Here is a 554,017-nt window from a genome sequence, read left to right on the forward strand (position 1 = left end):
TCTCAGCTCAGGGGCATCAGCAGAGCAAAATAACCTTTTCTTTCTTATTTCTGAGCTCAGTCAAAGTACAGGCAGCTTGCCGAGACTGGGATATGGTCTCCATCCCACGACGTCCCTCCTGCAAGGTGTGGGTCACCAAGACATCACCCATACCCCAGCACGAGCTTCAGCTGGGAACTGCAGGTTCAGAGCTGCTGCAGCCAAAAGGAGAAGGGATTTAACGGGCTTTTGCTGCCTCTGAACAGCTGGCAAGGCTCACCACCTCCCGGGGGCCCGACCTCCCCTGCGCAGCCTCCCTACCACAGCGGCCTCCCACCGCAGCTGCCTGTGGGATGCAGCCATCCCCGGGATGGCCCCGCAGCCACTGAGACCATCCTTGGGGCCGTGGGTCTGGGTCTTGCAAAAGTGGGAGGGAAGGACAAGGCAGGACCCTGGGACTGAGAGCAATTAGTGAAGAGAAGGTGTCTTTTGTAGTTTGCTGGACACAAAACCCTACTCTGTAAAAATGACGGTGAGGATGCTGATGGGGGATGTGACCGTCTCTCTGAAGTTGAGGTGAAAGTCTTCACCGTGCATCAGAGCACAGCTAACTTGCTCCCCCGCAGCAGATCTGATGTTCCCAGCCAAGAGCGTCTGGATGTGCCGAGTGGCTTCAGGATCCCCCTCTCCTTCCCTGCTGGTCCCGGTCCCAAGGCCGAGGCGTTCATCATGGCTCAGGGATGCCTCTCGGTACACGTGGGCGTCCCTCCCCACCCAGCCAGGTCCCCACTCCCTCCTTCCCTGCAGGTCTCTGTCCCCTATGGCTCAGGGAAGCCCCGTCCCCTCGGAGGCTGCTGCAAGACTTTGCATGTGGCCACAGAGCAGGGAACTTGCCTGTCCCCTCTGACAAAGCCACATGTTCCCAAACCCCGTGAAGCTCAGCAGGACCCACAACGACTCCTTCCATCAGCCTGCAGGAACGTCCTGGCTGCTTGAGGAGCATCAAGCTCTGACTGAATTATTTAAGACCAGGGAGTGACCATGAATCGCTCCCTGATGCCTCTTTTGGGGACGGTCACCTGGACGTACAGGTACAAAACCCCCGAGCTCCCGGAGCTGGGTCCTCACCCCAAACCTGGCCACGACCAGCTGTGCAGAGAAACAGTTTAACATCTCCCGGTGTTAATTTTCCTGCTGATTGAATCTCTGCAATGTTAAGCAATTTCCACCAGGCTGTCTGCAAGTATTGCGTTGCCTAAGATCAGAAGTAAAAAGCAGAGGATAAATGAAAGTCATGATTATTTAATTGGATCAATATCTATTTTGCATTTTTAATGACAATTCAGTCGCATCCATTTGTCAGCCAGACTCTGCCCCACCACTCTCCATTTCAGCAAAACCACAGCCCGCAGGGATACCAGCGCTGCGTTGGTCTGGGCTTGCCCAGAGCCACTTCGGCAGCCTTTGAGACACAGGCATCAAGCGCAGATTAAAACTCACCATGTTGAGGTGGCAGAGGAAACCGTCACAAAGTGACTTAAAGAGCCTTCAGATGGTCTCTGTTTCAAGGTTAAATCTCAGATGGCATGAATCTGAAATTCTCTTTGTCAGGCTAGAGAAAAAAAAAAAAAAAAAGCATTAAAAGAACCAAACCTGACCAAATCTGAATCTATCCCCAGTGCAATTAGATACAACCTTTAATCTGTCAGTATTGTGAGATCATACAGGTTGCATGAATATTAATAAGCATTTGATATTTGTACAAGTTTTCTTAATATGAATAATTAAATTGACTTTATCCATTAAACCTTCCCTATTAAGCTTTAAATACACGACTGTGTTTTAATGGCTGCGGCCATCTCGTCTTCTGCACAGGGGGCTTAATTAGAAATTTCAGTGCAGGCTGCCAGAGCCGCAGCAGCAGCAGCATGGTCAGAGGGGCTGAATTCTCCATGTCTTTTCTTTTTTTTTAAGCAGCTCAACATGTTTATCTGCTGCAATCCTGCCAGGGCCCTGGAATAACTCGAGCTCACGCCAGGCGGGTGCTCAATCCTCTTCCAGAAGAGTGTTAACGTAGGCACCCCTGCTGCTCCCACAACAGGCTGTAGCCCCTTTGGTGGGGCCAGCCCCAGCGCCAGCTCTCTGCGGAGGCTGGGACGGTGCAGAGGGGTTGCTCCAGGCTGACGGATGTGCAGCAGCAGTGCTCTGCCTGGCACAGGGCTGGCGGCCACACGGGCAGGGGGGGTACCCGAGCTGCACCCCAACCTGCTAAATTACCCAGCGTAACAAGGGGGAGCAGAACACTGAATGTCGAAACATCTGCTTTGGCTGTTTGCCTGGCTTTTCTGCTCTGGGGGAGGTATTGGTAAGACATGCTTGGGCTGAGGATGGAGCGAGTCTCCTCGGGTTCACACCTGGCCGGGGTTACAAAGCACCGCCATGTCCCCATCCAGACCAAGCTGCCCCCACACTGTGCCCGGGCCGACCGGGACCCTCCTGGTGCAGCCGTGACCCCTCGGGCCTCGTGTCCCAGCTGGTTCATGGTGTTTAAACACGTAACACAAAAGTTCGCCCAATTACCTTTCCACCAAAATAAATCTCCAGGTAAATACATTCAGCGAGTATTACAGCAAGAATATCCTCCTCTGGTATGTCGTTTGATGTTATGAGAATATCCGCCTTCCATGCTGTTTGATTTGAGCAGCAGGTGGGAAGAGCTCGGAGAACAGAAGTAAAAAGCTGTTAAGACAAAGGGCAGGGAAGCTCAGTGCAGCCTCCTCGCAGAGATAAAACGCAGGCAGGGATGAGTCAGGCTGGCAACATTGTGCAAACAGTCTAAAAATAAAAAGAGTTTATTGCAGATTAATAACACCATAAAATGTATTTCACTGGCCATTTAGCAGGTGTTGATCGTAAATATTTGGGATTAAAAATAAACTTTTCTGCTGTGCCACTGTATTGTCATTTCTGTCTCACCCACCTTCCCTGAGCGCCTGTTGGAAGCAATGAATCAGCCCCGGGGTTGGTTTAATCATACTTGAAAATGTAATGGTGACAAAGTACCTGCTGCCCGGGTATCTCCTCGCAGCACAGGACTTTTACACGCTCTGTCACCCAGGCAGCAGCGAGCAGCAGTGCCCAGACCTCCTGCTCACATCAGGGGCTCTACTACTGCTACCGCAATTATGCCGAAGGAGCCCAGAGACGGGGTAACGGGCAACAGGCACAGTATGAGATACACACCACCAGCTGTATCACCCAGCATCACGGGGCCGGTGCCTGACAGCTTCTCCCAGGAAGAAGAGGAGAGCCTCCACCCGCTCCCCGACTCCCCGGGGCTAGCTCAGCCCTCACCCACGCAAGTGCGGAGTCAATCCCTATGGAAACAGATGGCGATGGCACACAAATGTCTCCGAGAGCATCACCGCGCTCCAGTGAGCCCATCGCCCTGGGAGCCCATCACCCCGGGAGCCCATCGCCTGTTGGGCTCTGGGAGTCAGGTCAAGATACGTCAGCTTGATTCAGCAGCTCATAGTGTCAGAGCTCCAAGCAATTTGGATTTTTCCAACCCCTGGCTCGTTCTGGGAATGAAGAAAACATCATTCCCTTGACTGCTTAGCATGCCTTACGCACGGAGGTCAGCGCTAAAGGGATGCCGGTGTGCTTGCTAGACCCGGAGCCATTCTGGAGCCGGGAGCTGACGTGGGCACAGCATCTGCAAGAGATGACATGTCACTGAGCAGCAGGCGAGTGCCCTTCCTCCTCGCAACAACGGCTGCGGCCCCAAAGGCCCCAGGGAGGCTTCCCGTCAGTCCCTTCAAATATCGCAGGATCAGGGTAGGTCCAAGAGAAGGGGTGAATGTTTTATGTGGCCAAGAGAAACACCAGCATCATTAAATAACACCCATGGAGTTGTCACGATCCATGAGTTTTCATGCTGCTTGGAAATTGAACTCTCTGATGGATCATTAATTAAGTTTTTCCAGCAGGGTAAAAATGCTTCCTTGCTTGGGATTTCATGCTACTCACCAAGACTAAAAATGCAGCTAATTAGAACAAGACTGGCATGCAAGCACGGAAAGAAAAAAAGGTCTCATTATGACTGGGAGGGGACACAGTCCTTCCACAAGCAGGTACAGATGAGTCATAGCTGCTGAATAACCCTGCTGCCTTCTCTCTGTCATGGAGAAGGTCTCCCAGTGCTGATATTAACTCCTCCAGCAGCTGTGTATCACTTGCCAGGCAAGAAAAAAAAAAAAAAACCCATAAATTGGCTCTTAGCTAGCTCTGAAGTAGCTGGTAGCCAAGTAAAGTGTTAATTAATCAGCCTTGCTAGCTGCACCAGACAGCTGGTTGAGAACTGTTTTATTTCCCCCCATGATAATTTTCAGTTCAAATGAATTATTTTCTCTGAAGCATTTCTGAGGGGCAGGGGAGAAAGGATAAAATTTCAGCCATTCCCTCCCACCCCTCCTGCTTTTCTCCCATTCTTCTCTTGGCTAAATTTGTTTGCTGAATGTTAAAAAAAGCCCAACAAACTCAAATAAAACCTGAAAAATCATGTTGAAATATGTATTGACAGAGAATACATCTATTGGAACATGGAAGGTATTTTTCAGCATAACATTGTAATGGTAGTTTACTTTCAGTCCAATATAAACCACACCACACCTTTCAACAGAAGAGGTGATTTCATGACATTGTAATGGTAGTTTACTTTCAGTTCAATATAAACCACACCACACCTTTCAACAGAAGAGGTGATATCATGGGATGTTCCTTTGCCTTAAGGAAAGACACTGGCAATGAATAGTCCACAGTATGGCACTGCAGAGAGCCAAAGCAGCAAAGCCATCTCCACCACGTTTGCCAGAAGGGAGATAAAATGGAGTTAGTGCATGAGCACAAGGACTGAGGTGTTGTCCCAACCGTGCTAGTCTGCATCTCTGATCAGCCCATGTGTGAAAGGACTCCTTCTCGTTGCAACCACAGCACGGGAAACCCAAACAAGTGCCAAGTCAGGGCTTTCTTCATTCTTTCCATCCTTCTCCAGAGGGTCTGGCAGCAATCAAATGCCCTCTGCATTGCTCTCAATGAGGGGAGCATCATCTAGGATGCAGAAAGGAGGTGAAGGGATGAACCGCAGCAGATGCCAGCCGAGCCTCCATGGGGCCCGCGTGCACGTAGGTGGCGAAGCTTCCTGGCCTGAGCAGTGGCACGACCGTGACCCATCCGGGCCAGCACCGTCACGTCACGGCCTCTGCAGGGAAACAGTAAGACCAGGTCAGCAGATTTCAGCGGTTTCAGCTCTGCAGAGCCTCAGCACATTTGTCTGCCTTGTTTGCACACAAAATTCACCCCCTCCTTTTAATTAGAGCGGGCTAATTAAACCAGCACACTCCCATTTCCTCCCCTTCCCACAGTATGTGCAGCCACATCCAGACAAGGGCCGTTATGGAGGCACAGCTTGCTCCAGTAACGCCGGGGAATGACCACCTTGCTGCGGGACACCGATGACCCTGCCAGCCTCTCCCTCTCCTCACACCAGCGTGGCTCATGAGGCTGACCCTCCAGACACCACAAAAGGCCCCATTTCCCACCGATCCCAAACGCCTTTCCTCCCTGGAACACACCTCGTAGCTCCGGCCCTCACCCAACAGCGGCGGAGCTGCTTCGGCCCAGCCGGCAGCAACATCTAGTGGCCGTGGCCTCGGCGCCTGCTGCCGGGAGGAGGCCCCAGTCCCCTGGCTGCACTTTAAAAAGAGCTTACTGGGGTCGATATGCGCTAATATTAAAAAAAAAAAATAAATACAGAAATTTCGAAATATGAGGTGGTATGAAGAACGCACGGGGAAAGCGGCCGGCGGGCCTCAGTCCCGGCCCCTCAGGCCTGCTGGGGCGGCCATGAGGGTGAGGGGGCTGCCGGGCCAGGCCGTGGTGAGGGGAGCAGCGCTGCCGGCGGCACGGCCCGCACCAGGAGGAGGGATACGGCTGGCCCCGGGGGTGCTGCTCGCGTTTTGAGGCGATTCTCCCGCGTTTCGGAGGCGGGAAGCCCCTTCTGAGCGGGCGCTCCGCGAAGCGCCGTCCGCCGAGGAAGTCTGTCCCAGCCGCCGCGCCGTCCGTATCCATGGCAACGGCCGGAGCGCGGCCCCTCGCAACGGGGCAGGCCGCGCCCGGTGCCATGGCGGCTGCCGGCAGCCCCAGCGTCTTCCTGCTGGCGGTCAACGGGCAGATCGAGAGCGGGCAGGTGAGCGCGCCGCGACGGGCGGTGGGGGGGGCCCTGCCGGCCCCCAGAGGGGCGGGGAGCCCGGTCCCCCGCGACACAGCCCAGCCCGGGCCTCATCAGCGCCGCCCCGGTATCGCGGCCCCGTCTCAGCCGTAATGCCAGTGGCGCGGGTTGGCCCTCAGAGCCCCTAACCCAGCCCGGCCTCAGCCCCGACACAAGCAACGGGGGCTGTCCCTCAGCCCCAGTAATTCCCCACCAACACAGTCTCTCTCTCCCACAGTTCCCCGGATTTGACGACCTCTACTGCAAGTTCTGCTTTGTCTACGGCCAAGACTGGGTTCCCACAGCGGTAGGGCCCCACTGAAACCCAGCCTGCCTGCCAGGCCCACCGCCAGCACACGTGTAAGGGCTCAGTGCAGGGCCCTGGCTCATGCCACTTTTTCCCCCCAGGGCCTGGAGGAAGGCATCTCCCAGATCACCTCCAAGAGCGAGGTGGCACCCACCACACTTGTCTGGAACTTCCCCATTGACATTACCTTCAAGAGCACCAACCCATCCGGCTGTGAGTGCTGGGGGGTGGCGGGATACAGCTCGCAGACCAGGCACCCCTCTCACACCCACTTCTTTTGCAGGGCCGCAGATCGTCATCAGCGTCTATGGACCTGACTTTTTTGGAAATGATGTGGTCAGAGGTTATGGAGCTGTTCATGTTCCCTTCACACCTGGAAGGTGAGGTGACAACCTGTTGTCTTTCAGGACTGAAATGAAGATTTATTTCCAAGTTATTATGTTGTTTTAGAAACAAAAATGTTCCCATATCTCCTTAATATGTCTTGTTCATTTGGTACAAAGAGCATGGATTTTCTAGCAGCAGGCCCTGGTTAGTAACTAATTTTTTGTAATCCTGTAGACAACTGTAAAGCCAAAACTGGCATTTAGGAAGCCCCAGTATGAAGTGCAGTACATTACCTCCCCCCCCCGTGACTCTCAGCACATGCTAAACTTTCATTCTTGCCCCTGGAAATGGAAGAAATACACTTTCCTTTGCAAACAAACCCTTTCTTTGCAGAAAGTATTATACTTTGAGATGTTTAGTGGTCTGATGTGTCTGAAATTCTGGTACATTTATGAATATAAGAAGCCTTGCCAGTGCTCCAGTACTATTTGGTTAATTTTTTAAGTTCTGTGCATCTCATGTTTGTTTTAGGCATACAAGAACCATTGCAATGTTTGTTCCAGAGTCCACATCTAGACTGCAGAAGTTTACAAGGTAATAATTAAAGACTTTTTTTTTTTTAATGTCCTTCTTTCTTTTAGTCACAAAGGTATATCTGGCTGCTCACTGGTGCATACATGCGAATACTTTATCATAACCAGATAGTTTTGAGTTTTGTAGGTAAAAATCACATTTTTAGATGTCTAGATCTTCTGAAGAGCTTTCTTAAAACACACTAACTACCTGCTTGCAGTAATGCTAACTCATCTTTTTTTCATTCTCACATTTCAACACTGTTGGTTTGAAAGAGAACTAATTTCAGCAGAGCAGACTGTGTCTGAGCTCCATGTTCCACAGGTTGATTCCTACCAGTGGTGTGACTTGCAGAGGCACTGCTTACACTAATTTTACTGAGCATTTTAGTTGTCACTGGACTGTAGGGAGGTGTGCTGCAGTCCATCCCTCAATCTTACTGTAGCTAGGGACTTCTCCTGAAGGATAGCCACGTTAAGAGCAACTTGGAAAGCAAAAGCAGAACATGGAAAAACAATTCCCAGTTCTACCTTTTCTTCCATCTAGAATGCATTTGCTGCAAGCTTTGTCTTCCTCACACACACACATATTCCTTCCAAAGGAGCAGTCTATACACAGCAGCTGAGGGCATTAAGGCTTTTTCCTTCCATTGTATTGTTTAAGTACAGTCTGAATGATCTTGTTCAGTTTTGGATTGCCTGTACCCATGGAGCCTACCCTTGTGCAGAGCCAGCCTTCTGGTACTTGAGCACTTTGGGTCAGAGCCAGCGTTGGAATCCCTGTGCCCGACCATCAGGATTCAACTGATTTACTTTTCTTCTCTTTATGATAACCTTTTTGTAGAATCTACACTGTAATTTGTATACTTTTATATTATGTGCACCTCTGATGTATTCAAAATATTCAAGCCTTTCTGTTACTCTGGGTAATCAAGAGTTTAATCAGTTTCAAAAACATCTTTGCCATAGAAGGGTTCTGTCTAGCCCACAAGTAACTTGGATGTAACATAATGTGTATGAAATTGGTTTCATTTTTTCCCTTAGGGAGACAAAACTTATCTTTGATCAAAGTAGATCAGCAATAAAGTGAATCAATCTTCAAAACTCTCTACTGCAAACAAAAGCTGGGAGTCTCATTACACCTCCCCTCTGTCTTTTTCATGTGCATATAAGTAACTATGCAAATCTAAACACTAGTGGATGTATCCAATTGAGTATTTTCTGTTTTCTTCTCTGAGTTGGTTCACAGGAAGACGGCCAGAATTTACTGACCCCAGAGTGGTAGCACAGGGAGAAGGAAGAGAAGGTAAGTCCCTGCGAGCTCCTGGCTGTGACCCTTGCACAACAGCAGGCCACAGCTAGGCCACCCGTCTCCTGTTGATAAAAAAAAAAAATAGTTGTTTCTGCCAAGATCAGTCCTACCTGGATATGTGAGGACTTCAACAACTATTCAAAAACCTCTCTTAACCAGTTTTATTCACGTCTTCTTTCTTCTAGTAACACGGGTGCGATCTCAAGGCTTTGTGACCATTTCCTTCAACGTAGTGACCAAAGATATGAAGAAGTTGGGCTATGACGTCAGCCCGAGTGACATGCAGAACCCCTCTCTGGTGCCTGTTACAGAAGGGATTCATAAGTATTGAACTCAGGTGTGGGATGTCCAAAAGCTCACAGAGAAGTTAAGCACCTTGGGGCTTTTTGTGGCAGATGGAAACGAGTATCTGACTAACCTGAGAAAATTTCACTTGAGACCATTACTCCAAAAAAAAAAAAAAAACCAAACCAAAAACCCAACCCATGAGGCTTTGGACTAATTACCTAAGTATAATCCTTTCAGTGAGCCTACAGGTTGAAGTATTATGTAAATTAGTGTCATCACATAACATTTAACATTTTTATGAGTCATATCAGACTCTCTCAAAATACCTGTAACAAATTATTTTTTATAACAGCCTTTTGTACACTCTTTATATATTTAAAGAATAGGAAAGTTTATAGTTGTAGCAGTTTTCCTGTGTTTAAACCATCATCACAAACCTGGTTCTTTTTACTGATCTTTTTTTCTGGTAGCAATGGGAAATTGAAATTATTGCACCTTCCAAAAAGGAGGGGATATGGAAACATTCCAGTGAAATGCACACGCACGTCTCTGTGCCATGTGCTTTCCTCTGCAAAAGGAACAGCAGTTTTCTTTATAATCCCACATAGTCCTGTAGAGTTTGTGCAAGTAATTAAAATAGCTCATGCACTGCAGAAACAAACCTTTCCACATTTTTTCAATGAAGCAACCTGGGCTTTTACGTTTGGAACAAGATGATGACTCTTCCGTTTCCAGATTCTATTTCTGCATCAAGCTTCAGGAAGGAAAAATAAAAAAGGACATCGGTTTATTTTAGAGGAGACCATGGTGTTAAACATAGCCTTGCTGCATAGCTTTAACTTCTGGTAGAACAAATTGCATTTTAAGTGCAGATATTGACTTAAAAATAAACTTTAGGCTCTGCAAAGAAGGTAGAGTCTCAGCAAGCCAGCTACACGTTTAGCTCCAGATCAGGTACCAGAGCCTTGTGCTGCTTCACACTCCCTTCAGTGGGTCCCTCCAGCCAGTACATTACAAAGATAACATACCGTGGCTTTAGAAAGGCAGTAAAAAGGCAACATAGTGATGTCCAAGTCTGCCACACTCGGGTTTTCTGTCCCATTGCACAACCTCAGAGGACCGAAACGCTGTTGGTTGTTAGCGGGTGACAGGAGCTCCAGCGCTGTTCTCGGGTGTCTGCAGCATGAGGGCACAGAGCTGGCCATGGCCTGAAGGGCTTCTCCTCTGATGTCTTGCCACCCGCTTTCACCAAATCCCGTTCTAAGCTAATGTTAGTGCTGCTCTTTTAGGCTGAATAAGCCCAATTTTCTAAAAATATTTGTTTATCTTTCTACTGCTAGGGTTTGTAGCTGTCTGTGCCAGAATGGATGTTTCTAAGTCCTAAACCACCCAGGATCTGCTATTCTTACAGGTACAAAGAAGTGTATGCTACAGTGAAATGCCTAATTGCTTAGTCATTTTCATGTTTAAATTTGGGCACGTAATCTCGTGTTTGACTGCAAATACCACCCTGTAAGTGAACTACCAAGACCTTGAAACCGTAGAAATAAAAGTAGTACCAGAGTGTTGAACTGCAGAGCCTCCAGGACATGTATCAAATAAAGCATCCAGTTAGAGATGGTTATTATATCATGCTGAGCAGTGTGACTGAATAAATATAATTTCTGAAAAGATAACACGATCATTGTAATTTTGCTGTGATCATTAACTTCTTTTGTAGTATTTATAAATAGTTTTCCAAACATGGTTACAGATGATTTTTCATCTCTTACTTTTTTTTCCTGTCTTGTTTTTGTTAGTTTTACACTTCCAGTAAGTTGCTCCACCAGTTGTTTTGGCAACTGTTGTAATCTCTGAACTGAGTCATGTTGGAATCCAAATTAATAAGTATTTCCTGTTGGCTCAGAGGAGATTCTAGGAATTTTGTTTCCTTTTCAAAAGTATTTGGGAAGCAGTTAGCTACAGTAGCAGGATAAATATCTGTGTTTGAAATACTTGAAAGGCAAACATTAAACCTACTACCGCTTAAATATCTTTTTCCCTTGAGCACAGTTACCTGCCCCCATTCCAATTAGAGCAAAACTGCAGAACAGAGATTCTAGTCACGAGAAACCTGTTAAACCCAGATAAAGCCCAAACTTCATGCCCACGGGGGCGCGGTGAATTTATTCACACACAGCTTTGCAGCATGGTACTGCGACCCATTGCCTGAATCGCTCCTGTTTCAAATAGGTGGATTCTTACCACACTGAGACCGATCAAAACCAGCGTGTTTGCACAGCTCCACCGTTCACAGCCAAGCTGCAGGGACCCTCAGAAGAAAGGTTAAAAAACCAGAAACAGTGAAAAGCAAGAATTTTAAAAAAACACACCCCCCCAAACTCCATAAAACAGTATTTAAGATACATGACTCTCTAAGCAGATCCCACACCGCATTATTAAGGCTTTTTGCCTATTGTCTCTGGGTTTGGGTGGGTTTTCATTGGGGCTTTTTTGACTCCTCAGTGTCTCGAGCATGTTTGCTAAGAACCTGACATACCTTCTTCAAGGCCTTAACATGTTTAGCTTGTGAGCGCTTCTCGTTCTGACACAGTTTGCTCCTTACCCAAAGGCACATGCGGGGGTGATGTTTTCAGCATGTGTTTCCCGAGTTCAATGCCATTCCTTTGTTCCGAGAGGCAACTGTTGATATCTCTCAAACATGCTCTTCTCCCAGAGACAGGCTTGCTGCTGCCTTTGTAATTTTCTGGAAAACCCTCTCTGGTTTAAGTCTTTGGTCCTCAGGCATGGCAGAGCATTTGCAGCTGTTTCACCCTGGAGAGAGTCTCTGCTCTCTTGACAGAGGAGTAAAGACAGACACAACGCTGTGCTGCTGAGAGCGGGTGACATTAATAAGGAAGGGATTTATGACCCATAAGTGTTCCTTGCAGTTAGTGTTAAAGGTTAAAAGAACCCATGCTTTAAGAACAACCAAATCCCTGAAAAACCCAGCCTGGCTGTAGTGGAGGCTCAAAGTAATTTCCTTTTGCCCATTCTCCAGGCAGCTGTAACCACCCTGCTCGTTTATAGTTAATCATTCTCCCTTTTATTCAGAACTGGACTGAAATTCCCAACCCCTTGCAACACAGATGGCAGTGCAAGGCTGTCAGCTGCTGCTGCAGCTCCTGTTCTGCTACGCTTAAGTCTCTCCCAGACAGTGAAATTGGCTGATATGGGCACGAAAAAACCCTTTGTTCAGACCACGCATCCTGACACAGGATGAGGCTTCGAGCCCATCAGGACCCTGTGAGACCTGTTGGAGGTGAATGAAGCCTGTGAGAGAGTTGACTTTGCAGAAGCCCTCCTCTGCTCTCCTGCTCTGGAGGGGCTTTGGAGAGCGCTGCCAGCCGGACTGTGCTCACTTCACGGGAGAGTTTTATTGCCATCACCATGGAAGCCACCCTGGGAGGGAGACAGCCAAGGACACGGACTGAACAGCAGCTTAGGAATCAAACCCTCCAGAAAACAGAAAATCATTTGTATAGTCTTTAGGAACCGATATTTGCAGCCCTTTCTACCAAAGCTAGAAACAGCAGCATCAGCTCCTGCCCTCTCGTGGCAGTTTTCAACCTTTAGGAAGATGTTAGAGGTTGCCAATAACAATTAGCTAACAAGATTGCATGAAGGGCGCTCAAGATTTTCCCCTTCCTGCATGGAAAATTGCTCAACGCGATGGTGCCAGCTGCCCTGCCACTGCCCCTTGCCCTGAGAGCACGGGGCAAACACCTCCCAGCACCACGAGCCACCTGAGCTGCCTTGCAGGGAGCGGAACTGAGCCAGAAATCTGTGCATCACTAAGCGCTCGAGAAACCGTCTTTGTCCTGAGGCTAGCAAGGCTATTTTGCAACAGCAGTATTGCAGCAGCTAGAAGTTATCTCCATCTGAAAGCTGAAAATGAGAGCCTCGCAGATGGATTAAAGCTGACAGCAACTGCTCCCCAGCAGCAGTGGCGGTTTAAGAGCAGGAGCCTCCTGTGAAATAATCCAAATGAAAAAACAAAAAAAAAAACCCGAACCAAAATAAAACACAAAACCACAGAAGCACAGAAGAGCCAGATTTGAAGAAAACTGAAGTTTCAGCTCCAACTCTACCTGGGCTTGTCACCAGCAGCGTTCCAGATGACCCGTTTGGTGCCAAGGTCACCAGAACTTCATGCCAGGACCCGCTGCCTGACGAGACAGGGGGCTAAATGGCCTGAATCTGCGGTCCCGGACATGGGTCCATGGGGTGACAGGAAGACAGGACAGCTGGGGGCTATGCAAAATGAACAGCACCAGCGGTGACAGAGCCAGGCTTGCACCCACAGCTGCAGCATGGAGCCCGTTTGCAACTGGCCAGGCACCGCCAGCACGAACCACCTTCCTCTGGGCCTTTTCCCTTTAGTCTGGCAGTGCCAGCAGACAGCACCAAGCAGCAGCTGGACGAGTGGGTGGCTGCAGCAGAGCCCACAGAGGACATCTCCAAGGTGCCCCTCGAGCAGCTCAAGGAACTGAGCCCCCCATGAGAGCACGATGAACCACCCCTCCTGCACCCACCACCTTGGAGATCCAAGGTCCAGGCACACAAGCCTGTGCCAGCAGCACGCCTGGAGCAGTCACCAGCAGCAATTTTGAACATCTTCCAGGCCATGCAACCCCCAATCAGAAACATGGGAGAGCGCTCAGAAAAGGCTCAAACCCCAAGAGCTGAGGCACTCATGGGTGTTTGCAAACCTCCACATTTGAAGCACAAGAGGGTAAAAAAAAAAACCACAAAACTGCAGCTCCCAGCAGAGAGCAGCCAGCACCCTCCACTGTAGCGTAACAGGCTGCGGAGCACAAGGACAGTGGGTTAAGAGGGCTGGGCTTGAGGCAACAAATTTCCAGCGCCTGGCCATCTTCAGGGCACAAATCCCGTTAGAAGCCATCCTTTGGCCACCGAAACCAGGCCTGAGCCCCCAGGAAGCCCAGGAGGCTGCAGAGAAGTGAGGGTGCAACACAACCCACTTTCGCGGCACGGTGCAAGTGATTCAGTCTCTTGTCCTTCAGAGGGAAGATCAGCAGAAGCCTCTAACTGCTGTAGGTTTCTATTTTTATACCTCTATTCAGGCCAAGATATTTAAGTACCTAAATTCACCTCAGAGAACATCACTACATTTAGTGCCAGACTTGCTGATGAAGACATTAAAAAAAGCAAAGAAAAACCCCACTGCCACCACCCAACACAACCCCAGCCAGCCCACAGTCTCCATGCCATATGTGCTGTTACACCAAGGCAGAACTGGCTCCCTACAGCTAGGTTAAACCACCGAATTTCATTTCCTGGCCAAAAAGCCTCTCAAGAACATGGACCCTGTGGCCTGATTTTCACAGGTACCATGTTCCCACCTTGGTGGGGCACAAGGAAAGTGTCTGATGATTTTCTGTCTCAGAAATTACTAGAAGTGGTTCAGCCACAGCGCCACGGAGAATCCCACGTGGGTTAGCAATAGCATGACTGGTGGGACAAGTCCACGCTGAGTCAGCATCCTGCGGAGGCTGTTCAGCCTTTGTCTCCATCTGCTCCAGCAGCCGGGCATGAAGTTCTCCTCCAGCCCCTGCCTAGTTCAGCCGTGCAGTGTGATCCCACGGGCCGTCACCGAGGCCGGGAGAGCAAGTGGCTTCACAAAGGGGTTATTAGGCAGCCGTATCAGTGACTACTAAAGGCAACATCTTTGCTCCAGGAAGGTCTCTGCCGCCAGCAACAGGGCCCTGGGGTGGATCAAACTCCGATCTGATCTAGAGCAGCTCCAGCGTACAGTGATTAAGCAGGGCTGAAAACCACAATGCCGTACCTGCTTGTGAGGATGCCCCAGAGCATATTTGAGCAATCAAACTGCAAAGCTGGCAGCACTGATGTCCTGGAGAGATTTCATGTCAGGCAGCAGCAGGCAGGGAGCTAAGACAAACTCCACCTTTACTACTGCTTTATTCCAACTATTTGAAACATCATCAATTTTCTTTCACCTGAGAATGGGAACGCAGTCACTCAACTAGTGACACAATTTTTGAGAACTGATCAGGTAGCACATCCAGGCTGTTCTTATAACTGCTTGCTGAACAGCCACGGATGATTTTTAATACCTGCTCCGTCCACCCCAGCATTTCATCCCGTCTAGCAGCACACGCCGCCTGCACCCCTCTCTGTGCTCTGCACACAGCAACTGTCTGGTGGCCGGGATGTTCAGGTGGTTTAGAAACATTTTGCACTTCAACAGCGTTTCTGATCAGTTCCAATGCAGGTCACCACTAACAATTCTGCTGGTCACCAGTTTACTTACCCATAAAGTTTGCAGCACTTCCCTGCCCCACCCATTAAACAGGCACTGGAGAAAGGATAGATTTTCCCCTAATCTCCTCAATGAGGTATTTACCGAGGGTCTCACTACTTGCTCTACGTTTGGTCCAGCTACGGGCTCCCCCAGCAAAGCCAGAGGACACGCTATGTCCCCCCAAGGCATCTCCCTGCTCCCCCGTTCATAATTTACTATTTCAGCCTCTGCAAACCACTGGGTAGTGTTGCACTGGTAGGATGCCAATCCCCTATCAAACACCGGACTGCTGCCAATTAACCGCCCTAATGGGCAATCTGCAAAGATGTCTGAAGCCCCGAAGGGAGTAGGGACAGGGTATTTCCACTCATTGAAACCCCAAGACTTCAACAATTATGGGGTACAATCAATTGACAGCAAAACACGAAGAGACAGGATCGCTACCACCATATGCAACACCAGCTCTTTGCTATTTATAATCCTGAGCTCCCAAACTTCTGTCTTTACAAAATCAATGTTCACTTGTGTCCCAACTCACAAGACAGGGAGGAGATTACCTAGGAGAAAAAAAAAAAAGGCAGAAGTTTTTAATGTCAGGGGCTGTATAAATCATGTTGGTTCTCCAAAATGTAGATTGCAGGCAGTTGCAGAAGTGTTGCCAAAGCCATAGCATGAGCTGGCCCAAACCATTTTCTCACGGTTCGATGAAAACGAGCGGAAGAGCAGAGTTGCACCACTCAGCCCAGCACAAACAAGAGGTAACGGCAATGTACATATTCAGCAAAAACACTTTGGCAACACCGGTGCAGATGAGGGCAAGCCTCTAGATAATACTTTATCCAGATAGCCCTTTTCCTCCACAAAAGCAGGCAAATACCATCTCACTTCACAGAAGAGGAAGAGGAAGCCCGGGACAGGGGGAGAGCAGCTTGCCCAAGGTCAGAGGAAGGCTCAGCCACAGCCAGATCTCTCTCACAGCAGGTTTTATCAGCCCAGGCTCCCTCCGGCACCCCCTTGGCCTGCAACAGCCTGCAGTATCCAGCTCCTTTTGACAAGCATTACAGAGTCATCACAAAAGTTTCCACTTTGAGCCCTTCCCAAATCTCTCCTGTAGCAAACACCCTTATTTTAAAGTGTGCAATTTCAAGAGGCCAGAGTAAAACAGTGAAGATCACCACAGAGAAAAAGAAACCGGCCAGAGGAGCAGTAATCACACGTGCAGGGAAGAGCCCTCCCACACAGGAGCGGAAAGCGTCCTTCCGAAAAATGAGAGGTACAAAAAGCAACAGGTATCTGGCAAAGGAGGTTTTTCCATTGTCCTTACCAGCCCAAAGAGAGAAGCAAAATAAATCAAAAGACCCGACCAGAGGCGGCCTCACTCTCCAGGGAACCGGAGCATTACTGGGGCAGTGGGTTTGCACGACACCCGCAGCCAGATCTGTGGTACAGAGCTGAAACCAAACCAGATGCTTTTTCCCCCCACGGCTGCCTTTCCAATAGTCAAGTCTCCAGCATCGCTGCAGTTTCAGCATTAAGAAATTAAGTATTTGATTAGTGATCAGTCTGATTGGCAGCAAACCATAGCTACAGGAAACCTGGATGGGCTCTGGAGAGGTAGCTCTTGAAATAGCCTGCTAATGAAGTACCCTTCAATTTAAACCATCCCAAATTAGAAGCTGAAATCACTTCCCAGCTGGAGGCGGGCTCGCTGCTACCCCATCTGCAAGGCCATCGATCAACGGAACAGAGCCAAGGCTGCGGGAAGGGCAAGACTGAACTACTGCAAAAACAGGAAGCAAGGACTCCCAAAGTCACTGTTGCCACAGTTCCCCAACCCTTATTCCACAAGCAATGGCTTTAGTCACGCCTTCCCCCGACTTCGGTCTTGGCAAACACGGAAGCCTCCACCGAGGCAGCAATTGATCGTCCCTCCAAAGTGCCGTTTAAAGGGTAACGTGGTTTAAAGAAGCAATCCAGCCGCCTGCAACACAACAAGTCTTCATTTTTATTGAGTTAGTAAGGTCTCAACTGATTCCGATTTAAGTGATCTATAAGAAACTCTCCTTTCTCATAGTGAGAGCAGGCCTGCCCCAGGAAAGCGATGAATGCATCGAAGAAATCACATCAACAATGTACAAGAAGCATTACTCTCAATATCAGATTTCTCCTAGCACCTAGGACTCATAGCACAAACCTTAATCATCTCAACCAATCCATCAGTTTTCTCGAAAACTAAATCAAGCATGGCAGCAACAGCTTTCTTCAATGGGATATAAACACTACGCAGAGTCTTGAAAAAGCAACACGGCTGGAATATAAGCAATACAATTTTAATTCTGACCAGTCACCTACAAACCCCTTGTCTTTCCACTGTTCTGATGGCATTATTAAATATCACATTTGTGACATCGCTCGGGAAAAATGACACAAAGATACAGACATTATGATACAATAGTACAAATGATAAATTATTTATACAGTAAATAATGTCAATAGTCAGCACAAATTCATAAAAAGCAGCCGGCTCCCAGTATTATGAAAACAGTTTGGTAAATATTTAAATTGTAACACTTGTAAAGGAAGCAAGTCTTGTGAGATTCTGCTGTGAAAAATAAACCATATATTTCTCCACAATTTGTGCAATATTAATACATACAGTACACATTAGAAACTGTAACAGCAAAAGGGAAGATGGATAACAATAGTTGTCTTAGCTACGGGACTTCAAAAAGACTGTAAACACCACAACCCACCATGGTTTTCCTTCCCTGTCCCCTCAGTGTAGTTTAGTATCTATATAGTATAAAACTGAATAAATAACTGAGCTTATTTTGGGTTTAAAATTATGCCAAGATTTTTTTTTAATTTTTTTTTTTACAAAATATTTAACACTTTATCTTTGGTCAATTTGACCAGTAAGGCTATGTTGGGATACTAACATTTTAAAAATCAAAAGCACTTTTAATATTTGCAAGTGAGAAGAGAAGGGGAAGAAGGAAATGCATTTGGAGAAATACGCCAGAGCAGATGCAATCGGATATGCACATGTCCTCCATGCAAAAAGAAGCGGGAGGGCGAGGAGGGAGGAAGAATTATTCTGGAGAGCAGTTAAATTATCGCGAAAGAAGAGATTTACCATTCTGGACACAACTGAAGCTTCACCTGGCTAGGACAGCAACCGCCGGTCAGCATTACTGCTACAGCAGCCCAGGCCTGCAGGGCGCCCGAGACACAGGCATGTCTCCAGCGCAGGAACCAGGCAGATTTACCAAACCAGCTGCTTATCCCCTGGAACTGGCTCCTGCCACAACCCCCGGGTCAGGACGGCAATCTCGGCACGGTTAGTCTTTAGCTTCGTGCTGTACAGCACCACAGTCTGGGCTGAGCGCTCTTCAGAGTGCTTTGTCATGGTTTATTGTGCGATATATGTCTATATATATATAATGTAAAAGTAATACAGCTCTTACAGAAGTGGCTTGGTAAAAGCGACATTTTGCCATTCAGCAGTTTCATTAAGCTAGGGCTCCCTACCAGACCAACAGCATGTTTTTATCAATTCATGGTGACAGATCATGACTCTGAACTGTAGATGACTTCTTCATTGTAAATACTTACTATCAACCCCATCCAAAACCAGTCACCTAGTGTTTAATGAGAGGATGCGGTTAGAATTTTTTGGCCGAATAGACAATGCCCCATCTAACTGTTGCAAATGCATTCAGGTGACAGACTAAGGGAAAAACCATCAAGTGACCTCAATTCAACTGTTCATAAAATTAAACTGGAAAAAATAATGAAGGATAAATCTTGCCACAGATCAATTGGAAAGCACTTCCCCCCCTCCCCCACCCCCATATCTGCAAGAATCACACCCTTCCTGGCCTACGCTTTTCAGTAACTTCAACAACAACAAAAAAGTATTTTTCCTTACTCTGAAAGGCAACATGAATGGTTTTTTGTTTTGTTTTTTTAAAGACATACTGGGTGTGGACAGTAATTCTCTTTCCTCCTACATAAAAACAAGAGCAGATGAATATTCTGAATCCCACTTGCAAATTCAATAGCATTCAAGAGGACAGAACAATCTGCATAGAAACATCCACACATTTAGCATTCCATATACTAATAGAGCTACACTGACCTACACAGCTAAAATCTGTGATTGTACCCTAGATTTGATAGTCTTTCAGCCTCCCCTACCCACCAAAAGATATAACCCAGTCTCTTCCAGCTTAGCCAGCCCCTCCTTCCTGCGGTACACCACCCTAGCCTGGCACAGTCCCACACAGCATCATTACACCAGAACACACAACTCTGGCAATTTCTTACAGCTTCCTTGGGTTTTTGTTCCCCCACCCACCCCCCACCCCTTCTAATTAGGGAAAGGCCACCAAGACGCATCAGTTCATTCACAGAGATGCCCTCAAGGCAGCAGCAAGCACTGGGACATCCCGTTCCACATGCTCTGCGGACGTTTGCGTGGCTTGGGAAAGCAGAGCTCAGAAATGTTGCTGTCTTCGAGAAGGCCAGGTTTCCACCAGAAACACTGGCTGAAACCTGAGCATGGTTTAGTGCCGATGAGTCCAGACATGCAAGTTAAAGTGTATAGTTCAGCTTACAATTAATAGTTGTAAATGGAACCGGTTATTAATATGGAGTGCACCTTTCATTAAGAAAAATTAGTCAATAAGATTAATGAGTCATGTTTGTACACTAGAATTTAACTTCTCAAATGTATTGCAAGAAAAAACAGCCTCTCTTCTGATCTTCATAAAGGCTAAACGTCTGTCCATTTTGGTAATTGGAAAACAGGAACAAATCAAGGGAAAGGCGACTTTAGTGTTTTTTCTTTTTAATGTAGTCTTAAATCAGGTTATGCTCAAATTCATCTAAAAATAATTAGTCATGAGAATTTGTTCTGATTTGCATTATGAATACTTCATTTAAAAGTAAATATTTTAGTGTTAATCTTCCCTTTTAAACTCTCTTTACAGAAACAAAGAGCTAAAACCATAAATAAGAGGGCATTAAAACCATAAAAATGACATTTGCCAATATCTTAATTTTTCAGCCAGACTTGATAAATCTATCAAAACCAGACAGTTAAATAAGAACCACATTATAAAAATTAGCAAAAAAAGGACTATTAGGTAACTCTGCAAACTCAAATATGAAACTGTACTAAACAAAATATGTGCAAAAGTATACAAGAGTAACTGCATATAGCAAGGTTAAGCCTGAATTAGTTTTAAAGCTTGCCCCGGTGAAATTGAATTCAAAGTTGTCCCACTGTATTTCTTTTTTTCTTTCAACTCACATTGTAAGTCAAATAAAAACAAAATACACATGATAACTTCCAAACGAAGCTGGTACTGGACAAGCACAGAGCAGGACACTCACTCAGCACGAGTGCAGCATGCCACTCACAGAGAGTTCCTCAGGAGTCCTTAGAGAGTAGTGTACAAATTCAACACTGCATACAACAGCACACGTTATACTCGACAACTTGAGAATGTTCTTGGGGGTCTTTTGTCTGTTTTTTTGTGGGTTTTTTTCCTTCTTTTGAGACAAGCTTGCTTTCTCGGTCAAACCTCTGATACGAAAGCAGTGCGATTTTTGCGTTGCAATGTTTAATGCATAAAAACCAGCCACCTGGGCCCTCCGAATCGTTCTCTTCTAAGAGTAAGGACTATGGGTGAACCAACAGTCTAGAACTGCGTATAGTTATGTGCAAAACATTCACTAGCACTCTGAATCTCAGGTCTATCATATGGGCATAGGAAGTGACAGATGCAAGTAAATAGTAATTTCAGGATCCAGCACATCATCTGACATCTACAAAATAGCCAACGGAGTTTAAAATGGCAGGTTCTCCCTAGAAAGTGTATTGAAATGATTAACAAAGTAACAAAATGGGCAGAATCTAACTTTGGTGAAAAGTCTGAACATTTCACATAATGCTCAACAAGCCAAAGTAAGGTACCATCTGTAGCAAAGACTAGATTTAGATTAACTGGTAAGTAGAGACAACTCTTCAAAGATCATAACTGTAAACTGCAAATCTACTTCCGAGTCTCTTACACACCGTTCAGTCCACACAGGCCACGTTCATTTCGCTGTAAAGACTTCAGCCTGGAAACACTATGAAAAGAAAGTTCCTTTAATTGGGTCTTTATAGGAGGAAAGGGTTAGTTGTATTTGTAGACTGGGATGCTGACGGCGGGATTCCCGTACTGTGAAGAGGTTGGGTCATTGATCCTGCAATGCTCACGTTCAGCCCCTGGCCCATTCTTGTTATAGATGCCACAGTGCCCATAGCTGGTATCGGTGCCATTCCCACAGGCACTGGGGCCATGGAAGACAGAGGTATTGGCTCCATGCTTATCGGTGGCACAGCACTGAAAGAAGGGCTGGTTCCCATCACAGGACTCGCTCTCATCTGATTTAGAGTGAGTGGCTGAGGCTGATTCACCTGGAAGGGGTTGATTGGAGTTGGTGCTGTGGCAGCGCCTAGTTTTGAGAGAAGAAGGGGGAAAAGGGAAAGAGATCACAACCCCCATAAACACAATGGTTTGGAGATCCTCTTTTCTGGCAAAGAATGCACCTTCTGTACATCCTCACATGCTCCCAACCCCAAAACACCCTGTGGAGAAACCTGCATGGATGCCATTCAGCAAACTAGGGCTAGAGTGGTGTGCAAGTACAGTCTGTCTCCTTGAACCTATCAGTGCCACAAAACATCCCTTTGTTGACCAACAGTTCCCACTTCTGATAGTATTCACTGGAGAGATGGGTTCTAAATTTGGTTAGCTGGAACATACCTAACCATGACATCCAGATCACCAATTTATTTTTTTTGAAACGCTACTTAAAATGTGCATTAGAGAACTGCAGGCTCTCTGTACTCCTTTACTGCAATCTGGTTGCTGCAGATTTGTGCATTTGCTTCAAGATCTCATCCAGTCAACTCCATTTAAAAGCTGTACATGTTTCTGGCACTAAATTTTGACAAGAATTCATAAAGTAAACAAGTTGTTTCCGAATTACAGCAGTGCTAGAAAAAGCAGAGAATAACTTTCCCAGCGTTTGAGGTTCTTTGGACTGCTGCCAACACTACAAATTCCTTTTACCGTATATGTATAGCGTTACTTGGATGGCCCAGTGACCCCTTATAAACTTTTTGTAGTAACCGGTAACGGCAGATACACAAACTTCCTCTTGCTAAACACTGCCAAGGCTGTTCAGAATGACTTTTTATTAAACTCCTTGGGTAGGAAAAACTCATTTTTTCCCCATTGGAAGAGGGAAGAAAATAAATACTGAAATAGCATTTTAAATTATTTCACCATACTAACGTCACATAGGCATTGCAGTGCATATGAACAGCTTTTAAAAAATACATACATCTTCCACGTGTTTAGCGTCACCATCTAAGCCTGCTATAAGGCCCACCTCTAACGGGGCCAATTTACAGGACATCTGCAACAGCCTTTTTTTTTTTTTTTTTTAGCACTGAGAGGGTGTTTTGATCAAAACTGGTTTATCACACTAGCCTAAAGACAGCCTAACAAGGAACCCCCTAAATTATACTGCAGAGTTAGCTATATGAAACATCAGGTCACAGTCAGAGATGCTACTATGCCTGCTGTGGCACAAGCAAAAGGGTAATTCCTACCCGCTTCCATGAGAACCTACTACCTATTACCCTCCCAAAGGATTATCTGGTGGCAAACGTTCACATCTTACCTGTTCTGACAATCAATCAGCTTTAGCTCAGCCATTTTTAATAACCCAAAGCCACCTTCTAACACAGATCATTTTAAGAGAGCAAGTGGAAAAGTGGAAGAAAAACTGATTGAACAAAGCTCAGTCAGCAGATCAGCAGCAGACACAAGAGTAGAAACTCTGCATTTTCAGGGTCCAGCAGCATGCCCTGAAACCATGCCGCCTCACCCTCCTGCTCTCAGTCATGACCTGTTGGCTGAAGCAATCAAGAAAAACCAGCCCAAACCAGCTTACATTAAATCAAATAGGACTGAGTATGCAGGGTTTTCCTATAGGAAGGGAAAGTTAAAATAGAAAACTGAAGGAACATGCAGAAACAGACCTGGCGCCAAGAATGGATTCAGTGAAGTAACAGGTTGGGGCGGCTTAGACACCAGTGAATCCAGGTTCACCAAAGCAGCATTGGGGCCCAAAAAAGACTCAGGGGTTTTCCGAGCTGCACTTTGTTTGCTTGATGTCATGCTTGAGTGCTGGGAATCAAAGAGATCAGGACTTGTGGTACCGCTATGCTGAGATGGCAAAGTGGAACCTGATTCAGCTGGAACAACACAAAGAGAAAAACAAAACTTATCTCATTAATCTACATAGTCAAGCAAAGAAAACCTTGAAGTCTCTGACAGCAGAAATGTTTTAAAATGTAATGTTTGTATTAGTGAGGTTTAAATGTTTCAGTACATGTTACACCCTTATAGCATGCAAGCAGATTAATGTTCTTTAGAAGAGTATGAAGAAGCTACAGTTAGAATTGCAGTGCTCTACTGAAGGTGCTACCTAATTTGCTCTGGTGAATATTCTCACAGCTATGCTGCAACAGATGGGACTAAGAATTTCCAAGGAAAAGATATTTAAAAGCCTTGGTTTCCTCCCTTGCACTATTCCACAGCTGCACCCTTCCTAGCTAGATTCCACCCAGGTTTTCTCTTTTGTGTTAAAGAAGCCTAGCCCAGCTTTGAATTACTCACTGTTCTTTCAAGCAGAACCATCCTGAAAGTACATAGTATCAAAGCACTTACATGTTAAGGTCTGGCAGTTTTTATTTTAGTGAGTAACGACCAAATGAAAAATAAATTAAAACATTCATAGAAGTGTATTTTCTCATCTACCTACTATTGTTACACACTAGAATTTACACACTTGAGAAATTCAGTCAACATCGTTCTGTTTGAGCATGAGCCATACTCCAAACACACTGGATACTGTAAATTTAGAAGTCAAACAAATTTCTGGGTCAATGCAGCAAAAGGTAACAGAGTGAAATTCTATGGCTTACAATGCAAAAGGCCCATTCCCTATTAGTTCATGCACAGGCCAAAATGTTAACGACAAGCTTTTACTGCTGCATTATCACCAGCTTTAATCTTTTCCTTTGTGAAAGTGAATTTTATTTATTTTTTGAAATAAAATTTAAGGGTAGAGACATTTGTTGCTGAGACTATCACCCAAACGTCCATGTGCTAAGAATTTGATGCATACCTGGCTTTTTGGAAGTTCGAAGTGTGTCAAATTCAGAAAAATCATCTTTAACTGTACCATTCAAATTACTGAAGAGGTCAAAAGATGTACTTCCTGTTCAAAACAACAAGACAACCCTGTCATTAACAGATCTTCAGTTGCATCACACACCTGATTCTACTGAAAGCAATTTCTAACCCATTCATGTTACAAAGAAGCCACTCTGTCAGGTCCTAGGGCAGCAGTTCAGATCAGCTTGAGCACTCCTACTCTTACCCAGGACCAGGGAGAAGGATAATGTCAGTCCTTCCTTACAGTATCAACCGACTAATTCAGAGCAATGTGCTTTTACACCGCAATGTAAGGCACACCTTAGCACACTGGGTTTTTATTGAGCGTCTGCACTAGAGAGACATATAGGTAGGCATATATCGTTGCAGAAGAAGACAACAGCAATGAATTTACAGCCTAAACTATAAAGTGTGTTAATCAGCCCTCAAGTAAAACACACTTCTGAATACAGGTCCAAGGACAAATGTAGCATTTCTACAACTTAAGTGATGATTTGATTTATGCTTCCAAAGTTAAAAGGAGGAGGAATGCAATAGAAAAGGTTATCTACGCCATGTAGAGATGGTAAGGCCCTGTTAGCTAAAGCACCAGGACTTGCCCATAGTTTGCAACCAATGAAAACATAACATTTTCAAAATGTGGACGCACTCTTACCTCAAAATGGAGGAAGAAAAAAAATCACACCTAAATGAACAGCACACTCCTGAAAAAGCTTTAAAGTTTAGGTTGCGGGGTGGGGGGGGAGGGTGTTAGTTGAAATGTCTAATTTAGTTTTAACCTTCAGTGTATTTCAAGCAAATGAAGGTATGGACTTTGCTCCATAAAGAGCACAAAAAGACAAAAACCCAAGAGAATGAGCGAAGATTGTGTAAAACAACAACACTTCTATCAAGAACAAAGACCCACCATAGTTAAAGAACCACTCATAATGATCCATTTATTGCCCTTTGCCCAGTGAAAAACTGATTAGACAACTTTTGCAGTACTCAGATTCCTTTGTTTATTACTACCAAGATGAATGACTACCAGAAAATGCATTTAGGATGCATGTAGCCACAGTGCTAACATGAAAATACCAGGTATTAAGATTCATCAAGGTTGCATTAGTTACAAAGCACAAACAGACAATTACATCAGCACCTTCTGCATCTTGCTACACAAGGGCTTAGGGATAGCTTTCACACCCTCAGTCTGAAGAAACAAACCTTCATTTGCACCTCTAAAAGTCTCCTCAGAGTGTGGAGCTGCTCAACCTGTCAATCTACATCTGCAGAGGCATCCATCTGCACAGCTATTTATCATGATGAAAGGTAAAATTATAGTATCATTCATTTCCAGAAATTAAGTCCTTGTCTAATTAAAGATAAAACCCATTTAAAAACGCAACAGCAGCAGCAGCAAGTGCTCAGCATGCATCCACACATACCAATAAAAGAATGTAGAAGGAACAGAGCATGAAGAAGCAACACAAATTCAGAGCCCTAAGTCAAAATAACTACATTTGAAGTTCTTTTCGCTGCTAGCTATTACAACTCCCATTTATTTTACAGACCAGTTCTGCAAATTGTTCAGCACATGGCTTCTTTCAACCAAGCAATGCAAGAAAATAATTCGGATTTCACCTTCATTACTTAAATAATATGGATAAGGGATGAGACCATTTCTCACCAGAAGTAGGGAGAGGTTTGTTTGCAGGTGCTGGTCCCCAAGGATCCACAGAAGGTTTTGCTGCAGTAGAAGACGGCTGAGCAGGAGCCCAAGGGTCAACATTTTTGGACAGAGACTGAGCTGTGGATCCTGCTGGCGCTGCCCAAGGGTCAACGGAAGCAGCTGGTTTGGCACCTGCAAAGAGAACCAGCAGGAACACAACTCAGTACAGGTTCACTTTGGGAAGCTTTCCTTGGAGATTAATCTCTCTTATGAGCCATTACTGCCAATTAATACTAAACATAAATAGGTGAAGCAGTTCAACATTAGGAATACTGATGAGTCTCAGCATCTGTGTCATACATACTGAACAAGCAGCACAAGTAAATTCTGTGCAAGACAGCTGAATAAAATCTCGCATTTGAAACTGAATGAAAAAATCAGCAGTTCCAACAAGAAAATAAACTTGCTTTTGTTACAGACATTGCCACAACAGACAAAATCTGACTGAAGGTAACCTAAATCACAGGGTGTATTTATGAACTCATGGGAAAGAAGGTTTCCTAAAAAGCTTACATGTAAAAGGTATGAAATATAGAACATTAAGACTTGAACAAAGAAATCTGTAAGATTCAAAAGGAACAGTTTTCAAACTTTTTTATATACTGTTGTTTTATAAAAATATAATCAGGTTCCCTGAGCTAGTTGTGCTTTTTTAATTCCCATTTGTAACCATTCCTCCTCTCACAGATCTAAGCTGTCCACTGATACCCCTTCCTATTTTTTTTTTAAACCCAATGCTTGTATGTTCAGAATTCCCATTTCTAGCGGAATTCAGATTACCAAACTGCTTCAGCAGTGCACAAGGTTAGGGCTTCCTAGTGTAAAGTGACAAATTAAGGCAGTAAAGGGAGAAGGAAAGAGAAAGAAGCTTGCCTCACTACAGTTTCCTGCCGTTTTTTTCTTCTTCCTCCCCAGCCTACTAAATTTATTGCTTTTCAGCTTAGGTGATCTCTTCTTCCTTCTACCATTGAATGAAACTACTTTGGCTTACCAAACCCCAGGATGACTGAAGCAAATCACATTTCAGATTTGCAGTGGGCCAGGTCTGTGTTGGAAGGTATCACTCTTGCTTTGTTCCTATGTGGTCCATCCCTGCTGCCCCTCCCCGGCAATCAGAGTGTAGGAATGGGAACCCAGTACTTTAAATACACATCCTGTGCAATTCTACCGTGATCAGTTAATTACCTTCAAGTCAGATAGTGCATGCAAACACATTTCCTCTTCCCAATGAAACTTCTCAACCAATCATGGTTTTATTACTAAATGAGAACCACTGTATAATCCAAGAGTAGGACCCATGCGGTACACAGCGATTATATTTAACCACCATGTGGGTTTTATTTTATTATTTTTTAAAACTACATACAAACTCCCTTGGCATCACAGTATTCTTGAAAACCAATTCAACAATACACACAGTTGCACAAATTCTAATTTGCAATGTCGGCCTTTGTTTCATCAACAGGCGGCACAGTCTTGCTACGCTAAAATTCTCCAACTATTCCCACACTGGTACTTACACTTCCTTTATCTACCCTCAGTGTTGAGTTATGAGCAATACCACACAATAAATGCTAATGACAGCATTTCCCATAAACGGAAGCTTTCAAAAATGTCTTTTCTTTCATAAAGAGAGCACACAGAATAAGAGCACTTGGGAAGATACCTTCCCGTAGCTTCCATTATCTCTACTGAAATGCCAAAGCACATGCAGGATTTGAGAAATACAGTTTAATGAGTCACTCTTATTAGCAGTCAAATTCATAAATCTGACATCTTCAAGACTATCCTTGGGAGCCAAGCAACCAGCAAGCTGTAAGGAGGTGTTCTATGGCATTTAAATGAAGTTGGGAACCACTGAGAGGAAAAGCTACAGCTGCAACTGATGCAAGGAAAATCTTGTCAGAGGATGACATATCCAGCATGAGCTTTGAAGAAGGTGCACTTTATTTGGTTTTTTGACCACAGGAAAATACATTGAACAGCCTTAGGGCCCAAAACTTAGACTTTTTCTGATTTCATGCTTTCAGTTTATCACCAAAAGAGAAACAGATTACACTTAGAACAATGAACTGTAGTTGACCCAGCAGCTATGTAGGTGCCTTTAATGCCACCATGAGAAGGAAGGGGGGGGGGAAATAAAAGAAAAAGAAATGCATTTCATTATTAAACTTCAAAATTTTGATCAGGAATGTGGATGGTGGTGTGCTGAATGCTAATGCAAATGACTTTGAAGCTCTTTATAGCAGATGTCATAGAAGCTTTTTCATGAAGACTAATAGCGTAGTTCTGTCAGTTTTGCTTCAGGCTGGTGATTCTATTTGCACAAAAGCCCCCTGCCTCCTCAAAAAAGCAAAAAAATCCAAAGCCAACAAACAAGAGATCCAGCTCCAATTCTACAGATGTAGAAAGTTTAACAGGTACTGTGAGGAACCATCAACTTCCTTATGCAAAGGAGTAACTCCTTGGACAGACTTTGGCTAACCTAGAAAACAGCACACTACAAGCAGCAACACACACACAAAAGCAAACAGGCAAAAAGGTGGACTTGCTCTTTAAGATGTGAAGCACTGGATCTTTCACTTCAGAAACAGATTCCATGAATTTAGCATCAAAAGCTTATGAAACATGATGATTATTTAAAATGGTAACATCAATTTTTTTTGTTTAGTATAAAAATCTCCATTTAAACAATTTAATCCATTTGGTTCTGACAGTATACACATGACATTTCACTAGGAGCAATTAAAGACATGGTGATTCAAATCTATGGCCTTCCTAACTATAGCACCCTGCCTAAGTACTGTATTAAATACTGGCAAGAGTCTAAACCCATGACACTGGACACAACTAGTCAAAGCATGAGCATCCCCCCCGTCTGAGACGGGTTGTTTTTGCTGTACAAAGACAACAGAAGCTTCACTCTTCTCTTAAGATCCAAAATGCACACACAAAAACCCAGCTGATTAAAAAGCAGGAACAGAGTGTAACTTCCATTTGTTTTGGCTTGAAAATGAGTTCGGGGAACTTTAGTTCTAGACTACGGGAAACAACAAGAATGGATTTATATGCTGTCGTTATCAAGCATAACATTATACGCTGTCATTGAGAAACTCTGAACAGCTCAACGTTAAAAAGCAGAAACTTTTAAATAAGCATGCCTTCTGGCAGTTTATTCTTACCAAATGATTGCCATGGGTCAGAGGCAGTAGCTGCAACTGTGGATCCTCCCCAGGGATCAGTTTGGTTTGCAGCAGCAGGAGGTCCCCAAGGCTCCGTTTTCTGTGGGGCCGGTGCCGACGAGGGCAGGGCATCCATTAGGTCCAACAAAGTGGTATGCTGAGGGCAGGAATAATCTGAGCTTTAATCAAGAGCATTACCAATCTGAAGTACAAACCCATGAGAGTGAAGAAACAATTTTATTTTTTTCCTTTTACACACCTGCATTGACTAGTAGTTTGAAATTTAACCCACATGGAAGAAGCTTTAAGCTATACAACAAAGCAATCCCAAAAGCATAAAAGAGCTGAGTATTAAGCTATTGTGTTACTGTATTTCAGCTTTTGGCAGCATAACCGGGAATTTCTTAGTCGAAGGCACTACCTCCTTCTTTTTGGGAATTTTAATTGTGTCTCTGCGACTCTCCTCCAGAGCCATCTGTAATCTCAGATCATCTCCGCGTCTGAGGCGCTCCTCCTGCAAAGGAAATCAACACTGTTGATATAGACCATTAGCCTAGACTGTGCTGCTTGCTCCCTCCAGGTGCCTAGCCCCCCGGGGAAGGACACTGCCAGGGAAGGCCTGGGCAGTACTCTCTGCCACCCTAGGAGTGCTGCGCACCACAGGCAGGCGCAGTGGGATTGCCAGGATTATTTGCTGTAACTCGTACATAATGCCAAGTGAGGGAAAAAAAGGTTTTTATTGCGATTCTTGCCTCAAACAGGGGTCAGGAGCATCCCGGCCCTGTAACACCAGTGTAACAGTGTGATCATAACAACTTCTATTCACTGACTGAAATTTACCCTCGTGTTGTTTTACTCCTAAGGGGAAGTTATAAAATAAAACAGTCTTTCCAAAAGTTCAGTTACAATGCTAGAAACAGCACAGAACTGAAAGATAAAGTAAATATCCCACCTTTAAATTACTGTACTGTTTTTGAACATTCAAATCACCACTGAAGGACACAGTGATTTAAACTTTACTTTTCCTGGCTTTTGTCAGCTCCCCTCCACAACTGATGCAACTGTTCTAAATAATGCTAAGTGAATCAATCTAGCCAAATCCATGCATATTTTGTAGGTTCTTAACATCTGTAAACTACCATGTTTGTGGTACATTCAACTACTTTAAATATCGTTGCTTGCATCACGTCTTTCAGAAGTTGACTAATTCCCCAGCTGCTATTTCCCTTGTGTTTTTTTAAGCTATTTCAACTGAGGGATTCTGATTTTTATTTTCTTTATTGCTCAATAATCACAACGTTTACTGGGTGATAGTTTCCCTTTCCAAGCACAGAGATACTAATGCCTAACATACAGCAATAGGCTAAAATTGTCACAGGAAGCCTCTAAAATATTACAGACCCTCAGCAGGCTGACTTCAATTTTCACTCATAGTGAGATTCAACAACTTTGTTATATATTAATATGCAGTATACTTTAGCCACAATTACAGCCTTTACTCCAAATTCGGAATCAACCTCCTAAGAATTACCACAGTAACATAACCTGTGTGCTACATTAGGAGCCAAGTAATTTTAAACCAGGTTCTTTATAAATTCTAGTAGTCAGGTCACCCTTCTGTTCCAGACAATCTCACTGAATGAGCAGATCATTCAAAATTTCATTGTAATCAGAATTCACTGACATTTCTTATGCTGGCCCAAATAATGAAGGTTTTCAGGACTAATCATGTTTTCAGTTCTTCCTAACTGAAAACATCTTCAGTAATGTGATGATTAACATCCTCCCACACAAAGTCTTCTTGCAAAGTGACTGTCATCTTCCACTAGTCTCAACAGCTCTGAGGCTGCAGCTACTTTAAAAAGAGATTTTTAAAAAAATAATTACAAAATAAGAGAGCAACATCTTCCAAAACGGCCTTTCTCTCCCCCTATTCCACCTGGAGGAAAGCCAAGCTGCCATTGAAAAAAACAGGATTGTAGTCTCAACTATCAAAGCATAGACATTTAGGAAACCTACACGGGAACTGACCTGCTCCGCCACTTCCCGGCTCATTGCCAGCGCAAGCTGCAGTTGGAGCTCCTCTTCTCCGCTTGTCTGAGGCCGGGCCTGCTCGAGCTCCGAGGAAACTCGAGGAGATGTAGCTGTTGGAGACAAAAAACCAGCAAATTTAACACCAAACAACAAAAAGATATAACAGGTTTGATTATTCCTCTGACCAGACCACTCCACTTTCACACAGCCATTCTCAAAGGTTCCCAGAGAAGCAACAGACACCCCCACACACACCACCACCACCACCACCCCCCGCGGCGACTCGCGGACCACCATCAGCTCCCTGAACTGTCAGGGATAAAGCTGGTACCAAGGCTGATGTTAACAAGCCAGATCAATTAAGCAGGGAGAACACTGCAAGGCAGTTCAATTGCTTTAAAGGAAAACGTTCCTGGAAAACAAAGGCTTTTTGTGTCGTGGGGTTGTAATATCAAGGCCTATCACCAAGGAATGCTGGCTACCCTGTCTCAGCATATCAGAGCCTCCGGGGGCAGGACACTGACTTAAAAAAACTATAGAATTAATCATTCAAGAAAACATTTGTTGATATTTCTTACATCTTACAATGTCAGTAAGAATTTGCTGGGAGTTGGCCAATACCAGGGTAAAACTGGATGCCACCCACTTTTCCGTAAAATAATACAGTCTTAATAGGACAGATAAAGAACTATTCTTAACTGCTAGGCAGGCTCGGAGACCAACAAAAGCCAGCTATTCATACTCAAATTTTACAAAAATACCGTATCATTCTCTGTTTTAAAAAAAAAAAAAATGGTATACATGTTGGGGGTGGTTTGTTTTTGTTGTTGGTCTTTCTTTGGATGAAGACCTCTACTAGCTAAGTAGCAGCTGGCAATCTCCCTCACTCCTCCCCAAATAACAGTCAAGCTTGACAGCTAAAATACACAATTTCTCAATGCACAAATATTCTTTTACTGATGTTTTCCCTACAGCTGCACGCAGAAATTCCCATGTGAATGGGAAAACACCAATAGGTTTATCGCTATACAGTAATTAAACAATTTTTGTCCTCTCTCAGATAATTCTCTAGTATCCCAATCATTTATACAGAAGATTTAATTTACTTTGGCAAGTAAGTTTGTATTTAATGGTTGGAATGATAATTAGTTTGGCAAATATATATATTAACATTTCATAAATAGGAACCATATTTTTAAACTATGATGTCAAGCTCAAAGAAATCACTTTTTTTCTTAATATGTCAGCTAGGCATGTACAAATTAGATTGCCAAAAACTGTAATTTAAAAAAAAAAACCCCAAAACACTACACCTGTTCAATCACTACTTCGATCCTACTTTTAGGCCAAAATGACGTTATAAAATAAAAAGTGCAACCTTCTCTCTCAACCAGCAGGCCAGAAACAAGGAATGACCTTTCCTTTCCACTGTACGCCCAACGTGCCATCCCATGCCACTCCATTTCTATAGGGACAAATTAATTTATCACCCAGAACGACTCCTTCCGTGTTGTGCTGATCCTGAGCTTTCAGGCCAAACAAGCTCCTTTACCTCACACTTATAAAAATGTTACTCATACCTCAATTCTATTGCTTTTTCAAACTCTTTCTCATATTAAGTATCTAAATTTAGCCTGCTTCACAAATACTTTTTGCTCCAACAGTCACAGACAGGCTCTCCAATATATTATATGGACTATTACAGACTTAAAGTAGGAATAAATGGGGCATCAGATAACAGGATATCTAACAGCACGAAAAATACAACCTCAAAATGTTTGTGAAGTTTGAATATTCTTAAATATGAAAATAAAGATAATTGAAAAGAAACAGGATAAAACTCAACATGAGGCTACCGAAAGGTGAATTTCAGAAAAACTGAAATCCTTCTCTGATTTGTCAGTCAAAAGGAAAAGCAGTAAAGTTAATATATGTGGATTCAGCAAAGCATTTTATGATGCTAAATAGGATGTTACTATTAAACAGCAGGTACTGTGAGAACTGGAATACGTAAAGAACCAGCTGAAGAAGAGATTACTTTATACTGCATACCACCAAGGAAGTTTACTAACAGGTGCTCAAGAACTGGCTTTAAGACTGATCCTGAGAAAAATTACGTAATAAACAAATGCAGGAGGTTATGGGAAAATGCAAAGATAATGCAAGAAAAATTGTCAAACTAGAGGGAGAAAGAGAAATATTTAAAAAAGAGATTACTGAGCAGGGAACAATAGAAATGGGATGATACGGAGAAAGAAAAATCATTTGATGGCCGTCTTCTACTAATTGGGGGCATCAACTGGAAGTGACAGATGCAGAGAACTTTCTTTAGCACTAAAGCACATGGTAACTCCAGCCACTAAACTAATACAGCTATTATTAACATTAGCACTACTGCATCAGAATTCATCTAACAAAAAAAATTATGAAATTCTAGTCATTCAAATCCAGGACAGATTATTTCAAAACAGAATGGATGCGGAAACACTTTCCTTCTGAGCATAAAGAATATTATATAAATTTATCTTTGCAAAAAGAAGATTGAGCACATTATGGTTGCTAAATATATCAGGTTTGTAAATACTATGGAATGAGAAAAGTTTTTTTAAGATAAAGGGGCAAGAACTAATAGTATAAATTGACCATGAATAAATTTGAGATACAAATAGAAAAATTTGAGATACAAATAGAAAGAAGCAGCTTTCCAGCAGGAATTATAGAGGGAAGTAGTTATAACTGGTTTCAAACCAGAGCTGGATAAGCACACAAATGGGACACCAATATAGTCACCTGAGAACAGATAGCACCTGGACTACAATTGGGCAGGTGCCTTCTGGTCGTCTTTTCCTTTAACTGCAATTGTGGAGAAGAACATGATTTCCTGAACTTTATGCATAGGAGTTTTTCCATCTTTGTTGATCTAACTACATTCCATAACAACTAAAAAGCTGGCGGTAGAATGACTTTAAAATTACGTGAAATGGGCTAAGTTAACTCTGTTGGTTTTCCTCCCATTTCCACATGAAGGACTACTTACTGAAAGTGCCCAGCAGTTTCAGCGTTTAACAGCACACAGCATTTTTGCACAAAAAAGCTGCACAAAGCAGGGATTGCATCCTACTCCAAGTGTCTCACTCTCCCTCCCATGGTGGGTCCTCGCCTCCCAGCCACGCAGGGGAACGGCAGGCTTGCTTTGGCAGAGCGCTACATTACCTCACAACTCCCAACAGAGACCAGCATTCAGTGGCTCCAGGATCTGAACACAGATAACAAGGGGTCTCAAAGATATAGCTTATTTCTTTTCACTTTTAGGCTTTTCAGCAATTCATTCTACTTGGTTTTATTAACTCAAACGGCACTTTTAGAGCTCCTTTTACGAAAAAAGAAAAAAAAAAAGAAAAAATTGTCAATTTTAAATTCTTCCTCAGGCCTCACATTAAAAAACATTCAGAAAAATGTTGCTATTTTACATTTAAACCTCTGCAGTGGTTATAAAACCATCTACATTAAATAGTTGCCAGCATATTTTTTGAAAAAGGATTAAGGGAAATTCAAAACACTGTTCTTGGTAGTAATCTGACATGTTTTTATCCAGCAACTTCACTCCTAAATTCCTGCAGTATTATAACTGCCCTTCTATCTTGGCCTCATCCTGCATTAACGTTTTAGTTGCAAGGATCTAGCATAAAGGTTATTGCCTTAGTAACAGTATCGCTGCCACACAAAGAATCTCTTATCCCACGGCACATGACAGTTAACTCAGATGTTTATGTAAGATGGGACTCAATAGATCGATTCTGACCTGCTAAGCCTCGCTTTGTTGCTGCTTTGACAATTTGGAGATCCCGGCTCCCCTGGGCTGCCCAGAAGCAACTGCATGGGCATCTGCTTCTGCAGGGAGCCATGCCGCTGGGCTGTTTTCTCAAGACTCTAGCTGCAGTGCAAGGAAGTAATTTCCAACCTCAGTTAATCACTAAAGCAGGATTCTGCTCCACCATCTGTCTGGAGTACAGGCTATGACGTCTTTCATACGTATTTATTGATAATTTACTATATTTTGGCTATATTAAAAGCCCTCTGTAGATGTCTATAGGTGTGATTAAGTTAGTGAGTTAAAGTGTATATATAGTACACAGTGAGAAAGCAGAGTCATTGCCTACATTAATGTTAAAAATCAGGCTCAGTATTTTCATTGAGAAGCGTGTGCTTGATTTTGGGGGTTTTTTTTTAATGTCACTCTATACAAAAGTGATGGCACAGAGGGCCATGGAAAGTAAGTCCCAGCTTTATAATTTGCAGGTGGCATTTGTAAGAACAGAATGCAGTTCTTAGTCACATTTGTTCAGAAAGAAAAGCTGCTTCCTCACTCACTACTCCTACAAAAGTAGACAAAACCCAAGGCTGACTTGAAAAATTAGAACAATATCAAAGAACTTAGAAACTGATAGCAATTCACTAGGGAACCAAGCACAGATCCCATTTGTTAGTCTTCAAATGAAAGACTATTCAAATAAAGGTGGGATACTTTCAAAAAGCCAAACTAACCTCTCAAATTATTAAAGGGCACATGCAAACTGCTTAATCTAGACAGAATTGTGTAATCCACCTTTCCATTGGGAATTAAAGAGATCTTTCAAATACAAGAAGAAAATTAATAGCATTTATGAATGCAACAAGGTGGAGCTGATCAGCCTTACTGCATGATTTCCAATTGCTCTGAAGCAGACAGAGCACTTTTGAAATTCATTTAATACCAAACAAATCCTTAAGGCTTATTCTGGTTAAAGAGCATTTCTTCTCTCATGTGATCCCTACACTCATCTTAATAGACATAGTTAGATAATTTATTGCAACTACAGAAGCCTAATTATACCAACAACATCTCCCACCTTTACTTAGAGTACCAGAAAAACAAAAGTTTGCTGAGAGGATTAAATCAAGTTGTCAAGTAACACTTGCCAGATAACACAGGAGCCTACCAAACTCTTGCAACACCTCAAACTACAGAAATTATCCACACAGCTCATCCAGATTCATTGTTGGATGATATGCCATATATGCCCTGACTAAAATGCAAGGCCAGAGATGTATTCCAACCTGTAAAGATGCAGAACAGATTACAGGAAATTCAGAATGCTTTAAAGTTTTCTTATAATGTGAATCCAAACTAGTAATTCCTCTGAATTATTTTCTACTCCAAGCAAAAGAGGAGAAAAAGCTGAAATAGATGAGTGAACACAAACTTGCTAACACTTCACAAAACTGCTTTTAAATAATGACTCAACTTCATGTGAATAATCACCGGAAATATTAAAACTCATCATTTCAGCTAAAGAAACTTGTTCCCAAAAATCTTTACAGGTAAGATTAACAGACTTGGCATTTCACAAGATCCATAAAAGCTCTTTTCAGTCCATCTTTCAACAATCTTTTATCAAATAGACTGTATGTATAATGCATCTGATTTCTCAGCCAAGCAGCCTACCTCCGGGCAAAGTGCTCCTCTAAAAATCAGGTCACGCTGTGCACATTGCGCTGTTCCCTGCTCTGCCGCGTTTGTGTAAATGAAATCAGGACATTAAAACACACACCAGTCTTGCTCTGCCAACATTTTTAAGTGCAACCCAAGCCCATGGCAGCAGATGGACAAAGGAAAGGACATGTGTACAACCCAAAATAACACAGGTAGGTCCTGGTTTAGGCATAATAGGATTGGACCTCTTTAAAAAGTGGGGCTTCTGTAAACTTGGTTTTAAAACATGAAGGCAGCAGAGGGAGAGGACCAGCATTTTCCAGGGATCCTTCGAAGCTGGAACTAATTCAAACACACTGTCTTCTGGGGGCAGTGGTGCCAAAGAATTGGCTTTGTCAGTCACTTCTCTCCGGGTACAGCGTTTTTCCATCATTTTTTCCAACTCCTATAACCACCCCAGCCACAAGGAGCTGCAGCAACTACACTGCTTCCTGAGCAGCCACAGCTGAACTGTGACAATCCAGATGGGTCTGCTAAAGACAGCACAACTAACCTGCTCCCAAGACAGCTGAGGAAGAACAAGGTAATTCAGGACATGGGGCAGGAGTGCAGGAACTTAAGAGCTTCTGCAGGCCAGAGGTGCTTGAGCACAGTGTTTTGCAGGTACCCTGAACTGTCTGCTACACAGCAGTGACTGTGGGTTACATTTCTGCCATGCTGATGACTCTGGTGTAGCAACACGGTAATATTCCTGCGTAAGCCTCTGCTGAAAGAATACTTTAGAGAGTTACTAGATGAAGGACTTGATCAAGACCAGTAACTAACAAATGCACTCCCAAGCTTGAAACAGCATCACAGTTCAGACTTGGAGGTCTATACTAAGAACACCCTACTCTTCCCCATGCAGCCATAAATCCAGAATCCTATTTAAGTGGTCATTGGCAGATGTAGATGAAATAAGGCTAGGAACAAGAGGCTGAAGTTTTCAAAACAGAGTGACTAATGTCTAGCATAAAGACAACATTTAGACACTAAACCAGATTAGGAGTGGGGAACTATTGCTCCAAAAGATTTCAAATACTGGCCTTATATTCCTTCTGTGAAATAAAATCTAATATCAGATTTCATGCAACTCCATACAATTTACCCATTTTCCAAAATAAATAGAAAACTTCTCCATATTTCATCATGGAATATTTAATAGCTCCTAACTTGAACATTAATTGCACCAGCTTAAACCTGGAAGATAGCCAATTGTCCCCAGCATGTCAGAAATTGCTGACAAGATGGAGGTTGGGAGCAGCTTTATTTTTGCTTTTAGCTGTACAGTATCTCTCTTGGCTTCCATTTACAGATTATGAGCCTAGAGAGCAAAAACATACTAATACTTTTACAAGTGTTTGCATCAACAGTCAGTAATATTCACATGCCATAATGTACTCCCTAGAATTATACAAGCTTTACAGCACAGAGATCTTCAGGGCCAACAGAGTCATTAAGGCAAAGCTTTGGGGGAAAGGATTTTATTAAAAACTATCATGCTTCACCATTTCACTTTCCACAAATTCTAAAGGATTGTTAGAGATGAGATGAAAACATCTGCAAGGAAACAGGGAAAAAGTCCTTATTCACCAGTACATCTTGCCCGCAGCAGTGAGGGATGATGGTACATCACTCGAGATCCTTTTCCATCTTGAATTCTCTCACAATACATAGGCTATCAATACTACTTTTATTTTTTCATAAAGGTTAAATTTGGGACAAAGAGATCAACAACTCTACAAGAAAAACCTTTTTGACTCAACATCAAATACAAAAAACAATTCTTATATGCACTGACAGATACGAGCCTACACCTGTGCTTAAGCAGCTACAGCATTGCAGTGTTTGCAGTCAATGCTGTACAATGCAGCTAATTCAACATTATGAAGAAACTGAACAAAAAAGGGTCCACTGACTTATCCAATATTGCATTTTTAGTAACTAACAGAAGGGGGAAGAGATCCCTCATGCACAATCCGGACACATTGTCCACTGGAAGTTACTTGTTCCCCTAGTGATCTGTCCTGGAGAAACTATTAAGCTCTTTCAGCCAGCTCAGGCTTCCTTTCTTCTGCAAGAAAGTATTAAAAATGAGGAGATTTTATAGCCAATCTTTTCAAGTAAGGGGAATGCATTCAGCTAAGAATCCTCAAAATCTGCAATCCCCACCCATTGTGTCTAGCAAGGAACAAAAGTAAAATGTTCTAATGGCAAAACACCGAGAGATTAAACATTTCATTTAGCTACATTGGTAAAAAGACTGTTACACTCTCCCAAACTTTATTTATATCTGAATGTTAATAAGACATGCTAAATATTTAGCAAAGATGCACATTTTTAATAGGCAAATCTCATGCTATAGACTGCAAATCTAAATGTCTCTGATCTCCTCTTCAAAGGCTCAGAGGAATGAAAGACAGTTCTACCAGAATACACAGTACAGCATCTGCATCTTAAAACTGTTACAAGGAGAGCATTTCCCAGGAGCTAAGCATAACTTAATTCATTTTACATATTTTACTGAATCCATATTTTCAGAACAAAAGGATATCGTTATAGAATAAAAGAAAACATCATGGATACAATCTCTTTCACTTTAAGTAATGAAAAGCATCTTTTCCATTAAATTTAGAAGGCACAAGAATAACCCTACATTTATGTAACAGATTAAATGTCTGGATTTTGATGAAACTCCTTCCTCGTTTCCTAGGATAAAGGACAAAGCTCTACACAAAGTTTTCCATTATCAGAAGCACTTAGCACAGCTGTTTTGTAAGGTGCTGGTTTGCTTTGCTATACTCAATTAAACCATACAACAAACATATTAAAACTTCAAAAGATACAGATCATAAAAACTAAAAACCATCTGTATTTTTGCTGATAGATAATTAAGTCCAGGAGAGTTTACAATAGAGGAAGACTCTAAAGAAAAAAAAAAAGCCTGAGATTTCTAAAGCTTCTTAGGTACATGCTTATGGGGGAGGAGAAATAAAGATTAAGAAATCATTACCTCAAAAGCAATCCTGCAAATAAAGACATACAGCAAAGTCGAGTATCCAGTAAATAAACACTGTGTACTGAAAGAATAACCAAACTTGCTTCTTGACATTTACTCCCCCATCAAAATTCTTAAAGTGTCCAAGGAAACAACAATTCAGAAACACACCCTGCATTGCTCAATCTTTGCTGTGAGGAATAGTTTGAAGCCTCTGGTAGCATTTAACATGACAAACAATAGTTACTTGCACTAATTAAAGTTAAGAGCTGGTGAAGAAATAATCCTGTGGAACAAACCAAAGGTGTGCTCAGCATACCATAGTGATTATTATTTCAGTCCAACAGCATAAATTAAAACCAACAATATTTCAAGCTATCTCCTTAATTAAGAATTGTTGTTGTAGTCAGAGGTCTACAGACCTCAAAAGAAGAAATGTTATTGTAGTGATAATATACACATTCTTTAAAAATTCATATTGAATCAATGCTCAAGAATGGTTATTACAGAAAAACTAAGGTGTTTGTTATTCCACTAATAATTAAGAGACAAGATAAAAATTCTCATACCTGGAAACCTTCATGCACTGTTTTTGAACCCTACATCCTGGAGTCAGTTCCTTGTGGGGGGCAGGGGGGGGAAGAAAAAAATTTTCTGCTCTTCTCCGTAGCTTTAAATGGACAGAGATTCTCTTCATCCTAGCTTGATTTGTCCTGCTACCTTCTACCGCCTTCCACAGAAAATGTCTATACATGTCAGGGGTACTGACACCATTCATGTATTTATGATTTGAGAAGCGCTTTGGGACACAGGACATGACAAACTTAAGATTCTTAAAACTGGTGCTCAATCGATTCACCACACTGGCTCAGTTACAGACCTCTACACACTATAAGCATTCATTTAAAGAAGAGATTTTCCTTCAGAATTAGACCACAACCACTGACATTCCAGCCAAAGCAGCTTTCATCAGATCATTACTTATATTAAGAAGGATTTAGTGCCAAATCAGGCCTCTTCCTGACATGACAGGGAGTTCCCCCAAGCAGTGGTATAAAGAATCCATTCTTCCCACATCACTATATTTTCTTAAAGAATGAGATACAGTATTTAGTACTGATACTTACATACCAAATGCTGATAGTATAAATATTTAAACAATGACACAGTCAAAGAGTTACTCCTCTAAGAGCTGCTGAGCAAGCAATAAAGGAAATTAAATACCAATATTCTTCCTAAAATAAAATAGCTGCAACAAAGCAAATATCTAGCAAAATGATCCAGGAAATACTCTGTATTTCTAATTTTTTCTTGAATTATACTTAACAAAAAAACCCCTCAACACAACAAATTTGCAAGCACTCCTTTTAAAGCTAGAAAAAAAATAAAATCCATTAACAATCCCCCTACTGAGATTGGGAGCCTATCACATCAAAGGTTGGAACACGTTCACAAAAGCAGCTTGACAATGCTACCTTTGGGAATTGACAGTAAACAACTTTTTAAATTGATTTATGTCAAAACACACACATCCTCTCCAAAACAAATGTTTAACCAGTCATTTGAAGAGACTTTAGTGCCTCGGAGCAGACCTGCAAAAAGCCCCTTGCAGTCAGCATATTAACCCTCCTCACAGGCACCATTTACTCTCACTCTAACACCAAATAAGAACACAAAATCTCTCAAAAGAAGAGAAACTTCTTTTACATGCGTTTGCTTGTACTTACAGCCATGGTAAGATGCTGGGGATCCTCCAGACTTTCCATATTCTTGCTCCGAGTAGCTGGTGGATAGGTTTGGCTGACTGGAGCCTCGGCCAAAGGTGATCTGATTGCTGCCCACTCCAGTGGCCACCTGAGCCATGCGTTCTTTGGTCTTCAGGGCTTGGGCCCTCTCTGTCTTGAGCCGCTCGTCATCCTTCAGAAGAGACACTAGCTGCTTGGATTTCTCCCTCACATTGATGCCCTGGTCTTTACCATCTCGATCAATATACTGAAAATCTTTCAATGTCTGGATAGCAAAAATATTCTCTTTACACTGCTGCGCCACTCTCTCAGAACCAGTTTTAATCAGGTAATCTAACAGAGTAAGGGCCTTGTATACATGTCGCCAGTTCTTGCCATGGTCATTCAGTCGTTTCCAGATCATGCTCATAATTTCAGAAAAGGCCACAACATTGTAAGTCAGATCTGCTATTTCAGTCATTAATGAACTGGAGGGACCCCAGGGGTCATTAGAGGTCGCTTCCCGAACTTTTATTTCGGCCTCTGAATAATTGTTCACAATGTTCTTCATCTGCCGTCTGATAGACGAAGTCGTCATTTTTATTTCCCTTTTTAACAAGACAGATTCCAGAACACAAACAAGAGAGCGCTATATTTGCTCTTCTATGAACGTTTCTGAACTGCGAAGGCTCCGTATCAGTGGCTTATTTGTAACACGTTCCACTACAATCATTTCCTCTCTTCAAGAGAATGACACGAGAAAATGAAAATCATGACCTGAGTAAGGAAAGAAAACAAAGCACATTAGTTGTGTCTTTAATTATTCCTACATGGAAAGCAATCTACATATACTTTCGAGACATTTTGCTAGAGTTAATTGATGATTTTTCTCCCTGAATTTCTTCAGGACATCTGATTTTGAAAACAACTTGCTCTTCTCACAAGTAATATTAAAATGTTTAATCTTCAATGTGGAGATTAAAAACGTGAATTGCTGAACAAGACAAAAGCAAGAAGATATCCATGTTGATGCAAATGCAAAATTTTCAAACCAAAACAGAAACAAAGTCCAAGACAGAACTTATGGATTTAGTTTCCAACAAGGTAAAACTTACCTAGAAGATTTAATTACAGAAATTACAATGCTAGCTTGCAGAGCTGAGATGAAACTACATTAGAAATTCCACACTTATCAGCCAGTAGCTTCCCTCTAACAGTTTATAACTGCAGTCTGCTAATATTGCTGTAGGAATCTGCGTACTGAGACAATAAGCAATCTTCCTAAAAAATAACCAAGTTTTTTTCTGAAACCTCAGGTAAGTTTAAAGCACACTCAATTTTAAAGGACACTCAGTTTCAGGGCAGAGATCTTGAACAGTGCTCTGCATTCACTTGAGGCCTAAGGAAGGTAAATGAGCACCAGAACGCCGCACTTCAACTCAAGGTGACCTTTAATGCTAAGCAGATTAGAGGGGAATTTTTTTTCTTTCCAAATGCATTTACTTTGTACATTTGACAACACTCATCAGATCTACAGTTTCTGCTCCATGTGTCTTTCACACAGCACAGAAAAATTTTTAATTATATGAAAATGGAATTGTAAAACCAAAATGACTGGCAAGAAAACCCAAGGACAAGCTCTGGAGCTGGAGAGCTGTTTCAGTTATTTATTTAAGGTCACTGTTTCAAGTAAACAGAGGCCTATTAAGCTTTAGAATACATTACTTGAGTAAACTGGCAGATTTTGCTATTACATTAACATAGTTAGAATAGTCTTTGTTATTCACCAGTTGCATGAACAGTAAGCACTGATTCTGTAACGGAACCTGCACATTATTAAAACCTGCACATAGCATATTCAAGATGTCCTCTTATAATGTTTCTCCAAACACTCTGAAGAAGCAGCAGTATCACTTACAAAAGACACTGGAGAGAAGTAAAGCACACATTTCAAGCCTAACATTGTTATCATTCCTCAAATTACTATGATGCCATTTAGAATGAAAGCAGAATTGTCAAATTGGACAACATGCAGCTCTATAATGACTTTCTTAGCTTAAAGGCATATACCCTTCCTAGAAAACCATTCTGGGCAAGTTAAACTACCACAGAACAAGTCCAATGAGTTACTGTATTTTATCTTGTTCCACTCAAAAGAATTTGACAGAATAATAAACTATTAGGACACCATGGAAAACAAACTCTAAATGAGACCAACACTAAACTTCAGATAAACTGCATCATCCTGGTGTTCTCCTCAATATTTAAAACCAGCTGCAGAAGAATGTCAATCTGTTGTCAGATGGCTAGTAGCAACAGGAATAAAAAAGGGCATCTTCTCCTCATGCATTTACAGATTTGTGCATTATAAACCCAGAATATGAAACGGCTGATCCTATATAAACATTCCCAGATGCTCTTGACTGCTGCTTCACTCCAGAATTTAACATTGTCCAAATCAGTTGGCTCACCTGCCCTTCTGATCACTCTCTAATGCATTACTCTCAAAAGGCGAGGCACCAATAAAAAAAAATAAAAATTAAAAAACCCACAACACAGACACACACATATCTTATTTAATCTAAACCATTTCTTTTCATCAATAATGGATTAAGGCAAATTCACAGACAAAGCTGAAACAAGTTATCCAAGGAGGTGGCAGCATCTGGTAGAAAGATGGTCACAAAGTAAGAGTAGGCTGTAGGCAGTAACTTCTTTAACTGGTAAAACTGGAGCCAACAGAGGACACAAGTGCCAGCCTAATCATGAACACAACTACACTGATGACATGGATCCCAGATCAGAAGAATGCAAACACCCTGTAAGGACTGAACTTGTCACCTAACCAGAAAAGCTGTAAATAACATGAAAAATCAAAAACATGAGAACTATGAAAACTCCTAAACCAGTCAGGTAAAAAGTCCACCAAGTCCAACATCCTCAGACACATATCCTCACATAAAAGAGTATGAGAAAAGAACATATATATTCCCCTGCCTTCTATTATCAGCGGCTTAGGCATCCTAGACACAACCTGTGGTGAAGGCTGTACCAGCCAGCAACGGGCATGCTGTGTCTCTACCAATCCCTTTTTTGAAGCCACTTGTATTTCCTGTTTTACCCTCTGCAAGTATGCAACAGTGGTGCAGTGACCACACTACACAAACAAGTTCTACAGCTTATTTTAAACTTGGACATTTATTCTCCAAACTGTAGATGGGGGCATGCTTTTTAACACAGAAAAAGTCACCTTTGGCTTCTTTGTGTCACTCACAATTTTACAGAAGGCAGCCATCTCCTGAACTAAGGATCTCCTCCTGAAATTCAATCCCTCTATTTAGAGGCTACTCCATATCTCAGATCATCCCTGATGTCTTTCCATGTATCTATTACACTTCCATTTCTTGAGATATACGCAATTCCAAGCACTCTACATTTCAGATTTGGCAGTAACAAGTTTATATCACAACAGTCATTTACTGCTTAGGATTTCCCATCCTTTTAGAAAATACTTTCTAAAAGTCTATTTGCCTTTTGGTAGTTGTGCCTCTACTTGCGCACATGAAGCCAGGGTCATTTCCTCTCCCTGTGCAAATGCACTGAGGCTATTTCATCTGCCATTTTATCACTCAGCAGGTCTCAAACTTTCATCCTTCCTTTCAATTCAAGATTCATTTCAAATTTGACTAACTTGGTTCAGTTTGGCCACCTTATTATTTAGAAAGGATCTGGAAAAGGGAGTATTTGCAAGAGCACTGATCTTTGACAGGACACTTCACTGGGAAAATCAACCATTTAGTCCTAACCCCGTCTCCTCTCCTTTAACCCATTGTAAATCTATGAGAAACATTCTTGTCTTACAAGAGTTTTGTTTCTTTAAAGGCCGGGGATGACAGACCGTATCAAAATATTTTTAAAAGTCAAGTACACTATACAATCAAATCTCACCTATGTGTACCTCCTCAACCAAAGGAGGAAGAAAAAAAGAAAAAAGATAAATTTGTTTTATTACTTGTTACAACTTCACAAGCTTTTGAAAAAATAATTTTAATACCACACATGATATTTGGAAAGGTAAATTTTACAGTACATGGGAACACCTACTAGTCCTAAACACCACCAACTTCAGCCAATGAAATAAATACCTGAAGAATTAATCATAATCACAACATAAGCAGGCACATGGACAATCAGGGTGCAGTTTCACATGCCCTGCCAAGCTGATTTTAAAGCCAGCACCAAAGTCAGTGGCCTCCCAACCCTCCAACTGCTTCCCCTTTCTCTCACAACAAATCTAGCAATTACAGCTAGTAAAACTAACAGCACAGTAAAACTAATCAACTTAAGGTCTTGCAGAAAATTAGCTTTTTAGCACTGGTTTGTTTTCTGTCAAATCAGTGAGGTGACCAGGCTGCACGGTGACATGATCACAAGCACTGTTGCAAGGCAGAGTGTGAGAAAACGATCCAACCTTGGCCTCACTTTTGAAGGAGCTGATTAAACATAACAAAGCTGTCAAGCTCCAGAAAAAAAACAGCACTAGAAAGTGAAGAGCCTTCATTTCTGCCCAACTACACCACACACACTAGGAACCTGTGCACCTGGTTTCAGAGAAGAAACCAAATCAACAAAGGCAGGACCCAAGGCCCTGCTGTGCTCTTCATACAGGCTGTAACTAAATGAAGGAAAAATATTTGTGGTTTTGCTGTAAAGCACAGACAAGAGACAGAATAAGAGTTATACTCTCACTGAGTGCCGAAATAGTTTGGAGAACCCCATATTTGTGAAATGCTTAGTTTTATGCTGAGGATTTATTAGTTAAATTACCAAAGGTACATCCTGAAAGCAAGTGAGCTTGGAGTACAAATGTGCGCAGGAGGCCAAATTTATGGCAGCCCCATTCCCCAAGCTGAAAGCTTGCTAGGGTGAAGCTTCTGAAGGCAGCTACTAGCAGAGAGTAAGTCTGGAGTAGTACCTGGGAAAAAAAACATACAGCAAATATTTCAAGACAACACTACAGTGGATTAAGTGAAATGAGCATTTTTTCACTCTTCCAGAAAATTAAAGATTTTGCTGGCATGATTCTTTACCTTCATATCTTTGATGCATGAAAACAAACGCATTTAGTGAGAATCACATCAAGGTCTATTTTTTTCCTTTTCTTGATGGATAAACATGTTTTCTAATCTTGTTGTTTTAACCCACTAAAGACAATTTACTCTAAACTTCATTTTATTCTATTAAAAACACAAAGGATGACTGGGATGTAAAGATGATGGATTTTTCATTTCCCCCCTCAATCTAGCTGTACCAACATTTGAAGTAATTATTTTGGCAGTAGTAGTAATCCTCACCAAGAACTCTGTATGCCTTTCAGTATCTGCTTTACAAACTCTCTGCTTCTACACCACACAAAGGATGCATTTTACATTATTATTACAGGTTGAAAAACACCATAACAGCCTATATTAAGGTTAAAGAAATCAAGAAGCCAAATATCCCTACTGCATCAAAGTGAGAAACCGTTTCTAAAACATGATCAACTACTTACATAGAAAATTCAGATTTTCTTTCCAGAAACCTCAGTGAATTAACTCTCACAACAAACCACAACGAAGAGCAATGCACTTGCAACTTCAGCAAAAATCTGAGTTTGCATTTTTAACAGTACAGTTGCAAAGAAAGCAGAAACTAACACTAGTTAATTAAAGGTGCTATTCCTTGCTAACAACAGGAAAAAGGCTATCAGCTAGAACAGATCTCTTTAAAAGGTTAAGCAGAGAGGGGAAGAGGGAGTTGTTAGTCTTGTTCAGTTTAGGTGAGCCTTCCTCATTTTCTCTCCCCTGGTCCCTACAAGCTCTTTTCTCTGTTTTATAAGCAGCTTGTCAACTTTAAATAGGTCGAAAACCAAACAATTCTGTAGAAAAAAAGGTGAAGCTTACCTGTGCTATCAAGGTAATACCCCACTTCCTTTTTCCTATTCCAATAGTTTCTTTACACAAATAACCCCGATGAATTCTCATGGTGCTTTTTCAGATACAATGTGCAGACAGAAAGGAATTCTCAACTGAACTTCTCAACAGCTCTCTCATAAGAGATTAAATTCAGTAAATGACATCTACATGAGGAAACCCATCTTTAATTTGCTAAGACTAACACAGAAATGAGGCCAAGCCACAAAATCCTTAATAAACTTAGTTCAAAGAAACAGCCACACAAATCCACCTATATACAGGCTTTCAGCAGAATCCATTCAGATCTCTGGAATGTAAAACTCAAACCAAGGTTTGTCTGCACCGATAAAATGCCCTTCATATCAAGCCTGAAGGTAAATATATACATAGTCCAGCGAAGTATGGACCAGAAATATATGAAAGACATTTAATATCAAGTGGGCAATAAAGTGTGAAAATTAGCATTACATGTAAGTTCACCAAAAATTTGCATACAATTTTAATTAACAGTATTACAGACAATATTTATATAAGTTAGATTAGACATTTACTGTAACATGCATAAAAAGTAAATAAATTTTTGAAAACAGTTATTAATTCAGTCATTCTGTGATTTCGAGGCAGTCCCTACAGACATCTTAATCTACATAAAAATGTCCCACTTTCATGAAATACATGGAAAGCTAACTACAAGGTTTTATCCAAAGACTCATACTGCAATTACACAAGACCTTTTTCTGGTCATCACCAGAAAATACACTCGGACGGCTCAAGCAGGTTCCCTTGTTCAGTTCACAGGACAGTCCTCAACAGCTATGCTGGCAACCAAGGACCAAACACAGCGATCCTGGGGGCAGAGGTGGGCTATCTCAAGCCGGCCGTGCTACTGAGCAGCTCCGAGCAGCTCCGTTATTATGAATACCTTGATACTGAGGATGTGCTTTCAAAGAGCACCATTCAGGCTATTTGTACCCCACTGTAATTTCAAAGGAACATAAGTGAAATATAAAGCCTTAAAGAGCCACCAAGAGCCTTCGCCTACCCGAGATATGCTGAAGCAGCTGCTATGGGAAGTTCTAACATGACAAAGCCAAAGCATGTGCTTTACCTCTAAGATGTCAATACACACAAATAGCTAGAGAACTGCTCTCCTCACTATCAGGATGGAATGAGAGGCAGATGATCCTCGGGGACCTGTATTCCAGGATAAATTGGAGAACCCAGGGCCTGGAGACTGCTCCTTGCTTGTCTGCAAAGAACCAGGCTAAGAGGAAAGTGTTGCCAGATGCTAAGGAGGAAGCTCCCCCAGACACTGACACTAGACCTGCACAGAGCAAAAAGCACACGCTCAAACACAACCCCAATCATAACTGTAAATCAGCTTCTATTTATGGCAAAGAAAAAGGATTCCCATTGCCTGACACTGTAAATTCACATCCTAGTTCTCTTTTATTACGTGTACAAATCCAAACCCACTGTGCTTTTTTTGTTTTCCACAAACAGGAATCAGAAATCTTTGACAAAAAAATGGAACATAAGCCTTTATTTAAAATTCAGGAATATAATAATCCAGAAAAAATGTCAGCAAAGACATTTTTCTTATACTGGAGCCCACAATGCTAGAGAAATTTTCAAACTCAGTTAATTCTCTTTCACATTTTTTTCCCTATTCATAAATAGTTCTTACAGAACAACTGGATGACCAGAGGATATCATTATACTGTCTACAGTATAATATCCTACTGTAATACAAACATTGTTCCCAAAACCAAACAGGAAGAGGGGCAACTGTACATTGTGGTCATTTGGAGAAGAGTACCAAGAGAAGCAAAGAAGCTTGGCAGTATACATAAAAGCCAACAAGCAGCACACTTATTAGCTCTCTCTTGCTATTGTATGGCAGAGAAAACAGCAATTCATGTGAATAAAACAGTAAAATGAAGACACTGAAACTACCATCAATGCCCTTCCTCAACCTTCAAAATTATTTAGGAAATGAGTTGCAAATACAGATTGGCAAATGGTTTGAAGAACAGGGTTAACTCCAGAAGAAAGGTTTGATTTCCATTTTTCACCACTTAAATGCTTGTCTCCTTCAGTGTAATTTCTGAGAAGAGGAAATGGTTCAAAATTAAAAGTTTTGGAAGCTTTCCACTCTCTTTTACAAATGAGAGAACAAGGTCAGCTTTCACAGACAGCAGGTGGCCAAATTATTTCTTTATTTAAAGAGTTAATACTGAAAGATAATTCTCCTTCAAATTTATGCATATTCATGAATCCCAAGGTTACATTCTACACTGATTTTACAGTCATGCCTCAGACTCACAGAGAAAAACTAACTCCAGCTCATACAACCACTTAGCTATAAAACAGATTTACACACACAAATTTGCTTAAGTTTCCTGTGTAACACCTTTTCCTACTATGTGTCTACTTAAATTACCAGGGCAGTATTTGAGCTCAACAGAGAGCTTACCTCATTACTCAGAGTCTACAGAAAGGGGGGGCAAGGAGCAGAAATCTATCTTTCATCTTGCAGCTGAGATCACGGCAGCACTACTGGGCCACTTTACTTTGGGACCTGCCAAGCCAGAGTTGCCAGTGCTTTGACATTCGCAGTTACATTTGACTTTGCAGCCCATAACGCAGCTGGAATTATTGACAGTGTGGAAGTAGCAGCAAATAGGCTCTGAAGCACTGCAAAAGGGAACAGTCTCTGCAAGAGCCATGCAGATCACTGCAAACAATCCAAATCCGACCTACACTAGAGGTCTAATTTTAGGATTACAAGCTTCAACAACATCTCTTTAAAAATAACACATTCCTCCTTCTATGGCTGGGTCAAGTGTCATTGACAGTACTACCTGTATTTTACGCACCACATCTCAGTTTATTTTTCACTAGTAATACAGCATGTACCGGGTGTGGAATGAATAACAGAATATTGCAGAATTACAAAACAGCATAAGGTCAAGCGATTACACACTGAACCAGAAATTCTAAATGCAAATTAATCCAACACAGCAGTGAAATAACCTCCCCAAACTCTCAAAAGGAATTTGTTCTCTGGGGATTACCTACTTGAATGAAAACACTTCATCTTCTATTCTCACAAATAGAGTAGGGAAAAAAAATAGTCACGCAATGTGTGCCTTAAAAAAGGTAACAATCGGAAATAAGTTCAGTTTACCAGGTATATTTGAGGGACATTTTCAACTGAATTAAGGACAGTGGGAGACACTTCTCTCCTTCCATATTTTGATTTTGGAAAGGAAGAAGATATCTGATATTCCTGCCAGAGGATGTGTCTTAGAATCTATCACTAATTAGAAAAGTCCAACCTTGCCACTCAGGCTGCTTACTGGGTGACAGGCACCTGCCAAAGGGAAGCCATCCTATCTTCTCTCCCAACAGCTCAGAGCCCTGATAGATCAGCTCGAACACAGGAAGAACTGCAAATAATACAACCTAAAAGCTTGCAAGACCACACAATGTTAGCTACATTCTTTAAGCCACAGTGTTTTCTTATACAATTGGAATTTTTTAAATTCAAAGCTGACAAGAACTACTATATTCATATGTATCTATGCTTATGTATCAGAGTTGATATTTTGGGAAGTTACCTGCTACTTACAGTTACCCAATGATTTAATTAACTAAATTCTGTTTGTACTTTGTTATTATGAAGCAGACGTCACCATGAGCAGTTTCTCCTTTCCACCTACATACCACAGACATGCAACCACATTAATACATTCAGTAGGCCAAAGGCAAATGCTCATCATGACAAAGATTAGGAAAAAAAAACAGTTTAACTCTCCATGTTACTACTGCTAGAATCTGAGAGATTAATTAATACTTCTACTTTACAACACGAGTTTCTAATGAAAAGTATTGTTCAAGCAACAATGCAAGATCTGCAAAGCCATAACTGTCCATAGATCTAAAATACTGCTATTTTCTTCAGTTTAAATTGTTAAGTATACTGGCGCTTAACACAAACTACAAGCCTGTAAAGAAACAGGAGACTGATTTAATATCCTACCTATATTCATCGATGCCCATTCACAGCATAAAACTCCCAAGCACCATCCCTCACAGCCACCATTCTTGCACACTCATCTTGAGAAGTCAACACATAGCCCTAATTCAACTATATTAAATTAACATAAGGTTACTTTAACCCTCAGAAATTAAGCTACATGCAGTTGTATGCTCATGACTAATTAAGCTGCCATAAAATTCTAAAGGAGGAAAACATATATCCTAAAATCCTCTATGCACCCTGCTGGAGGTACATTTTGGCCAAAACGCAGGGTTTTACACTAGGCTTTACTGTCAGCAACCAGGCTCAGAGGGGAACTGAGGATGTGGCTTCACATTACACTTTATTCTCAGCTGGCTGAGAGCTGCTACTGAAAGCAGCGTCCTGCTCGTACCTGCTCTGCTGTCACACACCAGATCTCGAGATAAGCTCACTGAACTGATTCTATCTGACAAACCAGGGGAGGCGAGGGAGAGGTGGATAGCTGGGTTTTCTGACAGATCAGGTCACCAAACCAATTAATCCCAAGGTCACTCTAATTACTTTAAAGTACACCACACATAAGGGAAGTAACATTCATTTCAACAGCAATCTACAGTTACATTTCACAAGGCAAAACATAGAGCTGCACCTTGAAAGCTCAAATTGATAGTAAAGTTAAAGATGATGGTTTAGACCTGGGGCTTGCCTTCAGCAGGTAACAGTGCAAGAACTACTGCAAGTAGTGGGTTTTCTGGGAAATCTCCTTTTACTACCTAGCTGCTAGTAACAGGAACATACCCATTTTGTTTCATGTTGAAGACAGCCACAGAAAATAAGGAAATTTGGTCCTCTACTCTTTCAAAATTGGCTAACATCTTAAATTCTTGGCCTCACTTTTTTTTTTTTTTTACACACTGATTTTAGCTATCTGTCCTGTAACACTCACTGTTCAGCTTTCCCTCTAATTTCTCCGTATCTTTATCTTTTCATACAGTGCACATACCACACAGTTTCCAAAATCTTTTCCAAGCAACCCTACCTTTTCTTCCTCTTCCTAACAAAGCTGTCTAATGTACCTAGCATCACCACCTCAGCAGGAAAAACAATTCCATTCAAAGGAGCGCTGCCAGGCAGAAAGTACGTGCAGCCAGGGGAGAGGACACAACAACCCTGCCATCAGCAGCCTGGTTTTAGACTGGGTTGTGCTTACCATTAAACAGCACTGAAAAATACTGCTAGTCACTTTGGTCTACTCCTGTGCTGCCCCAGTTTGTGATTTTGAGCTATATTCTTAAGTTCATCTTTGATGGAAGTGGTTTTTTTTTTATCTTTTGGTGATTTCAAACACCAATCAGCACATTTGATATAAGGATTTTTCCTTATTATGCTACTTAAAACTTTCCAGCTCCTTCATTCAGGTACTAATAATCATCCCTATTCACAAATGCAAAGATTTGTTATTATTTTGCTTTATTATTATTTTGTTGAATTTTGTGGAATTAGGAAAAAAAAATCTGGCTTGAAGATGCCAGTGAATCCCACATTCTCTCATGCAGGTATACAGAAATTTTCATCTGTCATTACAACAATTCCTCAAGTTTTCTGAATCTATCCTTCAGCAGTTAATATTCTACCTACTCCTATCTATTCTGGATATTTAGACGGAAAATTATTTGAGTGGGAGTTATCTTGCTCTTCTCAGAGGATGACAAAGACTTGTTACTCAAAAGCATCTGTGTCTGTTCCATTACTAAAGGTCATTTTCTTCCAGTCAGCTCTTGCAGAGAACATGTTATATCCTCTCAGCTTTGATACGCTGCAACCAGCAACTCCATGTGTCCTCGGGACTCCAAATACCCTGTGAGGAGTCCACATGTATAAGACAATACCTACCATGTGTAACTCAAGCCTCCGATATTTCTGAAGCAGCTGATTATAGCTTGGGACACGTTAAAAAAAAGCAGCAAGTAAATCCCTTGTATAGTACTACTACTATCTGTACCTCCCATAGCTGCCTGGTATCCCTGCACTGTTGATTATTAATTTAACCACTGTTTTAATGCAAGTCATTAAAAACATTCTCTCTCATTAGATTTATAAACGGAACAAGAAAGTGGCTTAAAAACTCACCCACGCCATTTTCTAATCTTTTTTCAAGAGCATTCCATCCACTCCAAATGCACAGCAGAAATTCTAGCCCATTAACATCCATCAGCTAACGGAAGGGTAATGAATTCATCAATATTGCTAAAATGCGTGGGTACAGTATCATGCTGAATCATTTAGTAACTACATTTGCAGCAAGAAGAGCTCAAAAGACCTGCCTTACACTGTCAGCAACCATCTTCCTGAAGAAGGAAAAATGAACGTACAAAGATCACCTTCAATTTTGTTATCCCTCTTGATAAGTGTCTCTACACACCAGTACTCCCATGCCAATTAAATCCTGCCTGATGTTGCTCTCCTCTGGACCTCATCTTCCTTTGCCAAGCCACCTGCACACTTCCAAGAAGCTCTGATATCTCATTTTTCTGCAAACAACGTAAGGACTTGGCTTTCCCTGCTTGTTAACGTCCAGGTCAAATATGTTAAATCTTAAATTGAGTTTTCAATTTGCAAAGAGGAGAAAAAACCAACAACCATACATTGTTCCCTCAATACCAGGCTAATGCAATTGTTACAGTGCCACAGACTTGACTTTCATTTTTCTTTGTTACCTATTTACAAAGCTACAGAGGGACCACCCTCTTCCTCCAGCAAGCTGGAGTGGTAACTTCTAAACATCAGAAAAGCTAAAAGCTACCAAAATCAGTCAGTCTTAAGAGGAAAAAACCATTATGAACTAACATGAAAGTGTAGCTACCAAAAAAAGCCCACGCCTGTGGCTGGGACTACAGGCAGAGTATCATGGGATAAAAGAGGAGGGAAGAAACCTTATGATGGAGTACAGCAGTATGAAGTTTGAAAGCTGGAGAGGGACTTTTTACGAGGGCATGTAGTGACAGGACAAGGGGTAATGGTTTTAAACTAAAAGAGGGTAGATCTAGATTAGATATAAGGCAGAAATTCTTCCCTCTGAGGGTGGTGAGACACTGGAACAGGTTGCCCAGAGAAGTTGTGGATGGCCCATCCCTGGAATTGTTCAAGGCCAGGTTGGATGGGGCTTTGGGCAGCCTGGGCTAGTGGAGGGTGTCCCTGCCATGGACACCCAGCAGGGGGGTTGGAACTAGATGGGCTTTAATGTCCCTTCCCACCCAAACCATCCTATGATTCTAAGTTACTGTTCTTATAACAGCAAAAGGAAAAGGTATTTATTCTTTAAAAAATAAAATAAAATCAGACTTAGTAATATAAAGAAACAAAATTATCCTTAAAGTGTAGATTAGAAACTACTTTGCTGGTTTTGCCTTGTTCAGGTATGCCAAGTCTAGTCTTCTCTGCTTTGCTGCAGTTTTTAAAATGACAGTAAGTACACTGCACTTTTGTTTACACTTTCAGTTATAATGATATCTACTCTCATTAAGTCCAAGAATAAAAAGGTTTTTGTTAAGGTAGCCTTTATAAACCAAGCACAATTAATTCAACTCTCAATACCTTGGCTGCCTTAATATAATGTCTTAGAATACATACACTCACACATGTGTCTACATATCCTTAACTCCCACGGCTTAATTCAATTAATACTATTAAATCTTTAATGCTTAGCTTCAAAGGCTTTTTTTAATTTTTAATAGCTCTCATAGGTTAGCACAAATGTTTTAGGTCTTTCTACTATATTTTAAATAAACTCTTCTTTTTTTTCCACTTTGATGTTCGCCTTTCTGACAACCCTATACTCTGTGAAGCTGCTGGAACTTCTTTTTCTGTGAAATGATGAAATTACAAACTCAAAAAGATATGTTAATCACTGAGCTGTAATCAGGGAATTTTTTCCTCTCACCTGCCCTCTGGGCTGGGAGTTGGCAATAGAACCGCTTTAATCAAAACAATGTAGAAACCCATGAGGAGAGAGGATGCAACTGGGAGGGAGGGGGCTCTTATTTGCATCTGTTTAGCATGCAAACAGCAGGCGGGACTTAATTCTCTTTTACTCTGGATTCCCATGAAAGGAGAAAATGCAAAAGTCACCATATTTTATTAAAAAAGTTAATATAAGAGTTTTAACAAAAGACTAGCCAAGCTTCATGGAAGCACAAGACTCGTGGCATTTAAAGATGCATCCGTTTCACATGTTTGATAGACACTCAATGCATTTTTAATTGTAAAGCTTTGGCTGTACCAACAGCATTACCATTATAGACCTGATCAGCTAAAGCTCCTGTTTATATATATGTGCATCTACACAGACACATACACATTTGTAATTCACCAGTTCTACCTGGTAAAAGTTCCACTGTGAGCACCTAGTGCTAAATTATACCAAGGCAATTCACATCAGCATGTTTCTCCCCTTCCCTTATTCTCACTACCTCAAGACCCCCACCCACCTTCCACTGCTCAATTTCTAAACGTTGAATTTGTGAGACAAAAGAGACAAAGTAAGTTTTGATGGCATACTTCAGGCCTTTCTATAAAGCATAAACTAAGAAAGAAGAAAAAACAAGCACAGACTTTCCTCCTCCTTTGAAGTTTATTTTTCTTCTGAGTAAGAAAAAGAAATACCTTCTTAAAATAAAACTAAAAATCAGCATTTCCACCAACAGGAAAAGGGACTATAGTATTATATACACTATTCAAGCTGACCAAAAAAAAAAAAGAAAAAAGATTTAAAATCTGGCTCTGTCCCAAGGCATCCAGACACAATTTTGTGCTGGCATGAACAAAAATATTTCTGCATTCAGGATGTTCAAGCATGTTTCTTGCATTTACACCTGGAAAGCAAACTACTAAAAAACGATGTGCTATGTTCAGCATTGACTGTAAGTAAAGGACCGGTCACAGATCAACAGACCCCTCACATGTTCAAAGCGAAACACGCGCTTACAGACTTTGCTTGATCTACACCATAAACTGCAGAACAGAAAAGCCCTCATAAAGCATATTAAAAACAGCATAATGAAGACAACCTACAAAACTAACCTCCAACGGAAGCAGAGAGTTCCTACCATGCAGAGCACTCCCCAGTATTGCACATCTTCAGTTATATAACATGTTCTGCCTTTTAAAGCCAATGTAAATACTCTCTTGGAGGCATCATATGTTCGTATTATTGTGAAATTAAATATATGCAGACACTATTAGTTGGCAGATAGACACCAAAATGTCAATTACACTATTCAGTGTGCTTAAACCAGCAGGCTAGGCAAAAGGAGATTATTCACTAGGTAGTCGAACATAAAAAAAAAGCCAGACATTTCAGTCTGTCTCAGTGTTTCACAAAAGGGTCAGCGATTTGTAAATTTTAAATGCAACACTTAAGCAGTTTTGCAGACTAAAAAAGCCCTCACATCCTTTGATGCTATACCTCAGTGCTCCTCTGCAATAAACCAGTTTAAAAGTGATTCCGCTGTCACACAAGCTTTTATACCTCAGCTTCTCTAAAATTTAAGAATTCTGAAAGCCAAGTAAAATCAATTATAAACTTTCCTGTATTTTACTTCCTTATTAATTCTTCCCAAGAGAACCAGTAAATATATTAACACAATATCTTTCAGAGGAGTCACCCAGGTACCAATCTTTTAAAATCTTCAGAAAGCAGTTGCTTCGCTGAACAAGTCTAAAACACATGGGCTGCATAATTATAGCGCAGTGCAATGACAGCGTTCCTGTTCTTCTGAGTAGCATGTAGAAATTTCTGCTTTAAAAATATACATAATTTGTAGAGATTCTCAAAAACTACAATTACAATATTAAATACTGATTTCTGACCTGCATTTGCATACTTCTAAGTACTTGGTGTCACCTATGCTATTTATCTAAAAACATTCCTACAGAGGCATTATCTTTACTTTCTGAGAAACACTCTCCTACATTGGTAGACAAAGTTTAACTTAATGAACTCTGCTCAACACCAGCAGCAAAAAAATAGTAACACTTCTCATCAGCAATAAGCATTCCAAGCCCTTAAAAAAAAAAAATCAAAAAAATCACTGCAAGAAGCATAGCATTACAAGAAGCAATCAAACCCATGCAATAAGCCAGTACAGGCTCAGAAGGCAAATATTTCATTAGATAACAGAACAGATGTGAGTCTTATGCTTTCAAATGGTCATTATAGAAAGAGGTTTTTATCAAATTATGAAATACCTGGGCGGGGGCATTTTAAAGATTCACCAGATCTTCCCTGGATCTCAATACTGCTGGTAATGTACGATTCAGATCTTTCCCTAAACAGACATTACTAGTCACATGCCATTAATGTCACAAAATGATAGGGTGTTTCACTGACTAATTAGCTAACTGAATAATTCAAAACATTAAATTTCTGTTTTTCAAATAATAATTCAAGTGCTTTCCTTTAGATATAGCACATGACAGAGTACATTCTGTTTGACCATCCATCAGAAAACAAGCAGGCATATTAAAATAGTTCTATTTAGAACTGAAGGATGAGGATTAACTAATGATCTTAAATTTCAGCTGATTTTATAGCATTAGAGAACAGGCTGGATCAAACATATAAGCCTTACTGCTTTGTCACAAGCCTCATCCCAGAGCTGCAAGTTAGTAGAAAGGCAGCTGCTGCAGCAATTGGGCCAATAGATTTGGCTGAAGAAATCCTCACTACTATAAGAAAAAAAAAAAAAGAAAAAAAAAGAAAAAAAAAAGGAGAATGACAGAACTAAAATGCTGCTTGGGGCCTGTTCACCCAGTTAGCAACGCACAACCAGCCACTTGAGAACAGATTTCCTACCTACAAGAAAAGATGTTTGAGGGAGTCTTTCGTGACTGCATCTCAGAGGAGGAAGTTGTCTTTAAAAATACTTTGTTTTACCTTTCCCTAAGGAGTATTAGAACTGTATACATCAGTTATTTTAGTGGGTTTTGTCCATGAGATCCTACAAACAAAAGTCTTACTTGTGAACTGTACAACCCTTACACCAGTGAGCAATTACTCACGCTATTAGTCCCAATGAAGTCAGAAGAACTGTTTGAGAAAGAAATTGCTTGCCAACCTAAGGGTTGCACAATCAGAAAAAAAAAGTTATAACAAAAACACGGAGGGGGATAAATTGCATCTGACAAAAACTACAATCAAGAAATAGCTGGTGACAGATTGTTATTTAAGTACAAGGAAGTGATTTAAACAGTCAGGAGCAGTTGTAATAAGATTATACGATTCTCTATTAAGATTCTTAAAATGTCTTTGTTCTAGCAAAGCTATGAAAAGACCAAAGCCCTTGTAAAGGTTTAGAAACTACTAAATTGATGTTAAGTCTAGAAATTGATATTATTTCAAAGCAAGTAAAGAAAAAAACTATAAAAGAACATCCCTGACATCATTAGCACCTTTGTCGCTCATGCTGACATTTTTAACTAGTGTATGTTGTAGCGTTTCTTGGTGGCAAAACTCAAAGAGAACAGACCCAACAAACAGAAATACAGAGCTCGCTCTGCTTGGGTTTCTGCTTTTTAAATAATGAAAACTACCAGTGTGACTTTAGAAGACATTACATTATGTAAGTGACATCTTCAGAACTGCAGGAAAGTCTCTATAAGGTTCTACTGCAGGGGATGAAATCAACGTCTGGCTGTTGAATTGCTCTACAGGAACAGATGTGGCATTTTAGCCATGACCCTCAGGACTCCACCCTCTATCTTTAAGTAGTCACTTCTAGAACAACAGGCCCAAAAATTGGCCGTGAGTATAACTACTGCTACACTGAAAAACAAACAAGGCAAGTGAGCCTTCTGATTTCTAACTTGAAGGACAGAGATAAAACATCACTAGGTAAGGTGTTTTTAAACCAATAAGCAGCTTTGAACTTAAAAAAAAAATACTTAATTTGTAAAAGTATCATTCATTGAGTGCTGTACTATAAGCGCAAAAAAACAAGTGATTCTGTTCTTATCCCAGTAAAATATTAATCTGTGAAATTTCTACTGAAAAAGAACATCCACCAAAACACTGGGTCTAAAGGCGATCAAATCTGAGCCACAGGAAACACGTATGTGACCCGATCAGGGAGAGGAACAGGACTGCTATTCAAACAAGCACTAAAAGATGTATGTGTGTGCAAAGTACAAGGTAATTATGAGGGCAAGAAAGTAGGAGGAGATAGAGACAAGTCTACAAGACAGGTTTGTACCATGTCTACAGAAGCAGACTGCATGCAAGCGTTCTCCTGCCTGGGTCACCCTCCACAATTATTCCATTTCTCATGCCTTGTACATTTAGTATTTATTACACAGTTACATGACAGAAGATGCAGCAACTGCAGACCACATTAACAAAACAGCACTTGGAGGAAAGACAGAAGCAGTCAACAATGTGGAAGAAAAGTTTTGAAAAAGAAAAGAAAAGAAAAAACTTTTGCAGAGGTCTCATGCAAAAATTTCAACTAATTACTTAGGCAGCTCAGGGAGCTATACTCCTAACTGCGGAGGGAGAATTATTACTAGAAAATAAATTACATGCACCAGGACAATGAAACATAATGAATTTGAGATTCTTTAGAACTTTACCCAGCCACCTCCACCATAAAACTTAGATGAGGGGAGCCTCCAACGCAGAGGTGTACCCAGTTCTGGGCTGGGACTGGTTTTACGCAGTCATATTGCTAGAGCCAGCTGCGCTCACACTGCCAGTGGGGACCTGTCCGTGCCTGAGCTCTCCTCACCACTCATGTTTCCCCACCTGGAAAGAGCTGGCTTTTTCAAGTCAGTGTGCAAGCCAAGGCATGGGCAGTGTGAACAGACCAAGCCTGACCTTGAACACAAGCTCAAGGCACTAGTTAGAGGCATTTATGTTAACAGCCCTGGGTGACATGAAAACAGATATACACACTATTAACAATTAATGCAGTACAGGGCATTGGTTGTGAAATCAATTTTTAAGTTCAATTTTTGTAACAAGATCCAAAAAAATTGAGCTACAAACTATCTATACAGAAGAAAAAGTATTTCACTAAGCATAGTGATTCAAAGTAATATTTCCATATAAAAATGCAAAATAGTGAATTACAAACCAAATTCTGGTAAACATCCCCAGTTGCTAGCAACATTGCAACTAGAAAACACAAAATTGATTATACCAATTAGAAAATTAGTATAAAAGTTTCATACAAATTCCACTGTTAGATATTTACACACATTTAACTTCTTGTGGTAACTCTGAACACATATACTACAGTTAGAACGAACTCAGTCTCAGTAATTTAAGCTACTCTTTCCTTAAAAACTGCCTACAAGCTCTAGTTACCTACAAGCACACCTTACAACTGTTTGATCCGACTACTTTGCCTTTAATCTGTAGTTTGGAGCCCTGACATAAAATCAACCAAATCCCAATTTTGAAAACCAAAGACAAAACTGTTATTTGCAAAATGATAAATAAGCAATACCAGTTTTTCTGAGGCTTTCTACCTCCTGCACCACTCACTGAGAGGCTCAACTGCAACAACCACTTAGTTCTTGATTCATCCTGAACCTTACAGTCTTTGAATTCATTTATTCTGACATGCAAGCATTCTAAAATTCCCCCTCCCCCCCAGAACAGGAAAGCAATCCTGTAACAGCCACCTAAACTAATTAATTCTGTGACTTTTTATGGTCTACTATTCAGCACATACCAGTACGTAACCAAACTGAAGTATACCAATACTAGCAGATCTACAATTAGACCTAGCAGGTTTTAGTCTAGAGGACAGCATACGTGTTGTTCTCCTCCACGGTGTCTCATGCCTTCTTAATGAGCAACCAGGCTACTGAAATACACAAAAAAAACCCGCTGTTCTTTGAAGCACTTAAGACAGCAGGATACTAGTACGTTTCGATACTTTCCCTGCACAGATCAGAGCAAGACAAAGTGGAAAAAGAACAGTACAGAGGTTCATACAAACCAGGCACCTTTCATTTTCTATTAGCAAGATCCCAAGAGACAATTTAGTGCTCTGCAAATACGACACTGGAAGACTGGAAAGTTGCTTCCTAAGTACCAGTCATTAAATAAAGATTCTAGAGTAACTTACATTGCTCTAGACCAGGCAAAACCAATAGCCATTTGCCCATCAGATGTTGAAGACCTAAGAAAATCACGATTGTGAATATCATAATTACACTGTAATATATTTCTCCTAAACCAGATTATAATTCAACAATTTCTCTCTCAAAAAAAAAGAAAAACAAAACAAAACATGAATTTCTGTATCAAGAAAGACTATCAGCATTTTTATGAAGTAACAAATTAGGCCTTTGGCATTTCACAGCAGTGCTCCAAAACTGGAGGCTTCTTAAAAGCCCCAAGTTTTAAAGCAATCAAATGGCTGACAGCTGGAACAAAATTAGCATGATTAACCAGTTATGTAAATAATGATGCGGTCAGTACAAGCTGAATTCATTTATGCTCATTGCATTACACACCAACGCTTGCACTGGACATCGGATGTTTGTCAACTGTTCATTAAAAATGACTATAGGAATAATGGATGTGAAAAACAACATGAACACTACCATCCAGGCTACCCGACAGCCAGGTCTCATCTCTTCTCCTTTTAGGACAGGACCACCAGGTAACTCGCAGATAGGACTTTTCTTTCCCAAACATTATCCAACACTACTTAGCTCCTACCTAGGGCACAGGTCAATTATTTTTTCTAAAGACAGATGTCCATCCTGTTGAGTATCTCATTAAATTACATTTCTTAAAGGCAGATACTATTTTTCATTTGTCAGCACACATAAAAGTCAAGCTAACATGTAGGAGACCCATCATCACAGCGGGATGATGTCACACAGTTACTTCATGGTATCAAGGAAGTTACAATCAGCACCTTAAGTCAAACTTCCTGAAGTATAACTTGCAGTCAATTCGGCCTTATCAGAATTCATCTTCAGGAATGCATACTCATGGTAACTTTGTACTTGATAATTTTTTATAACATAGTTAAATATTTAAAATATGGAAGATTATCTTTGCAACTCTAGCTAGCTAGTTTACTATTACCTTGGGTTAATAAAAGAGAATTTATCAAAAGCTTTGATTCTTCACAATAAAACACTATATATGAGTTTGTTCAAAAATAATGTACCTGGAAATCAGCCAAGACAAACATATTTAGAAATACTTCCTAAATGGGCTGTATCTTGCTAAAGATATCATCATTATAATATTTTTATATTTCAAATCAAAAATCATTCTAACATCCCATATTTTACATCCTAACAATCCAGTATTCTATGACCTTGCCTTGCACAAAACATGGCAACACGCTGGAATTATGCAAGAGTTCCATATTGCCATAAAACATGTATTTCAGTGCAGAGAATAATAAAACTTAATCTTGTGGCCTGATTTGCATTTTGAACTCCTAAAGTCAGCCTCTACGGTCCATAATATCCGCAACACACTTTAACAATCTGAACAAGTATTTTAGGCCTCTTGTTGAAAATGTCTCTCTCTGTGTGTGTGTATATATATATATATATAAAAAAAAAATTCAGGGTATTTTCTTAGTAGATTAAGAAAAAGAAACATGTCCAATTCATGTACATTTTAAATATAACTTAGCTTTTCAGATCAGTGATGATGCCATACTTAAGAAGGGGAGAGGGAAGAAGCATTACATGCCCCCTGGCCAAATAAAACTGAGACCAAATGTTATCAATATGCCTTATGGCTTTAAAATAGAAAACTTCCATTGTGGGTAGGCTGTGATAATTCTTGTTTCAATACACTTCATAATAATGTTTAATATAATGCAGCACACTGACTACCCAAGACCAATCTGTAGCATCAAAGGGACTGCAGGTAAAGACAAAAATATATATTTAAAAATAAACCCCAAATGAAATAAAAAAATAATTAAGAGCACTACTTCACATCTTCCAAACCGACTATATTACTGAAAAAAACCAAAATAAAGCCCACACCACCACATTTAAGGTTAATAACCAGAGGGAAGGTGACGGACACCGCGAACCAAACGCCGCCACGGCCCGTTGCCGGCCCCGCCAGGAGCGCCCCCCACCACCACCACCGCTCCGCCGGAGCAGGCCGCCGCCATCCCCGCAGCCCCAGCCCAGGGGGCTTCCAGGGACGCGGCCCCATCGGCCGGCACGGGAAGGCAGGCCTCAACTTTCGGCCGGAGGCGAAAACCCTTCCGGCGGCTGCCGGCCCTGAGCGGGACGGGGCCCGCACCCCGAGAGGCGAAGGGCGATCGTCCTCCCCCCACCCCCGGCAGCACCGACCCGGCGGGTCCCGGAGGCGCGCTCCCTGCTCTCGCAGCCCCGCCGCCGGGCTGCCATGATGGGCAGTAACTGTTGCTGCCCACCCCGCGGAGACAACAAAGGCCACCCCGGCCCCCCGCCGGGGCTGCACCGCCGTCCGTCCGTCCGTCCCCCGGCGCCTCCCGCCCCGCCCCACCTGCCCCGGCCCCGCGGCCCTCAGCCACCGCCCCAGCCCCGCGGCCGGCCGGCGGTCCCGCTCCCTCCCCACGGGGAGGCCCGGAGCCCCGGGGGGCCCTTCCCGCGCCCACCCCGCACCCCGCTGCTGAGGGGAAAGGCGGGGGGAGGCTCTTCCGCCGCCGCCCGTCCGTCCCCCCACCCGCCCCAAGCGCCCCGTGGCTCCCGGACTGACCTGGCGCTGTGTGCGGAGGGTGCGGGAGGAGCGGGGAAGGGGCCGCGGGAGACGCGGAGGGGGTGTCCCGGTGCCCGGCCGCCGCCGCCTCTGGCTGGGTTTGACACCCACACGCACCATCCAACATGGCGGCTGCCGGCGGGGAGGTGGCGGCGGAGGAGGAGGCGGGGCCGGTGGCTGCGCGCGTCCCCGAGGCGCGTCCCCGGCTCAGGCGCGGCGAGAGCTGGGGGGAACGGTGGCCTCCGCCCGAGTAACGCTGCCCGTCCCCGCCGCCACTGACCGCTGAGGGGGCAGTACGCCCTCCCCTCCCTCTTCACCCGCAGCCGCCAGCATGGCCTCCGGCAGCCATGGCGGGCCGCTGCCGGGTCTCCTCACAGCCAGGTCCGCCGCTCCCGCGGCCGAGGAGGGTTAGGGGCAGGGGCCACTGAGGATTAAGACAGGATCAGCCGCCGGGCAGCACCCCGGCAGAGGGCCCGGGCCCATTGCCACATCTGATGGAAGGAAGACACTTGGGAAGGCCTTGGGAAGCCAGTTTCGTGGTGGGGAAGCTTCCCTGGGGAGAGGGCATCACCCCAAAACCCAGGGCCGCGGGTGGGTTGCCAGGCCTCAAAGCAGCTCCCATTGCTTCACAAGGTGCGGTTACCACACCTTTCCCCCTCCCGCCAAAGACACCAATACGAAATAACAGCATTTACGGATGGGGGCACACTCCGGGATGGCGGGAGGGGGCTGTCTGGTCACCACACTCGGCGATCAGAAGGGGAGCGCGGTGGAGACGCGCGGGCAGGAGGAGCAGGGCAGTCTGGGTGGGTCAGAGCACACGTCCTTCCCCTCTGGGGATAATGACTAAACCTGTGTCCGTGATCAGGCTGGAGGAGGTTAGTGGTCTCATTGTAGTTCTCCCTGAATATATTTGTTCCCATCGTAAAACTGTGAGACAATTAAAGGAAACGGGACATCGCTGTTAGGAGGCGGTCAGGGTTGGCACAGGTCAGGGGAGAAGCTGGCTCAGAGGACTCTGCTCGTATTACAACTGGCTCCGGGTAGTGCTACTGGTCATTTAAAACCCACATTCTTGAGGAATCTTGCCTTACTAAAGCATAACAAAACAAAGTAAACTCAGAGCAAAATCCAGTTTATAAGGTATTGCTTTTCAAGTGAAAGGGAGGTCAGGCCAAGCACTGCAAGCTTATGGCCCAGCCCTTTCTCCTGGGGAGCCAGTAGCAAAATTCCCACTGACCTCAACAGGAGACAGATTGAGATTTAAATACAGAAGAAGAGGGACTGCAGTGAAACACCAAGTAAGCTGCATTAAAAGCAACTTGTTTAGAAATTGCTGCGAGTTCAAATGCTTTGAATACCATCTGGTAGCTGAGAAGCCAAGTCTTCCGCAGCTATCTGTGATGCTGGCTTAGCTCTTAACCTTGAGCTAGGCAGAATTAAATTCTGGGTGAAAAAAAATATAAAGGATCTGCACTCATCTGACACTATCAGCAAGAGCTGAAGGAATACTTCCCTCTTCTTCTTTAGAGGAAAACGGCAATGATGGAAATTTCATGTTTCTGCGCACATTCATTACTCCTAACCATTAGGTGCTGACAGCTCTAAAGAACAAGAGGAAAGCTCTTGTTTAAAATAAAATGGGAAGAACAAGATTGTTCCTGCTGCCTTCTCTCCTGCCTGCCTTCCTTCCAGGTCTGGGCAGACAACTGTCAGAAGCAGGAGGCAGCTTCCTCTCCGTTCCCAGCTCCAGCCCAGGTGTCTGTCTACAGTGTAAGCATATGAATCAACAAACCCAGCAAAGAGCTCCTGCAGCTGGTACGCCTGTATCAACAAAACTGTATTTTCTAGAACCCTGATCAAGCCACTTAGTGCAAGCAAAACAAGGAAACCAAGTAAAATTACATATTTTATTACACCCAAGTTAACGCCTTAAATTGTGGTGTACCTGCAACACTGACCAGGTACCCGACCAATACAGTTGCCCCAGCAGAGATATGCCCAGGCTGCAGAGGGACAGTCCCTTCTAGCGGTTCCCTGAGGACATCCCCAGCAAGAGAGTAATTGTTGCTAATACAAAATAGGAGGTCACTGCTATTTATCTTGGGATTTTAAACCCAGGAGCTAGCATGGAAAGCTTTCCACCCCAGTGCTGCCCCATTCCTCTTTCCAGCAGGCTGTACCACGCCTTGAATGTTGACCCGAGCCACTCTATCAAATCCTTCCCAGCCCACAACATTTCAGCTGTGTTGGCAGAGCCAGAGTTCAAGGCCACTATTTGCAATGAGTTGGGCATCAGAAGCAGATAGCCGTGGCACCTCCCCGGTAGCTGTGCCAGCAGCAGAACAGTCCACGTGGAGAAAGCAGATGGCAGCAGCGAATCCGGCGAGTGGGAGTAGAGGGGCCATTGCATGGCAAGGAGCAGGAGAATAAGAAGCAGCGCTGCGGTGCGATGGCTGGTATGCAAGAGATTCTCCCAGCAAAGACAAGGCAGACGCAGCCTCCCCCAGCTCTGCCCGGCCACGGCTGCCCTCCCAACCAACCTAGCGAAGAGCGGCTGCCAGGAAGCCCCAGGAGGGCCTGTTCCACAGCCATAATGTGAATATCGCCCACACAGCGACTACTGCCACGTGGGGCTGAGCATACCGCTAATTAGCTAATGAGTTTGTTCCAAATGTCTGGCCACAGTGTGAGTGACAACAGGAACAGCACTTGAAAAGCACCGAACAATGACAAGTACATTCGTCTCTTCTCGCTGACCCCAGCCCCGTATTAACAAATAGGTCACAAACAATGGTGCTTTACAGTGATCTAATCCTCCAGCCATATGTCGGCTGACCGAAAAAATACAGGGAAAAAAAAAGCACTGCACAGAGAGTGCCAAAAAGCTCTGCAAAAATTCGAAGGAAAACTTGATAAATATATCCCTGCAGTTTGAAATTTGATTTCCTCATTCTATTGTTTCTCATTTCCTGAGAGCTGGCTTGGTGGATCACATTTTCTGCTTCTGTCTCCAGTGCTTGTAACCAAACAAGACTGAATCTCATTATCCTGATGCATGGCTCTAGCTGTATGCAATCCGATCTCTAAATCACAGTCATTTTTGCTCCATTACTGATTTTCCTTCCCACTCCTGACCTATAGGTCTTCAGAGGAATCAATTAAAAAATAGACATTAGCATCATCTAATGAAGGTGTGTTTAATGTTCAGCACTTAAACCTGTATTAAGCAGCCAAGTAAGAACCTGCCTCACATCTCAGGAGGTTGGGCACCCTCCCCTCACACTGAATCCAGTGGGAGCTGGCATTTCTCAGTCTCCCTGGGAAGCCACTTGCTTCCACATGGGGTAAATAAGGATTTAAGTCCTTTCGTGCCCAGTTTTGGAAGTCTGCTAATTAAATGAGAATCTGGGCAAATGCAATCATTATTGTCCTTAGAGCCAAAGACAACATTTCTCAACAAGCACAGGCCCTCTTCTGAATTTTCTGAGCTGTCTGCATGTTGCTGACGGTGAGACAGAATACATTCAGATTCATACAAAGTGATGTTCACCCCAGGTTATTCCCTCCTGGATTCATGAATATTTTATTGAAATATGCAAAGTCTGAGTTACCCTCTTGTCTGCTTTCATTAAACACATGGATCCACAGGGTCTGCAGCCCTACCACACATGCAGGGTTCATCTACAAATTGATGAGAACCAAAATAAAAGTTTAGTTCCTTTCATTTTTAGTCTGGTTTCTTCAAACACCTGTAAATAAGTGTAGTTACAAGGAACAAAATCAGAAAGTTAGTGAATGGGGGAAGAGTACAGCCTAGTAAGGCTGTGCCTGAGTTCAGCTGGAATCAACCCATTTAATCAGAATAGAGCCAGCATGAGGGTTTTAGTTTCATTTGCGATGCAAACTTGTGGAACTGTTTCCAATGCAAATGTTCATTTTGACAAGTTCAAAATTAATACACCTCTAATATGAGCTTTCAAAACAGACCTTTTCTGAATGCGTTAGCAGATTCATGAAAAGAGAAGAGAATGCAACCCCAGCACATTCTGTTTTTCTCAAAATGAATACACACTGACAGCATAAGAGGCAGTGACGTTTGAGATGTGCTTAGTTCTAGTAATTACCAAGTGGTGTGTTTCTTTAGAAGTTAGAGCCATTCTTGTCTGTGGGCACCTTCCCTCATTCCTTTCTCCTTACTGCTCTGTAGGTGCAGTTTTTCCCCATGCCGCACCGAGAAGCCAAAGCTACTGCATCGCTTACATTAAATCCCACTAAAGCCTCAGGGTGAAATTCCACAACAGTTTTAATTGACCTAAGTCAGGGTGTTGCGGTTCCTGCCCTTCCTCCTCCACCACCCATTCCTTCTCTCCCACCAACACCAGCTTATACCATCTGTGGTGAAGACTCATCACTTTTTTGGGGGGATGAGGGTGGGGGGGCATGTTACTTCTTAGCCAGTTTAGAACCAGCTCACCAGATGAGCACCCACGTCAGTAGAGAGGAGGGCACAGGACCACTGCAAGCCCCCCCCCCCCCCAACCAGTGAGGAGGTATTTTTCTTGTTTAATAAGATACAATCAGCACATTTGACCTAAAGAGCCTGGGTTTGCTGCGTATTCCCAGGCTGGGAACACTCGCCCATTGGAACTGGCCGCACAGTTTTGAGTGGCAGACTCAGGCCCAGGGTATTTGTAGTGAAGATAGGCTCATTTAGCATTACCATGTGGTTCCCCAAAGCAAGTCATCAAGTCAGAGCCTGTAAGCCCATGCTGGAGGACAAGGATTGCCTTGCACTAGGTACAGTTTGTGCTATCCCTCTTGACTTCCTCCATGCTGTGATGAGAGGACTTCCTGCCATGAAGGAGCTGATGGACAATGTCACCCATCAGAGTTCCTCTTCATCATTCCTGCAGCCACCCAAAGAATGTCACCCAAAGAGTCAGGCCCTCCCTTTCGCCCCAGGCCCATCCTCAGACCGATCAAGGCTTCATAACAACAGCCAAACCACAGGGTGACTTGTGTTGTTGCACAAGGATCTCACGTGGCCAGGGATTATCCTCACTCCTCCCAGCTGTTTCTCACCTTGAGGAAAACCACCCTGTGGGGCTCACAACGAGGAAAGTATCAGGAGAGCAAAAGGAGCTGTGCTTCTGGCTCCATAGCATCAGCTGGAAATTGGGTCTCCTCTCCTCCTGGTGGGCTGGGACAGTGATTTAGGCTGGTCCTACCTGGCTGGATAGGAAAGCAAAAGACTTAGTACACTAAGAGAAGAGGGAGGGGAAGTGAAGCATACCTACAACTAAGCAGCCAACCAGCAGTCACTGCTGTCAGAGGACATAGTACACTCAAGTACAGAGAGTTTCACATTTAAGCACAAAAATTCAGGGCCCATGAGAAAAGCACCACCTTGCCCACAGAGGCAAGTGCAGTGATTCATCTACCACTTACCTGGGGCAAATCAGGGGTACGAAGACTGAAAGCAGCATTATGCCAACAGTGTGGTGCTCATGAACATGGAGACTTGGGGCATCATCTGGTCAACAGAAGCTTCCTTCATGTGTGCTCTGCTCCCAGAGCACCCAACAGTAAGCCATGCCTGGCAGCACAGGCTGTCTGGAATGCCACATCTTTTTAACCCTGGGAACTAAGCTGTGTAGCTACAACATACGGCTACAGCCTTTTTTTTTTCTCTCAAAAATTTCATAGCATTGCTCTCAGTCACAGTAGCAAGATGGGACCCCTGAAGCAGACCAAATATAGGAAGCCACAGGCATTTTGAGCTCTGTCTCTTAAACCAAGGGATCAGTAACACAGTGCTGCCATGCCCCCAGATTACAGCTGGGTGCCCATCACTGACTAACAGCTGAAGAGCTGGTAGTTTTTCCCCTTGACAGATGAAAACCAAGGGCTATCTATTTGGTTCGTGTTTGCACAGCACCCAGCCAGTTGCTTAATTACTTGGCCCAGTTTCTAGGTTTCTGATTCCCACTTCTGCAAGTGACTTCCTCCATTCCCAGGCTCACAAATCCAGTTGCAACTTTCATATCTGCATTCATGGTCACAACTGCAAGCTTGTTGCTGCTGCCCCATCACAAAGAGCATCTCATCCTCAACAGGGCTTTCCATGTGTTTTCATAATGCAAAAAACTAAACAGTGCAGAGCTGTAAATACACCATCCCTGTGTAATCAACAAGCAGATTAAAAAATTCACCAGCTGGCCTGGAAAAGATTCATGACAAGCCATCAGGACTCCACAAAGCAAACAAACTGCACAGCACTGCAGGCAAGAATCTCTCAGGAACATGTTCAATTCTAACACTAGCTGCTCCATGCATCAGTCCTGCTGAACTGCTCTGTGAGCTCCTCAAAACCAGAAGGCTTCCTTGGTTGAAAAAAAAAAAAAGTCCATCTTCAACAACAGCAGGTTTCAGTAGCCATCTGAGCATCATGGCTAGTCAAGCAGGTTATAATTGGCTGTAATTAGTACTCCTACAAGCTTCCACATTCTTATGGACTGAATGAGATTGAGAAATACAGGATTGCTCCCTGACCTTGCAAACATTAGAGGAAGTCAAAGGAACCCTTCTGATCTTTAGAAATCAAACATCTCTGATCAGAGAAGGTAAAAGGCAAACACCAGCACTGCTGGGAACTGGCTGTGCACAGCCTTGTTTCTTCTGGGGCACCAACCACAGCGGCCTCAACCTCAATCAAAAATAACTGCAAAGCAAGTTGCTACAGACAGTAGGTTTCCTCTATCCCCCAAGAAGCTTCGTTTTATGCTTGCATGTCACTCAGAGCATGTTGGGGGGAAGGGGGGGGGGGGGTGTGCAAACCATGGTGCAGCCACAATAGATTTTAGCAATACTGCAAGTGGCCTTCGGTGAGATGCATAAACTGAATAACCCAATCAGTGAGGGTGAAAGCCAAATAAGCCTAAACTGCCTGATGCATTGAAAATCCCACATCTGTCACCAGTGGGCCGGAAAAACGGTTTGTGACACCTGCACGGTTAGGCTTAAAAGTGCTTTACACTCAGCAGGATCTTAACCACTTGGAGAGGAAGGGCTGTGCAGATGATTTCCTCCACCGAAACCACCAATCTGACCCTCAAAAGAAAATTGACAGATGCTTCCACCCAAACGCCCTGTGTCTCTTGCTCTCTCTTATTCTGCTTGCAATCCTTCATCACAGGCATGATGCGAGGAGTGGGTCTGCATCAGCTTTTCCAGCTTGCACTTGGTTATCCCGAGTAAGAAATGTGAGACTTCCCCTCCGGGCATGGCAAGACCTCTGCTTTGCTCTGAGATCAGAGCCTGGGGGGAGTCAGGAAACTGGAGATGCTGCCGTTCACAGGCGCCTCTCTCAAGATACATCTTACAGACATAGCTCTGGTTCAGGAGGTGTCCAAGCCCTGCGCTGCTGGGTCCTAGGAAAACATAACAAGGAAATCTGTCAGCTCACCCACATCCAATACTGGTCCTTCAGCATTCACTATAAACCACTACTGGTGCTGGGATTCTGGACAGGACAATTATGGGTTTAAGCAGGATGGATGCTCTTATCTTCCCACACGCTGGCTCCCAGTTCTGTGCTTCAAACCTGCATGTACATCACCTGTGAAAGCAGAGGCCAAGTACAGCACTCACATCCTGATTCTCAGCTCTCCTGAACAGGCTGTCAGAGGTTTCTCCCAAAAGCTCCATCCCTGTATGCCTTTCCCCAGACCCTCCATTAACTGGCATGTTTTACACCCTTGAGGCTAAAGCCTCTGCTAAGCCTTGTAGGCAGGTGGCATGCTTTAAGCCTTCAGCACCCAGGGGTGCTCAGAGCCTGTCCTACACAGGTAGATTTACACATATGCTAAAATGATTTCCTGAACCAGCAAAGGCCTCTGCCCTGGGGAGCCAAGAACAGCGCAGCTGCAAACCACTGGAGGCTGCACTGCTGATCCCAGGTGAGGAAGCAGCAAGCAGATACCAGCTTGGACTGCAAACCTAAAGTTAATCCCCTGGTCTCCAGAGGGAGAAGACACAGGTGTGCAGGCTGGAAAGGGGCTGAAGCCCTTCCACAAGTTGTTTTTGAAGGTCTCTCAGAAGTCACTCCAGCCCTCTGCACCCAGTGCACTCAAATCTGGCTCTCCCTGCTGCTCCACAGGTTCCCCAAGCTCCTCCAACCAGCTCATGGTGCCTCCCCTTCCTCTGCAGCATTGCTGGCAAGGGGCAGCAGCCAGCCCCACTCTCCTGCATGCTGCCCTCTGCTCTGCCTGGAGCTTGCCCAAGATCAAACTCACACCCTAAATGCTCACCTGAGCCCTTGCAAGGAATGAGGTGCCCCATGGTGCCTCCAAGCCCCTGCTCCCAGGCAAGTCTGGAGAGGCTGAAATCTTGGTCCCTGCAGCTGGGAGGACCAGCAGGGCCATCGGGCATGATGCAGTCAGGAGCCCCCTCCCAAACACTTCTCCAGCACAGCAGGGCACCATCATGTAACATTAATATGACAAGGCAACATGTGGACATGACACACCATTACATCCTGCTGTCACCTAATTATTAGCTCCACGAGCTGGCACAGTGCTTGGACACGCAAAGCCTGTCATGACTGAGGCTGTCAGCCAGCCACAGCTCTCCAGCAAAACCCAAACCCAGTTCCTCTTTCAACCCAAGAGAGGAAGAGAAGGAAGACAACAAATCTGCATTTCAGATGCTTGCTGCCTGATGAGTTATATATCAGACATAACGGACTATTTTGCTATATACTTTGCGAGAAATTGCAAGTGCCTCTATATGCCATACATACACCTACACAGGAGAGGCTTTTATTACCTGTGCTAATGTTAGTGCCTTACATCACTCAGCCCCTGAGCCCAGCCACGCTGTTCCTTTGCCATCAGCTTCACAGGGAGGTAGCCCAGGTCCTCAGTTTCCTGGGGATCTCGTGAACTCTTCCATCAAAATAAACACTGTCGTTTCTTTAGAAACATTCCTGCAGTGCTGGAAAGCAGTGCCTCAACTTTCCATTTAAAATGAAGAATTGCCTTGCAGGAGTGCTGCATGTAGCATTTGCTAAGAGAGGCAGAAAGCAAGAACATGCATCTTGGAGCTATCCCCTGGGCAGTTTTTCTTTAAAACAGGTCAGATCCTGGTCTCATTTACACAGGCAGATATCTGGAGAGGCTTCAGTGAAATTACCCTGGATTTCCACAGCTGATGCATCAGAAATCACAATCCAACACAGCCCCAGGAAGAACCCATCAGGTTTATTGTGCCCTCCCCAAAAATCTTTGCTCAATCTTTCCTCTTGCCTTGCACAGGCAAAAGCACCACTCAGGAAAGCGGCATGACAGAGTGCTGTGCCACCAGAACGGCAGCAGTTTTATTTAGCATGGTTTTTCTAAAGAAGGGAAGCAGATGCAATGGCACTACGTGGGTAGGGACAGGCAAGGCCACGCATGTGGATTCCCCCTTGTAACCTTTGAGGCAGTTTGTTCATTTCAGACCAAGCTGATGACAGACTGGGCAGAGCTTTCACAGCTACTTCATTTCTAAACATTTCCTGAAGATGAGCAGCTAGGGAGGGGAGAGAGATTATACTAATGAGGAACAGCTCAACCCTATATCAGACTTCAGGGAATCCACACAGACCTGCCACCTCAAGGCTCAGCTCTATAGGAAAAAAAGACTGCACCGGACACTGGCAGCAGGAATAAATCAAAGCGAAAGCTCTGAGAGCCCAGGGGGACTCCTGAGTGCATCTCCTCCTTCCCTGCAGGAAAGGGCGGCGCGGAGCCGCCGGAGCATCCGGGGAATCCACAGCTGCACCTGCATCCGTCGCCGGCCAGACACAGAGGGCTTCAGTGCCCCATCTTCCCTCCGCTTCCTCCCTCTTGTCATCCCCATCTCTCCCCTGAATAGGCGGTTTCAGGAGGAGCACAGTGCCCAGATTCTCTCGGGTTTTACAGTGTATCCGGTGCTCCATGCATCACCCCGGCGGGCCCTGCTCCAGCAGCCTGCCTGCCTCCTCCCCACCGCCCGGCACATCGCCAGCCTGGCCGGGGATGCAGCAACACGCACATCCTCAGCCCAAGGAAGCGGCAGGCGAGTGAGCCTCCTCCCTCTGGCCACTGGCCCTCCGCCCCGGGCTGTCCCCACGGCTGACTCACACCATCTGCCCTGGCACTGACCAAAATCCTGCCACACCGGGCTCTTCTCCTGCACACCCGCTCCCCTCGGTGCCACGAGCTCAGCCAGACACGCTGCGGCACAGTCCCAGGCCACCTCTGTGCTGGTGGGCCCCCACATCCCTGCCTGGGAAGTGTCCCCCAGGCATGTCCCCCCCAGAGCAGCCCAGCGGTGACTAGGCACCTGCCCAAATCAGCCCCCCACACTCTTTCAGCCAAAGGAGCAGGGTGGGTACGGTGCCGAAGGAGGAACTGCGGACACTCTTGCCACACTTCCAGAGGAAAGCGTGACGTTAGCTGTGGCTTAATTGGTTATTAATAACTTCTTTGTTAACAAGCTAGCCCTAAGGAGGAACCGAAATTCGACTGCTTCTCTGATGGAGAGCTCAGCAACCCCTTCGCAAGCAATCATTCACAATTTCTCCCTACATCATTTTTGTTCTCGGAAATCACAGACCTCCCCAGTGAGTCACGGCAGTGACAGCATGGTCCCCTCACCTACGCACACATCGCAAGGCTTCTTGGTTGGTTTTTTCCTTTTTAAATCCTAGAAAAATAACAGATGCCGTTGTTGAGGGGGAGGTTCTCAGAATCTGTTCGAGCACCAGGCTGTGTCTGGATATGACCAAACTCACAGTTCCCCTAAAACGAGCCCTTTGGGAGCCACAGAGCTCCCCTGCCCATGGGTGGTTACTTCTGCCGCCCCATGCTGCCTGCCCAGGGCGAGGAGCCTTCCTCCATGGCAAACACTGACAGCAAATAGCTCCACACCCAAACCCCACGCCTCCCTGCCCGATTTCTTTGGAGCTTCCAGTTAAAGAGACCCTTCTGATTTCCCTCCCATGCAAATCAAAGCAGCGATGTGACTCTCTCCACTTTCCTGCTGTGCTTACAGCGTGCAGCACGGTGGGTTTCCAGCCCCAACTGCCTGGGGCTGTCTCAGGACCCACAAGAGATGGCAGAGAAATCCCAGGTCCCATACACACTGCAGCACCAATTAAAGTTAGTATGGGGACTCACCTTCCCCATAACCCACAGGAGCAGCCCAGCACCAAGGAGGAAGAGTGGGCGCCAGATGCCACAGCAGTTTCTCACCCCAGAAGCCTTGTCAGGCATTTCCAGAGCAGCACTCAGCAGAAAACATTGCTTATGCAGCTTAAAGAAGAACCTGAGTTAACTGGGTTGAGAGCACCCAGCAGGTCTCAGGGTTACCCCCAGACATGTCAGTGGCCACAGTAAGGTCCCAGGGCAGAGCCCAAGGACCGGCATACCACAGCATGCACAGCAAGATCTGCTTCCAGCCAGGCACAATCCAAGCAGAGCTGCACAGCTCAGCCCTCTCCAGGTCACGCACAGGGGAGCCACAGCCAGCCAGAGGGAGAACACCTTACAGATAAAAGGACAGCCCACCTTCTGATCTTGGAGTAGCTCAGGCTGCTGAGGAGAATCATACCAGGGAACAGCATGAGTTAGAAAGTCCCTTCTCATCAGCCCAAACCCAACTAGTGGCCTCCATCTCCTTTCATAGGTCCCAGGGAGACAAACAGCCTTCAGCTGTTGCTGGCCCTTATGACTAACTCGTTAACAGTTAACATCTCTGCAAATGATCCTCACCTGAGTCTCCATCCAAAAAGGATGCTGTCCCCAGAGCCAGGCACTGGCACTGCTCGCATCCATCAGCCTAAAACTGAGTCCTGGGAGCCCCGTGGGAAGCATTTGGTGTCAGTGCCCCTAAGGCTGCTGCTCCTTGTGTCTGGACTCTTCCTCCTCCACCAAAACAGTGTTTGGCCCGTTCCCAAGAGGCTGGCCCTGGCCACCATCCAAGGCTGCACATCCCCTCAGGGAGGCTGTTTGGGATGACCTGCCTCCTCAGTGACCCTTTCCTGCAGATTTGGCTTGAATTTCACATCCAGACTTCCAGATTTCCAGCCCTTTTCCAAATCCATCATCAGGAACATCAGGCTCAAGTGTCAGAAGTGAGGTCCCACCACCAGCCCCTCATCCTTGGGCTTCCCCCACGGGGGCTGGGGAGCATGGTCACACTTCCCATCTCACCTACACCACAGACAAGCAGGACCCACTCTGATTTACGAGCCCAGAAACCCTAACACGAGCCCCAACCACCTGTGTTGACCCCAGGGAGACACAGCTCCATGTCTGGAGGCTACTCATGCCTCAAGGGGCATCTCGTGACCATGTTGGACCAAGCGTGGCAAACTGGCTCTGGGTCTGCTGGCTGCCTCTCCTGTAAATGCTTTCCCACAGGTCCTGCAGGATGATGAGGGGTTTGGAAGGGTCTGATCCTTCCAGCGCTGGTCATGCTCTGTACTCAGTTGCACCAGGGTGCAAATGGTGACGCAAGCTCCTCAGCGTGGGCTGGGCTTTGTAGAGAAGTAGGCTTACAACAAGGACAAGTCTGATGCTCAGGAGTTATCGACATGGCCTCTGCTCCAGGGGGAAAGCGCTGACTCTGAAATCCCGTTTATGGGCACTGACGTGGCATTCTCTAGCCCGGGATGTTGCTTCCTCTCCGTGCGGGGCTTCAGCAGGGCACCCACTTCCTCCAGAGACAGAGGCTCCCCGTTGCATCCCATGCCCCAGGCGTGGGTCGGTACTGGTCCCCAAGCACACAGGCAGCTATGGGTGACATGTCACCTCTGCACGGTGCATGCATCAGCGGTGCCGGCTGCTGACCCCTGTGCCTGGCTTTGTCCATGTGCAGCATCCCAGGCATGAGCTTACAGCCAGGTGTGTCCCCGCAGCCACCCCAGGCCAGCCCCACTGCCGGGATGCATCACCCCGTCACCTCGCTCTCCGTGCCCCAGCGCTGCTGGCACCCCAGGGGAGGAGCCAGTTCCCAACAAGCAGCCCAGGGCCAGCGTTCCCACCCTGACCCCCCTCGCTGTGCCAGTGCAGGGCATTTATTCTGGTGTCCAGGGGCTTGCTGGGGGACAGCTGGTGGCCAGTGTGATGGATCACCTGTTCTCCTCCCTTCCTCACCTGATCTTCCCTCCCTCTTCCTCATATTTTTGGCTCCATCCCCAGCCAAACGCAGACCCAGCAGCACTGAGCTGGCAGCACCGGGGCTGCCTTCCCGATGAGGCAAGAGGAGTTTGCCCCACGCCTGGTGCAGAGGCTGCGTGCGTGGGCGTGAGGAGAGCGTGGCAGCCGCCGCGGCCAGCCCACAGCACACTTTGCACAGCCACTCAGCTCGGCAGGCAGCTCTCCGCTGCTGGCAACAGACAGAGCTGGACGCGAACGGACTGCGGGGTTTCTTCACCGGAAAACTCCCCGTAGTGTCACACCAGCCCCCTTTGCGGCTCGCTCAGGGCGGTGTCGTGCCGTGGGTTTCCTTTTGCGGCCATGCGAGGGGAAGCACGGTGTGTGTTGGGGCTGTGCTGCATTGCCGACCTCCGGGCACACCGTTGCATGAAGGAGCAGGACCCATCCCCCTGCCCGCTCACTGCCAGGAGCAAAGCCCCCTGCGCACTGGGCTCTGCCGTGTGAGCCAGCTCCCATAGTCCAGTCCTGCTGCCATCCAGGCCCGGCTTACAGCCCCAGCATGGGAGGCAAAGCCAGGCTTGAGACAGCTCTCCTCTCCCTTCCTCCCCAAGCAGCATCATGGCCACGGCACAGCAAGGTGCTGCAGAGGGCACCAGCCGGAGAGGAACCGGGGAGCCCGGGATCACCTCCTTAACAAAGCTCCCCAGGCCCACAGCAGAAGGGGAAGAGGCTCCCCTCCCTCCTCTTCCTCCCACGTGGGGATTTTGCAGCCAGGTAGACACAGGATGTTGACGAAACAACAAATTTCTGCTGATGAGCTCAGCAGATTGGGCAACCCTGGAGGCAGCAGGAGCTCCAGACAGCCCAGGGGCGGCCGTACAGAGGGGAAAGGGTGATGCCAGAGCCAGCTGCACCCTCCTCTGCTTGTCCCCAGGGTCACCAAACTCCCTTGTGTGGAGGGAGAGGCAGCATGGGCAGGTGGTCAAACCCAGGACAGGGTGGGCTCCATGGTTGGGCTCCCGCCCACTGCTGTGCACCCTTGGGTGGGCTATTGCACCTCCATGGCCCTTGGGATCTCCTTGCAAGCTGGGCTGATGCTCACAGCGTGCAGCACCAAGCACCTCGCTCTGGGAAATGGCAACCATGTGGCACCTTCTGGGTCCCTCTGAACACTGGGGACATGCAGGGTGCAGGGATGGGGGTACAGACCCCCCAGGATCCCACCCTGCCAGGCATCGGCTCAGCACCCACTGCTCACGGCTGGCACTGCAGAGACAGGCTCTTCCCTGCTCCAGTACGGTGTGTGCTGTACAAAATATGGCTGCTTGACAAGGCACAAGAGGGAAGATGGGGGGAAAAACCAGACTTGCTTTGATGTTTCTTGGATGTCTCAGGCCTGCGGTCAGCCAGCCGTTGGGTCCCAGACTGAGCCTTGCAGGGCTCTGTGGCACAGCCTCACGGCTGGCAGCTGGGCACCACGAGGGTCCCTGGCTCCTTCTGGGGGTTCTGGTGAGCATGGGATGGGTCAGATTTGGGGCTGCTCATGAACAAGCCAAAGGGTTTTCCCAGGGAATGAGGCAGCTGGAGGACTGGTGATGGGCACCTCCAGTTTTGCAGTACCAGATGCTTGTGGCCCTTTCAAGGGGTTCCCTGGAGGCAGCATGATGCTGCTTGGGTACCAACCACCACACTGGGCTCTGCTCCCCTCCTGGGGTCGGGGCATCCCATTCCACTCCGTGGCAGTGAGTCAGGATGGGGTACCAGAAACCGGCTGAACGCAGGAACATTTGGCTCCCAGTTCAGAAGTGGGGCTGCAGACTGCTCTGGCGTCCAGCCCAGCTTGGGTGTGGGTGCTGCTGTCACCCCCGCAGTGACTGCGTGTGCGCAGCTAGGGACAGCGAGCCATGAGCGAGCCGCGAGTGAGCCACAGGCGCGCAGAAGGGACCCGGCCCCTGGGCAGAGACCGTGACCGGGGCAGCAGAAAGGAGCCAGGCAAGGGAAGAGGAGATGAGGAGTGGGATGTGGTGTGGGAGGTGAACAGACAGGGATGCCAAAGGGGCTACTGGCTTGTTAGAGCATGCGAGGAGGGGCATGTGGCACTGTCCCCAGTGTCCCCAGTGTCCCCACTGTCCCCAGTGTCCCCTGGGTACTGCTGCCATCTGCTGGCAGGTCCCAATCCTGCTCCAGTCCTGAGTCCAGCCACTGTGCCAAGGCCTGGGGACCCCTCTGTGACCCCAGGGTCCTGTGCCCCGCTCCCGGGCACACATGGCAGCGTGGCACCATGCACCCCTCCAGGCCAGGCACCCCGAGGTGCCCTCCAAGCCTCCCTGCTGCGATCCCAAGGAAGCTGGGCCCTAGAACTGCTCACGGTATCCATGCGAGGCACGGCAAGTGCTTAACCCGCGCTGACCTGCTCCCTGGGCTGCGGATTTCTCCCACACCAACCCCCTTCCGCTGCTCAGACACCTCCACGCCCAGCTCACCCCCCCGCCGCTGCCTTACTGTATGCCCTTTGCAAGCACCCCCCCCCCCCCCCGAGTATCATCCAATTTGTGCTGGCGGACGCAGGGAAAGGATCAGGCCCTTGGCCAGCAGCAGGGTTAAAGCAGCGGCTTTGCTGGGGCTGGTTTCTCCACGGAGCATCCAGCTCCGCTTCTTGCCACGGCTGCCAAGCGGCAGAGGAAGCTTCCCCTGAGACAGCCGTCTTCCCGCTGCAGTCCCGTCCCCTGGGTCTCGCCAGGCCACAGAGATTCTCGGAGTCCTGTCCTCCTTGTGACAGGCGTGCACATACCGAGCCTCTTCCCACGGCACCCCCGCCCTCCCCGGCCTTTCCAGCATCTCCGCTTCCCCTGGGACCAGCAGGGGATAACCACTGGGGACCAGGACCTCGCCGGGTGTGGGGACACTCAGGGCCGCCCTACACATCCCTCTCCGCTTCCCATGGGCACCGAGACCCTGAAAAGGGCTTTAGTGGGGTGTTACATGGCGCTTGCTTTTCAGATGCACTTGGGAAGCAGGGTTAAGGTTCGGAGGAGATGAATCGCCGAGCTGGTGCCCCCGCAGAGGCCCGGCAAGCACCACGGCTCATCCATCCCTGGGCAGATGGCAGCGGCATCCTGCTCCTTGCTGGAAAGTGCCCAAGCCCATGGGCAGGGATTGAGCTGCAGCTGTCCCAGGTTTAATTCCTTGCAGCAAAGCAAAGCCAGCGTCCAGCAGATTTTCTGTGTGGTTCATGCCCTGGCCCACGCACAGGACAGGAAGACCTTCCCATTGGGAACGATGCCCTGCATGCGAGCCCTGCAGACTCAGTGCTCAATGCCCATGAAATGAGAGCTGCAGGAAGTTGTTTTAATCTAAAAGGGATTTTATTTCCCTAGTTCTGCAAAAGAAAGCTGGAAAAAATCAACCCCCAAAGGACCACAACCTAAAAAAACCCACCCCAATAACAGTTGTGCTGAAACCTCACTCTTCAGAGCTCGGACCTTGCGTGTAGTTTTCAGTCTGATTTCCAAAGAAACCAGGTGTGTGCATCCACCCCATCTCCCTGTACCTCTGCCCATCCCACCCTCGTGATTTGTTTTTGCCAAAACAACCATTCCCACCAAGCCACCTTTCAGAGGCGGTGCCAGCAGCTCAGCCCTTACAAGACATCAGAGACTCCCCCATCAGCACTACCAGCCCTCTGGCCATGCTCTCCAGGCATGCTTCGCCCGCATCCTCAACCTGTGTGTCCAGCCCGTTGCCATCCTGTTTCCTTCCAAAACCCCGCAGCTGCCCGACACCGCTGCCCATGACCCACCGCAGAGGTGATACCGAATCATGCCGCCAGCAGACATGCCCGGGTCTTTTTGCAGATGGGTCCCCTGGCATCCAGGTGGGCCAGCATGGTTCTCCCCCCTCCCAGCACATCTGGGCAGCTGTGCCCACCGGCAGCGTCTCGCGTGGTGCTCACCGTTTCGCCCCAGCAGCGCTCTGACATCAGCACGGCTTCCTGCCTGCCTGCACCGCCGCGCCGTGTGCTTGCCCTGTACCCCCACAGTCCCAGGCTGCAGGGTGGCGAGCCCCAGGCAGCCCCGTGCCCCCGGCACGGCGAGCCCCCGAGGCCCCTCAAAACCGCCCTGTGATAGCCAGCGCCATGGAGTCGGTGGCTCTGTACAGCTTCCAGGCGACCGAGAAGGACGAGCTGCCCTTTCACAAAGGAGACATCCTGAAGGTACGGGGGGCAGGGGGGTCACCAGCCATGGAGGGAGGGGGGGTCACCAGCCATGGGGGGTTCGGATGCTGCTGCTTTGGGGGACAGAGTGGGCACATGGCATGGGGCGACACCAGCGCTTTCATTGCACCTGGCTTTGTTGCCTCTTTGGAGCTTTCTGTGGGGTATAAGGGGCCATCCTTGAGGTTTTCGGGGTGCGGAGCAGCATCCCCAGTAGCGGTGGGTACCACTTGCCTGTGCCATCAGCCACATCTCCAGAGAGGACCCAGCTGGGATGAGGCACATGGCCTCCCTGGCCATCGGTGCCACCAGCCAGCCAGGCTCTGCGCCAGCCCCCCGGGGCTGAAACGCGTTTTCCCTGCCCCAAGGAGGCACTGGGGGCTGCAGGGATCCAGCAGCAGGGAGCATGTGCCCAAATCCCGCCCCCTTCCAGGCACTGGCATCGGAACAGGCTCTCAAATGCCACCCCAGCACCCCAAAAAGCTTCAGGGGGGCTCCAAATATCCCCAGGGGACTGTGGCCCTGCAATGGGGGCGAGGGCACCCGCACCCTGCCACGCTGCCTGGCCACTCACCCTTCTGTGCGGGGCTGATGCTGAGATGCCAGCCGCTCCTCCTGGACCCCCAACACCCAGCACCCCCCCACGGGTGCAGCCAGCCCCGGGGAGGGTGAGGGCATGGCCCGGCTGTAACCCAGGACCCCAAACCCACCGTGCCCATCCCTGCCTCCCCGGCGTGTTTTCCCCATGGCCTCGGCGCCGTGGCCCGGGGTTTCGGATCCTGTTTGCACAGCTGTGCCGGCCCCTGGGCCCCTGCGTGGGAGGCTGGAAAATGGTATCGCACGGAAGCGGGTGTCAGCACCCCTGCTTGCACCAGGGAGCTTCCTCCCACGGAGCACCCAGCTGCCTCCGCCCTGGGGGACACGGGGCCCCAGCTGCCACCCCAGCTTCTCCAGGGACAGATTTTACCCTCTTGCCTGGCCGGGGGTTTGGGGCAACACCAGGCACCCCCCAGCTGCCGGCACCCGTGGTGAGCCAGACCGACCGTGAGCTGGGGAGGGCTGGGTGGAGCAGCCAGCTCTGTACAGGTGCCCCCAAACACCCCCAAAGCATGTCGCCTTTGCCAGAGCCCCCTTTTCCCCAGGTTTCAGTGGGAGACGTGGGGTGTGGGGCAGCAGTGGGGGTCCCACTCGGCCCCTCTCCCAGGAGGACAGCAGCCAGGCTGACACCTCCCTGCTCCCGTCCTACCCTAGATCCTCAACATGGAAGATGACCAGAACTGGTACAAGGCCGAGCTGTACGGCTGCGAGGGCTTCGTCCCCAAAAACTACATCAAGGTCAAGCCGCACCCGTAAGTACCATCCCACCACGCAGGGAAGGGGGGCTCAAAGCCCCGCTCTGGTAGCACCCACTGGCACAAGGGCATCCTCTCCCACCATCCAGGCAGTGATCCCAATGGTGCGTCCCAATGCCCAAAGGTCTGCCACGAGCCAGGGTAGCCCTGCACACAGGGAAACTGAGTCACAGAGCGATGTGGCGACGATGGGGTCGGTCTGCCATTGCCACCACAGCCAGAGGGAACGGGAGGCAGCAGCGTGCCCACGTACCCCCGACACACAGAAATTCAACCCTCGCACCGGGCTGCCCGCTAAATAAATGATAATTGGGGAACAACAAAGTGTTACGGGATTACGACTGCATTAGACACAATCCTATTACTATGTTATTAAAGCCCAGCATAATCCATCCCTGTTTTAACCTGTGTTTTATGTATCATTATCCCCTGGCAAATCACATTTAAATGCCGTAGCAAAACCTGCTTGGGGCTGTGGCTGGGGAGCAGGAACGCGTGGGCTCGGAGCAGCCCGGGGCAGATCCCGTTGCCTCTCCAGATTCGGTTAACAAGCTGGGACGGGCGAGACGCAACCTCTTCCATGCAGCACCTGGAGCGCTGGCACCGGGAGATGCTCTGCGCTAAAGGCTGCGGCTGATGATTCACGGGGCAATTTTAAGAGGTAGCAGAGGGGCTCGGTGGCCTGGGGCTCCCAAATACACGGACACAGCCTTGGTAGGGACAGGAGACGAGGACTCTGCTCCTCTACCTTGTTTCAGCTGCTGCTGGCATTGCAGGCAGGAAGGGTTTCATCCTGGCAGGGAGGGTTTTCCACTCTGCAAACCCCCCCATAGTGCCTGGCAGGGCTGTTCCTGCGTGGGGCCGTGGGACACGGCGGGGAGTGGGGAGGCAAGCAGCACAGTGGGGGATGAGGCATGCGATGAGGCGAGCCGGGTGACAGGATGCGGTCTCGATGGTCAGCAATGCTGCATGAACCCTGCATGGATGAGGCTGTGCATGGGGACATGTCTGCACCTGCAGCCCCCCGTGGTCCTCTCCTCCACGCAAAAACGCTGTGATAAATTGAGAGGGGGGAGGGAAGGGAGAAACTGCCGGGGGGGCATCCCAGCCCTGCGGGGAGCCCAACAGGGACCCTACTCCCGCCGGCACTGGGGCTCTCAGTGCTTCCATCCTGTGGGGTGGGAATGCGGCAGTGGGGTGTCCCCGGGTGTCGAGGGGTGCCCATGCGGCTGAGCCCGGTGCCCCTCGCAGGTGGTACGCAGGCAGGATCTCCCGGCACCTGGCAGAAGAGCGACTCCTCAAGCGCAAGTACCTGGGAGCCTTCCTGATCCGCGACAGCGAGAGCACCCCGGGGGAGTTCTCCATCTCCGTCAAGTAGGTGGCCGTGGGATGTGCACGGACACGTGGCAGGATGTGCAGGGGTCCCCTGCAGCCCCCGCTTTGGGGACTGAGGGCATCAGGCCACCCTCATGCGTGCTCCCCGCCGCAGTGCTGGGGAAGGGGCGAGCACCCTGCCCTGCCCAGGACACCTCGAAGGGGCTGGGGGCTGCAGAGCTGTAGCCCCGCTGGATCCAGCACAGCTTTGCACAGGGCCTTCCTCTCCTTCCTCCCCTCTGCAGCCTCGCGCCCCGCCTCCATCCTTGCTGCTTCCTGCTCCCTGCCTGCACCCTGCCTGCACCCTGCCTGCACTGCTGGGCTGCATCACTGCCTCGACCAGGGTCCCTCGCTGGGGTGCTCCTAAGTACGGCTGTGCGGGTAATGACAGGGCTGGGGCCAAGCTGCAAGCGCAGCCCAGGGGACGTGGCCTGGAGGAACAAGTTGCCCAGAGCATCCCCAGGGACGAAGGGCTGCAGCATCCCAATGCCGCGGGGCGGGTGATTTCGGCACCATCAGCCAGGGCTGTATGAAGGCAGCGTGCCAACGGGCAGAGCCTGCCTCTGGGCCTCTCACCCCATCGCTGCCCCTTCCTTGCCGGGGGCCAGGGTAGCAGGAGACAGCCCCAGGCCAACCAGGCACTTTCTCACGCTGCTGATCTCTAATTAAGCGTTTAAGGAGGTTCTTGCCCATAATGAAAGGGAGCCGTGTTCTGCTGTGCGTCACCAGCACGGCCAGCTCCCTGCCCCTGCCCGGGGCCCTGGCAGAAGCAGGTCCCCCCCGTGGCCCCTTGCCAGCCCCGCAGTGTGGGCACCCCAAACTGCCACCCCCAGGTACACACTGAGGGGGTGCCCGCATGCAGGGATGGCAAGGGACATCCCAGCCTGCCCCGTCCTCCTGCGGCTTGTGGGTCCCCAGGTGCGCAGGGGATTTGGGAGCCCAAGCCCAGCCTTTGCAGGCTCCTCCCAGTGTGTGCTGAGCTGAGACCTGCAGCTCTCGCCACACTTTCCCCAGATGTGGTCCCTAGCTGCTCCCTGGACAAAGCCACCTGCCCTGCATGTGGCCAGTGCTCTGCCAGCCCCGAGCCCACGGACATCCTGCTGTGCTGGGGCTAGGCACCAAGCTTCAGCTGTGTGTGGGATGAGCTGTGGCAGGTCTCAGCTGCAGGTCCAGGTAGCTAGTGTGCCGGGAACCCTCGTCCACTGCCTCACTGGTGGGGTCAGGAGTGACCCCAGTGCCACGTCATCCCTGGCTGTGGCAGGATGGGACCCATGGGCACAGCCGCATCCCGCACAGCTTCTCCAGAGACCCAGCCCAGCCAGCAGCCCCTAGGCTTTGCCCAGAATGCCAGAAGGGAGTCTGGGTGCTGCCAGCATCCCGGGGCCAGAGTAACGTCCATCATTCTTCTGCAGCTACGGCCAGCACGTCCAGCACTTCAAGGTGCTCAGGGAGAGAAACGGCAAATATTTCCTCTGGGAGGAAAAGTTCAACTCCCTCAATGAGCTGGTGGATTTCTACAGGACGACCACCATCGCCAAAAAGCAGCAGATCTTCCTCCGGGATGAGGACCAGACCCAGGAGGTACCGTCAGGGGTTGGGGCCATGGGGAGGAGCAGGGCTGGGACGCAGAGTGATGGCATGTTTGGCAGCGGGGCCAGGCTGGGAGCCCATTGCTCCCCCAGTAGCAGGGCTGCCACCGCCCTGGTACGGTTCATGGGGAAACCAAGGCACAGGACAGGTCGGTGGGTCAGCAACACCATCCTGGTTTTGCTTCGCCCCAGACCGTGCTCACGGGGAGGTGTCACGGGGCCGCAGCTCCCAGGGGATGAGGATTTCCTCCTGCCCAAGCTTTTCCTGCTCCTCCCTGCCGGCCTTGGGACACTGGCGATGGCCAAGAAACAGCAGAGAGGGACAAAACCAAGGAAAGCAAATGGCCGGGCACAGAGCAGAGACAGAGTCCAGACCCCGCTGGGTACAGGCTCCTCTGCTGCCCTTGAGCGAAGCATCCCAGGGATCCAGTCCCCAACCCCTGTGTGAGCCCCCCTCAAGTCTCCGCTCCCCCGGCCGTGGTGTCCCTGCAGGAGGGGACATCCTGGGATCCCTGCAGTTCCCGGCTGGCACTTGGCCCCACGCTCAGGCTCGGCTCAAGGCGGTGTTGAGCAGGAGAGGCTGGAACAGCCCGAGACAGGCAGCGCTGCGGGGAGGCTGGCAGGGTGGAGAAAAGCCACCGTCGCAGCTCGGCAGGGCAGGGCAGAGCAGCTCGCCTCGGGCCCCCACCGCTGTCCCTCGGGCCTGGACGGGGTGCAGCTGGCTTCGGGCAAGCTCCAGCAAAGCCGAGCCCTGTGGCAGCGGCTGTGGAGGCGGCGAAACTGGGCCCTGGGAGCTGGGCTAGGGGCAGCTCCGGCACCTGGAGGGACCCAGGAAGGACCTGGGAAGGAAGGGGTGCCAGCAGCCTCTGAGGGGCAGGGGTCCCCTGGGCACCCATCTCAGCTCTCCCAAGCAGCAGGAACAGGGAGCCCCATGCCCTGGGGTGCTTCCCTGCACCCAAGGCTCTGCCCTGCATCCCAGGGTGTTCCCCTGCACCCCAGGACTTTCTCCTGCACCCCAGGATCTCCTCTGCACCCCAGGCTCTGCTCTGCACCCGAGGCTGTACCCAGCACTCTAGCTTTTCCCATGGCAGGATTTCCCTAGCTCCCATCTCTTGTCCTTGAAGCAGGCACCCCGGGTACCCCAGCAACCTCTATGCTTTGCCCCCCCCCGCCCCCCAGGCTGGTCCTCACCGTGCTGTGGCACAGCATCCCTGGCACGCCGGGGGCTCAGGCAGCGCAGCCTGGTGCAGCCCTAGGGGCTGGCGGACAGGGGCACCTCTGCCCCCCACCAGCCTCTGCCCTCAACTTTCCTCCAGGTGAGGAGACCCAAATTCGTGCAAGCCCAGTTTGACTTCTCAGCCCACGACGGCTCCCAGCTGCCCTTCCTCCGCGGGGACATCATTGAGGTCCTGGACTGCGCCGATCCCAACTGGTGGCAGGGGAAGATCTACGGGCGTGTCGGCTTCTTCCCCCGCAACTACGTCCACCCCATCCGCAAGTGAGCTGCCGCCGGCGCTGCGGGCGAGCAGGGAGGACCGTGGTCCCTACTGCCCCCCACTCACCGGAGCTGCTTTGTGCCTGCACACGGACTGTGCGTCTCTTCGTCCCCACGGACAGTGCCTGTCCCCACACCGGGCTGCGAGGTCCCGGTGCCACACGGGCTGTGCTGGAGGTAGAGGCCAGGCTGGCAGCGATCCCCATCCAGGGGCTGCCCGGCTCTGGCACCCTGAAACATCAGCCACAGCTCTCCCTGCCCCCCGACCCAGGACACCTCCACCCCCCCAGCCCAGGCATCGTTTCTCGCTGCGGGCTGGCAGCGGTGCTCCCCGGGGAGGGAGCACAGAGCATTGAACCAGGGCCATAAAAACTCTTCCAGAGCCACAACCCGGCAGGGTGGCAGCCGCGGAGGGGAAAAGTACATGGCCCCCAAACCTTTGCTCCTCTCCAGACCCTGTAAGTGAAGCCCTGGCTCCAAGGAGGGCTGCAGGCAGCCAGGATGAGACCGGGCTCGGTAACTACATGGAGGAGTGCCAGGGCTTGGGGTGCTAGGGAAGGCTGATCTGGGGGGATTCGGTCCTGTGGGTGCTGTTCATAGCTGCAAATTGTGGTGCTTTTTTGTATTATTTTTTTATTTAGAGCTAGTAAAATGTGTTTGGGTGACACCCTTGAGCGTGGCCGCTCCTTTCCCACCTCTGCCACAGCAGTCCCGTGGCCGCGTTCACATGCCTGCTGCTTCGCTGTGGTTTTGCTTCCCCTGCAGCCCACATTTGCCCACCCTGATACTTTGCCCCAGGCCCCTCCCAGGGACTTGCTGCCCCCACAAATGCTCCCACACCTCACAGCCCCCCGGATACACTTGGGGTCCACGGTGCTGAGAATGCCCAGCTCATTGCACCAGTAGATTTAAACATCCCATTTCCCAAATGTGACAAGGAAAAACTATCACCCAAATCCCCATTTCTGCCCCCCCAATGGCTTCCTCCCCCCCGGGGGCTGGCAGGCCGCTAGGCAAAATAGGCATAGCAGAAAATATTGACACACATCAGAACAATGGCGTTGATGCCACAGACGCGGGCCCAGAAGGGGGGCTCTGCGGCGTCCCTGAGGGATGTGGTCGAAGGTCCCTTGGCCTTTGATGGCTGCTGGGTGCCTGGGGCAGCTGAGCAGGAACCTGGCACAGAAAGACAGTGTGGGGGACAGGGGGCCACAGGTACCCCCACGGCCCTGGGGAAACTGAGGCACGGGGCACGCATGCTGTCCTGCAGCCTGTTACAGGCAGGGAGCGGGGGATGCCTCCCCTGCCAGACACCTCTGAGGACACACTCACCATCAGGGGGTCCCTGGGATGTGCCGTTCATGGAGGGCTGGGGGGCGTCCCGTGAGAGGCTCCACCAGGTGAGATCCTTCAGCTGGAAACCGAGGTGAGATTTGATGAGAAAACACTCCCCAGCCAGACCCCCCCCGGAAACCCCCCTGGCCGAGCTCGGGGTGCACCTGGGTGACACCGACATCTCCAGCCAAGGAGGTCCAGTGGGTGGACGCAGTCACGGGGGCCAGGGTGAGGGGTCCTGGGTGTCCTGCTCACCTGGGCCGGGGGCAGTGGGGGGGTCAGCAGGCTGCCCCCCACCACGACGGTGCCCGTGGCAGCACACAACAGCACGGCGAAGTGCAGGTAGTGGATGTCGGCGAGCAGCCAGGGCCGCCGGTCAGGGACCCCACAGTGGGGAGCGGGGTGCGCCAGCTCCAGCCCCATCCTGGCCAGCCCCAGCACCAGCCCGGCCATCAGGCCCCAGAAAGCTCCCTGCAAAGCAAAGGTCCGCGAGGGGTGGCTGGAAGGGGGACAGCCAGCCCATGGGGGGAAACCCTCCCCTCCAGCCAGACCTGGGAGAGAGTTGAGTGGCCCCTGCATGTTGGGACAGCATCCTGCACCCCATCCAGCCAAGCCCTGGCCCAAACCTGCACCCCCTTGGCAGGGGATGTTCCCTGCCAGCCACGTTGGCTGTGCCACGCTTGGTGGCCATGCATGGCAGCACCTTCCTCCTCCTCCTCACACCAGCCACCCAGCAGCTCCCTGGGGAAACGCTGGCCAGGTTTGGTTCCTCTCCCCAGCCCCTCCAGCATCACCTCCCCCTTTCCTCCTCCTGACCCCCTGAGTCCCACTGGGTCCCAGGAGCAGGGTGGGCAGGGACATGTTGGCAGCAACCCGTGTCCCAAATCCGTCCCCAGGGCCACCCCAAGTGTGTACCTGCTCATTAGCTCGAGGCCAGAAGACAGCCAGGACGAAGACAGTGGTAACAGGAGGAGCCAGGTAGCTGGTGACGGCCTGGATGTAGACGTAAAGCTGGCCGCCGCTGGAGCTCTGCAGGATGGGGATCCAGACCACGCTGAGGGCCACCAGCACCACCGTGACCACCCTGCGAGCGGCAGCAATGCGGTGCGGGGTGATGCTCCTGTCCCACCCGCACCTCCTTGCACCCACGGCATCACCACGGCAGTGATGTGGGGGGGGTCCCTGGCATCAGGGGCTGGGTTCCAGTGCCGGAGCAGAAGAGCTGGCCGGCGGATGCCAGGGGATGCTGGACGGTCAGTGTGAGGATGCTCATCACTGGGTGACACTCCCAGGACCACAGAGGATGCTAATTATGCCAGTGCTGGCTCCATCCCGGGCAGATGAGTGCTCCCCAGGCCCCCTGCCCAGCCCCAGGGGCTGCTAAGTTGGCCCCCTCCATGGGGACATGCAGGGCAACGGGCACTTTTGCTATGAAAAGCCCCCAGCCACCAGAGGCCAGATTTGGGTAATGTTCTCAGCACCCTCGCATCTGTCCAAAGCACCCAGCTGAGAGCCGGGGACGTGGGCTGAGCTGCCCCGTGCTCAGCTTCCCCTGGCCAGGCTGCAACAGAAGGGTGCATCTGTCCCCCAACACCACTCCGTCCCCATCCTCGCCCAGCTGCACCCTGCAGCATCGCCCTCCTCCAAAGCAAGAGGCATTGGCCTGACCCCAGTTTTTGGGGTCCAATCTGAGCAGGCAGGCTGGGCAGGACACGTCCCAAAAGCTGCTATATTTATAGCTCAGCCCAGTTTGTTTACAGCTTTGCAGAATTACCTACATCTCCATCTGCTCGTCTCGGAAAGCAGAAGTAGGAAAAAATAAAATAAAAAAAGCAATGAAAGCACCTCTAGACCGAGTCCCCCCTGCCTGCCTGGCGTACTGGAAAGAGGAAGCAGCCCGAGCACGAAACACACACCCTGACCCAAGGGGTAGGAGAAACCCCCCGCATTTGGTACGTCTTTGAGCCACAGATGATGCTAAAAGGTCATGGGAAGAATAGAGGAGTGTCTGAGCGTGCTGGTGAGCTGGGGGGGTGCTGGGCAGCCAGCGATCCCCTCCACAGGTCAGGATCCAGGCAGGGATGGGCTGCAGAGCCCTGGCACAGCCTGCTGTGGCGAGCTCTGGGGATTTTTGGGGAGGATCGGGTGGTCTCACCACCGTGCCATTGCCTCGGCACAGAGCATGCATCAAACACCAGCGGGGATTTCCAGCCAGGCAGCATGGCCACAGCGGGACCTCAAACCCCCAGGTCCAAGAACTGGGAGCTCTCTCCAGTCCCATGAGCAAATTCCTTCCCTCCTCGTGCTGAGCCGGACAGGGCATCCGGGGGGCGGCAGAAGCAACTCTGAGCCACGTGTCCCCATGCTGGCAGGTAGGAAAACCTCAAACTTGCAGCTTAAACAGCTTTTTATTCCTCTCCAAAATATTTATCATTTGCTATAATCCTTTACGGCGGCAGCAGTTTGCAGCACCCTGCTCCCACAAATTGCCCGATGCGCTAACGAATCACCCAGAATTGACTGCAGCAGCGACTCCTGCCCCAGGCAGGCAAAGCCCTTTGTAAACGCTCCTTAATTGTCCTCGGGAAAGCTCTCCGGCGTTATTACACCCCTTGTCACCAACACCGAAGCCAGTGGGAAAGGCGAGGCAGGCCCCAAGACAAGCCCCCCGGTTCCTATGGGGGAGCAGTGCGGGACCATGGTTCCCTGGGATCAACGCCCATCCCCTTCCCACCCTCCAGGGATGGAGGATGCCAAGAAACGGCTGCTCCCAGAGCCGCGGGACCAGCCAACCATCCCCGCAGCCCCAGCGCAGCCCAGCCAAAGCCCTGACCCAGATTCTCTCCTTGTTATTGTCCGCCCTGCACCGAGGACACTCCCCATGCACCCCGGCACCGCGCCGGGGCATTCCCCAGTGCTGACTCTGCCGCCTCGAGCACAGCACCGCGGGCGGGTGTCCGGGCTCCTCGCCATCCCCCGGGAGCAGCCGGGGCATGTGCGGGCAGCGCTGCCTTTTGCCGCCCGGCGAAGGTCCCCCGTGCGCTTTGCTTGTGACCTTGGCGGGGAGCAGCCATCGGCTTCCCCCGGGGAACGGGCTGGAGGCGGCGAGGGAAAGGCTTTGTGCCGGGCACAGCCCTGCCCCTCCAAACGCCCCGTCTGCCTTTCCAGCGCTTTCATACACAGAGCGATCCAAGGGCTTGTTTGCCTTTCATAAGTTGGGCTGAGCACAGGCACTTTGCAGGCTCCCAGGCACCAAAGGCAGATCACAGAGGACCGGACCGGCCCCACCAGTCTCCCCGAAACCCTTGCTCCCTACCTGCCTACCAAGAGCAGCTCTCGCTCGCCAGCCCCCGGCCTCAGCTTCCTCCAGATGTCCATGGTGAAGAGGGTGCTGCTGCTGTTGAATATGGAGGTCAGGGACGACATGAGTGCGGCCATCATCACTGCGATCATGAGACCCCGCAGCCCTGGGGAAGAGAGGGGCCGTCAGGGAGCGGCCAAGCTGGAGGCAAAGGGACGGGGCAGCCCTGATGCTTTGCCCAAGGGTAACGCTTCGCCCTGCCCAGACACACACCGGGATCTCCCCCGGGGCAGGGACAGGGTTTGGTGACGCCCAGCTGCACCCCGGGGTGCTGGACCCTGCGCTGTCCTGGGGTCACCCACATCCCCTGACCTCGCTGCTGGGGTCACCTGGGGAGGGGCTGCACGGGCCATCCCGTGTGTGAACCCACCTGGACCATCTATAAGGACCCCTCAAGGGCTGAGAGGCGATCAGCTGCACAGGTAGCACCAGGGTGCGGCGAAGCCCCACGGGAGATGGAGGAGCCCCCTCCCACCCACCCACCTACCACTGGGCATCAGCTCCACCACCAGCTTGGGGTAGGCGATGTTGGAGCAGCCCACGGCGGTCCCACACACACGGGTGCACTCCTCGGGGTCCACGCAGGCCACAGCATCTGGGGGACAGAGGCAGGTGATGTGCTGAGACCCCTCACGGGGCGGGGGCTCCTGCTCCCCCGGCACCCCCTCCCGTCAGGCTGGATATTGGCCCCTCACTATCACCACAGTGCCCAGACCTTGGCAGGGGACCAGGAGGAGAAGTATGGAGCACATCCCGCATGGAGATCCACCTCTGCATCCCCCCCAGCCTCATTCCCCCCCATCAGCCTCAAGGCAGGCAGGACCCAGCCCGGCAGCATCACCCTCACCTCCCGCTGCCTCGCACCCAGCCCAGCTCCGGTCAGATCTACCCCCACCGAGCCCTCCCCACGTTAAAGCCAGTGACAGCTGCCCTGGATGGGCCCCACCGGGACCCGGGGCTATGGCCGGAGGTGGCAGAGCCCCGCAGGCAGGTGCTGCCCGTCCCCACGCACGGGGCCAGGCGGGTTCATGCACCGTTGGGGCAATTACCTCCACATGGGCAGCACCCGGCAGCTCCCTGGGACGCGTGTGGCAGCTCGCCAGGACCGTCGATGCCCAATTACTTCTACGTCTCAACGAGCAATGAACCCTTTTTTTTATTGTTATGCTCATAAAATATTGAAATAGATGGAAATTAATGTCAGGCATAAATATGGCTGGGCTGCTTGCCTCTCCTGTCTCCATCCTCCTGCCGAGGAGCACAGGGAGTAGCACGGGTGATCCCCACACGTGACTGGGAGCATCGTCCCGCTCCTCCTGTGTGGTGACACCCATCAAAGTGGGGTGCAGCCCTCGGCTCCCCCAGCAGCAGCGGCTGGGGAAGGCAAACAAAAATGGTAACTCCTCGGGGCATTCAGTAAAGGAGTGTGGGGAGCGATGGGGTGCAACGTGGGCTGCAATGGGGATGCAAGCAGAGTGCAACACAGGGTGCAGGCAACAAACCACAAGCAACATCCCAAAGATGCTAAAAAAGTCCAGGCTGGGCCGCCTTTCCCCAGGGTTAGAGTCAGTGCCAGGGCTCTGGTGGCTCTGTCCTCCAGCAGCTGTGAGTAAAGCTGCCGTCACTGCTCTGTGCCTCAGTTTCCCCTTCTCTAAAACACCACGTTGTGCACGGCTCCATGCAAATGGGTGGCAGCTGGCAGGTGGAAGATGCTCCAGAGGGCAAAGCAGCGTCTGGGTGTCAGAACTCAGCTGAAACGCCCGCCCCAGGGCTCAGCTCTGCCACCAAACCCCTCGGTGGGACCCGGGAGCACGCGGGCAGCGGGAGCTGAGCCCAGCAGGGCGGCCGGAGCCCCCAAGCCGGGAGCAGAGCCCAGCACTGTACCCCACTGCCTTGCTTTGTCATTAGGCCCTCTGCTAGAGATGGGAAATTAATTAGGAGCTTGTAATTAATGCTTCCATCTGCAGCCGGGAGGAGCCGGCCCTGGTGCCGGCTGCAGGAGCGGGGCCGTGTCTGCACCGGGTGCTGCCTGTCCGGCTGGGTCAGCCCAGGGCAGCCGAGCAGGGACACCTGCGACGGCAGGGACCGACCTGCTCAGCCATGGTGACCTGTCCCTGCAAGCAGGCGGGGCGTTACAAAGGAGCTGCCGGCTCTTGATTCGGGTGCTCTTGATTCGGGTGCTGAATTCGCCACGTGGGGCAAAGACACCCAGGTCCCCCGTCCCCAGGGGGGGAATCCAGGTGTCTTTACCCCACACGAGGGGTCAGGTGATGCTCCAAGTGTGGGGGTCTGCGGTCCCCATCTCCCCCTCCAACACAGCCGCGGGAGCCAGCACATCACATGAGCGATGGGATGCCGTGTTTTTGCCGCCATGTAATAAATCATAAGCGCACACACCCCGCTAAAGAGACCATAAATCTCCTTGCACAATAAAAACAGAGTCAGGGCAGCCGGCGGTGGCTGAGGTGGGTACAACCGCAGCACGCTCCAGCCACGCCATGCACACCCACGTTCAGTGCACCAGCCCTGATCCGGGGCATCTCCCAACCTACCAGGGCTGGGCCACCCAAGGGGGGACAACAGCCGGGGACAAGGTCTCGGAGCTCCCCTGTGGGTGCTGGCCAGGTGCTCAGCTTTGAGCTCACGTTTTCTGTCCCGGGTGCAACTCCATCAGCAAAAAGGCCACCTCTGCCTGCTCAGCAGGGCTGGGATTTCACCCAAAGTACCCAGTTTTGCCTCCAGCACCCTCAGTCTCCACTGCACTCCTTGCCGCCCAGGTCACAGCACAGATGTGATGTCCTGCCACTGGGAAATCCCCACAGGGTCAGCGCAGCCTTTCCATAAAGTCGTCAGCTCCATCCAAAACACCTCCTGAGCCGATATTTGGCAGGAGCTGAACGCTTCCTTCCTCCTCACGCTCTGATCCCAACGCATGGCTGTTGCATCCCTACATCCCCGTGTCCCCTGTCCCTCCCACCTGCACACGACAGAACAGAGCTGGGCACAACCCCGTGCACAATTTCACACCAGAGGATGGGCAGGGGGGTTGATTTTGCCAGCCTTTCCCAAACACTTGCGTAAATCCTTATACTCCAATGCAGGAGGAGAAAAGCCCCCATTTCCCCTCAGTAGCCCATTACCGTAACTTAAAGCTGAGCAGGTATCAGCTCAGCCTGCCACAGCCCAGCTTTGAGAAAACCCCGCTGGAGTTTCACCCCTTTCTGCACATTTTTGACTCATTTTTCCTCCAAAAACCTCTCCGGGCCCAGCGCTTTGCTATGCCGCGAGCCCCAGCCGGGGACAGGGCAGCCAGGGTGCCGCACGGCCACCGTGTCTGCGGCGAGGAGCATTTGATGGCCGAGTGCCCGGGCAGACGGGCGGCTTCGCCTTGGGAGCCTGACTCAAGCGGGGCTCTCATTTACACGGCTGCGAATCCAGATGAGCTGCTCTAACGTGAGGGAGCGAGACGCAGCCCCTGGCACTTTCCTTTTTTGCATCGGTACAAGAATCTGACCCCAATTCTTGAAATTCATCTTCATCTGAGTTTCCAAGTAGAAAGCTCCGTGTTTCTGGCTTCTGGCGATGGGCACCAACTGATGAATCCAGGGTGGCGGTTTTTGCCCATGTCCCAGTTATTAATGCAATCTGCCATAACAACATCAAGCGCCGTGACCGTGTATCTGCTGCAAACCTCATGACAGAATAGAATAGAATGATGTTCAGTTGGAAGGGACCTCCACCGATCATCTAGTCCAACTGCCTGACCACTTCAGGGCTGACCAAGTTAAAGCATGTTGTTAAGGGCATTGTCCAAATGTCTCGCAAACACTGACAGGCCTGGGGCATCGCCCACCTCTCTAGAGCCTGTTCCAGTGTTTGACCACCCTCTCGGTAAAGAAATGCTTCCTAATGCCCAGTCTAACCCCCAGTGCAGCTTTGAACCATTATGGCAGCTCTGACCTGGTGCTACCACCTGGGACTCACCTGAGGTCCGAGCTCCCGCGCTAGCACGGGGGTCCTTGCACTTGGCACAGGAGGGGTTAACCATGAGCCAGAGCTGCTCTCCTGGAAAACATTGACTTAGCAGCCAGCACACCAGGAGAGGGGGGGATTTCAGGAGAGAGACACTTTTTTTTCCCCCAAGACAAACACCCACACCCCTTCCCAGCCGCCCACCGACCTCCCGCACCCGCGCGGTCCCGGGGGACTCTGGGGAGGTGCGAGGACGGCATCAGCCGAAAGAGTTAACGTGCCGGGAATATGTGAAGGCAGCATGTGACCGCAGGTGGGGCAGGGCGGAGCGATGAATCACTCTTTTGCTTTTCCTCTTTTCACTTCTTGCTATTACCTGTCCAGCCCGGCACTGCGCTGGCAGGAGCCCGAAATAATCGACCTGCCAGCCAGGGCAATGCACGAGAGGCTGACGGAGATGTTCGCTGCCACAAAACCCACCGGCTGACCCAGTTCTCCAGGAACGATAACCACGGACAGCTTTTAGGCTGAGAAATGCTGCTTTTCTCTGCCCTTTATTAAGCCGGGGTTTTGTGTGTTTCTTTTCCGCTTTTCCGGTATTATCGCTGTCTTGAAAGAGCAGAGGATGAGAAGACCGCGGACCCAGAGGTAGAGGACCTTGCTGGTGGTGCACGTGTGCCTGGGGCCGTCTCTGCCCCTTCGCCCAGCTCCAACCGTGGGAAGCGCCAGGTTTTTCTCGCCGGGAGCCCTCTCTCCACGCAGAGCCGGGAGCAAGCAAGAAACCGAATCCTCTTCCCCAGTGAAGAGCTCCAGCGTGGCAGGAGCCGGCAGAGAAGGGAGCGGCACATTTCCTCAGCTGCACATTGAGCCGGGGAGGGCAAAGCAAAGCAAATCGTGTATTTAAAGACCAGGGAATAATTAATTTTTTATTTATTGTTGACATCCGGTGCTTGCTGGGGGAACAGAGGTCCCTTTGGAGAGCGCACCGGCGTGTGCTGTCACCATGGCTTTCTCCCAGGTGCAGTGCCTGGACGACAGCCACGTCAACTGGAGGTCCAGTGAGTCCAAGCCCGAGTTCTTCTACAGCGAGGAGCAACGCCTGGCCCTGGAGGCACTGGCCTCCCGCGGCCCCGACGCCTTCTACGAGGTCCTGAAGAAGGAGAACATCAGGGACTTCCTCTCTGAGCTGGAACTAAAGAAGATCCTGGACACGTTGGAGACGTACGACCCCGGCTCCGAGTACATCCCACGCCATGGCAGCAGTGTGGGGGAGAGCGAAGGCGATCGCAACAGCCAAGGGGATGAGCAGGACGTGGCCCCCTCCCTGGAGTACTGGCCACAGAGGTCCGACCGCTCCATCCCCCAGCTGGACCTCGGCTGGCCCGAGACCATCGCCTACCGCGGGGTCACCCGTGCCACCGTCTACATGCAGCCGCCCATCGAGGGGCAAGCGCACATCAAGGAGGTGGTGCGGAAGATGATCTGCCAGGCTCAGAAGGTGAGTTGCACCGTAGTGACGGGGCAGGATTTGCCCCGGGCTGTCCTGCCCAGGACAGATCCTAAAGTCCTGCTCCACCAGGCAATCCCCGTCCTGCAGGAAGCTCTGCCTAAGCAAAGGCATCGGGGGGTCAAGTGTTCGGGTTTTTCCACGTTCATTCAGTGTAATCAATATTTGGGGATTGGATTTTGCTGAAGATGCCGTTAGCCTGGTCCAGCGCTCCCTGGGAGCAACACGGCCCTTCCCCTGATCCGTATGGCAGCATCGTTAATCCCAGGGTCCCTACAGGGCTGTGGGGAAAACCACCAGGGAGAAAAATGAAAAAATTAGTTGAGCTGCTTTCCAGCTGCGAGCCCACAGTCCCAGGCACCCGTGATCATTATTCCCAGAGCCCCGGTTGACTGCATGTGGCAACACGCAGGAACCAGAGGAGCCAAACTCAGCCCTGGGGCAAAACAGCCAAAGCCACTGGTCTGGCGCTGACGTGTGCGAGGGTCGAGCTTGGCCTGAGATTGCTGCAGTGCTCCAAATCGGCCTCATCCTGGCTTTAGGAGGAAAACTATGGGCTGATGTGCAGGACAAGGTGGGAGAGATGCTGAGGGGATTTGGGCTGAGACTCATCATCCTCCCTGTGGCATCAAACCAAGGAGCAGGGAGTTGGGGCGGATGAGCGACGGGGTCAAGCTCGTGTCGTGGGCAGGAGGGAGATGATGGCATGCGTTTGAAGGCCAGCAGTGGTGGGCAGAGGTTGCTGGTATTTCCCAGTGACCCAGTCCCAGCTGGGAAGCGCAGGAGGCGTCAGTACCTGCTGGATTGGTGGTGCTGGTGCGTGAAGCCCTTTGAGCTCTGTGCATCTGCTCCTTTCAGAAATCTAGCTCCGAGAAAGGAGCATCCAAACCCCGGGGATGCTCCGGCAGGAAAACAGGGAGACCCTGCCAGGGGGAGACAGGCTGGGATGCATCTGGGCCAGCTGGCTCTGGAGACCCCGTGCCAGGGCCAGGGACAGTGCTGGGTTCACAGATCCTGGCAGGAGAGAGGGAAGCCTGGTGGCAAGGAGCCATCTGAGCTTCTCCAGGACCAGAGGGCTGGGGGTCTGAGCATGAGGAGCCCCGGCTCAGGCAGGAAAACTGATCTCCCAACGTGCCTGAGCCAGCAGGCTCACGGGGACAGCTGATGCGGGGGACCGGGGCTGCCCTGCTGTGGACAGGAGCCGTCTCTGGCCACTGTGACCTTGCAAAAGTTGAGGTGACCTGTCCTTCCCCGCAATATTTTCCCTGACGAAGGACTTTGCAGTGAGGACAGAAGGAAGGGAGGGCTGAAGTACCATAGGATGGAGGATGAGAGAACTCCCCAACTACAAATAATGTCTCATCTTCGGGTCTTTCCAGCTGCCTCTCACCCAGGCTTGCAGCTCCTGCCTGGCTTTGCCTACTCACAGCTTCCTGCCTGCTCCCCCCCCTCCCCAAACATCATCCCCTGAGTCATCCTACCACCCTCTCCCTGCTCAGGAGAGCCAGGCAGTTGAGTCAGGCAGCTGCCGGGCCCTGCTGCCTGCACCATCCCCACCTCTCCTTGGAGCCTCTCCAAGCCACAGGGATGTGGCTGTGGTTGATGCAGCCTTGCTTGTCACCGGTCCCTTGATGTCCCATGAGCAGGGCTGGGCTCTGCCTCCTGGTCCAGGTGGTCCCTGCCACTGGGGTGAGACATGGTGACACTGCTGCTGACATGCAGGAGCCTGCTTGAAGTTTATGGCACCCCAGGAGACATAGAGATGGGCACGTGCTTCAAACCCGCAGTCTGGGGATGGCAGGAATTACAGGGTCTGACAAGCGGGGTTCTTCCAGAGGTCTCCCACCCCGTATACAAGGACCACAGTTACTGCAGCTGAACCTGCTATCATACAGCTGAGCCCAGGTGACTGCTGGTGTGGGTGCTCCTATGCGTGGGGACGCTCGGCTAGATGACCCTCCTCTGCACCCAGAGATTCCAGCTGAAGCTTAAAGGTCTTCACGGCAGCTTAGAGGTGAAAGAGTTTGGCTGAGAAAGCAGAGAGTGGACAGAGGGATGGTCCGGCTGCCACTCCATCAGATGTCACACAGGCTGGCTAGATGCCCCGTCCTTCCTGCAGTGTCCCTTGGCCACCCTGCGGAGATCCCTGCCAGATTGTCCCATCCCACTGGGCAATGGCAGCGCTTTTCATCCAGAGCATGGGCTTGGAAGAGCTTCTTCAGTAGTGCATCCCAGAGGATGACCCTTGCTCTGCTGCTGTCAAAGATACTTGGTCTGACATGCTCTCAGATGCCACACACCAAACACCACCACGCAGGTTGCTGTCTCGTGGCCAGAAGAGCAAAGTTCACCCGACAGTCTGGCCAAAGAAAGTTCAGAGCCCATGTGAGTGTTGCTGATGCTGGGTAGGTTCACGGCAGCTCAGAGCTGGGGTGAGGAAGCCAAGAGCTGAGATGTGAGGCACCTTTGATGGTGCAGATGAACCTACTTGCTTGCAGGAACAAAGCCAAATGCTGCTGAGTTCAGAGCTTCTGCCTTGCTCTGCAGAGAGGCAAACCTAGGTGAGCTGGAGCAGGGGATGCAAATGATCTCCTCCTCTTTCTGGGAATAAATGGGAGAGAAGAGAGGCAGGATCCTGCAGCCACGTCCCTGCTCTCCCAGAATATCCCCATCTTCGTGGCCAACAAATGGAGGTGGTCAGAGACATGGTGCAGCACTGGGCTTCACCCTGGAGACCTTCACCAAGTCTGGTCGTGGCACAGATGTCTCTCCCTTGATGGCAGATCCCCTTGGGCTGCAAAGCTCACAGGATGGGTGGAGAGGAAGTTGTCCCTCCTCTCTTCTTCTCTAGATTTTGGGTCTATCTGACCAGAAGCCAGAGCAGGCTGAAAACACTGACTTTGGCCAAAAGCCACCAGAGACAGCAGTGAGTTTGACCTCCTCTCTGCACTTGAGGTTCCACATTGAGATTGCGGTGATATAATTACCCTGAGCAACTTCCAGCAAAGGTTGGGAGGCCCTATTAATTACTGTTTACAAAACCTTCTGCCATTCCTGGATGAAAGGGTCGACAGGGGAGAGCAATTATTAATGTTACTTGTCCCACCTCACCCTCATCCCAACATGCTTCCTCTAATTGTGCCTTGGTGCCTGCCTAATTTATTAAATGCCCACGTGGTGTGCGCCCCAAAAGTCATTATCTGATGATTCAGAGTGAGCTTATAAGGAGCTCTAATTTCCTCTATAAAACCTGATCCTGCAGTTTATGCACTCGTCAAAGCCATTCAGAAGGATCCTAACACCATTTGCCCAGCGTCCGAGGGGATGCGATGCTCACCGCTCCAAGTGGTGTCGGGATCCGGCACCTGCACATCCACTGCATCCAATGGATCTTGGCAGCTCCTGGGACCCCAGGAAGAAAAGCATCACCCACTCGGGCACTGGGAGCATCTGGCTGTAGATTTGGGGCTGGCCTTCTCCGCTACCTCTGGATGAACAGCAAAGAGGTGGTGAAGCTTCCTGGGACGTCGCAGCGGCAAAAGGGCTTTGGGAAGAGGTGCCTCTGTCCTGCTGCTGGGGACCTCCCCGGTACCGAGCACGCAGGAGCCAAGCGCTGCCCTGGAAGAGGCGGCGAGGACAAGGGTGCCAAGCTCGCTCCCCGGAGCAGGATGGCACAGTTTGCTGCAGACACTCCCATTCCCTGGGGTGGGAAGTAAATAGCACACAGGATTTCACTTCTCTGGAGCAGACAGACCTCCATTCTTTGCAGATTAAACCCTGCACCTGAGTTTGGCATGGACCAACCGGTCCCAGCTGAAGTTTGAGCACAAGCAACGCAGCAGCAGATTTCACCCCTGCGGTCCCTGGACAGTCACCGCGTCAGGAGCACTGCCAGCACCGTCCTTGCTCTCCCGGCCCATTTCATGCCAGGGTAGCGCGTTGGCACGCTGGCATGAGATCCCAGTGACAAACTGAGGCCAAGCCTGTCCTGCAGGCAAGACGCAGCAGGGAGGGAAACAGAAGCGCTGAGTGGCAACAGGATGCACCAGCTGAGCAGGAGGAATTGGGTTGAAAATGTGGGCAAGCGGGTGAAAGCCGGGCTGCCTCCTTGCTGCCTGAGCTAGCTGCCCTGGGCAACTGCCTGCAGCACGCTGCCTGCTCACCATCCCTGCGTGAGCAGTGCTTGGGAGGGGGCATGCCACTGTGCCCTGCCAAGCACCTTCTCACCTTCAGAGCCATAGCAGCAAGCCACGACTTTGGGAATGCCAGGACCGCAGTGAGAAACTGCCCTTTCCCTCCCAAAATGAAAGCCAATACTATTATCATCCCCGTTTTACGAGCCCTCAACCACCCCCAGAGAAAACGCAGTGAACAGGCAAAGAGACATGACCACAGCCACATGGAGCATCAGTGTCAGAGATGGGAGCAAAGCGTCTACAACCAAACCCACCTCCTCGAGCCAGGGAGACACCGTCCCAGCTCAGGTGTCCCTCACCTGGGACTCGTGGCAGACAACACAGCTCCTCCTCAATTACTTGCTGTAAATGGAAAAGCCAAGCCCTGAGATTTAAGAGTGGCTTTGAACCTGTCCCACTTCACATCGTTGGTGAGATGAGCGCAGCCCTCACTGGGCAGCCCATGCAAAGCAGGCACCCGGTTTTCTGCCTCAGTTTCCCCACCATGACAACAATGACATGCAAAACACACAAGCACGTGCAGGAGGATTTATCCTTTCAATGGCAAAACCTGTTTAGAAGCTCTCAGGTGAGGATAAATGGGAATTCAGTTAAAATCAAGTGGCAGAGCCATAACATCCCCCCTTGCTTGGCTCGCTGGCACCTCCCAAAATGCTCATGTGTGGCTGAGGTTGGGGAGGTCGGGGCAGCATTGGAGATGGCATGGGCTGGGGCTCCCCGTGCAGCCTCACTCCTCACCCCATCGCCTGCAGAAAAGGAAGAGCCAGCAGTGTCATAATGCATGATCCTCCTCTTAATTAGAGCTCTCCACCTCCTGTGGCACAAAACTAATTAAAAGGCAGCTTGGTGCTTTGAGAGCCCTGGACTGGACGTGCCTGAGTGTGCAAGCGCCCAGCACCATCCCAATCCCTTCCCTCCTGAGGGAGGAACATCCCGGGGTCTCCCTCTGTCACCCCACGGTGTGCACACACCCATGCTGGCATCCTCCATGGCTCAGCCACATGCTGTGGCCAGCAGAGCCCTCCTGGAAGGGCAAAGGGCTGAGAGCACCCATCTCCCCTTGACCCAGGGCACCTTCCAGGAACAGCCAGAGATGGGGACACCAACTGGTTTCCAAGCATGGGATGATGACATGCCAATGCCCCAGTGACAAGTCGCTTTCCTGCATGGCTGTTGCCACTCAGTGTGGGATGAGGGGAGGCAGACGTGGCTGCAGGGCTGCGCTGCCCTATCGCTACCCCGGGGATTGCGCCGAGATGCTCAGCTGGGCTGCAGGCAGCTTTGCCTGCACATCTCATGCTGCACCGCTGCGGCTCAGTGTTGTGTCATGGGCGATGCCATCTCCAGGAAGACAAAATCCATGGGTGCGGAGTGAACTTTGGTGCTTAGGCAGCCATCCCAGCAAAATCCCAGCGTGGCTGGACGCGGTACAGATGCACCTTCCTATCGCATGCGGGACTCACCCTGGCCCCACCACAGCAGCAAATGCCCTGGGTACAAAGGCAGCTCCAGCTTGCAAGTAACGGTGATGCTGCCATGTGCCGAGCCCTGCTGTCACTGCACGGGGTGCTGGCACCGTCGTCCCAGCTCTGCTCCGCTTTCATACAGCCTGGAAGGAAGGAGGGATGCTGCGCAGCAGGAGCAGCGCCCTGAGCACCCGGCAGGCTGCTGGCCAGGCAAGGGCTGGGCAGCGAGACCAAGAGAGACATCGGCAGCCCCCATGACAGAAACACCACCTGCCCCGGTGCTCTGCTGTGGCCTCACAGTGCAGAACCGACCTTGAACCCAACCCCATTGCTGCTAGCAGCAGCCTGGACTTAGGACATCAGCCGATCACAGGCACTGGGAGCTGCAAACTGCCGACTTTTCAAGCAACGCTGTCAGCTTGCACAACGGGCCCGATTTTAAAAGATATTAAAAGTCATTTCAGCTCCTGAATGCACCTCAGAGGTGCCCTGATACTTTCTACCAAGCTTAGAGTCACTTTTAGCTCATTTTTATACTGGTTCACCCAACACAAGCATGCATGGCAACCCCAGAGACAGCAACCACCTCATGCGATGTGCCCTCGGACAGACAGACACATCATTGCATCGCAGGTTTCCCCTTCTGGTGCTCCCCGTGATGGGGCCACAGACAGTGCCGAGAGCAAAACTTCTCAGACAGAAACCTTGCTTGTTCAAGGCAGGAAAGTTAGATTAACCCTCAGAAACCAATTTTTCCACAAGTATGTTATGCTACAGGCCACCCCCAGAGACCGAACCTCCCGTAGTGAACAGCAGAGGAATGGGACCGGGGGCTCCTGCTTTCCACCCTCAGGCTGGCCAGAGCTGGGGGGAGCCTGAGCTCCCCCACACCTAATCCCAACCTCCTAGAGAAAGAGAGAGAGCATGTTGCTTCAGCTCTCGCCCAAGCACAGCCTACATCTCGGGGCTGTCACCCAGCCATGCTACCCAGACTCACCTCTCTTCTCCCCTCTCCAGGTCATTGCAGTGGTCATGGACATGTTCACCGATGTAGACATCTTCAAGGACCTCCTGGATGCGGGCTTCAAGAGGAAAGTGGGAGTCTACATCATTTTGGATGAGACCAACGTGAAGCACTTCCTTCAGATGTGCGAGCGAGCCCAGATGCACGCTGGACACTTGAAGGTAAGGATGACCTGAAGGGTCCGGGGCCAGGCAACCTCCTCCCACGTAGGGAGATAATCAGAGCTATCAGCCCTGCTCCCTCCTGTCTTGGGGAGATCACAGCCCCCAAACTTCAGGCAGGGCTGGATGAGCATAGTCCATTTTTTCTGTAGTCAAAGCTGAAGATGATGCCCAAACCCAGGAGCAGCAGGATGGAGAGGAACAGATAAGAGATGGGCACATGGATTTCCACCCAGTAAACCTGGATACAGAAAGCCCGGTGGGCTGCTGGTACCCCCCAGAGCTGGCTTTGGGGCAGAGGGGTGTTCAGGGAGCTGCTGCCCCACAAAGGTGGGCGCAACTCAAGCAGGGCACTACAAAGCCCAGGGCAAACCTACGTGCTCAGCTCCTCCTGGTGAATAAGCCAGCGAGAGGGAAGGCACGAGAGGCAGGATGCTCTGCCAGTGCCAGATCCGTGCTCTCATCAGCCCCGTGGTTGCTCCTGCCCCAGGGGCAGGACCGGCAGGAGCAACCGCCGGCCGGTTCTCTCACTTTCGGGCATTCCCGCAAGTCAGAGGCTGGAATTAAAAAACTTGATTTTCCCCTTTTCCGGGGGCCTCCGCCCCAGCACGGGGCCGGGAGCGGAGCAGGAAGGCGCACACACTGCCTGCGATCCCGGCAGCTGCCAAGGATGCCCTCACCACCCTCGCTCGTGCAAAGGCAAAGGAAGACAAAGAGACAGAGGAGAGGGCAGGGGGTTATAGGAGCAGCAGCGGGGACCCTCGCTCCAGCCACAGGACAAAGTCCCGGGCTCCCCGCTGGGTGCAATGCTCCTGGCGTCGGATGCAAACATGCTGGAGCAGCCCAGCAGTTTCAGGGCTTGCAGACGCCCCCCTCCCGGCTGTACTTTACCCACCAGCTGCGAGTCACCGGGCCTTGCCTGTTGCTTGGCAGAAAGGTGGTGTGTCTCCGCGCCTGACGTCACGCAGCCGCGCACGCTGGCTGCCAAATGGCTGGCGGGGAGGCCCATGCCCGGGCAAGCTCACCAAATTTGCTTACAGTGAGGGCGAACCCCCGGCTGAGCAGGAACACGTAGGAGCCACGACACCCTCATGCTGGGCTGGAGCGGGGCCAGGACACACGGGGGGGGCTTGAGGACCCCCACCCCAGTGAGCCAAAACCACTGGCCTGCCAGGCTCACGCCTTCCCCAGCCGCCGAGCCCGCCGGCCCTGCTTAATTGCTGCTCACAACAATTAAAGCAGACGCAACTGAGCTTTTACCCGCGTCCAAACTCCCCGGAGAGTCTGGTACCCTGCAGACTGCTTCTGCTCCGGGACCAGAAAAGCCAGAGCTGACGCACGCCGGTGTTTTAATGCATTAGCAATCCGGTGGCAGGACTGGAAAAGCAGGAGAACACCTGCAGAGCTCGGCAAATGTCTAGAAGTTGGGATTTGCCACATATTGCAGCCAATTTGCTAGCAAGGGATGCAGCAGGGCAGGAGGCTGTGAGGAAACTAGGGCAGTGTCTGGGAGCTGCTTCGTAAGCCAGGAGATGCTAACGAAACGTATGTCGTTATCTCAGCGCCTTCCACGCTTCGCAATTAGCAAGGCAGCTTGGGCAAGGCGGTTGCTTCATTGAGCAATGGTGAGTGCTTGGGGAGTGATTCACCTGTCCCGGGCTCGGCAGCCGGCCATCACGCTGGGCACTCGCTTGCTGAGCGCTCGTCTTGGGAGAGATTAAATAAACAGATCTTACTTAACAGCAGCGGTACGCCGGGAGCGAGGAGGAAGGGAAAGGTAACCGGCACCTTGCTTCTGGGGAGCTTTGTTCCCCTGGGTGTTACCTGAGAAAAACCCACGGCTGCTTTGTGCCTTTGTGCAAAGGTTCGTCTCCGAGCGGGAGAGATCGACGCCCTGGGAGAGCCGCAAGCCGGGGACGCCCAGGCTGGCGATGGGCAGAGGGCTCAGCCTTGGGTGCAGGCATTACCCAGCAGCCGTCCGACCCACACCCCAGGCACTATCGCTCTCTCGGCAGCCCCGCGTAGGGACAACGTGGGGCAGGGATGGGAATTGCCACCCCAACCTGCTTGCCAGCCAGCCCCAGCACCCCCAGTACTGCCCAACGCTGGGCACTGGGGTGCTGAGCACCGCTCCCCCCCAGCCACACCAGGCGAAAAGATGAATGCTAGGAAAAACCAAAAATCAAACACACCATAAAACCCTCAAACTTCTCCCCTCAGCATGTAAAACTTCCCTGGAAAACTGGTCAGGAAAGACTTTGCTTTTGCATCACACCAAAACCAGCTTCAAATCACCGTCCCTCCTGCCAGGCACGTGGAAGTGGGGACCAGGCGTGCCCCAGCTCGGCTCACACCCAGGTTAGGGCTGTGCCAGGTCCTGGTCTACAGGGACAAAAGAGACCCCAGGGAAGCAGATGAGGAAGGCTGGAGGTGAGGAGGACAAATACCACAGAGGACATGACCTGGTGATGACATGGTGCCTTTAGCAATGGCATTACCAACATCCCGGCAGGAACAGGAGGAATGCGGGTGCTTTCATAAGAAAATATTTTCTCCCCACCCAAGGGAGACCATTTGCAGTGAACGATGCTATCTGCTCAGCTGCAAAAATGTGCTGGTGTCCGCCAGAGAAAAGCACAGAGGCATGAAGCAGACTGAAGATAAACATTTTTTCAGAGTCAGGGCTGCCCGTCCATGTCTGGGCTCCCTGTGGGGAGGACGCCCCACTCCTTGGCCACCTTTGCAGGGACCCAATGCAGGACATGCCCTTTTGGCCCACATGCCCAGGTTTTGTTTCCTGAGGGTGAAAAGATGTTTTCCCCTGGTTTTTCTCCCACTCACCCTTAAAAACAGGGCTAGATGCTCAGATTTAGGAGCACAGCAAGGGGGAAACTCGGTGGAGAACAAGCCCACTGCCATCAGGTCCACTTGCGCTGCCCTGGGGCTACCATCTTCCCCTAAAACCCCTTGTACATCTCCCGCTGAGGAGGAGGTGAAGAATCACCTCTCCCATGATGGGATTTGCATAAATCACAGGAGATGGAAAGCGTTTGGCAGCATTATCACACACTGCTCTCCCACGGATGCAGGCAGCGCCAAGTTCACAAGGTAGAAAACACTGTCCGACACATGGGCAAAGCAGGAAATTCTTGAAGCCAAATCCTTGGTTCGCTGCATGGCCCTGGGCAAGTTATTTTATCTTCCCATCACTGTGGCCTCCTCTGAGCCAGCCATGAAGACCATTTCCCCATCCTCGGAGGGGCTGTGGAGCATCCACAGGGGTGAGCGATGCTCTGAAGGCCAGTCCTTTGCTCCTGCTCACACCTCTGCCTTTGCTTTGTAGAACCTGCGAGTCCGGAGTACAGGGGGGACAGAGTTTTTCACACGCTCGGCCACCAAGTTCAAAGGGGCTTTGGCCCAGAAGTTCATGTTTGTGGATGGGGACCGGGCCATGTGCGGATCCTACAGGTAATCAGTGGTGTCTCCTCTTGCCCACCCCATAGAAGCCTTAGTCAAAGGACCGACATGGACCACGTCCTGGTCCCTGCCCAGCCTGGCCCCAGGACCCTGTACCAGAATTGCTCCCCTCCTCCTAAACTTGGGAGATGATTTTGCAAGGCCAAGATCTGGAGTGGGACCCAAGGGGTTCCCACCACCCCACAGCCAGGTCTAGGACACCCCTCCTTCTCAGAGGTGGTGGGACACACCAAGTGTTTCTGTCAGTGCATGTCATGAGCACAAGGATGGACAAAAGTACCAAACCGCAGCCAGTCCTAGACCTCAGGTTTTCCAGTTAAACATTTCCTACCCAAAGCCTATTCCAATTTGTCCAAATGAAAACTTGTTTTGGTAGAAATAGATCCATCTCAGTAAGCTTTTCAATTTCAGACAAGTTTCGTAAACATGGAACTGAAACATTCCCTACTTTCTGGCCACAACAAACACCACATCCATTTACAAGTTGCTTTTCTTAACTAACCCAAACTGAGAAAGGAAAAGCACCAACACTAAAGTGAAAAACTAGCTCACATCAAATACCTTTTATTTTTACTTCAAGTTCCAGTGTGCTCAAGACTTCAATCCTTCATTCTAATTTGGGATGAGAGCTATTTCTTCAGTCTCATTATTATTAATGTTTACAGCGAGATCATGTCCCTGCTAGCACCATCAATCCCCCGGGGAAAGCCAGGGCTGGGGAGAGGTGTGTTATTTACCAGCAAGCACTCAGAGACTTTCCAACACATTTCTGTTCCAGCTTCACCTGGTCTGCGGCAAGGACGGACCGAAATGTCATCACAGTCCTCTCAGGCCAAGTGGTAGAGGCATTCGACAAGCAGTTCCAGGAGCTCTACCTCATGTCCAAGGGGGTGAGCCTCAAGTCCATCTCCATGGGTGAAGAGCCCGAACCTGAGCCTGTAACACTGCCCTCCGTCGTGCCGGTGACCCCCGCCAACGCTGTGGTGAAGAAGCTGATAAACCCTAAATATGCCCTGGTGAAGGCGAAGAGCGCCGACCAGATCAGCAAGACTTCATCAGAGAACCAGGACAAAAACCAGAAAACTGACAACAAAGGCAAAGCCCTGCCTGAGGGCCAGGTGGGCGACAGGCATGGAGACATGGCAGATCTCTCCCTACTCATCCACCCTGGCCTCCTGAATCTGGAGAAAGCCAACATGTTTGACTATCTGCCCACCTGGGTCGAGCCCGACCCCGAGCCCGGGAGCGAAGTCTTGGGCTACATCAACATTATCGACCCCAAGATAAAGAACGTAAAGCTCTCGCAGATGAACCGCATCAAAGTCTGTGATGTCTCCCAGGCCAGCGCCCAGCACCGGCAGATGCTGAAGAACAGGGAGATGGAGATCAAGAAAAACTCAAACCAAGAGCCACCTCTGGTGTCCCCCTACCAAAGACAGACCCCACACACTCCCATGGAAGCTCCTGCAGGCCCTGCTACCAGCCCCATCGAAGGCATCAGCTGGACAATGAAGCAAGCAGGAATGTTTACCACTTCACCATTGGGCCACTGCTTAAAGCCACCAGAGGAGATACTGGAGGACATCAAGCCCCCAGTTCCAAAGCCAAGGACCATCCCTGCTGGTGTCCTTGTGACCAAAGTCATTACGCCCTGTGAGAGTGTCACTGCCCCAGAGGATGACATACAACCACTGCCAGCCAACCATGAGGGTTCAAAGCAGGAACCAGAGGAGAAGCCCAATGGAGCTTCAATGGAATCCTGCCATCTCCAGCCAGACCGGCCAGTGACAGGGACACAGGAGGACAAAGGGCCTCCCTGCACCCATAATGGGCTGGGAGATGGGGAGGAGGAGGAGGAAGAGGAGTACATCACTCTCAGTGACCAGGAGAGCTACTCCAGCAGCTCTGCTGACCACAGCTACCGCCGCTCCAACGCCTCCTCCATCTCAGACGAGTACTTCGAGGTGAGGGATCGCTATGGGCCACTCCGGCGAACCAACTCGGATGTCACCCACAACGGGGAGATCCTTCCCATGCAGAGGAAGCTCAGCGACCCTCACATCAGCCGGGGCACCTTCCTCAGCCCCCTGGGGAGCCTTCCATCCCTGAAGCATGTCCATGTGGAGGACATGACGAAGAGGAGGAGCAACGCCGTGGAGATTAGGTGCGTGCTGCCCCGCACCATCCTGGATGGCAACAGCTCCTACCCCAGCAGTGCTGCACAGGTAGGACTTTTTGCTATAACCTTCCCTATGTTTCTCCACCCTACAAAGGTTGCAAACCTGGAGGTGACCCAGCCAGCTCAGCCAAGGCGTGGTGTCATCCCTAGCTTTGGTGTCGCGTCCTAGATGCTGAGATGAGACTACCCATATGGGAGAATAACTCTCTACATGCAGCGATGGTAGGAGTCACCCAAGAGGTGCTCTTGGTCAGGAAGGCTGGTGGCCATGCCACAGCTCTTGGTGTCTGGGAGTGCAATGGGAACAGCTGGTAAACGGGAGGTTTTCAGGAATTAAAGATTATCCCATGGCATTGGGCTGTGGGATGGAGCCCAGTGGCTCTGTACGGCTGTGCCTGGAGCCGCTGGGTTCCATCCCACAGCCCATCAGCAGTGGCATCATGCCCAGCCAGGGACAGACTGTGCGTGCAGGCGTGTCCTTCTCAGGCTTGTTTTCTAGCTCCTTGCAATGGTGATTAGCATCAAAATAAAAGCACTCGGACACATAATTAGGCAGAACAAGACAGCGGAGAAACAGGGACGGCAACCTCTGTAGGCGAGCACTGTAGTCAGCAGCTTCATAGCTGATCCATGAGTGACGCCAGACCTTGTCACCCCACGGGGTGCACGCCAGCACCCCATGCAAGACCACAGGGTGCACACCAGCATCCCCACGACAGCAGGAGCATCACCCCATCCAGGCAGGTGGATCACAGGGTCAATCCCCTATTTCCACCCAAGTGCTGCAGCCTCTTGCACGACAACCAAGTATTTTGCTGTCTCAAGGATCCCCACCCGCTGTTTTCGGGGCATTTAAACCCCCAGGGCTAAATCAGCAGCTGAAATCGCTGAAGCCACCTGAGGTTACCCTAGCTGAGCATCTAATCTGTATTTACAGGGAATTAAATTTACTAGCCCAGAATCCACTTGCTTCTCCCTTCCCAGCCAGTGACGCGGAGCTCAGAGCAGGGTTTTAATCCTCGCACATCAAATATCCCCCTCGCACCCTGCGGAGCCATGCAGGGCGAGGAGCAACGAGCCCTTTGATGCTCTGTGACCCAGGTGCCGCCTTGCTCAGAGTGGCCAGGTACGTTGGTGTTCCTGCAATATCTCGTTCTGGACCTTTGATAAAAGTTGGAAAATTGACATGCCATCAGGGTTAGGAAAGCCAGCACTCAGCTGATGGAAATGCGCAGAGAATAGTTTGTCCCATGTGTAACAATAATAAACCAAAGCAATCCTTGATTAACTCTCTAGAAACCTCGAATCCAACAGAAATCACCACCAACCCCCACCAAACATTTCTGTTCTGGCTCCACGTTTCCTATGTGCTGGCCCTCAGCCCAGTGTAGCCCAAAACGCAGGCGGAGGCACGCTCAGGGCAAACATAGTATTTTCCATCACACTGAGAGCACAGCACCCAAGTCATCCCTGGAGCATTGCCTTGCCCAGACACATGCAACCCTGTTGACACCCAGCTGCACGGTTAGTAGAGTGCAGTAGCATTGGCCAATGCACAGCAGGCACAAGGAGAGAGCTGGGGACACTCAGGTCCTCTCCTGTCCCTCTCCCCCCCCACTCCCATTCATCGCTTAGTGACAGGCAAAATACCCACCCAGCTCCACATCCACGTGGCAGGGCCCTTACCTGGGTACAGGACCCTGCTGATCATCCCCGGCATGATGATAACGAACAAGGGCAGCATCTTCAGGTAGCTGGCCAAGATGGAGCCGGCCTTGGCGTGACTCAGGCTCTTAGCAGAGAGCGACCGCTGGACGATGACCTGTGGGAGAGCCGGGCAGGAGAGCTGAGCAGCCGCCAACATCTCCTATTCCACATCAGCCTCTTCCTTGCCAAACTGCATCCCAAGCATCTCCAAACACTGGAGCCACTGGGAATCGGGCCCAAACGCAGCTCACAAATGCAGCGTAGATGTGCACCCAACCCACGGGCTGGGTTCCTCTCCAGACCAGCAATGGGTTGGTGTCATGCCACAGCACCACAAAAGCCCAGTGCAACCACAGCAGTGTGTCCTCCTGACAGTATCAACCATTCCCCACCACCATCCTCTCTCCTCTTGCCCCTTCTATTCAATCTCTTCCCCAGAGTGCCCACAACAAAATGGACACTGAGTCCAGCATCCTCCTACCACAACTCCACCACCCACACTGCTCAAACCATCGCACCTCAAAGCTCTGGCCAAGCCATGCCCATCCATGATACAGCTAGCCCTTGGGCTTCGAGGCAATCTCTCTTAAATAGGCAACATCCAACGCTGCCTTTAAAAGAGCTCAGACTGTCCCCAGAGGCTCGCAGAGAAGTGCTCAGCACCCAGCAGGATTCAGCCACTCCTGAGCAAGCACTGGTGGGCAGGAAGGATGGGATGCCAGTTCCTGGAGTGGGATACTTGGGGAAGCTGTGGTTTAACTTCTGCCCAAGAGCCAGAGCATGTCAGGAGCCACAGGACCCACCACCCAGCTCAGGCACCATGTGCACCACATCAGGCATGTAATGACCTCGAAGGGAGAGGAGCTAGATCACCCTTAGTCCTTCTCACCTGAAGACATCTCAGACCTTACCACTGACTTTAAGCAATCTATTTAAATCAATCTAGCATTACTTAAGTGAAACTGCTTTAACACAGCCTTTCTGGTCAAAGCAGGAGGTGTCTGCTCAAGGACCAGAGGGGATATTGGGACTAAATAACTGAACACCAAGACGATGCCAATAGCACGGTGGAGATGCAGCACCGGTGGCATGGCGGGGGTCGTGGCAGAGCAGATCAGTGCAGCCAGCTCTGCAGCCTCCCAGCCCCAGCTCATCCTGCCGTCAGCACCTGCACTCGCTAGATCCAATCTTGCCCGGTATGTCTGCATGGGGTGCAATCACACCTCTGGATTGCAGCGCAGACACACCCAAAGAGGAAGATAAATATCTGGTGACCACAGCCATGCATTAAGGCCTTACCCAGTCCAGAATTAAGATTAACGATGCTCAGACCCGATCCAAACATGTCTCTCAACCCAGCTAATCAGAGCCACCCCCGCAGTGGTGTTGCAGCTCATTGTTTTCTCCTGATCCCACCTCCTCTCCCAACCCTCCATCCTTTCATCTAATCTTGGTAGCCACCTAATCCCACAGGTTGGGTCTGGATGACTGAATGCTCTTTGGGCCTGAAACGAGTGCTCTAGATGATTAAGACGGCTGTTCAGGCTGCTGCTGGAGAGAAGGCATTTAGAAGCTGCTGGCGTCCTTGGTCCTGGATCTCTGGGCAGCCATGACTTGGCTTGGGATAGTCTCTGGGTTGCCAGGGCTGCTCAGGAAGTGGCTGCTCAGATGCTGCTATGTGCAGGACAGTGCTTGGCCAGAGCAAGAAATCAGAGGAGCAGCAATGGTTAAAACTTGAGGCAGTTTTGAGCTGACACTGGTCTCAGAAGAGTTTGGGCAAAGGAGTACACCAAGTGGCAGAGGGATTTGTGCATGAGGACCAAGTCCACAGCACAGACATGTTATGGGGTGTCCTTGCAGGGGAACAACATCCTTACAACAGCAGTAGCTCATCTCTTTCTCTGCTCTTTAACAGGGGATGCACATCTACCGCTACCGACCCAGGAACCCCGCAGGCAGAGAGCAAGGCAAGGAGGTCTCCTGCTCCCCAACACACGAGAAACCCCTTGGGGCCACCAAATACAGAGGGGATGGAGCCGAACCCAAAAAGACCATCGCAGGCAGCCAGCCCTACTGGCAGAGCAAAGCCTTCAGCCCCAGCAAGCCCACGCAGCCCAGCCACCTCTCACCAAGCCACCCCAAAGCATCAAGCAAACGCTTAACCTCCCTACCAGAAAGCCAGAAGACAACCGAGGAGGTGAGGACACCCCTTGGCATCCCGCTCTCCAAACTGTCCCAGTCCAAGCACCTCAAGAACAGGGCTGCGGGAGCCCCAGGTGCTTCTATTGACTCCAAAAAGAAGCCCCCCGAGACCACCGGCCAGAAGGACCACTAAGCGCTGATGCAGGTGGACTTCCAGGGCGAGAGTGGTAGTAGAGCGTGCCTGGACCCCAGGCAACGCCGTGTTACATGGGGCAGGGGAATCTTGTTTACATTTACCTGGTCAGTGCACCAGTACCACGTGGCCATGATAGACAGCCCGAAAGTCATCCCAGTCCAGGGCAGATCTCCAGAGACTGGGTCTCGGAAGAGGTGCATTGCATCCGCTCTGGGCAGGTGGCAGGTAGTGTTGGGAACAATCTTGGATGGCACAGCTTTTAAATAGGCCTCTTCCAGGTTGGGGTAACCTCCGATCTCATTAAAGGCTGGAAAGCATCATTGGGAGAAGCTGGTTAGAGTTGAGAAAAAACCAACAGCCTGTGAGATCAGCTGGCAGAATGCTTGCCAATTTGTTAACTCAGAAGTGCTGCCCAGAGAGGGAGGGCTCGTTCATGATCGTGTTTTCTTCTAGTTATTTAAGAGACTCTTCTATTAACAATTTGCACAGCAGGTCCCATTACAGTCCGCCCTCCCTTCGGAGGGTGACCCGTGTCCTGGGACAGAGGCTCCTCAAGGGACCCACCTCTTTTGACTTCGTACTGTAAAAGCAACCTGTTTATTAAAGCTCCCCAGTCCCAGAGCAAGGGAAACTCACCTAAGACTATTAAAATGCAAGATTAGGTAGCCTTTGACTTGATATACTCAAGGTGCCTTAGCACAGATGTCCAGCCAAACATTTTCTACCCCTCTGAGCATTTTCCCAGCACCCCCCACATGGCTCCATCCCCAAGCCTCCAGCAACCAGTGGGAGGAGGAGAGAGAGAGAGAGAAAAAAAAAAAAATACCCTCTTCACTACATTTTTCCTAGAAAATGGGATCCAAGGTATGGGTCTCTGAGCCCTGCTGAGGAGTACGTGCCATGAACAAGCCCTAGCAAGCGAGCCTCCGAGCCCTTGGCAGCTGCCTTGGTGCTCCTCCCGCCTGTGCCGCAGCCGCCAGCCCCCGGCAGCCGCTGCCAACCAGCCCCGGGCTGTGCCCTGGCCCCCCACCGCCTCCCCCACTCCTGGGGAGCACGGGCTGAACGCTCCTCACGGCTCCCCCAGTACCTCCAGCAGGAGAATTTTGGAGCCACAGGCATCACTTTTTGGAGGAGGGAAGGATGGGAGGCACCCGCCCCGCTCCCCCCACGTGCCATGGCCACCCATGTAGCAGCCGTGGAGGAGATAAGCAGGGAGCTGTGTTGGCACCCCCATACCCAGGGCAGCTGCTGACGCCCAGAAGAGAGGAAGCTCCAAGGCCTCCATGGTTCTCATGGGGGGAGACTCAAAGCATAGACTCACGAGCATCCCTCCGTGGATTTTCCCCCATCTGGTCCAGCTGACACATCCTGCATCCCTTTCGCTCCCTTCCCCTGTGGGCTGCTGTCCAGACCCTCAGCTCAGCCCAGTCCAACGCAGCAGCACAGGGTGGGAACGTGCTCCTGAGAAGTCGCCCTCCTGCAGGACAGCGCCCACGAGCGCTGCTGTGTTTAGATGGAGAGCAAATCCCTCAGGCGTCGGGTGCTGGATACTGGGATCACCATCAAATGCCAGCTTGAGCAAATCCCAATTTCCAAGTCACCCATCCTGCTTCATTGTCCCCTCCCGCCCAAGGACAGCCCTCTCCCTGCAGCCCTGCCATTTACATTACTGACCTGCACCCCGGTCCCCATCCCAGGGCATCCCCTTGACCTGAGGCTGTTGGGGAGTTTGCAAAGGGGCATCATCCACCGTGTTCCCCCTTGCAAACTGGACCCCTGTATTTCACGAGGAGTCAGCATTCATAAACTCCTCCTGCTCTTGTGCAAGCAGCTCTGGCCCCCCTCCAGCATTTGGTTTATCCAGGCAGTGGCTACTCCCAAGCTTTGCATGGGCGTTGAGCACCAACAAAGGCTCTCCAGAGGCAGAGGGTGAGCACTGAAAGCAGAGATTCGTGCCCAGGGGTGCGGGCCTGCTCCCTTCCCAAAAGTGTTTGCAGGCAAGTCATGACACCTACGCTTGCTGGGACGGAAGAGCAGGCAAAAACCTCAGGGCAGCGGGAGCTCAGGCTGCAGATGCCAGGCTGCAGCCCGCAGGCTCCACCACGATTAACACACCCGTGGTGAATGCCGAGCGGGGCGCAGGGTGGCACCGTCTCTCTCACCAGCGATGCCGGAGCTGAGCAGAGCCACCGCTGGCATTGCCACCTGCTGAAACAGCCACCGAGCTCTCTGTTAAGCAAAGCATACCAGCCTCCGGGTCCTGAGGTCTCCCAAGACCCAAGGAAAAAAAAAAACTTTGTGACCAGCAGCTTGTCTTTCAGCTCCCCTGGATCAGTCCCTCTCCCAAGCACCCCCACCTCCCTGCACACACCACGCCACGCTCGCAGGTTCGCAAAGCCAAAAAAAGCTGGGCTCTGCAGTCGCCAGAGGGGATTTTCCAGGCCTTGCCTACCTGCCCTCCTACTCTGGCGCTGCGCTGCTGCACCCAGCCAAGCTTACCAGACACAAGCCCCCACGGCCAACCACAGCTTCAGACAGCGATCAGCAAGGTCCAGGCACCTCATCTGACACAAAGGCTGCGGCCACCACTTAGATCTGCTTGGACAGGCAATGTGCTCCCCTGCCCAGCACAGCTCCTGGTTTCTACTGGGGTAGTTAGTATTATTCTCACTCCTCCGGGAAGTATCTGTCCTTTCATTTGGGTTTTTTTTTTTTGTAAATATATCTTGCTGCGTACAGGGCTCGCCCAGGAGCAAGCTCTGCTTTTGCACAGGGGAGCAGCCGTAGGACCGGGCCAGCTGCAGGTCTGGAGCGGCTCCCACCTCCACAGCAGAGCTCGTGTGCAGCATTGAGTCAAAGCCTTTCCTACCAGCAGACTTCTCCAGGATGGTGGAAACCATCTCAGGAGTGCCTTTGGAAATCGTCCTCTGTAGTTAAACTCTTGCCTTTGAAGTTGGGACCTGACTTTTTGCCTCCTACTCCTCGGGGCCAACAGCCCCGATGGCAGAACAAGGCTGATGAAAGCTCCCAGCCTCACAAGGGTGCTCTGCGGCCAAACGTACGGATACACAATAGTGCTGAGTGTTCAGAAAGGGCTGGTGATGAACCATGCTCACTCCAGCCAGGAGGAAGGCACAGCACCGTGCTCCGCAACCCCAGGAAATCCCCTGCAGCGGTGTCTCGTACCAGCACCACCTTCTGCCATGCACGTTCTCATGCGGTGGGATCCTGTCTGAAGAGCCCACCGCAATGCCACTGCAAGTTTCACAGAGCAAAACTGGAAATGCTGCTTTGCTGTCAAACACTTGATCAGAGTCTCGGAGTGCATGGACTAGAGCTGAACATACAGAGCAGCGATGACCACGGGAAGGTGACCAGTGCTGGGGGCAACCCCACGTGGAGGACCAGGGGGATGCTTCATGGCATCTTCAGCCAGAGGAATGGCACCTAGGGGAAGCACAGCGGCAGAGAGGACACAGCGGGACCACAGACTTTCTTTAGGTGATTGCTACGGGCCAAAGTCCTGCTGGGAATCCTGGCCACCGAATTGCTCAGACTGAGGTTTTCTTATTTATTTCTGAAACCACTCAAGTAGGGAGAGAAGGCCGCCCTGGATGGAGGATCTGTGCTGTCCCAGCTCTTACCTTTCACCGCCAGCACGATGGCTCCAAGGACCATGATGAGTGTCTGCAGCGCGTCAGTGTAGATGACGGCTGCCAGCCCCCCTGCACGAGAGGAAAGCACAATGTCAGGAGCACCACCGGCTTCGGGCTCGGCTCGGTCGGGAAGTCCCAATAAAGCTGCCCGCGCTCGCGGGGACATGCCTGTCACCGGCCTCGTCCTGCCGACACTGCGGCGATGGGGGGCTGCAGTGGGAGCATGAAGGGAGAACAGCTCCCCGGCGGGTCTGGTGTCGAGGGGCGACAGCATCCCTGCAGATGGGGTGGGGGGAGCAGCCGACAGCTGCGGGGGCTGCAGTCTCACCCAGGACAAGGAAGGGGAGCCAAGGGATGGCAGGAGGGGGGGAATGCAGCCCCATGTACCCACACAGTCAGGAGGACACCAGCCAGCCCCATCCCCAGCTCTTTGGACGCTCCAGCAAGCAGACCACATTCAGGACTTTGATCTCATCATTCATCCCACCTCTCCCTAACACCAGGTTGTCCCTTCATACACCCCCCAGCTCTCCTCCCAACCCTACAGTTTTATTTTTCCAGCTCCTGATGCTCAGTGGGGTCCCCCCTGGCCATCCAGCCAGCAGCATTTCTCCCTTTCCATCCCAAGGTCTCCCTCCGGACCTGTTGCAACCCCAGGACCTGCTTACCTAGCCAGAAAGCAATTACTCAGCACACGAACAAAAGCATTAATAAGTAACGGAGCTAGAGAAAATGGGTCAAAAATTGAACCAGTTTCAACCCCAGTCACCGACTCACATGCTGGGAATTCAGGGCTGCACCCTCCCCAGCCATGCCTGGGATTTGGAAGGATGTTCTCAGGTTCGGGGTGATGCAACGATCACACCCTTTTGCCTGAGCTCACGTCAAAGCGCCTTACTTCACAACAAGCCTTGTGGGCAGGAAAAAACCCAAGATGGGATTTGCTTAAAACCAAAGTCTTGCAAAATCCACCATGTTTTGGATATACTTAAACCGTTTCCCATTTTAACGGCTGGGATGAGATAGCAAGGGAGAATTTACTGCCGGGTGTCTCCACTGGCACTACCAGGGGAGGGAGTGTCCCATTCAAAATAATAACCAAAAGCACTGGCAGGGATACACGGTCCCGTGGTCCGAGAGTGGGACTGCAAGTCAGGAACCCACGATTTCCAACTCCAGCTCCAAACCCTCATCACCTCTGGATCACAAAAGAACCATATGGATTGACCCTGCAGAAAAATAGCTGGTCCCACGATGGGGAGTCATGGGCAAGGAATATTCCCAAAAGCTTTGCAGAGGGAGGGCAGCAAGTTGCATTGCAGGCAGGGCAAGTGGGAGGGAAATGAGTTGAGTAAAGGGGTAATCAGATTGTGGATTCCATAGTAATAGTCCTGTAATAGGAGAAGCCCTGATTATTGCTGTTACAAATAGGTAAACATACAAAAAAGCATTTAATTACGTGATGGAGGTGGAGTTATTACAAATGAAAAGCTGTAATGACAAAGGAGAGGTCATGCATTGAGTCATTGCCTGAGCTGACGCTCAAGAAGGATGTTCAGATACTGGCTGGATAGGGCAGGGAATATGAACCCCATTAGTATAAATCCCCAAAGACCTTCCAGGAGAAAAAAATAAATAAACAAAAGCAGGAGTGTGAGCGGTGCGGTTCAACCAGAGAAGAAAGATTGAGGCCGGCAGACAGTGAGCAACCTACCCGCAATGGTGTAGAGTCCCGTGACCACCAGCATCAGGATGGTGGAGAGGTAAAGGTCCCAGCCCAGGCAGACTTGCACAAAGAGGGCCCCCGAGTACAGGTCCGTCTGTGCGTGGAAGAAGAAACACAAAGGCTGGGACAGGTGACATCCACTTGGCTAGACAGCACCCAAGGGCTGTGGCAAGAGCGGCACGGCAGGGAAACGGTCAACTCTGTGGGTACAGCGAGGACGTTGTACTGCACGAGTCAGGAGGACACCTCCCAAAGCTAGCGCTGAAGTCCAGGGTCTCATGTGGGTAGCCGTGTCACTGCTGCAGATGGGCGTCACAGGCCACCTTCCCCCAGCCCCCAAAGAGCAGAGCAAGCAGCTCCAGCAGTCGTTTGCAGCTGGGGTCAGTTGGATGCAGACAGTGGGACGTAAGGGTCAGAGATGGGATGCCCCGGGGCATCAGTGCTGCCGCAGCCTCTGAGAGCAAAGCAGGGAGTGAGAGATACTCAGCCCTTTACAGGATCAGACCCTGACCTGAGCTGCCTCCTTGCTGCCCCGAGTACCTCCAGTTCCCTCCTCTGATGGCAGTGCCCTGCTCTCCAGGTAGCATCTCACCATGGTTTCTGCAGAGCCCTGGAGATGGGGAACCTGGCACCAACCAAGGGGCTGTGCTCCCCCAGTACACCAGCACCCTTGGGTGCTCTCTGGAGGCAGCCCAAGACACCTCCCCAGCCCAGCACACCCGTGCTGTTTCTGCACCCCAGCAGCCCCCACTGGGCCAATGCACAGGGACATCTGTAGCTGGTTTTTCACATTCTGCTTGGCAGGATTTGCCCTCCTGGCACCCACGCTGCTGGCAAAGAGGCTGCCAAGGACCAGCTCCCCCCTCCCCAGCTGCAGCTCAACAGTCTGGGCTGTCAGACTGGTCAGGAGAGCAGCAGTGAGCCTAAATAGCTGCTGGGGGCAGGAGGGGATCTCCTGCCAGGTGTAGGGACTTTTCAAGGTGCTTGCTGGTACCTGTGATGCCTTCAGCGACAGATGGGGCAGCTCTGCACCACGTCACTTGAGCCATTTAGCTGTGCTCGGGTGGGTGCTGGTGGGGCAGAGCAAGGTGCTGCCCTGCTCCCTGGGGGCTGCAGCAGCGTTTCAACCTCTGCAGCCACTCCATGGTGAGGAGCACGCATGGGCAGCCCAGGACTGCTGTTCCTGAGCCTTGCCCCAACAACAAGGCACCTCTTTGCAGAGCATCTCTGGGAAAATATCTCCTCCTGGTTCTGCGCAGATGGGGAAACCAAGGCGTGGGCAAGTGGAAGAAGTTGCTTTTGTCCCTGAAGGAGCAGCAGCAGCCCAGGGGTTCTGCACCTCAGCGCAGACCAGCACGAATGCATTCTCCAACATGTCCCCTGACCTTTGCAGCTCCCCTTGCAAAGCCTCTGGAAGAAGCTTGAGGTTTCTGCTTGGCCACAGAAGGACAGACCGACTCCATGTCCAACACGTTGTCTCCACCAGCCCCAGCATCTCCTGCACCCATGTCATGTCCCACAGGGGCACCGGGAGCGTGCCTCTGCCCGGAGGAGTGTGCACAGACCTGCAGCTCACTCAGCTGCCAAACTCCCTTGAGATGATTGACATCCCAAAAGCGACCACCATTTCCCACCCGTGGGAGGGCTGGACCCACACAGGGAGGTCTGGTCACAGTCTCATGGGAATGAGATGTAAAGCAGAGACTCAGAGGGAGCTGGGGCACCTCCTCCAACAAAAGCAGCGATGCCACGGGAGGAAAGGACCAGGCGCAGCAGGCAGTGTCCATGCCACCACCATGTCCCCACCCACAGCTGAGATCCAGCCATCCCCAGCACTTGGCTGAGGCATCTTCACAAAAACCTTGTCTGGAGAAGGAAACAAGGCCAGAAGGGGCAGGAAGAGGCAAGACAAGCCGCCTCCACACCCTCGCCTGGAGTCGTGACAGCTTCCCACAGCCAACACGTCAGCTCTGATTTGACGTCCTTCACACACCTCCCAGAAACCATCCCCCAAACAGCAGGGCTTTCTTGCCCGGTCATGCAGGAGCAGTTGCTTGGGATTAGTAATGTGGAAGACCAGTGCTATTTCCCATATCGCACCTCCTTCCCCCACCCCAACCCTGCCCAGTGCTACTCCAGCAAGCTCGCCACGCTGGAGCTGAGGACCATCATCAGGTGATGGAGAAGGGCCATGCAGGATCACACAATGGAAGAACCAAGGTGTGTGCCACCTAGCAGGGCTCCATCAGCCATGAAACCGAGTAGGTGAGCACACTTGCAGCTTCAGCACAACACAAAAGCCCATTCCCTAGCAGATCAGCCCACACCGTTAGGTATAATGTTGATTAAATCAAAAATCAAACCAACCAGAAGAGCACTTACACCATGATCTTGAGGATCCTAATTCAGGGACTATTCCACAACATCTGGACCAGGCTTTACACCACAGTCACGCTTGGCATTCCCGAGGGAGGAACTATGTGTCCTCAGCTGCACTTGGGCTTGGCCATGTCTCTGGGAGAGCCCTTGCCAGCACCAAGAGGCAATTCAGCCCTGGAATGTCCTGCTGAAGAGGAACCAACTCATAGGCAACCTCTACCAGTGGCTCTTCTGATGCCTTTCCACCACAAACACAATCCTACCACAGAGACTACCAAGCAGCCCTACAAGAGGACAACTAAGCCATTCATGCATTGCAAGCTTCAGCTACAAGGCAGAAAAGCCCCAACCAAGGGCCCTCAGCCGTCTCCTCCCAACGCAACCTGAAGTGGGAACCCAAAATATTTTGAGCTTCCCTAGCACAGTGCCAGCCAAGCATCCTTGGTGTCTTCTGGAACTCCTTAGAGGGATCCATCATTTGTCATCTCAGCACCAGCCAGAAAGTCATGCCCCCCCTGTGACTGCCTGCTTCTTCAGCAACTCTTCCCCGGAACCCAGCTGTGAAGACTAAGCCCAGGACAAGATATTTCATAACTGCTTCTCCTGGCTTTCTCAATGCTTAATCATTTTTGCAGTCATCTGCAAATGAGTCTAAGCCTTTACTATGAGGAAGTAGAGGTATCTCCACCTCCCTTCCTGGTAATTCTGCTACGGTGGGAAAAAATAAAAGCGCATGTGACTGAGTCGTTAATAAGACATCCCAAATACAAAAACAAGCTAATTAAAACCAGGCATGACCTATTCATAAAACAAGTCCTTTCAACTGTAAAAGGAGAGCAGAAGCCTTTGAAGTCAGGCCTCATAATCCAGCAAGATCCCTGCCTCCACTGGTGACCTCACTTGGAAACTCGTTCTTACCCAACATTGTTAATGCCTTCCCAACAAAAGCTGACTTTAGAGACAGCTTAGATTTAACAACTGGTGAAGCCAAAGCCTCAGTAGAACAAGTTACCCAGGGTACAGAGGCGTCTTCAGGGTCTCTTCACCAAGCCTAGGACACCTGTGCAACTCCTCACATGTTCCTAGCCAGGGGGCACACCATCTCTCTGCAGGACTTTGGGCTGTCCTGCTGCACCCTGCCATGAAGTGTGGAGGGTTGGGGTTCACCAAAGGGTAAATTCCAGGAGAGGAGGGACTGTCATTCCTAAAGTGTCCCAAAAGAAGAGTCAAGAGAAGCAGCAGTGATGCTGTGTCTCAGCTCAGGAGAATGTGGAGCAGAGATCCATCCATAAACCCAGTGTCTGCAGGGAGAGGAGGCAGGAAAAGCCCAGCGAGTCCCAGGCTTTGAGGCAGCCCCCAGTGAGGACCAAAGGAAACCAGCACTGCCTAATTGCTCCAAGTTCTGCACTCTCCTCCCATGCTCCCTGCTGTGGTCACCACTGGGGATGGGACATTGGGCCAGTCTGACAACGCCCTGCGTATCCACAGACATTCATCCCAACCCATTGCTGGAAACAGCCATTGTTTGTGAGATTCACCATGAATGGAGCCAGATGCCAAGATAATCCCCTTATTAGGCTGATTCCTCTTCTGTTGCATCCTGCATGACTCAGACCTGAGAAAACTCAGCAGACCAAAGAAACTATAGCGGTGGCGGAGAAAAGGCGCAGGAAGAGGCTTTTGGGGGTGTCCACAAGGCTCCAAACACACAGCTGTTCTGAGAAGGGCCAGGAGAACCACAGAGGTTCCCATTGGTGCAGGCACTGCACAGAGGTCATCTACAGGTTCATCTGGTGTTAGGCAAGGGGTGACACCACAACAGTCTCCCAAGCTAAGAATGAACTTGCAGGACATCCATCCCTTCTGGGCAAAGCCATGGAGAGACTAGAAACCAAAGTGGTAGGGCACCATTTTGTAAGAGAAGAGGCGATGTCTGTGATCGTCTGGAAAGGGACCCAAAGACAACCAGCCCTCAAACTACCAGTGATTTCTTCCTTCAAATTCAGACCAGCAAGAACAAACTACCTCACCAGAAATCCTCTCTCAGCTTCCAACCTTTCCTTTTAAATGCCAGCAGGGATTCACACAGATCCCGGGGACCAACACCACAGAGACAGATGCTCCAGCATCTCCCTCGAGCTCCTCTCAGCTCTTCGTCAGGAGCAGGGAAGAGATGTCTATTAAGCAGGACGCAGTAGGGGAATAAGTGACAAGAGTTTACTGGACATTGGGACAATCAGGGAATAATCCAAGTGTCACCGCCCAAACTTGCAAACTGAACTGGTGCTCCGAGACCCACCTGGCTGATTTCAGGAGAAATGCCACAGGATTTTCAATGCCATAAATGATAAGAATATCAATTTCATGAGAAGAATGCCCCCCAGGACATGGTTTTGCGGGGGGAAATACAGGTGGCAGCTGCACCGACCAGGTCACCGGCATCACCGCTGCCACGCTGAAAGCCCTGAGTCAGCAGGAACACGGGAAGGGCTGCTATCTCCTCCTGCCTTGCCCAAGGTCCAAGAGCAGCTCACGGGAAGGAGATGGGGGTCTCCTGGAGCCGGGGACATCCCATCACACAGCGCTGGGGTCTGTCTGAGGCAGGGGCAGCCTCTCCCTTTGCATTAAGCGCGGCGAGCCCTGTGTGCAGGCTGCTCCGTCCTCCACACCCCGCGGAGGGAGACCCAGAGGATCCCCCACAGCTCGGCCTGGGGCCCGGGGCTGCGAAGCTGCCAGGGAGGAGGCAGAAACGCCGCGGAGGAGCGATGCTGCATCCGGACACGCTGGTGTCTGCGGAGCCCGTGAGCACGGGCAGGCGGCTCAGCGCCTCGCCGTGGAGAAACACGCTCCGGCACCAGCCCTCGGCCCTGCAGACAGCCTCTTCTTACAGCCAGCAACGTGCAGAAGCACATTTCTTGTAGCCAGTCACCTGCAAAAGCGTATTTCTTTTAGCTGGCGAAACGCAGAAGCCTGAGCAGACCCCAGGTCTATCCGAGGGGTGGTGCAGGATGGCTCCCTCCGGCAGGTTTTCTGCTCCAGATCGTTTGAGCTGTCTGCTCTTGATCTCTGTCTCCAGCCCCCCAGGGCTGTCTGTGCCCCGCTCTCTCCTGCTTGCCCCAGGCCAGGTGTCACAGGCTCTTTAGTTGTTTTACCTTGGATAAACTCTTCCCACGGTTACCAAGCGGGCGGAAAGAGCAGAGGCCGCACACAGGGAACTGTGAACGAGGCCAAAATGGGGGGGGAAACATCCCTGCGGAAAAGTCCCTGAAAATCTGTACAGGCTAGGGCATCTTACAGGTGCAGCAAGGCTTCCTTTCTTCAGAAAACTCGTGTGCCCTAAAGCAATGAATTAATTCCCTCTGTCGGGTCCCTCAGGGATCTGGAAAGCATCGCTGCTGGAGCATGGAGGAAAAACCCAGATGATGCAATCCAGCCTCTGAGCACGTTTCATCCGCAACCTCTACTACCAGGTGAGTGCACCGTCAGTTTGGGAATCCTGAAGCCCAGGCACTCACCCATCAGGACCACCCGGACACGAGCAGCACTGCTGGATCTACCTACAGATGGGGTGTTGCAGATTGTATCTGTCCACAGATTCCCACCTCCTGTCCTGCTCCCTCCTGAAGCATCCTGCAGTAGCTGACTTGGCTACACAAGGTTTGAGCCCCAAAATAACCTTTTGCTTGCTGGAAATCCGTTGTGGATTTATCACGGAGTTGAGATTGAGCTACTCACAGAGATTTTGGTAAAGATGGAGAGCAGGAGTGACAGGCTGGAGAGGTACATCCGGATCCTTTCCCCTCCAAACCTCCGCTGGAGATACTCGGGCATCGTGACAATCTGCCAGGGGAAAGAGAGCAATCGCTGCTCTGTCCAGGCTCCCTCCTCTGTGAACGGTCTCAGGGAAGGCAAGGGCACAGCTGTATTCCCAGAGCAGGGCTTAGAAGCCTCAAAGGACAGTGGTGACCACCCTCCGGGGAGCAGGGGACCTGGCTGGGGGCCACTCACCCCACAGCAGGCTCAGGGCAGCTCTACGTACCCCAGATGAGATATAGACCGGCACGAACACCCAGGCCAGCGCCAGAAGAGCGTAAGTCGCCTGTTGAGAAGGAAGAACATGGCACAGCCAGAAAAAACACCAATCCTGCTGCAGCTTGACATTAATTGCAATGCTAGACCCTGTCCAACACTCCTGACCTGGCCCTGGCTCACCCTCAAGTGCACATTTACATCCCCAAATGGTTTCAGAGGGCAGGCATGGGGGCACAAAGCCATGGTGGAGACCCTCCCAGTACCCCTGCCAACAGGAGCCCACTCCCCTCAGCCCTTCAGCTCCAGACCAGACATTTCCCACTAACTCCTTGATCACCAAGCAAGCCAATTGCCATACTTTTGCTGCAGAACCCAAGGACTTTGGAAGCAACAGGTGGGGAAGCGGGGAATGGGTGACCTATTCAGCCATCTCCCTTTCAGGGTCGTGCAGGGGCTGGACTAGGAAGCTCTGCTCTGAAATGTCCTTTTCCCTGAGCACGTGGGCTTGAGTTGACTACAAACTCACTGTACGTGCACTAGACGTGAGCCAGAGAAGCTGAGTTAGCAGGGTTGTGTTAATTACCCTCTGCATGACTCCTCCCAAGCCTTTCGAGACATTGCATGAAGCTGCTGTGAAATGGGCCATCTGCTGCTACAGAGCTCCGGAAACTCATTTTCTTAATAACGTGACACATTTCTTACGTTCCATTCGAAGCCGGTGACAGCGATTCCCCCAGCAGCACCAGTCCCGGCCAGCCCGATGAAGAGCCCTGAGCCTTCACTGCTGGCGAAGAGAGAGGCGCCAATCTGTGGAGGAGCAGAGGAGGTGCTGCGGCTGCTCGCAGGTGGGGTGCCCGGCCGCCAGCACCCCACAGCTTGGCATGGCAGTCGTGCCAGCTGGACCAGCTCTGGTGCTTCCCCAGCAGCACAGCCCCAAGGGGATAACTCAGTAAGAGGAGGCAGCAAAAATAATATCTGACCTCCCAGACACTTCTAAAAGCAAAGCGTGGCCAAAGATAGACCATGTGTGATGAGGGATGTGTACGTATTTTGCAAGAAAAATCCTTTACAGACTCCCATCCAGGTAGACGTGAGTCTGAGCAACCAGCACTCTCATGCATTCAGCTCATCTGGGCATCCCCAGGGGGTTTTGGATGGACTTTCTTGTCTTCAGGAGGATGAGGAGGCAGCACATGTTGCTGCATTTGCCACAGTAGCCATGCAGAGTACCCAGAGATGGCCCTGTGCAAGTAGCTAGTGCCAGACAGGGGAAAGACCTACAACTGCTTTGTCAAGATCATACCAAAATAAGAGGAGGGAAAAAAGACACTTGGGACACCCATGTCTTGTTGGAGCCCCCAGGAGCACACAGGGCCGGTGGAGATAGAGGTTTGACTCCAAGAACCCTTCCCCAAGTTCAGAGCAGCCTACGAGGAGACCCGAGGTGGGTCCCAGCATCCTTTGTGCAACGAGAAGGGAAACGCAGCTCAGAGGACACGAATCCTGGCAGGAGGAGGTGTGCAGGGTGGCGGAAAGCGTGGGCAGGCGGTGGAGAAAGCAGGGGTGCAAAAGAGGTAATTCAGTGAGAGGGGGAATGGTGCTGGATGTTCCTGCTGCCCAGGGTGTCACAACAGGACGGAGGTGTCTACTTACTGGCCACCATGCCATGTCTCTGCCAGCAAGGAAGTAGCCACTGACGGTGTTCCTGTTCACCCTGCATGAAGACTGGGAGGAGAAAAGATCAGCATGGAGCACCCTTTCCCTGCAAACCCAGACAAGCCACCAAGAACCAAGTCTCCCAGACGAGAAACCGAGAGACAGGAGACTGGATAATTAATGGGAGCTCTGCAGCTCGAGCTTAATTACACGAAACGGTGGCTGCACCCCGAGTACCTGGAGCCATGAATAGCAAAGGAGGCACCCCGAGAGCGGGAAGCACGGAGGATGCACCCGTCCTACCTCCATGCCGCGCAGACAGGTTGGCTAATAGGGCTCGGTTTTGGCTATGATTTTTCTCCAAGGCAGAATAAATGGTTTTGAGAGCCTTTGTCTGAAACCATGGGTAGCTGAGGGCTTTTTGTGTTAAGCAGGTCTTTTGTCTCAGCACCCTTTAATAGACAGGCAGGAGATCTGCTTACACCCAAGCAGACCAGAGACCAGGGGAGAGGTTTGTGCCGTGGTTAATTCCACCTCATTTTCAGTCTTTCCATGGAGGGGGGCGGGGGGGAAAGGGGCAGAGTGTTTGTACAACAGAACAGAGCAAATGCAGCACGACACACAAAATACGTAACAAGTGCGAACTACGACAGGAAAATAATAGAGGCTTTCAAATTATTCCATGCAGAAAAGCCAGCTTTGAAAAAAAAAACCAAACCACCAAAACAACAAAACAAAAACCAAAACCAGAAAAGACTATTCAAAAAGAAAAGCAGAAAGCAAACAAGAGAAAACACTCTTACCCATATTCCCACTGCAACGTTTAAGGAAAAATAAACCACTACGACAACAAGGTCAGCAACGCTGAACTGCTGTGCAGGGGTAAAGGATCCAGCAGTGGAATTGCCCTCCATCATTCCTCTGCTGCCTCCTTCATCCTCAGCAAAGTCCTCGCACAGTCAGTCACTGAATCAGTAACTTGTCCGCGGCTTGGCGGCATTTATCATTAAACAAGCCGGCAGTAGGAGCTTCCAAAGGCGCTTGGGTGGGCAGCCTGGCTGGCCACTGCCTGCCTCTCCTTTCAGCTTCCCCACCGCACCGAGGGAAGCACAGGCCAGGACAGCGCCTCTCGATTTCAGTGTCTCACAGACAAACAGCTGTTTAATCCCCCCCATTTCCTCGGGGTTTTCTGCTTCTTCTGCATCGGTCTTGCAGAAGCTGCAGCTGCAGCCCCAGCTGCCCCTACAATTCATGCGTTTCTCAGGGCGCGGGATCCCTGAGGCCTCTTGCAAAGGTGCCTTAAATTCAGATATTGCTAGACGAGAACCTGCCAAGGCTTTTCTCTTCTGTAAGCTGCAAAACCAAACACCAGTATTTTTCTTGCAGATACTACGGAGTCTGGAAAGAATTTGCGTGATCTTCTGCCTAATTACTGTAGAAATTGCTGAATAAAGCAGGGGTTTAAAGTGATCTTTACATGTGAAGGATCCCAGAGAAATACCTCTAAGAATAGCTGGCATTTCTGGCGATTCCTGCTTCTGGGAAAAGCACGTGGAGATTAGGTAGCTCTGCAGTAATATGCTGTGATGAAAAACATCCAAGTGAAGTCACACATGCTTTGCTCCCTTTCATTCACTCCAGTACTACAAAGAGCCAAAGGACCCACAATCCAGTCTCATGACTGCAACTGTTCCCAAATTATTGCGTCTGAATGAGTACAATAATTGCCCTGCACAAAACTAGGCAAAGTTGGGAGGTTTCTACATGCTAAAGCAACGATCAGACACAGGAGTTCGGTGAAGGCCTGAGGTGGAGCCTCAGCACACCAGCAAGGCTGACCAGCAGAAACGCTCACGGAAGAGACAAAGCTATTCCTCCAAGGCCAACACCAAACAAGCAACAGGAAACCACCTCGCAATTTAATGTGTTTGGGTATTTAGCAACCATACTGTTTGTCGCACTGGCTTATTTTCACATGGCAGCACACTTTCCAACCATAGTGAAGATCACAAGGTCTCACTAATAAAATAAATACACCGCAACTAGTATGCCCATCACTGAGGTCAGCGTATTTCTCCTCTCTTTGAAAGGAGCAGGTCTGCGCACTTGGGAGAGGAACTGGAGTTCTCCTGCACGACTCAGCTGGAATTTAACCTGCATTAACACATTCAAAGTACGTACGAGTGTTAATACATCAGCTTGGTGTATCTATTAACATCACTGAAGTGTTTAATAACCTACTGTCGTTAAAGTACAACTGGGTACAGCCTTGCGTTTTGTCATTTCATAGAGAGAACGTACCTCTCTGGACAGGACTGCAAAAATCAAACAGAATAATCTTGGGACAAATAACCTCACAGAATGAAGAACAGTGTTATCTGAAATGTGCAGCTGCTTAAATAAAATCACCACCTCACTTGATGAACGTACCAACAAGATCAAGTACTATAAATCTTTTAGGGATATCGAGGTCTTCTAGCCACAGTCCAGGCCTCATCATTCCCAGTGCTGTGCCAAGACAGACAAGGGAAGGAAAAAACCCCTAATTTTACCCTTAAAAGCAAACCAATCTTCCAAAGCCCTTGGAAGTTTGTCTGGAGCAGAGAGAAATGGTGTCAACAAAGGTTAATTTCACTTCTGGCTTTTGACATGCCAAAGGTTTTATGCTTGTTTACAGGACATTCTGATTGAGATTAGACCAAACCACCCCTAAACGCTCATTAATTCCACCACTGTTTTCTCTGCAAAGGGCCAGGAACTTCAAGTCTCAGAGACTGGAAGCTCGGTGTGGCAGCCTGCAGGCCGTTCCATGCACACCGTACCTGAGGATCATTGGGAAAACCAACCTGAACAAGTTCAGCTCTACACCACGGCCATATTTTTTTAGCTCATCCATGTGTTCAGGTACAAACCTTTGAAAAAACATTTACCTGTGATGAGGTGATTCGGATTTTACCGGCTGGAACCTCTGGAACCACAATATTCCCGAGTCCCTGCTCTTTGACATCCAGCCATAGATTCAGCTCCCTCCCACATTCCCTGAAGCGAAGCAGCGCACAGGAAGTGCACTCTAACTGCCAAATTACAGCTAATCTAAAAACCTTTGTGACAGCACCAGCAACTGGATGTGAAAAGTTGTATTTTGCATTTTACAAGACTGCTCAGCAAAAGACAGGTTGAAAAATGACAATGAGCAGCAGTATTGGGGAAAAGCAGCCTCTCCTCCTGGTCTACAGGTGTTTCACTGTAACAAGCAAAATGCACATTACTCTCCTCACTGCCAAGAAGCCTGAAGCCTGTTCATATTCCAAAGTAACATGAGCATAAAATAATCAATTCACCTCTTGATTTCTTTCAGTAACGCATTACCTGCAAATCATTTTTTAAGGGGACACACTTTAGAAGACAAGTGACTAGAACATTAGCATTTTTAGAAAGCTCACACAAAACAAATCTTTATTCTTTGTCGCAGAAAATAAATACAGGTGTATATTTCATATGCTTTTCTATAAAAGCACTCCTACAAAATCACTTAACTGCATACAACAGTACAACCTTTTCGGCTTTTAAAATGCAAATATTATACAGTCACTTCATTTTATTATCTTTTAAAGCACTTGTAGCAAGCAGCTTTGGAAAAGGAATGCTTAATTTAGAAGCCAAATTCTTGCCTCAAGTGTTTTGTGGGGTTTTTTTCCATCATGTATATAGTGCAACTAACCTAAAAGCAACTAGAACAGGTTTTTGTAGAATGTTTATTCCCCACCCACCCCTCCAAAAAAAAACCCAAAACCCTGCAAAGAAAGAAAAAAAAAAAGCTTTTAAAAATTGTTCTACCTTGATACTTAAACCAAGAGAAAACAAGAAATGGCTCAATAGAAATATTAAGGTAAGCATGATGCTTCACAGCTCATTATCTGTTCGCTTCCAGTTTGGCCCGGGGTGTTTCTTCGGAATAAAAAGCATTAATCATCCAGTCCTATATTTCTGAAAAGGTACGACATGGACTCCCCGTTATGGATCCTGCGAATGGCTTCTGAGAGGATCATGCTGATATCCACAGTCTTGATTTTAGGGCACTGGAGTTTTTGTATTTCATGGGGAATTGTGTTTGTAACAACCACCTACAGAAAGAAAAAATGATCAGAAAGACATAGCTCTGTTATGTTTTCCACCTCCCATATCAGAACTGCAAAAGGGAATGTCCACGCGTCCAGGGATACTAATGGCACCGTCCTTCCTCCCTTTCATTCTGCCACGTGGGTCCAAAGGAAGATACAAAAATATCCCTCACACTGAGGGGAAAAGTCTGCTAATAGTGGCAGTCCGTCATCTCACTACTTTCCTAATTTCCCACTGCTGTAGTTTAAGGAAGCGTAGATGCTAATATTCTAGCATACAATTCCACAGTAAGAAAGCCTGAACCCAGGAACCTCCCAGCTAAATTCTTCATGCCAGTATATTTTAATAATCAAGCCAGGAGAAAATTGCTTGCTTAAAAAAACCCCAAACCCATTTGGTCAGAAATTCAGAATCCATGCTTACTTCATCGATTGCAGATTCCTCTATCAGCCTGGGAGCATCTGAAGATAACAGGCCATGTGTGGCCATTACAAAGATCTTGTAAGCCCCCCTTTCCTTGAGGGTCTCAGCTGCAGCAAGAAAGCTGTCAACGTCATCTATAATGTCATCCTGTCAAGAGAAGATCAAGTCAGTGAAGATTCAGCATGTCCTCAGACAGATGAACACAGCACACCCAGATTGATGTTACATCTTTTTCAAGTGTAACAGTTTACAGCTGATGCAAAACAGACATTTTTATTGATACTGTTCTTCAGACACCTGAGCTAGATGTAAATGTGAAAGAGCAGAAAAGTAGAGTGTCCAAAACTACTGCGACATCAAGGGGGAGAGGGATTGCTCCATGAGGGGACGAGGGAAAAGCCAAGTCAACTGACATTCATTGAAAAACCAAACTTAATAGAAAATCACCCTTTTCCATGACAAGCCTGGGAATTACACTCTGCTTTAGAGAAACCATAAGATTGCATCATATCTACTTCACCAACATTTCTAAATTCACAGAATAGAAACATGATGACCCTCCCCTCATCTGCTCTATCAGCACCACCTGAAAACTCCTCACCTTCAGGCAAGCAACTGATCAGAAATTTGTCTGGCCTATTCACAGAAACAAGGTCCAAATGCTGCTTTTCAGCACGGATCACTTCATAGTTCAGTCAGCTTCAGTAAGCGTGCAGAATACTGCCATGTAGCATAAAAAGCACAGTATTGAAGGGTCATCATCAACCAAAGTTCAGTTGCTGATATAGCAGAAAATCTACTTGATTTCTGCAACTTTAACATACTTCATATAATTTATCAAAAGCTATGGCATCTTACTTACCACAATGATAGCTATTCTTCCTCCTACATCTCCAACAACTGTGATGGGTGGTTTTTCCTTGGGAATCAGCACTGATCAATGGCAAATTTTTTAGAGGGGTAGAAAGGAGAAAGAAAAAGTTTACACAATTTACTTCAAGTGTGGAAATGTCTGCTTTGCTGGATCACCACTGCTATAGAGAGAAGTGAAGCAACAACTATTTTAACCATCATAGCATTACCGGGAAAAAACCAGCAGGATTTTGATACATTTACACCCAAATTCTTGAACAATTCAATTAATTCTTAATTTTGGTACAGAGCGGCTTGCAGAGAAAACCAGTTTCATCATCTACTGAGATCCAAGCTAGGTTTATGTAATGAAGCTTTGCTGGTGCAGCTAGAGATCACATCCACATTCAGCAAGGTTACTCTGTCAGGGCCCATGACAGAGCGCTACACTCAAACCCAGTGTCAGCTCAGCTTATTAGCTCTGTCCCCCAGAAAAAAATCCAACAGAAAAAGTAAATGGCAAAAAGCAGGGCCTCTCTGCCAGGGGCTCTTCTGACTGCCTGCAATGACGCAACCACTCCTACACAGGGGACAAACCTCTCGTACAGCCTGGCACTAAAACCATGGACAAAGAGCATCAAAATCACGTGTGATGTGGTCGGCATGCTGGAGGGAAGGGATGCTGTCCAGAGGGACCTTGACAGGCTGGAGAGGTGGGCCTACAAGAACCGCATGAAGTTCAGTAAGGCGAAGTGCAAGGTCCTGCACGTGGGTCGGGGCAATCCCAAACACAACTACAGGCTGGGCAGAGAATGGATTGAGAGCAGTCCTGAGGGGAAGGACTTGGGGTGTTGGTGGATGAGAAGCTAGCATGAGGCAGCGATGTGCACTTGCAGACCAGAAAGACAACCGTGTCCTGGGCTGCATCAAAAGCAGCATGACCAGCAGGTCAAGGGAGGAGATTCTCCTCCTCTACTCTGCTCTTGTGAGATCCCACTTGGAGTACTGTTTCCAGCTCTGGGGTCCCCAGTGCAAGAAAGACATGGACCTCTTGGAGCGAGTCCAGAGGAGGCCATGAAGATGATCAGAGGGCTGGGGCACCTCTGCTATGAAGACAGGCTAAGACACTTGGGGTTGTTCAGCCTGCAGAAGAGAAGGCTCTGGGGAGAACTTACAGCATCTTCCAGTACCTAAAGGGGCCTACAGGAAAGCTGGAGAGGGACTGTTTACAAGGGCATGGAGTGATAGGACAAGGCATAATGGCCTTAAGCTGAAGGAGGGGAGATTTAGATTAGATATAAGGAAGAAATTCTTCACTGTGAGCGTGGTGAGGCACTGGAACAGGTTGCCCAGAGAAGCTGTGAATGCCCCATCCCTGGAAGTGTTCAAGGCCAGGTTGGATGGGGCTTTGGGCAACCTGGTCTAGTGGAGGGTGTCCCTGCCCATGGCAGGGGGGTTGGAACTAGATGGGCTTTAAGATCCCTTCCAACCCAAACCATTCTGTGACACTATGAAAAAGGAATCTTCTCCCCCCCCTACTGTTTTTATAAGAATCACTCCTTTTTGATGGTACATCACTGCCAGTCCCATTCCCCAAACCAAAAAATGATAGTGAACACTTTCACACACAAACTTACTTACTGGGTATCTCCAAACTGGGATGAATAGCAGCTACATTTTTGGCTGTAGGTGGTGAGTGTCGACCATCCACCATGTCAGACTCGGCATCTTGAGCTTCCCCATGAATCACAGCAATTCCCAACCGTAAGCGCTCAGCAAATGACTGTGCCCTGTAGGGAAAAGGTGAAAGCAAACAGAAATACATTAAATTTATAATAATTCACATACATACAATCCTAAACTACTTCCATTTTATTTCTAACATTTCAGAGGAAAGATGGAATGATCCTAAAATTTCAGGAAAACATAAAGAAACCACTTGCCCCTTAGTATCTTGTTTTCACCAGGCTTGTGAGGAGTCAGAATAACCTTGAAAGTACCCATACTGGCCTTGAAGCAATAGGATAAACACTGCAAGTCACATAATTCTGATTACTCCCTTCTGTTTTGCCCAACAGCAAAAACAAAACAAAAAACAAAAACAAAAAAAAACAAACACCAAAACATTTCCTAGCCTTCAGCACTCCTGAGATCCCATGCTTTAGCATCTAACAGTAACCAAGAATGGCCTAGATGTCTGGACTGTCTACATTTAAAAGGAAAAAAATATTCCCATGAAAACAGAAAACAAGTCCACCTATTTATTTTTAGCAAGATGTGCACTAAATAAAGACAATATCCCTGACCTTCTGACACATAACCTTAGATATCCCTCAGAAAAGAGAATCCAGACAATCATTTTGCCTAACAAACCACACTTCAAATTTAAACAGCCTGCATTTTTACAAGCTTACAAAAAGTTCCTTCACCACACAGTATTTCTTCGACTAAAATCAGAAATTTGTGTAATGAAGTGTAAGGTTAGCTGGGGGAGTGGGGAAAGCAGAGAGTCAGGAAAATAGGAATTTCACAGACAGTGCTTGTATCCCAGATACTGGAAGCAGCAAGTAAACATTAGCAGATTCATCCTACCTTACCTTGCACACTCAGGAGTTCCTTATCTAGCCTAAGTCAGTCATCTAGTCTCCTTCTGGTCAACATGAGCCTGGCACGTCCAGAGTGAGTCATTTTGTTCTAACATTAGCATCTAAGATCTGTGGCCTGAATCACCTCCTTTACACTTAAGCCTCGTTTCACTATCCAAACAACTCAAAGTCCAGAGAATAACATGCCTGTTGTGGTGCTCAGTTAATTAAAAATGAAGAATCTTCTGCTCTGTGGTTATCATAGTTAGGATATTTTTTCCAGTAGTTAATTACAGATAAATTATGATTCCAAACATTAGGAGTTATGACTTAGAAGGCATAATCCTATCAACAAAACCATAATAATTACTTTAAAATGCAATATTAAACTAAATAAAGTTCAAAGTAACAGTAAAATGATTTATTCATTTTCCAGTGAGCTCAGAAACCACAGAAACATTCTGAACTTCATCAAGCAAAGGTTCTCTTTCACAAGTAGGCACTCATCTGAAAAGTGTTTTCCTTGATTAGGCTGAAACATTCAATCACCCTTTCCCAAATACAATGTACCTCCTCAAATACTGCTTTTAAATGCTCACATGTACTCATGAAGAAGCTAAACAATACAGTTCTGGGATCCTCTCCTACAAAAATCAATTACGTGTGCTACTTATCTGTCTGATCAGTTCAAGGTATGTGTAGACTATTTGCTGGCATGCAGAGTTACTTGACAAGCATGAAAATGCTTCAGCAAAATCCTGCCTACACCCAAAAGGCAATACTGACACAAAGTAAAAGAAACGGTCAAAGACAAGCAAATGTAAAATAACTGGCCGAAACAAAAGAAATCACATAGAAAGTACTGCTGGAAAACAAAGATGACAAAAGTAGTTCCCCTCACTATACTTCTACAAATTAAAGCATTTCTGATTTGCTATATAAAATAACAAAAACCTTCCTTACAAAGAGCATCATGATTCCTTGGCATGAAAGTCTAGCTAACTTTTCAACAAACTATTAGTTTGTCACCACAGCAAATACAGTATCTCTTAAAACCATCATCCAACTCTTATAAGAAGTCATTCAGCCAACAAGGACTTCACAACCAAAATCATCTCAAACATCAAATCCTGTCTCACCATGCTAGAATGTAAGCCATGTGTATTTAGGATCTGATCAACCACGTTCTAAGTTGTGACCATGTTAAGCAATTACTTTGGATTAATGGCGCTGTACTTCCAGCCATTTTTCTTCATTTACAGCAGGAAATTTATAATGTAAATGCACACAAATATAATATGATTAAATATCTTCTTTATCCTAACCACTGTATTGATTTAACTCATCCTTTTGTTTGGTTTTTTTTTTAAACTCTTAGATTTATTATGATTTTAGTGATAATGTAAAAACTACATATCTGACAAAGTAGAATTGGGAGGGGTTTGAAGGCCGCTTCTTCTAATTATTGAATTATTCCTTCACTTGATCCTAAGAACAAAATCACAAGAGAGATTTCCTGCTCTAACACAAGAGAGCAGATCTTACCCACCTCTTTGCAGACGCAGGTGATTTGGCCACAATTACAGCATTCCTGTAGTCTGGTATCTGTAGTAAATAACAGATAGCAATGTCTACTTCATATCTTTAGACAAATTTAAACTCAGTAAGAATCAGAGAACTTTATTTTGCCAGAAGAATTTTAAGCATTGAACATTTTACCTATCTAAGAAAGCAACCTCAAGAATCCATGGTACATGATCAGAGTTCACAGTTCAGTAAAAACAAGTATTTCGAAAATTCAGATTTTAACTTGAAATTGTACCTTTCATAAACATCATGTTATATTACAGATTACAAAAAAGTAACTGCTTTAGAAGATCATCAGGGCTACGAGGACAAATGTTAAAAGAAACAGGAAACCATCAAAATTTAAGTTTCCTGTTCAACTTAAATTGTCTTGTGTGTGCACATGGCAGTCTTTGAAAACATAGCATTTCATCTATTTCACAGCTTTAGGGCTGTTCTTCAGAGTACACCAAAAAAAGGTAACACCTCTCCATCACATCATACTGATTCTTTATATGGAGCATCAAAAGGGATAAAAATTCCGCATTCACTGCACTGATCCTGCAATCACAGTCTAATATCGCTGCAAACTGCGTTCTGTGCAGATCAGCACTAGAGGATGCTGCTGCAAACGCTGACAGCAGCAAAGTGGTAGGACCGAAAAGTCTGAGTTTCATTTCAAGGTCTGATGGGTACTTCAGCTGGTCTTCATATGCACAGTCTACTCCAAAGTTTGCTGCCCCTGCTCATACTGGCTTTTCATCCCAGACTCCCTCTCTCCATTTACCCAGCATTTTAGTCCCCATCTCTCAAAGTTTCTTATCCTAGTCCCTGTTTTCCCTGCAAACACTGGCTCCGCATCAGACCTGTCTTTCCTTGTCCATAAATTTTTCTCAAGCATTCCGCCATTTGCACTTCCAGTCCTCCTTTCCAACAGCAATCTATGCTCCCTCTAAGACCTCATCTTGCCCCCTTCCTTGCAAACTCAGCAATTTCCTTCACTGTGCTGCCCTGGGACGATCTGTCTGCCATGGAGAGCAGCATACAGAAAACCCGCCTGTCCTTCTATCAGCTGCCATAACGACAGCTCACAGCCACTCTCAGCTGCAACAGCAAGCAAAGCCCTACAGAGCAGATCCAATTCTTGGAATCCCAGTACTAAGGCACAGAAGAGACTACTAAATACCTACAAATTGATCTGTTACAGTTGTAATTTCACAAATTTGGTGGGATAATACCGACATGCAGTTCATTGCCTTGCTGTCAGATGTCAAATACCAGTTCCAGAGCACAGAAATACTTGGGTTTTTTTCCAAACACAAGCAAAGTAAGTTCTTCCGCAATCTTATCCTCAAACACACAAACCAAACTGGCTGAATATTTCCAAAAGCACTCTACCTGAAATAGGCATGGGAAAGAAAAAAATAAGTTCTGAATTTGGGCATGGGCCTAACCACTGAAAACAAGAGCTTTTCTGAGGACGTGTCAGGCAACATTAATAACCTGCAATGCTACCAACTCCACCTATAATACTGGGAATTCGGCATGTTCTGTCCTTTACAAACACTCAGTTATACAACAGGCTATAAAGATTAACATGATGGAAGGTATGGACAAGGCAGGGCCTGTCACTTGACATAATAAAGGCTTTGATCTTGTTCAGACTTCACCGTCTCATTTTTCCCCTGCCAAATTATCAAATTTGTTCTCAGCTCTTTAAGAATGAAGTCAGAAAGCCAGAAATGTCATCCAAAAGATACTAAGACATCAAGAACTCCTTGTAACAAAGGGCTACGTCACTCTAAGGTTAACATGTATGCATAGGAAAGAGAGAACACACAAAGTATTGAACATTTGCTAAGCATACAAAGGAAGATCATCAAATTATTTTTATACCACACTATTTTCACTGATAGAACTGTCTTCATCCCAGAACACCAAGTAACTCTCTTCACGCCTATGCATAAATTCCCAAGAGGGAACAACTACAAGCCCTGATCCTCTTAACTTTCAGTTAAATGCTTTTTAAGTGACCTCCATGCTTACCAAGCTGGACTCTATTTCATGCTATTCAATATACCCCAACACAACATCCATTTGAAACATTTTTCATACTTTGGCATTCACAATGCAGGATATACAATGAGCTGCTGCCACCATGAACTTCAGATGAATAATAAATTCCTCCTGAGTAGCACTGGATGAAACTTTTAAGAAAAGATACTATAAGTGACCTGGGTGGTGAAGGTACTTGCCAATATAGATCCCATGTGATCAGACACATTCAGTCAACTTTCGTTTTAGCAAGTCATCTCATGGGCAAGCAGAGGAATGAAGAAATGAAAAACTGAAAGTATCTTCTAAGACCTCTCTACACATACTTCAGCAGATCTCTACAAATATTCATTTGTTAGACCGCACAGCAGCACCAGACTCAAAGCTGCAACAATTCTTTGTAAACCATTAAGAGCTCACATATCAAAACATGCTTCAAGACGAAACCACGAACATGATCTCGTTATTAACTATAATCCATACATTCAAGCAACATATAAAGGCATGACTTGTCTTGTGTCTGCATATTTGTTTTGCCATTTTTTTTCAACTTATTAAGTGCTTACAATGTGCCATACTTCTATATATACAAGATGAATGTCTGTGGCAAAGCCAGAGCCCGGAGTTTTGTTCCATCATCCTCTAGTACCAAATTAAAAGATAACGACAGATTCAAATGGTAACTGATTCCCCAAACATATTTTTAACACTGTCATAACAAAACCACGATTTTTTTTTTTTGGTTGGGGTTTTTTGTTTGGTTTTTTTTGGTTGGGTGGTTTTTTTTTTTTTGTTGGGGCATTTATATCTCCATGAAAGGAAATAGCTTGGATTCAAAAGTAAGAGTGAGCTACACCTTTTCTCTCACCAGGAAGAAAGCATTTGCTTTATTCCAAATTATCATTAGTCAGAGACATAATATGCATCTTATACCTACAATTATCATTTGCACAATTTGTATATACGAATCCACCATTAGCACTTCTCAAAGCACTTAGAAAAATAAGATGGAGAAATGGACGCAGAGTATCAGAAGTTAAGCTCCTCAAGTTAAGACATGCTGAACAAACAGCAAGTGAAGATTTCCACACAAGAAGTCATCTGTTCTTACTTTCTGAGTATGATCGATAGGCTCTGTTTACAATTTAACTTCCAATGTGTTTTCATAATGTGATATAAATTACACCTACACAAGCAGTCCATCCTATAAATGTCAAGGAAATTGGAAATAGAAAAGGAAGAGGACATCAAGAGCAATAAAATCCTCTTTTTTTAATACTAGTTAGGACAATATATCGAAGAACAACAGAATCACTGCATGGATAAGAAAATGCCAGCTCTTCATGAAATGAAAACTTAAGCCTGTGGGGAAGAAAAGAATCAGCTGTCCCAAAAACACTTCTTGCCCCAACATGACCCTTCCCCCTTTAAAATTCTGTTTGAAGAGCTAGTCTTTTCACATGAATTTGTTTCGGAAGCCTTGAGACATGACAAAAAATAGTTAAAAAACCCAACTGTAATAGCAGGCCTTCCTCACCTCTTCTTGGATGTACTGTAGTAAAAAAGGAGATGCTCTCAAGTTATCAACTGGAATATTGAAGAAGCCCTGTATTTCCTTCTGATGTAAATCCATAGTAATAAGATGAGTTAGTCCTTTAAAAAAAAAAGGATACATATGGATAAGCACATCAAAAAAAGTAAGAGAAGAACAGACACACTCTTTAGTTGGCTAGTTAGTTTAATTGAAGTTTGTCCAGAACAAAATCTCTAAGCTGCATTAGAACAACAATACTATACTTAGTGAAAGCATGTAGCATATTAACTATGTCCCTGTTAAGTACAGCGGCATTATCACGTTCCAAGGTTTCTACAGTGTCTCTTTTAAAAGAATCTCAGAACACTCTACATAATTGACTCAGTAGTGCCACACTGAGGCAGGTAAGATCTTTCTCCATCTGACATGTGACAAAATGGAAGCAGTAATAAGATAAATTGTCCTATGCCACATAGCAAGACCGTGGCACAGCTAACGTTAGAGTCCTGAACTCCTGAAAAAAAGGACCCAAACTCTCATCATTGAAACACTTCTCTTAAAATAAGAAACCAGATCACACTGTGTTCATTGTAACTGCCCATTTTTCCCAGGAACAGGAGCAAAAGGAAAGAAGCAGAAAAGAAAATGTGTTGAAGGCTGTGAAAATGAATAACCTCATTCTCCCACATCATCTCAAATGCAAAGGACATACAAAGTGCATTCATCCAACAAGTAAAAAACAGGCTAGAAAAATGACAAGGCACAACTGTTTGAGAGTGTTAGAAAGGCAAAGAATGGCATTACAAGGTATGGATACCATGGCCCAACGCAGCAGAGTCCAGCAGACTCATTTTGCCAGCTCAGTAGGACACAATGTAAAATGGCCATTACAAGTTTGGGGGTTTTATTAACTCACCATTTGGAAACATTTCTAATTACATTCTCCTTTCTATCTCGGTTTTAAACTCACAAAAAAATTGGCAGTTATTTTTACAGTCCCAACTTGTGCACAGACCTCTCTAAACCTCAAAGCTGACAGCAGGAGCCCCCATTGCCCTGATTATTTCATAACATCCTGCATTCTTACCAGCTTTGCACATCATTGAAGCCAGTAATTTGGAGACAATGGAGCCCCTTTTCCTCATCTTGCACTGTTTGCTGTACGGGAAGTAAGGAATCACTCCAATAATGCTTTTGGCACAGGAGGTTTTACAAGCGTACACCATGATCAGGAGTTCCATGATTGTAGTATTCACATCCCTAGAACGAGAAGCATCTAGTTCTGTATCTCACACATAAAAATCCTGTATTCAACACAATATCTAAACCCACTCCAGGAATTTCACTCCAGGGCAGTAGAGAGTATAGTGACTGAGTGATCTTTGCTAAGAATCCAGCTGTGCACCTCGGGACAGCAAGTGCCCTGGACCCAGCATTTTAATTCTTCATTGGAATTACACTTCATTTTTTTTTCCACTTATTTTTGGCAATTCAACAGTTTTTGTTATACCATTTTCACGCTTTTAGTAATACAGCACGTTGCTGTAACAAAGTAGTCCACAATTTATCTCCAACATCTATTTCTATTAGGCACAAAACAAAATAGATACATTTTTTGATATAGATAAGTTTTTAAAAAAGAAGTTTCAGACTTTGCAACATATTTCTCCACTGTTCAAGCCAACAGCAGGCAAAATATTTAACAGTTACCATCTATTTTCTGCCATAAATTAAAAGATTGAGAAGTTGGTTTTTTTAGATGAGAACTGGTCATGAACCTTCTATTTCTGTTGCCATTAGAAAAAAAAGTCTTAGCATTTGTAAAGTTCTTTCCACATCAAAAAAAAATTTGTTTTCTAAATCACGGGACACATTGCCTAGGAAATGCTCCTCCTACGTTTAGAACTTCATAATGGTGCTGCAGATGGGGTAGCTGAAAAGGGAAGAATTTAAAGAGAATGACATATGCAAAAGAATGCACTTTGCGAATGAATACAAAGACCCAGGGGAAAGTTTCATTGACATATTCACTGAAAATTCAGCTAATAAGAGGTTAACTTACACTGAAGTCTTCTTTGTGCACATATCAAAAAAAACCCCTAAACCATAACAACAAGCAACCCCTAAAGAGAAGCCTCTACCTAGTTAATCTAAGCTTATTATACTGTACCAACATACATAAAATGTGAAGAAAAAACACAATCACTCCTATGAACCGTTCATGTCAAAATGCTAGCACAGTGTCTTTAAACAGTTACTCACTTTGAAACTGTTTGGATGATAAATACATCCTTTCCTCTCACAGACTCCTGAATCTGCACTCTTGTTTCTGCCAAGAAGAGAAATATGTACTATTTGCAATAGCAAAACTCAACAGAGTCTAAGAAAAGGGTAGCAAATACATGCACATCATAATTAGGTAAGTTTCCAGTTTTGCCAATTAACTGCTCACCTCTGTTTGGCTCTTGATAAACCTGAACCTTCCCCATCTCAACTCCTAAACGCCTGCAGGAGCAGAAAAAAGAAAAAATAGAAGTCAATATGGGAAAATTAAGGACAAAACAAATGCAAAGCCCATACAATGCAACAGTTACTGAAAAGGCTATATTTCACAGAAGAAAACCAAGAAAAGAAAACCCCCAAATCATAAAACCAGTAATTATAGTGGAAACTTCTTAAGAAAGCATCTACAATTTCCAGAAGCTGCACTGCAGGCTAAGCTGAACTCATTTTCAAGTCAAGCTCAGAAGGAGCAACAGAAAAAAAAATAATCCTTGATTACTAAATTATGTAATAATGTCTAATTTTTAATATATATTTCTATATATGTTATATACATTGCCATATATATGTATATACACGGCAACATCCACATGCACAATGCTTAAAAGACCACTTTTAAATCGTTCTCTCTAGAAAAAATGTCAAGGTAGAGTGAATAGGAAATACTAGCAAGCTCTGTTTGATGACTAATGGCAGACTGATGTCTGCTATGTTTATTTCACTTCAGTATTAGCACAGACACCCATCACTTACTTAAAAAAAAAAGGCAGATAACCAAGCATACTATGCACTTATGCCCAAGTCCTTACAATGCGCAACTTCAGTTCCTTTGCACTCTCCTTTCCCCTCCTATCTATACCTAACTTTGGGTACATAAGCCTCACGAAGAAACCCATCATGTGCAGTACTCCTGGTAACGTTACGCATCCTAACACTACTCTAGTAGCACAGTAAAAATTTCCTTAGGTCATAAAAGTTCTGCTGCAGCTGTTCATGCATTCAAAGCTAAACAAATCTAAAATATACACTGAACAGTTTCGCCTTCTAAGAAAACTCCACTACAAGCAGAACGAGAAAATTATAAAAACTTCTGCCATGATTATTTAACACTATCCAAACATTACTCTTCCTGCATGTTCTCTACAACATACTGCAGTCAATCACAACCTGCCACCGACCAATTTAAACACCAGTTATTTTCTTTGTTATTGATCTGTTGAAATACGGCATGCAATACAGTACACTAGACATTCCTGCAAACCGTGGCAGTTTTCCTAGGTAACTCTCCTTAAACAGAGAAATCAGTCTTTAGGAAAGTAAGTCCCATCATAACAACACCAAGATCCTAAGCTGCCCTGCAGGAGATTTTACTTACTCAGCAATCCTCTTCGATAGTTCCATGCATGACGAATTTGAATTAGCTGAAAACAGCACCAGTCCACCCTTGGTTATATTCATGATGGCCCCAGTTTCAGTTGATGGCACACAAAACATCAAACCTAAGTTGTTTTTCCGCTTCTAAAAGACTGCAAGAGATCAAAGGTCTGTTAAAGCCATAACATGAAAAACAGAAAAGAAAAATTTTCTCTGTTTAGAAAGAGTCTCCCATAAGCCTGTATTTTCCAGCATCCTTGATATTCGTTATCACCACTTCAGCAGTACCAGGAATATATCCTCACAGGACCTTGTGACCCACAAGCCATATTTTCATCGACCTAGCTCAGCATACCTAATGGGATGGCACAACGAAGGGGACTTCAGCCTGCCTTGCCTTCCTTCTCCTGCCCCCAAGCTTTACAAAGCCTCCAGCAGAACGCTTCTGTAGAGGCCTCCAAAGATCCCCCTAGACAACCTCCTAACTTCAACAGTTTTTTTTCTTGGGTTTTTTGTTTATTTTAATGTCTTCCTCAGCTTATCCATCTAGTAACCCACATTCTCTTTTCCATCGGCTTCTCCAGTTTATTTTCCAGAACTGAGCAACATTTATTGACTTTTTCAAGACCACAAAGCCAGTCAGAGGTAGAATTGAGCTAAACAGAGTTCCCGGGAACTGGCTCCCTGCTAAATTGGCTAGAAGAGTCTCTTTCCATAGCTGTGTATCTTTCCATCACTTTGCAATAAATTATAAACTTACAAATAAGGATGAAATGTAAGGAAGAGTTCAATAAAGCTGGTAGCTGTAAATAATGACCTCTTGCACAATGCATCCACTTGGTGAAGCAGCTGTCATTCTTTGATACTAATATTTCTCCTGTGAAAACAGGAGAAAAATATCAAGAGGAAATCTATACAATTTTGTTTTCCAAATAAAGGCACAAACCACTAATCCTGCCAAAGATTTGATGGGACTCTTGACACTTTTTATTCTTCTATGTAACATCACATTTTCATGACTTCTTCTAAGACTTTGTTCAAATATAAGGGGAGGGGGGAAAAAAAAAATCACATTGACCAGCAATCACTGATAAACCAAAGTAGCATTCAACTCAAAAAGTCCTAGGCTACAGCACCTCACTTCTGCTGTATAAAAAGTTCAATCCATCATCCATTTTAGCATTACATAAGGGACTGAAAATATCAGATACAAGAGGCATAATTCAAAACAAAATAAATAGAAATTAGGATAAATCAATAACTTCTTTCCTGGATAAATCAATAACTTCTCCCTCCTGAGAAATGTAATTATCTAATAGTCACACGTATCTGTTACAAAAAAATTGTGGTATATCAACTGTTAAGTACTCCAAAATAGCATCTAAAAGAAAAACAACAGTTTTCCTACTTACAGCTGGCTAGCTCTATAAAGAAACTCATCCAGCCTACCTTTGCAACTAGACATACTCTTGCTCAGTTTGACCTCATCACAGAAACTGTACCTGATTCACTCTCTTAATTGAGCCAAAGTCAAGTCAGGAACTTCCTAACAACAAATCTCTTCATGAAGAGGCTGTGCTACGCTCAATTACTGTGAATGAAAACCTATACCATCAAAGCAAGACCCTACCTCTTTCAGCCTTTGCTTTCAGACAATAAGATTAAAAAAAACCCTAAATCCTAGAAGGCAGTATGGTTACAGCTCAACTATATCCCTGTATCACTCCCAAACTAAGTACCCAAAAATTTAAGAATTAAAAAGCTATTTCTTAGCTAGTGTTTCTTCCTTTGTTCTGCTGCGCACTTACTCTCTGTAACTCCCAGCTGTTAACTAATGGCCATCATCTGTCAAATATGCATAACGGTGCTAAAGATACATCTTAAACCCAGCAAAGTGAGCATTTACTAGAAACGCTTTTAGGTCTCAGAAGAACACCCAAAAGCACCCTGCTTGTGTGACAACTTTTGATGTTACTAAAAATGTCCACATGGTGTTTTGAAAACACAGGGTGTTTTTCCAATTGTGTTACCTTCTTTCCTCCATAGATTAGGGAAATGAGGAGAGTTAAGAGATCTGCTTAAAGACAAGAGTTGTTGGTTCCTGATTATTGTTTGGGGTGCATTTTACACATGGTGACATATTCACAAGCAACACTGAACATAGCTCTTCACACAACCATAGGTCAATGACTTTCTTGCAGATGTACTTCAGCAGCAGCAAGTGGGCTACAGTGTGTGGGGTGGGGAAGGAATTTGCATTGGTGGAGTTATACTGATGTATCAACCTTGAAACAGGTGTTGGGATGACAGCACAAAACTTTATTAGACATGTAAAGACCTGACTCTACGAGGGTAGATGGGACCATAACCCTCTGGCCTGAGGTGGACAAACCTTACAAACGTGCATCAAATTTGGCAGAGTACACACACCACAGAGCAGGCTGCAGCCCACAAACTCCTCCTCTTTCTTTTGGGCTGCATACAACTACACAGACACATCACGATGAACACAACAATTACTGGACTGGGTACACAAGGCCCTACTCCCACTGTTGTTACACCACAAATTGAGCATGTTCACACATAAAGCAACAGAGGCAGGAGTAACTGTCTGGGATAACCACGACAGTGAAGAATTGATCCCCACGGGCTGGAAAACTGAACCCTCTCACCCATCTCCCCATGGTGTGCGTAGGGGGTGTTTCCCCAGCCCCCGAAGAGCCCTCCCCTTCAACCCATCCCCCTGGGCTAAACGGCAGAGGGTCGACCCTTCCACCCCACCCCTCCCTACAAGTCCTTCAGCTCCTCCAGGTGAGTGACACACGCCCTGGGAGGGGAAGCCCGCCCAGGCATCCCAGGGTACCTGAGGATCCCTTTCCTCCTCTCAGGGGAGAGGCCTGGGCACGCCGCAGCCCCCAGCGTAGAAGAGAGTACGCCGCTTCCCTTCACCTGTAGGGCTGGCGGACGGCGAGGAGCTCCTGGTCACTGAGGAGAGGGGCGGCCCAGGAGAGGGCCCCCCTCCCACAGCGCCCCAGAAGGGAGGGCGACGAAGCCCCTTCCTCAGGCGGCGCAACCCTGTGTGGGGAAGGGGAGAGAGCGCTGGGGGAAGGGGATGTCCTGCCCTCACACAGCCGGCTGAAGTGAGCTGAGTGGGCGGGCGTGCCCCTTTCTGAAGGCCTTACCTGCCGGCTCCGGCCCCCGGCCCCGGGAGAAGGCAGCCCGGCCGGAGGGGAAGGGGAGAGGCAGAGGCAGCAGCGGAGCTCAGCCCCTCTGGTTGTCCGCTTGCAAGATGGCGGCGCCGCGCGAGGGAGGGAGGGGAAGGGAGGGAGGGCACGCGAGGGGCGGGCGCGAGGCGACGCCCTCCCCCCCCACCCCTTCCCGCCACGGCCTCGCGGGGCAACCGAGGGGAATCGCCGCCGGCGCCATCTTCCTCCCTCGGCCCCGCGATGCTGGGGGCGACAGCGTGGAGACCCCAGCACCAGCGCCGCATTTCAGCTTCTCCCCTAAAAAAAAAAAAAAAAAAATAGAATAGCACGATGGGTGGGTAACGGCCCCTGCCAGGGTTGAGAGCCCATACAGCATAAACCAGCGGATGTCTGTGAGGCAGTGGGTTTCAGAGCTTCCGCACCTGCATCCCTGTCAGAGGAACAGCTGACCACCGTGCTGCTCTGGGCACCACCCACCACAGCAGTGCATCCTCACCATCCCCGCCAGGCACCAAGGTACAGGCTGGCCTTTGCCATCGGACTCAGCAGTGCTCATAGAGAAGGAGGCTTTTCTGGAAAGTAAATTAAGAAAAGAAGTGATCAGTCATCTGTCAGTTCCCTTACACCATCAAGAGCATATGCTATTTGTCCAGAGTCCCCTATCAGCACCTACCTTGCAACATACATAGGTTAAACTGGATGAAGATGCATTCGACATCTGCAGCAAGACACTGATGTTAGTCACCCCAGCTTTCACAGGACAGCATCCAGGACAAAAGTTACATCCTTTAACTGCTTTGAATAAGTTACAGTTATCCTGCACAGGTTCAGGAGAATAAAGGTCTTGCTAGGACCCCCCTTCTAGGAAAACAAACAAGCACCATGTTTTCCCACTAACTGGGTAGCTAGGAGCTGTTTTAAATTACACTTTATGCCCAGGATCAACAGCATTTTATGGATCAAAATGTTATCATTTGTCATAAAATTATGAATCAGGTACTTTCTGCTGCAGCTTTTCTCACAAAAAGCAATTAAACTTAATTATTCCTGGACTGGAGGGTGCATTGGAGCAAGGCCTGGAGCACCCCAGCAGACACTTCTGTCTGTGCTGGCCTTACCATGAAAGAGGAAGAAAAGCCACAGCTGCCCACACTGCTCAAACATGCCTGCAAAAGGACAACATTTAGATTCATATTTTCAAATTGCAGTTTCTGCCATTACGAGCTGTATTTTCCATTTTAAGTATTCACGGACCAGCGTTTCCGTGTATCTCAACATTTGCTTATTGCTTCTTGCATTCCAACACTTCATCAATTGTCTCATTTCCCTTCTTTCGACAGACTCGGAGCTGGGGAAGGAGAGACATTTAACCTGGATCTGCCGAGCAGCTGCCAGATGTAGAGCACTCCACTTGTAGCACTCACACAAAGCAAAGACATCTGTTTGAAATATGTGAGCAGAGAGGCCATAAGCTTGTATCCTCACAGAGATGCAGCAGTGATACTCTTCTGAATTACATTTAAGTGTAAGAGACTAAACATCTCCTAACTCCTCACCACCCCCACCATTCTCAGGCTGTATTTTTCTGCTTACAGGCTAGTGTTTCTACAGTTAATTCAGAGTCACTGACCGTAGTAGGTTCTTCTTTTGTTTTGTTTTTTGGGCATTTAGGACAAAGGGGAAGGGGGTTTTCAGCTTTCTGTTAGCCTCTTCGCAGAGCGGCAGAGATTTCTCTTGGCATCAGTGTTCATCGCAGGATTTCACTACAGGCTGGTATGGCAGAGCAGTTCAAGGCAGAACAGCTAGAAACAACACATGGTGAAGCACTGACCCATAATGCAATTAGCAGCCTTCCCCAGAAGCATTTTTTCAATACCCTAGGGCACCCAGAATTTGCTGACTATTTGATTCGTGCTGCCCCAAATTCCTGACATTGCTTAGGCAAACCACAGGACCAGGAACTAAAAGATTCTGTCTTCTCATCCCTTTTCTAAGGCTACTGCCTTTGTTTTCTTAGAGCAAATCACTGTCTTTCCTGCCTCTGTTTTCCTGGTTGGAGGAATATGAATTTAAATCTCAGCTACCAAGGGAAAGGGATTTGTTAATTTTACAATATACTACCCAAATGCTAAGAGTTTAACAAATAGTTGCTCCAAAATGAGCACCCAGGTTTTATTTTCTTTACAATGATTGAATTAGCAGTCATTAAGGAATTTTGAAAAACTGCTGGGTGTGAATATACTGGCTCAGAGATTTATTGTTCTTAATCCAGATACAACCCTGGCAAGCAGAGATGTGCTAAAAACTCCACACCTAGTCCAGCCAAGGTGAAGGGCACTGCTCATCCAGTGCTTGGCTGGACGACAGCCTGCATCCATCACCTGAGAAAAGACAAATGCTGCTGTCACCCAATCTCCTGAGCTCCATCCATCACTGCTCAGCCAGGTTGGCTTTTTTTTTTTTTAAAGGTAGATGCTAAAACTCACCTACCAAAACACCTGACAGCAAGAATTATGTCATGGTACACTAAAGAAACCTTTTTATTTGATCCTTACAGAACCCTGTGAATAGTTTTGTTCTTTCCCAACAGTTGGTCCTACGAGGCATCCCAAAAGCATCCTCTGCCCTACACAGCCCTGCTGGGAGGTTCTGCAGCATGCAGGCACCTGTACAGTGAGCGCAGCCTCAAGGCCACCACCTCCCTCCTCCCCTGCCTTGGGAGAGACTCTGCCTAATTTCCAGAAGATGCTGGCTTGGATAATACCCAGCTAGGGAGGCAGAACTCAAAGTGGCTATAAATGCATTTCTGAATCAAGGGAAAGGGGAGTGATTTTATCATTTCTTGGGAGTAATCTGGAAAATAGCATTGCCCACATCTGGGAAGCAAAGTGCCTTAAAAAAGGCCCTGGAGCAGAGAATACACCTTATCTATGTGAAGGGCTACATAAGTAGATAGTACTCCTTTATTGTTTTATTAAATATTACTGCCTGACCACGGCTTGGCCATCTGCAGGAAATGGGCACCAACTCATTTTGTTAGTCCTGTTCCTCCTGAGTCACGAAGCTTTGACTGAAAGACTCACCGGGTTCAGTTTGTTTTCCTGTCTCTAACCGCGCGCTCAGTTCTGGTTCAGTCTGCAATGACTAACAGATCTGCTGAATCAGCTTGGGCACAGGGTTATCTCCAACCAGCCTTCAAACCAAGAGATGACAAGCTTGTTGGAATACCCACCATTTAACACCGGTCTCTGCACAGACAAACATCTCAAGCTGGATGAGAGGGTGAGGGTTTGAACAAACACTGTCCTGAAACAAGAACCAGCAGTAGCGCCTTCTGCTTTGTTTGCAGATTGCCTTTGCTTTGCTGTGTCCGTGTGCAGTTCTGTCCTGCAAAGTCTGTGTAACAGCCAGTTAACAGCCATCTCCTTCTGTTTACAGATGTGGTTTGCCCTTCAATTCGCCTTTAGACAGAAGTGGTTACACTGGACAGTGAAGTCATGTCATTTTAAGGAATTTGACCAGCTACACAGTTAGTGCCACACAGCCCATTCCTCCCTGTCCTACCTATGTGACTTGCCATTTATTGCACTAAGCTACAGCTCCTCCACAAACAGATAGTGTGCGTGCATCGTGCCCTGTACAGGCATTTAGTGAACATACAGGAAGGGCTTGAGTTAGTCACGGGTCACTACAGAGCAGGCTTGCAGATTGAAGCAGAACTCAGTACAGGAGAAGAGATCCCATGCTTTGCACACACAGAGCTAGACTGCGGGAAAGATTTGGTCCCAGCTCTGCCCAGGACACCTAAGCAGAAGCTAGGAGAGGTACAGGGAGGGACCAAAGTGCAACCAGCAAAGAGCACCCTGTTCCCTTCCCAGTTTGGTGCCGATCAGGACTGACCCTGCACCAGCAATAGCAGGTTAACTGCCATGCTAGGCGGGACCCTCACCCAGCTGCTACACCAAGAAAGGCTGAGGAGACCTGGGAGAGGCTTGGCCTACACCACTTACTAGTACTATCACCAATATCTCTCCTTCAGAGAGAAACTTTTTACCAATACCAGTCCTCTAACTCACCATATTGTTTCCTGCCTGATTTCAGCAAGCTCTGAAAGAGGTTCTGCTGTCAGACCTCTGTGCACTGTCTTTTGCTTGGCCTTATCCCACAAGTCCGTTCCCCAAGCTCAAGAGTGGGTCACTTAAAAATTTTACTCACCAGGAAAGTTTCACCAGAGGAAAGGCAGGGGAACTGCTAGGTTTCACAGAGGCTTTTATTAAGTTCTCCTTAATGAGAGAGAGCTTCCTCACCTGCCACAGTCTCCCTCCCACTCATTTGCACCCATCATCATGCTGCTGGTACTTTGAAGGCTGTCTGAGCTCCCACTCCTTCCTCGTAACTAGTCTGAGCCCAGTTTCTATTTCCATGCTCTCATCCAGGTCCCAAGCAGAAAATACTTTCTCTAGAGCTACTGCTTGCCACATCCTCCTTGGCTGGTTTCTTCCCTGATACCTCTGCAGCTTCTCCCAGCTGCAGAGTCACCTGCTGTATTCCCTCCTCCAAAGCAAAGCAGCAACAGCTCTTCTTCAAATCCCTGACTTATGCACTTGCTAAATCCCCTGTTGAGGACCTACTGCCTGCTGCAATTCACCCCAGGCTTTAACTCCTTGAGATTCTTGATATATCTTCAGCTAAGATCCTGTCTGTGTTACAGAAGTAGCTGTGTGACGAGACCCAATTACACCATGGTTGTCCCTCAGCATGATTAAAACACCACCGTTATTTTCTCTTGCGCTGAAGATTGTAAGAACATCTTACCATCCTGCTAGACTCTAGTCTGACCAAAACTGATCAGACAGCTGATCCAGTGCTGCTTAGGCCTGTGATGGAATCAGGACAGGACACACCTAGGCTGTAATTGGATTCTGCCAATTCTCTTTTTAAGCATACTGAGGTCTGTCATCCCTCACCTGAACTGGCCCCATGATGTAATTTTTCCCATCTACACTGGCTAGTGAAGTATCACCATCCCTTGCTACCTTCCTTGGAGGGCAGCTCTGGACCACAGCTCCAGCCAGTGCAGTTTCTGCACTCCAAAGGCACAGCCTGTGACAAAACCTCTAGCCAAAAATCACCTGCCAAGTCTTTCTGAGCTCTTCACCAAGATGTTTTGTTGATTCCATATTTACCTTGCCCAACGCCAAAGTATTAATGACCTCATCAGACTACACCCTGGTCTGCTAATTCATACCAAACACTGACTATCAAAACTTGCCTATTCTCTCAGCTAAGGCTCCCCAGCACACAGCCTGAACCCCGCACGTCCCAATGGCTCTGCCTGTCCCAGCCTGCTGTTTGTATGAGCGGGGCTGTCGGATCGGCCCCTCCGCAGGACCAATGGGGGCCTGACGCCAGCGGGGCAGCAGGTTCAGGGCCTTTCTCAATGACTGCAAATACTGGGGGGTTCAGGCTGTTCCACCCATCTGATCACATCTGAAAGAGCCTTGAGAGCAAAGCTGCGTCAGAGGGGGGCACAGCTGCCAAAAGAGTCATTCAACCTCTTTGGATTGTTTGCATGCCTTTTTTTCATTCAAGCTTTTCTAGATAAGTGCATGACAAACCAAGTATCAGAGAGAATGAACAGCCTGCCTCCTAGCTGGGAATGAGGGACTATCACAGTTATCACTGTGATAATGAGATAGTCTGAACATGAGGGAACTCGATACAATGGAAGATTTATCTTGGAACCAGTCCCTTGGCAGCCTGACCCCGTATTGATGTCAGCACAGTTTCTTATTGCACAAAGGCTAGGGATCAGACCTGGGATGACAGACCCATTTCTCTCTCGAGCGCATCCTGTTACTCAGCAATGGCCGTTACCATCGATAAAACATTCGCTTCTCCCTTTTTAATCCCAACAGTATCTTGGCAAGTGTTCACAGGAATGAAAGTCTCCCTATCATGCAGGGAGATGTTCAGCTTTGTAAAGACACGCTATTTTGCTTAGGTGTAATAACGTGTCGCTTAGAGTGGAGATAACTTCTGGGAGGGATATTGCAAGAGAGAACAACTTGGTCTCGGGTCTGGAGTCGAACAGGGTTAGCTGATGAAACAGAGCTGCTGCATGGGATGCCAGGGAGAAGATGGTGCTCTGTAGGGTAGTTACCTACTGGTATTCCGGTGGTAATTCCTTAGATCACCCAGACACTCCGCTTCATTTAAATCATCTTGTCCCACAGGAACCCTGTACCCAACTTGGATGTCCGAATGACCCAGAAAATTGCTTTCTTTCCTACCACAAACCAGGTCAATACTTCAAGTCCTGACCTTCAGGGGTGCCGGGGTGAGGAGAGAGGCACGACAGGAGTCCAAGGCCTTGATCCGACATTCTCAGAGACTCTTGTCACAAGGAATTATGTGGGCTCTGCAAACAGATGAGGAAAACCAGAAAGAGCAAACGCTGGTCTGCACAACCTTGACACTGCAATCAATGCTGTAGTTTACCACCAGGAGCAAGTAAATAGCCCCGGAGTTGCATGCTGCATAGCAAACATTGCAGTTTTATCTGGATGACAGGCAGCAATTTGTGGCAAAGGGTAAATCTCTCTTCACTCATGCTTGACATATGGATGGTCTTGTTACATTCCCTGTTCTCAGCAGGTTTATGCATGAATTTAAGGTTAAGCACATGCGTGCCTGTAGGATCACGACCTTCATTTAATATTGCACGGCCCAGCAGACCCATAATTAATCCCTAAGATGTTCAAGTGACAGCTCTTGCTTGCTAATGTCATCCACGCAGAATGGCGAGGTATGTGTAAATTCATAAATTCAGGCTGGTAGTCAGAGATTTTCCAGCCATCAGAGCAGTGAGGCTCCAAGTCAGGTTTCCGGTAGGATGAACAGGACAGATGTTGGCTTGGGCCATTTTAAAGGCAGATTGGGCAGGCCAGGAGAGGGAGGTGCGATGTAGTCACCTGCTCGTTTGGCTGCCCAGGATGGGCTGCGCATGACAGCACCTCAACGCTGCCGTTCCCTTTTACATGCCCAACAGCCCCAGCTGTGGGCTGGCAATCAGCTCCACATGGACAGAGTGCCCCAGGCAAGTCCTCACACCCAGGTCGAGTACCGTCTACCTCAGACATAAGAGTTGCTGCTAATGCCAGCCCTTTCCAAATTCTGGGTATTTAATCTTTTTATCTAGTTGTTCTGTTACTGAAGATGAGCATGCTCGGTCAGGTTGGATCACACAGGCAACACAACAGGCTGGGTACACTTTACATAAGTTTAATGGGGTTTAATATTCATTCACCAACAGTACAAAGTGTCAGATCTCTGCTATTTAAGGGCCAGAAACATGTCAAACACCCACACAGACAAGCATTGCTCAGAAATAGTTACGCTGTACATCAAACCTGAGTAACTTGAGCACAACCAATAATTTGTCCTGCTACACATCTGGGGAGAGAAAAGATGAGTGTCTTACTAGCTATTCCAGACCCTACAAAAATACATACAGCCATTTCATTTAACCCTCTTTCCTTAAAAGATGCATTTGTGAGATGGATCCCACTGCATGTTCAATTATTTTCTCCTTAAGCTTTAGCAGCCTATGCACCAGACCGGAATGATACATGGGAAAGGATCTTTGTATTTTCTTTACTGATTGAATTACAGGGAACTTGTGGAATAGCTGTCCTCTCCCTCCTTTCTTCCTCTGAACAACTGAAATGCCAGCACAGCTGTACACCTCTGGCACAGCCATACACCTCCAGCGCAGCGTTACACCTCAGCACAGCCATACTCTGCCGGTGCAGCTGCATCCGATTTTGCCCCCTGGTGGAACCCCAGCAAAGATGAGCTGCCAGGAAAGTCTGGTAAGGGCAGAGAAGACAATCTCCCCTCTGCTCGCCATGTGCAAATGCACTGCAGGCAGGTGAACCCAATGGAGATGCAAACAGGATTTGTCCCCAAATGCCTCCCCCGGGCGTGTACAAGGTGACCCTGGGCTGGGCAGCAGGATGGAGAGCACCTGAGAGCTCCCTCCTTGGGAGCCAGGAGGAGAGGAAAGTAAAAGGAGCTCTGCCAGTGGGGAATTTTATAAAAGGTCCCTTGTTAAAAACTGGAAGCTGTAACAATCAGCACTGCTGAAGCAACTAAGTCTGATGAGTGGCAGCCACCACCCAGCTGTGGTTGCCCTCAGCACAGCCAGCCAGGGAGACATTTTGCCAGGTATGATGGACCATAGGGGATAGAAAAGGCACAGGGAAACAAGGCAGCCAAGGAAGTGGCACAAGGAGCAAAATGTATTTTGACTTTCCCACCCTGCTGCAGCTCCAGATGGTTGTTTATTTTCCCTAGTATATTAAATTATAGTAGGTTTGAGATACCTCCAAAACGTCAAATCACATTTCATTAGCATGCACAGCCCTTTGCAGCCCCCAGTCCTGCGATTATAGCTCTGAAATGAGGGGAAATTGCAGAGAAAAGAACTGCCCCCTCCACACCAGCACCCGCTCAGACCTTCGGGACCTCCGCTTCCGAAGCAGACCTGGACTTTCGCCTGCTGGTCAGGCTGCCCAGGACCGACTCCTCACTGAAGGCCCCTTCAAATGTCGACAGGATGGATTGGCGAAACTTCTCCTTGAAATCCGGCCCCACAAATACGTACAGGATGGGGTTGATGCAGCTGTTGAAGAAAGCAAGGCTGGAAACCAAGGGGATCCCTATGTAAAGGGCCACTTTCATCTCATGACTGGAAGAGTTTTTGGATATTTCCAGCAAGGAGAAGACGTGATAGGGGAAATAACAGAGGAAAAATGAGACTGTGACAGCAATGATAATTCTGTATGGCTTCGCAGAGCTGGCTAGCTGCCTTCTTTTCAGCTTGACAGCAACAATGCTGTAGCAGATGAGGATCACTGTAAAAGGGATGAGGAACCCGCATAAGAATCGCGTTATGATCATTGCTTTATGCCGCATCCTCCACAGCCTCCGCGTTGCCTCGGACGTGTAGTCATCAGACAGTGCAAAATTATTATAGCAGCTGGTGATGTTCCTGGAACTGACCGCAGTGTCCCGAAAGACGAGGTACGGGGAGCTGAGGAGGAGAGCCAGGACCCATGTCCCCAGTGCAATCCTGGCCGCCAGCTCTGGACTCCGGTGGTTGTGAGACCAGATGGGAAAGGCCACAGAAACGCAGCGGTCCATGCTGATGACCGTCAGGAGGAAGACACTGGCAAACATGTTGAGGAACGCGATGGCACTGTTCAGCTTGCACAGGAGCTTCCCAAACGGCCAGTGGAAGTCCAGGGCAGTGTAGGCAATGCTGAGGGGCAGGAAAAAGGTGAAGATGAAGTCAGCAATGGCCAGGTTGAGGAACCAGACAGAGTTCACAGTCTTCTTCATCTTGAAGCCTGCAATCCAGATGACAAGGCCATTCCCTGTCACTCCCAGCAAACAGGCGATGCTGTACACCACCATGGAGAGGATGTGCATGCTCTTCTGGAGGCCGGAGTAGTAGTCATGGGCAGTGGCGTTCTCAGACTGCACAGTGGGGGAACTGGCGGAGAAGGGAGAAGGGGAAGAAGAGACGCACTCCATTGCCAGCAAGCTGGAGACCTGAAACCATAACAGCACACACCACTATTATCTGCAGCTCCTACGGCTCAAGCGGTGAAAATCTTTGCTAGCAACTGTACACAAAATGTGTATGCAAAGCCAGATTATATAACTTAATACATAATTAATATAAAGTCCTTCTCTATAGCATCTGTATGTCACAGAAACCACTGCAACCAGAGAAACCAACCCAGGTTTTGCAGTTGGTGTTGGCGCTTTCAAAACACCACCTGCACAAACGGCCTACAACAGCAATACGACATGGGCCAGCAGCAGAACCATGGAAACCCAAATCCCTCAGCTGCGATGAGGCCTCTCCAGGTGACCAACGACAAATGAAGACAGCAAAAAACATCCAAAGATTACGTCAAAAGACTCTTCCTTCGACAAGTCCCTTCCCTAGGGAGGCGGACTCCGGTAGCAGAACCGTACCCAAGGAGTATTCTGGTGTAACCAGGGTCACCACACACCACCCTCCTGGTGAGCCCAAGGTTTCCCTCGCCCCTCCCGCTCACCCCAGCACCCTGCCTCGCCAGGTCCCAGCAGGACTCACCGCCACGCTCCTGCGCTGCTCTGCCCGCAGCGGGTGGTCTCGCCTCCTGGCTGACTCCCCTTTGAGACGCTGCTCCTCTCCGGAGAGTGACTCATGCTGCCTCGTTCCGTTTTCCCATGGCTTGGGATCACGAGGAATTTAGTAGGATCCCTTATTCCCTAATCTTGTTCCTCAATTTGTGGTGCATTGATTTAACCCCCAAAGCCCCGGCGGTCGCAGGCTCCCTCGGGCCCGTTGGCCAAGCCCATCCGCTAACTGGGACTCAAAGCACAAGGAAAACACGGCCCCCCTCCTGCCTGCAACACTCATCCCTCCGAGGCAGCTTCCTTCCTCCCGAGCATCTGGACACCTCGCCAGGCACCAGGGCTGCCCTGCCCCGGGGAGTATGGGGCAGGTTCTGCTCCCCCTGGCAGTGCTGCCAGGCCATGCCACGCACTGTGCACCCGCTCGCCTTGAGACATGGCTCCGGCCAGCAGCCCTGCCGGGGCCGTGGGGTGGCTGGAAGCCTTCCCTGCCCGGTGCAGGGTGGCGGGGGGCTCCGGTCCGAGGCAAGGGGGCACCCCCGGAGCGCAGGGCGCTGGGAACACCCCAGGGCTGGGAGAGAGGCCGCCTGGGGCGCACGACAGGAGGGGCCGGAGTTGCGGGGGGACGACAGCGGGGTGACGACAGAGAAGGGGTGACGACAGAGGACCCCCGCCCGCCCCCGCCAAGGTCACCCGCTCCCGGACCACCACGTGCTGGCAGCACCGCTGGCCCCGCCTCGGTGCGGGCCAATAGGAACCGCGGGGAGGGGGTAGAGCGCAATGCTGATTGGCCCAGGCACTTCCAGAGCATATGCCCTGCCGCCGGCCTACCGGGCGGAGCGACGCGCTGATTGGTCGAGGCGCGGGGGGTGTGTCTGAGTAGTCTATGCTAGGCGCGCGGGTTCCCGCGCGGCGGTGGCACGGGACCCGGAGCAGTACAAGCGGGCGGGTAGGGGCCGTGCGGGGACCGGGAAGGGCAGGGGCGGGGCACGGCACAGCGAGAGCCGGGCACGCAGCGCTGTTCCCACCACTGATGTCAGGGCAGGGGGAGCGCGTCAGCGGGAGCCTCTCAGGGATGCGGGGGATGATGGAGTCGGGGTACAGGGGGTGCAGACCCAGGTGGGGATGGAGCATCAGGGCTGGGGTTCATCCCTGCAGCAGCTGAACTGCCAGGGCCAGACCGGTGTCCTGTCACAAAGGTGGAAGTGGGGGTGTGATCCTGGGTGGGGAATGGGGATCCCGCTCTGTTGCCCCGAGCCTTCTGCAGGTCTGCCCTCCCCTTTCCCCAGCCCAGTGGGGATTCCCTCCCTGCCAACGAGGCCCTGAGCTTGCAGAGGAGAGCAGCTGAGCGTCCCTGCCCAGCAAGGGCAACATGGAACAGGCCCACTCTGAGTGGACTTCAACAGCTTGGCACAAAGAAACTAAGTGTGATTGCTTAATAACCCGCTCACGACCCTTTGCTGGCCTTGCAGGGTTAACGGGTAAAAAGATGCATTGTTTTCAACCAAGACAGAAGCGGGGCTGTCACGCCTGCCGGGAGCTTGTGCTCTGCATTGTAATGACAGAGCCTGGGCATCACACGTGCTGTGGAGTCCAGCTGAGCCAGAGCTGCCCCACAAGCCGTGCTTGCTTCAGTTAGGGTTTGAGGCAGGACTCCGACCTGCTGGGGTTTGCTCTCATGGCTATGCACGAGGAAATGTAGCTGAGAGATTTATGCGTGCTGAGGAATGCAACACGCATTAAAATCAAGGTCTGTGGATATGAGCACTTCACTGCCCTTGAAATTAAACAGGAGTTTTAATAAGACACCCTTCTGTCTGTGAGGGCATTTGGTAGCATTTCCTAGAAGCCCTGAGACCTACAGATAGGTGGCAGCGAGACAGAAAGGTATTGCTCATGATGCTGATGCAATTTGGTCTGCGTGCAGGTTTACCATGTCCCCAAGCGTCTGGCCAGGTGCTGCAGAGCTGGGCAGGGGGAGCCCAGGGAGGTTGGTGATGGGAGAGTGTCGGAAATTATCAAAGCACTATAACTAATCAACTGTTCTTAAATCAGCGGGGGAAGCCTGACAGTTGTCTTTCTTCTTGCCCAACGGGTCCCAGCCCCTGGCTGGTCCCTCTGTGTTTCCAGGGAAGGTGTGGGATGGGAGCAGGCAGCACGTAGGGCCGCAGCGTGGAGGCACCCAGCCCTGCTGCCATCCCAGCCCACCCCACAAACTCCCCTCTCTGCTGACAGGTGACCTTGGACCCAGCTGGAGAATGGCAAACTCAATGCAGGGCGACAGGGGCCTCCCCAGCGCAGAGCTCTGGGCCTCCCATAACAGGATGGTAATGGAGCCACTCGACAGCAACGACCCAGAGGTGAGAGCCCCTTCCTGGCCCCTGCCCAGCAGCCGCTTCATTCATCTCCTGGACAGCCGTGGGGATGCTGACCTCCTCGAGCCAGGGATGTGGCAGGGAGACAGTCCAAGTCTGAGCTGGTGGGACCCATCCGTCCTCTGTGCCCTCCCTACCTGCAGTGAGAGGGAGAAAGGGAGGACATCCTCCGACCTTTTGTAGATAACATGGTCATAACTTCACATCTATTGCTCATACTCCTCTGCTTGAAGCTCTAATGCCCACACCAGAGCAGCCAGCCCACCAGGCCACGTGGCAGTTGCCCTCAACTCTTGAGCCCAAATGATAGCTGAATTATCTGGCAGCTTCCTTGGCAGGTAGAAACACAAAACACAGCCTGTGACCAGACATATGAACTGTTTGGGGAGGGATATCATCTCCCGACTCCAGCACCTTTCCAGGCCCCTCTCCATGCCCTGTCCTCTCTGAGGGTGCATCCCCTATGGTGGAATATCCATGTCTCTGTGCAGAGCTGGCATGGGTGAAGCTGTTTCTCTCCCCTCCTGAAGGTGCACAGCATCATCAAGAAGGAGAAACAGCGGCAGAGACTGGGGCTGGAGTTAATTGCGTCAGAGAACTTTGCAAGCCGAGCAGTCCTGGAGGCCCTGGGATCCTGCATGAACAACAAATACTCCGAGGGTTACCCAGGACAGAGGTACAGGGCTGGGACTAAGTCCCACCCAACCCAAACCCTTGCAGGGAGGGAGAGCAACCACCCATGCTGCTAGACCTCACCTCTGGAGAGGAAGCAATGTCCCTGCACTGGCAGCCAAGCTCCTCCAGGGCAGGATCTGACCCTCTCAGCTTCTGTCCTTGGCCACGCATAGGACAATCTCAGCAGGGTCACGTCAGCTGCCGTCCTGGTGGCTGCCGCAAATGCGGCATCACCCTGGTTCTCCCCCAGCTTGGCCACAGGGTTTCCTTTTAACCCCTGCCCTGTCCTTTCCTGGCAGGTACTATGGTGGGACGGAGTTTGTAGACGAGCTGGAAAGGCTGTGCCAGAAGCGAGCCCTGCAGGCGTACCAGCTCGACCCCCAGAAGTGGGGCGTCAACGTCCAGCCCTACTCAGGTAACAGGGTGCTCAGGAGAGCCAGGCTGGCTGCACTGGCCTCTGCGCATCCTGGCACCCATAACTGGCCTGGTGTGCTCTCACTGCAGGGTCACCTGCAAACTTTGCGGTGTACACGGCCCTGGTGGAGCCCCACGGCAGGATTATGGGGCTGGACCTGCCCGACGGGGGCCACCTCACCCACGGGTTCATGACAGACAAGAAGAAGATCTCTGCCACCTCAGTCTTCTTTGAGTCCATGCCCTACAAGGTAGAGAGAGCTGCTCCAGCCGGAGCCAGGATGTGGTCATCATCAGTGTTGGTGCCTCTTAAGAGTTCCGGCGTCAGGCTCCCAGTACCTCCTCCTGCGGGATGACACCACAGCTGATCTTCACCCATACTGAGGTGGCTGAATCCTCCTCTTCCTCTCCCAGGTCAACCCCAAGACTGGTTACATTGACTACGACCGGCTGGAGGAGAATGCCCGCCTCTTCCACCCCAAGCTGATCATAGCAGGTAAGGATCAAACTGTTACCGACCTCCATGGTCACACACCCTGGGTGGGGGTGGCTCCCTGAAGCCAGTAGCACCTTGCTAAGCCCACAGATGCTGCAGGAGACCTCAAGCACATCCACACTGGCAGAAGCTTGTGTGCCGTCCCCATCATAGGGCTGGATCTGGGTCTGTCCCAAGGTCCTCGAGCATCTGCTCCTGTCCCCTCCACGTGCCATCTCCCTGCAGGTGTCAGCTGCTACTCACGCAACCTGGACTATGCCCGCATGCGGAAGATCGCTGACGCCAACGGTGCCTATCTCATGGCTGACATGGCACACATCAGCGGGCTGGTGGCTGCTGGCGTAGTGCCTTCCCCCTTTGACCACTGCGACGTCGTCTCCACCACCACCCACAAGACCTTGCGGGGCTGCAGAGCTGGCATGATCTTCTACCGCAAAGGTGCCTGACCCAGCCGGGGAGCCAGGAGAAACACTGCACCCAGACCAGTGGGGCTGCAAGTTAAAGCTCCTTCCTGCTCTAGCTGGGAAAGAGGGAGAGCAGGAGGGTCCAGGGCCTCCTGGGAGTATCTGGGGAGCTTCCCAGGGCCAACCGTGACCCAGATTTGAAGAGAACAACCACCATCCCTGCTCTGAGAGGACAGGGGGTAAAAATAGCTCATGGGAGAAGGGCAGCCGTGCTGCCTCGTGAGTGACCCTGCCCTCCCCTCCTGCAGGCACACGCAGTGTGGACCCCAAGACGGGCAAGGAAACACTCTACAACCTGGAGAACCTCATCAACCAGGCGGTCTTCCCCGGGCTGCAGGGAGGCCCACACAACCACGCCATTGCAGGTACGCATCCAGGCTGGCTGCCAGCTCTGGGATGGCAAAAGGAGCCAGCAAAGATGTCCTGGGTGGGTTCCAAGCCCCAGCAGCAGCTCAGGGGGCTCCAGCCGCGAGGGGCTCACAGCCTGGAGATACTGTGGCAAGGAGCAGCCAGCTTGATCCAGCATTGCCTGAGGAGCGACCAGGCTTTTCCCATCCTGCCTTTTGGCTCATGGCGATGGTTAGGGGAAGGGACTGTCCATTGGTTTGCTCAGCTTCCAGGATGACTTCTGCAGGCGGTGCCCTGCATCCCCGCAGCTGTCCCGATGGGAGCCCCCAAAAACTCCCCCTGGTCTGCCTTCTCCTCCAGGGATTGCTGTGGCACTGCAGCAGGCCATGACGCCAGAGTTCAAGGCTTACCAGCAGCAGGTGGTTGCAAACTGCAAGGCACTGTCAGCAGCACTGATGGAGCTGGGCTACGACATCGTCACAGGTGAGGACAGGTCTTGGCTGGGGGACAGGGCTGACCCCTGTGCGTGGCCCAGGGTCCGAGCCAGGCCACGAGGGCAGCACGTGCACAGATGTGACAGGCAGGGCTCTGCCATCACAGTGCCTCAGGACACCCAAAAAACTTTTGAAGCAGCCCCCCTTCCCAAGGGCAGACCCCCTTCTGGCCCCAAAACCAGGGGCAGCCCCTGGTGCAATCCCAAGCCTTTTTCACTAGAGTTCCATCTGGGAGCAGCGTTTACCCCAATCCCATGTCCTCAACCAAACCCCTGTCTTTGCAGGGGGCTCTGACAACCACCTGATTCTCCTGGACCTGCGCAGCAGAGGCACGGATGGCGGCCGCGCCGAGCGGGTGCTGGAGATCTGCTCCATCGCCTGCAACAAGAACACATGTCCCGGTGAGGAATCCCACAAGCTCTGCCGCATCCCGCCCTGCATGCTGGGGATCTCCTGTGACCTGTGCAGAGCCTCCTGCGGGGCTCCCAGCTCCTGCTCCACCCCAGGCACTGGGAACCACACTGAGCCGCCATGCACGGCAGTTTTGGTACCTGGTTTGGTCATGTGTGACTTGTTCTGCTGCAGGTGATGTCAGTGCCCTGCGCCCCAGTGGCCTGCGGTTCGGGACGCCGGCTCTCACCTCCCGTGGCTTCCGGCAGGACGACTTCCGCATGGTGGCTCAGTACATCCACAGAGGTGAGGCCAGGGCTGCGTGCGGAGCCAGGTCTCAGCTCTGGCAGCAGCTCGGGGCTAGGGCAGCTCCTCCAGGCAAGGAGGCAAAGCTGGGTGGCTTCCCCAGCAGCTGGCAAGGGAGCGTGCACACAAGTGAGGAGTAACTGTCCCACCTGCACATCTGGATGTGGGAGAGGACATCTGGCCACAGCCAAACCCTCCCTACCGTGCAGGCTGAAAGCTTGCACCTTTCCCAGTCTAGTTCCAGTTTTCCTCAGGGGTCCCACACTGGTTTCTTGGGGAGCAGCCCCAGTGTTGCTGTGGGGTGGTGCAGGTCTAAGCCCGCAGCCCAGCCTCACAGGCTCCCTGCAGCAGGGCTGGGAGAGCCGCGGGATGCAGCAGCTGCCTGCTGCAGGTGCGGGCAGGGGTGTTGCAGCCACGAGGGCTGACCAACACATCTCCCATCCTGGCAGGGATTGAGCTGACGCTACGCGTGCAGAAAGACATGAGCCCCAAGGCCACGCTGAAGGAGTTCAAGGAGAAATTGGAGGAGGAGAAATACCGGGTGGAGCTGAAGGCACTGAAGGAAGAGGTGGAGGCCTTCGCAGCGACCTTCCCGCTGCCGGGGCTGCCTGTCCTGTAAGGGGAGGCACCCCTGCCCACTCCCAGAGCCACGGAAGCACCCAGGATTGGGGCACACTCGCACCCCCAGCCTGAGACCAACACCCCAGTGCCTTCTCCCAGCACCTCCTTCCAGCACCTCCCTGCTGGCACTGGCTACGGTGCAGCAGCAGCTCCTTGTTTGGCTCTTCCTCACCTCTCTTCTACCATTTGGGGCACAGGACGTCCCCGAGCACAGCACACACACCCCCCCCAGGGAAACCAGCCCTTTCACCACTCAGTCACAATTGGGACCGAGCACCAGGTAACCCTCAGCCTCACAGCCAGGTTCGATCCAGCTCTCGCTGGCTGTGGGAGCAGCAGAGGAGGATTAGGCAGGCTTGCCCACCTTCACCCAGACACCCCTGCCCACAGCGGCCAGGGAGGACATGGGGGTCCATCTCTGCAGAAGCCCCCTCCCCGCGGCCAGGCGCTGTGCTCGGTACACAAAAGACTTCACAGCTGTCAAACCTCCCTGGTTTCAGCCTTGAGGTCTCCCTTTCAAGCTTACAAGCCTGCTTGCCTGGTGTGCCTTCCAGCCTCTGACAAGGCCAAGCCTTGTCCCAAGCCCACTGAGAACAGCCCTCCCAGGATCACTATGCCGTTCTAGCCAGCATCTCCGGTATCTTCTCAGACCTCTGAGCGCAAAGCTTACGTAGAACCATTTTTTAATAAGCACGGTAAAATTAAGAATTTAACCACAATGTATGACAAGAATTATAAGCTTTAAAAAATACAACCAATTTTTTTTTTTTGTATTTCAAAAATATCTGAACCCAAATAAATAATTTTTTTTAAAAGTACATTTCTCAGACTAGTCATTTGGTGTTAACATCTGTTAAACTCTTGTGCAGTAACACTTACAGCACGACACTAAGACATGCTTCTTGGATTTCTCCCGGTCACACTCGCTCTAACTACTGACGCAAGCATTCGGCACGCACAGGCACACACACGTAACTCAACATGCAGTAATAGGATACAGTGCTTTAAAATAGGATGAGAATTCATCACAGCCTCCTCGCAGCCCTCGGCCCAGCCCCATCCCCGTGCTGGCAGCGAGGCGGCCAGCGGGACCGGGTACCCTGTTTCTGCCTTCCAGTTAAAACGCGTCTCGGGGACTGGCATGCGGTGGGGTTGTGACCCCTCCGCTATCGGGGTACGGTCTGTTGCTCTGACATTGTGCTACTGGGGCACAGCGCAGAGCAGGCACTCTCCTTCAGCCTGGGCAGCTCGCTGAATTTCCCATTGCCCCATATTATTACCAGAGCCTTTTCAAAGCGCTGCTAAAGCCCCAGGTCCTGCCCAGCTCTGAGATGCTGACTCCACAGTGTGGGCTGTCACCCACCACCAGACCAGGGGGCTCAGGGCCCCCCACACTCAGTGAAAACCAAAGAACTGGCCTGGGGGGATGGAGCCATTGGCTCTCACCCCTCAAGCGCCTCTCCCACCCTTTACAAAGTGGTGAATATTGCTAGAGTATAGGCAGTACTTCCCTAGTCAAGGCAAGACAGCTTGGGAGCTGCTTAGAAGTGATTGCTACTGGATGAAAGTAAATCCGAGCACTACTCTCTGAGAAATGAAACCTGTGTAGGGTTAATATCACCTACTCCTATGGCTGACCCTCCTTGGGGTGGGAGCTGAAAGCAGCGGGCTAGTGTAGTGTAGAGCAGGAGCTGGCAGTCTGTCTCCTGGCGCAGGAGTAAGAAACAGGAGCCCTGCCCTCCCGGCCAGGCAGCGGATGGCCAGGGGAGACCTTTGCTCTGATGAATTCTCCATCAGGCTTAAAACCTCCCCTCCCCGACAGCCAGCAGAGAGAGAGGAGTGACCAGAGCCGGCAGCGTGGGAGGCAGGGGCATGCTGGCTGCACTCACAGGAAGCAGGCGATGGCCATGCACAGCACCACTGGCTCTGGCGGCTGGACGGTGGGTGCGGGAGGGCTGTTGAGTATTGCACTGTGGCTGCGAGGAACCCGCCCTGCTCGTGGTGGAAGGATGGCTGGACGGCAGCGTGCGGCGCTCAGGCAGTGCAAGCCGACGAACACGCGTGCCAAGATTCATCGCAGGAGCTGTTAGTGTGAAGATCGTAACTTGTTATAAGTCTGCTAATATCCGAAATTAGTGAGGTAACACAGTGAAGATGAGTAAAAAGTCTTAAAGTGCCAATATAGGGATCATTACTGTACAGGAGCAGAAGGCCAGGCAGAGAAGTTACTGAGCAAAGAGGAATTCAGCTCCCGAGCCACCAGCTGCACTCAGACTGCCCCGATTTCTGCCACCCTTACGGGCACCGCAAGCAGCGAGGGCAGGCTGGGCTCCGGCTGCACCAAGGTGCCACAGCCCGATGTAACTCCCCCCTTTCCAGGAGTCCGAGCTCAGAGGTTACCCTGCTGTGAGTCAGCTTTAGGAGGACAAGTACTCCAAGGCGTGTTTCCCCACAGCTCCTGCTTAAGAGCAGAGTTGCAGATAGTGCAGAGCTCCAGTTTTGAAACGGCTGATATCCCAGCAAAGCCCCCAGGGCATCCTCCCAAATCAGAGCTGCTTTATGGCAGAGAGATGAAGCAGGTCAGACAGGTGGTAGTGCAAGTATTGCTCAACACAGCCTTGCATATCAGATACTACAGGTTTGATAGAGGGAGCAACGAGAAGTGAGTTATTTATCAATTTATGAGTGCAGCTGAACACCACAGGTAGAGACCACTGTGATTAAGAGATCAGCCAACACTAATCATCGATCCCGCTCCTCGTTGTCAGCCTGGAGTAAGATGTGAGTCAGTCAGCAGGAAAAAAGTCCATCCCTCCCTCCTCAAACCCAAACAGCAGGAAACAAGCTCCCGCGCTGAGCTCTTCTCCAGGGCTGTGGGTCAGGCAGGATGCAGGGAGCTTTGGTCTGCCCGGTGTCACCTGCATTACTCATTCACCAAGATGCCTCTTCCCCCGAGGGATCTTGCCTCAGCTTCAGTGCAGAAGCAGTTCAGGTGCACACGAATCAACAGGGAGACACCTCAAGTTACTTCAGAAAGCAGGTGTTTTCGATGGACATGGAAGTCTTTCACCAGCAGACTCCGTTCACATGTGACAGGGGGGCACAGACAGGAAAGGAAAAGGCCTTTAAATGTGCTTTAAAGATGCGCAGCCTCACGCACAGACACACCGCTCACCTTCAGCGAAGGCGACGCCACACTGCTTCCCAACTGTGATCTAAAAACACCATCACAAGCAACCCTGACCTTGGAAATCCCTCTGGAGAGTACCACGGGCTCACCTTGTCTGGCTGAGCTGGCCTCACTGTAAGCCACCAGAAACAACACTAACATTTAAAAGAGCCTTTCTGCCCTGTTGGTTTATACCTCCCGCACTACCCCAGACTGCCCTTTCCAGGTGAGAGAAAGGGGTGGCAGCAGTACTGAAGTGCAGATGCTGGTGCCAGACAACAGCGTCCCCCAGGAGCCTCCTTGCCTTCAGGACACAGCTTTCGGAGCAGTGCGGTTCTCACAGCAAGTTTCAGTGGGGTCTAAGCCACGCTTACGAACCCCAGTCTGTACACAGAAGCTTCCCCAGTATGGAGGAACATCACGTTCACCTCCAGCATGGCCTCACACCATCACAATAAACAGAGGTTCAGAAAAAACCTCCAAACAACGCTTCAGCTAATCTTGTAAGATCTCAGCTGTTCTCACCCCATAATCAGAAAAGTGATAAAAAGAAATAAAACCAAGGCCATCTTTCCTAGCAAGAAGTACCACAGGGGCTGCTGCCACCACATGGCACTGGACAGAGCAAACTGGAGCCTGGACCAGTGGCCGAGGAGCAGCATCTCCTACGAGACCAGAAGGAAGTGCTGTGCCCCGCCACAAAGCTTTCAGCACTGAAAGCAACAATCTGTGAGTGTCACCACACCTTTATGGCACAGGCAGTGGCGCAGAAGCTTCGAAAGGAAAGCCCTCAGCATCCAGGCTCAGAGAGCAGCAGTTCTGCCCCGTCCAGAATAACCCAGGAGCGCCCTGGGAGAGGTAGTCGAGACACGACAAAGGCTCAGCCAGAAGCAGCATGCAGCAACGCTGACCCTGCTGTACTGCAAAGCACACAAGTTAACTATTTGACAAAAATAACAAACCAAAAACTACTACGGATATGATGTGGAATCCAGTACATTCATTCCCGATCTGTCCTGAGCACTAGTCACCCACCAGCCAGGCAACCTGATCTACCAGCTTGCTGTCTCACAGCATGGCTTCAGCTGAATTGCACTGTTTGTTTCCCCATCACAAAAAGCACCTAAAAATGGGGGTTCCCCCCACTCTGTTCAGTTCCCCTCTCTACCTAAAAGGCCACCCTCGACCTCACATGCTTTAAGGATTCCCGGTCTCCCTCCCACCCTTCTCGGAGGTTGCCCAGCAAACAGGATGTGACAAATTATCAAGGCACAGCGCTCTACATTCACAGCAGCGGGCACCTCAGTGCTCACCAGCGTTAAGGAGTCCTTCCACATTCCAGATTTTAACACGGCTGAGACAAACTGACAAACACCTTCTGGAGAGAAGCATATGTGCCTCCACCGCTCTCCCACCCGCTCAGGGACAACCTGTCCTGGGAAACACCAGGAAACTCAGAAAAACGCATGAAGGGAAACCATCCGCTACTGCTGCACACAGACAGGTAACTACAAGCTGCCACCCTGTCAGGGAGCTTCCAAGCTACTCTCACACGAGATACTGGTGGATTAAAAAACTTCACGTGGCCTTTACATCTCCTCTCTGGTCTCTGCCCTGGCACCACAGAAGGGACCAACAGCATTTAGGGCTCTGGCAGAAGCATGCGGAGCACTGCATTATTTTGGGGGCTGCACACTAGTAAGTATTGATCCCCAATACAGCCCACCTCTCTCTCCACGCCATTATCCCCCGGGATGCTGCCATGATATGCTTTAAAAGTTAATAGTGCCCCTTGTAACATTTAAAAACAGAGTGCCTGGTGTTTTATGTGATGGAACATGTTCTTGGCTAGAGGGAACCACAGAGAAATCCGGTCCCTCAGACACCGATTTCTGTGGAGCAGAGACGCTTGCAAACACATCAGCTTCGTCACCCCTTCCTGACATATGAGAGCTACTGCAGACAGCGTCAATGTCAAGCACGGATGATCTTTGTCAGACTCTGAGTACGCAGGCAGATAGCCCACACACGAGGCTAGATTTTGTACAAAAAGCTGGGAACATAGTCAAATCTGAGCAGAGGGTTCACCCCCTGGCCGGGTTCCTGAATGTACTGCAGCTTCAGCAGCTCAGCTAAATACTGTACAATTTTGATATCTTCATTGGCAAGGCCTAGTTGAAGCTTCAGAAAGTTCATCCTGCGATTCACAACGGATTCCTCCGGTTCCCTTTCACTGATGGGAAGGTGCAAATGATGGCAGAAGGTGAAGAGGAAGGCTTTTGAACACAGCTGGGTGAGGATACTTTGGACGTGCATATAGTAGGTGCTTCCTCGTTTGATCTGCGTGCGGTGGTCTGCCAGCCGGGACACCAAGGTGCCTTTGTAGAGCGGGCAGCGGAGAGTCTTACTGTCAGCATCCAGAATGCTAACATACCGGCTGTATCGGCTCAGAGCGTGCAGCACGTTCACCCCGGCAGGTGATACCATCCTGAAACAGCAAGAAGAGAGGTCACGGCTGGAGAAGGCCAGACAGTTAAGCAGCAGACCATGTCTGTGCCCCTGTATCACACATATTTTCCCTCTAGCTCATGAGCTGAATGGCCAAATAGTCTCTCCAGCCTGCCAGATCCCAAAGAAACCTCAGTCCCCTGGATCCCCACGTGCACTGATCCACGCTGTGTGCCTGCTACTTCATAAACCACTGCACTTCAGGGCCTTGGCGACATGGAGAGGGAGTGATAGAACATCTCTGGTGAACAGAAGCAAATCTTGCAGCAGCTGGTAGCTTCTAGATGTGACAACAGGGACCCAGAAACCCAAACCAGACTCCCCTTGTCAAGAGCTCCACTTTCCCCCCACGCAGCTGTTTTGGAAGGGAGCTGCTCTGAGGTGGTCGAAGCCCTGAGTGGAGCGAAACCTTCTGCCCTTCCTTTAAAAAGAGAGCCACCCTTAAACCAGAATATTCCCTGGCTGAGCCTGGGCATTTTTTACTCAGGTGCAAACCCACAGCACGTTCACAACATACAATTATCCAACAAGCCTAAATTAATGTTATTTAAATGCAAATTACAAGCCTACGCGAACTCTACCTTCTGCTCCTCAATTTTGCATGGTTAAAGTTGCACAGTTGAGATCCAGCTCCCAGCCTCAAACCAGGAACCCCAGCTGCTGTGTAAGGGCTGCCCTGTGCCCAGGCAGCGTCTGGCCTTAGGAGATGTAGCACCCTTACCAGGATAATTAATTTAGCCTCTAAGTTCCTTCCCAAAGCCTTTGTACAAAAGGTTTGCTGAGAGCACCCATGTTAAACTCAACACTTAATTAACATTCCACAGAGGAGAGTATAAATGACTGACACATGTTACAAGCAGTTCTTAAAAAAAAAAAAATAATTTTTGTTTATAAAAAATTGCATCTAACCACCAACACTGAGCAACAAGTAGACACTCAGGGCTTTTGAAAACCTCACGAACAGAGAAGTTTGGGAGCAGCTGTTGGCAGAGTTGTCATCCTGCCTCATGAGCACAGAAATGAGGGTAAACTCGCATCTTAGGATAATTTTGTCATCCACAAGCCCCAGCAACGCGATACTCGGCAGTCCAGAGAGCAGATTTCTGTATATGGATTTTCCTGCTGCTCAGAACCATTCTTTCAGCAGCTATTCCATGCCAGCTCGGAGCAATGGGCTGCCACTCTGACTCACATTTTCCATGTTGGTGACAGCAATGGCCATTCCCTGTCATACCTGCACCCAAAGAGCCAAACACATCCTGGTAACACACAAAGAAAATCCTTTACACAACAGCAAAAGGCAGGGCCAAAATCTTGAGAGCTGAGCAATTGCTGTTTGCTAATATAAACTATGAAGCCACATTTCAGGACCGGGGGTTGGGGAAGGGGTGCTTGCTTTCATGATGGTCCTCACCCTGAGCAGAAGTTTCCTTTGCATCTGAACTGCCATCCCGACACCACAGCCTGCTGAGCTCCATGGACTTTTCTTCCTGCACTAATGCTTGCTATAAATCTCTGTCCATCTGCACTCCCTCAAAAAGAGCCCAGCAGCTCTGCAGGCTCCACGCCTCCACCTTTCCCCACAATATCTGGGTGGGTACACCTTCGCCAACACAGCCCACAGTGCTGGCACTCCAATTTCTGACCTACTGGTCTCATTGACAAGTGCATCATCTCTTCATTAGGGTCCACAAGGAAAAACCCTCCCCATATCAAAGCATCCATTTAAAAAACAAAACTCTAGCTAGAGATGTCAGAACAGTTTTGGGAGGAGACAGGGGAAAGAACACAAGGAAATCCAGGAGCACTCTTATCAGATCATCCAGGAAACCAGCGGAACTAATGTGTTTGTTCTCTGCTTTGCCAGGTTAAGACCTAAACCAGAAGGAAACCTTCTGGCCAAATAACTAGCACAAGCCAGGCAGCAAGCACCCAGCAGATGTTTTAAATATTAACTCTCAAATGAGGCTGGATATAAAGAGACAGACAAATCTATCCCCCTTCAAAATATATCCCATAAGCAGAAATTCATGGCAGCTGCGTAGGTAATTAGACAGAGACCTCCCCTGCGCACCCATTCCCCTCCGAAATTCTCGCTTACAAGAAGTTGTTTTTATCACACACCTAGACACCGATAGAGCAACCAGACCCTCAATTTACCTCTGCAGTCCGATCAGCTTCCACTTCTGGAAATCCACAACGTGCAGAGGGGAAGTGACCCAGTGCTTCACGGGCTTGGCGTAAATGCCACAGTTTGGCACGAAGATGGAGAGCGCCGTCACAAGCTTCTTCACTATCGCTTCCTCTTCCCCCAGCACGATCAGGGTTCTCCCGCTGAGCAGGGAGTAGATGGCGGGGTGAGCGAAGGGGTACTGCCTGATGAAGCGCAGCGCGTTCTGGCCAGCCTTTTTTTTGTGCTTTTCACTCGCCGGACAGGCGAGATGAGCAGGAGAAGGGGTCCTGTCAGAGCACGTGGAGGCGGCGCTGCTGATATAGCTTGTGGAGTCTGAGCACTCGTCCAGGCTGCTCTTACTGACCTCCCTGCTGCCTGTCAGGTAGCGCGAGTCAAGCTCATAGGGAAGGAGCCCCCCTGAGATGCTGTCATGGGAGGGGACACCCCCAAAGCTTCCGTGCAGCCCCTGCTCGGCCTGCCGGTACGGCTGCGGGGGGATCCTGACCACCCCATCCTCATCGCAGGGCTTCTGTCCCAGGTCAGGCAGAGGCTCGAGGAAGTTGGGACTCTCCTTCCCAATACAACAGGCAGAGTCAACCTGTACTAAGTTTTCCTGGTTTGAAACATCATCCTGCTCATCGGCGTTGTCTGGGTTTAGTTTGGGGGTGAAACGAAGGCCTCCCTCTTCATCATCCGCATAAGGCTCCTCGTTAATGGCACTTGGGTAGCTCGCTTTGAAATCTTCCGGGATGAGCGACTCGGAGGGACATGTGCTGAGAACCTCGATGCTGTCCTCGCTGACGGTCCGTCGGCTGCTCACCTTGCTCCTGCCCACCTGGGGACTGGGGCTGATGGGTAGGCTGGCCTGGCTCTCCGATTTTGTCAAGCCAGATGCAGACTTCTCCGTTCCAAGAACCTCGATGCTCTCACCACTACTGATGCTGCCTTTGATATCTGTGTCAAGATAGTCCAGGTTCTCCTGGTGTTCGAACGTGACAGACTCGGTCATTTTGGGTTCTTGGGAGTCTTCGATTTCCTGCTCCATCTTGATGGGCACACACTCCACGCTGGACTTGTAGGATCCCAGGCTGATGACCACTTTAGGAGCAGGGGACTCTTCCAAACACTTTCCATCAATGGCATCTTGACTGAGCCCCTGGCAGCCTCTGTACTGTTTTTCAGGTGGTTTTTCATCCAGAAAAGATACATCCTCAAAGAGGAAGTTAGTTACACTTTGCTGCTTTAAGAGCGCCCTGCTGATCTGGTCTGTCAGGAGGTAGCACACGTCACCTCTGAAAGTCCTCTCAATCTGATGCAACTGGTCAAGGGTTTGAGTGAAAAAATAAATATCGCAGAGTTCTTCCAGTGTCTTCAGCTTCTTGTCAAAGCACTTAGCAGACTTTGCTTTGATAAGCTTGGGGGTATAGGATGGCACGTGGGCATAAACGTGCGTTTCGCCAGGCTCGGAGGTAGTCAGGTCCTGATCGCAGCCCACGTTGGCCTGATCCAGCGCACACTCTGGCTCATAGGGGTGGAAGTCGGACTCCTTCAACTTCCTGTAGGGATATGACCTGATTTGTTTCAGCAGATCTTGGTGCTCAATGATAGACTTCTCCACGCTGGCCAGCTCGTTGGCCTTCTCAATGGCTTGAGTTGTGTAATACCCTTTGTCGTTGGCTTTCTTCTGTATCTCGGTTTCGTTGTGCAGGACAGTCCTAGTGTAGTCGAGATCTTTCAGTTTCTTTTCCAGCTCATTAGCAAAAGCTTTCCTGTTCCCCGTCTTTAGGCATTCAGAGGCTTTGGAGAACTCAGCGGAGAGTTCCTGAAACTGCTGCATGATTTTGTGCTCGTCAGCAGAAATATAGGCCATGCAGAAGGGCCTCACAAAACCCCTGGCTTCGAGGTCATACAAAGTCAAGTGGTGGACGTACGCGAAGGCACCTTCCTTCGAGTCCCCCAGCACCACTTTGGAATCCTCCACGAAGTTCAGCTTTGGGTAGGCAGAGCCGGGAGGGTGCCCCACGAAGGAAGCCTGGTAATCCACAGACATGATCCGAAGGGAAAAATAATTAAGATCGAAAGTGCCTGACACCTTGGCGTCATCGGGGATGGTCAGGAGGGGCTGGGGCCCCACTTGCTCCGAGAACTCGGAGATGAGGATGAAGTCCCGGGTGAACTTGGAGCTGGCAACCTTGGCCCAGGGGTTGGCGCCGTGGCTGGCGAAGGGGAAGAGCGGTACCGAGTACTCCTCGGGCAGGGGCGGCTCGCTGCACAGCTCATCCTCCAGCTCCTCCTCTCTGGTGAAGGCCACCACGTCAGGGGCGCTGATCATATTTCCCACAGGAGGGGACCGACATGGAGCAGCGAGGCCCCCCTGGTCTCCCCCGCCACCGCCGGGTCCTGCGGGAGGCCCCGCCGCAGCCCCGGCCCCGACCCCGACCCGCCCGCAGCCGGGCCCCCGCCGCAGCCCGTTCTCCCGCCGCCGCTGCCTCACACCTCCGCCATGGCCGAGAGCCGCCGGCCCCGCTGCCCCCCCGGGCCCCGCTCAGCCGCCTCCCCTCACGGACGCCGCAGACCCGCAGCCATCTTGGGGTCACATGACGCCGCAACCTCTCACCCCACCACCCGGAAGCGAAGCCGCCCCCGCCCCCCCTCGCCCTTTAGCGTTGTTGTTTTTTTCTTTAACCTCCGTCCTTGGCGTTACTTGACCCGGGACGGGCTCGGCGGCGGGAAGAAATAACAAACCGAGGCGGGACGGCGGGGGGATACCAACGAGGGGTGCCGCGGGGCGTCTTGGGAGCTGTAGTTCTCTCCCGCCATGGTGGCGCTTTACGGCAGGACGTAACGGTGAGGGAACCGCTTTGCGACAGAGCGAGCGCGGGAGTGAGGGCGGCGGGGTGAGGAGAGTCCGGCCGGGGAAACCGGGGGGGTCGGGGACGGGAGGGGGCTGCCCCCGGTGGGGGAGAGCCCTACGGGGGCGGGGTGGCTGGCCCCGGGGAGGGAGAGCCCGGCTAGGGCGGGGGTTGTGAGGGGCCTGCCTTGCCCTGGCTGAGGGAAGGCCCAGCCTGGGCCCGGGGACGGGCAGGACCCGCCGCGTAGCTGTTTCTGGTGGCGGGGAGAAGCTTTCCCCAGCTCCATGGAGCTCTGAGGGGGCCGCGCCACGGCTGGCAGTCGTGCAGAGGATGCCCTGGGCCTTCCCGGGGTGGCCGGTTAAAGGCTGACCAGGGCCGTGCAGGGGACGTTCAGTGATTGCTCTGCGTCCCCAGCAGGATCCGGCCCAGGGCAAGGACACAGCAGCATGCCTTGGCCCCGTCAGAGCTGTCACCATCCCTTGTGATGAACCTTCAAGCGAGGCTCTTTGCTAGCTGCGGGATCAGGATGCTGCCGCAGCCCTGGCGTCTCTTCTCCCGGGCTGCAGAGGATGTGGCACTGCAGAGGATCCGGAAGGTCCTGTGCGTGGCTGAGAAGAACGATGCTGCCCGAGGGATTGCGGATCTGCTCTCCAACAGCAGAATGCGACGGGTAGGAACACACCACAGCTCCTTACCACTTCCTGATATGCGTACAAGTCTGGCTTAGCTGTCTGGAGAGGATCAGCTCACCAGGGCCACTGTGCAGCACAGTCCTGGTCTCGGGTGTTGTCTGTGTCTTGTGTGGTAGCACCAGCTCGCTCTGCAGAGCTGGGCATAGGCAGTTCACATCAGCATGTGCAACATTTTGCCCTGTTTTGTCTCTGGCTGCTTCTGACCACGCGAGGATACAAGAACGGCTTTCTTCTGTGGACAGACACCACTTGCCTAAGTGCATTTGGGAGTCTCAGACTCCTTTTCCGTGTGACTTAAGTCCTTTTGGAATTCAGCTCCCCAGCTGTGCTCCCTCTGCCTGGTCTGCCTTCTCCAAGCACTGAGCTCCGTGGCGAGGGCTCCCTGTGTCATTCCTAGCTTTGCAGTGTAGGTGAAAGGCTTCGGGAACTGAAACCATCTGTTTGCACGGATTTCCCAGTCAAAAAGCACCACTTCTGCAGCGTCAGCAAGCGCTGGGGGTGGGGGCATGGAGGGTTGGGTCTGTGTGTCACTGAAGTTTGCATAATAGAGCAAAGATGGTCTGTGGTTTGGAGGAGATCAGAGATCTCTCTGCTGCTTTGTTTTGTGACCTTTAACGGTTTGCATAATTACTTGTATTTCCAAGCTAAGGAACTAGAAAGTGCTTCTAGACCAAAATTAATTTGAATGAAAGGTGTTATTGAGAACCTGAGTGCTGACAGTCCCAATCAAGGAAGATATCATTCTGCTTCAGTAGAAAAAACAGCAAATACCCAATCTAGAAACTTCCACAAGTCTCAGTTAGGCGGAGGATAGTCCTGGGGACTCAGAGCTGGCACACTAGTTGTCATTTGGAGCCGGACAGTTGTTTGTCAGGAATATAGTGGCCAGCCCCATTAAACAAATCTGTTCTTCACTGTTTGTTGTCACTACCCACGGGGAGATAACCCTGGTATCCCCTTCAGGCATGGTTTAAAATATTTTTACGTTGGAAAGCACCATTTCAATGTCTCCATAAATGATACAGGCAATTTCCATTCACCCCACCTTGCCTTTGTCTTTTGGCTACAGTACCTGGATTTTCACTTGCCCCATGCTTCTCTGTGCTCTGCCATAACAGCGTGTACAAAGTGAGGCAGAATGCGTTTGGTTTCTGTTAGAAGTCAGAAACTCAGCAACTTTCCTTTTCCTTCTAGCGAGAAGGGTTCTCCAAGTTCAACAAGATCTACGAATATGACTACCAGATGTTTGGCCAGGTAGAGTTTTCTTTCATTCTACTGCTGGATTAGAGAAGTGCAAAATACTAATTATTAAAAGCCATTTGTCAGAAGTTACGAAACACACATCCAGCGACGGGGACATTTTGTCCAAAGATGAGGAAAAGTCAGATGTTCTTTTCTTGGCTCAACCACTGACGTGTTTTGTTGCTTTAAGTCTTTCAACTTTCTGGGTTTATATTAGTCAAAAACATGTTGCTATTTGAAATTGGGAGCTTCCTACAAAAATTGAAGATAAGACCATACATTTAGCTGTCAGTAGAGAGAAGAGCTTTTTATGATATATTAGCAGGAGGGAGGTGTCACTGTGTAGACTGAGAACTGCATAAAGATCTTGGGGCTGTGGGTAGTTTTTAGAAAATGATGGGCACTAATTACCTTGCTTTGTCTCTTGCAGAACATTACTATGGTGATGACATCTGTGTCAGGACACTTACTGGCTCATGATTTTAAGCTGCCGTTTCGCAAATGGTTAGTACTTGGTACCCCCTGGCAGAAAGTTGGGGCCGCTGTCTTCTGCTTTAACCCTGGGCTGAGCGAGGCACTGCGAGTTGGAAGACTAGGGAGCAGGGAGGAACTCTGACACCGCATGCAGAGCAGGGTGACAAGTACTAAATTTTATATAGAATGGCCAAAATACTGTTTCAAAGTACTACCTTCAGAGCATTTAAAAAACCCCAAAGTCATAATACTCCTTGAAATACATTAAGGCAGACCCAGGGAATTAAACTGATTCCAAAAATCAATTGATGTTTTTGTGTTCTCTGTTCAACTAGGAGTTGTCCTGGGAAGTAAGGTGCTTTTCTAACTTCCCTCCCATTTGTTCTTTGTGCTTGAAATAAGAGAAGCTGCTTGTTTAAGGCTGTTTTGCTGTTTTCTCTGCTTGCTTTTTGGTTCTATTGCTTTTAAGTGTAACTCAGCATTAGCGAACTCTAAGTTGTCTAAGACGAGGCCCATAATATAGTATAATATAGTATTAATTCCAGTACTTGAACAGCACTTCCTCACAATCCAGCACCAGTTAGCATCTCACAACATATATTTTAGTTTTTGTTAAGCACACTGCTTATCTTCTGTTTACCAGGCATAGCTGCAACCCTCTAGCTCTTTTTGATGCTGAAATTGAGAAGTATTGCCCTGAAAATTACCTGGATATCAAGGTACATTGTTTTTAAGCGTTTCCCTGAAACTCTGAGTATACAGGTTAGTTCTACAAATACTGTCTCAGGCAGAAGGAGGATTGTAGCTTTGTCTTAATGGCTAAGTTTCCAGAGTTTAGCAAATTCCTCCTGCATTTCCTAGGACTATATATGCTGTTCATTTGTGACATTGAAAGTCTGCTCGTGTACAATTAGTGCAGTAAAGGAACTGAAGTGCTAAGAGTAGAAATGTTTTTTCCAACAAGGTGGAATTGGTAATTGTGTTGCAATTTTACAAAAAAATGACATTTTCAGAAAAACAGATTGTGGTACAATCTGATCCAAGCCATGCTTTTTAAAGTTAGATGTAAATAAATGACTCAGTTCTTTTGAAAGCTGCCTAATCTCATGAGAGACACAATTACAAAATGTTATTGCAACAATCTATCTCTATGGATACACGTTGCATTTCATGTTCAGTTAGTGAGTCATTCTAAAATTAAATGACAAAGCAAGTGGCCTGGCATGTCTCACTCTGTGATTTCTCATCTCAGAGAACCCTTGAACGAGAAGTTCAGCAGTGCCAAGCTCTGGTGATCTGGACTGACTGCGATCGAGAAGGAGAGAACATTGGCTTCGAGATAATTCACGTTTGCAAAGCTGGTGCGTAGAGCATCTCCTGTGTCAATCTGAGTTCCAAGAAAGGTATCACTGCTCGGAGATGTTGTAACAGAGGCATATTCTCAATTTTACTGCGTCCAGGTTAAATATGTGGCTCTGATAGAACATAAATATATTCAGCTATTGCAAAGCTATAGAATAGGTTGACAGTATACTCTTTTGAAGACAGCTGTTTATTAGTTGCTCCTTTCCATTGGTGTTTGAGTCATTCTTTGATTTTTTCTTTTTTTTTTTTCCATGCGTGTCTGACAGTGAAGCCAAACCTCCGAGTTTTCCGAGCCCGTTTTTCAGAAATTACGCTTCATGCTGTCAGAACAGCCTGTGAGAACCTCACTCAACCAGATCAAAAAACAAGCGATGCTGTTGACGTCAGGCAGGAGCTGGACCTCAGGATAGGTAGGTAAACACACGCTGGAGATGACAGCAGCCTGCCGTCAGGCTCGTCCTCACTTTTTGTCTAACCACATTGAATGCACCATGTTAAAGCCCAGCAAAGGGTGTTAAGAAATCATCTGTTACTGTATCCTCAACGCAAGACAGAAATGCCCTCTATAGTGTCGTAAATCTGATTTTTAGATGAGATACAACTAAATCACATCTCATGTTTTACTGGAAACATGCTCTTTGAAGCAAATGTTAGGCTTATAGCTCATGCAGCACTGACAGGTGTCTGTAACTGAGTATTAAAATTAGAGTAAAATTAATAGAGTATTAAAAAGAACCATCTAAGGCATTGTGATTATCCTTCAATGTTGTTGTATTCAGTTCTGGTGTTCATTTTGTTTTCTCAGGTGCTGCCTTCACCAGATTCCAGACACTAAGGCTCCAGAAGATCTTCCCTGATATTTTAGCAGACCAGCTGATCAGCTATGGTAGCTGCCAGTTCCCAACACTGGGGTTTGTAGTTGAACGCTTTAAAGCCATCCAGGCCTTTGTTCCTGAAGCCTTCTATAAAATCAAAGGTATGCTCGGGGAAAGCAAGTCCTGGGCTCCATCTTAAAGGGCTTGACATGTTTAGAAAGGAGAAACAGGAGAGCAACAAACAAACAGTGCTGAAGAGGTGGTTTCCTCTTCCTTTGCCATGACCACTAAGCAGAACTGAATGGTTTCCCAATAGCGTGGCCCCACTGCTTCTGCTGTATTTCCATTGTATTACTACTCTGTCACTCAGCTCTGTTGTCCTACACAGTGACACATGATCATGAAGATGGCAGTGTGGTCTTCAACTGGAAGAGGAACCGGCTGTTTAATCACACAGCGTGCCTGGTCCTTTACCAGATGTGTATGGAGGTAGGAAAGCTTATAAATAGTTGTATAATCCAGTTTCAGCCCAACATTTCCTGCATCTGTCTCACTCAAGATGTTTAAAGAACAGTTTGTATAAACTCTTAAAGGAGATTTTGCATTTTGCTTACTCCGTGTTTAGGATCCGGTAGCAACTGTTGTTGAGGTTGGGAGCAGGCCAAAGAGCAAATGGAGGCCCCTGCCCCTGGACACTGTGGTACGTTTAAACTCTGCTGAAAGGATTTATCTGAAAGAAGCTTTGAACAGACATTTTACTCACCACTCTGAATTATGCACAAATACCTTTTTTCCTGGCTCTTCCCAACATAGGAACTTGAGAAGTTGGCTTCCCGCAAACTGAAAATAAATGCAAAGGAAACCATGAGAATAGCAGAAAAACTCTATACTCAAGGGTAAGAAAGCAAGATGTGGCTTGGTAAAATTAATTCTTTTGAAAAATAAATGGCCTTTAGGCCAAAATGGGAAGCATCTTGGAGCACCTCTTAAAGTGCTCTTCTGTCTGTCTTCTTAAGGTTCATCAGCTACCCCCGAACAGAGACCAACATTTTCCCCAAGGAGCTGAACCTCTCTGCCTTAGTACAACAGCAAACACAGGACCCAAACTGGGGAGCATTTGCACAGAGGATTTTGGATCAGGGTGGGCCAACCCCTCGGAGTGGAACCAAATCAGATCAGGCTCACCCTCCCATTCACCCCACAAAATACACTGCTAACCTGCAGGTGAGTTTAACAAAGGCAGAGGTAACCGGATGGTTTGTATTGCTTGATAAGTAAAGATAGAAGTCTTAATAATACAGTCCTTAGCACAGTATCCTCACCTGGGATCTCACTAATGTTTCTTGACATCTCATTAACACAGGAGGAGATTCTGACCCTCTTTTACTGTTTGATGTTAGGGCAATGAACAGAGACTATATGAGTTCATTGTGCGCCATTTTTTGGCTTGCTGCTCTCAAGATGCCAAGGGACAGGAAACAACTGTGGAGATCGACATTGCTAATGAGCGATTCATTGCTCAAGGACTAATGATCCTGGCCCGAAATTATCTGGAAGTCTATCCTTACGAGAAGTGGAGCGATAAGGTAATACCCTTGAATAACATAGACAGGAGAGGCTAAAGTACCTGGAGTTTAAAATCACACTTCACTGCCAACTTCAGACCCCTCTACAGAACACCCTTTGACAATTCCTGGCCCACGGGCTTTTTCACTCAGACATCTCTGCTGAAAACATGTACAGCTTTATTGTGCCTATTTTGGATAGATTCTTCCCCTTCTGATGGCACAGCAGAGACCCTGCAGGGCTGTGGGGTTGACTTGCCTCACCAAGAGAAGCTGCAGTTGCTATTCCGTGGTCTGTCTGGCCGCTCATTACTGGCTAATCCTGAAGACCCTGAGACTGGATCTCCTCCAGAACGGGGTGCTGCTCTATTACTGCACTGGCCTGCTGTTAGCGTGACAGTTTGTCTTCAGTGAATGGTCCAGGAGGCAGTTTCAAAGAGATTCTCTTTCCCTTCAGGTTATTCCACTGTATCAGAAAGGGTCTCGCTTTCAGCCCACTACAGTGGAGATGGTGGATGGGGAAACCAGCCCTCCATTGCTCCTCACAGAAGCGGATCTCATTGCACTCATGGAGAAACATGGCATTGGTCAGTATTGGCACCGTGGCCTTTCACTCTTGGGAGAGCTTTATTCATAAGCTGCTTCTCAACTTCCCTAACACCACTTCTGTCCCATCCTCAGAGTAGGGAATTCTCTAAGTGTCACTTCAGATAAATCACTTGAATGTACAGAACAAAGGGATAGTAGAGATCTGCAGGCAAAGTCCAAAGATCCTAAGCTGTCTGCAGAGTGCCTCCAGTACCTAGGGAGATATGCCATTTAGGGGCCAGGGTGTGCCTGCCAGCACAGGGTGGCCTCAGTGCCAGTGGCACGTGAGAGCTGTGCTGCTCCTGACTATAAGTCATCTCCTTGTTCCTTTAGCACCTTGCACCCTGCACTAGACACAGGGGAAATCACTTATTGGCATCTGACACAACCTGCCTGCTTTCAGGGACTGATGCCACTCACGCCGAGCACATTGAGACGATTAAGATGCGGATGTACGTGGGCCTTACAGCGGATCAGCGGTTCCTCCCAGGCCACCTAGGCATGGGACTGGTTGAAGGTAAGGGCAGTGCCCGTTAGGAAGATGGCAGGTTCCTTACTTCTGCCTTCTTTTTGCTTACCGTGCAGTATGTTCCTCAGGCTATGATTCCATGGGCTATGAGATGTCCAAGCCTAACCTTCGAGCTGAGCTGGAGGCTGATCTCAAACTCATCTGTGAGGGGAAGAAAGACAAATCTGTAGTGTTGCAGCAGCAGGTCCAAAAGTACAAGCAAGTCTTCATCGAAGCTGTGGCTAGAGCCAACAAGTGAGTCTTGTCTTTGCCCTCTCCTGTTTGCTTTGTTGTTCTAGGAGGTGCTGGCTCCTCATTTGGGGCTCAGCCTGGAGCGGGATCCTGTCCCCGTTTCCCTGGAGCTCTGCCCAGTGTGTGTAGGCATTTGCATGGGAAGGGATGACTCGCAGCCTGGCACGCTGTCATGAGTTGGTGCCAACTAACTGCTCATCTTGGTTTAAACCCTTAAGATTAAATTCAGAGCTGGCTGAAAGAGATGGCAACGTGCACTGACCTCTTTCATGTTGTACCCGCACCTAGCCTGTCCCAGAGGCAGGGTGCTGAATCAACATACTCATAGAGAAGCTCAGAGGGGCTGTGTAGAGGGCAGCAGGCCCTGATTCACTTTGCATTTGCTCTTTGCAAAGGAGACACACAGGATGCTCTCCTTGTTTCTTTATAGGTTGGACCAGGCCCTGGCTCAGTATTTTGGAGAAGCCACAGAAATTGCAGAGCAAGAGGAGGTCTATCCAACAATGCCTCTTTCTGTCCGGAAGTGTCCACAGTGCAACAATGACATGGTCCTGAAGACTAAGAAGAATGGCGGGTTGGTGATCTTCCCTGTTGTAGAAAGTAGCCTTGTGTTGGTTTGTGTCTTTCTAGGCCTCTTTTGTTCCTCTCTGCAGCAAGCATGAAAATTTGAGCTGCAGCTAGCTAAGTCCACCAGCTACATAAACTGAACCTCTTTCTCAAGTACGTATTTGCCCTTAAAAATTGTTTTGACAATTTTTGACGATTAAGAAGAGAGGAGAACAGGTCACTGACTGTCTTAACTTTGCCTCTTCCTCATCCAGTGCCTTTGTCCCATGGCAGGTTCTATCTCAGCTGCACGGGCTATCCAGCTTGTAAAACTGCAGTCTGGTTTCCTGATTTCGTGCTGGATGTGGCCAGGGATGAGAGCATCTGTGCCGTGTGTAAACCTCATCCAGTTCATAGGTAGGTCGTACCAGTTATTCCTTGGGGAAATGCAGCCCCTCAGACATTAGGTGTTAGCCATCAGGGCCAGAGACTTCTGTGGGCTAGGCTGGGCAACCATTTTCCATTCTGGTCTTGGAAAGCTGGAGCAGCACTCTCATGGCTTGGGGATAGAAAGAAGAAGGGTTGGGAAAGTATAGCAGAATGAAAAAAAAAAATTAAAAAGGAAGTCCAAATCAAGGTCTGTTGATGAAAAGTTATATGAACTGGAAGGCTTTTATTTTTCCTTTCCTTTTTAGACTGAAGTTTAAATTCAAGAGAGGCAGCGTTCCACCCATGATGCCCCTGGAGTTTGTTGGCTGCATCGGAGGCTGTGATGAGATGCTAAAAGAACTCTTGGACCTGAAGTATTTACACAGATCATCCCAACCTGCATCATCCGCCAGCCAGCAAGCGAATCACTTACAGGTCAACAACTCCTTTAACAGAGCTAGTGGTGAAAACCGGCACGTGAGGGGGACCAGAAACCTGGCACCAGGACATCTGCTCTCCTTGAGCTCAGCAAGAACACCCAGGCCTGCTCCTTCAGCTGCTCCAGACGACGGGAGCAACGCAGTGGTGTGCAACTGCGGGAATGAAGCCCTGCTGTTAACTGTGCGCAAAGAAGGGCCCAATCAAGGCAGGCAGTTTTACAAATGCAGCACCAGTACCTGCAACTTTTTTCTCTGGGCTGATCAGCAGTCAGAGGACAGAAGCAACGTGGCTCCACAGGGCCCTGCACTGCCCCAACCCTTTGCAGGAAGAGGCCCAGCAGGATTTCAGCGCCCAGGAGGAGGGAGAGGCCCAGAGCTCTTTGGAAACAACAGCTCTGATTCAGGAGGTGGCACGGTCTGCAAGTGCAACCAGCCAGCCATCACACGTACCGTCCAAAAGGATGGCCCCAACAAAGGGCGGCAGTTCCACACCTGCTCTAAACCCCGAGACCAGCAGTGCGGCTTCTTCCAGTGGGCAGATGAAAATGTGGCACCAGGTAAGGCTGGGCTCAGGGTGAGATGCAGGAGTTGGAGGCTGTTCTCAAAGCTCAACTGAACACATTCACACATGTGTAATGCCACCACAGCGTGACAGCTCTTGTAGCAACTCACACATTTATCAGACTTCAGGTTTCTCTTTAGAACATCTGTCAGCAGCATTATATAGCACTTCAAATGTTGCTTGTAACAACTGAGTCTGGCTTACCTTTCCAAGTACTGGCAGGATATGTCCTCATAGCACACATCTGCTGAGCTCCGAGCAGGATGCTTCGCTTTTACATGCAGTAACTTGAGCATCTGTCTGCCTGTGACTTGTTGGATAAAGCCCAGCACACTTTCCAACAGTCTGTTTGGGAATTTGTCCTCCCAAATAACGGTGCTGAGTTTTGTGAGAGCTGTTACTGACTTGGTACAGAGTTGAAGCAGCAGCACCGCTTTTGGAGATCTTAAACCCCATTCTGTCGTGCCAGGGAAACCGTGCTACTCCTTCTGCCCTAGGTCAGGAATGCAGTGAAAGGCCAAGTCTTTCTGAAGCTTTGATCAGAGCTGAGAAACTGAGTGTGGCTGCTGTGCAAAGATGCTGAAAACAAATACCCATACAAAAAATAAATTACAAGGATACGAAAGAAAGAGCACTGACACAAAGGGACAGTAAGCAAAGTAGAGGTGGAGATGTGGTCTGAGAGAGATCTTCAGCACTGGCCTCCTCCTCCTTAGACACCGAGGCCTAAAGTGGTAGAATTGAGTTTTTAAAACTACTCAGAAATCTCCTCTGGTATTTTTTGTTGTTTCCGCTTCAGCTGTAGACCAGAGCATGCAGCCAGGGAGATCAGTTACCCACGTTCTGTTCCCACATTTCTCTAATGCTGCAAGACAAATGGGTAACATTTAACTGTTCAGACAAATCTGAAGGAAGTGTAGTTTTGGGAAACAATCTGAGTGGCTAGGATGGTAAAATCCTTGATCTGCCCTTTTGAACTTATCTTCTGTTTCTCACCTACGTATATTTTCAAAGGTACTTAAATGCAAGTTGTTTCTCTCTAGGGCCTTCTGGAGATGTCTCTTTGAACCACTTTGGGAACAGTGGATACTCAAGAGGGTTGGGAAGTAAAGCCAAGCGACCAAGCAGTCTCTCCTCAGAAGCCACTGCCAAGAAACCACGGACCTGTAGCATTTGCCACCAGCCTGGCCACACTAGGAAAACCTGCCCTCAAAACCACTGAGCCTGGATTGACATCTCCTGAGAGCCTGAAAGGTCTGAGGTTGTGGGCTGCTAAAGGAGTAACTACTGCTGAAAGGAACTGGAGTCTAGAAATGAGTCCGAGTGCTTTCTAGAAGAGCTGGTCGTAGGCTGCTCCTGCCCCATTACACGCCTGGGCAGCAAGGGTTCAACCAGCTTGGAAAGGTGGCTCTGCTACGGGTGTCAGCCTTTGTTTTTAGCTGCTCTTCTGCTGAGCAGATTGGGATAGTCTAAACATTTCAAGGAAGCATTTGAAAACTGAATCTGCAGAGAAAACTGCACTGGATCTAGTCCACCTGCAGCTCCCGCCATGGTGGCAGTTGTACGCAGCCTTTCTACACAAGGAAAGAGCAGTAGAACAGACACCAGGGTTGCTTAGCGCTTCTCAGTCCCTGGCTTTCCACAGTGTGGAATTTTATTTTAATTTCCCTTCTAAGTTGATGTTACCTGAGCAACATTCCCTTCTTTTTCATCACAGCACCATACCCCTTACTGTGGTTGTCCCTGCTAGTGAAGGAGGTCCAGGTGCAGAGAAGCTGGATCTGGTGCCTGCCCTGAAAGGGAAGCTCAGCTGCAGTGTTCAGGAAAAGCCTTTTTTTTTTTTTTAAGACAGTTTTTGAATTTGAAACAGTTCTTCCCAAAACCTTGAGACATGCCTCTGTGATGCTGCTAGCTAATGGAAGTTCTTTTTGTCAAACTAGTAAGTTTCTTATTAAAAGATTATTTAATTTTAAAATTTGATACAGTGACATCTTGATGTTGCCTTATTATTTCTTCCTACTTAAAATAGTTAAGCTATTACCGTAAAAGCATCCACCCAAATCTTGCTCTTTCCACTCACTCACTCATCGGAATGACACAGGAGCTGTCTTGATAGAAACTCCCCACAGTTATTTAGAAGTGAGCTGCACAGGGGTAGGGAAGGTGGTTTTACCTCACCAGCCGCATCTGCTGTAGCATTGCTGCCCAGGGACAGACAGAGAGCTGGCTGATCCTGAAGGGAGGTTCTGTTTTCCTGTGCTTAGTTTACACTGAACTCCCTGGAAAGCCAGGCTACCTCTTCCCTCTCTGTTGGGGCTTCCTCTGTACATCAAAACAAATAGATCCAAAAGATTCCCATGTCCTCCTCTGCCAGAGGACAGCATCCAGATTTTCTGCACGCAGAGCAGCCAGGAGGCTGAAGCACTTTCCACAGCATAGCTCAAAGCAGAGGAAGTCAGAGCAGCACAGGTTCGCTGTAAGGTCTGCACGAGAGAGGAGAGAGCCTTAACTGCTGCAGTCCATTGCTATCAGGTCTAAATCTACAGAGTAAGGTCAGGAGAACTCCGGTTGCATTGCCCTGCACCCCTCACTCCCACGATTAACAGCTGCAGCCTAAAAATACACACCTGCCAGCTAAAATAACGGGATTACGAGGCTTTGTAATGCAATAACTGAGCTGGCAGAAGCCCGGGCCGCAGCCTCTGAATGGCAACAGCAGCAGAAAGCATTAGTGCAGCACACAGGCAGCGGGTTCAGTGTTGCTGATGGCATCAGCCGTCACCAGCTGTACTGGCCTAACCCTGGGTAGTGTTCCGGCAGCCGAGCAGATAGAGCTGCTGGGTAAATGGCAACAGCTCAGTGTCTGGACGGCTCACGTACCACAGCCAGGCACCCTGCAGGCATAGGGGTTTGGAAGAGGAGGGAGGGGTTTGGAAGAGGAGGGAGGGGTTTGCAGGATGGGGTCTGACCACAGCCAAGCTCTCCACACAGGGTGGGGGGGGACGCCCTTGGCAGTTCTCAGGCATGGCACCGCAGCTGGAGGATCGCTTCAGCCCTTATCGCGGGAAGGGAGACAAAACAGAGTGACACAAGAGAACCAGTATATACAGGGAAGGTTTATTCTCATCGCTAAACACCTGGGAAGCGGTTTGGAGGAACAAACTAAGTAATCTTCAGACTGGGAGGAAAAGCACAGGCTTTTTTCCTCCCATAAACAAGATGATAGCTGTAAAGAAAACTAAACCACAACAGGTGCTCATATTGAAGTCCACAGGATTTCTCCACCAGTGTGCAAAACCAGCTCTTCCCGTTAAATACAAGAATATATTCCTTCGCCCTGGGACTATGGCCAAAACCAAAGCCTACTAGCAGCCACCCAAAGGAAAAAAACCAAACAAAATACCAATCAAAACATACCTTCTTCATAAAAAGCATAAACCACTTAAATTCTTGCAAGCACTCTGCTCAGAGCATCATTCATGTCCTACTTTCCTGCCCCGTACCACGGGGCTCTGGGAGAACAGGACCTCAGGACAGCAGCAATACACGTGTGAAAAAGTCATTGGACAGACTGGGAGGGGACGCTGCGGTTCGCGGCAGAGCAGCAAGTACCCACAGACAGTCACTGGCAACAACCGACCCGCTGGAGAGGGGACGCACAGCCCTGCTGCAGCCTCCACCAAGGGACCGATACCAGGAGCATCCTGGGAGCGAGCAGCTCTCTTCCTGCCACCACCTTTTTTGGGACACGTTGCAGCAAAACACCGCTGTGGGACACAGGCCACAAAGCCCCGGCGCTGTGCTGGAAGCACATCCCTTCCTCCAGGCAGCACCAATACTGGCAGAACAAACAGGCAGAGCTGAGCTCGCCCCTTTTAGCAGCTGAAAGGGTTTCCAAAAATAAACCCACAGCCCCATTTGCTATGGCTGTACCTTGAAGTGCCCAGACAGCCACCCAGATCATCACTCAGGCAATATCCTGCAGATGGATGAGGCTCCCACCCTGTCCCAAAAGCTGGCAGAGGGCATGGCGCAGTAAGACCAAGAGCCCAAGGGGATGCTGCACCCCGTGGTGTCTGCAGGACGCTGCGGCAGCAAGGAACTGCTCCCCTCCAGCTGGTCTCAGAGCACAAGGGGAGCCCAAGAGCTGGGACAGTAGGCTGGGATAGGCAGAGAACCCTGGGAACAAGAGACCAAACGTGCTTCACGTTGGCTCCCAGCGCCCAGCAGACAGGACTCACCTGTATGTACTCAAGGTGTGGGCTGCACTTGCCCTGGGTTCGGCGGAGCCTCCCAGGGAAAGGCTCCTTACGCCAACACACGCCTCTGCACAGGCACGTTTTATTCACACAGGAAATGTTTTGGGTTTTTTTTTTTCTTGTAAAGTGCAAGAACTTTGCCCTTACTGACTAGTCGACTAGAAGCATCACAACCCTCACAGCAGGGAGCAGCAGACGGGCAAGAAACACCCTACGTTCAGGAGCTCCCGACGCACTGGTCACTTTTCTTTCAGCAGGAGGTCTGGCTCAGATATGGCCCTGTAGAGCATGAAGCCCATGTCATCGATTTCCTCTTCCAACAGCTCGCAGAAGAGGTTGATTTTGTGGTTGAAATAGGAAGGCAGGACCCCTTTCTCCAGGTAGCCTACCAGCTCCTCAAGCACTTGCTGGAACCTGTCAGCAAGGCTTTCTTCTGTCCAGTCTGAACTGGTGGCACTGAGGTGAAGGACAACATGGGTCAAGGGGCTGCCACTCAGTTTGTGCAGGGCAGGATGGCTCTTGCAGACACCGTTCAGGATGCAGAGGCACTGCTGCCGAGCCCCGGAGTCACCGGCATCCAGCTCCTTCACCTTTGAGACCTCTGCCCTGTAAAAGCTCTCAAGCCAGAGGTTTTCCACCAGTCCTTCAGGAGGAGCAGCCAGAAGAACCTTGTCCTCCATTTCCACCACCGGGAAGAGAGTGATGCTCAGCTCAACCTGATCATGTTTGACTTCCAGCTTCAGCTCCTGGGAGGCCACGACCGGGTGGATGACGCTCCCCAGCAGGCTGCCTATGGCAGGCCAGTTGATGGAGGCCACCAGCATCTTGTGGAGGGTCTCATTGAGCACATTGGAGGAGAGGTACCGGCCCACAATGAACTTGTCCCAGGGGCTGCACCCACGAGGGAAATACTCCAGATCGGTCCTCTTGATCATCCAGTACCGGGGGTTCCTCACCACAGTGTTCTCTCCAGGGATGAGGCTCCAGAGCATGGTGTCAAGGACCACCGGCAGCATGAGGTGGATGTTGTTGGTTGCCAGAGCTGCAAGGCCATCGAGCAGGGGACCGCTGAGGAAGAGGCTGCCAAAGGGCAGCTCCGGGCACTTGCTCCGCAGGAAGTTCTGTAGTTGGGCGCAGATGCTCCTGGCCAGCTGCAAGGTGAGGGACACCTGCACCTGGGGCACGGCCAGCTGGCTGCTGTAGTGTGAGAGGAGCTTCTCCTGCAGCGTGAGGCAGCGCGGAGGGCTGGATTCAACCCGAGGAGTCTCCGGAGGGACAGAGCAAACCCTGGGCTCTGTGAGAAGGGGATGGGACAAAGGGGAGGGAGAAATCACAGCTCTGAGCAGATTGTCTGCAACCTACAGCAGCAGCTTCTCCTGCTGCAGCCGAGGGGGAGGCCCAAGCTGGGTGCCCAGCTCTCACCCCACCTCTCTGGACACGAGGCTGACCTCACCAAGAGGGCCACCACCAAAACTCGACAGTGCCCGGCCTCACCCCCCAGCTAGAGATGGGTAAACCAGGCTAAGCAGCAGCAGCAGCCGGGCAAGGGACTCCCTGCCAGGGTCCCTACGAGTCTCAGCCCCGCTGAGACTGCTCAGGCAGTTCCAGCCTGCCCCACTGCCTGCCTGATTGCTCAAATCCTGCAAGTGATCCCAGTCCAGTATCTCAGGACCTGCCCTGTACTGAGCTGGGCTGTTTTCCCACTTGGAAAAACACCATCTTTGTAGGCAGCTGGACAAGGCAGCCTTTGTCTGCGGCAGCTCCCAAGCACACCTTCCTCTAGGCAGAGCTGACCCAGAAAACGAGCACAGCAGACGCTGCTCAAGAAGAAACAAAGCCCTGACAGCCTCCACCACGCCACGGTGGCCAAAACACCCAAGACAGTATCGGAGGTGCCATTACCACAGGCATTGCCTAAAAAGGGGCCGCGGCTCAGGAGCCTCCGGGAAGGCAGGCTCAATCGGGTCGGCTTTCCAGTCACCGAGCTAAAAATAACACGGAGCTCCCAGACCGCCGGGAGCAGTGGCAAAGCCAGCCCAGAGCACATCAAGGTGATCCTCCTGGCCACGGTGGGAGCCGGCATGCACACCATGAGCCTCACCTGGTGCCGGCGGCTGAGCCGGGGAGAGCAGAGGCTCGCTGAGGTCTTCCCTTCTCTGCTTCTTGGGGGGTTTTGGCGTTGCCTTGATCAAGGCCAAGTCCTGCCAGCTCTCCTCCAGGGTCTTCTGCTCAGCTTTGGGATCGCCTTCATCGCGAGGGCTGGTGGCTCGGTCTATCAGCTGGAGGGAAGGAAAACCCACACGGACGAGTTATTATCTTTGTACCGTTTCCCCACGGTCACACCCTGAACTAAGGGGGACAAGAGCCCCCCTGGTACACGCACAGGGAGACACAGCCCCACGCAGGGCTTCTCCTCGCAAACCCCCACAGTTCAGGGGGACAAAGGTGTGCATTTCCTTCCTGCAGATTTTAAGTGGAAATCAGTCAGGTGCCCAAACATGAGTTAAGCCCAAGGTGCCTTTCTGGATGGGATACTGCTCCTGCGCAGTTTGCTCCTGGCAAACGGGGTGCAGGGCTGCGTGTGTCCCTGCAGGGTGGGAGCGGGCAGCTCTGCACCCACGGCACCGCCGCCGGCACCGTTTCTGCCAGACTCGAGGGACCAGCTCCACAGCTCGGGAGCAGCCAGCACGGTTTGCTGCGCATCTTCCCCACTGCAGCTGGGGAGCAAAGCGGCTCTCCTCGTTGGCCGCTCCCATCCTCCAAGCCCCGACGGCGGCCGCGCTAGCCTTACCCGCTTGACGGCCAGCGTGGCGATGGCGAGCACGGCCGCGCCGCTGACGCCCAGCACCAGCCTGGCGTTGGCCAACAGCACGTCGAGGACGCTGCCCAGCCCGCCGTCCTCCTGCCGCTTGCCCCGCTGCCGTGTGAACTCGGCCATGGTCGCCCTGCGGAGCGGGAGAGGAGCAGCGGGGTGTCACCCCGGACCGGGGACCTGCCTCCCGGGGGACGCAGAGCCCGCAGGGTGGGAGCTTTTTGGGGAAGGGGGGGGTTCCTGCCGGCCTCGCGGAGCCCACCCCGCCGCCCCCCTTCACCTCCGGGGCAAAGGCTCCCCGCTGCCGGGACGCCTGGGTGCGGCGGAGGAGCAAGGGTCACCGCGGGGAAGGGTCACCCGCTCCTCGCCCGGCCCTGGCGCAACCGCCCCGGGGGGAACGGGCAGCGCGGGGTGGGGGAAGAGGGGACCGCGGCCCGTGCCCCCGGGAGGGGCCGGGACGGAGACCCCAGCGCTGCCGAGGGGGGGGGCGGCCCTGGTCGGTGCCCGCGGTCCGGCCGCCTCCGAGCCGCGACCGGCTCAAGGGCAGGAGCGGAGCCGACGCCCCCCGGAACCCCCCGCACTCACCCCCGCTGCCCGCGCGTGCCGGCGTCCCGCAGCCCCCGGCGCGGCCTCAACCAATGGGGGCGCGGCACGGCGCGGCCCCGCCCACCCGCGCTCGGAAGCAGGAGCCGGCTCCACCCCTAAAACCCCACCCCGCTTAGCGTCACCGCCGGGGCGTGGCCTGGCCGTGAAGGGGCGTGGCCGGGCGGGGCGGGGTGCGCGGCCGCCGGGTCCCCCCGCCCTTCCGCTGCCAGCGCCGCCATGGCGGCCACCGGGGTCCTGCCCTTCGTCCGCGGCGTCGACCTCAGCGGCAACGACTTCAAGGTGCGTGGGGGAACGGGGGGCCCCGGGGGAGGAGAGGACAGCCCGGTCCCAGGCCCCGAGCGCCGGGCGAGCCCCAGCCCGGACCCCGCAGGGCCCTGTCAGGCCCGGCCCCGGCCCCCTGGGGCGGGGTGATCTCGGTCCCCCGGCCCCGCTCCCGGTCCCAGACCGGGGGTGCTCGTCTAGGGGCAGCCCTGGCCCCTGACCCCATAGGCACGGCAGGGCCTGGCGATCCCTGACCCCTCAGCCTCTACAGCTGGGCGACCTCCGCCCCCCAAACCCAGGGGGCCCAGGGCATGTTGGCCCCCAGCCCCGTAGGAGGGGCGATCTGAGCCCCCCAGCCCCGTAGGAGGGGCGATCTGAGCCCCCCAGCCCCATAGGAGGGGCGATCTCAGCCCCCAGCCCCCAGCCCCATAGGAAGGGCGATCTCAGCCCCCCAGCCCCGTAGGAGGGGCGATCCCAGGCCTCCCCCAGCCTCGTAGGCCTGGTCAGATGGAGCTCCCCAGATCCTCACCCTGTGGGGCAGGCAGTTTTCTCACCCTCCTCTCCCTCGCAGGGTGGCTACTTCCCGGAGCATGTGAAGGCGATGACCAGCCTGCGCTGGCTGAAGCTGAACCGAACCGGGCTCTGCTACCTGCCCGAGGAGCTCGCTGCCCTCCAGAAGCTGGTGAGCAGCATGTTTCAGGCAGGGGATGGGGCTCGACGGCTCCCGCTGGGGCTGTGAGATCAGATGGGCCCCTGCGTGGTGGCGCTGAGAGCCTGGTGCCTGCCAGCATCATGGCTCATCGGCGGATGCTCTGGTGTCTAATAATAGGGCTGAGCTACAACGTGTGGTTGAAATAGGATGCAGGAGCTGTTAGGAGTGGGTTTGAGACAGACTTGTACTGGGTTTCACCTTGTTTTTCCTGGAAAACCACACTAAAAACATGCTTAGATCCTCTACCCTTTAATAGAAGGGATCAGTGAAAGTTTATTATGGGGAGGATTAAGGTTTTTGGGGCTTTTTTTTCTTCCTCCTCCTTTGCTAAAAGATATGAAGAACAGGAGCTGGCAGCTGCCTGACTTTCTTTGTTGGGTGGCTCAAGTTTTGTGCACAGCCAGGCCCTTGGCAGAACCTGTGGCTAAGCTTTGCTTTGGCGGTGTCCTGCAGCATGTTATGGACGTCGTTAAATCGGTGTCAGCCAAACACAACACTTTAAATGCTGCCAGAAGTCCTAGTTGCCGTGCCGGCTGTGCCCTGCTTAGGCACAGCAAGTGGGGAAGCCCTCCGTGCTGCTCAGACCTGTGCTCCCACCAGTCCTGCCAGATGCTGGGGGGGGCCACAGCTAGGCTTGAAACCTGGCATCTCGCCCACAGTCTGCCAATTCCGCATTTTCCTGAGCAGGTAACAGCTGGGCTGGTGATGCCCAGAGGAAAACAAAATTTCCCCTGGGCACTCCTTCACGCTTGCTGGTCCCCATGTGTCTGCCGGTTTCCAGATCACCCAGTGAGAAGCATTTCTGAGGACTGGGGTCTGTTAGCTCGGGGACTGTAAGCTGCCACAAGCAGCCCGGAGCACCCCGAATCCTGCAGCAGGGCTGGGGTGTCTCAGCCAGGTCTGCCCCAGGGTGCAGAGACAGCGTGGGCACACTGGGGCCAACCAACCAGTTTGAGACTGGGAGAGTCCCAGCAGCCTTGTGTGGGTCAGGGCTGAGCTCACCCCATGCTCCGCAAGCCCCTTACTCTCCTGGGATTGAGGAGCCCCCACATTGGTGGGGGTACCAACCGCTGCCCCACACAGCCCCGGCCTCTCTCTCTGCTCACTGGGGCTTGTCTGGGGCTTCCCTGCAGGAGCACCTCTCCGTGAGTCACAACAGCCTCACTACACTCCATGGCGAGCTCTCTGGCCTGCCTTGCCTCCGGGTAAGTGTCTCCCTCACGTGTCCCGCCTACATCAGGGCTTGGTGTCCGCAGGCACCTTTCAGCCAGCCCTGGGCTCTGGGGACACACGAGAGTCGTCCCTGGGCACGCCGGGGGGCTCAGCAGGCATAGAGCCAGCGGATGGCTGCACTTGTGCCTCTCTCCCCCCCTTTCAAGGCAATCGTGGCTCGTGCAAACAGCCTGAAGAATTCGGGAGTCCCCGATGATATCTTCCAGCTGGACGACCTCTCGGTGCTGGTAGGTGCAGAGTCTCCTTGGCTAGCGCGAGAGCCAGCTCAGACTCCTGGGTCCCGCTCCTGCGCCTCGGTGGCCCCTCGGGGAGCGTGGTGGGGCTGAGGAGCATCAGGGGGAAAGGTGCAGGGAGACAGCAGGGCTCAGCACTGCGCGGCTCCCTTTGACTTTTGGGTGCCCAGGCCATAACTTGCTTCCCTGCAAGAACTCCCGTGCCCTTTCAGTGACAGTCCTTCTGATCCCCTGTCTGAGCACCGTGGCAGCTGGCTGCGGGCAGGATAACCCTGTGGCAACGCCTCCTGTAAAGGCTGATGCCAGCAGCTGCGTTCCCTGTGTGCTCATACAGCTCTGGCTGCTGGGCACCGATCCGCAGGGCAAGGCCCAGCATGGCCGTAGGCAGGCCGTGCCCCCAGAGATGCCCCTCGGTCCTGGGGTTTGGGTGGTGGTTGCGGGATGCAGGGCAGAGGGCGATGCCTGCTTTGCTGTCCTGTTTGCCCCAGGACCTGAGCTACAACCAGCTCACAGAGTGTCCCCGGGAACTGGAGAATGCCAAGAACATGCTGGTCCTCAACCTCGGCCACAACAGGTGGGTCTGGGTCAGGGCAGCCACCTCCCCCTGGCCATGGCCACCTCCATCCATCACCTCCCTTCACTCCGGGTCTCTGCCCCTCTCCGGGAGGGAATCCAGGGCTGGTGCAGGTTCCAGGTATCCCTGAAGATGCCTATATCCCCACAGCATCGAGACCATCCCCAACCAGCTCTTCATCAACCTGACGGACCTGCTCTACCTTGACTTGAGCAACAACAAGCTGGAGAGCCTCCCACCACAGATGAGACGCCTGGTCCACCTCCAGACTCTCATCCTCAACAACAACCCCCTCCTGCACGCGCAGCTCCGGTAAGGCCCTGTTTTCCGGGCTGGATCCCACAATGCCAGGGCTGGGCTGGGTGCCTGCTTCCAGCCCTGACGCCATCTCTGCGCTGTGGTTCTCTGTGGCCCGCAGGCAGCTCCCAGCGATGACGGCCCTGCAGACCCTCCACCTCAGGAACACCCAGCGCACGCAGAGCAACCTGCCCACAAGCCTCGAGGGCTTGGTGAACCTGGCAGGTAGGGCCGGGGTACCCAGCCCCATGGTGTACGGGGCCCTCCAGGGGCTCTCTCGGCCCTGGCATGGGTCTGGCCGGCAGCGTCACCCCGTTGTCTTCCCCCAGATGTGGACCTGTCCTGCAACGACCTCAGCCGCGTCCCCGAGTGCCTCTACACACTGGGCAGCCTACGGCGCCTCAACCTCAGCAGCAACCAGATCACGGAGCTGTCCCTCTGCATTGACCAGTGGACCCAGCTGGAGACCCTCAACCTGTCCCGCAACCAGCTCACCTCCTTGCCTGTATGTCCTTGCCCATACATGGGATCCCTGCCCATGCCTCCATGCCACAGGGTTCTCCCTCACCCCACCCTCTCCTTTACCAGTCAGCCATCTGCAAGCTGACCAAGCTGAAGAAGATGTACCTGAACTCCAACAAGCTCGACTTTGATGGGATCCCCTCAGGCATCGGCAAGCTCGTCAACCTTGAGGAGTTCATGGCAGCCAACAACAACCTGGAGCTCATCCCCGAGAGTCTGTGCAGGTAGGGGACATCCCGCAACTGGATCTGCTCAGTCCCGAAGAGGGGACACAGAGGCTGTGCATTGACAGTGTCACACTGGCCTGGCCTTTCACCAGCATCTCTGTGTCCCACAGGTGCTCCAAGCTGAAGAAGCTGGTGCTGAACAAGAACCGCCTGGTGACGCTGCCAGAGGCCATCCACTTCCTGACAGACGTGGAGGTGAGAGCCCAACACTCCCTCCGCCTCAGGCTGGGTCCACCACAGCCCCAGCATGTCCCTGGGATCCCAGGGCTGTAGGGTAGGATGGGGTGAGGTAAGGACAGGGGGTCTTGGGGCCAATACATGCAGTCTGGCACACGGTTCAGCCCAGGCAGGTGGTGGATTTGGGGCTCCCTCCACATCACCTCACCAAAGCCCAGGGTGCTCCAGAGGTCTCTCGTCCTACCCCACATCCTCAGGGTCCCCATGAGTCCATGGTTCAGAGCGGTGAGTCCTCCCATTCCCTCCTCGGCAGATCCTGGATGTGCGCGAGAACCCCAACCTGGTGATGCCCCCAAAGCCAGTGGATCGGACGTCGGAGTGGTACAACATCGACTTCTCTCTGCAGAACCAGCTCCGCCTGGCTGGAGCCTCCCCGGCCACCGTTGCAGCCGCCGCAGCAGGCAAGTGTGCAGGGACATGGGGGACAGCTCTTGCTTTGGGCAGAGCACTAGGAGAGGCTGGGAAATGAGCTGAGCCCCACGCAAGGCATGGGTGTCCTGGCCACCTCACACCCTGTCCCCATCTCCCCAGGGAGCAGCACCAAGGACCCGCTGGCCCGCAAGATGAGGCTCCGGCGGCGCAAGGACTCTGCCCAGGATGACCAGGCCAAGCAGGTGCTGAAGGGGATGTCAGATGTGGCCCAGGAGAAGAACAAGAAGATAGAGGTAGGGTCTGGTGTGGGAGAGGGGTCCTGAGCAGCACCGTGGTACCCCTGGCCCACCCTGGGTGCTGGCAGGGACCTGATGTCCCCCAGCTCAGTGACCTGTCCCCATCCCTACAGGAGAGCGGGGAGGCGAAGGCATCAGACCTGAAGACACGCCGCTGGGACCAGGGCCTGGAGAAGCCACAGCTGGACTACTCGGAGTTCTTCAGCGAGGACGTGGGGCAGCTGCCCGGCCTCTGCGTCTGGCAGATTGAGAACTTCGTGCCTACGCTGGTGGATGAGGCTTTCCATGGCAAGTTCTATGAGGCCGACTGCTACATCGTGCTCAAGGTACCTGGGCAGGACCGAGGGTCCCCCACATCCCCAGCCCAGGGCTGCGGCCGTCCCATCTCACCCCCCCGTCCTTTCCCAGACCTTCCTGGACGAGAACGGCTCCCTCAACTGGGAGATCTACTACTGGATCGGGCAGGAGGCCACGCTGGACAAGAAGGCCTGCTCCGCCATCCATGCCGTCAACCTCCGCAACTACCTGGGTGCTGAATGCCGCAGCATCCGGGAGGAGATGGGGGATGAGAGCGATGAGTTCCTCCAGGTGAGGCTGACCCCCATCCCCACCGCAGCCCCCAGCCCTGCCCCTCCCACCTTCACCCCCTCCCTGCCCCCAGGTCTTCGACAATGACATCTCCTACATCGAGGGTGGCACGGCCAGCGGCTTCTTCACCGTGGAGGACACACATTACGTCACCAGGTACCACTGGGGCCAGGGCTGGGGGGGGATGTGTGGGGCAGGCGGTGCCCCACATCCCACTGTGGCTGTCCCTCCCCCAGGCTGTACCGTGTCTATGGGAAGAAGAACGTGAAGCTGGAGCCAGTGGCACTGAAAGGGACATCGCTGGACCCCAGGTGAGCAGGGAGGGAGTGGCCAGGGCACTGCAGAGGGACAGGGTGCTGGCAGGGTGCACCCAAGACATCGTAGCTGCAGCTCTGGGGTGAAAATCGGTTGTGCCAGCACCTTTCTACAAGGATGTGGGTCCAAACCCCACCTGGCAGCCCCAGCAGCTGTGGTGCCCTGCTCCACAAGGACCCCCGTGGTGGGGAGGATGCGCGCACACCCCACTCTCTCCTGACCATCCTCTCACCTCTATATCCACCAGGTTCGTGTTCCTCCTGGACCACGGCCTCAACCTCTTTGTGTGGCGTGGGAGCCAGGCCACGCTGAGCAGCACCACCAAGGCCAGGTAGGGCTGGTTGGGGGGCTGGGGGTGCAGAGAGCCCACCTGCCATCTCACCCGCTCCCGCCACAGGCTCTTCGCCGAGAAGATCAATAAGAATGAGCGGAAGGGCAAGGCGGAGATCACACTGCTCACCCAGGGCCAGGAGACCCCCGACTTCTGGGAGACCCTGGGGGGGCAGCCCGAGGAGATCCGGCCCTGCGTCCCCGATGACTTCCAGCCCCACAAGCCCAAGCTGTACAAGGTGGGGAGCTGCTGTCTGCAGGGCTGTCGGCGCTGCCGGGGCACCGCAGCCCCCCCCTCACCCGTGTCCCCGTCCCCCCCCCCCCCCCCCCGCAGGTCGGCCTGGGCCTGGGCTACCTGGAGCTGCCCCAGATCAACTACAAGCTCTCGGTGGAGCACAAGAAGAGGCTGAAGGCTGATCTGATGCCAGAGATGCGCCTGGTAGGATGGGGCAGGGAGGTTCTCCCAGTCTGACCAGTGAGACTGGTTTCGTGCCCCCTCTGCCTCCAGCTGTGCCCTGGGAGAGGCAGGTTTGGCCATCGGGGCCCCGGGTGGGGGATGCCCTGCTCTTCCCGCCTGTCTTTTGGGGAGTGGGCAGGGCGTTTTCCAGCCGGGAAGGCCCATGGGTGCCTGACCCTCTTCTCCCTGTGGTGCCCTCAGCTGCAGAGCCTGCTGGACACCAAGAGCGTGTACATCCTGGACTGCTGGTCCGACGTCTTCATCTGGATCGGGAGGAAGTCACCACGGCTGGTGCGGGCAGCGGCGCTGAAGCTGAGCCAGGAGCTGTGCGGCATGCTGCACCGGCCCAAGCACGCCATGGTCACCAGGAACCTGGAGGGCACCGAGTGCCAGGTAGGGCAGCCCACGTGCCTGTGAACAGGCACAGACCGCCTGGGCAGCAGTGCCAGGGAGGGAGACAGGGGCACAGACCCCTCAGGGAGGGTGCTGTGGCCCGGGGTGCGTTACCTGCTCCCTGATTTAGGTGTTCAAGTCCAAGTTCAAGAACTGGGATGATGTCCTGCATGTGGATTACACCCGCAATGCCGAGACGGTGCTGCAGGAGGGCGGCCTCGCCGGCAAGGTCCGCAAGGATGCTGAGAAGAAGGATCAGATGAAGGCCGACCTCACAGCGCTCTTCTTGCCCCGCCAGCCCCCCATGCCCCTGAGCGAGGTATGGCTGGGGACCACCCTGTGCGTCCCCCTGTGGCATTGGGCCGGGTGCTGACGGGGGGGCTGGGTGGCCACCGGCTAACTGGGCGTGTGGGGCTACAGGCAGAGCAGCTGATGGAGGAGTGGAATGAGGACCTGGACGGCATGGAGGGCTTTGTGCTGGAGGGCAAGAAATTCGCTCGCCTGCCTGAGGAGGAGTTTGGCCACTTCCACACCCACGACTGCTACGTCTTCCTCTGCAGGTGACGCCTGGCTCGTCCCCTCCCTGGGCCTGCTGGGCCACCTCATCCCCCCATCTCCCTGCCCCAACCCCCAACCTGCCCCATCCCTCACATCACCCCCTGTTCCTGCCCTCAGGTACTGGGTGCCGGTGGAGTATGAGGAGGAGGAGGAGAAAAAGAAGAAGGGTGAAGGCAAAGGGGAGGAGGAGGGTGAGGAAGAGGAAGAGGAGAAGCAGCCTGAGGAAGACTTCCAGTGCATCGTCTACTTCTGGCAGGGCCGGGAGGCCTCCAACATGGGCTGGCTCACCTTCACCTTCAGCCTCCAGAAGAAGTTTGAGAGTCTTTTCCCCGGCAAGCTAGAGGTGACCCCGCTGCCTGCTCCTTGGGGGTGACACAGGGGTCCCCTTGCCTCACTTCTCCCCCCTCCCTTCTTTCCCCCCCCAGGCTAAGGGCAGGGGATAGCAGCAGAGATGGGGGTTGGCAGGGGGGCTTGGGGTTGTGTTGGTGGGGGGGTGTCCCCATGGCCCTGCTGACACCCACCCCTGGCCAGGTCGTGCGCATGACCCAGCAGCAGGAGAACCCCAAGTTCCTCTCGCACTTCAAGAGGAGGTTTGTCATCCACCGGGGCAAGCGGAAGGACAGGGCCAGCCCACCCCAGCCCAGCCTCTACCACATCCGCACCAACGGCGGGGCCCTCTGCACCAGGTCAGCCCTCCCGTGGGCTGCTCCGGGCCAGGCAGCACCCATAGGTGCCAGGCTCCTGGCAGGGTACGTGCCAGTGGGCACAACCGCCCAATCTCTTGCTGACTGTGCCTTGTGGGCTTCTTTCCTAGGTGCATCCAGATCAACACAGACGCTGGTCTGCTCAACTCAGAGTTTTGCTTCATCCTCAAGGTACTGCTCGTGGCTGAGCATCCTCAGGGATGCTCACCACTTGCTCTCCTCCCCGCTTGGGCAGCCCTGACTCTGCACTCCCCCAGGTGCCCTTTGAGAGCACGGACAACCAGGGCATTGTCTACACCTGGGTGGGCCGGGCAGCCGACCCTGATGAGGCCAAGCTGGCTGAGGACATTATGAACCACATGTTTGATGATTCCTACAGCAAGCAGGTGAGCGGTGCGGGGGGGAAGCACAGCGGGGCTCGGCACCAGCTTACCTGGGTGGCAGCAACCACCAGGACAAGGGACAGTCGTACTCAGCCCTGTCCCTGCCCTCGCAGGTAATCAATGAGGGAGAAGAGCCCGAAAACTTCTTCTGGGTGGGCATTGGGAGCCAGAAGCCCTACGATGAAGACGCCGACTATATGAAGCACTCCCGGCTCTTCAGGTGGGTCCTGGCCCAGGAGGGGCAGCTCCAGCCTCTGCTGGTCCCCTTGCTCCTGCAGTGCCCCGGGCCATGCTGGCCCAATCCTCCCAGGCTAGCCAGGGCACGGCTCCCCATGACAGACAAAGCCCCTCTCCCAGCTCTGTCCACCCACCAGCTGAAACAGAGCTGCTCCATCACATCCCTTCAATTTGCACAAACTGAGTCCTAACAAACTCACGTCTTTGATGTGGTCCCCTTCTGGCTCTCCCCACAGGTGCTCCAACGAGAAGGGCTATTTCTCAGTATCAGAGAAGTGCTCCGACTTCTGCCAGGATGACCTGGCTGACGATGACATCATGCTGCTGGACAACGGGCGGGAGGTGAGCTGAGGGCTGTGAGGTTGATCCTGTGTCCGGGGGCAGCATGGCAGGGGCCGGATCTGCCAGCGGCACCATGGGCTGAGTCTGGCTGCACATCCTTCCCACAGGTCTACATGTGGGTGGGCACCCAGACCAGCCAGGTGGAGATCAAGCTGAGCCTCAAGGCGTGCCAGGTAGGGCCTCCTCCTCCTTGCTGCTGGGGGGAGGATTTGGGCTTCATCTCCCCCCCCAGGGCCTTCCCTGATCCTGCCCCCTGCACGGAGGTGCAGAGCTCCAGCAGCCCCCGAGCTGGGGAATGCCAGCTCCAGGGGTGGGCGAGGGCCGGGGACCCCCACGGCTGTGCTCTGCCCCAGGTCTACATCCAGCACATGCGCTCCAAGGACCCCACGCGTCCCCGCAAGCTCCGGCTGGTACGGAAAGGCAACGAGCCCTGGCCCTTCACCCGCTGCTTCCATGCCTGGAGCGTCTTCCGCAAGCCACCCGCCTAAGGGCCAGGGGCACCCAGCACTCCGGTTACAGCCCCCCGTGGCATGGATGGACCCCCTGGCACCCCACGCTGCCACACACGCCTGCTCCCAGGCAAGCTCAACCCTTGGAGCCGCTTCTCCCCGAGCTGGGGCCAGCAGGGAGCACTGGGGCTGATGCTCTGTCCCCCCTTCCCCCAGCACAGGGCCCAGCTCAGCCCCTTCCCCTCCTGGGGGGCAGACAAGGCAGCATGGGCCCATTATACCCTGCTTGGGGATGCTGCTGCCCCAAACCAGCGCCAAGCTCCCCCTGCAACTGGGGGACAGGAATGTTGCCCAGTTTGGGTGGGAGGATGCTTTGCTGAAGAGCACTGGGGGGTGGAGGGCGAGCGTAGGGCGCTCAGCCTTGGGCCTTACAGCTGGCCCCATTGTCCTGGGGGCAGGGATGGACCCCCGGCGGGGGCCAGCCCATCGGTATCATATCAATAAAGGCTGCACTTCTCACCCCGAGGCTGTGCCAGGCTCTGACTACGCCGATCTCACTCCCAAGCAGGGTCACCCCCACAGTTCAGGGGGCTCCAGCACCCACCCAGCTCCGAGCTGACCGCCAAGGCTCCCCCAACACCTGCAGCCTGGGCAGTTGATATTAAATGCTTTATTTTCAATATTAAAAACCAGTATTTTTAATAACTAAACAATGCTAAATTCATCTTACCAAAAAAAAGGATGAGGTGGGGGGGGGGGGTTCTACCAGGGACACTACAGCCCCAGCAGGCAGCGATGGAGCCCAGGGCAGCGCTGCCTCGCCTGGCCCCCCCAGCCACACACGTACCGCAAAAGAGCCCGGGGAGGGGGGTGTCCAAAATGGCCCCGGATCCCCAAAAGGAGAGGGGCAGGTGCCAGGCTGAGCCCCAGAGCCACACAGGGACAGCCCCTGTGGGCCAGGTGACAGCCGGCGTCACCGCAGCCCCCCGTGAGGACAAGGCTGGGCTGGGGAGCCCAGGGGGAATTTGGCACAGTGAGACCCCCGGCGTGGGGCAGCCCCATGCCCCATCCACACCCCCCCAGTGCCAGCACAGACCAGGGCTGGGAGCCGGTGTGTGTCCCCCCGCCCCAGTGCGATCCCATCCCAAACCCACCCGTGGCAGGAATTAGTGTCAGAAAGGAGCAGCAGGCACGGAGCCCAACCTGGAGAATAGCCTTTAGAGAAGCCACTAAGAGAAAAAGGCCACCTGTGACCCCCTCCCCGGGCTGCTCAAGCCCTCTGGTGCCCACGTGGGAGCCGGGGGGTCCACACTGGGCTCTTCCAGGAAAGGGACAGTCCCTGTGTGGCAGCCGGAGCCTCCCGGCAGGCAGGGGACAGGGCTGTAAACTGCAGGGAGCTGGGCATGTAAACACAGACCAGGGTATGGGGGTGCCGTGCCCAGGGACTCCCGGCCCCCCACCTCCCCGAGGGACCAAAACCGGGGGATGAGGGGGGTCCACAAGCCCCAGCCCTCCCTGCGGAGCCGGGGAAGCAGCAGCATCCCCCAGGAAGGGGGCTCTGGAGCAGGGACAGTGACACTCAATCGTGTATAAAAAAGAAAATTATCTTCCCCGGGAAGAGTTTGTGCACCATGGCCCCCAGCTCGGGGCCGGCAGCAGGGGGGGGGCCGGGGCCGGCGGCCAGGCAGGGAGGTGCGGGGGGAGCGTGCCAGAGCCGGGGCGCACCGGCAGCCAGCACGGATGTTAGAGAAGAGGCGAGTCTACGTTACGCGGGGAGGGGGTGTGGGGGGGTCCAGTTGAGTCACACGTCCCGGGAATCCGAGCACCGAGATGGGCCGGGGAGGCAGCGGGCACTGGCGATGCCTGCGGGTAACACAGCCCCTGAGAAGGGGACCTGGGGGGGGGACTCAGGACACACTGCCCCAACTCCTTCCCCCCAAAAAAGCCCCATGGCCCTGTCCTCTCATGATGGGGGAGATTCCAGGGTGCCAGCCCTGAATCCCATGGCATTTGCAACCAGAGCCACGTCCCCACCTCAGCGTGGGGCCACCCGCCCCAATGCCCACCCTGGGGACCAGCAGCCCCCCACGCACCTCACTTGATGAGGATCCCCACGGGCCGGGCCTCGTCCTCGCTGGCGTTCCTCAGGTTCCTCTCCGCTTCCTCCGAGGACCTGGGGCAGAGCGGGGTGAGAGGCAGCCGGGGGCACCACCGCAGCCCCTTGGCACTGGCAGCAGCAGCCGTGGGTGCTGGTTACACCGTTCCACCCCCTGCCCCGACTCACGCCAGGAAATCCTTCACTTCCTCCACGGTGATGTCCCCGGTGGTGTCCAGCGGGTTCTCCATGCTGCTGTTGGGGGAGTCGATGGAGCTGGGCGAGAAGGCGGCCGGGTGCTCCTCAGGGGACCCTGCGGAGCCATGGGGACGGGAGGGCTGGGGGGCAGCCACAACATGGGGCCAGACCCAGAGCAGGGCCCACGGGGATGTGGTGCACATGGTGCGGATGGGGTGATCACTCACGGTCACTGTTGGTGGGGGAGCGTCGGCCCTCGGGGCTGCATGGGACATGGGTGCCATTCGCCTGCGGCAGCTTCGGCGTCGCCGTCGAGCTGTTGCTGGAAGGAAATGTGGGGAGAAGTTACTGCTGGAGCCGGTGCCACGGGGCAGGTGTACTGGGGTGCTGCCGTAGCAAAATCCCTGCACCCCAGAGCACGTCCCACCTGAGGCAGGAGGTGTCCTGGAGCCGGGCAACCTCCAGCCAGCACAGCGGCTCTGTCACGTTCCTGGCACTCAGCGAGAAGCGCTCGAACTCAGATGGTGAAATTAGGTAGAAACCTAGAGAGGGTAACAACAGAGAGCATCAGGGACCACCCCGTGGGGCTGCAGCCAGAGACGACGTCCATCTACAAGGGACATCACCCCCAGCGCAGCGCTGGTGCCCTCACCCTGGCCGTGCTTGGTGAAGACGCAGGAGGCGATGCCGCTGATGTCCTCCTTGCGGATGCAGCTGTAGTGGACCTGGGGCCGCAGGCCGGGCACGGTGAAGATGTGGATGTCCCCCAGGTTGGTGAGACAGGCCAGGCAGTTCTCCAGCCGCTCCTCAGAGCCAGCGCTGGCCAGGCTCACCAGGGCCACCTTCCGCACCCGGCAGCCCTCGTGCGCTGTCAGCTTGAACTTGGTCTTGGCACTCACTTTGGGCAGCGTGAAGACCTGGGGGGTGTGAGAGGAGCCAGGTGCCAGGGGGCAAACAGGAACCTGTGGGGTCTTGGGGGGCACCCGAGCAGCCTCCCACTGCAGAAGCCCTTGGCAAAGGGCAGCACCTTCTCCTCGGAGCCACCACCCCGGGGACAGGCATAGGAGTGCCCCATCCATGTGCCCAGGGTGACACCCAAAGAGGACATGGGACATGTTGTGGGTGGGGAGGTCCCATCCCCACCGCAGGGGTACACCGAGCCCCTGCCACACTCACCTTGAACTGCTCCTCGGAGGAGATGAGCATGGAGTGGCTGCCCTGCATGTCGGGGGCCTTGGCCAGGTCCCGCGAGACCTCGTAGGGCTCAGGCAGGGGGTTCCCCCGCCCGTCCAGCACCGCGATGGCCACCACCGGTGCCCGGTGCATCAGCTGGATCTCCTTCCCCAGCACTGCCTCCACCGCCCGCTCCGAAAACTTCTCCTGCGACGGCACCTCCAGCGCATAGGCAAACACTGAGCCCGAGTTGGTTCCTGCCCACAACGTGGGGCCGTGGTGGGCGGCTGCGGGGATGGGAGCAGCGTCAGAGCCCCCTCCCCACAGTGTGGCACCAGCCAGACCCAGCTCAGGAGCTTTTCCCAGGCGGGGGGTGGGGGGGGGCTCTCACCATCTCGGAGGAAGGTGTCAGCGAAGTAGAGGCACCGCACCACCCCCGAGAGCGAGTCGTCAGCCGAGCGGGGCTCGATCCGCCGCTGCACGGGCGTCATCTCCACCTCGGGGGGTCCCGCCTGCTCGGCCAGTTGCGCATTGGCCTCCTGCACCTGGGGAGGGGGACACGGGAGTCAGCCCCTGCCCGGGAGCGGTGAGGAGCAGCCGTGGCAGCCCTGCTCCCTGCCCACCTTGCTGGAGGGGCTGCTGGCATTGAGCCTTTTCTTGCCCGACACCCGGCTCTTGCGGATGCGGCGGAAGGACTGCCGCAGGGACTTCTTGAGGGACTTCACGCGGGACAGGGGCCCCTCCATGGCCAGCGAGTCATTGGGGTGCAGCGTACACCTGTGGGCACCAATGCCGCTCAGTGCCTGGACCCCCCGCCACATCGCTCCGGGGGGGTCCCTGGCCCAGATCCCCCCAATACCTGGCCAGCACAGGGTTGCGCCGGTAATAGTCGAAGAGTCCAAAGCCATGGCTGGTGCCGAAGGCCACGAGGTTCCACTCGGAGTGGAGGGTGACGGCGGTGACGGCAGCGGGGGGCACGCACTGCACCAGCACGCTGGGCTGGAAGCCGGGGGCGAAGGGCAGGGGCCCATTCCTGGGGGCCAGCCGGTCGTGGCCCTTCCAGGTGAAGCCCTCGCGGTCCTGCAGCAGGTCCACCGTGGCCACGCTGACCGCATGCTCTGACTTCTCGTCACTCAGCTCCATCACCAGCACCTGCAGGGGACAAGTGCAGATGGTGGGGGATGCATGCTGGTTCCCCACCCGGGACAGCCACCCTGCTGCAAGCCGGGGGCTAAGCCCTGCGGGTAGGAGTCCTTCACGGAGGGGCACAGGGGTCTGCAGGGTCAGAACCCCCCTGTGCTGTGTCTCCCCAAGGAGGGAACCGAGAGGTGCCCGGCAGCCCCTGCTCAGTCCCCCGCTGCCCTACCTGCCCCGCTGTGCCAGCCACCACCATCTTGGCCGTGTACTTGCAGAGAGCGATCTTCTGCACACCCAAGCGTGGGTCGTCACTGTAGGGATCAAAGCAGCCCACCTGCGGAGGGAGGGGGGAGCTGGGCGCCTTCATGCAGCTGCAGGGCAGCCCCCCGTGCACTCCCACCTCCCCCCCAGCAGCTGGCGGGTACCGGCTGTGGCGCACGGGCTGCTCCGGGCATCACGCCCAGGAAAGGTCTGTCCCCTCGCGTCCCCCAACTCTCCCCCCGTGCTGGGGTGTGCACCCACGAGACGGGGGCATGCAGAACAAGCGTCCCTTGTGTCCCCACAGGGCGTCACACGGCAGCTGTGCCCTGAGCTGGGGGACACGTCCCCGGGGCGCAGCCGGGATGGCTCCGGCAGGTGCATCCTCCATGCCCGCTTCTGGGCTTGCCCACCCCCAGCGGAGGCAGGGGGGTGCTGGGGTCCGCGGCAGCGTCCTCCCCACGCTGGGGACCTCACCTTGCGGAAAGGTGGCCACTCCTCCTCGCCCGCCTGGTTGAGGCTGTCGTTGTGCTCACAGTCCGTCTGGAAGATGCTGGCGGTACCCAGCTTGTAGAGGGGCTTCAGTGAGACCCCCGAGGCGTCCCAGAACCGTACCGTGCCGTCCTCGTGCCTGGGGTGGCGGGGGGTGGAGGGGGGAGACGGGGAGGCCCTGTTAGCGCAGGGCCCTGACATCTGCCCGGCTAACAAGAGCCGCCTGTGTGCTGGCAGTCACCGTGCCAGAAGCTGGGGGGACAATGCAGCGGGTGACAGACTTCTGCCCAGCCATCAGGCTGAACGAGAGGAGGGCAGCCCACTCAACAAGAGTGGCTGGACCCCCCCACTCCACCCCATCCCACTCTCCCACCACAGGAAGGGGCTGAGGATCTGTCCCCTCACTTCCCCCACGGCATGTTTTTGGTTTCCCAGGCCCCCCTCCCCACTGCCAGGCCACTCACCCGGTGAGGAGAAGCCCCCTCTGCGTGGGCTCCTGGGCCAGGTTCTTCCCTCCGTCAATGGGCCAAGCCTGGAGGGAGGGATGGAGGGAGGGATTGAGCCCACCCGCGGGGAGCGGGAGCAAGCGTCACCCCTCCACCAGCCCATCCTGGGGGGCTCCCTGCCATCCCCATCACTCACTGCAGAGGAGAGCCGGGGGCTCTGCTGCTCGCCGGCGCTGATTATCCTCTCCCAGAGCTTGAGAGGCACGTTGGAGACGTGGCAGGAGCAGGTGATGGCAGAGGAGTGGAGCGGCGCCAGGTACGGGGCAGGGATGGTGGGCCAGCCCGGCGTCTGGAGGTCGACGGCCACCAGCTCTTCCTCCACCAGCACCACGAGGGCACGGGGGTTCTCAAAGCCTGGGGAGGGGAGAGATGGCTGCTGCTAGCGGAGACTCCCACCCCCTCCACCTTCTCCCTGGGGCCGCCCCGGCAGGACGTACCTCCTTCAGCCGCCTCGGCGCTCTGTACCGTGAAGAAGTCGATGACGCGGGAGGTGAAGTCAAGCGTGGCCAGGGTCTGGCCCTGCAGCACGCTGACACAGTGCCGGTCACCGTAGCTGGCCCGTGGCATCCCCCCGCTGAAGATGATGAAAGGGTTCCTGGGGAATGAAACAGCCTCCATCAGACCCCGCACCTCGCAGGGCATCTTCCCCGCAGCCCAGGTTCCCCAGCTCGTGCCCATCACCAGCCCGGCTGCTGGGGGGGGTGGGTCATGCCAGAGCAGCCCCCCCATGCCGTGGGGACGTACCCTGACTCGCAGGTCCGCCAGAGGATTTTGCTGATGGCTTTGCAAGGGAACGGACCTGAAACAAAAACATCAACCCTGCGGTTGCAGCACCGGGACAGGGAGATCAGCCTCCAACCCCAGTCTCGCCCCCGTACCGTAGGGGATGGTGGACATGACGGGCTGCTGGGTCTTCTGGCCGGTTCCGCTCACCGCCCACACCATGTACCCGCCGTCGCTGTGGGAGCTGACGATGCTCTTCCCACTCTGCTCCCAGGCCAGGCTCTCAAGCTGCTGTGGGGGCACACGGGGGGCTCAACACCCAGGACGTCAGGGGGGACACGCACGAGGCCGCAGCCCCGCCAGCCCCCCACCATCGCCGGTACCTGGTTCCCCAGGAAGAGGTGCTGGACGGCACGCGTGCTCTGCTCCCAGAGGACCACCAGCCCCCGGCTGTACCCGATGAGGAGCTGACTGCTGTCGTGTGGGTGCTCCTGGATGGACTCCACCGGCCCCAGCGCCTTCCCGCAGCGGTAGTCATCAGGGACGCTGCGGGGGGGGAAAGACACACAGGGGGTCAGGAGGGGCTGGGAGTGGTGGGGAGGGGGGCACGGGGCTGGTGGGGCTCACCTCTGCAGGATCTCATCCGGGAAGAGGGTTTTGTCCTCCAGCAGCGACAGCGTGGGCAGGGTGAGGAAGTACACCACGCCGCCCTCGGTGCCCAGGCAGGCCACTGCGCAGGCGGACATCGGCAGGACCACCGTCACCCGCGTGATGCCGGGGGAGCAGCTGTGGGGGGAGCGGGGGGCTGTGTCAGCCCCGTGCTGGGTCTCGGGCAGCGGCAGAGACACCCCAAACCTCCCCTGCCCCGATGCTGCACCCCCATCCCCGCTGGCCCAGGACAGGACAGCCTCGGTGGTAACAGCAATTAGAGCCATTAATCACGCCAGCACCTATAAAAAGCCCAGGGCTGCTTCATCCCCCCCCCCCCGCAGCATCCCAGTCACGATCAGAGGAGTGTCCCGGCGGGGAAAACACCGCCACCGAGGGGACCTTGGCTGCCATCCTGCCCTGAGCCGGGACGGCTGCTCCCACACACCGTTCCCAGCCGGCAGCGGTATCACTCCCGGCCGCAGCCCCCCTGGGGGGTGGCTGGGGACTCCCCCAGGCAAGTACTTAGCGCTGTCGGACCCTGGGCGTCCCGGGAGGCCGAAGCTGCGGGTCTCTTCCAGGTGGGAGCAGCCCTCCTTCTGGCAGACCTCCCAGAGGTGCAGCGTGTTGTCGTCCAGCAGGGAGAGAAGCCAGCCCTGGGCAGGGGGAAACAACACAGTGGGGTGGGTGGGGGGCCGGGGGGGTGCTGCTGGGCCCCCCCAGGGACACCCACGTACCTGGCCGGGGAGGAAGTGCAGCTGGGTGACGGTGGCAGTCTCCTTGTGCAAGCCCGTCAGCTCCACGCCCGGCGCGCCGTATCTGGGGGAGCCGTCAAAGAAGCAACGAGGGTAGAGCCCCCCCCCCCCACTCCAGCAAATGCCCGGACCCCCCAAATTCCACCCGGGTCACAGTTCTGCAAGCAGGAGCCAGTTTAGCCCCACGTCCCCAGGGACAGCCAGGGCTGAGCATCCCTGGCAGCACCCCACGCCCGAGCCGGCCTCAGCACCACGGTGCCCAGGGCCGGCTGGGATCCACGGAGCACCTCCGACCGGGATGCCTTGGGTCAGGATGCAGCCGGCACGTGGCCGGGGTGGGTGTGCAAGGCCCAGGCCAGCCCTGCCCTCTGCCACCCCCTCCTTCCTCAGCTGCAGGGCCATGGCCGTGCAGAGGCGCCGGCAGCCCTGGCCAGCCCGGCAGGCACCAGCAGCAGGGTGGGGTTCGGCATGCGCCGGCACAGCCTCACTCACCCGACTGGTCCCGGCTCCTCCACTGGCAACGCCGCTCAGCAGGAACCGGGGCAGGACCCACATGGCAGCTCCAGCACCGCACAGTGCACCCCAGCCCAGCGCCTCCCTGACACCCAGCGAGCCGCTTCCCTCAGCCCGGCGCTGCCAGTGCACGGCGCGGCTATGGCTCGGCACACCGCATTCCGGGGGGTTTCTGTCTGCCGGCCCCTGTGGTCCTCACCCCCCCAATGCCGTCGGCGCAGAGAACTGGCCCGGTGGCTCTGCCCAGACTGACAGGCAGGAGCTGTCTGGCAGCGCCGGGCACAGCCGAGCCGGCAGAGCCAGGCCAGAGCCGCAGAGGCTTTGGGGAGGCCAGACAACGGGGTGTGCGAGGGGGAGCACGCAGGGAGCTCTGAGCGCTGCAGGGACGGGGAGTGCCACCCATCCTCGCTTGTCCACAGCGCTTTCCCCACGCAACGGTGCCGCTGGCAGAAGACAGGCAGCCCTCGGGGCAAGTGGCCAGGGAACTCTGGTGGTCCGAGCCCAGGGACACCCCAGTTGCCCCAGGGGATCCCCCAGGCTGTGGCAGCCCCTCGATGCTGGGCTGTCTGCAGCTAGATCCACCCAGCCCGGCCACGGAGCACCCATGGGTGCCCCCTCTAACCAGTAGCACCAGTCAGGCCAGCTCCGGCTGCCGCCTCACCCGGCCCCAGCTTCCCCGGCACCGTGAACCTCCAGAAGCATCTCCTCGCTGGCAGCCGGAGCAGGGCCAGCACCGGGTGCAGTGCCACAGGCAGGACCGTGCCACCCCACTGCCAGCCCCGAGCCGGGTACCACCCCAAAAACATCCCTGTAGAGGATGTGCAGGGCACCGCAGCCCCCTGCAACGACAGCTCCATGGCACCCAGGGGGGTTTGATCCAGGGGTGACGGGAGACAGCACCCCACAGCAGGGTGGCCGAGCGGAGCGGCCGGCGACATCGCGGCCGGGCTGGCACCGGGGCGGCCCCAGCAGAAAAAAAAAACGCCATCTTTGTGCTCGGGAGGCAGCGAGCCGCCGGCCTGGGGGAGGGGGAGCGCAGCGGCCCCCCCCCCAGCCTGACCCCAACCCCGATCCGGGCGCAGCCGCCCCCGCGTCCCCCCCCCACGCCCACCCCGCATTCCTGCGGCACGGGGCCCCCCGAGCGCGGGCCGCATCCAGCCCTGGCCGCCCGCCAGCAGCCCTCTGAAGTCTCCCTGCACGCCGCCGGCAACAAAGCCCGGCCGGGCTCCGCGTTGTCGTGTCCCCCCCACACACAGGCCCCCCACCTGGGACCGGGCGCAATGCCCGCCACAGCCCCCCACCCCAGCGCCGGGCCGGCCAGAGGCCCCACTGCCCCTCGCGGGGTTGATCCGGCAGCCGCGGCTTTGCCCCACTGAAGGCAGCGTGGGCAGGGCAGGCAGGAGCCCCCCCAGCACAAGGGGGGTGACACCGGGAAGCACCCCCCCTGCCCGGGACAGCCGAGCCCCGTTGCTCCCCCGGCATTTCAGGCAAGGCAGGAGTTTCCTCTGGCCCCCCCTCCCCAGCCCAGCTGCAGCCCAGCTGGACGGACGGACGCCGGCAGAGCGGGGGGACGAGGTGCTGCCGGATGGGCCAGCAGCAGCACGGCCACGTCTCCCGGCATCCCCCCGGGACGGGGGCAGCCAGAGGGAGGGGGGGGGGGGGTCCTTACCTCCTGCCCTCGGGGGGGGAAAAGGATACAGCTTCACGGCTCCCGCCTTGGTACCGATGGCCATCACACGCAGGGTGGGGTCGTAGGCCAGGGCGCTGGGCTGGCTGGGGAAGCCGTGCTCCACCGTCTGCCGTGGGGACAGGCAGGTCAGAGCTGGGACTCCCCACTCCTGGATGCCCCAAACCTCCCACGGCCCCCTCTTGCCCCTACGGCCCCATCCCATGGCTCCCATCCTGCACCAGCCTGAGCTTCATCACCGCCATGGAGGCGCATGAGGATGCTCCCTTGTCCCCCAGTGCCACCAAGGGGGTCCTTGGGGAGGGGACACACCACTCCTCATCCAATTCCCACCTGACACCCCAAAACAGACCAAACCCAACAGCCGCACCAAGGGCCGGGGTAGCTCTGAGCCTGCACAAGCCATCTCACCACCCGCCGGCACCTCGGGGTAGGGACCCCCCACCCAAACCCCCTGCCCAGGGTGCGGACGCCCCAGGAGGGGTGAGCAAGGGCCAGCTCAGCCCCGGAGGCAGGCGGGACCCCCACCACGACATCCCCGGGGGTCTGCAGTGCTGGGCGGCAGAACCAGGCGAGCGGGACCCGCCAGCACCCGGGACGTCCCCACTGGAGCCGCGTGCCGCCCGCGGGCACCTTCCCAAGGAAGTCCCGGCTGCCACGGCGTGCCTGGGCTCGCCGGCTGGGGAGGGGCTGCCCGCCTGGCAGCAAGGGGACGCGGGGGGCACCTGCCACCCCGGCCCGCGGCGAGGGGACCACAGGGCTCACAGAGGAACGGCCCCGGGGGCAGCTTGGCTGAGCGGCGACGGCGCGATCAGACGATACAGAGGCTGCCAGAGCCAGACTGGCCGGATCCTGGCCCGCTCCTTTTGTCTGGGGCAGCCGAGAGGAACACCGGGGCAGCTCTTCACACCCATCGGCACCCTCACCCCCTGACTCCCGCTCCCCTCCAAAGGGCCGCCTTCAGGAGTGTGCCAATGTCCCCAGCCCACCCAGGGGGTCCCAGCCCATCTTAGGAGGCGAGTTATGGGATGCTTGAGGTCCTGGTCCCCGCAGCAGCCTCACACAAGGTCACCCCAAATCCCCCGGGGGACGCATGCTGCACTGGAGGGTGGTGGCGGGAGCTGGGACAGCAGCAGCGTGGGGTCACCCTGGTGACGCTTTAGGCTGGGGACCGGTACAATGACCCCCGCAAAGACCCCCCTGTGCTCCCCCAAAAGCACCCTCCCAGCTACACCCGCAGCCCTGGGTGGGGGGCCCGGCTCATAGCCCTTCCTCCCGCCCGGCAGTGGGGCTGGCCCGGCCAAGGCGAGCTCCTGGCCAAATTACAGCAAATCCCAGGCAGATCTGGAGCTCGGGAGGAAAAACAACCGTTAATGGGAGGCAGGTGGGCAGCCAGCGGCCCCGGAGCTGGGCCGGCCGGAGCAGCGCTGCTCCCTGGCCCCCCCCAGGACTCTCCGCTGGGTGCGGACCCCCCCCCCCCGCCCCGAGGGACCTGCTTGAGCAGGATCTGGCCGTGGGACCATCCTCCCTAAAACCGGGGGGCTCTGGCTGGGCTGAGCCTCGCACCGTGGCCCACAGCAGTGAGTCTGGGGGATGGGGCTGTGCCGGCTGTGACCCCCCACCACAGCGCACCCCACCGTGGGGCAATCCAGGGGTCCCCACCATGAGTTTGGGCGAGCACCTGGCAAACAACCGATGCCAGTGCCGGGACAGTGCCAAAGGATGGACGGACAGACACGATCTGGGCTTAGCCAGGGATCTGATGCCAGCCCCCGGGCCAGGGCAGGAGAATGGTCCCAACACCGTGGGGGTCCCGGGACGGGGCACACGGAGCCCAGGTGGGCACCCGCGGCACAGCCCATCCCGCCGACAGGCCGAGGGAAGAGTCCAGCACCCGAGGGCTGGCGGGGTCCCTCCCTGGTTGTTTGGTGAGCCTGGGGGGCTCCCCACGCCACCGGAGGGGTCTGAGCAGGGAAACCTCCCCCCTGCCAGCAGGGGGGCCAAGCACTGGGCCTCTGATGCCCTTGGCCCCCCAGAGACACAGCTTTGGGGTGCCAGGGGACCCCAAGCCCCCGGCCCCGGGGGTCACCGCCACAGCCCTTCCTGCTGACGTATCCCACCCCTGGGGGAGTTGGGGTGAGGGGCTGAGCCCCCCCATGGGGCATGGGGGTTGCAGCCAGGGATGCTCTAGGGCTGGACAGGGTGGGGGGCCGCGGGACACCCCGAAACGCCATTGCGGGTGAGGCCTGGGGGAAGCCACGGGGCAGGGGCAGCACGGGAACCGGGGGGCTTGGGGGAGCCTCCACCCGGCGGGGCTGGGGAAGGAGGATGTCGCGCCACTGAGGGGGTCACATCCTGCCCCCGGGTGCGGGAGGGGGTGTCCCCTGAGCGGGGGTGTCCGCTGCATCCCAGGGGAGGAGGACAGACCCCCAGCCTGCCCCCCCGGGTACATCCTTCCCGGGGTGCCCCGAAAGCCTGCACCCGGGGGTCCCCCGCACTCGGGGGCCCTCACCCCCCCGGGGGTACACCCTCCTCGGGCCCAGACCTGCTCCCCAGGGAGCGGGGGATCGCGGTGCGTTGTTCCTCACCGCGTCCGCCCCGTTCGGGGGTGCACCCCGGTCCCCCGGGGGGGGCGGTGCCCCGTTCGCTGCTCCCCTCCCCGGGGATGGCATCTCGTCCCGGGGGTGCCGGAGCCTGAACCACCGGGGGGCTGCCCGCTCCCGGGGCCCTGCCCAACACCCCCGGTGGCTGCCGGTGGTCCGCGCCCCCCGCCCCGGACGCACCTTGCTGAAGGCGAAGAGGTCGTGCCGGAGGCGGTCACGGTGCGGGTCGGCACCCTGCCGCCGGAACCGAAACTTCATCATGGTGGGGCCGGTAGCGGCGCGGTACCGGGCGGGGCGGGCGGGGCCGGCGATCCCGGGGCCGGTACCGGGGCGGGCGGTCCCAGTGCCGCTCCCGGGGAGGGCAGTACCGGTCCCGGCGCGGGGCGGTGCCGGTGCAGGTCCCGGTGCGGGTCCCGGGTCCCGGTGCGGGTCCCAGTGCGCGCGCTGAGCGCCGAGCGCCGCGCGCCGAGCCCGGGCAGGGACCGCCGCGGCGGGGCGGGGCACGGCCCTGAAGGACAGCCCTCACGGCCAATCACCGCACAACCGCGCTCACGGCGCGCCGCAGCCCCTCCTACCCGCGCTACGCATGCGCGGCCGCGGGGGTCGACGGGATTTGTAGTTCTCCAAGCTCAGGCGCCCTCTGTAGGCGCTTTATTTATTTATGTGTTTTGGGTTGGGTTCCCCCCCCCTTTTTTTTTTTTTTTTTTTTGTCTCCATGGGGACAGCAAGGGCACCCCCAGGCCCGTTCATCCTGGCCACAGGGCCTCCACAGCCATTGGGTGTCCTGGATTCGGGGCATCATCCCAGCCCACAGGTCCCACAGCCATGGGGTGCCTCAATGACATGGCGGCATCCTGACCACTGGGGCCTGTGCCGGCAGGGTGCTGAGCACAGCCCCTGCCGGCTTCTGCCGTTAGTATTCAGGCCCCATCCCCAGCTGGTGACTGATTGTTCTCACCATGGCGCTGGGCACAGCCATACCCCGCTCCTCCATGGCATTGGCACGGGTGGGGGGGGTGCACCCTGCCCTGCACCCGGGTTTGGGGTGAGTCAGCCCGGGCAGGGCAGGGCTTCCCCTCCCTGCTGACTAACCTCAGCCCCGGGGAGATGCCGCATTGGGGTGACGCAGACTTTGGGGTGGAAAACGCTCTGAGGGTGAGCGGAGGCCATCACCATGATGGAGGGAAGCGGTCTGACCCCACGCACAGCCCTGGAGCTCGAGGGTGAGGACATCACCAGACCAGGCAGCTGTAGAGGAAGAAGGCCACCATGCAAGGCCAGCAGACCCCATCCAGCCACCCCTTCCCCTCTCGAGCCCTGTACACCCATCCAACGCCATCTCCCTCTTGCAGGAGGAAGACGCAGGACAGGGAAGACAATGGGCCCCGCGTGAGGCCGAAGCATAGGATACAGCCCCCCCGGGGTGCTGGGGCCATTTGGGGACCAGGCACTGGCAAGCCTGGGATGGGGTGGGATGGGAGCTGGAGGGGGGACACATTTGCTCCCCAGGGATGAAGAGCAAAAGGAGGAAGAGGAGGAGGGCAGCAAGCCCCATCCCTGCTTTCTAGGGCAGTGCAGGAGGGACAGACACTGTGTTTGGCCGCCCCATCCTGAGGGAGCTGGAGACTCCCTTTATTTAGAAGCGGTTCCCCGCTCCCCGCAACCTCATTTCTGCTGGCGGGGAAGCGAGGCACACATCCCAGCTGCTGGCACCACCACACAGGCAGGCAGAGTGATGCTTTCTGCTTTTATTCAATTAATGCAGCAATCTATACAAGGAAAAAAAATAAAAATAAAAGAAACCATGAAATTCCAAACCCTGACAGCGAAGAACCAAATTCTTCCTAAGAATCAACCAGGATTAAAAGATTCCCCCCACGTCAGACTGTACATAAAATAATCTCTGCCCCATTTACAGCGTTTCACACAGTACTTCTTGTATCTCAAACTTCAGAACTGTACAACTTTGTTACAAACCACGCTTTTTCCTAGGAAAAGCTTACGGAAAAAAATATTGCCACTTTCTTTTTTATTTTTTTATTTTTATTTGTAACAAAACAAAAAATTAGAATCTTTAAAAAAAAAACAAAATTAAAGTCAGCCAGAACTTGTAAGTGTGGGCACGGGCATGGGAAGGAGCAGAGGCACGCTTCTTGGCCGAACGTTTCTCCTCCCGCCCGGGAAAGGGAACGCTTTTGGCAGATAAAAGACTATTTGCCGCTGTTGCGGGTCTGGACCCCAGTTCCCCTGCGCCATCCTCAAAGCATTGCAGCCCTTTCGGCCCGTGGGGATTGGACACGTAGAGACAAACGCCAGGTGCTAACGGCACCGAAAGCCGAAGGCCCAAGCTCTCACCCCGGCAGAAATTGGCTCGTGCCACTGCCGGCTCACCCCGGATAGTGGGTTGGCAGCCCCACATCCCAGCGACCCCTCCCCGCCATCTCTGGGGTGAGCCAAGCCCCGGGATCGCAGCTCCCGGGCGTCACAGCTCTTGCCTGACTAACAGCTGGATGAGAGTTCAGCAGGTGCAGAGCCAGATGTGGCAAGCCGGGCTCCCCTGCTGCAGGCAGCCTGCCTGCCGAGCCCAGCCGGGCAGGGACCCGTCAGCCCCTCCCTAGGCCAGCTCACCCCTCACCGCCAGCAAACAGCCCTCCCTTCTCTTCCTACAGCCCACGGGAGTGATGCAAGAGCTTTAGTTGGATCACCAAGTCTTCTCAAGATGCGGTAACAAAATGCAATTCCTCCTGCTCTCTGCAGAAAAGCGGGGACAAACGCCACCTTCCCCTCCCTTCCTTAGGAAAGGGTCTGGGCTGCGGGTCTGGGTGCGCGGGGTCATCACACTGGACGCAGCCTTATTCCCAGTTTGGGGCTGAGCAGGTTACATGAACGACACGCTGCTGGTGGATGGAGAGGAGGGTGGACCATGCGGCCAGACAAGACAGATAGGACAAATCTGACCGGGTCAGGTCTGTGCACGAGCCTGTCCCACGGAGCAGATGGGGAGAAGTTTTGCCTCCAGAATGGGGTTCCCCACCCTCCATCCTCCACAGCAGATCCATGTCCCCAGCCTGACCTGAAGCCTGCAGGCAGCCCGACAGTCAGCAACAGAGAACGGGTACGGGCATCACCAGCATTTCTGAGCCACAGTTTTACCAGACAGGTTACGGTAAGGGATCTAGACATCTGGATCCATGTGAAAATGTGTCTTCCGGTTTCAAACCAAGGTTTCACTTCGATGTTGTTCAGTGCAAAAGAGTTAAAAAACCATGTTATCTACACATATACATCCGTGTGTATAGAAAAATGTCTGTACAAGTGGGGAAGATGGCCTGCCTACACGCTGGGGACTCCTCGCTCAAGAGATGCTACGGGTCAGACCGGTTGCGTCCCACTCTCTCTAAGGTGTCAAGCCCCAACCAGTCAGGTTGAAAACCAAATGCACACAAGAACAGACGGCAGCTGGAGAGCGGCTCCGGCAAGGAGCTCCTCCAGCCACGGCTGCCAGCTCAGACCCACTGCACGGATGTGGGGCAGGGGGGAAGAAAGGAAGGAGGGGAAAGGTCCTGACTGTGGCATGCAGGAATACCAAAACAAACCGGGAGAGGAAGGATACGTGCACATGTACAGACTGCACAAGGACCAGGATGAGGGGATGGTTGGTACCAGGCTAGAGGCAAGAGCTCAGCATGCCTTGTTCAGCCTTCAGCAGAGATAGAGCCAATGCCTCATCCCATGGGAGTCCTGCTCTGGGAAGTGGCCCCGCTAAGGCAAGTTGCTTCCAGCTTCATTCTGAGTCGAGACACCAGGGTACAGTATCCGTATTGCAGAGGTAGGAGTAAAATTGGGAGCTGGAGGGGGAGAGCAGGCTGTGCAGAGCAGAGACCTCCGGCAGAAACTACTGCCACCGTCAGCAGTACCCACAGCAGAGCCTGGCACTGGGGAGGGCATGGGGCACATCCAGGATGAATCCAGAAAGACAGTTAGAAACAGTCATCGCCAGGTATCCTGCCAGCAGGTCTCTAGCTTGCTGGAAATGTTTGCACCAGCCATAAGGAGAAGAAGGGATCGCTGCTCCCTGTGTGTGGTTTTGCTATCAGGGGAATGCCAAGCTTTCCAAAACTAGGCGTTTGTAGCCAAGAGCTAGCCTGGATTCTCTGCAGAAAGCTGGGAGGGTGAGGAACACAACTTCAAACGCAAAGTGTGGTCTGAAAATGGCTTTTTAAAGGTTTCAGAAGCAGCAGAAGCATGAACTTTCAGATCTCTGGGCAGACAAGACAGGTTCTTTCGAAGGCTGTGCCCGTACCTCCGCACCAAGCCGATGGGGGCTCTTGCCAGGAAAACAATTGGATAAATAGAACCAAGGACAGGCACTGGGGGCCTCACCTACAACCCCCCGCAGACTAGTGGCGTTGAAGGTGGCAGTAATTTCCTTTGCACTAATGTAACCACTAGATCCAGCCTGAGCAGTAACCCCAACAACGGGCGAGTGGCAGGAGCTGCGGAAGTCAGCGAGAGGGAAAAGGACACCGAGACCGAGATGTCAGCAAACGTGCTCAATCACCATGGAACAGCGCTCTGGGGAACAATGCCTAGGTTTTGGGGGTTTTTTGACTGGGAGCCCCTCAAGACAGCAGCAAACGGGTTTCAAAATATATTACATCTTTTTATTGCCAAGCGTGCAGACCATGAAGTGTGTGGGGGACACAACACTAAGAAAAACTACAATTTGAGGAAGGGCAAAGCAGTAAAAATTTAAAAATAAGACTACTCCTTACAACTGCCAACACTTGGGTTCAAAGAATCAATTGGAGGAAGTTTCTTAAAAGTACAGTTCTAAATATGGTGTTGGGCCCCAAACTTTGAAAACACTGAGGCTTCGGTCTGAGCTAATGCAAACTGGGTGGGAAAAGAGGAGGAAGGCAGCAGACTTTCTAACATTAACTCCGCAGGGCCAAATGCCCAGTTCTTCTCAGCATTTTCTGTAGCAACCAGAAAACTCCTTACCCCAGGAATACAGGCAGGAATAAGCCCGGAGGAGGCGGGCAATCGCTGCAGCACTAGCTGCTGAATGCACTGAACTGTGGCCAAACCAGACCCTTGCAGCATCCCCGCTCCCAGAGCCAGCCTTGGAGGGGACAGACCGCAGCCAAGCTGCCCAGCTCCTCCGAGGCCACGGCAGTGCCCGTTCCTGCTCTGGCACAGCCAGTCCCTTGGGATGGGATGCCACGCCATCTCAACTCTCTCCAGCTAAAAGAGGCAGGGGGCTAAAAGCCAGCCCCCCTCCCTGGCAGTGGAGGACAGCTCTTCTCAAGCCAAGCATCCTCCCAAGCACAGCATCTCTCCTACTCTTCTTTGCTATCTCCAGCTCTGGGAAGCAGCATGTACTCAATGCGGTCGGTTACTCAGCAGCCCCGGGGCTCCAATATGGACCTCGGGTCAATGCTGGGCCAGCCTCAGTTGAAACCAGCCATGTTTCCTCCCTCCTCAACCAAAATATATCCCCGGTCAGACCAGCACTGAGAAACCAGAGCTCAAGTACATTCTTCTTGGAGAGAGCAGCACAGGGACACAAAGCTGTGAGCCCATGCTGGCTTGGGAAAAGGGACTGGAAAGGAAACCTATGGCATTTAAAACTGCTACTAAAGTGCAACAAAAATGTCCTAAACCCTTTGAAATCAGACGCAAGAGGGGTCTGCAAAGCTTCAAACTTCCAGTTACTGCAGGGCACCCTTAAAACACAACCCAACAACAACTAGGTAAGAGCAGACCAAGGAGCCCTTTGGTGAAGCAAGGAATACAAGGCCACCACAGAGAGTTTCAGCTCCTGGGGTCAAACATCATATTTAGAACATTTGGAAAGGAAGAAAGTTAAAGCAAAAAACAAAAATACAATTCTTGAATCTTGCGCAATGAAACAGTTAAACTTTTTGGTGTTTTCAAAAGAAATCCCAACAGACAGCCTGGCATAACTTTATCTGCTTCCTAAGGGAGAGATGCCCGTTTGACCCATGACTCAGGACACCATGTGCACTGGACATGTTCCATCCTTATGTATGTCTCAGCATTCCTCCATTCATAAAAACAAATTGCTAGATCCTTCCTGTTTACTCTTCAGCCTGAAAGGAAAAACCAAAACTGAAGCTAGATGGAAGATAGCCAGAGGGAGGAGAAAGTTTTCACAGACTGGAGGCCAATCTCATCAGCTCCACAAGCCTGGAAAGTGCAATCCTCAGTGTCGCCTCATTTTAACTTTCCTGGCTGGGCTGCCATCCTCCTCTTCCTCATCACAGTCCTCCGTGTACTCGTAAGACCTTCGCCAATAGTTCTCGGAGCTGAAGTTGCTCCGTCTCCTATGTTTTGGTAAGAGGACTGAACGCCTGTTCTCCTCTTTATCCATTTCTAGAATCCGTGGCCTATGGAGAGAGAGAAAGAGGGAGTGAGAGCACATCCACGACAGGATTTAGGCATTCCTTGTGCAGACACTATCCGTAGTTTTGCATCCTTTGAGTTACATGACTGACTGTTTCCACGTTGCTTTCCCAGTACTGGGCACTCAGCAGAGCAGGAGCACATCACCAAGTTGCACCTCCTGTGGGGAGGCCGAGACCTTTGCCTTGACCATGGAAGTCCTTCCCCTTCCCAGGGCAAGTTTTGGTCTTTATCTCCACCAGGAACACATCCAAACAGCTCAGTCACCTCTTTTTAAGTGCAGCTTGTGGCCCCAGGAAAGATCCCTTGGGCAGAGGGGTCTGTCTCTCCTACAGCAGAGCTCACAGCACAGAGCTGAGCTCCTTTTTTAAGCTGCTGGGGTGCTTGTGGTGCAGGATCAAACCACAGGTCCGAACTCCTTTCTCCTCTCACTAGTTGTCTCAAGCATTAGCACAGTGCAACCATTATTTCTGCAAAGCTGCCTCTGCTCTCACCTGCCATCACTTCATAGTAGGACTGGGCTGGTGGGCTGCACAGACCACTTATTTTATCCGAGGTGACAACTGCCGAGTTCCTCTAAGACACTGCTAATCTGACATCCGTGCTATTTACCTATGTTGCATTGGAGTCTTTGAGGCCAAAGGAAGAGAAAAACATGTTTTTGATACCCATCTGCTGCAGGAGTCTCTACAAGCCCCCCCACCTCAATAAGGTCACATCAGGCTGAAAAACAGGTCTCTCGGATCTGCAGATTTGTCCTGCATGATTGCTCCTCTAATCACACACCAGCCCACTGCATGCTCAGAGGTAAGCTTTCATTTGCAGGCTAACTTCTCTTCTTGATCTATCTTTCCAGGCAGTCTGAGTCCAGGTGAATGAACACCACTCATAAACAAGCCATCCCCACCCTCCTCCCTCCCGGACAGGTTGAAACACGGGTCGGGACCGTACAGCAGCCAAGCCTCGGGACCAAGCCAGCTTTTGGTTTTCACACAACGTGCAGAGAATGCGGTCTCCATCCTCGGGAAGCTTTGGAATTGGAGAATACCAGAAATACTGCATGACAGCTGGCAGACTGGCTATCACTCACAGCTATCAGTATGTTCACACAGAGCAAGGCGGTGTTTAAGGAAAGCCTTGCTGCGGAGCTCAAGGTGTCTGAAACCTCAGCCAGCAGCTCCCCTGAAGGTCAGGCTTATGCATTCACACAGTCTGGTTACACACACAAAAATATATATGTGCAGCTCTGGAACCAAAACAGGTTTGAGAAGCTTCCCAATAAGGCCTTCCCCTTTCCCAGATAGCAAAACCTCACATTTTCTCCCAAGACTGCTTTCATAATATAGTTTAATGCAGCTGCACAGGTTGCTTGGCAATAGAGGTCAAAAATAATTAGCTGCAGGGAAACTATTGTTCTGAATGACTGCATTATCAAGAGCCAGCCAAACCTATTGCTTCTTCATTATGCCACTCACAGGATAAACAATGTAAGCTGCTTACAGCCAGAGCTTAGCTTCCGCAAGCCTAGGAGGAACGTATAAAGAACCTCATTCTGATAAAACAGATCTGTACGCCACAGAAAGCACCCAGGAGGTGCAAACTAGATGTTTTGAAGTGTGCTGTGCAACCTCTCTCATCAGAGGCCAGGAACCTCAGACATGCGCTGACCTAGAGATACCATCCAAAACATTGCTCTTAGGAGAGATCATCCTACCTGTGAGCAGCATCCGGATCTGCTTTGCGATGGGACCGCTTTGGTTTCAGGATCTGGTCCCGGTTGCTTCCCGATAGACGGTCAGAGTTATAACCTGGTGGTAACACAGAGCTACTCAGGGATTTTGTTTCCAATCGAGGTGCATCTAGTCTTGTTCTGCAAATATTTAAAGAGAAGAGAATTTGCAAGGAGTTTCCACAGAACCACTAGCGTGCTGCGGCAGACATTTGTCCTAGATGTGCTGAAGCAGAACCCTCCATCCCAGCCACACAGCTCAGGAAGAGGGTCAGGACTGTTACGCTCCACAGCAAAACAGGCTGCAGCTTTCTGGTACTTGCAGCTTCAGCTTTAACCTTTGCTGTCTTCAACAGAGGGAAGAGGAAGGCTCAGGGACACGCATAGCCACAAGGTGAACACAAATGGTGCTGGGCTCACTGCAATCCCAGTTACGGGACATAGAGCAGAGGCGTTGGAGCCCCTGTGAAATACTATGAAATCACAGTGACTCGTCAATAACTCGCAGCTCCAGTTAAACCACCTGGGAGATGCCCTGTGAAATTCATCATCACCTACAACAGTAATAACTGCTTCTATCTGGAAACTCCCTACTGTCTCAAGATCTCGTGGGGTCAGGCATTTCTCAGCTTGACTAAGAGGTTTAAAGAGTCGAAGTACGAGTCAGGAGAAGGTCTAGCAAACAGAAGCTGCACCACATCCCTTCCAGCAGCACAGCACACGCTTAAGCTACACCGGAGAGCAAGCACAGCTTGTCCCAGAGCGGAACTGCTGCTTGGCCTGCTGCACACGTGGAGGGAGGCAGCAGGGCGAGCAGCAGGAATGAAAACTTGACGGCGCAGCATCTTATCACAGCACTACTGCTGTCTCCAAGCACAGCACAGTTACCAGTCTCAACTTACAAGCACTGCTAACGTCTATTTCAAAACGCAAACTGAAGCCTAAGAATAGGTAAAACACACTAAAAAGTGGTGCCGGTGCTCCAGAGCTGTCGATTTCAGGAGGATCCAAGCCACCTCCCAGAAGGAAAGACACCCCGATATTGTTGCTGCAGCCTGTCTCCCTCCTTGGGATTAGGGGTGAATACAAAAGGGGTCTGGGTAACAAAAAGGGGAATCACTACTTGCTCTCTGGCACTGAACTTTAGGCTCCCAAGGGAGGTTTCCACAGGAGAATCCTAACCTAAACTCCTGTTAGGAAGCACGTCCAGTTGCCAAGCTTCCTCTCTGCCATCGGGGAGAGCCCCTTCGGTTAACCAGGACGATGCCAGACTGGCACAGGCGAAGCTGGGCATGGCACCCCAAGGGCGCCCGGCATGCCAGAAACAAGGAACACTTCCACAGGCAGGTGCCAGGCTGGAGCCGGCGCTAGTCCACAGCGCCGTCCTCCTGAGCTGTTCTCAGCTCCAGGACTGGACCAAGTCCAGCCAGAACACCAAAGGCATTGTGAAACTTGCCCCAGACAAGTTAGGTGGTTTAAATAACTCTCAAATACAACAGCAACTACAGGCCTGCAATTAAAACCACCAAACCACCAAATATACTGCAAGGGAACACCAGCCACACTCTCTCTGTCCACAGAGCAATGCAGGTATGAGCTGCAGGAGCAGGTACGAGGAGAGGCTATACTAAAACAGAGAGAAAATTACCTACCAAAGTTCAATTAAATACAATAACTCCCCAATGTAACTGCTTACAAAGAAGTGCTTACAAATGGCAGCATAAGCCCTCCAAAATGACTTTCAAGACCCGCTTGAATAGATCTCATTTCTATCCCCACCTCCCACGTCACTTCTTTCCACATCTCATGAAACCGAGAGCGCTGTTCCTCCCCCCCCCAAGCCTCTTGCTCAAAGCACTTCCAAACCTTGCTGGCTCCCCGCAGTCCTGCACTCCGATACACAGGAAACACTGTAAATATCATCACACTACAGCACTGAAGTGTTTATGACCTACTTGGTAACCACGCCGCTCTCAAGCATCCTGCAAAACCCAGCCGCTTCTCCAGCTCACGCAGCTTTGTTCTCCTGCCGCTGCCAGCAAAACCTGTCTCTAGAACCGCACACTGGGACTAGAGGCAAGAGCAGATCCAGACTCAAATGTCTGGGACCCAGCAGGCTCTGGCAGCCTAATTCAGAGCTGAATATCCCAGCTCCGAGCTGCAGCAAAGTTTACGCCGTTCCATGACCCAAAGGAAGTAGCTGTTTTCCGGGTTGCATAACACGCTATTTCAGACTGCACAAAGTCGCATGATCCGGGACGAGGGAATGGCATTTGCTGCAGCAACACATGCCGCGGGGATGCGAGCGCAGACAGGTCACCACAGCCCTGCCATGCATGCATGCGCGCACGCGGGACTCAGCGAGGAGACTGCCGCCATCACAAGGGATAAGCAGCAATTAATAAGCTCTATTTGGCAGCAATCAGAACGCACCCTTTGGCAAACAGGCAATTGCCATGCATTCACCAGGGCTGCTAAGCTCTACGGAGATTACACAAAAATAATTACCAGGGGGTTTCCACTTTGCTCAAGAGAAAAATCCTGTTGTGGTTTCATTTAGCCTGCCAGTCAAGTCAGCCCATTGCTCTCTGCGTATGACTGGGCAGAGACGCTTCTGCTCTAATGCTAAGCAAGTCAAGCCCCTAAAATCAGGGGAAGACAGAAGGACACGCTGCTACAGAAGGATGGCTAAGCAAACATAGCTCCTAGCAGAGCCATATCGGCTAACAGGCCTCGTCTGCTCAGCAGCGATGCACCAGGTCAGCCGGGTACATCTCAGCCAGCTCGGTGCTTGCCCAGTGGTACTTTGAGGCCATGCAGGCTAGACTGAAATAACACCCCTAGCTTACAGAGGCCGGCAAAAGCAAGAGGTAGAGCCAGTTTAAACAAGTACGTTCGACATCTGCACCAGTTTGGGTAGCTTTAGCTTATTTAGCAGAGTCTGTCTTTTCTAGGGAGCTGCTGCCAACGACAGGCAGCTTCTCCATCCCAAAGCCCAGCTAAAGCAGCTACAGGATTTGGAGATGCTCGTCAGCACTCACACTGCTTTTCGTTGGCTGCAGTAACCAACAATGTGAATGTAACAGCCGTTTAGTTCTTATCGCAACCCTCTCGCCTTAAACCTCACGTGGCAATAACCAGCTACGGGGTGGTTTGGTTCTAATCTGTCTTTCTTTCATCCCACTCTATCACCTGCCACATCTCATCCTGCCTCCCTGGGTCTGTGCTGATTTTGCCTGGCTAACGCCTCAGGGCTGCTGTTTCTCCTGCCTTCATTTCATGGGTCTCTCTAACCAGATGTCCAACTCCGCTCCGCTGGCTTTGTGCCACATCTTCACAACGTTGCCAGACTTGTTTTGAAACCAACTAAGCTGTCCGAAAGCTCAGCAAGTCTGCATCTAGACCTCTTGTTTGCTAGCCTTATGCCAGCCTGGGCCACAACTGCAGCCCCGCCGCCAATACCCGTGCTTTCGTCTGGGTTTACAGTACTCGAGTCATGTGTGTTTTCACCTGCAAAAAGATTTCTTGACAGGGGAATTACTGCTAATACCTTTCAAGGAAGAATCAACATGGGTCAATGTGTGGCAGTCACATTTTTTGGTCTCCTAGTAGAAGGGAACTGATGAGAGAGGACATTTCTGGGCACAAAACAAGGTTATACTGAGGGAGCTTGAGGTGGGGTTAGTTTCTATTTTTTTCTCCATTTTCTTAAGAGCTTTAGGAACAGGCACTGGTTGATGAAATGCCATCAAGACAGTGCATCTTCTAAAACAGAAAGCGTGTGATACAGCTTAAAGAGCTTGGCTTTCCAACACCAACTTGAAGGACAAGCTCTGTAAAGCAATCAATAAATTCGCTGCATCCGTTTTCCTTCAAAGCCAGCATCTTCCTCCCTCTCCCCAGGAAATGAAAGCCATGCTACCAAGAAAACTCTCTGCTTTATAGGAAATTCTTCATCATAAGCATCAGCTTCAAAGGACCATCCAGGTAACTCACGCATGTGGGTATCATATGATCAGACACCTGAACACATAGCCCAAAACACGAGTTTGAAATCCTAGCTGTTTGGAGTTAGGCGGCCGATGAAAGCCAGGTGTTTGGACACGAACAGCGCCCACAAACCCAGGCATTACAATGAAGTACTGCCGCACGGAGCCAAGAAGTGATTAACTCCATAGTAACAAGTTCCATCTACTTCCACCGGCCAAGCAACGGGTACGGCAAGACACAAGTGAGCATCAGAATGACATCTAATCAAGATGTAAGATCAAGCCAGCAAATTAACAAGCAAGGCAGTTTTAAAGCATTTCTTTAAAAGCACCTTATCACAAGACCACATTCAAGTTCATCTTACTGTCCGGAGGGCTTCAACACTCACTTTCGAAGGATGATGACAGCTCTTCTCTCCTTGATGTCCTGTGGTCGAATACAGTGTGTAATTTCATCAGCTGCATATCCACTGACAACAAAAACAAAAAGCCACTGTGAGAAAGATGACAGGCAGAAGCAGAAAGTGGTTGCCAGCCACAACAACTCAGTTTGGCCAGTCATTTCCTAACTTCCACCAGGAATTCCTCCTCCCAACACCATTCCCCTGACACATGGCAGCTAGACTTGTAGGAAGGAAGAAACTTCAGGAAAGAATGAGGTCAGGGTTTTTTTTTTTTTTTTTTTTTACTCAATTTTTAGCATACACCAGAGGTAACTGCCACCTGCCACAACATTGTGAAATAAGACACGTAGAAAATGAGTCTATGGAACGTAAATACAGCCAATTCATTTATCAAGAAATTAGAGAGGAACAGAGAAAAAAAAAATCAGCACATTGCTCCAAAGCATCTTCTCACGCACATCCCTGAGAACAACCGTCTCTTATGACTGAGATGCACAGCATACCCAGACGCGAACACGTAGCGGCGTCGATGAGATCTGATCATCAGGAGGGGGTGCAGCGGTGGGAAGAGTTGAGCGTCTTGCCCCCCTCCCCTGGGCACAGACGCTACTATCTCAGCACCCTCGCCCTCCCCGCTTTCCCCACGTGGCACATCCTCAGCCACGCAACAAACATGACCCCCAGCACAGCCCAGCCCCAACACAACGCATGTGGCGTAACCTTCAAATTCAGACCCGCAAACCAAGCTGCACCCCTAAAGCCTCCCGGCCGCAGGGCTCACAAGGAGAGACGGATACCTGGGCCGAGGAAAGTTACACCTGGCTCAAGCAGCTACATGGCCACACGGTAGCCGTTCTCGGCAGGAGCGTTTCGCTGTATGAGGTGACTTCACCCACTCCACGTTTCCAGCAGGCAGGAGGAGAGCCATGGCCAACAAGGGCCGCAGCTACCCACAGCACACAGGAATGGGTTTTCTTGTGGCTGCTTCAGTTGTTCAGCACAAGTCCTGGGGTCCAGCGCAGCACGTGAGATCACGGCAGGCCATCACATCTGCTTGGATGCACAAACCACCCTACCAGGAGCGTAACTCATCACCCACATGGGTGCTAACGAGCAGGTCCGAGAGGTGGGCCTGCCCTCTCCCTGGAGAGCATCTGTTCACTAAAGAGCCTTCTAGAGTCCGATACGGGGAAAAGAGAAAGTAAACACTTTCAGAGTCTCCTGAAATGGCTGGCAAGGACAGGAAGACCTTTGAAGGGACTTGGGTGAAGGCTGTTCACGCCACGCAAAGCTAGCATACCCCGACCCTAGTTTAACCTGAAGCAGAAATCACCGAACCCACTCTCCCCACGAGGCTTTACAGTGAGGCTGCTGCCACGTCGGCTGTCAGCCGGCCCTCCAGGAGCACAGCCAGGGTCATCGGCTTGCAGGTTATTCAGGACGCTCAGAGCACAGAACAGATCACACACACGCAGGTCTTCTCTGGGGACGGGACCGGGTTTCCTTTATCTGGTTAGATAACCCACCCACTCACCGAGAAACGTACACCTCCCAAAGATGGATTTACTGCTTTGAGAAGAGAGTTAAGACTCTAAAACCTGATCAGTTAAAACAGGGGTTGATGTCCATCCCCCCTGTCCTCCAGGGCATTGCAGAACAAGACAGCGTTATGTGAAGGGGCTTATAATGATGCTCTATTATGTTCCAGGAATCTCTGCGTCAAGCTCCAGCGAATTCATTAATATCACCCACGTTAACATTCAACTCAGCACATCCTCAGCGACACCCTGAACATCAGGAAAAGGTCTGCTTCCAGACCTGCGCCCTCCATCATGAGATGTCAGCCTGGCCGCCTGCTCTCACTCCCCAGGCAGGAACCAGCTCGCTTTGAGTGGTGCCAGGCAGAGCTCGTGGTCCCAGACACACATGGGCAGCACCGAAGCAACAGCCCCAGTGCTACAGTCTGAGGCCCTAACGGGGACACACCAGTCTGCACCAGTGCCACGCTGGTGTGGGAAAACTCAGCTTGCACCACAGCACATACAGTGATGGTGTCTCTCTGCATGGGCCTCCAGCAAAGGGGTTCACACAGACACCAGGCAGAGAAATGGAAGAAAAAGATTATTTGGTTGTCTCACACTTGTTCTGCTTTGTGCCAGCATGAACTTCTCACCCACTGCCGCACCCTGACGATGGGTGAAGGAGCAGATGCTGGAATAAAACACCTATAATATCATCAAGGGTCTACCCAGAGATTTCTTGCCCAGAGAACAAACGTAAAGCACGAGGCAAGAGACAACTTGGTAAGGAAAACCCCAAACTGCTGCCCACAAGAACACCCGAGCATGACGTCTCCAGCCTACAGCATTTTCCAGAAGAATACGGGGCAGTGCAGGTACTATCCACATGCTCCCCTAACACCCCAACTCTTAACTAACCTGTCAGATCTTACAGCCCCAACTCCTCCCCAAGTCTCTCTCAGTGCAGAAGAGCTCCTGCCGAGCCACAACATGACTGATTCACATGGAGATGAAAGCAGATTTTTTTGTACAAACATCACCAGAAAGGAGGCCCTGAAGTTCCGCAGACTCTCTAACAAGAAATATTTCTAGGGGTTGACGACAGCCAGGCCAGCTCGCAGGCAGGCGGAGGGACCTCACGCACCAGCCCGTTGCAGGGTTTGAGCAGCTCGAGGCTTTACTTGTGGTTCAGGAAAACTGCTGCCACAAACCACGGATGTGACACCGACCAGTTCAAGCAGAGCTTGAACAAATCTATTTGCCTCATCACTGCTGGCACACGCATAACTTCCTCTGCACCAACGGCCTGTTCTGAGGGATCAGACTTTTCTGGAAAAGCGCTAAATCCAGGCAGTTGCGGAGACATTCCTCCAGCTGGGAAGAAAGCAGGTTCATCCTCCAGAGACTCCAACCAGCTCCGATTATGCTATCACCAGGCATGCCTCACGACAACAGGAGAGACAAACATCATGATGTTTCCACTGCTATTACAAACAGCAGGGAGACAACCTGGAGCACCCATTAGCTGCAGAAGGGAAGCCCGTACGCCATACAAGCCCTCAGAACTCAGGAAATGTTACCTTTGGTCATTTATTTCTCTGGTTAACTGCAACTGCGCTATTTCCAGCCACGCTGTTGAGACGCAACACCCGTCAGTTTAACAAAAGCCGGCTCGGTGCTGAGATTTGCTGCCTACAACAGAGGCTGCAAGGCACGGTGAGGCACAGGGGTCTGCCTGGCTCCGCACCCCCCAGCTCTCTCCCTTTCTTCCAGCCTAAGCATTTGTCAAAGCACATGTTCCCCAGATGAACAAGCAAATTCCTCCATCTCCTCTCCGCTGCTTCTATCGATTGATGCTTATCAAATTATTTAAAAAAAAAAAAAAAAAAGAAAACCCACAAATGTGGTCCAGCCAGCAGTCCCCAACAGACAGCTGACGGTCCACAGGACTGAAATCCAGCTTAACTCCAACTGCCCGAGAAGAGCAGCACCGACCGAGGTGCTGCTGCCGCTTCCTCTCGGCCTGGCTGGCAGCAGGACAAGCCTGCAGGAGCGTCCACTTCCTGGAGCTGCGGGAGAAGAGGGGACTGGAGAAGGTCTTCTTCTAGATGTCAGAAGCTAGAAGGGCAAATCTTCACCGCAGATGCAAAAGGAGAGGAAAAAGCACCTTGCTGGAGAAGCAAAGGGCTCATTAGCAGGTAGCAGGGTGGCTCAGCCTTCATCCTGCTGGCAGAGGTGCATGGTCCAGCCAGGAGAATCTCCATTCCACCTTTTAAACACTAACCTGTCCTTTGAGGTCTGAATATTTTTCAGTGAGTTTGAGGCAGGCTCAGTGTTTGCAAACACCACAGCCTGCTTCACAGTAGGCAAATAGAGTCAAGGGAGGGAAAGCCCCTCTGCAGACTCCCTGACAGGTAGGTGGCTACAAAATCAGGAGGAAAATTTGGAATAGGCCACTGAGAGCAAGAACAGGACAGGTGTGATCTGGGGACAGCCCGAGAATGATGTGGAGGCAAAGAGAGATATCCAACAGCTTTCTTTAGATCCTCACAGTTTCCACATGGTAAGCAAACGCACACGGCTACCCTGGCTTCCCCAGAAAGGCGGCATGCCAGCAGCAGCCACTGACCCAGCAATATTTGAATCACAGACATTACAAGCATGCCATTTCTATCTGCGCCGTTTCCCTATCTCCAGGGCAACTGCCTTCAGCAACTGTTTACTGAGAGGAGAAAAAGCCAAGTTTGGGGAGTTGACTTAAACACGACCAAGGGCTGGATTTCGGAGATACACCCCTGAGAGCCTACGGACAGTCTGCACCTCTCCCTGCTCCCCTCAAATTGTTGGGGTTAGAGGGGAGACAGGAGATCTGCCAGAGTCGAGGAACTTGCATCCAGCCAGGATCATATCATCACAGAACAATCACTTTGGCAGAATCTCTCTTAAGTGAGTGTTAAGTATCTGCTAACTGCTGTACTGAAATTGAAATAATCCCCCTTTTTAAAGTCTATTATTTGCTGGAAAGCACAACATCTAACTGCCACTTTTGGGTCAGTCAGAAACCAACCCTTCTAGTCAGAGTTAAAAGACATCTTCCTTTGATTTGTGTCTTCCTTTGATTGCTTCAGCCACCTTAACAAACTGATTAGGGCACCCAGGTGATGCTGGCCACCAACCCAAGGGCACAGACCTGGGAGACACCCGGCTCCAACTCTGGGAGCCCTCAGCCAGCTGCCTCTTCCCAGCAGTTTTGGGAGAAGAGAGTCTGGGACAAGAAAACATCGTTCTCCGGTCCTGGAGCAGAGAAAAGCACTTCTCCCTCCTCCCACCATCCTCCACTCCATGGAAGTTTTCCTAGTGGCTTTGACTACAAGACTACACACTGACCCCGTATTAACGGCTCTGCCAGCATGCTCTAAGCAACAGAAAACTCTGTCCCTAAAAAAAAAAAAAAAAAAAAAGGACCTCTGGCTGTGAAAGGAAGGACAGCTATTTACTCCAGCCCCCCCAGGGAAAGGCAGCACAGAGGTTCGCATCACCAGCAGGAAAATTAGGGTAGAAAGTTTCCCTCCTCATGTCTAAGAGGAGAAGTCGGAGCGCGGAGAAGCTGCCTCGCACCTGGCAGTCTCCATCCCCGGGGATGGAGCTTGCTCTGCGGTAAAAGGACATGTGGCAGGATGGGTCCCTCCCGCTCCTGTTTCACAAAATCACCCTGACCTCTGCCCTCCCTCTGCACCCTCCTTGCCCCGGCCAATCCACCAGAGAATGACAAAATGTCCTCAGTGGGAAGTTCCCACTTCCCTCCACAGCCTCCCTCATCCTCGCTAATCCACAGAAGTTACCTAACGCAGGGGGTACAGTGAGGATTAGTTAATGTTTGTGCAGCTTTTCTGAGATAAAAGCTACGCAAGATCTCAGCATTTATTATTGATGCACTAGTCAACGGTGCGAGGCTGTGCATATGCGGGGGGAAAAAATTCCTTCCCGAACCCTGCGGCGATCACTTTACAAGCCAAAGCAGGGGATTGTGTTACAGCCTGGGAGCCCTGAAAACCGGCCTGGACCTTCACCAGTCCAAAAAAAAACCCCAAACGAGGATGGCTGGTAGCTTGGAGCACTGCTGGCAGTCTGGGCGATCCTGCTCCTGGCAGGGAGCACTCTGACCTTCAGGACACGAGGGACTGACTGGTGCTCACAAAGTCAGGCAGCCCCAGCGCTGGGCTTCGAGCCGCCCTCCCCAAGACCTGGAAGCCGGCAGGTCCATCCGTACCAGCCTGCGCACACCCTGCCTGTCCCCTTACCTGCCTGCTCTGCCTGCCCAGCGCGTACCGGGAGGCAGGGGGATTAGGAAGCAGGCGTTTCCCAGTGCCAATCCCAGCTTTACTACCGACCGGCTGCATGACCTTGGGCAGGTCATTTCACCTCCAAAGCTCTTCCCCCACTTGCAAGAATGCACGTCAAGTCCTTTCTTGTGCCTGTCACCCACCACGCTTCCAAACGACAGTCCCACAGGGCTCTGCACTCTGGTCTCGGCATCGGGCAGGGGAGGGTTTAGCATTCCCAGTTAACAGACTGGGAAGACAAGGCCGTTCACACCTCCTCTCCATGCTTAAGGTCAGGTCAGGAGGCACTAGCCAAGCTAAGAATAGACCCAGGAGCCCTGTCCCAACCAGCTGCTCACACTGACCGCTCTTGGGCACAGGATCCATTTTGTGTCTCGATGTGTTATTTTAACCGCTTACAGGAGCTCCGGCAAAGCTCGGCTCTGCAAGTGGTTGCGCTCCCACCAGGACTCACCTCGAGCTCCGCAGAGAGGGCACCACCCAAAAATCAATCACCCACCCAAATCCCCATCCACCACGGTGGCAGGACCCCCCCAGATCCTTCCCCTTCATCCCTTCTGCTGCAGCGAGACCCTGCATGCCTACAGGCGGGCGAGATCAAGCCCAAGCCGCCGTCGGGGTGTGCATCCATGTGCCTCGTGATTAGCGTTACACAACCGAGCCCCGGCACGTTAGCGGAGGCCCGAGCAAGGCGGGCGAGTTACCTGAGCACCGTGACGCTTCCCCTCTTCACAGGCAGGAAGAGAACGGGCTCCGAGACCCTGATGGGTTTGAACTGGAATTTACACCCGAAGCAGAGCGCTGAGTCGCTGAAGAAGGAGACGGAGACGATGGGCCTCTCAAAAATATGGATGGGGTCCACGTGGGAGACAATGCAGCCCCCCGGCTGGTAGTCGTTGATGACGGCACTGTTCACAAAGCCCTCTGGAATCACCCGGTGCTCCACCAGCTTCCTGATCACCAGGTCGTGCACCCACTCGGGGATGGCGTCCACCTCCCCCCGCGGGTACAGGCGCTCTTGGCCGGGGCCTCGTCTCTGCAGCTGAGACCCGTAGGTGTAGCCCTCCCCAAAAAAATACTTGTTCCGCAGCGGCGCCCGGTCCACCGTGTGCTCCTTGTAGAGCCCCTTCTCCGCCCGGGACACCACGTCCTCGATCCGAGCTTCGATCTTGGCGCACTCCTCGGCGCTGAAGAGACGAAGCTGGCGGATGCCGCTTTTGACTTTCCGAGCTTCTTCCTCCTCCTTCTGCTCCTCGTAGTCGCTGGGCTCGGAGCCGGAGTCCTCCTGGTGCCGGCGCTTGCGATCGTAGGGGGGGTCGGGGGGCTCCCGCGGGAGGCTGCCGCCGCCGCCTTTGTGGCCGTCCCGGTAGGGCATCATGGACTTGAGCTTCTCCCGCAGGTCCGTGTAGCCGCTGCCGGCCATAGTGCGTCCGCAGCCCCCGCCTCTATCGATCCCGGCGCTGCAGGCGGCGGCGGGCGGCAGGGGACGCGCAGCTGCTATTCATGGCACCCGCCGCCCTGCTGGAAGAGCCCCGGAGGAACGGGGAGGTGAGGACGGGACCACCCACCCCCCCACACCACCATCCCGGCACCGCGACCGGCCGAGCCGTGCCCGCGGGAGCCCAGCTCGCCCCCCCCCACCCCCGGGAGATGGGACCCCCCTCCCGGCGGGCAGCACGGATGCCGCCCGCCCGCCCGCCCCCTCCCTCTCTCCCTCCCTCCCTCCCGCCGCGACGCCCCTCCCGCGGGGAACGGGGCGGCCCGGCGGACGCCACACTCACGGCTTCGCCCGGGGCGGGCGCGGACAATGCTGCCGGTGCCGGCGGCGGTGCTCACGCGGCGGCCGGGCCTGGCACATGCCCAGCGGCGGCCCCGGCGCGGCGCGGCGCCCTGCCCGCTCCTGCCGCCGCGGCGCTGCCCATGGCGGGGGGATCGCACCGGGGGTGAGGGGGGGGGGGAAGGGAAGGCCGGGCCGGGCGGGGGGCGGCGGCGGCGGCGGCCGGGGGTCTCGCGCGGCCCTTCCCGCGGCGCGAGCGGCGCGCTACGTCACCAGGAGCCAGCCCGACATCCCGGATCGCCGCAGGGCCGCCCACCGCACCCGCTCCGCCCCGCCGCGCACGCGCCCCGCCGCAGCCCCAGGCCCCGCCCCGTCGTACGTACGTACGGCGACGCGGCGGCCCCGCCCCGCCCGGCCGCCGCCACCTCCGCCCTCGCCTCGCGCCGTAACGGGTACCGGCAGCGCCGCGACGCCCCGCCCCGCCTCCCGGCTCGGCGCTGATTGGCCAAGGGGGCGGGCGCGAGCGGCACGAGCCGGCGGCTGATTGGGCGGCTGGCGGGCGGCGCGGGGGCCTAGCGGGCGCGGCGGCGGGTGGGAGGCCGGGAAGGGGGGGGGGAGCTGAGGGGTTGGGGTGGCCGCCGAGGTGCCTGCGGGCGCGCGGCCGCGGGGCGCGACCGCCCCCTGGCGGCCGGGGAGGGGGAGCGGGACAGCCGGCCGGGGGGCACCGCGCTCCCGCACCCCGACAGCGGGCACCCCCCGCGCTGCCGGCGGGGAGACGGGGGCACAGGGCGAGGGGGGAGCTGATGGACGGGGACGGGGGAAACTGAGGCACGGGGGAAACTGAGGCGCGGGGGAAACTGAGGCACGGGGGGCAGCAGCCCCCCCGCAGCAGCGAGCGCAGCACAAAACCATCGACACTGAGTTGGGCCGGGCTGACGGGCGTGTATAAACCCCAAGAACGCCAACGAGGTGCAAGCAGCACAGAGGGGACCGGGGGGGGGGGACAGCGGCCACCGGCCAGGCTGGGGACCCCCCCCCGGCTTGATGCATCCGCTGTCCCCCGTGGCGGGGGTCCGCGGCGGGCTCAGAGCAGGGTGATCTCGCTGGGCGGCAGCGTCAGCCTCTTCTCCCGGGCGCCCAGCAGCCTCTCCATGTGCGCGGCCACCACGCGGCACAGCTCCAGGCCCTGCCGAGGGGGACACGCCGTGGGTGGCCGTGCCACCACCGCGGGAGCCCCCCCACAGGGCCCTCAGCCCCCCGAGTGTCCCCCACCTGCTCCAGCTGCAGCTGGGTGATGCCCTGGGCCAGGAGGTCGCCCAGCGTAATCTCCACGTAGGGGTAGCTGGATCCGGCCGTCGGCCGCTGCGTCCGCGTCGACTGGATCTCCTTCAGCGAGAACTTGGCGACGGGCTCCTGGGGGGGGAGCAGCGGGGTGTCCCACCTGCCCCCGGGGCCCCAGGAACCCCACCAAGGGGACGGAGGACCGGAGCGGGTGCAGATGGGAGCAGGACGGAGGGTGCCAGCGGTGCAGCCCCTCCACACAGGGTGGGCACGGGCAGGCAGACCTGGGGCCAAACCCGGGGACCCTGTCCCCTGCAGAGAGGGACATCACCCCCCACCTGCCTTCTCATCTCACGGTGCCGCCTGGCTCCGTCCCTGCAGCAGGAGCACGGGGTCCCCCGGCCGGGTGGTGCCCACAGGCCCCGTGCCCCCCACAGCCCCCCACCTACGTGGGTCTCCTTGCTGAGGAAGTTGAGGCCGTTCTGGTTGACGGCCAGGATGCAGGGCGAAACGATGGCGTTGTTGCTGCAGCTCTGGATGTAGAAGAAGGATGAGCCGAACATGGGGTAGGCGCTCAGCAGCCCTGCGGGGAGGAGGATGGGATCTCAGTGCCCCCTACCACACCACGGGGGCCCTGCCAAGGATCCCAGCCAGCCCCATGCCTGGCAGGAGCTGGGTCAGCTCCCAGAGCCTTGCACCGCTTCAGGCTCTGGTCCAGGAACAGGATTGGACCCAGGAGCAGCCAAGGGGCCCTGTTGCAGCCTGCTGGGAAAATGGGTGGCGGCATGTGGGGCTTCGGAGCAGCCTGCCCTGCCCCTGCAGTCCTGCCCTCCATGTGCAGCATCCCGCTGGCCGTGCAGCACCCCAGGCTCCATGCAGGGCCAAGGTCTGCCTGTCCCACGCTCCCTGTGGAGGACCCACCCAGCAACATCGCATCCCATCTCATCTTTGTTAGCATCGCATCCCCAGCAGCATTGCCTCCCGGGTAGCATCACGTGCCCAGCAGCATCGCGTCCTCATTAACATTGTGTCGTCGTTAGGAAGACACAATTAGCATTGCATCCCCAGCAGCGTTGCATTGCCAGCAGCATTACATCCCCAGCACCACTGCATCCCTGGTAGCATCATATCCCTGGCAGCCTTACATCACCAGCGGCGTTGCATCCTCATTAGCATTGTGTCCTCGTTAGCATTGCATCCCTGGCAGCATCACCTCCCCATTAGCATCACCTCCCCATCCCCGTCCTGTCCCCGCTCACCCAGGAACTGCGCCCTGGCCTGGTGGGCGCTGAGCGCCTGGGCTTGCTGCATGTGCTGGGTCACCATGTGGAGCCAGGATTGGGCCTTCAGCAGGCGGAAGAGCTGCGGGGGGATGTAGTCCTGCACCTCCCGCCTGCGGGGAGACAGAGGTCAGGGCCAGCGCTGGCCAGCGGGTCCCGCACCCCATGGGACGTGCCCACCCCGGACCCCCCCGTCCCCAGCCGTACGCGGTGGGAAGGTGGTGGCGGTCCTTGGCTCGGTGCTGGAGGGCGGCCAGCTTGGCCACGTGCGGGAAGTGCTGCTCTCCCGGCCTCGCGGGCGGCAGGACGGTGAACAGCCCCTTGAGGTAGTCGGGGAGTACCTGGGGGGGACAGAGTGCAGGGACACGGCTTGGGGACGGGGCACGTTCCGGGGCGGGGGGACAGTCAGGCAGCCCCGGGGGAGTCTGGCGGAGTGGCCTGACCTGGTTATAGTGGACGGTGACATAGAGCTCGTTGTCGAACTTGAGGGGCTGGCTCCAGACCACGCGGCGGCACCAGAAGCTGTAGCTGGCGTCCCGGTGCTCCGTCTCGGCGGCCACGTCCAGGACATACTCCCGGCGGGTGAGTGGCCGCACGCTCTGCCCTGTGCCGCCCCAGGAACCTGAGTGTGGCCGCCACACGTGGCACCCGCCAGCGGCACAGCCGTCCCATCCCCGCCAGCCCCTCACCTCTGTCGGTCACCACGAAGAGGATGTACTCGTCAAAAGCCTCGGGGTGCTGCAGCCCCATCTCACAGCACAGCTCCTCGATCACGTCCAGAGCCACCTGGGCACAGCGACGGGTGGCTGGGACGCTGCCACGTCCCCCCGCTGCACTCAGGGCCACCAACAGGTCCTGCATTGAGGCTCATCCCATGCAGCTCCCTGGGAAGGGATCTCCCTTTCCCAGAGAACAAAGTCCTCCAGCTTGGGGACAGCCGAGGGGTGCAGCCCCCCAGTACCCACACCCTCAGGGCACCCACAACCGAGGGGTCACCACGAGCCTAGGGTGCACCAAGCCTCTTGCCCCCTCCGACTCACCGAGCATGTCTTGATCTTGAGGTGCCTCTCGATGCCACCGGGCAGGAGAAAGAGCTGACGCTTGGCGCTGCGTCCAGCCTGCATGGGGAGGACACGTTGGGGTGCAGAGGGGCCCTTCGCACATCAAGACCCCAAAGGACACCCTCATCCCCAAGCTATCCTGTGGGGACCATCCCATGGGGATCGTCCTGTATCTTGCCCATCCTGCCCAGGTGAGCCATCATGCCCCCTGCCCCACGTGCACAGAGCTGCATCCCCACTGGGGACCCCTGAAAGCTCAGGGCACCCCCAAAGCAGTGCCACTGGAGAGCAGACCCCAAAAAGGACCATACTATCCACGCCAGCAAGGGACCATCAGTTCAGCTCCAGGGCAGTGTCTGGGGGGATCTTGAGCCCATGGCGGGGATTCAGAACCTCCAGAAGGGATCTCAAGCTGGCATCAGCCCTGCCCCATGGGCACCCATGAGCACCCGGTCTCACCACCATGGCCTTGAGCTCCATGCTGCTGGGAAAGAGGCTGCGGCCGCCAAACTGCAGGGTTTTCCGCAAGTTTTGCTCGCAGGCTTTGGCGATGCCTGGCGGGGATGGGGACCGGGGTGAAGGATGGGGCCGAGCCAGATCTCTGGAGCCCCATGACACCCCTGGGCGTTCTTCCCTGCCATGCACCCAGCACCCTGGGGCGTGCACAGCCCCTACCCTGGAAAGGCAGCTCCGGGTGCCTGCTAGCATCCTGCAGGAAGGCCAGGAGGAAGGACCTGAGCACCTCGGAGCACTTGTAGTAGGCAGCGAGGATGTAGAGCAGCCTCCAGCCCTTCTGGCAGCTGTCCCTGCCGGGAGGAGCCGGTGCTGAGCCCCGGGGGGGGGGTGAGGGTGCCCGCGGTGACTGCAACGGCACCCACTGCCCCGGGGAGCAGCACAGCTGACTGCAAGGGTGGGGTCCCAGGGTGTCCCCCCACATTGGGGCAGCTCAGCCTGGCCAGGGACACGAGTGTCCCCAGTGCCAGCCTCTACTGTCCCCAGGCAGAGTGGACAGCACGGGTGCAGGGACTCACGGCTTGGAGCTGGTGTTGTTGGTGACCTGTTTGATGATCTGGCAGTACACCTCGTCCCGCAGGACCTCATGCTCTGCACATAGCTGGGGGACAGGCACGGCTCGCTCTGCAACTGTGGACTCCCCAGCTGCCACCCTCCTGCCCAGGCCACCACCAGGACCCACCGCCCCAGTGAGGGATTTACCTTGAGGATGGTGCAGATGGCATCCAGCTCCGTCTGCCCCCTCAGAGGGTGGTCACCCATGAACTTCATCACAGCTGGGGACAACAAAGCCACATGGTGACACAGCTCACCCCGTCCCTTCCCCTGGGACACACTGCCCTGGGTGTGGGCAACATCCCAGGCATGCGGGGCAGTGGGACCGGAGGAGCTAAACCCCCCTCCGGGCCATCTCATCTGCCCACCCCGGTCCTGCCCCCCCCATCCTCCAAGGATGGGGCTGGGGATGGCCGTGGGGCAGGGAGACAGGGTGCTTGTGCCCCCCCGCCTACCTTGGAAAGCCTCGGTGGCCAGTTTGCTGACACCACCATCCACGAATTCAATGAGCGACTCCTGGATGGGGGTCTGGAGGGGGAGAGCGTCAGCTCCTGAGAGCAGCCAGAGGGATGGGATGGGGGTTGAGGTGGCATTTGGGGAGCTCCTGAGCACCCTGGGACATCAAGGGGACCTGTGGGCAACAGCAGGGCAGGGGCACCCCAAGGCGCCCCACTTTCCCGTACCTTGGTGAACGTCAGCATCTCCAGCATGTTGGGCATGTCCCTCTTGGTCTTTGTCCCACAAGGGTCCCTGGGAGAGGGACGAGGGAATGGGTGGGCATGGGTGTCCCCACTGCGGGGTGTCCCCGTCCCCCCGCCAGGCACTCACATGGTCCCGTGCCGCGCTGCACGGAAATACCGCCGGGCGAAGGCCAGCATGGGGCAGGTCCCCACGCCGTCCCCGAGCCACTCGCCACCATCTCCCTCTGGACCCTCCACAAAGGCAGCGCTGGCGGGGGACGCCTGCGGAGCAGGGTGGTGGGCACCGGGCACAGCCAGCACCATGCCAGCAATGGCCCCGGGCCAGCACCCACCTCAGTTTTCCGGTCCAGCTCCCGGGCCACGGCAGTGGAGGCCACAGCCACAGCCACGGCCGCCGAAGCTGCCACCTTGCCTTGCTTGTCCCTGGGCTCCTCTTTCCTCTCCGCCGGCAAATGCACAAAGTCGGGGGCCGCGACGGGCTGGACGTACTCGGCGGGGAAGAGTCCCGACCTGCTGTGGATGGCCCCAAACTTCCACCCTGTGCCAGGCAGATGGTGAGGATGGCCCCGGGCTGGCAGTCCTGGGGGTCACCCCCCAAAAAGCCTCTGCCCGCTCCCTCCTGCCCACTGCCCCCCGAGCCCTTTCCAGGGAGCCTGGCTGCAGGTTTTGGCTGGAAACGGCTGCGGTTTGGCATTGCTAGAGGTAAAGGCATGGACCAGGAGCCACAAAGCCCATCACCTGCAGGGATGTGGGGCAGCACCCAGTGCCGCCCAGGGTGGGAAGCACAGGGGAGCATCCCCCTGTATCAGGTCAGTGCGGAAAAGAGCCCAAACCATCCTGGTGAGGGGTGACAGAGGCAGGATCCTGCCCCGTGCCCCAGCCCCAGGAGGGGACATGGCTCAGGGCAGTGGACGCACACCAGGGACACACATGGGGACAGCATGGCACCCACCAAAATCCTGGGTGCCTGTCTTCAGCTCCTCCAGGTACATCACCTTCTTGCGGACCACACAGCCATAGTAGTGGTCTGCGGGGACATCGTGGGGACATGGGGTGTCATAGGATGTGAGGCCAGGGCACAGCCACCTCCAGGGCCAGTTAATCAGTCCTGCTGCCCCCGTGCCCCTCATCGAGGGCATTTTGGCATGGGGGGCTGTGGGGGGCAGCTCACCTCTCTCGGGGTGCTCCAGTGGCTGCAGATGGATGATGTCCCCTTTGTGGAAGCTGAGCTGGCCCCCGTCCTCAGGGCTGTAGTTCCTCACGGCCACCACGTACTGGGAGTCCTGGGCACAGGGGGGCCAGCACAGCCCATACACGCAGGCACACGAATGCACACGCATGCACACCCATGTACACCACGCACATCCACATCCCACCCAGTGCAGGAGCTTCAAGCACCCATGGCCACAGGACCATCCCAGGGTGTTCCCCTAAACCTCCCTCACCCCAGAGCATGGTCACATTTGCAGAGTGCCCACCCTGGCCCCCCCAAACATGGGCACACAGGCAGGGTCCAGCCCCCAGGACAAGCCCCCAGCCACCCCCCTGTCCCCAGGGCACCCCCCACCTTCCTGAGCTCCGTGATGAAGTGGTCGACCATGGCCTTGACCTGGGGGGCTTTGGGGGAGAAGAGGATGAGCTTCTCGCTGCGCAGGTTGAACTCCAGCATGTTCCTGGACGGGGTGGTCACGAACAGCACGTCGGCGTAGCTGGGGCAGGGTGAGGGGAGGCTGAAACACCTGGCACCCACAGCACCCATCCCACACCGACCGCCCAGCCTCCTCGCCCTTACCTGTACGCCCGCAGCACCCGCAGCTGCTCCCCGGGGACGTTGGTGCCCTTCACCAGCCGCAGCAGCTTGATGCCAGCATGGGACACGGCCAGGATCTGCACGCCCGTCCCCACGCTGCCCTGCAGGTCGGGGTGCTGCCTCAGCCAGGGGCACGGGGCTGGGGTGCCCCCTCCACCGACCTGCCCCGTGGCCAGACACTCACCGTGGCGGGGAAGAGGCGTGAGAAATACACCTCGCAGCCATCCCGGGCCGCGGCGATGATCTCCCTCTTGACACTCTCGGTGGCCACGGGGCTGAAGGAGTCCAGCTTGTTTTCCGCTGCAGGAAGAAATACCCACTGGTGAGCGTCCCCTCTCCCCAGGGAGGATGCAGACACAGGGTTCACAGCGAGAACAGGGATGCTCATCCCTTTCCCAAGCCTGCAAGACCGTGATGGAGAGACAAGTATGTCCCCCCCAGGCACCCCCTAATGCGGCAAGCCTGGCTGAGACCTGACACAACTCATGACTTGGTGGAGCACTAAATCACAGGGGGCTCGTTGCATTTGGAGGCAAAACTGCCCCGGCTTTAAGCAGAGCCAGTTGTGGCTTGGAGATGCCCAGGAGATGGGGATGGGTACTGCAGTGGGTGGGTGTGAGACCTCCAGGTTTGGGCCCCACAGGTGTGAGCCCTCAGCCCAGGAGCAGCAGGATGCGGGGGGGGTGCAGGTGAGGGTTACCGAAGATGGATTTCAAGCGGAGCCGCTCCTCCTGGCTGATCCGGATGCAGGTGTTGGAGAGCGTGTCGCTGAAGATCTGGGGAAGGGGGTAGCTGTGTGCCTCCCAGCCCCTCTGCCCTGCCCGGCCCCCACCCCGGTTTGGGGCAGCCGATGGGGACACCCCCTGCTCCTCCGTGTCAGGGAGGGGAAGACGGGACAGCCACGGTGAGATAAGTAAACCATCACCCCAGCGGGAGGATACCCCGGGAACCCTGGGGGGCTTCAGGGCCAGGTTGGTGCCTCACCTGCCGGAAGATGAGGTCAAGCAGCAGCGGGTTGTTGATGCTGTCCTTGGGGTAGAAAACCTGCCAGGAGGGAGACCAGCACGGCATCGCTGGCATCGCCCACCCCACAGGGCCTCGGGCTCAGCAAAAAGCCCCTTTTATCCCCGCAGCACTTTGACACCAGACTGTCCCTGTGCCCCCCCCCGCCCTCCCCGGCACCTCCTTGCGGATGTATATTTTCCAGGGCACGTTGTGGTAGGTGTAGAAGTCCTCGCTGCAGCTCCGGTGCAGCTGGGTCTGGACCTGCTGTGCCTCAGACGGGAGCTCCCGCGAGACAGAGACTGCGAAGGGATGGAAAGCCCTGCACGTCACCAACAGCCCCTCTCCGCCTGGGGAAACTGAGGCACGGGGGCCAGCTGTGGGGCAGGGAGGGTTCAGCCAAGCACAGCGGTTATCCCATGAGGATGCTGCAGAGCCAGACCTGTGCCTGGTCGCATCAGGCATCACCCCGTGCCACCGGGGAGGACAAGGTGCCCCCACTCCACCCTGACCCCCTCAGTGCCATGGTTCTGCCTGTGATACCTGGGGGCCGGGTGGTCGCTGGATGCCCCTTCGGTGCTTGCAGCTGGTACCTGCCACTGGTGACCGGCTTCACTGTGGCCACCATCTCCTTGGGCCCCTGCGAGGCAGAGAGCGGGCTGTGGTTGGGGCCGGTGGGTCCCGCAGCCTGGTACAGGGGGTACAGGAGTAGCCGCATCCCTACCGCAGCCGCTGGCACCCGGGCTGCTGAGAGCTGCTCCTTCAGGATCTGCATGGCTTCCTCGTGGGGATCCAGCTTCTTCCCAAAGAGCTTGCTGCAGAGACAGCATCACACATTGCCTGCACCTTGGCGTCACCTGCACCCCAGCATCACTTGCACCTCCAGCATCACCTGTACCTGGCACCACCTGCACCCCAGCATCACCTGCATCCTGGCATCAGCTGCACCCCCAGCATCTCCTTGCAGCCCGACATTGCCTGCACCCCGGCATTGGGGCTGGCACATGCACCCGCAGACGGAAGCCTGTGGCTCAGCTGGGGGCCAAGGTGGGTACCTGGGGGGCTGGGAACCACGCGGGGCCGGCTGGCACTGCCGGATGATGTTGCGGATGTTGTGTGTGGGCCGCGGGAAGTGCTCCGAGTTGAGCCGGGAATGCTGCACCAGCTCGCCCGGCCACCGCTGGCCCATGGGTACTGCGGGACCGAGCATGTGGCTCATGGGGGAGCCGGACATCACCCCCACACCTGGGGCCTGGCTCGGTGCCACGAGCCCCCATTGCCACCAGGACCCCTTACCAGCTTTCTGCAAGTAGGGTCGAGGCTGGGGGGCGCGGGCTGGCGTCCCCTCCGCTGCTCTGCCCTGCAAGCGACACCACGCCATGAGCATCCGGCACCCCCCAGCTGCCCCCATCCCTGGGAAGCCCCCCGGGAAAGCTGCCCTGCAGCAGAGGCTGGGCAGGACTCGACCCCTCCCGGCCCCCCCCCAGCCCTGCCCCACTGACCGGGGGCCCAGGCAGCTGGTTGGCATCTGCGCGGTGCTGCGGGGACGGGGCTGGCTCCGCGCCTGCGTTGGCAAAGGGGGAGAGCTCAGCATCCTGCGCTGGGTGCAGGGATGTCACCCACCCCAGGGACCAGGGATCAGGTGGGGAAACTAAGGCAGGGCGCTGGGTCGGGATGCAGGAGTGCTGGGGCGCTCACCCCTCGGCTGACACATCTCGGCGGGCACGGGGGGTCCGCTCCGCTCCGCACTGCCGCCGTCCCCCCCTCCTGTGCCGCCGCCTCCCTTCATCCTCTGCGAGACGGCAGCCGGCTTCTCCAGCTCCTGGGGGGGCAAGGTGTCAGGGGACAGAGGCCAAGCCCCCTGCACCCCCAAAATGCTGCACTCGCTCTGCCCCGGGCGGGGGGACGCCCCTCTCACCCCATTGCCGTAGGAGAGCACGGGGTCGAAGAGGCTGTCCAGGTACCGGTCCAGACCCTTCTGGCTCCGGGGCTCCCCAAATTCCCCGTCTGCAGGGGGACGAGGAGGGATGAACCGCCGGTGGCAGGGCTGCACCGGCACGGCACGGCACGGCACGGCTGCACCGGCACGGCCTCACCAGCAGCTCCAGGGGACCGGTGGAGGGGACGGTGCCCTACCGTGGGGGGGGTACGAATCCGCGGACGGCAGCGTGGGGGCTTTCACGGCCGGAGGAGGAGGCACTTCATCTAAATCCAAGCCGTGTCCCAGCACCCTGCAGGGAGGGAGGATGTGCTCATCCCGCACCCACTGGGTGCCAGATCCCCACCCAGGACCCCGACCCACACCTCTGCCGGCACCTGTCCGGCCCAGTGCCAACCCCACCAGCCTCACGACAGGAGACCCATCCCTGCCTGGGTACCTACACCCGGCTGTCCCCGCTGCGGCTCTCGGCCCCCTCCCACGCGACGAGGAAGCAGGACTTCTGCTTGGGAAAGCCCCGGAGCAGCTCGAGGTCGGAGACGAGGTCCAGGACATAGTCATGGCCGGCCAGCTCGGCCCACTGGGCGCCCGCCTTCATGGCCACAGACCAGCCACGCCAGCCCTCCAACAGCCCCCTGCCAACAGCGGGACGCTGGGGATGGGCGCAGGCTGCCAGCGGTGCCCCGGTTCCACGGGGACACCCTGCGCATAAGCTGGGTATCCCAGCTCTGGGCTCCTGGGGTCACCCGAAATGTCCCCGGGGGTTACACTGCCCCGTGCTCGCCCTGCTGGGTGGGTGGGTGTTGGTCCGGTGGGTACCTGTGCTTCAGGACGTCCCCTGCCAGGTCCTCGCCCGTGCTCCAGGAGTGGACAGGGCAGGAGAACTGGTCACCTGGGGAGGGACGGGCGGTGAGCGGGTCCCACCGGTCCCCTCCTGCCCATGACAGTGACAGGGTGGCCAAGCTGGGATCGGCCCTCCCCGCTGCCGTGCCCCTGACCCCGTGCCACCCCACACCGTTGAAGCAGTGGAGGTCAAGCGCCATGCTGGCTTGCTTCCGGTTTGCCGTCCACTCCAGCAGCGAGGGCGGGTAGGCACGGGCAGCCGCGGCACCCAGCTGCGACCGTGCCATGGCGTGCATCAGCTTGCGCTGGCACACCGGCTTGTAGCCAGCAAAGGCATAGTCAGAGACGAACCTGCAGGGAAGGGATGATGCTACAGGAAGGGGCTGGGCAACATCCCCAGGCACGTGTGCCAGGCTGGCCCCGGGGACCACAGAGGGACCTCAGAGCATCCCCAGAGGGACCTGGGCAGCATCCTGGACACATGTGCCAGGCTATCCCCGAGGGTCCCAGCCAGTCCCGGTCCCCAGCTCCAGCCCCAGCCCCAGCTCACTTGAGCAGGTACTTGTCGAAGGCGGCAGAGGGGGGGAAGGCACTGAGGCAGGCGGCCAGCAGCAGCCAGCCCCGCTCTTCGTTGTTGACGTTGGTGTTACGCCAGACCTGGTTGGCAGCTTGTGCCAGGAGCTCGTCCCGCAGCCCTGGGGCCGACAGCCCCTTCTGCACGATGTAGTTGCCGAAGAGGGTCTCCTGTGGGCCGCCCAGCCCCGGGTCCCCCATGAACCGCAGGATCTGCCACGGGGACAGCGAGGTCCTCCCTCCGGCCCTGGGCAGGGAGCGGGCAGGGGACCGTGGTGCCGGATCCTGTGCTGTCCCACCTACCAGCTGGAAGAGGCCGAGCGCCTCGTGGCACAGCTCCTCGTCCAGCCGGGTGAGGGGGGCTGCCAGCGGGGCCGTCAGCATCCCGAACGCCGGTTCCTGCAGTGACACCCGCACCCGTGGCTACCCGGGCCCCGGGGACAGCCTCAGGCCTCAAGGGTGCTGAGGGTGGTGTTGATGCTGGGTGGGGACTATGGGGCTGCGAAGGGGTTGGGGTGCAGGATGGGGCCGGCAGCCTCCCAGCAGCAGGACAGGGACGGGCTGGGGCTGTGCTGGCAGCACCAGAAGTGCCAGCACCTCGGTGAGGCTGAGAGCAGGATCCAGCCCTGGCGCTGTTGTTCGGGATGCCGGGGACTGGGAAACACAGTAAAAATAGGGGGCGAGGAGGAAGAAGGGGGCAAAGCGACCAGGGATGGGGCTGAGGTCCCAGGAGCAAAGCGACCTGGTCTCCCGCCCCAGCGTTTCCAGATCCGCCCCGCGTCGGGCGTCCAGGAGGGCTCGGCAGGTCTCTCTCCGATAACCTCAGTGGGGTCCCCCCGGCCTCTGGAGACAACAGGAACCCACGGGGAGGGAGGGAGGTGGTGGCCAGCTCCCTGCAGCACCGCAGCCACCCCGGATCCAGCCCCTCTCACACCCCACAGCATCCCCACGGCCGAAGCCAGGGCAGAGCCTGGTAGCATGGTGCGGGGAGCCACCGGGCAGAGCTGCCACGGGGACCCTGAACCTAACCACTCAGCCAGGACCGGGGCGCTGAGGACTCCCCGAAAGCCGGCTGCCTGCCGGGCAGGCTCCCCGCTGCCAGACTGCGGCGCCCACCTTACCTGGAAGTGGCCCCGCACGTACTTGGCCATGGGGTAGTTGTTGATGTCGAGCGGGAGGGTGAGCTGGGAGTCGGGCTGCAGCGCCGGTGGCGGCACCAGGACCACGCAGCCAGCGTTCACCTCCCGGGCGGCTACGGTACAGCAGGCAGCTACGGCACGGCCCCGGGGATGGGGATGAGGGGCTGGGAGCGATGCCGGTGGTGGTGCAGGATTTGCTCACCTGCAGCAGCCTCCAGCAGCCCCATCAGCTCGGCCGGGATCTCCAGGTGGGTGACATCCACCACCTCCCTCCTCGTCAGCTCCTGCCAGCACAGCACAGGGATGCACCCACTGACCACGCTGCTCCCTGCCACAGTACCCATGGGTGCTTTGGCTGGCAGCATGGGGATGGGCAAGCACATGGCAGGGATGAGGGCACAGAAACACGGGCTGCACATGCATCACACATGCACAGTGCCCCCAGTGCCGCACACCTGCACCCCATTACCTGCTTCATCCTCTCTTTCTCCTCATCCGCCCGCCGGCGGGCATCTTCCTTCCTCTGCAAGCAGAGCAGCCACGCTGAACCACCACCAGCATGGAGGGAGACCCAGAGGCAGCAGGACCCCCCTGGGTGCCACTGAGCCCCCAGCATCGCCAGGCTTTCACCCCAAAGAGGCACTACCCATGCCCCATGGGACATGGAGGTGGTGGTGGGGATGGAGTCTGGGGGGGGGCTCAGGGTCTGGGGGGTGCTGCTGTGCCCTCACCAGACCCACCACTGAGCATGTAGCAGGGTGGGAGCAGATGCCCAGGACCCCCCGGGATGTGCCAGCCCCCACCTCACCTTGAGGTACCGCCGGCGGTTCACGTAGATGTGTACCAGCGACCTGAACTTGATGAGCGTGTGCCGCATGCGCCGGTACCGCTGCCTGCAGGAGGGCACCCGTCACCCTCTGCCACCCATGAGTGCCCACCCGCCGCCCCCCCCCGGACCCCTACCTGGCCAGGTAGCCCCGCGCCCGGCTCTGCAGGAGGACAATCTTTCGGCGGAGGGAGCGGAATCGCCTCTTGATGAAGAAGGTGCGAGCGTAGCGCTGGAGCGTCAGCGCGGCCAGGTGATGGGCACGGGCTCGCTTGCTCTCCAGCGCCTGGTACAGCTGCTCCTTCAGGAAGAGCTGGGGGGGGACACAAGGCCGTGAGCCCCCCGCCTTGGCCGTACCTCCCCTGGGGTGTCGCCGGAGCCGAGCCCCCTGCCTGGGACCGTACCTTGCTGACGCCCACATAGTACATGCTGGGGCTGACAGGACAGAGGTTCCTCAGCATCTCCACGCAGTTGGCCCCGTTGGGAATGACATTGGACCACATGTCGACGAGGCAGCGGTACCTGGGCGAGGCCGTGACACTGTCACCGTCACTGCGTGGGTCCCCTCTGGGACACCGGCACGGACCCTCCGTGTCTGGGAAAGCAGCTTCTCCCAGTGCTGTGAGCCACGGAGGGGGGGCTCCCAGCTCCCGCTGTGGGGGACCCCCACGCCAAACGTTGCCCCCTAAAACACCCACAAGCTTTGTGTCTCCCCTCGACAGGACGATGGTGCCTGCCCCGCAGCCCCCAGGCACCTGTCGATGAAGACGAGGAAGGGGATGCGGATGGGGAAGCCTTCCTTGCGGATGCGGATGGTCTCCAGGATCCCCGAGTACCGCAGCTGGCTGCTGACCACGTCGGCTTCGAAGAGCCCTGGCTCCTGGGGGGGGTGGCAGGGAGAAGCCTCGGCAGCCGCATGGACAGGCCCCTGTCCACCATGTGCCCGCCACGCTCCCTGGGCTGGTGAGGAGGGGAACACCCCACGGGCAGCACCGGCATCGCCGCGGGCAGGAAAGCCCCAGGCTGGCTCTCACCTTCTTGTTGTTGGGTTTGAGGCAGCGCACGAAGAACGGGTTGCACCTGCGACAGAGAGACCCTGTCAGCCACAGGAGACAAAGCCAACCTGGCCACCCTGTGCTCAGGTCTGGCTGTCATCCTCCTCCTGCCAGCCTGGAGCATGGCCTGGCTGCCTGTCCTGCCCACCCTGCCCACCCTGCCTGCCCTGACCTCTCCATCTTCTCCACCAGGTCCAGGAGGGACTGCTGGAACCGGGCGGCCACGGTGGGGGCCTTGTACCGCCGTGTCCTGGTGCTGCTCCTCCTGACCAGGCTCCTCTGCCGAGCCATCACCTGGGCATGGCCGAAGAAGAGGTTGGCCACCACCTTGGGGAGATGGTAAGGGTTAGGGAGGAGGAAGGTGGCTGGGATGGTGCAGCTCTCCTGGCTTGTCTTCCCAGCCCAGTCACTGCCTTTTTGCCCAGCCCTGAGCAAGTCACATCTCCTCTTTACAGCTGGGATCCCCACATGGGGATGGGGACGGGGATGGGGAAGCGCAAGAGCAGCCCACGTGCCCATCTGTGCCAATGCTGGAGAGGTCAAAGCCCAGAGGACCCCGTGGGAAGCGGGCACAGGGTGGAGCTGGAGGCATCCTCTGCTCCTGGTCCTCCCGGGCTTCACCGGCCGTGGGAACTCACGCTTGGGGACATAAAAAGTGGTGTGTATGGAAGAGGGCTATCTGTGCTCCGTGTCCCCCCGCCCAGCACCGCAGAGCTGGGTCCGGGCAGGGCCCTACCTTGGTCCTGCTGCTGATGAACAGGTCCAGCACATCCTGTCGGACCTGGTCATAGTTTTTATCCAAAAACTTGTGAACCTGGCAAAGAGCAAAAGCTCACAGTAAGGAGCCCATGGCACAATGGGGGTGGGGAAAGAGCTCCAGGCTGGGATGGGGGGGCCCCCAGCCAGACCTCTTGGGCTGCCCCTCACCCCGGTACAGGATCAACCCCATAAACCTCCTCTTTAACCCTCCTTAAACCCCCAGCTAGGCATCCCACTGCTGCACACCTGGTAGGTCACCTTCCCTGCGTAGTGCTTGATGGTGAACTCGGGCAGCGGCATCTTCGGCTTGGTGTACAGTGGGTTCATCCCATGGTGGTAGTGACACTTCTGGAGGAACGTGTGGTCGGTGGCCTGGGGACAGACGCAGGGGTGAGATGTGGCTCAGGCAGTTCAGCAGCCCCGGGAACGTAGGCAGCGGGATGGGGATGCCTGGACAACTGGCCAGACCCTGCTCTCAGTTCTGCCACCCAGCAGCTGCACAGTCATGGGCATCTACTGCTCTGTGCCTCAGTTTCCCCATTGGCACAGAGGGTGCAACCACCCTTCTCTTACACAGGGCAGCTGGGAGGAGTTTTTCAGCAATTCCTGCAAAAGCCAGTCCTCCAGGGGAAGTTGCCACACACTGACCTGGGAGCTCTTGGTGCTTGTCCAGCCTGGACAAACCCAGGGGGTCTCCCAGGTTGTCCAGGACAGCCCAGGAGCAGAGCAGCCCAGGGCCATGGTGACACCCTGGGCACGGTGACTGCTCAGTGCTGCCATCCTCACTGCCTCGGCACCAGGCAGCCCCTCACCTGGGGGAAGCAGCTCTGGTCATCAAGGATCCGGAGGATGCCGTAGGGCTTCTGGGAGATGAGGTCGATGCAGGGCTGGTTGTCACTAAAGGGGATCTCCTTCCACTCGATCTGCTCCCGGAGGTACTCCTCCTGTGGGCCCAGCACTCAGTCAGCCCCATGCCCCCAGCCCCGTGGCGGCGCTTGGCCCGGGCACAGAGCCCAGCACTGCGCGATGGCCCACCTGCTCCTCCTGGAAGACGATCTTGTTGAAGAAGAACTGCAGGTACTCGTTGGCGTAGTTGATGCATAGTTGCTCAAAGCTGTTGAAGTTCAGGTCCTGCGAGAAGAAGGGGCCGTGGAGCCTGAGACCCCACAGCCCTGGGGCTGGTGGATGGGTTGATGGAGCCAGGATGGATCCTGCTCACCTCGAAGCCGTAGATGTCCAAGATGGCGATGGAGAGGGCCTCCTGCCGCGGGTACACCAGCTTGTTGATGCGGTCCGTGAGCCAGCCAAAGAGCAGGGAGTAGAGGGTCTTGGCAATGGCATCCCTGGGAAGGGGCAAGATGAGCAGAGCACTGGAGCTCTGGCACAGCATAGCACGGCATGGCACGGCACCATGTACACCCCCACCACCGTGGCCAGCACCCATCACAGCCCCACGTTGTGCATGGGGCAGCCCTTTGGGCTGCAGTTTTAATCACTGGACAACCTAATCCACACTGAGGGACCTGACCGTGCCCTTTCCCAGCCTGGAATTTCACCTCCTGCCCCATCCGCGGGGGCCAGACACCCCCCGTGCCCCCACGCAGCCCCCCCCTTCCCTCTACCTGGCATCCACGGCACTTTCGACGGTCAGGGGGGTAAAAATCTTCTCCCGCAGTGTTTCCTGGTTGGGATGCACAAAACCAACGGTGTGATGGAGTTTTAGCAACACCAGCTTTGGTCCCCAGGGACCAGGGTCCCCCCTCCCTGCCTGTGTCCCCCCACACTCACCGTCACCTTGAAGGTGATGGCTTTCTGCAGGCCCTCGGGGGAGACCTGCAGCAGCTCAGCCACCGTCCGGATCTCCGTGGCGCTCACCACCGTGGCGACCTCCTGGCAGTCGGTCTGCGGGACACGGTGAGGCAGTGGGATGCAGTGACCCCCCCCACCACATCCTGAATCAGGCCCGAGGAGAGCAGCTTGGCTCCCCTTGGGGTACCTCGTATTTTTCGAAGTAGACGTTGCCCAGGTGGAGGACAGAGGAGAGGATGCGGAAGATGCTGTTCTGCTCCTCCACGCTGAAGCTCAGCACCTCCATGGTGTTGAGCAGCCGACGGAAATCCTCCGCATCATCCTTGCCGGGGATCTCACAGTTCCCACCCTGGCATGGCCCCCTCGGTGCCATCAGTGGGTCCCGGGGACGGACACACCCCCCCTGCCCTGAGCACCTTCCCCATCCACATGCCAAATCCAGGAGGACTCAAGAACCCACCGGCACCCCGAGCTTGGCCAGCCCCCCCAAAAAGCAGGCAGCGTGGGGGGGTTGGGCAGGGGGCACGCTACCTGGTTCAGGTAGTAGTAGGTCTCGGCGCCCTGCAGACAGTACCGCTGCCGCTGCTGGGTGGGCAGCCCTGCCAGCATCTCGTAGAAGATGTGGTAGTTGCGCTCGCTCTTGGCCTGGGGAGCAGAGGACCGAGCTGGGGTGGGGGCAGTGGAGGGGGCAGTGTCAGGGGGCAGAGCCCGGCACCCCCTCGCTGCCCACCTGGAAGACCACACGGGACTTCTCCAGCAGGTACTGCGAGGTTATGGCACCGCAGATCAAACCGCTGCAGGGGCGAGAGCGGGCACCCGGCTGGCAACCTTGGCACGGGCAGGGGCTGCGCCACCCGCAACGTGCCCACCCCTGCCCCGATGCTGCCCCCGGCACACGAGGGGGGTCGGTGCCCAGTCCCCAGGTATCCCCCACTGGGATCTGTGGGCAGGGAGAGGTACCGGCTCCTGGAGCTGCTGCACCCCAGGGTGGCATTGGGCACACCCCCCATTGGGATCAGTGGGACTGAGCGAGGGTGGGACAGAACGTGGGGACAGGGACGGGGACCGGGAGTGGTCCGTGTGCCAGCCCAGGGCACAGCATCCCTGCCCATACCCCAGCGACAGCAAACGTTGCCTGTCTTCAGGCCACATTGCCTTTTCCCCCCCAAGGTTTGTCCCCAAAAGTGTCCCTGTGTGCGTCCCACCCAAGTCAAGGGGCAGTCTGGCAGCGGGGCTGGGTTGGGCACCCCCAGGACAGAGGTGGGAGGACACAGAGGGTGGGGGCCGGCCGCACGCGGGCGTTGCTCAGCATTACTTACTCCTCCAGAAAGATTTCCACAAATTTCCCAAACCTGCTGGAATTGTCGTTCCTCACGGTTTTGGCATTGCCGAAGGATTCCAGCAAGGGGGTCGCCTCCAGGATCTGCCACAGGAATGGGGAGAGCCACGGAGTCAGCCCGAGCACCCTGACACACCACTGGCTTTCCCCATGGCTAGGGGACCCCTCTTGTCACCTTCCCACCTGTGCCACCCTCCCTGCCACCTCCTGTCCTGTGCAGACACCCACGGGTGCCAACAAAATTCAAGGTGTGCACCGCGTCCGGGTTGCACGAGGATGCGGGAGAGCGCCAGGACCCCATGCACATGCATTCACTGAGCTCCAGCTTTCCATCCCCACCGTCCCCCCGCTGCTGGGGTGACGTGGCAGAGATGCCACCATGATGCTCAGTCCCCTTGAACCGTCCCAGCTCACATGTCCCCCCTGGTACCTCTATCTGCCATGGTCCAGGTGGAAGCATGGGGGCAAGGAGAGAGCAGTGGAGCCGTGAGCAGGGGGTGGAGGAGAGAGCAGGGAGGTGGGACAAGGGGACAGGGCAGTGTCCCCAGGGCAGCACCCTACCTGTGGGGCAGTGCTGCGTTTCTGGCTGACGGCTGCCAGGTAGCGCAGGATCAGCTTGGTGGCTTCGGTCTTCCCCGAGCCGCTCTCCCCACTGAAATGCAGGGGCGGGGGCACGGCCGGGGCTGTCACCAGCTGAGCAGAGGGCCGGGAGTACACGCACCCCAAACGCACCCAGCACCCCATCCCAGAGGCACCCATCGGCCCCAGGACCAGGCCAGGCTGGCAGCAGCATCCTGGCAACTGGCAATTAGGGCAGCGCTGATTAGGGGCCATCCCAGGGAGGCTGTGCTGGGGGGCAGCCATGTCCCACCTGATGATGATGCACTGGTTGTGTTTGGCATCCATCACTTTGGAGTAGGCGACGTTCGCGATGGCAAAGAGGTGCCTGGGGGGGGCAGGAAGCAGAGGTGGAGGGTGCAGTGCCACGTCGCCCCGGCACGGGGACCTTGCTGACATGTCCCCTGCTGCACCCCGAGCATCCCCACACATGGACACAGCACTCCAGCACCCTGTGACTGAGGGTCCTCAGAGCCCTGGGACCACCCAGCCGGCGGCTGCTGTAGGACCCAGGGGTGAGTGAGGGCAGATTGGGGTGCCCCTGTCCCCACGGGGCATTCAGGGACAGCCCAGTACTCACGGCGGGTTCTCGCCCAGCGCTCTGCCTTCGTACTGCAGCACCTGCTCCGTGCCGTAGATGTTGTAGAGCCGGTATGGGTTCACTGACACCAGGATGCTGCCAATGTAGGTCTGTGGGAGAGCGAGGTTTAGGGCTGCAAGCGCTCAGAGAGCGATGATCCCCCCAAAGATCCTATGCCTGGGGCCTTTGGGGGATGCCGTGTGCCCCTCAGCTTACATAGATGAGCTGGCGCTCGAACCGCGTCCGGATGTTGCTCAGCACCGCGGCCTCCTGGAGGTCCCTGGCACGGAGCAGAGGCTGCGTTAGCGGGTGGCAGGGGGACAGCAGATGTCTGCTGTCCCCAAGCACGTCCTCGGCATCCCCAGCCCCAGGAGACTGGAGGGGGCCCCATGTCGGGATGGGATGGAGTGGGGAGCAGTGGGGGCCATGGGGTGCACAGGGGCGATTGCAATCCTGTTGACTCCCCACGGCGCTGGGTCACGGCGGGTGGCGAAGGGGACAGGGACACTCACTCCAGCTGGGTCATGTCCTCCAGCCCGTCCTCCTCCTGCGGCTCCTGGTACCGCACGATGGGCAGGCTGCACAGCGACTGCATCTGCATGGAGCAAACCAGCCTGGCTCCATCAGCAGGGCCATGCTGGTCACCTCCGGCATCCCACCCAGTCACTGCCACCACCCCAAAACCACCTTCTCTGACCCCAAACTGGGGAGCTCTCAACCAGTGACATCAGGGACCCTGAGCAAGCATCCCACAGCCCCAAAATGGGTCCCCCAGCAAGAGTGTCACATGTCAGGGGAGAGCAGCAGTGCTGGAAATGGGGACACAGGGACACCAAGGCATCCCTGGGGACCATCCTCGGAAAGCTGTTCTTGGAGAGCCCCGGTCCTGCTCCCCATGGGCAAGTGGGAACAGGTTGAGACGACTGTGCTGCCCCCACCGCGACACCCCACAGTTCACCCATACCCCTACGGGTATGCCAAGGGGTGGGCAATGGAGACCCCTGGGCAGGGTGGCACTTCTGGGGGAGATGATGGAAGGGGGCTGTGGTAGGGGTGAGCCATGGGGCTGGGAGCTGCTCCCCATGGCTGTGCTCCATGGCCACGCACAGATGTAACGCGGGGCGGGTGCACAGAGGAGCCCACGCTGGCCGGCGGCCAGGCGGCGGGCAGGAAAGCGGACACCCATGGGGTCAGCGTGCCACCCACGCCCGCCCCAGCCAGAGATCAGGTCTCAGCATTTCCATACGCGAGAGTCAAGTGTCCCCAAGGGGCCGTGCACAGGGGACACACACACAACAGGCAATGACCCCCCCCACCCCAGCCTGCTCCCCACGGCAGGACCCCTACCAGCACCCAACATACCCGTGGCCACTCGCCCCCCACCCCTGGGTGCTGTAAACCCCCATGGCACCGGTGGCTTCGTGTCCCGGTGAGCCGGTAGCCATCTCAACACACTGCCCCATCCCGGGCCCCTCCGGCTGCTGGCTCGCCCCCTGGCTCTGTCCCACCGCCAGCACCCACGGCAGGCTCCCCGCCGGCGTTACCTTGCTGCGCCAGGGCTGCTTGGTGCCCAGGTACCCGTCCGCCCAAGGGTGCCTGTCCCGCCAGCCGCCCGCCGGCGAGCGCTGGCTCAGGTATCGGGCGATGTCGGCTCCCCGCTGGCTCGCCCACCGCCGGCCGCGCTGGGTGGGCTGCCGGGGGGGAACCTGCTCGGCCGTCCAGGCGTCGGGCATCTCCCGCACCCGCACGACGTGCTGCGTGGACCAGTGCTGCTTGTACATGCGGGACGCCCGCCGGAAGGAGCCCAACCTCTGCACCTGCGGCGTCACCACCGCGTAGCGCCCCGCGCCCTCCTCCCCGGCCGCCCCATCGCCCTCGACGGCCTCCGCCGGGCCCGGGACACGAGCGCCGTGGCGGGGGGCGACCGGCGAGCCGAGGGCTCGGCCGCGGGGCGCCGGTAAAGCGGCGCGACGCTGCGGTGAGGGGCTCCGGTCACCGCGCGGGGAGGAGGGGAGGATGGGGTGCCCGGCGTCGGCCCAGCCCCGGCGCCCCGCCGGTGGGCTCGGCGATCTGCGGGTGCTCCCGTCCCGCCGGGATGGGCGCTGCGGAGAGGAGGGTGAGCGGGAGGAGGGACGGCGGGTGGGCGGTGGGGACGGGGGCGTTTCGGCGGGGGCCATGCTCCCCACGAGCAGCGACGCCAGGGACTGCCCCACGGAGCGCCCCGGGGGGGGGCTGCGCCCCCCCGCTTCGGCCGGAGGCGGTCTCGCCGGGGGGGAGCGGGGGGCCATCCCGGCAAGGGGCTGCCCGATGCGCTGGATGAAGGTTTTAGGGGTGCCGGGAGCGGGGCTGGGCGGGGGGGGCACCCCGGCGAGACCCCGCGGAGCACCCTGCCAGGGGGGTAGCTCCTCGTCCCAGGAGGGGCCGGGGAGGCTGAGGCGGCGGCTGCCGGGCCGGGGGGTGGGTGCCAGGAAGGGGGTCCTCTGCAGCGGCTTCACGGCCTTGGTGGGGGGCTCGGGAAGCCGGGGCCAGGCCTGGGGGAGCGGCAGCCCGGGGGGGCTGCTCCGCCGCGACGGCCGCGGGGACAGGGGTCTCCCCGACCCCGGCACGGGCACCCCCAAACGCCTCCCCACCGGCCCCGGAGAGCGGGGGGCGGTCGGCGGTGGGGTGGGGGGCTCGGGGCCGAACCGCCGGAGGCTCGCCCCCAGGGACGGGGATCGTCGCGGCCCCTCGCCCCGCACGCTGCCGGGGCGCTGCCGGGGCGGCGACGGGGAGCGCCCGGGGTTGGCGAAGGGGTTCCGGAGCGACGGCCGCCGCGCAGCCCCCGGCTCTCGGGGAGGGGGCTGCCCCCAGAGCCCCGCCGGCGGGGAAGGCTCCCTGGCCGGAGATACTCGCGGCGGGGGGTCCCGGCCGCCTGAGCCGGCGCTCTCCATCCCCGCCAGCCCGCGGCCGGAGCCCCTGTAGGAGTGCCGGGGGGTGCGGGGGTCCCGAAATCCCCCCGCACCCCGTGGCGGGCGGCCGGGGGGCTGCGAGAGGGAGCGCTGGAGGAACTGCCCCAGCGGGCTGCCGCACGCCCGCGCCGCCGAAACCCGGTGCCCCGGGGCTGCCGCGGGGCCGGGGGCTGCCGGTGGCGGCTCGTACTCGTCGTAGTCGTCCTCGTCGCGGGGGGCGGACAGGTGGGGGGACGGCGGGAGGGGGACGTCCAGGCGGTCCCTGCCGAAAAGCTTGACCTGGGGCCGGGGGAAGAGCCTGAATTTCCTATTGAGGGAAAGCTTGGAGGAGAGCGTCTCCCGCATGCCCCGGAGCGAGGAGGCGCTGAGGATGGAGAAAGGATATTCCCCCCCGTCCTCCTCCTCCTCTTCCTCCCACTCCTCGGGCTCTTCAGCCTCGGCAATCTCCTCCAGGGCCAGGGCGTAGGGGTTGCAGGAGGACTGGGCGTGCAGTGCCCACCCTCCCTCGCTGTACTGGATGCGATGCTCGGGGTACTCGCCCCCAGGGTACCCCCTGGCAAGGGGCTCCCCAAAGTCCTCGTAGGGATCTCCCCTGTAGCTAAAGGGCCCCACTGCCTCCTCGCCATACTCCGGGTCACTGCCGTAAGGGTCGTAGAGGGCAAGGGGGGACCCACCACCAAACGGTCCCTCATCCTCAAGCTCCGCGTAGCCGTAGGGGTGCCTCGGCAGGTCACCCTCATCCCAAAAGCCGCCGTAGAAGCCATAGTCCTCCTCTGCCTCGTAGCCAGGGTAGTCAGCGTAGGAGGTCGGCACCGCATCCTCGAAGCCATAGCGCACCGGATAGGCCGGGGTTTGGATGTAGTCTTCCTCCTCGGCGTAGCCATGCCGAGGGCCATAGCCTCCATCCTCCTCCTCAGAGTAGCCACGCCAGGGACCATAGGCTCCATTGTCCTCAGCGTAGCCATGCCGAGAGCCATAGCCTCCATCCTCCTCCTTGGTGTAGCCATGCCGGGGCCCATAGGCTCCATCTTCCTTCTTGGTGTAGCCATGGCGGGAGCCACAGGTTCCATTCTCCTCCTTGGTGTAGCTACGGTGGGAGCCGTAGGCTCCATCCTCCTCCTTGGCGTAGCCACGCTGGCGGCTGTAGGCTCTATCCTCTTCCTCAGCCCACCCATAGCGTGGCACCGGTGGTTCCGCAGGCGCATGCTGGGAGTGCCGCCGGGACGGACGCCGCACCATGCTGCTGTGCCTCTCCTGGCCATGCCGTGCAGCACTGGGGGCCGACAGCCCGCTGCTGCCTGTGATCCGCTTCATGTTGGCCCGGTGCCTGAGGATCTCGTCTTCCGCAGGGAATGGCAGCTTCCTGGCACCGATACGGGAGAGCCAGGCCGCGTCAGCCGCTCGACCGCCCCCCGCCAGCCGCCCGCGCCGGGAGAGCACCTTCCTGGCCAGCCAGCCCGTGGCAGCGGCCGCCTTGCTCAGCACCTGTGCCCGCGGCTTGAATTTCCTTTCCGGGCGCTGGCGGAAGAGGGATGCACCATCTTCGGCCACCTGCCCACCCCGCCGCAGCAGCAGGAAGGATGGCTTCGCTGGCGGGGAGTTGTTGGCTGCCTCCTTCCTCTTCTTGCCCACGCGCTTGAAGCGAACCATCAGGTTGGAGGTGGACTTGAGCACTGCCTTGTTCTTCTTCTTCTTCCTCCTCTTGGTGCTGTGCTTCTGCAGTCCCCAGAAGAAGCGGGATGTGTTCTTGAACTGCCCCTTCTTGGGCCGACGCAGCCCCAGCTTTTTGAAGCCCAGGAAGAGCTTCGAGGTGCTGCGGAGACTCCGCTTCACCCGGGCCTTCGGTGCCGCTGCCGCCTCCTCCTCGGCCAAGCCAGGCTCTGCAGATGCTTTGGGCTGGGCCTTGGCCTCCGCACCTTTGGCCCCTTTCTTCTTCTTGGCATTGTCGGCTGCCAGCCCCATCACCAACTTGGAGGTGCCCTTGAGGTTCTTGGCCGGCGCGGCATCACTCTCGCCCTCTTCCTCCTCTGGCTCCAGCTGCACCTTCTTCCCCCGGCCCGGCTTCTTTGCCACCACCCCCTTGAGTACCCCCTTCTTCTCCTTCCCCTTCCCCTTCTTGGGCTCCTCCACAGCCACCTCCTCCTCGTCCTTCTCCTCCTCCACCACCTCCGTCTCCTCGCTCTCCTCTGCCTTCAGCAGCTCTGTTTCTGAGGTCTCCTCCGACTCGCTGGGCGCTTCCTTCTTGCCCTTCTTGCCATCCTTCCCTTTCCCTTTGCCCCCCTTCCCCTTGGTCTCTGCATCCTTTTTGGGCTCCCCCTTCTTGCCGACCATCCTGGCAGTGACGGGCGCTCATGCTCCGGCCCCGGCGGGGCCCTGGGAGATGATGCCCCGTGCTGGCACGAGGCAGCTCCTGGCACACCGTCCGGCTCCCAACCCTGCAGCCTGCCCAAGGAGGGTATTTACCTGCGCCCGGGTTCGGCGAGGCACGTGCCCGTGTGTGGCTCCCTTGGCCGCTGGTGGCCCCCTGCTTGGCATGGCGCTGGGGCAGCGGGACGGCAGTCCCGGTGCAGCCCGGTGGGAGCTGCCTCCTGCCTCCTGCGGCACCCCGCGAGTTAGGCAGCACGGTGCTGGCAGCTGGACTCCGGCTGTAACCCAACCGCCGGGGCTCGCGGCGGCATGAATAATGTAAGGGATGCGCCACTCCGGCCCCAAGACTTTTCCGAAGGAGGAGGAAAGGGCCCCCATGGCAGGGAGCATTCCCCTGGGGGACGCTGCAGGGAACAGCACAGAGCACCATCACCACCTCAAAACCGGACCCTGCCACCTCCCCACACCTCAGGGCTCCCTGTTCTCTCCCCTGGGGAATCAGCCTCTTCCTCCAGCCAGCATGGAGAAGGAGGAAGCCCAGGGACCTGTTTGATCACACAAAGCCAAACTACAGCACCAAGAGAGAGGAGACGATTTTGCAGAGCCCAAGGCGTGCACCGCTCCGGCACCGGGAGCACGGCCAAGGGGAGCGCCGCAAAGGAGGAATCCAACACCAGACCAAATCCCGCAGCCCCGCTGGGAAGCGGAGAGGAGCCAGGAGCCCATGGGGGTACCCCTCATACCATGCCACACACATTGCATGTGCTTGCAGGGTGCCACACATGCCCACATGCAGCTGGCGAGGGGGTTTGTGTGTGCCACACATGCCCCGTGGTGGTGCTGGCAGTGTGTTTGCACACACACGTGCCCAGGCGCAGGGTGGCTGCATCAAATGTTAATGCCAGAGCTGGATTCCTGCAGCTGCAGGTTCATGAAAGTTTAAGCAGCGTTGGTGGGAACTTGCTGCCCTACACGGCAGGACCAGTGCAGGCAGGGGCTGCCAGCGGGCAGGGGCAGCACCCGCTCCACTCCCTCGCAGGGGGTATTTGTGGAGACCCATGGGAGGAGCAGCAGCAGCAGCATCCAGCTGTGCAGCAGCTGGGGGAACCCAAGAACCAGCAGCAGTCGCTGGACCAAACCCATTGGCCTCCCCCAGAACCAGGAGAGCCCCATGGCTGGCACCCCACGGCGCTATCTTCTCCCCAGCCCGGTCCCTCCTGCCACATTTGCAGCGGAGGAGGTACCAGCCGTGATCTGAAGGCTTTGGCCTCCTCCCTGCATTAATTTCTGGGCTGGAGACACCCCGGTGGGGTCTGCGCAGAGGGAGGCTGCCCCAGAGCTGCAGGGAGAGCAGAGGGATGGAGCAGGAGGGGAGGCACCCAGTAGGTATCAGGAGAGGGTCTGTGCGGTGACACAAACATGGGATCAGTGGGGAGGAGTACCAGCAGAGCCCGAGCCACACGGGAGCATCGCCTCACAGGAGCCCCACCGTGGCATTGGCATGGTCCGTGAACAGGTCTGCCATCGCCGCCGTGCCGTACGTAATGGGGCTGATGCAGCCTGCCCTGCCCGCAGCACAGGCGCCTGGCCCACGCCACCATCACGTCATCTCTCCTCCTGGCACGGGCGCACGGAGCAACGCCTGAGCACCATGATGCAGCGGGGAACCACCATGGACACAGACGCGGCCCCTCCCTCGGCTGCTGGCAGCGAGCAGGGGGGTACCCAGCTGGCAGGATGCTGCTACACGTCCCCAACTCTGTCCTGCCACTCTGTGGTCTCCACCTCCATCCTACCACCCGTGTAATCCCCACCTCCATCCCAGTGCCCTCGGCGGTCCCTACCTCTGTCCCTACCACGCTCAGCCAAGCCAGGCAGTGCAGAGGAGGGACCGGCGGTGCTCTCTGTGCCCTGGGGCGCTGGCATGGCTCCCTGCACCGTTGCCATGGCTGTGCCCGTGGTGCCTGCCTATGATAAGGGCTCTCCAAGAGGAGACACGGAGGAAGGGAAAGCAAGAGAGAGCGGGCAGCCTGGCCTCAGCCCAGTGGGCTTCACTCCACACAGGAGCTGCCTTCCATGGTCCCAGCCTCCATTCTGGACACCCTCACACCTCCCCGGGTTCTTCATCTGTGGGCACAGTGCTCACCCGCCTGTGCCACGGCAGAGCTGGGGAAGGGACATTCATGCCCAGGCACAGCGGGATGGTGGCAGATGCTGGGGGTGGGAGGAGGAACCCATGGCCATGAACCCCAAACTGGGGCACCCACACTTGGTAGCAATTTCCAGGGTGTCTGGGCACAACCACATCTGCCAGCAGGACAGGGGAGGGACCCTGGGTGCAAAACCTAGCGGTGAGGGTTTCCCTGGGGTGGTGATGGGTCTGGAGCTCTATGAGAAGATGCTCAGAGCATCCTCTGACCCTGTCACCCCTGAACAGCTTCAGCCACGTGGCTGAGCCAGGGACTGCCAGCTCGCCCCAGGGACACAGACCAGGACAGCCCCTGTCCCACCAGCCCAGCCTGGTGCCGTGCCAGGGCTGGGTGCAGAAGGGGAGGGAGACTTTGGCCACCAGGTTTCTGCTTTGCCCGCCCCAGCCCAGCACAACGCGCAGCTGCCTGGGACTGTACCTTTGGAGCACCGGCATCGACGGGCAGAGCTCCTGGGGAGCAGCTCTGTGTCTCCAGGCAGGTCCGTGGTCACCATCTGGCCCCGGGTCTGCTTACAGCCCGTTTCCAGTTACGGCCGGAGTGGGGCCCCGTGCCATCGTGCCATGCCGGCCCCACCGCACCATGCCAGCCCCACCACTGCTGTGCCTTGCAGGAGCTCCGTGCCCCAGCCCCATGGAGCCAGCCCAGCTGGCCAGGCACCTTCTGGCTGCGGCGTCTCTCATCAGAGCCCCTTCCCCGTCACCAGTTCTGTATCGTTGTGCATCCCTTTGAAACACTCATGTGCACCCTGCTCCAGCCTTGAGCCACAGGGATGCCGGGAGCACAGGGACAGGCTGGACCCTTCCATCAATGTGGCGACAGCACAGCCCTCCGAGCCCCCGGAGCACTGGGGGGGGGTCTCTCCTCCCCCCCCCCCCCCCCGAGCACCCATCACGTTCCTGAACTGGCTAATTTCAACCCCCTCCAGTTCTTCCCTCCAAACTGAGGATGGGGACCCAGCATCTCTGGAGCGATGCACACCATGTCCCTGCCCGCCGGCTGCTGCCTGACACCGAGAGCTGCCCGCAAGGGAGGCATTATGGGGAGGAGAGAGGCCGCAGCAGATGCTGGAGGCAGAGAGCAGCTGGGCAGGACGTGTCCTGGGCTTAGCACTGGCGTGCACCCAGGAACGCTGGCTGGCAGCCCCAGGGCCAGGTCACAGCCCCGTGCCATCGTCTCGGCCCTGCAGCCAAGACCAGGGCCCCCACAGAGCCTGGCTGCAGGGCTAGGCAGCTTTCCTGGGGTAAAACAGCCCTGAGGTAAAAGGAATTTGGGGAAAGGGCAGTAGGAGAGATGGGGCAGAGGCTCCTGGGGAAGGAGGGGGTGTTTAGGGGGGGCAGCTCTGCTCCGGGGGGCAGCGGGAATGCTGGGACTGTAGGGAAGGTGCGAGTCGGAAGGTGAGACAAGGGGTCTAAAGGCAGCGAGCAAACAGGCAGGGACAACCAGAGACAAGAGGACACCCACACCATAGCGTTTGCATAAGGACCAACATTGCACACAAAGGTCCCTCCCTGGTCCTTCCCGCTGTGGCTTCCACGAGCCCAAGGGACGTGCCACCCAGCTGGGGGACTCACAGCCACTCACCTGGGGTAGCCTAGCTCACCCGCATGGCACCAGGCCGGCTCGGTGCTGCCCGAAGCCCCCAGCTCTGCCAGCGTCGTGCTCGTGGCCTCGCTCTTTGCCGGGGACCGTCACTCCCTCGGCAGCCGCAGGACCATATTTGCTGCACGGCAGCTGCAGGCTGCTGCTTTCCAATGCATATTTGATGACTGCTATTATTCTCATCTCCACTCATGAGCGGAGGGACAAGAGCTAATCTTCCCTCTGCAGAGCTGGGGAGCGTCAGAGAGGGAGCGGCTGGAGGGGTGAGGGCAGCCAGCTCTGGCCCCCGTCCCGGTCCCCGTCCCTTCCTCCCCCGGTGACGCGGCTGGACGGTCCAGCAGCCCCTTTCCTCCCGGGACACAGATCTGCGCCACCCCAGATGTGAACAGCCGGTGAATGGCCCTGACCCATTCCTGCCCCCAAGCCAGTGCAAGTTTAGGAGAAGTCACAAGGACGTGGGGGTGGACACACACACACACCCCCCCCCTCACACTCCTCTCCAAATAGAGCCAGGACCAACCGGCTCTCCAGGCCGGGCACGGAGAAGGGATCTAGACACCCACCGTCCCATAGTACCAGACCGCCCTCTCCTCCTGGGGATGAGCGGGGCATTTCCACCTGCCTTCACAAAGCACCCGAGATCAGCAGCCCAAAGAGCCTCCAAGCTTCACCCTCCCCCCTCCAGCACCGGGATCGCATCACACCAAACTGGGGACCCTTTTCCTGCAGCGATGGAGCCTTCCCAAACCCAGGAGCGTCGAGAGCATCCTGCTGCAGGCTCTGCACTGCCTGAGCCGGGAGAACCTCCGCTTCCTTCTCCTCCATGCAGACACGTCCCTGCTGTAATGTGGTGGGTATTTATTATGCTGATTCCTCAGAAAGCGAGGGCTTAACTGCAAATTACAATCAATAGCCCCAATCCCCAAGGGGCAGGTTCATCATTTAGCAGGCGCAACCAGAGGAATTCAAAACTATTTGCCAGCCATAAATCCTCCTCGCCGCAGCCTCCCGAGCCGGCCCCGCACAATGCGCGATGGCTGGTTGGGGTGACCCTTGTCAGCATTTGAAACAATTAAGCTGTCACTGCAGATCGTGACTCTTATATACAGCCCTGAGCAGCGCTTTAAGATGTCAGCGTGATGGGGTGAGGGAAGCTGGCTGAGGCGAGCCCGCTGCAGTAACTGTCTCTCATTGAATTAAATGAATGTATTTAGAGTCAGAGTCTCTTTTTATTACCTTGCAAACGATTCCTGACTAAATTAAATTATAAAAGGAGTGTTCAGCCAATCAAACCTGCTTGATTGCCTGGAACAGGCATTTTAAACAGAGCACGCCTCGGGCCGTCGCTGTTTCCAGGACTAGATGGAGGGTGGCTGATGGACTGTATCGAAGCCGATCCACCCCGCTTCACACCTGGAGCGGCGCTCAGCAACGATGCATGGCCGCGCTCAGCGAGCGAAGCGGTCCCAGGGACAGGGCAGGATCAGTGCAGCCCCCCGGGAGCAGCATACAGCGCTAATGAAACCAGAGTCAGCCAAAAGAGCAGAGGAAGGGCAGGGGGCTGCAGCACAGAGCAGACCACCAGCCAGGCTGCCAAGGCAGCTTCCTCCAAGCATCATCCAGCCAAGCCTTCCCTCATACAGCAGAGAAAACGCAGCATGCTGCTCCTTGGGGGGCAAACCCACAGCTCCTGCCTGCAACCCCCCCACCCCATCCTCCTGGGCAGAGGACAGCACCTGCCTTTCTCCAAACACGCTCAGCAAGGGGGCTCTGAGCACACCTCCCTTTGCTAACTCCCCCCCCAAGAGCTAACGAGGGGTCTGACCAGTTCCACAAACCTCAGGCAGCTCCGGTACAATACTAATCCTCCAGTAGATGTTCCCCCCTGCCCTTAGGACCTTGTTTTCTCAGGATTCAGAGAGATCTTCATGCAAACCTGCTCCTGCACTGAACTGCAATGTTTGCAGCTTTTAACATTAGTGCAGAACAATTAGGGAAGCTGTCTGGAAGAATGAACACTGCAATTAAATGCACGCGTTTTCAAACACTGCTATAAAGTTGCTTGCAAAAAAGCTACTCTCACTAAAAAAGGAAGTTAGCTTCTTCTGGCTTAACTATTTTTACTTCAGCCCCATTCCAAATTTAATCATGTATCAGTTCATTTCGAACAGGATAAAATGCCCAATTTCCTAAATGAAGAGTAAGGCTAATTAGATAGAGGGGTTTTTAATGCTGGCATGCTAGACCAGTCAATTTGAAACCTGAGCACCCTGAGAGGTAGGCACTAACTAGCCAAGGACATGTTTTAGCAGCTAATACCATGCATTTCAGCATTCATGCAAGCATCACCCATCTCCCCAACTCCAAGCACTACCTGGCCTAAGGACGAAGCCCAGTCAGCAGTTCTGGCTGCCCGTTTGTGTGCCGGGGCTTGGCAGGCTCCTGGGTTTGGAGTGAAAAAGAAACTCAAGGACAAAATGAAACCAAAAGAACTCTTTGTGCCGGCAACCCTGCCTGTGCAACCTTCAAAGGAAATTTAAAGGGCAAGTTAATGTGCTGGAACAGCATCCCACCCAATTCACACAGAGAAGCGCCTGCTTTCTACAGCCAGCTCAGGCATAATGCAGCTAATTTGGAGCTCATTCTCCTCTAGCTGCCACCACGGTCCGGATTTGCTCTGCACTCCAGCTGTGAACAAAGCCAGGAACAGGGAAGCGAACTTACAGAGTTCAAAGTCACCTTCTTAGCTTGAGTATTGTGTAAAATATCTATTTATCTCCCATCACTGCTCATCAAGTCCCCTCCAGCCTCAGAGCCCTCTTGCAGCCGCTTCACAATCTAATCCCCCCTACAGCCTCCTGCAACAGCATCCAGGATTCCTCAGGTGGCTGAAGGTTTAAAAAAAAAAAAAAAAAAAAAAAAGAGAAAACACACCAAACCATCTACCCACTGGAGGCAGACACCTACAGTTCACATGAAATAGCAACTTTTATTTTCTCAAATAAAATAATCCTTCCATTTCTGCTCGATCAGTTTGTGAGGGGTGGGGAGGAGCACAAAGGAGAGGGAAGGAGCCCTGCTCAGACAAGTTTGCTATCAGACCTGTCCTCACAGTTACGAAGCCACATCAGACCGAACCGTTTTTCAATGAAAGAAAATAAAAGCTATTGGCAACTCTTGATCCCAGAGGGAAAGAGCTGTTCTCTATCAGGCACTCTGAATTGTTTAGCATCAGTATTCAATGAAAAAGCGTGATTAGAAAAATCCCAGTTTTCCGATGAAAAATATCCAGACAAGCAACAATGTTTAACAGGGCTGGGGTAAAACCCATGGCATGGGATGGTACTTTGAGCTCAGAGAGCTGTCACTGGAATTTAGGGGCGTGACTGAGAAAGGAGATCCCCAGCAATACTCCTGGGGACTAACGGGCAGGACGAGAGCAAAGGAGGAAACTCCAGAGAGAGCTCCTTGACAAGTGGTACACCAGAAGTGAATCCTCACTGCAGACTATGGCTCCGATCGTACCCTGCTGCAGCTTGGCCAAGTTAAGCATTCATTAACAAAGTTCCATTTCTCATCTCTCTCAGTACCAGTTGGACCAGCATGTCCTACAAACCCTACCGCAGAGCTAAGGAGAGGCACAGAGTGCCATGTTTTTCATGTTAATTGAGGTGGGACCATTATAAATTCACCAGGGGTTGTTCTCAGATGCATACGGAAGTCTCCATTGGTGAAAGCTGCAGAGACGATGTGTCCAGTGAGCAGGGGAGGGAGAACTTTGTTTCTGTTTCAGATCAATGCTTAAATTAAGTGAGTGGATAAGCAGCAAAGCATCAGCAATGTTCTCTCAGCCCTGGCTTCCCTGTGCCAAAGCACAGGGACAGATTTGTTCCACAAACCCATAAACCTCTCACTGGTTAAGCAAGCCACCGGTAGCTTGCACATGGATCCATGTGCAAACCCTACTAGGGGCAGGACGTTGCCGGCTGTGGGAACTGTGTCCTAGAAGAATTGACTCCTTTTTTAAGAAACATTACTTCACCTGAAATGCTGCAAGATGGAAACCCATCTTCCCCATCCCCACCTGCAAATACAGTAGCCTCATTTTCTACCTTTCTCCAAGAGAAGGAGCTTCACGGAAGCTTTCTTGCTTTCTTGGCTGTGGACACGTTCTCCCTTTTTCTTTTTTTTGTCTTTCCTTTTTTTTTTTTTGTTTTGTTTTGCTTTTACGTGGTCAGTTCCAATTCTAGTGATTAAAGACAAGGCCAGGCACCAGCAAAGAAAAGGTTACTTCTTTACAATCTGAATGACGTCTTCATGCTCCATCATATGGGTTAAGCCCACTCTTTGAGGGCTGTATTTTGTGCTTGTCCCCTTTAAAGCAAAAGGGGGAGAAGGGTTAGGAGAAGACCAGTCAGAGACACTCAAGGACAGGTATTTAATTTGCTGTTAAACACTTACCCACACCAAGGCATATTTGAACTGGCTGGCTAACGATCTATGAATTCGATGGCACTGCAAGACAGACAGACAGACAGCACGTGAGGCAGTTCAACGACACTACTTTGCAAACAACTTGCTCAATATCCAGGAACTAGAAGTGACTCAGGTCTATGTCAGAAATTACAATAGTGACTTTTGGAGCCAGTTAACAGCACTCGAAAGAATACAGAACAGACACACAGAAATGACCACATAAAGCCCCACCGCTTCCATGTGCTTTTTCACTGGACTGCACTAAGTAATTTTTTTTTAACCTTTCATAGCAGCTAGGAAAGCAACCCAAGGCAGATGGAATCAGTAAAGGTAACAAAAGAAGAAGCTCAAGTAAACACTGACAGGTCCTGAGCTTTATGAAACACAAATCATAGCAGGCTCGAGGAGGACCCTGCCTTCTACAGACAAGGAAATGTAAAAGATGCAGAGAAGTTACCACATGCTCCACGGAGGCTCCTTTCCGTAGAATAATGGCATCTGTAAAGTCTGGTCTCTCTGTAGAGAAGCAGGAAGGGGAAAAAAAAAAAGGCATTGGATTTCCATCAAGTGTGTTCTAATATGCTGACACCATCTCACACTGCCTTGTTCTTACTACTCCCAAATTCCTCCTCCCATTACACTTGCCAGCTCCCAGAGCAGGTATCCGAATACTTGAAAGCATCAAATCAGTTCTGTAGACGCTCCATACCCACAAGTACAATTAACAATGTCACACAGTCAACAGCTTCTTCACAATCCACCTGCTCCAACTACATTCCAAATACTTAACTTAGGACAAACAAAACCACTCAAGTCAAAACACACCTGCTCAAGTAAAACCAAACCACTCCAGTTTTCTGTAAAATCCCCAAGATTTCATAGCTTAACAAGCTCATAGAAAGTTCCTTAATCTCCTCACATCCACCCAAGTTCAGAGTCACAGCTGTTCACAACCAAACAGGCACAAGTTACTGACATGTCTTCATCACTGGGAGAAGCTGCAAGTGAATTACAAAGCAAAAGGAGGATCAAAGGCACTCCTGAGCCTCGGGAGCCTGGCATGGGAATCACCAAACCTCTCTCAGCAGGAACAGAAGACCTCTTCTGGGTAGTGATGGGCTGAACAGTTCATCACAGAGCATGCATAATAAGGAAGAAAGCTGCAAACTTGCAAACTTTATTTCCTTGTATCATCATGCAAAGTCTTATGAAAATTCAGCTCTTCTAGCACAGAGAGAATAGCAGGGCTGTGGTGGGAGACACGCATGGGTGGATCAGATGGAACAGAAAGCATTTCCCAAGAGCTGAAAGCTGGTTAGGGAGAGCGTAATCGCAGCATTTCCAAGACACAAGAGATCGCTGACAGCCAAGCACCCAAGCCCCGCTGGCAGCCTGTCTGCCTTTAATAAGCAGCAGCCCTCTATGCCTTTCAAACCTTCTCTTCAGCTAATGGTCACTTACGTCCTCGTTTCTTGGTGTAGATGCAGGTAAGTGCCAGGTATTCCCAGAGCTTCTCCAGCAAGTAGTCCAGGTTCAGTTTCATGCCACAGCTGCAAAACACCAGGAACATCTCCGTGTTTACTGCTGTTGTGATTTAGAGATCCAGAAGAACAAGGTGAAACGTCTTATTAAAGCACTAGGGAACAAGGGGAAAAGTCTTTAATGAGGCCACTAAAGGAAAAACAAGGTGAAATAGTGCTTTCAGGAGGGCAAGCAGCTTTGAAGCAGCAAAGCCACAGTCAGATATATCAGCACTTCTAAGGAAACAAGCTAGACTGGCTTACTCTGGCCTGCAGACAGTGTGGAGAAGCCAAGCAGCTGGACTCTCCAGGGGAGGGAAGCCCGGAGAAAGCTGCACAGCAGCTCTGCTTCTCACCCCAGCAGCTGCAGGCAGCCCTGGGAGAAGTCCCTTCTCGGGAGACGCTGAAGAAAGGGGTGGGAAATGAACCACCACACCATCAGAGCCAGCACATCAGGCAGCGTGACAGGCTCCTACCTGATTACAACACTGTGGGGTCTCCGAGCAAGACGATCTACTTCCTCCATAGATATCTGGTCAATCTTGTTATAAACCTAAGTCAAAGGAAAAACAACACACTCTTTAGGAAGTCAATTCGGCAACCCTGCAAGGAAGTCAAGACAGGTACATGTAGGTATAACAAGGCAGTTCCAGCATCTGAAACAGAAACTCAGATCCTGCCAGCCAGAGTAAAATAAACTGTCAAAATTCAGAAGCCTAAATGTAAGTTTGGGCCCTTTAAAGTTCTCCCTTTGGGATGACTTGCAATGCATTCTCCAGCATCTTGGATTTCACTATAGAACCAGTCACCATCAAATAGTGCCATTAAGTGACCTCTGGCACAAGGGAGCAGTAGTGAAAACTCAAGCGCAGAGCCTGCAGCACAGGAACAGAAGGCTCCGCGCCATGGGAGCAAACCCCATGCCACCAAGACACGCAGCTTGTGCTGCTCCACGGCAGCCAGCCACAAGAGGGCACAGGGAACGCACACAGAGCACAGCCGCACAAGTACAGCTTATAAAAAGCTCCCTGTTGAGCTGCGTGTTCCACCTCAAACCCCAAATCGTTACTGCTTTAGGAACCAGGAAGACCCAGTGTTTCCTTCAGCAAAGAATGGAGATGCTCGGTGCTGAAGAAGGCAGGCTGTTTCTGAGATACTCACGTAGAGGCACGGCATGTAGACCCTGTTGCCTACAATCACGTCAATGAACTCATCAGGGGAACAATCCTCTCTGAAGAGGACCTCAGCATTGAAGATTTCTGAGGTGAACGTTGTCAAGGCTCAAATCCCAACACATCTACACACTGCTGTGGGCCAATGGGCTGAGCTTGCTTGTGAAAGCCTGTTCTCAACCCAGCAAGCACCACAGACACAGCAAGGCTGTGCTGCAGCAGGTACCCCCTGACTCACGAGCTGCCGATGGCTTAATGGTCTCCCATTTTAGGAAAGGATACTATATTCATGGAGGATGAGCTGCACCAATTTCTCAGAGCACTGAGTCAATGTGACAGTTGAGTTGAAGGAGATACCTCCACCCTTCTTCGGCTGCAGGGAGGCAATAAAGCAAATTAAGAACAGTGTAAAATCCACAACCCCCCTTCAGTCTGTTCAACACGAGGGGCAGCACATGGTGACCTCGGCTTTTAGCAGGCAGCCACACACAAGCTGTGCTTGCAGCAGCCCAGGAAACCTCACCTTGAAGTAGATATTTGGCTTGCTTTTGTTCAGGCGGATTCCTACAGATTCCAGTTCTTTCTCCAGCAGGGCCCTGCAGGGACACTGCACATTAGCACCTGTGAGACTGAGCGCAGTCAGGCGACACCCACACCTTTCCTTTTTGACTGTCCTATTGATATGACAGTCATAGCCTTGCCATAAGCTTTCACTATGACCTAAAAACCACAGCTAATGCAGGACAGAGTCTGTGGTGGAAATCTAGGTTGGCATCCCCGCCTCTGAACAGCCATCCTGTGGGAATGATCCTTCAGCTGAGAGGCCCAAGCTGGTTAGCTAGCACGTTTCTAATGGAGCACAACCTCCATCTCATACTCAATAGCTTAAGTACTGGCTCCCCAACACGCATGGAACAACACTTCAGGGAGCTGCCATGTTTTCTGGGCACAAGGGAACCCCTGAACGTGGCCCACCACCCCACAGCTCCATACGCCCAGAAGCACACGCTCACCTCTGCACTTCACCCTTTGTGGCATCCAGCATCATAATAACGACGTCTGCTGTCCTGGCCACAGCTATCACCTGCCGACCTCTGCCCTTCCCTGGGAAGAGAAGAGATGGCTGTAGGTCAGCCAGAGAAACCAGCTACGAGTTCTGCAACAGACAGGGACTCCTGCCCCGCATAGCTGCTTGGAAGCAAGGAAAAAGACCCTGCAGTGCTGTACTGGCTGTAGTCAGCTGCTGGGGGGAGCCTGAGCGAGCATATCTGGTCCATCCACACTGTCTTACGTACAGCACAAGCCCTTACGCAAGCCCCTCTTTGCTGCTAGTCCTCCACCACAGGTTACACGAACTAGTATGTGTAAAGCTATCAGAGTACGGCTGCACGTACTCTGTGAGTGGCAACAACACCTCTGCCAGCAGGACAGACATCCCTGGACATGTGCAGTGGTAACAGCTCCAGGCAGCAGAGACAGCTTACCCAGAGCAGTCCTAGGGCCCTGTGCAGAGGTGTTACATGCACTTTGTGGTCAAAAAGGAGAGACCCCTTATTAACCAGGCCATGCTCCTCCAAGGAGAGACCATTAGAAGGTTTTCCAGTTTCTTAAAGCATCTTCTGACATGACCAGCCAACCAGGACAATGACGAAGAAGAGGGACAAACCCCAACACCTCTTCCCAGAATCAGGAGTCATGGGAGGACTGGCTGGAACTCAGGAAATTAGTCAAAAGAGGTTACTGTTTAGCTGTAATTTCCCCCTCCGCCTCTCTAGCATCTTTCTTTAGATTTCCTCTGTACCAGAAAACAGATGAGCAAGATAACACTCACGCAAGAAGGTGAGAAGTGACTGGCTTGCTTTGGCTCCCACCTCCAGAAAAGCATCTTTCTGCTACATATAGAACCTTATGTGGGCTCAGGGATAAGAATCGTGCCTCACATAAGATCAAGGACTCTAAAATTTGGAAAGCCAACGTGGGAACTATTGGCCCAGGAAACCTGCTAACATTTCAGACGCCCAGGTACGCGATTGAGGGCAAATCCCTACTTTACATGAACACAGAGATCAGCCAACCTTGTGCTGCTCCTTCGATGATTCCAGGCAGATCCAGCAGCTGAATATTGGCTCCTTTGTACTGAAAAGGAAACAGAAGGATGGAAAGGTGAAAGCCTCGTGCAGGGCACCTGAGCTGCCCCGAAAGCCCCAAGCATGTGCTGAAGAGTGGAACGGAATGACCCTGACAGAGCAGGACAACTTTGCACAAAGCTGACAGCTCTGTTCTGTTGAGGCAACATCCAGACAATTTCCTATAAAGCTGCATTCAACACCAGATACTGTGGTACGTTAGGTCCTGACCTCCTACAGCATCACAAGACTGGTTTGAGAAAGCACCAGGAAAACAGCACAGTACTAGAATAACATTATCCTGAGCTGGTGAAATGGAAAGGAAAGAAAAAAACCCTTTCTTTCTTGGTCTCACAAGAAAGCACTGTAATAAGCAAGTGCCACCATCTCTTACTGAGACAGATCAGAACTATTCAGATGTGTTGCAGGTCTTACAGTACCAAGAAATAACCTGAGACTTTCATTCACCAGACCTGCAGGGGCGTTAGCTGTCAAGCTATTGTTGCAGCGAAGTCCTCAGTAACGGCTTTAGTGACTTGACTGCAGCTCACGGCTGCGTTTGGATGCGTTACAATATTTGTGTTCGTTTTAACACCAATACGGTTACTTTCATTATTTAATTCCACTTTCAATTCTGACCCAGATTTTCTCATTATTCTTGGACACTTTTCAGTTTGATGCCCTTTATCATTTGCTTTACTGATGGATGCTCAGGCCACCACTAATAAAACTCCTGAAGGACAGCAGTTGTATTTTATTTCCAAATTGATCACAGTACAGATTGCCTCTTTTAAAGCTTCATTAAAAACAAATCTGTCAAGGTTTCCAGCCATCTGGTCAATGGCGCCAATAGTGGTTATAAAAAATTCAGTTGAGAATTGTCGTCTTGCTCTGGTCAGTCGAACAGCAGCATACAAAACCCCACTCAGGCAGTCAATCCTGAAGAGTTATGTGGCCGATGGAAGTGCTAAATCAGCACTGCAGGTTGCAGAAGACCTGATACCGCAAGCACTCAAGACCTCCAAAAGTTTAAATCAGAAGTCAGCAGAGACCTTTGGATATTGCTGCTTCTTAGCGCTAGCACAAGCATAACTGGTGTGAACGGACACATTTACACGGCTGGGTTTCTTACCATTACTGTGCCAAAGGGAGGAGACACCTACTTACTTCTATGACTCCGGGGATACACGTCAGGGTTGTGAACTCGTAAGACGCAGCTTCGCTGGCAGTTGAGGTCATTAAACTCAAGAACGTGGACTGAAAGGCAAGAGATCAGCATCACCAGAGATGATCACAAATTGAAGCACCGGTAAATGTTCGGCACAACAAGCAACACCAAAGCGTTCCTCAGCTTTTAGACATCGCGTTCCAGGCACAGGGACTGAAGCGGTGACGGGACAGTCAGTACAACAACGGTAACTCCCATACTCTCACCTATTTTCTCAGCAGTGCTGCGGCTGGGCAAGACCCAGCACCAGCCTGTTACCACAGGGCACCACGCACAAGAAGGAACGTTTCCCCTAGCTCTAACTTTCTGTTAAGTCATGGCAAGAAGGTAAAAGATGAAGAGAAGGTGAATATCTGCTTTACAGCCACTGCGCTATCCACAAACCTGGAAACACACATGCCACGTGGTTAACGCAGACACTCACTGACCTTACCCACAGAAGGAAAACCGATCAGCGCCACCCGGGCATCTCCAGATTTCATCACATCGAAGCCTTCTCCTTTAGCGGCTGAGGATTTGGAGGGTTCTAGCAACTGAGCTCTGTATTTTGCAAGCTTTGCCTTCAGCAGGCCAAGGTGGTACTCAGTGGCTGGAATAACACAAATGCAACAATTGGTTGACAGAAAGTTACTGATAATTCGCTTCTAGAAATAAGAACCTTCCTAAAAAGAAACACTATGGATCTCGGTCAACATCTTAACTGCTGCCACACACACTAGCTACCCCCAGGCATTCTGTAACCTTTTGAAGTGTTGGCCGTTGAGAACAAACCTGCTGGTATCCTGCACAGAAAGTCAGACTCAAGGGAAATAAGCAGCCAAAAAATTCCTGGGTAAAAGGAGCAAGCCAGAGGGAGAGCAGGTGCAGGAATGAAAGGGTGAAAGGAGCCAGTTAAGGAGGAAAAGATCACAGGGGGAACGGCCGCTCCTAGGCAAAAGCCCCTCCTTACACCTGGTCACATTCAGCGCTGCAAAGATACACAATTGTTCTTCTGCCCTTGTCCATTTTTAAAGACATATTTAACTTGGAGCTCACATAAGTGAAAGTACTTTATTGACTTATTCTTAACAAAACACCTGATGCATAAAAAAAAAAAGGTAGTTGTTTCCCTTTGTAAGACGGAAGGGCACAAAACCCAGGAGCTTACGGGTTTTACTGGTTTTCCTTTCCATTATTTACCACAGCTTAAAGCCTCCAGAAGCAGCATGGTGCTGGGCACCCGTTCTGCAGAACCCAAGGGGAGCTCTGCTCCCCAGTCCCCTCTTTACATTAAGGCACTTTACATTAAGGCAACTCCAGCGTGGGGACCCCACAGCAGACAGCCCTGGGCCCCTGCACCAGCAGCACTTGGGGTCCTCGGCCCAGCTCCAGGGAGAGCCGGGGGTGCAGCAGGGGCCAGGGCAGCAACAGCGGGGAAAGAGGGCGGCTGCCAGAAGGGGCAGCCCCCCACACCCTCCCCCCAAACACCCCACCCCAGCCTCCTCAGCCTCTCCCCAGCCTCAGGGCTCCCCCGGCTCCCTCACCTGCCCCAGCCCCAACACCCCAGGCCCCCAAATCACCCCGCTCCAGCCGCCTGTACCCCCATCTCACCTCCCCCATGGCCCAGACTGCCACCTCGTCCCCCGTACCCTCTCCCAGCCCCCCATAACCCGGCAGCCCACCTGCCTCCCCCCAGCCCCTCACGCCCCCGGCACCTCTTCCCCCGTACGCTCCCCCCCCCCCCAAGGGCTCTGCCCCGCCCGGTATCCCCAGGTACCTCAGCCCCCGACCGCCCCCGTACCCCCCGCCGGCCCGGACCTTTGTTCTTCTGCGTGCGAGCGATCTCCTTCTCGATCTCGGAGATCTTCTCCAGGATGCCCATGGCGGGGCCGGCCCGGCCCGATCGCCAGGCCCCGCACGCCGCACACCGGAAGCGCCGCCGGCCCGTCCGTCTCCCTCAAGCGTCCGGGCCGACCCTCGGCGGGCGTTGCTGTGCACCCGCCGTGCCGCTCCGGCCGCTTCCCGCGCCCGGCGTTCCGGGTTCCGCCCACCACCACCCTTGGGGCACGAGTGGGCGCCCACGGGTGGGTGTGCGCGGGGTCACCGGGGAGCCGCCGGCAGCGCGAGCTGCCCGGGAAAGGAGGCTAAGGAAGGGGTTAACGGGAGCTGCTCACAAGGAAAGCTCCAAGGAACCAGGTGGGTTTGGGAAGGAGCCCCCCGCACCAGGCCTTGGCCCCTCTAGTTAAGGCCAGATCCTGCATTTAGGGCAATTAGCAGCTTAATTGGATTCCTGGAGAAACCCTCCAGGGGGAAGATGAAGCACAACTCCTCCTCGGACCCAAGAAACACACACAGACACAGGCCCCTTAAATACATTTCATGTTTAATTTGGACGTTGATTGCTCTGCAAAACGCGGGCTCAGTCCCTGCTCGTCTGCCCACCGGCGCAGGCAGGAGAGACATCGACCGCCACCTCTTCCAGACCAAACACCCCATTTCTTACCTCCGCACCCCCAGATCCTCCCCCGGTCCGTTCTCTCTCACCACATCGCGACATACACAACATCTCTCCTTAGCTCATCAAACGAGTCGAAGAAAAAGAAAACCAAAACGAAAGGTTTAGAGGAGGGAAGCTCTAAACGCCAACAGCCCCTGCAAACCTCTCGGCTCCACGACCTGCTCTGCGCCCATCACACACGTCCCACGGGGCGGCATCACGCCAGCAGTTCTGCATTTCAGCCAAAATTGGCTTCAGGACAGTGGGAAGGAGACAGGCAGAGAGCAGGATGCTCCTTCCCTTCCCGCAACATATCAAGTCTCAAAGAAAAAACTTCAGAGGTTTTGGGGTAGTTACAGATACTAAACAACCCCAAGACCCTTCCTAACCCAGCCTCTGCCAATGACCACAGTGTTAATTCATCAACTAAACCACATCAAATCCGAGTGTCACGCTGGCACTGAGCCCTGGGGAGCGCAAGGAGACCAGCGCCGCCACCAATATTGCACAGACAGCTCCAGTGAGCTGCAAACAGCTGGCGGAGCCAGGTCCCTGTGCCCACATGGTGCCCGGGAGGAGGCTTTGCCCCACACTCGGTCACAGCACTGCCAGCTTTTGCCTCTAAAACATCCCCCAGCACCGCCCGCGAGGAAACTCCTTTCCCCACCGCCAAAGGGGCCGAGTTTCTCCAAGAGGAGCAGAATAAAACAGGAATCTGCTTCCTAACCGCTCCACTCGCAGCCGCTCTCCCTTCACGCCTCGAATCACTCTCCCGCTTGCCTCCATGCTACTCTACAAATGTACCCACAACGGCCAAGACAACGGCACACGCCTCCTCCATCACGGGGGGGGCTCCCGCCAGCTCTTCCCTCTTCTCCCGTAAGCAAGTCTGCCTCCATTTGTGCCAGGGAAAAGGATTAATCCGTGGCGAACAGCATGCATGAGGCAGGTGCTTTCCACATCATCTCCTGAGACCAGCCCGGCCACTTCTCCGATCATGCAAGATCCCAACTTGAAATATAGGAAATGGGCTCACCGAGACCTGAATACTTTCTCGTTAAGGCTTAAACTAGCAATTCAGCTCCTGCAAGAAACCAGACACGCTGCCGAAAGGAAGATAGTTAAAAAGAAGAAAACCCAAACCACCTTGGCACTAGGCACGCGGAGGGCTTTGCTTTCCTCTCCCAGGCGGCAAACCCGTTCTCAACACCCACCCGGTTAGCGCGTGACACGAGCCTGCTTTTAAGGGGGTTGTTTTTAAAACAGCCAGAAAAATGCAAACTAAACTGTCACAAAAGCCCCGCAGGGGGGACTGTCACATTAAATATACAACCAAGGCCAACTTTTAAAATGTCTTTAAAAAAACCACACGCGCATACACACACACACACTTTGGCACACAAGCCTTAAGTTATATCATTTGAAACATTTCAAAGTCAGAGGAGAGCTACTGGGGGGGGTTTGTTGGTTTTTTTCTTTTTTTTTTTTTTCCTTGTAAAAAGATATCAAGCAGTGGTGTTGGTGAAGCATGAAAAGCAAGTACAAATGATGAACAGTCCCAGAGCTGTCCCTGCAACGCTGCTCAACACTTGAACTCCAATTACTTTCCCAAAGCGGCTAGCTGATTACATACACGTATATAAAAACTAACGCAGACATTCCCGGTTTTCAATGTGAAAACGGTAAAATGTAATCGAGCACTTGTGCATTTGCCATAGGGTCCTTGGGAAAAGGAACCATAAAAATATTTTTTTTAATAAAAGTCTTTTTTTTTTCTTTTTTTTCTTTTTTACCCTTAACTTAAGTAAAGAGCAAATATACACCTATAAGCAGAGTTCAGATCCACTTTACTGAGAGCCTGGAAGTCCGTACATCAAATTAATTCCCAGTGGCGTATCCAGACACCGGAACAGCTCCCAGCTCCAAAGGGCCGGTGTTCCTGAAAGATCTGCAGCTCCGGCTAACCTCGTTAGCCAGCGTGAAGCAAAGACTCCGTCAAGCCTTATCTGTCTTAGCCAACACTCCCCCAACAGCCTCTGCAGCTGAGCAGCTCTCTGCCAAGCAGAGCCTCACACATGGGACCCCGCTCTGGGAACATCAGAGCTGGCAATTTGGGCAACAAACCTGAGTCCTGGTGATTTCAACCCACATCAGGCTGTAACAATGAAAATATAAGCACTGAGCTTATATTTTCTTATTACTCAGAGGACAGACCACTGATTCCAGCTACTGAGAAACAGCTTCCGGAGGAGAGCCGGGAGGAATTTCAGTGATAGAGAAACTAGCTGTGCAATAAGAAAGTGCATTTAAAGGTAGCTTAAAACCAGATTAAAGATCAAATCGCCACTCGACAGGAGGGAGAATCAAGCTCCAGCAGCCACGTTCCTTGGGCTGGGTGGGTTAACATTCAGGCTCTCTCTCGCGAGTCCGAGGGGCAGGAGAGAAGCGTGCATTCCCGTGCTCCGACAGGGACACAGTTCTCCTGGCAGGCCATGCTCTCCTGCCCAGTTTGCTTCTGTGCGGTATCAGTTCTGGACAGCTGTCATCGGAATTCATAGATAGGAGCGCTGTGCTCAGGAACATGAGTTAAATTCAATGACTGATACCTGGGAGAGAGGGAAAAGACAGACAAGAGGATTACACAGAGCAACAGAACTCCCCTAGCACTAACAGCTCCTGCTCGGCAGGTCACAGAGCAGACATCCTGGCGGCTGGCTCTTCTCTTCCCCTTTACAGTCCCAGGGTCAAATCTCAGAGGTGTTCAGGCACCCCACACCCACTTACCTGTGGTGCCAAAACCCCGTGAGGACTCGGCATCGTTCCTCATTTCCATTCCTGTGCCTCTGAGCTACCTGCAGCCAGGCTGCGTTTGAGGTGGGCTGACTGTGGGTTTTGGACACCTTTTGAAGTTCAACAACTTGCACATTCAAATGGTGTTTGCTACAACTGCAAATTACACTCAGGTCTTTCAAAGCTTAGCCCAAGGGGGTTTGTCTGAAAGCCTCCCACGTACCTTCCCTCCCCGAGAGCTTCCAGCCACCCTACAGATTCACTTGCTGCATGTGACAAATATCCAAGGCTGTCAGAGGGAGAAGAGCTCTCCATGGCTACTTGTCACATGGCTTTAACGAGAAACCAACCAACTTTGACTGTTCCCTGTGTTTTACAGCAACTCCCACAGGACCATGGACTACAAAGCATTGGCCTAACAAGACTTCTGCCTGAAGGGAGCAACAAGCAGGCTGTCAGATGTGAGAAAGCACCAAGCTCCCTCTAAAGGCCCCTCCGACACCCTCTGAAGGGCCAAGGCATGGAGAAGCTCAAAGCTTGAGCCACCGAGCAAAGCACAAACTGAGGGAGCACAACCCTGTGCACGAGGCCAGGCTGCCTGACACCTGCCTGTCCCCACAGGAGGAGCAGGCAAGCCCCGCGAGCATCTAGACTGGAGACCAGGCTCCTGGAGGGATGCTTTTAGTGAGCCACAGCTGGTGTCTGCCTCCCAATGCACCAGACCATTGCTTCACTGGGCCACAGCACATCTCCAGCCCTCGTATCTCCCCCGCCAGCCCACTTATCCCCAGCCATGCAAACAGTGCAGCACTTTATACCACATGAGTGGGCTGCACTAGCCTGCTCTGGCCAAGCATAGCACACACGCCCTCCCTTCTGCCCCCAGGTCCAGCCACCAGACTGCACTTCCCTTCCCAGCCCAGAGAAGCACTGCCTGGACACTCCCCAAGGCTGCAGAGAAGCAGAAGAGTCACTGCTTGTCTTGAGGAGCCACCCTTCAGTCCACAGGAGGAAGGAATCTTCCTTACCATTCTGAACTCCTATGGTAGTAATAGCCCTCTATAGATGCTGCTGACTTCTGGAAGCAGATGTAATAGAAACCAGCAAAGGAAGCACCGCTGATGTCTTTGATAGTGTGATCTGGGACTAGGAACTGTTCCTGCACACAAACACAGACCGTATTTTAAGATGCCGGTCAAATACTACCCCCCCACATTCCCATCTGCCCTCCCAAACTGAATACTGGCACCCATTAACACAAAGGCATTCCTGGCTGAGCACTGACCGCAGAGACCAGCGTGTTCTTTCAGGACCTGCCACTGTAGGCATCTTACAGGGAATCAGACAACTGAGAACAGAACCAGTTCTAAAGAGTGCACGAGATCAGTTTCAGTTCAACACGTGCCCACTGCAAATCAGAAGCCAATTGCAAAATCAGGAATCAGAGCTGCCTGATGAACAGAAGGCTCCGAGGAGACCTTATTGCAGCCTTTCAGTACTTGCAGGGGACTTAAAAGGAAGATGGAGAGGGACTTTTTACCAGGGCCTGTAGTGATAGGACAAGGGGTAATGGTTTTAAACTAAAAGAGGGTAGCTTTAAATTAGATATAAGGAAGAAATTCTTTACTGTGAGGGTGGTGAGGCACTGGCATAGGTTGCCCAGAGAAGTTGTGGATGCCCCATTCCTGGAAGTGTTCAAGGCCAGGTTGGATGGGGCGTTGGGCAACTGGAAGATGTCCCTGCCCATGGCAGGGGAGGGACCACGTACTAGATGATCTTTAAAGGTCCCTTCCAACCCAAACCTTTCTGTGATTCTATGACTTCCTTCCATCACAGCTGCACAAAGCTTATGTAGAGGGAGGAATCAATCCAGCTGAAGAGCAGAAAGGTGCAGACTGGCCAGTATGCATCAAACACACAGGCCCCACACAGGGATAGAAGACACCAATTCTCTCATCCTCTGGAGCATCACCAAGCAAGATTTTCCTGTTGTGTTTTTAGCCATGACTGCAGCCCTTAAGGATGCAATTATCTGGCTGAACAGGAGTCACGCTGGAATTTGCAAGTATGGTGGGTTACGAGGTTGGTAGGGTGACATCTTTCAGCATAGCTGAAAAAGCTTTCAGGCACCACAAGCCTCTGTCAATCGCCTGTAAGCAGCTCAGAGAAGGAGACATGCAGAGTTTACCTTCCATCTCATGAAGACATAGTCCCCATTTTTCAGATCCTCATAATCAAAGTCATCAGAGTTAAATGTTTTTGCATACTGGTAAAAAGCCTGGAACTTCCCCTGAAACAAAAAAGAAAAAAAAACCACAGGATGCTTATTCCAGGAGTAGAGCTCACTAGTGCCAGCTGCTATTTAGGAGAGAACTGCTATGGAACAGGATCTCCTAACCAAAGGGGCTGCTCTTCCCCAGGACTAGCACAGGGGAATACAGAGGATTGCGAGACACCCACAGCCATATCCAGCCTGGCTGGAGAAGCTTCTGCCCTTAGAGAGGAAGATTATTGTGACAGAAGCATAGTAAACATCAAAGTCTGGCAAACAACAGCAAAGGTCAAGGCGGGGAGTCAATCTGCTGGCTGTCGCGGCCCTGATCCAGGGCATGGCAGCAGACACGCCCTATCCCGTGCAGAGGGCTGAGGTGGCTGAGACACAGGTACCAACAGCCCTGCCTGTGCCAGAGGGGCACCTCTCCCCTTCCCCGCTCCATTTTGCCATAAGCCTTCAAAACAAGGAGCGTGTTCTCCTAGGGGGGGGTCAAGAAATGCAGATTGCTCCTGCTCCCTTCCAACCCCAGGGCCAGCAAGTGGTAAGACACCCCCTCCCTTCTCCTGGATCACAGCCAACAGCCTGCTGAAGGGACCTCTGGTTGCAAAGACCCCAGGGGGGGGAAGGAGGGAGACACCCAAAAAGGAGAGCTTTCCAGGCCCTTCTGACCACTCTTACATGCTGCACCTCACCTCCAAACCAGCTGCTTAGCCAGGACTGCAACAGACCCACATCTGCCCCCCAGATTTATTTACCCAGTGTTTACGATCCACATCTTCATCAGCATCCCACTTGCGTGTCAAGAAAGGGTGCTTTTTACTGATTATTTCCCCTTCAAAGAATGTGGTGAGGGTTGGGTACTCCTAGGAGAGACAAATGAGAGGTCAGAAGACTTGTCACCTAGAGGCAGAAACTCAAACACAGATAGAGGTGCACACGCTCAGCAAAAAGCAGCATCTCCCAGCCAAAGCTCTGGGCAATCCAAGGCTGGTGCTCCCATCCCTCCAAGCAGCAGGCTAACTCGTCCTAAAGCACACCTCTTAAAGGCCAACTTGTACGCACACACAACCTCCACCCTCCTATTCCAGCCTCTCTGTTCACTTTATGAAACCAGGAGTCGTGTCAGAGCTGGACTGCAGGGAAGTTCCCCGCTGGACAATCACAAGTGACAATTTACAGATAGCACCACTCTTCAGCAGACACCCGGCGGTTGCTGCACAACTGCTACTAAGCCCGAGGGCTGGATTAAGCCACCCCATCAGGGGAGAAGGTGCTCCTCTTCAGCTTTGCATTGGCACCGAATTAGGTAGGAGAACATAGGCAGGGAACAGTGGGCTCAGCTGGGGCGAGCCAGCTTCTCCAAGCGCTCCTGTGTAATGACAGACGCAGTGCACCACAGCCAAAAGAAGCATCACCCCTGGAAGACAGTTCTCACCGACTGTCCAACAGCAAGAGCAGATCTTAGAGGATGGACAGGAAAGGAAGTAGGTAACGATGTGACTGTTTGGGTCCTGGTTTATTTTCTTTCAGCAACACACCACCACTGGTAGAGTGCCTAAAGCTGACTGCAGGGTCAGACTCGGTCCTGCTCATCCCTTAAGGGATGCTAGATAAGTTTCCCTCATTCAAGACTCCCATCGAGGCCCACCGTACTTGCTCAACGTGCCAACAACAACAGACTGAAGCTTTTAAACTATTTAGTGGTCAAAGGTACTGTATGCTCAGTCCCTTCACTTCCTACTTCTGGTGGCAGCTTCTTCCACTCCACCAGGAAAAAGAAAAGCCTTTACACAGCACCTTTTTTTGTTTTGCAGTTAACACTCACCTCTGTAAGGCCTTTAATCTTCAAGTATCCACAGAGATAGGAGTTTTCCATATCCACATGCTAGAAAAGAGTGCAAAGTACAACCATAAGCATAGACATGAAGGTACCCAACTGATCCAAAGCAGTTTCTGACTCCTCCAAGGCTAATTTCAGCTTCAGCCGGTACGGACTGCACAGCTTACTGCCCAATGCTCCCACTGGCAGCCCCTCCCCAGGGCTGGGAACCACTCAGAAAGATCTTTACAGGTGCCCAGCTCACCTCCGACAGCCCTCACATTCCAGGCCTGACAACAACCCCCTCCCCACTTCCGGCTCCACCACACTGAGGCAGCACCCTCTGCCCAGAGGTCTCCCACGGGAAGCAAACCCCCTCCCTCCACCCACAAGGAAGCAGAGTCACAGTTTTCTCCAAGTGAGAGCACTGGCAGAATCACCCACACACCCAGCCCCCACATTTCCCAGTCAACTGCTACCAGCGAACCGGCCTTCAGGTGAGAGAAGAGTAACAAGCATCTATTTACTGCAGATAATTCAGGCTAGAGGAAGAAAACATTGCCCTGAGCTTTGTCGTCTGCTTATTTAACAGGCCTGACCCACACCTGACACACTACCCATACTCTCTGCCTCGTACCCAGCCTGGCAGCATGGTGCACGCCAAAGCCTGCTCAGAAGACACACAATGTCTCATTCACTTTGAAAGAGGCCTTTCTCCCAGATCCAACGCTTTTATGCCACCCTTCTTTTGAGTTACAGGGCTGCATCTGATTTCTTCTGCTGTACAGAAGCTAGGCAGGGGGCTGCGTCTGTTCCGAGTGCCTTTAAAGCCAGGGGATTTTCCAAGCTTTTCCCCGACATCTCCAGATCAGTCTTCAAAGCAAGAAGCGAGTTATTTGGGGAAGTGCAAACATCAACTGTGAGAAGATGGATCTTCCCCACCTGCGATCAAAGAAAAGCAACGTTTCTCTGCGCTCAGCACAGGGAGAGCAGGCAGCCACCTCTTCTCAGCTGACGCACGCAAAACAGCAGCGTTTTTAGCACAAAGCCACAGCCAGCCCCTGCGAGAAGGCAGCGTGCAGTGAAGCTGATCAACCATAGGATGTCCCCACCACAGCAAACTGTACCAGGTATGCTTGTGCTGTTGACAAGGGGAGGACCGTATGTGAAAACATAGATGGTCTGGTTCAAGCACTACCCTATCTGCTGACCCTGGGGTTCTCCACAACGCTGGCACATGCGTCAAGCTTCATCATGGCACTTGCTACACGCTCAGTCATGGTCCCCCAGATCCCGTGCCACCAAACTGGGAACAAAGCTGTGACGCGCAGGGTGCTCTATAGGAAAGCATGTATCAGATGTCTGGCCTGCCCATGTACTAATGACTCCACACCTCGCCAGCTCTGCCCAAAGCGATTGTGCCAATGCCTAGGACTAAAAATAAAGCACGCAGGGTGACAATGACTGCAGAGAGGAATGGGAAAGCCACATGAGCCAGCATCCCAATTCCCCAGCACAGCTGGGCACTACAGCTGTCTGGCTGCATTCCTGCCACAGACAAACCACCGCACTTTGCCCCAGGCTCCCTGCTCAGCCCGGGGGAGCCTCCAACACCCCCCAGGGATGGGGCACCCCAGGTCCCAGGTCCAGCTGGGATGTGCTGTGCCAGCCAGGGACTGGAACATGGATCCCTGCTGATTTCCAGCCAGGCCTGAAACACAGGCTGTCCCCCTGGTAGGGACTTCCCAGAACAACACCCACTCTAAGCCGGGCTCTAAACCTTCCACCCTGTGGCACGGAGGTGCACAGCCACCCCAGAGCCCCCAGCGAATGGGGGAAGGATCCCAGGTAATGAACCCTGCCAAGGCCCAAGGGGAACAGGGCAAAGAGGGGTGGGGGGAAAGGCTTGAGGGTAGTGGGACCTCCTCAGGGTTTGAGACTGAGCAAGGAGGTGGCCTTGGGCCTCACTGGGCCTGAGGAAAAGGCATCTCTCCCGGGTCCTGAGGGGAATAGGACAGGGTCTTTTACCCTGATCCTGAAAGGAAGGGAGAGCACACGAGGGTCAGAGATCTCTTCAGAGCCTGATGACTCACAGCCATTACTGAGCTTGATAAAACCAGGAGAATCATAGGGGGGCACCGCCAGGTCAGAGGGGAGCAGGGCAGGGAGGACCACGGGCCTTTCCAGGCCTGAGGGGAAGGGTTCCCCCTGAGGCCTCTGCCGCCCTGGTCACACCTCCCCAGGGTGCAGGGGGATGGAGACGCTGGGACTATGGGAAAGGGGCCTCCCCCACCTCAGCCACAGGCCTCGCTGGAGCTCAGGGGATAGGGACTGTGGGGGACACACAACATCTAGGTTCTGAGGAAACTGGAGGAGGGCAGACACCGACTCGAGCCAGGGCCGGGAACCGGGGCCTGAGGGGAACGGGGGCGGGGAGGACGGCAGCAGCCGGGGAACCGGGGGAGGAGAAAAGGCGACCGGGCCTGAGAAGACGGGAGACTGGGCGACCGCGGCCATAGGGCGCCGGGAAGGAATAAGGTGGGGCGACCACGGTCTGAGGGGACCGGCGGGGCAGGAACGGCGACCGCGGCCTGAGGAGAGCGAGGCCTCTCCGCGGCGGGCCCGGCGGGGGGAGAGGCGGCCGCCGGCGGGCCCCTCACCTGCATGACGACCTCCACCTCGTAGGCATTACCCTTGCTGCGCTGCTGCCCGCGGAACTTGGCGCCGCTGTAGAGCAGCGAGGTGGCCACGCCGGGCTGCGCCGTGTTGATGGGGGGCGGCGGCACCAGACTGCTGGCGGCCGCCGCGGAGGGCGGCGAGGAGGCCGAACCCGCCGCCCCGCCCGCGCGGCACCGCTCGCTCCGCACCGGCATCTCGGGAGGGTCCCCGGGCGCCAGCGTGGCCGGGGCCGAGCGCGGCCGGGGGCGCCGCCCGCTCCGCTCCGCTCCCCGCACGCCGAGGCCGCCGCCGCCGCCGCCTGGCTCAGGGCCTCCCGGCAGCGCCTCCGCGCGCTCCCATTGGCCCTCGCGGGCGCTGCGGGAGGAGCGGTGCCGGGCGCCGATTGGCTGCGAGCGCGGGGCACGCGCTTCCTCCCAGCAGGCACGGCCGCGAGCGCTGCTAGGAAGTGTAGTTGTTATTTTAACGGGCGGGACGGAGCGGCCGAAGGGGCAAAACGCGTTCGCGGCGCGGATTGGTTGCTGCTGTGGCAATATGGCGGCGCCCGCGGAGCTGCGCTGAGGCGTGTGGCGGCTGCTTGTTCCTTCACCGTGATGTGGCGCGGCTGCTGCCGGCTGCTGTGGGGCCGCTCCCCGCCCGTCCGGCTCCCCCGACCACTTCTTGTCACCGGCGGGAGCGGCCCAGTGGGGCTGGGCGGGGGCCGGGCCTACGCCCCACCGGCAGGTGAGAGAGCGCCGGGCTGTCCGGGGTCTCTCCAGCCCCCTTCGGGGAGGGGGGCCCTTCCCTAGCCCGGTGGGGCTGGTCCCGCTGGGACACCCCCCGCACACACCGCCAACACCCCTCAAGGTCACCCGGGGTAGGGGGGAGGGCTGGGCTCGGCGCCCTCAGGGTGGGTGGAAAGATGGGAAACGGTCAAAATCCGCCCCCGGCGGGGCACGGAGCGCTGCCAGCACAGCCCCGCCGGGTCCGGGCTCCCCAGGGCCTTTGCGTAGCATGGCCGGGTGCTGGGCCTCCCCCCGTGCCCTTCTCTTGGCATTGGCGAGGGTTCGCGGGGATTTGCTGGCAGCGCGGCCAAGTCCTCAGTGCACCAGTTTGCTTTTGTGGTTTGGTGTGTCTTGGGAATTTGGGGGGGTGGGACCCAGCCGCGGTGGTTCAGGCATGTTCTGGGCTATGGATCCCCTCCACAGATTTTGCTAGAAACATGTGAATTTGAAGACAGTAAAATCAGTCCCATTGTGTCTGAGGTGAGGCTGCAAAGCCGCAGTGACTCATCGTGGGGTGTCAGGAGCCCACTGACGTGACTCAGGACTCCGCTGGGGTACACACATGTTAATCTTTGCAGGACTGTGCCTCAACAACATGTTGTTTTCTGAGGCAACGAACCTTTGCAGGTTACTGAGCTTGAGCGAATTGTATTCCATTTCCCCAGTGGGAATGGGGGGGGGGGGTGTGGTGTTAGCCTAGAATAACAGAGCTGCAACCTGGCCTGCTCACTTCACCCTTCATGAGGTAGATTTATGGGTTTGGGATTTATGATCTGATTGCTGTTGTCAGGGGAATGGCTTGTAGTTTCTTCCTGCATTGTGTGAGAGATACAAGCTTTTGCAACACATGTGATCCAGCTCTCGGGTGCTGGGAGCGCATGCAAACGTGCAGGTAGGAAAGGAGCCTGCCCTTAAAACAGAGACCTGCAGTTCCCTCAGGCTCACCTTGCTGGTGGAGCAGGTGTACTCCTGAGCCAGAGCAGGATGTGTGGGCTGGAGGCGGCCGCAGGAGATGGTTCCTCCCCTGGTGACTCAGTGGCACGCTGCAGTGTGCGTGACATGTCCTCAGCACCATCCAGCTGTTACCGCGGGTGCCTGCAATAAACCTGCCCCCATGGGTGGTCGCAGTGGAGGGAACAGCATCCTCGCCCCTGCATGCTCCCAGCCTGCCGGCAGCTGTGCTTCTCCCAGTGAGTGCATTGGCTGCAGGTCAAAGCAGAGAATGAGCTGGAGGTGCTGAGGGAGAGCACGTGGGCTGGCACCGGGTGGGTTTGTTGTCAGCGGGGGTGGAAATAGAAGTTGCTGTGGCCTGTTCTGCCTCTAACCCAGCTCTGCTGGGTTCCTCGTTGCTCTGAGACAGAGCAAACACATAGAGAGAGAGAGAGTTAGCCAGGATGGTTCAGAAACTAATTTGTCAAATGTGATTGCAGTGGGAGAATCTCGAAAGATTGAGCCCAGAGTGGAACTCCAGAAGGAGTGCTGGGACATGTCTGCTTTGGAAACCACCACTGCCAGACTCTGTAGAAGCTCGGTGCAGGCCAGCTCGAAGGACCTGAGAGCCCAGCCTGGCAGAAGTGAAGCTGGTCCCGTTCACTTGCCGGTTGTGCACAGCAATGCTGTGGTTTTTACCAGTTTCATGGCACTTTCCCACTTGAGTGGAGCTCACCGAAACAGTGTAGTGCTTGGAAACTGTGGATGAGTGGGTAGGGTTTTGTGGCCGGGCCCTCTGGACCTTGACAGCACCAAGGGCTCCGTCTGTTCCAGGCTGTGCTGGGGAGCGGGGGAAGTGGGCAAACCTCCTCTAACTGCCCTCTGAATGGCTCTGGTTTTGCCCCTAGAGAGAAAGCGGTTTTACCAGAATGTGAGCATCTCTCAAGGAGAAGGTGAGTACAGCTGCTGGGACAGGACGGGAGGCTGGTTCCCGGGAGGGGTGTTATCAGCTCACACTGCTTCAACGAGAGCGTGGCATACCCATAACCTGGGCTGTGTGAGTGGGGTATTTGTCACCAGCCTGCTGTGCCCTTTGCTCTTCTATAGCGAAGCTGTGTGGTGGGAAACAGGTTCCAAGACTGTTTGGGGGGGAAAGTATGTCAAAATGATGGTGATGGTGGGAAACTTGAGTATCCCCGGTGCTGTGCTCCTGTCAGTTCTGGCTCTGAATCTGCTCCCACTGTGGGGTTGTCTGTTGTTCCTTAGTGCCTGCTCCTCTTTGATTCCCCAGGATTTGTACTCTGATTCTCCAGGAGGCTTTGAAATAAACCTGGACCACCGAAAGCTGAAAACGCCCCAGGCCAAGCTTTTCACTGTCCCCAGTGAGGCCTTGGCCATTGCAGTGGCAACAGAGTGGGACTCCCAGAAAGACACCATCAAGTTCTACACTATGCATCTGGTGAGCTCGGCAGGTTGGGAAGCTGAGGCCTCAGCAGGGCAGGATGCAGTGTGCTGGGAGTAGTCGGGTCAAGGAAGTCAGGATAAAAGACAGGGAATCAAAATGAAAATGCGGGGGGCTGAAGGTGGGTTTGCCAGGCCACTGCCACCGGGCAAGGGCTTTGCCAGCTGGCACCCCAAAGCAAGGGTTGAGAACTGTTTTGAGGTGTAAGCCTTGCACCAGGGTGTATGAGACACAGGCATCTTCTGAGAATGCTTCTTTCTGTGTCCTGCCTCCCTTAGCTCTCCTGAGTACTTGTAGAATTGGCATGGCTTGGTCTAAACCTGGGGTGACATGAGAATGGTCTCCAAACGCAGAACATGGAGAGAGCAGGTTGTCCTGGAATTGGGGACAAGAGGTCGGGACTTTTGCTGTGCACAGGGGAGAGCTTTGTGGTTGTGAGGGCAGTTAGATACTGGCTGGGTGACAGGCTGGGGGGGATCCGTGTCACTGGGGGACTTGAGAAGGAGCTGGACAGTATTACTGGGATAGCAAGGGGCAGGAGGAAATGGGATGAGCTCTGGAGCAGTCTGTGAGCCCTCTCCCCTGGTGCTTGATGGGTCTGCTCCCGAGGGAGGCTTCTGAAACCAGTGAGAAGATTCCTATTACATGAGCCATGGTCTGGCCCTGCACCCCTTTTAGCTGCACTCCTTGGTTCTTTGTCTGCCACGAATTCCTCTGCTTCTTGGCTTTGTACAGCAGAAGCTTCTGCTTCCCCAGGCTTTGAATAACAACGGTTTAAACTGCCTTTGTCCTGCAGACCACACTGTGCAACACAGCGCTGGACAATCCCACGCAGCGAAACAAAATGCAGCTGATCCGTGCGGCTGTGAAGTTCCTGGAGACTGACACTGTCTGGTATGAGATGTCCTTCCTTCCTTAAAGTCCCTGTGGGCTGCAGGATCAAGCCTGTTCATGCCCAAGCTCCTATCTCACAGCCCCAGCCTCTGAGGTGTCTGCTGGCAGCAACACAGCTCCTGTGGGGAGAGGGGAACAGGACTCCCCTATCTGCCTTTGTGGCTTTCGTCAGGCTGGCTGCAGGGAGTCCCGAGCTGAGCCTCTGGGCAAGGTGAGGCCAGAGGAGTGGCCCCATAAAAAGAGTTCCAGTGGGATATGTCTGCTGTTCTAACAGCTAAACCTCGCTGTGTCCTGTGGCTGGCTTGGGGCTACCTGCAATTTTCTGTTGGCCAGTTTGCTGCTCTGTTTTGTAGTAAGATAGAATGGTCCTTCCTGGAAGAACAAAAGCTCTGAATTTAGGGAAGAGTCAGGGGATTGTTCCCAGTTGCTGCTGCTGCTGCCTGGGTGGACAGTAGTCCCTTGTTCCCCTGGCTGTGGTCTGGTGGGGGGCAGCTTCCTTCCCAGAGATGTGCCCCAGCCTGGCAGGGAGCGGCCTGGGAGCAAACATCCAGTCTGGTTTTGTTCTGCAACGTCCCAGCTATCGTGTGGAGGAGCCAGCCGCCTTGGCAGAGCTTCAGAAGAATGAATGGGATCCTGTTATCGCCTGGGCTGAGAAAAGGTAAGAGGTCAAAGACATTTCTGTCTGCTTATGCCCTGCCCTACTGAGGCCAGGAGCTCTAGTGCATGTGACCATCGGAGCTGTGAGGTCCACAAGCCCTGTGCTTTTCCAAGGGGCTGGGTGATCATTGCAGGTACAACGTGGCAATTGGCTCCTCGACCAGCATCCTGGGGCCGAACATTCCAGCCAGCACCAAGGAGACCTTCGTCAGCCATCTGGCATCCTACAACATGTGGGCCCTGCAAGGTGAGAGGGGCTGCGCAGGGAGCCCTCAGCTCAGGCTGCGCCAGCAGAGGATACGGTTCCTCTCCACGGGGCAGAAAAGTGACTAATGTTTTCCCTCTCCTGCTGATACACTGACATAATCGGAGCGTTGAGGTTTTACGTTTTAAATTTGCAGGCCAGTCCCTTAGCTGTAATTTGTTATGGGTAGGGACTCTCCCCTTAGTGCCACTAACATTCAGGGTCTGGCTGTGCTGGCCTGTGAGCTGTCTACTCTACCCTAGCACAAATAACTTCTTTAATGCCAAACTTTCTAGTGCTTTAGCCCTGGCTTTGTTACCAGGAAGAGAAATGGGGTTTAGTGCTCCAGGTGCCCATGGTTCTGTGCACTGTCCTCACTCTTCACCCTTACACCCACTTGATCTTACTTTATGCTGCTGAATGACACCTAAAGATAAAGAAATGGAGTAATGTTTGCTTTGCTCAAGTCCTCAAATGCAAGACTTGAATGAGCAGCAGACAGTGAAACCCACAGAAGACACTAGCTGAGCAGCTAAAGGATGTTAACAGGGACAGGAGTTGCAAAGCCTTTCTGTTAGCCCTGTAAAGATATTTTTTGATGAATCGTTTCTTTTCCTCAGAGTTTGTAATATGGGTAGGCAGGGTGGAAGGGAAAGGCATGTGCCTCTCCTGGGGAAGGGGAGCCTCTGGGCAGCTGGTTGACTTTAGACCTGAAATTCAAGGTGTGGCCTAGACTGGTAGCACAGGACAAGTCTGACTTTAGTACCTTCCTTAAAGACTGTCCATGCGCAGGCACCTCTGTTTCCTGTCAGCTTGAGCTGAACCATGAGTGCTCACAGCTCAGAGTTTTGAGCCCTTCTTTCCTCCTCCTCCTGGCTGTGCATGTCTGTGGGACTTGCTCAGGTCCCTTGGCCATCGGGCACTCGCTCCCCTCCCCTGAAGAGGGGTCTCTTGTAAGCCAGGAGCTGGTGGCATGGCAGGAAGGAGCTCTGCTGCTTTATCACCTGAGCCCAGCAGCTGCGTCCTTTGCCGACACAGATTTCCCAGGGCACGGCACACCACGCACGTTTGCACAGTGTTTTTCTAGGAGTGGTTATAGATGTGGACAGCTCTTTTAGCACCAAACAGCATATGAGTCCCTCACACCCTGGCCTTTCAGCTGAGCGCCTGGATGTGTATGCCTTCCCTTTGCACAGGACAGGCTTGTGGCAGAATAATAGGAGGCAGTTTCAAGGCATAGCCTTTGTCACTGCAGTGACAGTGGCCAGAACAGTGCTTCATGTCTGCTGTTAAATGCAGATCGGATGCTTAACTGCCCAGATGCAAGTGGAAGGCATCGCTATCCCTGTGGAGGTACCACACCCTGACTGTCTCTTCAGAGCTTGTGAAGATGCCGCTGTAATGCTGCAGAAAACAACCATGAATCTTTCTTGTTTTGGGTTATTCTCTTCCAGGTATAGAATATGTAATCACCCAGCTGAAATCTCTGATTCTGTCCATGGGTCTGATTGACAGGCACATTACAGTAGAGAAAGCCGTGCTTCTGTCTCGCCTGGAGGAAGAATACCAGGTAAATGATGTTACAAAACAGCCCTATAATTCAAACAGCAATAATCTCAGCATGACAAATGCATCTCCCACCACAAATAACTGGCAGGGGAAGTGCCTGCTATTGCAGGAGAGGTTCCACTCCACCAGTCTCCCCGTTTGAGAGAGTTTGGAGTGCACTGCTGTAGAGCAACATCATGGGCACAACAGCCCAGAGTGCTCCTGGGGCTGCCAGTTTCTTTTTGCAGAACCCAGATGGCTGCTTTTCTCCCTCTCTCATCTGAAGTGCAAAGTCATGGCTGGCTTCTTTTGCTCTGGGTTTTCCAGTCTGGATAGACACCAACTTAATAACTTGCTTGCTGGAAACTGGCCTGGCGTGAAGCTCTCCCTGACCCAGAAGTGGCTGAAGTTGATGGGAATCTTTCCATCCTCCATTTAAGGGGCTTTGCTTCAGACGCCAGTATGGCTGAAGCACGTCCTTCCACCATGCTCATCTGTTCTCCCTAGCCCTGTAGTCGGTGATCAGCACAGCTCCTGGGGGGTTACCCATGTTTCACAAACATGAAAAGAGAGGCTGAGAGTTGCTGAGCAGCTCTATGTGTAATCCAGTTCTGAACTGACTTGCATTCCTCCTCTCCTTCAGATTCAGCGGTGGGGCAATGTGGAGTGGGCCCATGACTACGATCTGTGCGAGCTGCGTGCTCGTGCAGCAGCTGGGACTCTCTTTGTTCACCTCTGTTCAGAGAGCTCGACTGTAAAACACAAGCTGTTGCAGGACTGAGGCTGCTGGCCTGGGCACAGGAGAAAAATGCCCAGCTGTGAATTGCTGGCATGACCCAGCGGACAGGAACCACGCTCCTGCTGCCACACATTTCCTGGGATCAGCCTTGTGCTGAGGAGCTGCGACTTTGTGGGCAACTCCTTGCTTGGACTGCCTGCTGCAGTGCAGCGCCCGCAGTTTTGAGCCAACAAAGGAGGAAAGGTCAAGGTGAGCTTCCTCTGCATCCGCAAGACAGCAGCTCTGTCCATTACCGGTGTCTGTAACTCATCAGAGGAGCTCTCACGGCAGAAACAGCTTCCTGAGCAGGGTGCGGCACAGACATACCCAGCATATGCCACATGTCTTCATAGCTGCCAGCTCCTGACACACACTTGTTATGGAAATCTGAAAACAGACTCCATTGCATCTGTTCTTCATCCCTCAGTGTGCCTGTATGTAACACCAGGGTCTCTCTGTTTGATTAAAGGCACGCCCCTGCTAGATACCGAAAGTCAATGCTGCTGAGTGTTTCTTTGTTTTAATCACCAAATTGTGGTGTAGGTCCTGAGCTGCCAGGCTCTAGGCAGGTGCTGGGATGGCTACAGGCAGAAAAAAAACCCACAGAGCAGAGCAGACACTGCCAGCCAAACAGATCTGCTCCCTCTGCATCTCTGTGTGAGCCTCTCCATGCTAGGTGCCCTGTCCTGGCAGCCAGGGAGTAGCAGGGAGATGGCTCTGCTGGAGCAAGATGGGGTGAGGAACCCGGGCTCCTCCCATCTTCAAAAGCACGGGGCACCATGAACTAAATCTGTGTTTGACAGGCAGCACCAGTCACCAGGCTTTCCGAGAGACGTGGTCTCTCCCCAGAGTGTGTGTGAGCCACCCTCTCATTTAACCTTGCCACCTTTCTCCTTGCTGCTTGCCTCCAGCAGCACTGCCCGGCCAGCATCATTCCTCAGCAGCTGCCCACAAGTGAGCGTAGCAGCTGCTGTCACCGAGCAAGGAGGGGAATTAATGACTTCTCGCTTGGCTGTGGTGAGCGGCAGTGTGTGAGCTCCTGTGGAACCATTGATTTCCCTTCCTGCTAGCTGGGGGCTGCTCTGTTCACGCTGCAGAAAGCTGCTTTGGCGAGAGGCGGTGAGAAGACAAGGCTCCCGGGCACACACAGCCCCTGCCAGCCTTGTGCTTGCTGAGCTGGAAACCTGCTGTTATCTTGGGGGTGGTTTGATGGAGAGCACTCCTCTCCCAGGCTGCTTCCGCGTGCCTGTGGCTCGCGGGTTCCTGCCACTGTGCTTGCAGGTACCAAAGCTTTCAGGCATGATGTGCTACGATGATTTGGTTCAATCAGCCGACAGCAGATCCATAACCCCTTGTGCCCAGGCCTGAGCTCTATGCACGGGTTTTATGCCAACGTGACGGAAGAGACAGAGCTTCATATGCTTTTCCAGAGTCAATAAGTATCTTTTATTTGCAGTTTATGGTGGGATGGAAGAAGTATGCCTTTGGCCTGAAATGTCCCGGACTGCTCAGGCACAGAGGGGCAGCCGTCCCTGCTGGGTGTGCTGCCGCTGGGGGCTGGCCTGCGTGCCCCAGGCTAAGGCAGCTGCCCAGCCCGTGCAGAGCTACTCCATCGGCTCCAGGATCTCTAGGTTAGCCAGCTCCTCCTGGAGACTGTCGATGTACTGAACAATCTCTTTGACGCGGTCGCGGTTTCTGTCAATCTCATTTTGGAAAGCCTGAACAGATTGAAACCGAGCAGTGAATCTGCAGGCTTGTCAGTGTCCCTTGCCAGGGTCCCTGGAGTGCGGAAGGCTCCAGTAAAGGTTAGGGAGCATCTTTCCTTACAGTGTCCTGTCTGTGCCCCATCCCCCTGAGTGTGAGGGTCTCTTACCTTCTCTGTCACGGAGACCTGCCAGCGGTAGGTGTTGCTGAGGATGTCGCACTCTCGCTTATCAATCTTCAGCAGGCGGATGCCATGGGACGTGTTGACTGTGTTGACAATGGTTGCTTTGTCCACGAGAAGCTAGGAGGTAATGTGACCGGATGAGAGGAGGGGGGCAGGCACACAGCAAAAGCAGGAGAGCTCGGAACTAGCACCACAGCAAATGCAGTGCTCAGGGGAAGAAAATCAGCCCTCTGTTTCAGACTGACAAAGCCCTAGTCATCAGGATGAATCCAGTACTTTACCCTTCACAAGGATGCATCTGGGCCTCACTACGGTGTAATGGAGTATTATCCCTAGTATGAGTGGGGAAACTGAGGCAGCGCCCTCGGCCTCACCTGCTGGAGCAGGGAGCAAGCGTCGGCTGGTGGGTGCTCTGCCGCAGGCAGGGCTGCCTCGCTGCACACAGCAGGACCCTGCGGGCAGCTGCTGTTGAAGCAAGGCTGCATATGCTCTAGCACGCCTGGCCCAGCAGGTGCGGGAAGTGGAAAATCGCACTTGGAAGGGTCTCTTGCACTAGTGGCACTGGCTGTAAATCTTCATTTTTGGAGAGTCCCGGTTTCTAATCGAAGCAGTGACTTCCCCTGTGGCTCTAAATAGAGGGTGGCTTTGCTAAACCATAATGACTCTCCTCCTGCAGCCAAGTGCAGCTGTTGAACAAATGAAGATTGCTTCTCCGTGGAAATGGATGGCAGCGAGGCAAAATGGGTGCGCAGCAACGGTGCGTAACTGCAGCCATCTGCACAGGCCATAAAGCAGGGAGCTCCCCCGGGGGGGCTGAGGGGTCTGTTTTGTGTCTGTCAGCTCTCAATTACCTGGAGTAATGGGAGGGGCTGGGATAATCTGGACAGAGCAAAACCACAGCAAATGCAAAACTCAAGTCATTTAGCCACTAAATGAAGGAGTAACGGAGGCAAAAAGGTCAGCTGCGTTGCTGATTGGAGCACTGCAATGATCTTTGTGCTTTCTGAAAGGCTCCTGGGATCTTTGATATCACAGCAAGACTGAGGGCCCAGTGGAAGGCCCCATTTGAAATGTCATGTCCTGCCTCCAGAGTAGCTCATGGGCCAGGGAGCTCCAGGGAGAGCTTTTGAAATCACCGAGGCAAACACACCCCCGGTGCAAGGAAGTCAGAGCAGTGTTCGGATTCTCCTAGGGGAGCAGGGAGAATCTGAACAAAACCAGCTGTGAACGCAATAAAGACGCTGCCTGAGTGCCTGCTGGGTTGGGGCTGACTGGAAATCAGCCAGAGAAGCGAGTTGTGCTGGAGGCAGGAGAGAGACTTGCTCAGCACCTCTCCTGGGCTGCTGCCACCAGCTCTGGCAGCACCCAGGGAAACCTGCAGTGCAGTTATCCTCCGTCCTAGTCAGCAGAGATGTCCGGCGGCACTGCAATTCAGCCAAGTGACTGGGGCCTCTTGGGAGGAGGTTATGCTCTGGTTCAGGCACGGCTCTAGCTGTACTGAGCCTGCTGGAAATCCCATCCCCTCTGAGGAGAGGCTGTGGCCTCCTCCTCTTGCCGACTCCCTAGCAGAGATGAATTTTTTGGTGCTCTCACCATTCGAACATCATCTGGCAAATCCTCCTCAAACCCATTCTTGGCTGATTTCTCCAGCGCGGTGATGGAGATTTCTAGCAGCTTTTCATGGTGACGATTTTCCAGGTCCCGACACTGGGTCATTGTACAGAAGATGGTTAAGGAAAAGGCTGACCACACCGCTTGCTTCCAGAGATCAAATGACCTCCTGTAACTAGAGATGGAGCGTCCGCACAGCGGGCCTCCACAGGAAAGAGCCTGGCTGCTGCCAGAAGCTGCTGCGATGTCAGGATATACACTTTCTGCTCTTAATTGCAGTTCACGCACATCAGGTCTCATCCTCACTACATTATATCACGCAGAACTGGGAGTGAGCCTAGGTTTGCAAAGGAAATTGAAGGAGGCCTTCCAGGATATAAGCTAAGCTCTGAATATGTCAAGTATTTGCATCAGGCCAACAGATGTATATAATTAGTGTAACCTGTCACTGAAGCACTTTGGTGTTCTCGTCTCACTTTGTTCCAGAAGACGTCAACAACACAAAAATGAAGGCCATTTAAAGAAACTTCAGGAGGAATTGTAGGTATTTCATTGGCTGCTATGGCAAGAATGGACATAGAAAACAGTCTAACCAGATCTTCCCAGGGTTGCGCTATGTCTGTGTGGAGAAGAAAGGAAGATTCCCAAGGCAGAGAAAGCTGCGTAAGTCCTACAGACTTTCAGTACAGGAGAACTTAGATCCTTTTTTGCTCTCCAGAGTCTCCACAGAAAGAGCACCTTAAATGACCATTCCTGCAAAAGACCTTTTCTGTTGACTAAAAAAATAATAATCAAATTCTATACTGATGGCTCATTTCTGGATTTAGAAGTGAGATATACGTACATCACTGGGAGGTCCAGGCCAACATACTATCAAAAGGATATATTCCCTTCACGTTTTCAATGAATGTTGATGCTATGACAGCAATGTTTCCTTTAAACTCCTTTATTAGTTCCTTAACAGAGGGAAAAAGAAGAAATATTACAATAAAAACTTGCATAAACATAAAAGGGAGTCAGAGAGTCTAGGAAGAATCTACAACTGATTATAATTTGGACTCACTGCTGTTATTAGCACAGTCAGAAACTCAACTGCCTCAAGCATTTAAAGTATTTTGAAAGTGCTGCAAGATTTTCTTTCCTCGTTCAGGGACAGAAGATCAGAACGAGTTTATTGGAGGGAAGCTGACTGAATGATACTTTTACCTGGTGTCTGGAGCAAGCCAGCTGATCCTTTTCCACCCTCACCTAAGTAATGCACGGAGAGTGCTGTATTCCCATATGCTGCCATGCTGCAGTCTCCTTGTATGTATGAAGAGCCTCTTGTCAGAAGCATAACCAATGCCTGGGCTTACTGCAGCTTTTGTTTTAGTCCTCAGAAACTAAAATTGCTGCTGCCTGTTACCTCTCTCAGAAGCGGCTGATGGGGAATCTGTGAAGTGTTGCACTTAATGTCTTGACACAACAATTCAAATACAGCCACCCGAATCCTGCAAATCCAGAAGGGCGTGCAGGGAGGAATGCTTCCGCTCATTCCATCAGCGACTGCAGATACATGAGGACCAATTCAGAAAACACTAAAAAGCACAATCCTGATGCAGTGAGGAATCCATTTTGAGCTGCTGCTTTCTGTCATGCACATTCACAAAACTAAACTGCTGCATTTGCTTGCACACAGGTCACAGCTCCTGCCTACTAATTTTTATACAGATGACTTTTTTTTTTTTAAATGAAGATGCACATTAGCAGCCCTGCCCTAGTTTTTGAGGAAAAGTCTGGGGAGAAAAAAGGCAGCTATTATGCAAGCAAGTGCAGTAAGCTGAGCAGGAATGTGTGTAATCTTATTCATAGCAAAGATAAGCTTCAAAGAATTACACCTCTAGAATCCCAAATGCATACCCCATGCCATGCAGCGACTTCTGTACGCAGGCCTATAAAATGACTGAATGACCTCAAGCCCCTTTCTCTAAAGTCTAGGAAATCAGCTTGGATAGATGCAAAGGACATACTGAGCTCTGCTCTGAGAAACAGAAATCTGTTGCAATGGATCAATGTCCAGGGCCTGATGTCACCCAGATCAACTCTGAGCAGAGAAAGAGTAAGATGGAGACAAAACATTAGCCTGACTGGAAGACCTACACCCTCCTCTTTCTGCAACTAAACAGAGGGGCACAGCAACAGAAAAATTACGCCCTCGCATTCTGGATGTGAGGTTTCACAGGTATATGCTTGACCCTTACCTCCAGCTGGTCAGCTATCAGCATTTCCAAGGTCATGAGCGCTTCTGACAGCTGAAGTATGTCCTCCTTGTACTCGGCTCGTTTAGACTCAGCAATATCGTAACTACTGGCATTATGAATCTCATCCAGCCTCTAAACACAGAGATACATAAATTACTTATGGTTTGTGTTCAGCACTCCATTGCAATTTAATTAACTTGTTACATATGTGAGAAAAGTTCCTGCTGCTGATTAGCTGAAATGAAATGTGATGATTCAGGAAGCCTCCAGATTTACATACTGGGTAGTCAACAGTGCTGAGGTATGCTACTGCGTTAACGATCCAGGGGCAATGCAGTGAAATCGGTGAAAACGCTTCCTCATCCTCCAGTCAGCACAAGACTTTACCCTTTCTAGGCTTCCAACTTTGGTTCCTCTTCTCACACATCTCAAGTGAAAAAAAAAAAAAAATTAGATTCTTGACATTGCTGGCCATGAAGAAGAGATTAACAATTACTTTGTAGAAAGAAATGCAGGCCTAAATCCTGATCCCCTTCATGGCAAGGAGAATCTTGATTGACTTCTGTAGGGTCAGGATTTAGTATTCTGAATATGGAATACCTATCACTGCCTGCCTTCCTCTTACAGCAAGGATTTATTGCCCTTCAGAATTAAATATTGACGTCAGTTTTGTATCAGACAAGATTTATGATTTCTTGGATTAAAAAAAAATCCTCTTGTGCTGAGCAATGTATTATTTTCAAGTCTGTTCAAAATAAGGTAACAATCGAACACTAATAGGAGGAAAAAATCTATGTGTTTTAAGATGTCTAATCCACTTCTCCTGAGAGGGAATGGAACAGGCTAAAATAGAGAATTCTGACCAAAATAATTGCCAAGACTTGTGTCTGAGAATGGACTAGATTACCCAAACTTTGCAGGGGGGAAAAGGAGGGCAAGGTATCTTCTTTTCTAATGTAAACAAGTTAGGAGGCTCAAAAAGCTCCTCAGCCATTCAAGCCGCACCTCTGGGAGCAATAACTTCAAAGTTCAAGGCCTTGAATGCTTCTTTGCTTCTTAACCAACTTCAGAGAGCATAGTTATTTTACTGGTTTCCCAAGCTTACATGAAGGATTACAGGGAGAGAAACAGCCCCTGAGAATGGCTTACAGATTTCAGTCTGCTGGGACCTCTGCAGGGAAGTGCTGTTAAAATACAGCGTTCAGTTTTGACACCACCTCCTCCAGCATTTATATGAAAACTGTCACGCTGACCACCGTGTCCTGTTCTTGCAGCTCAGTCCATAGCTGAGCCTGCAGGTCATCGGACAAAGGAAAAGGGCCAAAATTTGGGCTCACCCATGTTTCTTTGGGTTTGATTTTGGGTTTTTTGGTTGTTGTTTGTTTGGGTTTCGTGGGGTTTTGTGTTTGTTTGCTATTTAATGGAAGATATATTGGGAAATCAAGTGCAAGTTAACTGAATATATATATAAATCTTTATACGTTGCCTTCTGGTACGGCTGCAATGTCGTATCCGGACTGGAGCTGATGGAGTCAATTTGCCAGCATGAGTCAGCAAGGTTCAAGGACCTGGGCACAGAGTGACTCAGCAGGCTGCCAGTGTGTGACAAGGCACCTAAATAAAAGTGACCTGGTTTTCAAAGGGAGCCAGCGCTCGTGACTCTGCCTGGTGTCAGTTGTCAGGGACTTGCTCTGCTCAGCTGACAGTGCTACCAGGCTTTTGCCCCCCCCCCGCCCCATTTTTTCTGTGGAAACAAAATAATGATCCATCTATTATACATGGTCAGAAAGGGATCCAGCTAGAAGCTACGCTCTTGCAACCACAATGGGCGGCTGTAGTTGAGCAAAATGAAAAAAAGATAGTTTTTGCTTTAAAAAGACTAGAAATACATTACAATAACTTTATCTATTTTTGTTTCCAAAGTTCTTTGAGCTGTTGTTGACAAAATGAACTGAAGCAGAAAATTACATGAAAACAAGCTGAATACCCTGCAATCTCCTTTCTTCCCTCTTTTTCAATGAAGGAAGAGCTGTTGGAGGCCTCAAAGAGAAGGGGAGTGGCATTAAATCTGATAAATCTATATATATATTTTTAAATCAACCTCATAAAAACTATTAAAACTAAAAGAAAGGTTGACCATTTCCATTTTCTTAAAGACAGGTAACTTTTCTGGATAGCAAAAAAAAGTAAAAAAACCCCACCATGGTTAGCCACCTTTTTTCTGTAAAGCCTTGAAGGACCTTTACATTTGTGGACAATAAGATAATACTATGACATGTTAGTTTTGTCCTACACTGAATTTCCAGTATAGATAAAGGCTGTCAGCGTTAGCTGGTTGTGGTTTGCCCAAAGGGTTGAAACTTCAATCCCCAAATTCTTTTCCTACGTAAAGTACTAAAAAACTTTTAACATTATGTTAGTTAATGACATTATATTAGCTATCACAACATTTTGTCTTGGTATAGATTTACATTGTAAGAAACATGTAATGAAAAATCAGTGACTGAGCACTGGAACAGGTTGTGGAGTCTCCATCCTTGGAGTTACTCAAAGGCCGTCGTGACGTGGTCCTCGGCAGCCAGCTGTAGTAGGTGCCCTGCTTGAGCGGGGGGTTGGATCAGATGTCCTCCAGAGGTGCCTGCCAGCCTCAACCACTCTGATTCTGCGATGAGGGATCAAGTACTGATTCCTATTACAGAAGTGTAAATCCAGAATAATTTTCCTAATTTTAATGGAGTTACCCTCATTCTCAGTGAAATTAAAAGCTGGCATATGATGTAGAGATCTCATGTATCAAGCAAACAAAAGTATAACAACGTTACCCTTTTGTTCCGATTTTCGAAGTCTAGGATTATTTTCCTGCCTTCTTGCTGGTTGGCTGTTAACGCTTCATGAAGGCTTTCATAGAAATCAGAGACTTCAGCTTCTCGTTTTTCATACTCTTTCAGACCATAGTTAAATAGATTCTCGCAAACTGAGACAAACTCCTCCCTGTACGTGACACCAGAGTCAAGGTATTTTGCTTGTTCAGTGGAGCAACACGCTATGTTCTTTCTACCTGTGCAAATTTGAGCAACAAGAGTTACAAGCTACTGTTATGTAAAGTTCGTGGTTCTTGCTGGGAGCAGACTGCCAGGTGTTCTGTCTGTGGCAGGACTGGGTCACCCATTCACATTTTATGCATAGGATTTTGTTACCTTAAGGGTATGGAGAAAGCTGTGGCAACTTGAGGGGAAAAAAGGCCTTGAGGAAAAAAAAGGAAATACATATACTTCTCTGATTCTTTCCTGACACAGCAGTGGAATGAAGCATACAACCCTATCCGTCTTCACAAGTGTGAATACAGTGCCTGTGTAGTTAATAAATACAGCTCTGGAGCCTACAGCCAGAGCACAGAATAAACTACTGACTTGGTAGCATCACAAAAATAACGTCAATTTTTCTTCTGCTATTATCTTGGCAATGGAATTGTTTCTAGAGTCTATTGTAGTTAAGCCGTGATGCATTTTTCCCCAACAGTGTAATGCAATTTTAAGGAAGGTCAAGTTACTGGCCTTGACAATGCTCTATTAATCTGAATGAGAAAAGAAAAAAGAAAAAAAAGTGTCTGCTTTCTGATCCCTTGTGTAGGAGCAATGATCAGAAAAAAGTGCTGGCCTGAAAACTTCATGTTGCCAGCTCTGGCAGGTTGTGAGATATGCGACTCATATCATTCTGATTAGTCTGTTCCTATCTCCTACCACTTCAATTTCAACATGATTTTAGCAACTGCGCTCTTACAATCTATCTGACAGAGATTTATCTTATAGCTCATTTTAAACTTTAAGTGGATTCCAGACTTAAATAAAGTACAAAGCCTTGATTCTTGAAGGGTCAGAAAAGAAGGCTACTGAAATTGTGTTTGATTCAAGTGAAGGAAAAGCAATATGGTAATTACAATGGTGAGAATTTAAAACGCTGGAATCTCATGACCTGTTGGTGGTAGAAACAAGTGGTTTTACAAATGGGATGTTTCAAGCTGAGTTGGCCCATTTGCCAGTAGTATAAGCCATTTGTTTGTACCCCTCATATTTCATGAGCTATCAAGCCTTAAAGCTGCCAGTGGTCTCATGGTCTTGCAGTGGTTTTTTTGGTACCATTCCAAAACTGAACACAGACCATCTCAGATCTTAGATCAATGCAGCTTTCAGCCCTGGACAAAAGCAACGGATGAAGAGTCCTTGTGGATACACCTCCTTCTTAACTCAAGGCTTTACATTTTCGCTGTAGGTATTCTAAACCCAGGAAGGATATGTCTGCAGCAGGTCACTCACTCCAGGGAGGTAAGCCAGTTTGGCAGCTTCTGTATCCTCTGCATACATACTGTCAAACAGGAATGATCCATTCAGGTATTCAACAAAGGCTGTCTTTGAAGAGAATCAGAGTAATGTAAGTAAAATAAGAGTGCCAACCTGCTGCCAGTCCTTAGGATATGCCTCTCCTATAAAAGCACTTCACCAGCCGAGGAACACTGGTGCAGACAGAGCGATACCAATACAATAGATATACCAACCCAGGCATGAAAGCACCGTGCAACTGGAGTGAAAACCACCCTGGTGACTTTGCTGCTAGAACTCTCTAGCCTAAGGATAGAAAACACTGTTAAATCTTATATAAGACATTAACGCATACAACCACATATTGCAAAGCCATTAAGCCTTTGAGATAAGGAGTCAGTGGACTTCGGGGAGGGACGGAGGGAAAAGCTGCAGGTGTCCTCCCTGTCACTTAACCACCTCCTGCTCTCCAGCCAGTCTGATCTCACAGAGGTCTGGAATAATGAGGCAGACCATAACTGAAAGCACCATTCTGCCTGGTCTTGTTTTCAGTTTGTTCACAGGACTACAGTGATCTCTGAAAGCCCTGAAGAGTTTAACCATAAAACTAATGAAAAGCATTAACTTAGTCTGAAGGAGAAAAAAAAGTCACTGCACCATGAAAATGCTAACAGTTCCCTCAGCCCTGTAATTTTCTTAATCTCACGTCAGGCTGATAAGATCCTCGGGTATGATTTACTATTTAGCTTTGCAGGGTCTGTATCTGTAGTTTTATTGTTCAGCGAAAAGAATTATGTTCTCCCACATCATGTGTATTCCACAGCAGTTCCTGTTTTCATTCAAAAGATGAGATTCGGAGATCACAGAGATTAATCCTAGCCTTAGTTTTAGCACAGTCAATGTTAACCTCTCATTAAATCTTCAAGCAGGTAAAAGAGAAGTCAATATCTGTTGTGCTTCTTTCTCCTGAGACAATATACAACCAGCCAAAGAAAACATACCTTGTGGTACTCCAGCTCTTTCTGCTTTGCCTGGTTTTCCTCCAGCTGAGCCAGGGCCCGAGCCTCCTTACGTTCCAACGGCTTGGTAAGATCTTGATACTTTAAAACAGCAATTTCTCGCTGAGAAATGCAAACAAAGAAAATATTTTTATTAGATTATCCAGCATTGCTCAACAAATCTGGGAATAAGCATTTGATCTTTCTAGAACATGCACTTGAGTGACATCTGCATCTCCATTTCTTTGTGGGCTTTTTATTAAACTACTTATGAAGTTTCTAATCCATTCCTCATCCCATTTTTTTCTTGGCATATTACTCTGACTCTGCATTCAATGTATCTGAGCTGATTCAGTCCCAGGAAACTTTTATCTCCCATTTCCTCATCTTTAGGATTGTTTTTTCTTGGCCCTGTTTTGCCTTCTAGAATTTGAGCCTTGATTTGATCAGCTAGTGAGTTTAATACATTTACTAGGGAGGAGAAGGCCCTTCTGAGGAGTGGATGGCAAGGTAGTAGCAGGGGCAAGAACCTAATTAGCTTGAAACTGAAGCTTGACAAATTTAAGTATGTGATTCTATGACGTACTGTCTGTACAAGCAGGGGCTGGACTCAATGACCTGGAAAGCCCTTCCAGTCCCATGGTAAGAGTAATGTGTATTCCAAGTACAGCTTCTGCTCTGCGCCAAGCAAATTTACAATTAATCATGTTCTTCGGTTACTAAAAAAAAAAAACCAAAAAACCCAAACAAAAAACCCCTTCTTTGTTCCTTTGAGTCCTGGGATCAAAAAGCAGTCCCACAGGTTACTGGTGCGGATGCACTGTCCTGTTCTCAGAAATCAAGAGCGGGAAGTGCATTTGATGGCACCTGCTTGCCTGATAGTCTGTCAGTCTGCTACTGAAACAAATTGCTCAGCGAGCAGCTGGACCATGAAGCCTCCTTTCCTCTGGATCCATGTCTCAAGACTGATCTCCTCCGAGATTCTCTGATCTCTAAGAAGGCTTGCACTCACTGCAGCCTCTCTGTGGCAACATTAACCAGGCCCCTCTCCCACACACAGCTGCTGATTTTCACAAAATCTGTGAAGACATCTTGCCTCTGACACCTCTACCTCTCTGTCAGATTTGATAGAATTTGGCCTACAGGTTCACAGCTGTTAGGTGGAGGCAGAATAAACACTGCATGTTTCTGTAAGCCTAATTTCTGCGGGGAACCTGCCCTGAATGCTAGAATATTGCTGGCGTACCAACAAAGCAAATGCTCTGTAAGATGCCGTTGCCCGATTTCACGAGCAGGGAATACAGAGATGCTTACCGTGGTGTCACTCACGAGCTTGAAGTCCAAGTATACCAGGTCTGGAAGATGAGCAACAACAAACAGCATATACTGCTCATCGTCACAGAAAGGGTTCCCAGTGAGATTCAGCGTCCGTAAGTTTTTAAACCTCCTGAGGTAGATCACCTATGCCAAGGGGAGAGAGATGCTGTACTTCCTAGCGCTGGGGAAACACACAGCCTTGAAATTCATTGTTCTTATTACAATTATGTTGCAAGACGTATCCTGCTCTGCTGCCAAACACAGGCGACATTGAACGATGAGTTTCTAATGCTTTCAGGAAAGGAAATACTTAAATTCACATTGTGAATACATAAATTATGGGTGTAGAGAGAAGGTGGATGGGGTGGACAAATCTCGGGTCTTAGATTGGTGAGCTGCCCTCAAAAGAACCCCAAATAAATCCTTGTCTCCGCTCCATCCTTTTCTCATATGTAGCTACTTATTCCTTTTCTAGCTTTCATGGGAATCATTAGGAATTTTGCCACGGCTGATAGCAGTAACAGAACTGGGCCCTCATGAGTCAATAATCTAAAAGAGAAATAGCTGTAGTAAGCACTTAACACTGGGAGAGCTTACCGAAACCATAACTTAGACTACAGAGGCAGCGAAATCCTAAGGAGAATTTTCTCCTCTCAGGAGGGGCTCGGACACAGTGGCAAATGTCAGTTTTAGAACATTTGATCCTTTGACAGGGAACATTTGCAAAGACAGGGAGCACTCACATCTTCCAGAGTGGTCAGGTTATTCTTTCCTATGGAGAAAATCTGCAGCTCTTGCAGAGTGTCCATGTGCTCAATTTTAGATATTCTGTTATTGTAGAGACTGAGGTCCTGCAGTTTGACAAGGGTATCCAGGCCCTCAATTACTTCAATATTGTTGAAGGACAAGTCTGGGGAAGAGTTTAGAAATCAAAAGTTTTACAAGCAAAAGTTAAATTATTTCTAACAGAATGCCCTGATTCATACCTTGCATTTAGCCTGGTTCTTGATTTAGGAGTTTATGTACATTATTTTTCCCAGGGGTGTTCAGTGTCCCACAGGAAAGGCTCAGCATTAAATCATCATTCATTCACATCTTCTCCTTGCAACTGTCCATCCAACTTTTAAATGAGAGGAACAGTTGAAAGTATTCCATACACAGCCTGAAAGTGATTTCTATCTTATGGGAAAACCCAAAAAATTAGAAAAGAGGTGGGGAAATGCCCTAAATGGGAGCTATATCTGAGACAAATTGGACACTCCCCGCCTTGTTTCTTGTAGACTCTTGCCTGACACACCAACGCCCATTGTAATGGCCATTCCCATAACACGAGCATATGCCAGTTCACAATTGCCCTCTGTCAATGGAGGTATGCAAAGGCATATACTCGCTTGAGCTATTTCACTTATTGAAATTTCCTCTTATCCTGCCAGAACATCTATCTTAACACCTACATTCATCATGACTAAGGGCAGTATTTGCCCTCAGGCCAGTACTGAGCAATTCATGAGCCCAAAGACAGTCAATGAGGTTACCAGGTGTCTGCATCACCCCAGCCCCTTGCATCAATCACCCCAGCCCCTGGACAGCTAAAACACTCACGCAGCAGGTGGTGAACCACTGCAGCCTTTGGGCAAACGAAACCCATGAGTGTTCTTCAAAACACTCTGCTTACATTGTGGTGATCAGCTGTTGATTCACAAGTGCATTAGTCATCTGTGCAGCAGAACAGTGCGGACAACTGGGCGGAAGAACCCATTAGACATTTCAAGATGTGCTTATGAACCGAAACCCTGCATGCTATTTTCAGTGGCGGCTGAGGATATATTTACACTGCCAGCCAGCAATGCGGCTACAGTTCCTAGAGAATGCTCTGAGCTATGAATCTGTAGCAGCAAGCTCGCCGATCTGCCCAGCATCAATGCCTGCACCACTGTGTGATGCTGCTATCAGTATGCCAAGTTTTTAGTTAAAAAGTAGTCGCATAAGAATACAAGGTTGGGCAATTCTTGGGACAGCAATAACGACAAATCCTTACACGTGTACAGGTAAAGAGACTATTGCCTTTCAGTGGGTTCCAGTCTGCAAAATGCCTACATTACCTTTCAAAACAGAACACAGGCTTCTAAATTACAGAGGCGTTTCCATAAAAATTTCTGAGAGTCACCTCCAAATATGAGCACAAACCCTGGAAACAACCTTGAAATCTCAGCTCCCTGTTCCTGCCACACCAAATGTATTAAAAGCAGTTTTTAAACATTTGAAGGATTGTTTTGCAGCTCTGATATTCAGGCATTTTGACATTTGACAGTCAAATGAGGAAACACACAGACAGCTGACAGCCTTCCCTGGGAAAGCTCCTATCAGTCGTGTTTGAGAAGGAGTGCGACATCCTGGCTTTATCACAGATTGCTTTGCACCTGTGAAGGCATCCAGCCTCATATGTCTGTATCTTACCAAGCCATACAAGGTGAACTAGACTCTCCAGAGCTTCTATCTTCTCAATAATATTGTTGTCCAGCTGCAGTTTAGTCAGATTCTCAAACTGCCACAGATTATCAATCTGCAGAATATCTAAAGCCATAGGAAAAAAATAAAATTGATTTTCATGTGAGACAGCTTTCAGTTTAGCGGACACGCTATCTTGCACAAGGAAAACACATCCAGTCTTACCTCCAAAATGATTTTTAGCAGATTATGATAGCGTATGATGACTGCCCTAGAGAGCTGAGAGGTCCACTGGCTGGATGAGATTTCAATGAAACAGCCCAGTTAACCTCAGTGTCCTGCACCAGCGCACACTGCTCATCAGCGATGCCAACGAGTTGCTGAGGGGATGCTGACTACAGCCCTGCAGTCAGGAGTGGCTTTATGAATCCACTACTCCGAGGCCTTGACCTTCATTTTTCTTTGCAGCTACAAGAGGGAGGTTTGGGATGAGACTCTGCTTTTTTCCGTGTTTGCAGGCTAGCGGTGGCCAGCTACTGCTTTTGTAATTTACTCTCCTGCTCCTGGGATTCTCATCACAGGAGAGCAAGTTGGGGTCTACTCTTTCTGTGAAGGCTGCAGTTTAGAACTAATCAATATCCCTGCGTTTAGCTTTCTCCAAAAACAGAATCACAAGGGCAGGCCATTAGGCACTACAGCAAAACATTAGGACCAAGGTGACAGAAAATGCAGAACATTCTCACTCCCAGTTCTCTTTCTCCTCCGATGGCTTCCCAGAAGATTTTGTTAGCTGCTCTGCTGCTACTGTTGTTTAGTGAGTACAGAGTAAAGCAAAGAATTGCATGCACAAAATATTTATACAGTTCTATATTTTGTATTTGCAAACAAATACATGCAGGATCAGGTAACAGGGAGTCTGTTCTAAGGAACTCAACTGATACATACATTATTTTACTGGAGCACACAATGAATAATCAAAAGCAGATTTTTTTCCCATGAAATTACAGACCCCCAAAATACTCAAATATTGAGCCAAATGTTCTTCCTTTTCATTTTTTGAATGCATGTTTATGACTGGTTTGACAGTAAGAGGCAAGCTGTGATAATGCTATGGATGACCGGAGGAAGCCACCAAATTGGACTGTAATCACCATAATCTACCAAATAGCTCTCACATAATCGCCAGCGATGGCAGAGCCTGCCCAGGGTTTGATTTGTCCACATACAAAAGGGCCCAATAGGCCTGTGGCCTGTAGGTGTCACCACAATATAAATGTTAAATAAGAATAGCAGTGACAATAATAGCGTAAAGTTAAGCAGCTTTAAAGTTACCCATCAGGAAAAGCACCCAGCTCTTTCTACTGAAATTACTTCATACAGGTATGACTAAAAATGTAAGTTGAGATGGTACTTTTCACATAATAAACCCAAGCTAATCATGATTGTTTAATTGCCAGTTAGCCACTTCATGCTTAATTCTATTACCCTCTAACAAAAGAAGAAGAAGAAAAAAGTATATATACCGATACTCACTTCTAAAACTAAGCTGTAGCTCTGTCACATCTTTAAAGTTAATACCTTCCCTTTTGGCAAGCTTTCTTATGTCCTCTGGATACAGCTCTTCAACGGCTTTCTGAACCATTTCATCATCAATAACGTTTGGCTCAATGCTATTGTATAACTGACTCATTTTTTAGACGGTATCAACCTTAAAGGACAGAAAAGAAAAATAAATTATATCACTGCCTGGCTACTATTTCCAACATTCATTGAATGGGCATGACAATTCCAAGGAATTAAGAGCACAGCTGAGCATTAAGAAGATCTAATACCTCACAGCTGATATCAAATACAGACTTGGCTTTTATCACAAAGTCACTGATGCGACTCCAAGCACAGCCTTACAGCCCGACTGCTGTAAAATGGCTGCGCGTGATCACATGCAAACTTCCATGAAGTGTATTCCATGAAGAATGCCAGAATTTGGCCAGATATAAACAGACCAGGAAAGGAGGCCCTGTGCAGCACCTATGAACAGCAATGGTCCATCGCATGGTAGTTACCTGTTGCTGAAACCCATCTTCATTCACATTCAAGGTTCTGTGCACCATTTCATCTAGTTTTAAAAGGTAAGTTTCTCATTATAGGCAAGTTCGATTTATAGAGTCAGAGGCATGTATTTATAGCATAGGAAAATTAACAGCAGCAAATCACTGAATTTTAAACACTAACATCATAATAAAAGTGAAAACAAATTTGAGGAAGAAGGAAAATTCATAAACAATAACAGTGATTTTCTGAAGAAGGCACTTAATGCAGATCCATAGGAAAGGCTATCAAGTTCAGTCAATAAGCACTGCACACAAACACCTTCGCTTTGGGAAACAGACAATTCTGTCAGTCAAAACTTTCTGTCCTGGCTTTGTCATTTAAATATCCCTGATGTTGCCCTGGAGGCAATGAGACTGCTTATCTTTCTAGAACTGTGCACAGTTAATTAATTAGTATGAAGGACTTGAATCTTCAAACTTTTGCTTGCGTAAGATGTCTATAATTGTGGAAGAAGTTTTGCTGATTTTTTTGCATTGGAGGACAGGAAGGATAAACATCTGGGTTTAGAGAGTTCTCTCCTTGTCATGACTTTTAATTAACAAACCAAAGCTCTCTATGGCTGTGCAGACCAAGGAGTAGCAGGCTCCGGGTTTATTCATCCTTGACCTGCCAGACTTGCCACTTTCCTTGTATTTCTCCACCGTCTCTTTAGTCAATGTCAGTTCCACAGAGCTAATCACACCATGAAGCCAGCAACGCGCGGCATCCAGTGGGAACAACGTGGGCGTTAGGGTAAGCAGCGGGTCGGCCACCCGACAGGGAGCTGCCGCTCACAGCCAGCCGCAGACCGGGCCTGGGAAGCAGCGCCACGTCCCCGACACCCCCAGGCCCTACAGGGCCCGGGACGGGGACCCTGACTCTGCCTGTCAGGGTGGCTCTGACCCAGGCGAGCTGCCCCCTCCCTCCCTCGACCCATCCCGGACCCGATCCCGGAACCCCAGGCCTCTCACCCCCCACGTCCCCAGTGCTCCAGGCGCGCTCCGCGCCCCCGGTACTCGGCCGGTTGCTAAGGAAGCCCAGGTGCGTTGCTAAGGGTGGCCACGTGACACGCTCAGCCGCCAATGGCCAGGGAGTGGGTGGGAAGGCTGGCTGCTAATCAGAGCGCGAGAAATCCGTGTCAGCCAATCAGCGCCGGTACCGTGCCCTTGGGGCGGGAGGAGGCTCGCATGATTGATGTTTCCTTTGTGCAATAGTATTAGAGATGGTTTGGCTGTTGCCCAATGGAGAATGCCAGTGGCCGTGTCTCTGCTGTCCATCAACTGGAGGGCGCGGAAAGGGCGGGGAATACCACGGGGGCGGGCCCCTCTCTTGACAGTGATGGGCACACTCTTTAACCTATGACTCCACTAGACGTCCAGCCAGTGTCCAATCGAATGCAGGAAGGCGGGCCACACTTGGCAGAGCAAGCTGCGGTTGGTGTACGCGAGTGCCAGTCAGGGCGGGGGGGGGGGAGGGGGGCACCGGGCTGCTGTTTGTTGTCATCCCAAGATGGAGTTTCTGCTGGGGAACCCGTTCAGCACCCCGGTGGGGCAGAGCCTCGGTAAGGCAGCCCGGGGGCTCCGGGGGGAGCGGAGAGCCAGCGGGGCCTCTGGAGGGGGTGGGAGGCTCCAGGCAGCGGGGGGCTGTGGAGGCAGCGGGGGGCTGTGGGGGTCGGCGAGGTGCTGTGGAGGCTGTGGAGGGTCTGTGAGGGCCCGCGGCTGGCTCTGGAGCCAGCGGGGGCCTGTGGGGTTCACTGGAAGTCTTTGGGGGTTGTGGAGATTTCTAGGGGTTAATGAGAGGCTGTGGAGGCAGTGAGGCATCTGTGGAAGCTAGTGGGGTGCTCTGGAGGTATGGGAGGGACTCTGGGGGTAGCAGGGGCTTCGGGGTTGGTGGCTTTCAGGGCTGGTGGGTGCTGTAGTCCTTTGTGGGGGTCTCTGGGGGTTAGTGTGGGTTGTGGAGGGCTCTGTGGGCAGCAGAGGGCTGTGGGGGTAGTGGTGGCTTCAAGCAGGCTGTTTGCCATGAGGAAGGAGCGACTTCACTTCAAGATGGTTGATGGATGTAGCAAAGTTGTTGCATCCCCCAGCTCCTTTTCCTGCACATGAGCGCCTTGTTACGGAGCAACCCTGTTGTTCAGCCACCTTTTTCCCAAAGTATTGAAACCTCCCTGGACCTGTGCATATGCAGGGAGCGTGACGTGGTTTAGAGATACAAGCATGAGCCGTGTTTTCAGCCCAGAGCTTGAATTGTGGTTTTGCTAATGCTTTGGTGACATTAGGCAGCTTATTTTGAGCGTGCTTTCACTGCGCGGCTAGCCAAGGCCTTCTTGGGTTGCCGTGTCTACTCCCTCTCTCCCTCCCTCCCTCAGATGTGTTCACTCTCAACTGTGGCAAGTCTGGTTTCAGTCTGGGTTGCCAGGGCCACAGGAAAAAGCCTGGATGCCACTTCTACAGAATTTGATAACTTGCCCGTGGTTGGGTGGGCTGTCATTGCCTTCCGCTTTCTTCTCTTAGGCCCTGAAGAAATACAAGATCTCTCACGTTGTGGTGGGAAAGAACAGCAGCCTGGCTCAGGTTCCTGCAGTGCGGGGACTGTGGCATGCGGTCCCAGAAGCCAAGGCGGTGTTCAGTTGAATGCACTCCAGTGAAACCATGCCCTTAGTTTCCTTGATTTGCTTCATAAGCAACAGTAATTCTAATGCCTTATTTAGGGGTTATATATAGTATAATGTATAGCTATGTATAGTCTAGTCTATAGCTGTTCTACATTAATTTATGGAATGATGGAAGACTTGTGTCTTTGGCAATTAAAGTGGAAAAATTTTGCAGAGTACCTGGTCATGGCCTCAAAACCCAGAAGTTCTTTTATAGTAGTCACCTCACCCACAAGTGCAGAGACACCCCCCTTGTAGAGCTAAAAGACCCTTAAATGGGTAAGCCTTGCACTGTGCTTTGAAGATGGCCGGACTCTTGCTTTGTCAGACAATATGGAGCATATGTATAGCTTGCTGTTTTTCTTTAGCCATCTGGGGTGTTTATTTCTTCTGCTTAGGGAGAGAAGTGCCGAGAGTTGGAGGATAATAACAAGAACTGTGAAAGTTAAACATGATTTTAAAGTGAATTTGCTTTGTTGTGTTCGTCCATCTGACCACATCTGCCAGGACAGCTGGCTGCTTTGCTGCTTGGACAAGCCTTCTACAATGAGCGTTGTTAAGGGAAGGCAATAATTTTTCATCTATTTATTGTCAGTTTCTTTTAGCATCAGTAAGTGGTTTAAAGGGGCTTCCTTAAGACTTAAGAATTGTTGCGGGGGGTGTAGCAGTAAAATCTGCTTTTTCTAGCCTTCTGCCTTTCTATCTCTGGAGCTCTTACATCCCCCTGCTCTTTTTGAATGAGCAGTCGCTGCCAACGTAGAGACTTCGAACACAAAGCTCTGAGGGAGCTGCTTTCATCAGATAAGGTTAGGTTTATGTGAGGGGCTTATAATGCAACTTCCCTTAATGCAAAATTCAGCTGCACTTTAAGAATGTTTTTTCATCCATGGGGGGAAGAGATAGCTGCAGATTTTATTTTGGAAGAAAAATTTTTGTGCTTCTCGTATCACTGCCAGTTATCCCTTTCTGAGACAACAGTAAAACAAAAGCATGCCTTGTTCTCAGACAGTGCTATTTGCCCAGTGTTTCCACAGTTTTTTTTCAATGAGCTTGTGGAATATAATTTTCACTTATGTTTCTCTTCATTCTTTAAAAGAAACTGAATAATTTTGTATTTCTGTTTTAAACATATTGTGTTGAACACAGTTGTGATGTTTTCAAGCAAGGCCTAACACTCACCATAAGGGAGAAGTGCAGAAAATTATGTAGGTCCATCAGCACACCAAGAATGCATGTTCTCTGCCAGGAAGTAGCAGTGGTTCACATGAAGATTTAATTAGGGCTAGACAATGTCTTCAGATAAATGCCAGGTCTGAAAGAACAAAGATGTCAGAGAAGGTTTGGGGAGAGCTGAGAGAGGTAATACAAGGGATTTTCTCTTTTCTCCTTCTCTTTATCTGGATAATGTCTGAAGCTAGACAGGCTTTTTATGTTAACTCTTTTGCTTAATGTGGGAAAGTAATGCTAGGATGAGCTCAGAGGATTTGTAATGGAGATAGATAGAGTCTCCTGCGTCTAAAGTGCTGATTTCAATGGCAGCCAGGTTCCTCATCGCTGAAAGCTACCTGACTTTTGGCAATGGGCTTAACTGGTAGCCTCTTTTGGGTTTCCAGCAGTCGAGTGACAGAAACTGCATAAAAGACCACCATGGCTACTAATTACAAACCTCACTAAATTTTTCTTTAATAATTCGGTTGATCTGTAGACACTGAACTGTTCTTATGTCTCTAGCAAGGTTCCCTCCTGAGCAAAGGCGGTGGTTTTTGACAGGGCTGTTGTGTGGAAGGCAGTCAGCTGCTGCAGTGTGCCTAGGAGGTTCCTGAAATTAAAATCAGTTTTGCCCAGTCCATATTATCATGGAATCATAGAATGGCTTGGGTTGGAAGGGACCTTAAAGCCCATCTAGTTCCAACCCCCCTGCCATGGGCAGGGACACCCTCCACTAGACCAGGTTGCCCAAAGCCCCATCCAACCTGGCCTTGAACACTTCCAGGGATGGGGCATTCACAGCTTCTCTGGGTAACCTGTTCCAGTGCCTCACCACGCTCACAGTGAAGAATTTCTTCCTTATATCTAATCTAAATCTCCCCTCCTTCAGCTTAAGGCCATTATGCCTTGTCCTGTCACTCCATGCCCTTGTAAACAGTCCCTCTCCAGCTTTCCTGTAGGCCCCTTTAGCTACTGGAAGATGTATAGCATCTTCCAGGTCTCCCCAGAGCCTTCTCTTCTGCAGGCTGAACAACCCCAAGTGTCTCAGCCTGTCTTCATAGCAGAGGTGCTCCGGCCCTCCGAGCATCTTCCGATCATATTGCTTTTCACCTGGAGGTTGCAGTGAAAGGAGGTAGGTAATAGCACCAGTTTACATATAAGCTAAAAATCTCATCCAGGATTATGAGCAAACAGTGCTTTTCAGCATCCCGCAGGACTTATAAGAAGTCTTCATGGTTCCTTCACCCCTTCACAATGTCCCTTTTGTTGGCAGTCAGTGCTTCCTAGCAGACCTCCTCAAGAAGATCAGGGCAGGGGTTGTGTGGAGGCTGATGTGCTGCTGATGCTTTTAACCAGTGCTGCATGCTCGGTGAATCCAGCGACCGTCAGTGATGCTGGACATGGAGCCTGGAGTGGCACTGGAGCTTTCACTGACAGCTTGTGCTGCACAGCTCTGGCCAACTGAGGGGTGGTTGTGCCACCAGCTCTGGAGAAGGTCTTTGTGAAAGCTGGCAAGAGTCTAGAGGGTGGAATTGGGTGCCGCGGGTTTCGTAGGCTGCCAGCTGTCAGGGCTGACAAGATCCTTTGTGGCATTGTGTGTTGGCCCACTTCTTATGACTGAACTGTTTATTTTTTTCCAGCTAATACTATAAATATGATAGACAAGATCCTTAGAGGAGGACTGTTTTTAAGAATACTTCTGACCGGTGAGGAGGAGAAGTACAGGAAGATGTGTAGTAAAATGGCAAAGACAGACTGCTTGCTATCTGGAAAGGGGCTGGCCTGGGGAAAAAGCCGCAATTTACAGTAGCGGGAATTTGCCTTGAGATTCAACATCCTGCCGTAAATTATGTTTTTATCTTTCTTTGTTCAAGGGAGCCATCTTTAAAGTGTCACCACTCTATTCAAGGTTATTAGAACAAATACCCTTACCGTAGGTTAGCGAAAACATCTTAGATGATTAAAGGTGATTGAATTACAAGAATGTGGAGTATTGGTGACTTTTTTTTTTTTCATTCTGCTCATTTGATATAGGCCATATGGCTTACACATGAGGACACAGGAAAACCAGTTACATTTTGTAGTTTGGTTTTTTTGGTTTTTTTTACTCCGGAGACTTTGCAAGAGCTTCAGGAGAGCATTTATTTGTTTGAATCCAAACCAAGTCTTGCTGCTGCCCGCTGGCCCCCCCCGCCCCCCCCCCCAGCTCCCTTAGGTGCAAAGGGCTGAGTTGGGGCAGTGATGTGTGAAATGGGCCCCTCGCAGGGTGCTGGATGGGAGCATCGAGGTCTGTTTTGGTAAGGGCTCTGATCAGGGCTGTGTGTGAAGTCAGATGTTCTTGCTGCAGCCTGAAGTCTGCTTGACTTGGAGCCAAAGACCTCCAGGGAGAGAGGTCTGGCACCTGAGTTAAATGCACAGAGACCTGAAAGTTATTTTTTAACAACATAGTGGAAATCAAGGTGTCCAGCATAACTGGTTGTGGGGGTATGTGTGTGGTGTTGATCAGACAATGCTGATTCACATCCCTGATCCCCGTTGATGAAGGGAGGTTCAAATGAGGGGTGCCAGTCTGGGCACTCGCCTTGGAGTCTATTTTTGGAGGAGGAACAGTAGGGTGATTTAATACAGAGTATTGTTTAAGGAGGCTACAAAAACAAGGTTTCAGCAAAAGATACAGAGGTACTTTACTGAAGCAACAGTGAGGCAGACAGCTTTTCAATTGATTTTTATCAAAGCACTTGCATTCATCCATTCAAGGCTGTTAAATTGATAATAAATACGGTGGACAGAGTCTGTTTCCAGAGCTGCTGTTCTGCTTCCCCCTCTTTTTTTAAAATGAGAAAATGCCTGAGCTTGGGGGTGTGTGTATAAACACCTTTTTATTTTCCTTTCCATAAGAAGCACTTAAGACCTTTCTTCAGGTTTATTATATCTTCAGAGTTTTATGACTCTTATAATAAAAATGGTTCCTAAATAAATAAGTTGATGGTTACATGCAGGAATAGAGAGATGTATTACAGCGAGCAGCCCATAGTAATCCTGCAGGAGGAATTAACCCAGAATTTCTTGTCCACATACACAATTTGCCTAAGTTCCCTTCAGAGTTAACTTACTACTATGCTGTACCGTACAGAAAACATTTTTTTAAAGGCAAACCTTTTCCCGACACTATTTAAAGAGCACACCGTAACCTTAGGATCTGGTACCAATAAAATTATGTGTTTGCAGCATGCTGTTGGGGTCTGAATCATCGCTGTTTTCATTAATTGCATTATAATAAAATAAAAAGTCCTAAGAAGGATGCTTGCATTTACCCATAACCACTGAAGTATTGTGCCATGTTCTAAGGGAAGCTTTTCTCAGTACAAGGTAGCTGTAAATTTTCTTGCTATCAGATGCCCACAGCATCAAAAAGATGAATTTTGTCTTTTCCCACAGTGAAGAGGGCACAAAATATGCTCTGTTCAGAATTTAAGTACATTTCTAGGTACTCCTGTAGCTGGTCAGTTACTTAAAATCCAGCCCCCCGCTATTCATATAGAATTGTGCTAGTCATGCAAAAGAGTCTGATAAAATGCTTTTAGTTTTATAAGATTATTTGGATCTGCTTTCACTTCATGACAATGGATTATGTTGTAAGGAAAATCTCCATGAAATATGAAAATGGATATCTTTGCTTTTAAAGGAGCAAATAAATACTGAGTCATGAATCTGGCAACTTGGAGAAACTACATACATGTGTGAAGCTGGATAATTAGTATAATACCATTTAATACTAGGTTTCTGAGACTGGATTTATTTTATAGGCACAAAAGCAGATTGTAGTTCATGAAGGTATTATAGCATGTATTTTTGAGTAATGCAGTTTTATCTCTTCCAGCACAGTACGCTTAAATGTATATTCCATATGCTTCTAATATAAATCTATGTGTGAGAGGTTGCAGTGTGGGGACAGCTCGTTCCCAGTTTGATACTGCTCTGTTCACGTACCCGGCAGATTTTTTTAAACTGCATATTTAAAATATGCTTGACTAAAGACACACAGTTAGAAAATCCCCACAGACCCTTCCAGCTGATTTAATGTTTCATCAAAAAAAAAAAAAGTATTGTGTGTTTTCCTTAGTTGAATTAAGAACAATTTTAATTTAATCACTTTCCTTTATATTGTAAACTATGTTGGGTTTATAAGTAAGCGTTCTTTCTTTGAAGGTGATCAAGGCATCTGGTAGTATCGTCGGTGGTAGTGGTCAGTGGAGGAACAGCAGCAGTTGTTGCAGAAATTTTGGTGAGATGATCCTTCATGGGGAAGGACATTGCATAGTACCTGTAAGCCAGGTGCTCTTCAGGGTTGGACTGGCAATCTCCTTCCTCATCTGGTATTTCATATTTGACTCTGGATAAATCATTTCACACTTTGTGTTTTGGTTTCAAAATCTGTGTGATGTATGGGCAATAAAAAGCATAAACGTTTGGAGAACACAGGGGAAAAAGAAGTGTTGTAAGAGCCCTCATAAGTTGGGAAGTGACCCAAAAGGCCAGCCTGCGTAACACGGTTTTTACCGCATATGATGAGACTGCACAGATCATCCAGAACTAGTTTTCCATTTTCTCATTTGCATCCACCTGGGGAATTACTAGAAACTTGTTGCTGAGTATAAAAATCCTATCTAGGATAGATAAGCCTTATCTTCCATGTTTGCTTAGTCATTCTGCTGACAGTTCTCCACGATCATTTTGCTCATTTGTTTCAGTTATCATCAATGTAAAGGGCTCTTTTAAAATTGATGATTCTTGCGCACAAAAGATGCTGGTCTAAAGGCTTTGCTAGAGCCTGGTCTCTCTTTCCTTAAGAGTAAGTCCTTTGCTACAGGTCAACATGTCTTGACATTACTCATGGAGCCAGATCTTCCAATCTGTAGGTACTCTTCCTATTGCTCAAGAAGGGGAGATGCAAGTAAATTCAGCTAGTCTATTATTGGCAGCACTGTCTTTAAATTTAAAAATACGCTCTATGATTGTTCTGTACATGCCAGAATTATAAAGTAGGCCCCATAATGTAATAACTCATTTCAAAATCAAGGATTAGGGATGAAAAAAAGTCAATGTATGTGTATACCCTGTCTGTGTTTGGGTAATTCCTGGCACGGCTATGTATAGATTATTTACTCGTGCTTCTGTATCTCTCAATTCACAGAAGCCCTTTGGCAGCTCAGTGTTTGCAGCATAGTCTCAGAGAACACCAGAGGACTCAAAAATTAGAAGATACTCAGGAGAAACCTGTGGAAGTTTAGTTAGTTTGTAGGCCTGCTTATTCTTTGAAAGTAAGCCAGTCTGTTCCCCAGCTGGTCCTCAGAAGCCTTCTGCGTTAGATTACTTTGGGAGGAAATTCTTTGTTCAAATTCAGATCAAAGAAAATGTACACAAAGTGAAGGCACAGATTGGTGTTATAAACTGTGTTTGAACCCCAAGAACTTTGCAGAGCATTGGTTTCTTAAGGCAAGAAAGATTTTGTTATGTCCCAAATGTGGTTAGGAATGTTGAGGATATTGTTAACTTGGATGTGTTGCATCCTCTTTATTTTCATGGGATACATCTACTGGAAGAAGTGTGACCAGCTTTGTATTTGACCCAAATAATAAAAAAATCATGTTTCTTGCATAACTGTGTAAATGCAGAAAAAGTCCCTTTTAGAATCTGGTATTTCCTGACTTTTTTGTAAACTTTAGTTTTGTCTCAATTATAGCCTTCTGCACTTATTTTCCTTTTGGAAGGAAAAGGGTGTCCTTCCTTGCCTGTACACACAAAAAGCTACCTTGAGCAGATTAAATAAATTGCAAGCTTCAGCAGCTTTGCCAGCAAAGTTTGGAAGGTCTTTATGCTGCACTAGGCCTACAGGCTAGCGGTATTTCATAGCTCCCCATCACTTTGTCCTCTCAGACCAACAAATACATCTGTGTGTTTTAATAGAGGCATTTTACTAAGCTGTGGTGACCAAATACTTACTAAATACAGATTATTATTTTTTTCCAGATCTCTGCAAAGCTTTAATTAGTAATTCTGTCCAAAGAGTCAAGCCTGAAGTAAGTTTTGGGCTGAGGTGACCCAGACATGAGGTACTGTATTGTAGCTCTTCCTTCCAAAACATCTTTCATTGCAGTTGATGCAGTGGATGTCTGTTGGGCTCAATACAAACACTTTTCCCTCTTTTATATGAAGCTGTTGAGAATCTGAACTCCTCAGTGTTCACCAAAAGCACTCCTATCAGTTAACAGAGTATTAAGGAACGTAACCAGTTAATTGGTTCCTAATTTAAGTTTAGGAGAGAAAATATGTGAGCTTCATTGGAATATTTCTTCTGGAGTGAATCTTGAAGTCAATCTCCATGTCGTAACCTGTTATTACCTGAATGCTGTCTGGTATTTTTCTGAGCAGTTGTTATAGGGTATAGGTATGATAATAAGATGATTGATAGTGAAAGGTAGGGGTTAAGCAGGATCTGGCATATATTTTTTGTTTTGGGGTACCCTTATCTCATGTTTAAGCTGTTGTAGTAAATAGCTTGTTTTTTCATTATCTTTGAGCTGCCCTTTCTCCACTGATTTTCAGTTCTTCTAATTAGAAGGTTATTTTGGTGAAAAGAGCGATCTCAGACCTTTGTGAAATTTTCTGCTAGTACAAATAATGGTAAATCTGAAATCACTTATTAGACAAGAAGTTGTTATGGCAACTATAAGATGGTTGGCTAATCAGAGAGTGAGATCAGTTTTTATTTACAAGCGTAATGAGCAATTAAGTTTGAGCAGCTGTCAGACTTGGAAAGTGATTAAAGTTCAACAAACAACCCAAATGGGTCAGTGTTCAGTTCTGGTGGTTTTCTGACACTGCAGCTTGATCATATGTGGGTTTTACCTACTATAATTAAAACTGCCTTTAAAATCCCCATCTATGCCAATGACTTGCAGAGATCTGGTAATGAAAAGTCCCTCTTCCAACCAGGTTCCTTAAAGGGTATTGGCCTTGAGTCTTGCTGCAGCTAATGAGGTATTTCATGTGTAGTATCCCTTAAAGCAAACCTTAGTTTGCATGCTGCCTTGCAGAATCGTCTCCAGGCTGTTGATGAGCACCAGGAGAGAGCTGAAATGGTGCAGCCTCGCTCAGGCAAGCTTTACACCTCTAAAGGGCACTCTTTCATAAAAGGCATCATTATACTCTTGGTTGCTTAGGAAGCTGCTGCTTTGCTCAGGGGAAGGACGTGCACAGTGTACATGAACATAAAACCCAAAAGAAGTTGAGAAAGTCTTGAGTCACCCAGAAACATAAGGGAATGCCTGGGTGAGGCTGACCCCAGCCAGAGCCAGTGAAGCTCAGGCACTGAGCTGGGCACCAGTGAACGGGGCCAGGCCTGTGCCTTTGCAGGTACTCATTGCTTTCCCAAGCAGGAGCAGTCACGCTAATGTGTATCAGTGTCACACTGCCAGAATGGCTTCAGTAGGTTCTGTATTTGTTATTCAGTCTCCTATGACTTCTGTGTGGTTGATTAACAAGCTGTAAGCAGCAAAGATCGGAGAGCTGTTTCTCTGTAGTCCAGAAGATCATATATGTTCACACTGGGAAAGTTACCTTCCCATGCATAATCTGCAGTTTTCAGAATGCACTAGATCAGCCCTTTTCATTTGCTAGGATTTGCTTCCCTGCTGCACATGGTGAAGAAGCCAAACTGTTTGCAAGCCGTGCTCACAATCTGTGTTCTAGTTAGAATTTTAACTGCCCAAGGACCAATATAGTTATTTTCCAAAAGTGTGCTGCAGTCCCCTGATACATTTACATTGTTTTTAATTTTACCATACTAACAGTATCATGTAATATAGGCAATGGCAGTGGAATGTGAAAGGTGTTGGGGCAGTTCCCAACCTGAAGGATTTACAAAGTTGTATGGCTAGATAACACAAGCTGGTGAATGGGGATTTACAGGAAAATTAAAATGACAGTCTCAGAAATAGGTATTTGCATACTTGATCTAAACTTCCGGTGTTTAAATTTTCTATTTATCAGTCTTTTTCAGGCTTATCTACGGCAGTGGCACATGAGAAACAGGGCTGTAGAAGTGCAGAGAATTTTTAATAGGGTTATTAGACACCAAGAAATCCACATTTCTCTGCCCATACAAGATGGAATTGCACACATGTATCTTGTTATTATCGTTGCCTGATTTGCACTCAGGTTTCCTAAGAAGATCGTTTGGAAGCGTTTAGCTGCTAAGGTTTTGCAGGCATGGCAAGCTTGGCTTGTAGGAACGGGCAGCTGGCAATAGAGCCCTTCGATGACAGCAGCGTTGGCAAAAGTGATTCCTGTTACCTAGTGGAACAGGAGCCAGCTCTCCCCTCTTCCCGTGGTGAAAACGCTTAGTGTATTCCAGACTGATTTTCAAGCCACAGAGGTATTGGAGAATTTGAATGGGATCAGAGCTAGCTGCCTCTTGCACAGGCCTGCTGTCATCCTGTAGAGCAGTGTGAGGGAAGGCTGCAAAATTGAAAAGCAAAGTGAAGCATTTCACACTAGAAAACATGAGCTGTCAGCCCTCAAAAGCTGCAGACCCCTCACTGTCTAGTTCTCTTCTACATGTGGGATAATTGTGGTTTTCCAGAGGACACAGCTCTCACCTTCATAGTTGCAGATACATAGGAGTGCTGGGCGTGGGAATGTGGATATGAAATATTTTACTTCAAGATTTGTTTCATTTAATTTGTAACACATTTTAATTATCTTCTATGAACGTTTACTTAAAAATCTGCTGTAGCATGCTGCAGCTAAGGAGTAAACTTGTTCTTGTAACTGCTTTCTTTGTAGGAATGAAAGATTTTGCTTTTTTTTTTCCCCCCTCACTAAATATAATTAGTGTTTTCAGTTTATTTTAAGTGTGTGAGAATGTGGGCAATTGACTTTAGGAGTAACCTGTAAAAAAATAATATAAATAATACTAATGTAGGAGCCTGATGGATTATCTTTGCTGTATAGTTTGTTTGCAGCAAACAACATTTTATGAGTGAGTGGGTGGGAGGGGGAGTTTTAAATATATGGGGATGGATTTTTAGAGTTTGCAGCTGACGTGGATTAAAAATTCTAAGAACATTTCATCCATGAAAGGCAATTAGTTTTGTTTTATGAATATGAAAAGCACGTAGCTTGTAAGTACTGGAGTGAAGTCCCAAGTGAGTTATTAGAACTTGCTTTACTCATGTAGTACAAAATTAGCCATCAAGAGCTGATAGATTTCAAATACAGCTCACTGACACACTGATCATCCATAACTTTTCATAAAGACATTTTTTCAGTCTCACCTGTAATTACTGGATGCCGTTGAGTCCTGAACAGGGCAGCTAGTCACAGATCAGGACACCTTGCTCTTGATGGTGCTTGCAACATTTTGTGCAGCTGGGACGTCAAATTGTAATACCGTGCTGCGTGTAGTTCTGGGTGGTAAAACTGCATCCGGACGTGTAGAATATTCCTCTTTCTCTCCCTTATCTCCTGGTAGTATCTTCCTGGTCAAGCGCATTCTTCTGCTTTGTGTGTGTGGTATTGTTTTTCTGCATTTTTTCATGAGAATGTTTTAAAAAGCAGTTTGCAACGGTTTGTTTAAGGAACTGCAGTACTGATGTTCTTATAAATAACAAACACACTGTAATAGAGCCTTTAAGCATACTTCCTAAACAAACAAGTTGAGAAATAAATCGCTACTTTCAGCTGCCCCTTCTGTCAGATTTGTAAGTTACAGCTGATAAAATGAATGGAGTCTGCATTTTGTTTTAGCAGTTGCTTTTTGGCATTAGGACAAATTCATGTGTATGTATTAGCTGTTTAAGAGCTTTTTTTGAATATTGGCGTTGTCTGTAGTAAGTTGTCTTTCTGGTGAGAAAAGCTTCTCAGCTCCTAAGGGGTCTTTGGAAGAAGGCTATTTTTTCAGGTTCTTTGGCTAGTTTCTTTGGCCTTTTTTTAAATTTTATTTATTTTATTTTTTTTGATGGGGGAGAGCCAAAGACTCGGCTATTAACAAGTTTTGTATTTCTAGTGTTGGTGAGTAGGTGTTATTTATCCAGTATGTTGGTGTTTTAATGCCCGAGATTCTCATTTAAGGAACTGGTAGCCCCAATTAAGGAACAAGGTAGCCCCCTCCTCAATCGTCCAAATTCCTTGGAGAAATTAAAACAATATAAAACCCCTTTGGCAAGTAGTAGGCTATGATACAAGTTCTGCCTATGGAAATGACTAAATGTTGGTGCAGTTTGGTGTACAGTACCAGCTGCCTTACTGTAGTCAAAAGAGGGGGAGATTTGGGGAACCATCCCAGTGCACTGACCTGTTCAAACAACGCTGTGCTGATAAATTCTCCCATACAGAGTCATACGGACAAGTCATAGCAGTCACAGTCAAATTCAGAAATGGCAAATCCAAGGGAGAACGTTTTGTCACCCAGAAGGTTTTAATTTATGCTTTCGTGCCTCTCGTCTAGAGAAGAAAGATGGACACTCAGAGTGTGATAATATTAGACTACTGGAAGTGGGGCCTAATAGATCACAGATGTTTGTGAAGTGGCGAGCCATCATCTCCACCGATACAACAATACAAGGGGACAGTCTGTCATGAGATGTGACATGTCATAAAGGAACATTGATTTGTTGCTCCCCTACAGTAAATCACACAGTAAACATCTCCATTCGAATCCATTAAAATCCATTAATACAGGACGTATATTTTAAAACTGCTTTGACGTTTCTGATTGAAGGCTTTAGTGTATTGATTTCCGACGTGAGCAGGTCCTTGTTTGTCAATTGTAAAGTAGCACCACAGTTTGAATATCGTGGGTTTGCAGTGTGATGGGGGGAATCTGGCCAAGGTCACTGCTGAAAGAGGTGAAGAAACGTGTGGTGCAAGCTGAGTTTTAGGGAAAAGTGCCTCAGAATCACGCAAATGGCTTGATGAGCTGGGAGCTGCTGCCGTGTAACCTGGCTCTGAAGGACAGCTATTTACGGTACATGGGTCAACACGTTAGCTTTAATGAATGTACAGTACAGAGGAGGAAGGTGGGGTTTTGTGTTTTGTTTTTAAAGCTGTGTAGAATGAAGAAGTCAGAGAAATTTCACTTTATTTTAAAGCAGCAGTAGTCTCTCCATCTGTTTTGAAAGAGAGCAACTTACGTACGCATGTCAGTCAGTGGAGCATGCTGTCAGCAGCAACAATTTTTGCTGATGGGGGAACTTCAGTGAGAAGATTCGTAACAAAAGTCTTTATTGTATAGAAACACACCATTCTGCTTGGGATCCAGATTCCAAATGCTTTTAAGAACTATGACTAAACCATCATTTGTGCCTGAGATGAGCGACATCTGAGTACAGAAACTGCCTGGACTAGGTTACCCTGTCAGGCCATTTCTGTAAACAGCGTAGCACTGGAAGGTCCGTCTGTTTTTATAACCTGCAAATGCATTGAGACCTATGAGGTGTGATAAATTAAGCGAGTCAGGCTGATACACTCTCTTGCCTGCTCTGATATTATTATTAGGATTTCTGTTTTGTTTTTCTTCTTGTTCAGGTGAAGCTCTGATCTGAGTGTGAAAGGAAAATATTCTACAGCTGTTAATATTTGTTTAATATGTATTAATCCATTCACCTTGCTCTGCTTCTGAAGCTGCTGCGCAGCTACGTTCAGTTAATCAGCTCTAGCTTCCTGCTCCTGAGAGGCTGAATTTGTAGTATGTGTTGGGCAGTGTCTTTTCTGTAGTGTATCTAAATCACAGGAATGTGGTAGCATAACTGAATACCATGTACTCTTTGAAAAGGCACAGTAATTCCATATTACTTATTCATGATTGCAGGTAAGTGTGATCTGGAAGGAAGGTCTGAAGAAGTTTGGCATTTGGGCAGCAGCTTCAAAAAGAAGAAAACCTGAAAGTTACTTGAAGAAAATGATAGTTCCCAGTCTGCCGGTGTGCCTTCAAACAGCATCCGAGCTAAATACTCATTATGATTGCATGTGTGCACGTCCACAGCTTCTCTTGTTATTTTATTTTAATGTAGACTCCGCAGTCATTATAAACTATGATTATTCATTTATTCAGCCCCAGAAACTTTGGCAGAACAATGAGTGGAGGACAGATGACTTCATCCTGAAGAGTTTTGATGCAAGCATAGCTAAAATCAATTGAAAAAATCACAATGGTCCAAGTGGGTGACCAGTGCTGCAGCAGTACAACCCAAATCATGTTTCTCTGTAATGCCTTGCAGTTCAGATTGAGCCTGTTTGTTCTAGCTGACTGGCTTTTTCTTTGGAAGTGTGAAGCTCAGCATTTTCAGAGCAGTGTGAAATAAGGAATGTAGAAAAAGGACTTGGAGCAGTGAGGTGGCTAATTGAAAAATGCTGTTGGAGCTGCGCTTTCTAACAAAGAAACTGGCAGGTTTTTTATGAGTAAGTCACTTCAGAGTTGAGTTTTTTGGTCTTGAATTTTGAATGAGTCACATTTATTTTTTAATAGCAGCGTTTTGATAAAAAAGAAAAAACCTCCTGTTGGTTACTATGATGTCTAAGTGTCCGTGACTGTCTTTCTAAACATAAATACAGAGAAAGCAAGAATAGACTGTTAGGTCCAGGAGTATCCAACTGTGTTATTCTAGTGTATCTCTGTCTTCCAAGTGAGATGTCTTGAACTCAGCAGCCACACGAATGCTGAAGATCTTTAGTCTTATCTTCATTTTGCTTGGACAGCTGAAATACGTTTCCATGGCCTCTGTATGGTCTTTCCCCAGGTCTCACTGATGGTGCCGTGCAGGTCATTGATGATTTGTTGAATCCAAGAGAGGCAACCACAGTCACGAAATGTAATGATGCTTTAAAGCAAAACAATTCTATAAGCTACAGCTCAGAGGAGAGATGTTATCATCTCATTCAATAGCGTATCTTCCCTTGTGAGTTATCTTGTATGTTTTGCATTGCCTTGCAAAACTCTTTTTTTTTTTTTTTTTTTTTCCCCTCCTGGAAGACCTTTGTCCGTTCTATAGGAGCATTTTGCATTTGACCTCAGCTGATAGCCCTTGCTCCTGAGAGAGCTCTGCTGAGCTGAAGGGAGGGGGACCAGTAGGATGGAAGTAAAAGCCTGCTAATACTGTGGCTTCTTCTGTTCTCTGTCACATATTATGCAGAGTGAAATATAACACATCTGACTGTTTGATTTGCTAATTTCAGTCTTGGAGCACAGCTGGTAGGCAGGTGGACTGTTAAGAGGCAAGACAAAGATCTAAGATCCGCAATCTTCTGAACTTCCAAGCAAAAAAAAAAAAAAAAAAATTAGATGTTTTACACTGCTTGAACATCAAACACCGTTGGAGGGAAGGGGGAAAATTTGGAATGGGAACTTTCTTGGTTTTGGATCTCTCTAATATGGTGCAGTGGTGTGCATGCTTCTTGCATAAGCAGAAGGTGATTCTTCATGTGTAGTTCTTCCCAAATGTACGAATCAAGAGTCTCTGAAGCAACATCTGGAGAAGTCCCAAGAGAGAAAACTGTGATTTCTCTGAACACAAAGATCTGTTCATTCATGAGATTCTGATATTCAGATAGAAGACAGCACAGTTCTCCCATTTTCATTTAAAGTGATTTGTAGCTAGTGAAATGTTTAACTTTCATTTTTGGCTTTTCTCCCAAGAACATTACGCAGCACCAGTCACTTATTGGTGCTTATAGACAGACCTTTTGGGGAGATTTTTACCCTGGTTGTGCTTGCTGTTGTTGACCAGCTCGAGTAGATGTTCTCAGTGCTTCCAGCAGTCAGTTTTTCAGTCTCGGCTGTGTAAGTATGCATATGGTACATGTGTTAAATAGCATACAGACTTCCAACTTGTGCAGTTGCAATCCTAATGAAAATCTTCAGGCCGTCTCCATCGGCAGGTTCAGTGTAATGGTCAGAGATGAACATTGGAAGGAGGAAGTAGGGAAGACCGAGGAATTCTGGTTTATCTCATCCATATGTGAACAAAGTCAAATTTTAAGAGTGTCAACATTGAGCTGTAACTTTGAAGCAAAAGTAGTATGGACTGAAAAGGGCTCTGAGAGCAGCTTCTCCAGGACAACCAGTGTTAGCATTTCTTTGTTAGGTGACTTTTGACCTGGGTTCAAGATGGGTGGTAAAAGTTCTTCTGTTTTTTTCCCCTGCATTTAAAAGAGCATTCCTGTCCTGCCCTGTACAGCCTGTTTATTACATGGTGTTTACATGGGTATTTCTGACTTGATTTCTTTGTGGTGACACCTCTCAGGTCGGAGCAGGTTGCTTGGGAAGAGGCTTGGCTGGGGTTGGTGTGCACCGAGACTGTTTACACTGAAAATTTTACACTACTGAACAGCGCCTTCTGAATGCCATAAAATGTACATGATTTCAGTGTGACTAAGGAAATACTGATACTGCCATTTGGCAGAGTGTGGAAATACGGCCACAAGAGTTAGATCTCAGATGGAATGTGTGAATGAAAAAATAGCACTTTTTTTTCTCCTTTTCTTTGCAGACTAGAGATAAGCTCACGTTTACATGTGCATATGCAGTGTCCGAGGTCTGCAGTGTGTCAGGCGTGGCATGCCAGATTGTCTTTCCTTCTACCAGAACATTTATGCTTTAATTTGGGAAACGTGGTGGGAGCTGATAGCATCTTGTTTCTGGGAGAAACTTTCTGATAATCTCACTGGTGGTATCATGTCTGTGTGAGACACTAACTCCTGGCCCCTACTGCAGTGTCAAACTCAGCAATAACACAGCGCTCTGAGTTGTTCTCGGATCAGAAGCTGTGCAAGGCACCCTTGGCACCCAGGCTGGGAGTTCCCAGCCCTTTGGTTATGCAATTAAACTATACCATAAACTCTTCGGTTCAGTGAGGGGAGGGGCAGGAAGGACTCGTACTCATTGCTTTTTTTCCTTCTCTGATTTAACATTTTTTATGTCACCCTAGAAGGCTTTGGTGATGTTCCAGAGTCCTTGTGTGAATTAGTGCCATTTAGATGTCTTTTAAATGAGCTTGAAAGAGATGGAGGAACTGGTGACTTTTTAAAAGGGTATTTGCATGATGTGCATGCCATTCCCTCGCAATTCTGTGATAGTTTTCAAAATCCATTTAATCTTGTCAGTTGTATCTATTTGCTGTTTGAGGAGGAGCCTCAGAGAGATGCACGGCTTACAAAACGTCCAATAAATACTGGGCAGGTTATTGAGTATTTTTAATTTAATGCATTTTGGATATGTTGGCCAGGAAATCTCTTCAGGAAGAATGCAGGCAGAGCTGTTTCACCAGAAATCCAGAACTGACGACCTGCTGCGTTTTGGTTCTGGAAGAGCTCTACAGGCTTTCAGTTCATTGCAGCGTAATACTGTTCTTCAAACAAATCACACACACACTCGTATGCCTTCTCTGCAGTCAGTTAACTCTGTTCTAACAGTTGAGAGAGCGCTGCAGCAGCAAATCTGGGTCACACACCCTACAAAGGACAAACGACTACAGATGACAAGTGCTTGTGTGCTCTCTGTAGCTGAACAAGAGACTAAAATTAGCTTCCAACTCTTATTCGAATTAAAAATTACCCAAGGGAAAAAGAACTAATTCTCAAAAAGACAACTGTTACGTCTTAAACCCACACAGTCTCAACCACGTATTACTCCAACTAAAGAACAGAAATGCAAAAATAAAAGGTGGTAACCAAACTTTCTGGGAGAAAGGGGATTTCATTTTCCCTAGTGTATCTCAGAAGGGAAATACCTTCCTGTGCTACCCTCCATGCAGTGCTGCAGCAGCATCTCTTCACTCTACCATCTCAAAAATACCACAGTTTTTAGCAGTGGAGTACTGCCATATACCCAATTGGTCCAAATAAACCTTAACTAAATGGGTTTTACAAGACCAATGAATGAATTGGCTGCTAGCACAACTTTGTGCACGATCAGCGTTTTCCACAATAATTTATAAAAAGTTATTATAGCAGACCAGAGAATATGAACATTGCTGAGTCGCTGCCTGGTGCCAAATGCTGTCAAGAACACACAAATTTGTTAATATAGTTTTCGATGAAGAAAACAAATCATGCGCCCAGCTTAAGGAATACTGTCTATTTAAGGCGTAATCTCTCATTTTGCAGCATTGTGCTTATAAATCCTTTGCAGCTTTGGGGATCACCTTTTCCAGCAGAGCAGATGTAGTGATTCTTTTTATATATATATATTTCAATATTAAGGGTTTTTTTCTCCTAATGTTAAATAAAATGTTTTCCTAAGCAGCAAGGATTATGTGGAGGTGAAGGCAGATCAGATTCTATAGCAGTAAAACCTTATGTACAGTATAAGAACAAAATGCAACTAATAAAAGTGATTGTTCCAAGTGGCTTTGCACAAAGATGAATTCCTGTATCCCAGAAAACATTAAACAGCTCTGCCTGCACTCTTCCTTAAGAGAATCCCTGCCTAACATAGCCTAAATGCAGTAAATTAAAACTACTCAATAACCTGTCCAGTATTTATTGGACATTTTGGAAGCCATACATGTCTCTGAGGCTCCTCCTCAAACAGAAAGGTTTTTTGTTGCCAAAGTGAACTCTCAATGAGGTGGAGATGGCTGAAAAAGACCCAGAGGTGAAGATGGCACAGCTGGGAGTTTTGCAGCCTCCCGGCCTCCATTTCTTGCAGCGCTGCCTCTCTGAATGGGAAGCGATGCCTGCAAAGAATGGTCTCCTTTTCCATAATCTCCTTTCCCATGGTGTCCTCTCCATTCTGGAGATAGATGGCTTCTTTTCAACACTCTCTGCTTGGATTTTGCTAAGCTGTCTGGTTTGTCTCAGATTTATGCAATTACTGTCCTTGATGGAGCTGCTTTAGCCATGATTCTGGTGTAGACAAGTCGCTGAAACTTGAATTACCCAGACACATAGTCTTTCTCCAAATAATGTCCCATAATTATGGCCTGTGGGCATCTATATCCTCAGTCACAGTGATACAAATGTTAATGGGAAAAACATTGTTGGTGAACAGAAAGAGGGATGTGTAGTGTCTTTGGAGCCTGGCATTCTCAAACAAAATCTGCCTTGTTCTGGGGGACAGCTTGGGGTCTGATGCAAAGAGAGAAGGATAGTTGGGGAAGGTGGTACCTGCGGTTTTGTTTCTGCTTTAAAATGTTTAGAAGTTTGGCAGGGTTTTTTATTTTACATTTTAAAAATACTTGTTTACCCTGTTTGCCTTCCAACATTGGATGCCAGGGATCTGTAGAAAAACCTTGACTAATTTAGAGGACAAGGCTGTGTTCAGCTCGAAGGTCCCCTTTTTAGGTGTCTCTGGCGACAGGCTTTACATTCAACTCGATAGCATTTCTGAACACAGGTAGTGTAACGCAGATAGGGTTTGAATGATGCAAGTGAAAGTGTGAAAAATTCAGGGGATGTTCTAGGCACTACTAGACAGAACTATATTGATTTAGGAGGAAATCCCAAGGAACAAATAGTTCTTGTCAACTGATTACTCAAAGTTACGGTTATGCTACTCTTGCAGATGTCTATAAATTAAGCTGCCAACAGTTGGCATCTGCCACTGTCACAGTGCTATAGGTCATCCTTCCCGTAGAATTTAGTCTGATGCCGGAGTGACTTACCTGTCACGCACATAGTGAGGGAGCATTTGGGAGTCAGGAGGAAAGCGGATTGTGCTTAGGAGATGTGTACGTAGCCCCAGCACGGAGAGGAGATTGGGGACATAGCGTGGGACAGAGGGAAACAGTGCCCAGCCCAGTGAGCAGATATTGAGGGACTGCTGTACAGGAGTAAAAGAGTCCCGGGCAAAAAGGGGTGCCCATGAATGATAGATATCATGACCTGAACTGTCATGTACTAAATGTTTGCACGTGCTGGTGGTTCTTTTCATGCTGAAATTCTGGACTTCCTCGAATTCTGTCTCCATCTTTCCTCCCTCAATTCATGTGAAGGTATTGTATACTAAAAAGGGAGGAAGTCATGTTGATTTTGGGGAGATTTTCCTATCTCATAACTTGCCAACAATGCAGGATCTGAGAAGTTTAAATTGGAATTAGCTGACATTTTCCTACTTTCCCAGGAATTCAGAAGTCTGAAGAACAGCCCATCTATGTGGGCTGAAGCTAGTGAGCTTGAGGGATAATGAATTGATTCTGTCTGGAAACCTCTATGCTGATCCCTAAGACCAGGAGGGAAGGCTTGACATTGCTTACAGTCAGTGGGGACTTTTTTTTTTTTTTTCCTATCTTTCTTTTACTGGATAGTCTCAGCTCAGAGTAACTGAAGATGGATTGAAGTGTGGTACCTAATTGGGAAGATTTGAAAAGATTTATTTTTCTTTACTTTACAGAAAAGGCCACAGATGGCTCTCTGCAGAGTGAAGACTGGACACTTAACATGGAGATCTGTGACATTATCAATGAGACAGAAGAAGGGTATGTGCTATTTCAGCAAACTTTGAAAGGTTTACGAAAACAATCTTCATCCAATCATACTCAGCATGTGAGGAGGTGCAGTGAGTCTGGGGGCAGATGCTCATAGTTTGAATGCAGACATTTCAGAAAACTTTTGTATGATGTAGCGCTTTCTGTGGTCAGTCTCTGCTTGGGAGGGCTGGCATGAAAAATTGTTGGCGAGGGTGCCAAGTTTGTACTTCGAGGGTTCTTGTTTTCAGCAGGTGTATCTCTTTGCAGTGCTGCAGTGCTATTAATTTCAGCCATTTGAATAGAGTGCTTCTCTGATACATCTCCTTCAGCACCAGAAAAGCTGTGCTGCTTGCGGTTTGCAGGAGAACTGATCACTGGTCTTATGCCCTGGGCCTTTTTCTTTCCTGCTTGATCAACATCCTGCCTTTTTGGAGGCCTCGGGCATTGCTCTGGCCTTGACTTCTACGATATCTTGTCTTCTCACGTAATTCTACATGACCCTAGTTTGGTTGTAGTCAAGTTATTTAAAGTTAACATACATGCTTATGTCCAGCTGGAAATGGTGAAGGATTCCTTTTCCCACAGTATATGGCATGTGAAAAGCATCTAAGCTGTGTTTTAAAAATGGTGTGTTTCTCCTTCAGTCCAAAGGATGCCATTCGAGCACTGAAGAAGAGGCTGAATGGAAACAAAAATTACAGAGAGGTCATGCTGGCACTGACGGTGAGTGGGGGCAGGCTGGAATGCCTCAAAAGGGCAGAACCCTTTTCTTTTGTCATTTTCCTTTTCCTGGCACTCTCTTGAATGTACACACTCTTTGCTTTAACAGCCACTGCTCTGCCCTTTTCTTCTCTCCAATTGCCACCTCACTTCCTTGGGAAGAGTTACTGGAAGCTTTGCATAGTGTTTTTTGGATTCAGTTGATTTCTGCTTTTTTCTGGGCTCTTATCATCCTAAGTACTGACTGAGGAAAGTTAAAATAGCCCAAATGGGCCTGTTACCCTTTGGGGGTTTCCCTTCTACTGTCATCTCCCTGTGTCCTACTATCTCTCTACTCCAAGACAACGGCTGTGGGCATATCTGCAAGTAAGGATGATGAACTTGCCATATTTTCAGCTTCCTAAGTAGCTGATGCACAATTTCCCTTGTGAATGGATCTCTGCAGGAGACTTGCACTAATTTATGCTGATCTAATTTCACTCAATAAAGTGTAAATTATATTCTTTGCATTTAGGCAGCACTGCTAGGTTGTGAGATAATTTGCCAGTGACCTTTCCTACTGATGACTTTAGCTAGAGGTTTCCTGGGTAATGCAGCACTCCTGAACGCATGGTGCTGGGCAGGCTCTGCACCGCAGTGGTCTGAGGAACGAGCAGCAGTAACTAGATCGAGTTATACTGCTGTAGGTAGGTGATCTGTATGATTCTTTCACAGAGCTCTTGTTGCATCTCCCTGACGAAGCATGACTGTGCTTTCTGTCTTCTTGCCATTTCCTATTCTGGATTGTCATTTTGACAGATTACCAAAGACCAAACCATGAGATTATCCATTGTGCAGGAAAGAGTGAAATTCATCAGAAATGAGTCCGTGTCATCAGGGCTGATGAAAGTAGCTGAAGTAGGAGAGTAATTACAGACTCCTCAGATAGAGAGTTGCAGTGGTTATTAGGCATGGCTGTAAGGAGAAGTGACGCATTGGATTTATCTCCATGCTAATCATGTTCTTCAGAGAAAAATCAACAGCTGTTCTTCCATGGCAGTTGAATGGCAAGTGGAAGGTGCCTCTAGCTAGGTTGCAGGGGGAAAATGTGTCAAAGTATAACCTGTCAGAGCATTCACAAGGGAGTGTTTTGAATGACTGAAGATCACTCACCTGAATTCCCAACTCTAAAACATAGCTTATAGCTCAGAGCAACTGGGTCCAGCTGTGTTCCAGGTACATAGAAAATGGTGGAGTGCCACAGCATGATAATATCTCACTGTGACAGGATGTCCTCTGTCTTACCCGCTCATGATGTGATGCGATGTACTTAGCTGTTCAGCTGTGCAGGTTGGAAAGTTCTGCTTTGAAGGGGAAGAAACTTGATATTTCTTTACCTTGGAAACAGGCAAAGGACGATCACAAAAGTGCCCAATATGTTAATGGTGGGTGAGGTTGTGTTGGGTTTGCGTGGCAGGGTTTTGGTGGCGGGGGGGCTACAGGGGTGGCTTCTGTGAGAAGCTGCTAGAAGCTCCCCCTGTGTCTGATAGAGCCAATGCCAGCCGGCTCTAAGACGGGCCTGCTGCTGGCCAAGGCCGAGCCCATCAGCGCCTCTGTGATAACATATTTAAGAAGAAGAAAAACAGTGAGAGAGAGCTTTTGCAGCCGGAGAGAGGAGTGAGAAGATGTAAGAAACTCTGCAGACACCAAGGTCAGCGCAGATGGAGGGGGAGGAGGAGCTCCAGGTGCCGGAGCAGAGATCCCCCTGCAGCCCGTGGTGAAGGCCATGGTGAAGCAGGCTGTCCCCCTGCAGCCCATGGAGGAAGGATGAGGGGGTGTAGAGATTCCACCTGCAGCCCGTGGAGGACCCCACGCCGGAGCAGGTGGAGGCACCTGAAGGAGGCTGCGGCCCGTGGGAAGCCCACGCTGGAGCAAGTTCCAGGCCGGACCGGTGGACCCGTGAAGAGGGGAGCCCACGCCAGGGCAGGTTTGCTGGCAGGACTTGTGACCCTGTAGGAGGGACCCCACGCTGGAGCAGTTTGCTCCTGAAGGTCTGCACCCCGTGAGAGGGACTCCATGCTGGAGCAGGGGAACGATGAGAGGAGTCCTCCCCCTGAGGAGGAAGAAGCGGCAGAAACACTGTGAGATGAACTGACCGTAACCCCCACTCCCCGTCCCCCTGTGCCGCTGAGGGGGGGAAGGTTGAAGCCGGGAGTGAAGTTGAGCCCGGGAAGATGGGAGGGGTGGGGGGAGGTGTTTTAAGAGTTGATTTTATTTTCTCATTCCTCTACTCTGTTTTGCCTAGTAATAAATTAGATGAATTCCCTCTCTAAGTTCAGTCTGTTTTGCTCGTGACGATAACTAGTGAGTGATCTCTCCCTGTCCTTATCTTGACCTATAAGCATTTCGTTATGCCTTTTCTCCCCTGTTTGGTGAAGCAGGGGAGTGAGCACTGCGTGGCACCCAGCTACTGGCTGGGGCTAAACCACGTCAGAGGTACATCTAGATGTGTGTGTAGAGAGGATGCTTTTTGATAAAATTAGGGAAGAAAAGAAGAACTAAGAGTATAAGTGTAATTATTTATCCTCTATCTTCTCTCCCTCCCATCAAAAGTTTTAAAATGATAATAAAAAAAAAAAATCAGAAACCAACCACATAGGTGCTGTGTGTGTGTGATCAAGCTTTGCTCCAACAATGAATGTTTTTTTGTGTGTATGTAGGTGTTGGAGACCTGTGTGAAGAACTGCGGCCATCGCTTTCATGTCTTAGTAGCAAACCGTGACTTCATAGATGGTGTTCTGGTGAAAATCATCTCGCCCAAGAATAATCCCCCCACTATTGTACAGGATAAAGTACTAGCACTGATTCAGGTACACAGCTTGTCTCTGCTTCCATATGTTGCTGCCTGAAATAAAGACTGTCTGCTTCAGTGCTACGCATCACTAAACATGCTGTCATCATTAAAAATGTGGCAAGTTTTTTATATGTAAAAACAAACAATATATCCAGACTGGCAGGGAAGAGCAGACATGCACACGCATAGATATTTTATCCAGGCAGAAATGTCTGGATTCTAGTTGGAGATGTACCACTCTAAAACAAAAGGACTTAATAAAAGATAAATGGATGGCTTTGCAATTTAACAGTCAAATGTAGAAGCTGGAGACCTGCTTCTGTGATGGGCTTGTCATCTGAGGCAAGGAAATTTTAGAGGACCATGCGTTTGCTGTCAGTTGCAGAACACTTACCTTTCTGCGTCTGTTTCCCTGACCGTAAAATGAAGCTGTTTCCCTCCATTAGAAAGCATTCTGAATTCCTTTTAAAGATGGTTGTAGAGAAGTAAATGACCATATAGGAGTTAAAATGTTTTTTGGTGTCTTTTCTCTGGTTATTGTGCAGTAAAAGTGAACTGTCAGATCCTTGCCTGCAGTGGGGAAGTTGAGACATAGGCCTGTCTGCCACTTCTTCTTCTGCGCAGCATAACAATAAACAGCCATGTTAATTCCACAAACCATTAGCAACACATGAGGAAACATTGGTGCCTGCCTAGAGGAAATTTGACAATTATAGGAAGCTTTATCACTAAGCTCCTACAGGCTATTGCATACACCAGAGACTAAAAGACACTGCATATTTAAAATGATATAAACCTGCTGCAGTGTTTCTTGTGGGTAGGTATTTACAAATGCGCAGCATAGTTTTCCAGATATACTTCTGATTTTGTGGCAAAGCATGCAATTGAATTTCTGCTGGTTTATTTGTTATTTGGATACACAGATAGGACATTGTTAGAGCATGACAATGTAAATAAGTGATTTCCGAACAGGAAATAGGCTGGGTGTGGGAAATCAGGTGGGCATTGCATTGGGGTCTGTGTGGTCCCTTTATTTCTGGTCTCTGATCTCAAGGCTTTGTAAAAAAAAAATAGCACAAAAGGAATGAAATTATTAAAAGCATTTCTTGTGCATCTGACTGAGCCCTTGGGTGTCTGCCCGCTTTGGTGGGAGAGCTGATGGATGCAGTGACCAGGAGATAAGGTTAAATACTGCTCCATAAACAGAAACTGTGCGTGTTTCCATGCTGTTTGCTCTGCTGCAGTGTTTTAGAGGATGTTGGGTCCTGGATTTAAGTGGATTCCCAGTCATCAGTGCAACTAAGAAGTGTTTGTAACATAACCAAAAAGCCACAGTCACTGCCTGAGTGTATTAAACACAGCTTTATCTGAGCAGACTTAGTGCAGAGAGCTAAAAGCCTCACTCTGGGTACTAAATGCCTTCTGGTATAAAAAGCCTGAGAATTATGAAAGTTGCCTGTGGGTGGGTTCTGTTAGCGTCTCTTTAGCTGGAGGTGGTAGGGGACTTTGTTTTCCAGATTGCCTGACAAGTTTGGAAAAGTGATTGCAGTCACTCATCTCAGCTGCCCTGTGGACACACACCCCCAAAATATTCCATACATCGTGACCACTTTGCTCAGCTTAGACTTTGCTCAGCTTAGACTTTGCTCTTTAGAGCTCCCTGCAGTTGGAGTTAACTCCCTTCCAGGGGGCTGATCTCTTCTCAGCTCTGCTCTGCTAACATTACGTTTATCCCCTTCTGTAGGCTTTTTAAAATTTGATATCAGGGAATTAATAAGAACAGAAATGAGAGGATTAATAGCACCTGAAAGCATGGAAAAAAGCTGTACAAACAGCGTATGTCTTCAACCATACAGCTCTTGTACTCCTGGGCCTTTCCATAGCAAGGGTAGATGAAGCTGCTGTCCAACTTCTTATCTAGAGACTTGACTGTTCTGAGATGTTGGGCATCTTGTGTCTCACTTTCTCAACCTACTTCCCAGTGTACATGAATTAGCATGTATTACATATTGCTTATCCTTCCTTCTTCACCTTGCTGAAAGGCCTTGGAAATATTCCTTATTGCTGTGCCTCTGATAAGAGCTTGCATATCACCTCAGGTCATATCACCTTGCTGCCAAGTAGCTGAGCACTGTCATCAAAGATGAAGCATGGGGAAACTTCTAGTGGCATGGTAAATTCTTTTGAAGGTACATGTGTAAAAAGGGTCCAACACTGGAAAAATTGTCTTGTGATGGTCACTCATTTAGGGGCCAGATTTGCAATGGTATTTAATTAACCTGTTTGCGCACACTGAGGCGCCAAGTGGGATTTATACAGCAGCATCCTTAAGTACCTACCTTTAATAGTCTGGCCCAAAGTCTTAGAAGGTCTGACTTCAGTCGCACCTCTGTCATACACTTGTTTGGACAATCGGCAGGTCTAAGCTCTGTGTGTAGCTCCTTATCCATAAAGCAGAGCTAATATTACTGTTGCCTAGTTGAATTGTAAGCTGTCTAGGACAGGGATTGTCTTACAATGTGTGTAGACAGCACTTGGGACAATAGCGCCCAGGTCCTGCTTGTGACCTCTGAGAGGCACACTAATGTAGATAATGCTCCCAGCTCAGGCAAAGAAGAATACTGATGAAAGTGTCTCCTTTCTCCAGGGAAGAGAGTTGCAGAGGAGAGAATATATTAAAAAGGTAGAGTGCAAATGAAGTGAGTTCACTACAACAAAATCTGTAGGAAGCCGGTGAAAGAGAGGATGCATTAGTACATCCTCCTGGGCAAACAAGCCTCATTAAAAGTTGGGGGCAGCAACGCAGCATACTTTTGCCTCTAAGTTTCTTTCTGAGTGATTATTAAATAGAGCATCCCTTGCCTAACATTTTTCACTTTTACTTGCAAATAGAGTTGAAGTGGGGAACACCATTATGTAGAAGCATCGTTCAGATGACTTCTTATGTAAATTGAAAATGCAGAGAAAACGCAAGGGTAGAGTTACTTGTACAGTCAATACCTCCGTCAGAATCAGGGATGGTGTGGAAGGTCAGTTCCAAGGAAACAGAGTGGCTCTTTGCAATTGGAGCTGTTTTCTCTGGCTCAAATAGGGCTGTTTGGACTTTCACTGCATCAGAACAGTTGATGCCATTAATTTACTCTTAACAAAGCTGAGAAGCAAACACAGAATTGTTAGCTTGCAACTGATAATAGATTGTCTCCTGAGCACGTAGGGCAGGAAATGCTCTTTCTTAGAATTGAACAGAATAGGAATGTAAGTTAAATATTAATATGATTTCTTATCTTGTTTTGTTCTCTTTGATTTCTCTCCTCTCAAATATAAAAAGTGGTTAAAAACAGCTTTTGAAATAAAAATAGTCAAAGAATTAGTGTAAAAGTGATGACTAAATGAATTAGGTTCAGAGCCCACACACATGTCTCGCAGTAGTTCTGGATCCAGCACACTGATACTCTGCCTCGCATATGTGGGGGTTTCGGGAATGCTCCGTTTCTGAGTCATAATATTTAAATTTTCCCTTCCCCTAAATTTTTAATACTTGGCTAATTTCCAGCAAAAGTGAAAGGGGGTAGAGGCTTTCTAGATATTATGCTCCTAGCAGCTTCATGAGTACAGGAGGCTGGCTAGTGAGGAGAAACACTTAGTACTCCCACTGAAGGCAAAGCTCAAATGTGAGTTGAAGTCTTTTTAGACATGAGAGAATTCATGTGGGAGAGACATGATGAGTGTTCTGGCTCTGGGAAATTCTCCCTTTAAACTTGTTCTCTCTGACACACTGGGGTGTCTAAGTGCTGGGTATGCTCTGTAAGAACCCAGGCTTCATTAGTTCTCCTGCTCATGGGGCTGCATGTTTCACAACATAAGAACCTCAGAAACTACCTGTTTTGTTTAAGTTTGTTCCAAGTAAAATACCAAAGAAAACATGACAGCTGTGTTTTTTCTTTGACAATAAATGAGGGTGTTTCACAACGTAATTGAGATTACCTAAGATTATTGTATGATTTTATGAATTTTGCTTAGATCAATTTAATCTTTCACAGAGACTTTTTTTGGTGGGTCATTGGCTATAGAATATGCAAGAAAAGATCAGCATGCAATCAAGTACTAAGTAGAGGAGATTGGAAGAGGCTTTCATTTGCATTGACAGATTTTGATGACATCAGGGGCTAGACATAGCTACTGGGTACTGAGTTCTTGTCTATTTTATATTTGAATAAAATGTGTACATGATTGTCTTAATAATATTTGCAGGATCTTTTAGACCAGGTCTAATGATTACAACTTCTCTTTAAAGTTGAAATACATGAGAGCATTTGTAGTCAGTATCTCAGGTCAGGGTAGAGCTGGAACTTTGTTTGGAAGGTTTATAGGTAATCCCTCATGTTTTCTAGGCTTGGGCCGATGCCTTTCGAAGTAGCCCTGATTTAACTGGAGTAGTGCATATTTATGAAGAACTAAAGAGGAAAGGCATAGAGTTTCCCATGGCAGATCTTGATGCTCTGTCTCCAATACACACACCACAGAGGGTAAGCTGCAGCATTGCAATTCCAGGGTTTTTTTTCTCGAGATGTCTAAATAGTGGGGTAAGTACTCTTCATTCCTCTCCCGTTTCTCTGAATTTGGCTCATTTTCTCACTCCTGGAAGGACTTTTTTAATAGTGAAAGGGCATGTAGGAGAAGCATAATGCAGCTATGTTTGACATGCTGATAAGCTAATGGAGTCTCCTCCTTTGAGTCAAACATCAATCTGAGAAGAAAAAAGAGTTTGGAGGAGTTTTGTACACTTGTCTTATACCACAAAACCACCAGACAAATGCAACTAATTTGTTCAGAGAGAGTCCAGCAGGATATATGTTTGAAATTTGCTTCTTTTTCTCAAAAGTATGGTTATTTCTTTTGGTGATAACCCTGAACCAAGGTCTGCCTGTTTTTTAAAGGTGTACAGGGTCTGAATCTCTCACTGATTTCATGGTAATATGAGTTCTTTATACCTCTGAAAAGTTAGATCTGTAAAGTTGACAGAACTGCTGCTAGGAAGTAACTTAATGATCACAGATGTTCTGATTATTCACTCTGAAAAATTAAGTTAATGAATCTTTGAAGTGGTAAATGCAAGTGATCAAGGACTAAAAGATTACAATTCTTGTGTCAAGATTAATTAAATCCAATATCTGTGTATCACATCATTTTTTGTAAACCTGCAACTTAATTCCTTGTTTAAAATAATTTATATTTTTTTATCTTTGGCTGTTGTTTTTATTTTGCTTCTCACCTTTCTTGTAAAGGTAAATTGGCCTAAATGCTTGTGGGTTGGGTCAAAAGATAGGGGCATGCATTTTTGTTGCAGCTGTCTGTTTGTGGGCTGGCCTGCCAGTCTGTTCTCGTAACTATACTGACCTTTTCCACAAGGTGCAATTATGTTCTATATTTGAGCGTATTTGGCCTGAGGTTGCTGACAAAGCAAGTGCTGTCACAATTCAGCTTTTGAACTCCTGTCTTTCTGATGTGGCAGAGTGTTCCTGAAGTTGATCCTGCAGCAAATATGCACAATTCACAGTCTCAGCAAAGGATGAGCACCAGTTCTTATTCTTCATCTTCTCCAATGGCGTATTCTGCTCCTCAGGCCCCAGCTCTGAATGTGACTGGTCCCATCACCGCTAATTCTGAACAGGTACTGGGATGATGATTCTTTTGAGTGAGACTCTTTCAGCAGATCAAATTAGAAACCAATTCGCAGAGGAACTTTCATTTTAACTCTTTTGACTTTGATTGCCTCCTAGGTTTGGTTCTACTTAGTAATCTTTCCTCCTATTATACTGTAAAATCTAGGCTTTCAATTTGTATGTATGGCCTCCTAATGGCAGCAGTTAGGAAACCTCACGATGTGATATACCAGTCCACTCAGTGGTTGTGCAGTAGTTTAGCAGTTATTCTCATTAGCCCCCTCCTTTAAAGGCACAGAATGTCTTGCAGATACAGGAGGTCTTGCTAACAGGGCGTTAAGTCTGCATCTGTAAGACCCTTGCAAATGCTCTAATATAGGATCTTCTTTTCTCTCTGCAAAAAGAGTAACTTCAGAGCCAAAGATCCTGCCCAAAATTTGTACATCTTTCCCCACACTTGAGTGAGGCACGCAAGGTGTACTGCAACCAAGGTCCGGTTTTAGCTGCTGTTTTCAATTGCTTCCCTTCCATACAAGCATAGCACATTTAGGATTGTGACAATAGTGAGCGGTTCTACAAAGTTATTTTCTCTTTCTGTTGCTTTTCTAAAATTCTTTCCTGGATAAGCTTTTTACATTTACATTTTTTTTCCCTGCTAGAATGTCTGGAGCCTCAGATATCAAGTCAGACAGAACCAGAGGTATCACAAAGTCAGTTCTTGAAAATGATCTGCTTAAACCAACAGATTATGCAGTATTTTCCTGCCTTTTTACCCCAATTTAGATTGCCCGGCTGCGCAGTGAACTGGATATTGTTCGTGGGAATACAAAAGTGATGTCTGAAATGCTGACAGAAATGGTACCTGGACAAGAGGATTCCTCAGACCTTGAGTTACTCCAGGTAACAGTTTCCTAGCAAATACAATTCTAATCCTTTCTGTCTCTGAGTTTTTCTTATAGGCTGTGTTTTGTTGTAGTTCACTGCCTCAGTTTGCTTGTTTTACAAAATTAATGTGGGCTGTGCTTTGACCCCTTTTAGTCTCATCACTTGATGTGCTTCATTTGTTAAAGCTTCCAGTGACAAGGATTTCCGAAGTTCCCTTGAAACTTATCCCAGTGCTTTCTTCTCCATGTAACTAGACATTTTTCCCAATGTTGAATATAAGGTGTCTTTTACCACAAAGCAGCTTAAAATTGTGATAGGCTCTGTAAGCCCTGAGCATTTCTGCTTCTTTTGCATCCTCTGTCATCACTCATACAGTGGCAAAACATTCCTGGTCGCTATGCAAGAAAAAATCACTCCATCTTTCCAGCTGGGCTAAATATTGCTAAGGGTCTGTAGATTCTCTGCCACTCAAAATCCTATATATGAACTCTCTTTCCAGAAGATGTGCTATAGCTTCTCCTGAATGTAGAGGCTTAAGGCAGGCACTCAGGCGAAGTTTCATGCTGTCCGGAGGGTTAGACTGGGTAATCAGAAGGGCTTTCTTTGCTGGAAAGTCTCAATCCAGTGCAGCATTTATTATCGCAAAAGGGAAGACAGTTTTAGCTGAGCTCATGTCTCAGGCTTCATACCTGTTTCCCCAGGCCAATGGTAGCAGGGTGCCCTTTTGCCTGAGGAAAGTAATACAGTACCACATGCAACACAGATGAAGAATACTGTGATCTAGCATTCCAGCTGCTGCCCTTAACATGGTATTTGCCTTTTTAGAGCTTCAGAAATAGGCTTCTGTTTTGATCTTCCAGCAGGAAGGATGGGCTCCCACAGCAGTACATTTGGAGGAAGGCAGGGTATTGCTCTCTGTGATACATCAGAGTTTGAAATCCATCCAAAAACTGGTCTCTCCCATGCAGCGGTATTGTGTGTTTGTCTCGGAGCCATCATGGCAGCTGATGAGAGGCTTTGCAATAAAGAGCCTTTCAGTTACTGCCCGTCTGGGTCGGACTGCTCAAAACAAAAGAAGCTTCCAGGAAACCAAGACAGACCAAACCAGCGTAGAACAGTTTGCTTACATTCAGAAACAACTACTAACATCTTGACAGTGTAACCTTACAGCATAGCTTTAAGGTGAAAAGAACTTGATCATAAAATGGAGAGACAGCAACGATTCTTTATTCCAACTGGTTCCCTTCTTTGACTGCTGCATCCTAAATCTGAATCACAGAGCTGAGGAGAACCCGGTTTTGATCACAAAGGATGGTTAGTCTTTTGAAAGCTGTGAGCAGGGTGCTGCATGCAAGGACTCCTTGCTTTGAGGTTTATATAGCCCTCCTCCTTAAATAATTCCTGACATTTTCTCCAACAATCAAATGTAAACAGCTTGCTAGAGAGCCAGCTCTGAGCAGAATAGATAGGTACTGTCAGCCCTCTCGGAAAGGCAGCAAACAAACCTCTGAAATGTCACAATCTGCTTCTAAAGTGATGGGATCAAAACTGACATTGGAGAACACGTTCCTCAAGCTGTTAAGGCAGCTGGATTGCACTAGGTGAAATTTATCCAGAGCTTAGGATGTCAGACCAAGCAAGGAAAACAAACACATTTTTGCTTTCATCCCGAAGGTTGTGTACCAACAAGTCATCCTTGTTTAGTGCTGAATTTTTGCTGTGAAGTGGAGCTGGGGGGGTGGAAGATGACAGAGGGACATGCTTTAGTTGAAATGTCAGTGCTTATTGAAGTAAAACCGTGGGCCTCATCGGCGGCGCCATGCCATATGTCACATTTCTTCTTGTAGTTCCTCCTCAACGTACCGGTTTTGACCTTTGCTCTTGAGGCCTTTCAGGAGTAAAGAATTCTGCTAAGTAATTGGTGATGGAAGAGATGTCCTCGAAGCACTAGAATGCCTGGTTTAGGCAAACTCAAATCTAGATTTCTTGGCATGAGAGACTTCTAAAATAAATGCTCTTACTCTGTATTCTTTAAAATTTTCTTCTGAAACTCCCCAGTGCCTTTTTGCTGTCTCTTGTCTGTGGACTTGCTCAGTTGAAGGGAATGTCTCTGTGTATAGTTCAGCACTGAAGTGTGTGTGGAGTGTTCATCTTTTTATGCTCCTGCTCCTTGTTTTGTGTTCTCCCTCATGTTCTCAGTGGTTGGTAAGCTCTGTGTCCTCCAACCCTTCTCTTCCTAGCACACACTTAGCTACTTGTGGTAGCCCTGATGAACTTTTTCCCCACACTTGTTCTACCATGTGCATCTTTTAGGTTTTAAGAATGATACTGCCAAAAAGAGCAGATTGAATTTTCCTTGAAAGTTCTCTTCTGGAAAGCTGTTGTATTAATATGTTTTATTCTTAAAACAAATCACTAAAATACAGATATTTATTTTCTGAAGTGCTCAGAGTTAAAGAAGAATCAGGATGTTGAATTGTAAATAGGCTCTCAAGGTTTTATGCCATCGTCTCTTGAAGGGCATGTTTGATTAGATGTGCTTTTGGGTGACATTTAATCATGCAAAGATAGACTTGTCTTAGTGTTTCTCAGCTGGGGGATATGTTTGGCTGTGAACAGAGCTCGACTAAATCTACTCACTGCTAGCTGCTTATCAGAATGTGTGTGTGTGTACAATGCATTTCTCCTAGGAACTGAACCGAACCTGTAGAGCTATGCAGCAGAGAATTGTGGAGCTTATCTCACGAGTGTCCAATGAAGAAGTCACAGAGGAACTGCTGCATGTGAATGATGATTTAAATAATGTCTTCCTCAGATATGAAAGGTGGGGCAGCTTTTCCATCAACTGTTTACGTTCGTTCTGGGTTTTCACTTAAGTGTGAATAGGTCAGTTGACAAGAGTTGGCCATCTGGGCCAATGGTCCAACATAACAAAATGCAGAGAAACAAACCACAGAAAGCATTTACAAAATCTCTTTTTTGTGATGTTTCTGTTTCCATTGTTTCCTTTAATACTATGATTTATTTGGTTTTTGTCCTAGCCATTAAATTTTTGTGGGGCATATCTATAGAATGCAGGGTAACCGTGTGCAAAACTCTGAACTAGCAGAGACTTGAGTCTGCAAGTCCCAGTTTTGTGGTGCTGTACAGATGCAAGAACTTGGGAATGAAAATAGCACAGCCACAGTCGCTAGTTCCACTTGCTAGCTTGGGTTCTGCACAAATGCTTGTGCTACTTCATGGCTTAGGGAGGCTCCCGTGAGCTCTCGCTGTCTTCTCATCTCTGAGCTTTCTAGTTCCAGTACTGGTGCAAGGGGAGCTGCCTCAGGTGGGCACGACCTTCATGCATGTAAGAGTTTTGGTTTTAGGTAACACTTAAAATCTTGAAAAAAGCCTGTCTTGCACAGAGCTGAGGTTTTGAAGAGTTTCTGCGGGAATCATCCCCAGGGGTGGGACTTGGGTCATAGGACTTTCAACATGTTAGACAAAGGCGCTGTCAGCCACATCTGCTGCAGTAGGTGACACGTGATACAGCAGTCTTGGGAAAGTTTAATCTTCCCCTTAATGACAGGCCTGAGGAGTGAGGCACTAAAGAGTACCCTTTGTTCCTTACTCTTAGCACAGGGCTTTGTTTCTCAAGCCTTTAAAAATAAATTAGACTCTAGATCTGTGAATCTGTGCTGTCACGGCAAAGGCTGGAAATAAAACTCAATGGCCTCAATTTTGGTCTTTGATTTAGTTGTTCAGAGGAGATTGGGGCAAACTTTGAGACAAATCCTGGCTTTTTATGTGAAATGGTATGCATTTCATGCACGAGCATGATTCTACAAGTGACAGAGTGTAACTGTCACTAAGGCTCAGTCTGGTCACCCTTAATTTTTTTTCTATTTTCCCCCATCTGTGACTTTGCTGACTGGAGCTAATGTATTTGTAGTCATTGTACACTGAAAGGTGAGCTGAGTGATGTTAGTAAGCTACTTGCGGTAGAATAGCTGCACTGATCTGAGCGTTTCAATAAACTCCAGTTCCTCCTCTGCTATTCCAAAAGCTCCGCGTTGTTCATACTGATTTCTAGTATGGGTACCGAGCTCTGTCAGTGACTCAAGCAGGAGCTCTGGCCTTCGCTGTGAAGCTTTGGATGTATACGAGCGTGTGGTTCATAAGCCTTTCGGTGAGAAATAGGAGGTGAGAGGTGTCTTAGGTTTCCAGCTAAGGGAGCTGGATTTCCAGTAATAGTAGACACCCACAGTTTCCTAAAATTGAAATTTGGAGCTGAATTTGTTTTTGCTGCCTTTTAAGTCTGCATTTTCCTCTGTAACGTTAAGAAAAAACATTTTAGTTTGCTTGAGATTCCCAGTTGTATTTTGTCCATCTGGGAGAAAACCCACAGGATTCTATGAATATTACGGGGTTTTTACTGAAAAGAGAGGTTACATGTGAAACTGCTTTTAAATGAGGAAAAACTCTAACCTCAGAGAAATCATGATGCTTTTTCTGGTAAGGAAGTAGATCAGACTGGCCTCAGACAGGCCTTGGGAGGAGGTAGTTCCTCCTGCTTTTTTGAGTTCACGAAAGCTGGGTTTAGGTTTGCAGCCCCAGATGCACAGCTGGTTGGGGAAGGAGTAGAGAAAAGACCAGATCTGACTAGCCAGGCTTCTTTCCCTAAGAAGTATGAGGATTTTTATCCAACATCATTACTTTTCATTCTTGGAAAGTACCAACCTATTTAAACATAGGCTCTCACAATCTTTGAGCTGACCCAGAATGTTTTAAGAAATGAATCTCCTAATCATTGTTTCTCTTGCCATGCGCTGCCTGGGTAGGGCTGCGCTAGCATGCATATGGCTTCTAATTTACATGTATTGCGGCAAGAGGGAGCTGTTAAGGGGGAGTAAGACTTGCTGCGGTGCTCAGCTTATTTAGCTGGGAGCATCAATCTTGGTGCAGTTCCGCTTGTCCCTTGGCTCACGGAATAGTCTATCACGAAGCACTTAATGAAAAAAAACAAACCCAAAGAGAAATCCTACGTTGTTTATTCTGCATATATATTCTGCAAGATCAGATTAGTCAACTTAATATCCAAATTTGCCAAGAATGCAACTTCTGTCACTATCCTCCCTTTGTCCTGGCTTGGAGTTAAAGCTGTCAGGGTTCCCCCTTGAACCAACAAACACTAAGTTCAGTGGCAAGCATGTCATGACTTTGTTATAAACTTGTGTCTTTCATTGTTTATTGTTGGCTTTGATAGTCCATGTTGGTTTTGTTTGTTTTTTTTTTTTTCTAAACAGATTTGAACGATACAGATCGGGACGTTCAACACAAAATGCCAGCAATGGAGTAAGTACCCACTTCCATTTATTGTATCAGCAGCTACACCTTACTCACCATACTGATATCACTAGTGTCAGACTTTTTATCTGTCCAGCCCCCTGTCCCACCTGTAGTGGCTAATAGTGGAGACCAAGAAAAGACCATAAGAATGTGGCAAACCTCAAGTGTCAACTTTTAGCTCAGAAAGACACTACAGTAAAACATCTCTGTGTTTACAATCCCTGATGGATTTTCTTTCCTCTATTAACTTTTTTGATTGCTTTTGAGTCCGTGCAGACTTTGGCATTCACAATGTCCTTAAGCAGTGAGTTCCATGGTTTCACTACACATTTTTACATATTTATGTAAGTATGTATATGTAATAAATATTTTGTGTACATTTGAACAAGTCAATGATTTTTATTTGATCCACCTAATTCTTCTTCACTGTGTCTTACAATACCACTATTCAGATTCATTTTCTTCATGCCACTCATAATTTTAGGAACCTCTCTCATCTCCTTTTTTAGCAGCCCCTTTCCAAGCTGAAGATTTACAGTTCTAATTATTCTTTCCATGAAAAATATTTTGTAGTTGGTTTATAGTCTTCAAGATCTGAGTTCATGAGGTTTTTTGGTGGCTGACCCTTTTTATTGTGTACTCCTCACCAAAGTATCCAAGAGACTGGTCCATTTGGCAGTACGCAAGAGAGATTTTTTGAGGAAGCGCCCATTATTTTTTGGTGTTCAGTGTTGCACTGCAAGAACAAATCTCTGGCATATGTAACTTGCTGTGGTTTTTGTGTCCCGACAGGTACTGAATGAGGTGACAGAAGATAACTTAATAGATTTGGGTCCTGGCTCTCCAGCTGTAGTGAGCCCAATGGTCGGAAACTCAGCACCCCCGTCTTCACTTTCTTCACAGCTTGCAGGGCTTGGTGAGTACCTGATCTAAATAGTGCTGATGAACGTGAGGCTGCAATGCATGGACTTTTTCAAGCCTGACCAGTCTGTAGGTCTTGAACAGCATGCAGGGGCTGCTAGGCAATCCAGGTATCTGATTGTGGGAGCAAGTCTGAGCAGTTGCTGAGGTCCCTGTGACCAACCTGAATACCTAGTACAAGCTCTTAATGCAGTGGGCTGTTGGGATTTACGAGGACCTGTTTTTCACTTGTGGGTCAGGGAGTTTCTGCTCCCTTTGGCTCTCCACTACCTGATTAATGTTGCCATGTACCTTTCGGAAGGTTTGGGTACGTGGCTTACAGGATTAAGAAGGCTTTCCCACTCCCCTGCACTGTAGCAATCTGTAATTGGGAACCAGGCTGGCACTGAAGGAGGGATTTATAGACCAAAGGGGAGAGTGAAGAAAAGGATGCAGGTTCTCGTTCATGTTAAAACTTGTACAACTACTTTTATTTCTGCTTAGGTATAACACTCCATGAAATCAGTCTGGTCGATGTTCTTGATTCCCCTTCTACAAATAATATTTTAAATCTTTGGATGAAAGGTTTTATGAAATTGTTAGGTGGTTTCCATTAAATCAAACCAAAGATTGCTTGATAGGATCACTTGATTTGACTGAAGGTTCTCCACCTCTTTCAGCTCTGCACCAATATCATATCACTTGACTGTTAAACCAACAGTTTCAAATCAATAGTTGAGAGACAACATTGTGGAGAAGGCTAGTATCCATGCCCAAAATTTTGGGCCAAGTTAGCGAATAGTAAATATCTCAGGATGAGATTGGCAGCAGGTGCACGCCAGTTCCCAAATGCTGGCTTCTCGATGAGGAATACTTTTGGTGTGGTGCTTCCAGGAGGAATAAGACTATCTCTACATTTGTCCTTTAAGAAATGCATGATTAGCAGCCTCCAGCCTCTTCTGAACAGAATTGTGCTCAGTGCTACAACTGTTAATTAGATGATATCTGCAGCTGTCCTGCATTGTTAATGACTTCCTCTGTAACCTACATAGTCACAGCAGTGGTGCTTGCATATGGTTAGCAATTGATTTGCTTTTTTTGCCTCTGGTTGCAGACTTGGGTACAAACAGCGTCAGTGGCACACTCAGCTCTCTACAACACTGTAATCCTCGTGATGACTTCGACATGTTTGCGCAGACAAGAGGCAGTTCCTTGGCTGAGCAGCGAAAGAAGTATGTTGGCATTTGTCTTTAGCGCTGTTTGAGTCATGGCATTGCTGTTTTCAAAGGGCATAAATCTGAAACTTCTTGACTTCATTCCAGACTAAAAAAGTAGTTTGGATATATGTTTTTGGCTTTTAATCCAATCCCTATCCTGTTGGTCATTATTAGTATGAGCAAGTGGAGAAGTTCCTGCTGCTGGGCAGAGCAGACTGGCTGAGTAATTTCATTTGACTGTCTTAGTTAATGAGGTCTCTGGAAACTTGGAAATGAACTTGCCTTTACTTCTGCAGATGCTTCCCCTTGTAAAGGCTTCTCATCCTCTTCACCTGACCAGTGCATGAGATACAGGAGCATAAGGGTCCTTCACCTAAAGGTGATGGATATACTTTGGTGACTGAATTATTGTCATCAGGGGCTTGGAAACAGAATTACCATCGAGTTAAACTCTCCCTTTGGCCCAGCAGTCAAACTCTCACAGGCTGTCAAGGCAGTGTAGCTTGCCCGGCTGCCATGCTATCCCTAATTTGTTTATATGCATAGGGCTTGCATCTTTAGACCTGCAAATCTGGCACTTTAAAGGGCATTTAACAGGTCCAATTATTTTAATGTAAAATAAATCTATGCAATTATTAAGAAATCCTTTGATCCCTGTCAAGTGAGATTCAGTAAAAGACGCACTCAAGTATTTTTCTTCTATACATTATTTCTTGCCTCCTTCTGGATTCAGATTCTAGAGGATGTAGTGGCTACCAGCAGTCAGAACATCATGAATATCTTGTCTCAAACTAAGAAATGTTGTTGAATAGTTTAGCTCAGACCTTAACAGATTATCAAAAACTTACCAGCTCTGGAGGACTCAAGGCAGCAAATTTATTATGATCTTTTATTTGCAGTCATCAGTGTAGCTATTGGTACTGCCTCAGCTGTAGTATCAATGTTGAGAAGATGTGCTCTACTGTAGAGGCGTACATTACCACTGGAGATTTCAGGCTGGGAGCCCTAATGTATAGTCAGAAAGGAGATGCATTGCAGGGAGATCTAATGGAGGTCCCTCTGTCTCTTGTGCTAAATGAAGCGTGAAACTAGTCTTCCCACACTGCACCTCTATCTTCTTCTGTGAGCTAATGGAACAAGGAGCACACATCAGTCCATGATTTCACAAGGGAGGATTGCTATATCTTCCTTGGATTGTAGACTGCATAAATGGAGCAGCAGTAAAGATGTGAGTGTGACTTGCAGTGGTGTGTAGGTGAGAGCCTCTGGATGCTGTGCTTAGCACTTGGGAGAAGCCAGCACGCTGGAGGGGAAAGAGCTCCTGCGCAGGCATGCGGCTCCTCCCAGGGACTGATTTATGGGCAGGTGTTGGCGTCTACTTCAGCTCATGGTTCACCACTCTGCTCTGAGAACTGATGCTATTGCCTCTGTCACCTGACTGCTACATGTCCTTTTTGCATAGCAATTTAAGAAGCTTTTTAAAAATCCAACCTCTGTAAATGGTGCGCTGCTTTGTATGCTTCACTATAGTTGCTACTTACGTTTCATCTGTCTTTGAGTCTCTCTCTGTCTCCCCCCATGCATGCATCAAGTTCAGGCTTCCAAATGTCATCTTCAAAGCTTTGCAAAGCATAATCTGTAATCAGGCCTCTTTTCATAGTCCTCCGCTAGCTCTTGGACACGCTTATGGTGCCACATAATCTATTTGCCTACCTTTCATAATGCCAGTCTTACTCTTTTTACTTCAACATGCTTACTGAAACTGACGGATAGTCTTTATACAGAGCACACTCCTCTTCTTGGAATGCACTTAGTACACTTGAAGTCTTGTTAAGAAAAGGAGTGTGCTTTCTGATTTCCAGGGGAGTAAATCAGAGTAGCAAGTGCGTTCTGCATGGGTGACTGCTGGACTTTCTTCTAGTTCTGGGGTTTGTTCCTGTCTTTCAGCGTGACGTATGAGGATCCACAGGCTGTCAAAGGACTAGCGTCTGCCCTGGATGTTCGGAAACAGAACACAGGAGGGGTAGGTTGTTGCTCTGCGTTTTGTTATCTGAAGCCGTGTGTGGAATCCAAGCTGTAGGCAGATGCTTTGACCGAGACTTCTCATTCTGTATTCCAGTGACATGCTAATACTGGCTATTTTGAAATGGATATCTAGGAGCAAGTACTTGCTCGGTAATGATCTCTGAAGAGCTGCTACTTAGCACACCAGCCTAAAAGACTTCAAAATCATAGTGGGTAATTTCTCCTGTGTTCTTGCAGCTTGCCTGGGGGGTCCAGCGCTTTGACTGGAATCACTGCTGAAAAGAATAAGTAGGGAACATCCTGTGAACGCTGGTGTGCATTTGTTTGGTTTGGTTTCGGTTATGAAACTTGTAGTCTTAATCTCTTAGACTTTGCTCTAAGTGCATGGATACACGAGCAAGTTACAGTGAGCCAAATTATGTAGACTTTTAATGCTTCACACGCCTTGCTATAACTGCCCTTGCATGCAGTCTGTTCTGTGTGTCCCAGGGCAGGGTCCTGCTATCTTGTGTGGGCAGAAGAGGCCCACGTGCTGTCACCTCACAGCAGCTGGTGCTAGAAACGTCTTTGAGAGAGTGAGCTTGGTCAGCTTTGTCCGCCTACCTTGGTGAAGGCAGAAGTGAAAAGAGCTTTCAGATCATCCCTCGACCCCTTTCTACCACCCTGCTTTTTAAAACTGCCCTGCTCTTTTGTACTCAGCTGTGCGCAAGTTTTTAAGATGACAGAGCAAGTTCAGAGCCTTTTCCTAGGTCTAATTTTGGTCTGTGCTGACCACTAGGGAGCATGGCAGAGCCAGTGTAGCATGGGAGAGCCAGTGCAGCATGCACATGCCTCCCTCCGGGGAGAATTGCCTCCCCATGCCTTGGCTGATCCCGCCCTGGTTCTTTCATAAGTTGAAATGGGAGTGTTCAGGGCAGCTGGCATGCCTGGCAGCTTGCGCTTTGCGCCAGGGAGAATTTGCGTTTGGAGCCAGCTGGGGTCAAATCACAGCTGCCTGCCTGGGCCACAGTTCAGTGGTAGCAGGGCTTCAGCAATGATTTCCTATGGAGCATCCCCCCACCCCACAAATCTGTCTGCTTGTTCCTGTCCCTGTCCTCCTGCAAAAAGGGGAAATTATAACCCAGGTCATCCCTCTGACCAGTTTCAAGCTCAGCCTCACAAAAACTCTTGCCAACAGTACTGACGGAAAAGGGGGAAGCACAGGGAGACAGGGCAGAACTGCATTAGGGGGTGAGAGAGGAATTCCTGAAGCCAGTGTGACAGCCCAAGCCCCCAGTATCACTGAGCTGTGTTATTGGCAGGACCTGGGAAAGGATTTGAGATTCTGCTCTTTGTTCCTGGCTAACCAAACACAAGCGGCTTGCATTTAGCTACTGGTCAAGGGGGCTGTATTCTCCATGTGGCCACGGGGTCATGTCCTTATTTATTAACACTTGTTCTCAGCCAATTCTGCTTGAGGCACCAATGCGACGTGTCATTCACACCAGCGTAGCTTGTGCTCTGTCCGATGTGTTGTCAGTTCAAAGGGCTGTGTCTAAGCTAATCTGACAGTCAAAATTTTGGGGGGCAAACGCTTTATGGGTTGTGGAACTTTGGGCTCTGAGATGTTGTAGAGACTTTCAGCCTCTTTTCAAAGGTCCTGATGACTGTATCGTATAATCAGAATAGCTTGTTTTGAAATGCAGTCTTTTGGTAATTGGTAAACACTACTTTTTGTCAAGTGTTGTGAGGCTTCTGGGTGTCTCTTCTTAAAGGAAATAAAAATTAAACTCTACTAAAGTTACCAGCCCTAGCATGTGTAGGAAAAAACTGGCAGCACTCAGTAAATGAAAGACATGCGTTAATTTGGGTAGAGAGCTAATTTAAGAACAGCTCTAGGGAGGAGCCAAAAGCTTCGCAACACATTCTTCACACACGTCTTGTTCCAGCACAGTTGTCCAGTGGTAAAATTCAGCACATCCGACGTTTCTAATGTAGTCATTCTCAGAATGGTCTGTAGAGAGATGGCTGGTCACGTGGCATTAGCTGTCTTTTAATATGATTTAGCAGCTGGAAACAAGAAGAGCTAAAAATACACTGTTTTCTTAATATTGCTTTTCCATGTTGGGAATTGCTTTTGTTGCCACAGAGTTGTTGCGTGATCACAACTGGGAGGAGAGGTGTCCAAGAAACAATTCTCTAGTGTTACACAGACAGTAGATGAAGTTGGAGTGATTTCCCCTTTTTTTTCTCAACACAAATACTGAAATGAGACATAAAAGATTACAGCTGATTCTCAGTTATCTGTGGTAATGGGGACAGGAGAGGTATCCCACGTATGTGGGTATCTGGGTGGAGGTACATAAACACGCCAGTTGTTCTCTGCTGAGCTAACCCAGTTCTGGCAGGGCTGGTGGGCTGGAACCATTGTGCTCTGCCGGTCCCGAGCAAGCTTCTCCAGAGCTAGAGATTACTCTGCATCCGGGCCCTGGCTCAGGGATGAGCTGCTGAAGGGCCAGGAGCCATCTTGAGAGTCTTTGCATTGCTGTGCCATGCAGTCTGCAGCCTGCACAGAGGGAACTGGATGCATCAGCGGTCCTTTTAACTTCTGCCGCTCTTAGGGGCAGTTTGAAAGACTGCCAGAACACTGCAGCAAACTGTGATTACCTACCCTCCTGCTAAACCTTATCGTTAGAGCTGTTGTACTGTTAGAGTTTAAGGCAGAGTCTGTGTGCTGAGATCAAGGAGGTAAGTGGGGTGTGCTGCAACTAACAGCTTTATAAACAAGGGAAACTCCACGGTGCGTAATACTAGTGTTTCCAGTAAAGTCTGACTGATTTTATTACATTGTAGAGCCTATACTTTTTCTTCTAAGAAGATGATAAACATCAGCCTCACTACTAGTCAATGATTTTTTTTTTTTTTTTTTTTTTTTTTTTAATATCAGCATGGAGGAAGTGCTAAAATTCTGTGAACTGTCTGTAGGAAGTGCAGAGGTCGGGGTGAGGTCTGTCCCTCCACGGACAGAGCTGACAGGCAGCAGAGGGGATGCAGCTGCTGCCAGAAGCTACCACAGGCAACTCTGTGTGTATGTATGTGTATATGAAGTTTTTAACTTGCTGCTGTTATATTACTTTATCATGGGTTGTTGCTATGGTTTCTCTCTTTATGGACCTTTCTGTTCTCAACACAGAGGAGAGGTAAAGGTGGGAACTCAGACATGGAGCCCATAGACAAGTGGCTAATTACACAAGGAATGGTGAGGACTTCACCAGTGAAGCGATTCTTACTGCCCACCCCAGTCCCTTTACCTAGAATAACCATCCTCCATTCACCTCTCGTCCTGCCCTACTGAACCACTTGAAATCAGACAGTACAAGGAGTTTTATTTCCCACCTACATCATTACCTGGGGCAAAGGGAAATATTTCACCAGTTTCTGGTTTATACAGCACGAAGGCCTGTAACCAACTGAATCATTTGTAGGATCCCACGTTACCTTCAGAAGAGGCCTGGGGATCCAATTGGTTCCTTCTACTGTCTTGATTTATTTATGCAGTATCCACTTTTCGAGGGATAAACACAAGTCTCATGGATCTTGTTCGTAAAGAGGACACTTTCTGCATGTCTTTAAAGCAGCCTCTTCTGGTAGTGCTTAACTTTGTGGTCTGGAATAAACATACAGAAGTTGTAGGATCATACCTAACTGAATTGACTAATGTAGGGATAGTTCTGTATGAAAGGAAGGGAATGTGAGAACTGCTACCCAGATTGACATCTTCCACCCCAGTCAGGGAATTACACTGGCATTAGGATTCAGACTCTGAAAGGTACAATAGCGTTTCTGGCTTTAAGGATTTAATTCCCGTGTCTAGTGATGCCAGTGCTCTGATAAAACCAGACTTCTGAAGATCACTGAATCTTTGCACGTTTTGACCTTGTTTGAAGTTGTCCTTCATCAACATGCTTGCAAAGAGAAGTTCAAAAGCCTGCTTTAAGTGCAGAAGTCAGAGGTAGGTAAAAAAAAAACACCTCAGCTGTGCCTTAAAGCCAAGTTCTAAGACCAATTTTGTATTTTTGGATGATGTAATCCATCACTTTAAGTGTTTGAGATTAGCACCATTAATGTGACCTAACTGTACAAAGTCCTTCGTAGGCAGTCCTGACTGCAGCTGAGTTCAGAAAGGTGCAGTGCAGAATTCCCTTTGGGCTGGGGTGTGCTTGCAGTGCCATGTGTGGGGCTGTGCATCAGGAGGCCCATGGAATGGGAACGCCTCACTCCGGGGAGAGCCTGGAATATCCCAGACAAAGCCACTCAGTGCTTAAAAAGAGAAACATCCCAGGGAGTTTAAGGTTGAGAAGATCCAGAGTGTGCAATATCAGAGTGCTCCAACTCTGTGAAACACTTTGCATTTCTTCTTCTAGACGTAGGGCTAATACAGATTATTTCTGAGGGCCAGCTTGTGAATTTGTCAGAAGTTTGCATGGCTGGTGCATGCACAGTGATTGGAAACGTGCATATACACGGTTGTATCTGCCTGCCCGTGCAAGCACCCAGAAGCAGTTCCGAGCCTGCTAGCACACGTGGCTAAGCCCAGCTGTAGGTGCCTGTCCTTGGGAGCCAGTTTCATTTCAGTGCTTGTCAGCGACCCACAGCTTGTAACATGAGAGTGAAAAGCCGTTAAGTGAGCAGTGCTTGCTTTGCCTCTGATACTGTTGACTGTGGTTCACAGAGGCTCTTGCTGTTCGGTGGCTCTGTTGCAGCCCGAGATGTACTACGCCACTGTTAGATGTTCATCCATAATGAATAATCCAGTGATTGGGTTAGTTCCTCTTCTTTGCCTTTCCACTGTTTACAGGAGCAGGGAAGCATGAAATCAGCACCCCTGCTGTTCACACCACTCACACCACTGCTTTATTAAAAAAACAAACACGATATTCGTTCATTGGCTTGTGGTTATTCAGTCTGGAAAAAGGATACTGCAGCATTCATGGAGACATACGGATTTGGGGAGGGAAGGGGGATCTGGCTGTCCAGCCAGTTGCTGCTCTTACAAGCCTGTCACCTTGTTTGTATGCTAAATATGAGAGAGAAATACCTAAAATAAAACTTAACTAATCATTAACTCCGTTTCTCTCTTAACTGGCTGTAGTTCTTAACCATATTTATTAATATGACTTCGTAGCACTTGCAATACCAGTGGAATAACTAGCATCCCAGGTATGAATTTGATGTGCACATTCTTTGGTAATTTCTTGCGCTTTTGAGATGGGGGGAAAGAGAGGTGAGCTGACATTGCCATTACCTGTGCCTGTACAACACTGAGACTGCTGAAAGGGTGTTCTCCATCTGCCAGAGTGGTGTTCACGTCCCCTATGCCCTGATGTTCTTTCCAAACCGTGATATGTTTAAGCTTAGGGTTAAGTTCTTCCCACTCCATTTCTGTGCATCCCGGTTCACCGACACACCTTTGCAGAGGGAGGCTCATTCAGGGCTCCGCATGTACTCTTCCCGTGAATTTGGCAGCAGTGTTTCTGTTTCAGCTTGATCTACAGCTCAGTTCTGCTGGCGAGGTGATGCCAGGACCATGGAGACACAAACCACACCTTTATCCATTCCAGCTATGCCTACGAAACTTAACGTAGGCAAAATGATACCTACAGAAAATGGTCTTGGTTTAATCATGGCTGAGGGACGTTAGCTGAGCTGTTCCAGTACCAGCTCTGTTTGCAGTGTAAGGTCTGGGTTCTTACAAGTTAGGCCACGCCGGTGTCGTACAGGGCTCTGTATGAGCAGCTCTTAGGCAGTCTTTAGCATAACGCCACCACGTTTTAGTGCAGGTAGTTCCAGTTCATGAGTTTGGGTAGCTATTGAGATTTGCATTGATGTATTTGAGAGAATAATCTGTCACCCCACTCACATGCCGAATGGATATTTGTTACAAAGGTGAGAAGCAGGTGTTGCTTAAGCCACCACATCAGGACATTTGGGACAGTGGCAGGGGAAGAATGAAACTGCACCAGAATTCACAGAAAGTGATATGAACAGCTTTGAGCATTGCATCCTGACCACCAGCAGCGTTCCTGGCCCGAGAGGAGATTCCCTCTGTAGTAAAGATACATAAGTAAAGATTAAATGAGACCTTCACTAAGATGTTGTTAATTAGTAAAAGTGGGATGCCACTATGTATGCCTTCAATAGAGAGATAGGATCTAAGATGTGGAAATGACTTAGGTAACATAAGACTGTTGAAATACGTCATCTTCTTGGAGACTAAAGTACTTGAATTGTGGACAAGCTGAGAAATAAATGTATGAAGATCTGATTTCTTCTGTGTGGTGGGACCCCTCTCCCTTTTGAAGGCATGTTTCCTTGTTCTGAAGACCACGTGGGCTGCATTACCTGTCCAGCCATGGCATTTTACGGAGCACTCTACAAGGACAATGTGATACCCCATGTGAACGAAGGCTTTCACTGTCTGGACATGTCTATCAGATCCAGATTGTCTGGTTGTTGTACGGGCACAACAGGCTGTGTTGGGGAACATTCTGCACCTGAGCTCTTGCCTTGCCTGGCCATGCGATGTGTAAACACAGTTACAAGTAATCAAGTAGCTAATTAAATCCTTACATGTAAAGTTAAACATGTTCTAATATTGAGACCAGGCAGCTATTTCAAGATCACAACAGCTTTAAATAGATAGTAAGACTGTAGTAGTAAGTAAGACTGGAGCAGACTGCTAGTGTACATTTTAGCTCTCTAATTCTGCCACTGTAGGAATGATAGACCTTTCATTATTATTGCTAACTAACGGGGGGAGTGAATAGCAGCTAACCAAGTGTTGGTGTCAGCTTTGTTAAACACCTAGAAAGGAGTGGAATTAACTAAGCTACTACAAGACAGTAGTCTAGCAACAATTAGCATGAACCTTGTTAAACATTTTAAGAACATTAATGAGCTCACCTAGAGACCTGAATTGTCATTTCATACCTGCTTCTTTTCCAGTGGGATCATTTTTAATAGAAATAAAATGTGATGATAATAACCTCAAACTGTCTTTTTAAGGGTAGAATATTGGATTTTATGACTTCTGAGGAAATATATTGGCAATACTCTTTGGCTTTTGATTGCTAGTGAGAACACCAACACAATCTGACTTAGATAAGTATGAACTTGAATTCCAGGTTCCTGTGGGCTTTGTGGGATTGAACGCTCACTTTTGTTCCCCCAGCCCTCCTTTTCCATTTCCCTTTCAGGACTGTTGAGATGATCCCGTTTGTAGGATTTTTCCAAAGACTAAATAAAAAAGGAATTTGAACAATGAGCCCAACTTTTAATTAAAGCCAGTTACTTAAAGTACCCAAAAATATTTTGTGACTTAATTTCCGTTTACTTTGAGTATAGACTTTTAAAAAAGAAATCACAATATCGTTATAAAAACAGCTCTTGCGGCCAACACTGACTATCTGGGGAGCTGTCTTGCCAAGCCTGAGAGCTTCACTAGACCGTGTATGTTTGCATAATCAAAGTATTAACAAGACAGTATCCCATGCTGGAGCCATTTCCATGTAGTCTGCGGCTGCCACTGCTGTTTGTTCCCAGAAATTGTTGTCTTTTTTTAATGTGTAAACTAGCTAATTTATTTTTACATTGCTTTTGTTGTGTTTTAGGGGATTAGTCTTAACAAAACTCCCCTCCACATTTTTCAATTTAGGGCTTCTGGAAGGGGTAGACTTGCCAAATACACAACTGACTGGCAAAAAATGAACTGTGTGTGGTCAGTTTCAAATGAAATATAAATGGTACAATGTTATAGTTAAAATATTTTAAAACTTCTACTTACTCTTGAGAGTTCCCCGCCCCTTATTCTTGAGCAAATTAAACCTGATACATTTAACCCATGTTTTATGGGGAAAATGGGGCTCAGAGTCTGAAGAAAGTAAATTGGAAGTTTGAGCATGGAAGGAGCAATAGATACAAACCCTTAGCTCTTCTGTAAGTGTGCTGGAAGTTGGGGGAAGCTTTTTGAAAGGTCAGTTCTGAATAGCAAACGGCTGACATGCTCAAATGTTTATCTTACAGCTCGCTCTGCTTCTTATATATGACCTGTAAGAAGTGTTCTTGCACTTCTGAGGTTTTTGTTTGTTTGTTATATAAAGTAGGTCTGTCTGAAAGTAGAATTTCTTTTTTTTTTCCTTTTTTTTTTTTTTTTAAAATCTTGCAAAACACAACAGTGCAGACTCCTATACTGCTGAGCTGTTCTTTGAGGACTCCTCCTGCAAACTCAAGAGCCCTACGATTCTCAGGAATCCATTGCTTGCTCAGTCATCTCTTGTGTTTTCAGGATAAGCAAGATTTGAATTGCTGTTCCTCCTAACACAGGGACTGCAGTACCACCACGCTTTTTAGAACAGCTGCTCTTATTTTATTCACAGAAAAGCGAAACCCTGCTATTTTCCTCCTCCCCTCCATACACATTTTCTTATCCTTAAAGAAACGTAAGTACCTTTCCGAGCTGCAAACTAACCAACAGCTCTGAAGGTTACACCTTCCAAAGCATTATTTATTGTGTGCAGTGTAAAGCAATACAGGAGAGCGACAGCAGTGAAACTTCTGCAGTAGGTTTTAGGTTGCTGTAGGCTGAATAAATTCATTGCTTTGTATCTCTGAAGCTAGTATTTTCCAAAGCTGTTAAACTAACAAGCCAGTCCTACAAGATGCAACTTGTCCTTGGGAAGGAACGTGTTGGAAGACGTCTACAGAGCCCTCCTCTCGTTAATAGCCATCTGGGCCAGCTCGCAGTAGCTTCAACACACTCTGTTAGCGTTGTTTGTGCATGATTCAGCTCTCCATTGCAAATTAAGAAGGGGCAATTATCTTAAATCTGGTCCATTCCAAAGGAAACTGCAGGGACTTATTTTCTGTTTGGGATCTTCATATATTAGCTGAAAGCAAAATGACAGCTTGCACCTCTGACCCTGCTTGGATCTGTCATCTGCACTTTGTCCAGCAACTGCAGCGTTGGAGCCAAGCCATCTTCCCGGTGCCTCTCTTGGTGCGAGGTGCTGCAGTCATCCAACCTTTGGATCAAGCCCTAGATTTCCAGTCCTTTGACACGACTAACCCACTGTAGTAGACCTCACCTCAAGCAAGGGCTTAATTGATCTCCTGAGTGCAAAGGGCTGCTTGATTAGAAGAAAAAATTCTTGAGAAGCTCTGCTAAACAGTGTCAGCCTGTGCTGCTGCCTTTGTAATCCAGTGTCTGTCTGTCTGCCTCCACTGGAAGTCCCTGAGAAAACTACATCTCCCAGCAATTTCATCTGCAAAGCCTCTGTCAGCTCTTCTTCCCATGAGAGGTTTCAGGCAAAGCTCTGGACAAGCCCTGACACCTTTTCTTCCTAGGAGAGCCTTTCCAGCACGAGGTCTCTTGCCTGCCAGCCCCGCTGCTCGGCTGCTGTGCTCTGGCCTGGAACCTGCGCGTCTGAGATTTCTTTCCAAGTGTTTTTCAGGTTGTCCTTACGAGATCTATTGTGGTGTTTTCCTGTTTACTTCTGCAGCCCTCTGTTGTATTTAAGCAGCATAGTTAAGTCAGGAAATTCTACACCTAATACGCAGCAATTTCCCTTCGCTGACCCAGTTGCCTGCAGCGCTTTGTGAAATAGCTGCACTTCAGCACTCGGCATGTTGCATCTGTGCTGCCTGTCGCAATCGCACAGCATAACGTGAGCGGTTTTATCGCAGAGGAGAGGCAAACCTTCCCTGCCTTTTTGTTAAACCATCCGTGGAGGCCTAACGGGCAGGCTCCGATGAGCCTTGCTGCAGCACTGCAAGGCATTGCCGGCGCTGGAGCAGGAGGCAAGAGGAGCACATGCTGTGCTCTCCTCCTCTGCCCGCACCAGGAGCTGCTGCCCCATCCTCCTCCTCACCTTCACCTTAGAGCCTCTGCCCTTTGCACTGGCACATGTTGGGTTCTGCCACTCTGCTGTGAGAGGGTCACCTTTGGCAGAGGACTGGGGCCGGGGAGCCACGACGGTTTTACTTTAAACTGGTGTGCCGAGGCTTGCCAAGGCTCGGTGGTGTGATGGGAGGAGGATCTGGAAGGAAACATGAGTGTGTACTCTTGGGCTCTGCCTCCACCTGCAGAGAAAATCAAATTGTTTTCATAGGAGTGTTGCCTGAAGACTTTGAGCCCCTCTTTTTGCTAACCCTTCACTGTGGCTAATGCCCATTTTAAAAAATAAAAGATGTAAATTTAACATTTCAAAAGCTAACTAATATCCAGTATTCTACCCTTAAAAGCTTTTCACGATCAAGATTAGAATCATCAGTCCATCTTGATGGTTTTAATATGTGGTCGAGAAGTTACCCGTCTTACGCTGGCATCAAGTTATGTCATTCCCCATAATTTTTCTCTTGGTTTTTTTTAGCCTTGCTGTTCATAATTTCCTTTCCAAGTGTTTCTTTATTTGAAATGCCATTTATATTTTGTTGCCTTTTTTTTTTCCAGCACATCTTACATCTTTGTTTTTGTTTTGTTTTTAATCTTATTTCTGGCGTTTTCCATCGCTCTGTGGCCATGATTGTGGATGTGTTTTGGTTTTTGCCTGCCTTGCTGTTCTCTCGCTGCACTCCCTAGATCCCTGTTGCACAGTCCTCTGTCATGGATGACATTGAGGAGTGGCTCAGTACCGACTTGGTGAGACTCTTTATGTTTTCATTTTTCACATGGGCAATAGCACTTGTACAGATAACTTTCAATGCATTGCTGAGTTACTGGGACTTCTCGTAACGGGAGGCAGTGAAACTTCCGAATCATATAGCTTATTTCCCTTTGAGGGGAATATCGAAGCAGGAGGAGATAGCGTTGTGTTCAGCAATTCAATCAAAACATTTTTTTCTGAGTTGTTTTATTTTCACTTCTCCATGTTAACGTCACAGAACAACATGCATTCCAGAAATCCTGTGTTTCTGGTCTCCGTATAGGAAAGCGTTTAAACCTGTGCTGAAGTTTACCTGTGTTGTCCACCAGACTTAGAGCACATGTTTAAAGCTGCGTTGGCTTTGACAGGATCTAAGTACATTCTTATGCTGAGGCATGCTTTTAAGAGATGCTGGATCAGGGCTTAGATTCCTTTCAAATCAAGATGTCTTTGCTAAATTGGCAAGCAATCTTGACATGTTTCATAGTAGTAACAATAAAGTTATAACAGTCTCTCTTCAATGTTTATAACTTTCAGTTTCTCCTAAATGATTATTGTCTGGTAATTATTAAACAAACAAACAAAAGACAGAGAACTAAAAGTAGCTTTTCCTTCAGTCTGGAGTTTGTTTTGCTGTACCAATACACATTTGGCTTCAGCAGTGGTACAGCTAGTACACATTTATTCCGATCTCTTTTTTTAATGTAAGCATCTGACTCAAATTAACCAAGTGCATTTTGGGGACGGGTGGTGGGTTGCGTTTCAGACTGTTCTTTTAAACATGGTTTTAGTGAACTGAACTGTTTCCTTGTGGTCACCGTATCCGTAAGGACTGTCTCCTTCCATTACTTCTTATGACTTCAGATATTGTCCCTAGATAACTCCCTGCTCCTTAAGGTCTCCCCAAGCCCCTTTTGCCTGCCCAGCTCCTGGCTGGGAGCTGCGGGGTTCAGGCTCCCCGGCTCTGGCAGCAATGCTGCAGGCACGCTCCGGCACGTCAGCCCTCCACTCCAGCACCAGAGGAGCTGACTATACCAAAAGGAAGAAAATGCTCCTGCTCTCCAAAGCCGCCTGAAGTGCTTAAACAGATTCTGGGTTTCAGTGTTTGAGTTTGGCAGACTGACTGGCTGTCTTTGAAATGTCACTGCTTTTCAGCTGCAGGTAGTTTTTTCAGGCCACAGTTCAGGCAGTCATTTTCAAATTTAATTACAAACTGGCCTCATTTTGTTAAAGAATACAGTAAATGTAGCATGTCCGCTCTGCTTAAACAATAAACTTTTGTCTTTGCCATTTAAATTAATTTAGCAGGAGAGAAGATCTTATGGAGAGATATCAAGGTAGCTCTGCACATCTGTTATCCCCTAGATAGTCTTGCTCAAAAAGAGCAAAGCAGAGAGTGCTGTGTAAATGCCTGAGTAAGCCTGGGGATCGCATGCGCTGCAGCCGTTGACTGTACCGGCTTCCCTTCTCCCGGGTACCTGGGTCCCCCTGCGACCGTACGTGGGCGCAGCATAGAGATGCCCTCTGAGAAAGTTTGGACTGGATTTTTGGTTTTCACTCTGGGTTCCCCCCCTTCCTTTTTTTTGTTAATGGTTCGTATCAGTTTTCTGCTTCCCAGCTGAGGAAGTTAAGGATTAGGTTAGCTAGTCATTATTTATGTCCTTACACTTTTTGGGGTACATTGGAACAAACAGTACCTCTGCATGTGAAGCAGTGGCTGCTGTGTGTACCTTTGGAAACCTTTATGCAGTAGAAAGCTAGTAGATGTTAGGTTGCTTTTAATGTTCAGGCATTAAAAACCTTTGTGAGGCAAATTAGTATGTTCCCACTCTCCTGGTAGAGAAGCCAGGGTATGGAAAAATACTTTTCTTTTTCAAAGCAGGTTCAACATGAGGTTTTCAAGTAGTATTTTTGTCCATCTGTAACATGCTGATAGATTCACAAGGAAGTCACATCCTTGGACTTTTAGTTTCCTTATTAAAGTGCTGTTGGAAAACTCTCATGTTGAAATGCACACAGCTGGTGGAAATGCACTGACCCCCTGGCATCCCAGCCTTTGTATCTCATGGACAGATGCTGACTGCCCATCAGTATCCTTCATCCAGCCTACCCTAGTCTTGTCTTTGTACAGCGTGGACACTAGGAAAGCTGCTATATTTTTGTATGAAATCTAAAATGAACTCCCACAGAAGGAACGTTGGCCCCAAACTGTTCTGTGGCATGTGTCCTTTGTCGGCTAAAAGTGCATTTTATTTGAAGACACAATGCAAACCGCAGTCCTGACTTTTTAAAGGACAGTGTGGCAGAAAAGATGGCATCTTGTACAGTGTTTGTGTGACTCATACAGCTCAGTTTTTGACCAGGCCTACTGTCTGAGTGGAAACAGCGCTGGACTGCCATTGAGGTCCAATGGGGGAAGTTTAGCTATCCACCAGCAATCTTCAGAAGCATCTCTAGTGCTCGTCCTCTTGCTCTGCAGCGCAGTGAAATGTCAGTCACCATTGGACTCCCCATGTAGGAGCCATGCGACTTCCCCAGGTCGCCCTGCTCAAATAGTTAGCATGTGGAAACAAGTGGTGGAAACTGTCCAGTTGCATTAAACGTGTGTAGAAGATGATAGTGAAGGTGAAGCGCTGCCTGTGTGTTCACACGCCCTTTTGTTCCAATTGCAGAAAGGAGACGAACTGGAAGAAGGAGTGACCAGTGAAGGTAAGCAGAGATGCCTGTGGCTATGAGCCGTTCTCAGGTTAGTGCACAGACTGAATTATTTGCTTTGATCCCTGCTGAGATGCTGACTTCTCCCAGCCTGATGTTCCCCAGCAAATGCTTCTGCACTCGGAAAGGCAGGAGGAGAGCATTTCAGAGCAAAAAGTTCGTATTTATGGTGTGAGGAGTGTCCCCGGCTGTAAGTGCTTTCCTGCCATCTTGTGTGGCTGTACACTGTGTTTGTGCCAGCAGGAATATGTCCCCAAGTTGCTCAGTCCTTTGGAATGATGTTTCCCTGCTTCTGTTGCAGCCAATGGAGTAGTGTGGGTTTGATTTCCTCTGCTGCCTGAGCTAGGGTGTCTCAAAGGACGCCTGTACCCTTTTCTGAGGAAATTGGGCTGTACAAGTATGTGTGCCTGTGAACACAGCCCGACGGGACGCCAGGTGCTGGAATTTCAGACCCTGCTAACCTCTGTCCCTGGGGTTAAACATACAGCTCCAGCTCTTACCTGTCTTCCTTCTTTTTTTTGCATTGCAGAATTTGACAAATTTTTAGAAGAGCGAGCCAAGGCGGCGGAGATGGTTCCCAATCTGCCATCCCCTCCCCTGGAAGCCCCCACCCCTCCGACAAATCCTTCCAGCAGGAAAAAGCAAGAGCGCTCGGAGGATGCCCTCTTTGCACTGTGAAGATTGCTCTTAGCCGCCCTCCCACCCCTGTGCTCTGCAGACGAATGTCGCTGTATGGCCACTTCGTCCTCTCACACTACTTGGCTAACAATGACCCCCTCCCCCCCGATTTCATAGATTGCTTCTTCTTCTCCCCCTCCCCAAACAATCCACCCCCATGAGCTGACTCTTTCTATTTAAGTCCAACACTATTCCTGCCAGACCACAATTCTCCAGCACTCGCTTAATCCTCTCCTTCCTATCCCAGCTGCACAAAACCAGCTCTTGATGCTGAAAACCCCTTTAGAATGCATGAGTACATCACACTGTGTTGAAACAAAAGCCCAGAGGGGAGAGAGCAGCCTTGCCCTTCAATTTATGTAGGGATCATCCTCTTCTGTAGGCAGGTCCTGCCAAGTAGACTGCTCTGTCGATCAGCATGTAATTGACTGAGCTGGAATGTTCAGGAGGAGTGTGTCTTTATTTTTAGATAAAATGTTAATGTATTGGCTTTCGTGTTGGATTCGACAGCAAGGAACAACTGTTCCCCTTTCAACATGTGTTTCACAAGTTAAAATCCTTTACTCTCCCACTCACAAATCTCCCGGTACCATATGGTGGTCGCTTTTCCCCACTTTGTGCGGCATTTCATATTCTAAATCTCACAGGGTATTTTTTTCCTTGTGTTTTATCTGGGCTTGCTCTAATTTGAAAGCAGTCTGTTGGCCATGTCCAGTAGCTCTTGCAGTTGACGAGAATGAAAAACGCTGAGCTAAATGGATGCTGTAACGTTAGTGTATGAAGCATTTTGCTCTTTGGGAGAGCATTCTCACATGAGGATTTTTTCTAGTGTGTTTGCCTTTTAAAATAGCTAGGTTATTTTTTCCTTACCTTAGATTCCTTCTTCAGTGACTGTAGAGCTCTGCATTTGTCTCAACTGTTGTAAATAACATCCATGCAGATGGATGGGACTTGCTCATGGACTGGGTGTGAACTGAGGTTCCTGGATTCCGTGCCATGCCTGGTAGGATAGACATGCTGGTTCTTGGTGGTAGGTATGAGAAAAAGAGGCAAATCTCACAGTCTTGTACACAAATGCTGAGGGAGATGGTTACCCGTGGAGGGATTAGCCGTGCCTGCTTGTGCTGGAGGTGAAACTCCATATTTCTTTCTAGGTTTGGGCCTGAGAAAATGTTGGATGATTGTGGCCATGCTATTTGTAATTTTTGAGTGTCCTTCTTTTGCTACCTCTGCACCTTTATTAACTCCCAGCTCCTACGGGGCTGCAGTCTCCCTCCCGTCTGCGCAAACAAGCATATTCCCTTGCTTGCCAGAGGCATGGCCGAGAGTGCTGCTCTTCCTGGAGCTGCCAGAAGGGATTCCAGCATGTGTGCCTGCCTTGCTGGACTGACAAGCAGAGCTGGAGCAGGCAGCTCCAGCCATCGCTGCATCCCCCAGCATGTTCCTTGGTAGGAAGCCAGTGGTGCAAGATGGCAGGATCAAAGAGAGAGCTGAACGCTGTGCGGCAGGGAGAATCTCCTGTCCTGACAGAAGGCAACTTTATCAGATGAACACCCATGCAGGCAGCAGCGCTCCAGCCCTCTTCCTCGCGGCGCTCATTGTCTTAAGCAACCAGCCACTTTGTTCTGACTTGGCATGTCTGAGCTTCCCGGGATGCTGATGTGTGTCAAGCTCTCTCAGAAGTTGTTCTAGACGAAGAAGCTGTGCTATAAACAGCTGATGTGAAAGTGATAGAAGCTTTTATCTGAGCATAGTTCTTTCAGCTCGTAACATACTCTCTAGGGTACGCCACACTTTGGTAGGTTGTGACACTTAAAACCTTTTACCAAATGGCCCGATTGCAGCACTGATGGTCTTTTGAGAGTGGTCACGTTAATCTTCAGAGGGAAACCTTGTTTGGTGCAGGATTTTCAGGCCGTCCCAGGTCAGAAGTCACTCTCTGCTGTCCCTGCTCATCCTCTCCTCTGTCCTGCCCTGCCTGCATCCTCTTCCAGGATCCCTCCATATGTAGCTGGGCCCAGGCAAGGCTGCCCTGCCACTCCCCCGACACTGACTTGGCACCTTGTCACTGCTCCGTAGCTCACTGCTCCCTATCAGCTCTGCGCTGTGCAGAAGGTAGCATGGCTTGCAAGTGGATGGGGAAGATCAGCGTAAGGATGGAGATAGCTTGGTGGTCAAGCTGCCTCTTCTCCCCACTTGCTGGCCCTCTCCCTAGTTGAAGCCCTTCTGTGCAGGTCTGCAGAGGGTTGCTCTCCATTTCATCTTCTCTGAGGCTAATGGAAAGTGTCAGGACAGTCTGCCTTGGTTGCATGTATGCACTGCTGCTCTCGCCCACTGCTCTTGCTGTTTAACACAAGGTGAGCCCAATGCTCAGATCCTGGCTGCCAGACACCCCTCTGCCAGCTCCTGCCAGACCCTGCATTGCTGCAACACGTCAGATGTGGCCACCAGCTCCCAGAAACCTGAGGAAACTTCTGTTGTGACGCTGATTTGATTTCAGACAGTGTCTGGTGATTGCCTGAGCAGTCTTGCCAGCAAAGAATGAATTGTTGGTATTCCTGTCAATGCAAAAAGCTCTGTGGGTGTTTTAAGTGTGTATTTTCTCTGCTAAATCCTTGAAACACATTGACCCTGTAAATGGCCACATCAGGTGATTCTAAGCATGTTAATCCAGCTTCCCTGCCAAGCCGGAGGAGATAATCGCATTGCTCAAGCATGGGGACATTGTCAGATGATGCTGATTAGCAAGGATATCACCAGCGCTGTCACCGAGCCGCCCTACAGAGTCCCATTGCTGCGGATTTGCTGGCCCTTCTTCCCCCACCCCTAAGCAAAAAGTGGGCTGGGGTGTGGGGTGTTGCTGTTAACCCTTATTCTTTCTGTCACGCTAAACCTGTCCTGGGACTTCCAAGTTGTTGCTTTAGAGAGAATCTGATCCCTTTCTGGAAGATCTTGCAGAGCTGTCAGTGACTGCTCCCTCTGACTGGGAAGGAAAAGAGATGAAACAAGAAGGCTGGGGCTGAGGGGAGATGAGCAGCACGTGTTGGCACCACTCAGGGGACTCTCTTCTGTGCTTGCAACCTCAGGCACTCCGTGGTCTCCACTGACGCCCCACATTATCCGCTGCAGAGCAAGGGCACTGTTTGCAGGGGGTGGCGAGTGCCGTCAGCACAAGCGGTGGCTTTGCTGGAAGTAGGGCAGTGCTCAGGAGATGCTGTCCTTGGGAGGTGTGTGCTCAGCCTGGGGTGAATGGTTAAACATCCTTTTGGTGGGACCCTTGATGGGTCTGGTAAAAGTGCAGCCCCTGCGGTGAGTTGAATTTGGAGCCCAAATCCACCAGACCTGGCTCTCCCAGGCTGAGCACGCAGGGGCTGGAAGCACCAAAGGGGACAGAGCGTGCGGCAGAACTGGCTGTTTAGCCCAAACCTTCTGTAACACATGTAAGAGCTTCCCTAGAGCTTCCCTAATGTCCTGTATCAGGATCTCTCATCTTCCCTGTCCTCTTGTGGTCTGCAGAAAACCTGAGCGGTGGAAACTGTTTGGGGGAAAGGGAAGGGGAGTTTCATTACAGAAGACTGACATCTCCATTTATTCTTCCTTCGCTTTCACTCTAAGTGCTTCCTCTGTGCAAGTGGGCAGAGGACTTGCGTGGATCTGACGCTTGCGAGAAGAGGAATGGAGCTGCAGCCTGATCCGCTTTCCATAAGAACTAACATCCCAACGCTTTCTAGGCATATTAGGAATCACAGCTCAACACTCAATGACACTAAATTATTATTGGGGTCCTTTGTAAGTTCTAATCATACCCTATTCTAGGTTAAAATATTTATTTTGTCAATATATTTTCTTTCCAGTGTGTTTTTTAACCTCTTCTGTTAACTCTTCGTATGCTGAGATGTAAGAAATGAATTGTTTCTATTTAAATACATCCTTTCGGGTTTTTTAATTGTCATGTGTAGATTTCAGCTGCATCTTTGGCAGGTGTAATAGATAACAATGTGCTGTACAGACATTTAGGGTGTTTAGTATGTAGGTAAGGCTCACAGGAGAATTGCTCATAAAAACGTAGCATGGTGTCTCTTAAAGGGAAAAGCATAAATGCAGAGACGGGTCCTTACCGGGACCCTCACGTAGCCTCCAACATACCTTTCCCCTTCCAACTATCACAGCCTCCGTCTCTGAAATGGGATCAAATCAGCTCTGCTATTTCCAGGGCTGTTTTTACACCTCCAAGCTGAAGAAGGATTTTAGTGGGGGGTTCCGTTCGTTTGACTTTATTCGGCTTTTTTTTTTTTTTAATGGGATACATTGGCTGTTTCCACTTTTAAATGGAGGACTCTGCAGAGCTGGCTGTGGTGGCGAGATGTTTCCCTCCAGTGGTGGAAGAACAGATCCGGGTGGTGGTTTCAGACCCAGGGCAGGGGTGATGGTCCCCCTCCGTAAGCTGCCACAGGAGTTGGGCCCACACTCCCCCAGCACGCTGGCCAACGCAGCCTGTTCCTGTTCCTCTCTATTCAATGCTCTCCTGACCAAGAGAGCAAACACAGGAGCATTTGCAGCAGTCTTGTTCATCCGATGAGTTGTCAGGTCTCTTGCAGCTGCTGGGAATCCTGTGGAGTGGAACTGCTTGTGCTATCTCCATCCCCAGGCCAGCCTCATCCAGCTCAGTCATTGTTTACCTCCTGAACGCTAACCGCAAGGCTTACGGAGCCTACCCTGGAAAAAAAAACAGCTCAGGACAGTTATTTTTATGGAAATAATGAAGCAGGCAATCAGTGAGTGGATTTATAGCCTTCTTGGAGGTAACCCTTTGGCTGCTGGGGGCACCCACCCGCCCTTGCCCACCAGCAGAGGAGAGGAGGCAGGAATCCTCTTGCCAGGCGCCCAGAGGCGTTGCTGGTGCCCATGCAGCACCTTCCACTCACCCCTTCCAAGCCGCAGCCTCGGGAGCAGGCTGCACCCACCTGCTGCAGCCCCAGGCTGCCAGCCCCAGGCTCCCCAGCCCTGCCCCAGGCACCGATGGCAGATTGCTCCTCCATCCCGGAGAGAGGCGAGGTTGCGTTTCGCCGAGAGCTGGCTGGCTTTCGAGCGGCGCCGAGGTCCGGCGCTGGTTCTCTTTAGCCCATGGCAAACCTGTGGCAAACTTCCCACCCTGCTCTGTGTTTTTATGAGTACGAACTCCTTATTCTGTACATGTTATTATGAGCTATTGTTAACCCTACAAATGTAACCTGTGTAATAGCTTCTCTGTATATTACAGCTGTAGGCTTTCCAGATAAAAGTGGATAATATTTATTTACTGAAGATATTGGATATTTTTTTGTTTGGGAATGGGGTAGGGGGAGAAGGGGGACATAACTGTTTAAAGAGATTGACTATGTAAAGAGAAACAAAATACACAAAAAGCAAAGAAACCCAACACTAAAATGTTGCTGTATTCACGTAGAAGTGTTTACGTTAAGGACAATACAACTGTATTAATCTGCCATTGTTTAACTTGCTCCAGAAATCATCTCTACTTTGGTTCCTGCATGTGAGATACTCCAATAAATACACTACTAGTGTGACCCAGAGGATGGTATCTGTCTGTCTCTCAGGTGGTGTCTCGCTCTGCTTCACTGCCCGGCCTGAGCACACGGTACGAGCGAGCACAGGAGACGCGCTCGGTCTGCAGCTGCCATTGTGTGCCCATCAGATGTCAAAACACGACGCAGGTTTTTGGGAATCCTCGGTTTCCTGCAAATGACAGAGGCCTGGGTATTCTCACCAGGAGAAGGGTTGTCCCCAGTGGAAGATGCTCTTTGTGTCTTTCCGTGGGTCTTGCTGTGTACGGGCAGCGTGTTGCCACTGCTGGAAAATTCTTTACCCACTCAATCTTTGGCACGTCTTTTGTGCTGACAGCAGGTAGGCACAGGGGTGACAGCTTTGGTGCTTGGTGGGAGGAGAAGGAGGAGCAGCCATCTAGGAACCCTGGAGAAGTGACATGGCATTACTTGGCAAAAAATGAACCAGTTTGTCAGAATGGTGCCCTCCGTCTTGCACGTGGAGATCAAAACGAATGGTCTGTGGTTTAAAAGCTGCTTTGGGTAAGGGGTGTGTGTGGAACAGCTTGAAAGATGGGTTTCCCCTCCTTGTAGCTGCAGATTAGCATGCATTACATCCAGCTCTGCCCCGGCTTGTTTACCGTCACGCTGATCATGTGCCTGACTTTGTGTGGGATATATTCGGGTAGGTTCATGGCCTGGCTCTGTTGAGAAAGGTGCGGAGCTGCCACTGCCCTGACAGAGCAGAAATCGCACAAAAAGCACTGGGTCATAAATTTCCAGCACCGTGCAGGGGGAAGGCTGCCAGAGCGGGGGTCTGCTGCCTTCCAGGGGTACAGCATCCTGTCCTCTGCCGCCTCGCGGTTGTGTGTGAGGCAAAGATCCCTCTAACCCCAAATTCTTACTGTCTCCACCAGGGGCCAAAGTGGGTGCAAGAGCGTAAGAGCAGGACAAGCATGCGGGGTCATTTCGCACATGTGCCCCTCCAGCTGCTGCTGACACCTGACTCCCCAGACGAAGCATGGCTTCCCTGGGGTTGTGAACACTGATGGGCTGCTTGTCTCCAAACCTACCCGGGCTCCCGCAGAGACCGTGTGAGCTCCCAGCACGGGCTGGGGGCTTCCACAGATCACTGCCCTCCACCGCGGGCTGCAGAGCCCAGTATGGGCTGAGCCTCGGCTGTGGTATGTGTGGCTGCTTTTCAGCGTTGGGCACCGAGTTTGGATCCGGGTGTGAATGGGAAGTGACCACACGTGCATTTGCCTTTCCCATTTCACCTCGGGGCAAACAAACCCTGAGCAGGGGCTGTATGGCACGCTGGAGTGCCGCCGGGCCTGGCTGTGTGTTTACCCAAGCCATAGCTCAGGAAGGGATAGTTGACAGAGCAGAATTACAGGTAGTGAAGGAGAGAAGAGGCTTTGAATCTGTTTGCAACACGTATTAATGATTAATGCCATGCTCTGCCAAAGTAAAACAAACTCTGGAGCGCGAGGGATGCTGCGGGCCGGGAGTGGGGCATGTCAGCAAAGTCCTGGGCGGGCAGGGCTGCTTTCAGCACAGAGGGAAGGTGTGCTGGCAGGCACAAACATCCGGGGGCTCAGCTTTTTGGGGAGCCCACCCAGCCAAGCGAGGGGGTAGCAGGATGAGGGATGCTCCTTTGCAGGGTGCCAGGGGCTGCCGCATTTGAGCTCTGCAGCTGAAGCACAGCACGTCCCAGAGCCTGGCACTGTCGCCCGTGCGGCTCGGGGCAATGCTCCACGCCGCCGGCGAGCCCTACGCAGCCACCCGAGCCCGCCGCAGCCGCGTGAGCCTGCCCAGCCGGCTCAGCGGCCAGAGCCCAACCGTCTTGGGGCTGGTTTGTTTTCTGTCTCATCCCTGCGGTTTCCTCCCAGCCTGCGCTCAGGAAAACGTCTCAGCGACTCTGGAGCAACCACGTGGCCCTGCTGCCATCCCCGCAGGACCGACATGATGTAATCGCGGGCCCTGAGCCGTGATGCAGAATCACTCCACTCCAGGCCGCCGCGCTTATTGGCTGCGTGGCCCTGGTCCTACAGGCGGGGTTTTCCCTACCTCGCAACCAAGCTTACCCCGGGGAGCCCCACCCCGCGTGGCATCCATTGGCCTCCAAACCCATCCCACGGAGCTGCCGGGGTGCTTAATTCTTCCCCCTTGCACAGAGGATGCTGCTTGTTTGCTTTGGTTCCCCAGAGCAGGGGAAAGCAGCGCGTGTGGGTCCCCCGGGTGCACATCCCCTCTGGCTCGGGGGGAGGCTTGAGGTCGGGGAAGAGGCCCCACAAAATGCAGCTTTGCCCGCAGCTTGTGCAAAAATGAAGCTGTGCTTATGCGTGTGATTTTCCCCCCTCCATGTGTCGTGGGGAAGGCTGTGTCCTGGGTCTCCCGTGGGTTATTAAAGGTGTGTGACCCTCACGTTCACACGAGGCTGCTCTAAAGCCTCCTGGGGCCATGGCACATCCATCTCCCCTGGAAAACCTGCCCTCCTGCATCACGCAGACTGCTGCAAGGGCTTTCCTGAGGAAACCTGCTGCCACCACAGAGCCCGGCTTCTCCCCAGTGATCTGAATAAAAAAGTGGGGTGCAATGCATGGCCTCCCTGAGGCGCCCATGGCAGGTTATGGATCTCCTGAGGGTTTTTCTTTAGCAGCATTTGCTGTGGGCAAAGAGATGTCCCAGCAGCTGTCAGTGGCCTGTGTGCGGGTGACGCTGCCTCAGCCATCAGTGTGGAGCTGAGCCAGGACTCCCTGGGCTTGTCCCCAGCTCGGGCACAGGTTAATGTCCCCAGCTTGAGGAGGCTCAAGTGGGGGTGAGGGTGCAGAGGGACTGACTGGCGGGGCTGCACACCCACAGCTCTGCCACCCACCACGTGTACGCACGGTGTGCTCTGCGTGGTCCCTGAAGAGCTCCGTGTCACACCGGGGTGCGCTGTGCCACGCAGGGTTCCCCATATTGCACAGGGGTGCCCGCTGTGCTGGTGAGGGGAGGTTTTTATGGTGCAGTCAGGTTTAATTAATTCACAGGTAGCCTCAGATCGAGCTCGGTGTTTCTTTTCCTAAATTATTCCCAGCAGTAAGACAAACCACGCAGTGCTGCAGGGCATAGCGGCATGGCCTTGCCCTGGCGTGAAACCCTCATGCTGAGACCCACCACCTGTGGGCAGCCACGGGGCTGACCCCGATGGCACCAGTGGTTTTCCTGGTTCCCACAGCTCACGGCTCCAGGGAGAGTGCGTGGGCTCAGCTGGGGCTCACAAGGGACCATCGGCCCATCGGCATCCCCTAATTGGGGCCACGGGAGCTTCTCCCACCCTGGGCCATGCCGTGGTTGGGCAGTGGTGCTGGGACGTGCTCCGGACCCCGGAGCTGGGAGGGGGAAGGCAGATGTCTGCAGCCTGCCTCTGCACTGGGAACTGCAGGAGCCTCGAGAGGTGACTTGGTGGCCCAAGCTCACCCCAGCACGTGGCCTTCACGAGGTGCTGGGGGCTTCTGCAGCCATGGCCACCACCTTCTCCCCACTCCAGCCCTCCTGCCTGCTCCCATGTGTGCTCCGATCCGGGGCTGAGCGGCATTTAATGCCCAGCCCAGCTCTTTAGAGCCCAGCCCAGGTATTTGGTGCCTGTCCCCAGGGGACTGGTGCCCTGCTCAGGGACTGCAGCCAGCCTTGCTCCCTGCTCCGGTCCTGGTGCACCAGGTCCCTCCCCGAAGCCGCCGGGGGTCCCGGCGCGGTGCAGCGGGGCTGCAGGTCCCGGCGCCGGCGGTGCGGGGCGGGGAGGCGAGGCGGCCGCGGGGCGGGACGCGGCGGCGGATCCGCCTCCATCCCGTCCCTCCCTCCCCCGCCCGGTAGCAGGTCTGGGCACGGTTCGCGGGAGCAACTTGGCGGCTCATCCCCTTCCTCCCTCTCCCCGGGCCAGCGCGGCCATGGCGGGCGCGGGCGGGCGGCCCCGCCACTCCTAGAGCCGCCGCAGCCCGGGAGCCGCCGCCGCCGGGATGAGCGTCCTCGCCTTCGACGACGGGGCCCTGGAGGGGCTGACGCCGTCCCTCGGCCTCTCCGGGGCCAGCGACATCGACACGGCGCTGCTCAGCGACATCGACGGTGCGTCCCGACGCGGGCAGCGGGCAGCGGCGAGCGGGACCGGGTTCGGTGCATGGCCGGGACCGGGCTGGGGGTATAACCGGGGCTCGGTGCATGGCCGGGACTGCGCTGGGGGTATAACCGGGGCTCGGTACGTGGCCGGGGGACTAGTGACAGCAGGCTCGGTGCACGGTCGGGACCGGGACGTGGCCGGTGGAGCGGGGTCGGTGCATAACCGGGGTTCGGTGCGCGGCCGGGCTGAAGGGAGCGGGCTCGGTGCACGGCCGCCGCACCGGGACACAGCCGGAGAGACCGGTCTCGGTGCCGGGCCCGGCGTGGGGGGGGGGACACCGGGCTGCTGGAGCGCGGAGTCGGTGCAGGGCCGGGCGGTTCGGGCTGGCTCTGTTACCGGGGACCGGTTCGTGGCGGGGGAGTCGGGGAGGAGCAGGGTCCTGGCCGGTGGGGAGGGGGACAGGACCCCGGGACCCCCGGGCTGGAGGTGCCGGTGCCGGGACAGGCCCGACGGGGCCCCCGCCGGCCGCAGCATCGTGTCGCCTCTAGCCCCGCCCCCGTGACGTCACCGCGGAGGTTACTCCCGGTCATTCCCTCCAGGACGCCTGGCTTCCCCGAGCCGCCCAACCGGGATGGGGGGGGGCTCTACACCGGCCCCGGGGCTGAGCGGAGCATCCCCGGGGCTGGGACCCATCGGAACCCACCTCCCCGCCGAGCTGGGGGTCCCTGGGAAGGGGGTGCCACCGAATGGACCCACTCCCAAAGGAGACCCAGTCCCCGGTGCTAAGGGGACCCACTCCCCACCCCGGTGGCACCGAGGTCTTACTGGTGCTGGGTGCAGCGATACCATGGCTTTAGCAAAAAATTGGGTTTACCGGCCCTCAGCCAGCCCCATGCCTGTCTCGCCGCATGCTCCACCGGCTCTGCCGGTCTGCGCCAGCGCAGACCGGCAGAGCCGGTGGAGCATGCGGCGAGGATGGCATGAGGCTGGCCGAGCCCTCTGACACCTTCCCCACTGCGGGGTCCGGGGGATGTCTCTCCTCCGGGAGCTGGGGTGGAGGTGGCATCCCAGGGCTGGAGGCTCAGCCCAGCGGCAATTGGGACGGATCAGGGCAGATCCAGGTGCCACCCGCCTCCCCCAGCAAGATTTTGGTGTGGGCAGGGAAGGATGGTAGCTGCAGGCAGGCAGGAGCAGTGCTCTGGAGCTGTACTGGTGTCCCCTCAGGTCCCCTGGGACCCTTGCCAGGACTGAGCGGTGCCCAGCACGGACCGGTTGTGCAGGGTGAGAGTGTCCTGCCGTGGGGTTTTGCCACGCTCCTTTGCATCACGGTCATCTGGGTCACCTCGTGCCCCACGGTTCTCTCACATGGCCTGACACTCCACGGGCCGTGGGTTTGCCACCAGTCCCTGAGTGGCCACGGGTTGTCCCTTATCACCGTGCCCACCCTGGGGTGATTGTGGGGTGCGCATCCGGGGACGTGGGTGCCCTGTGCCCACCGGGACCTGCCAGGACCCACAGCCATGCGGCTCTGCCCCATGGGCTCCCACGACCCGAAGCAGCAGGGCTGGGGCAGCCGTGGCACCGCCGGGTGCCTGTGTCATGCCGATGGCATGGGTGGCAGCGCGTGCCACGGGATAGAAATATCTGGTACGTGCCAGGTGGCTGCAAGAGCTGTGCCCACCCCTGGGGCTGTGCAGCAGGAAGGGGGGGGGGCGTCAGGAGGGTGCACCCCTTCTCTGCACCCCCAGACTTTGCTCTCTTGCCCCTGGACCATGGGGGAGCCTTGGGGGGTCTCTTGAGCAAGGGGAGCCGAGGTTGGGAGCCCCCCCCGGAAGGAAACCCACCTGCACAGAGAGGGGTGTGGAGGGCTGGATGTCTTTGGGGGGGAAATGGGGCTGTGCAAAGACCCCGGTCCTTGTGGGGTGTCTCCTCTGGGCACTGGGCATCGAGCGAGGAGCATCATTTCGGGCTGGCCGGATGCGGGGGGGCAGTGGGGTGCGGGGTGAAGGGGTTAACGCCGGCTGACCCTGAGTAACCGCCGGCGGGTTACGGCAGGGTGCCCGGCAGTAACCCGCCGCAGGGCTCACCTTGGCGCGGCCGCGGGGCTGTCTGGGGGCGGCGGGCGGCGATTGGCGGAGTCGCATCACCCCATCGCCGGCCTCGCTCCAGGCCTGGCGCGGGCAGCGGCGGGGAGGGCCGGCGGGGAGGAGGCGAGAACATGGCTTTAAAATATCCCGGTGCCTCGTCGTGGCCCGGCGCTGAGCGGGGGCCGCAGCCTGCTCCTGGGACCCCCCCGTGCCCACCGGTATGGAGTGCACCTTCGAAGGTACCCCCTGCTCGCCATCCTCCTCCTCCCCGCCCAGCAGGGTCACCGCTGCAGCCCCTCCCGGGGTGCTGCAACCCATGGGGGGTGTCCGGGGGCTGCGCACCTCGGTGGGGGCACCCGGGGGGGGGTGTGTGTGCACGGGGGGGTGCACCTGGGGGTACGGCGGTGGGGGCATCCCGGCGTGCTTTGGTGGGAGCATCCCAGGACAGCGCAGTGGGGGGCATCTCGGGACACCCCGATGTGTGGGTGTCAGGTGTGTTGATGGGGACGTCCTGGGGCACCCGGGTCCCACTGAGCGGGGCAGACCTCTGAGGCTGTTTAACCCCGCGCTTGCCCAGCTGCCCTCCTGGGGGGTGCCATGGGCAGGCAAAGCCTGGCACGGGGGTCTGGCACATCCCAAGCACCCCCTCCCCTTGGTACAGAGGCTGCTTTGGGGTTGTCGGGGTTTTCGGTACGGGATAAATGAACGAGCTGGCACAAGCCCATCTCTGCCTCCCCCCCAGCCTCAGAAACAGGCCAAGATCTGCGCTGCCACCCCCAGACTGGGCTGGAAACCTCTGACCGCTGGTGGCCAGGCCCTGGCACCCCCGTTGCGTGCGTTGCGTGCGCCGTGCCTCAGTTTCCCCACTGGCAGGGTGGGCTTGGGAGGCTGCACGGAGCAGGGCACAGCAGATTCCTGGGTTCTCAGGGAATTCTGCCCCTGGGTTATGGAGATCCGTCCCCAAAGTGCTGAGCTGTGGGGTGGGCAGCCTGGGGCCAGCCCCAAGACTCCCGGGACTTTGGGGGCCCCTTGGGATGTGCGCGGCTGGGGCAGCCGCTGATGGCATGGCGGCGGGGGGGCTGTTTTGCAGACATGCTCCAGCTGATCAACACGCAGGACAATGACTTCTCGGGGCTGTTTGATTTGCCGTTCGCTGCCCCTGACAGCGCCGTGCCCCCGGGGCTCCCCTCTGCCCCGGGCACCCTCGGCACCTACCTGGGACCCAACAAGCCTCCCCCCGCCGCCCCCACCGGCAGCGTCTACCCGGGGCCCTCTGGGATGGCAGCCTTCACCCCGCAGCCCCCAGCCCCGCTCCTGCCGGCGCCAGCCCCGGGTGTCAAGGAGGAGCCGGCGGCCCTGCCCAGCAGCCAGCCCCAGCCCGGCATGATGCTGGCCCCCAGCTTTGTTCCTGCGTCCCCCAGCCAGTTCAGTCCCCAGCCCTTGGTGGGCTACCAGAACCAGCACAGCTTCTCCGGTGAGGATTTGGGGGTACGCGGGGGATCGGGGCTCCCTGGGTGGGGGCTTGTCGTGGGGGGGCTCTTGCTGGGGGGGGGGATACATCCCTGTGGGATGGGGCTGCCCGGGATAGGCTGGTGCTGGGGGGTCTGGTGACGCTGTCCTCTGCTCCATGCCCAGCCGTGCAGCCCGGGGGTGCGGGGCAGGCCCTGCCCAGCCCCCTGCCTGCCCCACAGCCGGGCCAGCCCGTGGCACTGCCTGGCCCCGTGCAGAGTGTGGCACCGCAGCAGCTCCTGGCCCCCGCCGCTCCCGCCGCTCCCGCTGCCCAGCCCGTCTCGCCCCAGATCCAGCCAGTGCCGGTAAGCCCAGGGCCAGGGGTGGGGGGGTCTCAGTAGTCCCCCCAGCCCTGCTGACGCCCCCTGCCCCCCAGGTCCTGCTGCAACCCCATTTCATCAAGGCTGACTCCCTGCTGCTGACGGCCGTCAAGACGGACGCCGGCAGTGCCAAGACCTCCAGCATCGCCTCCCTGGCCACCAGCGCCAGCGGCTCTGCCACCCCGCTGCAGGTGCCGGTAGGTCCCACCGCCGGGGAGCTCCAGGGTGGGGGGATGCTCCGAGACCCCCACCGATGCCACCCTGCATCCCCACAGGCGTTGGTGAGCGGAGGGACCATCCTGGCCACGGTGCCGCTGGTGGTGGATGCCGAGAAGCTGCCCATCAACCGGCTGGCGCCCAGCGGGAAGCCGGCACTGGTCCAGAGCAGGGGTGAGAAGCGCACGGCGCACAACGCCATCGAGAAACGCTACCGCTCCTCCATCAACGACAAGATCGTGGAGCTCAAGGACCTGGTGGTGGGCACGGAGGCCAAGGTGGGAGCCTGGGGACGGTGGGGCAGGGGCGGGCAAGGGGTGGCTTTGCCCAGCATTTGGGCTGAGCCATCCCTGCCTGCCGGCAGCTCAACAAGTCAGCGATCCTGAGGAAGGCGATCGAATACATCCGCTTCCTGCAGCAGAGCAACCAGAAGCTGAAGCAGGAGAACCTCGCCCTGAAGATGGCTGTGCAGAAGAACCGTGAGTGGAAGGGCAGGTCTGGGGGGAGGCGGGGACAGGGCTCAGCTGTACCCCCCAGCGCCCCTCAGCCCACTCTGCTCCCCACAGAGTCCCTGAAGGACCTGGTGGCCTCCTGCAGCGGGGGGGCCAAGGCGGAGGCCCCCATGGAGGTGGTGAAGGCAGAGGTGATGGAGATGCTGACGCCACCACCCTCGGACGTGGGCTCGCCGTCCCACAGCAGCCCACTCTCGCTCAGCGGGGGCAGCAGCAACAGCAGCAGCGACTCGGAGCCTGACAGTCCCCTCTGCGACCATGGCAAGGTGTGGGGGGGCTGTGGGAGGGATCCTCCCACCCCAGGTCGGGCAGGGGATCCACTGCATCATGCCAGAGGTGCCAAGAGCAAAGTGCACCAGATGCTGGCGTGGGGAAGGGAGCTGAGAGCCCTGGTCTTGCTCTCTGAGGCTGCTCCTCCCTCACATGATTTGGGGCTGGAGGGAGGGGTGCAGAGGCATTCTGGGGTGCAGTGGGCTGTTGCAGCCGTGCCCTGTGCTCAAGCCCTGTCCCCCAAAATGTGCTCTATGCCCCATGCCTGTACCCTGCACTCCGTGCCCATGCCCTATATCCCATCCCTGTGCCCTATCCACCACACCCCGTGCCCTGTATCCCATGCCCTGTATCCCATGCCTGTGCCCCATCACCACACCCCATGTCTGTGCCGGTGCCCCATGCTCACAGCAGCTCTGCCCGTGCAGGTGAAGCAGGAGCGCCTGCCGCCCTCACCCAGCAGCCAGGGCATGCTGGACCGTTCCCGCATGGCCCTCTGCGCCTTCGTCTTCCTCTGCCTCTCCTTCAACCCCCTGGCCTCCCTTCTCCGGGGCTCTGGTGCCCCAGCCCCTGTGGGGACCTCGGGCACTGCTGGCCCTGGCAGGAGCATCATGGCTGAGTCTGGCACCGTGGGTAAGCTCTGGGAGTGGGGTGGAGGCTCTTGGGGTGGAGGCCATCAGGGTGGTAGTTGTTGGGGTGGGCCATTGGGGTGGTATGCCACTGGGATGGAGGTTGTTGGGATAGGTGTGGGGTGGAGGCTCTCAGGCTGGGCATGGGGCAAAAGCCATTGGGATGGAGGCCATTGGGGCTAGCGTGGGCTGGAGGCTGTTGAGGGGAAGACCATTGGGGTGCAGGATGTTGGGGTGGGTGTGTGGTAGGGGCTACCTGGGTGGAGGCTGTTGGGGTGGGCATGGGGTGAAGGCCATCAGCAGGGGGGTCTTGAGGTGGGTCCGAGCTGGGAGGTGACTGAGGTGGAGGATGCTGAGGTGGACGCAGGGCAGAGGCAGTTGGGGTGGAGGCTGCTGGGGTGGGCACGGGGTGAAGGCCACTGGGATGGAGCCCCTGGGGTGGGTGCAGGGCAGAGGTGGCGGGGCGGCGCTGACCCCCTCCCTGCACAGAGGAGCCGTGGGGGTGGTCGCAGTGGCTGTGGCCCACGCTGGCCTTCTGGGCGCTGAATGCGGCGCTGGTGCTGGGCGCGGTGGTGCGGCTCTTCGTCTGCGGGGAGCCCGTCACCCGCCCCCACTCCGAGCCCTCCGTCCTCTTCTGGCGGCACCGCCGGCAGGCCGACCTTGACCTCGACCGGGTAAGCCCCGCCCCTTGCCCCACTCTGCATGATGTCACCTGCCCCACCCACCCTGGCCACACCCCGCCTGGCCCCACCAGCCCTGTCCCAGCACCCGCTGCAGGGTTAGCCCCGCCCATTTCGCAGTGCCCGCCCCTTCCAGTGACGTTAGCCCCTCCCACCTGCCCCAGCCCACCCGCCCCTCTCGGCTCAGCCCAGCTGTCGCACCTGGCCCCGCCCACGCACGGCTGTGTGCGGCCCTGACCGCACCCGCGATGAGCTCCACCCACCCCCTCCCCGCCCCCTTTGGCCCCGCCCCCCCGCTGACCCGCTCTGGGGGGCGCAGGGGGACTTTGCGCAGGGGGCCCAGCACCTGCGGACGGCGCTGGGGGCGCTGGGGCGGCCGCTGCCCGCCTCCCACGGGGACCTGGCCTGCAGCCTGCTCTGGACCCTGCTGCGGCACCTGCTCCAGCGCCTCTGGGTGGGCCGCTGGCTGGCCGCCCGCGCCGGGGGGCTGCGCCCCGACCCTCCGACCCCCGACCACGTCCACCAGAGTGCCCGCGACGCCGCCATGGCCTACCACCGCCTGCACCAGCTCCACCTCGCCGGTATGGCCCCGCGCTGCGGGGGGGCAGGGAGACAGGACCCCCGTGTCCACCCCTGAGCCCCCCGTCCCTGTCCCCGCAGGGAAGCAGGCCGGGGGGCACCTGCTGGCCATCAACCTGGCGCTAAGTGCCGTCAACCTGGCCGAGTGCGCCGGCGACGCCATCTCTGTGGCTGCCCTGGCTGAGATCTACGTGGCAGCCGCCCTGCGGGTCAAGGCCAGCCTGCACCGCTGCTTCCACTTCTTAGCCGTGAGTGCGGGGCAGCCCCCTCCGCCGTGGGCCAGGGGATCCCCTGTGGCCCCTGGGACGCAGTGTTGGGTGCCCCCCTGACCCCCGCTCTCCCCGCAGCGCCCCTTCCTCTGCAGCGCCCGGCGTGTGGCCCTGTCCCATGGCGGGGCCGTGCCCCCTGCCATGCAGTGGCTCTGCCACCCCTTGGGCCACCGCTTCTTCGTCGATGGGGACTGGGCCGTCAAGGGTGTCCCAAGAGAAACCATCTACAGCTCTGCTGGCAACCCAGGTAACACACACCCCCCCCCCCGCCCCAGACAGCCCCAGCCCCCCGTTTCGGGGTGGAGGCATGCCTGCTCACAGCCCCTCTGTGCCGCAGTGGACCCGTTGGCGCAGGTGACCCAGCTCTTCCGCGAGCATCTCCTGGAGAAGGCGCTGTGCTGCGTGGCCATGCCTGAGCCTGGCCGCCCTGCTGCCCAGGGAGAGGGGTAAGTGCTGGGGTGGGCACCCCGCTCCCTCCACTTGGCATGGAGCCGGCCCCACTCACGGCTCCTCTCCCAGCAGGCGGTTCTCCAGCGCACTCGAGTACCTCCAGCTGCTCAACGGCTGCTCCGACGCCAGCGGTGTGCCCAGTCCCGCACCCTCCATCAGCTCTGGCTTGGCGGCCATCACAGGTGAGGCCAGCGTGTCCCCCTGGGGATGCTTTGTGTGGGGGGCCAGGGGAGTGGTGGACACCCCGCTCCCGTGTCCCTCCCACCCCGCAGGCACCGACCCCGTGTCCAAGTGGTGGGCGTCCATCATTGGCACAGTTATTCACTGGCTGCAGGGAGATGAGGAGGGGGCCGAGCGCCTCTACCCGCTGGTGGAGACCATGCCCCGGGCGCTGCAGAGCTCTGAGTGAGTGCCAGGGGCGCTGGGGACGGGAGGGTGACAGCTCCTCGCACGCCTCCCCTCCTTTTTGGCTTGGCACGGCCCTTGCTAACGCATTCCAAGCACTGTGGCTGTGCTGCCCGGTGTCTGCTGAAGTGGGGGAGACACAGCTTTGCCCAGCGAGGGGCCTGCAGTAACTGTGCCCCCCCCACTTTGCAGGAAGCCCCTGCCCCGCGCTGCCCTGCATTCCTTCAGGGCTGTCCGGGCCATGCTGAGCAAGCAGGACGGGAGCCAGGCCAGCCTGAGCCACTGCGAGAAGGCCAGCAGCTGCCTGCGGGAGAGCCTGGAGCTGGGCAGCCCCCCCAAGGGCACCATCGACAAGGTGAGCAGGGGTGGGGGGCAAGGTGGCCGTCTGTCCTGGGGGGGGAGCCCCTGGGCCTCGCGGGAGGTGCCCCCGGCCCTCGCGGGGGTGCATTGTAGTTGCATTGCATGTGTCAGACTGGGAGTGCAATGCCCCTGCCATGCAGCCCGGCGGGGGCCCCGCGCAGCAACGCCTGCCCGCAGGGACCTCCTCCCCCCTCCCATGTCCATCTGTCTGTCCGCCCGCCCGCTCACCCAGCTCCCCTCACCCCCCCAGGCGGTCCAGCTCCTGCTGTGCGATCTGCTCCTTGTCACCCGCACCAACCTGTGGCAGCAGCAGATGAGCATCAGCCAGCAGCGCAGCTGCCTCTACCAGGCGTCCGCGCTCGAGCTCCGCGGCTTCCAGCAGGACCTCAGCAGCCTGCGGCGCCTGGCCCAGACCCTGCGCCCCGCCATGCGCCGGGTGAGCCCCCCCCTCCTCATCCAGGTGGGTCCCCTCATCCCTTGTGCCCGGCCACGCTCACTGTGTTCCCCTCGCTCTCCAGGTGTTCCTGCACGAAGCCACCGCCAGGCTCATGGCCCGGGCCAGCCCCACACGCACCCACCAGCTGCTGGACCGCAGCCTGCGGAGGAGAGGGGTGCAGGGCAGCAAAACAGGTGAAACACGGGGTGGGACAGCGGCGCTGGGTGATGGGGCACAAGGGCTTACTGCCCGTGCTTTGGTGGTGGCATCTGCGCTGGGGTGGGCAAACAGCCCCGTCACCGTGCCAGAGCACCCAAGGGAGGGTCAATGGCTTCCAGGGGCACCTTCGGGGCTGACACCCGCTCTCCCCCTCTTGCAGCCGGCGAGCCAGAGAGCCACCCCACGCCACGGGAGCACGCTGAGGCCCTGCTGCTGGCCTGCTGCTACCTCCCACCCAGCTTCCTCTCGGGGCCGGGCCAGCGTGTGGGCATGCTGGCCGAGGCCGCCCGCACCCTGGAGAAGCTGGGCGACAAACGGATGCTGCACGACTGCCAGCAGATGATCATCAAGCTGGGCAGTGGCACCACTGTCACATCGGGCTAGCCGGGGACAGGGGGCACGCTGCCAGCCCCCCTGCCAGCCCCCCTGGCTCCAGGATGTGGGGAATGGGGTGGCTGGGGGTGCTGAGGAGACACGTGCCTCAGTTTCCCCTGGGACGTGAGCCCCTTCTGTGGGATGGTTTAGGGAGCAGTTTTTCAGGTGACGGGGTGGGAGCTTGGGGAGGGGTAGGGTGATGCCCGGTGCCACTGGCGGTGGGTGCGGAGGCTCCCGGCGTGGGACAGCCACGGGTGGGCTCAGCCACCGCATGGCTCTGTCCCTGTCCTCAGCCCGCTTGGGTGATGGGACGTGGGGACCTCTAGTGACACTGTCCCAGTATTGCATGGCACTGGGATGCTTGGCCAGCCCGGCCCCAGTGTCACCCAGTACCGCCCAGTGCCCTGGCACAGGGTGGGGGCCCCTCCTCGCCCACCTTTCCTGGTGTCCCATTGCGGGGGGAGGAGGTTTGGCCCCACGGTGGTCCCTAAGGGCCCTGTCCCCCACTGTGCCTGTGACAGGCAAGAGGCCCCCCCCCACGGCTTGTCCTCCACCTCCCCACCCAAGACTGACCAGTCCCCCCCAGTTAGGAGCTGCCACCGCCCCCGGGCATGGCCAGGCCTGAGCGCTTTCGGAGAGGAGATGGCAGGGTGGCACGGAGCTCCCGGGGGGCTGGTGGGTGCCCCCATCCCCTTGCTGCATCCCCCCCTTGTACATAGCCCCCTCGCCCTGCCCCAGCCCCCCCCGCCTTGCCTTTTTAAATGGTATTTTCATAGTTGAAGAGTTTTGTACAGACAATTAAAGCTGATTATTTATACCGGTGTGTGTTGGACTGGGGGTGGGTGGGAACAGACACTGAACTTGGGGGACACACAGAGCCTGGCTGGGACACAGCCCCCCCGCCCCCGGGCTGGGCATCCCCTTCGGCTGGGCATCCCCGGCTATGGGTCCTGCCTTCCCCACGCAGGGGAGGGCCGCATGGGATGGGGGGGACAAGGGTGGCAGGGACGGGGACACTGGGTGCCAAGGGACTCTGGACACACCCTCCTTACCCCATGATGAGCTGGGGGTGCTGCCCCCTCCCCAATACCCCAGCCCCACCGCAGCATCCCCTCCAGCCTAACCCTACAGCATGACCCCCGGTGCTGGTGGCACTTGGGGACAAGGGGCCACCCAGGGGCTGGCATGGCCCCGGGGGACCCCCGGCAGCCCCCCAGGAGAAAGAGAGGCCACGAGCAGGGCGCCACGTACTTCCAAAACAATCGTTGTATCTTTATTGACGCTCTGAATGCAATGACCTGTTTTTTACTCTTAAGGAAAATAAACATCTTTTAGAAACAGCTTGTTACACACAATCTTCAGTGTGAAGCAATATACTAATAAGAACACTAGTCTTAACATTTACAGTCTTCATATATATTATATATATGTATATGTATACATATATATACACTATATAATGAGGCAATATATAATACACACGGTTTACCATTTTACAGTCATATGTACAAGATGTCACTAAAAATAGCCAGATTTCAGGCAACACTGCCAGGGACACTGAGAGTTTTATTTTTTCTTTAAATTAATTATTTTTATTATTATTTCTCTTTTTTTTTCTTTTTTTTTTTTTTTTAACGTGTGTTTTTTGCTCCTGTGTCCGAGGCAAGCTGCTGAAACAACAGACATTTTGTGGCCAGCAAACCTTGAGGGTGAGGGCTGGGTGGGACGGAGGGGACACGACAAGCCGGCAGGGACACAGGGCACTGGCTCTGCAGGGTCGGGGTGGGGGGACGGATAGGGCCAGGGCTGTGCCCCCCCCTTTTGCAGGATGCTTTGCAGGCTGGGAGGGGCTAGTGGCTGTTTTTAGGATGGGATTTGGGGTTGATTTGCCCTGGGTTGGTTATTTGCTACCCGCACTGGGGTGCAGGGGGTGCAAGGCTGGGGTGCGGAGATTGGGGAGTCACGCAGGGCGCCCTGCGGGGACACAGCAGGAGGCGATCCCAGTGCTGGGCAGCCCCCCAGCTCCCCCGAGGCGGCTGGGAAGGGAAGCGAAAGCCAAGGGAGCCGAGCGAACCTGGCACCCCAGGCAGCGAGGAGCGAGCCAGGGCCATGCAGAGGGAGGAAGCAAGTGCCTCCTCCTCCTCCTCCAGTAAGGACCCTGCTGCTGGCTGGAAGCCATTTCTGGGCTGCTTGCACCCTCTTGCACCAGGATAAACCCTGGGGTTCAGCACCCGGGGCCTGGGGTTTGCACCCAGAGCCATGGGGTTCAGCACCCAGAGCCGTGGGGTTTTGCACAAACGCAGGGAGCAAAGCCCGTCCCCAGCAAGAGGAGCCGCAGAGGTGTGGCGAGGCCGAAGCAGAGGGAGGAGGGTGGGGTTTTGGGGTCCCGGAGAGCAGGACCAGTTGTCCCCGACCGAGCAGCGCCAGCACCCCATGGAGTGGGAGGGTGGTGGGTGCAATGAGCCGGGGTTCAGAGGGAGGGAGCGGGGCCGGGGAAGCCCGGCGGGCACCCACCAGCCCAGCCAAGCGCCCTTCGCCCCGGTGGGGACCCGGCTGCCTGGCGCAGGGGCTGGCACCCCGGGACAGGCAGGGTGGGAGCAGACAGGAGATGGAAGAACGAAACGGAAAAAGCAGAGTGGTGTTTCAAACAGCAGGCCGTTGTTTGTCTTTTTTTTTTTTCCTTTTTTTTGTCCTTTTTTTTTGTCTTTTTTTTTTTTTTCCTTTTCTCCGCCGCACGTATATACAGACAGACACCGTGAGGTTTGCTGAAGGCAACATCTCAGATCAGATCAGTGTGAGATATGGAGAGCCGGGACCCGCGGGTGAGTCCGGCGGCCCCACAGTAAGACAACATCGCCGGGACCCCCCCGCTTCTACCCCCCCCCCCCCCCCCCCCGAGCCCTCCTCCCTCCCCCCTGTGCAGCGATCGCGGGCCGGGGGATCCCGTTCCATCTCCCGTGCGGCCAGGCCGGGTTTTGCCGGGGCCCGGCGGGGGGGAAAACCCGGCGCTGGCTCTAGCCGCCCGGAACGGGCTCGGGGGAGGGGAGGGACAGGGCGGCAGCGCTGCGCCCACCTGCAGCGGGGGGCTCCCGGTACGGCCCGGCCCCGCTCCGCTCCCGGGGCGCTGCCTCCTCCGCCGGTCCCTCGCTGGCAGCGGGGCGGGTGCCCGCGGGGCGCTACACCGGCTGCCTCTGCGGGGAGAAGGGGGGTGTCAGCCCGGTGGTCCCGCTGGAGGGGGTGGGGGGGTGTCTGGTCACCCGGGCTGGCGGGGATGTCTCCATCAGCAACCACCCTGCCCACCCGCGAATAACTGGGCGCCCACCCGGGATGCAGCACTTTTAGCGTGGGTTCAATTATCACCCACCACCTGCTCAGCGTGCAAGCGAACCCCCGTGGCCCGGCTGGGGGTCCCAGACCTGGAACCCGCTGGCCTGCCCCCGCAGCGGAGGGCTCCCGGGTGGCCTGGTAAGGGACACAGGGACACGATGTCCCACTGCGACGCCTCGTGCCACGTGGGGCTGAGCGCCCGGAGTGGGTGTGCTGCGGAGCAGGGTGTCCCTGGGGGGCTGCGGTCCAAAGGCAGGTCCTCCTACCCCAGGGGCTGCCAAGCATTGGGGGGCGCGGGGGGGCTCTGGGCTTACCTTATGTTTGGGACATTTCAGAGAGAAGCTCTCTTCGGTTAATAAGCAACCTGCAAGGAAAGGAGAAAGCTGTGTCAGAGGAGTCCCCATGCTGCAGGATGGTTGTCCCCGCGTGGCAGGGGGACACACAGCAACCCCCCCGGCCCACGGCCTCCCACCACCACCTGGACCAGCCGCAACATTTGCATGAAGGGTTCAGCTGAGGCCGGTCAAACTCAGGACACCAGCTGGCACTGCCTGTGCAGGGGGCATCATCATGCAGGGAGCTGCGAGCCCACCCTGGCCTTCGGTGGGCTTGAGCGTTGCGGAGCAGCCAGCTCCACGGCCAGCCAGGTCTGAGGGTGCCAGGGGACCCCACACCCCTGTCCCCGCAGCTGGGCTCACCTGTGTCGACAGCACACGCGTAGTGGTAGGTGTGGGGACACCCCTTCTGGCAGCAGCCCACGGTGGCTCCCGCTTGCTGGCAGCTCGAGCACTTCTTTAAACACACCCGGGAATTCGGAGCAGGGAAGGAGAGATGCAGAGAGACAGAGAGACCCCGTCAGAGCCCAGGAGCAAAGCACCCTGATGGTCCCGGCCGCGAGGAGACTGCACCGGTGTTCCTGCACCGCTCCAGCCCCAGGCTGCCTCCCCCCTGGGCAGCATCCTTCCTCCTGTGCCGGCGCACCATGAGCGATGCTGTGCCTCTCGCTCGGCCGTCTGCAGCCATGCATGAGGTTTACACCCGCTGTACCTCTCCCCTGGATGGCACCGAGTCCACAGCCATCCTCCACGGGGCAGAGGTGAAGGCACATGGCCTGGGCCGCGCCATGGCTTGGTGGCAGTGGTGGTGGAGGACCTGTCCCCCCCAGCCCCGGTGCAGGCAGGGAGAGGGCAGCAGCCTCCGACAGCCATGCCACAAGTGCAGATGCCTGGAGATGACAGGCTGGATGCAGCCAGCCCCAAACTTGGTACCAGGGGGCTTGCTGAAGGCCCCCTGCCCGGCCTCTCCTGGGTGGCTGTCCCCTCCCTCTCCTGAGCACAAAAGCCCTGTGTCCCTGTGACGGTCTCCCAGCAGCGTCCCCCCTATTTTGCTCGCTCAATGTGCCCGCGTTCCTCTCACTCTGCGAGAGGAGCAGGGCAGGGCTGCGCCCTCCCTCCAGCTCTCTTTCCCCTGCTGCCCATCACTGTGGCATCAGGCCACGTGACACCCATTTTCATCTTCCATCCTGCCTTTGCCAGGCTGCATCTGTCCCCCTCCGAGCCACCCCCTGCGATGCACGGCTGGGCTGGGGGATGCGACCAACTGTGCTCAACATCCTCATGGTCCCAGGGGAGCCCTACCACCTTCCCAAAGCATAACACCACAAATACGCTTCTATGGCTAAAAACGGGGGTTTTTAGGTGCTATCAGAGACGCGGCAGCACAAATCTCATGGGAAGCCAGCAGGGTTCATGGTGCCTGAACACCCACCCCGCTCTCCCAGGGCGACTCGTCGTGCCCGGATGCTCGGGGGGCTAACCCTATTAATTTTCACCCCAGCCAGAGGCGCAGCTGCGGGAATGGCTTTGGCTGTAGGAGGCCAGCGGGAGATGCCGCCCCAGGGCGCCGTGCCGTGCTGGGCAGGCAGCCGAGCTCTTACCAGGTCGGCAGCCGCCTTGACGGCCTCCTGCAGCCCGTAGAGCTTCCCCGCCACCAGGAAAACCCCAGCGGTCCATACGGCACAGGCCTCGTGCAGCCAGTGCTCCTGCGTGTCGCCCGCCGGCTCCTGTGGCGGGGACTCAGCTTTGTGACATTCATGCCGCCGGGGCTTTTCGGCCGCCTCCTCGCCCTCTGTCCTCTCGTCACAGCAGTAGCAGCTCTGCAGCCTACGAAACATGCCCCGCGGGCTGGAGCGCAGCGCGCTCTGCTTGGCCGCCTCGGCGGCACCCTCTGGCCGCGCCGCCTTGCCGCCGGCACCGCAGCCGCCCTCTGTCCCTCGGGGCGCCCGCTCGGCCACGGCGGGCGGGATGGCGTCCTCGCCCGGTCCCTCTGCCCGTGCCTTCTCCTTCAGCCGTGACTTCTTCTTAGGCAGGCAGTCCTCGGGGTAGTAGGGCCCACAGAGGTCCCCCAGGTCCTTGTAGTTGGCAGGGTTGCGGCACAGGCAGCAGACCAGGCAGGCAGCACTCAGTGCCTTCGACACCACCGGCCCCATGTGCATGGTGGAGGAAGCGGGCAGGGCTGCCCGTGGTCGTGGCGCTGGCCCGGCCGGTCCCCGTTGCAGCCGTGCCTCCTCACCGGGCGAGTTGACGACGGTGCAGGCGGTGGTGAATTCGCCGTGCTGTTCCACGCGGACGTAGGGGACGAAGGGGGGGGCCCGGCTGTCCGCCCGCAGCCGCTTGCAGGAGATGTACTTGAGCCGGATCTCGGGCTCGGCAGGGTGCAGCATTGGGGCTTGCTGGGCCTGCCGTCGCCGCTTGCCGCGGCTCTTGCACCGCGCCGGGACCGCCTTGGCCTTGCCGTGAGCCAGCCGCTTCCGCTGCCGCTTGGAGTAGCCATTGTAGTTGGAGTGGTTGGCCCGTGGCTTTGGCCCCCGCGCCAGCCCGGCTGTGGGGCGTCCCTCGGGGGGTCCCTCGCCGCCCCCCGCCTCCTTCTCCTCAGTCTTTGGTTTCTTCCCCTCCCGTGGTACCTCCTCCCCGCCACCTGGGCCGGCCGCACGCTCCCGGGGCAGCGCCAGTGGTGGTGCGGGACCCAGGGGAACCTTGGCCATGCCCAGTGCTGCCACTTTGCCCTTGCGGTTCCTCTTCTTGGGCAGGAGCCCCAGGCTCTTGGCCGCCATGGCGGCGCTGGGCTGCACCCCCAGGGCCGGGGCACAGGCTTCACCCTGGCAGCCCTCGGTGGAGAGCTTCTTCCCACCACCCAGCTTCCCCTTCGGCGCTCGGCCATTGGGATTTCGGCAGAGCTGCTCGGCCGTCGGCGTGGCGGGCGCCTTCTGTGCTGCCACCGGCCTGGGCAGCCGTGTGTCGCCCGCCGCCGGGGCCACCCCGCCGTGCTTCACCACCCGCTCCCTCTCCGCCCCCGCAGTGCTCAGGGAGGTGCCATAGGCGACTGCCGTGGCCGCCGCCGTGGCTGCCGATTTGCAGGCGAATTTCTTCAGGTTGGGTGAGGTGATTTTCTGGACGATGGCCTCCAGCTTGAGGCCGCGGCCTTTGCGGGGAGGCAGCACTTTGGTCTTGGTGGCCTCCTGGAAGGCTGCCCGTGAGGTGATCTTAATGCAGACGTCGGGGGCCTCCTTTGGTGGGGGGGGCTTTGGGACGGCTTCGCCGGAGCTCTTGGGGGGCAGCTTGGCTTTCACCTTCTTGGCCACGGGCATCTTCTTGAAGAGACTGGGGGGGCCCTCCGGCTTCTCCTCCTTCACGCCGCCGCTGTTGCTCCGCAAGACCAGGTTCCTCTTCTTCGTAGGGATGGGGGAGATGAAGGTGGACTTCCTCTTTAGCGAGTGCAGGGGCCGCTCAGACATCTTGCCCCCCACGCCCGGCCCTGCTTTGGGCAGCTTCATCCGGGCGCCCACCTTGCCCTCCTTGTGGGGGCTGCCCGGGGCTGCCAGCTTGAAGGTGGGCGGAAGGTGGTTGTTGGAGATGAGCTTCTTGGGTGCCTTGCAGTTCTTCAGCCGGACATCGGCTGCTCGCTTGCCCCGCCGCCTCTTGGTGTAGAAAACCTCCTGCGTCTTCGTCCGGGAGCGCAGGATCATCGACCGCTGGTCCCTCTCCCCAGCCTCCACCGTGTCCCCCTCCGGCAGTGTCGGCCCTGCCGCCTCCTCTGCTGTCACCAAGCCAGGCACCAGGAGGGTGGCATCGCTGGCATTTTGGACCACCTTGGGGGCTGGCCGGCCGCTGCGCTTCCTGGCTTTGAAAGCCACCCGCTGCTTCACGCCACAGGTGGGTTTCTTCCCCAGCTTCTCCTGGTGCGCGGGGGCCTTCAGCCCCTCCAGCGGTGCCGGGGCACGGGGCTCGGCGAGGGCGGTGAAGGAGCGGGTGCACATGCGGGCTGGCAGACCCTCGGCTGGAAACCGGGGCGTTTGGCTGTGGGCATTCTTGCTTGGCATCTCTGCCTGGCCGTCTGGCCCCAGGCAGGCGCCGGCCATGCTGCCGGCTGCCGGCAAGTCACTGAAGGGGCTGGGCACGGTGCTGCCAGGGCCGTCCCCCTCCGGCAGCCGGCAGTGGACCCTCTTGTTGCGGAGGCTCTTGCCCCGTGAGACAGGCTCTGTCTTCCCCAGCGTGTTTTCAGGGGTGAGTTGCTGCTTCACTGCAATCGACAGGGCGGATTTGGCATCGGCCACCTCCGGGTGGGATGTCTCCCCTCCACTGCTCTCCTCCTCGGGCTGGATGTGGGGCAGGGAGGACTTGAACCAGCTCTTCACCTTGGTCTCCGTGCCCACAGCAGGGCCCAGCAGGATGACAGACTGGCCAGAGAGGCGCGCAGCGGGAGCCGAGCTCTCCTTTTCCATCGTGCTGACAGTCTCCTCGGCGGACACGGGTACCTCACTGGAGGACAGCACAGTGGGCATCTCTGGGGGCTTGGGTGGCAAGACATCATACGTGACCGACTTCTGCTCCGAGCCGGCCAGCTCGCACAGCGAGGAGTACTCCTCCGCCTCCAGGTCTGACTCCTTCAGCTCTGGTGAGGAGATGATGGGGATCTCACTGAAGTCCCCGGTCGAGCAGCAGTGCCGGGTGTCTTGCAGCCACCTCTCGCTGTCCGCCTTCGTGGCCTCATCATAGGTCAGTGTCTCCTCCTCTTCCTCCTCCATCGCCTGCTGGCCGAAGTCCCGGGCCGGCTCACTCTTGGCCGGCTGCTCACCATCACACAGATCCAAGCCGCAGGCATTTTTTTTCTCTTTGCAGGAGCCCACCAATTTGCTGGGGAACAAGCCCTTGGGGAGGTCGGTGGCCTGCAGACCTGAGCCCAGCTCCTTCCACCGCAGGCATGCCTCACCCAGGCTCTCCTCTGGCCACTCAAAGTTCTCCATGGCGTTCTCGGATCCCACCGAGTTGGCGGTGGTGTTCGAGTAGCAGCTGTAGCCGGTGGCTCCGGCACTCGACGTCGCCACTGGGATGCTGGGCTTGGAGTTGAAGGCCAGCGGGGCCGCGTCCTTCAGTGCATCCTTGGTCTCGGTGGCCGTGAACTCCACCTGGGGACCCTCGTACACCTCCTCGCCAAAGTCCTTCCCTGCGCTGGCTCCTGAAGCCTTGTCCAGCTTGAGGGGCTCAGTGAGCGTGCTGGAATCGCCCTGGCTGGGCCACGCACCCTTCACCATGGAGTCCAGACAGGGCCGGTGGTTCTCCAGCTGGAAGGGGGACTTGGTGGCCTCCTTGCTCAGCATGGGCGAGTTGGCCCAAGCTTTGTCTGCCTTCTCGCTGATGGCATCCTGCAGGACAATGATCTCGGAAGCCAGCTCCTCCTGGGACAGGGCGCTGAGGAGCAGCCGGGGACAGTCCCGTTCGTTGGTCACGTACTTGGTGAAGGTCTCCAGGGGCAGGCTGGCGTGGATGCTCTGGAAGGAGTCGTCCGATTTGGTGGACATGTCATCTGGAGAGGTCACAGAGCAGGTGGACACAGACTCGGGCTTTGCCTTGGAGTTGCTGTTGACACGGGCAGGGCTGCGGTTCTGGTTGCAGTACAGAAAATTCCTCTCCAGCTGGTCCTCTGACCCGCTGAGATAGTCGGCATCCTGTGTCTCGGCATGGACGGACTGGGGGGTGCTCAGTGAGTCGGACAGGGGGGTCCCCACCTGCTCTGCTGAGTAGGTGCTGCTCTCGGGGCTGCAGTGCTGCCCCTTGAGCTGCTCAGGAGTCCTCGCCGGCGTCTTGATGCCCTTTTTCTGGGGCACGGCCGCTTTGGAGAGTAGCAGCTGCTGGACGGTGTTGGAGATGTTCTCCACCTGGGAGGTGAGCGCCGTCAGGCTCTGCAGGCTCAGGTCAGACAGCAGGTTTTCAGGCAGCTTCTCTTTCTGCAAGTTTTTGCAGTTCCCAGATTGAGCGTCGGGGCTTGTCCCGTCGGTGGGAGAAGGGTTCAGCAGCGGCATGAAATGGCTGTGGTCGGCAATGCCGGACGGGAAGGCGCCGGCGCTCAGCGGCTGCTGGCTGTACTGAAAGTTCTCCAGGTTGGGCATCAGCGGGGAGGGAGTGGAGCTGTAGGACGGGGACCTGCCGACGGAGCGAGCTGGCGAGTGGCTGGCACTGGGGCTGAAGGTCTGGTAGTACTGCTCCGGTGTCCGGACGGGCGGCGCGTCACCCTGGCAGTAGGTTTGGCCCGGCTGGTTGTAATGTTGGTACTTGGCCAGGTTTTGATAGTGGAGGGTCTCCGGGGCGTGATGCCGCCCTTGCAAGGGCTGCGGTGGCTGCGGTGGCTGCGGCGGCTGCGGAGGCTGCGGCGGCGGCGGCTGCGGGGGCTGCGGCGGCGGCTGCGGGGGCTGCTCGTAGCCGATGCGGTTGGGCTGGTAGCCATGCAGGTTGGGCACGCGGGGGCCGGGGGCCAGGCTGGCGGCGCTGCCCAGGGGCCGCTCCAGCGGCGGCTGCCCCGAGGGCGCTGTGCAGCTCTTGTAGGAGTGTGCCGGCTGGCTGCCCCCCGGCACCGAGGAGTAGGTGGAGGAGGCGGGGAAGGACTGCGAGTGCTGCCCGAAGTGGGGGCTCTGCGAGAAGGGCATGGGCGAGGAGACGTCGTTCGGCAGCTTCTGCCGCTGCAGCTTGGGGTAGGGGAGTGTGGGCGGCGGCTGCTGCTGCTGCTGCTGCTGCTGCTGCTGTTGCTGCTGGAAATGAGTCCGGAAGGGCAGCGGGGCAGCCGCCGGTTCGTGGTATGCCCGCCCGCCCGCCAACGCCGCCGTCTTCTTCATCAGGCTGTCCTCATACTTGGCCACGCCGCCGGGCAGCGCCTGCGGCTGACCGCCCCATGCCTGCAAGCTCTCGTCCCCCGAATAACGGGCCGGATAGGGGCTGTTCTCCTGCACGGCGTAATTGGAAAAGGCCGGCCTGCCTTGCAGCTGCTGCCCCGCTAATTGCTTGTTTCCCCGGTGGTATTTCTCCACGGCGCTGTTCTCGTAGCCCGAGTACGGCAGTTGCTGCTGACTGTAGTACTCCTTCGCCACCAGCCTCTGCCGCTCGCAGTTCGGCCCTGCCTGACTTTGATGCCTGTAATTCTCCAGGCGTGATGTATCTTGTGAAGTCGGCTGGTAGCTCTGCTGGTTGCCATGGAAACCACACCTTTCTCGAAAGGACTGCATGGCGCGGGCTCGTTATCTGCGAAGAGAGAGAGGCGAGAATTCAAATGAAGCATCGCCACCGCGGCAGGCCGGGGAGCGCGGCCACGCAAGGAGAGGGGCAGCGCCGCGTGCGCCGCGGGGGCATCGCCTCGCCCGCCGTGGCGTCACCCCGCTGGCGCTGCGTCTCCTCGCTGGTGCCCTGGAGCACAGCACCTGGCAATTCATCGCCTCGCATCGCCCTGCATCGCCTTGCATCACCCTGCAATGCATTTCTTTGCATCGCCTTGCTCTGCATCGCCTCACGTTGCCCCGCATCGCATTGCCCTGCATCATGTCATCTTGCATTGCATCACCCTGCATCATATCACCTTGCATTGCATCGCCCTGCATCGCATCGTATCACATCACCTTGCATTGCGTTGCATCGCTCTGCATCACATCACCTTGCATCGCACCGCCCTGTATTGCCCTAGATCGCAGCAGCTGGCTTTGCATCACCTCGCATCACTCTGCATCGCATCGTGTCGCCCCACATCACATCCTTGGCGTTGCGTCACCTTACCTTGCATTGTCTTGCATCATCCTCTATCATATCTCCTCGCATCGCTCCACGCTGCATCGCCCCGCTTCGCAGCACAGTGCCCATGAGCTGGGGGGTAGCTGGGGTCCGGCTGCCTCCTCCCTGCCTGCAGCTTGCCCAGCCAGCCCTCCCGACCCCGCTGCTGGGAGCCTTCCTCATCTCTGCTGCCCACCCCAGCTTTGCATGGCAAACCGACCCCCTCCCTGCCTCACCTGCGTGGCGCGCTGACCCCCTGCACCGTGTTGGGGTCCCCCAGCCCCAGTGCTCTGCGTTCCACACACCCACTGCCCCTTAGCTCTGCAAATCACTTTACCCCTCTCCTTGCACGCCCCCCCGCCCAGGGACGCCAGGATCCTGCGAGACCCTCCAAACACCCTGCTTATCACAATTCTTTTTAATTATTGGGCTAATTACTGGAAGCAGCAGCATGGAGGACCAGAACCGCAAGCTCTGCTGCAAAAAAAGTCATTTGAACTTGCTGGCTCTGCCTGTCTCTGCCTGCTGCTGCCTCCCGCAGCCCCCCCGGCCCAGCCAATCCTCCCTGCCCCGGCGCGATACCATCTGGAAGCTGTCTGCTCCCGCCAGCAGACGTCTATTAGTCGAGTGCCTCGCCATCGTCATTAAACCTCCCCATTTCCTCGCCCTGCTTGCGTTAGGTGCGGGGAAGCACCTGGGTCACCGGTTTGATCTTGGAGGCAGCTGAGCGGCTTGCAGGGGCTAATGAAGGGCTCGGTGGTGGTGGTGGGGGGATGCATCCTGCCCATCCCCAGCACCAACGAATTGGAGGTGCTGTGGGGGATGTGAGCCTGTTTCGGCAGCAGCCTGGGATTTGGGAGCCCAGATTTGGGCAGCTCCAAGGGTCTGCAGCTGCCCAGAGGCTTCCCTGGCACTGCTCCCTCAATGCCATGCCATAGCGGTGGCCCCGGTGCAGCCCGTGAGGTCCCCTCTGCCTTCATTAAGGTGATGAGCGTAACAAGGGGAGGGACAGGGTGCTGGTGATGTCTGACACCCAGATCCGAGCCCAGCCCTGCTCCCCAGCACACCTCCCCGCGGTGCCAGCCGTGCCGGGCAGCCTCGAGCTGCAGGGGGATGCGTGTGTGTCCCCACCGCCTTGTGCCACCATCACAACGTGCCAAACGGCGCGTGGCTCCGCATGGTCCCTTTGTTGGCAGCTCTGCTGTAGCCACAGAAATCGCACCGCTGGTTTGATCGTTCCCAGCTTGGCCCCCCTTTCCTCGCAGCGCCCTGTGGACACCAGTAACGTCTCAGCACCTTTTCAGGGTCTATGTGCACACATGGGGCTTTATTTAGTTATATTTCCAAAACCGCCAACAGCTCAGGGATGCACCGATTGCACGGTGCCCTCCAGCACCACTGGAGCTGGGCTCGGTGCCACCCACGCCAGCCTGTCCCCCCCATCCCCTTTTTCGGATGCTTTCTATGTCGCTTCCCTGTATTGCAGCTGCATCTCACAGGCTGCACGGGCAACTGGATGCGGTTAAAGCCTAAATCCCAGGGAAAAGACGGGTCAATTAAAAATCCAGCGAGGCCGGCGTGAAAGCCCCTACCACGGTGCGGGTGCGGTGCTGTCCTGTCCTGCGCCGGGGCTGCCGGAACAAAGGCAGGAAAATCAAAGCCAGACCTCTGGGGCAGCCCCGGGTGGCGGTGAGAAAATTAAAGGGAGAAAAGGGCCCCTCACGCTCCACGTGGAAGCAGGTTTGAAAAATTAAATCGGCTCAAGAAGACCCTGGGCTGGTGCTTTAAAGGGAGCTTTTTCCCCCCCTTTCTTTTTTATTATTGCTATTAATTAATTATTGTTACTTTTTCAAACAGCTCTGACAATGCCAGGCTGAGCAAAAGCGCCTGGTGCACCGACACGCAGACGAGGGGATGCACAGAGGGAGCACGTGTGTGGGGTGTGCACGCGTGCGGGGTGTGCATGCATACAGGGTTTGCACGCTTGCAGGATGTGCATGCCCACAGGGCGTGCAGCGCTGTGCGAACAAGCAGGGTGTGCCCACGTGTGGGTGGGAGGAAGCCCCCCGGCAGGATCAGGCCATGGGGACAGCCAGCCTCGGCTACGTCCCAGTGCCTGGCAAGGCCTGGGGCTCATCCTGCACCCCTGGGCGTCTTCTTACAGGGGTCACAGCATGCGGGGCTGGGCGAGACCCGCCGGGCAGGAGATGTGGCTGGGGCTGCCCATTGCTTCCCCGTCGCAGAGGAGCAGAAATCCCACGCCGAGCAAGGCGCCTTGCCCAGAACCACGGCCCTGTCTCCCTGCAGGCCACCCAGGCACCAGGATCTGCCGGGAGCGGGATGCTGCCGACGACACACTCATCACCAGCAGCACCCGGACCTGTCGGCAGAGCCGGAGGCCAGCTCTGCCCTCGGCTCTGCCGCAGCTTTGCCGGAGAAGGGCCGTAACAGATGTTGCTGCCTGATGTAGGCTGTTTCCGAGCAAACGCTTTAATGGCATCAAATCAAGCTGTCGACAGCAGCAAGGTTACGGCCCTTCCCGGGAGGGGGAGGCGGCTGCGGCCCCGGGGCCCTGCACGCTTGCTCCCCCCGCCACGTCCCTGCCAGACGCGCTCCCCCAGCCCCGAAGAAGTTTCCAGCCCGGCTCCCGCTGCCCCTGCGATGGCAATCGATACGGGGCGGCTGGCGCACGGCTGCAGCCACCACGGGTGCAGCCAGGGCGCCCGGCCCAGGAAGGGGCATCCATGGGCGGAGGAAAGGACTTGGGGCCATCACAGTGCCCAGGGCCAGCGCGATCCTGTCCCCGCAGTCCAAGGAGCCGCTACAGCCACCCCGGAGCATCCTGTCCCCTGGGTCCCCAGGGATGCACGGACAGTCCAGTCTGCCCCACAGTTGCCAGCACAGCCCCGGCGTCACCGTTTGGGGACACGTAGGATCTGCTGCACCTTCCAGAGCCGGTGCGTGACCCGGGGGCCATGCTGTGGTGCACGAGGCCATGCTGCAGCGAATGGGGCTGATGTGGTGCACGGGGCCGACGCGGTGCACAGAGCTGCTCTGGTGCACGGGGCTGACGTGGCGCGCGGGGCTGATGCGGTGCACACGGCTGATGCCGGGAGCCGAGCCAGGGCACCGTGCGGCGCTGCCAGGCCAGCGCAGCCCTGCCGCTGCAGATGCCCGCCCGCGCGGCGGCTCGCAGCCTGCCTGCTGCTCGGAAGGATTTGTGCTGCATGGCTGGGTTTGGTGTTATTTTCCTCCCCCCTCCATCCCACCTTCCTTCCCTGCCTTCTCCCCTTTCCTCCCCCTTCCCCTTGGCTGGCAGGGACATGGCAGGGCTGGATCCGGAGCCTTCTGAAGGCAGCCCAGGACTTTCCGTGACAGGGGACCCTCGGTAAGCACCCAAGACCCCCGACACCTCGGCCATGGGGACGGCGGGCATCCCCCGGCCCCGCGCACCCCGGCCTCACTTCCCAGCTGCTGCTCATCCCGCGGGGCCTGATCCAGGGCCCCCAGCCCTGCTGCTCCTCCGGCTGCTCCCTCGCCTTTGCTGCTGCGCCATCAGCAAGGACTCAACGACTAAAAATAGCAGCGCGCTCTCGCAGGGGGATGCTTCGCCATCGGAGCGGTGCTGGCACCGCGGAACCCCGCTCCCCCATCACCCCTGCACCAACACACCCCTCAGCCCTCGCCTCCCACCCAGGGGTGCAGCCCCACACAGCAAGGCGGCATCGGTGGGGCGGTGAAGGGATGGACCCCCCCCCCCCCAGCCCCCTTGGTGGCTCTCCGGGAGGGGAATAAGAGCCTATCAAGGAGCGTCAGCCCTGGATTTGTTTAATTGTGAGCTGGTGGAGTTTAAAGAAACCCTTTCTGGCCGGCTGCCACACCGCAAACTGCTCCAGAGAATTTGATTATTAAGGGAGGAGAGAAAAGGGGAGTGGGGGGGAGCCTGGGGGTGGGGGTGTGTGGGACAGCCCAGGAAAGGGCATCCTGCCCCGGGAGCTGGGAAGGAGAGGAACTGGGGGGGGTGGACAGACAGACAGACAGACGGACGGACCCCCCGGCAGAGCAGAGGGACCCGCAGGGCTCGCCCGGGGCAGGGTCAAACCCTCCAGGTGGGTGCGGAGCTGCTGCCGTCCGTCTGTCCCTGCACCCTGCGGTGCCAGGCACTGGGAGATGGCACCCAGCTCGGAGGGGCCAGGGGACCCCCTTGGGTGCACCCGCTGTCAATGCACCCCCCCCCCCCCCCCAATGCACCCTGTAATGCTCCCTGTTAATGCACCATCTCTCCAGTGACCCCCTTTAATACACCCTCCCTCCAATGAACCTCTGTTAATGCACTGTCCCCCCAATAAACCCCTTTAATGCACTCTCTGTCCAACGCACCCCAATAATGCTCCCTCCCCCAATGAACCCCTTCAGTGCATCCCCTTTCCAATGCATCCTCTTGCCAGTGACCCCCTTTAATGCACCCTCCCTCCAATAAACCCCTTTAATACATCCTCTCTCCAGTGCACCCCGATTAAAACACCCTCTCCCCAATCCCCCCTCCATCACCACCACCATTTCCCACAACACCAACTCTCCATCCCAGTGCAATAACTGGGATGGGGGGATGATACCCACAGGGCAGATCCCAGCCCCCTGCTTCTCCCCATCACCGTGTCCATGTCCCCGCCCCCCCCCCCCCGTCTTTCGGCGCTCAGCCGACCGGAGCAGCTGTTCCCTGCACACTTCACTTGCCCGCAGATGATGATAAATGGAGCTGGGGCTGCGCCGCCCATTGCGCGGGGGTGGGCGGATGTGGGTAGCGAGGAGGAGGAGGGATGGGGTCCCCATCTCCTGCAGCCCCCCCAAATCATGTTGCTCCTCCCAGACAGCTGTCTGGGAATTCCCTGGGCAGGTTCCCCCCTCCTCTAAACACCCCCCCCGGAGCACGGGGAACCTGCCCAGGGAATTCCCATTGCAATGGGGTGCATCCCCATCAACAGCTCAGTGCCCCATTTAGGGGGCACAGTCCTTCATCCCTGACACACACCGCCCCCCCCCAGCTCTGCTCCTCCCCAGCGAGGAATTTTACTCAGGAAAAAAAAAAAACAAACCATCGCCTGCGAACCGCACTCATGACTCAACGTTTCTGCTGGCCCCGGTTTCTCCGTCGCTTGCCAGGGGAAGCCCGTGGCCTCCCCAACCTCATCCCCTCACATGGAAATCCGGCTCATCCGCCAGCTCCATCCTCTCTCCCTTTGGTTTTTCCTGATTTATTTTGGAGGGGGGGCGGGGGGTTTGAGTCCTTGATGTCAGGGCTGGGAGGTCAGCAGAGGGTTGGACTGGGGAGGATGGGGGAGGCTTTGAGAGTTGGAGCAAGTTGGTGTGTTCCTTCTTGCTGCTGGAAAATGCCAGCTGGCAAGGAAGGATTTGAAAAGGCAAGGAGGGGGGAAGAAAAAGAAAAAAAAAAAGAAAAAAAGAAAAGGGAAAAAAGGGAAAGAAAAAGAAAAAAAAGGAAGAAGAGAAAGAAGGGGAAAACTGAAAAAATATAAGAAAGAAAAAAAAGAGAAAAAAAAAAAAAGAGAAAAAAAAAAAAGGCTGGAGGCTCACAGCAAAGCAGATGCTCAGCCTGAGCCTTCCTGGGCAAAATCCCTCTCCGGCGGGGAAGTGCGCTCCAGAGCAAAATTCATTGCCGGACGTAACATGGAGGGAGGGCGCAGCGTGTTCTCACTCCCCAGCAAGGGGATGGACATCAACCTTGAGGTGCTGGCGGGGAGAGGAAAACAAGCCCGTCACGAGGCTGGAAATACGGCTGAGGTTAAGGAGGGACCTGGCTCTCCCAGCCTCCGCACCTAAATCCGGCTGCAGACCCGCCTGCAGCTGCTGGCGGCAGGGACAGGCAAAAGGAGCCTGCGCCGGGGGCACCGATGGGCACAACCGCGGCCGTGGGGCGGCCGCTCGCCGCCACGGTGACCTTCAGCCAACTCTCCAGCCTCAAAGCGAGCAAGTGGAGCGGTGCTGGTGCGAGGCAACAGCCTGGCCAGATCTTGGCACGCTCCTGTTTTTCTTCTTTATTCATTTTCTGCTTGACGGGTTGGGATCCTTCTTCCTTCCTCCCTTCCTTCCTCCCTTCCTGCTTTTGGCCTGACTCACTCCAATAATAATTAACCATTCCAATCATTATTGCAACCACTAATATTAAACCCCCTCCCTCTCCCATAGCCTGTTTTGCCCCCCTGCCTCAGTTTCCCCTTGAAGCCAGAAAGAAACCACATCCCTGTAAGGAAAGGGGCGGGGAGCAGAGCAGCCGGAGCGATGCCGGCAATCACCCCCGGTGATGAAACACCGCTCTGCGGCTCTCCGGATACGGCCTGTCGGCCGTGCCGCCCAGGGCCGATGCTGGCTGATTGCTTGCAATATTTCGTGTGCCGCTCGTATGCAAATCGCCGGCGAGACCCTCCCCGCGGAGCAGCCTCCCAACCGCTCGCTCATTGGCACGGCCGCCGGACGAGCTGTTTCGCTGAAACTATATAAACAAGATGCTGTTTCATTACCAGAGGGAAGTGGGTGCTGGATCCCCGAGGCGCTGCCGGACCCTCCCTTGCATGGGGCTGCCCCACGGCATCCTCCCCGGTGATGCTAAGGCCCCGTGGGGCTCACGCCGCTTGCAACGAAGCTAAAAGCAAATAAAAGCTCTCCCAAGGATGGGAGAGCAAATGGATCCTCATCCTGGACCTGGAGCCGCTCTGCACGTGGCTGTCTCATGAGCCGTCTGCTCACGGATGTAGCAAGCAGATGCAGTTGAACACGCGAGGGTGCGCTCCCTAGGGAACGTGATGGGGATGCCCTCGGGCCCGGCAAAACCGCATCAAACCTGGCAGCAGGACCTGGGCACCTGCCCAGCACCGCAGCTTGGAGCCATCCTGCACCCCGCATGGGCAACCCGGCTGGGATGGGACTGCTCTCCAGCTGTGCCTCAGTTTCCTCACCTCTGGGGTGGTCCAGGTTTGTGTGTGGTGTTGGGGCTCCCGTCCCCAGCCAGCACCGCCGGGCTGGGAATTGCCGGACTGGGATCACGGGGACGGAGCAGGCTCGTGCCCCAACCCTGTGCCCGGGTCCCGGACCTCCGCCCCCAGCGTGTGTCTCCATCCCCAGCAGGACTGGAGGCCCCAGAGGGTGACGGGTGGCCATCACCCCCAGGACATTTCCAGCTCTGCCCAACACGCCATGGGGTCCATCCCCTCTGGCTTTGGTGGGTTGGGCTCTGCCCCGGTCGCAGCCAGTTTTTCTAGAGGGAAAACTCTGCACATGTGGCAGCCGAAACCAGGAGGCACTTGGTTGCTGCGGGACGGCCGCTAACAGCCACGGACGGATCCTGGCACCGGGCTGCACCGTGTCCCCCTCCCATGCTCCCGCCCCCTCTCTGGGAGGTGATGGGGCTTTGCCACCGCTGCCCCCCGCCCACGCCATGTCCGTTCCCTGCTGGCGGGGAGATTTATGTCCATGCTTCAAATGAGCATCATTAAATATCACTGGTGGTCCCAGTCCCATTGTGGAGACCCATCACTGGGGGCTGGCGGTTACAGGGGGCATTGCCCCGACCCCCCTTTGCCTTCCCGTGGGCCGGTTTCATGCCACCTCCCTGTCTTTGCTTTTGGGGCAGCCGCTCCGCCATGCCGAATCGCACCGCCCAAGCCAGAGACCCAACCATCACCAGCTCCCCACCGCCGGCACGGCAAACCCCCCACCCCAGTCACGAGCACCCCACAGATGCTGTGCTTCGACATCTGCCTGCAGACAGGTCTGTCCGCTGGAGACGAATTCGGCTGCGCCGCTGCCGGGCTCTGCCCTCTAAGTCATCTCCCGCCAGCAGCAGACAGCTCGGTAATGAAGCGTAATGCTCCGACACTCCCCTGAGTGACAGTGGCCAGCACCGGCTGCGTCCCGGCGGCTCGGCACGGCCTCCCCTGCCTGCCGGGGGCAGAAAGAGAGGGGGAAAAATGAGCAGCCCAGCCCCTTGCCAGGAGCGGGGCCGGGGGCTGCGGAGTGGCACGTCTCCCCAGCCGGCACGGTGGGAGCCGGTACCCCCGGCTGGACCTCTGCTAGGGGATGCTGAGCAGGAATCCCATGGAAAAAAAAAAAATAGAATAAAAGGGGGTTGAAAAAAATAAATCGAGGTTTGATGTCGTGTGATAAATTATTTTGGTATTACACATTCTCCATCTCCAAATCCCAAAGACAAATACTGGGGCAGGTGAACAGGGGAAACAGATTTCCAAAGGCCTTCTCCTGGTTCCCGGTTATTGATTCTGTCAATCACTGCGGGCGCCATCCCAACCCTCTGCACCCCACAAAATCTGCCTGTTCCTTTTGTTCCTGCTGAAAAAAACGGGGGGGGGGGGAGGGAGGGAAGGGGAGAGGAATTTGGGGCAGGGAACTTCCAAAAGGGATGATTAAGGAGTTAATCTGCCTGAAATAGATAAGGAGCTTAGAGCTGCTGGTATTTGACTGTCCAAGTTTGGATTCAGCGTGTCTTAAACACTGGCTGGAATGTACTTAGATATGACCAAAGTACATGTCCCCGCGAGGAATTACCAGGTTGCCAATTAGATTTGCTTCCCAGATTCACTCAAACCTTCACAAGCTTCTTCAGAGCAGGAAAATTGCTGCCTGTCCCTGGGGAGGCGGTGGAGCAGCCGCTGCCGCCCAGCCCCGCAGCCGGCGCAGCAGAGATCCCGGCGGCGCGCGGGCAGACGCTGGGATTTGCGGGAAGGCGGCACAGCCGGGGCGATGGTGAGGCGGGGATGCCCCGTGCCAGGGCGTGGAGGGACCGGGCACGGTCTGGCAGACGCTGCTAGGGGGGGTTTGGGTGGTTTTGGGTGGTTGGGGATGCGGGCGTGAGCCTCGCTGCGGTCACGGCTCAGCACCAAGGATGCTGCTGTGCTGGCGGGGCTCTCACCGGACCAGGCTCGGCATCCTCTCGCCTCTGACCAGGCTCCTGGTGCTGCCGTGCAGCCAAATCCAACCCGAACTACCCCAACCTGGCTCCACCTGAGCCAGCGGCAGCCAGAGCCATCCTGGCCTCTGGGCCGGGGGCACGACACGGAGCCGAGCCGCGATGCCACACTGGGAAGACAAACAAGCACCGTCGGCAAATGCCAGGCTCCTGGTCCCCAGGGGCACCCGGCACACCACGAGCTCACCGCGAGCCCGATGCTCGGAGCAGCACGACCCACTGCCCACGCCGGGGCGGGGGTCACCACCCGGGGGGCACAACTACAACCAGCACCGGGGCAAAGCAGTGGTAGAAAAGCAAACACCATCCCCTGCAAAAACATCTCTCTATCCATTTATTTTAACTACTCCATTCCTATCCTCATTATTTACGGCGCTCCATAACGTGACGGTGAAAGTACAGAAGTCTGGGGGGAGTTACATGACTGTCACAGAGGTAGGACCACAATGAGGGACCCCCACCCCCAGCTCCCGCACCCCAAAATGTGGGTGCCGAGCTCCTTTCCTATCCCAGCAGCACGGCTGGGGTGTGCTCACTAAATCCGAGCTGGGTTTCTCTGCTGGCATCCCAATCCCGCGGAAAGGCATCAGGACTGGCAGCGCATCTCACCGGACCGGTCTCGGCATCGCCGGAGCGGCGGCGGCGGCATGATGGAAAGTTGCTGGAACATCAGCTTCGGATGCCGAGTCCTGGTTACAGTTGCTATGTGAAACATTCAGAGGTGGAATTTACTGTCACAGTTAATAATAGATGAAGGTTTTAGAATTTTTGATGCTTTACATTTTAAGCCGTTTGATTTATAATGTTTCAGAAAAGGAGGGGAGAGAGGGGGGAAAAAGGCAGGAACCGAATGGCAGCGTGTGGTAAACACACCGAGCGGGGAGGCGGGCAGAGGGCTCCATCCCTCCCCCTGCCCACGCCGGGGACATGGGCAAGACCCCCTGCCACGGCCATCAGGACAGGCTCTCCCTGCCAAGCACAGGGACCAGGGAGCATCCCTGTGGAAAACCGGGACGCGACTGAGACTGAGCCCCTCAATCACCCGATCGCGCTTCATTTTTCCTCTTTTTTCCTTAAATTGCTGCATCTCTTCTCATTCTGCCTGCGCACCCCCGCCAGTGTTTTTATTCCGGCGGGTTGCTGGGTTATTTACTTGCTGGCGCTCCTCTCCCCTCTTGCAGGTGTATTTCAAGTAGGCTCCTTAAATAGCAGCGAGCCGTGCGCCCGTGGTGGTGCGCGCTGGGTCGTGCTGATTAGCAACACGCTGCCAAAAAAAAGAAGGGTCTTAATTCCCCACCGAGCTGCCGCTGTGTTTGCACAAAGAGGCGCCGATGCCCTGGCACGTGGGGATGCTGCGGCCGGATCCGGGGGGGCTGGTGCTGCCATGTCCGCTCCACGCCTCAGCTCTCCTTCCTGAAAGCAACAGCCAGCGCAGGCGCCGGCACCGTGTGAGGGACCTCGGTGTCCTTCAGCGTCCCTTGGTGTTCCTCAATGTCCCTTGATGGGCTCCAAAGCCACCCAACGCTTGGGTTGGTTGCAGCTCCGGCACCTTGTTCCAGCTTCTCCCAAACCCTGGAGCATCCCAACATCCCAAAGGTGTGTGACCAGGAGGATTTAATCCTAGCTCAGCGGGGCTTTGGGTCAGGCATAAGGTGGGGGGAGCAGAGGGGGACCCTACATCTCTGCTACCAGCGCTGGGCATGGAGCAATGTCTTAATAAAACTATGGGGGGCTGGATGAGAGGGGTTCTCCCCTCTGCTCCCCCAAACAAGAGAGGTGCTGTGGCACAGAGGGCAGGAGCTGCGTTGTGATGCCGTCAGGAGGACTTGAAGCGGGGAGGACGAGGGGGCTGGAGCCAGGGTGATGGAGCTCCAACTCCCGGAGACATCCCAGCCCCAAACAGCTCCGTGGCTCCTGCCAAGGCCCCGAGCAGACACCGGGGCTGCCAGACCCCGAGAGGTGGCTGGGATGGCACCCTTCGGCCCCTCCGGAGCCCCCAGCTCCCCCCCAGGACTGGGGATTCCAGGGGGTCCCAGGCTGAGCTGCCCCGTGATGTCTCAATCAGGGCTTGTGCGTCGCCCCATTTACATACGCACAGCCCGGCTGGAGCCGAGCGTGATTTCTTTATAAAGCTGCTTTGACACAGGGGGTAGCTCCCCTTAATGAGGAGGGTTATTCCACAAAGATCCGTTACTAATGGGCTCGGGGGCAGGCAGCACCCGTGTGCAGATGCCTGCTGCCAAAACCAGTGCCACGATGCGCCCGGCGCTCCCCCATCCTCAGGGTCCCCACCAGATTTGCTGCAACAGCTGAGCCGGTGCTGGCAACCTCCAGCTTGGTGGACTCCCACCCAGGTCCCGGCAAGATCCCAATGTCCTCCTGTCTCTGCCGGCTGCCTCTCTGCGATATAAACCACTTGCAGGTCTGAAACCTCAACCACACGGCACATCTTGGCATGGAAACCATTCCACCTTTCCCAAAAAGCAGCTCCAGGAAGGGAGATTGAGGCCAGTGTGGCTCCAGTGTTCCCCAGTACCCATCGCTACCCATGAGGTTCCTGCTTGAAACACCAAACCCCTGGATGTCCCCAACTGTGCGGGTACCCGCTCTCCACCGCAGCTCTGACCGAAGACACCGCTCCTGCCAGGCAGAGGCTCAGCCGCCGCCGTGGCTGCCAGCGATCAGCCCCTCATTACCAGAACCATCTTATTAAAAAAACATAAAAGGGCTTTAAAACCCAGGACTCCCCCAAGAGCGAGTCCCTCCCTGCAGAGCCCTGACAAATTCGGTGCACCAGTTCAGCCCTGCCACTCCCCCCGCCCGGCACCCCCCGGGGACCCCCGTTAGCGGCGGGTGCCTCGTTAGCCAGCACCGTGCCGGCGATTGGCTGAAATTTGTTTGCGGCATCAAGCGGCTCTGCCCCAGACACCTTCTCATACGACCGGAGGCGCAGTACGTCCCAGGGCACTGTCACAATATATTAAGACGCGGTGCTAAAAATAAGCAACGGCAAAAATAAGCAAGGAAATCACAGTCCCTGCCTGCCCCTGCCGGCCTCGCGCGGGCAGAGCCCCCGCTGCCGCACGTGGGCTGGGGAAGCACAGCAGGAAAGAGAGGATTTTGTTGGGTTTTATTAAAACGACACGTTTTCCCCTTCTCTCTGCCCCATCTCCAGCCTCACCGAGGAGCGAGCCCCACAGTGACACACAGGACTTGGTGACAAATCATCTTGGGGGGGGAACTGAACCACACGCCTGTGGTTTGGGGTAACAGCAGACCCCTCGCTCACCTCGTGCAGCCCGGGACGGGCTCTGCTCCCTGCCGGGGCCGTCCCCAGGGCTGCTGAGCCAGGAGCCACAGGTGCAGCGCCACGTGCCCGGCTGCGGTTTGCCGTCGAAGGATGGATGGATTTTGGCCAGCCCTGTGCGAGATGCAATGCCCAGGCTGGTGTCCTGTGGCCATCCCTGTCCCGGCAGCTCCCCAGCGGGGTACCCATCTGCAAACACCCCATGTTCCCCGCTCACTGCTACCCAGGCACGTGAGCACCGGCGCGGCACAGCCCACGGGATGGGAGCTGTGAGCATCTCCCCCCCCGGGGACGCGTTTTGCACCAGAGCACCCATGGAGGGAGCAGACGCAGGCAAGAGGCTGCCCACACCCATCCCACTGCCTGCACCCATCCTGCTGCCTGCACCCCGTGGGGTCCCAATCATCCGTGCCGCGTCCTGCGGGGACGTCGGAGGGACCAGAGGGGACACAGCCCCTGCCATCTCTGGGAGATGAAAGGGCAGCTCCAGGCTGGGGGATGGCTCCGTGCCTCTAGCTGAAGGCGTGCGGCCGCCCTGCTGCCTCGGCTGCGGCTGGAACGAATGCATGCACATACCTCTGCCCCGGCACGGGTGTTTGCTCTTCTCTTCCGCGGCTGTGATTGATTAAAGGATCAGGGACATCTGAGAATGGAGGCAGCAGCGGCAGCAGCAGAAGCAGCTCCCTTTGGACTTGGAGAGCTTCCTTGCCTGCTGCTTGCTGCTGCCGTTGCCTGTCAGGCAGCTTTTAATCAAGGTTTGCTTATATCTGCAAAGGCCTTTCCCAGAGGGATGAAGGGAGGAAAAGAGGGGGGGAGAGTATATTAACATGCCAGCCACCCTCCCTCTCCCTCTCCTTTGTTTATGGAGAGGGTCAGTGCTTGGAAACGGCTGGCAGGGACGGGGAAAGGCGCTTTGGGGGTGCTGGGGGTGCCGGTGCTACGGTGAGGCTCTCGGCGGGTCCGGGTACTGTGGCCGTGGGTAGGAAAGGCATCACCACCCAGCTGGGATGTGCTCCGCAATGGCAACGGCGTGCGGAGGGAGCAGGACCTGGTGGCCAGGGCTCGGTGGCTTCTTCTGGGTGGTTCTGGACACGTGGCACATCCCCACGGGTGCTGCGGTGGGCATGGCAGGGATGCAGGGACCAACCCGGACACCCCCGAATCACAATCTCAGCCCAGAGAGACCAACGCCATCCGTACGCCGAGACCGGCATCGTGCACACACCGAGACTGGCCAGGCGGGGGGAACCCCGGCCCCTCCATCCCTCGCAGGGTCAGGGTCTCCCGTCCTACAGCAGCCCCGGGGCCACATCCCCCACGACGCTGGGATTTCGGCACGGCACAGCCAGGCTGGGAGCAGCCCCGGCAGCACCCACCACACCACCGTCGCCCGCTGCAGCCGCCACCAGAGCCCGTGCACGCCCATGCAAGCGGCGCAGGAGGACGGGTGGCCCCAGCCCTGCATCCCCCCATCGAGCGATGTGTCTGCTTCTGCTGCCATTCGTGCGCATCACTTAGGCTCTCCATGTTATCTTATTGCTCAGCTAATGACCTGCTAAAAGTATTATGTGAAAAACCGCACTCTTAGCCAGCCATTAAACTGGTTAGGACCAGCGGGTCATGCTTTATTGCTTTAATAACTGAGTTTATGAAAGGTCGTCTCATAACTGATAACATGCATAATTTTTGTAACTTAATTAATGCTGCTAATATACTGGAGTCTCCATCAGCTGCTGTTGCAACTGATGTGCAGTTTGCATCCAGAGCGGGGCCAGGTAGCGTATCCCGGGCCGGGCTCTGCCCCACCATCCTTGCCAGGCGGCACCCATGGTGGGAGCAGGGGTCGAATCCATGCCGAAACCCTGCCGTGCCGCTTTTCTGCATTGGAGCATCCCGTTTGGAAATGCTCCAGCTGGGAAGGGGATTGCTGTGAGTGGGCAGAGGGGAACAGGGCCAGAGCTCAGCTCCCAGCCCGACGAGGCTGCAGAGAAGTGATTTCTTTGCTTCCCCTGTGCCCAGCCCGTGCAGCAGCGTGGGACCTGCAATCAGGGGGAGTTTTGCCTGGGGAAGAACCAAAAGCCTCTGTGGGATGGGAATTGCTCCAGCAATCCCATACATCCCCTCCTGGAGTTAAAACCGAGCAGAGGAGCTTTGCTCTGAGTGGGGATTTGGGGCTGTGCCCCAGGAGGGTTTCCCCTGGGAGCCCCAGGACTGACCCTGCTCCTCCGGGCGATGCTGGGGCAGCCGGGCTGGCACAGGGCAGGCTCCCGGGTGCTGCACATCAATCGCGGCCCCGCAGAGGTAAATGTCACAGAGCCGGCTGCCTTTATTCCCAGCACTGTATTTTTTAAGGACAACCTCCTTGACAAGAACACATTTTTCTCATTAAAGGGAGGAAAAAAAAAAAAAAAAGCAGCAAATAACTTCTCCCCATCAGCCCCAGCGCACACCTGGGGGGCTGAGTGTCTGCGGGGGGAGACGGCAACTGGAGGCATTTTCCAGGCAGCAAAACCGGGCCCTTCCCTTGTAAAAAAAAAATGTAAATAGGAGCCCAGGTGCATGCGGTGTGCAAGTCCCTGATATGCTGCCACCAGCAAATCTGGTGAGCTGCGAATCCCCGGCACCGCACATCCAGCGCTGCAAATCCGAGCTGCTCCAGTCGCCTGCTTAGTTTTGCAAATTCTTTCCTGCTGGCTGAGAAAAGCCAATATGTCTGCTGCTCCCGCTCCAGCGCAATAATTGTTCAGCGCTGGTTATCATCCTGCCAGAAAGGCACGAGCTACCGCTGGGGCACTCTGCTTGCTGTAAATGCAGCTAGATGATTTCCTAGCAAATGCAAGTTTTCCAAGGAAGTGGGTGGAATCTGCTTGTCTCTGATTAGACAGCTTGGGTTTTTGTTTTCCTGGTGCTTTAGAGAGAGAGAAAGAAAAAAAAAAAAAGGCATAAAATATGTGGCTTTCCATCCCCTCTGCCCTGAAACACAGGCTCGCACGCATCCCGGCGATGGTCCCCCTGGGACACGCAGCTTTGCCCACACTCTGAGCAATGATCCTGTGGAATGAGGCTATGATCTTTCATCAATCATTGCTGAGCGCTTCTCCCTCCCGCGCCCGCTCTCCGGGCCGTGCCCGCTCCGAGCGTACGGCCCCACAGCTCCATTTTCCCTCCTCACCTCCAAAAATCAAAGGGTGCAGCGTCGGCCCCCCAGTGCCCATGAGGTCAGGACTCTGCTCGGGGCCGGGGGGGCACAGGGCAGCACCTCTGCCCCCCTCCCATCTCGGCACGACCGAAGGATGCTTGGCAGGGGACGTGGGATGCCGGGGAGCCCTTCCGCAAGGAGAGGCTTGCAGGACTGCTGCTGGCGGCCAGGGTGAATCCCGAATCCCAGGGCAGCAATCCAGGCTAACCAGGATGCTGCAAGGGAGGTGGGATCAGGACAAGCCCTGAGGCTGCAGAGAGGCAGGTCTGCCTCCCTGCCCTTGCCAGGGGAGGAAAAATGACTTGAAATTAAGATTTCCTGATGTTTGGGGGCTTGGAGACCTTGACACCCCCTGCGTCCATCTGGCTCTTCCCCTCTCGCGGCGGCTGGCTCCCGCGTCCCCGTCTATCCGTGAATACCAATTATGGTTTAGGAGAATGTATATCTGAGATGTGCAAATACAAAAGGCAGGAAATAAAAGTCATCTCTTACTGAAGAGGAGAGGTAACCATGACTACCTGGGACCTCATTTAAAACTGTGCCGGCCGCAGGCTAAAAGGCAACGCTTCCTATTGTTACACACGTTTACGGAAAGCTTTGAAAACCCGTTTCCCCCCCCCAAAACCAGCTGGGAAGTAAGAATGAAAACGAGAATTGGAGGGGGGGGAGGATGTAGAAGATATTTATTGGTGTTTGCGGGCTGGTTTTGCGTCCCTCCTGCGCGAAAACAGCCGGCGAGCTGAAACTTCAAATGAGCAACTCGGAGGGAGACGGAGTGCCGGCGGCTGCGGCATCGTGGCTCCGGCGCCACGTGGCAGCCAGCCGGGAGCCCGTGCAGCAAAGGCAGAGCTACGGCTCAAGCGCTCAGAGAAAGAGATGCACTCCAGAGGAAAGCGGGGAGCAAGCAAAACTGCGAAGGGCTACCAGTGCCGCAAGCACCGCTGGGATGTGCCGGGGGCTTGGGGGGAGCTGGGAGGAGATGGTGGCTCTTGGTGCCGGCCCCAGCCGTGCTGCACCGTTGCTGGCACCCAGGCACGCTTTGCCCGCCAGCACAGCCCATGGTCGGTGGAATCTCGGGGTGCCCTGGGCAGCTGGGGCTTGCCGAGCTCTCACGTGCCATGGCTGGTGTTTGCATGCCGGATCCTGCACCCTGCACGAGGGATGCCGGGGGGTTGGGGGATGACTGGGAAGCACCGGCTGCCCAGCTGAACCTTTTCACCAGCCGGGTCTGCAGCGCTGGTGCAGAGTCGGGGGACGCTGGCTCGCTGCCCTCGGCCACCTGCAAAGACACCCAGTTGCTGCATAACCGCAACCTGCCCCATCCACATCAAAGACCGGGAAAGCTGTCCTCCCACCACCAGCCTAGCCGGGGAGAGCAGCCAGTGCGGGGCAGGAGGGGAGCAGCCGCTCCAGCGCATCCGGGCCCTTTGGGAGGTGCCAGCGGTTCCCAGCTGGGTGACATGAGGTCCCTGCTCCAGCCTTACCCCGTCCGATGCAAGCAGCAGGTGATGAAGATTCGCCTCCCTGCACGCCTGGATTTGCTCCCTGTGCCCAAAGGAGGGATCAGGGCCGGATGGCGCCGTGCCGATTCCCCACCAGGACAAAGCCAATTCCCCGTTGGACTAAACCCCTGCGATGAGCGATGTGATGGGTGGGACGATGGGAGGACCAGCAGCTCTCGTCCTCGTCATCGGGCTGCTGGGAACGGGGAACCCTCACCACCTCACCGGTGTAGAACCGGGCAGGAGGGCGCAGGGGGAGGCGCAGCAGTGGGGCCTGATCCAGATCCCTCTGCGCCTTGTCCATCGCACCCTCCCAAATCCCCATCCTACGGGGGTCACAAAGTGCCCTCCCGGCATGGCAGGGGCTAGGGAAGGGCCCTGCGGGTCTGGGTGCCCCGGCGCTGCCCCAGCCCGGCTCGCTGGCACACTCGGCCAGCGGGAACCACCTCGGTGCGCCTCGAAACCAGACGCTGCTTGCGCAGGGAGCCGCGTTCGGCGTGCGGCGCCAGGTGGCATCGGCTGTGGTTGCAGCCGAACATGGTGCTCGCCTTCAGCCCCGGCATCCCCGGACACCTGCCGTGAGCTCCTGCGGGAAATCTCTCCGCTGTCCGCTGCCGGCATGGCCGTGGGCCCTCCGTGCCCCCCTGCCAGTGCACCGGACCCACACCTAGGACCACACAACGGGGCTGCGGGCAGGAGCCCAAGCCAGGAATTATGGTCTGTACAAAAGACAATGACAGTGAATCTTGTTACTGGCTTTTCAGCAAACGTAATTCCTTTTTATTAGAAAATTAAAGGGTATGAAAAGCTTTCCAAGGCTGAAGAGCTGAAATGTGCTTTCATAAAATATGCGGCGTCTGATAAAACGGATTTGCTTGTCTGCCTGCCCTGGCCCCCTCCCCCTCCTGGTTATTATTCCTACCGGCAAGGTGATGCCTTTTGCCAAAACACCAGTCCCGACGTGGCCGGCTCTCGCCTGCGAAGACCCTTGGGGACCAGTGCTGCTCCCCAGCACCCCGGCCATCCGGCCGTGAGGCACCATGCAGCTTGCATCTACTTATGGGTGGGTTTTTTTAGCTAAGTAAAACTCTGAGGGGCAGCTTTTCCCCTCCAGGGTTGCAGGTGAGGGCTGATGACGATCCAAACCATCACCCCAAACCCAGCCAATGAAGATGCAGCAGTTGCAGGCAGGAGGAAAGGTGAAGCCAGGCAATGGCAGACAGAAAGCGATGGATTCTCCCCAGCCATTGCACAAACAACAACGATTAAAAACCTCCCAGGGAGCCCCCTCCTGAAGAGAAAGCTGTGCCACCCTCCCGTGCGCCGGCACTGAGCTGCGTGTGAGAGGTACCGAGGGCCTGCGAGTTGCCAGCATCAGGCAGCGAGCAGCTAACGTAAAGTGAGGAATCTCATTTTCTTCCCTTTAATCACTCCCTCTCTCTGGCTTTTTTGTCTTTCTGATGGTCTGAGTCAACCTTCCAGTTCTGCAAGGTTAAAGGTTTCTCACTCTCTCCCTCTTGGGGTGCAGGACCAGCGCAGGGGACCACGACACCATGGAGTGATGCTCGCAGGCAGTGCTGCCTCTTCCACCTTTCGTGGGCAGAACGCCCCTCGCCAGCCCCCCACAGACAGGGACTGCAACGCCGGGGCCCGGCTCGACCCTCCGGGGTTTGTATTTCCATTCCATTGCCAGGGTCCGTGTTGCTTCTGCAAGTCCCTGGGGATGAACGGCAGTGGGACGCGCCTGTCCCCACGCAGAGATCACCGCGGCCCAGGGGTGGTGGACACGGACCTTGCCGTGAGCACCGTGCTGGCAGGTGAAGGGCCAGCACCCTCTGACAGCTTGTCACCCTTGTCCTGGCGGAGACTGGGGAGGAGAAACAAGGTCCCCTGGGTGCCATCGGGCAGCCGACACCTCAGCTAGGAGAGGACCTGGCCACTGTCCCCAGGTGACTCCAGCCCCGGCAATGTGACACAGGGGCAGGCGGCGAGGGGACGGCAGCACCACCGGCACGCACCTGCTGCAGTGTGTGGGACGAGCCACCAGACACGGGGCCACGGGGCTGGTGGGGACAGGGACAGGCAGCACCCAGCCGTCCCCGTGTCGCCGTGCTGGGCACCAGCACCGCTGCTGCGGGGAGAAGCAACCCCAGCGGTAACACCGCTTGTGCCACGGCAGCGCGCGTCCCTGCGTGCCCTCTCCCTCTCCTCGCAAGCAAGAGCACCGCGACCCAGCTACGGCAGCTTCTCCTTCCCGCCCCATCCGCCCCGGCGGCCGCGGCCTCCCCGTGCCGCCGGCAGCGCCGTGCGTGTGACGCCTCGCCGGCTATTACCACAGGAAGAGCTGTAAAGCTACAGCAAACCTCCCCGCTCAGCCCTGCTACAAATCAGGGTCAGGCGGCAGCGCTGTTAGACAGAGCCTGCCGCTACGTGCTCCTGTTCCTAATGTCCTCCCCGGCACGCTTAATGGGGACGCGGAGGAGAGCAGCACGGAGAGACCGTGGCTCGGCCCCGCTGCCCATCCGGGGGTTGCTGCTCTCCGATCCAGCTCCCCCATAGCTGCACCAGCTTCGAGCTGGGGCTGGCAGCGCCGAGGGTTAACGCCGAGGAGGCACGGCCAGGGATGTTTTCTCCCGCAGGGCTGCTCTGGCTTTACCTTTAACATCTGCAAATGTGGTTAAAAGTTTGCTGAGCCTATTTTTAGAGCCTCTCACCACATGCGATTTCTCCATCGTGAGACAGGAAACGCTGATGAGGTTGTTCGCCACGGAGCTGCTTTCTCCTCCCCGGACGGCCTCCAAGGTCCTCCGATCTGCACGGTGCTGCCACGCCGCCAGCTCCCCGGCCCCCACCTCCCAGCGAGGGGACCGCATCCTACGGCAGCAGCTATGGCAAGCCCGAGAGCCAGGAGAGCTGCCCGCATGCCACCAGCTTGCCCCGTGCCTCAGTTTCCCCAAAGCAACTGCATTTTGCTTCGCTGCCCAGCCCGGAGCAGTGCTAAGGGCTCGGTGGCTGCTGCATCTCCTTGACCACGGGATGCATTGATGCACTGGCACTGGGCATGGGGGCTGCCAGCAAAAAGACCCCAGCGGGGATGCCCACCACCCGCCCCTGTGCCCGCTGCCCACGACACAGGCTGCTCGGCATGTCCCCGCCGTCACGTTTAATACAAAATGCTTCGGAGTCGAAGCGGATCCCGGCTGCCCCGTCGGGCACCGGCCCTTCTGCCGCCTGTCACAGCCCCGTGCCTGAATCCGTGGCGCGGGCTCGGCAGCCAGCGAGCGCGGCTGCGGCTGGGCGGCACGGGTACCTGCTGTTTGAATGTCAACACCTCATTTATACATCTTGATTGGCTCTCATCAGCCATGCTGCGTTACACCTGATTGCTCCGAGCCGGCGCGGGGTGCCAGACTGCAGCGCGTAATTTCATTTAATTGGCCCTCCATCTGAAGCAAAACAGAAATAGAGGAATAAAGAAACAATAAAGCATCCTCCTCCCTAAAAAAATTAAAATCTCTGCGGTTTTGGAGGTTGGTTTTATTTTGCAACCATGAGCAGGCCATGCCACAGGCTGTGGGAATCCCTTCCTGGCCGTGCCGGACCCCATGTGAGCCGTGAGATGCTTTGCCACCCTGTGAGCTCGGCGCGCTCGTGTTCCCCCTCGTCCCACGATGAGCCCCGCGCTCGTGTCATGCTCGCCTGTGCTCCTTCTCCCGCCCACTCTCGCAAACCACTGAGGCTGAAATTTCAATTAAGAAAGAGAAATAATTACCCGCCGCTCCACATTTCCTCTAAAATGGTAGCCAATGCCAGCAAGCCGAGTCACCGCCTCCCACCGCGTCCTGGCGCTCACCGGCGGGTTGGCGTTCGGCTGACATTTCCAGGATAATGTCGGCCCAGCCGCCGCTTGCCGGTGGTTGCTACCGCGGCCGTGCCGGGAGGCCAATGCTGCGCAGATGCTTGGAAGAGATGTTTGCTTTCTGGGTGAGAGTGGGGCTGCCACAAGCCCCCGCCGCGCCGGCCTGACCTTGTGCCGGGTCTGAACCCTCTGCCTGACGCTGCCCGCACCTGGCCATGCCCCTGGCTGGGGTGCTGGTGCCCTGCTCTCCGCCTGGCAGGTACAAATTGGCTGACCTCCTCCCAGCCCCAAGCCGCAAGCCGCGGGGAAACACTGCACTGCCGTCGCAGACAGCCCCCGTGCACGGGGACGGGGCGCACGGGAGGGCAGGAGTGAGAGGATGGGCAGCGCCAGGGCGGGCAGCAGCCTCGGCCGCACCGGAGGCACTGCCGGCGTGTGGGGCAGCACCTGGGAAGGGCAGATGGACCCACCTTTGGGACAAGTCGCCAGCTTGGGGACATCAGTGGTGAGGCTGTGTCAGCCTCCCCGACGGGGTTGCCCCAACCCAGCGCTCACCAGGGCACCTCAGACCTGCCCACAGCCCCCGGAACGGCTCTGCTCGTATACACCCCCGTGACGTTCCAGAAACCACATTTCTTGCATCGTTTCATTTTAGCACAGCCAGAAATAAAAGGGGAACAAACCCCATCAGGGCTGGAAAGGGTGCAAACCCCAATTGAAGGATGCTGCAGCATCCCACAACTGCTCCTGCAGCTTCTCCTCACCAGCCAGCCTGTCCCGGCTCCAAATCGTGCCCCACTGGGGTGGCACGACCCTGTCACAGATCCCTGCGGTCCGTCCCCGGCCAGCACAGATGGAGGCATGAGATGCAAACCCCAGGAGAAGGCAGAGATGGACGCTGACCCAGGCACAGGAGGTTCTGCCATCGAGGATAGGATGAGGATGAGGATGAGGGTGATGCACAGAGGTGGCCTTGCGTTTCATGCACCGTGCAGGGCTGCAGTTCCCACCCACACACAATGCCCCAGGCTCGAGCCCCTCCTGCTCCAACCAAAACCCCCGCTGGGCACCAAACCAGCAGGAAACACCGACCGGCTCGCGCTGAGCTCGGCTCAGGGAGATGCCACATTCGGGCAGCGCGGACCAAGACAGAGCTCCAGGAGTGACAAGGCAGCGACAGCAAGACTCGCTGGAGAAATGGGTGCTCCCTGCACCCCGACAGATACAAATCGCTGCTGCCCAGCGACGGCACGGTAATCAGCTTGTGCCACGGTGTGCTCTGAGAGCTGCACCTTGAGTGAATAGTAATTACGCTCCTACAGCCCTGGCTGCCCAGGGAGCTCCGCGGGTGCTGCAAGGATCCACGCCGCTGCAGAACAAGCCGGTGCGGGTGATGCGGTGTGTCCCCCAAACCGGACCCTCTGCAATCAATGGGGATGGCATCTGATTTTCTCTGGATGTTTTCCCATTCGTCTTCCTGCAAGCCAGAGGGCCGGGGGGGCCGCGGCGAAGGCTGTGAGTCCCGTGACTCTGGCAGCAGGAGATGCGGGAGCCCTGGGCAGCGATCACAAGAACGGGGAAAGCAGCAACCTCAGGTTGCAGATTAGCTTCATTTTATAACCAGGGAGGCAGAAACCTCCCATGGTTCAACATCTCGACAGAGACCACACAGGGAGCCTGGGGAAAGCCAGGGAGAGGTCGCAGGTCTCTGCAGGGCGAGAGCATCCTCTCCCCAGGGAGGGAGCTTGCTCGCAGCCAGCAGGACCCTGCAGCTGCCTCAACCCATCACCACACCCCAAAATTTCAAGAGGGGTCATGCATTGTACCCCTTCCCCCTATGACCCCAAACACCTCCCCTGCAATACCGGTGGGGGCTGCAGAAACCAGTTTGGCGGAGAGAGGCTCTTTAACCAAGTTTAAATGCACTTCCCTTGACTCGGTTCCCAGTTCAGCGTAGAGGAGACCCAACTTGGCCGGCAGCCACAGCGCTCAGCTATGCACGTCCCTACCGAGAGACACATTCCTCAGCACTGCAGCTAAGTGCAGCACAGCTTTTGAGGCCTTCACCCCTCCTTCAATGATAATTTATGCCCTCTGACCCAACTCCCCCTTTTAAATCAGACTGATCAATAGAGAAATCAGACAATCCTTTTAAGAAACTATCTCATCTGATCCTTCCAGCTAATGATCTCTGCTCTTCTTACAGCTGTTTGCAGATATGTAGCCCAGGCTGCTGGGGGAAGCGGGAGGAAGAAAACCCACCGAGCCAAATTTCTCCTTCCCTAGTCCAAGCAGGAGCAGCGGCATCGCTCCCAATTTGCACAGGAGCAAAATGGGAGACACCAACTCCCTTCTTTCAGAAAACCGGAGCGCAGGCTCCCATCGGCAGGCTGACAGCTCCTCCGGCAATGCCGCACACTGGCGCTTGCTGCGGAGCATCATGCTGCAGGGAAGCACCGGCTCCGAAAATCTGCCCCCTGGCCCGTCTCGCTGCCGAACGTGCCCTTCTGCCAGCCCAGGAGCCCTCTGAGGACATTCTTCTTCATCCTTGCTCTTCCTGCAGGCTCCAGCCTTCCGGCATGGCTTTGCATCACCTCCCCTGCAAAGGAAACCCAGCAACACAAAGCACCAGCCCGGAATTCAGTTCCTGGCTGAGCCACGGTCGCCCACACCCTGTGCCGTGCACAACCACGGCACCGCGGCTCCCGGCTCCTCTGCGCGTGGAGGAGAAGCAGTGAGCACCGGGGATCTCCATCGCCTGGCCGGCAAACCCTCGCCCTTCGTGGGGACCCTTCCTTTATCACAGCAGCAAAAGTTCACGGGTACAGCCGCCTTCTGCCCACGGAGGAGCTAAACTGGATTGGTGGAAGAGGGAGCGATGTCTGGCGCTGCACCTCTGCGGGGAAGGGAATGGCACAGCAAATGTCCATGGCAGAGCCTCCAGAAGGGCTTTATTGACGGCGGCTGCATTTCTATTTAACTGGCAAAGGAACAGGGTTAACTGGTGAAGAGGGAAGCATCAGAGAACCCTTTAAGTCTTCAAAGTAAATCAGCTCCTGGAACAAACGCGCTCGGTAGCCAAATGTCCCCTTCTCCTTTGTGTGCGCTGGGCTTTTGACATTTATTACGCTGCCCGAGAACCACCCAGAGGAAGATGCTTTCCTTGCACCTACGGGCCATTTCGCACCCTGGCACGCTCGGACGGGGACTTCTCCCCTGCCTGGGCAGGGTCAGGCCCCCAGCACCCCCTCCCCGCAGGGACCTCACCCTGCAAACCACCCAGGAGGCAGGATGGGACCGTGCCCCAGGAATGCTCAGCACCCTCCCTGCACCCGCCAGGAGCCGGGGAGCAGGCTATGAGCCTGGGGCACCTCCAAGGTCCCCCCGCCACGTCTCCCGTCCCACCCAGCCCTTGCGCCGAAGCCAGGCAGCAGATGCAAAAGCCAAAGGGTCTGAGGGGCTGCCGCAGCGCGGTGCGGTGCAGGTCCTGCCACAGCAGTCACAGTGAATTACAAGGTATTAGAGCCCCGCGCCGCCGTGTCTCTCGCGCAGCAGCAGTCACGGTGAAGGACATGCTATGATAGGACTAGACTCTCCTCCGGAGAATCCAGTCGCCAGCCTGGTGAAAGGCGGTGGTATGAACAGGCCAGCCCTGTTCTATAGATCATATAGCGACAGGCGTGGTGAAGGACACGCTACTACAGGACGAGGCGGTGCGGGGGGTTTACCCAGCGACAGCCAAGCTGAAGGACGTGGTGTTTCGGGGGGGATGGCCGTGCTTTGCTGGATCAGTGAGTGCCCACGCCTTCGTGAGCCAGCAGCCGTGAACGTTTTTAATTATTCTTTCCTACTTTATCGAGCATTTCATTTTCATTTACATGCCGGCCATCTCCACCTGAGAACGTGGCTGGTGACGCTCCTTTCCAGCACTGCTCCCGTATCCCAGAGCCAGATGGGACCCAGCAGAGCCGGAGGTCCATCCCCAGCACAGGGGACCCATCCGGTGACCGACCTGCCCTGCGGCTCCGCTGCACGCCCCACGCAACGTCGAGGTCCACAACGTGATGCTCAGTGTCCCTCCCCATCGGAGCACAAGCACCGAGCGACAATTTTAGCGGCTGCCATAAATGCAGCAGGAACGGTGTCCCCTGGTGAGGCATCGAGCAGTGACTAAGAGCGCAGATGACAATAAAGCGGAGGAAGCAAGGTCTGACTGCAAAGCAGCAAACCAATCCCCCGAATCCAGCTCGGAGGCGCTGACTGACGATGCTCCCCCAAACCAGAACCAAGCCCGAGCCCCGCACAGGCACGAGCTGAGCTGGCGACGGGGAACTGGGCTCGCTTGGGTGCGGGCTGAGCTCGGTCCTGGCGCAGGCTCAGGTTGGGTGGATATCCCATAAACAGGAGGGAAGAAAGTATTCCCCACATCAGGACGCTGGGACGGAGTTCAAGTCTCCTTAGCAAAGCACACAGAGAGACTGCCGCACAGCTCCTGTGTATAAATCTACCCCCTTAACACGTTCCTGGTGGTAAATGTGGTAGAGGTTGTGCGCGACTTGACAGATCAACGCGTATTTACGGTGCTTTGGCACAAGGGATAGAACCAGTTGGGATTTTTGCTCGGCTCTACCACTTGGGCATAGTGCAGCCACAACAAACCCATTTGAATAACTCTTGTTTCAACCAAGGCAGAGATCCAGCCTATTCCCTGCAGAGCAAGTGCCAGACCTTGGGCCAAATTAATCTCCGATGGATCTCCATCAACTTCATGGAGTTACAACCACAATTTGGCCCATGCATGACATGTAAATCTGTTCATTTTCCTTCCAAATTGTCCAAATACCGCAGCATTTGTTAGTGCAGGAGAGGGACGCATCCTCCGGGAGAGATCTCTTTGGATACCGCGCCAGCCCTTCCTTTTTTTATTTCCTTTGCTGCCTGGGATAAAAGGCGAGCGAGACAGTCCGTAGTACGTGTCTGAGCTGTTTGGGAAAGAAATAGGAATTTCCTCCTGCCATTCCCAGTCTTTTGATAGGCAGGTGGGATGCAAGCAGGAATAACTCAATCAAGACAGAGCAATTTTTAATTAATTTGTGGATCCCTTCACCGGCTGATTGCCTTGGAGACAAAAGGGAAGCCTCTCCTTTAACACTTGTGTGTGCCTGGTACTCTGAGCCTCCCCTTTTCACCGGCGCATCTTTGGTCTTGAAAGCTGCACAAAAGGAAGAATTCCTTGATCTTTTGCCTCAGCTTTTGCTAAGACGGAGACACACATGAGAAGGAGCTGGGTTGGGGGTTTTTTGGGTTTCTTTTATATTTTTTAGAGAATATTAGAGCCCAAAATGCACACGGAGTGGGGTGGGGAAGGAAAAATAAAGAAGGGGAAAAAAAACCCCTCAAACCTAAGAAAGCAGAGTGTTTTTCCATCGACACCCTCTGCCCAGCCCGCTCCAGCCCCAAGGGGAGGGAGTTGAAAGGTTCAAGCTACATCAAGTGGTGAGTAATGCAGCAGGAGGCTCCTGCTCAGGGCCGGGCGCTCGCCCTCCGCAATCGCTCCCTGCCCCGTGCCCGATGCTGCGCGGGGCAGAGCCGAGCTCTCGCCCTCCCCTTCTCCCTCCGCCAGCGACAGTGGGGATGCGGGAACTTCCTAGGCAGTGACTGACACTACAATTATCGATTGCCGGCTGCAAAGGCTTGCTCTCGCCTCCCCCCCTCTTCTCACTTGTTTTCTTCTGTGCAGCAGAGTGCCAGCCTTCAGAGACTGCTGCTGTAAAAGGCTCAGATTGACGGGGTGTCAAGATATCCGCTGCCCCTGGCTTTTAACGTTCCCTTGCAGGGGGGAGCGGGAAGAGCCCCTGCACCGGCGAGGGGAGCTTGGCTAGCTCCAAAAGAAAGGGAGGAATGAAAAGCCTTCCTCTCTCCTCCGTCGAGGAGATGCTCTTGAACCACAAGCAGCTTTTTCAGTCTCAGCCTGGCTGCGTGCGTCTCGGAAATCTCAAGATGCTGGGAAGGAGGAGAGGTGGTGTGCCAGCCGGCCCCCGCCAGTGTCCTCATCCTGCCCAAAATCAAGGCAGTCAAGAAAAACACCACCCTCCCCACCAAGCCTCAGTGGGGTGGCGCACACACATGACTGCGTGTCCATCAGATTTGGCCGCGGCCGTTTCGGAGGTGGGGAGGGCAAGAGGCGTCCTGGCCAGACGAGGTCACCCGGCAAAGGCTGCAGAAGGACCAGGACTCCCCAGCCCGGGTGCGTCCCCTGCCACTCGGCACTGACGGCACGGGGGTACCAGACCAGAGGGTTTTCCTAGCAAAGCAGGAGCTCCAGATGCCCCTTGGGTCCTCTGCCAAAGGCTGCAATGCCACCTTGGGAGGCCACCCTGCCCGATGGCCCTGGCGGCCAGAGCTCCTGGCTCATCCGCAAGCCCCATCCCCGGCTCGGCTGGCCACCCTGGGCAAGTGCCATCCCTGTCACAAAACGGGGATGGCAACCTGCCCACGGAGGTGCTTGCAAAGCCTGGTGGCACCTTGGGACCATGGGTAAGTGTTACGCGCTGGAGCCAGAGGCCTGAAATTAAAGCCGGCTCTACGACCGTCGGTGTCGACACCTGGTGATGGGAGGAGAGGGATCGATGATGGAGAGTCTGTCACTCCTGATGCATCGCTGTCAGGGTCAATACACAATTCTCGAGGAGATCAGATGTCCAGGTTAACTGCTTTGGCTCCATGCTAAGCCGATGGGCTGGTGGAGCCCCGTCCTGCTCACACATCCTCTTTCCCAGCCAGACTCAGCCCTGCAGCCACCAAACACCACCGAGAGCATCCCCAGGGCTCGGGGCTCTTGTTTTCATCCATGTAGAGCTCAAGTGTAGCTGCGAAAGGTGTCCAGGGCTGGGAGAGGGACAGAGGGGCAAGAGGGACCTGTCTCCCAGGGGCTTTCGGCTGCACCAGACCAGCCCACTGCCACACTTGGCATCACTGCGGGCCCACGTGGGGACACAGGGCTTGGGGACAGCCACCACCTCCCCACGGTCACAGAGACACCGGGGGGCCTGGGAGGGGGAGTGGGGATGACGAGACCCCCGTGGGGAGGAGTCCCATCTGCCGGTTCCCCTGCCCGTCCCCATCCCGAATTGCTGGGCAACAGAAAAGGCAGGAGAGGGGGGAGCATCACCTCTCCTGCCCGGCACAGGCCCTGCCGGCTCGGTGGCCATGTCCCACTCTGCACCCTGGGCGGGCAGAGGATCCATGTGGCTTTGGCACGATGCCTGTCCCCTCCAGGTGACACTCCGGCCGCAGACAGCCACCCGGGACCCCTGAGGGCCAGGAGAGCCGTGGCAGCAGGGCTGCATTGTGCCCTCTGCACCGAGCGGGCTTGTGGCACCCCATGGCACCCCGCAGCCATGCAGGGTTCCCCGCTGTTGCAGCAAGCCCAGGCAGGAGGCACAAGCCCTGCTTTGCACCCTCACCGCCGGCCATCCCCGTGTGCCGCGCCGGGCAGGATCCGTCCCGCAGCCCGGGGGGGTCCTGTGAGGACGAGAACCACCCGCAGCCAGACTGCAGCGTCTCACCCCGCCGGCTCCCGGGGTGCTTTAGCCGCACATCTCCTCCTCGAGCACGGCACAGCCAGCAACAACCGCCCAGCCTACCTGGGGGAGCCCGGCACGGCTCCCCCGGGGGGGAACAGGGGGTCTTACCTGCCGGCAGCCCACGGAGCCGGCTTGAGGGGGACGCAGCATCGCACCCCGACCCCGGCGCAGCCAGACTTGCGCCAGCCCCCCCAAAAACCCCAAGAAAACAGAGCGCGGCATGAATAACAAAAGCAGCGATCAGTAAAGACTCTCCCAAGAGGCTGCAAGTTCTTCAATTAGAGCTCTCATTATAGGAACGAGAAACTCCACGCCGTCTTCTGTACGGATAACACTTTTTTCCCCCTCTCTTTTAAAGAAAAAAGGGAGGGAGGGAGAGGAAGGCTGCATCTCTAATGCAACAGACAGGTCTGCTGAGATTCACTTTGGCTCTTATTTTGACTTTCATCTAAAAGAGCTGCCCTGGGAATCCATTAAGTCCAATTTAAATCGGCTCTCCGCCCTCACAGCTTCTCCCCGCCTTCGCGCCCCCCCCCCCCCCCCCCGACTCCCTTTTCCTCCCCCTTGGAAGCAAACAAACACAAAAGCAAGGCCAGGCAGGGCAGGCAGCAAAGGGCAGGCAGCGAAGGGCAGCACCGGCATGGTTTCGGAGCCGTTCCCTGGGGATCACAGCCCTCCCCGGGCCAGTCGCTCGATCTTTATTTCCGCCCAAATAAACACAATCCGGCCACGTTTGGATACCGCCTCAGTATCACCCACCTCGGCGGCTCTTTTGGGGGGCCGACAGGGTTTTGGGACCCACTTCTGCTGCCCGCACATCTCCCCCATCCATGCACAGGCGTATTTTCCTCTGATTTTATTATTTTCAAGTACAATTAGCTCCATTAACGCCGCAGCCGGCAAAGTTGGATGGGATATAATCGCATACTTCACTCCAGGGTTTTTGGGTTTTTTTTCTTCCCTAGCGAGTTTCCCCACCCCAAGATCATTCCTCTGCCTTTGGGAATTGCCCCCCCCTGCCCATTGCAGCCCCACAGCCGGGTGAGGGACGGACCCCTCGCCTTTCATCTCACCACAGTCATTCAAGCTCCGCTTCTGTCGTATAAGCAGTTTTCCAGCTCTTCCCCCCCCCGTAACACACCCGCTCTGCATTGCATCCTATTCATATGTTTTCAATCATCGCCGTTTCGTTATTTAAAACAAAAGCACACAGCCCCCCCCAACCCGGCAGCAGGCTCCGAGCCCCCTCGCCGGGCTCCTCGGTTATTCCTCGGTTTGTTTGTTTATTAATGTCAACGGAGGATTTTGGGGCAAAATTTGCCGTGGGAGAAAGGGAGCGGGAGGTGAAAGTCCCACCGAGGGGCTTTCCAAAGGCGCAGCCAGATGTGCAAATCCCGCGATTCCTTGGGTTATCTGCTAGATCCATTTTTTCCTGCCCCGCCAGCCACCAAATAAAAGAAAGAAAATCCATCAAGTCAGCGTTCTCACGTGCAGACAACGGCAAGGATAGCCAGGCGCCCGACCGCGGCACCGCCGCAACTTTTATAAGTATAAAACCATGCACATTGATAACTCTTAAATTAAATAAGCCTCCCCTGGAAGATTTCCCTCTGCAGAGGCTTTCGCAGCCCCGTGCCCATTATTATTTTAACTTTGCAAAAGTAGGAGTCAGGACAAGCAAAATGAATCCGTCCCTTGCACACAAAATATTCCAAGTCTCAGCTGTATCTTTGTTCAGACACCCATCAATCGGCAAGTCAGGAGGATTTTTGGACCAGTTGCAAATTTCTTTATTACTTCCAGAAAAGCAAAACAACACCCCCCCCCCCAGCCGATGCTGCAAACAGGACACACGGACACACACACACACACACACACACGTACATACACCCCCCTCCCCAAACTCCGCGATGCCGGCGCTGTGCATCCATTCAATCGTAGCGGCACACGAGTTGCACAAGAGAAAAATAAATCCGGAAAAAGCTCCGTCCGCACACCCCCCCCCCCCTCCAATTCTGCTGCGGCTTCAATAAAAAAAAAAGACAGGGAAAAAAAGGGGGGAAAAAAAAGCACAAAGATGTAGCTTGCAACAATACCTGCGATGGTCCTCGCTCTCTCCTCTCTCTCCTGCTGGCTCGCTCTCCTCCTCTTCCAGAGCACAGTAGCCAGATTAGATCCTTAGAAAAAAAAATGTGAGAAATAGCACAATTCTCTTTTTTTTTTTTTTTTTTTTTTTTTTTTGCTTCCCTTCTCAGCAGCCCTTCTGAGCTCCTTCACTAACCATTATTCATAGACCACTAGGGGATATAAGGTAATTAGAAACGGCCCTATAGCATCCAGCCTGAAAATGTAATGCCAGCGGTAGGAGTGGTGGAGGGCTCTGGCTGCGGGCGGCTCCGGCAGAAAGTGCTCGGTGGAGCTGGGGACGAGGTGAGAAGTGGGGTGGAGGAGAGGGCAAGCGGCAGCGGGTGCTGGCGGCTCTCCGTGCCGAAACCAGGGTGGCCAGGGATGCCGAGGGGCAACGGCACCGGTTTGGGTTGGGTTGGAGGGTGATTGGGTTTTTTTTTGGGGGGGGGGGGTGTTCCTCTTTTTTTTTTTTTTTTTTTTTTTGTATTTTGGAGTGGGCTCGCTGTGCCCGTGTTAGCGGTGCTGGGGCTGCGTGTGTGTGTGTGTGCGCGCGCGTGTGTGTGTGTTTGTGCCAGGAATAGCAATCAGCAGAGGCAGCACACAGAGCGCAAAAATGCCATCATGCAGGGTCAACAGAAAGCTGCAGACATTTTTTTTCTTTTTTTTTTTTTTTTTTTGTAGGCTTAATCCTCTGGAGCGGGGGAGAGGGAAAAGGAGGAGGCTGCTGCCTTCTTTATAGTTTTGATTTTTTTCCTCTTCCAGCCTCGTAGGATCAGATTAACCCCCCCTCCCCTCGCACACACCACACACACACACACACACACACACACACACACGCCAGCCCCAGAGATCCCAGCCCTCCACCAGCGCTGCACTGGGGAGATGCCGGAGTCGGCGCAGGGTGGGCTGCGGGTCTCGCCGCCGCGATGAGCTGGGTGGGATGAGCTAGGTGGGCTCGCACAGCAGCAGGGAAGGAAAGCAAGAGGGAAGCAGCGCGGGGGGGTGGAGGCAAATGAACAAATCACACCTGCAGCTTTCTGCGTGCCGTAGCCAGCTGCAGCCCAGGCAGGGACCGGCAGGAAAAATACAGGCGCACGGGCTCCCAGCGCCGTGCATCTGCGGGGATTTGGGTGCATGGTGAGCTGATGGTAGCTCATCGCTAGGAGCGACTGCTTTTGGGGGGTTATTTCAGGAGTCGGGGGAAAGTGAGACGGTAACAAAGAGCAACCCTTCCACACACACCGCTTTTTCCAAGGGGTAAATAAAATCTGATGCAGAGACGAGGAGGGCGAGCTGGTTCCCTCATGAAGGGAAGCATAGTGCTGCTCGCCACGGAGGGCTTTAGTGGCCCTGGCACACCGGGATGCCCGTGTCCTGCTGCCAGCGGTGCCCTCACGGGCTGGCCGGGGTTGCTGCCGTGCAGCTCTGTGCGCGCTGGCTCCTGCCCGAAGGGTGCAAACGCCCAGCCCTGCCTCCTCCCACGACTCCGCTCTGAGCCTCTCTTTAATTGAACTAAAGCTGTTCACCTTGATAACGCAGCACGGCAGCAAGTTTCCGAGCCGTACGCAGGGGGCTGGAGAGCTATTTGATCCACTTCCAAGGTGCTGCCTTTCAATTCAACCCCTTGCTCTTGAAGGATGGATAACCAGGCCCTCTCTTTTCCCTGTTAATTACTCGAGATAGCAGGCATCAAGCTGCAAAACAGACCAAACCTCGTAAGGGGACCAAGCATCTGCCAGAACAGACCGCTTGCTCTCATCTCCCTTATCCCCTTCCTCTTCATCTTCATCCCTATCCTCATCCCCAGCCCCATCCCAGCCCCAGCCTGGCTGTTTATAGCTAATACACCGCAGCACGCTCCCAGCCACCTCCGACTTTACACGTGCCTCTCTGCAGGACAGTAAACTGAGCCAGGACCTCACAGCTCTCTGGGGACTCGGTATTTATCCCCCATAACCACCGATTCCCCCTGCCCTTCACAGGGAAGACCTCCACTGTTTGGCACCACGGGCTGTGACTGCTGCCCTAGTAAAGCCGAGGTGGGACACGCCCCATGGGCATCACCCTCAGCTTCTTCTCTGGGACTGAGAGAAGACTAAAGGATTTGTTATCTTCACACTACGATCCCATAAATTCAGCAATCTGGTCCATCCGGGTCATTTCCCGGCTCTGGTATGTTTGAAATCCCCACCTCCGGGAGTCCTGTGATTTCAGGAGGACCTCAACCCTGCTCTCCTTAAACACTGACCTCACCATGGCAAGGAGAAAGGTTGAAACCACAACCTCCTGAGAGCCCCATATGCAAATTAAATCACCACCAAATGCTTTGTTTTTTAAACGCTGTGATTTTTCTGGCAGCTTCATAGTTCTGTGACTCTGATTTACGGGTTCACAAAGGCTGATTTCATGACTTCTCGGCACTTCTGAAGTGCCGGCACCCACATCGCCTCCATTTGTATGACACAGCCATGTCTCTCTCAGCCCAACTGCCGGCTGGGTGGGAAACCATCGCCTATCACAGCAAGTAAATTTACTCGTTAAAGCCTCTGAGCTGATAGAGGACGCTGCTGCATAGTTGTGCGGATGGGAAAGTTTCCATCCTCTTGATGAAATCCAGCTCCAGAGCATCCCTGTGCGTGGCACACAGCCCCCTGCCACGGGCGTGGACATGGCTCCGTGCCCCTTGCATTCACCCAGCACGACCGGCATAGAAAAGCCTCTTCCCATCTTCCCCGCCGTGAGGGCAGGGCTCACCTTGCTGATCAAAGTCGGAGGCTTCCCTGGAAGTAACCCCCCCTCCGCAACTCCTGCCCCTGGGGGGCTAAAAAATAATGACTCATTGCAATGTCATTTCTGGAGCTGCTAAAACAAAGGCGCTCTGGCTCTGTCAGTGTCTCGCCACTGCGACCTACAAAGATAAGGCTTCCTCCTCTGTGCTGAGAAAAATGAGCTTTTCCCCACCAGCCTGCCCTTCTGCCTGGCCCTGCCGTGCTCCGCCGGTCTGGGATCCCCGGGACCTCCCCGGCACCTACGTGGGATGCTCTGAGCTGCCTCTTCCTCATTCCTCTTCCTCTCATCCCTCTTGCTGGCTGAGTTTCCCTCAGCCCCGCTCCCAAAGATCCCAATGGATTGCTCTCGTCCCCTGGCCCGGGTGACACCTCGCACCCGGTGCCACACACCCCACGCTCGCGGCTCCTTGCAGGCAGGGAGCAGGCAGCCCTGCCCCGACTCTCATCAAGCGCCGTGCACCGGCTCTGAGTGGATCCGATGGATTTTCATTTCCTAACTTTGCCCTTCGGGCTATTTCTAACGAGCTTCCTCGCGCTTAGGAAAAAAAAAAAAATCCTTCATCTTGCAGCGCAGTGTCGGAGTGGCAACGCTCGGGACGATTGTGCCTGCGAGGAGGCTCAAAATTAATTATATCGCAGTCACTTTAGGTAGGGGGTCCATCGCACCGACCTCCTCGGACCAGCTCCCACCCTGGGACCCAGGGCGCAGCCAGAAACCCCCTCCCAGAGCAAACAGGCTTTTTTTGACCTTTGCCTGGTGGGATGTTTGGCCGGTGCAGCACAGCCCTAGCAAGAAGCCGCCGATGTCCTCCCGTGACCCCGTCCCCTCACTGCACCCCACGTCCCCAGCCCCGAGCCCCCCGTGCAGCCTCTGCCCGCGGCACCGGCTCCATCCACCCTCCCGGACTCATCCCTCCCATCAAGAGAGAGGAATCGGTCCCGGGTGCCTTCGTTTCCTCTAATCAGACGTTTTAATGAGTTTCTCGGCGCCCAGCACATCACCGTTTCACGCCACCACCCCCTCCGAGGCCAGCCCCGTTCCCGCGGCGTGCCGAGGCCCCTGTCGTCTCGAAGGCTTTCCTTGGTGGGAGAGCAGCGATTATTTCTCTCAAAAGGTCTCTTATAATGGAAACCATCTCTCCATCCCTCCTTGGTCTCCTCCTGCCGTGACCCAGGCTCCGTCGAGAGGAGCTCTGCTTCGAGGCAGCGCCGTGTTTCCATGGAAAGAGTGAATAGCAGAGTCTTCCCAGCGGTTTATTAGAATTCCTTTTACTTCGATGGAGAGTTTTAGAGCAAAGTAAAAAGGCTTTAATGTGGGGCTAATGGAGCCCCTGGGAAGTCCAGGAAGGAAATCTCCCCTGGAGAAGAGGAGGCGTGAGGAGAGGGAGGGCAACTTTCAAGACAAATTCCTGGACAGGTTGAAATTTTTTTGCAGAAGCCATCTCAGGCAGCGAGAAATGGAAATGAATGTTTGTTTTATTTTTAACAGATGTTACAAAAGACCTGCCAGTAATTCAGCGAACGATGCAAAACCTAGATCCCACTCACTTTTCCCGGCATGTCTTCCATCCCCTCCCTCTCCTGCTCAGTAAGAATGCTTATTTGCATTTAGCATATCATATTTTAAAAAAAAAAAATTAAGCAATAAAATAACAATCGTAAGCCACTTCATTTCCTCCCTCCCTAAGGCTTTGGGTTCAGTTTAAATCCTTGGCTGTAGCAGCTATTAATTGTTTTTAATAAATTTTTCCGTCTCTTCACATTTCCCAAGCCCATCTACTCACCCACTTTGAGGGTTCCCCTCTTTCCCGATCCCCCGTCCCGCTCTCTCCCTGCCGTTCCCCCAAGGGACACGACAGCTCTTGACTCTGCCAAGTGTTTGGAGCCTAGCGAGCGCCGCTCCCTGCCTGGGGACGTCCCAGTGTGAAACACAGCCTGCAGCCTCCTCTTTGAGGGAAAATACAGGGATTTGGCTGTGCTCTTAAGATGGGGAGAAGGAAAGGGGAGGAGGTACACTGGGGGGGTCCTAAAACCAGCCAGCCAGTGGCTGAAACAGGAGTAAGAATCCAGCCTCTTTGCACCTCCAAAAAACCGAGGTGCAGAAGCCCATGCGCCGCAGTGCTTGGCCAGCCGGCGGGCAACTTCGAAGTCAAGCTAAAACTGACCATGACGCCAGAGCAGCGTTTGGGGGAACAGATGAGATTTGGCACTTGTGAGCATCCCACACTGAAACCAGACCTGGGAGGCTGGTGACTGTCCTGGGCAGAGGAGCCCTGAGTCCCACGGACGCCAGATCTCCTGAAAATGAACAAGTTTGGCAGCTCCTGGTTTAACCCTTGATGGCAAAATACAAGGCTCTCCCTTTTCACATCTGATCACGGAAAACAACTTTTCTCCTCCCAATACCCAGCTTTCCAAAGAGCACGGTCCCACGGAAACCTGGACCGGGCAAATCCACGTGCATGGCCACACATGCAGGTCATGGTTCCCGCACATATCCCACGCGGGAATGCCTGGGAGAGGCCACGGGGGTTTTTTGTGCAAGGGATGGTGCTCTTCCAGCTCATACTCATGAGATGAAGGGCAGGAAATCCAGGGTGATTTTCTGCCTCGTATCTTGTCAGCACCCCTGTATCCACAGCCCCGAGCGGGGCACGCTCCACAGCCCATCATCCCGCACACCAGCACATCTTGCGCTGGATTCACGCTGCATCAATGTTTGCAGGATCCCGAGCTGGAAAGTAGGAGACAGGCTCCAGAGAGCAGCTACAGGGCAGTGCCGATACAAACAGGGTGTCCCTACGTCCTTTATAAATCCTAAACCCTGTCTGATTGCTAGGCAGAAAATGGCATCCGTGTGCGTTTCCAGGTGACGGAGGAAAACTGGCTGTTTTCACCGAGCTTTCTCCTCTTCCTGTTACAATTCTGCACCTGGTTAGCAACTGTCGGAGAGAGGTTAATCACAGTCCTTAAATCAGGAACCTTGTTGCGGTATGCTTGGGATGCACATCTGTGCTCTCTACAGCTCATCCCCAGCGGCATTTGGGAGAAGGCAATATGCCAAAAAAACCCAACCCCAAATAAGCCCAATCCCCCCCAAAATGAGCAATAAGCATCCCAGGGTGTGGGACCCTGCTAATTCCTCACGTTGGTCCTGTGGTACGTGTGAAACGGTCGCTGTGCCCCAGCCTGGCCGTGGCTGCGGGTTAAAGGCATCTCGGTTAACACGGTGTTGGCACAGCCGTTTTGTCGCAGAAACGGCTTTTAAAGGGGTTTGGGTTTTGCTCTCTGGCCGGCCTTGTGATGGAGGGGAGGAGGTGTCACCTCAAAACGCCTGGGGAACAGGGAGCGATCCGTGTGGATCGCAGAGACCACGAGTGCTCTCGGCCCCAGACCGGGAGCCCAGCCCCGCATTGGGTCAGCCCTTGGCAGAGCACAGGCTGGAGCTCCGGCAACCGCCAACCGCCCGGCTTTGCTGCTGGTTTTCAAGCACTGCAAAGCCTGACCTGGCCTTGCTATTTCTAGGCCTGTCCCAGGGGATCACCCTGCTCTCCCTGTTTTGGGAAAAAGAAGCGTTTTGGAGCACCAGAGCCCTTTGGAGAAGGGCCCAGCTGGTGCTCGGCCGGACCCCGGGCTGCTTGTGCTGCAGAGCCAGCAGTGCTAACCGCCGGAGACAGAGGCTGTTACGCGCGTGCACGCACACGCACGTGCACCGCCCGGAAAATGGAGAGGAATTGATCCCGGAGGCAAATCTCTTTTGTTCTAACCCCGTTGCTGTAACTGGATCTCCCCAGGTTCTCGGCTCACGAGCCGCAGCGGATCACATCGCTTTCATGCCTTCTCCCGGTGCCAGCTTGTCACATTCCCTCGTCACCGGCGGCGGGGAGGGGACGAGCGAGAAGGGGAGGCATTGCTCACAGCGCTTGTTTACCTCGCCGCTGCGCACGAGGGGTGTACGGCGGTAATGAGCAAAAACCGAGAGGGAGCAGATTGCAGATCCACGGCATGAGATCACCCCCAACTCACAGGTTGCCCCTTTTTAATGAGGTCCCCCCATCCTCGTCCCTGCCAGGCTCCCCATGCCCCAACAGCCTCCCGTCTTTCCCCGCTGTCTCATTTCGACTGCAGAAATGCTGATTCACAGAGCCCGGCACAGGAGGCGTTTGGGAGGCAGAGAGAGGAGCGACCCGGCTGCTGCTGCCGGCGCGGGCAGCGCTGCCTCTGCACAACGCCACCCATATCACCCAACCTCCCCGGGCGCTTTTACATCGGTGATTAGCGACAATGAAGTCGCTGCAGATTAATCCGCTCTGCGCTTATTCCAACACCTCTTACCCAGCGACTCCCTCACCTCTCAGCAAGGTGAATTCCTCCCCCCTGCTCCCCAGGAGAGTTCGCACACTGATTTTTCTCCCCTTTCTGCACAGGGGAAAGCGAGGTGAAAGATTTCACGCCACGTGCCCAGGGCCACGCAGCAAGATGCCAGGACTCCCGGGATGGGGACGGTGGGGATGGAGCGGTGCGGGAGGTGGGGTGGATGGCACACGGGTCCCCCGGGAAGCACTTTGCTTTCCAAGCCGTGCGGCAAAGCAAACAGTACCCTGACCTGCCTCCATGCCTGTGTCAGAGCCCTCGCTTGTGGACGCTTTGCTGCCTCACCAGCGATCCGGGCCCCGTCTCCTCCTTCCAGGACAGCCGGCGCCCGGCAGTGGGGTCTGCACCCTGGCTGGCCTCCCGGCATTGAAAGTAACATCAAGGGTGCTGTGCCGCGACAGCAGTTGGCATGAGCTGAATCTGCCCGCCCTGCCTCACCTCCTCTCTCCTGCCAGCGCGGTGATCGCACCAGTCCAGCCATCCCTGCCCGCAGCAGGCCCGAAATGGGAGACAGCAAACTGAGGGGTTTTCAGGGCAGGCTGTGGGAACGGTGTTCCTGACAGCCCGGGGCAGACAAACGACTGCAAAAGCAGGGGCTGGCTGTCCAAGCGTCCCGCTGCCCCAAAGTCCAGGTCCCTTCCCTCTGGGACAACCACGACACCTTGCAGAAGAGTTCAGGTAAAGACAACTTGTTTTACTCCATCCTGCATGTTCAGTCGCATTCAGTGACCCCCTTCACCCCAAAGGCACCTGCGGTGCCATGATGGATGCAAACGCTCGGGGACCTCGTGCACTGAACAGCATGACACAATGCAGACCTTCTTGTCACCCTTACGCTCCTCTCTGTGCTGCGTCCCTCTGGGCCAGCTCAGCACTGCTCGGACCAGGCAGGATCCGGCCCAGAGCAGATGATGGGGGAGGTAAACCTGGTCAGCCAGGCAGAGAAGCCAAAACTGCATCCACGTCCGCAAGCTCACGGGCACACGCTGGATGGGTCTGAGGACCCTGGGGCATCAGCAGGACGCTCCTTGCCACCGCCATGCTGCTGCATTTGCATCCCTGAGGTCAAAAAACCAAACCCACCTTTTACTTTATTACTCTCATTTTCCTCGCAGGGCTGTATCTGCGCCGTATTGGTCCCCTGATCCCCTCTGCATGGACGACTGCCGGCCTGCAGCTGAGTGGGTCGAGCTGGCCTGCTCATCTCGGCTCAGTGAAAAGCCATGGTGCATCTGAATAGATTTCCACCATGCAAATGTAAAGGCCCCAGTGGGTTTGAAAAGGAGCCCTTGAGGTATTATCTCAGCAGTGCCTCGAGGCAACCACCTGAATCCTTGCGTGACTGCTGCACAAACTCAATGTCTCCAGCGGCTGGGGATTATGGACAGACCGTGCAGAGGAGCGCCCAGGCCACCACAGCCCACACCGTCAACTCTCAGATGCCCCCATGTGCACCCAACTCTTGAAACACAAGGCACAGTGATGCTAAGACAACCGAGGCCCAGATGCCAAGGCAGGAAACTAAGCTGAAGTTTTCACATTAATCATATCGAGCTCTATTCTTTTTCATCTATTTCAAGGCAAGTCAAAAAGAGGTTCACACTCTCCTCTGGCAAGCCACAGAGGATGATGTGAGCCTGTCTCTTGCATTGCAAGTACAGTGTGTCAAGCAATTAGCAAGTAATCAGGAATTCAGATAGGGTGGGTAGGATACGATCCCTCAAAGCTCTGGCAGGAGCAAAACCCACCCTAGAGTTTCCCATCAGGCATGGAAGGCAGCAGAGGAAGCAGGGGCTGTTGGTGAACTCTCGGGGAGCAGAGCGGACACCGTGCCAGCAGAGCCTGCTGCCACAAACCATCCCGCATTTAGCGTGTGCGGTAGATAAGGGGCCTCTCTCAGGCATTTCCCTCACTTGTTCCCAACCTCACGCAAGGTGGCCGGGGCAATTCAAAGTGCTGGTCCCCAGGCCTCCTGCAGACCTGCCGGGTCACCCAAGCACCCCTGTGCATGGCCCATCCCTGGGTGTTCTGGCATTGCGTTAGCTCTTGCTGCTGTCACCAGTTTTACTCCCTGCAGCTCTTACTGTGCTGGTTTCTGCTTGGCATCCTCCCAGCAGCCCAAATCCTGCTCTCCTGGAAGTCAGTGGTAAAACCGATGCGAGAGCAGGAGTAAACCTTCTGTGCTCGCTTCGGGAAGCCGCTTCCACTTCTGTCCCCCAGTCCTGCTAAAACCACATCTCACAAAGCCCTGGCACAGCACACAAGCAGTACGGTACCATCCCAGTGCACTGGGCTCTGCCGGCGTGGCGGGCACCGAAAGCACCTTGGAGGGGGATGTGCCTGCTCGTAGCTTCCCAAACACCTTGCTGGTCCCCATGAGCACCCAACCAGCCCTGCAGGAAGAGAGGATGGATTATCCCGGGGTGCGAGCTGCCAACCTGGGCGCGCACCTCCCTCTGGGCGTGGGGCCCAGGGCGCAGAAGGAGCCGGCGCGACGGGTGAGTTGCAAAGGGGACGCCTAATCTGCCACCCGCCCTTTCTCCTCTCCATTGCCAAGGTAGCAGCAGACAATGCTATCTGCTGGGTTGTCAGCCGTCCCTCCTCCCGCTTCTCTTTAGCCAGAAAACTCTCCATCTGTCTCCAGATGGGGTGTTTCTACCACTCCAGTCAAACTGATTCAGAGTGGAACAATGATGCTTTGTTAACAAAACAATTTTTGTGTGTCAAGCCCTCCTTCTTGCGGTTTTTTTTTCCCCTAGTCCCCAGTGGGTCAGCTTTGTGTGGCGTCCTACATTTTGTTGTTTCTTTCACATTTTAAAGGCTCCGTATTTTAGTACAAAAGGTGCCTGCAGAGCAGCTTTTATCTGCGAGGCAAGATTTGACACATACGCAGATCACAATTGCGACAGGAGGCTCGTGATGTGGTGGTTAAGGGTGGTGTCAGGACCTTCAGAGTGATGAAGCATTATTTCCAGTGATTTTTGCCTCCAGGATAAAAATTAGAGCTGGTCCTATGCTGCTTATAAGGCTTCTATGAGCTGGAATCCCCCAAGGCCTCACGGAGGGAGCAGTGAGAGAAAGTTTGAGCTTGCTTTGGTGCAGGGCAGGCGTCAGCTGTGTCCACACGTCCTTCTCGCATCCTCCTGTCCTTCTCACATCCTCCTGCGCAGGACAGGGCCCCTCTCTTGGCTTGTGAGGGGAAGGGATGGGTATGCAGAGCAAATCTGCATGTCTGTGAATAAACCACAACCCTCTCCCCAGCGCAAACCTCACCGTGGTTGGGAAGGTGAAACCTCAGCCCTCCCATGGCCAGAGCCTCCGAGCGAAAATCCTGCGGTGCGCTTGACTTCTTCTCAGCTACCTGGGGTTGGATTATCCCCCTCAACCCACTCCCTCACCCAGCAGCAGGAAGGACATCTCTGTTTTCTCTTCCAAAGACATCTCCACCGCACAGGACTCCAAGAAAATCAGCTCTTCCTTTTTTTTTTCCTCTCTTTTTTTTTGCCCCGAAGCAACAAGCACACAAACCACCTTCTGCTCTGCACATAACCAGCAACTCACAGCAAATAACCAACCCGCTGGCTCCAAAGCAAACAGCTTTGTGTTCCTAAGCGGGCTGGCGATTTCTACACAAGTGGGACTTTTTCTTCCAGCTCCCCCCACATTTGCAGAGAAGTTCCCTCCTCCTTCCTGTCCTCAGGTAACTGCATCTTCATGGAAACACCAATATTTTTATGAGTCATCCCCCTTCTTCCCCCCTCCTGCTCTGTGGCCACCACCCCTCTGCTTTAGAGATCAAAGCTGAAGGGGACCAGCTGTGTCGCATCCTTTCCTCTCCAGCCCTTTCCATCTCCATTTGCAGCCGTCGCCAGCACGAGCCCCTGCTGTTCTGACAGCGCTTTGTGCTGCCCGTTCAGCGCCGCAGCTCCGTGCCCGCCGTCTGCTCCCCCTCCATCCTGCTCCTGCTCCAGCCACACCGGGAACACAGGGAACCCTCCGGAGCTCGTGGCTCAGTCCCCTCCGGCACACACGGGAGGTGCCCCACTGGCCACCTTGGCTGCTGCCCTGCCTGTCGTGTGCTGCTTCGGAGGAAGAAATGTGCTAATGGGAGAAATGGGATAATCCGCTTCCACTGAAATCCCATCCTAATTCCTCATGTTTGGACAGTCCTCCACAGACCTGAGCACAAGACTGCATCTCCCTTCCAAACCAGCAACTCCACGGGGATCTTCGCTCCAGGCTCATTTCAGCATGGGTGCAACTTCAGCTGGGAAAGTCCAGGTGCTTCTGAGAAAGCGGCCTCCATGTTCAGAAGGTTGAACGACTCACGCATCCCTCCGTGCTACAGCAGGGATTTGCAATGTGACGGGATAATTAGCATCAGGGATGCACTTCTTGCTGCATCCAGGAATACGTGTCCATTTTTGGCCTCTAAGGGAGTGCTGCTCGTGGTGGAGGCTACTTCCATTTGCAGCAACTCACAGGTCTGTCAGGTCCATCTTCGGGGAGTACACCCCATCTGTCGTGGCATCTCATCTTGACCGCGCCACGTGCACCTCCTGGGTGCTGCGATCATACGTTGAGCAGCGTTACAATCCCCACTTCCCAACACCTCACCGTAACTCTTAGCCGAAACCCAGCTTGGAGTTGTGTCTTCCACAAGGACTTTGAAGAAAGTATCGCACAGAATTAAGTCTCAGTGCTTTTTATATGTAAAACGCTGATTTTAGCTGCTAATGGCAATTCCCAGCAGAAAAGGATGGTTAGTAGTGGCGCGTATATTTATGAATACTTTTTAAGCAAAGGCTGTGAGGCGGGCAATCTATTGGTCCTCGTGGAAAGCTCCCTGGTTTGCTGCTGCAGGCATCTAAATGCAAAGTTTCAACATGGCTTTTGCGTTGTGTGCTCTGCTACGCACATCCATCTCGAATCTCTTCTCTTAGAGACAGTTTCTCGGCCTCTTTCCCACGGTCACGCGTGTGTCACCGTGACCTGCCCAGCTCAGGGAGGGAGGCGGCATCTCTGTCCTTCACCAGACACTCCACTGACTTGTCGGTAAATAAAAGTCAGGGAATCTTGACTGGTCTCCTCAGCTGCTCTCTTCAAAGTGGTAAAGGGCTGACATAAAATACCCATGTCCTGGATTTCTGGGAGGTTTTCACTGAGTGCACATTGTTTTTGCCCAGCAAAGCCAGGAAAGAATTTACAGTTGGTCAGCACAGCGAGATTGCTCTGCTTTCTCTTTCCTGGGACAGAAAGCCAGTTTGAAACAGATTGCTAGCAGCTAAATGCAAGTTCCTTAGCAGCTTCCAGGGTGAAAACATTCCGTCTCCAGATCTCCTTTTACGTCCACAACACATTATTCCGGTGGAGGGCTCTCTTGCTAAGAAAAGCTGTGATAACTCCCAGCCCTGTCTCCAAAGTGGTTCAGGTACGGGAGCCAGCTCCCCGCCACGCATCCCTTGGCCCTACTGCCCAGCTGAGATGTCCTTAATTCCTCCATCTGTCCCCTCCAGGCTCTGGCTGGCTTGGCTCTCAGACGGTCAATACATACAGCAGGCTGCAAGGCTGCTTCTCCTAAATGTACGCTTCTCCTGCGGCTTCAGAAGAAACGATGTCGCTAAGTCCCCCAGCCTGCTCCTGGGTGCTTCTGGGGCTTTCCATGCTAAGCCACCTTTGTCCTGCACACTGCATGCAGACAGACAGGAGGTTCACACCAAAATCCACCTCTCTTCTCTGCCTTTAACTGAACCAAAACAAAAAACAGATGGAAAAATCAAATGCTGGCAGTGTGAAGCATGTGGGTTGCACTTGCATCAGCCCTCCTGGAGCTGCAGAGTGTATTCCCTCCTGCTCCGCAGTCTCAGGGCAACGCCAGCCTTCCACAAAAGGGTTATTGCTCAGGGAAGGGGGTTCCTGCTACTCCCCCCTGCCAACCACCGAACAGCATGGAGATGGAAGGGAAAGCAAAAGGCCAGAGCAGACTTAGCGTTTTAGGATAGTCCAGGAGGAACAATTTCATCCTCCAAGCAGGATTTGCGTGATGCACAGCGAACAAGGCACTGGGGTTGCAGACCGAGTAGTGAGGGAACAGCCACATACTGGACAGTGAGCCGCTTTTAACCGACCTCCGTCCGTCCCACACACTCCCTGAGGCAGAGCCCTGGCGGAAGAAAGAGCTTGTGACCATAGAATTAAGACCCTAATGAATGCATGCCACTCTGCCGGACGTAAGCCGCTCAGGTGTCTCTAATACTGGGATTTCTTACGCGCTCAGCGCCTGACTTTGTAACCTTAATCATGTATTTTTTAGTGTTGTTTTTGTGCACATGTGAGCTTATCTTCTTTTACTGCGGCCTCTTCTTTTCATCATCTTTCTAGGGTAAACAGTACCTGGACTCTTCCATGTCCTTCCTTGGGAGCCCATCAGTGTCCCTGAGTGCTCCTCAACTTTGCAATTGCTCCTCTGAACCGGGGTGAGCCGTGCAGCGCAGCGACGGGGCTGTTGCAGACTCGACTCCGGTTCCCTCTGGAGCCTTCTTCGCCCACTGATGCTCGGAGGCCGCTCCTGCACGCAGACGAGCACCCGATAACCCCCGTACCACGCCAATGCTCCCCAGGCAGCACGGCGGCAGGAAGAGGGGGAGTGCAGAGAGCCTGTGGTGAGGGCAGGGGCTGACGGCGTGTTTGTGGAGTAACACTCAAACTGCCGTAACGGATTGCCTTGTTTACACTGCGCCCAGGGAAAAACACTCCTGGGATGGAGACCGAGAAGCGTCCAGAAGCCTCTGAGAGCAGGAGAAGCTCCGCATCCTCCCGCCTCTTACTTTTGCTTTCAAAACCACTACCCCCCCCACCACTGTCAAGGCGCGGAAGCTTTAAAATCACTGTAGTAAGCATGGGAGGGATGGGGAAAGGAAAGGAGTGCTCCGATGGGTATGTGGCTCTTCCACAGGAGTGTGGGCTCCCCCTTGCCAAGAGGAGCCCTCGGTACCCAAGGATGCACCAAGAAGGGTCGCTGGGCCAGGGGCTGCCCCGAGGAGTTGCCACAACATGCTGAGAGACGGAGAAGGAGAAATAGGAACCACCTTAAGGGAGGGGAGCCGCCAGCAGAACAGTTAAAAATGACTAAATACTTTCCCAATATCACTCCTCCACGTAAGCACTGCTGTAATTGCCCTTGGGATGTTGCACAACGGCAAGAGGGAGGGGTAGGTGCTGGCAGGGCAGGCAGGGAGGGAGGGGTCCCCAGCCGGCTGCCACACCAAAAGGCGAGCAAAGCTCCGTCCCAGGCGCTGCTGTCATCGAGGAGAGACACTCCACGTTGCCCCAGGGACACTCTGCCACCTCGGGGCCCCGCTGCTGGATTTAGCCCCTGAGGGGCCATTTCTCGCAGGAGCTGGAGGACTCACTCCTCATGCCTCTGAGACACAGAGGGCTGCCCCAGGGAGCAAGAGCAAAAGGCAAGGGAGGAACAGAGCCCACGTTGCACTGTATCGGAAAAAAAAAAAAAGCGAAAGAAAAAGAGAGATATAAGGGCTTCATTCAAGTGCTCTCGCTCTCTGGAAGTCTCACGCAGAGCAGCTGGTCTTTAAGACAGTCGCAAGCACGACATGCAAGCACAGAGCGGTTACATTTCTGGGTGCCTTTATTAGTGACACTCAGGGGCATCCACTCGACCCCCGTGCGAAGGAAAACGGCTGACTCATTCTTCCAACGATGCTTGAGAGCAGGACACGGTGCTCTGTAGCAGCAGCACGGGTCCTCTCCCGCTTCGTAAGCCAGATCACTGGATCCAGGCTCAGACGCCACGCACGTACGCAAGCACAGGCTAATCCATGGATGCCCGTCCGTGGGTCCCTGGATAGAGCATCCACAGCCTTTGCTTCCAAAAGCAGCCTGCTGATGCTCGAGCCGAAAGGGAAACCTCTGAGAGATGCGGTCTCGAGGTTTAAAACATCTGTGGGCCACCAGCCATTAAATAGGATGCTATGCTGGTTTGCTGCTATTGGGTCTTACGCCAGGTTCATCACTGTGCCGGCTGGGTACCGTCCAGCAATGCATTAAGTGATGTGACTATTTCTGTTCTCATCACATGTTTGCTCTCATCCTCTCCAGGGTATGTGGGGGGCCAGGGGGGCGGGGGAAGAAACACACATTCATTATGGAGTGTCTTATTTTGGTAAGGTTTTTCCTTTCTCTGCCTTACGTGTGCTGTTGGGCTGCTGGCAGAGGAGAAGGGGGATTTTATTTTCCTAATATCCATGTACTCAAGTATTTCTGTTAGAGGAGGCAAAGTCAAAGAAATGCTAATCAAATATCCAGGAGTGCACAGTGCTGACATCTGCACCTCGCTACTATATGGCCTTTCATTAGCATTACCTAAATGTACGACCATACAAAGAGCAGATTTCCTTAGCAACAGGGCTGCCTTCATATTTCCTCCCCACTACCCCCTGCCCTTAGAAGAAAAATGACTTCAGCTCTTTTGCAGAGCAGCGCTCGCAGCCACTCCGCGATGCAGCAGTGCTATACAACACTGCCAGGCTTACTATATGCTGCATCTGGGACACTTTCCTCTCTACGCCGGGATCCGCGAGCCATAAAGCAACCTCTTGACTTAGCTCTTCTGTACAGCCACAATAAAACCTCTCTCTTTTCCTAATGGAGCATATGCAAAACAGCCCTGTAATGGCAGAGGAGGGGGGATCCTCTCCTCCAGATGACTTACAGCTCCCCTCGCCGAGGGAGGATGTCCAGCACGCATGACGGTGCCGGCATCGCCGGCTGCCACCTCCTCTGCTCCCTGCCACCTGGTCGTGGGGTGCCGCCTGCCCCCCTCCTCCCCAGATCGCACTTAGAGCCACCTTCGCCTTGGGCAGGGAGCTGCCAACCCCCCCCTCTCCCCGGATCTGGGCCAGAAAGACTGAACAGTTCATCCTCTGAGCTCTCCCCCGGTGCCACAGCCTGGTGCGCTGGGCTATTTTAAGAGCTCGTCTGGGAGACTGGCACACGCACCGCGCTGTCGGGAACTCCCTGCTTCTGTTTCAAAAAAAGCTGGAGGCTGGGAGCCTGCTGGGACTCACCCCTGTGATTCCCAAGGTCTGACCCTCCTCTCGCTGGGACTGGCGCAACGCTGCTGAGTCAAACGAATTAGTCCCAATTAGCACCGGTGAAACGGGAGGAGAATCGTGCCCTCCCCGGCATTTCAACCCCTCCGGACGGAGGCTGACACCACTAAGCCTCCCCCTCCAAGTATGCCCCTGCTTTTCATCTCCCTGCTCTCAAACCCGCTCAATCCGTGTCGCCATTCCCTGCCTTTTCCACACGGATACTCTCTCCCTTTCCCATTATGATAGGGTCTTTGATTGCACGATCGCATAACTATAATGAGACAAATATTTATTTTGCAGATATGGGTTAATCAGACCGAAGGTATAGAAATATTTCATGCGCTAATCAGAGTACCTTCAGCAATCAGTATAGTAAATAACTCGGGTAAATTAACATAGGAGAGTTCCCTTATCAGGTTTTAGTCTAAGATATATGTGCATTAAGGACTAATTTGCCCTCCCCCCTCAGATTTGGGCTGGAGCCCAAGATGGGGTTCACATCAAGGTTTCCTCCCATCAGCTTTCACGGGATCTGTGTGGGCTTTGCTCCTGGCAGGATCAGACGCCGGGATGAATATTCAGCAGCGCGATCGCCTCGCCTTTGTTTTCTGTGCTCTGCACCTTTAAATTTCCAAGGGCTCCACTGTTTGCAGCTCAGACAGCCTTTTTGCATTCAGTTCGTTGCAAGCTGACACAGAAGACAGGATGGAGCAGGTTGTGTCTCCTGCTCTGAGCCCTTCACGCCACTCTGGCAGCGTTCAGGGGCCATATTAAGAGCCGCAAGTAATTAGTGAATTCCTCCTGCCCCAGCGCGGCGCGGAGCAGCGGAACGCAGCACCCCGTGGCAGGCTGGCGGTGACAAGAGCGGAGGTGCGGCGGTGGCTGCGGGGACGCTGGGCTCCCATGCGGGTCTGGAGGGGCCGAGAGTGGGACAAGCCAAGGGAGAGCCCAAGAAGGGCTCTTGGCCACAACAGGCCTTCCCGTGGTGCTCGCCCAAGCTCCTGTAAATTGGTGGTCCCAGGAGATACCTGACGCATAAGTGCAAGAGCTGCCCAGATCCCCCAGCCTCAGTGTCCCTTGTTCCAGCGTCCCCAAACCACAAGTGGCTGCACGTCTGCCCCAAACCAGCTCCTACAAGTGCATTTTCCTGGATTTGCTCAGAAAAAAGCTCCCGCAGAGGAAACACGGAGGACCTGGAGATTCTCCCATTGCCTCTGTCGTGTTTTGGGATCCCTGAGAACAAAAAGCACCGGAGGAATGGCAGGCATTATAGTAACGATGGTGACAAATTTAATTAGAGCAGGAAGCTCTGGAGTGGATTTCAAATGGCAACACGGCATTTTGTGTGAAAGCATTGCCTCGCGCCCCCCCCTTCCCTCCCCGCCTCCACCACGCGGCTCCATCCAAACCCACCCCACCCCGCGGGATGCGTCCCTTTAATTTTCCCACATGTCGTCCCCTTCACCCCCCCCCCAAGGACCGACACATTCCCGCGGTCTGGAAAATGCAACCGTAGAGCAATTCAATAATACAGCGGCCAGATGTGCAACAGTATATCCAACATGTCATTCAAAGGACCCCTTCAGTGGAGCCGAGACATGCTATCCCGCAATCTTAACTAATACATCCTGGGGCCCTGGAGGAGTTGATGGATGTATACAATTCCCTTTCCTACAGCTGTGGTCCCTTTTAGAGGGGGCATCCAGACTCAACAATAGCCCCGCTGTTGCTTTCAAGACAGAACCTCTTCAGACAAACCAGGATTAATCCTGACCCCGCTTACGTCCGCCCGGACTCTGCCGAGGTCGGTGGGGTTTCGGAGCCGAGGGCTGGGGGCAGGATCTGGCCTCGTGGAGATGATGTCTGCCGTTTCACCTTGTGCTACAGCCTCTGAGAAACCTTGGTAACTGGTTGGAATATAACCACCTTGGGGAAAAGGCAAACGGAGAGGAGCAGGTAATAAGATTTCTAACTGGTGCTGGTAGAAAGAAGGAAGTAATATAACAGTTTAATTAATCTATGCCTATTAGCATTATTAAAGAAAACAGGGAGCTATTGGAGATTTACCTCGGAGAATATCATCAAACGGGGACCTTCTGCGGGGAATTTTATGTCTCTGTGCCCAATTTATAACCAGCACGGAGGTGTGGTGTTAGTGACAGCCAGTGCTGAAATGTCACAGTGCTTAGAAGTCATTAGCTGGGGACACAGGGAGAGAGAAAGAGAGGATGGAGGAGGGGACAAGGGAGAAATGGGGAAGGAAGGAAAAGGAATTAATTTAATTAAAAATATCTTTAGAGCCTGTCTCTTGATTTGTGTGGTTTTGGGGCTTGGCAGAGCTGCTGAGAACGGTGTGGAAGGAAAATCAAGGTTGCTGGGGCTTTTTGAAGCTGATAAAAAAAAATAAGCACACTTTTCATGTTCAGGAAGATAAATCCCCATTTTCTCAGTCTCAAGACAATCCAGTTATTTACTGACAGTTTTACTGTGAAATAAAAAGGGCTTTAAGCTTCTTTCTACTTGATGTCTCCATAGCCTGAATATTATTAGATCCCAGCCTGGTGCAGCTGGAGTTTTGGTTAATAAATTTAACGTCATTAGACAGAAAAGCCTTCTACTGAATGTTGCAATTCTTTTTTTTTTTTTTCCGTTGCAGTCAGACTGTATGTAGGTGGTAAGAATCAAAAGAAAGGAAGTACGCTTGGCAAATAGGGGAGTGCTAAAAAAAGGTTTCACTCAGGCTTGGGTTCGGCGCGAGGGTGTTTCGCCCATAGATGAGGCAGGGCTGAGCCTCCCTGGGCGGACGCACCCCACCGCGGCGCCGGTTTCACAGCATCTCTCTGCAAAACACTCCTGCTTTCACAGTGATGGAGTGTCTCAGGGCGCTCGGCCCACTCAAAGGGACGGCGCTGCCAGCAGCCATGCCCGCTGGGCAGGACCCCTGGGAGCGGCAATGCTACGACGCTCAGGGCCTGCCTTGGTGCCACCACCACAGGGCTGTGCTTAGGGTGGCCCTTCTGAGAGAAAAAAGTCGTCTTTTCCAGCCAAAGTCTGCCCTGGGGCCGTTGCAAGGCCAAGTGTTGGTCAGCAAAATGTGCCTCAGTGGGACAAGGAGGGGACAGCCATGATGGTGGGCGAGGAGAAGGCAGATGGCGGTGGGGCCTCTGTCTTCCCCTGTGGGGAGACAGGCAGCTGCGGCCCCCTCGGAGTGGGGCTCACTCCCATGGAGGGAGAGCTCCCACCCCCAACCAGGCAGGGCCATGTTCTCCTCTCAGTGTAGCTGCCATCTTGTATCTCCCCCTGCCACCTCCTCTCCTCAGCTGCTGCCCCGGCCATGGCTGCACGCCTTCTCCTGCCAGGAAACATGACAATTGGGAGGAAGACACTGAGGAAGATGCTGAGGAAGATGCTGCAGCAGTCTCATCCCCCTGTCACACACCTAGCCTGTTTCTTCCCCAGCTCCTGCTGCCTTCCCACCACAAGCAGGTGGCTGCCATGGCCGGGCCCTCCCTCCCTGCTGACAAGCCTGAAGCATGGCAGGGTTGGGAGGATCCTTAATTTTGGGGATCTGGTCCCTGTGGGTTGGCTAAAACATGTTCCACATGGTGGGTTTCTAACCCCCAAACCCCTCGGGTGTTGCAGACACCAGGAGAGGGTTTTGATGGTGGGAGCGGGGCCGTTAGTCACCTCCCGCCCGGCGGCCCCCCGCAGCCATGGGTTTCACCCCATGCAGAAAGAGCCTCAACGATCAAGATAAGCCCTTTTACAAAATAAACAGCGGTGGCTGGAAGTGGAGAAGCAGAAGAGGGGTCTCAGGGAGATAGCGAGGGGCCAGGGCTGGCCAGGGACGGGCAGGGACGGTTGCGGAGCCAGGGGCTGCCGGGATGGGAAGGAAGTGGTTGTTGTGGGAGTAACGTCAGGAAGAGCCTCCGCTGGGGCCCGGGCGGGCAGGGAGAGGGGAAGATCAGAGAGTTCACAGGACGGGGACGGGGACGGGGAGGAAGCACTCGAGGGAGAGGAGGCCAAGGGGAAGGGTCCGATGTGGGTCTGGTGTGGGGGGTGAGCCCTGGGCAGCGGTGTGCTGGGAGATGCCTGTCCTGGGAGCACAACCAACCCCAAAACGCTGCTGGATTCACTTTTCTCCCCTGCCCAAAGCGATTCCTAAAAAAGGTTGCTTTTTTTTTTTTTAAATTCCCCCACTCCAGTGAATAAAAGCAAAACAAATAATCACGAGAAGCAAGGCCGGGTAATTAGCAGCAGATGGCTGGTGATGACAGGTACCTTCATACCTGTGCACCCCTACTTAACAGCCTTCGCACTTGGAGGTGCTCCCAGATCCATTGCTCTCGCCAGCTGAACAATCGCAGCCCGGCTAGAGGCACCGATACAGGAGTGCAGACAGCAGCGCGGTGAGCTGCTTTAGGGAAATCCAGTTTAGAGCCAAGGCAATGCATGCAGAGTCATTAATCTAGGTCTAGTGCCAATAGGGATGGCTTTGCATTAGCGCCGGGCCCCTTTGTAGTTCAGACAATCAGTCGTATTCAAACAGCGCGAGATAACACTGCAGAAAGCTGAGACCATCGCAGCTCATTCCTCCTGTAAGGGGCGGGGGGAGAGGATTTACAGGCAAAATAGCATTGCATTAATGGGACTGCTCAGTATTCTGCACAGACGCTCGTGGATAATGTCTTTGCAAACTAACTGCAATAAATTAATTAAATTAATCTACTATGCCGTGCTTGTCCCCACCCAACATCAAATTCAAGGATGATCAGGGCTTGCCTTATCCTCCATAGCCTACGAAAGAATCTGATCTCACTTGCTCTAGAGTTTCTGAGGCACTGAATTGCAAAGTACCACCTGCCTCACTAAACTAATCACCAGCCTGGTGGTTTAGATCACATCAGTTTTACATGTAATTAAGACTGTCCAGGAGGGCATGCAGCTGCTTACATGGTCGTTCCCTCTTATACAGCAACGTGCCTCCTGCTCAGATAGGTGCAATTAAACAAGCCTGTTCACAGTCATTAAGCATTAATGCACCTCATTAGCATAAGAACTGGAAGAAGCTTTGATGCAGGGAACCCCGCAGGAGAAGGAGATAGAGAGAGATGTACATACAGACAGGAAGGCGAAGGGCTGGGCCACCACCTCCTCCTGGCCCCGACCAACCATTCCAGCTCCATTTCTCCAAAGCAATGAGCCATGCCGTGCCCTCCTCCCCAGAAATGGGACTGGGTTATCTTTCTCTCCCCCTCCCCCCCTTTCTAAATTATGCTGGTGGAAAAAAACAAAACAAAACAAAACAAAAAAAACCCAAAAAACCCCACCACCAAACTGTTGGGATATTAACCTAGCGAATCCATTAATAAGCTGAACTCTCTGTTGGCTTTGACACAGCACACTAAAGCTTTAAAGAGACAGGGCCCCAGACACTGGAGATAGGGGCAGAGACAACAGTGCTAACAAAGAGCCACTGTTGCCACGGCCGTGGCCATCTCGGGTAGGTCCAGCTGTCTTTGGTGTTCTGTTTTCCAGACACAAAGAGCAGACTGAACCGTTTTGGTCTGAATGGCTTTCATTTGATGGTAGAGAAAATGAGAGGGAAGAAAGAACCTAAGTAAAGTGTCCAGGAGAGAGGGGGGAAAAAAAAAAAAAAAAAAGAGCATGGTGTGCTGCAGGTCTTCAGTGAGAAAGGCTGCAGCTCCCTGGAGCACAAAATGGGGCAGTCTCAGAGCGCAAAGGGAAGGCGACGTTGCAATTTCAGAGCAGCGCATGCCACCGCGAGCGAGTAACTGTGGGTTAGCAAGGATGTACGCCCCAGGGGAGCCGGGACGGACGCTGCCTGTCTCTTACATGCTTGCCCAACGCTTTGCACAGCGATGCACAGGTGTCTCAGTATTGCCAGACCACAGATAACAAACAGCTTGTCTGACTTGGTTTTAACCTCAAGGGAACACCGTGTGTTCGTACAGCTCCTGGCACCACCAGGCTCAGAGCCCGTTAAGAAACTCTCGCCTGGACCACTGTGCGTTAGTATGCAGAGCCTCAGCGAGCTTTACTGTCACCATGGCAAGAAATGGACTCGCACCAGGAACATGAATCATCTGGAAAAAGTGAATCTCCGAGTGAAATGGCTTCAAGGAACCACCATGCTCACGTGCTACCACAGGGCTGTTCCAAATCCACACCTCAACCCAAACCATATCCCAAGGCTCCATCCTGGGATGGGACAGGAATGTGCCCACACTGAACAACCTTTCTGCTGCAGCTGCAGCCTCAAGACGCCCAAGTCATGCCCTTACATCTCTACCAGAGGCCAAACCTGCATCTCATATGCTTGAAAAACAGGTCTGAAATGTCCAGTCCAGATTCCTCTGTTACAAAGCACAGCTCTGAAAGATTGAAATGGAAGCTGAGACCTGTCAAATCCACAGACCCACCCACTGGAGAGCCACGCAGGCTCATCCCCACTGTACGCTCTCTGGCCCTCCGTCTAGTCCAGTTCGTAAGTGATAAAAGCGTCCACGACTGCAACTCTCATCTGGGAAGAAGAACAAACAACCCAAGCAGATCTTACCACTGGGAAATGGTTTCTAAGGGTCTCCAGAGAGATTCTCTTTCCTACGCTCATTCCATTAGTGCTGTGCATGCTCCATTGTCCCAGTCTCTCCCTCCTTAGTGGTTACATCCTACAAATACAAGCAGATTTCTAATCCCCTGTAGTTATTTGGCCCACGTTGATAATAATTTTCCCTCCTTGAGCACCTTTTATCTAGAGATCCGGAAGCATCTCCCTGGCATTAATACTTATTAGCTTCTCCACCATCATGCAACGTAGGGTTAGCACCGTCACATTTTCCAGCTGAGGGGAACTTGAGCATGGCACAGTTAGAGATTCAGTTCTGCCAAGTGGTGCATCCTCTCATGCCCTATCGAATGGCACAGCGATGGCGGTGTTCGGCCCCTTGCTGAATCGGACCCTAAATGATTTGCCAACAGCGTCAGAGAGAGGAAGAGATCCCAGGTTTGTGCCTGAGTCACCAAACCCTCTGTTTTCCCTTCTGCGCCTAGAGATGTCAATGCAAAGTCTCCCATGGACAGCAATGGGAAGTTCATGCTTTTTGAGTCAGTTGAAACAGCTTTTTTTTTGCTTTTTTTTTTTTTTTTTTGGGGGTGAACAGGCTTTTACTGCACAGTCATTTTGATAAACCATGGAGCCAGGTTTTTACCCAGCAACAGGCTGGGAGAATGACTGATGGAGACCATGACCCCAGTGAACCACAGCCTTGCTCCCCCAGTCCCTTCCCATTTGCCTTTTGTGATTACAATTAGTAGTGGGGGCCAGCAGGTGGGGGGAAAAAAAATAAAATAAAATAAAATAAAAGCCCCCCCACCCCACTCCCACCCCCTCATTGTCTGCGTGAGGCTGGCTGAGACTCTGCACACTGCAGTCCTCTGCCCATTGTACTGCTGAGAACATGCGAACAGACGCTCTCGGGCAATGGGTTTTATTGAACGCAACTTCAATGGCAAATGGAGGGGGGGGAGAGAGAGAAAAAAAAAAAAGCCTTGAAAATCCATGCCAAAAAAAAGAGGTGGGGAGGGTGTTTTTTAATGCAATCAATGGCTCCTTCCTATAACTCTGCCTGTTGTGAGGAAATTTCTTTCCAGTAGCAGCCAGCAGCAGTCCCAAGGCTGTGACATTGCTGTAACGCTTGGAGCTCAGCTCTCTATCTCTGGCAGCAGCCCCGTCTTTTTGTCATTATTGGCTGTGATTGCAGGGGGTGCACGCCAGCTCGCCAAGTGCTGAGATATTGCTGTCTTCCCCTCCCTCTGGACAACCTGCCCTCGGAGAGGAGTTTGGGAGGGTGGTGGGGAGGAGATGGGGGTGAAAGAGGGAGCTGAATTCTCTCTGCCTCCCCTGAGTAAGCTCCTACCCAAACCCACATGGATAGGTAGAGGTCCCCAAGGCCCTTTCGGAAAGCTCATTAGGAAAGTAGTGACAGATGCATTAGCTATTAAAAAAAAGGGGGGGAGAAGCTATCATAGAACTTTAAAAAAAAGCAGCAGCAGCAGCCACCCAACAGTTTTATTGCTGTCAGATCCATTTTTTCAGTGGGCACATTGCAAAGCAGGAGAGGTTTGGGTAAATATCTGACGCACACATGCTCTTCCCATGCACTGGGCTGTCAATAATCCAGCCGGGGTATTTCTTACACCTCCAGGAAGGAGCTGCCAGCTCTGCCCATTGCCACCACAGCCACTCACCCTCCTTATCCACCCCAGCACCTCCCGGTGAGGAATTTTTGGGACAGGCATGGCTGGCTGCCCGCGAGGCTGCCGAAGAACCCGCTGAGACGCCACGGGAGGCCAAAAAACCTGGGCGTCAGCTGCTGCCATCGCCAACTCCAAGCTGCAGCCTGGGGAGGACAGGTCTTGGCATGAGATGTTCCCTCCTGATCTAGGCAGAGGCCGCTGAGACGGCGATAGAGTCCTGCGTGCCGGGACCTGCTGTCCCTGCAAGCTCCAGCAACGCGCTCAGTGGAAGGACGGGTACAGGTCACGTTGTGCAACTGCATCGGACGTGCAGTCAGGCTCCCAGCTCCGTCTCACCCCCCCCATCGCTCCCACACAAGGTTGCAACCCACAGCCCTCAGAGCTCGGGGAAGAGGCGTACACATGTGCTAGCGGGGTGCACGCTGGCAGGAGAACAAGGAATTGCCTCTCTACACCGAGGGCGAGCAACACATCTGGCAGCAGCTGGCAGCCCCGGAGCCCTGCCATAGGGACTGGGGACCAGGCACGGGGGAGGATGGGAAGTGGGGGGTACTGGATGATGACCGGATGCTCTGGTTGGTGGTCTGGGCTGGTGAGCTGGGGTGGGCACGGGGGTAGACGATGGGAAGGATGGGGAGGCAGGATCAAGGTGATGGTGTGGGTTTGGTCCCCTTCCCATCCTATGAACCAAAAAGGCCACCATTGCTCTTACACCTGCATGAAGAGCTGAGCCCAGGTAATAACAGGAGAACAACAGATGTTGCACCTGCATGACAGCTCCTGAACGGTGCCAGACAAGCTGGAATTCACATCTGAGCCGCAACGGCAAAGCTCTTCCCACAGACAGCGGTGGGAAGCGGGGATCAAAATGCCACTTCCGCAACCACGCTCCCAGCACCAGGTCCTGCCTCCACATGCCGTGTTTTCCACAGACCATCCTCATCACTACAGGATGCTTACAGCAGGCACGAGCGGGCCCTCTCTGAGACCTCAGCATCCCTCAAAAAGGGGCACAGCTCTTTCAGAAGCAACCAAGGGGGTACTGGCAGTCATCAGCCTGTGCCCCCCGACCTCCCCTCCTGCCACCTCTCAACCGCAGTCAGGAGGCAGAAACCTCACCGGAGGAAAACAGCAGCAGCAGAAACCGTCCCCCTCGGTTGAGTTTTAAATGGCTCTCGAATCCCTTCAAACAAATCTAAATGCACCGATCCTATTGTGTGCATAAATCTTTGCACCGGGGCCTGCACGCCTCCACACTATTGATAAAGAGAAACGAGTCTTAAATATTTAATGAGCGAATAAACCCGTTAAGAGGATATGATTAACTGCACGCCACAGCTCTGCATTTAAGGTGTCCCTGCTGTACCTTTAGAGGGGTTTTATTTTTAAGGGAAATCAGCAGCAGCAGCTGGTGGAAGCGAGCAGCCGGGGTGTGCGGGTGCCGCACGAGCAGGAATGCCGGCGCAACGCTCCACTTTGGAGGCATAAATATGCCACGGGAGCCCGTGCTATTGGGGGGGGGACGGGTGGGGCCGTATTGACTCAGCCCGATGGCGAGGGGGCAGAAAATAGAGCCGAGGAGGTTTTATGAGAGGTGGCAGGAGCCAGGCTGTCGGTTAGAGAAAACGTCTGAACTCTGCACCTTGCCGTCTCGCCTCGCCGTGGGAGGGGGCTGCTGGGGGGATCAGGAGACCTTGGAGCTATTTCCAGCTGAACCAGGGAGCTGGAGTGCGACCTTGGGCAAGTCGCTTACGGTCACCCTCTGCCTGGAGTCGAGCTCTGCATGAGACAACCAGAGTCTTGTCTGCTGCGGGTGCGGATCAGGGCACTATGGGGAGCCAGGCTGGTTGCACGTTCCTTCCCTCTGCCTCCACCGAGCCGGCAGCAGCCTCAGCCCGGGGCCGGAGCGCCGAGCAGGACCAGGGTACCAACTCAGCGCTGCACACCGGCCAGCCCACAGGATGTTTCTCAGGCACGCAGAGGGCCGTCGATGGAAGATTTTATGAAACCAAGTGCTATAAATGTCCCCTTGCTATGTGACTTTTCATGTTTCTAAATTATTTTGATCATTATTTTTACCAGAGCGAGGCGAATAATACAAAACAAACCACCATGAATCATCACTCCAGTTTTTAGATATGTTAAATTTAGCTGTTTTGGTGCCACCTTTTTGTTTATATTCTCCAAGTGTTTCTTGCCAACAAGTTACCGGCAGGGATTTTTGGCCAGGAAGGGGGAAAAAAAAAAAGACAAGACAGACTGTTAATTTTAAGCGGCGACTGAAGATATTGGAATAAAGTGAATTTCCAATTCTTAATTGCAACAGTTCCCTCCCCAAACCTCAAGTCTAAAAATTAAGCCTGTCCAATCGGGAAGCCGAAATTCATCATGTGATCTAAGATCCCAATTAAAACAACTCTCATTCTTGAGACTGAGTATTCACAAAAGAGTGAAGACCGCGAATTATTTGCAGAAATTATCCGGAGAACAATTTTGAATAATGAATACGATGGGGGAAATCGCAGTCACTTTGAATACTTAATGCAACTACAAAAAATCATGAACAATTTGTGAATAGAAAAGAGGTGAAATGCGTGGAATAGATCATTTATCACAGTCCTGCCACCGTCAGCGATTATTACATATGAACGATGCCCCTGTATGCCTGTAAAGGCTGCAGAAATTAGCTATAGCGACTGACGGACAGATGGAAGTCATGCTTGGAAATACACCTAATCGAAGAGGCTGTGCTACCACAGCCAAGTAAGGGCCCATGCACCCGTGACCTGGTATAAATCAGGGCAAAATAAGTCGGGAAACGGGATGTACAGAGCAACCCCAGGCAGGAGGAAGGGATGCTCTGGGTGACGCAGCCGAGCGGAGAGCAGCTGTAGAGGAAGAGGCGCGTAGCCCTGACACATGCTGGCCAAATCCCAAGAGGTGCTAGCGCAGAGTAACATCGAGGACGAGGTTCTGGACTGTGTGATTGCGACTGGTAGAAGGGGTGGGAGATGCCCGCTCCCCTCCTGCTCACACTGCTGCTGGGATGGCCGGCGAGCGGGGCAGCACAGGGGCAGGAGCTGCTCCAGGTAGGTCTGGGTAAAACACGGGCAGATGCTGCTTCACCGAGTCCTGGTTCTGCAATGGGAAATACCATCCCACTGGCCGGAGACTGTGAGCACCCAGAGATCTGCAGGGCCTGGAGCAGAGAGCCGGGGTTTCGTCAGATCCCACCCTGTCTCAGCCACCTCTCCCATGCCCTGGGCTGAGCCAAACTCTGGCTTCACCTGGAGAGCTGCTCCCATGGCCACCTTTGACACTCAGCGTGGAGGAACAGAGAAGCAGGCAGCTGCTAAAACCTGAACGGTCTTTCTTGCCCAGCAGCCAAACTCCACATCCGCGTTGGATTTACTTTATCACAGCATTAGCTTTGCATTGCATCTACCAGCACCGAGTGTGGAGGCCGAACCCTCACCAGGCTTGCTTTTCTGCAAACGGGGTTCAGCTGGGAGGGAGGAGGAGCTGAAGGGAGAAGGCTGGGAGAGTTTGGGGAGCAGGAGTAGGTAAAGAAGGAGAGAGGGTGCTGGAGGACCTTGGGGGCCACAGCAAGGTGTGGAGGAGCTGGAAGACGGCACCAGCATGAGGAAGCTGGGCAGGTGGCTACAGAGGACGCAAGATGATCATGACAGTGCTGAAATGGAACAAGCGTCCCCAAGCAGCACCGACTGTAGGGTCCAGCCATGCCACTTCAATAACACTGTTTTTTTTCTCTCTAGTGCCCAGACTCTCTGTGGACCACCTGTCCCAGCAAAGACCCCTTCATCCCAAGCTGGATCACCACATGCTGGGAACCGTGGTCCCTGAAGGCTGCTGCCACCAACTTCAGCCCAGGCAAAACCAGCTTGTGCAGTCGCTGCCTGCACTTCCCTGCAGAGCGTGCAACTGCCCCCACGCCGGGCAAAGTCTGCAAACACCGCTCGGGCGGAGAGACGCTGGGCCTCTTCCTGCCCAAATACTGTGTGCAAGGCAGTGCAGCAACGGTCTGGTAGAGATGGAGCTTTTTTACATCCCAGCCCGATCAGCTGACATTTATCAGGGTAACAAAAGGTTACAGCCCGATCACAAGACAGGCTGACGATGCATCTTCCCCTTCTGGGGAAGGAAAGTCAAGCACCAAAGTTGTAAAAGGACTCCAATCATCTTTCGTATCTTCTTCTGCCTGCAGTTTGACATGTGGGGACATGGTTCCTCTCATCTTCCTTTGAAATGAAAGAGGAAAGGAAAATGCAGAAAATTATGCATCTTAGGTGCAAGAATTAAAAAATAAATAATCAAGTTGTTCTAGTGTTTCGGGTCAAATATTCCCCAAAGCTTCTGTTGCAGTACTCTAAGAAAGCAGAGGCTGGATCTCTCGAATTCAGGATGTTTCCATCAATTCATACCAGCATTTCAAGAGGCCTGGCTGCGAATGCACAGGAAAGCCTGGCTGTTATATACCTGGACTGAGGCATCGGGAGAACCACTCATGAACTGAGAGTCATTATTTGTTATTAATTCACCTGGAATCTGTGACTTCTTACATGTTATTTTGCTACTTGGCTGCAGAGTGAAACAGCTCCTTAAAAAAAAAAAAAAAAAAGGGAAAAACCAAACCATCCACCAGTGCAGAATCATCTTTCCAGTAGACTATAGTAGGCCACCAGCAACCTGGATCAAAAGCAATGAAGACTGTCCTGGTGGCTTCAGGGTTTTCTTCTTGTGCCCCTTTATTTACTGTAGATTCCCCCTCTGGCAACACTTACCAGCCCCTGCAGAGATCGCCCTGCTCCAGCCTCCTGCTTTTCCAGGTTCAGGCAGGTGCTGGGGATTGCATTTGGCTGTTTTCGGACCATAGGTGTTTGCTTCACGTGTCCACGTAGAGCAGAGTCCCCTCAGAAAGGCAGGAAGCTGCTGCTGCTCCTGGTCAGGGAATCGCATGGGGAAAACCAGTTTCTTTTACAAAAGTCTCCAAGTGAGGAGTTTCTTCTGGAGAGATGGAGAACTGCGGGGACCCCACAGGCTCTGCTCCTGCCTGTCTGATGGATTCTCCCCAGCACCAATTTGGCTAGTACGGTGGTTGCCATAATGATTTTTTGGGGAACAATGGTTTGTTGGGAAAACAACTTGCTGGGATAATGACTTAAGGTGCACAGGGCACTTCTATGCCCCAGCTCTCTCAGAGCACTCACATGTTATCTTGCTGACTTTGCAGACAGGGAAACCGAGGCACAGAGCTGACTCCGGAGATGGCTGAGGCTCCAGCAGTAATTCCAGTTGCAGCACTCGGATGCTCCAACGATGCCCACGTGCTGCATTATCAGCGTATCACCCACAACCTGGCTGAACTTCCCCAAGGTCCCCTGACGAAGGATCTCCTGCGTCCCCTGTGTCCACAACTCATCTGCTGCAAGCCACTGGCCTTGGTCCCTCTCTCTCGAGCACCAGTTTCTGTCCTTGGCACCCAATGGGTGCCTCTCCCGGCAGCCAGGCTCTGCCCCACGGATGCTCAGGGTACCACCTTTCTCCCCACCATCCCCAGGAGGGCATCACGGCAGGGCTCGTGCATCTCTGCCATGGCTGTGACGGCGAGGCGGACAATGACATTTGCTGCGGGAGCCTGACATTGAACCCAGCCAGTCAGAACGACGGGTGTTTTGCTGGCAAGGGTAGCGGCTCCGCTCCGACACCATCAGCGAGGGGACAGGAGAGGGAGGGGAAAGGAAAAAAGCCGAAGCAGCAGCCAGACAGCTGCCTCTTCCTCCTCCTCCTTTTGTGCAGAAATGTGTTTTTGTTTGTCAGTCAAACAGATTGTTTTCTCCTTCTTTGCAGGCCAATTGTTTCTGCTCCTGCAAGATAAGGGATTGAAAAGGGCTATATTTTTATGGCACTGAATCTAGGCCCTCCGAATTGGAGGGGAGACATCAAGTGGGAGGAGATTCCTGTTCAAACCAACACTGCTCTCCCCAGTTCCACTCTCCAATCCTATTTCCACCCCCATTTTCCTTTTTTCTCCTTCCCTCTCCTGCCTGGAGCTGCCTCTCAGCCCTCTCGCTATTTAATCTCTGTCTCTCTGGTGGACTCAGGAGGTTTACGCAGCTTCGTCCTCTTTGCACCATCTGCTGAAAAGAATCCGTCTTTCCCCTTGCTGCTCTGTCAGGCGGCTCCTCCTGCCATCCTCCCACCCCAAAAAGGGGAAAGCAGAGCTAGTGCCGCCGCACGTGTACATCCAGATGAACAAAACCCAGGAGAGGAGGGTCCTTTTCTGTGAAGGTCTTGCCCAGAAAGCACCTTGGAGAGCCAGACCCCAGCATGGGGCAGGAGCAGGAAGCAGAGACGAGGGAGGAAAACGGTTAACAAGAGGAAGCCCAGGCCAGGATAAGACAGCAGGTTCTTCTCCTGCCTTCCGGAGGGGGTTCAAGGAGCCTGTGTCCAGCCTTCTTCCTTTCTCTTGTTGGACTCCCCAAAATCCGCAATCCAGGTGGGATGCTATGACTGATGATGATGGTGGAGAGCAGAAACACCGGAGTGGTGACCACCGAACAATCGTCAGCATCGTATTTGCACCATCAGAGCGGGTTCCCAAGCCCAGGGACCTGGAGAAGGTCCTTACTCCAGGGACCATCAGAGCAGGAGGCAACCCCAGCCTTGCAAGCGGTGGGGATGCCTGTATCCCACGCACGAGTCCTTTGCTCCTGTGTGGTGATCACATCGCGCGTCATTGTTTGGCGCTGAGGACCAGAGGGAGATTTTGCCTCCCCTCCTCGGGGGATGAGAGCCTGGAAGGGGGCAGCGTGGTTCATATCCAACTCATAAGCCTCTCAGAGCTCAGGCTTGAGGACTGAGATTCACTCAATTAATTTTGCTTTGGCAAAAAGTCCATTTTTATTGCTATTTCATGCCTTCAGTATAGATTTTCCCTGCTCGTCTCAAAGGGATAATAAAACTCGACTCGTTCTTTTTATAAAAGTCTCACACTCCCTCTCTCACCAGGCTCTGTGTTCCCCAGCTAGAGATGTAAATTTAAAGGGGAAATGCTGTCATTTAAAACAAAACAAAACCAAAAAAAGCAACTCAGAAAGCCCATCTTTGAGCATATTCCAGTTCTCAAAACTAGGCCGTGCAACCAAAGCAAAAACCAAGTGGCTGCCTTCCCGCAGCAAAGCAGCTTCCCCGTAGCGATGCCCACCCTCCCGCTGGGGACCGGGGGGACCACCAGCCCTAGGAAGCCGCCCTCCATCTTGCGTGGCTGGTGGTGGCCCTCAGCTTGCTGGGACGTGTAGTTTTTGCCAGCTGGGTGCTGGTGAGCGCAGGTGGTGACCGCTGCTCTGAGCTGGCTCTTTGCACTTGGCCGTGACACCAGCTCCGCAGCACCTGCACCTGCCTCCCTCCTCCTCCTCCTTCTCCTCCTCCACACCGGCCCTGAGCAGCTGTATGAGCCCCTTGGGGAAAATCCCAAATCCGTGTGGCGCCAAGTGTCAGGCAGGTGGATTTTGAGTGTGGTTTTGGGCGGGCAGTGGGAGGGGACACCAGCAGGATGATGCTGCTCCCTCCGCCCCAGCTGGGATGCATCCTGCCTGGTCTTCGGAAGGGCTGTAGCTGCAGAGCATCCCTCTGAGAGGTGAAGAAAGGAAAGGGAAACTGCCTTTCCTCTGCCTCGTGCCCTGATGCGGGGGATAGGATGCGAGCAGAAGCCAAGTCGCTTTACTGGAAGTCTTTCATTAATGAGTGGCAGCAATTGCCTGGGGACAGGGTGGGGTCCCCAGCACTGGCAGTTTTTACGAGCAGGTTAGACCCAGGTATCCACCAGACACGGCCTGAGCACGGACTCAAGACAGTTTCCTCCTGCCCTGGCCGCGTGTCTGATTCAGTGACGTGCATAAATCCGCCGTCACCAGGACTCTCCCTGCCTTGGCGGAAACCAGGAGCGAATCCAAAGCAGAGCGAAGCCGCGCGAGGCAAGAGGAGACGTGCGCGTGCCTGCGCGGTGCCAGCCGGCGTGCTGCTGCCGCACCAGCCCGGCACTCAGCCCTGTGCCACAGCATGGGACCAGACCAGCCAGGAACAGGTCAAGGGGTGACAGCCTTGACCGTGCACTGCATGTGCAAACGTTTCTCCTTCTCCCCATCCTCTTCCCTTTGCCTGCACCCCACTGCGACACTGCCTGCACGCTCCGGCTGCCGGGAACTCAAAGCTGTGCCTGCATCTGGCAGGACAGGCAGCGCCCACGGCGAGAGGAAACCCGCAGCTCGCTCTGCTCCTGCAGGTGTGCCTCCAACCGACAAAAGTTTTAGGGCAACTTGCGCTGGGATGGGCAGGAGAGGAAAGACGAGGGTGAGAAAACCCCCAGCGATGTGACGCTCCCTGGCTGACCCATGGCCCATCACCTCTAGGCTCAGCTTGCTGTGCCCCTGGCGAGGCTGCAGCCTGGCTCCATCAGTTAAACCAAAGTTGTGCCATTTCCTCTGATGGCAGAATAAACCATCCTTCCCCATTGCGAGCTGCCAAGCCTGAAGGATGCTACGGAAAAGAAATCTGCAGCTCCCCCATTTTGGAGGAAATCAGTCGGGGTCCCTAGATTTTCCTGCAGAGCCCTCACAAGACCCGACCCTCCGGGCTGGAAAATCCTTAGCAAGCTGTGACAACCTCTGCAGCTCAGGCAGAGGCGAGAGATGATTAAGACTGGCTGAAATCTCACAGGACTCTGACGTCTGAGAGGCCCCATGCAAGACAGAGAAACACCCCAGGCTGCTCCTTGCAACCCGCGACTCCCCTCACCTTAGCACAGAGCCGAAGGGAGACCGGGGACCGAGCGAGGCCAGGAACCAGGTCACTGCCACTGGTTTCCAGGCAGCAAAGGTTTGGAAGAGCAGAGGATCATTTAGCAGAGCGACAGTGAAGGTTCAGAGCAGAGCCTTCAAATTACATGCTACAGAGCACTTTTCCTGCCTAAAAGGTCTCTGAAATGACTGTGGCGGCTCTGAAACGAAGCACTCTGTATGCAATTGTTCCCTGGGGCTTGCAGAGGAGACGGAGCCCGGAGAGGAGAGGTGGGTCTGCGGTCCCCGGCACGGGCACCTCCTTATCAGATGAGGATGAGCACTTCTTCTGGGCTCCCCGGCACAGCCGTGCCGCTTCCCTAAATCCCCCTGGCAGTTTCTACTGGCCGTGGTATTTTTTTTATTATTTTTTATTTATTTCTCACTTCCTGCCTTGAACTTCACACAGCTCCCAGCCCAGGGCTGCAGAGCTGCTGCTCAGGGTGTGGATGCACCCAGCCCGGGCTCCGAGCCCTGTGCGCAGGCACACGCTGAACCCCCCCCACCATCATCGCCCTCGCCATGCCTTGAGGCACACCTCCATCCCGCAGGGAACGGGGAGGGAAGAGCACTCAGGGGGAACATGTCCTTTTCTCCATCTCCCTTGGCTCCTTCCCATCCTTCTCCACTCCATCCCCCAGCAGCTCAAGGTCCATTTTCATCAGCCAGTGACAGACACCAGGAGATGCGGTCTCAGCACCGGCTGTGCACCTGACCACGCAGCGCCAGGGCACCACGCACAGCCAACCTCTGCCTCGCCCCCCACAGGTCCCCCCACCCGCTCCCACCAACGCACGGGTGACAGTACCCACATCCGCAGAGCCACCACGGTGCTGCTTGCCCACATGGGGAACACGAGCTGCCACCCTGGGGAAGGCAGCTGTGGGGCAGGAGTGCTCTGCAAAGTCCCAGCACCCAGCAGAAAACCATTTCTGGACCTTCAAGGAGGCTCCAGCGATGCCCACGAGCTGGGGCAGCTGGACCTGAGCTGGGATAGCCCTCAGGTGCTGGCACCACCAGAGATGCCTTTCCTCTGCTTGCACAGGGCCCTAGGACCGCTCTGCTATGCAAAACCCCCACTGTTGTTTTTGTTCCTCCAAAACATCACTTTGGGAGGTCACCTGAGGGCAGCCAACCTGGGCACCGCTCACAGCCAAGGGGAGAGCAGGCAGGAACCAGTGGCCACAAGAGCTTTTGCAAAGCCAAATTTGCTCAGGTCAAGGGACGGCATCGCGCTCTGTCAAAGGCGGCGGGGAACAAACGCGCACCCCAGCAGCTCCCCACTCTGACGTCAATGAAAACCTCCAGCAGGTCTGCGACGTCAGCCGCGACGCTTCGCCACCGGCCGGAGAGCCCTCGGGACGCCGACCCCTGGGCCGGGGGAAGAGGCCAGTCAGCATCTCCGTTGGGATCCCTGGCTGTGCACGCACCACCGTGCTCAGGCTGCTGTTCCAGCTGCGCATTTCCAGGGGGTGGTGGGAATGGGGGACACGCACACTGGAATTTAGCTGGAATTTAGCAGCTTAAAAGCAGCTGCACCACTGCTGGGGGCGGGGGGGCCGGGGTTCCCAGCCCACCTTCCTCCAGGGGGGCTTCGGATGCACCAAGTCCCCCCTCTGCATCCCCACGCTGCCAGCTGGGAGCACCGCGGCCACCCGCGGGCTGCACGCACCCGTGGGGCCGTGGGGGGGCCGGGGAGCCCCTTGCTGCCCCCCCCGTGACGTCACCGAGCTAGGACCAGGCTCACACTTGGGGGGTCGGGGCCGGAACGGGTTGCGGTTGCAAATTACGAGTGCGGTGCAATGGGAGCGCGGGCGGAATGCAGCGCTGGGCAGCGGGAAGGGAAGGGAAGGGAAGGGAAGGGAAGGGAAGGGAAGGGAAGGGAAGGGAAGGGAAGGGAAGGGAAGGGAAGGGAAGGGAAGGGAAGGGAAGGGAAGGGAAGGGAAGGGAAGGGAAGGGAAGATGCCGGCGGCGCGGCGGGGACGCGGTGCCACCGCCACTCCAGCGGCAGCCAGGAATGCAGCGGGCCCGGCGGGAGCTGCGGCTGCAGCCGCCGTTGCGACGCGAAGCAAGCGGGATGGTACCGCGGGGCGGCGGGCAGGGCCCCCCGCACGCCGGCAGAGCAGGGGGGGCTGCGGCCCCCGCCCCGCTCGGGCAGCCCCTCTCCCTCCGCCAGACAACGGCTGTCACCCCCCGCCCTCCCCGGGCCGCCGGCCTCCCGGGGCCCGCCTCGGCGGCGCGGCCGGCGGGGCAGAGCCGGGGCCCGCCCCGGACCCCCGGAGCCGTAGCCGGAGCCTTCTTACCTGGCGGGCCGTGCCCCGCTGCGTCTCAGCGGCGGCGCTGGGCGGGGGCGGCCCCGGCGGCCATCCCCGGGCGGCCGCGCCGCTCTCCGCCGCGCCGCGCCGCGCCGTGCGAGCCGCCTCGGCGGTGTCAGCGGGCGGGAGCCCCGCGCGGCGCCGGGAGGGAGGGGAGGAAAGTCGGGGGCATGACCGAGCGCCGTCGGAAGTGCACGCGCGCCCGCCGCCCTGCCCGCGACGGCGGCGACACCTGCCGGCCGCGCCGCGCGCCGCCGGTAACGGGCACCGCGCGCCGCCGGTAGCACCGCGCATCGCAGCGGGGGCTGGTGCGATGGGCACTGGCGCATCGCGTACCGGGCGCTCGGTACCGGCCACCGGCGACCCCACGGCAGCCGCTGGGCGCGGTGCACGGGGCACCGGGCCCCCACTCCCGGTTGCTGGGCACTGGGCGCCGGCAGCAGGCATCGTACGGCAGCTACTGGGCAGCACGTGCTGGGTACCGGGCACTGCACGGCGGGCACCGGTACTGGGTGCAGGGCACCCCGCTGGGCAGCACCCGGCGGGTGCCGGTACTGGGCACCGGGTACTGCATGGCACCGGTGTGGGGCACCGTGCGTCAGGGACCACACACCGGATTCTGGGTCAGGGCTTAGGTCTGGATTTAGATCCACATTTGGATCAAGATTGGACCACGTGTGGGGCTGCACTTGGATCTGGGTCTGGATTTGGATCAGGATTTGGATCTACATCTGGATTTGCATTTGGAGCTGGATTCAGATCCTCCTCTGGATCTGGATCCACATCTGGATCTGAATCTGGAACACGCATCCTCTGCAAAGGATAGAGGTGACATGTCCGACCTCCTGCCCTCCGAGCATCCGGCGGCAGCCCCAACAGATGCACAGAGCACTGTCATGGCATGGGGTGCTCACCCCCCAAGGGTGCTGCCTGCTTTCCCTGCCCCAGGCAGCTTGGGGAGCCCCAGGGGAAAGCTGGGGTCTGCAGCAGCTGCAGCAGGAGCCCTGGCCTCCGAGCCGAGGGGAGGGACAAAATGGCAGCAGTCCCGCTGGCCTTGGCTGTTGCTCAGCGGTGCGTCTGGGGCTGAACGTGCTCCAAGGAGGAGCTGAGGTCAGGGAGGGGGACGAGTGCAGGAAACATATTAAGCGAGGAAAATTGGCTGCAGCCAGCACCGCTGCCTAATGCTTGCTTGGGATTTTCCCCTTCATCAGGTATCTCGTATAAGCCCTTTCTGCTCAGTGGTTGCAGCTGGTTAACTGCTTGCATCTCAAATGTGCCACCGGCACCGCTCTGCACCAAGAGGAGTGGCACCCAGGACCCCTCCAGTGCTGACACCCGGCATTTGGCCATGACAACGTGTGCAGGTATTTTTAAAGGGAAGATTCTGGGCTCTCGCAGCCTGGCTGCTAATTTATAATCCTGTTTTCCTATTAAAATAAAAGCCTCTCTCTTATTCCCGAACGTGAGAGCCAAAGCAAAACTATGAGGAAGTGCCCTGTTTGCAGAACACGCTGTGAAACACACAAAGGAAACGAAGCGAAAACAGCGTTTTGCACGTTTTTTAGCCTCGTTTTAGCTGGGACTTGGAACCACAGAAGGGAAATCTTTTCCAGCAGGATGTGCACAGCAGGGGGGTGCGTCGAGCTGCTGGTGTCCCTTTGGAGCAGGGCCACCTGCCTGCCGAGGGACGGCAACCTCTGCGGGTCCCTGCTTTGTCCCCGAGGGGTGTCAGGTCCCTTGGGGGTCCCAGGGACATGGGTTTAAGCAGCACATCCCTCGTGGGGGCGGCCAGGCGGGGATGGCGGCTGAGGGCAGGAAATACCTGCTGCTCCGCCGCTTCCCCGGCCAAAGCGAACAAGAGGGAGAGTGTTTGGAGGGTGGCTGCGGCCGCGTGCGGCAGGAGGAGCCTCAGAGGGACACACGGGCCATTGTTCCTTGAGCACGCGGGGCAGAAATTCGGATGGACCCGTTGTGTGCTGCCCTCCCGGCACTGCCAGGGGCTGATCCCGGGCTGTGAGCAGGACCCAGGAGCTGCCGAAGCGAATCAGGATGGGAATGCACCAAACCCCGTGTCTGGCGGCTGAGCTGCTCGTGGTGGCAGTGGGACAGCCCCAGTGGGACAGCCCGCTCGAGGGGGCTCTCCTGCTCCTCATGGCTGGAGCGCGGCACGTGCCCAAGGACTTTTAGCCTTTCCAGAGCTCTTACTGACACTTGTCATGGCCCTGCTGTCTGTCCGTTCACGCTCCCGCCAGCGCCCTGCAGCAGCCCCGCAGTCACCTGGAAAGACATTTAATACGGTCTGGTTTTGATCCGTGCTTTGCCATTTCTTTAAGCACTCCCTGATGTTTTCCTTTCACTTGTACAGTGCCTTTTACCACCAACACTCCCCCATTTCTTTAAAAAGGAAGAAAAAGGCTTGCAGAATATGCCTAGCCTTGCAAATCCCTAATTATCCTCCGCAGGTCCTAGCAAACGGGCTCCCCTTTGAGCAGCGCTGCTCTCAGCAGGGAAGGGCTGCAGGCTTTCCCCAAAGCAGCTGATAACGCCGGTCCTCCCCACTGCCCTCGCACGGAGAGCAAAGAGGGGATTGTCCGGGTGCTCCCACCCGAGCTCCCAGCCAGCTCCGCTCTCCTTCCTCCCAGCACCCATCCCCGCATGGCTTCCAGATCTGACGAGATTTTTTGGGAAGGAGGCTGCAAAAGGGGGGAGAGAAAAGAACGTGCTGCTCTCCTTCCTGGCCTCCGTGCTCTGCCCTTTCTCAGGAACCGGCCAGATTGTTTCCATTAGAGGAAGCTGAGGATCCAAGTATTTGTCAATGGCCAGGAGAAGATTTGCTGATCGTAACTGCTGTTCCCTAGAATTATGTTGAGCGAGGTGCTTGGCGTGTAACCATCCTTTTATGGTAAAATTAGGGATAAACGCTCAGTGGATTTGCATTTGAAGTTGATTGATACGTGGCATTAATGCACACGTAGATAATTTTGTATTTTGAGATTGCTGAGCAAGGAATAATTTTTATTTTGGGTCAAAGATAAGGGCATTGTGTTGAGATGAAATATGCAGGGTTTTTGATCTGTGTCACAGGCGGTGCGTTTCTCTTTGCTGGGTAAGGTGATGGCAGGCCCGCATTAGCCATTCCTGCCCTTGCTTTTAAGTGCTTTGGGTCTGTGCCTGATGCAAGGAGTAATCCCCTGCTGTCACTTAACACCAGGACAAGGTTCCAACTTTCTGAGCTTTGGAGTTTCCCATTATAAAAAAAAAAAAAGAAGAAACCTCTGTTTTGTTTTATTTATTTATTTTTGTGCAGGCAGAAACATCAACTAAACAGGGCGGTGTGGCTTGATCGTTACGGGAAAGGTGCGGACAGAGTATTGCCAAGTTGATGACGCCTTTCAAACCCACCTCTGCCAACCTGGACTGAAGCCGTTGGCAGCACCTCGGCCCTCCCAGCTGCTCAGCCCGGTCCCTGCCCTTGTGCCAGCCCTCGTGGCACATCCCGGGTCAGGCGGCATGGCTGGTGTCGTGCCAGGAGGTGCACAGGGCTGTTGGCCCCCTCGCATTGCTCGACCTCTCTGGGTTGCTGTGTGCTGAATGCAATCAGGCTTTCGGGAAGCTGGAGCCTGGGGTATGTTCACCTCAGCCAGGTGAGGTTCCCTTTGCAGTAAGGACATGGGCTCAACAGCCTTGGGGACTCAGTGGTGGAGGAAAGGAGCTCCTCTTTGGGTCCCCAAGCTACGAGGGCCAAGGAGCTGGGAGCTACTTTGCTAAATGCATCTGCACAGGGCACCTCTGGACACGAGAGGTTATCCGTCCATCCATCCATCCATCCATCCATCCATCTCCCAGAGGAGGGTGGCTCCAGGAGGGTGGCTTCCAGCTGGAGCACGTGGGCTGTTTCGGCAGGGGCGGGCAGTGCGACGTGATGCCATTCATGGGGTAAAGGGAGCTCTAATGAGGAGGAACCATGCAGATGTTAATTAGGCAGGCAGTTAGATCCTCAGGTGGGGATAACTCAGCAAAAGCACCGGGCCATTTGTATGCAGGAGATACGAAGTGAACCCCCAGGGATCTCTCCTTGCCCCTTCGGTTGGGTGCCAGAGCCACCGCAGCCAGTGGGGCAGGGGCTGGTGGCAGGGGGCTGCGTGGCAAACCCCCTCCTCCTCCTCCAATGCAGGTGGGGGGAGGAAAAAAGGAAGGGGAAGGAGGAGGGAGCAGAGCTGAGGAGCAAAATAAGCCGCGCTACAAAGCGCCCTGAGCAGTGACTTGTGCTTGAGGCCATCCCTGCTGTACGGCCGAGTGGCTTTTTCCAGGCCTGGCAGGAGAAGCCCGGAGGGGTGGGAAGGGCGACTGGGGCGAGGGAAGGAGACAGCCCCGGCCGAGCCAATGTGCATTTGAGCCTCGATAGGTTTCAGAGGCTGTGGTGTTTCGGGGATGAAAGCTGCCCTGGGGCCCCTCCCAGCGAGCAGCAGCGCTGCGAGTAAGCTGCGGGCATTGCGTTTGTCTGGCTGGCTACTTCCTTGTTACGCTGAAAATGGTATTAAAAAAAAAAAAAATAAAAAGCAAAACCTACAACAAAAAATATAGCACCAACCCCCCTCCACCCCCCGTCTCCACCACCCAACAACAACCAAGAAAGGCAAGATCTTTCATAAGCCCGGAAGATGTCACCATAGAAACAGAAATCAGACCCACTCCAAGGATCCTGCCGCCTGGGAAGGCGATAAAATGTTTTCTATCGATTGCTGTCGGGAAAGTCACTGCTGATAAGCCATCCGAGGAGAAATGGAGCGGGGATGCAGGGACGCGGGAGCTCTTCAAGTGAGCTTCCAGATGGTCCCTTGGCTGCCCCTGCGCGGCGGTCGGGGGCCGAGGGACCCTGGGCTCGCTGGGGGCAGCTGCTCTGCCCCGGGCTGGCGTGTGCGTGTGCGTGTGTGCAGTAGAGGAAGTGTGAGTGTTTCATGCCTTCGGTGCGGCGATGTGTGCGTGCCCTGGCTGTTATAAGCATGAAGTGGAAAGCCCGCTGTCTGCTTTCCCGTTTGCTTTTGCGGCGGAGCAGCTGTTCCTGGCGAAAACGCGCTGTGTCGGGGCGGCCGGCGGAGGCGGCTGAACTTTCCCTTGGCTCCTGGCGTGGCATCGCCGGGGTTTGGTGTCCTCATGCCTCCCCTCGGTAGTGGCAGCAATAAACCCCGTGGTGCCCCGCCAGCCCCGTGCCCTCGCAGGGCTCAGGTCCTCGGTCCCCATTTGCATGCAGGCGGCTGCTCTGCAGCTGGGAGCATCCCTGTGGCTGCGGCGCCGGCCGGTAGGGTGAAGGATCTTCCCGGCGACACTTCCCAGGGCGCCGCACAGCAACGGGGCCTGGCTTGTGCGTCCTTTGAAGAGACGGAAAATCCTATTATCTGCTCATTCTTCTCACAGTGTGAAGCCTCAGAGCATTCAGCAGCAGCCGAGTGTGGTCTGCTGCCTGCAGCCCCACGCTGCCTCCACTCCCACCCGTGCGGGAAGGTCTCCGAGTCGCCACCGATGGGCATCACCTTTGCACCCCCCGATCCATGCCAGAGCTCAGGGATACAGCTCTCCCTGCAATACGATTTGCAGCATCCAGCAGTGGGGTGCAAAGGATGGGTGTGCAGGGAAGCAGGGTGGGGGGCTGTGGGCTGATTCCCCCCGCCCCCCGTGGGGAGCTGAGGCTGCCGCTGCAGCCCGCAAAGCCTCACGTCATTACGGCCGGGAAGGTGGTAACCCATCTTCCATGCTCCATCCCCGCGGCATCTTTGCTGCCAGTAATTGGCAGCAATAAAAGAGGCAGTTAATCCAGGCCAGCGTGGGACGCAGGCACATTGATGTCTGCGGTGAAAGGCACCCTGGCAAGGAGGAGCTGGGGAAGAATATGCTCCTGGGCACAATTTGCAGCCCTGGAGAGCTGGTTGGATGCCACAGGGAGCATTTGCTGGGGATTTTGTTAATGATGCAGGCGCAGCCTTCCCAGCTTGGCCTGTGCTAAAGCCCTGGCTCACATAAGCTGAGACTGTTTGGCTTGAACTTAGACCAGCTGCTTTCCACTGCCTGGTGGATTTTTGTCTTGTTACTGGGTGGCTCCGAGCAGGAGACGAACAAAGGAGCAGTTAGTGGGTGATTACACCTTGGTGGGGTTTTTTTGGAGGAGGAAGGAAGGGTTAAACCGGGTCTTGTTACTCAGTTATTTTAGGATGGTAGTGTTGAAGGGACTGCAAAAGGATTTCTCTGCACAAGGGAAGATGGAATTTAATCAATATTGACAAGAGCCACTCACGAAAACAGGCTCATTTGCTAATGAAAGCCAAACCTGGTGACTCCCCGGGAAAGGATGGCTTTGGGAAAGAGGGGAAGGAGGCACTGGGAAAGCCAGGGCTCCCTCTCCCATGCCCCTGGTTCTTATGAAACCAGGCTGCATTTGAGGTTGATTTTCCCAGCACTGAAAGGCTTTGGCTTGTTTGCCTTGTAGGTGCAGGATGCTCAGGACCGGCCCTTGTGGCAGCAAAGCAACAGCCCCATCCCTGCCCAGGGACCTGGGTCCATGTCACCCCCCCAGGCACCGATGTCCCAGTGTCAGGCAGAGGCTGGGATGCATGTGATGACAGCAAAGCCATCCCCAGGCCCATGGTGTGGGGTACAGCAGGGCAGGATGGAGGTGCAGGGCTTTGCCCTCCAGCTCAGACCACAGCTGGGGGTTCCTGCGCAATGAAGTCTCCTTCCATGAGTGGAGATGTTTCCATCCAAGCCATGTAATCTGTTGGGTTTTCTAGCACCTATTTAACTCAAACACCCACCAAGGTGGTGGGAGAAGAATGTTTTTGTCAGAGTTTTCTGTTTTCCTCTCTGTCTTTGTAATTAAAAGCAGAAAATAGCCAAGACACCTCTGAGACCAGCCCCTTCTGACAACATAGCACATGGAGAAGAAACCTAATTTCTGTGGTTGGCAGCTGGTATTTCCCCATTGCTGCTGGCTCTGTGCCCTGGAGCCGAGCTGAGCTCGCTATTGCACAGTGCTGGGGGCTGCCCAAAACCCCGCGGGCACAGCCGGGAGCGCAGGCATCACCCTGGGGGCAGCTGGAGCTGCTGGACCAGGACCCGCTTGGCGATTTCACAGGGCATGGAGGGGACCATCACTGGGCTGAGCCGCGGCCAATTGGCAAGTGTGACCTTGCAGGCATGCCGGTACCTGCCTCCCAGCCTCCAAAATCACTAGTCTGGACTTGTTGGGCTGTAAGCTTGACTCAGATTTAGGGTTTGACAAAACGTCCAGCCGTTTACCCTCTGTGTGTCCCCAGTTTCCTGGAAAACCATGGAAGACAGCGAGCCCAGGCGTCATCCTGCTCCGTCGCAGCATCGGTGTAGTGCAGCGACCTATCCCTGCCATGGGGAGGGGTCAGCTTAATTTGCTGGGCACTTTTTTTCCTGCTAAAAAGCAACATCGGGTCCTCCAGCCTTCTGGTGTGGCTGCGGGGCTGCTCCCAGAGCGGGGGGGGGGGCTGAGCAGGATGCAATTGGAAAGAAAGAAGATTTTGATCCCCCGCCAAGCCCGCACAATCCCGTCCAAGTTCACACTGGCAGATAATGAGCTTTAATGAGCAGGCCACACTAATTGGTAAGTGATCCCAGAACTGTCTGTGGCAGAGGTGAGGGAAGAGCAGCAGCAGCTCCGGGCGAGGAGGGGGCCGGGGCTGTGCAGCCTGCGGCGCTCTGGAGGGCAGGGACTGCCCGCAGCAAGGGCTCTGCCTGCCCTGCATGGGGGGCTGCCTGCTGGGCTGCCGGTGGGGACTGCAAGCAGGACCGTGAGCGGGGTTTGCAAGCAAGAGCATGAGCAGGGTTTGCAAGGAAGACCACAAGCTGGGTTTTCAAGGTCTCTTGATGCCAGGCCAGCTTTGCAAACATCACCAGGGTGAGATGCATGGGCAAAAAGAGCCATGGGGATAGCCATGCCTCCTGCTCTGAGCTCTTTAACGGGTGAGAAATGGGGTGCTGGAGGCTTTCGCACCATGGGGTGATGAGCAGGAGGAGGCCAGTTTGCACCCACAGCCCTTGAACCTGGAGCAGGGCAGAGTGAACCCGGATGGCCAGCCCGAGCGGGCAGACGTATGGCACTGCCAAGGCAGTCCTAATCGGAGATGATTGTAAATTCCCCTCTCAAATGGAGTGGAAAAATGCTATTAAGCTAATATAACATCACGGGGGAAGGACGTTCTGCCGCCGCGGCCTCCAGGGACTCGGGCTGTAACAAGGGGAAGGAGCAGGAGATGACAGCAGCCAGCATGCTTGGGGTGGTGGGAGCACAGACAAGCTCAGGACCACCCAGCCCTGCTTTGCTGTGCCTTGCCTCAGTTTCCCCATGTGGCCAACGGGCAGTGAGCTCTGCTCCAGCAGCCAGGAGACCCAGGAGCTGGTTGAAGGGCTTATTTGCCATCGATCCACTGTACAGTCTGGGGAAACTGAGTCATGAGAGAGCTTGCCAGAGTCACCGAGGAGATCAAGAAAAACAGCAGGATGCTGCACCCCCGGGTGCCTCGGTGCCACATTCCCTAGGGACAATGTATATGAGGCACCATGTTTAAATAGAAACATGTCCAGGAGGCAGCTGGTGCCGGGGGTGACCCAAGCTGTGGAGCAGCTTGGGCTGGGGGCTGCTGGCGGGCGGGGGGCTGCTGGCGTTGCTGCTGGGGCTGCCTTGAGTGATGTTGGAAAACGCAAGGAGGGCCCATACGGGCAGTGCCCGGAGAGGGGCGAGGACGTTCATCAGCTGCCCCGGGGGTGCAGGGCTGGAAGGGGATTACCAGCAGCAGGGCAGTGGGGTGAGGTCTGCCGACCCCCAAGGGACAGGGCGGGGGGAGCGGAGGAGCACGATCCCCATCGGCCCCATTAGCAGTAACTGGCAGGACCATCATTAGAGGGACCACCCGCACCCAGGGCAGGCCGGGCTCTGCCCGGGGGAGCTCGGGCACCCTGGGGTGTGAGCAGGAGCCTGGGGACCCCCCAAGGGGTGGCCTGTCCCCCAACCGCAGGTGCTCTGGCCGGTCCCTGCAGCGGCCGTGCTCCCTTCCCAACACTAAGTGGCAGCCTCTGCCCGGCTTTGGGGCAGCCGGGCCCGGGCAGCAGCATCCCCGGGGCAGGGGGGAGGCTGGGGCTGCAGCATCCTCCGGGTCCCAGGACTCCCAACCTGGCTGACACCTGCCTGGGTGCAAACCACACTGGGGGTTCTGCCAGGGGACGTCCTCACCCACACAGCCGTGGGTGTCAGGCTGAGCCCTGCTCGGGGTCAGATCGGGTCAACGCTGCCTGCTAGGAGGGAGATAAGAAGCAGGGTTGCCAGCTGTTGGTACCATCTGCTGAATTAGAATCACAATGCACTAAACAAACAGTGTCTTGGGATAAAAACGTGCTGCTTAAGGCAAGGAGGTATTTCTGCTGCAGGTATTGCTATGACCTGGTAACCCACCGTGGGGATTTGCTATAAAGAAGCACAGGGACATAAATGAGTTCTGGGAGTCGTATCCTGCCCGCGTGCACGGCTGTGTGTCCGTGCCTGTGGGAGCACGTTGGGTCTTGTGCTGTAAAAAGTGCTGAAACTTTGGGGAAACGCTGCTCTGGATTTTCTGCAGCACAGAGTGGTGGGGGGAGGAAAATAAAAATAGATTACCATCATGGGAGTTTTGGTGGAAGTCACCAGTTCAGCCCAGCATGAGAGATCAAAGAGACGGACGGTGTGACACGGGGGCAGCCTGTGCTTCCTCCCAGGCGTTGCCCTTGGCGTGATACCAAATTTTATCCTTGGGAATTGCACCCAGCTTGCCAAGTTATTCCTGTGCAGAGCAGAAACCCTCGCTCCCACACCAGCTGCTGCTGGTCCCACAGCCTGTCCTGCACCATCGGGGCACGAAATGCTGCATGGAAGGTCAGGATCTCCCCAGCCCTGGTCTACCCCAGCACACACAGGTAATACAATCCTGCGTGGACCTTATAAAATAGACATAGCAGGCTATATTATATACGTACCTTAACTCTGTAGTCATCTAGAGGGGTAAATGCAAATTGCAGGGCTGCAGACAGTTTTTCCCCTGGGATGGGAACAGGGACAGCTGGTGGTCACCCGAGGACGCGGTGGCTTTTGGCAGCAGGCAGGTCCCAGCCAGCCCCACTCCCCAGAGCCGGTGCCACCGCTTTGCAGCTGCAAATGCCGATAAAGCACAGCCTGACTCGCCGGCCGCCAGCTCACATGCATGTAAGCCCCTCGGTGACGATGCTTTGTCACAGCTAAGTGCTCACGCCAGGTTTAACACAGCCGAGTCGGCTGGCACGCATTCCACTCCACATTTATCCCTTCCAATTCTGGAGCAACCAGCCGCTCATAACCGTTCGCCTTACTGCAAACAGCCCGGGGCTGAGCTCCGTGCCTGCTCGCCCCGTCCTGCACCTCCCGCGCTCAGGAAGGCTGTATCTCCTGCAAGCTAAATGAGGTACATGTTAAATCCCCCCCCAAAATCCTGGAGAAACCCAGCCTCCAGCAGGCCTGGGATGTCTCCAGGGAGATCTCTTTTCCCTGGTATCCAGTGATAACACTCGTGGGAATAGTTCAAAGCTGCACTGGGGGTTAGACTGGGCATTAGGAAGCATTTCTTTACCGAGAGGGTGGTCAAACACTGGAACAGGCTCTAGAGAGGCGGGCGATGCCCCAGGCCTGTCAGTGTTTGCGAGACATTTGGACAATGCCCTTAACAACATGCTTTAACTTGGTCAGCCCTGAAGTGGTCAGGCAGTTGGACCAGATGATCGGTGGAGGTCCCTTCCAACTGAAAGTATTCTATATTTTGAAACTCATTCCCACAGCCACCTCGAAACCCCTTTGGCTTTAAATATCTCCCTCATCCCCATGCCTGAGCTCGAGCTGCTGAGTTATTTCCATCATGGCCAGACGATTTGTGGCCACCTGCCACCACTCAGAGGACAGAGATGCTCAGATGAACCATCCAGCATCTCCCCACCCTCCTTGGTGTAAATCAGCACAACGCAGGCGATTTCAGCGGGGCTGATTTACGCCGGCAGAAGGAAGCTCCAAAGTACGGCCATGATTTAGCAATCCCATTAGGACCTTGCCACTTCTGCAGAAGAGGCGCAGCAGGTCGGTTTGTCTTCTCCTCCTGGAGAGAAAGATGCAGCGATGAGCAGTGACAGCATTGGCAGCCGGCCGTGCCGCCGCTCCCCGGCTGACTCCAGCAGGATCGCTGCTCTGAGAGCACGGCTTCATCCTGGGAAGGTAAAACCTCCTCTGTGATTTATAGCAGGCAGGAGAAGCCAGTCCCATCTGCTACCCCAGGCACTTACTCTCTTTTTTTTTTTTTTTTTTTTTCATTAAAGCATGAAAGCTAACTGCGAGAAACAACAGAGCTGCAGGAAAAGTGTCTTTCACGGGCATGGTTCTTGGGGAGGCAAAAGCTGCAAGGCGGTGGGAGCTGAATTTACCACCATGGGAGCCCTGGAGAAGATGAGCATCATTTTGCAAAACGGAGAGTGAGGCAGACAAGCAAAAAAAGTCACCCAGAAAAAAAATAATTTCTTATCAGTGCTCTCTCATCCTCCTTTTCTGACCCTTCCTCTGGTTCCCGTACACACTAAGGATGTTTTATCCTGCGTGATGCTCTGCAGCCGGTGCTCGTGCACACAAGCAGAGCATGGCCGTGCAAATCACCCCTCAGCCAGGCTAACAAATGACTAAACAACCGCAAAGGCACTTTGCAGCATCATTTTTTCAACAGATTTAGCAGCAGACTGGCTTTTACGGTGCAGCTCTCCATTCAGTCGCTTTATCCAGCCTCCATCATGTACCACCCCCTCAAGAAAAAGAGGAAAGCAATTAAAAACCAGGCCATTTCAGAGAAACAGCACCCACATACAAAATGGCTCCTTGAGGGCTGCTGCAGCCCTCCATGCTCTGATTTAAAGGCCAAGCTATTAGTGCAGCAAGTTGGGAAAGCGCTTGCAGTCGTGTTCGGGTAGGAGGTTTTCTGCTATTTTGGGGTGCTGAGGCTGGGAGCAGGAGCCGAGCAGCCAGCGCTCAGCTTGGTGTGGGGGTCAGGGGGAGGTTTGCAGGTCCCACCAGTGGGAAGGGGCTGCTGAAGATGAGGAAGACCTCTGGATGATGCAGCTGAGGGACATGAGCATCGGCTGCAGCTCCCGGGCAGGATGCTGAGTGACCTGGCTGAAGGAGCACCTGGAAAATGTCTGGGTGCAGGGGGGTTGGCACAGATAACACCAGCCCAGCGAGCAGAACAGTGTTAAACCTCCCGCAGGCAAAACCTGTCTCTGGTCTGGCTCAACCGGCTTTCTGCCCATGCCTTGTTCATCTCAGCGGTGGCCTCAACGTTGTGGGCTTCTCCGTGCATTTTTGGGGGAAGGTTCCTGCTGCATTGCCCCAGCAAGCAGCCAGATCCCACCAAGTGCAGCCTCTCCCATCTCACCTGGGCACCCCCAAAGGCTGGTTTACTTTCTCATGGCACCATCACTGCCAAGAGTGGCACATGTTGCACTTTTTCCCTTCCTTCTTGGCAGCAACATCAGCAGGATACCCCATCCTAATCCCTGGAGATGGGAGAGCCATGAGGCCGCCCCTTCCCCACCACTGCTCACCTCACAGCTGAAGAAGAGCTGCTCAGGGGCAGCTGATAGGGGAAAAGCAGGTTTTAACCTAAGATTGACCACAGGGGAAAAGGCTTTCCTGTGTAAGTGTTAATTGAGATTAATTGAGCCATCGGGAAATGATTTGCATTCACCAAATCAATCACCTGCTGCTCATCACCCCAGGTGCATTTTGCTCACAAGCCTCTACTTGACCTGGGCACCTGGCTGGCATTGAGCTTTCCTGGTGTTACACCCCAAAACACGCTCCCATTTCCCTTCCCAATAGCTTTCCCCCAATTCCTCTGTCCCAAAGACCCCCGTAGACCTTTGCCGGCCAGATGTGTCTCCTCCTGGGCAGAGAGGTTTGCTTTCCCAGTCCTCCCCTTGGCTTCTGCCTTCTGCATCTCACGGCTTTGGGGTTCCCCCTCATCCCCCCGTCCCCCTTGCCCAGGCGCTCGGGGACGGCTGCCCCGGCACGGCTGGCTCAGATCCGCAGCGCTGCCGGAGCCCTGCCTGATGCCAGGGCAGCTGTGGGTGTCTGTGCCATGGCGGTGCCCTCCCAGCACGCTCTTCTTGGGGCAATTTAGCAACATTTCGATTCCTTTTTGCAGTTTTTTGTGACAAATATCCTCAGGTTGTTTTTTTAGTGCTTAAGCACGTTATATATGTGCTGGTGTGCCTGCCCAGCAGCCCACGGTGGGGTTTTGTGGGTTATCTCTCCTCCCTTTCCCCTCACCTCTGCTGATGGCAGGATCAGGCCAAGCTGCCAGCTCCTCTCCCCGGTGTCACCAAGCTCAGCACTGTCATCGGCTGCATTTTGGGGGGCGAGAGAGGAGCTGGGTGGGAGAGGAGCTCTGGAGAGGACACAGGGCAGCCTGAGGACATCCCCAGCCCTCAGGGTAGGGCTTGACCTCCACGGGCCAAATCTTCCCCCTTTCTCCACCTCCCTCGTCCTTCTCTTCCTCCTCCAGGAAAGCAAAACTTCGGTGTCTCGTCTCCCGCAGAGAGCCGTGCCAGCAGCCACAACCTTGGAGAGCCGGGGACGCGCCGTCCCTCCGGTGAAACTCCCTGAAAAGTCAAGGCCAGGCTGGCACCGCATCCAGCGTGCTCGGAGGAGGCTGGATTTACTTCTGACTCTAAGAATGGTGTAATACCACAGCCTTGCCGTGCGCTCTTGGTCACATTCCTCGTTCCTGGCGCTCCCCAGCGATGATGATGATGTTGGAGACCGTGGGTGAAAATATGAGCGTGATGGAGGATGGAGCGTGAGGCTGCCAACCACACGCTGTGCTCCTGGCAAGGTTGGGAGCTGCAGATGTGTAACGCCACTTCTCCCTCGCGGTCTCTAGGATTAGCTTAATAGCACGGGGAAATAACAGGATGAAAAATTCGCTCCCCTCCAAGCACTAAAAGCCAAGTTTCAAGGTTAATTGTCTGCCCTGTAGGAATAGCTTTTGCACGCTGCGAGGGGCTTAATTAGTGTCATTTTAGCCAAGCAGAGAGATCGTGCCCTGAACCCATACTGCATGCCCCCAAGCCTATTTTCCACTCCTTGTGCCGGGCAGAAAGGTGATAGATTGCAGGCGGCTTCCCTCCGCCAGCACCCGGCGGGGCCAGATTTGGGGCCAATCATGAAACCCTGAGACGTTCCTTGGCAGCTACAGCGCTGCTGTGGCTTCATGCCCCGTCCCTGCAGCCACTGCACCCCTGGGTCCTGCGTCCCTGGGTCCTGCGCCCGGTGCTTTGTGAGCCTGCTTGGGTTGTCCTGTCACGCTGTAAGCTGATGGAGCAGGGGGAAAGAATCCAGATGTGACTGCATGGGGAATATCCAACGTGGGGGGATGAAAGGCAGCATTCAGGGAAAGCTGGAGCAGGCTTGCAGCGGGTGCAGCACAGCTCAGAGTCCTGCCCAGCACCACAGAGGCGATGCTCAGCTGCCATGCATCGATGTGCTGCAAAGTGGCTGGATCCTACCTCCTTCCCCACGTGCACCCACATCCCCCCCAGCCAGGGGGGCACCCATCCCCACTGAGCACCCGCCTGGGAGAAAAAGCACACGCTGCCAAGGCTTGGCTTTAATGAGAGGTACAAGGAGATGAAGGTAATTTCTCTTCCCAATTAACATTGCCGTGTGTGCCCCTACCAGCTGTGGGACACGACTGCTCTCCATGCAGCTGAGACTTGTTTGCAGCCCAGTTCAGATCCCCAGCAGCTGGTGGGGGGCCAGATGCCATCCGGCACCGCGGGAGGAGGAGAGGCAACTGCTTTGAGCCCTGCCTTGGAAACCAGGGCTGGTGCCAGCAGCAGGGTCTCTGGTGGCGCAGGGCAGCCCATCTGCAGGGGTGACCCAGGGCTTTCCCAGCCCAGGGCAGCTGCTTCCCATCGCAGCGTCCTCGGCAGTGGGGTGGGAGTAAGTCCCTGGATGCTGCACGGAGGGTCCCCGTGCCCTGGTGTGGGAGCCACCAGCCACCCCTGAGCGCGGTTTCCCATCACCCGGCATCCATCCTCGCTGGGCTCCAGCTTGCAGAGCCTGCAGGGACAGCTGTGACCTCCTGCGCAATCCAGGCCAGGAGGCTGCCCTGGACGCCTGCCCATCTGGGCTGGAGCAGACCTTGGAGAGGAACAGCCTGTTGGGATGTAAAGTTTTCTCCATACTGAAGAATTCATGGCAGCCCCTGCTAAACCCATCTGCTGGCAAAGCTTCCTTATTCCTGCTCTGGCTGCGCTTCCAGCCGGGCCGTCCCACTCCCACCCCTGCTGTGCCCTGCCATGGCGCTGCGGCCGGTGGGGGCCGGGTCCACCCCGTGCTCCCAGCCCCGCTCCAGCCTCTCCTCCTTCCCCCTCTGCCCTTTGGATTCAATTTCTCCCCTGGCAGCCAATGTCCAAATGGGGTCCCAGGGGCTCCTCACCAGCAACAACAAACCAAGACAGAAAACATCCACCCCGACAGCCAGGGCCAACGCGCGGAGCCTGCCCCGGCAGTGACCTACAGCCCAGCCGGTTGCCCTTTTTATGGGGATCTGCAAAAAAAACCCAATTCTTGGCATGTAGGTGATGCTGCAGGCAGGCACTCTGGCAGAGGGGATGTCTGGGTTTTGGTGCATTTTCTGGCTTCTGCAGGTGTGGGAAGAAGGAGGGATGTGTGGAGGAGGGAGGGGGGACAGCATCTTGTCTTTAGCAATAAGGGGATTAAACACCTTAAACAAGGTAAGCAGTCTGCTTTGGTTTAGGTGGGGAAACTCCAGACCTTTTGTTTCGGGCCCTGTTTCCTACACTGCAAAGATCGTTTGTGCTCAGTGTTCTTCATCGTGCTGAAAAGGTGAAGGAAGAGGACTGAAAAGTTGGCTCCAGCAACTTCTTTTTGCTGAAACAACTTCAATCGGCACACAGCAATGGCTCCCAGCTTGCCTGAGAAGGGTCGTGGCAGCAAAATGTGGTTGCTCGATTTGGGGGGGGCCAAGGCAGGACCCCCCTCTGCCCATGCCCAGGTGGGGAGGGGGTCGGTGGGGTGGCTGGCACACACAGCTCCCTCTCCCCTCCTGCTGCTGCGATTCAGGGCTTCAGGCTCATGGTAGTGAGGAACAATGTATTTTTAATTCGTTTAAGGGAATTAAGCTCATCTGTGTCTGACTACTCACACCGCCTCCACTTCCATTAATTTCTGAGCCACTTGCCTGGTTTCCTTTAGCTCTGGCAGGGGTTTGGCATCGCAGGGAGACCAAATTCCTGCAAATTCAACAAATGCCGGCAGCTGAGGAGTGGTAGGAGACCCCATTAGCCCTGTCCCTGCAGTGGGGGGCACTTTTGGTTGCCCACCACGTTACTCCTATAAGGACCTGCCACCCCGTGACCAGCCACTGATTCAGGGATGGCACGGGGAGCTGGCAGCGCTGAGCACCGAGCCGCAGCTGAGCGGGACTGGTTCATCCTGGCGGAGGAAAGTGTCTGGCTGAAGGCTGGATGGAAGTGGAGCAGAAAGCCCCTGGGAGGTACCCAGGGGGAAGGTGGGAAGGGTTCTGCTGGACTTCTACACCCCTTCTGCTTTTAATACCGGTCCAGCCTGGGGTGAGTGTGATGCCCAAAGCAGAGGAGCTCCCTGCTCAGGGGCTGCTGTGCCCCTTGCCAGGGGGATGTGAGGGCAGAGCTCTTGCCCATTGCACGTTGCTGAGAGGGTACTGTGCTGGGAGTCAGGGAGCTCGCTGGCCACAGGGACTCTGCCCTCCTGGGGTCCCCGACCTTCTTCCCAGGGTTGCTGACCTTCTTCCCATCTCCCTTTTGAGATGCTTCTGAGATACAGCTCGTAAACAGCCGCAAAAGCAGAGGGGAAAGAAGAGAGGATAAAAATAACAGCAGCAGGAGTGTGTTTGAAGTAAATAACAGCAAAACATCAAAGAGGAGGGGGAGTGATGCTCTGAGGAGGTATTTATAGCCAGCTCTGTGGTTCCTCGGGACAAGCCTGTGTGCCCCCATGGAAGCCTCTTCCCTGGCCCCTGCAAGCACGTGTTTGTGTCCAAGACCTGCAAGTCTGCCTGGAGGCAGAGCACATCCCCTCAGCTTTGCAAGACTACTCGAAGGGCTGATGCCCCAAATAAGCTCCAAGCCCAGTTCTCTGCAGTGCTGAGCACCAGGGCCAGGCGCCTGCTGGGAGGGCCATCACGCACGGCACGAAGCAGCCCCCACTACCAGGCTTTGTCCTCAATTAGGGTTTTTTTTCTCTCCGCAGCCCTCCCGGATGTCACATCTGAGAGCAAAGCTGATTGCCTGGGAAAAGCCGGCCGCCAGTGGAGCAAGGGATGAGAAATGGCCGTGGAGGTGATGCTGGGCGCTGTGACTCAGCTCCCTCCATCATCCCTGCTGCGGTGAGCATTAGGCGAGCGTCTGGATGGCTTGACATCCGAAACCTGGCTGCTCGGCTAATGGAGACACCCTAATTATATGTGGCTGGAGCAATGCCACATATCCCTGGGCTGATGATGTACAGGGAAGTTTTTCGGAGGCTGGTTCAGCCCTCTGCATCTTGGACCATATGGGCAAGGGTGCTGGGGATTCACAGGGTGCTTTGTAGGCGCAGAGAGGACCAGGAGGCACAGGCAGCATTAGGGAGAGCTGCCCGGGCTCCTTGGATGGACCCAGGGGGCAATGGGGGCTGTTTTCCCCCAGCAGTGTGGGACACACTTATGGCATGTGTTAGCAGTGACCTGTTCAGCTGTCTCCTGCTTTGGGAAGCCTCAGCTTCTCTTAAAGCATCTGTCCCCATGAAAAGTTCTTTGGAGAGATTTAAATGGTTTGGGGGATTTAGGGTTTTGGGGGAGAGCATACTGGCAATAAACCCTCCAGCCAGCAGTGCAGAATCAGGACCTGTCAGAGGAGAGAAAGCTGGGGGGGATTTTTCCCCTCCCGGAGCCCCGAAATGTCCTCCCTCCTTGCAGCCATCTCCCAGGCTGAGTGAGCAGCTGCTGCTCTGCTGGGCTGCAGTAGCAAGGGCTTCTGCACGCTCTCACTGCTGCTCTCTAATCAGACACCGGGTTTGCAATTAAGCAACACAGAGTACCCTGGGGACAGAGCCTGCTGTTTGAGCCGAGCTCAGACGAGTTCAGGGAGGGAGAGACCTGATTTCCCACTTAGCAGACAGGTCACGATCGGTGGATTCATTGATCCCAGAAAGTAAAGCCTCCGCTTCATTAGAGACATGCTGGTGATGAACGCAGCCTCGGGGAGCTGGGAAGCTGTTGTGAATCCTTCCCTAAGTGTTGTCTTTACTGGGCTCAGAGTGCAAATGCCGGGAAGTTCCTCTGACAGCACGGCTTCCTTCGGAGGGAGCCTGCTCCTTCCCACAGCACCCATCACACGCACGGCTTGTGGGGCACCGGAGCTCCCTAGACATAGGCTGAGTCTGGAAAGATGGACTTTAGTGCCTCTGTGTCCGTTCCATCCCTCTGCGGCTGTCCCCACTGATACGTGACGAGGGCACGATGCCCTGGGTTAAAGCAATGCAAGCTTGCCAGGGCAGAGCACCAGCTCCAAGCTGCCGATGTAAGGTGTATCTGGGGTGAGCTGGGGGGTCCCCAAAGCCTGGGGTTGCTCATGGGGGGTGTTCACCCAGAAGCATGGACATGGCCCTGGAGAGCTGGTTTGGGTGCAGGCAGTGCAGGCAGGGCAGAGAAGAGGCAGCCCCAGGCAATCGGAGCACACCGATGCTCGGCAAGACCATTGTGCAAGGTCCTGCCCGCTCTGCTCCGGAACCAGGAGAAAAAGCAGTAAGCAAAATGTTTTGACTGTAAAGGCAAAGGGGCCGTTGTTATTCCCCTTTGCCTGCAGAAAGGACAGATCCTGCTGTGTCCTCTGCTGCGTTTCTGATTTGCCCTCCCCAGATCAGCTCTCCCCAGAGGGAGGTTTCCTCGCTGGCTCCTGCCAAGAGTTACTGGCAATAACTTCTCGGTGCCCTTCAATGCAGCTGCTCAAGACAGCAGATGGGGATGTGGGTTGTAGCTGTGCCAGACTAGTTGCTCTGTAAGCCTGGTTCAGGATAAGCCGGGCTTATGCAAGTAGCTCCATCTACACCCAAAGTTCCCATTCCCTCCTGAAAATACCTATTGAGATACTCATGTAGTTAATGGGAGCGCAGTGGGGAACAGCTTCACCAGGGTGAGCATTGCCCACGAGCTGGAGCAGGGCCCCGTACCATCCCCTTCCCTGCATCACGACTCTGCACTTTAGCCAGCACAGTAACAACACCCACAGGCGAAAAAGCAAGGGAAGGACTGTGAGTCTTCCATGTGGAAATTTTGGAGGGTTTCCTGGTTCTCTGCATGAGGGGAGCCGCACAGAAGACATGGCTTTGAAGGAGGTTTCTGCTCCAGGGAATCACGCAATGCTGCTGGTTTGGGACAGGGATGAGTCGGCCCGCTCCTGCGGGTGTTAGGACTTCTTGTTGCTAATTCTTTCAAGGGAGCATCTCCCGTGGCAAACCTACCTGGCAGGGTGCCCCGATGCCAACACAGGCATCCTCAGCTTTCAACAGCAACAAGCCTCCCATGCCGTCACACATCCCCTTCGCAGGGGCTGTTGTTTGACAAATGCTCCAGGGGCAGATCTTGAGCTCCCAAGCGTTTGGCTCTGGTTTCTGGCTCATGCTGATACATGGAGGAGCTGGAAGCAAAGCATCCCCTTCCTAGCCTGGCTTTCAGTTTGGGAGCATCTCAGGCTTTTGGAGAATTTAGGTATATGGAGTTGATCTTGCTTGCTCTCTGCATCCCTGGGCTTTTAAGGGATCACAGGGAGCAGTCAGGGCATGGAAAGAAGGAAAGGAGCAGCTGTCTCTCCAGATTTACAGGGATCAGCAGCCGAGTGAGTCCCCAGCATTAACCAGGGTGTAACTGGGAGCAGAGTCTGACTCACATACCATATGTTCCCAATCCACCGCGTTCAATCAAGCCTAATAAAATTGATAGGGGAGCATTGAAAATCTCGTGATTAATTCTTTATGATCTGTAATAGGGGAACTGTGTGCCAATTACTCGAGTAAATCATTCATCAGAATATAAATAGAGCTAACCTCCAGCACAAACACTAGAGGATTTCCACTAGGATTGCAGGTCTGGATTGCAGCATTGCACCGCTGGTGACAATGTGTTATCTGATGGAGGACAGAAGAGTATCTGCAATTTTGCTGCTTCTGCCCAAGGTTTCAGCTCTGCACTCCAGCGTTATTTGCTTCTCTCTAGGCTTGCAGTGCTGTCCTTCACTGTGTGTTTTGATGCTCTGTCCTTGATCTCTGTGACCCATCAGTCCAAGCTCTTGCAGGTTTGCAAGGGTTAAACCTATGGGGGTCAGCTTTATTTCAGGTCAGGTTTAAACACGTGGACCACAACACAGCCTTCAGGGAAGGGATGCAAAGGATTGGTCCCCCATGGGACCTCTATCAGCAAGGGATGTAGCTGGGGTGGGACCAGGCGGATTGCAAGCTCAGATATGAGAAACCAAGGTTGCCAGCAGAAAGCAGCCCTTCCTGGTGACCACCAAGGCTTGCTGGGGACAGCCATAAAGTCTGGTTCACCTGGCTGGAGTGATGGGTGAGAGGGGAGCTATAGGAGCCGCAGGCCTGCAGATGAGTTTATGAGCTTGTCCTGCTTTGCAAAGGAATGCAGCAAGAGTCGCCTGTGGAGAGTGGAAGCTGTGGGTGCTTTATATCCCTTTTTCCCCCTTTTCTCAGCGAGGAAACCAGTCCTTTGGCCTGGAAGCTTTCTCTTGGACTTGTAAGGAGAGATGTCCCTCTGTGCTGAAGTTGACCTGGCTGCAGTTTCACAACTAATGTCTCATTTCTAAGGGAAACCTACCCAATAGCACTCCCTGCCCTGGATTTCTGTGAGTCGAGAGTCCCCTGGGTCTCCTTGAGTTTGAAATGCTCCTGAGCAAACTGCAGCTCACTGAGCCAGGGGCAGAGAGCATCCTTCTCCGGACTGACGCACGCATGCATTGCTGAGCTGCACACGATGAACGTGTCAAACGCACGGAAACCCTTCAGTGCCGCTGCAGCAGATGCCAGCAGAAGCAACAGCGGCTGCACCATCACCGTGTGCCGTTAACAGCTGCCAACCAGCGAGCCGGCTCCCGGTCCTCCCTCCGACAGGGCAGCTCATCGCCGCCGTTACGAATGACTTCATTTAAGTGCTTTCTGCCCACACAGGCATTTACAACTCCATATTCATTGGTGACCTCTCGGGGCCGTGGTGGGATTTCAAAGGACGCTGGGGGAGTTCAAGCTGAGAAAGGACTTGGGAAAGCCGAGGGCAATGCCCTCTTCCTTAGCTCGGTGCTCGGAAACGGAGAACTGGATAAAAGGCATGCCATGGGGAGAGGCGACACAAAGAAAAATCCATCCCTGCAGAAAGCCCTCTTTGTGTCCTTCACAGCTGCCAGGATGTTTCCGAGGCGGGACGGAGGTCGGCATGGAGGGGCCCCACCGCCGCAAACACCCCCATCCCTCTTACGTGGAAAACATTCCCTGAACAGAGGATTTGGCAGTGGGAATGGCGTGGGGGCTCCCTGACCTAAACACAGCTGAGCTGGTGGTAGGGCACCGGGTCCTGCAGCACATGCCTTCGCTGGGTGCCCCCCCAATGTGGGGTGACAGGACAGACGTGTCCATGACAGCCCAGCTCTGCTGGCCTTGAGTGAGGAGCCAGCAAAACAGCTCACCCCTCTGCACCTCCTCACCACCCCTCCTTCCATCTCTTGGCCAGACCCATTCCTCCTCCCAGCCTGCCACGGCATCCCTGTCCTTTCCCAGCTGGCAGCGCTGGCAGCACCGGGACATCCTCCCCTTGCAGCAGGGAAGACAGTTTGGAGAAGGTTTCTCCCTGCTAATTCCCTGCCTGGGGGGATGTTTCCTCCCCTCTGAACACAGCCATCATTGCTTTCCCCACTGCATCCCCTTCACCCTCCCCGCTGCCCCAAGCACCCAGCTAGTGGGACTCACAAATAAACATCCTCCCATCCGCTCCCGCGCCCCAGCCTCGGAGATGACAGAGGCAATAATTACACGCTCGGCACAGCAAAATTATCCAGCGCGAGGGAAAAGAGGCCGGAAGCAGCTGGAGATCATCCATAAGGAACGCTGCTCCCACCCACGGCGCCTTCGTGCGTGTCTCACCGCAAACCGGCCTGGCGCTGTAATTTATACAGTGAACGTGCTCATCGGGCCCAGGCGGGACGGGGTTCAGCCCTGTGCAAGCACCCCGAGTGCAGGAGCCGACCCTGCAGGGCAGGAGGTGGGGATGTGCTGCTGCAGCGAGGGGTTTGGAGCAGCAGAACTAAGGAAACACCGTCTCCCGTGGGGCCGAGTGTCATAGCTGGGATCCCCTGGGCCTCCAAGGATGCCAGGGAGGGTTTCACGTGAGCCATCGCTCAGGCACGTTTTCGGTGCTTGCCAGGGCACGAACGCTCAGACCTCCTGTCCCTTCCCCACTCCTGTGAGACCTCTGGGAGGGACACTTGCAGCTCATTCATGAGGCTTCCTTCATATCAAACTCATTTTTGAAGAAAATTTATTTCCCCTCAAAGGAGGGTCTGCAAAAGCAGATGGTCCATGCAGAGACCCTCAGAGGTCTGTGGGGATGATACGACCTGATTTCCCATGCACAGGCAAGTCCGGGACTGCAGCCCATAAGGTGCATTAACCAGAAACATCCTAGAGAGGAGTGAAATAATATTAGTATGAATAATAACAGCAATAAAAAAAAAAAAAAATTACACCTGCTGAAGGGAATAGTGCGCAGAGAATTGCCCTTAAAATAGATCCAGACTTGATGGCTTTACATTTTGCCCTGGAATGAGTAATGTTGGGCAAAGAACATTTAACTTCCACAGCCTTTCCAGTACCAGAAAACAAGTGGAGCCCTTTCCCTCCCCCGGCCCTGCCTGAGCGCTGAACACGGGCAGAGGCTCTGCCCCCGCTGCAGCGCTGGCACCTCGGTTTCTTGCCCGCTCTCCCCTCCGGGCTGTTTTACCCCCACTCCCACGCACGGCCCCGCGGGCGGCCCCACGCCGGCTGCCCGGTGGGGCAAAGCCCGGTCCCTGGGGGGCCCAAGGGCCCCGTCCCACCCGCTCCGGGGAGGGGGGGGGGGGGAGACGGGACGGGGACGGACCGACCCGCGCCGCGGCCCGGTTGCTTCACCGGGCAGGGTCGAAGTACAGGCGCCGGCAGCACGGGCCGCCCTCCCCCCCGCCGCGGCCGGACACACGCTCGCAGCCCTCGACGGAGGCGGCCGGGCCCGTGGCGAGGTCAGTGCTTCCCCAGCGCCGCAGGCCCCGCCGCTAGGCCCGGCCCGGCCCGGCCGCGTCGCCAGGCCCGGCTCCCCCCCGCGCCGTGCCGGGGCCCTGCCGGTGGCGGCGGAGGCGGGACTACGCTTCTCGTCAGCGCCACCGCGGGGCTCCGCGCTCGGCCGGCCTCGGGCGGGGGAGGCGGCGGCGGCGGGGGGGGCGCGACCCCGGCCCCGCGCCATGGCGGGGCGGTCCGGGCCGGGCGCGGGGCGGCGGGCGACGGCGGCGGGCGGGGGCCGGCCCTTCCCGCGGGAGTGCTGCGAAGGGCTGGGCGGCCTGGAGTACGGCCAGGTACCGGCGGGTCCAGGGGGGCGGCGGGCGGGGAGCGCCGGGCTCACTGCGCCACCGGGGAAGGGCCCGGTCTGGGCCGCTGCCGCTCGGCTGCGGAGGGCGGCCTGGGGCCGGTCCCCCCCCACCCCCCGGTCTCTCCCGGTGCCATGGCGGGGCTCCGCAGAGCGATAACCCCCCGGCGCGTGCCTGCAGGTGCAGCAGACCCCGGGGACGCTCGGTACCCGGTGCCCGCGGTGCACCCGCCGCCCTCCCCAGCCCGTTTGCACCCAAGCCACGACGGCACGCTCCGGCCACGTGGCAAGGGCTGCACCGGCACCGCACGGGAGTCCCGGGGGTGCTGCCACCCGCTCCCCTGGGTGCCCACGCAGCTCTCTCCTGGGTGCCCACGCAGCTCTCGCCCGGGTGCCCACGCAGCTCTCGCGTCCCTGACTTTGGGGCCGCAGGCAAGCGGGCAGTGTTTGCCACCGTTATTTATGGCCTGTCGTGGAGGAGGGTGCAAAGTTGAATGTTCTGTGCCTGTTACGTGGCTGTCCCAGCAGCTTGCAGAGACAACTCATCCTAATGGGCTCCCTTTTTATCCCTAAAAGCACATATGAGGCACAGGCCAATCTGCCTCCCGCTGGCAGCAGCGAATTTGGTGGTTGAGGAGAAAAGAAGGTGAGTGCAATGTTAACGATGTTGCCAGCCAGGAGTTAGTAGGTCAAGAAGCTTTTGTTCAGCCTGTGCTGGTGGTGTGCTCAGAGCTGTACGAAACGAGAGGAAAGAAGCCGTCCTGGTCCCACGGGTTTGTGATTGAAGTGGGACCAGACAGTTCGGTCCCGGTGCCAGCGGCTGTCTGCGTGCCCGGGTTACGGCTTGACAGCGCTTGAAGTGACGAGGTCTGATGGCGAAGGCCTGCTGGAGGTGAAAGGAGGGGAGGAGAGGCTGGGGAGGGTGGGAGTAGGGGGAGATGAGTCAGGATCAGGCCCTAGGGGCTGTCCCCATCCTTCCTCGCCAGCACCCATGTTCTGAGGGCTTGGATGGAGGAGCCTGGGGGAGCTGGCACAGCTTGAAGGCAGCCTTGGACCCCCATGAGGATCCCCCTGTTTCCCTGGAGCGATACGGCCTTTACTTGTGCACTTTGCACTGCCAGCAGTTGTGGCTGTGCAGGAGGCACCCGGAGCCGCTGGACTTGCCCCAGGGCAGCATGGGAGCCATTCCCAGGGCCTTTGCTCTTGGCTACGAGAGGTGCCCGGTTTAGCAGCCCCTCTCCATGAATCCTGCTGCAGGTCTGGTTCCTTCGAAGAACCTGTGAGGAGCCAGTGGGAATTTCTCTCCTGGACACGCGAGGTGGAGCTGATGCCTTTTCAAGCCTTTCCTGTCCCCTGGCATCCGAAAGACTTGCAAACACAGCTGTGTTTGGGAAGCATAATCCTTCCACGTCTCAGTGTTGTCTTGATTTTGATTCAAGCGAGGGAAGGGCTTAGGCTGGGCTATTTTGTCTTTTGTTTTCAAAGTTTTTGGGAAAAAAAAAAAAGGCGCTGGTTGTTTTTCATCCAAATACCACTGCAGGGAGAGGGGGCGGGGATGGAGAAGCAGCATGGCTTATTGCACGTAAAAATGCTGACAATGTCAGGGAGCCATCCTGGGAAAAATATCTTTTAAAAGGAGAAAGAGGGGAAAAAAGTGAGCTTTAAGGATTTTTTGTTGTAGTAATTAAGTAAGACAGAAAAGTCTTTTGTAGCTTCTTACAATGCAAATGCATCCCCCCTCACTGTGAAGGAGGTTTGCATCGCTCCTGCCTTTTGGAAGGCTAGTTTGAGGCTGACACAGTTCATGGCTTGGAGTTTCCACACAGACCAGCATCCCTGGGACAGTCCTCCGTCCCCAGGGACACTGAGGTGCTGGGAAATGGCGCTCCCTTTCCTGCGGCTTGGAAACACGCTTGGGTTGGCAGCTGCCCTGTAGCGCTGGTGCTCGTCCTCACAGCAGCAGTGTCCTGGCAGTGCCCGTGTCCTTCTGGGCAATGCTGCAAACGTGAGGCTCCCTGAGAGCCCGGTATCGCCCAGGTGTTGGGGGGAGCCAGCTTGGAGGAGCCCCCACCCCTCTTCTTGGCTTTGCACCCTGACATAGTGCTTTGCGAGCTGTAACAACGCATTGCTTCGGGCCATTAAAAGATTTGTCCACTCCTGCAGGGCAGCTGATGCGTTTGGTTTGAGATGAAGTGCCCCGTATTCGGGTGCAACACCTGGAGCCCCTGCAGAAACCTGCACCCCCAGTAACTGGTCTTCCCCCCCGCAGGTGGATGTGACAGCCATGGCGCGGCTCTTCGGCTACGTGGACGTGACCGACTCTGGCTTCATTGCGGCTGTCCTCTCCATTGCCTTCAACCCCCTCTTCTGGAACGTGGTAAGAGCTGCCTGCATGCCAGCTGCCCCGTTATTTTTAGCTTTCCTTTGCCAGCTACAGGGAGATCTCCTTTGGGCCGCACTGGAAGAAAAATCTCTTTTGGGGAAGTCTGCTGCGCTGGGTGGGGTGAGTGGTAGTCAGTTATTAGGTGTTAGAAGTGGGTGAGCAGGGAGCTGTGCTGCAGAGAGAACACCTGGGGCTGGGGGTGGCTGTGGCGGGTGTCACAGAGGAGCTGAAGGTGGGAGCCAGCGCAGAAGGAATTAGGAGCTGAGCTTGGGAGAGGGCGCAGAGCAATCAAACGCATCCTTCAGCCGCCTCCTGCCTCACTTCCCAGCCCAGCAGCCAGGCACTGGTCACCACTGGGACTGAGCATAAATGGCATTAGCTGCTGGTGGCTGCACTGGATACGTTGCCCGCTGCTTCCCCTTGAAATATGTTGGCAGCTGGTTGTGTGGATGGCAGGAAGCAAAAACAGTCAGCCAAAAGTTAACCTGCAAACATTCCCCCTCCATCGTGCTGCAAAGTCTGGCAAAGAGCTGCAGGGCTGGCAGCAAGGCAGCCCTAAGTAGGAGCGGGGATACCTGTGCACCGGTGATGCTCGCTGTCCCTGTGGGTGCCATAGCGCTTTGGGAGCCGAGACTGGAAGAGTCTCTGCAGCCCTTTACCACTGTGGTTTGCTACCTCCCTGCAAGAGCACCAAGAATCATTGCTGGCCCTGTTTTGGAGCGTTGTAAAGCCAACGTGCCGAGCAGGGAGCCCAGGCTGGCTGCAGCATGAGGTGACTCCCACCCCACAGCACCCTCGGCAGCACAGCTGAGGTCTGGGGTGAAACCTTCTCCCCGCGAGCGCTCGTAGGAATGGGATGTCATCTCAGCCAAGATTCCTCAAACCACCCGCCAAACCTCCCTGCAGGGATTCTCACCGTGGGGAAGTCTCCTTAAAAAGGCCTTATTTTTCCAGAGGGGGAGGACTCGGCTCTCTCTGAGCGCGGGGGCTCTTGAGATTGTCTCACGCTGGGCTTTGGAAAAGCGAGGCTCTCCTGGCTGTGAGTCACTTTGGAAACCTCCGTCGGAGCTCTTTGTTGCAGCCTCCCTAATTTTTCATGCAACTCGTTATTAAAAAGTCTCACGGTGTCTGAAATGTGAACTAGAATATGCCACATTATTTCGACTGCGGAGTCATCATTTAGCATAAAGAATCAACGAACAAGAAGATTCAGGATGTGGTCTCTGGGGGGAAGAGACTGGCTCCAGCGAGAAACTGCATAAAAGGGAAAGAAAATAGTGCTTTATTAGCGTCTGCTGCTACGCCTGCGACTCGTGGGATGCCTGCAGCTTGGGAAATAGCGTTGCTTTTTGGATCGAGAGTTTGGCTGCTGTTAAAGGACAGGGAAAGCTGATGTAACAGCAGGAAGTTCATTGCGTTGCTGTTGTCCCCTTGCAGCATCTGAAAAGCATTGCCGTTGGCGGCAGGTGGCACTGCAAGCAAGACATGCAGGGCCTGCGCCTGGGAGCAGAAGGCATCTCTGCATGGGTTTGCAGTGAGCAACCTGAGCTGGTGTGTTAGTGGAAAGCTCTGGGGAGGTGAGCGTGGCACTAATGTTTCCCCAGTGTAACGGGACGGGTGGTTCTCGCAGTCCGTGTGCCTCCATCCATTCGCTTGCTCTGCCCAGGCCCCCAAGCATCTCCCTGGCGTTTTCAGGCTCTGCCAGTCCCAGTGTGCAGCTCACAGCAGGCACTGCTGGAAGGCTCTTGCGGGGCGGCTGTGGGACCTGCAGCCCTGAGCAAGCCCCTGCTATCGAGTGCATTTTAGCAGGAGTGGCCCCAGCCACCCCTGGATTTTCCCCGACCTGCTGCCTTTACCTCCTCCCCATCCTTTTCCCCATGTGATCAGCGTCCCCTGCCTGCACCTAGCCAGCAACTCTTCCTTCTTTCTCTGTGATCCTGGACAGGCTCCCTTTGTCTTTTGCTATTTGAGTTCCTTCCCGGCAGCTGAGACTGCTTCTGCATCTGAATTACTTTGGGCTCACAGGAGCTTTAGTGCAAAGACTGGATTTCTGTGCAGTGCCAAACACTGTCTGCTCTCCGTGCTTAATAAGTAATGTGGAACCCTGGTGAAAACCCCTCCTGTGCATGACATTCCTGGTTTGGGTAGAAATTGGGTGGGGATTCATTGATTTAGTTCAGTGTCTTAATTCCCCGTTTCTGCTGAACTCCGGCCAGGTCTGCCTCTCGCAAAGTTTGGCGCCGGCTTGTCCTTGCTGGGCAGCGCCTCTGAATAAATATGTGGTGGGGAAACCCCGGCTCCATGCGGTGCTCGGCTGATGGAGAGGCACATCTCAAGGCCTCAAGCATAGCGAGGCGTTTGCCCTGGTAAGCACCAGGCATGTTTCTTTGGGACAAAACCTGCAGGGTTTGGGGAGTTTGAAGCAGGAACTCCAAAGGCTGTGGGGGAGCGGGGATCTGCAGAAAACCCTGATGCTTGTTGGGTCGATTTATGTACTGGGGTTGAGAGAGCAATTTAGAGGACCAGAGCCTAAGTGGGACGATTTGCAGGACTCCAGCCAGGCTGTGCTGATGTTCCCTCCTGTTCTCCACAGGGGAGAAAAGCTCCCCAAAAAAGGCCTCAGGACTCCCAATTCCCACCCTCCTCCCTGCAGGCGTGTGCCGGGGGGGGGTACCATGAATGTCACCCCAGGGTTGCCTGCTGCATTTCCCCACCAAACCCAGGGCTCGCACTCCCTCTTCTGCTTCCCCTCCTCCGTGCCAATTAAAATCCTGCCTGTCCCTGGGTGGCCCCCAGGTTATGTGTCTGTGGCACAGCTTAGATGTGTTCCTGCACTATTCTCTGGAGGTTTTTTCTTTTTTTTTTTCCATCTCCTCATGCTGTCTCTGCTTTCCCACCCGCTGCGGCTGTTACGAAAGGAGCTGCTGGGATCCACGATCCTGCGTGAGGCAGGGTGCAGGCGAGGCCCCGAGAGGCAGCAGCGGAGCCGTTTTGGGAATGATGTTGCTTACAGCTCCCCAGGGATGTTCAATGCAGCCGGGAGACCTGAGCCGTCGTGGGGCTGTTGAGGGGCACCTGGCGGGGAGTAGGCGCGTCGTTGGAGCCGTGCCATAAAACGTTAATGAGGTCAGAGCAGTAGAAACTTCAATAAATCCCATCTGTGTTTGGAAAGCCGCAGAACGATGGGAGAAACTTCCCATCCCTTGGTAACTAAGGAAGGTATTAAATAGCAACTCCTCGGGGACAAACATTTTCAAGGTAGGAGAGGCAGATAACCTGCATGCGGGAGGCTTTAAAGAGCTTGCCGAGCCTTGGCACACGGGGAGTTTCTAGAAAGCTGGAAGGTTTCTGACAGTCTCAATAGCAAACAGGCAAGTGGCGTAGCTGTGAGCCAGGTAGTCTGACGTCCATCACCACGCAAGTTAGTTTCAAGTGGGGAGTGCATCCATCAGCAATCCTTTTCTTGATTTGAGCCTCTTAAAAATTTACAGCTGGCGTCACGGACTGATTTAGAAATGGCACATCTTCAGCTGCCACCCAAGAGCTTGTTCCTCCCGCCACCTCCGTGACCCCCTCAAGACACCCATGCATCTCGCAGGAATCTGCAGGGCAAAACCTCAAATGTCACAATTAGGAACGGGCTTAGGATAATTTAGCATGATTGTAAAGAAAATAGACCCCATCAGACAAGTGTGATTTTATTCTTCAAGGTTGCAGCTTTTCCTGTTCAGGGCAACAAGATCTCTGTTCTAGACTTCTGTCAAGTGTTTAAACTGCATGAGGTTTTGATTAAAGAAGTAGTTGCACAGGGACCTGGGCTGACAACGCCTGGCTCCTGATCGATGTGTATCTCTTGGTTCATTTATTTTTAATTTCCCATCCTTTTCTCCTTTTTTGGAGGCTAGAGGAATCTGCCAAGTGGAAAAGAAGTGCTTGTGCTGGCAGGGAGGGGGGAGTTTGCAGGCGCTGGCAGCCCTATTTCACCTACCTCTGACCACTTCTTGCTAAACTCGGAGGAAGGTGCCTGGCCCAAAACCTCCCCAAGCTGCTGGGAAGCTGCCGGGAGCTGTTGGGATTCAGACCTCAGTGAGCCAAACTCCGAGAAAGCTTCTGGGGGCAGGAGAGAAATGCCTGATGCTGGGGGATTTTAGCAGCTCCGGCTGTCTGTCTTGCAGAAGGGAAGGACTGAGCGGTGGCTTGATGGTGGTGTGTTAGCACCTTGCTGGGGAAGGGAAATTGCAGGGTATGAAATGGCTGCGGGAGGGCTGGGGCTGGAGCGGCAGGCAGAGCCTTGCAGGGAGTACACCTCGGTTAGCTGAAGTTTACAGGGTTGGGAGATGAACAAGTCAGAGTGATTTATAGCTTTTTTGTCTGGCCTTCAGATTCTGCAAACCTGCGAGAGTTTCGTGGGCTCCCCTGCAAACCTCTGCCTGTAACCACGGGTGAGAGGGTGAGAGCAGAAAAACAGCCCTCAACCATCTTTGGAAAGTGCTTTTAGATCCTGTTGTAGAAGCCATGGCACAGTGACGATGATTATCTGCTCATAACAGATGCTAGATCAATAGCGGCGCTTCAAGCTATGCTGCAAGGCAATTGACTGCAGAAAGTGTTTCTTTATTGGGGTAAAGCTGGGCTTGAAATGAGGCTCAGATTCACTCTTACATCTCCGGTCTTAAAATGTCACCACCAGCTCTGATGCCTTTCATCCTTTGTGCAGGGAGAAAACGCACATTATTCGTAATTGGACTCTCTACCAGGCAGCAATAGCCGTTTTCCTACAATGCCCGAGAAAGAGCGAGGAATTGCTTTTTTTTCTTTTTCTTTTTCTCCCCCAAACAACATTTAGTGGCAATTTTATTCCGAGTGACTTGGTAACGCTTCCCACTCAGGTGGCGAGGGCTTTGCAGCGATGCTGTAACGTGTGTGGTGAGCAGACAGCATCGATTCTCTGGCCATCTCGTAATGGAGTGAGTCCTCGCTGGGTGTGTAACACCGTGTCTGTTTGGCTCCTAAATTTAGCTTTTCCAGCGTGTCGGCACCGCTGCGAGCCACATAACAGGCACCAAAACTGGGTCACATCCTCCGGCCTGCCGGCTGGAGTGACACAATTAGGAGTGCTGTCACCTTGAGGGAGAGCCACATCCTTCATCTCAGCACCGCTTCCCTGCAGCCTCCCAGCTAGGGGTGGTGGTGTTTTCATCTAAATCCTCTTTGAGAAGCCATGCAATATCTTTTTACGATGTCCTCGCAGGTTGAGCTGCCTGCGGCGGGAGGAATCACGGAGCCCAGCCTGGCTGGGCAGCTGGGAGCTGAGATGCTTCATCTGTGTGTTGAGCTAGGCAGGGTCTCAGCCCTCGGGGCTCCAGGCGAGGTGGTAGCAATCCTTCGAGCAGCTTCCCTGCCACCGGGCATGGGTACCTGCCAAGGCAGGGTGTGCTTCGGTGGCTGAGCTGTTTCCATGCCCGTTCCTAGTGTGAATTTGGGATCCAGCTGGTGCGCGACATGCCTGCTCGGCGTTTCTCTAAGCAGAGGTCAGAATCTGTCTCTCACCTCGCAGTCCCCTATGGATCATGGCCAAGCTGACTCAAAAAGCAGTCTCCTTTTTTTAGCTTCTGCAGAATGCTTCTCTAGAAACCCAGGGTGTTTGTTGTATGTACTGGACTTTTCTTGTTTAGTGTTTTAAAAATAAACTGTGGGCTGCTGGCAGCCCCACTGAAATAAGTCAGCACATGCACAAAAGATGAAAAAACATATTTAAGCCAAGAGTCTTGTTTCCATATGCATCAGAGGATTATCTGTAGACCCTAGAAGTTGGGTCTACAGAAGACCCCCCTTTGCTTTCTGTCCCACCCCATCCCTATCCTGACACGCTGCTGCTAAACGTTTTCTCCTGCTGATGAGGTGCTGCTGTAAGATGTTACTCTGTGAAATGACAAGTCTATGACCACCTGCATCCCATGAGACAAGGCAAAAAATGCAGCTGGAGGCAAAAAAGAATTATGATCTACCCAGACCGGGAGGCGTGGAGGACTGCAGGTCCTCCTGTGTGGCCCTGGGCTTTGGCAGCGTTTGTGCGTAGCCCTGGGGTTGGGAGCTGCTGGAGTCCCGAGCAGGGAAACCCATTGCCTCCCCCGGGACATCGGCTGTCCGGGGCCCTCCCGGGTTGTGTGTCTGCTGCAATCACAGACGTGAGCTGGGAGTTTTCCGGCTGTGTCATTGCACAGATTGTTTAGCAGAAGCCTGCCCAGTTCCCAGAAAGATGGGATCTTCCGAAATAGGCTGCTTTGACAAAGAGATGCAGACGTGCAGTCTGCTGGGTGCTCTTGGGAGATCATTTCCATAAGACCCTGCCTTCCATCCGTAAGAAGCCTGCCTTCCATCATGATGCAATTGCATCTCTTGCATGCCTGGAGACTTGTGGTGCGGAGGGAGGCATTGGGGTTTCACGGTGGGGGTGCTGGATCTGGCTTGTGGCAGGCTGGTGGCACACGGGGTTGGCACCCCAAAGAAAATGCTTCCTTGTTTTCTCTCTTTTCTCCCGCCTTGATGAACGCCGTGGGGACACTTATCTCCAGTTGCTCACGTGGTAGTAGCAAATGGGTAGTAAAGCAGATTAGTAAATCAGTAAAGCAAGCCCCTCCTTCTCTTTTCCACCTATATTGTGTCCCCAATGACATGAGTAGCTGTAAATGGCACTTGGCAGGAGCATCCCACATCCCTGCTCTCTTCACTGTGAAACCAGATAGTTCAGCAGCCTGATCACCGGTGGGCACTGGTTCCTGGTAAATATTAGGAGCCTCATCTCAGTTAAAGCAAACAAATATCTGCACCCCTCCCCGCCCCCTTACATCCCCTTTCTAAGGCATCCTGACAAAGCTTTAAAACCCCTGTACACCATCCCAGGGAGAACACAGTCGATTTTGGGAAGCTGGTGCTGATACATCAGGTTGATGGTGGACACGAGCTGTGGACATAGAGCATGCCTGGGCATTGGCTTTGGTTGATGCGTTGCAGAGCGATGGGAGCAGCAGTTCAGAGCAAGGGGCTTTGATTTCAGAGGGTGGCCCTGACCCAGGGGAAGGGCTGTGGAGCAGGATGAAGTAGCCCTACCCAGCAAGCCGCTGCCTGATTTTCCTTTTCCCTGCCAAGCCATCCGAACCTCCATGCTTGCTCACGTGCAAAGAAGGGCAACTCTCTTAGAAAATTACAAGTTTGGTTGCCAGAAAAACTGGAAGCCCCAGGCTTGCGCACCTGCGTATGGCTTCATCAGACTCCCCTGATCTCCGCGCGAATGTTGGGGTCAGCAAGAGGAAGGCTGACAGGAGCTCTTGATTTTCCCATGTGTCATTGAAATCATGAACCTCCCTAGTGCATTACCTACTTGTCTCGATTTGGCAATATCTTGCTTGGGTTTTTTCCTTGCAAAACCTTTTTTGTTCCCTCTTTTTACTCCTCCAGACCCGGGATGATGCAGCCGTGGGCTTGTTCTGCAGGTCGGGACGTGCGAGCTGCTGCTTTGTCTGGCTGAAGGGTTTTCCCTCGCTGTCTGTGTAGGCACAATCATTTTTGGTGTGATCCTTTTTGCGCTTTTGGGAAGAAAAAGCAGGCTGCGAGCAGCTCACGCCCCTGAAGTGCGTGAAATGGAGATGGGTTTTAACAATTTTCTCTGCCTTCGGCTGTTGCGGGGAAGCCTGACCATCAGGGCTCACAGAATGCCTTCGTCACCTCCTTTGTGCAGTGGGAGGTTTGCTCATTATCTGGTTTGTGCTTCGCTTATAAAGGAAGCTGTAATTGTAGCAGCTCCTTGCCATAAAAGCACAAAGACATTTTCAGGGAAGGAAAATGTACATGCAGCTTTTATGATCCTTTACAGTACTCCTGCCTACTTTTCTCACCTCCTGCCCTTTCTCCAGCATCAGCTCTGTGCCTGCCTGGTGCTCGGTGTGACTGCCTCTGGCTCGAGCCTCTGCTTTGCTGTAGAAATGCCCCTTTTAGAAAGGAAAAGTTGAGCATCCTCCTCGTCAGTGCTGTTGGGTGAAGAGAAGAGGGACCCCAAATCCCCCCATGTCGTCAGATGTTCCTATTCCTGCCTCTTCCCTCAGAGCTGTTTTCTGTGGTGAGTCCAACAGCAGATGCTCGATCTGCCAAATCCTGGGGAGGATTTTGAATTGGGGAAAAAAACCCATCCATCCGTCTGTGACTACAGCGTACACCCCTAAGATGACTGGAGTAATACCAAATCAGATCACCTTGGGCCACACATAGCTGTTCCTATTAAAAACTGAATGACCTCAGACGAGATACAATATTTTTAACTATGAAGCATTCCTATTAAGTGCCCTTTCCTGTTTATTTTTACCGGGACATTGTTTTAATGACTGTAGAGTTACTCATTTGATTCCCAAGGCTGGAGAGCAGCAATGAATTAGTTTCATTTCGGGACTTTGTCGTGCAGTCATTTTCCAGAGACCGATGTACTCGGAAGCCAAAGTGAGTGCATTGCCCAACTGAGGAACATTACTTTCCTGCCTGTATCTGTCAGGCTTTGGTCCCTGGTGTGGATGTGCAGGGATCCTTAGCTGCAAGGACTTGCTCAGCCTCCCCCATCCACCTCCGTGCAGGACTCCGGTACAAATGCATGGAGTAAAATGCTATAAGAGGATTTGAGCACTGCATGCAAGGCTCGTACGTGCATCTCAGCATTGGGCTTTGAGGCTACAAAAGGGGGAGGGGGCTCCCCTGGGGTGCAGATCACTGGGTCTGGGGATGATTGATTGTTCACTCGGCTTTTGGGTTACGTTTCTTGCATTGAACAAATATCACGGGGCACGTGGTCACACCCATCAACACCCACAGGAACCCCCGTGATAACACCAGCAAGCCCGAGGGGTTTGATTATTGTATTTAACCCTTCAGATTGTTATTACTTGTTGTGCCGTGCGGTTTGAACATCTCATCCCCGAGGAGAGGGGAACAGAGCGCGCGGCTGCCTGCGTTACATAAAGATCAAATTGTCCCTCTCTATTGTTGGCCGCCGGGACGACAGCAGCATCGCAAACATGTGTGTCCTCAGCGCCGTGGGAAATGTTCCCAGGGGAGGCTTAACACGGAGCGTGGAACATGATATGTCGAGCAGCAAGAGGACGGGAGGCCCTCCAGCCGAAATCGTTCTGCCGAGCGTGGCCAGTGCAACCAGTACTTCTTTTCCAACGAACTCTCACTACTCTGCGAAGGGGTATTAGATTTCTCTTGTATTTAGTGCTCTGCAAGGCGCATTTATTTTTTTCTCCCCCCTTCTCCATCCCTCCTCCCATCACAGCCCCTGGGGGAGCGATGAGCGAGTACACACTGTCCAGAGGATGGGTGTGTTGGGAGTCCTTATTAGCAGACTTATTCCAGAGAATTAAACCCTAATTTCACAAAAGGGCAGCAAGAGAGTGGCTGCAGCTCTGGGAGAAGCCGAGCTGGCTTTGTGTGTTCTTTGCAAATGGCACGAGAAGTCCTGGTCCAAGACTGCTGGTCCTCATCATTGGGGTATTACAACCAAAAGAATAATTGTTGTGTTTCTTCACTATTTAAAACAAAAATTACAAAGTAGTTTACAAGGAAACCAGTCATGTCTCTACTGTGCTGTCAGTTGTGCCTCCACTTGTTTTGTTTTCGGTTTTAGGCAGGGCTTTAAAATGTTCCTAATCATCTTCCACTTCACCTTTTGACAACCTCGCTGCAAAATGTGTCTCTGTGACACCCGTCATTGTTTCTCCCTGAATTAATTGTTGCATGTAATTACGACCTGCCGCAGGACGCTGTCTTGCTCTGTTAAAAAGAGAGATGCTAATGAAGAACATTGGGTACCATATTACAGGAGACTAAGGCTCGACTCGCTGGGACGTGTACTTGGCGTACTGTTATTGCCAGCCCGGGCAGAAATGGTGTTTCTGTCTCTCGTCAGTCACTGGCTAATGATTGTAATTTTTACTTGCTGAGAAACTCTGGATATAATGGACTTCATTAACAGATACATGAGATGCTACCAGAGCTGCATTAGGGGGAGAAAGGAAGAAAACAACCCCTGCGTGGAGGCAATTTTATTATTTATTTGTAGCAATAGGAGTGATCCAGAATTAGTGTCGGATTCGGCGGTGTGGCTAATGAGCTGGGCTGAGCTGGAATCCAAGCAAACCTATTAACAAGAGCAAACTGCAAAGATGATGCCCAGGTCTGAAAACCCTCAATTAAACACAAGGTCCCAGGCAGCGCTGGGACAGCTCTGCTGCTCTGTCTTCCTCCGCATGGGGCTGCGTGGTTGTGTGGTGTGTTTGCGTCTCGAGAGGCTTCAGCCTTTCTCCATCCCACTCTGTCCTGCTAGCTCCTTCTTAATCTTGTATGTTGGGTGAGCCGGAGCTTCTGATTTAATCTTTAAGACAACAGAGCCAAAGTATTTTCACTTCCATGGGCCACATCTGCTTGAAGAATTGTCCGACTTGAAATACCGCAGCATCCAGCCCCAGTTTTTGGTTGCAGGTGGTGGCACATCTGCAGGTCCAGCTGGCTGGGGACATGGTGACCGGGCTGAGTGCTCACTCTGGTACGCGAACTCATATCTGCAACTAAATACATGTCATACAGGAAAGCAAAAAGGCACTTGAATTAGCTGACGTTTCCGGTATAGCTTTATACGATCTCTTTGCAATGAATCAGAAGCTGCAAGAAATGTCGGAGTCGTTTGGTGACCTCGGTCTCCTTTTACCTGGAGCCTGCGAAGGCTTGTCTCAGTTCAGTAAGAGGATTTTTCTTACATAGGATGCACTTGGTGAAGACTGTCCATTTTTATTCCAGCTAGAATAACTGTTTTTTAATCAGGCTGACCTTATTTGCAACGGCGATAGTGATTTGAACCAGAAATTTGAACTTTCCAACAATCGTTGGAAAACTTTGAAGAGCAGGATAGATGCTTTGTAAAGGAAGATTAAAGGCTTTGTCCCTATGTTTGAAACCAAACCCAAGGTGTTGAAGTTGGCAGCGAATTCAGAGGGACTTGACCTCAGCACCGTGGATCCGCTGGGATCTGGGGCCTGATTTGGAAATAACGCAACGGAGCAGAGGCGCGAAAATAGAAGGGAAGTCTTAAAAAAAAGAGGCGTTTGTCTTGTAACGTGGCATTTGTACTGAGCGCTTGCTGACAGCGTGGTGCAGCAAAGAGCTTGTCTTTCTAAATCGATGCCAGTTCAAACATTGTCAGTGCTATTGTTGGATCGCTTTGTTTGAAAATGGGTCTTTTGGGTAGACGGCCTGTTTCGGTAAAGCGGTTGAATGTATAACGCTTCAGGCACTTTCCCTTCCCTGGCTTTGCTTTTTTTAGTGTTGCATGAGTATGAGCAACAGAGGAAAAAAATAAATAAGCAAATACAGCATGTGAGATGGGCAGAATATTCTCAATCGCTCGAGAGACCGACACACATCTTTGCTTCTGGTTGGTTTCGGAAGGTGCCTGCTATGGACTGCTTGAGAAAATCAGACCTGTTTTGCTCAGATAAAATGCTCCGAGCTTCAGAAAAATGTATGAAAATACGAGGTTTGTGGTTTTCTGGATGGGAAGTGTGTGCAATGGGAAGCTGAGTGTGGGCCAAGTCATCTGAGCATGGAAGATGAGGGGAAAAAAATCCGGCAAAACACCAGGCAAAATGGTTCCTCATCCTGTGCACAAGATGCTGATCTGGCAGCACTTGCCTTCCCTCTGGGTTCCAGCAGACCCCCAAATACTTGTGCAGGGGCAGCCTCTGCCTTTCCCTAATCTTGGGAGATTATTTTATTAGGTTTTATTACTGGACTAGAGGAGCTGGGTGGGTCCCGGCTGCTCCATGTTCCCCCATGCAGCCCATGTCCCTCCCGGTGCTTGGCTGTCCCCACCACGTCCCCAACTGGGACTGGAAAGGTCCTTCCCCATCCTGTGCTGCGCTCTGGAGAAATCATTATTTCGCAACTACTTTTTTCCATGGGTTTTGTTGGCCGGGAGAGTCGGTTTGGGCCGTGCAGCCTGATTCCCTGTGGCTGGAGCTCATCGCCCTTCTCCTTCACTCTCGGGGAGCTGCTCACAAGGGCTCCCTGTGACCACTCTCAAAATTCATTAACACAGCTCGTTCTGGGTTACTCAAAATCACCTGCAGCTTCCAGCTCTTTGGACATAAATCATGAGCTCCTTGCCTTGAGGAGAAACTGTTCAGATTTTGTGTTGGAAATTGCTAGCAAATACAGCCCATATTCAATGTCATTTTTGTTATTATTGAAGAGGAGAGGATGTGGCTTATGGAACATCAACGGACCTGGGCTGCCTGGGCGTACGTTAAGCAGGGGCTTTTTTTTATTGCAGCCAGCTAATGAGATGGTACTTTGACAAATCACTTAAACACTATTAGAGAAATGAAATTTCTTATCTAGCTCTTTATCATGAGTGGATTCAAGGTAAAGACTCATGTGGAGGTAATCTCAAGGGATGGCTTTGAGGTAAAGCGTACCTAGTCCTTACGAAACCCTTATCTGTTTACCTGCCGGTTTGTTTTGTTTCCCCAACTCAAGGCTGTTAGCTGAGGTGATCCGTGCCATGTCAGTCCAATTACTTTCACTGAGGATGGATGCCGGGGGATTTTTTTTTTTTTTAGGCTAAATTCATACATGGTGAAGGCAGGCTGGGTTTCTTTAACAGTCATCTTTTCCACTTCTAAAGCGGAGTCACTTTACTCTTCTCCCTGTGTCAAAGTGCTCAGACTGGACCCCGTTGACGCCCTCGGCAGGGGCATTCGTTGGGAGTCACTAGAAGAGGCGCTCCAACTTGCATTTCGTCCTCTTAACTCGCTTGTTTGTGCGCTGGGCATTGCGGGCAGCAAGGATTTGTCACGCCGGTTCGTCTCAGCGCTGCAGCTCCCCAACCTGTCCCTTGGTGTTGGAGAGGAGCCTGCCCTGCTTTCTGCTTGTAGGTGGGTCTCTTCTTCAGCCCCTTGGATGTTCTTATTTTTTTGCAGCCTTTTGTGCTTTCCAAGCCTCCGGTTCCACTGCGAGAGCCTGCAGACGTGCGTTTTTTCCCTCCGTGAAACTCTCCGTCACCTGGGTGTGCAGCCCTGCTGTTCCAGCTGGCTGTTCCATGCCGCAGTGTCACTGCATAGCCAGTCTACATACCGAAACCCCGTCTCTCTGAAACCCCGCTGCTGTTGCTTTTGGCTGGAATAAACAACAACCCCCCCATCCAGAGCCCATGAAAGGCAATGGAAAAGTCTTCCTTGAACCAAATTGACGCCTTCCTTTCCAAACTGAGAGCCCTTGGCAGACCTGCATGAGCTAAGCCGTCCTGCTCGGCTGCAGCTTGCTGACAGCTGTTATTGCCATCGTACCAGCGGGGAAATGGGAACGGGGAAGAACCAACTGGTGTAGCCTCCTGGGTTGACCTTTTGTGGCTGAGTCAACCCGTCGTCTCTTGGGACACGTGTCAGGTCTCTGTCCGTCAGGTCGGGGTGCCCGGAGCCTCCAGGCTCCAATGGGAGTCCCTGCCCTGCTCCAGCTCCATGGGCAAGGGCTGTCACCCCTTGTGCCCAGTGCCTGTTGCCCATCAGCAGTCCCTCTCTGGGTGCATCTTTTCTTGGTACGTTACCATAAAAAAGACCTTTACTAGCTGTGTGGGCAGTCTCTGGCCTGCTTTGTCTTACAGCTCACATGAAACCATTAAGATGGTGCCTGTCTCTTCTAATATCGCTTCAGTGTTTTAATTGCATGAACTGGAAACTGCTGCTCCAGTACTTAGTGGGGGAACTTTGCAGGGCTTTAATAATTTGCTAAAAAGCTTTCGGGCTCCATTACCATCTCATGGCTCTCTGTAATTGAGTGCCTGCAAGCTGAGAAGCCTTCAGAGAAATAACTTGGTCTCTAGATCGGGTAGTCCAGAGCTGCTCTGGCTTTCCCCAGTGCAGGCAGGAAGCAATTAAACAAAGTGGAGCCCGTTGGGATGGTGGCAGGAGCTGGCAGCCTGCGACCGGCTCCCCTGGGGTGTTGCACTGGCAGGAGGGACAGAAGGTGGTCTTATGGTTGCCCCTGAGCACCGGCTTCTCCTGCCTCTGGAAAGCATCTGGCCAGGGACAGCTCAGCCCGCTCTCCCCAGGCAGCTCTCTGACACCGGCTCTTTCCATGGTGTAGCACTTGCACCATGACATCCACTCCCAGCCAGCCCTGGAGCCGCTGCCCACCTTGGCTGTGCCCTGCAGACAGGTCCTGTGCCGGGAAGGATGGGGCTGAGCAGCAAAAGGTCCCTGAGCAGTGCTGCGGCAGGACGGAGGGGCTGCAGCGGGCAGGGCTGGGTGGGATGAGGGCTGGAGCAAGGCTGGGTGACGACTTGGATGCGCAGAGGTGGGGGCGATGCCCCTGCCCTGCCAAAGGGATGGCAAGTGATGGCACGTGGGATCAATGCTGCTGGATGATCAGCTGGCCCCAGTGGTGGAGTGCAGCTGAGAACTGGTGGCTCATAGCATGTAAGAGATGGTGGATGCGTGAGGGACTGGCCTGCTAAAGGCTGGAAGAGGGAAGACAGCCGTTGTCTGCCTCGTGTTGGGAGTCACAACAGATGCACGTGTACCGACCGGCGATGGGAAGGCGATGGGCCCCAGGGTGGGTGCAAGGGAGTCACCACAGCCCAACGCACCGCTGCCCGTCCACCGAGCCCCGGCCACGGGCTAAACCTTACGGGTTTGGGGCACCTTCCCAGGGCCACGCGCCCACCCAGGGCTGGCCCGGTGCTCACCAGCGGTGCGGGGAAGGCAGTTCTGTTGACGGGTGCTTCATATCCCCGCTGCTGCCCAAGGAATGTGACTGCGGGGAGGTGACGGCTAATTGCTGCAGCGAGTCAAGGACTGTTTAAGCAGCTAATTAATTCCTCCTAATCAGCCCTTGATCTGTTGAAAACTGCATGGCATTATCTCCTCTGCTGCAACACCTTGATAATTCCTGTCTGAATGGTCTTCACGGAGAACATATTTAAATAAACTCAATAGAGATTTCAGACAGATAGCAACTATAATTACCAGCTTGTACAAATTAAACCATGGTTTGTTCTGTTCTTTTTCTTCTGCCTTCGCTGCCCAGAGCTCCTGCTAATCGTGTTCTTGCTGCCAGCGGCACGCCAGTCCCCGGGGCGTTTTCTGCACATGCCTTTGGAAAGCTGGTGCCCGGTGCTGGGGTGGGCGCTTGGTGGGCCAGTGTTTTGGATAGGGCTGTGCATGGGCATACGCCAGCCTTGGCCAGTGTTGTTCCTGTGCCAGGGGCTCAATGCCGTGCCAGTGCCACGCGGGCAAGCTGGAGGAGTGGTCCTTGCACACCCCTCGGGGCTGCCGCACACAGTCCTCCCCAGGACCAGCCCTGCAGTTTCCTCTCCCGTCTCTTCTGGGTTTGCAGTCTCCTAGAAAAGCAGAGTTTTTTCTCACCTAGAAGCAGCACAAGCGCTCGGACATTTGCCTTGAGCGGCCGCAGGAGCCCAGGCTGGAGCTTTCAGCCTGGCCGTGGCGTTCAGCCGGCGCTGCCCTTCCAGCACTTGGGCAATAAACCGTCCGCACTAAGCGCTGCCAACTGCAGAGGGGTTTGAGTGCGGTTCGTTAGGAGGGATAAGGTCAGGCCACATTCATTTCCTCCGCGGTCACTCGGGACAGCCAGAAAGGCTGGCTCCTCTGGCATTCGGCAAAGGTCAGCCAGCCCCGGTGCTCGCAGGCGGGTGGCGGATGTGCATTTACATTGCAGCTGCTCTGTGTTGGTTCTGCTTCCCTGCTCGCTCCTGGGAGCGCCTTACTCGGAGTTTGGGTGCTCAGGTGTATCTTTTTCCTCCCTGTCTTTTAGATAAACATAGTAGCTGCAAGCAGGGTTGTTTTCCAGCATCCAAGCAGTGACAGAGAGCAGAGAATGTCGTTATGGTTTAACGAGGGATTCCAGGGAATCGGAAAGGAAAAATGGATTTTTCATACAGGGGAACAGGTCAGTGCCTCTGGTCCCCGTAGGTGAAATAAAGGTAACATCAGGTTTCCTGCCCTTTCGTCAGGTTACGAGCTAGCCAGGGCACATCTCCTGCGATGGGAGATGCTCACAGGGAGACACCTAAGTCCAGAGTCGGGGTTTCTCCTGCCCCAGCACCCGCAGGAGGACGCACCCCCACGGCTGGCCTCGGAGAGGTCAGGCTGAAGGAGAAAGTTTAAAAATTTGCTCGGGTCGGTTTTGTCTTAAGGTTTTGATTTTTTTGAGTTGGGGCTGAATTGCCTGTGCATCCAGGGCTCACTCTAAGTGCACCCATCCTCTTGGGACCAGGGTGCAGACATGCCCCACGGAGCTGATCATTCTTCCTCTGGGCTTTTCATGAAATTTCTGGGCTTTAGGTCTCTCGGTGGGTTGCTTCCTAGACCCCGTGTGATGGGGCAAAACCCTTCATGCTGGCAAAGACTGCGAGACAGGTACAGTGAAGGCAGCTTAGCCTGTTCACCGTCATCTTTTCTCCAACCCAGACTTGGACACTGAACATTTTTATGCCAACAGTTTGGCCAGGGCAAGAGCATCCCAAGAAGTGGGTGATGGGTCTGGGATTTCCCGGGATGTGGGCACAACCCTGCCCCCCGGAGAGCTGGGAAACAGCCACTCACCTCACTCCAGTGCCTCAGTTTCCCTTGGGTTGAAGGGAACTGCTAATCCATCCCTGCAAGGCTAAATTCGCTAGCACCCGCACGGTCTTCTTCAGGTACTATGGCGATGGGGCGATGTGAGGACAGAGACCGGCTGATTAGCATTGGGATGCAAAACGTCCCTTAGACCCAAGCCTTTGGGCTATCCGGTTTCGTTCCCCATCTCTGGGGTGAGCCAGATATAGAAATGGAGTCATGCGAAACAGCACAAAGTCTCTATTTCAGAGCTTGAGCAAATTAAAATGTAGCGTGTTCAAAAGCCAGCTTCCCTGGATGGCAGACAAAAATAATCAATTGCCTTGAAACAAATACTAAATATTAATGAGAGGCAATGGTCTGCCGCGCACAGAGCTATAAAGAGCATTTCCCGTTGATCAGCTGAGGAGGGTGAAATGAAATTGCTTTTTGAATGGCTATTTGTGGCCCTTCTTGAGGTGGCTTGGGAAGGTTTGCCTGCTCAAAAAAAGAAAAGAAAACTCAGAGCATTTCCATCTTTGCATCAGGCGAGCCGCTGGGGATGTGTGCTGGTGCTTTCATTTTTGTTTACGCACTTGCCCGAGCGGTTGGGGAGATGGCTCGGTTTGGTTACGTAGAAATCAGCCCCAAATTTACGTAGAGGAGGAGGCGACGATTCCCTGGGAACATCAGCCAACTGCGCCTGCCCTCGACGAGTGGCGAAATGGCCTGCCAAAGGCAGAACATGGGACCCAGGAGCACTCCCTGGCTTTGCAGCCACATCTGCTCTCTGATTTATTTCAATAACAAGCATTGGGGGAAACATTAAAAAAATTACTTACAGCCCTCACCAAGTATCCTAAAGTGAAAGCAGAGGGCTGGGAGCTTTGGAAAAGGAGTCTTGAATTTTTGTAGTGCTTTGACCCTTGGGTAAGTCAGGAAACTTTGTATTAACTCCGTTTCCAAACTTGGAGGTTGGAAGAAAAATGAAAGTGCTCCCTTCCCTCCCTCACCAGGACCTGAAGCCACGGTGTGGGGCTCTCCCCCCCTGCAAAACCCTGCTCTCCCGTGGGTAACGTGGTGCCGGCCTCGGCTGGGAGAGCAAACGGCACACCAGGAATAGCTGCAGCCCTCCCCGGGAGGCTGCCGGTCTCAGCCCTGCCCTGTCCTGCACACGGCCGTGGAGGATGCTGAAAGCGTTTTGCATCCATCATGCAGTAAATAATAACACGTTGGCTCATGATTTTATAAAACCACTAAGCCAGCTGCCTAGCCATGGGTCGAACGAGAGCTAATATTAGCTAGAAATGACTAAAATTAGAAAATTAGAACCGAGCCAGAATTAATTAGTTGTTCAAGGAACAGAACCAGAACCGGAACAAATTAATTGTTACTGAAATAATCGCTGCGGGGCCTGGCGGGCGCTGCCGCTTCCAGCCCCACGCAGGCTCCCACTCCGCTTTGCTCACGACGACTCCCACGCGGGCTCGGAAAGGAGCCCAGGGTCCCAGCTGAAGGCTGTGACAGCTAAATAAAAGTTGGCGTCTCGGTCCCAGCCGGGGATTCAGCAGCAACGTGATGCAGCGTGAGCTGGGCTGTGCTAGGAGCGATCCCAATGCAGCCGAGCCAACTGCCACCCCGAAGGGCACGGATACACATCCCCTCGCTCCATCGCTGCCCAAATGTGCCTTTCTAAAGGCGAGGGTAATTACAAGGCCGCCTCGATGGCTCCCAACAGCACGCGGGCTCTCCCCTCTGATCCCGGCGGTGCTGCTTTCTCTTTCAGCTTCAGCTCTGCCGCCAGCTGAGATGCTTTGCGAAGCTCTTGAAATGAGCCAGGACCTGCCATCCGTGCAAATGCCACCAGAATAATTTCCAGGGAATTAGGAAGTGGGTACAGATAACTGGCACGTGGCTGCATTTTTCCATCTGTGACTCAGTCACCTATATGGTCACTTCTTTTTACTTTCCAAAGGTGGTAACTCATCCTATATTTCTTTTTCCACTCTCGCAGCACTCGCAGCAGCTCCCATTTTAGCAGCAGCATGACGCACAGTGTTTTAAATTCAATTTAGAATACAAACTATTTATACCAGCCAGAAAAAGGCAGTGAAGCAGCTCTTTCTGTCATGAGTGGATTTGTAATTTCAGAGCAATCATTGCATAACTAATTGAATCAGCTCTCAGCATGTGAAATCAGTGCCCTGCTTATCAGAGGTTTTCATCGTTCTCCCCTCCTGAAGCCAGCAGTCCCCCTCCACCAGCAGCACTTTGGGCTTTTACAGCAGCCTGGGAAGAAAGCAGGACCTGCAAAGCTGTCTTTCTCTGCTCAAATAGAGCCAATAAATTACCAAATGCATTCAGAGTAGATGAATAGCTGGGTTGCAGGTGCCCCCCGAAAGCTGCCCAGGCTCCGTGCAGGGGAGTGAAGTGCATTTGTAGCTAATGAAGTGCCAGCCGTGTCTCAGAAGCAAATTGGTGCCGAGATGTTCTGCTGACTCTCACCTCCCACTTCATTGCCCAGGTGTGCTCTGCTTGGCTTGAATTTAGGGTCTGATCCAAACCCCAGGCTTGGTGCCTGAAAACGAAGCCTGAAAGAGGTGATAAATACAGCGATGGCTTTGTGAGGGATATGGGAAAGGTAGAAAACAGAGTAGCTGTAAGGATTTTCATCAGCTTGGGAATGAGGGTCCTGGATTTAGTGACTCGGGTGGATCCAGCCCTGCGGATTTTGAGAGCAACTCCAGCCACCTGCGTGCAGCAGCCTCGCAGGGTGAGAGGGCGCTTCCTCAGCTGCGAGGCGTTTTGGGCAGGGGCCCACCAGCTTCTGCTGCTCTGCAGAACACGGAGCTTAAAATTGGCAGCCGGAGCAAGCTGTGCTGTAAAGGATGGGAATGTCTCCCTGGGGGTGCTGCCTGTGAGTCCTGGGCTGCCACTGATGTGTGGTTTGGATTGCATTGAGACAGCCCTGCAGGGATGGGCGAGGAGTGCAGATGAGCCCTTAATACCTACAACTGCTGGGTGCTAAAGGTGGCTAGCTGCTTCAGCCTGTACAAGTGGAAGCAGTTCTCTGGGCAAAGCTGGTAGGTCTTGTCTGGGGGGAGCTTGGGGGAGCACTGGCAAACTTTTCTGGAAGTAGGCAGGGATGGGTTGTTCCTGCCAGGTATGATCCCTAAGGCTGGATGTAGGAGATGACAAAGCCCAGAAAATGAGAGCTAGGTGTCTCTGTGGTCCATCTCCTCTTCAGGGATCTGTTTTCCTTTTAGGAGAGCAACACTAGGCTCCATGGCAGGGGTCTGTTGGCTTTGGTGGCCTGGGGACAGCCTTAGCAACGCTCTCAGCCTTGGGCACATGTTGGCCAAGCCACATATTCTGCAAAACTGATATGCAGGGGTTTTTTTTCCCATGACCCAGCATCTTGGTGCTTGCTGGCTGGCCTGGTGAACAGGGCAATGCAAGGACTAGCAGGGGCTGACATGGGGAGGAGAAGCAGCTTTCATCCCATCAGTGGCCTCTGCTTGCTTCTTGCACAAAGCCACACAGAGATGGTGCATGTCCCCATGTAGGGCTGAGGCTGTGGGCTCGCACTCCTGGGGCAGCATGCACCCCAGCACCCCCAATTACCTGCTTTGTTTTCTATTGTCTCTTCAGGTAGCCAGATGGGAGCACAAAACGCGAGCACTCAGCCGAGTCTTCGGCTCTCCATATGCTGCCTGCTACTGCCTGGGCGCTGTGATCCTGATGCTTAACTGTGTGCGGAGCCATTGGTAAGGAGCTGACCCTGCTGCTACGTATGGATGCACAGAAATGCCCCTGCAGGGCGGGGGGGATGGGGGATAGTTGCTCTGCAGTGCTGGATCCAGCCCCAGCGTGTTGCTCCTACATGGCTGGATACCTTCAGCCAGCAGCAGTTTTGTTCCAGAATTTGTAATAAAGACAAAGGATGAGGCGGTGTGGCCAAAACCGTCAGTGTCAACAGCCGTTGAGTGTCGCAGGTCTCCTTGCTCTGCTCTCTGGGGTGGTTTCCCCTGCCCTGTGAGCAGCCCAGGAGACAGGAGAGCTGTTTGCGCAGGATGGGTCATATGTAACAGCAGAAACTTTTAATTCTCTCATAAAAATCATAAACAAAATTAAACCTGTTTTTAAGAAGCTGCAGTTTCCTGTGTGGAAGAGCAGGATTATCTGTGCACTTAGCGAGCAGCCTCTTTAAACTCTTATCTGCGATCTCTTTAAATACCACCTGTGCTAGCTAATAGTATTGTATGACTGATGCACTGTACACCATGGGAATACGTCCTTTGATGTTCTGAGTGCAGCAGAGAGGTTTACTGCAGAAGATTTCCTCAATGCCAGCAATTTATCTGCGATCTGGTAGGCTTTATCTTCAACGCTGTTAGGAGAGACAGACTGTCTTACTAAATTTCCCAGATTCAATTATGCCAGGGTCAGAGCTAACGGGTTATCTAGTACTTTGGGTAATTTCCCAGGTGCAGAGATCTCAGGTTGGAATTTGCACATGTATTTAAGAGCTTTGCCTTCCTGGAAGTGACACCAAGACCTTCCCTTGTCCTTCTGCATTTGTCCCAGCTATTGCTTATTGCAGAAACTGTAAGAACGCTCGCAGTGAATGGGGCCGTAGTTGAATGCAGGCAATGTGGAGGGCGTGCATGTGTTCCGCTGATGTCTTAGCAACACAGCGGGCTTGGATTTTGCTGAGGAATGCCTTGGCAGTCTCTTGCACAGAAGACATAGTCACTTGTCTGGGAAGCAATGCAAAGCCTTGTGCCTGCCTTTAATTAAAATCACAGCTGATGGAGGGACAGTCTCCATTCCCAGTGGTCCTGCTGGCTCCTGGGTCAGCAAGACTTGCTGGGTCATGGTGAGGCACTGATGGGGAACTGCTGGGAGGGCCAAAGAGGCCTTATCTGTACCAGCAGATGAGCTTTCCAACATCACGTTTTCCCCCTGCAGACCCCTCAGTGCCCTACCAGGGCTGGCATCGCTGGCTGTCCTGGCTCTGCTCCATGTCATGAGTTTGTGAATGCTGTGGGGCTCATTGGGGGCAGCTATGCCTGCACAGCCTGTGACTTGGGGTCTGAAGGAGGCAGCAAGGTCAACCCAGGGGACTGGAAAAGCCCTCCTTGGACCTTGGTTTTGGAGGAGGGTCCCTAGAAGATGGGGCAGCTCACCCCAGCAGAACATGGATGAGACACCAGCCAACTGCACTTGCCAGCCCACCCGATGGCCAAGGCCACTTCAGAAGATTGCAGTGTGAAGTTTATTTTGCCCATGTATTTCAACATAGTTGTGTTATTCCCTTCCCTTTCCTTGGCACTGAATTTGGCCTGAGTGATGGCTAGCAGGTTTTGGAGCCTGTTCAAGCAAGGCAGGCCCTTAACTGTGGGAGTGATGGGATGGTTTCAGGGTGGTCATCAGAGTAGCAACTGCTGGAGTTGCTCTGAAATGCACCTGGGAGACTTGCTGCTTCTGTTCCCAGCTTAATGAATCCTCCAGGGCTGCCTGGGGCTTATTGCTCAAGCCTGGAGAGGTTATGCTGTTTGGGAAGGATTCGCCCTATTCCTTGCATGAAGATATCAGCCAGGTCCAACCCTGGGTTCAGCTGGCCAGAGGGGTTCATGGGTCGTACGACACGGGTGCTGTCATCTCGGTGACCAGTGATGCTGGGAGGGACACATCTCACCCACTCACTATTTTGCTTTTCCCTTTATTTTCTGAATCGCTTGTAGTCGAGCACACCGATGAAAGCAGGTTTTCAGCTCCTCAGCGCCGCGGAGGCAATCCAGACAGCAAAGCACAAACTGTTCCTCGTGCTTTGGCTGCGTGCAGCGGTTGGGGTTGCTTGCGCAGAGCATGCTGGCTGCTGATAGCGAGCGAAAAGGCCTCGGGGGGTCCCTCCACCCCCAGTGCTTGTAATCCAGCCTTTAAAACTCTTCTCTGTGCTCTTTGGGGACTTTTTATGTGGGTGGGGCCTGCCAGGGAGTGATTGAGAAGCCCACGGGATGTCTCTTTTGGTTTTAAAAACCTGCTTCCTTTTTGCAACTGAGGTTTTGAAAGGCTCCAAGCTGCGGGCGGAGGAGAGGAGGGCAGAGCAGATGGAAGCTTCACGAGTGGGTTGGCATTGCGGCTGGAAGCACGCGGGAGCTGGGCTGTGTGGCTGCTTCACTGCCCGCCCCGCGCAGGGGTGTCTGCTGTGGTCCCACCCCCAGGTCAGCGCCGTGATGCTGTCATGCCAGCTTTGCTCTGAAGGGATACCTTGGGTGTAAGAAGACGAATGTCTTGTTCTCAGTTAAGCAATTAGGTGCTTCCCAGCTCTGAGCTTCATTATCAGCATTGGCTTGCTTCTGAGAAGCAATCCAGAATGACCTGTGACCAGGGGGGACCTGCTTAGTCAACTGCACAAGACAAGCATCCTTAATTGCTTTGGCGCAACGATTATTTTCATTACAGCCGTGTTCTTTTTGCAAGAAGGAGGGAACTTCCATCACTGAGTCTCTTATCTGTGAAAACAATTCCTGAACTTTTGAACTGTCTGCACTGTGCGCTCTACCCCAGCGGTTTATGACTGTTATCTGTGTGACATGGGACGTGACAACCTTCACTGTCCTCCAGACTTACGTCCAGTGTCGCTGTCTCCTGCCTTACTGTGTTGTTGATAATCTTTCCCTGAAGCCGCTCTACAATTAGTTGTCGATGCTGCCTCCGAGCCGTCCTGCGCTCCCTTTTGCCCACCCTGGCAAACTCCCCACCTTGGGGCAGGCGTGTGCTGGTGGTTTTGTAGGCAGGGAGCTTACGAACTTCCCACCTCATGGGTCTCGGGGTGTTTGCCTGAGCTGTAAAGGCAACACCCATGTGCACGCCCTGAACGGGGGGGTTTGCAGATGCGAGGGTCTTGGGGTGCCCAGGGCTGTGATGCCTCCGTCGGGAGCGACCCCCACAGGGGCTGAGGGCAGCGCCTTTGCCGAAGTGCTCGGTGGGTACTGCGCTGCCGGCTGACGTGAAGTCTTTGTTCATGCCACCCACTGGGTATTGCTTCCTGCATGGACAGGCTTCTCGCTTGGAGCTGACTCTTCCAAGAAAATGAATCCACCCTGGGACGGGATTTTGCACAGGGAAGGGGTTGTTTGTCATTGCCTGGTAGCGCCTCTCGCCTTTATGCTCAATGCTATTTAATTTTGTCAGCTAGTACTACGAACGAGCATGGCGTAAATGGTATCGATCCAAGAACCACGTGGCCTTTTGTGCAGAAGTGGCCAAGTTTGATGATGGGAATTGAGCATGGCCTGAAGGAGCTGATGTCCCCTCTGAGCCATGCTGCCAGCAATCTCGGATGGCTGGCTGGGAAAAGCCCCAGGTGGCCAACAGCACCTCATGTCCATGCTGGCGTGGATGCCAGGCATCCGGCTGAGGAAAGCGGGCGGCCGAGATGGAAGGTGGGGGGAGAAGCTGCCACAGCCCCCAGCTGACCTAAATAACACGCACATCGGTGCTGGCAGAAAAGCAAAGTCATTATTGGCAAAAGAAGCTGTGAAGATGATGACCAGGCTGACAATTGCCGGTAGTATCGGCAGGATGATTTTAGTGTTGTTGGGGTTGCTTTTTTTCCAAATGAACGAGATCTTTTGTTGCAGCGTGTGCTGTTGGGCACCACTGGATGGTTTTACCCCCGTTGCCTCCTTTTTGCCGAGAGGAACAAAACCTCAGGCACGGGGGACAGACTGACGTCCCGCATGGCGAGCGCGGCACCTTGCAGCGGTGCTGCTGCTTCCGAAACCCTGGCTGCCCACGCCACCGCTGTTTCCTCGCTGCCTGCCGGTCCCTGGCCCAATTCTGCCCCAATTGCATTTGCCAGCCCCAGTTTCCAGGCTGATTTTTAGGATCAGGCAAAGGGAGCACTGCTGGGCTGCTCTCAGCGGTGACCCAGTTTGCTGGACGAGGTCTTTGCCCCCCTTTGTGGGAAAGGGATTACAAAATATGCTCACTGTGGGCCACCGAGAGAGGCCCAGAGACCTAAAAAGTTCAGCTTCTCTCTTTATACAGTATTTCCAGGTTTGCTTCGTGCTCCATGCAGCCTTTGGGGATGTATTTTGGGCTGCAGGTTTGATAAGTTTTCTGGTGGTGTAATTGCCGTTTTCTGGTTTAATAAATCAGCGTCTGTCTGTGCAAACCTGGCCCGGTGTTCCCTCTGTGTCCCAGTGAGAGGACCTGCAGCCGATTTCCCTCGTTCCCACTTTCTTCCTGCCAGCCCACCCACGTGGCATCTCCGTCCCCATGCTTTGGTACCATCTTGAGTGGTTTTCCAGTTCATGTGGCTTATTATGTGGTAAACTAAAAGAGGGTAGATTCAGACTAGATACAAGAAAGACTTTTTTTTACGATGAGGGTGGTGAGGCACTGGAACAAGTTGCCCAGACAGGTGGTAGATGCCCCATCCCTGGAAGCATTCAAGGTCGAGTTGGATGGGGCTCAACCTGATCTAGTTGAAGATGTCCCTGCTTGTTGCAGGGGGGTTGGAAGAGGTGACCTTTAAAGGTCCCTTTCCACCCAAACCCTCCTATGATTCCCACAAAGCAGTGTCACGTGTGCAGCGACAGCTGAGTGTCTGAGCAGGCGCGTCTCTGATTTGGGGTGGGTGGGCAGAACAACGCCTGCTGCCTTGGCTTCCCCATGCAAAACCCTGTGACGTGCTGTGGCGGTTGTGCAGCCCCACTGCAGCCACCACGGCTGCTTGCACCCTGCCAGGAATTGGCCAAATCTGCCAGTTTGGCCAGGGCGGAGCTGGTGGATTTGGGTTTTTTCCCTGCTGGGGTGGAGAGCAGGTGCCTCTGGTATCATGCTTCACACTGGCAAGTGTGGGGAGATGTCGGGGAAGCCCTGTTTTCTCAATTTCCATTTGCCAAAGCTGGGGGCACCTTCTAGCCCCACTCTGACAGCAGACATCCTTGTGATAGCAGCCAGATATGTGATTAAAGTAGGTCGCAGCCCGCCCACCCACCCCTCCCCTGCGCTGGTTAGAGGGATGCTCCTCACCATGGCAATCGCTCCGCTCGGCACATGAAGCATTTCCAGGTACTGGGACAAAACGTGGCTTTAATTGATGTCCTCTTGGGTACCGAGCTGGGCCGCTGCCTTGTTGTGCAGTCAGAAATAAATGCTGTAGCAAACGTGAGTCAGAGGCACATGGTGAAAGGGACTGGTTTAATGACAAATCGGCTGCATGACTAGCTCCCCTAGCAAGGGAGACGGCCAACACCTTGTCCTCCCCCTGCCAGGGAGGGTGAAACACAGCACGGTGAGGCTCCCCCGCCACCAAGGAGCAGTCACGGATGCCAGAATAATTGACGACTCCATGCTGCTTGTCATGGCCCAGCATCATAAATGCTTAAAAGGTTTATTTACCAATTCTGAAAACTCCTGTGCGCATCATGTTTAATGCAAATAGAGAGTGTGTTTAGGAAGATATAAAACATTACTAGAGGGAAAGGCAGTCCATTATCTCCATGCAAACACCTCCTTCTCTAGCTGTAAGCCAAACAGCAGGGGACCGAGCAAGACATGCTGATGAGGGTAACTAATGCAGGCCTATCCGACCATGAAAAGGAAGGATGGGATCATCTGGAGCAGGGAAAACAGCTTTGCCAAAACAAACCGTGTCACGTGCTGGTTGCAAAACCTCCAAGGCTGATTCTCAGTCATCTAGTTCATGCTCTTGAAGCCACCTTTGTTCTTCTGCTCCAAGGCCAAGTCAGGTCGCTAGCATAGAACAGAGGAGCCTCAAGGATGTGAGATAGCATGAACCCAGCTCATCTGGAGCAAGAATCAGCTTCCGAGCGCTGTGCTCTAGCTGTACCTCTCTCTGCTCTGCCATCTCTTTGCTGGGGGCTGGGATCCAGGAGGGTGCCAGTTTGGTGCTGGTCTCCCAGACCTGTCTCTCCAGGGATCCTCAGCAGCTTTGATTGCTGTAAAATGCCTTTCCAGCAGTGGTACCCTGTGGGGAGGTCCTGGCCGAATGTGGAATCGAACCCCAAGCACTGTGAAAAGGCATTAGCATCTTACTCTGTGGGAGCAAAGAGCTCCAGAGCATCCCCGGGGATGTCGTGCTGTGCTTTGAGAGCACAGCCAGGCCAGGATTGCTCAGGCAGACGGGTGTATCCCTGCAGGGGGATCGCTTTCCACCCAAACCCAGGCAGCACTGGTAGCAGGGATGCAGGCTTGGACTTCTTGTAGTGGAGACTTGTGTCATTTACAAATAAATAGCATGGAAGTGATGCAAAGGGTTGTGCAGCTGCTGCTGCTTCATGTTGCAGCCAGGTTTGTGTGTTCCCATCAGCACTGATTTAAGCTAAACAACCGTGAGCCTGCTGAGCGCAGGGAGGTGTGCTGGAGGACAGCCATCCCCAGGGACCTCCGTTACATCACCCTGGGCCACGCTGTCGTTCCTCTGCCTGTGCTCGGCTCCCTGGAAAAGAGAATTTCTCTAATTTCCAGGGGCGGGGGCAGAGCGTACATCACCAGGATGCTGTGTTCTTGCTCACTCCCAAGCACGTTGCATTTATTCTATGTTTTATTTCCTTGCTCCAGTCCAAAGTGGAGATTAAATGGCTTGCTCTAGGGTCCTAAAAACTCCTCGACGGTAGAAAACCTAGTAGGAACGAGCTCCAAGGAAAATATCATCCAGGTCCCTAAACCTGGTTTAAGTATCATCCTGGACTTTACTTGGTGCATGTAACTTGCCATCTGGTCTTTGAGCCTTCAAAAGATGCGTTTCCAGGTGCTTGCACATCAGCTGGGCAGGCAGGATTGTGTGTCTCAGCTTTCATTTGGACAACAGAGAAAATCCAGGGATTTGCAGGGCTTGGGGGAACTGGACATCAGGAAAAAAACTATCCCAAGCCCTGCAGGTAACGTCATGGAAGCACTTTCCAGCCAGGGAGCCTGGGAGTGTGGGCAGGAGCAGCTCTACTGGCCCGGCCCTGGCAGGCAGCAGTGGCCAGAGGCACGGGAGAGCTGTTATTCCACTTGAATTTCAGCCTCCAGGGTGCTCATTAAAAAAAAAAGGCTCAAAGTTTCCTACCTCATGTGTCAGCAGCATGTGGAGAAACACTGTGTATGGCTCTGCGGGTCTGTTATCTCCTCTCGCTATTATTAATGGGCATTTTTTTAATCATGGTGTTGTCTCCTTCGTAGTCGTATGCTTGTATCGGAGCTATGTGAGATGCTGAGCCTGCCAACCCCCGCTCCCGGCAAAGTTCAGGGGGCTGAAGGGAGGGGTCACAATTATTCCACTCACAAACGAGTATTTGGAAGGTCAGACCTGAAATGTGTGAACAAGCCTGGAGCTGAGAAGCTGTGTTCGCACTTGAAAATGCATATCTCTAGTATTTTCCTTTCGCTGTTCCAATCCTCCCCCTGACTGTCAGGCTTCAGCCGTGAATCACTCCTGGGCACGTGGCTAACACGTGAACGCTGCAAAATATTTTGATGGAGAGGAACGGGGGTGGGAGCACGAGATAACCCAGCCGACTGTTCCCAACCCTTCAATTCCTGTGTCGAGGCATCGCAGCCTCCAGCATTTGCAAGAGGATCTTTCCCAGAGCTCCTGGTCACGATGAAACGTGGGGTTTGGTGAGCAAGGCAAAGCTTTGATATTGGTATCAGTGGGGTTGGTATTTCCAGGAGTGAGCAAGAGTTGCAAGTAGAAATAGCTGCTCCAGGTCAAACCCTGGCTGCTCAGAAGGCTTCGGCTCCTTGCTTCTCCTGGTGGGAGGTTGAGTAGGTCCAGGTGGAAAAAGGGAGCTGGTGAAGCTCAACAGCATCCTGTCCCAAAGCTCTGCGTCTCCCAGGGAGAGGTGGGTGATAGTAGTAATGAGTTGCCACTTTTAACAACCCTTGTCTCTCCAACAGCTTCACAGAAGCCATGAAGAGCCAGCCGAAGCTGGAGGGCTTGGACTGCCATTGGGCCTATTACTCGGGCTTGGCCATCTTGGCTGTAGGGACCTTGTTTGTCATCTCCAGCTTCTTAGCACTGGGATTCACCGGAACATTCCTAGGTAAGCACTGAAAATTCAACAGCTTAACCAGAAAGTGCATTTAATCCTTGCAGGGGTCTTTTGCTAGGGCAGAGTCCTGTAAGTTTCCTCATCCTTACCTCCAGGGCTGTTAGATTTGGTCTTGGTGTTACGATACCAAAGCGTCATCTAACCATGCCGTTACCTCACACAGAGGAGATGGTGCAGTGGTTTTATTATGGTGAGTCCTATCACCTTCAGTGTCAAGCCTGAAATTTTTGGAAAGCAGCTGATCATCTGAAAGTCCCGATGCCCTCCAGAAAAGGGACTCCAAGCGCAGACCCCATGAGCAGGTCGGCAGCGGCAGAGCGGGTGCGAGCCGTCCCGCAGCCTTGCTCTGAGCCCACACCCGCTCGACACGTGCGCCGAGGGAAGATCTCGTTTGCTGTTGCCTCTGCAATAAACCTGACGTTCGCTGACAGGTTCTTTCATCTGCCGCTTTATGGCAGAAGGCATTTTCCACTGTGCCTGCTTTCACATTTAGAGAGTAATTCTGTTAGCGTTGTTGACTTTAAAAACATGCCAGTATGTGTGGAATTCATAAAAATAAAATAGAGACAGGAACAATAAATATCCAAGGAAAGGGGCAGCTCCCGCTGGCTGAAATAATCACAGCCCCAGCTTTGACACTGCATTTAGGCTGTGCTTTTGCAAGTGCTTTACAAACCAAATTCAATTAGCTCCTGCAGCGTCGCCAGGAAGAAGAGGAGGAGGTAATAAGCCTTCCTGGTTTCAAGTGGAGTTGCAAAGAAATGTGTTGAGTTGGCCAAGATCCTGCCACCAGAAATAGAGCTCAGCACTCGGCCCCATGTTACGCCTCTGTCCCTCAGCTGCTGGGCACCGACATCCTCCAAAATCACCCGCAGCCCCCAGGAGCGATGCTTTGCCTGCGCAGACATGTCCAGAGAGGCCGGGCGCAGGAGTACCCGCCAGCAAGAGCTGCTTGAATGCTCCTGAAGTTCAGCCAGGTCTGGGGTTGTTTACGTAAAGCCTGATTCATCCGACCAGGAGGATCCATTGGACTTGAACCGCCGGGGAAAAGCAAACAAGTGAGTCAGGCTCAGCGTAAGCAGCGAGAGTGGCCCTGTCCCCCTCTGCTCTGCGTGGCCGGTGGCTCCCGTATCACCCGCGGCAGGGCAGGCAGGCGTCAGTGGCCCGTATCGGGCGCTTCTGCTCCATCCTCTCTGCCGGCGGAGGCTCTCCCTGCCACCGGCGCACCGGGCTGAGGCTGCACGGCTCCGAGCATTGCGTGATGCAGCAGGGAGCGAGGCCAGCTCTCTCTGCTAGCCGGGGCATGACGGGCACCAGGGCAGAGCTGAGTCAGAGTGGGGAGATGCCAAGACCATGTGCTGGTGCAGCCGAGCTGGCTCGGGACCTCTGTCCCACAGAGGCATGGCCCAGCTGGAGCCCCACAGAGCATCCATCCTTGGACCGATAGTGGCTTCTCAGCTCCATGCAAGCCCCCGCAACCCCAAGTCAGGAAATTCTTAACGGAGAATGCTGTTCAGTGTGGTTTCTTACCCAGCCATGGGGAAGACGAGGGGTCTGTGGGTCTCCGAGGATCTCACAGGGGATGTTCTCTTGGTCAGGACTCACTTGGGACTGGTACATCCAACGTCGTCCTCCGTGCAGGGTTTTAGTGATGTGCTGGCGCTGCGGGAGGAGCAGGGTCCCCCAGCAGTGATAGCACTTCTGACTGCAGGTAGCAAAGGGTTGCACTGCTTTGGCAAGAAGGGGGCATCCACCTTCTTCTCACAGCCAATATCTGAGCTCAAGAGAAGTTTTGAGAGAGCCTCTGACACCCAAGCACTTCAAAAACTTCCTGGAACAGCATTTGACCATTCCCTTTTAGGTTTTCCTACAGCAGTGAGGGCTGAACCAGGCAGGGTACAGTGACCACGTCAGGGCTGCCCATTAGATTCCTCATTTAACTTTTGGAGTGGCTGCAGAGCACTTTGTCTCTTAAGTGTGGGCAGCGCAGTGCAGCGGGAGCCACGGGAGTCACCCTTCTGCAACAAGCCTTTCTGTGCCACCCCATCTCCTGCACAGCAGCACCAACCCCAGCCTCTGTCAGCAGCGCCTGGATGCGGCCCCTCGCCCTGGCAGCCTTCTCCCCTGCAGAGCCATCCATCCTCCCGGCACCGTGCCCTTGCAGGGATTCGGTCATCAGTTCAGCGCCGTCTGCCTCATCGTTTGCCCTATTTCCTGACGAACGTAGTAACAAGGGCTCGGCTTCCCAGAGGTCGAGGGCACCGAGAGGTGGCTCTGCCTGTCTGAGCCCATCTGTCTCGCACCCGAGCGCGGTTCCTTCCAGCGCTGACCAAGATTTCAAGTAAATCTGACTTGACCGAAGTCTGTTACGGGGCTGTGGTGAAGCTGGCGGCTCTCTGGAGGGAAGCGGAGGTGGTGCTTCAGCCCAGCTTGGGCTCCGGGCACCATGGGAGACCTTGCAGAATGCCTCAAATGGCTTTTGGTGCCGCGATCCAAAGTGTCTACCCTGTGCAGCAAAATGGTTACACTGACCTCCAGCAAAAAATAACTCAAATTAGATGCCAAAGTCCCCCAGCCTGCCAAGGAGCCGATTCCTGATTTGAGGGCGTAATGGAGGCACAGGAGATGCCCAGGCTGACACTGTGCAAATCGATGCACGGTCCTTTGCCTTCGCACCTGCCTGAATATAAAAATATTGCAGGTCCTCTCTGGTGGTCATGTTCATTTAACTGTGTGGGTTTAGAGGCAGGGTTTACATGGGAAACCTTGTGTTCTGGGGCAGCTGCCTGCTCCCCCAGCTGCTGTGTGCTCTTGCTTGCAGGGAGCCTGCCCGAAGGGTCCTGCAGCCCCACCGGTGCCAGGCTCAGATAAGCCCCTGCCAGCCCCACGGACCCAGGGCTTTGTGCGGACCTTCCCGGTGCCAGCACCATTTGGGGAGCAAGGTGTTCAGCCCAAAAGCGAGGGCAGGCAGGATATAATGAAGCATTTTGACACATAAGAAAGCACAGAAATGGGTTGTGGCAGGGGGTGATGTGTTCTTTCTACCAGAACAATCTCAGAGATGCATTGCCAAGTAACTGTGAGAACATATAGTATGAATACCAGGCAATTATCTCACTTAGTGGCCTGTAGTTAAAGCCCAAAAGCATTGTCTAATTGGGCAGGCGCTGTTTATCCTTAGAAATAAATGTTTTTGCACCATGTGAGGTCAAAGAAATTACACTACGAACCAGGTAATAATAATAACCTTGAATAGTTTGCACTCCTGTAATGCCTTTTATCTGGATTTCCAAGCACTTTCTCACCATACATTAATCCTCACCACCCTCTGCGCTATAAGAAAGACTGATATTATGATCGGTGCACAATAGCACCGGGAGGGACAGAGGAGACTTGCCCAAGGTCAGAGAACAGGCTGGCAGCAAAGCTGGGAACGCGACCCAGGGCTGCGGCAGCTCCCTGAGCCGATGGACCAGCACTGCTCCTCGCTGATTGATGGTGCATCTTGTACAGTGGTCGTGGAGCAAAATCCTCGCTGGGCTTTGTGATCTCGCTTGTGAGACCAGCAGAAATCAGAGCTCGGCATCCCAGCCCTTACTCCCCCTCGAAATGCCGCTTGCAAGCTGCACATCTCCTTGTTTGTCATTTCTTCTCCAGGCTCCTTTCAGGAGGTTGGAAGGATTGCTCCGAGGTAGATAGGAAGCTGGTTGGATGCTGACAGTTCTGAAAGCTTTCCTCCTAACAGATGACAATCACCTATTATCATCATCATCATGATGCCGATAATTGAGTGTTTTGTAGGCAGAGGTGCTATTTTCTGAAATTCTGAGAAATTCTCTGAACTATGAGATAAGGGTGACACTGAATGAGGACATTTGGTGGTGGCGGTCGTGATTATAACATCTCAAAACACCGTTACAGTGCGCTGGGCTCATTTCCCCATTAAATGGTTTTGATCCTATGCACTTGCTTCATTGTCAAGTGGCATCAGACGGCCAGTTTTCAAATGAGAAAGCCAGCTGGGACCTCGAGAGCTGCCTCCTGACAAGGGACGTGGCTGCTGTACCTTCGTTGTAATGCACAAACCTTCCCCGTGGGCAAAGAGCCATTCCCGGAAAAGCTGATCGACACCGAGTAAACGGCCAACCTATTTGTTGCTGTTTTCTCAGCCTGGAAATTAGCAGCAAAACCCCTCGTTTGCCTTTGCTCTGCCTCCTCGGCAGGGATGCTCCGTGGTATGGGGAGGGTACCAGTGTGCCACGGCCCCCTGTGACACTCAGCTTTGTGGAGCCTAACGAGAAACCCTCTGTTTGCTCTGCAGGTGATTACTTTGGCATCCTGATGGAGGCAAAAGTGACCAGCTTCCCCTTCAGCGTCCTGGATAATCCCATGTACTGGGGCAGCACGGCCATCTACCTGGGCTGGTCCCTCATGTGAGTACGTGCCCCTGCCATCAGCACCGGTCGTAGGGCAAGCGCGGGCTCTGTGCTCGGCAGGACGTACGGTGCCAGGCTGCATCAGGGGCCAAAGAAACTCTTAGTGACGGCAGTCGGCGAAAAAACCCAAAATGGCAGGGAAAGTGCAACATGCCCTGGTTTCTTGCTTTCTCTCTTTCTGACTATTTTTGTGCGTGCAAAATCTTCTGCTGTCATAAAGGACTTGCAGCATTAGTTGTAGAAAAATAAATAACGGCCAAGTGCTGGGGAGAGGAAGCATCAGCAAATGCTCTGCAGCTGAATGAGATCCTTGGCAGGATCTGCACGTGGAAAAATCAACAGTCAGGGCCAAATTCACGCTGGGTGTCACTCGGCAGGGGCAGGACACTGATACTGGGGATCAGAGTGACCCTGTATTTACCTCTGAAAAAAGCAAAACAAGCCAACACACCCTTTCCCCCACTGCATGGTGATAACACTTCCGAAACACTCCTCATGTGATACAACACAGCTTAATAGCCTGCTTAGGAGGAAATGAATAGGCTGTAATTTAGCAGCAAACGAGCAATATACTCTATTCTGTGTAACAAGTTTTATGTGGTTTTCATTTAATATCACATTTTATTTATTTGCTCAGGAGAAAAAACCCTGGCTGTGTTACATCAGGAACCCATAGAGCATTGCAGGCCGTTATCACTAGATATTTTCTGTTATCACTAGATATTTTGCACTGGTGCTCCTGAGTGTGACCACCTCTCTCTTATTTCGGTGGAAAAAAAATGAAGTGCTTTGCCACTTTCTGGTCACCTTTTCAGCCACGTGTGCAGTGCTTTCTGGCCCCTGGTAATAAGTAAAGCTGATGGTTTCTCTCCTGTCTCCACCGAGCGTTGCTGCCATTCGTTCTGCACTTGAAATCCCCCCCCGGCACCGTCAGGGCAGGCTGCACGAGGCCGTTTGCCTTCCTGGCAGACCCACGGCACGGATTGGGTCCAGACCCTGGGAAATGGTGCACAAGAGCTGGGGCGAGCTCGCTGCTGGGGCCGTGGCAGTGCTGGGCAGGAGAGCCAGCCGCGGGGTCAGCAGGGGCACGATGTCAGCGTGGATATTGCTGGGGGGAGTGGGGCAGAGCCGGGGCAGGATGAGCCCCCCCATACCACACCGTGGCTGGAGAGCAGCTGACACCATCACCCCACAACAGCGCAGAGTGAGGAATTTGACCAGGAGAAGTTATAAGGAGATTTTAATGGTTTTAAGATGAGGACTGAAGTATTTCCTAGAGCCTTTGCAGAACCAGCTGAACCCTCCTGAGCTGTTTCTGTCACGGAAATCCCTTCTTTGCCCCTGCGAGAGAGCAGCCTCACGCCGGGTGCACATTGCTTGGTCTTCCACCGGGATCCTGGGCAAAAGCAGCTCAAAGCGGCTCGAGGCAACAGTGTGATTGCCTTTTTTTTCTGTTAAAAGGCTGCCACCATAAAAGGCAGTGAGGCATGCCAAATAATTGCTGTTAACGAATTGCTGGAGCTGTGCGAAGTGGCACCAGGACACTGCCCGCCTGCCCTGGGGAAGCTCTGCGCAACCCTTCACGTGGTGGTTTTGACTCTTTATCTTCCCTGGGATCTCAGCTCAGGTTGCTCGCTGAGGTTTTTGGGGGGTCTCAGGTCTCTTCTGAGGTACTGCTGAGGTCCCAGGGCTTTCAGAAGATGTTAGGTTCCTGCCCTCGGAGGTAAGAGCTAACGTCCTGGCTCTGCGTCAGTGGGAGGGATGCCGGAGGAATGCGTCTGCCGTCTGGGTTTGGACAGACATAAGATGTAGAACACATTTTTGCTCTGTCGGTGATGTATCATGCTCCATATCATGGCACTGGAGCCCAAAGGACTGATTCATTTTAATCTGTAAGAGTACATACCACATAACGTAAGCGAGCCTGGCAGCACACCAGGCAGCCTGCCTTCCGAGCCCAGTCCAACCTTAAAAGCATCGCGTGGGGCGAGAGCTGCTGTTTCCTCCCTTGCAGGACAGTGCAGCTATCCCCAGCTCATCTAATGGCAGTTCCACAGCCAAAATAAATGTGTCCACCAAAGACATTGGAGAAGGCACCTCCACCAGTCACGACAAAAACAGGAGCTCCAGGAGGAAAGGGCAAAGCGGGTGTCCCATGTCCAACACCCAGGACCAGCGAGGCTGGTGGGGAAGGACGTGAGCCCACACCGTTGCTCTTGCAGACAACCCACAGCCCTGCAGTGACGCTTGGGGACAGACAGACTTCCTACCCAAAAAAAGGTCCTAACTAAAAAAAGACCACGAAACCTTCTTGGCTAACTCATCATTGACCCTGCTACAACACGAGCCGTTGCCCAATAAGTAGGTTGAGCTTGAAAGATGAGAGAAACAACTCACCCAAATGCTTCTCATCACCGCGTCAAGCAGCCTCGCTTCTCCCAAAAGACAAATGGAGCATTAGCTGTTTGGGGACAGCTTTGTGTATCTCTGGTAGGGAAGTGTTTTAACTCATGGCAACAGGCTGTGTAAATCAGAGCTGGCACTGCAGCCAAATGATGCAATTAGAGGTCTTGCTGTCAACAAACAATCATGCAAATTTGTTCTCTCTGATACGAATCAAGGAGGAGACATGACTAAGCATGTAATAGCAGGGGGTTGGGAGAGGAAGAAGTTGCCCAGTGCTTCCTAACGAGGGAAAAACTTCTTGCAAAATGTAAACAGTGAAGAGGTGAAGATTGGTGTGCATCTCTCCAGGAACTGATGCGGCCAGGCAGTACGTGACGGCAGGTCCAGTACAAGGTTTAGGTAGTTTGGTCTCTCTGAAGGAATGTTTTCCCGACAGGACTAGTCCCCTTGCACAAGGCTTGCAGGATGTTTATCCTCACCAAGGACCAGCTAAGTACATTTTTTTGTTGACAGCCAGCTCTTGTCCCCCTCAGAGCTGAGCTGCAACCAGCAATAAAGGCAATCAGCAGTGTCCTAATTAAGGGAAATGCTTGCAGCCATTAGCTGGAGGCATAGGATGCAAAAAGGGTGGTTTGGGGGGGCTGGTGCCTGCGGTGAGCCAGACAGAGCTGTGCCCCTGGCTGGGGAGATGGGGCCAGGACCTCGTGGGTGCTGGGTTAGCAAGTGGGGAATCCCTGCTGGTGCGACCACTCTCACCCCGGGAATTTGCACACCGTGGGAGGGGCTCAGCCCCTGGTTTGGGGACTGAACCCTCCTGCTGAAATTCTGGCGCCTTAGCAAAGCCCCTGCTGCCTTCGCTGGTGTCTGCCTCTTGCCCCGAGATGCTTTCAGGCCAAGCGTCAGAGAGGTGGCCCCGCGTGGGCGGTGCAGGTTTGCAGCCGACGTTGACATCTCTCCTTCAAGTGGGAGGTGATGGGGATTTTTTAGTCCCAATTCTTTGGCCTTGGTGCTAAAAGGAGCAGCCATGCAGCCATCCCTGTTGCATCCGCAGCCCTCAAGCACTTCTCCCCATAACCGAACACAGGGCGGTGTGGTGCGGTGGCATCGGTCCCCCGTGCTGTGCCTGATGGCCCCTTGCTGAAGGACAGCATTTGGGTGGGCCTTGGGAGGTGACAGGACGTGTTCCTAAAACATCTTGAAATGGATTTAAATGTGAACCGAGCCCCCAGCACCCCATGCAGCCAGCCCCGGTGCAGCACCGGCCCCAGCACCCTTCACGGGGCAGGCATGGACCTTCCCATCCCTTTCCATCCCCAGCCCTGCTGACATTTGGAGGTATACGGTACCATACGCTGCTCCTTCTGCCAGGTGTCTCCTGCACCCTGGGTGGCCTGTCTTTCTGTGCACATCAGGCATTTCCCTTATAGCGCTGGCTGGGAGCCACAGCCGTACATCAGCAGCTGCTCAGCTATTAAACAGTCTTATAATCTCAGGACTTAGCATCAAAGCAGAAGCTCTCTTAGCAGAGACGTGCAGGGATCAGACTTAAAAGAAGTCGCCGAAGTAGGCTGGGGAAGAGGCCTTGCCAAGTAACATCTGTCTAAGACAGTTAACATTAAGTACAAAAAAACCCCCAGCCTTTTGTTCGGTTCTGTTTAATGAGCAAGAGAGTGCTCTCCTGGAGCCAGCATCTCATTTCACTTTCTAAACCAGGTCTTGCATAAGCCCATGTACTTACCTGATCTTTTCCTTCTCTTTCAAAACAGGCATGCAAGCCCAGCTGGCCTTTTGCTGACAGCTGTAGTGGCAATTTCCTACACAATTGCAATGCTGTATGAAGGGTGAGTAGCTCTGCAAAACTGGAGAGCTTCTAATTATTTCTACCAGCTTTAACTTGTGAGGTTTCAGGGAACTGCAGAAGTAGAGATGTTTTTTCCAGTTGATTCAGCAGGGAAGAAAGGAAAACAGAGGATTGTTTTTCAATTGTTTTGATAATGGGCAGATTCCTCTCTTAAACTATTTGCTGAGTTCTAGGAACATTTATGCATTTGTTTATTTTTATCAGAATGAGATATTTTTTCTTTTGGGTGCCGGATTCTGTCTATACAAGAGCAATAAGGAAGGCAGTGAAGGGACTCATTGTGTCTTCTGAAGAGACCCTGCAAGAAGAGCTTGCATTTTGTAGTTCCTTGGATGGGCTTCTCAGATATTTTGTACCACGATAGCCCAGCAGCCCAGGACAGAGCAGCCCAGAATTATTCCCGGAAGCAGCGGTCGTGCTTCAGCAGTGAAAGGTCTTTTGTCTTTGCAAGGGAGGAGGAGTTGCAAAGAGAGCCGAGGCCCATCTGCATTGCTGAACATCATGCTGTGCGGTGCAGGGATGGTCCTGGGTTGGGAGCAGCTTGGAGCCACTCCTTGGTCTGGAGATACCGAGCCGAGGATTGCCATGGCACAGGAATAGTTGGGCTGTGCCAACCTGTGAAGGGCAGAGTGTCTGAGCCCAAAGGATAGCACGCAAATAGTCTTGATTTTAATTCTTCCCCCCTTCTTTTGTCCCTCTGTTGTGTCTCTCCCCAAATTCCCGTCCTCCCAACCACAGGCCTTTCACAGAGGAAATATATCGGCAGAAACAGAAGGGAGCAAAGAACAAGTAGCAACAGGTATGTGTGCCGATCAGTGTTGCAGCGAGAGGGGCTGCTTTGCCGGGCTCCCCCACCTACGAGCGCTTTAGATGGGGATGGGAGCACCACCCGCCCTCCCAGCGCTCCCCTGCCCTCCCCAGCTCCTCCAGAGCCCTTCCTGCACTTCTCAAGGGATCTGAGCTTCAAACCACCGCAAAAAACCAGGTGGGAAGGCTTTACACAGCAGTGCTTGCGTCTGCCTCTTGGCACCCGACCAGCAACCCCCAAAGTGTTTTGATTATATACTTGAGAGCCAGCGCGAAGGAGAATTGCTGGGGAGCGTCGAGGCTCCAGGCTTAGTCTGAATCAGGCAGAAAAAAGCAGCTATTGGCCATGGCAGGTACTCCAGCAAGCGGCAGGGATGGTGCGAGAGGGCACGCGTGCCCGATCACCCCGCCGGGAAATCGGGCATCCCTGCTCCAGTCTGCTCCATGCCCAAGCTGGGAGCATTCTGCTCATGGGCTTGCACCAGTTCACCCCAGAAACTCAGCCTGGGCTTGTTTTTTGGGGCCAAAAGTTTGTACAAAAGCCTAAGTTCCTGCCCAGGCTCCTTTCCCTGCGGTCAGTGCCCCCCTGGAAGCCCCCGGTGCATCTGCCCGCTGGTGGTTGGAGAGGCTGGACAAGCTCACGGCAGCGCTGAGGTTTTGGAGCCCAGTAGCCTCTGCCCCGGGAAAGATGCTGCAGCACCCGTGAGGTCCCTAACAGACTCTTGTCTCTTTGCCCTTTGCAAGGCGGTGTCTCGGATACCTCAGCACAGCGTGCCTCTCCGGTCTCCACGCTGTCCGATTTGCCCGTTTTCCTACTGAGATGTATCCTACTAATTAGCCCGGCAACCCTTAATGAGCCAACTGAGCACCCTGCAGTATTGAAAGCGATCAGAGGAACAGCCCGAGCGTGGCGGCGCCTCCTCGCAGCTGCCCGTGGGAGCTGGAGGTCCCTGTCCCCAGGTCTCTGTCCCCATTGCTGGGTCACTGCAGCTCCTGCCACAAAGGTAATGGTCCCCCGAGAGCCGCATGACGTGGGACCTCCTCACCTCTTCTCCTGCACCGATTACTGGAGATCTGCAGGGGAAAAAGCAATTCAGCAGCAGCCCCGGACTGGAGGGCAAGCAGAGTAACGATGGAGACACTGGGGGCCTTTTGTAAGCAAGCTCTGAGCATGGGAAAGCACCAGCTCCGGCTGATGCTGAAGATCATCTGAAGATGCTGCCAAAGAGCCACAGGAAGAAAACAAAAGCTTGGGCGAAGCAATGGGGTGGGTTCGGGAGCCCCTGGGACATTCAAACATGGCTGGAGAAGGAAGAGGGGAAACTGCTGCAAACTCAACAACAACGAAACCTGCTACAAATCCAATAACAAACCCCGTCTTTTCAGGGAGAGGGAAACCTCCCCGTCCAGAGCTGTTTTCCCAGCTGTACAGAGCCCTGTAGCATCTCCACGCTATTTGCAAAGGCTCCGAGAAAGGTGACTGAAAGCACGTAGATGTGAACGTATGACCTAAACCACTGCCCGAGGGGGAAGGAGGGATGGCAGCCGTCTCATGGGGAAACTCCAGCATGGAGAAGACCAAGGGGAAGAGTCGATCCCTGCAGATATCCCATCCCTGGCCATGTCGGTGCCCCGGCCCCCTCCACACCCACCCGGTCCCTTCTTTTCCCTGGGGGCCACATGAGTGTCCCGCCTGCCTTCCCCACCACCCAGTGCCTTCCAGCTATTTTTCACTGCCTTGCAGGGGCGGTGGGTGGGTGGGTGGGAGGAAGGGAAAGGGCTGCTTCTGCCTGCAGAAGCCGGGTACAGATCTGCCCCTCCGCCCCGCCACCAGCCTCGGCGAGTCCCAAAGAGCCCGGTGCTGGATCCTGCCCTGAACGGGAAGGTCCCAGGGGTGATGCTCCAGACCCAGGCTCAGTGTTTACATTCCCAGAACAGTTTGAGAAATAAGCTATAAACGACCAAAAAAAAAAAAAGCAGCGTAAAGTCCCCGGCAGCAGCGCTGGAGAAGGGAGCAGCTGCTGGCTCCTGCGCCGGCACCGGGATGCAGTGCCATGTCTCAGCATCGTGTTGTCCCCTCCGCAGAGGGTCCTCCTTTTTCTCAGTGTCACCTCCGCGAAACGGTCCGATTTCCTTTTGCTTTTGCATGTTGTAATTCACCCTTCGGGCATTGCTCAGCAGGAATTAAAAATGTTGGTTTCTTTTCAGTCCAGCCTCTGTTTCCTTCAGCCAGGGCTCATGGATGCTGTGTTTGTGTTTCACCGCTTCAGAACCATTACACGAGGATTTTTTTTTTTTATCGCCATCTCAACAACTTTCCTCTTAAAGACTTGGACATAGTATTTTATTTTTAGGTAAGTTTCCACATCCCCTTCATAGTTAATGTTTATAGACAGAGGCTAAAACAGTCCAGTACCCATAGCAACCAGCAAGGAGAGGATACATTGCATTATTCAATTTATGTCAGAGTTGACAGTCCTGGCTCAAAGTCTCTGATGTAAATAAATTCAGATTTGTTGATAGGTGAAATCAGTATTTACCGAAGAGACACGTGCTTGTTCGGGAAGGATTACTCTTAACGAGAATGCAGCGAGGGTTGTATTTGTGCTGTCTTGTTCCCGGTCTGGAGACCATGTACGCTTTTCCCTGTCCCCGCCACGAGGCCGGGGGGACCCCAGCTGTACCATTCCCATCCCCAGCCAGCATCAGCCCCCCAAAATGGGTGTCTGTCACTATAAACCCCAGCGACGGAGCTGCTTCCCCTCCCCTGCCTGCAGCATCCCAAAAGCACAGGGTTTTGGTGCTGTGCCAGGACCGGCTTCGTGGACTCCTTCCCCCTCGATCCGCCATTTCAAACCCAACTCTTCCCAATTCCCAGCCGCTCCGTGTCAGCTTTGCATTGCACAAGGGCTTTTTTGGGGCTATGCCAGATATATCCCCAGTTTTAGTAGCTCTTCCCGCAGCAGCCAGCACAGATTAATGTGTTGCTGCCTTCGCAGAACTGGTTCTGGCTGCCATAAAGCTGGAGTTTGATGTTTCAGACACGGCTTCTCTGTTCCCTAAAGCAAAACCGAGGAGCTGGAAGGTGATGTTGAAGCCCATCTCGCGGGGTCCAAGCCTGCCTTTCTCCCTCGGGCGGAGGGGTTGGCTCTGGCCGGGGCCAGTTCCTGGCGGTGCCGTGCCGCTCGCCGGGGCTGCGGGGAGGAAAACACAGAGACACCATTGTATACCATTATTTACGTTGCTTCGTAGTATTCAACAGCGAGGGATTAGGGGGACTCTCCCCGGTTATGAGGAAAAAATTTGATTCCTATTCAATTACATAATATTTCTCAGAATTTGAGATTACAGAGGGTGGGAATGAAACCTTCAGGCTGAGCATGAAGCATTTGTGGTGTTGGAGCTGTTCCCCCCCCCCCTTCCCATTCCCAGGGCCAGTGCCTGGCTGCGGCTGGGCCGTATCCTGCACTGATGCAGGGATGGACCCCACGGCCCCCAGGTCGGGACGTGAGACTCCTGCTGCTTCCAAAGATGAGACCTGCACTGTCGGACCCCCGGGACCAGCCGGTTATGGCCCAGCATGGGTGGGTGCATCCCCCGGCTCACCAAGCGGGATCCCTGGAAATGTGGTCCTGGGTCCGTTTTCATAACTTCCTGGCTTCAAAATCCGCTTGTGGGGCTTGCTGGGCCCACCTGAGCTTGGCGGGGGGGTTCTTTGCAGCCTTGGGAAACGCCGCACGTGAGGCTGTGTGCAGATGCTGCAGATAATGCCTCCCTTGATGTTCAGGACATTTCTCCAGAGCAAACACCGGGAAAGAAGAAACTAGTTAAATCACAACTCCTGCCTGGCAGGGATGGCCGGGTCACCAAGTCCATCACACCGAGCTGCCTCGGGTCACCCCGTCCCGCTCAGCAGCCCCCGGCAGCGGCTGTGCCCACCCTCACACTCCACCCGGGTTTTCTCCGTGTGGCCGTTTGCATGGCTTCCCTGCACGTGTCTCCCCTCCCTGAAACTGCATGTGATTTTTTTTTTGGGGGGGGTGGGGGAATCCCCATGCAACCCCAAACTGCCCCAGCGATGGGCACGCGATGCGGGGCCAGCTCCACTCTTGCAGGATGCTTCATCCGGGGACACTTTGGGAGCCGGAGGCCGCATCCTGCGGTCTTTTCCCTGAAGGCAACTGAAGGGATGGTGGGGACATCCAGAACCGGGGACGCTGCCCTCCGCTATGACCACCCGTCACCCCACACCCATTTGCTTTTGCCCATTGAAGCTGTACTGCCTTCAACCCCGGGGGAGGGACGGCCACTGGCCCTTACGTGGCAAACACACACAATTAGCCAGGAACGGAGGATAAACACATGGCGCAATCGAGGCAGGGTATCGCATTGGCGGAGCGATGGATAAGTCAGGATTCCCGTTGGGCTCCTGCCAGGCCTGGCTTGCTGAGTCGGCATTATTGCTGTTCGGGAAGATGGAGGGAAACGGGGGGCTCTGGCAGTGGCTCCCGACGCCGAGGTTGAATCTCCGCACAGATATTCGGTGGGCAGGGGAGGGGGGTTTGTCTGCCAGCAATTGGGATTTGATGCAAAAGCAAAGATGAGCTTTGAGCACAGGCGATACGGGGGCTTTCGGGGGCAGTTTGGGCACTGACTGCTTTATTGGGGATCCCTTAATCCAGAGAAGTCAGACGGGTGACATGACAGGACTTACCTTTACAGGGGAATAAACCAGTCTCCTCTGTCCCCACTGCACAGGGAAAGCAGTCTGGGCTTCAAATGGTCACAAAGAAATGCAATGGGAAGAATTCCCTGGTGGGAAGCTGTTTCCAGGTGGGAAGCCACCAGTGTTGGAGCCCAAACCACCAGTGTTGGAGCCCAAACAAATGCCTGGGAAAGGACCAGGATCTGTCCCACCTCGGCAGAGCCGGGATTGAGCCGCATGGGCGCTGCTGGCAAGCTCCTGCTCTGGGGTCTGCGGATGCAGGCAGCCCCCGTCTCATTGGGTGCCCAGGGGATGCTTCGCAATGACCCCCAGCGCCAGGAGAGCAGCAGCACCCCGTGCCCGCCGCCCCCCTGCCCTTCCCATCACTCCTGCCAGGGACAGCACGGAAACGCCATCCAACCCACCCCAGACCGCAGCCCACCTCTGCCCTCCACCCTGGGGGGCCTTTACGCACGGAGCTCCCGCCATGTGCCAGAGGACAAGTTACGAGGCTGTTTTCTTTAATCTGCACACTAAAAAGCCGCCCGGGACAGCCCAGTGAGCTGGCCATGCTGTGCCGCATCCTCCTTGGATCTTATTTCAAAAAAAAAAATCATAGGAATGTGCAGCTTTTTCCATGTTGCGTTTTCTTCAGAGGGGAATTGTTTACTGAGCACGGCTCCTTTCTGAATCAGAGTTGGAGGAGGGAGGCAGAGCAGCCAGAGCCCCCCGGGAAGGGGAATGTTGGGGCTGGGGTCTGCCCGCACCTCTGCTTTGCTGCTGCGCCGGAGCCGAGCATTTGTGGGAGCCTCCAGGGTCCTTGGTATGGGCACCAGCATGGAGCAAGGCTCCACCCTCGCCCTGCTCAACGCCCCCAACCCCAATTCGCCCCTCGCATCCTCAAACCCTGTGCCGGCCTCAGCCCCCTCCGGACCCCACAGCCGGGGGGACAAATGTGGCACCTGGACACAAAACACCTCCAGGCTCCAAGCCCTCAGCACTGGCTGCGCATCCCTCCACCAGCTCCAGCCCGTTGCAGGCCAGCCAGCTTGCTGCCTCCTCTTGGGCTTTTATTTTTGTCCTATAACCCCCGCAGCCGCTGCTATTTCCATGGGAACCCTCCTGAAATCTGTAGCAACACATCCGCCGGGGTCACCATGCCTCCCTCTCCCCCGTGCCCTATATTCCAAGCCCCGTCACTGCCCATCTCCAGTTACAGGTGACATTTCTCTCTAATCCCAGGGAGGCTGACGCTCTTTGGAAGGGAGCAGAAGGTGCTGGAGTTTGGGGACATGTCCAGGACACGCAAATGTCTTTGTCCATGTTGGATGCTGGTGGGATGCTGCTGCCTCCGAACCATGGGCGAGAGGACGGCATGAGATGGGATGGAAACCAGGAGCAGAGAATTCCCAGGGTGTCCCCAGCTCGAGGAACCCCAATTCTGCTCCATACGGAGCTCTTGACCCAGCTGTGCTGCACAGTTATTGCTGATGAGTTAATGTCACCTTGGTGTGCTCAGAGTGGAGATGCTTCCACGGCCTCTGCTGGAGAGCAGGACACCATCCCTGGGGCGGCAAGGCAGCGAAACCGAGCCCCCTGCGGTGTGGTGCCACCGAAACCCTGGCTCTCACTGCGTGCTCGGCCATCCAACGTGTTTGCACCGCTGGTAAGGAAAGCCGCGGCACCGCGTGATCCGTTGGAGCACACCGCTTTGCACCGTGATACAGGCACTCCACCCCATCCCTGGGTTTTTGGCGAGTTTATCACAGCAAGCACACACCAAAGGTGAGAGAAGGGGGGTGGATGCAGAAGGTCCGGAGACCAAGGCACGGCATGAGCCTGCTCCAGGAGCTGCATCGTGCCTGGCGTGGGGATGGCGTCTCCAAGGGAGCTCTCGCCACCCCTTGCCTGGATGACTCAAGGAATTGGGGATTTGAGACGTGTCTCAGGCTTTCAAATTCTCTGTTAATCAAATCCCAAATGCTAAAAGGAATCAAGAGACATGAAAAGTGTTGCAAAAGAAGTAGGGGGTGGGAGTAGGAAACAAATAAACCCACCCCCCCAGTCCCCAGCGACAGAGCAGCCCGCTTCTGCATCATATCTCATCTGGGAAAAATTATATGTTGTGAATTACGTGCTCCTTTTGAAAAGCCTTAAAGGAGATTTAATAAAATGAGACAAGCTAATAATATAGGGAATGAATAGCAACCCTGGATCCTGCATCTTGATTTAATCAGATGCTTTTCCCCAGGGGGACGAGCAAGAGCTATAGCTAAACCCTCTCTTCCCTTCCCTACCCAGCTGCTCCCCTCTTCCTCCAGCCCCTCGCTCCTTCTCCCATCCCTGGGGGAGCAGCCAGGGCTGCTGCAAGACCCCGCTGCTCGCCAGCAGCCGCTGGGAACCACACAGCCCACACCGGTTATTTGTGAGCGGGCTAACGAGCAGCACGCCGGGGTGCTGTACACCGAACAGGGAGAGGGTCCCTGTCTTTGGGGAGAAAAGCAGGAACTGGGGAGCCAGGAAAGCTGGGCTGGGAAGAGGGCTTGGCTCCGTGTGTGCGTTCGCAACGCCCTGCTCCAGAACCAGGGAATGCCGCATGCTGCTGCGCAGGGGACAAGCCTTTGGTAGGACGTGAAGATTCTTAATGGCAAAGATAAGGAGCTCATGTTGGATGTGCTCCTCTCTGAAGCTCAGGAGAGGCCACGGGGTCTGCGTGTGCTGGGGCGCGAAAGGCACAAACGGCTGTTCCACTCGGCTTTTTCACCGCTTGGACCTGTAGGACCCAGCCATGAACCGAGGCCAGCTCAACTCCAGGGTGACGATACTTCCCAGCTCCGCAGCACGCTCAGAAATCAAAGTCATGTTCTGATGTAATTGTTCTTTTCCAAGTATCCCCCGGCTCGCCTGTCCCTGGGCCGGGCAGCACGATGCACGCTCCTGCCTCCTGGTACATTTTGCTTCCTGCATTTTTGCAGAGGCTGGTGTTGCTGCGAGCTCTATTTTGCTGCTCGCACAGTTTGTCCAAGCCAGACCCTGGGGAGCCGCATGTTCTGTCGCCGGGATGTTTGTGTGACTTTCGTGGAATTTCCTTTCCTCAGCCACTTGCTTCGCAGCCGCCGGGCGGGTTTTGTTTGTTGGCAGGTGGCTGGTAAACCCGTGAGGATGCAAATAGGGAGAGAAATAGCAAGAAACCGGGGATTGATCTGTGCTGAAGATGTTCGATTCCATTAAAGGTATCTGCGGTTGCTGAGTTTCGTGTACAGCAGCCTGCCTGAGGCTCTTGCTGTACCGAGCAGCGGCGTGAGCGCGCAAAGAGCCTGTACCCTCCAAAACCGGGCGAGGAGCAAAGCACCCCACAAATGGCAGAGTCAAACTCTGCACAGGCGGTATGGCAGCCATGGGGGAAAAGGCTGTTTTACCTGCCCCTGCTTAAGACTTGGGCTATTTGCAGTCAGGTCAGAAATAGATGGTGATTTTTAAGAGAGTCATAACTGTAGGAAGACTTTGCCTCACAGCAAGGTGGATCCTTTATCATCCATCACTGGCAGCTGGCTCCCGGCAAATGTGCTCTGATTTCACCAGGACATGAGTTTCTAGATGATCTTGGGGGGACTCTGCCTAATGCATCGTAATCCTCCTCTGTGTGACTCTGCAAGGAGCTGGGCTCCAGGATAGCATAGGCAGCGCCCACGTCCTCTCCCTGGGAGATCCTGCAGCCATCAGCTCTCCTCCGTCTGCCCGGGATCCCTGTCCTTGCTCCCGGGGGGTCTCCCTGGCAGGGTGGCTCCAGTCGCACCCCACACCCCTGAGCCAAGCCCACGGGATCCTGGCGGCACATCTGCCTTTTGCTGTCGCCAAAGAGCCTTTTGAAGGGAGTAAAAGATTTTTCTGTTGCTGAAGCCTGTTAACCTAAGAGTAGGCTTCGAGCAGGCTATTTTTACCCGTTCCTGGCACTATTAATAGTTTTACAATCAACAATAAACGCCAGTCGAGATATTCGATTTGTCTGTCCCCCAGAGGTCGGCGCTTCCTATTCCCCCTGTTGTTTTTCATCAACCACTTCAATTAAATGATCTTTTTGTTATTTTGGGGTGGTACATTTGTGCTCTGTAATCGGCTATTAAACCTCTTTGCTGTCTCGCACACAGATCAATAAACATGGAAAACTGTCCCACTTTCTCTCCCCCAAGTGTCCTTGTGCCTCTGCTGCTGGGGAGGATGTTTCCCCGCCGGCAGGGATGAGGCTGCAAGGGGCTGTTTAATCTGCTGCTCCCTCCCACCCCCCCGACGACCACGATTCCTCTGTAAAACTTTGGACAGTGAATTGGTGTCCAAGCGTAAGTGTAAGACCACGCTCGGGGGAGATGAAAAGCTCAGCACCATCTGTTTCCCAAGCGGTACTGATGAAATGCACCATGCTGCACAAATTTGGGTGTTCTAGCAGTCCCTGAGCTTCCTCTCGGTGTCGTAGGTGAGGCTTCTGCTATCCTGAACCATATTTAAGCATCACCTTTTGCCAAGTTTTTTTGGTTTGGTTTTTTTGGTGTGTAGTTTTTTTGGTGTGTGTGTTTTTGTTTTGTTTTGTTTTGTTTTGTTTTGTTTTGTTTTGTTTTTTAATATCCAGCAGATCCTCACAGGTGTTTTTAATTCACACTTTCTCATCAGCCTGACGTGAAAGAGGAGCTTGGCTTTTCCTGGGCCCTGTCTCCCACTTATTGACGGCACAGAGATCCCTCAGCACAGCAACGCTCCCATTTCCCCAAGGACTCAGCACCCGACAAGATCAGCTCCCCCGATGTGAAGCAGCACCATACACCCTGCCCGCCCCAGGCACAACCCTGCTGCCTGCACCTTGCCTGCATCCCTGCGAGCATCCTTCCTCCTCCTCTGGGCAGACCCCCCCCCCCCGGCCCCACAGGGGCTGCAGAACCCTTTGCTGTGGCTCATGCCCCCGGGCCGAACTTCCCCAGCCCTGCCCGGGGCAGCATTGCCGGTGCCCTGCCTGCCCTGCCCGCGCTGCCCGCCCTGCCCTGCGCTGCCCGCGCTGCCCGACCCGCCGGCCGTGCCCTCGCCTGCCCCCTAGCGGGGGAGTCGGCGCTGCAGCGGCACCGCGCTCGGCGCCCCGGGGCTGGGCCGGGGTCGGGAGAGGGGGTTGGGACCCCCCGGCACCCCCCGCCCCGGGTCCCTGCGCTCAGGCGACGCGGCCGGCAAAGGGGTCCCGCTCGGGAAGACCCCACTGCGGGGCGTGCGGAGCCCCCGGAGCCCCGAGCCGGCTGCAGGGCGCCGAGAGTCCGGACCGGGCTGCGAACGGGACGGATACAAAGCACCGGGTCCCTGGGCTGAGCTGCAAAGGGGTGGGCTTGCACACGGGACCGGGAGCCCGGAACGGGCTGCGAACGGGGCCGGGCTGTGCAGCACCGGGTGTGCAAACGGGAATGGGCTGCCAAGCACCGGGAGCCCCAACCGGGCGGCAAACGGAACTGGGCTGTGCAGAACCGGGAGTGCGAACCGGACTGCAAGCGGGACCGGGCTGCGCAGCACCGGATCCCGATCGGGAGCTGCAAAGGGTCCTGCGGGCAGAGCACCGGCAGTGCGAACCGGGCTGCAAACGGGACCGGGCTGCCAAGAACCGAGAGCTCCAACCGGGCTGCAAACGGGACCGGGCTGCCAAGAACCGAGAGCCCCAACCGGGCTGCAAACGGGGCCGGGCTGCGCAGCACCGAGAGCCCGACCAGGGCTGCAAAGGGTCTGGCTGGCAGAGCAGCGGGTGCTCGGCCGGGGGAGCGGGGCGGGCGCGGAGCCGTGCACTGACTCAGCCGCCGCCGCCCCGGGCCGTGACGCGCCGAGGGGCGGTCGCTGCCGCCTCCATATAACGCGGTGGCGGCCGTGCAGAGCTCACACCGGCCTTTCCTGCGAGAGGAGAGGAGCTGAACAGCCGGGCAGACATCGCCTTCCTCCTCCTCATCCTCCTTCCTCTCTGGAGCAAGCTGCCCCTTCGCCAGCTTCAATGAAACTGGCAGCGATGATCAAGAAGATGTGTCCCAGCGAGGCCGAGCTGAGCATCCCCGCCAAGAACTGCTACCGCATGGTCATCCTGGGCTCCTCCAAGGTGGGCAAGACGGCCATCGTCTCACGCTTCCTCACTGGCCGCTTCGAGGAGCAATACACGCCCACCATCGAGGACTTCCACCGCAAGTTCTACAGCATCCGTGGCGAGGTCTACCAGCTCGACATCCTAGACACGTCGGGCAACCACCCCTTCCCAGCCATGCGTCGCCTCTCCATCCTCACAGGTACTTGGCTGGGGAGCACTGGGAGGAAGGGGGGTCCCTTGCCAGATTTCAAGTGTTCTTGCCCAGTTTGGGGATGTTTTTCCAGTCCTGGGAGGAAGGAGGTGGGATTTTGTGTGTGCATGGGGTGAGCAACTTTGCTCCCTGCACAGGGTGGACAGGAGGATGCAGAACCTAGTCCTTCCCTCCCCAAGTCTCTGCATGGCTTAGGCAGCGGGTCTCTCTGTGTCCCCGTCCCTGTAAGCATCTCACGTTCTCTTTTTGTCCCCAGGAGACGTGTTCATCCTCGTCTTCAGCCTGGACAACCGGGACTCCTTTGAGGAGGTGCAGCGCCTGAAGCAGCAAATCCTAGAGACCAAGTCGTGCCTGAAGAACAAAACTAAGGAGAACATAGAGGTGCCCCTGGTCATCTGCGGCAACAAGGGCGACCGGGACTTTTACCGGGAGGTGCAGCCCCGGGAGATCGAGCAGCTCGTGGGAGGGGACCCCAAAAAATGCGCCTACTTCGAGATTTCAGCCAAGAAGAACAGCAGCCTGGACCAGATGTTCCAGGCGCTCTTCGCCATGGCCAAGCTGCCCAGTGAGATGAGCCCCGACCTGCACCGCAAGGTCTCGGTCCAATACTGCGACATCCTGCACAAGAAGGCACTGAAAGGCAAAAAGCTGCTGAAAGAGGGGGGCCGGGGCAGCACGGAGGAGGCGTACGGCATCGTGGCCCCCTTTGCCCGGCGACCCAGTGTCCACAGCGACCTCATGTACATCCGGGAGAAAGCCATTGGCGGCGGACACAGCAAGGAGAAGGACCGCTGTGTGATCAGCTAGGAGCCCCCGCTCGCCCCGCGACAGGAAGGAAGGAAGGGAGGGAGGGGGAAAAGATGCTTGTTTCCGAATTGACTTTGGGCAGGCAGGAGGGTGGGCAGGCACCCACCCGGGGCAGAGAGCGGGTCGCCTCTTCCCCAGCCTCCCTCCTCCCGAGGGATCGCTTTCATCAGCTCCCTCCCCTGGGGGCGCATTTTGGGAGCGAGGGATGCGAAGGGAGAGGCTGTGGAGGGCAGGAGGGGGGTGTGCTGGGACCAGCCTCCTCTGGGCAGGGAGACAGGGAAAGGGTGAGCTGCCAGGTGGGAGGATGAGCGTGGAGGGCACAGACCTTGGGTTTTCTTTCCCCTCCCAAACCACCCAGCCTCAGGCACTGCCTTCAGGCGGGAGGGCAGGGGCCTGCCAGTGCCTGCCTGGGGCTTTGGGGTTGGTTTTTTTGTTGTTTTGTTTGGGGTTTTTTAAGTTGAGAAGCTGTGCACGGACTCTGGCTCTGTGTCGTGTGTTCGTCTCTGTCTGCAAAACACGTGCAGAAGACACTCCTAAGCTGTTGCAAAGACATTGCAGAGTTACAGCTCCGATGGACCAAAAAACTGACTCTTGTTTACATTTGTCTTGTCTGATTTGCAAGATTTGGGGAGGGTGGGGGGAGTGGGAAGGGTTTTTTAAATAAGAAAATAATAGGCACTTTATGTAGGTATTGGTTGTCATTGACATGAACAAAAAAATCTTCAAGTGTTTCTACCGTGGGTGAAACTTGATGTTTTATTTTTTCTACAAATTAATAAAATCTTTTTAAAACGACACCTGTGGGTTTGCTTTAGCTTCTTTGCCTGGCCCTGTAGCAAAACCAAATCCTGTTAAACCGAGACCTAAGCCCAGCTCCAAGGTGCTAAAAACGGCCTCTCAACTCAATCCCTTTATTACCCCATTTTCTCCGACTCCCAGTGCAAAGGTTTCTGTCTCCGCAAGCAGCTGATTTCTTGCTTCACGGGGTAATGAGGGGCCATGCAGAGTTAGTTACTCAAAAGGGTCACCGAGCCAGGATTCTTTCCTCACTTCACCAACGCCGAGTGACAATCCTGCCAGCCCCACGACATGCCAGGCATTGGCATGTCATTCACTGCAGAAACCGAGCAAACTGACATCACTTCATTATAAAGAGCTGATTGTGTTCCATGCTTTTTCCTGATTAACTAAGCACACTTTAATGATGTCAACAGAGAGTGATTCATTTGCACCCCGTCTGGGATATTGTTTTTATTTTGCAATATGAGTAAAGGAAGTACTTTGCTCGAAAGGTCACCTTTGCATCTGATGGTTTTTAATCTCTCGCTAATAACAAGTTGCAGTAATGGTTGCTAGAAGTGAAAGGGGAAAGCTCTTCAAAGAACAGCTCTCCCTGGGTCCAGCTTCTGTTTCAGTTCATTTTCAGCCCCCGTTCCCTCCCCAAGAAGCAGAACAAACCTATATTTAATACATATTAACAGAAAAAAAAAATCTATTAAAACCACAAAACTAGGGTGGGTGAGACTGCAAACCAAACAGCTTCAGTTTCGTTTGAAACTTGGATTCAAGCTGACAGAGTTAACTTGTTCCTGCACTAAACGCCAGACGTTTATTTGGAAACACGTTGTTTCTTCCAGCTCCGCATATGCCCTGATTTCACAGGAACAGCAACTGGCAAAAAAAAGGGAAACCACTGTCCGGGCATGAGACACAAGAATTTATTGAACTGGGACAGGCAATGGCTGGCAGAAAGGTAATTTCAGTAATAAAGAGTGTACATTGTGCTTTGTTTATCTTGGTGTTCTGCTTTACTCAGTGTTTACACACTGGCACCTTCCCAAAGAAAGTACCAGTAAAGTATTCCAGCGGGGATAGAGTAATCTCTAGGCTACAGGTGAGTTGCAACCATCCCAGCTCCCAGTGAGCAGAATTACTTGCCTCTTGGTTTAGGAAAGGAAAATCCTACCCAGACAGAGCTTGCTTCTCTTCTTTTGAAGGCACAAGTGCTACCTGCCCTTGGATGCTGGTTCTCAATGGATGTTGTATTCCACTAGCTGGTTTTTCACCTCTTCCACTACTGACCTGCACCATCTTTCAGCATAATTCAGAGAACCGTGAGATTCAAGGTCCCGTCACATGTTTGTCAGTCGGGGAGTTGTGGTGCTGCTTACCAGGATGTCATCAGGCACCGTAACAGCTACCAGCAGGACAGAGGGCAGCGAGCCCCGGGATCCATCTGAATGCTGTACAACATTCAAGAGCTTTTCATCAGCCGCTGGGAAATGTTCAGGCTGCTCAAATGTTTGTGTTTGTGGGAAGCCTCCAGAGCACTTCGGATGTGGAACTGACCCATCCCGTTGAGCCTGACTTCCGTCATGCATGGGATAACCAAAAGCTCTTGTCATTTATGCCCTTTGTTTTGATTCTGTTTTAAGAGCAAGATGCCCAATGTACTGCCTACAAGCTGCACTTGCCCAAGGAGATTCACGCACCCAAAGCCCACTGAAATCCGCTCCCCTGGCAGTCTCTGCTTTGCCCTCCCTGCTTCCAAAAAGGTGATGTAAAGACAGAGGAGCTGGGCCCAGGCTACGCAGGTCTTCTGTGCAGCCCAAGTACTGTCCCTGCTCAGCCCACATCCACTCAGCGAATACACACGAGGGAGTTTGGAATTTCTAAATCTTTACTTGACGCATCTCAGACACAACCATCATTTGTTTAAAAAGAGAGAAAGAGAAATACAGAAGTAATTGAAAGCAATCACTCCTCTTCTGACACACAGAGACTGGAAAGTGCCCCAGAGACCCTTTCCAGGAGCAGGGCCAAACAGCTCACGCTTCCCTCTTATGCTCCCTTCTGACGTTTGACCACTTTTAAGTGAAAAAAAATTGCAGAAAATGCCCCCTTTCTCTTGTTGAAGTTAACCAGCTGGTACTTTGACCCTTAGCAATGAGAAAACATAATGTCTCCTGCTTGCTTGAATGTAAAAAAACCCAACCACCCCACCCCAAGAGAAAACAGAAGAGATGCATATATAAATGCACAGTCCTACAGCAGATCGAAGTGAATGTACCGCTGTAATCATCATATGTGAAGCACACAGTGTTCTGGTTCAGTGTCACACGCCTGTGATCCACACAGACACAACTTCAGAGCAACGTCACCAAAAAAGCATAAAAGAAAGAAAAGTAAACTTCTGCCACCTTTTTCTCTCCTGGTCACCCAGGAGAGGAGGTATCTCAGACCTGGAGAGCAGAGCTGCGCCCTTCCTACTCCTTGGGGATTTCAAACATGCAAAGGCTCTTGTACTTCTGCAGCAGTTCATTTTTGGTCCGTACCTGCTCCCGCAGGTTCTGCAGCTGCTGCTGCTGCTGCTCTGGGCTCACACCAATGCCGGGCATGGAGCTGATCAGCTTCCTCATCTCCTGGAACTTGTTCTTGAGCTCATTCAGCACCTGATGAACATCCTGGCTGTCCTTGTCCATGCTGCAGAGGAGAGAAAATGGAGACCATTCAATTCTCCTACCGGAAAGTGAAAAACCTGCTGGAGCGACTGTCATTTCCAGTGCAACCAGAGCTTAAACTGGAATTCAGTGGGAAACTTTTGTTCTTGGTATCTAGCCACACACACCTAATTCACCTATCCCAATAAAATGGACACAGGCAGATATACAGACTGGGCAGCCTCTGGGGCAAACTGGTTTCCTGCTAATTTCCAGCACACATTCCAGTTACCTCAGGACCCATCAATCAGGTTAGGAGCCGGTCTGCAGCTTTAAAACTTTGCCATGGAGCAGGCTAAAATCTCCCTCTGTTTGAACTCCTGTATCTCTCTTTGGGGAAGGTAAGATTAAGATTACATACGTACGTTGTGTGTAGGCACCTGGAATAAAAGATCTCAGTCTCACCCGTGACCTGTTGCTGCCGTAATACAGAAAATCAATGCAGTCAAACAGCTTGACAGCGGAAAATAGAAACTGTTCCCCAAAGTATCACAGAGTATCCAATGGCAGACAAAACAGTACTTTGGAGCTTTAAAATGACTCTCTGGGGATATATACCTAATAAAAGAGAAGTGACAGCTTATTTTTTTTATTTTTAAGAGCAGCACAATTGGTTCTGCAGCCAGCTCTGTGCTTGCCAAGGATCAGTGTTGTTTGAGGCAGTGTTCTGCCCTCAAACCCTCATTAGTATCTGCCTCAGCTTTGTTAGCACCAGTGAAAAGTTTTACCAATTCCAGGCAAAAGCGAGTCCCCACTTCCAGGGCGCCTGTTAATAATGAGAGCGGGATTCTAATGGTCTTTGAAAACTGGGAGCCCGTTCAATAGCCAGACCTAAAAATAAATCTGCTTGGCATGACCAGGGCAGAGAGGTGCTTGATTGTAACTTTGGGGAATCATGACAAGGCTGAGAGCAAAACTTTTAACCAGATGGTCGCAGTTCGTTTCAAAAGCCTGTTGGAACAAAACATTCATTACTCCCTTCTAAATAAAACTGCAGCTGGTACTATAACGTGTCCCCATTATGCAAGCATTCACAGGCAGGTCGGCAGTGGAAAAATACAGGCGCACACACAACCCCACGGCACATCTGGGGAAGGATGGGTTGACACTGCCTTTAATCTGTGATAGCTGCAGGCTGGCTTTGAGAGGGACGTCCTCCTCGCTCCAGGTCTCCCCAAGTCTTGTTCCCATCCCTACACATAGAGAACTGATGGCTGCCTGTCCGGTTGGTTGATCCAAAGGAATAATTATTTCAGGTTTGGGTTGTTTTTTTTTCTACTGATGGGTGGTTTTCCTGCTGGATCAAGCCACTGAAGCAACTCTCTCCTTGAGGGCATGAACAGGCAGTGGTGAGGAGGTGTGGGCAGAGACTGCAGCTGCCTGCAGTAACACAGGATCCAATGCAACGTCCAACCACGGCCTGTGCTGACAGATCGCACATAAGACCTCCCTTAAGGCACAATGTTCTTCATTACACCAGCGCAACCCACCATCAGTGAAGCCACGTCCCGAGACCTCAGTGGTGATGCCATTTGACTGTACAAGGGTGAAAATATCAGCAAGCCCTATCTGGGAAAACTTTATCGGGACCCAAACAAGAGGAAAGAGCACATGTCCTTGAATGTAAGAAAATTTAAGCAATACATCCTCGCTCCCGAGCACACAATCACCTTGGAGATGTGTCTTCACGGCCCAGTCAGTGTCAAAACAGCAGGGCTGGGCTCTAAGACTAGCGGCAATGTTAAAGGATAATACGTTTGCCACCTGTCAGGGACATGAGGCAATACGTCCCACCGCTTGCCTCTGTGGTCCCACCCGTCTGCAGCACTGTTCAGCTTACCTACGTCTGCTCAAGCCGCCCAGAAAATGACATGTGCAAAGCCAAGGGAGGTAGCTGGGGAGTGGGAGCGGGTGGCTCAGTGGGACCGGGCACAAGATATCCTAGGGACTGTGTCATCTGTGGGTCACCATGACCTGCTTGGTGACATATAGGAATCTGAGAGGTCTCAGCCCATGGCTACTGCCCACTTTGCTTATGTACATGCAAGCACCTGGCGACAGGCTCAGCCTCACTTCTGTGGTCTGGACAGATCAGGCAGAATCGAGGTCAGGGGCAACTGCCCGCCTCCAGCACAACAGGGAGGCTGAGGGAAATCAGAGGGTTTGTGTTCTCATGCCCATTCTGTATCCAGACGGGTGTGTCAGGAGGTAATTCAGTCCTTCCTTGCCATGGCGCTCAGGCTGCAGAGTCGTTAAGGGTGAACCTCTCTCACCTCTCAGACGTGCTTGGTACAAGCAAAACATCAGCAGGACACGAACCAGCCTCAGCTCCTAAATAAGCACACAGGAACAGGGCAGCCAGGCCCACAACTGCTAACAAGGGAATTCATGCTTCCCATGCCCTCTGCCTCACCCCTCAGTGTGCCCAGGTGAGACCACGGAGCTGCCCTGGATGGATGTTCACAGCAGAGCCGTGCCCCTACCGGGACCACAGACAAGCATCTCTGAAGGGGTGATCCTGGGCCAGAAACACCGCAGTCCTCAGGACCCTTGTACAAGTTCCCTTTACCCCTACAGTACTCATCTTGAACCAGGAAGAAAACAATTTAACCCGTACCACTGCAGAAGCCTTCCTCCTTTTTACAGTTCCTCAGAAATGGGCTGCATTCCTGCCCCAGCACTGTCTGTACTTTCTGAGGCTGTTATCAGCCAAACCGTACAGTTACCTGGAGCAATAACCCAGCGCAACTACAACGCTCCTGCTCCTGGGTGTTAACGGTGGGGCAGTGCACCTGGGCCATCGGAGCACCTGCACCGCCCAGGTGACCCAAACACCAGCCAGGTACTGGCGTGGCTCAGAGCAGAGATGCACTTGGGGCTGTGCCAGCTCCCTCTGACACTCTTCCCAGGAACTACTGCTGGGAGAAAAAGGGCAAAGGAGACACTGGGACATTGGAGAACATCACTAGAGGGGTGAACCCATTGCCCTGCTCCCCATCCAGGGCACCCTGAGGATGTTGGTGGATGGAAAGTATAATTAGGAGGAGCCCATTGCCTTCCATCCCATCGCCCATCCCATCCAGGGCACCCCGGGGTAGGAAAGCATCACTAGAGAAGGGGCCCCATTGCCCATCAAGGGCACCCCGGGGATGCTGGGGCTGGGAGAGCATCATTAGAGGGGGAACCCCATAGCCTTGCTCCCACCCAGGGCACCCCGAGGACGCTGGGGGTCAGACAGCAGCATTAGAGGGGGGTGGCTGCAGGGATGAGGTGCTCGGGCCCGGTGCAGTGCAGCTCCTGCCAGGCGGGGCCCGGCGGGGGGGGGGGGGGGGGGGGGAGGCCCGGTGCCGGCGCTCCGCAGTGCGGCCGGTGGCCGCGGCCGCCGTTACCATTTGATGATGTCGTGGACGAGCGGCAGGAAGGAGAACTCCTCCTGCGCGGGCGGCGGCGGCGGCGCCGGCGGCTTCTGCTCGGCAGGCGGCTCGGGCTGCGGCGGCTCCTCGGCGGCGCGGGCGGCGGCGCCCCCCGACGCCATGGCGAACCCCGGCCGGCGGCCGCGGCGCCGCGCAGTGACGGAGCGGAGCGGGGCGGAGCTCGGCAGCGCCGTCCCGCCCCAGCAGCCGCTTGCGCCGGGGCCTGGGCCGGGTGTTTCTCTGAGCGTGGTACTGGGCCTGCACCGGGGTCTGGGCTGGGCCTTCCCCTGAACCTGAGCCTGAGCAGGGCTTGGGTTTGGGTCTGCACCGGGGTCTGGGTTGGGCGTTTCTCTGAGCTTGAGCCTGGGCCTGCACTGGAGTCTAGGCTGGGCCTTCCCCTGAACCTGGGCCTGAGCTGGGCTTGGGCCTATGCTAGGGCCTGAGCCTGGGTCAGGTTTGGACTTGGGTCTGAGTTGGGGCTGGGACCAGAGCTGGGCCTGGGCCTGGGCCTAGGCCTGAGTTTGGGCTGTGTCCCTGCGACCCCCCACCAGTCCCCCTCCCTCCCAAGCCCCGTGCACCCTGCTGGCGCATTGCCCTGTGCAGGACCGAGCTCCACGCAGGAGGTGGGAGGCCGGGGGAAGGACAGAGCGTGGGGTCCCGCACCCTGAGGGCGGGGTGAGGAAAAGGGCTCCCAGGAACCATCCCGCGCTGGCCTGGCAGCGGCTCCCAGCCCTTGGTGCACGCAGATCAGCTGCGTTATTCTGTATATAACCACAGCAGGGTTTCACTCTTTCAGATCCCAGCTTTCCGCTGTGGTTTTTCAGTAGTTGGTGTCCTTAGTTTGACTTTAATGCAACTGGGGATGATTTCTCGAGGGGGCTGAGTGACGGGGAAATCGTCTTTGTAATGCCTTAAAGACGGATGCTTACGCGAGACCAGGCTTTCTGCCTGAGGGAGGAAGCACAGCTGACATCAGTCGGAGGGAAAGCAAGCTGGAGCGTTGGCTGAGAGCCTGGGCTGGAAACTGGAGGAATCTGTAGGAAGGGAGGCAGAAATCTGGTGTCAGGGCTGGGACCGCTGTGAAGCTGGGAGAAGGGGAAGAAATGGGGCTTTTGTGTGACTGACCTGCGGGTGAAAGGTGGCTTGAGATGGCACGTGGACGAGGCTGGGAGATGGAGGATGATGCCACTGCACCAAACGGCATCAGAGTTTGCTTCAGCAAACTGCTGCCACTGTGTTGAAACCCCTCTATCAACACAAAGGATCGCAGCACTAATAATACCAGCCACAGTCAGGAGTTTTTCTTCCTGGATTGGCTTAGAGAAAATGCATAATTTAATCTTTCATTTGAAATAGGCCCCTGTGCTCAAAAGATAGGGGCTGAGGATGACTGGGAAGGCAATTTTCTTTTTTAAACCAATTTCTTTTGAAAAGCAAACAGAGGCTATTTATATATCAAATGAGAATGCTGGTAACCATTTAGACGTGGAGTATTGACTGTTTGTTCTAAATATAGCAGATGCAATCGCTCACTTTGTTCCTACTGTCAGGAATAGATCCTGGCTTGGGCACTGATGCTGGAATGTGCGAAGGAGCCCCGGGGGAGCCCAGGTCCTGCTGAGTAGATCCCTGCGGGGAGTCTGGTGGTATTTATGGTCCTTGACTGAGCCAAGCAGGAGGTACAGGATGCTGCGTCCTTCGCACGGGGCTGAGCCGAGAGGTTCATTTCTGTCACTTTTTATGGGCTGTTTCTAAAGCAAGACTTGATTCAGGCTCCGTGGGGGACACTTTCCTCTGTACTGTGCCGGTTTTAATTCTCCCCTTGACTTTATGGAGGAGGGCAGCTAATTGCTAGGCTGCTGGACGCCTGCCTCTGATGGGTGAGTCAGGCAGTTGTTAGAGCAGGTGACAACACGCAGATACCATTCAGCCGTACCTAAAGTGCTGTCAATCAGCATTTCTTTGTGCCATTCAGTTCCCATTTTGGGTCGTGTTCCCACAGCAGCTGGAATGCACAGCTTTATCTAGTTGGCGTTCCTCCCTGTCCCTGCCTCTCACCTTCCCTTTCTCATGGGAACAGCTCCTCCAGCTCCCTCAGGTGATCCATCTCTATCCTTTGGAGCTTGTCATGTCTTGTGGCAAGTCCAGGGGAGAGCAAAGATGTTTTGCAGTAGGGTTGTGGTTCAACAGGCTCCTCCATCACTGAAGATGGTGGTGAATTGGTCGGACGAGACTGTGTGGTCACCATTTGAGTGTCTACCTGTGCGAGGGGCACAGTAGAGCTGTGTCCATATTGGTGTGTCCGTATCCCTGGTGAGGACTGCGGGGAGAGGTGAGACCCAGCTGACAGGTTGGGGAGGGAAGAGAAGACATGCTTTGGGGCCCTTGTGGAGCTCCATGCTGTGAGACCCTTGTCCCCATGGGGTGACTGTTTGATGACCTGGGTTACGTCCTTGTAATGCAGTTCCTAATAGATATCGCCAACAACATGGTCTTCCCTATCCACATCGCTTTGCAGTCCTCTTGGGTCTCCATCTTGGATGGAAGGGCTGTGTCTGACTGTCCGCTTTTCTCATGTGGAGCTGGTGTTGGGCTGCAGTTCTTCCTAATTTTGAGTCTGGATTTTTTCACCCACTGTCAGTTCCTCAGCAGAAGGGTTTGAATGAGTAACCTATGAGAACTAGTGAGGGAGCTAAAGCATGAAGAAAGATCCTTGGTGTTGAATGAAGACAATAATTTCCGCCCTGGATTTGGTAATAAACCTGAAGTGCAAATGATGGACCTGTTTTTCCCAAGTATGCATTTGATTGTGGCTCTTTGTATAATTCACTTGCTGGACATCCAGTTTCTGAAATGTGCAAACGTCTCCAAACCATCTGATCTCCCGCATCTTAAAGCCATCATGTATGCTCATTGCTCACCCAAACATTTGGTTAATGCGTTATCCTAAAAACCAGCTGATCAAATAATCTGTATTCAGAGCCTCTTTTGTTATTGCCTGTTTCCTTTATGATACCAATGTTATTCTTTTTTTCTGTCATTTCTATACAAATCACACCTCTTGTCTGCTTCCAAAGGTAACTTTTGAGGGATTTATCACCAGTTACTTAATTCAGCACCAAGGGACTCTGTGCCTTTCACCATTTCCTTACAATGGCTTGACATTTTTATATTGATGGTCTGGCATTTCACTGGGCTCCACTTCTCGCTGCTGGACCATCTGGAGCTTGTTGTGCTGTTGCCACCAGCTCTGTTATCATTTTTTACTCTGTGGCTGTCACCAGGTTGAACTTTATCTCTTTCTCCTGCCCCTGCACTGCTTCATCAGCCTGAGTTTTCTATGGAAGTCTTGCTAAGCTGCTGTGGTGGGATAAGTCTGTATTGCTAAGTTGGGAAGGTGCTGTCAGGGTTGTGGCCGCCTGGGATGGGGTGATAGGAATGAGAAGTTACAGCTCTTGGCTGTGGTCAGCAGCACAGAAACGTTGACCCTTTTCGGTAGGTCATGGCTGTGATTCTGCAACTGCTCTGGTTCCTTGCCAACATCCCCCTAATTTTGATCAGATGGGAATTTGGTCTCAGGTTCTGTCTCATCTTGACTCCTGGTATCATTCAGGGACCATTTCAGGGCTCTGGTGTCCCTGGCTCCTCAGAGGTGCTGATGGGAATGGGGGGGTCATAAGCCAAGCTGCATCCTTTGAAGCAATGTTTTAGCCAGAGAGATTTAGGCCCTGCAGGTCTGGCTGCCCCCAGGCACGCAGCCCTGCACCAGCACAGGTTCCCAGAGCTGCTGGTGCCCTGGTACCATCAGGGTTTAGGATCCAGCTGGTGTGGACAAGCAGCACCAAGCGTGTCCAAAGCACCCCAGTGCCTCCCAGAGCTCACCTCACTTTGGCAGAGCCACCGTCTGATGGGGAAACTCTGCAGTGCCCCGTCTCAGGGGCCCAGGAGATGCCATCCTCGAGGAAAGTGGCTGCCTCTCCCAGGGACCCCAGCATATGGGGCAGAGCCTGGGACAAGAGGTGGCACAGGAGGTTTGGCCAAGCTGCTCGTAGCTCCAGGTTGGGCATTGGAACTGCAGGGCATTGGCCTGGCTGTGAAGGCCAGCACTTTGGTGCACTGAGCCTCGGGGGGAGCGGAGGGCTGATTCAAGGGCACAGGGAGTGTCCAACAATCTCGTGATGCTCGCTGATGCCACCCCACCACTGAGCAAACACAGGGGCCGACCCGGGCTGCATGCCACCCCAGGGAGGCTCCCCAAGCCAGTGTGTGGGCAAGGGGACTATGAAGGGCTTCGTGCGCAAGGTCAGCTACGCAGAAACATGGATCCAGGAAAACACGCAGCCAGATCAGCCACAGCCCCCAGCCTGGCCCATCTCTGGGCGTGAGGAGCTCTGAAGCTCCCTGCCTCCGTCGGGCAGCGCTGTGACTATGGGGCATCCCGGGGTGGTGGGTCCTGGAGAGCTGCTGGTCCCCGAGGGTCCCACCGCATCATCCTGGAGCTGGCCTCGAGCTCTCCCAGCCTCAGTTTCCACCCAGTGCAAAGGGGCGAAACTCACCTTGCAGGAGTGAGAAGCTTGGAGTGTGAATTTGGGGCATCCCTGAGAAAACCCACCTCTGCAGAGGGAAGTGCCCTCGTTACCAGTGGGCAAAACCAGCCCCGGATCCTTGCTGGCTCTCACCCACAGCGTGGTGACTCAGCAACGTTCCTGCCATTATTTACAAATAGTGAGTTAGCCACAAAACACGTGCCGCAAAACACATGAGGCAGCGGCGTTTGTGCTCTCGATACGCAGTCGTGGCCTTGAAGCAATGCCACAAGAGCCTGCACCAGTGCCCAGCGCCCAGTCCAGGCAAGGATTGCTCCCCTGACTCCCCTGGATGCACATCCTGCGCGTTGGGAAGGTGATGGAGCAGGAGAGCACATACATGTGCCTCCCTGGGCACACGCATTCCTCTCTGTATGCATCCCTCTCTGTGCGCATCCCTGTGCGTGTGCATCACATCCCTCTGTGTGTGCATCCCTGTGTGCATCCCTGTACTCGTGCATCTGTGGGTCCCAGAGCAGCACTGCCCGGCGCGTGGGCACAGTGTGGGTTTCCCAGCTTGCTCCGTTCGGAGGACAGATCTGTCAAGACACATTTATCTGGATGCACGTAGTGGAGACTTGCTAATGGGGCTGCATTAGGAACTTTATTGAAATCCTGTTTCCCTTTCTTGGTGTAATTCTTATTCTGCTAAAGTGGGTCAGGCTTTGTTTGTGTGTTTGTCAGGTTGCCTTCAAGTGTGGCAGGAAAAGCCATTACCTGATGTTTGAGCACTTCAAAATGTTGTTCTTTGGTTACTTAAGGCAGGAGGAGAGGAAAGGAGTTTTGTTTGGACTTTGTTTTGGTACCACTGAAAAGGTATCAGGTTAAGATTTTAGGCTGTCCTTTGCTCAGATCGCAAATACCATTTTGCTATAATTGGCCTAATTACTGAAAACAAATTTTACATGGGCTTTGCAAGATGAATCAGATGTCCTTGAAGAATACAGTTTTATATGCCAGAGCAGTGGGTTTCTGCGGCAGCGCTGGCATCGTGGGAGACACATCTCTCTTGCAAATCAAGGTGCTGGGAAATGGAGAAGTCTCCGTCCACCTCCAGCGAGAAACCGTTTAATCCTTCTCCTGACCTGGGGAAAGGTGCATTTCTGCAGGGCCACAGCCACAGCGAGAGCAGCGTTTTGGTGAACCTTCCTCCTCCCGATCCTGGGCTCCCTTTGGCAACTGCAGCCGAGCCCGGATCCCCGCAGTGCTGCTGTCCCCTCTCCTCGGCTGTCCCAGCAGCTCTTGCCCGCTGCCCAGGGCTGGCTTGTCATGGTCACGCGGCCTCGGCCCCGAGGAGCCCTGTTTGCCGAGGGTTTAATGTTTAGCCGCTAATAAACAAAGCGTATCGGGTTTTGCTGACCAGGTAGCTAAACCTTCCTGGGAATTTTGCTGGCTCTTGCAGCACAAACAAGACCAGGATGTGGTGGCATGCTTGCCTCAGATAAAGTTTTCAATGGAAAATGGCCTGGGTTTTCCTAGAGCCAGCTCCCTGCATCCCTCCAGGTCCCGCTCCCTTGCTCCTGGCTGCCCCTCAGGCATCGGCTGGCAAGTCGGTACTCAGCCGCATCCCATCCAAAAAATTTGTCACCATCCCAGCCGCACTCTGGTTTATCCGAGGAGGAGTTGTTTATAGGGCTGGGATTGGTTTGGGGTTTTGGCTCCGAGTAGCTGTCGGGGAGCAGGGCTTGCTTCATTCTAGCAGCGTCAAAATAAGGTTTCCAAACAATGTCAAGGGGGAAAAGAAAAACCCTCCTTGTTGTTCTGACTTGAAAAATGTGTGTAGTTGTCCTTTATGCGTTTCCCCCATGGGCATTTCTCAGCCAGAAGCCTGACTTTTTCCACCAAAGGACTGTGCCCTAAAGCCCAGCTCAGCAGCCGCTGCCCGGCTCAGTGACCATCAGGTGCCCACGGCTCGATCCAGCCTGGAGCCAGCTTTTGCCCATTTCTACTTTGCGGGTAAAGCTGAGCCCAGGCTGGCTTTTCTGCAACGCAATGGCAGCCGGCAGAGAGAGAGGCCGGAGCATCACACGAAGCAATTCAGTCCATAACACCATCTTCTTAACCCAGCGTGGCTCAGCCCATTTCATCATTAATCTGAATGCAAACAAATGTCATTAGAGAGGCGCGTTCGGCTCTCAGATGAAGGTTTTCCTGTCTTTGTTCTCATTCCCATGCGGAACCAGCCCTCCTGGCACTGCAGGAGGCTCTTTGGATGCTCCGGCTGCATTTTGCTCTTCCTCCACGGCAATGGCAGCTCCCGGCAAAGCTGGGCGCAGCGTTTCTCCCGCCCGGGGTTTACATCGGGAGCTGGCTGCCGGCCGGCCCATTCCGGCATCTCTCAGCAACTGCAAAGATAATTGCCATAAGTCTAATTGTTCCTGCTGGATAACGAGCATTTTGCATCATCATCCCCAGCTGCCGAGAGCATCATTTGAGTTGCTATTTCAGGGGCGGAAGGCAGCTCCTCTGGGCTGGGAAAGGCTGAACCAGGCTGGATCTGGCCACCCAAAGCAAAGCCCCCGCACCGAGCCCCCGCTGACAGCAGCGCCGGTTTGCAAGTGTGCTTTGGGACAAGGCACGGGCCGGGGGCTGTTCCCAAGAGGCAGCCTGGACACGAGGGTGTGCAAACACGGGCTTTTCAGTGTGCTGATGAAACACGGCCAAATCCCCGGGGAGTCGTGTCTCCAAAGGGGCTTCTCCCACCCGGACACAACATTATCCCTGCGAGACACAGGGGGCTGAAGATGTACGTGCACACTCATGAATGTGCACACATATGGATGCACACAGGCGTACGTGCATGCAGGCATAGGCGTACGTGCAAACACGT

General features: G+C 53.0%; 25 protein-coding genes and 1 long non-coding RNA gene across 66 annotated transcripts; 11 read left to right on the forward strand and 15 right to left on the reverse strand.

Annotated features, from left to right (window-relative positions):
* The first annotated feature begins 6,087 nt into the window (after positions 1-6,087).
* B9D1 (B9 domain containing 1) lies at positions 6,088-10,707 on the forward strand. 3 transcript variants are annotated; one of them, XM_054843623.1, is made up of 8 exons: positions 6,088-6,226; positions 6,486-6,554; positions 6,656-6,767; positions 6,838-6,934; positions 7,413-7,475; positions 8,692-8,759; positions 8,951-9,102; positions 10,394-10,707. In XM_054843623.1, the coding sequence occupies exons 1-7, from the start codon at positions 6,107-6,109 to the stop codon at positions 9,094-9,096; spliced, it is 675 nt and encodes a 224-aa protein (XP_054699598.1). In that variant the 5' UTR covers positions 6,088-6,106; the 3' UTR covers positions 9,097-9,102; positions 10,394-10,707. The 3 variants fall into 3 exon arrangements, with proteins under 3 accessions (XP_054699598.1, XP_054699599.1, XP_054699597.1); XM_054843624.1 differs by having other exon boundaries at positions 8,951-9,063; XM_054843622.1 differs by having other exon boundaries at positions 8,951-10,707.
* Positions 10,708-20,216: 9,509 nt separating this feature from the next.
* EPN2 (epsin 2) lies at positions 20,217-64,832 on the reverse strand. 5 transcript variants are annotated; one of them, XM_054842763.1, is made up of 9 exons: positions 64,568-64,730; positions 41,854-42,627; positions 31,614-31,726; positions 30,004-30,096; positions 29,583-29,739; positions 26,359-26,532; positions 24,640-24,732; positions 23,489-23,704; positions 20,217-21,891 (listed from the first exon to the last, which is right to left on the reverse strand). In XM_054842763.1, exons 2-9 carry the CDS (start codon positions 42,446-42,448, stop codon positions 21,554-21,556), a joined length of 1,779 nt encoding a protein of 592 aa, XP_054698738.1. In that variant the 5' UTR covers positions 42,449-42,627; positions 64,568-64,730; the 3' UTR covers positions 20,217-21,553. The 5 variants fall into 5 exon arrangements, with proteins under 5 accessions (XP_054698738.1, XP_054698740.1, XP_054698739.1 ...); XM_054842765.1 differs by lacking the exon at positions 24,640-24,732 and having other exon boundaries at positions 64,568-64,787; XM_054842764.1 differs by lacking the exon at positions 30,004-30,096 and having other exon boundaries at positions 31,602-31,726; positions 64,568-64,733.
* A 16,636-nt stretch (positions 64,833-81,468) lies between these two features.
* Positions 81,469-88,442, forward strand: GRAP (GRB2 related adaptor protein). Of its 3 annotated transcripts, XM_054843298.1 has the most exons (5): positions 81,521-81,967; positions 83,219-83,316; positions 84,571-84,693; positions 86,106-86,274; positions 87,599-88,442. In XM_054843298.1, exons 1-5 carry the CDS (start codon positions 81,890-81,892, stop codon positions 87,782-87,784), a joined length of 654 nt encoding a protein of 217 aa, XP_054699273.1. In that variant the 5' UTR covers positions 81,521-81,889; the 3' UTR covers positions 87,785-88,442. The 3 variants fall into 3 exon arrangements, with proteins under 3 accessions (XP_054699272.1, XP_054699274.1, XP_054699273.1); XM_054843297.1 differs by having other exon boundaries at positions 81,469-81,967; positions 86,106-88,442; XM_054843299.1 differs by lacking the exon at positions 84,571-84,693 and having other exon boundaries at positions 81,488-81,967.
* A 117-nt stretch (positions 88,443-88,559) lies between these two features.
* SLC5A10 (solute carrier family 5 member 10) lies at positions 88,560-129,002 on the reverse strand. 2 transcript variants are annotated; one of them, XM_054843296.1, is made up of 15 exons: positions 128,753-129,002; positions 127,947-128,018; positions 126,996-127,100; positions 126,301-126,360; positions 125,997-126,101; positions 119,871-119,976; positions 118,145-118,225; positions 114,602-114,807; positions 112,142-112,277; positions 92,961-93,068; positions 92,437-92,579; positions 90,028-90,141; positions 89,368-89,583; positions 89,110-89,191; positions 88,560-88,953 (listed from the first exon to the last, which is right to left on the reverse strand). In XM_054843296.1, the coding sequence occupies exons 1-15, from the start codon at positions 128,864-128,866 to the stop codon at positions 88,787-88,789; spliced, it is 1,815 nt and encodes a 604-aa protein (XP_054699271.1). In that variant the 5' UTR covers positions 128,867-129,002; the 3' UTR covers positions 88,560-88,786. The 2 variants fall into 2 exon arrangements, with proteins under 2 accessions (XP_054699271.1, XP_054699270.1); XM_054843295.1 differs by having other exon boundaries at positions 90,028-90,196; positions 92,429-92,579; positions 128,753-129,000.
* Positions 96,959-114,647, forward strand: FAM83G (family with sequence similarity 83 member G). Its single transcript, XM_054843293.1, has 5 exons — positions 96,959-97,943; positions 104,632-104,799; positions 108,143-108,267; positions 109,055-110,501; positions 114,078-114,647. The coding sequence occupies exons 1-5, from the start codon at positions 97,449-97,451 to the stop codon at positions 114,495-114,497; spliced, it is 2,655 nt and encodes an 884-aa protein (XP_054699268.1). The 5' UTR covers positions 96,959-97,448; the 3' UTR covers positions 114,498-114,647.
* A 2,374-nt stretch (positions 129,003-131,376) lies between the features above and the next one.
* On the reverse strand, positions 131,377-153,276 carry PRPSAP2 (phosphoribosyl pyrophosphate synthetase associated protein 2). Of its 12 annotated transcripts, XM_054842674.1 has the most exons (19): positions 152,165-153,276; positions 151,033-151,142; positions 149,580-149,751; positions 149,068-149,115; positions 148,623-148,667; positions 148,372-148,521; positions 147,926-148,246; positions 147,607-147,818; positions 145,504-145,620; positions 144,745-144,895; positions 143,539-143,591; positions 143,349-143,415; positions 142,174-142,346; positions 141,090-141,205; positions 137,481-137,536; positions 134,988-135,136; positions 133,357-133,427; positions 132,495-132,641; positions 131,377-132,073 (listed from the first exon to the last, which is right to left on the reverse strand). In XM_054842674.1, exons 10-19 carry the CDS (start codon positions 144,861-144,863, stop codon positions 131,915-131,917), a joined length of 1,110 nt encoding a protein of 369 aa, XP_054698649.1. In that variant the 5' UTR covers positions 144,864-144,895; positions 145,504-145,620; positions 147,607-147,818; positions 147,926-148,246; positions 148,372-148,521; positions 148,623-148,667; positions 149,068-149,115; positions 149,580-149,751; positions 151,033-151,142; positions 152,165-153,276; the 3' UTR covers positions 131,377-131,914. The 12 variants fall into 12 exon arrangements, with proteins under 12 accessions (XP_054698649.1, XP_054698657.1, XP_054698646.1 ...); XM_054842682.1 differs by lacking the exon at positions 149,068-149,115 and having other exon boundaries at positions 145,504-147,818; XM_054842671.1 differs by lacking the exons at positions 149,580-149,751; positions 151,033-151,142 and having other exon boundaries at positions 152,165-153,268.
* Positions 153,277-155,247: 1,971 nt separating this feature from the next.
* Positions 155,248-158,921, reverse strand: LOC129213166 (chemerin-like receptor 1). The gene is made up of 2 exons (XM_054842736.1): positions 158,121-158,921; positions 155,248-157,567 (listed from the first exon to the last, which is right to left on the reverse strand). Exon 2 carries the CDS (start codon positions 157,547-157,549, stop codon positions 156,464-156,466), a length of 1,086 nt encoding a protein of 361 aa, XP_054698711.1. The 5' UTR covers positions 157,550-157,567; positions 158,121-158,921; the 3' UTR covers positions 155,248-156,463.
* A 110-nt stretch (positions 158,922-159,031) lies between these two features.
* Positions 159,032-169,586, forward strand: SHMT1 (serine hydroxymethyltransferase 1). Its single transcript, XM_054842735.1, has 12 exons — positions 159,032-159,092; positions 160,379-160,503; positions 161,049-161,194; positions 161,493-161,608; positions 161,698-161,858; positions 162,022-162,103; positions 162,329-162,541; positions 162,816-162,932; positions 163,276-163,398; positions 163,694-163,810; positions 163,995-164,105; positions 164,555-169,586. The coding sequence occupies exons 2-12, from the start codon at positions 160,402-160,404 to the stop codon at positions 164,722-164,724; spliced, it is 1,458 nt and encodes a 485-aa protein (XP_054698710.1). The 5' UTR covers positions 159,032-159,092; positions 160,379-160,401; the 3' UTR covers positions 164,725-169,586.
* On the reverse strand, positions 165,393-175,046 carry SMCR8 (SMCR8-C9orf72 complex subunit). Its single transcript, XM_054842734.1, has 2 exons — positions 172,564-175,046; positions 165,393-170,383 (listed from the first exon to the last, which is right to left on the reverse strand). The coding sequence occupies exons 1-2, from the start codon at positions 174,906-174,908 to the stop codon at positions 169,930-169,932; spliced, it is 2,799 nt and encodes a 932-aa protein (XP_054698709.1). The 5' UTR covers positions 174,909-175,046; the 3' UTR covers positions 165,393-169,929.
* A 287-nt stretch (positions 175,047-175,333) lies between these two features.
* TOP3A (DNA topoisomerase III alpha) lies at positions 175,334-186,886 on the forward strand. Of its 3 annotated transcripts, none has more exons than XM_054842458.1 (20): positions 175,334-175,423; positions 175,846-176,098; positions 177,315-177,374; positions 177,793-177,866; positions 178,480-178,555; positions 179,089-179,197; positions 179,468-179,611; positions 180,007-180,177; positions 180,405-180,505; positions 180,642-180,716; positions 180,830-180,912; positions 181,033-181,240; positions 181,417-181,602; positions 182,039-182,168; positions 182,573-182,686; positions 182,767-182,932; positions 183,360-183,503; positions 183,770-183,892; positions 184,171-184,901; positions 185,950-186,886. In XM_054842458.1, the coding sequence occupies exons 2-20, from the start codon at positions 175,913-175,915 to the stop codon at positions 186,126-186,128; spliced, it is 3,060 nt and encodes a 1,019-aa protein (XP_054698433.1). In that variant the 5' UTR covers positions 175,334-175,423; positions 175,846-175,912; the 3' UTR covers positions 186,129-186,886. The 3 variants fall into 3 exon arrangements, with proteins under 3 accessions (XP_054698433.1, XP_054698432.1, XP_054698434.1); XM_054842457.1 differs by lacking the exon at positions 175,334-175,423 and adding an exon at positions 175,435-175,473; XM_054842459.1 differs by lacking the exon at positions 175,334-175,423 and adding an exon at positions 175,435-175,473 and having other exon boundaries at positions 180,007-180,087.
* A 1,116-nt stretch (positions 186,887-188,002) lies between these two features.
* On the reverse strand, positions 188,003-193,576 carry MIEF2 (mitochondrial elongation factor 2). Of its 3 annotated transcripts, none has more exons than XM_054842461.1 (4): positions 193,374-193,576; positions 191,957-192,110; positions 191,267-191,444; positions 188,003-190,459 (listed from the first exon to the last, which is right to left on the reverse strand). In XM_054842461.1, the coding sequence occupies exons 2-4, from the start codon at positions 192,101-192,103 to the stop codon at positions 189,405-189,407; spliced, it is 1,380 nt and encodes a 459-aa protein (XP_054698436.1). In that variant the 5' UTR covers positions 192,104-192,110; positions 193,374-193,576; the 3' UTR covers positions 188,003-189,404. The 3 variants fall into 3 exon arrangements, with proteins under 3 accessions (XP_054698436.1, XP_054698435.1, XP_054698437.1); XM_054842460.1 differs by lacking the exon at positions 193,374-193,576 and adding an exon at positions 192,563-192,637; XM_054842462.1 differs by lacking the exon at positions 193,374-193,576 and adding an exon at positions 192,258-192,556.
* On the forward strand, positions 192,715-202,826 carry FLII (FLII actin remodeling protein). Its single transcript, XM_054842454.1, has 30 exons — positions 192,715-192,862; positions 193,416-193,526; positions 194,690-194,761; positions 194,936-195,016; positions 195,511-195,596; positions 195,747-195,908; positions 196,015-196,118; positions 196,223-196,398; positions 196,482-196,639; positions 196,753-196,837; positions 197,133-197,284; positions 197,415-197,544; positions 197,661-197,873; positions 197,956-198,135; positions 198,209-198,291; positions 198,372-198,446; positions 198,698-198,781; positions 198,848-199,019; positions 199,115-199,219; positions 199,439-199,630; positions 199,761-199,949; positions 200,051-200,190; positions 200,306-200,531; positions 200,720-200,874; positions 201,003-201,063; positions 201,150-201,278; positions 201,389-201,495; positions 201,749-201,854; positions 201,962-202,027; positions 202,208-202,826. The coding sequence occupies exons 1-30, from the start codon at positions 192,800-192,802 to the stop codon at positions 202,340-202,342; spliced, it is 3,798 nt and encodes a 1,265-aa protein (XP_054698429.1). The 5' UTR covers positions 192,715-192,799; the 3' UTR covers positions 202,343-202,826.
* A 13-nt stretch (positions 202,827-202,839) lies between these two features.
* Positions 202,840-215,584, reverse strand: LLGL1 (LLGL scribble cell polarity complex component 1). Of its 2 annotated transcripts, none has more exons than XM_054842456.1 (23): positions 215,272-215,584; positions 212,500-212,597; positions 210,271-210,352; positions 210,074-210,189; positions 209,513-209,671; positions 209,269-209,431; positions 209,041-209,176; positions 208,907-208,961; positions 208,600-208,757; positions 208,299-208,516; positions 208,121-208,188; positions 207,642-207,795; positions 207,136-207,240; positions 206,629-206,921; positions 206,393-206,546; positions 206,161-206,314; positions 205,773-206,056; positions 205,249-205,513; positions 205,024-205,138; positions 204,824-204,918; positions 204,588-204,711; positions 204,397-204,476; positions 202,840-204,166 (listed from the first exon to the last, which is right to left on the reverse strand). In XM_054842456.1, exons 1-22 carry the CDS (start codon positions 215,350-215,352, stop codon positions 204,398-204,400), a joined length of 3,156 nt encoding a protein of 1,051 aa, XP_054698431.1. In that variant the 5' UTR covers positions 215,353-215,584; the 3' UTR covers positions 202,840-204,166; position 204,397. The 2 variants fall into 2 exon arrangements, with proteins under 2 accessions (XP_054698431.1, XP_054698430.1); XM_054842455.1 differs by having other exon boundaries at positions 210,059-210,189.
* Positions 215,585-216,826: 1,242 nt separating this feature from the next.
* Positions 216,827-235,756, reverse strand: ALKBH5 (alkB homolog 5, RNA demethylase). Of its 3 annotated transcripts, none has more exons than XM_054842853.1 (5): positions 235,666-235,756; positions 234,210-235,026; positions 227,628-227,708; positions 223,235-223,390; positions 216,827-221,504 (listed from the first exon to the last, which is right to left on the reverse strand). In XM_054842853.1, the coding sequence occupies exons 2-5, from the start codon at positions 234,926-234,928 to the stop codon at positions 221,321-221,323; spliced, it is 1,140 nt and encodes a 379-aa protein (XP_054698828.1). In that variant the 5' UTR covers positions 234,929-235,026; positions 235,666-235,756; the 3' UTR covers positions 216,827-221,320. The 3 variants fall into 3 exon arrangements, with proteins under 3 accessions (XP_054698828.1, XP_054698826.1, XP_054698825.1); XM_054842851.1 differs by lacking the exon at positions 235,666-235,756 and adding an exon at positions 235,287-235,637 and having other exon boundaries at positions 234,210-235,023; XM_054842850.1 differs by lacking the exon at positions 235,666-235,756 and adding an exon at positions 235,287-235,637.
* A 460-nt stretch (positions 235,757-236,216) lies between these two features.
* Positions 236,217-259,563, reverse strand: MYO15A (myosin XVA). Its single transcript, XM_054842890.1, has 64 exons — positions 256,510-259,563; positions 255,478-255,560; positions 255,182-255,245; positions 254,966-255,075; positions 254,639-254,713; positions 254,329-254,419; positions 254,198-254,203; positions 253,748-253,851; positions 253,159-253,222; positions 252,960-253,073; positions 252,616-252,777; positions 252,408-252,521; positions 252,242-252,300; positions 251,839-251,962; positions 251,655-251,750; positions 251,432-251,563; positions 250,866-250,991; positions 250,597-250,674; positions 250,033-250,187; positions 249,840-249,885; positions 249,561-249,685; positions 249,210-249,327; positions 248,943-249,118; positions 248,788-248,872; positions 248,449-248,502; positions 248,182-248,263; positions 247,962-248,092; positions 247,144-247,239; positions 246,818-247,053; positions 246,440-246,618; positions 246,244-246,316; positions 245,868-246,059; positions 245,622-245,716; positions 245,404-245,492; positions 245,184-245,307; positions 244,988-245,049; positions 244,782-244,845; positions 244,541-244,679; positions 244,210-244,300; positions 244,029-244,125; positions 243,666-243,787; positions 243,468-243,527; positions 243,184-243,259; positions 242,668-242,783; positions 242,466-242,584; positions 242,241-242,382; positions 241,845-241,956; positions 241,626-241,700; positions 241,006-241,211; positions 240,801-240,934; positions 240,656-240,722; positions 240,428-240,500; positions 240,120-240,193; positions 239,936-240,018; positions 239,580-239,710; positions 239,364-239,458; positions 238,884-238,961; positions 238,533-238,629; positions 238,287-238,447; positions 238,051-238,184; positions 237,823-237,956; positions 237,013-237,146; positions 236,555-236,695; positions 236,217-236,468 (listed from the first exon to the last, which is right to left on the reverse strand). The coding sequence occupies exons 1-64, from the start codon at positions 259,561-259,563 to the stop codon at positions 236,367-236,369; spliced, it is 9,831 nt and encodes a 3,276-aa protein (XP_054698865.1). The 3' UTR covers positions 236,217-236,366.
* A 7,495-nt stretch (positions 259,564-267,058) lies between these two features.
* On the reverse strand, positions 267,059-276,546 carry DRG2 (developmentally regulated GTP binding protein 2). The gene is made up of 13 exons (XM_054843360.1): positions 276,409-276,546; positions 275,040-275,200; positions 274,551-274,640; positions 273,333-273,393; positions 272,271-272,361; positions 271,781-271,853; positions 271,540-271,630; positions 271,247-271,344; positions 270,562-270,638; positions 270,027-270,115; positions 269,023-269,081; positions 268,551-268,604; positions 267,059-268,463 (listed from the first exon to the last, which is right to left on the reverse strand). Exons 1-13 carry the CDS (start codon positions 276,470-276,472, stop codon positions 268,377-268,379), a joined length of 1,095 nt encoding a protein of 364 aa, XP_054699335.1. The 5' UTR covers positions 276,473-276,546; the 3' UTR covers positions 267,059-268,376.
* A 415-nt stretch (positions 276,547-276,961) lies between these two features.
* On the reverse strand, positions 276,962-286,975 carry GID4 (GID complex subunit 4 homolog). Its single transcript, XM_054843462.1, has 6 exons — positions 286,632-286,975; positions 283,978-284,037; positions 282,908-283,015; positions 282,066-282,167; positions 280,906-281,036; positions 276,962-279,693 (listed from the first exon to the last, which is right to left on the reverse strand). The coding sequence occupies exons 1-6, from the start codon at positions 286,842-286,844 to the stop codon at positions 279,630-279,632; spliced, it is 678 nt and encodes a 225-aa protein (XP_054699437.1). The 5' UTR covers positions 286,845-286,975; the 3' UTR covers positions 276,962-279,629.
* Positions 286,976-287,148: 173 nt separating this feature from the next.
* On the forward strand, positions 287,149-294,422 carry ATPAF2 (ATP synthase mitochondrial F1 complex assembly factor 2). Its single transcript, XM_054843690.1, has 8 exons — positions 287,149-287,370; positions 289,250-289,294; positions 289,655-289,800; positions 290,600-290,697; positions 291,275-291,355; positions 291,489-291,601; positions 293,053-293,168; positions 293,790-294,422. The coding sequence occupies exons 1-8, from the start codon at positions 287,241-287,243 to the stop codon at positions 293,925-293,927; spliced, it is 867 nt and encodes a 288-aa protein (XP_054699665.1). The 5' UTR covers positions 287,149-287,240; the 3' UTR covers positions 293,928-294,422.
* Positions 294,423-295,373: 951 nt separating this feature from the next.
* DRC3 (dynein regulatory complex subunit 3) lies at positions 295,374-311,871 on the reverse strand. Of its 3 annotated transcripts, XM_054842958.1 has the most exons (13): positions 311,805-311,871; positions 310,276-310,450; positions 308,752-308,868; positions 307,038-307,204; positions 306,292-306,438; positions 304,981-305,100; positions 303,957-304,069; positions 302,486-302,660; positions 299,664-299,795; positions 298,309-298,379; positions 297,406-297,529; positions 295,798-295,929; positions 295,374-295,642 (listed from the first exon to the last, which is right to left on the reverse strand). In XM_054842958.1, the coding sequence occupies exons 2-13, from the start codon at positions 310,430-310,432 to the stop codon at positions 295,529-295,531; spliced, it is 1,569 nt and encodes a 522-aa protein (XP_054698933.1). In that variant the 5' UTR covers positions 310,433-310,450; positions 311,805-311,871; the 3' UTR covers positions 295,374-295,528. The 3 variants fall into 3 exon arrangements, with proteins under 3 accessions (XP_054698933.1, XP_054698932.1, XP_054698931.1); XM_054842957.1 differs by lacking the exons at positions 297,406-297,529; positions 298,309-298,379; XM_054842956.1 differs by lacking the exons at positions 297,406-297,529; positions 298,309-298,379; positions 311,805-311,871 and adding an exon at positions 310,806-310,991.
* A 441-nt stretch (positions 311,872-312,312) lies between these two features.
* On the forward strand, positions 312,313-367,293 carry TOM1L2 (target of myb1 like 2 membrane trafficking protein). 3 transcript variants are annotated; one of them, XM_054843716.1, is made up of 16 exons: positions 312,313-312,394; positions 333,084-333,168; positions 333,804-333,882; positions 336,579-336,728; positions 341,104-341,238; positions 342,225-342,383; positions 343,159-343,275; positions 345,951-346,084; positions 348,549-348,597; positions 349,384-349,507; positions 350,606-350,723; positions 352,656-352,731; positions 355,906-355,971; positions 363,349-363,408; positions 366,085-366,121; positions 366,657-367,293. In XM_054843716.1, exons 1-16 carry the CDS (start codon positions 312,343-312,345, stop codon positions 366,803-366,805), a joined length of 1,590 nt encoding a protein of 529 aa, XP_054699691.1. In that variant the 5' UTR covers positions 312,313-312,342; the 3' UTR covers positions 366,806-367,293. The 3 variants fall into 3 exon arrangements, with proteins under 3 accessions (XP_054699691.1, XP_054699693.1, XP_054699694.1); XM_054843718.1 differs by lacking the exon at positions 355,906-355,971; XM_054843719.1 differs by lacking the exons at positions 355,906-355,971; positions 363,349-363,408.
* An 8,895-nt stretch (positions 367,294-376,188) lies between these two features.
* SREBF1 (sterol regulatory element binding transcription factor 1) lies at positions 376,189-386,580 on the forward strand. 5 transcript variants are annotated; one of them, XM_054843712.1, is made up of 19 exons: positions 376,189-376,455; positions 379,625-380,008; positions 380,170-380,348; positions 380,420-380,560; positions 380,639-380,857; positions 380,944-381,058; positions 381,146-381,357; positions 381,790-381,994; positions 382,480-382,664; positions 382,990-383,251; positions 383,331-383,497; positions 383,597-383,765; positions 383,856-383,964; positions 384,038-384,150; positions 384,241-384,373; positions 384,566-384,728; positions 384,984-385,169; positions 385,252-385,363; positions 385,549-386,580. In XM_054843712.1, the coding sequence occupies exons 1-19, from the start codon at positions 376,350-376,352 to the stop codon at positions 385,770-385,772; spliced, it is 3,384 nt and encodes a 1,127-aa protein (XP_054699687.1). In that variant the 5' UTR covers positions 376,189-376,349; the 3' UTR covers positions 385,773-386,580. The 5 variants fall into 5 exon arrangements, with proteins under 5 accessions (XP_054699687.1, XP_054699689.1, XP_054699686.1 ...); XM_054843714.1 differs by having other exon boundaries at positions 384,041-384,150; XM_054843715.1 differs by lacking the exon at positions 376,189-376,455 and adding an exon at positions 378,631-378,773 and having other exon boundaries at positions 384,041-384,150.
* Positions 386,581-386,917: 337 nt separating this feature from the next.
* On the reverse strand, positions 386,918-463,611 carry RAI1 (retinoic acid induced 1). Of its 3 annotated transcripts, none has more exons than XM_054843708.1 (6): positions 463,470-463,611; positions 427,725-427,805; positions 391,027-396,658; positions 389,789-389,882; positions 389,405-389,454; positions 386,918-388,954 (listed from the first exon to the last, which is right to left on the reverse strand). In XM_054843708.1, exons 3-6 carry the CDS (start codon positions 396,640-396,642, stop codon positions 388,940-388,942), a joined length of 5,775 nt encoding a protein of 1,924 aa, XP_054699683.1. In that variant the 5' UTR covers positions 396,643-396,658; positions 427,725-427,805; positions 463,470-463,611; the 3' UTR covers positions 386,918-388,939. The 3 variants fall into 3 exon arrangements, with proteins under 3 accessions (XP_054699683.1, XP_054699684.1, XP_054699685.1); XM_054843709.1 differs by lacking the exon at positions 463,470-463,611 and adding an exon at positions 427,910-428,105; XM_054843710.1 differs by lacking the exon at positions 427,725-427,805.
* Positions 463,612-486,155: 22,544 nt separating this feature from the next.
* LOC129213381 (uncharacterized) lies at positions 486,156-487,659 on the reverse strand. The gene is made up of 2 exons (XR_008579428.1): positions 487,583-487,659; positions 486,156-486,315 (listed from the first exon to the last, which is right to left on the reverse strand). It is a non-coding gene; the product is annotated as an uncharacterized LOC129213381 (long non-coding RNA).
* On the forward strand, positions 486,683-530,078 carry PEMT (phosphatidylethanolamine N-methyltransferase). Of its 3 annotated transcripts, none has more exons than XM_054843306.1 (8): positions 486,683-486,908; positions 489,519-489,626; positions 509,936-510,051; positions 518,207-518,352; positions 522,683-522,794; positions 526,970-527,044; positions 527,803-527,863; positions 528,616-530,078. In XM_054843306.1, exons 2-7 carry the CDS (start codon positions 489,534-489,536, stop codon positions 527,855-527,857), a joined length of 597 nt encoding a protein of 198 aa, XP_054699281.1. In that variant the 5' UTR covers positions 486,683-486,908; positions 489,519-489,533; the 3' UTR covers positions 527,858-527,863; positions 528,616-530,078. The 3 variants fall into 3 exon arrangements, with proteins under 3 accessions (XP_054699281.1, XP_054699280.1, XP_054699282.1); XM_054843305.1 differs by lacking the exon at positions 486,683-486,908 and adding an exon at positions 487,088-487,238; XM_054843307.1 differs by lacking the exon at positions 486,683-486,908 and adding an exon at positions 487,828-487,895.
* An 8,381-nt stretch (positions 530,079-538,459) lies between these two features.
* RASD1 (ras related dexamethasone induced 1) lies at positions 538,460-540,485 on the forward strand. The gene is made up of 2 exons (XM_054843287.1): positions 538,460-538,869; positions 539,138-540,485. The coding sequence occupies exons 1-2, from the start codon at positions 538,584-538,586 to the stop codon at positions 539,686-539,688; spliced, it is 837 nt and encodes a 278-aa protein (XP_054699262.1). The 5' UTR covers positions 538,460-538,583; the 3' UTR covers positions 539,689-540,485.
* Positions 540,486-540,909: 424 nt separating this feature from the next.
* On the reverse strand, positions 540,910-546,756 carry MED9 (mediator complex subunit 9). 2 transcript variants are annotated; one of them, XM_054843289.1, is made up of 3 exons: positions 546,578-546,756; positions 543,024-543,171; positions 540,910-541,146 (listed from the first exon to the last, which is right to left on the reverse strand). In XM_054843289.1, exons 1-3 carry the CDS (start codon positions 546,721-546,723, stop codon positions 541,111-541,113), a joined length of 330 nt encoding a protein of 109 aa, XP_054699264.1. In that variant the 5' UTR covers positions 546,724-546,756; the 3' UTR covers positions 540,910-541,110. The 2 variants fall into 2 exon arrangements, with proteins under 2 accessions (XP_054699264.1, XP_054699263.1); XM_054843288.1 differs by having other exon boundaries at positions 540,910-543,171.
* Positions 546,757-554,017: the final 7,261 nt, after the last annotated feature.

Source organism: Grus americana, chromosome 15 (assembly GCF_028858705.1).
Source record: "Grus americana isolate bGruAme1 chromosome 15, bGruAme1.mat, whole genome shotgun sequence".
Classification (NCBI taxonomy): Eukaryota; Metazoa; Chordata; class Aves; order Gruiformes; family Gruidae; genus Grus; species Grus americana.

Bases quoted from the DNA above. Each gene is read 5' to 3' on its own strand.
- SREBF1 (XM_054843711.1), top strand. From the start codon at position 376,350: ATGAGCGTCCTCGCCTTCGACGACGGGGCCCTGGAGGGGCTGACGCCG. The intron at 381,358-381,789 runs GTGTGGGGGGGC...CTGCCCGTGCAG, and splicing joins CCCTCTGCGACCATGGCAAG to GTGAAGCAGGAGCGCCTGCC. The intron at 381,995-382,479 runs GTAAGCTCTGGG...CTCCCTGCACAG, and splicing joins GGCTGAGTCTGGCACCGTGG to AGGAGCCGTGGGGGTGGTCG.
- ALKBH5 (XM_054842853.1), bottom strand. From the start codon at position 234,928: ATGGCCGGCAGCGGCTACACGGACCTGCGGGAGAAGCTCAAGTCCATG. The intron at 223,391-227,627 runs GTGAGTGTTGAA...AAATATTTGCAG, and splicing joins GCTGTCATCATCCTTCGAAA to AACAAGACTAGATGCACCTC. The intron at 221,505-223,234 runs GTAGGATGATCT...CTCTCTCCATAG, and splicing joins GATCCGGATGCTGCTCACAG to GCCACGGATTCTAGAAATGG.
- SMCR8 (XM_054842734.1), bottom strand. From the start codon at position 174,908: ATGATCAGCGCCCCTGACGTGGTGGCCTTCACCAGAGAGGAGGAGCTG. The intron at 170,384-172,563 runs GTAAATTGAGGG...TTGCTGTTTCAG, and splicing joins AAGCTGATCGGACTGCAGAG to GATGGTATCACCTGCCGGGG.
- MED9 (XM_054843288.1), bottom strand. From the start codon at position 546,723: ATGGCGTCGGGGGGCGCCGCCGCCCGCGCCGCCGAGGAGCCGCCGCAG. The intron at 543,172-546,577 runs GTAACGGCGGCC...TCTCCTCTGCAG, and splicing joins GTCCACGACATCATCAAATG to CATGGACAAGGACAGCCAGG.
- TOM1L2 (XM_054843716.1), top strand. From the start codon at position 312,343: ATGGAGTTTCTGCTGGGGAACCCGTTCAGCACCCCGGTGGGGCAGAGC. The intron at 363,409-366,084 runs GTGAGACTCTTT...TTCCAATTGCAG, and splicing joins AGTGGCTCAGTACCGACTTG to AAAGGAGACGAACTGGAAGA. The intron at 366,122-366,656 runs GTAAGCAGAGAT...TTTGCATTGCAG, and splicing joins AGAAGGAGTGACCAGTGAAG to AATTTGACAAATTTTTAGAA.
- DRG2 (XM_054843360.1), bottom strand. From the start codon at position 276,472: ATGGGCATCCTGGAGAAGATCTCCGAGATCGAGAAGGAGATCGCTCGC. The intron at 268,605-269,022 runs GTAACTTCTCTG...TCTGTCTTGCAG, and splicing joins GAGCCTCCGTGGAGCATGTG to TGCCATCGAATTCATAGATC. The intron at 268,464-268,550 runs GTAAGTGTTTAA...TTTGCTTTAAAG, and splicing joins TCAAATATGCCTTGGTGTGG to GGGACAAGCACAAAATACAG.
- B9D1 (XM_054843622.1), top strand. From the start codon at position 6,107: ATGGCAACGGCCGGAGCGCGGCCCCTCGCAACGGGGCAGGCCGCGCCC. The intron at 6,768-6,837 runs GTGAGTGCTGGG...CTTCTTTTGCAG, and splicing joins GAGCACCAACCCATCCGGCT to GGCCGCAGATCGTCATCAGC. The intron at 7,476-8,691 runs GTAATAATTAAA...TTCTTCTCTGAG, and splicing joins AGACTGCAGAAGTTTACAAG to TTGGTTCACAGGAAGACGGC.
- RASD1 (XM_054843287.1), top strand. From the start codon at position 538,584: ATGAAACTGGCAGCGATGATCAAGAAGATGTGTCCCAGCGAGGCCGAG. The intron at 538,870-539,137 runs GTACTTGGCTGG...TTTTGTCCCCAG, and splicing joins TCGCCTCTCCATCCTCACAG to GAGACGTGTTCATCCTCGTC.
- GID4 (XM_054843462.1), bottom strand. From the start codon at position 286,844: ATGCCGGTGCGGAGCGAGCGGTGCCGCGCGGGCGGGGCGGCGGGTTCG. The intron at 284,038-286,631 runs GTGAGGGGCCCG...ACTCTTTTCTAG, and splicing joins AGGTGGAGGTCGTCATGCAG to CATGTGGATATGGAAAACTC. The intron at 283,016-283,977 runs GTGAGTGTTAAC...TGTCTCTCCTAG, and splicing joins AGATTAAAGGCCTTACAGAG to GAGTACCCAACCCTCACCAC.
- ATPAF2 (XM_054843690.1), top strand. From the start codon at position 287,241: ATGTGGCGCGGCTGCTGCCGGCTGCTGTGGGGCCGCTCCCCGCCCGTC. The intron at 289,295-289,654 runs GTGAGTACAGCT...CTGATTCTCCAG, and splicing joins GAGCATCTCTCAAGGAGAAG to GAGGCTTTGAAATAAACCTG. The intron at 291,602-293,052 runs GTGAGAGGGGCT...ATTCTCTTCCAG, and splicing joins CAACATGTGGGCCCTGCAAG to GTATAGAATATGTAATCACC.
- FLII (XM_054842454.1), top strand. From the start codon at position 192,800: ATGGCGGCCACCGGGGTCCTGCCCTTCGTCCGCGGCGTCGACCTCAGC. The intron at 193,527-194,689 runs GTGAGCAGCATG...GCTTCCCTGCAG, and splicing joins TCGCTGCCCTCCAGAAGCTG to GAGCACCTCTCCGTGAGTCA. The intron at 201,064-201,149 runs GTACTGCTCGTG...GCACTCCCCCAG, and splicing joins AGTTTTGCTTCATCCTCAAG to GTGCCCTTTGAGAGCACGGA.
- PEMT (XM_054843305.1), top strand. From the start codon at position 487,128: ATGGCGGGGCGGTCCGGGCCGGGCGCGGGGCGGCGGGCGACGGCGGCG. The intron at 489,627-509,935 runs GTAAGAGCTGCC...TTGTCTCTTCAG, and splicing joins ACCCCCTCTTCTGGAACGTG to GTAGCCAGATGGGAGCACAA. The intron at 510,052-518,206 runs GTAAGGAGCTGA...TCTCTCCAACAG, and splicing joins AACTGTGTGCGGAGCCATTG to CTTCACAGAAGCCATGAAGA.
- LOC129213166 (XM_054842736.1), bottom strand. From the start codon at position 157,549: ATGGAGTGCGTCTCTTCTTCCCCTTCTCCCTTCTCCGCCAGTTCCCCC.
- MYO15A (XM_054842890.1), bottom strand. From the start codon at position 259,563: ATGGTTCGCTTCAAGCGCGTGGGCAAGAAGAGGAAGGAGGCAGCCAAC. The intron at 249,119-249,209 runs GTACGGTCCCAG...GTCCCCCCCCAG, and splicing joins ACTATGTGGGCGTCAGCAAG to CTCTTCCTGAAGGAGCAGCT. The intron at 248,873-248,942 runs GTAGGGGTCCGG...GCCCTCCTGCAG, and splicing joins GCGCGGGGCTACCTGGCCAG to GCAGCGGTACCGGCGCATGC.
- FAM83G (XM_054843293.1), top strand. From the start codon at position 97,449: ATGGCTTTCTCCCAGGTGCAGTGCCTGGACGACAGCCACGTCAACTGG. The intron at 97,944-104,631 runs GTGAGTTGCACC...TCCCCTCTCCAG, and splicing joins TGATCTGCCAGGCTCAGAAG to GTCATTGCAGTGGTCATGGA. The intron at 110,502-114,077 runs GTAGGACTTTTT...GCTCTTTAACAG, and splicing joins ACCCCAGCAGTGCTGCACAG to GGGATGCACATCTACCGCTA.
- TOP3A (XM_054842458.1), top strand. From the start codon at position 175,913: ATGAACCTTCAAGCGAGGCTCTTTGCTAGCTGCGGGATCAGGATGCTG. The intron at 177,375-177,792 runs GTAGAGTTTTCT...TGTCTCTTGCAG, and splicing joins ACTACCAGATGTTTGGCCAG to AACATTACTATGGTGATGAC. The intron at 180,506-180,641 runs GTAGGAAAGCTT...CTCCGTGTTTAG, and splicing joins TTTACCAGATGTGTATGGAG to GATCCGGTAGCAACTGTTGT.
- EPN2 (XM_054842763.1), bottom strand. From the start codon at position 42,448: ATGACGACTTCGTCTATCAGACGGCAGATGAAGAACATTGTGAACAAT. The intron at 30,097-31,613 runs GTCAGTTCCCGT...TTTCCTTTGCAG, and splicing joins GCCGGGAAGTGGCGGAGCAG to GAGGAGCGCCTCAGACGCGG. The intron at 26,533-29,582 runs GTAAGAATAAAC...TTCTCTTTGCAG, and splicing joins TGACCCATGGCAATCATTTG to GTGCCAAACCAGCTGCTTCC.
- LLGL1 (XM_054842455.1), bottom strand. From the start codon at position 215,352: ATGATGAAGTTTCGGTTCCGGCGGCAGGGTGCCGACCCGCACCGTGAC. The intron at 208,189-208,298 runs GTGAGTGATGGG...CCCTCCCTCCAG, and splicing joins GCCCCCGGCTCTCCTCTGCA to GCTTGGCCCATTGACGGAGG. The intron at 204,712-204,823 runs GTGAGTGATCAC...ATGGCTCCGCAG, and splicing joins CTCCCCCACCAACAGTGACC to GGTCCCCTGAGGAGCACCCG.
- DRC3 (XM_054842958.1), bottom strand. From the start codon at position 310,432: ATGAGTCAGTTATACAATAGCATTGAGCCAAACGTTATTGATGATGAA. The intron at 308,869-310,275 runs GTGAGTATCGGT...CTATGGCTTTAG, and splicing joins GCTACAGCTTAGTTTTAGAA to ATATTCTGCAGATTGATAAT. The intron at 295,930-297,405 runs GTGAGAGCACCA...ATTACCTCCTAG, and splicing joins TGCCAGATGATGTTCGAATG to CTTCTCGTGGACAAAGCAAC.
- RAI1 (XM_054843710.1), bottom strand. From the start codon at position 396,642: ATGCAGTCCTTTCGAGAAAGGTGTGGTTTCCATGGCAACCAGCAGAGC. The intron at 389,883-391,026 runs GTAAGAGCTCGG...GTGTGTTTAAAG, and splicing joins TCAAGGCGGCTGCCGACCTG to AAGTGCTCGAGCTGCCAGCA. The intron at 389,455-389,788 runs GTGAGCCCAGCT...CTTTCCTTGCAG, and splicing joins CGCGTGTGCTGTCGACACAG to GTTGCTTATTAACCGAAGAG.
- GRAP (XM_054843297.1), top strand. From the start codon at position 81,890: ATGGAGTCGGTGGCTCTGTACAGCTTCCAGGCGACCGAGAAGGACGAG. The intron at 81,968-83,218 runs GTACGGGGGGCA...GTCCTACCCTAG, and splicing joins ACAAAGGAGACATCCTGAAG to ATCCTCAACATGGAAGATGA. The intron at 84,694-86,105 runs GTAGGTGGCCGT...ATTCTTCTGCAG, and splicing joins GAGTTCTCCATCTCCGTCAA to CTACGGCCAGCACGTCCAGC.
- MIEF2 (XM_054842461.1), bottom strand. From the start codon at position 192,103: ATGGCCGAGTTCACACGGCAGCGGGGCAAGCGGCAGGAGGACGGCGGG. The intron at 191,445-191,956 runs GTAAGGCTAGCG...CCTTCCCTCCAG, and splicing joins CCACGCTGGCCGTCAAGCGG to CTGATAGACCGAGCCACCAG. The intron at 190,460-191,266 runs GTGAGGCTCATG...CCCTTCTCACAG, and splicing joins GGCTCAGCCGCCGGCACCAG to AGCCCAGGGTTTGCTCTGTC.
- PRPSAP2 (XM_054842683.1), bottom strand. From the start codon at position 144,863: ATGTTTTGTGTGCCATCAACTGAAACTGGGGCCATCATGAATATAACC. The intron at 143,592-144,744 runs GTAAGTAAAATC...CTGCTCCTGCAG, and splicing joins CTATCGAAGAGGATTGCTGA to GCGTTTAGGAGTTGAGATGG. The intron at 135,137-137,480 runs GTGGGTAAGATC...TTTTCCCTACAG, and splicing joins TCACCTGCGTCTGCAAAGAG to GGCACAGTCATTTGCTGAGC.
- SHMT1 (XM_054842735.1), top strand. From the start codon at position 160,402: ATGGCAAACTCAATGCAGGGCGACAGGGGCCTCCCCAGCGCAGAGCTC. The intron at 162,542-162,815 runs GTGCCTGACCCA...CCCCTCCTGCAG, and splicing joins CATGATCTTCTACCGCAAAG to GCACACGCAGTGTGGACCCC. The intron at 163,399-163,693 runs GTGAGGACAGGT...CTGTCTTTGCAG, and splicing joins GGGCTACGACATCGTCACAG to GGGGCTCTGACAACCACCTG.
- SLC5A10 (XM_054843295.1), bottom strand. From the start codon at position 128,866: ATGATGGAGGGCAATTCCACTGCTGGATCCTTTACCCCTGCACAGCAG. The intron at 119,977-125,996 runs GTGAGTAGCTCA...TTCCACGCACAG, and splicing joins CCATCTTTACCAAAATCTCT to ACGGACCTGTACTCGGGGGC. The intron at 114,808-118,144 runs GTAAGAGCTGGG...GATGCTTTCCAG, and splicing joins CATCGTGCTGGCGGTGAAAG to CCTTTAATGAGATCGGAGGT.